Genomic DNA, 576,716 nt, shown 5'->3' on the forward strand with positions numbered 1-576,716 from the left:
AGATACAGGTAAACAGGGGGGATGGGAGAAAAAAATAGAATATTAAAATAAAATGAAAAAATCGGTCTTAGTCTGGGCCCTGGAGAGGGGGTGCAGACTGAGGCCATGGGGAAAAAAAAACAAAAAAAAAACTCGTAGCCATAGTACACTTCCTCTTACATGTGTGTAAGAGGGAAACATCAAACATCAAAGAACACAGAGGACATTAAAGACATTAAAGCAGCAGATACAACCAGACACTTCTACATAAAGCTATGAATAAAAAGTAAAATAAACATCTACACTGTGGTGGCCTCTGCGGTGTTCCACGCCATCGTCCGCTGGGGTGGAGGGAGCATGGCCAGAGACAGAAGCAGACCCAACAAAGCAACCAAGACAGCCGACTCCACTCTCGGCCAATGTCCAGTCCGCATGGATGAGCGAGGATACGTCCAAGGTGACTGAGGTGTCCGACACCTGCTCACCCAGTCGAGACACCGCGAAGCCTCTCCGTCCCAGCGCTCAGTGCTAGTTCCGCAGCCCTGTCCCCTCATCTCCTCCAGTCCCTCCAAACAGACTCCGCTGTGGCATACACCCAGCAGCTGGTCTCCATGGCCAAAAGGCTCCCGGGAGGCAGATCCAGAAGTCCACAAAAAAAGCACCACAGAGGTCACGAAAGTGCCACCCCTTGTCACACAGTCCCAAAGGGTCCCGGACCAAAATGCAAAAAAATATAATAACACATGAAAACAAGAGGAATGAGAATGAATTGAATGAGAAGGTGTGTCCAAACTTTTGGCCTGTACTGTATACAAAACTGTTTTGGGCCTTCTCAATATGGTTTAACATCATGAACTCCCACTGGACCTGTAATAACATCCACACATCTTTAAACTTGTATAATCCAATATGGTAAATCGCCTGAGCCTGAACCAATCAGTGTCCACGATACTGAACAGACAATTTTTTTGCAAGTGTCGCGGCTTGAAATGTTTGATTTTGCACCAGCATTTTCAAAAAGTGATTTTTGGAGTTTGTATCAGTGATTTTTGTAACCCTGAGAGAATTTCAACAAATATGCTTTATTTACGTCCTAAATTAAACATTTTTGTCTCAATCTGTCTGTGTCTAGGTGCTTGTCTCTGTGTGTGTCTTTGTGAGAGTGGGCCTGTTTTGGACTTAGGCTTGGGTCCAGCTCAGAGCCTGGCACGGCTGATCCCAGCTTCCTAATCAACTCACCTGCCTGCCATCAACTCATTACCTGCAGTATATATATGTTTGGACTTCGGTCGGCGCGATCACCGGATCGTTCACAGTTCTACACACGGTAACGCTTCTAGCCTTCTAGCTTCCTTGAATTCTAAGCATTTTTGATGATTTTGCTGACCTGTTGTTTTTGTGTTTTTTTGCTCTACCACTTGCCTCAGCCTACTCCTCCTGGACCACAAAAGCCAATAACTACAAACTCCCTCTTTTACGTCTTGGTTTTTCCATTTTAACGCTTGGACTTAAAATGTCCCTGTCATTTCTGCATTTGGGTCCACCAGTTACAGTCGTGGTCAAAAATTTACATACACTTGTAAAGAAGATAATGTCATGGCTGTCTTGAGTTTCTAATAAAAGTTAAAACGTTAAAGTGCCAATGATTGTCGCACACACCAGGTGCGGTGAAATTATCCCCTGCATTTGACCCATCCCCATAGGGGAGCAGTGAGCAGCAGCGGTGGCTGCGCCCGGGAATCCTTTGGGGGATTTAACACCCAATTCTAACCCTTGATGCTAAAGTGTCAAGTAGGGAGGTAATGGGTCCCATTTTTATAGTCTTTGGTATGACTCGGCCGGTGTTTGAACTCACGACCTACCGATCTCAGGGCGGACACTCTATCCACAAGGCCCCTGAGCAGCAATAATTTTTACAACTATTATTTTTTTGTGATGGAGTGAACAGCTCAATTTGTATTTCATCTGACCACAGAACTTTCCTCCAGAAGGTCTTATCTTTGTCCATGTGATGTCAGATGAAACAAAAATTGAGATGTTGGGCCACATTACCCAGCAATATGTTTGGAGGAGAAAAGGTGAGGCCTTTGATCCCAGGAACACCTCCCTACCGTCAAGCATGGTGGTGGTGGTATTATGCTCTGGGCCTTTATTGCTGCCAATGGAACTGGAGCTTTAAATGGGACAATGAAAAAGGAGGATTACCTCTAAATTCTTCAGGACAACCTAAAATCATCAGCCCGGAGGTTAGGTCTTGGGCGCAGTTGGGTGTTCCAACAGGACAATGACCCCAAACACATTTCAAAAGTGGTAAAGGAATGGCTAAATCAGGTTAGAATTAAGGTTTTAGAATGGCCTTCCCGAAGTCCTGACTTAAATGTGTGGACAATGCTGAGGAAACAAGTCCATGTCCGAAAACCAACAAATTTAGCTGAACTGCACCAGTTTTGTCAGGAGTGGTCAAAAATTCAACCAGAAGCTTGCCAGAAGCTTGTGGATGGCTACCAAAAGCGCCTTATTGCAGTGAAACTAACCAAGGGACATGTAACCAAATATTAACATTGCTGTATGTATACTTTTGACCCAGCAGACTTGGTCACATGTTCAGTCGACCCATAATGAATTCATAAAAGAACCTAACATCATGAATGGTTTTTGTGACCAACAAGTATGTGCTCCAATCAATATATCACAAAAAAATAGGAGTTGTAGAAATGATCGGAAACTCAAGACAGCCATGACATGATGTTCTTTAAAAGTGTATACACGACTGTATACCAATCATGACTGATTTTAAACATTAACATCAATTTACCAGTCCCCACATAATCTCTTGTGCTTTTTTAGAGATGCCTGAATTTGCAATGGAAAGTGTAATTTTTGTTTAGGTGTGATAGAAAGTGAGAGTTGCAATAAATTGAGATTGTCTCGTCATAACTATAATGGGAAAATTTTGCTGGAGAAAAAGAAGATGATGAAAGATTATCACAAAAAGCATCCTATCGATATGATACACAAAAATGTACAAAATAGGGGTTCATTCATCTAACAACAAAGTGCGCATGTTTGAAGGCTTTGAAGAATATCTTTTAAAAAATACTACCCCAGACATCGCTTGCATGTGTCAAAACTCAAGGCCAGCAGATCATTTTATGTGTCCTGCAAAAGCCTAGAATGAATGTGCATCAATAAAGCACTTCATATTTTTTTCTTGAACGTAGTTTATTGTGACAGAAAAAAATGCTTTGCTTAATATAATACAACGAAATAGTCCAACCATTTGTTGTGATAATATATATATATATATATATATATATATATATATATATATATATATATATATATATATATATCCATCCATCCATCCATCCATCCATTTTCTACCACTTATTCCCTTTTTATATATATAAGAAACTGGGTATTATCTTCGACCCAACTCTCTCCTTTGAGTCACACATTAAGAGCGTTACTAAAACAGCTCCTGCGATGAGGTGGCGACTTGTCCAGGGTGTAACTCCCTCCAAAAAGCACTGACATAATGGCTTTCTTGAAGCGATTTATTGAAGGCTTTCTTTCCCTTCAATTCATCGTGAAAACTGAAATAAAATAAAGCACGTTACAAACGTAAAAAAAATAACCTGCACAGCATGTGAATCAAACATTCCACCGAAGTAAAACACAAACAGAAATGACAAACAAATACCTCGTTGGCCTGCATGCTTCTTTTAGGAGGAAATTGTGATCTTCTGGCTCTTAGAGCCCAAATGTTGAAAGTCCTTGTGACACTTTTCCGTCCTTGTTACGATCAGTCGCTCTCTTTATCCCTTCTCATTGCATCAAAAAAATGTTCTCTCATACCCGAAAGCAGCTTCCTTATATCCGTTCACAGACCAATCGAGACACTTCAAAACAAAAGCATGCCCACAAACCCAACAAAAAGGCATGAAATTACATTTTTAACCATAGTAACATAAATAAAGCCTTCTTATGAACCTTTATACATTTTCATTTAAATGGCATTTTATGAACTTAACTTATTCTGTTTTTAGAGAAATCTAACTATAATTATTAGTCGCAACAGTTACACAGGGTGTACCCCGCCTTTTGCCCGATTGTAGCTGAGATAGGCACCAGCGCCCCCCGCGACCCCAAAGGGAATAAGCGCTAGAAAATATGGATGGATGGATGGACTAAAACGGCCTTTTTTCATCTCCGTAATATCGCTAAGATTCGCACCATTTTGACCACTAGCGAAGCTGAGATCATTATCCATGCGTTTGTTACGTCTCGCCTCGATTACTGTAACGTATTATTTTCGGGTCCCCCCATGTCTAGCATTAAAAGATTACAGTTGGTACAAAATGCGGCTGCTAGACTTTTGACAAGAACAAGAAAGTTTGATCACATTACGCCTGTACTGGCTCACCTGCACTGGCTTCCTGTGCACTTAAGATGTGACTTTAAGGTTTTACTACTTACGTATAAAATACTACACGGTCTAGCTCCATCCTATCTTGCCGATTGTATTGTACCATATTTCCCGGCAAGAAATTTGCGTTCAAAGGATTCCGGCTTATTAGTGATTCCCAGAGCCCAAAAAAAGTCTGCGCGCTATAGAGTGTTTTCCATTCGGGCTCCAGTACTCTGGAATGCCCTCCCGGTAACAGTTCGAGATGCCACCTCAGTAGAAGCATTTAAGTCTCATCTTAAATCTCATTTGTATACTCTAGCCTTTAAATAGTCTTCCTTTTTAGACCAGTTGATCTGCCGTTTCTTTTCTTTTCTTTTTCTCCTCTGCCCCCCTCTTCCCTGTGGAGGGGTTGGGCGGGGTGGGCACTAGTCCGGTGGCCATTGATGAAGTACTGGCTGTCCAGAGTCGGGACCCAGGATTGACCGCTCGTTCAGAGTCGGATTCCGGGATGGACCGCTCGCCTGTGTATCGGTTGGGGACATCTCTGCACTCCTGATCCGTATCCGCTTGGGATGGTTTCCTGCTGGCTCCACTATGGACGGGACTCTCGCTACAACAAACCCTGTTGTCATATGAGTTGGGAAATTGTGTTAGATGTAAATATGAACGGAATACAATCATTTGCAAATCATTTTCAACCCATATTCAGTTAAATATACTACAAAGACAACATATTTGATGTTAAAACTGATAAACATTTTTTTTTTTTTTTGCAAATACTTATTGACTTTAGTGAAGTGAAGTGAATTATATTTATATAGCGCTTTTCTCTAGTGACTCAAAGCGCTTTACATAGTGAAACCCAATATCTAAGTTACATTTAAACCAGTGTGGGTGGCGCTGGGAGCAGGTGGGTAAAGTGCCTTGCCCAAGGACACAACGGTAGTGACTAGGATGGCGGAAGAGGGAATTGAACCTGCAACCCTCAAGTTGCTGGCACGGCCACTCTACCAACCGAGCTATGCCGCTCCATAATTTAGAATTTGATGCCAGCAACACGTGACAAAGAAGTTGGGAAAGGTGGTAATAAATACTGATAAAGTTTAGAAATGTTCATCAAACATTTGTATGGGACATCCCACAGGTGTGCAGGCTAATTGGGAACAGTTGGGTGCCATGATTGGGTATAAATGCAGCTTCCATGAAATTCTAAGTAATTCACAAACAAGGATGGGGCGAGGGTCACCAATTTGTAAGCAAATTGTCGAACAGTTTTAGAACAACATTTCTCAACGAGTTATTGCAAGGAATTTAGGGATTTTACCATCTACGGTCCGTAAAATCATCAAAAAGTTCAGAAAATCTGGAGAAAATCACTGCACTTAAGCGATGTTATTACGGACTTTTGATTCCTCAGACGGTACTGCAACAAAAACCGAAATCAGTGTGTAAAGGATATCACCACATGGGCTCAGGAACACTTCGTACAACCACTGTCAGTAACTACAGTTGGTTGCTACAACCGAAAGTGCAAGTAAAAACTCTACTATGAAAAGCAAAACCCATTCATCAACAACACCAGGGAACGCCGTTGGCTTCACTGGGCCTGAGCTCATCTAAGATGGACTGATGCAAAGTGGAAAAGTGTTCTGTGGTCTGACGAGTCCACATTTCAAATTATATTTGGAAACTGTGGACGTGGTGTCCTCCAGAACAAAGAGGAAAATAACTATCCGGATTGTTATAGGCGCACATTTCAAAAGCCAGCATCTGAGATGTATGGGGGTGTGTATTAGTGCCCAAGGCATGGGTAACTTACACATCTGTAAAGGCACCATTAAAACTGAATGGTCCATACAGGTTTTGGAGCAACATATGTTGTCATCCAAACAACGTTATCATGGACGCCCCTGCTTATTTCAGGCTCGCAAACAGGTTTTATCCGGCCCGCTGAATGAGATTGCCAGGTATAGTAACTAACCTGAAATTTTTGAATGAAAGAAACTGCTGTTCTAAATGTGTCCAGTGGATGTCACAACAGCAATTATTTGTATCTTTGTAGATCAGTGGTTCTCAAATGGGGGTACGCGTACCCCTGGGGGTACTTGAAGGTATGCCATGGGCGACGTGAGATTTTTCAAAAATATTCAAAAAATAACAACAATTCAAAAATATTTTATGAATATATTTATTGAACAATACTTCAACAAAATATGAATGTAAGTTCATAAACTGTGAAAAGAAATGCAACAATGCAATATTCAGTGTTGAAAGCTAGATTGTTTGTGGACATGTTCCATAAATATTGATGTTAAAGATTTCTTTTTTTGTGAATAAATGTTTACAATTAAGTTCATGAATCCAGATGGATTAAGTTGATGATTACTTCTATGTGTAGAAATCTTTATTTATAATTGAATCATTTGTTTATATTTCAACAAGTTTTCATTTATTTTTATATCTTTTTTTCCAAATAGTTCAAGAAAGACCTCTACAAATGAGCAATATTTTTGCACTGTTATACGATTTAATGAATCACAAACTGATGAAATAGTGCTGTATTTTACTTCTTCAAATCTTTTTTTAACCAAAAATGCTTTGCTCTGATTGGGGGGTACTTGAATTAAAAATATGTTCACAGGGGGTACATCACTGAAAAAACGTTGAGAACTACTGTTGTAGATGATGCTACATTTGTACAAAATAAACCACATGGTGTTAGTACATCAGTCGAGGAAAATGATCAAACTACATATACAACATCATGTAATTTGATTTTGATATAATGTATTTATCTTGATAGATTGAAAATTAACACCAATGAGTTGACTGATGAACATTATCACATAATTTATTCAGGAAATATAAATAACGACAAAGTATATACTGTATACTATTAACTGCAACATGTAAGTGTAAAAAAAAAAACATAATTATAATTTGTGCATTTTCAGAATGTGCTTGTTCTATCTTTAAACAAAGAAAACAATCTGAAGTTGTCTTTATTTTAAAGTTATTGTGCTGTGATTTTATCAGTTCAGCCCACTTAGGAGTAGATTTTTCTTCAAATGTCCCCCGATCTAAAATGAGTTTCACACCCCTGATCTAGAAGGATATTGAATCGCCATTTAAGGTAGAGATGTGTATTTAAATATATTCACTTTTAAGTGGCCCCTCTGAGGGCAAAAATAACAGCAATGTGGCCCTCAATGAAAACAAGTTTGACACTCCTGCTACATCAACTGTTTCTAAATCATGATTCATCCCAGTATCCAGTGCTATAGGCTTTGTTCTTCAGTCAAATCAAACTTCAGTTTGATCTTAAAACTCACTGAAATCAAACTTTAAAGTTTCCCCCAAATGCCAAGAAGTGGCAGCCGTTCCGTTTGAATTACATGTCAGCATCTTTGCCAATGTGGCGTGTATTGCCACAGGGAGTTTCGTGAGTTAAGCCTCTAAAGCAGCTTCGTTTCAGGCTGTCAAGTGCTCCCAACATGCTCACAGCATGAAGCCAAGTGCTCTCTGAGACTTTTAAGGCCGAAACGACTCCCCCAAGCATAAGGCCTGGCATTAACAAAAAAAAAAAAAAAAAGATGACTGAAATAAATTTTGCGGTGCATTACAATTTAAAAAACTGAATTTAATAAGCATAATGGGTGAGCATTTTCTATTTATTTGCACTGATGTTTAACTTTCAAAGGACAGTATATTGCCATTACTGCCACACGTGGTGGAAAAGTCTATTACAACTGCGGACCCCAGCTGAGAAACGGCCCAATGGTTAAAAAACACTTTATATGTTTTAAAACATATGAAAACACCCTATAGTGGGGCGGCATAGCTCAGATAGTAAAACTGCCGACCAGAAACCTGAGGGTTCCTGGTTCGATTGCAGCTTCCGCCATCCTAGTGACTGCCCTTATGTCCTTGGGAAAGACACTTAAATGTACCTTAAATGTATACACTGTTTTTTTTCTTAATGCAAATCGCTTTGAGTCACTAGAAAATGCGCTATATAAATATGGTTGACATACAGAGTAGTGACACATATAAGGTGTCTTGACTATTGTACAAACCCGTTTCCATTTGAGTTGGGAAATTGTGTTAGATGTAAATATAAACGGAATACAATGATTTGCACATCATTTTAAACCCAAAATTCAGTTGAATATGCTACAAAGACAACATATTTGATGTTCAAACTCATAAACATGTTTTTGTTTGCAAATAATCATTAACATTAGAATTTGATGCCAGCAACACGTGACAAAAGTTGGGAAAGGTGGCAATTAATACTGATAAAGTTGAGGAATGCTCATTAAACACTTATTTTGGAATATCCCACAGGTGCCCAGGCTAATTGGGAACAGGTGGGTGCCATGATTGGGTATAAAAGCAGCTTCCATGAAATGCTAAGTAATTCACAAACAAGGATGGGGCGAGGGTCACCACTTTGTAAGCAAATTGTCGAACGGCTTTAGAACAACATTTCTCAATGAGCTTGTGGAGAGGCGGAGCCGACGGGCCGACGGCGGGGCAGGGCTGCAGCGTGCCCTGCCCAAGATGGAGGCAAGGAGGCGGAGAATGCGGCGGAGCAGGGAGGCGGGGCGTGCTGGGAGCGACGCCACAGCAATCTAATTCAGGTGCGTGGATCGCGCACCGGCACACAATTAACATTTCTCCTCTGGCTGTATAAAAGGAGAGGAGGAGGAAAGATCAAGGCAGAAGGAGTAAGATAACCAGCAGCAGAACCTGACGAGTGAGAACGACCGAGGGCGAGCCGAAGACAGCGACGAAGACGCGGCCGGCTGAAAGCAAGTGAGGAGCGAGCAGGAACGGAGCAGCTGAAAAGCGATCCTACCAAAAGACAACACTTGTGTTATTAAAAAATAAAGAAGTGTCAAACCTGCAAAGCAATGTCCTTCCTTAATGGTCCATGGTACCCGCACCACGACGGCAGGAGTCCGTCACAGAGCTATTGCAAGGAATTTAGGGATTTTATCATCTATGGTCCATAAAATCATCAAAAGGTCCAGAGAATCTGGAGAAATCACTACACATAAGCGATGATTTTACAGACCTTTGATCCATAGGTGGTACTGCATCAAAAACCAACATCAGTGTGTTAAGGATATCAACACATGGGCTCAGGATTTGCAAATCATTGTATTCCGTTTATATTTACATCTAGCACAATTTCCAAACTCATATGGAAACGGGGTTTGTAAATATGTGTTGTATTTACAGTCGTGGTCAATTTTTTTTACATACACTTGTAAAGAACATCATGTCATGGCTGTCTTGACTTTTCAAACATTTTTACAACTGTTATTTTTTTTTGTGATAGAGTGATTGGAGCACATAGTTGTTGCCAAACAGCTAAATTTTTATTTCATCTGACCACAGAACTTTTCTCCGGAAGGAAAGTCCATGTGATGTCAGATTAAACAAAATTTGAGGTGTTTGGCCACAATACCCAGCAATATGTTGGAGGAGAAAAGGTGAGGCATTAAATCCCAGGAACACCACACCTACCATCAAGCATGGTGGTGGTAGTTTTATGCTCTGGGCCTGTTTTGCTGCCAATGGAACTGGTGCTTTACAGAGAGTAATCGGGACAGTTAAAAAGGAGGATTACCTCCAAATTCTTCAGAACGACCTAAAATCATCGGTCCGGAGGTTGGGTCTTGGGTGCATTTGGGTGCTCCAACAGGACAATGACCCCAAACACACATCAGAAGTGGTAAAGGAATGGCTAAATCAGGCTACAATTAAGCTTGTAGAATGGCCTTCCCAAAGTCCTGACTTAAACGTGTGGATAATGCTGAAGAAACAAGTCCATGTCAGAAAATCAACAAATTTAGATGAACTGCACCAATTTCGTCAGAAAGAGTGGTCAAGAATTCAACCAGAAGCTTGCCAGAAGCTCGTGGATGGCTCTCAAAAGCGCCTTATTGCAGTGAAACTTGCTAAGGGACATGTAACCAAATATTAACATTGCTGCATGTATACTTTTGACCCAGCAGATTTGGTCAAATTTTTAGTACACCCATAATAAATTCATAAAAGACCCAAACTTCATGAATGTTTTTTGTGACCAGCAAGTATGTGCTCCAATCACTCTATCACAAACAAATAAGAGTTGTAGAAAATATTGTAAACTCAAGACAAGGGAGGAACACGGCACCAATCAACACGAAGGAGGAAAAACACAGAGAGAAAATTTGTATATAGCAGGGTTAGTCAGCTTACTATACACGAACAGAAGACTACGTTCTGGCCCGGAATAAAATACCTATTCCTTTCAAATATTGTTTACAAATCTGTCTAAATCTGTGTTAGTAAACATTTCTTCTTGTTCAAGATAATCCATCCCACCTCACAGGTGTGGCGTATCAAGACGCTGATTCAACAGCATGATTAATGCACAGGTGTGCTTTAGGCTGCCCAATATAGAAGGTCACTCTGAAATTTGAAATTTTGCTGTATTGGGTGTCAGAATAGCAGTCAGTTGCTGGTGTGACCACCATTTGCCTCACACAGTGCAACACCTCTCCTTGACATAGAGTTGATCAGGTTGTTGATTGTGGCCTGTGGAATGTAGGTCCACACCTCTTCAATGACTGTACCATATTGCTGGATATTGGCAGGAACTGGAACACACTGTCATGTACGCCGATACACAGCATCTCAAGCATGCTCAATGGGTGACACGTCCTGTGAGCACGCTGGCCATGCAAGAACTGGAATGTTTTCAGCTTCGGGGAATTGTGTACATATCCTTGCAACACGGGGCCGTGCATTCTAATGCTGCATCATGAGGTGATGGTTTTGGGTAAATAGCACAAAAATGGGCCTCAGTCTATTGTCACGGTATCAATGTGCATTCAAAATGTTATCAATAGAATGCACTTGTGTTCGTTGTCCATAACATACGCTGGCCCATACCATAAACCCATCCCCACCAGGGGCCACTCCATTCACAATGCTGACATCAGCAAATCGCTCTCCCACACGACGCCACACACGCTGTCTGTCATCTGCCCTGGACATTAAAAAACAGGATTCATCTGTGAAGAGAACACCTATCTAACTTGCCAGACACCATCAAATGTGAGCATTTGCCCACTCAAGTCGGTAACAACGACAAACGGCATTCAGTTCGAGACCCTGATGAGTTAGACGAGTATGCAGATGAGCTCCTCTGAGACCGTTTCTCACAGTTTGTGCAGAGATTGTTTTTTTCCAAAAGCTAATTCTTGCAGTAACTGTCCGGGTGGCTGGTCTTAGAGAATTATGGAGGTGCACCTGCTGGATGTGGACGTCCTAGGCTGGTTAAGCGTGGTAAGCGGTTGTGATGCCGATTGGTTGTACTGCCAAATTTTCTGAAACGCCTTTGGAACAACAACTCTGATGGACATTCCTGCAGGCAGCATGCCAACTTCGCGCTCACTCAAAATTTACGACATCTGTGGCTTTCTGTTGTGTGATAAAACTGCAGATTTTAGAGTAGTCTTTTATATTTTGAGCAGCCTAAGGCACACCTGTGCAATAATCATGCTGCTTAATCAGCATCTTGATATGCCACATCTGTGAGGTGGGATGGATTATCTTGGCAGAGAAGAAATGCTCACTAACAGATTTAGACAGATCTGTGAACAATATTTGAGAGGACAAGGTGTATATAGTAAAAGTTCTAGCTCTGTGAGTTCCACTAATGGAAAATTTGAGCAAAAACAAAAGTATTGCGTTAATATTTTTGTTCCGTGGATATAGGAAATCAGATGCGGAAAATCAGTGCCTATGGCAACTGAGATGGCGCTGAAACGGACAATGAACCCTCAACTAAGGAGAAATAACAAATAGAAAACATAAATGTTTAGACCAGTGGTCCCCAACCACCGGGCCGTGGCCCGATTAGTACCGGGCCGCAGAAGAATTTTTTATTCTTTTTTATTTTAAAAAAAAAAAATATATATATATATATATATATATATTAAATCAATATAAAAAACACAATATACTCTTACAATTAGTGCACCAACCACAAAAACGTCCCTTTTTCATGACAAAGAAAACAAGAAAAATAATAATATAAGATTCCCGCGGGACAAATTATTAAGCATTGACCGGTCCGTGGATACAAAAAGGTTGGGGACCCCTGGTTTAGACTACCAACACAATGTGTTTTAAACCTCTTTGTGACTCTTTCAGAATTCTGTATTTTCAGCCTATAAAACCCTGGAATAGAACTGCCTTTACTATAAAACGGTGTCCAACTGACATACAATCAATTTTCGACAACCATGTTCACATCCCCAGTGTGTTAATGATGCTGCAGCAGCCTCCATTCCTGCCTCCACTCCAGGACTCTACAAAACAAAAGAATGATACATTTTAGAAGGCTGCTGGTAGATGAATTTGACTTTGTTTGTTAAAAGGGACCTATGATGATTTTAATCTACTTTTAACAAACTTTATTGCGGTCTATATAATATGTGCTAGATATGGTGTAAATTGGTGTAAATTGTGCTCCACAATAACATTCGTGACCCACCTTTTCCGTCTGCACAGCTGTGCACATTACAAAAATAATACACAAAAGACATGCGTATCGATACTGAAAGTTAGATATCGCCGATTAAGCCTGCGCCGAAAATTTTGCTGGAGGATATACAGACCTACAAATTATTACCGATAATTGACATTATTGCTATTATGTTTCTGAGGGAAAATTATCCACTGATGAAATGATAACACATAAAACAAATGCAAGTATTCATATAATTATATATATATATATATATATATATATATATATATATATATATATATATATATTTTTTTTTTTTTTTTTAATTAAATTATCCAGAGAAATGTGAGGGGTTCCCTCAATCATCAGGAGATTTTAATGGAAGCATTCACATACCATGGTTTATATAGGGCACAGAACAGGTAGGTGCAGGCAGGCATAGGGGCGTGGTGATTGGCTCATGTGTTACCTAGGAGGTGTCTCCGTCTGTGACGGCATGCTGATACAATTTCACTGCGCTTGTTGAGAGATGACAGGTCTGGGTGGTATACAACAAACAGTTTCTCTTTTAAGCATAGGTTGCATCTTTTTTTACCACTGTTGTAAGGTGTGCTGGATGCAAGAATTTGCCATGTTATTGAATATTCAACATTATTGTCTTTGAGGTTCCAAATGTGCTTGCTGTGTTCTGTAGAATTCCGAAACCTTGTGATTGTTCCATCTGGCCTTGAACTCCCTCTCGGTTAATCCTAAATACATGCCGGCTGTGTTAATGTCTTTGCGTGTTATCTTCGATTGGTAAACGACTGCTGTTTGTAAGCACCCCTCGCTGAGAGGGCAATCAGGTTTCGTGCGGCAGTTGCAGTCTCTTTGTCTAGGGGGAGACGGCCCTTTTGCAATTGCTTTATTGTGATTTGAAATAATTTGTTGTATATTATTCATACAGCTGTATCTCAATTTAATGGTTTTCTTGTTGAATACTTTTCTTAGGGTGTTGCCTTTGTCTCAACTAATATTGGCCACAAGTTCCTCACTCTGATCGAAAAACACTTCCCCAAAGGCAACACCCGAGGAAAAGTATTCAATATATATATATATATATATATATGTATACATTTACAGTATATATATATATATATATATATGTATATATGTATATATATATATATGTGTATATATGTATATATACATATATATGTGTTTATATATATATATATATATATATATACATATGTATGTATATGTCTATATTTACAGTATATATGTATATATATGTATATGTATATATGTATATATACATATATATATATACACACACACATATATGTATATATATGTATGTATATATATATATATATATATATATATATGAATGATCAAGAGCAGGTGAGCATCCCAACCACTAATCAGAGGCAGGAAATCCGCGCCCATTGGAACTAAGGGGTGCTAAAAAAAAAAGAATATTAACACTCAAAACAGGAGAAATAATAATAAATACAAAACAGAACATGACTTGGACTGACAGGTCATAACAGTACTCCTCCCTCAAGGTACAAATTCTAGATGTTCACCCCAAAATCAAGTTCCAAGTCACGGGATGTTGGAGGGAGAGGTGGCAGTGGTGAGTCGAACACCTTTGCAGCTTGAACTGGCCACACTGGTGGACAACAAGGAGGCAAACGATGTTCTCCATGCCCAGGATCCGGGCGTTGCTGCTGATGGCGCGGAGAGCGTCGATGAACTGGTCACGAATCCTCAGCAGTCATTTTGGTCCCTCCACAAGTCTTGGGCATGGCTGTTGATAGTGCGGAGGGCGTCCATGAAACGGACATCATTGAAGCTGACAAAGAAGTGGAATGAAGTGCGACAGGAGGGCTTACTGGTCAGGAAGTTGAGCTGGCTGCTGGGCTGGAGGTCGAGGTGGCGTCGTCTAAGGACCCACTGGAGGTTGAGGTGGCATCATCGGAGGACCCACCGAAGGCAGAGGTGGTGGTATCGGACCCACTAGAGTAGCTGCTGATGTTGTCGGAAAACCCACTGGAGGAGCTGGTAGCGTTATCAGAAGACCCACTGGAAGTGGCAGCCTTGCTCCATGTAACGTTGGCGACCTCCCTGGACGTGGCATCAATAGCGGTGGCCTGGCTGTGCGTACAGTTGGCGACGGCCTGGATGGACATAGCCTTGGCGGCGGAAGCCTGAATTGACATAGCTGTGCTTCTGCTGGTCCATGTCACGATCGAAGGAGGCTAGTGGGAGCAATTTTATCTGATTGATAACTTGTTACGATCAAAAGTGGGACTTCAATTTTTTTACTTTACATTATTTACTTTTTACTTTTCAAATTCAATCTCAATTCCGTACACTGCTGCTGGAATGTTTATTTTCCTGAAGGAACTCTCCTGAAGGAATCAATAAAGTACGATCTATCTATCTATCTATCTATCTATCTATCTATCTATCTATCCATCTATCTATCTATCTATCTATCAAAGTTATCCGCTATGGCGTATAAAGCGAAGAAAGGAGGAGAAAGAAATATGAATTAAAATTAGAGACATGTACAGTATGTACATTTAGCTAATTAATTTTTAGCGTTTGCATGATGACTTTTCTTATATAAATATTTTTTTCCCCCAAATTTCTTTTTGCAACATGGTCCATGTAAAAGGAGTAATGCAGTGGGTCACCAAGCTTTTAGAAACCAAGAGCTACTTCTTGGGTACTGATTAATGCGAAGGGCTACCAGTTTGATACACACTTAAATAAATTGCCAGAAATAGCCAATTTGCTCAATTTACCTTTAACTATATGTTATTATTAATAATTAATGATATTTATCTTTGTGGAAACACTGATCATCTTAATGATTTCTCACAATAAATATATTTAGAAAAAGATAAATATACCAAAAAAAAGGGTATTCTGCCTGTCATTCCGTCGGACATTTTTTTTCCTTCTACGCAAGGTTTTTTGTAGAGAATAAATGATGAAAAAAACACTTATTTGAATAGTTTAAAAGAGGAGAAAACACACAAAAAAAATGAAAATTAAATTTTGAAACATAGTTTATCTTCACTTTCGACTCTTTAAAATTAAAAATTCAACCAAAAAAAAGAAGAAAAAAACTAGCTAATTCAAATCTTTTTGAAAAAATAAGAAAAATAATTTATGGAACATCATTAGCAATTTTTCCTGATTAAGATTAATTTTAGAATTTTGATGACATGTTTTAAATAGGTTATAAGCTATATTTCTAACAAAGACTAACTATAAGCTATATTTCTAACAAAGACTAATGATTATTTCTTCTAGATGTTCTGGAACAAAAATATCAAAAGAAATTCAAAAGACTTTGAAATGAGATTTAAATTTGATTCAACAGATTTTCTAGATTGGCCAGAATATTTTATTTGTTTATTTTAATCATAATAAGTTTGAAGAAATATTTCACAAATATTCTTCGTCGAAAAAACAGAAGCTAAAATGAAGAATTTAATTACAATTACAATTTACAATACAAAAAAATAAATTTACTTGAACATTGATTTAAATTGTCCTGAAAGAAGAGGAAGGAATTTAAAAGGTATATGTGTTTAAAAATCCTTAAAGCATTTTTAAGGTTGTATTTATTCTCTAAAATTGTCTTTCTGAATGTTATAAGAAGCAAAGTAAAAAAATAAATGATTTCATTTAAACAAGTGAAGACCAAGTCTTTAAAATATTTTCTTGGATTTTCAAATTCTATTTGAGTTTTGTCTCTTCTAGAATTAAAAATGTCGAGCAAAGCGAGACCAGCTTGCTAGTAAATAAATAAAAGTTAAAAAATAGAGGCAGCTCACTGGTAAGTGCTGCTATTTGAGCTATTTTTAGAACAGGCCAGCCAGCGACTTATCTGGTCCTTACGGGCTACTTAGTGCCCGCGGGCACCGCGTTGGTGACCCCTGGAGTAAAGTACTGAAAAGCTCTTTTTTCCCAGTTCTGTGCGAGCAAATGGAACAGTGAGCAACCAATGACAATTTGATCGCGAACAATAAGAGTCAACACTCCTCCGTTTGATTAAGTTCCAAATGAAGGAGGGCAGTAGGCTAAGCATTACCTTACAAATAAAAGTATAGCGATGACCCAGCCTCCTGGAGGACAAAGAAGGCCATCCCACTCAAGAACACAACTCACAATGATGGCTCAAAGCCCTACAGGTACAATGAAGCTCAGAAGCATGATATACTGTACAGTGTCAGTCCTATGTAGACATTGAGTGGAGGCATTGATGTACAACAGGTCTCAATGGTCTAAAATAGATAGAAATGTTGCAGTGACAAGACAATTGTTTTGCCTCAAAAGAAAAAACTATATATTTAGAAAGAAAAAAGCCCAATCAGGGTTGAAGTTTTTTCACAAGATTGACTATATGGGGCTTGCAACTCAGAGTCATCGAGCAAAATACTCAAGCATTTGATCTTGAGAAGCCTATCTCAGCTGCATTCGGGCAGTAGGCAGGGCACACCCTGGACAAGTCGCCACCTCATCGCAGCGCCAACACAGATAGACAGACAACATTCACACTGACATTCACACACTAGGGCCAATTTAGTGTTGCCAATCAACCTATCCCCAGGTGCATTTCTTTGGAGGTGGGAGGAAGCCGGAGTACCCGGAGGGAACCCCCGCAGTCATGGGGAGAACATGCAAACCCCACACAGAAAGATCCCAAGCTCAGGATCGGACTCATATTGTGAGGCAAATGCACTAACCCCTGTTCCACTGTACAGAGGGGTTAAAGAACTAAAACCATCATTATTAACGTATATATTTCAAAGTTGTGTGTCCCTGGTTCAATCCCCACCTAGTACCAACCTTGTCACGTCCGTTGTGTCCTTGAGCAAGACACATCACCCTTGCTCCTGATGGGTGCTGGCTAGCGCCTTGCATGGCAGCTCCCTCCATCAGTGTGTGAATGTGTGTGTGAATGGGTAAATGTGGAAGTAGTGTCAAAGCGCTTTGAGTACCTTGAAGGTAGAAAAGCACTATACAAGTACAACCCATTTATTTATTAAATTTTCAGACAGGATATTGAGGCAGTAGCATCAGACTCAATGTTATATTCCAACAACCTGCAGACACATCCTCAGCTTCAACAGATGCCTTTATCAAAGTTGTTCCTGATGACTGGACACACCAAGAACTCGATTACTTAGCCGAGGATCTTATGAGGTGTACTAAGACTTCGCATTCCATCACCACTACTTCCGCTGACATTCAGTGAACAGAGAGAAACATTTCTTTGCACTACGTTTGTAGGTGTTAAGTTATTATTTTATTCTCGGGGAAATTATTTAAATGGTTAGTTTTTCTTCAAATTAAATGTTTTGTGTTTGCATGTGAAATAAATGCAAACTGTGTAATGCAGCATATAGACCTTTTTCTGGGGTGAGGGGGGTGGTGGTGTCCCCAATATGCAGTACGGAAAACAGGAAGCAGAGTGCAGGTAAGATGCTGATTTATTCTCCAAAACAAAGCAAACAAAGAGTCACGTTTAGCAAACAAGACTGCCAGGCTGAGGGGAACACAAGACAGGGTGAAAGAGCTCTCTAATTAGTGATCAGAAGCAGGTGAGCACCCCGACCATTAATCAGGGGCAGGTACAGGAAATCAGCACTCATGGCAACTAACAGAAATTGAACACTCAACTAAGGAGAAATAATAAGAAATAAAAAATAGGATATGACCTGTTCTGACAGGTCATAGCATGCACAATATTCAAATTTGCTTTAGCTTCACCTGTACAGTTTGCAGCCCATTTCTAACATTACTTCAAAAGACAGAGCGTGCATTACATATTCTGTTTGTCACAAATAAGTTAAAGTACCAATGATTGCCACACACACACTAGGTGTTGCGAAATTATTCTCTGCAAATTTGACCCATCACCCTTGATCAAATACATTGTTTAGAATTATCCAAATGAATACAAATTAAATTATTCTTTCTGACATTAAAACATCCACGAGTGTGTACTTTATTACTGTATGTGGAAAAGTATCAATGTTATATGTTGTATTTATTATTCAGCTTCATCTTTGGTAATGGCAAATACTGTCTACTGACCCATATATTACAAAGTGCTTTAGCACAGGGGTCCTCAACCTTTTTTCCACCAAAGACCATTTTAATGTATGCATTTTTTTCACGGACAGGCTTTCCACGTGTGGCAGAAAAAACACAGAAAAAAAATGAGCATGAAAAACCAACTCACCATAACGCTTAAATCGTGGGAGATCTGGGCATGTTTCTTTGCAAAGAGATGGTCCCCCGGCACGTGGATGGCAAATACTATTTTCACGGCCTTTCTCAACCATAGGGCCGGGGCCCAGTGTTGGGCTGTGAGCGCCTCTTAGGATGTCATATATCGGTTTTTCAGCTGTGGTCCGTATAGGCCATAATACATTTTTCCACCACTTGCGGCAGTAATGACAATATCAAACAAATAGAAAAAGACTGGCGCTAATGTCATTGAGAAATTTCTTAAGCGCAAACATTATGACAAAAGTGGTGAAGCTGTATTTTCAGTTGCACTTTAATTTTTTTGACAGTTTGGTTAAAACATATTTATCAAAAATGTTGTTTATTTATTTTAGCACAACTGCTGGTCATCTTATTGTATTAGTTGTTAAGCCTATTCGGCATTGTGATGCCAAAATTGTTCCTTGGAGGATGTGTCGAACGATAACACAGCAAAGGTAAGGTCTAACTATTTATTTGAATAACAAAAGGTGCTAGAGAACAAAAATACTGGAGCTAAGAAAAGGCAAACAAAAGACGCTAGCATGAAAGCTAGGATAAACAAATAGTAAACTAAACTGGCACATAGACACACAAAGGGGAAAACAAAACCTTTAGTGTGAGAGCTAAGAATGAATAAAATTGCGCAGCGTGAGAGTTTGCGAGAATAATACACAAATTGCAGGTAAGCAAAACCGCAAAGCAGACGTACCGTTGTGTATGAACAAATTAGAGTCCCAGACAGAAGAATGAAAAGAGGCAGGCTTATAAAGGGAAGGTGATTATTTGTAGGAGGTGTGCGGGACCGTGAGTAGCAGGTGAACTAATGAGTGACCATGGTGACGGAACAAACAGGAAATAAGAGGTAGAATGACGGAGTGATACAACAATGGAAACAATAAACAATAATATGAGAAGATCCGAGTACAGATCTTAACATTAGTACTTCTTCTAATCAGCCTGACCTGAGACTAAGGTTTTTTTGTTAAATTAATAATAATCTTTGTGACTGACACATGCTTGAATATCAATTGATAAGGTTGTAAACTGTAAGTAGGTTAGACACAATTTTTGAATATGATCAAAATCAGGAGTAAGACTAATAATTCAATATTAATACAGGAGTGGTCCCCAGAGCCCTCTGTAGTGGAAAATTTGGGTACTGAGGTCAAAAATGTTAAAAACCCCTGCTATATACAAAATAACCCTGCTAGGAACTGCAGATGGAAATTAGCAGACATGTGTTTTACAACCCGGGGGATGAGTTTGCTAAGTATAAAAATTAACCTGAAATTTTTGAATGAAAGAAACAGTTGTTCTAAATGTGTCCACTGAATGTCGTAATAGCAATTCTTTGTATCTTTGTAGCTCATGCTACATATGTACAAAATAAACCACATGATGTTAGTACATCAGTCGAGAAAAATTATTAAACTACATAAATAATATCCTGTAATTTGATTTTGATGTAATTTTTTTTTTTTATCTTGATAGGTTGAAAATGAACACCAATGAGTTGACTGATGAACATTATCACATCATTTATTCAGAAAATATAAATACTGAAAAATAAAGATAGAATAATATTAACCGCATGTAAGTGTGAAAAAAAAACAGCATTATGGATTTGTACAATTTTAGAATGTCCTTTTTCCATTTTTAAACAAAGAAAACAATCTGAAGTTGTCTTTATTTTTAAGTTATCGTGCCGTGATTTTACCAGTCCAGCCCACTTGGAAGTACATTTTTCTCCATGTGGCCCCCAATCTAAAATGAGTTTGACACCCCTGTTATATGTTCATTAAAGGCCTACTGAAATGAGATTTTTTTATTTAAACGGGGATAGCAGGTCCATTCTATGTGTCATACTTGATCATTTCGCGATATTGCCATATTTTTGCTGAAAGGATTTAGTAGAGAACATCCACGATAAAGTTCGCAACTTTTGGTCGCTAATAAAAAAGCCTTGCCTGTACCGGAAGTAGCAGACGATGTGCGCGTGACGTCATGGGTTGTGGAGCTCCTCACATCCTCACATTGTTTACAACCATGGCCACCAGCAGCGAGAGCGATTCGGACCGAGAAAGCGACGATTTCCCCATTAATTTGAGCGAGGATGAAAGATTTGTGGATGAGGAAAGTGACAGTGAAGGACTAGAAAAAAAAAAGATGAGGGCAGTGGGAGTGATTCAGATGTTATTAGACACATTTACTGGGATAATTCTGGAAAATACCTTATCTGCTTATTGTGTTACTAGTGTTTTAGTGAGATTATATGGTCGTACCTGAAAGTTGGAGGTGTGTGGCCACGGGTGTGGTGACCGCCAGTGTCTCCGTGGGAAGCCACCTTTCTCGACGAGGCAAGGGAGTCCGCAGCTGCATGAAGAACGACGCAAAATCTTCGCTCATGTCTATGGTAAGAGCCGACTTATTGCCCCCATTTTCTCACCAAAACCTGCCGGTTGACATGTGGTAGGGAACCGTGTTTGCTTGACCACTCTGTTCCATGGTAAAGCTTCACCGTCAGCTTTCGGGAATGTAAACAAAGAAACACCGGCTGTGTTTGTGTTGCTAAAGGCGGCTGCAATACACCGCTTCCCACCTACATCTTTCTTCTTTGACGTCTCCATTATTAATTAGACAAATTGCAAAAGATTCATCAACACAGATGTCCAGAATACTGTGTAATTATGCGATTAAAGCAGACGACTTATAGCTGAGATCAGTGCTGGATCAAAATGTCCGCAACAATCTGTGACGTCACGCGCACGCGTCATCATACTGTGACGTTTTCAACAGGATACTTTGCGCGAAATTTAAAATTGCAATTTAGTAAACTAACACGGCCGTGTTGGCATGAGTTGCAATGTTAATATTTCATCATTGATTTATAAACTATCAGACGGCATGGTCGGTAGTAGTGGGTTTCAGTAGGCCTTTAATGTGCATTGTTCCACATACTAAACTAAATGGTGACTTCCTATCAGGAGTTGTACTGTGCATCTATAAACAAGCTATTGGTGTGTTTAGGGGGAAAGGCCAAAGTTAATTCGTAGAAAATGCGGTAGTTTATAAATGTATGTTTCTGTGCGGCCCGGTAAATGCATCACGGTCCCCGGACCGGTTGTTGGGGACCACTGCTTCAGCATACACAAGGACAACATTTAAATGATTGCCTCAAAGTGTTTAAAACATGTGTATAACAACTCTATTGTATATACAAGGAACATAGAGTGGTGTCAAGGTAAAGAGTAATAAATAGTCTACAGGAACATTGCAATGTGCAAGTCAACTGAACTTTGTTAAAAAGGCAGAGCAAAACTATGGCTCCGGCTTTTGTTTCTCTGATTAGCACGCCCCCGGAGATCCATGGTTTCCATGGTTACAGTTGTGGGTGATGCTACTAGGGACTCAAGGGAGAACTTGTTCTTCCTTAGGCTCTGCTGTGTTGTGGGATCACGTTCAAAGTTCTTGGAAATTATGACAATTTACTGCCTCAAGATAGTATTTCAAAACCCAGCCAGTTGCGTGAAAATTCAACAATTCAATAATCCAATAACACCCAACACACTATAGCTGTATCAAAATGATGTCTTTAAAATGGATTCGGATAAGATAGTCGCATCTCTTGCGGTATCATCAGAATCAAAATCCACTTTATTTATAATATATGCTTTTACCAAACAGTGCTGCACATTATAGAACAATTTAAAGGGAATCAATTACAAATATTTTAAATATAAAATAATGAAACCCTGTATTGATTAAATACAATTAAAACAATGAACGTTATGATCCTTCATGACTGTTCCAACGTTGTGCTGTATTTTTCCTGTTTGGTGTTTGTTTCTGTTTTCAGCGCTATTAACTCCCTTGTTTGCTATCTCCTGTGGAAATGCTGATTCCCCACACCTGTCTCCTGTCATAATAATTTGCCAGCTCCACCTGCCAGGCGTTGTGTTCCCCAATGCTGATTGCGTGCTTTAGCACTCTTTGAATACCAACCCCGTTTCCATATGAGTTGGGAAATTGTGTTGGATGTAAATATAAACTGAATACATACATCCATCCATCCATCCATCCATCCATCCATCTTCTACCGCATATTCCCATGATTTGCAAATCCTTTTCAACCCATATTCAGTTGAATGCAGTACAAAGACAAGATATTTGATGTTCAAATTAAACTTTGTTTTGGTTTGCAAATAATAATTAACTTAGAATTTCATGGCTGCAACACGTGCCAAAGTAGATGGGAAAGCGCATGTTCACCACTGTGTTACATCACCTTCGCTTTTAACAACACTCAATAAACGTTTGGGAACTGAGGAAACTAATTGTTGAAGCTTTGAAAGTGGAATTCTTTCCCATTCTTGTTTTATGTAGAGCTTCAGTTGTTCAACAGTCCGGGGTCTCCGCTGTCGTATTTTACAATTCATAATGCGCCTCACATTTTCGATGGGAGACAGGTCTGGACTGCAGGCGGGCCAGGAAAGTACCTGCACGTTTTTTTTTACGAAGCCACACTGTTGTAACACTTGTCTTGCTGAAATAAGCAGAGGCGTCCATGATAACGTTGCTTGAATGACAACATATGTTGCTCACAAGCCTGTATGGACCTTTCAGCATTAATGGTGTGTAAGTTACAAATGCCTTGGGCACTAATACACCCCCATACCATCACAGATGCTGGCTTTTGAACTTTGCGCCTAAAACAATCCAAATGGTTATTTTCCTTTTTGTTCCGGAGGACACCACGTCCTCTGTTTCCAAATATAATTTGAAATGTGGACTCGTCAGACCACAGAACACCTTTCCACTTTGTATCAGTCAATCTATTGTTGATAAATGGGTTTGGCTTTGAATAGTAGAGTTTTAACTTGCACTTACAGATGCAGCGACCAAATGTAGTTACTGACAGTGGTTTTATGAAGTGTTCCTGAGTCCATGCGGTGATATCCTTTACACACGGATGTCAGTTTCTGATGCGGTACCGCCTGAGGGATCAAAAGTCTGTAATATCATCGCTTACGTGCAGTGATTTCTCCAGATTCTCTGAACTTTTTGATGATTTTACGGACCGTAGATGGTAAAATCCCTAAATTCCTTGCAATAGCTCGTTGAGAAATGTTGTTCTAAAACTGTTAGACAATTTGCTTACAAAGTGGTGACCCTCACCCCATCCTTGTTTGTGAATTACTTACAATTTCATGGAAGCTGCATTTATACCCAATCATGGCACCCAACTGTTCCCAATTAGCCTGCACACCTGTGGGATGTTCAATATAAGTGTTTGATAGATAGATAGATAGATAGATTGATAGTACTTTATTTATTCTGTCAGGAGAGTTCCTTCAGGAAAATTAAAATTTTCAGCACAATCCCATTCAAGATCAGACAAACATTACAGGGAGACAGAACAGGATCGCTGACGGGTCTGCCGGCTTCCAGCGCCCCTTACAGAAAAGGTGAGATACAGGTAAACAGGGGGGATGGGAGAAAAAAATTGAATATTAAAATAAAATGAAAAAGTCGGTCTTAGCCTGGGCCCTGGAGAGGGGGTGCAGACTGAGGCCAAGGGGAAAAAAAAAACAAAAAAAAACTTATAGCCATAGTACACTTCCTCATCATCAAACATCAAACATCAAAGAACACAGGGGACAATAAAGATATTAAAGCAGCAGATACAACCAGACACTTCTACATACAGCTATGAATAAAAAGTAAAAGAAACATATCCACTGTGGTGGCCTCTGCGGTGTTCCACGCCATCGTCCGCTGGGGTGGAGGGAGCATGGCCAGAGACAGGAGCAGACCCAACAAAGCAACCAAGACAGCTGACTCCACTCTCGGCCAGTGTCCAGTCCTTATGGATGAGCTAGGATACTTCCAAGGTGACTGAGGTGTCCGACACCTGCTCACCCAGCCAAGACACCGCGAAGCCTCTCCGTCCCAGCGCTCAGTGCTAGCTCTGCAGCCCTGTCCCCTCATCCGCATCTCCTCCAGTACATCCAAACTGACTCTGGTGTAGCAGAGACCCAGCAGCTGGTCTCCATGGCCAAAAGGCTCCCGGGAGGCAGATCCAGAAGTCCACAAAAAAAACACCACAGAGGTCACAAAAGTGCCACCCCTTGTCACACAGTCCCAAAGGATTCCGGACCAAAATGCAAAAAACATAATAACACATGAAAACAAGAGGGAAACACAAAAGGATGACACAAGAGCACAGAGCTCCTTCCAACAGCAGCCACTACAGCAGCGCCATCTTGGAGAAAAAAAAAATGATGAGCATTCCTCAACATTATCAGTATGTATTGCCACCTTTCCCAACTTTTTTGTCACGTGTTGCTGACATCAAATTCTAAAGTTAATGATTATTTGCAAAAAAAACAAAATGTTTATCAGTTTGAACATCAAATATTCAACTGAATATGGGTTGACAATGATTTACAAATCATTGTATTCCGTTTATATTTACATCTAACACAATTTCCCAACTCATATGGAAACGGTGTTTGTAGAATAGACAAGCCTTTTTTATTGTCACTGCACATTAAGAACAACAATATAGTGGAATATTAATGGCGGAAGTTGCCATGCGAGGTGCTAACGGCGACCCGCCAGGAGCAGTTAGAAGTTCAGTGTCTTGCTCAAGGACACCCCAATGTGAACTCACCAGATGAGGATCTAATCAGTAACCTACCTTTTAGCAAGACGGCCACTCTACCCACTCAGCCATGCCGCCCCATTCCTAAACCACGACGTTGTCTACATGCTCTGTTGAATGCCGTTACTAATAGAGGTACCATATCACCCGCACGTTGCCTGATGTCTCTGCCTCCTGGAGTCATGTCAATAATAGCAATGTGCCAACTTGGCAAAAATGCAGGTTAATTTGGATTATTTTTGCTCATTTATGATTTTTTACGACCAAGGCCTCTTTCTTGTGATTATATACTGTGTGTGTATGTATATATATATATATATATATATATATATGTATATATGTATATATATATATATATATATATATATATATATATATATATATATATATATATATATATATATATATATATACATACACTTGCCAGTACACAGCCTCTCCTTCACCAAGACTCCTGTCAGGCTTCCACGTGGCCACACACGGTAACTTGGGCCATGCGGCCCAAGGCAAGCGTGGCAGGTGATCTCGTAGAGTACCTCCACAACGGTCACAAAGGCGGGAGAAGGCTGCAGCAAAGATGGCCCCCCAATTGTCTTGGTCTCCATGGCATTTGACGCTGGCCTTCTCTTTGCCAAGGTCAGTGTGGTGACTGTTTGTACACCAGTTTCCCCACTATAAAAGATTCCCCGCACAGGCGTTCTCCTGAAGGACCCATCATTACCCAACCCCCTATAAGTCCAATGGCGACTAAGAAATGGTGACGGGAGCAGGACAGTGAAATCTGGGAGCTTCTAACCACGCACTGGCACATAGGCGGTTGGTGCCTGATTCAGTCGCCTTGCTCTCGGACCGAGGCAGAGACAGCATTTCGGCAGCAGCACCCAGGTCTGAGCAGCCCTATTTAGGATCCACTCTGCTCACCCTACAAGGGAAGGGGCTAGAAAAAGTGTCCTAAAAATAGCCTGCCTCCTACAACCTGACTGGAATACCGCGTCCAGAGGGTTCACCTCATAGCGGTCCAAAAACAAAACAAAAATACACACCCCGTTTCCATATGACTTGGGAAATTGTGTTAGATGTAAAAATAAACGGAATACAATGATTTGCGAATCAATTTCAACCCATATTCAATTGAATATGCTACAAAGACAACATATTTGATGTTCAAACTGATAAACATGTTTTTTTTTGTGCAAATAATCATTAACTTTAGAATTTGATGCCAGCAACACGTGACAAAGAAGTTGGGAAAGGTGGCAATAAATACTGATAAAGTTGAGGAATAATCATCAAAAACTTATTTGGAACATCCCACAGGTGTGCAGGCTAATTGGGAACAGGTGGGTGCCATGATTGGGTATAAAAGCAGCTTCCATGAAATGTTCAGTAATTCACAAACAAGGATGGGGTGAGGGTCACCAATTTGTAAGCAAATTGTCGAACAGTTTTAGAACAACAGTTCTCAACGAGCTATTGCAAGGAATTTGGGGATTTTACCATCTACGGTTCGTAAAATCATCAAAATGTACAGAGAATCTGGAGAAATCACTGCACGTAAGCGTTGATATTATGGACCGTTGATCCCTCAGGCGGTACTGCATCAAAAACAGACATCAGTGTGTAAAGGATATCACCACATGGGCTCAAGAACACTTCATAAAACCACTGTCAGTAACTACGGTTGGTTGCTACATATGTAAGTGCAAGTTAAAACTCTCCTATGCAAGGCGAAAACCGTTAATCAACAACACCAAGGAACACCGCTGGCTTTGCTGGGCCCGAACTCATCAAAGATGGACTGATGCAAAGTGTAAAGGTGTTCTGTGGTCTGACAAGTCCACATTTCAAATTATATTTGGAAACTGTGAACGTGGTGTCCTCCGGAACAAAGAGGAAAATAACCATCCGGATTGTTATAGGTGCAAAGTTCAAAAGCCAGCATCTGTGATGGTATGGGGATGCATTAGTGCCCAAGCCATGGGTAACTTACACATCTGTGAAGGCACTATTAAGGCTGAATGGACCATACAGGTTTTGGAGCAACACATGTTGTCATCCAAACAACGTTATCATGGACGCCCCTGTGTATTTCAGCAAGACAATGCCAAGCCACGTGTTACAACAGCGTGGCTTCGGAGTAAAAGAGTGCGGGTACTTTCCTGGCGCGCCTGCAGTCCAGACCTGTCTCCCATCGAAAATGTGTGGCGTATTATGAAGCGTAAAATACGACAGCGGAGACCCCGGACTGTTGAACGACTAAAGCTCTAAATGAAACAAGAATGGGAAAGAATTCCACTTTCAAAGCTTCAACAATTAGTTTCCTCAGTTCCCAAACGTTTATTGAGTGCTGTTAAAATAAAAGGTGATGTAACACAGTGGTGAACATGCCCTTTCCCAACTACTTTGGCACGTGTTGCAGCCATTAAATTCTAAGTTAATTATTATTTGCAAAAAAAAATTAAAGTTTATGAGTTTGAACATCAAATATCTTGTCTTTGTTGCGCATTCAACTGAATATGGGTTGAAAGGGATTTGCAAATCAGTTTATTCCGTTTATATTTACATCTAACACAATTTCCACACTCATATGGAAACGGGGTTTGTAATTTGTTTACTTAAGAAAATACTGGAAATTTAAATGTGTCACTCAGTATTATTAAACAGCAGGTGTATAGTATAATTTTATTGTGCCTATTTGGAGCCCATTTTGGAGACTAACAGAATAACGCCATCATTTGTTCTGCTTAAAGATTTTATATTGTTTCAAGACAATTTTTCCAAGAGCAGCAAAAAATCAAATATGCAACTTTTTAAATTCTACCAGACACATTACGTATATTTACATAAAGTATCGGGGCCATGTCGCCGATACCAGCCTGTATTTTACTTCGTAGGAAAATCAGTGGTATGGTTCATCACTAATACGCAATGCTGGCTATCGGGAACACACAAATGTACTTTTTGTTAAAACCACAAGTTATTAAATCCATGGATCTGGTGAAATTTAAAATTCAAAGCTCAGAATAATCTGTTACCACCAAATATTCCCAAAAAATGTTAAGAGATAGAAATGGAAAATATATTTTGAGAGGTACACTGAATTTGAAGGCCTACTGAAATGAAATTTCCTTTTTAAACGGGGATAGCAGGTACATTGTATGTGTCATACTTGATCATTTCACGATATTACCATATTTTTGCTGAGAGGATTTAGTAGAGAACATCGACGATAAAGTTCGCAACTATTGGTTGCTAGCAGAAAAGCTCTGCCTTTCCCGGAAGTCGCAGACAATGACGTCACCCGTTGAGGGCTCCTCACATCCTCAAATTGTTTTTAATGGGAGCTTCCAACAAATTTACTAGGATAATTCTGGGAAATCCCTTATCTTTCTATTGTGTTGCTAGTGTTTTAGTGAGTTTAATAGTACCTGATAGTCGGAAGGGTGTATCCACGGGTGTGTTGACGCCAGTGTTGTGATGGTAGTCAACGGCAGCTGTATGGACGGCACAAGCTCAGCTGATCTCCGGTAAGTGGCGACTTTTTACCACAAATTCTCATCGAAAACTGCTGGTTGACAAATGGTCGGGATCCATGTTCGCTTGACCACTCTGATCCATAGTAAAATTTCACCTCTGGGAATTTTAAACAAGGAATCACCGTGTGTTTGTGTGGCTAAAGGCTAAAGCTTCCCAACTCCATTTTTCTACTTTGACTTCTCCATTATTAATTGAACAAATTGCAAAAGATTCAGCAACACAGATGTCCAAAATACTGTGTAATTATGCGGTTAAAGCAGACGACTTTTAGCTGTGTGTGTGTGCAGCGCTCATATTTCCTAACAGTCCGTGACGTCACGCGTACACGTCATTATTCCGCGACGTTTTCAACAGGACACTTGGCGGGAAATTTGAAATTGCAATTTAGTAAACTAAAAAGGCCGTATTGGCATGTGTTGCAATGTTAATATTTCATCATTGATATATAAACTATCACACTGCGTGGTCGGTAGTAGTGGGTTTCAGTAGGCCTTTAAAGGAGCGTTGTGTTAACGTGCCTCGTAAAAGTATGTGCAAATCAGTTGGTCTGGTGGATTGGATGAAGTAAATCAAACAAAGCAAAAACTTTGTTCTATTGAAAAATAAAAAGAAGTGTAGTTGAGTTGAGTTTTTGAGTTTAGCTGCGAATTCAACTTTGTACTGGTCCATGTTGACAAAAACAGTCCTTTTTAAAATGTACCGGACAAATAATCTCAGATGTACAAACGTATTTGTCTTATACACTTGAGAACAGGCAGCAAGGCATGAGACAATCTAATATGTCAGAGTCACTAATGGCTCAGTGTGGTCCTTGGGTTATGAACGCTGAGCTTATTGTGTTAATGCCCAAGCAACAATTTTCAGACCATGAAGAATTCCTGGGTTTCGGGGTAATTTTTCCCATTGAAAATGAATGGGCCATTTTTTGAACTTGCACAATTCCCTACATTTCCACCCTCCACACACTCATCTCAGCTTGGAGAAATAAACTATTGTTTTTCAAGTAAATAAAACCTCCAGGAATTCCCAGAATTCTCTGTTTGGAAAGGCCTATTCTCACCTCTTGCTAAAAGGTTTTCTGAGACTGCATTTTTCAAACGTTTTTGACCATTCCACATTCAAAACATTCCTCTTAGTTGGGACAGCGCAATTTTTCTTTTCTTACAAATACTTGCTTTCCCTGAAATTCCAGGAATTTAGAAAAACTCATTCTCAAATCAAACCGTTGCTACGTCAACATTTTTCAATTGATTTAAAAAAAATCCAACACCAACCTATTCATTTCATTTAGGACAATTGTGCTACTATAGATATTTTCAAAAATTCCCAGTTTTCCCAAAATTCCCCCATTTGTTTGTCATTCCCATTAAAATGAATGGACATTTTCATAGTTCGACAATGCCCTAAATTCTCGAAATGTTTCGCATTTTTTAATTAAGTCCAATTCTGACATTTCAACCATCCACCCACTCTACTCTTCCAATATAGTTTTGTATATATATAGCGCATGTTTTCACTTTCCCAAAATTCACGGTTTACCCAAAATTTCAAGTAATGTTTTTACCATTGATAATGAATAGGAAAACGACTGCATATCCCACATTTCTCATCCGATTTTAACCGTTTCAACATCCACACAGTCCGCTCGCCCTGGACATTCCAGCCAGCCTGTTTCACGGTTCTGAAAATGTTGGGGTTACCCAGAATTACCAGGAATTTTCACCCATTGAAAATGAATGGGCAGTAAACAAACCTCTCCATATTACACATTTCTCATTTGATTCGAACCTTTCCAATATCCGCACACTCTACTCATCCTGAATATTCAAGCATTTAGGTTCCGCTCATGCGTATCGGTGGTTCGGCGGTTTACACCCATTGGGCATTCACACGCAGTCCTGACCTGAATTGCAAATTGTAGTTATGCATATGCTTGTTACATCTTGTCTTGATTGGTGTAATGTATGTGTGAATGCAACACTTTATCTTTTCTTACTGAATGTATTTTTTCTTTCCATTGTAAAATTAAAGAAATATAATACTGCATGCATATGCATATATCTTAAACTTTGATGTTAATCTGTTAATAATCCAACAAAATATTATAATATCATACATTTCAACACATTTTTTGTAAAATAAAAATAAATGTCTGCTTGACTTATGATTTCAACGCATTGCACTGTAAAAATGGCAATCATTTTTAAACGGTTGAATTCTGATGACCACGCTCCCATTTTCTTTTACCAAAAAAACAACTTTGGTACCATTTTTGCATTACATTAATACTGAAAACAGCAACCATGGCTTTAAGGACGTCTCTGCATTACCGACTTGTCCAGATGGAAGAAAATCGGATGGACTGGACTCTCACATTATCTATCAATAATTGCACCAACTTGGCATCCATAGCAGCCGGTCATTCAGGAAGGGGATCCTCACATTTTGGGCCTTTTCCCAAGGTTTCGTTGAAATATTCCTTGCCAGATGTGTGTTTATATCATGGGACATCGTTTAGGACTGTGAAGCCCTTCGCGGCACTTGTTATTAAAGACTATTCAAATAAATTGTGATTGATTGATGATTGAGTTGAGTTCCCACGCGTACCTAGAAGTCGAGAAGCCGCAAATTACTCTGTTTCTGGAGTAAATCTCTTGTTAACGGTGTCAGGGATAGCTGTCGGTCTTGAACCCCAAGATGCAGTAATGGCAGGCATAGCGCAGGAAAACATGACTTTAATATCAAAAAACATATAATGCAACTGGTAAGTGCACATGCAGGGAAAACAGGAACCAGGATAACAGGTTACAGGCAACAGGATACAGGATAAAATCATAGAGCCCTGACTGGAGGGCGAGGAAGGCATAAATAGTAGCCTTATTGGCAATTACAACCAGGTGTGCCAGGCTGCCAATCAGGCACAGGTGAGGGAAACGAGCCCTCAGGGAGAAATGCAGGAAATGGAACCAAATTAAGAGCGCTGACAGGAAATAAACACAAACGGAGCAAAACCTAAACTGTCAGTAACAAGCCTGACAATGGCCCATTTATCTGTTCACTCCAGTGTGTGGGATTAATGATAGTGTATTTAAACAGTTCAAATTTGTAAAAAATTAAATACATAAATTGCGGTAAAATTTGAAAAAAAAAAAGGAAAAGAAAAAAAAAGAGTAATCAACCATAAATTTCATCACCCCTGGTCCTTAAGTATCACTGTTAAATGTCAGATGAGGTAAAATTAGACTAGATTAGATTAGATGGATTAGATTATATTATATTAGATGGATTAGTTTTAGATAGTTATTTATTCCTTCAGGAGAGTTCCTTCAGGAAAATTAAAATTTTCAGCAAAGGATGGACTGAAAATATACCCTGCTGTTTTCATTACACGCTCAGTGCATGGCAGTTAAAAATCCAATGTTACCACCAGTGTCAAAATATTGATCCCAACTGAAGAACCAATGGGACGTCAGTGGCAGTTTTAGCTCTGCTTAACCTATTGATTGGTTAATAGTTTTCCCCAGACTTTAACAATGAAACACGGGTTCTCCTTCATCAGCTATGTTCCATCCTACTCTCTGCTGCCATATGTTATTTCTAATGCTTTAACCTAGGAAATAAATGTAAAAAGTGGCCCTGTTTGACTAGTTCTACTTCGTCCATGAAAAGGCACGATTGCAACAAGCACTATTACTACTACCCGGAACAAAATTATAAACTTTTGTTTTTGCTCCCATTTTTCACGAGTTGAACTCAACGATCTAAAACTTTTTACAATATACACAAAAGACCTATTTCTCTCAAATATTGTTCACAAATCTGTCTAAATCTGTGTTAGTGAGCGTTCCTTCTTTGCCAAAAAATTCCATCCCACCTCACAGGTGTGGCAAATCAAGATGCTGATTAAACAGCAGGATTATTGCACGAGTTCTTTAGGCTGCCCACAATAAAGGGGCACTCTGTAATGTGAATGTGGAGGACTGTTGCTTCCGGGTTCACCGGACCAACAGGGACAGACATGACAGGCTTCGTTAGATTTTTGACAAGGCTTTATTTTACAATAAATATCCTTTTTGCTTTCCAGCAATTGTCTTTTTGCACAGGTCCTTCTGCTTTTCAGCAAGTCTCTGTCAGTCTCTCTCCCTCGCTGCCTCCTGACTGCGGCCTTTTACAGAGCGACAGGTGATTAGACAAACACTTTCAGCTGTGTCATCCAATCACCTGTCGCCAACCTCGAGGCCGGCCCTGCCACACCCCGTTTCCCCGCAGGCGCACAGGCCACACCCATCACATACCTCCACCGCCCGACTCAGGCTGGGACGCCGTCCGGCCACACCAACTCCCCACCCCCTCCTGGAAGAGAGCGGGACAGGAAGTCGGCCACAGCCATCTGTGCACCCAGTCTGTGGATCACTCTGAAGTTGTAGGGTTGCAAAGCCAGATACCAACGGGTGATCCGCGTGTTGGCATCCTTCATGCGGTGGAGCCACTGGAGGGGTTTGTGGTCCGAGCAGAGGCTGAATGAGCGCCCCAGGAGATAGTATCGGAGGGCCCAGACCGCCCACCTGATGGCGAGGCACTCCCTCTCTACTGTGCTGTACCTGGCCTCCCTTTCAGACAGCTTACGGCTGATGTAGAGGATGGGACGGTCGACGCCCTCCACATGCTGGGACAAAACAGCTCCCAGTCCTCTGCCCGATGCGTCAGCCTGCAGACAAAACGGGAGGGAAAAATCCGGCATGTGTAGAACCGGCCTTCTTAACCCTCTCAAACGCCTGCTGGCACCGCTCCGTCCACTGGACCAGATCTGGGGCACCCTTTCGGGTGAGGTCAGTTATTGGGCTGGTCAGGTCTGCAAACCGGGGGATAAACCTCCGGTAGTACCCCGCCAGACCCAAAAACTGCCTCACCTCTTTTTTCGTCTTGGGGTTTGGGCAGGCCGCAATTGCCGCTGTTTTATCTACCTGCGGCCACACCTGCCCTCCTCCCAAGTGGTACCCCAAATACTGTACTTCCCTCCGGCCAACTGCACACTTCGCCGGGTTGGCGGTGAGCCCCGCCTGCCTCAGGGACTCGAGCACAGCCCCCACCCGCTGCATGTGTTGTTCCCAGCCACTACTCTGGATGACATCATCCAGGTAGGCGGTCGCGTATGCAGCGTGGGGTCGCAGCACCCGGTCCATGAGGCGCTGGAACGTGGCAGGCACACCGAACAAGCCAAACGGAAGTGTGACAAATTGGTACAAACCTTCCGGAGTGGAAAAGGCCGTTTTTTCCTTGGACTCTGGTGACAAGGGAATCTGCCAGTACCCCTTGGTCAAATCCAGTGTCGTGAAAAAACGAGCAGTGCCCAGTCAACCCAGGAGCTCGTCGACCCGAGGCATGGGGTACGCGTCAAATCGTGATAATTCATTCACCTTGCGGTAATCCACACAGAACCGCACAGACCCATCTTTCTTCCCAACAAGAACTATGGGGCTGCACCACGCACTGTGGGATTCTTCTATTTCCCCCAATTCCAGCATGGATTTTAACTCCTCCCGAACTATTTTTCGTTTGTGTTCGGGGAGCCTGTATGGCCGAGAGCGCACCGTAACCCCCGGGCTGGTCTCGATATGATGCTGGATGAGATTCGTGCGGCCGGGCCGAGGGAAGAACACGTCAGAGATGCGCCGCTGCAGTTTAGCAACATCCGCTTTCTGCGCTAACGTGAGCCGGTTATCACAGAGGAGAGGAGAGGGAGGGACAGAGCGCAGGATCTCTGGTCCCAACTCGTCCTCCTCTCTCACTACCGTTACCATGGAGACAGGCTCAGCCTCCCTCCATGCCTTCAACGGGTTAAGATGGTAGATTTGCATGTCTCCGCCCCGGTCCGAGCGTCGAACCTCGTAATCCACATCCCCCACTTGCCGTGTGACCTCAAAGGGTCCTTGCCACTTTGCAAGTCATTTTGAGCTGGATGTTGGGAGTAATACAAGGACTTTTTCTCCCGGTGAAAATTTTCTTCGATTGGTCCCCTTGTTATACGTGCGCTGTTGTCGTTCCTAGGCACGGAGCAAATTCTCACGTGACAAGTGCGCCACCGTGTGGAGTTTTGCTCTCATATCCATAACGTACTGCACTTCAGTACGTTATGGAAAATGACCGTGAAGAGTGCTTGCGCCACACTCTTGGCAGAGATGGAGCGCAGCGGCACTGTTTCGGGATACCGCGTTGCGTAATCCACCAGAACTAGCACAAAGCGATACCCCCGTGAGCTCGGGTGAAATGGTCCGATGAGGTCCATCCCAATTCTGTCGAATGGGACCTCCATGAGCGGCAATGGGCGCAAAGGGGCCTTCGGGGTCGCCGCTGGGTTCACCAGCTGGCAGTCTGGACAGGCAGCACACCAGCGGCGCACGTCTGCCCGGATGCCCGGCCAATAGAACTGGACCATGACCCGATTTAGTGTTTTATCATACCCCAAATGTCCAGCCATAAGATTAATATGCGCCGCCTGGAAAATAATTTCCCGCCTGGAAAATAATTTCCCGGCGGCGTTTCGGCACCAACAACTGGGTGATTTATTCTCCTGTTTGAGTGTCACGGGTCACTCGGTATAATCTATCTCTCATAATGGAGAAGTGATGGAATACCCGCGCTGTTCCCGGGCGCATCGGCTGACCGTTTATATAATCTATTTGGTCCCAGGCCGCATGCAAAGTTTAGTTTCGAGACTGCTCGAGGGGAAAATCCTCCGTAGGACGCCAATAGGGGGCCGGGGAGGCTTCCCGCAAAGCATCCGCCGGTTCCCGCTCGGCAGTGTCGGATGGCCCCGCCTCGCCACTGAGAACTGCGCGGATACTCCCTTTTCCTACGGTCCGTGAACGCACCCCTACGCATTGTGTCAGTAAACGCCTAAACCCCGGCCAATTTGTGGCCAAAATTACGGGGTGCGAGAGGTGCATACTTACAGCTACCCCTACCCTATGCTTTTGGCCCTCGTACCAAATTTCTACTGGCACCATCGGGTATTCGTGCACATCCCCATGAACACACCTGATTTTTAGCCGTGTTGCATGCCTCAAAGCCTCGGGTCGAACCAGGTTCTGGTGGATCATGGTCTGCCCGCAGCCCGAATCCACCATCGCCTGATATGTACTCCCTTGTGTCATTACCTTGATACCGTACGTCTCACCCGGGTCGGGGGAGGGCACTGAAGGGCCAGCCACCGCGGCCACGCGCCCCACCTCCACCTGCTGAGGCCCCTGACGCGTGCGACCGGGCCGCCCACGCCTCCAGCACGCCTGCCCAAGCGTTTGAGGGACCGTCGGCACGGGAGATGTTCTGGGGACAGCAGTCTGGACCTGCGGGGAAAGAACAGACGGGGAGTCATGCGGGTTAAGGCGGGGAATGTGCAGCGCTCTCTCCTCATCTCGTGCGCTCCGTCCGTGCGCCATTGGTGCGGGTTGCGTCTCGCGGTGGACAGCCAGGTGATCCTCAGCGAGGGTCACCGCAGCTGCCAGGTCACGTGGCCAGTGGTACCGGACCCAGTCGGCCGTCTTCGTGGGGATCGCTTCCAATAGCTGCTCCCGGATGATCTGATCTAGTAGTCGGCCCTCTCCCTCTCCTGGCTGCAGCCAGCGCGTCGCTGCCTCTTGGAGCCGCTGGGAAAAGGCGAATGGCCGGTCCTCCTTCCCCAGACGCATGGACCGGAACCGGCGTCGATGTTCTTCAGCAGTGCCTCCCGTCTGGTCCAGCACCGCCCTCCTCAGGTCAGTGAAGCGCACCCTGGATGCCGCCGGCAGGCTGAGCGCCGCACGCTGCGCTTCCCCTGTCACACCCCACTCTTCCTCTGGCCACGCGCATGCTATCGCCGTGGCCGAAAAAATGTCCAGAAAGGCATGGGGGTCCTCTTCATCCCCCATGCGGTGCATGGCGACGGCCGTTGGCCCTGGCCGTGCCCTGTCCATCTGGTCCGCCAATGCCCGCAGAACTCGGCACTGTGGCCAGCTGCTCGCTGCCACTTCGGCGAGCACACTCGCTAAATTTGTCAGGTGGTCATCTTCCCCTGCCTCTGGTGATCCTGCCAGATTGGGCGCCAAATTGTGGAGTACTTTTGCTTCCGGGTTCACCGGACCACCAGGGACAGACATGACAGGCTTCGTTAGATTTTTGACAAGGCTTTATTTTACAATAAATATCCTTTTTGCTTTCCAGCAATTGTCTTTTTGCACAGGTCCTTCTGCTTTTCAGCAAGTCTCTGTCAGTCTCTCTCCCTCGCCGCCTCCCGACTGCGGCCTTTTACAGAGCGACAGGTGATTAGACAAACACTTTCAGCTGTGTCATCCAATCACCTGTCACCAACCTCGAGGCCGGCCCTGCCACACCCCGCTTCCCCGCAGGCGCACAGGCCACGCCCATCACAGTGAAGTTTTGCTTTATTGAGGGCCTGGGGGAGCCAGAAAAGCATTCAGTATCTGGTGTGATCACCATTTTCCTCACGCAGTGCAACACAATGAATAAAATGGATAACCTTGTTGATTGTGGCCGGTTGGGCCACTCTTCTTCAAAGACTGTGCCAAGTTGCTATATTGGCAGGAACAGGAACCGGCTGTCGTATATGCCGATCCACAGCATCCCAAACATGCTCAATGGGTGACATGTCCGGTGTGTATGCTGGCCATGTAAAAACTGGGATGTTTTCGGCTTCAAGGAATTGTGTAGAGATCCTTGCAACATAGGGCATTGTCATGCTGCAACATGAGGTGATGGTCTCAGGTGAATGGCACAACTATGACCCTCTGGATCTCGTCACGGTATCTCTTTGCATTCAAAATGCCATCAGTAAAATGCACTTGCGTTCGTTATCCATAACATACACTTGCCCATAACATAACACCACCCCCACCATGGGCTACTCAATTCACAACGTTAACATCACTAAACCTACATCCCACACGACGCCACGCATGCTGTCCGTCAACTACCCTGAAAAGTGAAGACCGGGATTCGGTTTCTTACAGTTTGTGCAGAAATTATCTGGTTATACAAAACGATTGTTGCAGCAGCTGTCCGGGTGGCTGGTCTCAGACGATCATGGAGGTGCACCTGCTGGATGTGAAGGTCCTGGGCTGGTGTGATTACACGTGGTCTGCGGTTGTGAGGCTGGTTGGATGTACTGCCAAATCCTCTATAACGCTTTTGGAGACGGCTTATGCTAGAGGAATGAACATTCGATTCATGGGCAACAGCTCTGGTGGACATGCCTGCAGTCAGTATGTTAACTGCACACTACTTCAAAACTTGCACCATCTGTGGCATTGTGATGTGTGATAAAACTGCACATTTCAGATTGGCCTTTCATTGTGTGCAACCTCAGGCACACCTGTGCAATAATCATGCTGTTTAATCAGTATCTGGATATGCCACATCTGTGAGGTGGGATGAATTATCTTGGCAAATAAGAAATGCTCACTAGCATAGATTTAAATAGATTTGTGAACAATATTTGAGAGAAAAAGGTATTTTGTGCATGTAGTAAAAGTTTTAGATGTTTGAATTCAACTCATGAAAAATGCGAACAAAAACAATCGTGTTGCATTTATATTTTGATTCAGTATCGTTAACTGGATGTCTTTGCATTTTACTATTACAAGGGAACTGGCTTGTCAAACAAACAATTGCTTGTTGCCATAATAAATGAGATGCTTAGGTTTTCATGCACATCCAAAAAAGGTAATTATCACTAAACTCAAGACACTTGTTGCTTCCATCGTATAGACCAGTGTTTCTCAAATAGAGGTACGCGTACCCCTGGGGGTTCTTGAAGGTATGCTATGGGGTACGTGAGATTTTTCAAAAATATTCTAAAAGTAGTAACAATTTAAAAATCCTTTATAAATATATTCATTGAATAGTACTTCAACAAAATATGAATGTAATAAACTGAAAATAATTGCAACAATGAAATATTCAGTGTTGACAGCTAGATTTTCTGTGGACATGTTCCATAAATATTGATGTTAAAGATTTATTTTTTTGTGAAGAAATGTTTAGAATGAAGTTGATGAATCCAGATGGATCTCTATTACAATCCCCAAAGAGGGCACTTTAAGTTGATGATTACTACTATGTGTAGAAATCTTTATTTATAATCGAATCACTTGTTTATTTTTCAACAAGTTTTTAGTTATTTTTATATCTTTTTTTCCAAATAGTTCAAGAAAGAGCACTACAAATGAGCATTATTTTTCACTGTTACACAATTTAATAAATCAGAAACTGATGACATAGTGCTGTATTTTACTTCTTTATCTCATTTTTATAACCAAAAATGCTTTGCTATGATTAGGGGGTACTTGAATTAAAAAAATGTTCACGTGGGGTACATCACTGAAAAAAGGTTGAGAACCACTGGTATAGACTATTGACAAGTTAATTAAAATGTAAGTATTACAACACAAATAGTTATTCTGATTCCTTGTATTATTCCACCAAGGACTATGACAAAAGGCAGTGGCATTTATTAAGGGCAATCAATACTGAAAAAAAAAAAAGAAAAATAGTTTCCTACAAGCAAGTAAAACCATCTGTCATGTTTTTGGCTTTCTATGAATGGAAACTTGATGTTAAGTGTTTTTTTATTCTTACGCCTTTTCCAGTCTCACAGCACTTATGGAAGCCTTGGCTTATGATGCATGATTATTGTGCTGAGGCTGTGGAAACACTGCTTGATGAACACTCAAAGGCAGCGGAACATTTCCTCTCACGTCGAGTGAGTGGTTGAATTTTCCTGGAAATGTAAGACATGCATTATAAATAGTTATGTGATTTGTGGCATCAAAAGAGCTGAAAGGCACCAATTAACGTGTGTTTACTGTTGTTGGCATTGCAGAGAAAAGAAGGTGTTAACACTGCATCAGTTGGACTTAGTCAAACATGTGGGTATTTCTACAGGTGTGGTCAAAATAGCAGTGTATTTATTTTATTTATTTACAGAACAGAAGGAACATAATTTTCAGGCTGTTTTAAAAAATGAAGGGGTCTGTGAATTTCTTTATAAAACTTTTATAAAACAGATTATTTTCTTTGTGTTGGCCTCTCGTCCACACTATTGTGTGGACTTTTTGAAAAAAATCCAGCTCAGCATTTTTGTGTGGACGGATAAAACTGAGTTTTAGTTCATGTCAAAATAAATTTGCAACATTATCTAATGTTTTTACACCTGTGTTCGTGTGTACAAAGCTTGTAATATTACTGTATAAACTGAAAATTATTGGAATGAGATTTCCTGCGAATCATTAAACCGATATTTACATGTACAATTAATGTTTGAGTAAACTGCTGTGCATCCGTGTTGCATGTAGTTGATCAATAGCAAAAATGACCCTACAGTATCGAGATGCGCAAAATGTCATAAACGTGCAGTTTATAATAATATCCATCCATCCATCCATCTTCTTCCGCTTATCCGAGGTCGGGTCGCAGGGGTAGCAGCCTAAGTAGGGAAGCCCAGACTTCCCTCTCCCCAGCCACTTCGTCCAGCTCTTCCCGGGGGATCTCAAAGCGTTCCCAGGCCAGCCGGGAGACATAGTCTTCCCATCGTGTCCTGGGTCTTCCCCGTGGCTTTGTACCGGTTGGACGTGCCCTAAACACCTCCCCTAGGGAGGCGTTCAGGTGGCATCCTGACCAGATGCCCGAACCACCTCATCTGGCTCCTCTCGATGTGGAGGAGCAGCGGCTTTACTTTTAGTTCCTCCCGGATGGCAGAGCTTCTCACCCTATCTCTAAGGGAGAGCCACGCCACCCGGCGGAGGAAACTCATTTCGGCCGCTTGTACCCGTAATCTTGCCCTTTCGGTCATGACCCAAAGCTCATGACCATAGGTGATGATGGGAACGTAGGTCGACTGGCAAATTGAGAGCTTTGCCTTCCGGCTCAGCTCCTTCTTCACCACAACGGATCGGTACATCGTCCGCATTACTGAAGACGCCGCACCGATCCTCCTGTCGATCTCACAATCCACTCTTCCCCACTCGTGAACAAGACTCCTAGGTACTTCTACTCCTCCACTTGGGGCAGGGTCTCCTCCCCAACCCGGAGATGGCATTCCACCCTTTTCCGGGCGAGAACCATGGACTCGGACTTGGAGGTGCTGATTCTAATAATATGCTGATTATAATAATATCAATTAGTTTTTAAGTGAAGAAAAAAAAAGCCCATTTTTCCACATAAAACGTGTGGATAGAGGCATGTGAAACTATTTTTATCACTTAATTGCCCCCTTCGTCTTGCTCTTCCAGATGTTCCTCTGGCATCTAGAGCAGGGGTCGGGAACCATTTTGCCTGATGGAGCAAAAATGCCAAATATTTTTAAATGTATTTCACTAAGAGCCATATAAGTTATTTTTTTACACTGAACAAAACTAAACGCGTGCATTTTTTAGTAAGACCAACCTTTTTAGAGTATAAGGCTCTTATTCTTTGTAATAACATTGTTATTCTAGAGCTAACTGTGAAGGGGGCGTGGCCTGCAGCGAACAAGGGTGTGCCAGGACCGACCTTGAAATCAGCGACAGGTGCGTAGATAGCCCACCTGGGCCTTGTTATCTAATCACCTGTCGCTCTGTTATAAGCAGCAGCCAGGAGGAGAGACGGGGTTGGGGCTGGAGTCAGAGCGCGAGCGAAAACGAAAGAGAAAAATAAAATTGCTGTAAAGCAACTGAGAGACTTATTGAAAAATAAAACTATTTTGTATCCCTGAAACAGGCTCTCATGTCAGTCTTTGGTGGTCTGAAGAACCCCAGGAGGGCAAGCCCCACACTAACCAATAATAAATAGATAACTTCTTACCATTAACATAAATTCTTGAACAGTTGCGGAAAAAAACGGAAGGATGGATTAAAAATGCATGAGAATGTTATATATTTTGAACATTATTTTTAACACTGTAATTACAAGTGGAATTATTCATTATTTATCATATTAAGCAATGTCAGCTAAGATTTATCTGAGAGCCAGATGCAGTCGTCAAAAGAGCCACATCTGGCTCGCGAGCCATAGGTTCTCTACCCCTGCTCTAGAGTAAAACATCAGTAGAAAAGGACACAAAATAGAATACTAGCAGCTTACCTTCTTTTCCTCCCATTTTTTAAGACCAGGTTTGCTCTTCTTTCTCACTTTTTTTCACCTTTTTCTGACCCAGTCTTTCATTTCTCAAGGGTGCTTCAGATTTGGCTTGAGCCTTTCATTTTTTTCCATTCAAACTTTGACCAAAACTCTTCTTTGCAGTGAGAATTATTAAAATGATCGTAGAAAATTACACCCCTCCATATAATATTCAGCCTGTTAAACATTCTGTAATTGCGAACTATCAATCAGAACAGGTTATGGAAAGAATATACCATAGCAATGGTAATATTGTGTAGCGAACTGTAAGTACCCAATATAGGCTGCAGAGGGCAGTGGTAGACATGCCTGCAGTTTTAAACCTAGTCTCAGTGGTAGCGAAGAAGAAGACGAGATTGTTTAAAGACAATCTTCCTCTGTCATATTGCCGCTGCCATTACAATACACTCAAATTCAATCTGGCAGTACACATTTATTTAGGTAAGAATATCACAGAGGGCTTCACGGTGGAAGAGGGGTTAGTGCGTCTGCCTCACGATACAAAGGTCCTGAGTAGTCAGGGTTCAATCCCAGGCTCGGGATCTTTCTGTGTGGAGTTTGCATGTTCTCCCCGTGAATGCGTGGGTTCCCTCCGGGTACTCCGGCTTCCTCCCACTTCCAAAGACCTGGGGATAGGTTGATTGGCAACACTAAATTGGCCCTAGTGTGTGAATGTTGTCTGTCTATCTGTGTTGGCCCTGCTATGAGGTGGTGACTTGTCCAGGGTGTACACGCCTTCCGCCCGATTGTAGCTGAGATAGGCACCAGCGCCCGCCCCCCCGACCTCAAAAGGAATAAGCGGTAGGAAATGGATGGATGGATGAATATCACATAATAATTGTCAGAAGATTTTTCGTTGTTTTGTTGGTTAGACCGGATGTGAAGCGTAGCACTATTATTGTCGAGCTGCCAACCGGAGGTGTTTGATTGGTATGAGAAAAAGACTTGACATGTTTTGACAATAATCTCTGATAAGTGACTTTAGACTTCCTCTCTACCGTCGGTTTCTGCTGAGCTTGTATTTCATCGTACAAAAGCAATTCCAGTAACATTCTACATTTTATGTTATAACTGCACCTATGGTCATGAGCTTTGGGTCATGACCGAAAGGATAAGATCACGGGTACAAGCGGCCGAAATGAGTTTCCTCCGCCGGGTGGCGGGGCTCTCCCTTAGAGATAGGGTGAGAAGCTCTGCCATCCGGGAGGAGCTCAAAGTAAAGCCGCTGCTCCTCCACATCGAGAGGAGCCAGATGAGGTGGTTCGGGCATCTGTGCAGGATGCCACCCGAACGCCTCCCTAGGGAGGTGTTTAGGGCACGTCCAGCTGGTAGGAGGCCACGGGGAAGACCCAGGACACGTTGGGAAGACTATGTCTCCCGACTGGCCTGGGAACGCCTCGGGATCCCCCGGGAAGAGCTAGACGAAATGGCTGGAGAGAGGGAAGTCTGGGCTTCCCTGCTTAGGCTGCTGCCCCCGCGACCCGACCTCGGATAAGCGGAAGATGATGGATGGATGGATGGGAACTGCACTTAACTGTAATCCAAACATGGACGTGAAGCTCCTCCTTTCTACAAGCAGCAATGTGCAGCAGAAGCGTTAGCTCCAAAGTTGTCATCTCACTGTGATTAAAGGTGAAATTGTCTTGTCTCGCCACACCTAGTGTGTGTGTGACAATCATTGGGCAATCATTGGTACTTGGTCTTGTCCGGAAAACGACTTTCCGTGGCTTTAGATCTGTGATTTCCATACGGTCCCCCTTTCTTTGTGCAGTTCTGCTACCTATTTTTGAGCTTGTGGCTCAAAGGTTGTCAGGACTATGACTTGGATTAGTTTTGCTTCTTCGACGCAGAGGGAATTTGAAACGAGCCAGGCGTGAATTCAGGTACATGATTAATTTATTTACACACTAAATACAAAAAGGAAAAACAATGGGCGCACTCAGTGGCGGATAATAACCTAGACTAAACTCCAAACAAAACTGCACAATGGCGTGACTATATACAAAAAAACAAAAGGTAGTATCAAAGGTACAAAACAAACCAAAAACGTGCACAGAGGCATAAATATAAACAAGATCTTACGTGGCGTGATGAAATCAATAATCAGCGTGGCAAGGCAAGCTAGGTGCGTGGTCATCAGGGTTTGGTACAAAGTCCGGAAGGTAAAGCAAGTACACAAGCAGGTAGGCTAGTAGCAAGTAGTACAGCAAGTAGTAAGTAAAGTACCCAGCCTCAGGAACAGAAAACAAATAACTTAAATAGTGACTATGATGATAAGGCTGAAGGGCAAGGTCGTGACTTGGAGAACAAGTGGAAATTAATGAGTGACTATGGAAACCAACAAAACCAGGAAGTGCAAAAACGGGAAACCATCCATCCATCCATTTTCTACCGCTTATTCCCTTTTAGGGTCGCGGGGGGCTCTGGCGCCTGTCTCAGCTACAATCGGGCGGAATGTGGTGTACACTCTGGACAAGTCGCCACCTCATCACAGGGCCAACACAGATAGACTGACAACATTCACACTCACATTCACACACTAGGGCCAATTTAGTGTTGCCAATCAACCTATCCCCAGGTGCATGTCTTTGGAAGTGGGAGACAAGAGTCCAAAAACAAAACATAACATGATCAAACATAAACCTAGATTAACAGACATGACAAAAGTAACTGGACACCATTACACATTTCCCCAAGCTACGGAACGGGCCGAGGGTCAATAATGTTCAGAAAATTATTGTAATTTTCAAGTTAACGTTGACAGCCGAAGTGAAAAATCTATTATTATTATTATTATTATTATTATTATCGCTTCATTGTGACAGCAAAACAAATTCCTGAGCTTGTATTGTCACTCCGGTTTACATCGGATGTTTTTTTTTTGCTTTGGCGTGACACCTCTGCACAACCTTTCATGGAAATTGCTTGTATAAACCTGCAACAAACAAAAGGCAGCATCAAAATTGCGACATAAAAACAACTGGTAATGAGAGGATTTGTCTCAAAGTAGTGATGTACACTTTTGTTTTATTAGAATTCCGTCTAAAAAAGCAAATATCGTACTGATCAAAGATGTAAGAGATAACTTCATGCTTCAGATGTATGAAAGGTCACTATGTAATGATAAATGGGACATTACCCCGATATCTTTTCTCACTTAGTTGGAATAATTGAAACATTATTTCGATGGAAACAAGCTTCAATTGAGTTTCCTCCCATAAATCTCTTCTAATAATTGTATGTTGTTGGAAAATGGAGTTTGGAAGGCAAACCCATACAGACAGTTGAGCGATGTGAGAGGTAGCCCGGTCCCACAAGAATGTGTACAACAGAAGAGTTATTGTTGTTTTTGTTGTTGGGACAAGTCTTCAATCAGTTCAGTTTTCTCTTGATATATGGGTCAACAATGACCATGTTCGTGTTCCATTAGACCAGAGGTGTTCTGTTTTAGAAAAACAACAATGAAAAGTGGAATGAAAGATTAAGATGGTGTAATGTAAAGAAAAAAAAGACTATAATAACACAGAGTTGTCATGCAGGGAGTTTTTTTCCTTAAAGGCCTACTGAAACCCACTAATACCCACCACGCAGTCTGATAGTTTATACATCAATGATGAAATATTAACATTGCAACACATGCCAATACGGCCTTTTTAGTTTACTAAATTACAATTTTAAATTTCCCGGGAGTTTCGTGTTCGAAACGTCGTGTAATGATGACGTGTACGCAAGACGTCACGGGTTTTTAGGAAGTAAGGGCGCTGCACACACACACAGCTAAATGTCGTCTGCTTCAACGGCATTATTATACAGTTTTTTGGACATCTGTGTTGCTGAATCTTTTGCAATTTGTTCAGTTAATATTGGAGAAGTCACAGTAGAAAGATGTAGTTGGGAAGCTTTAGACTTTAGCCACACAAACACACGGTGATTCATTGTTTAAAATTCCTGGAGGTGAAACTTTCCTATGGATCAGAGTCAAGAGAACATGGATCCCTACCACATGTCAACCAGCAGGTTTCGGTGAGAAAATTGTGGTTAAAAAGTCAGTTCTTACCGGAGAAAAGCTGAGCTTGTGCCGTCCATAGGTGCCGTCGACTCCCTTGAGACACTGCACGTCAAGACACCCGTGGAGACACCCTTCCGACTATCAGGTAATATTAAACTCACTAAAACACTAGCAACACAATAGAAAGATAAGGAATTTCCAAGAATTAACCTAGTAAATGTGTCTAAAAACATCGGAATACGTCCCAATGAAATCGCTTTTTTTTCTTTTTCTTTTCTAGTCCGTCGCTATCAATATCCTCAAACACAAATCTTTCATCCTCGCTCAAATTAATGAGGAAATTGTCGTTTTCTCGGTCCGAATAGTAATTTTTGTTGGAGGCTCCCATTAAAAAGAATGAGATTATGTGAGGAGCCATCAAACATGTGACGTCATCGTCTGCGACTTCCGGTAGAGGCAGGGCTTTTCTCTTAGCACCGAAAGTTGCGAACTTTATCGTGGATGTTCTCTACTAAATCCTTTCAGCAATAATATGGCAATATCGCGAAATGATCAAGTTTGACACATAAAATGGACCTGCTATCCCCGTTTAAATAAGAAAATATCATTTCAGTAGGCCTTTAAAAGCTGTCATTGCTAAAAACAATTTAAAAATAGTACAAACTCAACTTAAAAATGACTTAACCTACAATCAACGGCTAGATTTGGAGTATATCTAACAACCCGCAGCTCTAGAGCCACATGCGGCTCCCTGGTGGGTCCATGGACCTTTTTCAAAAATGTCTGGAAATGGGAAAAAAATGGGTTGAAAAAACATATTTTTATTTGTAATGTACTCTGGCTTCCTCCCACCTCCAAAGACATGCACCTGGGGATAGGTTGATTGGCAACACTAAATTGGCTGTAGTGTGTGAATGTGAGTGTGAATGTTGTCTGTCTATCTGTGTTGGCCTTGTGTAAAGGTTAGCGACTTGTCCAGTGTGTACCCCGCCTTATGCCCAATTGTAGCTGAGATAGGTTCCAGCACCCCCCACGACCCCAAAAGGGATAAGCATTAGAAAATGGATGGATGGGTGGATATGGTTTCTGTAGGAGGACTAATACAACACAAATCATTATTTTGGCCTACTAATTTGTCCAGGCCTTTGGCCCAAATGCAGCTGAGATAGGCTCCAGCAACCCCCCGCGACCGCGAACGGGACAAGCGGTAGAAAATAGATGGATGGATGAATTTCAGCGGCCCTCAAACTCACCGTTGTGTGAACTGTGACTTAACAGTTTGTTTACATGTACAACTTTCTCCCACGCTGCCAGAGAAACACGTGTTTTATGCCACTCCTTCTTTGTCTCATATTTTTCACCAAACATTTTATGCTGTGCGTGAATGCACAAAGGTGCGCTTTGTTGATGTTATTGACTTGTTGGAGTGCTAATCAGGCGCATTTGGTCACTGCATGACTGCAAACTAATCGATGCTAACATGTTATTTAGGCTAGCTGTATGTACATTTTGCATCATTATGCCTCATTTTTAGGCACGTTTGAGCTCATTTAGTTTATTTGACTAATGTCCTCTGTGTATTTAATCTTTATTTGCATGTCTCATGTCACATTATCTCTATGTAATATTAGCTGCATTTCTCATAATTGTTTGTATGCCATGTTGTTCCAGACCACAGCAAAAAATACCCAGCTTGCAAAGATTGTAATAAATCCATTAGAAGAAGACAGCCTCTGTTTCCTTAAACTTGGACACACACATCTATACCATTGGCCTTTCAGAGGCAGTAATTTCTCATACCGTGAGAAGCCTCAATTTTACTAATGATTTCCAATGTTTCAAAAATATGTCAAATAAAAATTTAAATACATTTCTGTAAACGAAGATTTGCATCAGCCTTTGATACTAGGCTAATATAACTAATATTGACATTTATGTCATGTGTTACCCTCATTATAACACTTAAACAAGGCTTTTAATTTTTTTGCTGCGCCAGACAAATTTTGTTCTTGTATTTTTGTTCCAATATGGCTCTTTCAACATTTTGGGTTGCCGGCCCCTGGTTTAAGCGTTTACAGTAAAAAATCATTTATTTTGATAATTTACTCATTTTTAACACTTTTATGAGGAGGCCTTGTGGGTCCCCAAGACCTTGAGTCTGATTACATTCTTAAACGCTGTTTTTCCAAAAACAATAATGAATCAAAAACAATGTTGTTATTACCGTATTTCCTTGAATTGCCGCCGGAGCGATAATTAATTTAAAACCTCTTCTCACTCCTGCGCTTAACAAGGGCATGCGGTAAAAGTAAGCATGCGCTAATTATTTTAAAACCGCTTCACACTCCGGCACTTACCAAAAGCATGCAGTAAAAATTTGAGTGTGATGTAAGGATACCATCATGAAAAGCACATTTACTAAAACAAAACATTATTATGGTCTTACCTTTACTTATAAATATAGTCCATGCCAGCTCCTTCTGATCAAAAGCATCGATAACTTGTTTATAGAAGTCTTCCTTATCTTTCTTCAGTTTTAAAAATCTCTCTGTCTCAATGATCTTCTTTTACTACCTCCTCCAGCACATATCACGTCACTCATTTCACTTCTTCTGCAGCCGAGTAGTCACAAGAAGGATCACTAGCGCCCTCTACCACCAGGAGGCGAGAGTCATTTAATGACTCATGTTTGACAGACACAGCTACGGTATTGTGACGGTCTCAAGCCGTCGTCTTGCGGGTTCCCAGGACCACCAAGGAAGGACATGGCTTGAGCAGTTTGACTTTGTTTATTTTTCAATAAAACCTCAGTCCACATCGCTCTTCCGCTCCTCCTCTCCGCTCGCTCGCCGTCTCCTCGCCGCCAGCTTGGGCCGGGCTCCAGCATGCCTGCCTGTTTGTCGGACCGTCGGCTCCACAGGTATAGTAATAAAACATAGCTGCTTACTGTTCTTTTTAGCATACCGGTATTCAATAGCTTGGACCTTGAATCCTACTGAATAGCTCTTAATCTTCCTCCCTTTATGCGATTTCAAATTACCGGTAATGAAATCAGCCTCCTCCATTTTGAAAATGATGACAGGGGAAGTGTCACTCGTGACCTCACAAGTCTGACCAGGCGGTAATACTGAGCATGCGCTAATTATTTTGCGAAGCGAGTTTGACCCGGCAGTAATTCAAGGCAGGCGCGTACAATATGCCCTGCGGCAATTCAAGGAAATACGGTAATGATTTACTTACTTTAGGCTCCAATTATTTCAAATCAAATATAAAAAAATATATATTTTGGGCAAACTTTTTCGTTTTGTTTTTGTTATTTTATACCATTTCTGAAGAAAAAAAATACATTATGGCAATGAATAGATCTGAAATTGATACAGAGCTATTTAAGTGTTCAAAGTATAAAAAATATATATAATCCATCTATCCCTTCCATTTTCTACCATTCGTCCCTTTCGGGGTTGCGGGGGGTGCTGAAGCCTATCTCAGCTGAATGCGGCCGGAAGGTGGTGTACACCCTGGACAAGTTGCCACCTCATCACAGGGCCAACACAGATAGACAGACAACATTCACAAACTAGGGTCAATTTAGTGTTGAAAAAAACAAACAAAAAAAAACCATATATATATATATATATATATAACACTTTAACACTTTAGTCATCCCACTGGTTGAGTTTTTCCTTGCTCTGATGTGGGATCTGAACCGAGGATGATGTTGTGACTTGTGCAGCCCTTTGAGACATAAATAAACATTGATTGATTGATTGATTGATTGATTAACGTCTTTTTGGATCCCCAAGACCTTTAACATTCACCAACATTGAGGAGAGCCCTAAGGGTCACAATTTGTATTGTACTTGTTTTGACAATGAAAAATATCAAAATAGTCTTAGCACGCTTTTTATTTTCAAGTGTGTGGCCCTCAGTGGAATAAAGCTTGGACACCCCTGCATTAGACGCAGCTTGAAACAAATGAACAATGTGAGATAGGTGGAAGCAGGTGAAGGTCTCATGCAACGTTAGCTCTAAGGTGCGCGCCTGTGCAATTGCACACTGCTCACGAGTCCTCTGCCTACGGCAAATCTATGCCGCGCACAAAATCCAATAAAAAAAAAAAATTAAGCAATTTTCAAAGTAACTGACGACAAAAGGGCACAACAGAGACAACATATTTCGTTATCACTGTTCAATTATTGTAACGTCTGTCGTGACGCTTTGAGGAGGACATAAATTCATTCGATCACTTTATTGAGCAAAACTCTTTATGAACACATGACCAAAAACATTGCTAAAAAATTTCCATCCAAAAAAGCTAGTCATTTTCTGCCGTACAAAGCAAACCAAAACCAACTTTTCCATCTGTCATATCAACAGCAGCCGCGATGCGTTTACAGCCACACAAAAAGTCTGACATTTCCAACACCGCATGTTATGTGTCATTCCAGGTCGTTACACTATGCGTTACCAATCAAATATGTGCTCATTCTACTTTCATTTATTAAGAATCTTAATTTATAAATATTAATCATGAAATGCTGTTATTATATTAAAGAAATACTAATAAAAATACATATATTTTAAAAACGGAAAGTTACAGCAATGTTCACATGATCCAGTGCTTACATCTCATTGTGCAACATGTGATTGTTTTGATGGGAACTAAATCCGATATCTGAAAGGGGAACACATTATTTCCAAAGCAGGAGCCCCCACCCAGACACACAATATAGTACACAGCTCGTTGAAAAACAATATTTGTTGTTCTTGTCATTGTAAATGGGCCAAAAACACTTACATTAGAAAATGATCACATGGAAGTGACTGCTGTCATTTGATTAGAATAATAAGAAATTGAACTCGTTATTTAGTCAGGTTTGGGACAGGTGTGCTACAGGTGTGTGGCCTCAATGTGCACGTCTGATGTTGCTCACATGTGCTCCACTGAATGCTCAAGGAGTTTTTGCGTTTGCTCACACACATTCGAAATTACAGGGAACATTGGTCTCATGTATTTCTTCAAGTAACTTGTCAGCTTTGGTAAGGACGACCGGAGGATGGAAAGATGATTAATACTTAAATGCTATCCTGTGCAAGATAATAGCATATTGATCTTTTCCCCAAAACTCCAACTAAACCATCTGCTATTTGGCACCATGGTGTGATGCAGGCTGAAGGCATCTTCGTGAAAGAAGAAGCCCTCTTGGTGAATGTAGCATTAAATGACAGTAGATGTGTAGAATGTGTTTTAATGCACTCACAGTGTGGTGCTGCAAAATTGGCACATCAGAGACATAGCAGTGGCCTGTGTAGCTTTCACACAGGGACAAAGCTTCTCCCATTAGAAACATGAGTCAGGTCTATTTAACCTATTTGGTGCCAATTCACAACAGCACTTCACACGTTTAGAACTATATGCTCCTACATTAAAGAAAACTGACTGAACCCCACATGAGCAACTCAGGAGACGGTGGCCGAGATATACTTCATGAAAACAGACTTGACTGTGCTACCTTCCCTTTAGTTGGTAACCATTCATGTTTTTTGTTTGTGCATTTGTGGTTCAGTCGCTGCTTTTCTGTTCTGCCCGGGACGTGAAGCTGGGTGGCCTGCATGAGAGGCGAGAGTGCTAACTACTGAGCCAAAAGCAATGCCTATCAACCCGTTAACATGCACTGCTTTTGAAGTTGTCAGGAAGTGAGGTTTGCCAACCGCCACACTGGATGGCCTTCATTACACATTCACAGTGGCGAGGCTACTTTAGATTAGATTAAATTACATAGTACTTTATTTATTCCGTCAGGAGAGTTCCTTCAGGAAAATTAAAATTTTCAGCACAATCCCATTCAAGATCAGACAAACATTACAGGGAGACAGAACAGGATCACTGACGGGTCTGCCGGCTTCCAGCGCCCCTTACAAAAAAGATGAGATACAGGTAAACAAGGGGGGGGGGGACAAAAAAGATGAGATACAGGTAAACAGGGGGGTGGGGGGGGGGGGGGGGGGGCGATGGGGGAAAAAAATAGAAGATTAAAATAAAATTTTAAAAATCAGTCTCAGCCTGTGGGGTGCAGACTGAGGCCAAGCGAAAAAAAAACAACTCATAGCCATAGTACACTTCCTCTTACATGTGTGTAAGAGGGAAACATCAAACATGAAAGAACACAGAGGACATTAAAGACATTAAAGCAGCGAATACAACCAGACACTTCTACATACAGCTATGAATAAAAAGTAAAAGAAACATATCCACTGTGGTGGCCTCTGCGGTGTTCCACGCCATCGTCCGCTGGGGTGGAGGGAGCATGGCCAGAGACAGGAGCAGACCCAACAAAGCAACCAAGACAGCCGACTCCACTCTCGGCCAGTGTCCAGTCCGCATGGATGAGCGAGGATACGTTCAAGGAGACTGAGGTGTCCGACACCTGCTCACCCAGCCAAGACACCGCGAAGCCTCTCTGTCCCAGCGCTCAGCGCCAGCTCCGCAGCCCTGTCCCCTCATCCGCATCTCCTCCAGGCCCTCCAGAACCGACTCCGGCGCAGCAGACACCCAGCAGCTGGTCCCCATGGCCAAAAGTCTCCCGGGAGGCAGATCCAGAAGTCCACAAAAAAGCACCACAGAGGTCACGAAAGTGCCACCCCTTGTCACACAGTCCCAAAGGGTCCTGGACCAAAAGGCAAAAAAATATAATAACACATGAAAACCAGAGGGAAACATAAAAGGATGACACAAGAGCACAGAGCTCCTGCCAACAGCAGCCACTACAGCAGCGCCATCTTGGAGAAAAAAATAAAAAATCAGTTCAAGTTTACACTTAAAGGAAAACTGCACTTTCTGGGCGGGATTTTGCCCATTGCTCACAATCCTTAACTAAGACTAGAACACGCGTCTTTCTAAATAATTAAAAACGGCTAGTCCGATATGATTGACAGTGATTTCTGCGGTGCTTTTTTGTGAACTTCTGGATCTGCCTTCCGGGAGATTTTTGGCCATGGAGACCTGCTGGGTCTCTGCCGCACCAGAGTCGGTTTGGAACGTCAGTAGGAGATGCGGATGAAGAGACATGGCTGCGGCGCTAGTGCTAAGCGCTGGGACAGACAAGTTTCACAGTGTCTTTGACACCTCAGTCTCCTTAGACGCATCCTTGCTCATCCATGCGTATTGGACACTGGCCGAGAGTTGGTGGGCAGCTGAGGGTGGAGTCGGCTCTTTTGGTTGCTTTGTTGGGTCAGCTGCTCCTGTCTCTGGCCATGCTCCCTCCACCCCAGCAGATGATGGCGTTGAACACTGCAGAGGCCGCCATAGTGTATTTGTTTTGTTGTTGTTGTTGTTTTTACTTTTGTAGCTGTATATTGAAATGGCGGGTTGCATCAGCTCTGCTTTTTTAATATATTAATTGTCCTTTGTGTTCTTTGGTGTTTGATGTTTCCCTCTTACACACATGCTTACGTGTGCTATGGCTATGAGTTTTTTTTACCCTTGGCCTCAATCCGGAACTCTTCTCCAGGTGCCCAGGTTTAGACTGATTTTTTATTTTTTTTCTCACCCCTCCCCAGCGTTTACTTGTTTCTCACCTTTTTGAAAGGGGCGCCGGAAATTGGCAGACCCGTCAGCGATCCTGTTCTGTCTCCCTGTAATGTTTGTCTGATCTTGAATGGGATTGTGCTGAAAATCTTAATTTCTCCTCAGGGATTAATAAAGTATTTCTGATTCTGATTCTGATTTACATGCCGTGACCTGAATATTATCAAAGCTATAGCGACATTGTTACTTTAAGTTTCCATGAGAAACTACTTGTTACGTTGTGACACATCACACTGCTCCTCAGACCTCTAGCAAGTTGCCAGCTATGAGCTACCTTGAGCTACAAACGTTGGTTAAAATCCATCATAAAATATAGAAGACTGAGCTTGCTTTTGCTGTGATGCTTTTGAGTTTGTAGAAGTTAGTGCCAAGTTATAAATGATGCATCTGACCTGTCTAGTAGAAGGTTTTGGCATCAAGCCGATAAATTGGTCAACACTGTAAATCCACACGCGACCAACTTGTTACTATATGGCTCTTAACACACACAAAGTTACAAGAAAGCATGCTTTATCTGAGTGAGGATTATCCAAAATTTAGCAGCCCAAGAAAAGCACAAGTGCCGAAAGATACAACGTCCTGTGAGTCTGCATCCCAGTGAGAATGGACATTGTAACATAATTTAAAAATGTTTAGCAATAGTGCTACAAGCTCCAAGTGTCTCTCAAAGTCTTTCATTAGTGGTAGCAAACACAGAAAGTGCTTTTAATTTTTGCTGCGATGACAGAAGTAGCGTTGTGCCCAGGAAATAAGTTATGGTAATGCTTATAATGACCAAAATACTGTTAGTATTATATTTATTTTTATGAATCTGCCGGCTACTACAAAACTCAAAACCAGTGTAGTCGGCACGTTGTGTAAATGGTAAATAAATACAGAATACAATGACTTTCGAATCCTTTTCAACCTATATTCAATTGAATAGACTGCAACGACAATATATTTAACGTTTGAACTGGTAAACGTTATTTTTTGCAAATATTAGCTCATTTGGAATTTGATGCCTGCAACATGTTTCAAAAAAGCTGGCACAGGTGGCAAAAAAGGATTGAGAAAGTTGAGGAATGCTCATCAAACGCTTATTTGGAACAATTGTAGCTCATAATAGCCACCTCATATTATCAGTATTTCACTGTTTCGAAACGCACAAAAAATGGAAAGAGGACTGTTCTCGTCTCACATAACAATTGTGAAAGATGGGCAAAATTACATAAAAAAGCCCAGTTTTCTTTTATTAGCAATAATTTGACCCTTGAACTGAATATTTCCTGCGGATCAACCAAAGACACAGATTTGGTGATATTTAAGCCCTTTAACGTTTCGGTGGAATCTGGTCTGACTGTCGTACATTCAGCGCAATACTTTATCATGGAACTTCAGTGGTGTGCCGCTGACAATTTAGCATTCCCAGACAATTATTAAACGTTTTCACAGTTTGAGGCGACCGACGGATTGATTACTTAATCGCACCGGTAATGGAAATCTTGTATGGGTTACACAGGCGCATATCTTCGTCATTATCCAGTCAACATCACTGACATGTCTTGAAGATCCACTAAGAATACTTTGGCACAATATTTACAAAGCATATTATTTTTAATATGATCCAATCTTGCTACAGACCAAATCATCCATATTGGGCTTTGCACAAGCATTGCCGGTGCATGTGTAATATGGTGGCACTGAGAAGGCAATGTGAGTTGTTAAAAGCGGTTGCCAGGAAGCTCAGCGGTCTGGGATGCTGTGGAAAGGGAGGGAAGAGAGAAATATAGAAGGCAGCTGAGGGAACATAACTCCATCCACAGTGCTGAGGGAGGACGAGAAAATACAATGCAATATTCTCTTTGGAATTAATTCAATGTCTTCTCTCCAAGAGCGTCTAATTTATTGCTGCTTGCCTTTCTTACTGTCCCTCGCTCTCTCTGTCTCGACTACTTTTGTCATCCATCGCTTCTCTTTCCATCCTCCTCCTCACCACCACGAGCAGAAGCGGTACACTTTGCCTACGCCGCCTCTTTCTCTGCCTTAGGCCCTTTGTTCGACTGTCTTTGTGGCTATTGCAAAGAGAGGGAGCGGGGAGTGGAGGTTTGGGGGGAACGCACGGCTCCAGCAGTCTGATTGGGAAGGAGGGAACCTGGAAACAAAATGGGCGAGGGGATGAGTGGTTATTGAAAAAGCTAGCGAGCAATGGAAGTGTGGAGTGAAGAGCTGATGGAACCACGGACGGGATGAGTGCAGAATCGTGCTTATTCCCTTTATGGCTTTTTTAAAGAGGTCGACCTCATAAATGCGTGCTTATGGAAATACTGAGGGCATGGCAGATTATACAGCCTCAGTAAAAGCATTTTAGTCCCATCTTAAAACTAATTTGTAAACTCTCGCCTTTAAATAGACCCTTTTTTAGACCAGTTGATCTGCTGTCTCTTTTTTCTGCTCAGCCCCTCTTTCCTCCATGCAGGAAAGGTCAGCCTCCACCGAGGATAAGCTAGTTGTTCCAAGTCGGGACCCAGGATGGACCACTCCTCTTTGCATCAGTCGGTGACCTTTCCATTCAAGATGATCCTCTGCTGGCCTCCCAATGGACTGGACTTTCACGTGAAGTCGGGCCCCGTTGTGACCACTCCTTATGCATCAGTCGGTCACACGTCTCCATTCGAGATGATCCTATGCTGGCCCCCCAATGGACTGGACTTTCACCTAAAGTCGGGTCCCAGGGTGACCACTCCTTATGCATCAGTCGGTGATGTCTCCATTCGAGATGATCCTGCAATGGCTACCCAATGGATTGAACTTTCACATGAAGTCGGGACCCGGGGTGACCACTCCTTGTACATCAATCGGTGACACGACTCCATTCAAGATGATCCTCTGCTGGCCTTCCAATGGACTGGACTTTCACATGAAGTCAGGACCCGGGGTGACCACTCCTTATGCATCAGTCGGTGACCTTTCCATTCGAGATGCTCCTCTGCTGGCCTCCCGATGGACTGGACTTTCACATGAAGTCGGGACTTGACGTGACCACTCCTTATGCATCAGTCGGTGACGTCTCCTTTCAAAATGATCCTGTGCTGGTCTCCCATTCAATATGATCCTGTGCTGGCCTCCCAATGGACTAGACTTTCTTATTGTGGAGTGTCACTCAAGCACCGCCTAACAGGTAGGCACCTCACAGGGGAGGAGCCAGGACATGGAGGCAGAGTGGAACACAGAAGACAACGCCCCAACCTTGGCCGCATCATCGAGGGGCGGTACATCCCCCTGTACCTCCTCAATCAGCCTGAAGTGCCACCAGCTGTGCGACCTGGTGGGACTCAGCTACAAAAATTTCTTAACTCTGCCTCATTCAGGTCTGGCTCTCGCTTGTGTCAAGGCAGGTGCATCAGGCGGTAAGTGAGACATCCACTATTTCACCACTAAGGACATTAATAGTGAAATGTTTTCTGATATTATGTTTTCTCTTGTTTGATAGGTTATTAACTACGACGAGTAAAGAAATGTGCTGTGTGCAGGATTGAGAGCCCCGGATAGGAGAAATTTATGTTTGTTAATAGACACTTTAAGTTGATTATTCCACACCCTGCCCTTCCTACAAAGACTTGTGCAATAAATGCCCTTTTCCGGCTTTTTGCAATCACCCTCCTGTGTCTTGGTGAGAATTCCGGTACCACATTATGAAGTCGGGACTTTTGCATCAGTCGGAGACCTTTCCATTCGAGATGATCCTCTGCTGGCCTCCCAATGGACTGGACTTTCACATGAAGTCGGGACCCGGGGTGACCACTCCTTATGCATCAGTTGGTGACTTCTCCATTCAAGATGATCCTCTGCTGGCCTCCCAATGGAATGGACTTTAACAAGAATTCGGGACCCGGGGTGACCACTCTTTATGCATCAGACGGTAACGTCTCTGCGCCCCGGCGACTCTACATGCTAGAGGATCCCCTGCTGGCCTTACTATGGACTACACTCTCACATTATTAACTGTATTCACTCGGCATCCATTGCACTGGTCACCCGGACCCTTCCAAGATTTCTCATTGTTCCCATTGGGTTTAGTTTGTTCTTACCCTGATGTAGGATCTGAGCCAAGAATGTTGTTGTGGCTTGTGCAGCCCTTTGAGACATTTGTGATTAAGGGCTATATAAGTAAACGTTGATTGATTGATTGATTGATTGATTGATTGATTGATTGATTGATTGATTGATTGATTGATTGATTGATTGTGCCAATCGAACATGATCAGTCGCAATTCACCTTTGGGTTTTCATTTTTGAGATTGTTTCTGCCTAACCCGTCTCTGCACTCGGGTGAAGGGGACAAGGTCTATACCGTTCAGAGCAACTGGCCAGCTGAAATAAAAAAATAAAAAACCCATCAGCTCATGAATCATCAAAAATGAGAAGGTCACTGTGCTTTCCAGCCCGTTGCTCATCCTAAACGGGTCCCCGTGGATCTTGATGAGGATGGATGTGAGGCTGTGCTGGACTCAGTGGTCTGAGTTCAGCCACTCAACAAAGCAAGCGAAGGGCAAACGAGATGAGAAAAAGTTGAGTTACAAGATGGACTGGTGTTGCAGATAAACCCCTATGAAGGATTAACCCACATTGCTTAGGCTCAAGAGTGAAAGGATATCAGGGAATGGTTTTCCTTTTGGTTCTCATATTTGTTGATGATGTATGAAGCCTAATCTCAGACTTAGACTTAAAAAAACATTATTGATCCCAATGGGAAATTGCTTGACACAAGAAGAAAGGATGATAAAAACACTCTTAAGGTAACTAAAAAAGAGGAAGAAATAATACATAAAATATAATAGACAATAGAAACAATATTGCGAGTCAGCAGGCCCGCATGACGCAGTGCAGTCACATTCTCCCCAATGCCTTGACCCACCACCAAATTTACAAGGAAGATCGGGTACTTATAACTGGTAAGGGGGCGATCTTGGTGTTGGTAAGCCAAACAGTTAGTATGATAACAATTAGAATATGTCAGGAACAAAGTTATATGACTCTGAAGCATACAGCTAAAAAAGTTAGCATATTAACAGTTAACATGTGGAAAGTAACATGTGATATGAATTTCAGGTAATCGACTGCAAAATTGGCTTAAAAAAACATTAACATGCATGTTTAACAACAGACAATGTTTAGAAAAAAAGCAAGACGCAGCACTTCCCTGCCTCATGTTATTCAAATTAAATTTGATGAGTGATATTTCACAATTGTCTACAGACACTTTTCAATGAAGCTAAGCGGGGGTGAAGTATCTTTACACTACACTCGTGTAGGTGGAACCGTGGGTGAAGTGTCTTGCCCAAGGACTCAATGGCTGAAGCTGGATTTGATCTAAGAACCCCCATATTGCAAGACTGCCACTTTGCATGCTTTTTTACACACCACTGACAAGTTTAGAGAGTCACTCTGGTATAAGTTGTACAACTTCTTAAACTGGCAGAAAGTTCTAAGTATTTAAAGGCACCTAAAAACATTGCTAATTTAAGTAAGTAATGTTTTTTCCTCCGAATGCAACAGGACAGTTGTTTTTGTCTAATTTTGGGGGTCAATTCAATGGGTTTTTCTGTCTTTGTAAAAAAAACCTGATTGTTTGAAACATTTACTTGCAAACAATATTAGTTTTTAATAAAAACAATGTTAATAACATGATAGCGATAAATAAGCTATTTAGTGACTTTGCCCTGACTGTGTTCTCGGTGTTGCCAACTCGGCGACTTTGCCACTAAATCTAGCATCTTTCCAATCCTCTTGGCTATACATATACAAAATATATATTTATACATACATATCTATATATTTATACATACTATAAATATATATATATATATATATATATATATATATATATATATATATATATATATATATATATATATATATATATATATATACAAACCCTGTTTCCATATGAGTTGGGAAATTGTGTTAGATGTAAATATCAACGGAATACAATGACTTGCAAATCATTTTCAACCCATATTCAGTTGAATATGCTACAAAGACAACATATTTGATGTTCAAACTGATAAACGTTTTTTTTTGTGTGTGCAAATATTCATTAACTTTAGAATTGGATGCCAGCAACACGTGACAAAGAAGTTGGGAGAGGTGGCAATACATACTGATAAAGTTGAGAAATTCTCATCAAACACTTATTTGGAACATCCCACAGGTGTGCAGGCTAATTGGGAACAGGTGGGTGCCATGATTTGGTATAAAAGCAGCTTCCATGAAATGCTAAGAAATTCACAAACAATGATTGGGCGAGGGTCATTAATTTGTAAGCAAATTGTCGAACAGTTTTAGAGCAACATTTCTCAACGAGCTATTGCAAGGAATTTAGGGTTTTCACCATCTACAGTTCGTAAAATCCTCAAAATGTTCAGAGAATCTGGAGTAATCACTGCACTTAAGCGATGATATTACGGACCATTGATCCCAAAGGCGGTACTGCAACAAAAACAGACATCAGTGTTTAAAGGATATCCCCACATGGGCTCAGGAACACTTCATAAAACCACTGTCAGTAACTATAGTTGGGTGCTACATCTGTAAGTGCAAGTTAAAACTCTACTATGCAATGCCAAACCCATTTATCAACAATACCCTGAAACGCCGCCGGCTTGGCTGGGCCCGAGGTCATCTAAGATGGACTGATGCAAAGTGGAAAGGTGTTCTGTGGTCTGACGAGTCCACATTTCAAATGATATTTGGAAACTGTGGATGTGGTGTCCTCCGGAACAAAGAGGAAAATAACCATTCAGATTGTTATAGGCGCAAAGTTCAAAAGGCAGCATCTGTGATGGTATGGGGGTGTATTAGTGCCAAAGGCATGGGTTACTTACACATCTGTGAAGGCACCATTAATGCTGAATGGTCCATACAGGTTTTGGAGCAACATATGTTGTCATCCAAGCAACGTTATCATGGACGCCCCTATTTATTTAATCAAGACAATGCCAAGCCATGTGTTACAACAGCGTGGTTTTGTAGTAAAAGAGTGCGGGTACTTTCCTGGCCCGCCTGCAGTTCAGACCTTTCTCCCATCGAAAATGTGTGGTGCATTATGAAGCGTAAAATACAACAGCGGAGACCCCGGACTGTTGAACGACTAAAGCTCTAAATGAAACAAGAATGGGAAAGAATTCCACTTTCAAAACTTCAACAATTAGTTTCCTCAGTTCCCAAACGTTTATTGAGTGTTGTTAAAAGAAAAGGTGATGTAACACAGTGGTGAACATGCCCTTTCCCAAATACCGTATTTCCTTGAATAACCGCCGGGGCGCTAATTAATTTAAACCCTCTTCTCATTCCTGCACTTATTCAAGGCATGCGGTAAAAGTAAGCAAAAGCTAATAATTTTAAAAGCTTTTCTCACCCCTGCGCTTATTAATGGCATGCAGTAAAAAAAAGAGTGTGATAAAAAAAATAAAAATTAAAAACATTTAAAAATTAAAAAATTCTCCTGCGGCCACAGTCCAGTGGTTGGCAACCACTGCTCTACAACATGTCATCACACCCACCTTTACACCATGCGTCTCATATGAGATTGCAATGCATACTTGGTCAATAGCAATACCTTTTACACTGATGGTTGTGATATAACCAACTTTAACACTCTTACTAATATGCACCACACTCTGTGAACCCACACCAAACACATTTCTGGAGAACATTGGTTCTGTAACACATTATAAACGCAACATAAGAATTACCCAGAAGGTTGGTTGGTGCTAGCGGGGTGTATAATATAGCCAAGAGTCATGGATGCGTTGAAATTCTGGGTAATTCTTATGTTAGGTTTATAATGTGTTACAGAGCCAATGTTCTCCAGAAATGTGTTTGGTGTGGGTTCACAGAGTGTGGCGCATATTAGTAAGAGTGTTAAAGTTGTTTTATATCACAACCATCAGTGTGATCTGTATGGCTGTGGAACAAGACCCCTGGTTTACACATAGTATAAGCAAAAAAAAAACTCCTCCACCATTTTGGAAATGATGACAGGGAAAGCGTCACTTGTGACGTCACGACTTTGACCCGGCGGTAAAAGTAAACATGCACTCATGAATTTGGGGAGTGAGTTTGCCCCGGTAGTAATTCAAGGCAGGCGCATATTACATGATCGGCGGCTATTCAAGGAAATATGGTACTTAGGAACTTGTTGCAGCCATGAAATTGTAAGTTAATTATTATTTGCAAAAAAAAAAAAAAAAAGTTTATGAGTTTGAACATCAAATATGTTGTCTTTGTAGCATATTCAACTGAATATAGGTTGAAAAATATGTGCAAATCATTGTATTCCGTTTGTATATACATATATATATATATATATATATATATATATATATATATATATATATATATATATAAAACCGTGTGTACATATTATATTAATATAATGGATATATAATTAGGCTTCACGGTGGAACAGGGGTTAGTGCGTCTGCCTCATAATACGAAGGTCCTGAGTAATCAGGGTTCAATCCCGGGCTCGGGATCTTTCTGTGTGGAGTTTGCATGTTCTCCCCGTGAATGCGTGGGTTCCCTCCGGGTACTCCGGCTTCCTCCCACCACCAAAAACATGCACCTGGGGATAGGTTGATTGGCAACACTAAATTGGCCCCAGTGTGTGAATGTGAGTGTGAATGTTGTCTGTCTATCTGTGTTGGCCCTGCGATGAGGTGGCGACTTGTCCATGGTGTACGCCGCCTTCCGCCCGATTGTAACTGAGATAGGCACCAGCGCCCCTCGCGACCATAAAGGGAATAAGCGTTAGGAAATATAGATATATTTAATTCAATATATAAACAAAAATGTCCAATAAAAAAAAATTAGAAACAACAACAAAACTTTAAAGTGCCCATGGTTAACCAAGGGTTTACAAAACGCTTGTAAAAAGAAAAACACTTTATATAGACAATTCATCAAATTAAGTAATGTAAAACCTGGCTCCAAAAATGAATATACAAAGAAACTGATTGAAGACTCTGAACATAGATATAAAACATATAAAAATGAATTTACTGATATAATAAGGACTAGTAAGAAATTATTATATTATATTATATTATATTATACCAATCTATTACATAGGAATAAGAACAACACTAAGGAGGTGTGGGGAATACTTAACACTATAGGCAAATCAAAAAATAACTTGTATCCTAGCTATTTCACTGATAACAACCAAGATAATTATAATATGACTAATGTTGTGGAGAGTTTTAACAGTTTCTTTGTAAATGTCGGATCAGAATTGGCAGCCAAAATCCCTGATTATAGCAGCAATGAAATGGAGTCACTGATTGAAATGAATCCAATGAGTATGTTTCTGTTGGGAGTAACTGAAGAGGAAATAATAGATGTTGTTAATAATTGCAAAAATAAAACATCTACAGATTGTTTTGACATAGATATGACACTTGTGAAAAAAACCATACATTCCATCACCAAACCACTAACTTATATATTTAACCTGTCCTTCCAAACAGGACAATTTCCTAATAAAATGAAAATGGCAAAGGTAATACCAATGTATAAAAATGGGAACAAACACATCTTCACAAACTACCGACCTGTCTCTTTGCTCCCGCAGTTTTCCAAAATCTTAGAGAAATTATTTAACATTAGATTAGAGAAATTTAGATATAAACATAAGATAATTAATGAAAGTCAATACGGTTTTAGGACAGCAAGGTCAACATCTATGGCAATAATTGATGCAGTAGAAGAGATAACCAATAGCTTAGATAGTAAGAAATATGCAGCTGGAATTTACATGGATCAGAGTAAAGCATTTGACACCATTAATCATCAAATATTACTGAAAAAATTATACAGATATGGAATAAGGGGAGTAGCTTTGACTTGGATAAGGAGCTATTTAACACAAAGACAGCAGTTTGTGAGGATGGGCGAGTTTACATCTGGGCATTTGGACATTGCTTGTGGGGTTCCACAGGGATCCGTTCTTGGTCCCAAGTTATTTAACTTATATATCAATGACATATTTACAGTATCAAATGTATTAAAATTAGTCATATTCGCAGACGACACTAATATTTTCTATTCTAACGATAATTATACAAATTTTCTATCCACCCTAAATAATGAACTTGCAAAATTAAAAACATGGTTGGATATAAACAAATTATCCCTTAATTTAAAGAAAACAAAAGTTATTTTATTCGGCTATTCCAATCCAGGACCAGCAATAAATATAGATGGCGTGATTCTAGAAACGGTGTCAGAAATGTAATTTTTAGGAGTCACTGTTGATAATAAATTAAGCTGGAAACCACACATAAGACATATACAAAGCAAAATCTCCAAAACCATCTCTGTTATCAATAAATCCAAATTCTTCTTAAATTACACAGCTCTGCATTTATTATATTGTTCATTGGTCTTGCCATATCTAAATTACTGCATAGAAATCTGGGGCAACAACTACAAAACTTCACTACATCCCCTGGTTACACTCCAAAAACGTGCAATAAGAATTCTGCACAAGGTGGGATATTGTGACCACACAAATATTTTATTTTTACAATCTAAATTATTAAAACTGCCTGATCTAGTTGATTTTAATACAGCTCAATTATTATTTAAAGCAAACAAAAAGGTTCTACCTGCCAATATTAAAATACATTTCAAACACAGAGAAGGAGTTCATAATCTAAGGAGGTGTAGTATATTTAATATTCAAACAGTAAGAACTACGAGGAAAAGTTTGTGTGTGTCTGTGCGTGGAGCGAAACTTTGGAACGGATTGGATGTGGGGCTCAAGCAATGTCCAAATGTCCATCAGTTCAAAACAAGATACAAAAAAATGGTATGGGCAATGTATATGAATGTGAACATGGATGCCTAAGTGTTAAACTCCATCACTGGCTAATAATGATTATTATTATTATTATTGTTGTTGTTATTATCATCATCATCTTCATTATTTTATATGTATTATTGTCATCATTTATTGTCATTGCTATTGCTATTGTTCATATTGTTATTATTATTGTTATCATTATCGATATTATTATTGTTTAGTCATTGTTGATATTATCATTATTATTATTATTACTTCTATGACATCACCCAACTAGTTAAACTATATGAATTAGTATCAATAAGAGGAATACATTGAATTGTGTGTGTGTGTGTGTGTGTGTGTGTGTGTGTGTGTGCGTGTGTGTGTGTGTGTGTGTGTGTGTGTGTGTGTGTGTGTGTGTGCGTGTGTGTGTGAGTGTGTGTGTGTGTGTGTACACAAACAATCCTATATGCAATTTGAGTAATACTAATTTTCTGCAAATGTAAAAACAAATATGAATTCTGACTAAAGAATTGGTGGCGATGGAAACTAAGAAAAGGGATTTGGGTACACTATCTGGAGTACAGGGCAGGCGAGTGGGGGATCTTATGTTCGTGGATAGCTCCTCTGGCAGGGGGCTACCCTCGTCTCTTTTAATGCACAGCATAGGACACATAGCAAGAGTGGCCCTCAGGTCCTGTTGATCAGGGGCAGTAGCTCCACAGCCACAGATCCACTATTAACCACTAATATCACAGTCAAAATGAAAGCTTGTTCCCATAGGCACCATAAACTGTTAATCATGTTTAGACAAAAGTGTATATTATATATACTATTATATGTATAGTATTTATATAGGTGTGTGTGTGTGTGTGTGTGTGTGTGTGTGTGTGTGTGTGTGTGTGTGTGTGTATTTTGGGTATATGCATGTGTGTATGTATGCGATTATGTGTGTATATGTATGTATGTGTGTATATATATATATATATATATATATATATATACATATATATTTAAATTGTATATATGTGTGTGTGTATATATGTGTGTGTTGTGTACATATGTGTGTGTACATATGTATATATGTAAGTGTGTGTGAATTTAAATGTATTTTATATAGACAATATATAGCAGCAACCACTGAATTGAATTATATTATATATATTATTGTATTATATATTGTATATATATATTGTATATGTATAGGGGTGGGACCTAATAAGTTTACTTCTTCCTACTCCCTTTTGAGCCAATCTTGACATCTACAAAAGATTAGTCACATGTAATGTTTTCAATGTAGGTGTAAAAATAATGTATCTATATATTTCTTTTGTATTTTATGTCATTCTCTTGTTTTGTTTGCATGGCTCAAAATAAACCATTCATTCATTCATTCATTCAAATGGATGGATGGATTGATGGATGGATGGATGAATGGATACATAATTAATAATTATCATAATTGGATATTAAGTGTATGTGAAAGTTCAACTTCTAACTTGTTTACTTCCATGACAACCTCCTAAAAATGTTGTAATCAATCAGAAATATCAAGCAGCTAAGATACGCCAAACATGAATAAATGTGGAGAATGTTTAGAATTTTTCCTTCATGCTTTCTAATGGATTTCATTGGGTGTAATTTTTACATTATAATGGTTTGTTGACATTTTTAATAATGTTCACAAACTTTAGTGAGCATGTTGTATTGTGTGTGATCATGTCTGTTGACATTTTGTGTCGGTTGGATATATATATTTTTTTTTTGCACAATGACTAGGGAAGGTTGTTTGCATTGAGTCATATGAGTAAATACTGCACATACTTCCAATCAGAGCATAGTTAAAGGGTGTTGACCTGAATCATGTTGTCTGTTTAATGGAAACTAATTATAAGCATGAACATTGTCAGATTATTAAAAATACGTCTCCCATTGGGTAAGATTCCTTATTATACTCGTGACGTTTTCTCGGCCAACATAAAGACGTTTTGCTGACAGGCACCGCCCATTATGAAAGGGTACGAACACGTACTGACCCATATGACATTTCAGGGTGACATCATCATCATCATTTGTACCAATTAAATCTAAATTTGACGGGCTTGTTTCATTGCTTGTTCAACAAATGTTGATAACAATATATCCTTAATATTATTCCTAAAATGTTGGCTTATGGACTTAACACTGTTTCATATAAGTGTTAATATGCATGATTAGCATTTCCCCGGTGGATTCATGAATTGTAACCAATCCCATCAAAGGCAAAGTTCCATCCATCCATTTTCTACCGCTTATTCCCTTTGGGGTCGCAGGGGGCTCTGGTGCCTATCTCAGCTACAAGCGGGCGGAAGGCGGCGTACACCCTGGACAAGTCGCCACTTCATCGCAGGGCCAACACATATAGACAACATTCACACTCACATTCACACACTGGGGCTAATTTAGTGTTGCCAATCAACCTACAAAGGCAAAGTTACTAATTGTAATTAATAAAACTGTTGTGTTTTTTTGAGCAGTCTGCTGTTTGAAAGCAACGGCTGGAAATGTGAACCCCTGCAAGGTGTGATTGTAAGAATAGAAAGCGGTATTTCACTGAGGTGATAGGGGACATGGCTGTGGCCACCAGGGATGATTTATTAGACTTGACCGAGCGCATAAAGTTAGAGGTCTATATCTATATTAAACAAAAGGACACTTGATATCATTCATGATTCATGAAGAGCAGCTTGGGAACACCTCAAGGTTGGACTGATAGCGATAGCATGTTCGATGATGATGTCCTCTTAAAGTCGGAGCCTCGTGCTCTCTTTTTGTGGAAACAGGAATAGTTTCAGGGCATGTCTGGAAAATACAAGCCAGCTCCTAAACTTGTCTTGCAATAAATGCAATATAGTAGTACCTCACCTTTATGAGCTCAGTTGTTTCCACAACCAAGTTTGTAACTCAAAACACTCGAAGCTCAAATCAGTAGTTCACTGAAATTAATTTATTCCATGCTTGGTCCTCCTAAAACCCCACAATTTTAACATGTAACACGCCTTTGAAAAAGAAAACCTAACTTTTAGATTAGAAATATCATTTGAAAAACAATACAACTTCACGGTGCAAGAGAGGTTAGTGCGTCTGCCTCACAATACGAAGTTCCTGCAGTCCTGGGTTCAAATCCAGGCTCGGGATCTTTCTGTGTGAAGTTTGCATGTTCTCCCCGTGAATGCGTGGGTTCCCTCCAGGTACTCCGGCTTCCTCCCACTTCCAAAGACATGCACCTGGGGATAGGTTGATTGGCAACACTAAATTGGCCCAAGTGTTTGAATGTGAGTGTGAATGTTGTCTGTCTATCTGTGTTGGCCCTGCGATGAGGGAGCGACTTGTCCAGGGTGTACCCCGCCTTCCGCCTGATTGTAGCTGAGATAGGCGCCAGCGCCCCCCGCGACCCCAAAAGGGAATAAGCGGTAGAAAATGGATGAATGGATGGATTTAGTAGAGAACATCCACGATAAAGTTCGCAACTTTTGGTCGCTAACAGAAAAGCTCTGCCTTTCCATAAGTCGCGGACGATGACGTCACCCGTTGAGGGCTCCTCACATACTCACATTGTTTTTAATGGGAGCCTCCAACAAAATAAGCTATTCGGACCCAGGGGCGTCACTAGACCTAATACTGTACTGGGGCACACCTGGGGCACAAATAATTCATGTGAGCGTGCAAAGCGTGCAAGCAAAAACAAAGACTTCCAAACTGCTACTGGTAAAAGCAAAAAGGAAGAGCAATGAATCTTTTTGAAATATATATTGCAGTAATCATCTGCAAATTTAACATCTACAAAAGTAAAACAAAAAATAAAGCACCCCTACATATCTGGGTTCTATTATATTATTTATTTCCATTTATGGCAATGTGGCTAATCCTATTTCAGATACACAAAACTATAAAATATACACAAAACAATAAAGCCACAGTAGTAGAATAAATGAACAACTGTTGTGTGTCTGTTCAGGGAATCATTTTCTGAGAAGTAAATTTTTTGCAAAGTTGTCAATCACTCTGGACAGACATGGAAATATTACAGTAACTGTTATACAGTTGACCAGTGGTTCCCAACTGCTGGGTCGCGACATAAAAGTGGATTGTGTGTCATTTTCAGTGAGTCGCAGTAAGATGTGTGCATGAAAAAAAAAAAGTTTAGGGTGAAAAAAATCAAATTGTGGCAACAAAACCAGACTATTTTAGCCTTTTTTCTAGTGACTACTAGTGAGTATTTTAGCAAAAGGCAAACCGACTAACAAGTTGGAGGAGGACTCAGGACAGACATGGAAATATATTTAAAAAAAATCTAAATGGGGCGACAAAACCCGATATTTTCAGCCATCTTTCTGAAAACAAATACAGAAATGTTACTATTTTTTCTGGAAACAAAACCAGATGCTTTAGCTGTATCCATTTTTCTGGTGACAAAACAAGATTATTTTAGTCAAAGTCGCACCGATTAACAAGACAAGTCTACTGTGCTGTTTTTCTGTGAAATAAACTTGAATGATTTAAAAAATTTGGCTCACGACTTGATGAAATGGAAACATGTTTTTCTTCCTGAAGATAAACCATTTGAGAAGCATTCAACTCACACATGCTTACTCCAAATCATTATTGATGCAGAACCAGCAGACAATAACCAACATGATGTTTCATGTTCATTGGAAATTCCCCCGACAGCTCGTACAGCAAATGAATATGTTTGTCTTGATACAAGGAAGAACGTTAGCTAACTTAGCATCAACTTAAGACAATGATGTTGCCTAGCTAGCTAGGACTTCACTTACATCTCTCATTCCTCACTTCTTCTTCCCTGCTGCGTGCGAATAACTTTTTAAAATCCATCTAGGAGTTACAGTTTGAGTCAAATCAAAATCAAAATATTGTAATTAACAAATTGTTGTTGGCTAACGTCACCTACCTCACGCAGTGATTCGAATCCCCCGCCCCCCTCTCTCTCTCTCTCAACCGAAGTCTCGATCCACACGTGAATAAATTACCATAGTAAGTAGCCATGTACTCACTGTTTCGTGGAGTGAATACAGTAGCAATCAATTACCATACTAAGTAGTATGTGTTTTTTATTGGTGAAATTTTTACCGGGGCACTGCAGATCAACAGTGGGGCACATGCCCCAGTGAAATATGTCTGGCGACGCCCCTGTTCGGACCAAGAAAACAACAGTTTCCCCATTAATTTGAGCGAGGATGAAAGATTTGTGTTTGAGGATATTGATACGACGAACTAGATAAAAAAAATATATATATATAAAAATAAAGTTAAAAAAAAACAACGCAATTGCATTGGGACGGATTCAGATGTTCTTAGACACATTTACTAGGATAATTCTGGGAAATCCCTTATCTTTCTAATGTGTTGCTAGTGTTTTAGTGAGTTTAATAGTACCTGATAGTTGGAAGGGTGTATCCATGGGTTTCTTGAGGCCATTGTCTGATGGAAGTCAACGGCAGCTGTATGGACGGCACAAGCTCAGCTGATCTGCGGTAAGTGGCGACTTTTTACCACAATTTTCTCACCGAAAACTGCTGGTTGACATTTGGTCGGGATCCATGTTCGCTTGACCGCTCTGATCCATAGTAAAGATTCACCTCCGGGAATTTTAAACAAGGAATCACCCTGTGTTTGTGTGGCTAAAGGCTAAAGCTTCCCAACTCCATCTTTCTACTTTGACTTCTCCATTATTAATTGAACAAATTGCAAAAGATTCAGCAACACAGATGTCCAAAATACTGTGTAATTATGCGGTTAAAGCTGACGTCTTTTAGCTGTGTGTGTGTGCAGCACTCATATTCATAACAGCCCGTGACGTCACGCGTACACGTCATCATTACGCAACGTTTTCAAGAAAAAAGTCCCAGGTAATTTTTAATTGCAATTTAGTAAACTAAAAAGGCCGTATTGGCATGTGTTGCAATGTTAATATTTCATCATTGATATATAAAGTATCAGACTGCGTGGTCGGTAGTAGTGGGTTTCAGTAGGCCTTTAAGCTCCTTCCAGTGCTGTTGTTTTTAGGTTAGGGTTTTTATCCAATCAGAATTCAGCTAGCTTATGTTGCCATGCTTTACAAAATCTGCCTGGGGCCTTCAGAATCAACAATGCGGGCGTCCGTTCTCTGTAAGTGATTGGGCACATACAGTTGATAGATATATGTTATAGCCAATCAGATCACGAGTTGTTGTCAGTAAGGCCTTCTAGCTGGTCTCACGTTTAACGTGACATTTACGTGTCCTGTGATTGGATACTCACTTTTTATTCCAAAAGAAGTATCCATTCACAAGTTGAAATTTACTAAAGCAGGAAGTGTTGCGCCGTAACCCACAAAGAAGGAGAACAAAACGTTGATTAAGTGGCAGATATATATTTGTAAGGCCATTTTCAAGAAGGCTATTTAAAGAGAAACTATATCTTGTGAGACGATGTCGGCCAACCCCGGAAACTAGCTCAGCTGCTCCGGCAATGAAATGGGGAAATGCCCGCATTTCCATTACAATCAACCAACTATAAGGGGAACCACTGGCTTATACGGCGTCGAATGGATCCAACAAATTGTGAGTTCAAATATTTTATTTCTTCATTTTCTCGCGTTTAATATGTTTTTTGCAATTTTAATTTTGACAGTACCACATAAGATATGTTTTAATTGCTGATACGGGTTTATGGATTTTTAAATCCGCTAGAAAAATAACCTGTTTTGTCCACTGTTGATCTGATTCAATTATCAGTAGTGTGTGAATGTGTTCTTCTATAGTATTTCTCCAACAATGGTCATGTGGTGACATAAATGATGGTATTTGGAGAGCTAATCATTGAAGTCAGACATCACTGAAAGCCTAGGTGGGAAACGCACGGCCCGCCACTGATAAAGAGTATTTCAAACAACAATTAAGTAATGTGACACAGTAATAATGTACAGCTATTACCTCTTTCAGCAGACTGAAGAAGACTTTCAAATATTTTTGGTCTCTTTAGCCTCATCAGAGCCAACATAAACAATGAGTCGAGTTACCAAAGGGGGAAAGCTGGTCAATAATGCTGGGAGAGCATTAACAATGTCCATAACTTTGATTCCCGGATAGCAGCGAGTATTTCTTAGGTTTGCTAGGCTGCCGAGGGACTGGATGAGCAGGACACTGCCAGTTCAGACCTTGTGGAGCGACAGAACTTCTGGAGAGCGGATCCTGGAGCAGGCAACAGAGGGTGTTGCTGATTTCGACAGGAAGGCCGTAGAAACTGGACCGCTGCTAACTTTTTCAAAAGGTTGGGAAACAAAGTTAACGGCAGTGCGCCTTATAATCCGGTATGCCCTAAGGTCTGGAAAATACGGTATTTAAGAACTCTAACTGCAAAACATGCTTGAGCTACACAGCAATTACTGTTCCTATTGTGGATTAATGGCTGTGTAAATTTGAAACATCCAAAGTGCAGTTGTGAGAATCTTTTCACCCCAGGTTTTATTACAATGACCCATGAAGAAACAACTCTGTGCAAATGAATTTTATCACTAAAAATGCCCACTAAGCATATTCCTCTTTCACTGCAGTACAGTACAAGTTTCAACAGAACTGCCAGCTGAATGGCCGGGTGAGTAACAATGCATCATTAATATGAACCTTTCAAGGATCATCATACCCTATAATTTCTGGAGCTAACTGAAGTAGTTCTCCTCATAATTACACTAAAATTATAATTGCTATCACCATATCACCACTCCCTCAAGTGTTACTTCAATTTGTCATAAAGCTGTTTTTTTTTTCATTGCCACGTTGGTTGTCACACTTTTTTTTTTATTGTTGTGTAAATTGCTCATCGTCACATCTTTCAAATGTCATTCCGCCGTTGAATAGAAGTTTTAGGTGTTACCTCAAAATATGAATCCGTCCCATTTCCCAACTCGTTGTGACAAAGTAGAAGTAAACTATCACAGACAATTCGACACATTGTGACAACAAACCCAATTACAGAGATGGTTGTCACACACTATGGGGCTGTTTATGAGGGTAAATCTTTTGAAAGAGGTAAAACTATCCATCCATCAATTTTCTACCACTTGTCCCTTTTGGGTTTGCGGGGGCTAAATTTGGAAATTAAATTTTATTGACAAGAAGACAAATACATAATTTAGTGGATTTTCTACGCAAAATAAGTACAAACGTAAGAAACTAGTACCAAAACACATCTGTAGACCAGCCTTCGTATGACTACATAAACAAAAAGACAAATGTAAATTCTGGACTCTATGTCGTTACTTTTTCCTACACTTTGAACCATGCTACTAATAAAACGGTGCGGTTAATTTATGGATTTTTCTTTGCTGACGGCCTAAATGCAAAAATAGTTTTCTAAAAAACACGCAAATACACTGAAAAAGTGTGTTGGTGTTTGTGCTATTGCACCATTTTTTGGATGACTTTGCTCAGTGCAGATGCTGCAGTGTCCATTTGTGTCCATTTGAAAGCACCATTTAGTGCTTTCAACCAGAAGTAAAAGTGTCGTTCCGTCTTCTAGTCATCCATAGTGTTTCTACTCTTATGGGTTCTTCATTCACCACTCCGGGTAATGTTTCTAAGTTTTACAATATATCTAAAACAATTCATACTAACTAAACCGTCCCATGTGTGATGTCTGTAGAAGTATTTTCATGCATAGTTGTACGTTCTATCGTTATGTTATTAAACAAGCAACGTTAGCATTACCTAATATGCTAAAAGATTTACCAGTGTCTGTGTTGGTATTGTTAACTCACAATGGTGTTTTGGTATTGTTTCAGTTTCACAAATTCCTCAGTAAACTCACCAAAACATCACTGTTGAGTGATTTAGTCAGTTCAACTGATTAGAGAGCTAGCTTCCACAGCTAGCGGGTCCATAACGATGACTTCTGTTTTGTTTGATCAGCCATTAGTTACTGCCATGTTACAGACAACGCTTAGAAACGATTAAGGTAAGTAAATAAACGTTTATATGATCTTTCTGTGCAAATAACTTATTTTGCAACATATATATCTGCGGATTATAGTCCGGTGTGGCTAATATATGGATATTTTTCTAAAATTTAGTGGCTGCAGTTTATACACTGGTGCGCTCTATAGTCCGGAAATAGGACAGGTCCAACATTAGGGTTAATCTTTGAGCATCGATGCATATCAGGACTAACATTTTGACTCTCCTGGGATTTTAAAAAAAATTGTATTTAAATTTCTAGTGTTAATGCCAGACCGGTAATAATAGCCGGCGTACAACGGCAAAGAAATAGTTGCCACCAACATAGAAACAGTAGGTCTTGTTCAGGATTGGTACCGAATTTGGTACTGTTATAGGTACCGATTGAAGTCCGTATGTACTGCTGGGTACTGATTCACGTACATTCTAACGGTGCCATATTTCGATACCTGTGTTGCATGTGACGTCACATCCGGTTACAGCCTCGGCACTGGCTTAGGCACTTGGTTAGGAAACAAGCAGTCGATGGCTCAACCTAACTTCCTGTTGGTAATGTTGCAATAGTTCAATGCCAACAAAGCAAGAAAAAGGCCCCTCAAAAGTACAGTAAGGCTAGAAATTAGCTTTGGCAATTCTGAATTGCGATTTAACCTCCAAATCTTGTGATAAAGACTAAAACTAAGATGCACCTTAAAAATCAAACAGCTGGTGTGTAATAATTACAATACTTAGCACATTCTTCCTAATGGCAAAGACTACTTCCTGGCTAAAGCAACACACCGTAGTCCATACACTAATGCCATTTAACGTCTTGGTCTTGCAACTGATATAATACAGTACAGTACGCATACTTGCCAAGCCTCCCGGATTTTCCGGGAGACTCCCGTAATTCAGCGCCTCTCCCGAAAATCTCCCAAAATTCAGCCGGAGCTGGAGGCCACACCCCCCTCCAGATCAAACATGCACAGTTCAAAGCTTGAAAAGGAGAATTGCAGGCGGATCTCACGGCATTTAAAGTAATTTTTATAAACGACTGCAAAAGGAGAATTGCAGGCGGATCTCACGGCATTTAAAGTAATTTTTATAAACAACTGCTAATCCTCCTTCTTTTCGACCAGACGACCATGGAGAATTAAAGTAGGAACACTCAGGAGGCAGAAGTTCATTAAGAGGGGCGGACTCACCGGCTCTCAGCCATGTTTCCGTCACACAGAAGAAGTCAAGTCCGCGGGAAGTGAAGAAATCCTTCAGGATAAAAGTTTAGTTTGTCAAAGATCTTGCGTTCACAAGACCAAACCTGGCAGGGGCCAGCACGTCCAAGGGCGCAGCTAATCCAGGTGGGGCCTGACACACAGCCCGCAGGTGGCGGGGGAGAGTAGCCACGAGGCGGGAAAGGAAGGCAGGAATCCGGCCAGGTGAAAAAGCTGACTGGGACGTCGAAAAACCAACTTCGAAGATGATCATATCAGTGGGAGAGTGGCAAAGATCCAACAGTGTTTGGCGGTCATACACAAGCAGTGAGCTGACAGAGACGAAAATAGACGCAAACAACACAAAAACGAACAGAGCTGACAGCGAGAGACGGCAGGTCAAAGCACATACTGGCGCCATCTTCTGGAAACTCGGAAGCGACGTTACTCTAATAGTGAAAGGTAAGTGTTGTTGTTGTTTTTTTAGTAACCAGCAAGCACAGTACAGTTAGTAGAACAACTGTGTTTTTATTACTGTGTATTTGATAGGTGCCGTCTGAAATGTAACTATTTATTTTATTTATATATATAATGAAATAAATATATATAGCTAGAATTCACTGAAAGTCACGAATTTCATATATCTATATATATATATATATATATAAATCTTTCTAGTTATCATTTTGTATACGTAATGTTGCATTTGAACAACTGTATTGTTGATAATAGAGGTAAACTATTGGTATTGTTCATAATCAATAGCGCTTATTCTATTGGTATTTGTATTGCTCCAGTTGTAAAAAAAAAAAAAATCTTTATCAGTTTGAACATCAAATATGTTGTCTTTGTAGCATATTCAACTGAATATTGGTTGAAAATGATTTGCAAATCATTGTATTCCGTTTATATTTACGTCTAACACAATTTCCCAACACATAATTGTCATTTCTGTATTATTATTTATTTCGCTAACTGCTTCTTTGCTATCACTTTTACGTTCATATTTGTACATATCATATGTGCTGGTGTTGTTCTATTGTTGTTGTTGGTTTTGTTGTTATTGTTGTGTTTGCTGTTGTTGTTTTTGTCTCTCTGTCTAATCCCCCTTTTATCCCCACAATTTCCCCCTCTGTTTTCCTTTTTTGTCTTTCTATTCCCTCCTGCTCCAGCAATGCTGCACCAAATGATAATATAAATAAATTTAATAAAGTCAAATTCAAATAAGGCAACAAGAGAAGTATCCTACACTTCTCTTTTGTAAAGTAAATCTGAACAGCCGATATGGGCATCTACATCAACTATATGATGTGCCTGAGAAGCTGGACATGACAAAATAAATAAATAAATGGGTTGTACTTGCATAGCGCTTTTCTACCTTCAAGGTACTCAAAGCGCTTTGACACTACTTCCACATTTACCCATTCACACACTGATGGAGGGAGCTGCCATGCAAGGCGCCAACCAGCAACCATCAGGAGCAAGGGTGAAGTGTCTTGCTCAGGACACAACGGACGTGACGAGGTTGGTTCTAGGTGGGATTTGAACCAGTGACCCTCGGGTTGCGCACGGCCACTCTCCCACTGCGCCACACCGTCCCTAAATAAATAAATACCGTATTTTTCGAACAATAAGTCGCAGTTTTTTGTCATAGTTTGGCCAGGGGTGCGACTTATACTCAGGAGCGACTTAAGTGTGAAATTAACACATTTCCATAAGATATCAAATAATTTTATTTAGCTCATTCACGTAAGAGACTAGACGTATAAGATTTCATGGGATTTAGCGATTAGGAGTGACAAATCGTTTGATGGACGTATAGCATGTTCTATATGTTATAGTTATTTGAATGACTCTTACCATAATATGTTACGTTAACATACCAGGCACCTTCTCAGTTGTTTTTTTATGCGTCATATAACGTACACTTATTCAGCCTGTTGTTTACTATTCTTTATTTATTTTAAATTGCCTTTCAAATGTCTATTCTTGGTGTTGGGTTTTATCAAATAAATTTCCCCCAAAAATGTGACTTATACTCCAGTGTGACTTATACTCCGAAAAATACGGTAGATAAATAAAAAGAACATCTTTTTATTGTCAATATCAGCTACTGAGCTTCGTTTTTTAAATGTTTTCTGCTGGTGGTGTGCCTCAGAATTTTTTAAATGAAAAAAAATGTGCCTTTGCTCCGAAAAGTTTAAAAAACACTACGCAAGGGACAAGCGGTAGAAAATGGATGGGATGAATGAGTTGTGTAAAAAAATTATAACTGATCATGATGCAATGCAGTCTGAAACCATGTCATTTAATTTTAATGCATACTCATATAAAAAGCAAACAAACAAAAAAAAAACAGTCATCTGTAACAGTATGGCATTAAAGTCAACGCCATTTTCCTCACATCAAGTCGATCGTTAGTCTCCTTTAAAGGCCTGCTGAAACCCACTACTACCCACCACCCAGTCTGATAGTTTATATATCAATGATGAAATATTAACATTGCAACACATGCCAATACGGCCTTTTTAGTTTACTAAATTACAATTTTAAATTTCCCGGGAGTTTTGTCTTCGAAATGTCGTGTCATGATGACGTGTACGCAAGATGTCACAGGTTTTTAGGAAGTATGAGTGCTGCGCACACACACAGCTAAAAGTCGTCTGCTTTAACGGCATAATTATACAGTTTTTTTGGACATCTGTCTTGCCGAATCTTTAATTTGTTCAACTAATATGGGATAAGTCACAGTAGAAAGATGGATTTGGGAAGCTTTAGCCTTTAGCCACACACAAAAGGTGCTTCCTTGTTTAAAATTCCTGGAGGTGAACCTTACTATGGATCAGAGCGCGGTCAAGAGAACATGGATCCCGACCACATGTCAACCAACAGGTTTTGGTGAGAAAATTGTGGTTAAAAAGTCCGTTCTTACCGAAGAAAAGCTAAGCTTGTGCCGTCCATAGCTGCTGTCGACTCCCCTGAGACACTGCGCGTCAAGACACCCGTGGAGACACCCTTCCGACTATCAGGTAATATTAAACTCACTAAAACACTAGCAACCCAATAGAAAGATAAGGGATTTCCCAGAATTAACCTAGTAAATGTGTCTAAAAACATCGGAATCCGTCCCAATGCAATCGCTTTTTTTTTTTTTTTTTTCTAGTCCGTCGCTATCAATATCCTCAAACACGAATCTCCTCGCTCAAATTAATGAGGAAATTGTCGTTTTCTCGGTCCGAATAGCACTTTTTGTTGGAGGCTCCTATTAAAAACAATGAGAATATGCGAGGAGCCATCAAACATGTGACGTCATCGTCTGCAACTTCTGGTAGAGGCAGGGCTTTTCTTTTAGCACCGAAAGTTGCGAACTTTATCATGGATGTTCTCTACTAAATCCTTTCAGCAAAAATATGGCAATATCACGAAATGATCAAGTATGACACATAGAATGGACCTGCTATCCCCGTTTAAATAAGAAAATCTCATTTCAGTAGGCCTTTAATTTTAATGCATACTCATATAAAAAGCAAACAAAAAAAACAGTCATCTGTAACGGCATAGCATCAAAGTTAACGCCATTTTACTCACATCAAGTCGATCGTTAGTCTCCTTTAATTTTGGAGGTCCACACCGGAAGTGCTATGTCAACATCCTGTTTGAGTGACGCTGGTTCTGGAGAGTAGAACGCACACACACCGCTGCCTCCACTGCGGTAGTAGCGGGCCAAGTAGGCAAGTAAGCAGGCAGGCGGCAGAGGGCGACCCGCAAACCTCCACTTGTTCCGGTACCCATCTCGCTACACTTCACCACAGAAAATAAGGACTTGACCTAAGAAGGACATATTTATCATCTCGAGCCGTCTCGACAGGAGGACAACTTTTGGCTTTCGTGATTTATATCATTTCTGTCTTCTTCTTTGAAGACGTGCTTCCTGGTGAGGATGGTACCGCTGCTCCTCTCCATCGCCCTGTGTGTGAGCGCCGCTGTCCCGCACCATGCGAAAGGTGAGTGTGGGGGGGACAACACTACACTAAGTCTCCATACTGTAAAAAAAATAAAATAAAAACAATAAATGTATATTTCCTCTTCTTATTTCAAGTATTTTACCTTAATATCAACCTCACCATACTTCACATGTGCATATGTGTAAGGATAAATGCACATTTGAACAGCTAATCAAACAATAATTCCCTCTCAAACTGAATTATTAGCCAAGGGAAAGGTGCGTTTTTGACAATGGACCTTCTGTTTAATTACACTGACTTGAGCCCACCTTACAATTGTTCTGAATTGGAGTTAAATTCACCTGGCTGCTTGACATTAAAACCAGTGGTTCTCAACCTTTTTTTTAGTGATGTACCCCCTGTGAACATTTTTTTAATATAAGTACTCCCTAATCAGAGCAAAGCATTTTGGGTTGAAAAAAGAGCTATAGAAGTAAAATACAGCACTATGTCATCAGTTTCTGATTTATTTAAATTGTATAATATTGCAAAATATTGCTCATTTGTAGTGGTCTTTCTTGAACTGTTTGGAAAAAAAGATATAAAAATAACTAAAAACTTGTTGAAAACAAGTGATTCAATGATTAAAAGAAGATTTCTCCACATAGAAGTAATCATCAACTTAAAGTGCCCTCTTTGGAGATTGTAATAGAGATCCATCGGGATTCATCAACTTCATTTTAAACATTTATTCACCAAAAAATACATTTTTAACATCAATATTTATGAAACATGTCCACAAAAAAATGTAGCTGTCAACACTGAATATTGCGCTGTTGTATTTCTTTTCCCACATATTTTGTTGATTATTCAATAAATATATTTATAAAGGATTTTTGAATGGTTGCTATTTTTAGAATATTTAAAAAAAAATCTCATGTACCCCTTGGCATACCTTAAAGTACCCCCAGGGGTACGTGTACCCCCATTTGAGAACCACTGCATTAAACATCCCCATGCATCTTTTGCCCTCCAGTTGTATGGTGACAGGACAAGCCTACCTGTGGGATTTGGATGGAGAAAAAAACAAAAAAAAAACAGCATAAGCCCCGTGGAAGTGGGTCATGCCATCCTCTCTGTCTCTGCTCATTTAGTAACATGCACGCCTCAGGAGTCACACATGTCGTACAGGACTGCGGTGTCGACACCAAAGCTTCCCCTAAGCCTCTCAGTGTCAACTGTGTGGTCGATAATGATGGCGGCAGGGTGGACTGATACTTAGAACTTAGTAGCTCTGTTCATAAATAAAATCTTACATGAAATATGTGCACCAGCTTGAGGACAAAAGTTGGAGGCAAACGTGCATCTCTATGCGATTTGTATTTTTCCTTCTAAGTACGATAAAGAATAAGACGTGCTAGACATTCTTTTCAAAGTCCTTGCTCAAGGTGGCAAGTGTCCACCGAGGGACAGCTGCTAAAAAAAAAAAAAAAAAACTGCCTTTTAGAGGATATCACAGGGTTGTCTTTGTCCGCTGAAATAAATTAATGGGGTGGAAGCCTGCGCCTTCAGGTAAAACCGACTGCATTGTTTCAAGGGAGCGTCGCGATACATCACTTCACCCCCTGCTCGGTCACCTGCGTACATTGTTTGAGTCGCAGCCGTCCATCTGCACGTATCGTCACATGAATGCAAATGTGCTCATGTTATCTTCATTCCTGGCTCACTTTGTTTGTAATGGCTGTGGAATTACAGGCTTTTAGGCAAATGGACGGCCATCTGGAGAAGTGGTGATGATATTATTTACTATTGGTGAGTCATGGTTAGGGTTGTACTGTTGGTCACTGTTAATGTTGGGATTGTTAACAGGACAGGAAGTTATTTTGGTAACCATTGGGGCTTCCCATGGATGCAGCCCTTGCTTTGCATTTGTTTTAGATCTTGACAAAGCAGACACAAAGGGTCTTCCTTGGCAGGCAGCAACAAAACAAATACTTCCAGATAAGCAACATTACCTACCTGGAATGGTGCTCAATACTTTTGATATCAGTGGCATACAGTAGTTAGACAGTAGCATGAACTGAATAATTATTACGTACTATTAGGCTACTCACCAATCTGATCTGCAGTGATTGGATCAGACCGATCTTAGCAGGTTTAATCAGTTCATGCTCATAGACTTAGATTGGTCAGACTTAGTCTAGACTTACAGACTAGATCTGACCAATGAAGCTTGCTCGGATGAGAGGCAGAATGTCTTCCAAGACGAACTGAACAGTTCATTTGCGATCGATTGAATGCCCTAAAAATACAATAACCTGGAGGAACGACAACATCCCCATACACATGACAATGACTCCACTCCACTGTTTCGAAAAAACAGAGACATGGCGGTGATGTAGAACTTCTTCAGAATAATGCGATTAATTAAAGTCAAGACATCTGCAATCTATAGCTACAGTAACTTTAGTCAGAATGCCGTGCAGAAGGTATACAGAGTGCAAAGGCAAATTCCCTGCTGATCTTAAAACTGTGCATTGCGTTCTCTGTTTATTCTGTGGCAACCAGAAAAAGACACCGAGATACTCAACGGTTACTGCCAGCCTTAACTTATATCAACAACGAAACACGTGTGCACTTAACAAAGTTCACATTCTTTTCTTCCCCACCACCAATCGTCACTGTCAGACCAAGCCATGCCTAAAATTCTTTTACTGACCTCTGTAACTTAGAAACGGCAATATGAAAAACATTACTGACTAGGAATGTTCCAATCAGGGTTTTCTGCTGCCGATTCTGATCATGCGTGAGTGAGATCAGGTGATACTGATCACATGTACTAACTGTATATTTTTGTATGTATTTATGGTGAGTGCTATTGACAGTTTAACAATATCAACACAACATTTAAACTAGTTCCTTGTTTTGCTTTTATTAAACATAATTGTTTGAGCAAAACAAAGTCAACAGTACACAATAAAAATAAAGAAGCAAAAGCTATCATCTACCACTCATTTACATTCTTTGGCCCTCAAAGTCCAACAGTGTCCAGATAATTATTACCTCAGTTTGTAAACATAACAAAGACAACAGATTTTGAGAAAATAAAATTGTGGACCTAATCGATCTAGTATTGCTCATTTACTACCCTATTTCTCGACACCACCAATTTATGCATCGAGCTGCCACCCTACTACGACAATGGTGAAATATTAACAGTTGTTGTTAAATTATCCTCGTTCTAGACTCTTATTAATCTACTTGTTAATTTTCTGTTAATAGCTGCTTACTTTCTGCTGCAAAATGATTCCAGCTACACTTCTTAAACTTTGCCAAGCATTTTTATCTTGGTGTTGTTTAAAAGATGGCTTAGTGGTTAGCTTATCTATTATCATGGCTGCACTTGGCTTGCTCACGGTTTGTAACATGTTTAACCTTGTCCTTCAGTGATAATGACACTTAAATACATAAATACTAAGTTTATTTGCCACAATTGAGATGGATACTGTAGAGAATAGGGTCGCCAACCGCCCCTTGAAAAACGGAATCATCCTGTATTTAGAAACAAAAGTATGCGTTCCGTATTGAGTTGTTAAGAGATGCACTTCGTCCTGTATTTTTATTACCATGAGGATTAAAAAATTCTCGTAAAATATCAAAAGATACCATCAATTGACAACGGCTTTACATCAGTCTTCCACAGGCTTAGCTAATCGTTGCCAAAGTGCCTGATCGCTCACCTGTCAAACTCATTGCAGATCAACTTTTCTGCCACCTGGGAATTAACTTTGCCTTGATTGCAATTGAGTTCAGCGGCGGCTAGTTATCTAGAGTTAGCTTCCAAGTTTCTAACATTTGGGATTCCAATGTGACTTTTGACCGCAATAAGTTTTTCTGTAAAAAAAGTAGAAATTGGGAAAGTTTGGAGATTGTTTTCGTCTACCCTGGAAGCGTCTGAGAGGTATGTGCTAGCTTAGCTACTCTTCTACTTAGCAACTCTGCTCTCTTGTTGTCTTGTCCTCAAAACTCTTGTAGTTTATCTAAGTTGTAAAACATAAACATAGTGTGTCCAGCTTTATGATAATGACACTACACTTTATGATAGTGGCACTATGCAACTCTCCCAACAATACAGTTACTCACCAGAGAGTCATATAATATTTGTTTAAACTCTTAGTATTTTTACTATCGTTCAGTTCCGACATTATGATTCTATTTAATGACAAATTACCCACATAACAGCCTAAAGACAATGATCACACTTCAGAAGTAATCACATGTTTTGTAAAAAACAAAAAAAAACAAATTGAATGTTGCCAGACTTATTAATAAAGGCTATATCCTAAAGCTAAACACAGAATTTACACTTTTTGAAGTTAAGCAGTACAGATGTCTGTAATGAAAGATGGTTATTTTCATTATGTTAAGTTAAACAAAAAACACTTTTTAGAATATTGTTCAGTTTATTCAGTTGATGTAATTTCGCTCCAAAAAAATATTATTTAACAATGTGTTTGCCGTATATTTGTGTTATTTTAAAACATGTGCATCCGTCAAAATTCTGGTTGGCGTCAAATATTATAATCATGTGTGTAAATCGTCAGTCATCAGGTCATAAAATCTTCAAAGTTTTAATTAATGCATTGGGACTCTTCTGAAACATCTTCTACCAACCAGAATAATCCAAGGCAAAGAAAAAAAAAGGCAAACATAATCGGATTGACCAGTCCTGCAAAGTGTCCCTTATTTTATATTTCAGAGAGTTGGCAATTTAAAGTTGTAAAACTTTACAACGCACTAATGTGATTACTGTGATGTTTTTTTTCGTAGTGTGCAATACCGATGTTTTAATGTTTTTTAGTTTTAGTTGGTCTTAGATTACAATTGTTTTGTTTTTCATTATGCTTTACTACTGTTACTGTATGTAATAACCTGCACTGCAACAATGTAATTTCTCCATTGTGGAATACATAAAATCCTATCCTATCCTATCTTACCCTGTACTATCCTAATGGTTTTGGAATACGCAGTTAAAGAAACTTTCTCAAAGTTAAATTTTTCAGATCAAAATATTAACAAAAACATCATTGGCCTGCTTATGTTATCATTAGTGATTGAAAAAAACATCTTTAATTAGATTGTCAAAAAAGGTTTAAAATTATTATTATTATTATTTTTTTTTATAAAACAGTGAATACTTTAATGCAGCAGATAAACACATTATTTAAGTAGTCATATTGCTCCTGCATAGGATCAGATAATCATCATGCATTGGTTTATTCAAACTCATTAATTGGTGATTAGCCCCCAAAATCCTGATCGCGTAAAGCCTACCTACCCTAATATTAAAAGTCATGTCGTATTGATTTTAGGATTGAAGCTTTTCAAATCCGCTTTAAAATATGAAGACAAAATAAGTTGTTATTAGTATATATTTAATGCTTATTTTTTTATAAAATAAAACAAGCCTTTATTCATAGTTGAATGCATACAATTAGGCAGCTGACTGCCTACATGGATGCTGATGATGGCAGTCTATGGAAAAGCTCATTACAGTTAGTAGCTGGTGAAGGTTATGGTTGAAGTACAGGTGACTTTGAATAGCAGTGGCTTGCAGCTGACCTTTACTGCGCCCTTGACTCCACTTTGAAATACCACGGCTTTCAATCAGTCGTGAGAGGTCATGCCACTGTCTGACCATTGACCATGACAACCAAAAGGTGTCAACGCCATTCACTGGAAGACAAGCCATGCTTAACGGTAGGAAATAATTTGAGTCGATCTTAATTTTCTCTTTCTTGCAGAACTTGATTCCCATTAGTATTGGAAGGAAATTGTATTTTTTTAACAATGCTGACAAGTTAATGGATACAGTGTTATTTGTCTTTGTGCCACTCTGTTGCCCTGCCCACATTTCAAGCATGACTGATTGGAAGGACAGTAGAGGGACACTTATGGAGGTTGCAAGGACACATGCATGAGGAAGTGCTTACCAAATAACTTTAATATTGCCCATAGAGAGATGTGGGTAAATGAGTTTGAGCCAGTACACATGGGAGCATCCAGTACAAAACAAAACAATATGTCATGCCTATGTATCTGATATGCCCCCTGGTAGTCGATTCATCACCTGTCCAGAAAAAATATTAGAACCCACATAGGCCCAGCTTTTTTTTATTTCAAAGTGACCTCAAGCTTATCAAACACTATGCGTTCTGTTCTGTTCTGGATATCGGTCTTTTCAAGGTGTACAAACCTGCAAAGATTCACAGTTGCAATTCTTGTGTGAAAAGAGCTCCAATAAGTAATCAAAAGTAGCTTGGTTTTGTAGTCAAGTCTAATATCATCACGTCATCGCTTGTGTTTTTTTCGGAAGTTTCTGTGTCAATGCGACCGGTGATCAGCATCAACAAGGAAGAGAAAAATGGCTGAAAACACTGAAAAAGGGAATACATGTGTATTGTAAGTTGTTTTCCATTGATTTTGGCTGTAATTTTAGGAATACACCCATAACTGGATAATGTCTGTTTTCTTTTGTTGAATGATCGTCTCAATAATGTTGCATTGCAGACAGCATACTATTATAATCAAGCCATTATCTTGAAAACAATCAGCGTAAAGGGAAAGCTGAAACTTTTACAGGATATGGCAATTGCAGATTCAGTAAGTCAGAGATTTCATTGTTGTGGCAACATCTGTTTATACTGTTTTCCAAATTACTGAGCGAGGAATTATTCTGCCTTTAACATGTCAAGACATTAACAGCGTATGTACAGTACATGTGCATATTTAATGCAATACTGTGATGGTCTGCGTTTACCGAGGAAGGGAATTTGAACACCGAGTTGAGCAGCAGTTTTCAAGGTTGAATGATTATTGCATTTAGTTACGTGGGCCATTTTACAGTTTTTCTAGCTGTTTTAAAGGGCTCAGGGGCTGCTTATTATTTCGGTGAGCTAGGTGTCAGACATTCACGATAACTGTCAGCCACGGGAGACATGACAGAAGATCAATAAGGAGACAAAATGACTTTGGATAACGTGTTAAACTGCATCAGCCTGTTTATCTGAACAAGTGAGAGTGTTTTGATCAATTTCAAGAGTTAATACCAATACATGGTTGTATACAAACCCCGTTTCCATATGAGTTGGGAAATTGTGTTGGATGTAAATATAAACGGAATACAATGATTTGCAATTCCTTTTCAACCCATATTCAATTGAATGCACTACAAAGACAATATATTTGATGTTCAAACTCATCATCATCTTCAGCCGTGGTCAGTCCACTGCTGGACGAAAGCCTGAGCATGTTTCTGCCATAGTCTTCTTGGTGTGCTTCTCATGCTGGTTATTAGCCTTCACCTTCCACGCTGGCTTGGTGCGGGTTGGAAGGGGTATTTTATATCAGAGATCCTTCTCCTAGACTAATTGCTTTACTGGGCTGTTGAACTTAGTCTGTCCTGTTGGTTGTCCGCACCCCATTTACCCAGGGACCCGCTCAGCTTTATGGCGCTGACCGCCCGCCAGTCACAAGAGAAGGTGCAAACGGTTCTTCGTGTGCATTTTATAGACGTTAGTTGGGACTCACTAACCCCACACACAACCTCTCATCTCATGCCTGGATGTAGTTTAACGTCATACCCAGTCAAACTCATAAACTTTATTTTTTTTTTGGAAAATAATAATTAACTCAGAATTTCATGGCTGCAACACGTGCCAAAGTATTTGGGAAAGGGCATGTTCACCACTGTGTTACATCACATTTTCTTTTAACAACACTCAATCAACGTTTGGGAACTGAGGAAACTACTTTGGCACGTGTTGCAGCCATGAAATTCTAAGTTGATTATTATTTGCCAAAAAAAAAAAAGTTTTTGAGTTTGAACATCAAATATATTGTCTTTGTGGTGCATTCAATTGAATATGGGTTGAAAAGGATTTGCAAATCCTTGTATTCCGTTTATATTTACATCTAACACAATTTCCCAACTCATATGGAAACGGGGTTGCACATCCATCAAGGCTTATTTGCAGATCAGTACTTTGAGCATTTTATTTTATTTTCAGCTTCGGTTGTTCTGCATTAACATGAGCTCTCTCAGATTATGAGTGTACCTGTAAAGAGAATATGATGTGAAGTCAGTTTGAGCTTTTGAGATACACTTGTGTGGGATTGTGTACTTGCAGTTAGGGAAAGGTAACCCAGAACTGTCATCACACAAATTCCGGGAAGGCAATTCAGTCTTTTTGCACTTTCTTGATGTGCATCCCTAGTTTGCTCATTTACTGTAGATCAAAATCCTTTATTCATCATGCCATCATCTTTTAACTTTAAATTGCAGTCAGTGCCAACAAAGGTATATTTTAGATTTGGTATGTGATTTTGAAACTTAGAAAAGTTTAAACTTAAAGCTTGTTCGATCTCCAGCTTTGTGGGGGCCGGGGGTGGAGGTGATCCGCTGGTTCTCGGTGGTCAGTGGGTGCTGGGGCTTGATCGCTGCCCTGCCAGCCTGTGCATGGATTTGTTTGTTTATTTAGGTGTGATTGTGTGTGTGGGTGTGTGTGTGAATGTATGGATAAATGTAAGTATGTAAATGTGTATGTATGGATGGATGTAGATATGTATATGTGTATGTGTATGTATGCTTGTGTGTACATATGCATATGTGTGTGTATATACTGTATGCATATATGTGTGTGTGTGTGTGTATGTACTGTATGTATATAAATATACATTTATATATTTGGGGGAACTCTCAGGGCCTGCTTGTCCGGTGGGGATCGTCACCTCAGCCTACTGCAGCCGGGCTGCGTCTCTGGGGCCCCTGGGTGCCACCGTCCACCCCTTCCGGATGCCTGTCTTGGTTGGGACCTGCTGGGTCTAGTCCCTGCGCCTATCGTTGTAGCTCGGTGCCGGTGGTCCCTTGTTCCCTGAGCGCCGCACCTGCTATTTAAGGTTGAGTTCTCTGGGTGGCTGGGGCCGTACTTTGGCTCCTGCACACACTGGCAGACAAATATATCGTATATACCTACTCACATACACACAATTATACATGTATATACACACACATATGTATATTCATTCATTAACACATACATACGCGCACACACAGGTACTGAAGAACATTCATAGCTACCTAGACTCCCACATACATACACTGATACAGTACATATAGTACATACACACTTCCAGTACATACATCCACATGCACATTTTACTGTACAAACATACATATACACATACTGTACATATAAAAGCACATATGCATACATAAATTCATGCATATTATCACATTTCATAAAACATATATTAACGTTGTTCCCCTAGGGGAAACTGAATAACACAGACAAAGCTTAACCCATAATAACTATAACGATCTACAAGGTTAATACAGTTTGCTTCTCTTTGTTCCCCTCCATTTGTCTGCTTTCGTTTATAATTCAAGTTATCATTACATATATGTATTTTTGTGTTTGAAACAATTGTATTGTTGATAATAGAGGTAATTTTTGTTATTATTTATTTTAAATAGTGCTATTTCTACTGGTATTTGTATTGCTCCATTTGCAGTGTAAAAATGTTTATTGTCATTTCTGTGTTACTTTAATCTACTTCAATAACTGCTTCTTTGCTTTCACTTTTCGTATCATATTTGTACTTATCGTATTTGCTGATGCTGTTCTGTTGTTGTTGTTGTGGTTGTTATTGTTGTTGTTTTTGTACATCTGTCTTTTTTTTTTCTCTCTTTCTATCACCTCCTACTCCGGTCCGGCTGCACCAAGTAATAATATAAATCCATTTAATATCCATCCATTTTCTACTGCTTGTCCCTTTTGGGGTGGCAGGGGGTGCTGGAGCCTATCTCAGCTGCATTTGGGCGGTAGGCGGAGTACACCCTGGACTTGTCGTCACCTCATCGCAGGGTCCATTTAATATAGTCAAATACAAGAGAAGTATCCCACACTTCGCGTTTGTAAATTAAATCTGTACAGCAAATATGGGCATCTACATCAACAACATGCCTTGCTTGAGTAGTTGGACAGGACAAAAATAAAACAAAAAACCAAACAATGTGGATGTCACAGTCCAACTTACTGTCTGACATCCTCTCATGTACACTACATGTTTTTGTCCACTTAGTAAATGTGCTTGGTAAGGTCTTGCATTTCTTGGCTTCTGATGTTAACTCATGTGTCAAAATGTTTTTTTTTACAGAAGGATAATGGCTTTTAGCATATGTCAATCATTGTAATTTGACGTGTATTTTATTAAGACAGACTGTCTCTAGCTCTGATGTTGTAGATTGCCCTTGAGTGTACAGCATGGTAAGGAGATACAGGGAGGTCGCTTAAAACATTGAAATGATAAATAAATTTAACGACAACTACTAATTCTCAAGCTCAAAGTGAAAACTGAGGGAAATAACTATTATGACCGCTAAGTTATCACAGTTCATTATAAGGTAAAGGCCAAGGGTTCTAACAAGCGTTGGGAATCGTTAAATACAGGTATAAAACGGGGCTAAAAGGGCTAAAGGGACGATAATATGGAAACTGTCGATTCATTAAATTAAACACACACTATGGAGGAGTGAAATAAGAGCGGGGCTTCTTCAGCTCCACTGCAGTGTCTACCCAATATGAATCACTTTTTGTATATTTTCAGAGAAAATATATTTAGATGTAAGATACATACATTGTTCATATGGAACATTGGGTTTTCAAAGTGTGGTGCAGTGAACATCCTGTCAAAATTGAGCTCATAGGACTAGATAATACAATCCCTCAGATTAATCAGCATTTAGTGTTGAGTGGGGGCTGTGGGGGGTTAGGGGCAAAAGCTTCACTGGGGTCTTCAGGTGGGCACCCTCCTTCATTGGTGTTTCGTTGATAGGCCCACGACACCTCCGGAGGGCTCAACGGCGACATCTGGTGTCCCAGGTGTGCCCCCTCTACCTTTACCCCTCGATGTCATTTAGCAGCCCAGTTTGGTTCCTTTCTCTTGAACCATATCCACCTGCTACTTCGTTCAGCAGCATCCGACAGCGATTTGACAGCCCGCCGGAAGGCCTGACCTCTCAATCCCATTCCTTTTAGGAGCTTGGTTGTGGATGTAGCAACGAAACCTCTGCACCCGGCTTCAACTGGTAGCACTCGGGCAAGCCAGCCGCGCTGCTCGGCCTCGGCTGCTATGTCCGCATACCTCAGATGTTTGCGCTCATATGCTTCACCAACTGCTGCCTCCATTGGTACAGTTAGTTCAACAATGAACACAATCTTCTGGGAGGTTGACCACAAGACCAGGTCCGGCCTGAAGCTAGTTGTAATGATTTCAGGTGGGAAGATGAGTTTCTGGTCCAAGTCAACCTGCATTTTCCAGTCCCGGGCAGGATCCAGAAGGGTTGCCTCCACTCTTGCAGATGGTTTTGGTGGTAGTTGTCATGCTCTTACAAACTGAATGGTGATTGAGTGACTAGGGATTGGGGGAGAGAGGGCTTTGTTGTTATTTCTCGTTTCCTCCAGGGTGATCGCCAGTTTTCTTAAGACCTGGTTGTGCCTACAGGTGTAGCGGCCTTGAGACAAACTGAATTTGCAGCCAGTGAGGATGTGACTGAGTGTTGCAGGGGTTTGACAGAGTGCACAAGAAGGATCTTCTCCAAACCATTGGTTCAAGTTTTTGGGTGGGGGAAGAACATCGTAGGTGGCACTGATGATGAAGCTGATTTGGCTCCCTTCCATTTCCCAAAGATTCTTCCATGTGACCTTACGATGCTCCAGGTTTTACCAGCTAGTCCACTGTCCCTAGTTGGACTGTGCCACTGCTGTTGCACATCTGTCTGCCTCCTCTTGTTGTCGAACCTGATCAACCACCAGCTTTCTCCTCTGTGATGATGTTGCCTTGTGCCATGTGGGTCGATTAGCCCCAAGTCCAAACCCACCTCTTCCGTGCTGCACTTGTCCTACTATGTCTCCATGCCTGAGAGCAGATTTGGCTTGTTTCACAGCCTCAGATGGGATCCATTTCCTCCCGGTTGCCAGTCTGGGAGCAACCTCTCGGATCACCTCATCTTGAGACTCAGTCAGTGTCATGCTCAGCCTCACCTTGGTGCATTTAAACTCCTCCGTGAGGCTAGAGATGGGCAGTCCCAGGGCACCATGACCATATAGGCCGATGTTACTGAGGCACCGTGGAAGGCCAAGCCACTCCTTGATGTATGCACTGACTGTTCTCTCCAGCTTCTCGACTTTGGACATGGGGATCTCGTAGACTGTTAGCGGCCACATTAAACGGGGGAGCAATCCAAACTGTAGGCATCACAGTTTCAACTTGCTAGGAAGTAAGGTCTTGTCAATGCGGACAAGGCCTTTGATGGTTTCTTCCCTCAGCTGATTGCTCTGGTCCGAGTCTTTGAGACTTGCGTTGTACAATCGCCCTAGACTCTTGACTGGCAGCCTGGCCTCAAAAATGTCCACGTACGCCTGGGGATCCTCGGCCTCCATTATGCACTGCATGGAGGTGGCTGCTCCAGTACTATTTGTCCCTCCCGCCCTCCTCACCAGCGTCTGCAGGATCTGTTTTTTTTGTTGGACGCCTCCATCTGTTGCTGGCTCGTGGCTGACACTTCCGCGAGGACTCTTCCGAGTGCCTTTAATGGGGTAGGGCCCGACATTATTTGGTCCACTTGTTGGGCGCCAAATTGTAACAGTTCTTCTCTTGCGGGTTCTTCTCAGACCAATCGTACAAATGTCAAGCCGCTGTCAGTGTACAAGTTTTTATTTTTGTGCTCTTTCCTGCAAGGCTTGTCCATGTCACTCTCTTCTTCCTCCCCACTCTCCCTCATGGTTTCCGACGCTGCTATATAAAGAAACACGTGATTCGATAACTCGTTCCAGCTGAGATATCTCCTCACCTGTCAGTTGCTTCACAGCCGGCTTCTGCACACGCCCTGCCTGCAGGGGACGCGTGGACCACGCCCCTTCCACACATGTCTTCCTTCACTCATCATTTTAGCAGTTTTAGGCATTCATATGTATAAAATATAAACATCTCTAATTAAATCGCAATCACAATTTTGGACAGAAAATGTTCAATTAGGTTCTTCCTCAAAATCATGCAGTCCTACTTGCAGTCTTCTTAAAGGGGAACATTATCACAATTTCAAAAGGGTTAAAAACAATAAAAATCAGCTCCCAGTGGCTTGTTGTATTTTTTGAATTTTTTTTCAAAATTTTACCGGTCTTGGAATATCCCTAAATAAAGCTTTAAAGTGCCTCATTTTCGGCTCTCTGCGAAGACACTGGCCATTTCCCTGTGACGTCACACAGTGCTGCCAATGTAAACAAACAATGGGAATACCACAGCAAGATATAGTGACATTAGCTCGGATTCAAACTCGGATTTCAGCGACTTAAGTGATTCAACAGATTACGCATGTATTGAAACAATTGGTTGGAGTATGAAAATATTGAAGAAGAAACTGAAGCTATTGAGCGAATAGCAATTAAGGCTATTCATAGCCATAGCATGGCCGAATAGCTGCGTTAGCATCGCCGGTAAAATGTGCGGACCAAACGATCAGGACTTTCGCATCTTTTGACACTGGAGCAACTTAAATCCGTCGATTGGTAAGTGTTTTTTTCGAATTAAATGTGGGTGGAAGGAAACGTAATATAGTTGCAAATGCATCTACAGGTTATCCATACATCTCTGTACCATGTCTGCTTTAGCACCGCCGGTAAATAGCATGTAAGCATCGATTAGCGTAGCATGTTAGCATCGATTAGCTGGCAGTCAACATCAACAAAACTCACCTTTGTGATTTCGTTGACTATCGTTGCAAATGCATTTGCAGGTTATCCATACATCTCTGTACCATGTCTGCCTTAGCATCGCTGGTCAAATGTGGAGACACTCTGGCACATTCAATGGGGGTCTGGCAGCAGACACTTTCGCATCTTCGGGCCAGTGGTGCAACTTGAATCCCTCCCTGTTAGTGTTGTTACACCCTCCGACAACACACCGTCGAGGCATGATGTCTCCAAGGTCCCCAAAATAGTCAAAAAAACGGAAAATAACAGAGCTGAGACCCGGTGCTTGTAATGTGTTGAAAATGAAAATGGTGGGTGTGTTACCTCGGCGACGTCACATTTTGACGTCATCGCCTCCAGCGCGATAAACAGAAAGGCGTTTAATTCGCCAAAATTCACCCATTTAGAGTTCGGAAATCGGTTAAAAAAATACATGGTCTTTTTTCTGCACCATCAAGGTATATATTGACGCTTACATACGTCTGGTGATAATGTTCCCCTTTAAGTCTCTCTAGGACAGACCCTTGCCATAGAGCAGGTGTAGGGAATCTATGGCTCGCGAGCCAGATGTGGCTCCTTTGATGACTGCATCTGGCTCTCGGATAAATCTGAGCAGACATTGCTTAACACGATAAGTAATGAATAATTCCACTTGTAATGAAAAATAACGTTCAAAATATAAAACATTCTCATGCATTTTTATGTTCCAGAAGTTGCGTTAATGATAAGAAGTTATTTATTATTGGTTAGTGTGGGGCTTGCGGTTACAATATTGGTTTATTTTTCAATAAGTCGCTCAGTTGCTTTCCAGCAATTGTCTTTTTCTCTTTCGTTCTCGCTCTCTCCTGGCTGCTGCTTATAAACAGAGCGACAGGTGATTAAAAAACAAGTACCAGCTGGGCCATCTACACACCTGTTGCTGATTTCGAGGTCGGCCCTGGCAACACCCCGCTTTACTGCAGGCCCGCAGGCCACGCCCCCTCCACAGTTAGCTTCAAAATAACAATGTTATTCCAAATAATAAGAGACCTATTATACTCTAGAAATGTTGGTCCTACTTAAAAATGCAAGCGTTGAGTTAGGTTCAGTGTTAAAAAAAATATTATATGGCTCTTACGGAAATACATTTTAAAATATTGGGTTTCTTGGCTCTCTCTGCCAAAAAGGTTTCCGACCCCTGCTCTAGAGAATAGTGCTTTTGACTAGGAAATGAACAGGTCACAGTTTTTATCTACATTTTTATTCAATGACCATAATACATCTGTCCATTTTCTACCATTTTTCCCTCTTGGACTCGCAGGGGTGCTGGAGCCTATCCCAACTGCATTCTGGCAGGAGGCGGGGTACAGTATTGGTGCCACAGTCTATGCACCAATAATTCTGTGGTTTTTCCAATTATTATGAAACTAAACACGCAAGTCCATACTTTGTCCTGTATTTAGTGCATTTATTTTGAATAGAAACATAGCAATTCTGAATCATTATTATTATGATATTAATTATACAGAGGCCACTCACCCAGGTATATTAAAACCTCTTCACATTTTTTTGGTTCACAAAACATAGTTTTTTGGTGGAGTTATGTACGCCTGTATTGCCAACCCATAATATGAAGTATTTCATAGTCTATTTAGGATTTAGTCCAGTTTCAATGAGACACATAGAAAACCGAAAAGTGTGATACAGTTAACTTAAGAAACACCTAATCAAATATCATTCTGTATCATCTCGACCAGTTCGTTTGACAGTTTGGCCTCTATTATTTACCACTATTTGAAGTGTATGAAATATTTACTAACATGAACTCGCTGCAGCTAGAATACTGCGCACACTGGCATAATCATTCCAAAGGATGTGGTGAACGCTGTGCTTGTTAATCTCGTCTCTAACTTTGAAGTTTCAAGTGCTTTGAGTTCCTTAAAAAAAAAGGTAGAAAAGCGCATTCCAATTACAACCCATTTACCATTTACATTAAATTAGCATCCCAAGTTTAAAAGTTAGGAATGTACAACTTAAAATTGGTTGGAGTCAATGAAACTATTGTTGAAACTTATTGCTACCCCAGCAAAGCATCAAATAAAAGCTGTTATCCACTTAAGTGATGCTGAATTAAATCGTTTGCTTCAATGGGACCTTTGAAGGATGATATTTGATGGGTAATACATTGTGAAAATGAATGGACACGTTTTGTAGAAACATAGATAGCTGGATATTAACTTTCATTGGATGCCTGCTGATCCCTGCTTGAAAATATGTATCAAGCTCATGGAGGTAAAAAAAAGTCAAATGATGAAAGTAACACTACCCATTTTGTGTATTGTACTATTAATTCCTAATTCCGTCTGCTGCTGCAATATTTTCTTGCAATTTTTCTCAATTTTTTTTGGGCACACAGTGTGTTACTTTATTGTCTTTGTAGATTATGTGCACAGATATACATTTTTAGTCCATCCTACCATTAGTGCAAGATCAACGTACTGTAAGTCAATAGACAAGAGTATATTGTAAGATACAGTAAATCAAGTATATAGATAATATTAATAGCACAATCTATTTTGTATTCAGATTCGTGTTGCTGTTTCAATTAGGGTTGAGTACAGTTCACATTTGAATAGATACTGTACCAATTCCCGGCACCTGTGAATCCATACCGGTTCTAAATGGCACCCTTTTTTTGAAGTTTTGTGTGCATTCAAATGATGTAAGAAATGTTGTGTTTCGACAAAAAAAAATATATTTTTTATTTACCATTTACTCTGAGCTGAGCTGTCCAGTTAACTTGTTTCCTTACACTTCTGTATTTCATTCGCAAGTACTGAACTATAATGCATCGTAAACTTTGTATGCAGTTGCAATTCCTAGACCGGAGATGGCAGTAGTTTAAAGACTACGGTGTGTTGCCCTAATCAGGAAGTGTTCTTGTCTATCTAGTCCATTGAATGGAATGTGCCAGTTTTATCTTTTGTTGAGCCTTAAATAGTGTTTAACGTATAAGTGTAATAATAAAAAAAAGCTAATTCTATTCGGCAGTATGTCTTTGGCAAATTTATTATAAATTAGCATTGAGCTAGTGCATTTTGAAAAGTGGAGCTCAACTGTACTTTTGAGCACCTTCTTCTAGCTTTGTTGGCATGAACATAACATTACAGTTTAACTGACTCCACTTTGACTGCTGAGTCTTTAACTGGACATAATGTCACATTCATCCATCCCATCCATTTTCTACCGCTTATTCCCTTTGGGGTCGCGGGGGGCGCTGGTGCCTGTCTCATCGACAACCGGTCGGAAGGCGTGGTCTACACTGGACAAGTCGCCACCTCATCACAGGACCAACACAGATAGACAGACAACATTCACACTCACATTCACACACTAGGGACAATTTAGTGTTGCCAATCAACCTATCCCCAGGTGCATGTCTTTGGAGGTGGGAGGAAGCTGGAGTACCTTGAGGGAACCCACGCATTCACGGGGAGGACATGCAAACTCCACACAGAGAGATCCCGAGCCCGGGATTGAACCCTGACTACTCAGGACCTTCGTATTGTGAGGCAGACGCAATAACCCCTCTTCAACCGTGAAGCCCATGTCACATTCAACAAAAGGTATTTCCTAAATGTATGAATATAAAATGAATTTAAAAAACAAAAAAGATTTTGCGACAATAAAAAACATTGATGTAATCATAGAAGTAAAGTTTAGATATGCTCTTATACTTCGTATCATTACAGTGGGTGTCAGGTGTAGATCCACCCATTGTTTACATTGTGAGGCCGGTGAGCTATTGTGTCCTCCTACGGTGTGTAGTGAAGCATGTTTAGCTAGTCTTCGTCCTGCAGGGATGATACTTGTAAAAAACTCACTTTATTTGTCGCTGTGGAGGCAAGGATTAGTGATTTAGAAGTAGCTAAAACACTGCCGATTGCAAAAGCCGCTAATTAGCTAGACATGTTTTAAAGCATCTCTTCTTGAGGTCATTTCAGTGTTATAGCTTCACCTTTATCATTAGTTTTCAAGCCAAAATGCGTCCAATGTCCCTTTTCTGTCTACACACTGTGTCTGATTGTAAGTACTTTGTGAATGTGAAGATCCACGTCAGATTCTTAATTTGTGTTGGATAAATAGCTGTAAGCCACTTCTGAAAAACAAGCATGCATGTGAGAGACCTTGTCTAGGGAAAAAAGGAACAAACGATGGGCCGCATCCTAGTTTTTAATGAGGCTAAAAAGGCTCTCCTGGCTCGCGAGCAAACTAGGGCACCTGTAATGAGCTTGGAGTTGGGGGCTTAGAGATGTGTTGTAAACCTGAATGTCGCCACAAGCTGTGACGTTAACTGTGCACTTCAGGAGAAAGAGAGGGACCCGTGAAAATCAATGGTTTTAGACACCTTTCATGTCTGCCAATGAGGTTTACCATCATATACCCAATGAGATAATTATAGTTATTAATTAGAATGATCAAGCTAATGGTCAGCCAGTCATCGCACTGACCTTACTGTGTTTTAAAATCATCCATCCATACATCCATTTTCTAACGCTTATTCCCTTTGGGGTCCCGGGGGACGCTGGTGCCTATCTCAGCTGCAATCGGGCGGAAGGTGGCGTACACCCTGGACAAGTCGCTAACTCATCACAGGGCGTTTTAAAATCAGTGAAGAGTGAAAACGTAATACTCCAGCGTGCAGCTGGGTCATCTCCGGTCAGAAGCACTAGATTGCGAGGGTTGCAGAGTAACTGGGATCCCATAGCTGCACTCAGAAACCTCCCACTCGCCTGTGGTAGTCCACAACCATTGCAGACAAACATTATCCGTGCTTTAAACCCATAATACAGACAGTCCATGTTAGTGTTTATATAGTGCTCACAAAACAAACATTACCATCAAATAGTTGTAACGCTAACTTCTGTCAGCGTGTGACTTTCAACTTTCAGGCACACTCTTGAATGTATTTTTAGTGTTTCTTATGAAAATTAAACAGATCATTGATATTTGCATCAAACAATAGCACCAGGGGGGATTTCATCACTTAATTTAAAGATGAGTGTGTATGTCTAAATTTGATGTCTTTATTAGGCTGTGAAAGTGACATGTTTGCCCATTAAATTCCCTACCTGTCACACTGAATACGACTGCACTTCACACTACATATTGCCTTAAAATGTAGTAGAAGATGCTTGCATTTTATTTTTAAACAATAGCACATACCATATTTTCCGTAATATAGAGTGTCAGGTTCAAACACTGATGACATCTATTAAACAAGACAAAAGGCAAATAATCAAACAGAGACAGAATTAAATTTGGACTCAGATCTGAGGAGAGACATGGCCACTGTACACTCTTCGTACAGTTCTTCATCACGCTCTGCCCCAAGATCGTACTCCTCCTTCTTTATTTGACTCCCCCCCCCCCCCCCCCTTCCCCCTTCCCACAGCTGCTTCCTCAGGGACGTGGGTCGTAAATAGCGTTGCCTACGGTTCCCGAACAGCTCAAAAGAATTCCATAAAATAGTTCAAAGAGAGTCTCATAAAATAGTTGAAAGAGAGTTCGTAAAAATACTTCAAAAAAAGTTCTTCTGGAAGTTGGGCAGATCCTGCCATCTGTCCGCTTGGAAGTCCAAGCGGAGTTTCACGAGCCTTCTTCTTGGAAGGTTTTAGCCTTTTGTCTTCTTGTCCGGAACACAATATAATACAACGTTTTTTGTGATACATTAAAAACAATTATTCTAACATAGAGCGCACCAGTATATAAGTCGCGTGGCGTGGTTCAGGGCGTGGCCGTGCCAGCAACCCTTAGGGTTCCTGGTTCAATCCCCAGCTTCTACCAACCTCATCACATCCGTTGTCCTTGAGCAAGACATTTCACCCTTGCTCCTGATGGGTCCTGGTTAGGATCTTGCATTGACGCTCCCACCCTCAGTGTGTTAATGGGTGAATGTGGAAATAGTGTCAAAGCGCTTTGAGTACCTTGAAGGTAGAAAAGCGCTATACAAGTATAACCCATTTACCATTATCCACTAAATTTTAAGGGAATTTTTTATGTCCACATATTAGCCGCACCAGACTATAAGCCGCAGATATACAAATTGTGAAATGTGTTATTTACACAGAAAGAGTCAGTAAATGTCATTTCATAGCTTAATCGTTTCAAAACGGTGCCTGTAACACGGCAGTCAAACGGCTGATCAAACAAAACAGAAGTTCAGTTCAGTTTCAGTTTATTTCGAACATGCATAAAATACAATGTAATACATCACATCGTCATGGTCCCGCAAGCTGTGAGCTGTGGAAGCTAGCGTTCCGGTGACGTTTTGGTGAGTTTGTTGAAGAAATTGTAAAACTGAAACAATACAAAAATAATGCCTTTGTAAGTCAATAACACTAACACAGACACTTATAAACGTGTTAACATATTAGCTAATGCTAACTATGCTCGCTTGATTATATTACGACAGCATGTACAAATATGCATGAAAACACTACTATAGACATGCCACATTGAGCGGTTTAATAAGTATAACCAGTTTTACTTATATTGTAAAACGTGCAAACGTTGCTTGGACGGATGAATTCAGAATCCATACGACTAGAAACACTTTAGACGGCTAGAAGACAGAACGGAACTTACTGTATACTAACACTTGAATTACCTAAAGGACACTGCAGCATCTGCAGTGAACGAACTCTTCCAAAAAATGGCGCTGTAGCACGAACAGTAGCACACTATTTCCCTGTATTTGCTTGTTTTTCTTTATCCATCCATCCATCCATTTCCTACCGCTTATTCCCTTTCGGGGTCGCGGGGGGCGCTGGCGCCTATCTCAGCTACAATCGGGCGGAAGGCGGGGTACACCCTGGACAAGTCGCCACCTCATCGCAGGGCCAACACAGATAGACAGACAACATTCACACTCACATTCACACACTAAGGCCAATTTAGTGTTGCCAATCAACCTATCCCCAGGTGCATGTCTTTGGAAGTGGGAGGAAGCCGAAGTACCCGGAGGGAACCCACGCATTCACGGGGAGAACATGCAAACTCCACACAGAAAGTTTTGTTTTTCTTTAAAGTCTGTTAATTAGTTTCACAATTTTATAAACCACAGGGTTCAAAGTGTAGGAAAAAAGTAGAAGCTTATAGTCCGGGATGTACTGTAGTCTTTGCATGGCTTATTGTAGCAGAAGTGGGATACGTACATTTATACTGTAGGCGTTAAGGCACATTCATATCAATGACAAACTGTTACATTACCAATAAAATATGGTTTGCCCTTTTGTTTGTTTTTGTTCAATCTATCCATTTTCACAATTAATTATGGAAAAATGTTTGATAATAGTTGGGTTTAGGTTTCGGCAATACCTCTGGCTGTGGAGGATGATCTCTGTTCTTTGAAGGCTGTGGTTTGGGGCTTTTGTGACTGGATAACTTGTTTCCATGACAGGGACTCCAGACAGAGGAGTTTGTTTGTGAATGTCTTTGAGGTGAGGATGATGCCTCAGGCAACCTGTGAATACAAAAGTTGAGCCACACCACGGTGATTATGGGAATTGATTCTCTTCAATGAATAATTTAGGTTTTGTTTGGGCGTACCCAGAATATATGTCATGTTGACATACCTACTTCTCTCTAATATTGACATATCGTGTAGAACTATAGGGACATAACAACTAAAAAAAAAGATTGATTAACTAACTGTGTTCCAAAAAAGGTCATTAGGAAAATAATGCTGTTTTTAAAGAACATTTAAAACTGTCCAAACATTGAAATCTGATGATTTGGTGTAATTAAAAACTGATACAATTATGCATAAAGCAAACTATATAGTTAGTTACCTGCTACCCAAAACAATATAATAATTATTCTAAACAAAAAAGAAGACAACTATAATTTTAAGAAAAACATTTTAATTAACACATTTGTAGGCAAATAGAAACACTTAAAGCATTTAGTACTGTACAGCGGACTCCATCTAGTAGTACATTAAAAACTTAATAAATATTCAAACACAGTATTGCGGTTGAAATGGTGTATATTGTTACAGTGGCCAAAAATATTAAATATACATTTTAGATAAAACCTCTGCCTTGTTTTTAATGAATACTAATGCCTACTACGTTACTGGATTTTAATATTGATCATTATGGTGGTACTTGGAGAGCCAAGTGTTTTCTGAGGTGGGACTTGGTGAAAAAAGTAGTTTGAGTTAAATTAGGGAAGAAGTCAAACAATGTTCTAATATAATGCAGTTTAGGAATCTGTTCAAACTCAAGCATTACAGGGGAACATTATCACAATTTCAAAAGGGTTAAAAACAATAAAAATCAGTTCCCAGTGGCTTGTTGTATTTTTTGAATTTTTTTTCAAAATTTTACCGGTCTCGGAATATCCCTAAAAAAAGCTTTAAAGTGCCTTTTTTCCGCTCTCTGCGAAGACAAGATATAGCAACATTAGCTCGGTGTCAGACTCGGATTTCAGCGGCTTAAGCGATTCAATAGATTACGGGGCGGCATAGCTCGGTTGGTAGAGCGGCCGTGCCAGCAACTTGATGGTTGCAGGTTCGATTCCCGCTTCCGCCATCCTAGTCACTGCCGTTGTGTCCTTGGGCAAGACACTTAACCCACCCGCTCCCAGTGCCACCCACACTGGTTTAAATGTAACTTAAGTATTGGGTTTCACTATGTAAAGCGCTTTGAGTCGCTAGAGAAAAACGCTATATAAATATACTTCACCTTACGCATGTATTGAAACGGATGGTTGGAGTATAAAAGTATTGAAGAAGAAACTGAAGCTATTGAACGAATAGCTATTGACGCTATTCATAGCCATAGCATGGCCAAATAGCTGCGTTAGCATCGCCGGTAAAATGTGCGGACCAAACGATCAGGACTTTTGCATCTTGTGACACTGGAGCAACTTAAATCCTTCGATTGGTAAGTGTTTTTTTCGCATTAAATGTGGGTGGAAGGAAACGTAATATAGTTGCAAATGCATCTGCAGGTTATCCATACATCTCTGTGCCATGTCTGCCTTAGCACCGCCGGTAAATAGCATGTTAGCATTGATTAGCGTAGTATGTTAGCATCGAATCGCTGGCAGTCAGGCCGCAACCAAATATGTCTGATTAGCACATAAGTCAACAACATCAACAAAACTCACCTTTGTGATTTCGTTGACTTTATCGTTGCAAATGCATCTGCAGGTTATCCATACATCTCTGTGCCATGTCTGCTTTAGCCCCGCCGGTAAATAGCATGTTAGCATCGATTAGCGTAGCATGTTAGCATCGATTAGCTGGCAGTCGGGCCGCGACAAAATATGTCTGATTAGCACATAATTCAACAACATCAACAAAACTCACCTTTGTGATTTCGTTGACTTTATCGTTGCAAATGCATCTGCAGGTTATCCATACATCTCTGTGTCATGTCTGTCATTGCCGGTAAAATGTGGAGACACTCCAGCACATTCAATGGGGGTCTGGCGGCAGACACTTTCTCATCGTCGGGCCAGTGGTGCAACTTGAATCCCTCCCTGTTAGTGTTGTTACACCCTCCGACAACACACCGACGAGGCATGATTTCTCCAAGGTTCAAAAAAATAGTCGAAAAAACGGAAAATAACACAGCTGAGACCCGGTGTTTGCAATGAGATAAAAATGAAAATGGCGGCTGTATTACCTCGGTGACGTCACGTTCTGACGTCATCGCCACAGAGCGATAAACAGAAAGGCGTTTAATTCGCCAAAATTCACCCATTTAGAGTTCGGAAATCGGTTAAAACAATATATGGTCTTTTTTCTGCACCATCAAGGTATATATTGACGCTTACATAGGTCTGGTGATAATCGATTTTCCATTTTCTACCGCTTATTCCCTTTTGGGGTCGCGGGGGGCGCTGGCGCCTATCTCAGCTACAATCGGGCGGAAGGCGGGGTACACCCTGGACAAGTCGCCACCTCATCGCAGGGCCAACACAGATAGACAACATTCACACTCACATTCACACACTAGGGCCAATTTAGTGTTGCCAATCAACCTATCCCCAGGTGCATGTCTTTGGAAGTGGGAGGAAGCCGGAGTACCCGGAGGGAACCCACGCATTCACGGGGAGAACATGCAAACTCCACACAGAAAGATCCCGAGCCTGGATTTGAACACAGGACTGCAGGAACTTCGTATTGTGAGGCAGACGCACTAACCCCTCTTCCACCGTGAAATCACGTTTCCAAGATACTCAATCGTGCACATTGAACATACAAGCTGTGCTGTCATAGCACCGAATGATCGATCGGTAAAAAAAAACCACAAGGTGGTTTTACGCTGCATTCAAAGACCGCTGAAAAGAGTAGGACTACCAAAGAGTACAACACCTGCCATAAATGAATGATAATAGATTTTATTTGCAACACTCTTTTCATTTTAATGAATCTTAAAATGCTACAGTACAAACCAATATTTAGTTGTATGGGTTGTACTTGTATAGCGCTTTTATACCCCTTATTAAGGAGCCCAAAGCGCTTTGACAGCATTTCCACATTCGCCCATTCACACACACATTCACACACTGACGGTGGGAGATGCCATGCAAGGCGCTCACCAGGACCCATCAGGAGCAAGTGTGAAGTGTCTTGCCCAAGGACTCAACGGACGTGACTAGGATGGTAGAAGGTGGGAATTGAACCAGTAACCCTCAGATTGCTGGCACAGCCACTCGACCATCTTCGCCACGCCATCCTATCCTAACAGCGTGTCTCTATGTAGTTATTTTAGTCTGTGTATACAGTGGGGCAAAAAATTATTTAGTCAGCCACCGATTGTGCAAGTTCTCCCACTTAAAATGATGACAGAAGTCTGTAATTTTCATCATAGGTACACTTCAACTGTGAGAGACAGAATGTGAAAAACCAGGAATTCACATTGTATGAATTTTAAAGAATTCATTTTTAAATTGTGGTGGAAACAAGTATTTGTTTAACCATTCAAAGCTCTCACTGGTTTTGGCTCAAAATCTCACGATACATGGCCCCATTCATTCTTTCCTTAACACGGATCAATCGTCCTGTCCCCTTAGCAGAAAAATATCCCCAAAGCATGATGTTTCCAACCCCATGCTTCACAGTAGGGATGGTGTTCTTGGGATGCAACACAGTATTCTTCTTCCTCCAAACACGACAAGTTGAGTTTATACCAAAATGGATACATGGATGATACATCAGAGGATTGGGTGAATGTCATGTGGTCAAATGAAACCAAAATAGAACTTTTTGGTATAAACTCAACTCGTCGTGTTTGGTGGAATAGAATACTGAGTTGCATCCCAAGAACACCACACCTACTGTGAAGCATGGGGGTGGAAACATCATGCTTTGGGGCTGTTTTTCTGCTAAGGGGACAGGACGACTGATCCGTGTTAAGGAAAGAATGAATGGGGCCATGTATCGTGAGATTTTGAGCAGAAACCTCCTTCCATCAGTGAAAGCTTTGAATGGTTGACCAAATACTTATTTTCCACCATAATTTACAAATAAATGTTCTAAAATTCCTACAATGTGAATTCCTGGATTTTTTTTCACATTCTGTCTCTCACAGTTGAAGTGTACCTATGATGAACATTACAGACCTCTGTCATCATTTTAAGTAGGAGAACTTGCACAATCGGTGGCTGACTAAATACGTTTTTGCCCCACTGTAAGTACATTCAACAAAATTGTGATGATTTTGGCCGGAATAACCGCAATATAAAATGTTCACATTGTTACACCTCTCACTCTTAACATTTGGCCATCACTCCAGCAGAAGTGAGAGCATTTCTGCCACTATGTAATTTTTCAATTTTCAATGCAAAAAAAGAGATTGACTGAGACATATAATAACAACATTTAACAACTTGACATCCATCCATCCATTTTCTACCGCTTATTCCCTTGTGGGGTGGCGGGGGGCGCTGGCGCCTATCTCAGCTACAATCGGGCGGAAGGCGGGGTACACCCTGGACAAGTCGCCACCTCATCGCAGGGCCAACACAGATAGACAGACAACATTCACACTCACATTCACACACTAGGGACAATTTAGTGTTTCCAATCAACCTATCCCCAGGTGCATGACATCAGTTGTTTTAATCAGCTCATCTAAAATGTTGCAATAAAATAGGATTTTTTTTTTTTAATCAATGAATATTTATTACCACACAGAAAAGTACCAAACGTTGGTAATGACGATTCTGATATGATTATCAGAAGAAACTCAGAATAACAGCTGTTTACTTAGTAAATAGCATTTGACTGGTTATTATGGCTCACTTCTGCATGCTGATTTAAGACTAGTTTTATTGACACTGATTATATGCGGGTGTATTCATGTATTCATAATAATATTTATGTTGTATGAATTAGGGTTGCTAAGATTAATTCAACTAAAAAAACTTTTATTTATTGCTTCAATTAATGTTTTAATGAGTATAACTAATATGAATGTATTAAATCTGGACCTCATTGAGTGCCCGGAACTTTAAATACGCAGACATAGTTTCCACACAGCCACTCAAAGAGAGCGCACATGAGAGCAGTGGTCTGCATTCTGATCTGATTTTAATTTTTTTTTAAATTTTAATTAATGCACACATGTTAAACGTGCAATTTAATGGTGATGATGTGCATATACTATACAAAAAGAATGAAGGTTATGACAAGTAGAAAAAAAGATTGTTTATTTGAACTATTTTCCTGTAAAATATGCAGAGGTGATAAGTGGGGTACATCCGATTACTCGATTAACCAAACACACTAATTGATAGACTACACGATTAGTAAAATAGTTGATAGCTGCAGCCCTAGTATGAATATAAAATTCCGACTTTAAGTTAAGATTTAAAAATAAGAAAATATTTTACTTGGATATTTCTGATAATAAAGTATTTTGCATCTGCTTTCTTGTCCAATGGCCAATTATGCAAATTAGAAAACGATGTCTAAGTTTCCCCACACCCCACTCTAAACTCAGTGTCACAGATCAAGTGCAGTCCTGTAAATGTGCAAATCATCTGCAGACACTAATTGCTATGGAAGTTAATGAGGGCAGAAGTTTAAAGGCATGTATGTCTCTCATCTTCAAATGGACTTCCAATGAAGACCTGAATGTTTTCTCTTCTTAAAGCCCTTTAATGGGCAGCATGCATTGATTGGTGCATCCTTTTGATGCACTTCTATTAATTTATCTCATCCAATCTTTTCTGACTTTATAATTCCAGTGAAGATTCTGCATGTTCATTTCACATGTAGTTTCTGTTTTTTGTGTCAACAAATAGAGACACAACTGGCTGTGGGCTATTTTAGCCTTTACCCAACATTGTCCTCCTCCTAAGCCAAAGCAAGAACACCCAAAAGCTATTACATCCAATTATGAAGACTGACACTTTCACCTTCTCTACTACCATGAGGAGTGAGTCGGAGATTTGTCCATTCTTTGATGTGAGCAAACTATACCCCATATACTAATTTTGGCAAGGAAACAATGGGCCTGATTGCTGTTTCAAGTTTGGCTTATTTGTTCTTTGCTGATTAACTGACATTCACAGTCACAGAATGGATCACTTATACAGTGTAATGTAGTTGTTTGGTTTTCACCAAAATACATACTATACCAGAGTTCTTCATGAGTCCTAAATTGAATGTATAGAACAAACATGGTTATCATTAAGTCAAAGTATTCTTATGTATTTTCAAGTATGAGTCCATGGTTCTCGCCCGGAAAAGGATGGTGTGCCATCTCCGAGTTGGGGAAGAGATCCTGCCCCATGTGGAGGAGTTAAAGTTCCTCAGAGTCTTGTTCATGAGTGAGGGAAGAGTGGACCGTGACATCAGCAGGCTGATTGGTGCTGCATCTTCAGTAATGCGGATGCTGTATCGATCCCTTGTGGTGAAGAATGAGCTGAGCCAGAAGGAAAAGCTCTCAATTTACCGGTCGATCTACAAACGTACGCTCCCACCCTCACCTATGGTCATGAGCTTTGGGTTATGATCGAAAGGATAAGATCACGGGTACAAGCGGCCGAAATGAATTTCCTCCGCCGGGTGGCGGGGCTCTCCTCTCAGAGATATGGTGAGAATCTCTGTTATCCGATGGGGAGCTCAAAGTAAAGCCGCTGCTTCACCACATCGAGAGGAGCCAGATGAAGTGGTTCGGGCATCTGGTCAGGATGCCACCCGAACGGGAGGTGTCTAGGGCACGTCTAATCGGTAGGAGGCCACGGGAAAGACCCAGGACACGTTGGGAAGACTATGTCTCCCGGCTGGCCTGGGAACGCCTCGGGATCCCCCGGGAGGAGCTGGACGAAGTGGCTGTGGAGAGGGAAGTCTGGGCTTCCCTGCTTAGGCTGCTGCCCCTGCGACCCGACTTTGGATAAGCAGATGAAAATGGACGGATGGATGGATTTTCACCAAGGTTTAGTAATGTGTGAATGTGGAGTGAATGAATGATGGTTCTCACTATGCGTGTCCAGAAAAGTGCTATGTAGATTTAATCAATCATTATTTTTAATTAAATATTTTTTTACCAAATAAAAAAAATACAGTAGAATATTTGTTATATTTTGCAATTTATTTATTTATAAAGTCCTTCGCTTTAGTTCAATGAGGGTTGAAAAGAAAAGGAGGACTGTGGTCCGTTTTAAAATATCCAAAATTCTGCAATACTGTCGAGGTGACTTGTCGAGAGTTTCTTCGCAGTTTCTACAGCACTCATATTTAGTTTTACTTCTTGCGAGACAGCAAGTTGGCACAACCCGACTTGATACTGTGATTGGTTGTCAGCGTGTCCCTCCCATTGTTCAGTGATCACTTCCAAGTTTTGCTAGGTTACCAGAGCACAAACGCCATTGATCATGTAACCAACCTTGCTTCTTAACTTCCGGTTTCTTTTGACCAAAAACTGCAATGTATCAAACTATTTTTTCAAATGCTTATTTTATTGATATTGTTTTATCGGCCCAGGCCTAGGGTTTTAATTTTTTTGATATAGGCAAAACATTTGTTGCATGTCTGGTGTATGTGACTCGGGTTACATTTATGTTCTCATGTGTGTATTTATACATATATATATGTGTATATATATGTATATACTGTATATATATATATATATATATATATATATATATATATATATATATATATATATATATATATATATATATATATATATATATATATATATACATTTAGATTTGGGTATGTCATTTTGTAATGAAGAAAAAGCCCCATGTCTCTTGTATTCAGGTTAGCATTTAAGTTAGCTAGCCAACCAGTAGCACGCAAGCGTGCTTCTCCAGAAAATGCGAAGTATCACCGGTTTTACATTAATTGTAATTTAAAATAATACGACTAATTTGTGTGAGTTTTACTGCGGTTTATCACAAAAACAGTTTGATTTATAATTACATTGCATAAATAAAACACATTTTCATAAATTAAAAATTACACATTTAGATAGCTAAGGGAAGAAGACATTTACTTTATGCAATCATTTTTATGTATTCTACCTTCACTCCCACAACCATGTCAGCCTTCTGGCTTTGGCATCCTGCTGCTGCTCAGTCATTTCAAGTACACCACCAGTTTACAGGTTACATTCTGCTTCTTCATTAAGCAAATATTTAGAAATTTGACTGTATTGGGTACAACATGCTTGAGTTGTCTGAGGATCAATCAGTCTGATCGTGCAACTCCAAGTACCCATATTACATTTTATTAATATTTGTCTGTATGTTGCCAATTATTTTACTCCTTCATGTTGCTAGCTGCAGGATACAGTATATGCAATCAATACTGACCCGAAACACCATTGGATGACCAGCAGTGCAGTTTACAGACATGGTCTGGTGCATTGACACTCGAGGGAAGGCTTAAAATGTGTTTGATTGTGATTGTTTTTCTAAAGTAGCATGACATGGTTTCAGTACAAAGAAACTATATGCCTCTAAATATTATAGTTTTATCCTGATTCTTTATTATTGAAGCAGCATTGTGATCTTGTTAGCCCAACAAGCTCAAACAATTGCTCATTAATGTATTCATCTTTGTACATTTTCTTATTTTAACTCAACAATTTGTTGAAACTGCATTATACGTCCTGACTATTCTTAACTGCTCACAGAGAGCCAGCCATAATTTAAAGTCAGAGAGGATGATATAACATCTGTTTTCGTGTCAACATTGGCACAGTCAGTACACAACATGTAAGAGGAGGGCAGATCGGTCCATAAATTGGTGGCGTCGATACCAAGGGTAGTATCAATATGTGATTGTTAATAGAGTGATTATTTTCATTGAGTATATATATATATATTTTTTTTGGGCTCCTCTCTGAGCTGCTACCTTACCGTGGTAGAGGAGTTTGCGTGTCCCAATGATCCTAGGAGCTATGTTGTCTGGGGGCTTTCATGCCCCCTGGTAGGGTCTCCGAAGACAAACAGGTCCTAGGTGAGTGATCAGACAAAGAGCAGCTCAAAGACTTCTATGGAATTACAACAAAATGAACCCAGATTTCCCTCGCCCGGACGTGGGTCACCGGGGCCCCGCTCTGGGGCCAGGCCCGGAGTTGGGGCACGATGGCGAGCGCCTGGTGGTCGGGCCTGTCCCCATGGGGCCCGGCCGGGCACAGCCCGAAGAGGCAACGTGGGTCATCCCTCCAATGGGCTCACCACTCATAGGAGGGGCCATAGAGGTCGGGTGCATTGTGAGCTGGGCGGCAGCCGAAGGCAGGGCACTTGGCGGTCCGATCCTCGGCTACAGAAGCTAGCTCTTGGGACGTGGAACGTCACATCACTGGGGGGCAAGGAGCCTGAGCTAGTGCGCGAGGTACAGAAGTTCCGGCTGGATATAGTCGGACTCACCTCGACGCACAGCAAGGGCTCTGGAACCAGTTCTCTCGAGAGGGACTGGACCCTCTTCCACTCAGGCGTTGCCGGCAGTGAGAGGAGACGGGCTGGGGTGGCAATTCTCGTTGCCCCCCGGCTCAAAGCCTGCAGGTTTGAGTTCAACCCAGTGGACGAGAGGGTAGCTTCCCTTCGCCTTCGGGTGGGGGGACGGGTCCTGACTGTTGTTTGTGCTTACGCACCAAACAGCAGTTCAGAATACCCACCCTTTTTGGGTACACTCGAGGGAGTACTGGAAAGTGCTCCTCCGGGTGATTCCCTTGTCCTACTGGGAGACTTCAACGCTCATGTTGGCAACGACAGTGAAACCTGGAGAGGCGTGATTGGGAAGAATGGTCGCCCGGATCTAAACCCGAGTGGTGTTTTGTTATTGGACTTTTGTGCTCGTCACGGATTGTCCATAACAAACACCATGTTCAAACATAAGGGTGTCCATATGTGCACTTGGCACCAGGACACCCTAGGCCGCAGTTCCATGATCGACTTTGTTGTTGTGTCATCGGATTTGCGGCCTTATGTTTTGGACACTTGGGTGAAGAGAGGGGCGGAGCTTTCTACCGATCACCACCTGGTGGTGAGTTGGCTGCGATGGTGGGGGAGGATGCCGGACAGACCTGGCAGGCCCAAGCGCATTGTGAGGGTCTGCTGGGAACGTCTGGCAGAGTCTCCTGTCAGAGAGAGTTTCAATTCACACCTCCGGGAGAACTTTGAACATGTCACGAGGGAGGTGCGGGACATTGAGTCCGAGTGGACCATGTTCCGAACCTCTATTGTCGAGGCGGCTGATTGGAGCTGTGGCCGCAAGGTTGTTGGTGCCTGTCGTGGCGGTAATCCCAGAACCCGTTGGTGGACACCAGCAGTGAAGGATGCCGTCAAGCTGAAGAAGGAGTCCTATCGGGTTCTTTTGGCTCATAGGACTCCGGAGGCAGTGGACGGGTACCGACGGGCCAAGCGGTGTGCAGCTTTAGCGGTCGCGGAGGCAAAAACTCGGACATGGGAAGAGTTCGGGGAAGCCATGGAAAACGACTTCCGGACGGCTTCGAAGCGATTCTGGACCACCATACGGCGCCTCAGGAAGGGGAAGCAGTGCACTATCAACACCGTGTATGGTGCGGATGGTGTTCTGCTGACCTCAACTGCGGATGTTGTGGGTAGGTGGAAGGAATACTTCGAAGACCTCCTCAATCCCACCAACACGTCTTTCTTTGAGGAAGCGGTGCCTGGGGAATCTGTAGTGGACTCTCCTATTTCTGGGGCTGAGGTCGCTGAGGTAGTTAAAAAGCTCCTCGGCGGCAAGGCCCCGGGGGTGGATGAGGTCCGCCCGGAGTTCCTTAAGGCTCTGGATGCTGTGGGGCTGTCTTGGTTGACAAGACTCTGCAGCATCGCGTGGACATCGGGGGCGGTACCTCTGGATTGGCAGACCGAGGTGGTGGTCCCTCTCTTTAAGAAGGGGGACCGGAGGGTGTGTTCCAACTATCGTGGGATCACACTCCTCAGCCTTCCCGGTAAGGTTTATTCAGGTGTACTTGAGAAGAGGCTTCGCCGGATAGTCGAACCTCGGATTCAGGAGGAACAGTGTGGTTTTCGTCCTGGTCGTGGAACTGTGGACCAGCTCTATACTCTCGGCAGGGTTCTTGAGGGTGCATGGGAGTTTGCCCAACCAGTCTACATGTGCTTTGTGGACTTGGAGAAGGCATTCGACCGTGTCCCTCGGGAAGTCCTGTGGGGAGTGCTCAGAGAGTATGGGGTATCGGACTGTCTTATTGTGGCGATCCGCTCCCTGTATGATCAGTGTCAGAGCTTGGTCCGCATTGCTGGCAGTAAGTCGGACACGTTTCCAGTGAGGGTTGGACTCCGCCAAGGCTGTCCTTTGTCACCGATTCTGTTCATAACTTTTATGGACAGAATTTCTAGGCGCAGCCAAGGCGTTGAGGGGTTCCGGTTTGGTGGCCACGGGATTAGGTCTCTGCTTTTTGCAGATAATGTGGTCCTGATGGCTTCATCTGGCCGGGATCTTCAGCTCTCACTGGATCGGTTCGCAGCCGAGTGTGAAGCGACCGGAATGAGAATCAGCACCTCCAAGTCCGAGTCCATGGTTCTCGCCCAGAAAAGGTTGGAGTGCCATCTCCGGGTTGGGGAGGAGACCCTGCCCTAAGTGGAGGAGTTCAAGTACCTAGGAGTCTTGTTCACGAGTGGGGGAAGAGTGGATCGTGAGATCGACAGGCGGATCGGTGCGGCGTCTTCAGTAATGCGGACGTTGTATCGATCCGTTGTGGTGAAGAAGGAGCTGAGCCGGAAGGCAAAGCTCTCAATTTACCGGTCGATCTACGTTCCCATCGTCACCTATGGTCATGAGCTTTGGGTCATGACCGAAAGGATAAGATCACGGGTACAAGCGGCCGAAATGAGTTTCCTCCGCCGGGTGGTGGGGCTCTCCCTTAGAGATAGGGTGAGAAGCTCTGCCATCCGGGAGGAGCTCAACGTAAAGCCGCTGCTCCTCCACATCGAGAGGAGCCAGATGAAGTGGTTCGGGCATCTGGTTAGGATGCCACCCGAACGGCTCCCTAGGGATGTGTTTAGGGCACGTCCAGCCGGTAGGAGGCCACGGGGAAGACCCAGGACACGTTGGAAGACTATGTCTCCTGGCTGGCCTGGGAACGCCTCGGGATCCCCCGGGAAGAGCTAGACGAAGTGGCTGGAGATAGGGAAGTCTGGGCTTCCCTGCTTAGGCTGCTGCCCCCGCGACCCGACCTCGGATAAGCGGAAGATGATGGATGGATGGATGGATATTTTTTGGGGGTTATGTTTACAAACTTAGGGAATAATTTCCTGGACACAGGAGGACTATTAGGGCAAACACCTAAACATTAAAAACAAGAGTAGAATACTTTTTGATTTTGTTTGGTTATTGTACTATTGACTTTGTTTTGCTCAAACAGTTGTATGTAACAAAAGAGAATGGGAACTAGTGTAGCTATTCTGTTCATATTGTTAATCTGTCAATAGCACTCACATAAAATACATTGAAAAATACACAGGCCTCAAATTTTAACTTTTTAAGGTCAAGGCAAGTGCTGCCTTAAAGGATGATTACAATTTTAGGCCACCAAGGCAAACATTTTTTTCTTTTGAGGCAGGCGCTCCAAAGCATGCACTCACACACACACACACACATACATACACACACAATTCGTACACATATATCTGAAAAAAAAAAAATGGGCATGGTGTCCCCATCCATCCATCCATTTTCTTCCACTTATCCGAGGTCGGGTCGTGGGGGCAGCAGCCTTAGCAGGGAAGCCCAGACTTCCCTCTCCCCAGCCACTTCGTCCAGCTCCTCCCGGGGGATCCCGAGGCATTCCCAGCCCAGCCGGGAGACATAGTCTTCCCAACGTGTCCTGGGTCTTCCCCGTGGCCTCCTGCCGGTCGGACGTGCCCTAAACACCTCCTTAGGGAGGCGTTCGGGTGGCATCCTGTGCAGATGCCCGAACCACCTCATCTGGCTCCTCTCGATGTGAAGGAGCAGCGGCTTTACTTTGATGGCAGAGCTTCTCACCCTATCTCTAAGGGAAAGATCCGCCACCTGGCGGAGAAAACTCCTTTTCGGCCGCTGGTACCCGTGATCTTGTCCTTTTGGTCATAACCCAAAGTTAATGACCATAGGTGAGGATGGGAATGTAGATTGACCGGTAAATTGAGAGCTTTGCCTTCCAGCTCAGCTCCTTCTTCACCACAGCGTCCGCATTACTGAAGATGCCGCACCGATCCACCTGTCGATTTCACAATCCACTCTTCCCTCACTCGTGAACAAGACTCCGAGTTACTTGAACTCCTCCACTTGGGGCAAGATCTCCTCCCCAACCTGGAGATGGCACTCCACCCTTTCTCGGGTGAGAACCATGGACTCGGACTTGGAGGTGCTGAGGCAAAGGGTCCCATTGCGCCCAAAATGGCTGCGTCCATGTTGTTATGCGATGTCTTAAACAGTTGAAAATGTGAGAAAAAAAGGCATGTCGGGGGTGGGGGTTTATGAATTTATTTGACGAAACAATTACGTTGCAACTGTCCGTTAACAAGTAAAAAGTCAAGGGAGGTCATGGCAGGTTCCTGCCGTCGATACTGGTCTATTTTTTAGAGCATTACAGCAAGTAACATGGGCGGTAGCGGCACTTGCCACGGTTGCCGTGGTTAAATTCGAACCCTGAATACATGTGATTGGTATTGGTAAGGGTATCCACTAGGGAAGCTAATCTTTGGGTGTCCCATGATTCGATTCAATATCGATTCTTGGGGTTACGATTCGATAATATGTCGATTTTTTTCGATTCAATTCAATTCTTGATTCAAAAACTATATTTTTCCGATTCAAAACGATTCTGTGTTCATTCAATACATAGGATTTCAGCAGGATCTACCCCAGTCTGCTGACATGCAAGCAGAGTAGTAGATTTAAAAAAAAAAAGCTTTTATAATTTTAAAGGACAATGTTTTATCAACTGATTGCAATAATGTAAATTTGTTATAACTATTAAACGAACCAAAAATATGACTTATTTTATCTTTGTGAAAACATTGGACACGGTGTGTTGTCAAGCTTATGAGATGCGATGGAAGTGTAAGCCACTGTGAAACGATTGTTCTTTTTTAAATTTTTTATAAATTTCCAATGATAATGTCAATGAGGGATTTTTAATCACTGCTATGCTGAAATTATAACTAATATTGATGCTGTTGTTGATATTGTTCATTTTTGTTTCAATACTTTTGGTTTGTTTTGTGTTGTGTTTGTGTCATCCCAATTGCTCTGTTTATTGCAGTTCTGAGTGTTGCTGGGTCAGGTTTGGTTTTGGAATTGGATTGCATTGTTATGGTATTGCTGTGTAGTGGTTTGTTGGATTCATTAAAAAAATAAAAAATAAAAAAAAATTGATTTTTTAAAAATGAGAATCGATTCTGAATCGCACAACGTATTCGATTCGATTCGTATTCAAATACATTTTTTCCCACACCCCTAGTATCCACCGATCTCACTCATGAATTAGCGGTATCAAAATCGGCAACATAAAACCCTCATTACTTATGAAACACGTAAAGTAAAAGTGCCACCATAAGTGTATTTGTCAACAAAAGGAGCTATAAAATAACACAGGCAATAACGTAGGGTTCATGTTTTGACAGTTTTTTGTTCAATATTTGATGAATTTAACAGTTAGATCATTCTAAACAATATGATTAGACAAAGGCCCCAACTAATTGGATTACTAATTTGCTTCAGGAATCTTATCAGCTATCAATAAGGATGGGAATCTAAAACCAGTTCTTGTTCAAAAGTGTATCAACTCCTTGAAATTCCTGCAGGCGGGAATGGCGTCACTATGCAATGTGCAGAGTGACGTCAGACAGCCAGAAACATGGTGCCTTGGCTTCAGGAAAGCCTCGAAGTTTGGCTACAATTTACAATAAAAGAATGCCACTGCGCTTCCTGCAATAATTTAAAATTTGCTATTTCTTTAGAAGGATGAAATACAAGCAATAGGTTGAACCATTTGAACACATAGCATGCAAAAACTGTTAATGAATTTCGAACCAATCTCATCCCAGCAACAGAAACGCTAGCATGTCATATGCCGTAAACACAACAGGTATTGACACCGCCTATCATATTAGGGTCATTTGCCCAATTGTCAAAGATGCTAATACCTGTTAAATTGAATGAATGCCTTCTCATTTAAATGAGCATGGCAAGAGACTGATTCTGAGTTGCTCCGAGGCTGGCAGCACTAGCTCCATTTCCCGTCTACCTCGAGCTTCTCCTTTCACTGCGGCAAGGAAGGGTACAATGACTCAGGCCAGGTGTCAGAGAGAAATGCCTCAGTTTGTGGTCAAAAGCTAACAACAATTTGCCACATAGATGCTCCTTTGGTAGGTGAATGTATTGAGAGAAAGGTTGCATGTTTTCCTCTCACCAGTCTTTCCCATTTTATGTTTTCTAGGAAGATGACAAATATTCCAAAGTTACGGGGCTTCACGGTGGCAGAGGGGTTAGTGCGTCTGCCTCACAATACGAAGGTCCTGAGTAGTCAGGGTTCAATTTACAAATGTTGCTTGGAGTGATGAATGAATAATCCATACAAGTAGAAACTCTATTGACAGCTACAAGACTGAAAGGCACTCCAGTTAAAAAAAAAAAAAAAAAAGAAAAGTAAATCCATCCATCTTCTTCCGCTTATCCGAGGTCGGGTCACGGGGGTAGCAGCCTAAGCAGGGAAGCCCAGACTTCCCTCTCCCCAGCCACTTCGTCTAGGTCTTCCTGGGGGATCCCGAGGCGTTTCCAGGCCAACCGGGAGACATAGTCTTCCCAACGTGTCCTGGGTCTTCCCCGTGGCCTCCTACCGGTTGGGCGTGCCCTAAACACCTCCCTCGGGAGGCGTTCGGGTAAATGTAAATGGAACTCGTCAAAAAGATGGCTCTGTATTAAAAACACTATAACAGCCTCTTAGTGTTTTTGCTTGGTGCGTTTTAAAAAATATATTTGTATCATCACCATCAGCAAAGAAAAATCCATGAATTAGCCGCTTCACTTTATAAGCCGCAGTTTTCTAAGTACAAGGAAAAAAGTAGCGGCTTAAAGTCTGGAATTTACGGTATACTTGGTGCAACAACGATGTAAAACAAATGTAAGCCAAGAAATGTGATGCAAAAGCAAAGTAAAACAGACTAAAGAAGGAACAAACGAAACAAGCATGACACTGGAATGGGACATGACATAATATGAGTTTTATTTTACATTTTAGAGCAGCAATGTCGGTGTGAAGTGGTTTGGGCGACCTGACTTAGTGAGCTGCTGCTCATAATCACCTTGTGATTAAATGGTGATCAGTCCAGGAAGTAGTCTGTCCAAAGCCAGCAGGGAAGTGACACTGACAAGAGAGTTAAGCAACAGAACACACACAATAAATGGATGGAAGGACTTTGTGTAGGTCTAAGCCACAAGTCTCAAACTCAAGGCCCGGGGCCAGCCACATTATTTCGTATGGCCCTCAAATGCCTGGAAATATGCGTCAACGTACTAATATATTTTCTTACTAAATTTATTGGTTTGATTGATTGAATCTTTTATTAATAGATTGCACAGTTCAGTACATGTTCCGTACAATTGACCACTAAATGGTAACCCGAATACGTTTTTATACCTGTTTAAGTCGGGGTCCACGTTAATTAATTCATGTTTTTTTTTCTATTTTGACGGAAAAAAAAGTACTCAATGAAATTGCATAAGTTTTAAACTTTAATAGTATCCAATATCACAACAAATATTATTGTCATACTTTCCATACTGTAAATAAATATCTGCTTGACTTATAATTTCAAAGCAAGTTATTGGACAAATTGTACACTGTAAAAATTATAGTTGATTTTATGGTGAAATTTAGGCTGGTTTTTACAGCACATTACTGTAAATTGAAAAAATTAGACCACTGTTTTTTTACACCATAAAATTATGTTTTTAATAAAAAATCTACGATTTTTTTTTTTTTTTTACGATGTAAATGGAAAAAGGTTATCTTAATTGTTTTTTAACAGCAAAAAACTGGCGGCTGAGTTGTTACAATTAAAAAATAATGACTGGTCCTATTTTTCCATTTACGGTAATATGTCGTAAAAAAACACCGTAAATCTTACAGTAAAATTCTGAAGACTAAGCTGTCGTTGTTTTCCGTAAAGAAAACACTGGTACTATTTTTCCATTTACCGTAACATGTTGCAATAACATTATTTTTACAGTAATAGTCTGTTTGCTCAAGTACAGGGGTGGGCATTACGTCGATCGCGATCGACTGGTCGATCTCGGCGGGTGTGTCAGTCGATCTCAAGCCAGGCATTAAAAAATATACATAAAAATGAGCAATCATCAATCATACCAAGACTTCACTTTCGTCAGTTGTTTGACATTCTCGGCACCCGAGGATCTTGTGAGATGACGCTAGCTGCTGCGAGCTCATATTTAAGAAAAAAATCACTAACAGGGCGGACGCAGAGAAACACATTTTATTTCCAGAGACTCCGTACCTACGGTCAAAACTCTAAAGACCGACTGCACAGTTCCTGTCTTCACCATAAAAGACCTGTTTCATCCTGCCTGTGCTAACAAAATAAGAGTCTCAGAAAGCTAGCGTGCACAAGCTAGCAAGCTACGGAGTTTGATGCCAATGTATTTCTCCCCCGCCCTCAGCGACCGCTTTCTCACTTGCTTGCCCACCCGCACACTCACTGACGTCACTCACCTGCTGCCAGACATTAAAGGGCTACACACATATGCTACTCTCATAACAAAGTGTTTAAAAACGAGTATGCAAGTTGGACAAATGAGATGCCAAATCCAACCACTTTCATGTAGTATTGGACAGAAAGGAGGACTTTTTTTTTTCCTCCATTTGAAAATGCGGACGTTATCTGCACCACTGTCTAATTCCAATCAATGCAAGTCATCAGAATCAAATACACCAACTTATATTCTTGTCTTCATGAAAGAAAGGAATCTATGTGTGTTAAACATGCTTGTATTATCATTAAACACCATTAACTTGTTAACAAAAATGTCTCTTTCATAAATAAATAAATATAAATTATAAATAGGAATGAGGTAGATCTCCTCGACTTGGTCTATTGAAAAGTAGCTCACCTGCAGAAAAAGTGTGAGCGCCCCTGCTCAAGTACCAGTTTTTTTATTTTTTTACTGTAATTCCTTTTACAGTGTATGTGAAAAAAAAATCTAATGTTTAGGCAAATTCATATATTATTAACTGCAATGCTGCCCTCAATGAAAATGAGTTTGACACCCTTGGTCTAAGCCAGTGTTTTTCAACCTTTCGAGCCAAGACACATTTTATTCATTGAAAAAAATCCAGAGACACACCAACAGCACAAAAATGAAACTCAGAAGCCGATATTGACAGTAAAAAGTAATTCTCGCAATTGTTGGATATTAATTTAACCTATAACCAACCATGCATCACTATAGTTCTTGTCTCAAAGTACTGTCACGACCTGTCAAATCAGGCCGTGAATTATTTTGAGTTTTTTGGTGTTTTCCTGTGTCGTGTTTTAATTCTTGTCTTACGCTCCTATTTTGGTGGCTTTTCCTGTTTCGTTGGTACTTTCCTGTCGCGGTTTCATATCTTCCTTGAGTGCTATTCCCCGAATCTGCTTTGTTTTCGCAATCAAGATTATTTAAGTTGTGCGGGCGCTATCCTTCTTTGTGTCGACATTGTTGATTGTCATGTCATGTACGGATGTACTTTATGGATGCCGTCTGCTCCACACGCTGTAAGTCTTTGCTGTCTATCCAGCATTCTTTTTCTGTTCACTTTCCAGCCAGTTTAGTTATTTTTGCATAGCCATCCCTAAGCTTCAATACCTTTTCTTAGCGGCACTCGCCTTTTGTTTATTTTAGGTGTATGTGTTGGATACATTTTTACCTACACGCTGCCTCCCGCATATTGTGATCACGACAAATCCTGTTCCTGACATCTACAAAGCAATTATCTACACACTGCCACCTACTGATATGGAAGAGTATTACATGGCTAGTCTGCCGAGGTCTCGGCAGCACAGACACTCAATAACGGAACATTTGCGGATTATAATTACTGTTTTGCAAACAATATTTTTGACCCAATTAGGTGAAATTACATAATCTTCCACAGCACACCAGACTGTATCTCACGGCACACTAGTGTGCCGCTGCACAGTGGTTGAAAAACACTGGTCCAAGCAATAGCTTTAACATGGACTGCTTATATCATGCATTAATCTGCATTGTAGAAAAGGTTTTTACAGTTCTTTTAGGTCATGGGTAAACTAGAGCCTTTATAAAAAAACTACTTGTATATTCTTCTCTGCTCACAAAGAATTGAAATCGGGATGGAGAAGCTATTCACATGCAACATGGTGTCTATAAAGCTGTACTCCCTTCTCTCGGATTGAACACCAACAATGCCTTTCTAATTATTGCTGTTTTTGTGTGCGTGTGAGTCATTCCACTGTCAGCCACCCACTCCAAACTGAGATTTAATGTTAATAAGCACGGCTATGATGGAGCAAACACCTCTAAGGGTGACATTATGTGGGAGATAGATGTGCGCTGAGCATCTGCTGGGGGTTGAGTAGTGTTTGTTTGTGTGTGCGATGGTCATAGACACTAAAAGTGATATTTGGAGCTGCGATATGGCACATTCACACATAGTGCCATATGTGTGTGACAACTTAACTAAATCCCCATTAGAGGCAGACTCGTTTAAACAGAATGTGATTGTCCATCCATCCATCCATCCATCCATCTTTTTCCGCTTATCCGAGGTCGGGTTGTGGGGGCAGCTGCCTAAGCAGGGAAGCCCAGACTTCCCTCTCCCCAGCCACTTCGTCCAGCTCTTCCCGGGGGATCCCGAGGTGTTCCCGGGCCAGCCGGGAGAGATAGTCTTCCCAACATGTCCTGGGTCTTCCCCTTGACCTCCTACCGGTGCCCGAAACACCTCCCTAGGGAGGCGTTGGGGTGGCATCCTGACCAGATGCCCGAACCACCTCATCTGGCTCCTCTCAATGTGGAGGAACAGCGGCTTTACTTTGAGTTCCTCCCGGTTGGCAGAGCTTCTCACCCTATCTCTAAGGGAGAGCCCCGCCACCCGGCGGAGGAAACTCATTTCGGCCGCTTGTACCCGTGATCTTGTCCTTTCGGTCATGACCCAAAGCTCATGACTATAGGTGAGGATGGGAACGTAGATCGACCGGTAAATTGAGAGCTTTGCCTTCCGGCTCAGCTCCTTCTTCACCACAACGGATCAATACAGTGTCCGCATTACTGAAGACGCCGCACCGATCCCCCTGTCGATCTCACGATCCACTCTTCCCCCACTCGTGAACAAGACTCCAAGGTACTTGAACCCCTCCACTTTTGGCAAGATCTCCTCCCCAACCCGGAGATGGCACTCCACCCTTTTCCGGGTGAGAACCATGGACTCAGACTTAGAGGTGCTGATTCTCATCCCAGTCCCTTCACACTCTGCTGCGAACCGATCCATTGAGAGCTGAAGATCTTGGCCAGATGAAGCCATCAGGACCACATCATCTGCAAATTACAGCGATGTAATCCTGCAGCCACCAAACCAGATACCCTCAACGCCCTGATCGCACCTAGAAATTCTGTCCATAAAAGTTATGAACAAAATCGGTGACAAAGGGCAGCCTTGGCGAAGTCCAACCCTCACTGGAAACGGGTCCGACTTACTGCCGGCAATGCGGACCAAGCTCTGACACTGATCATACAGGGAGCGGACCGCCACAATAAAACAGTCCGTTACCCCATACTCTCTGAGCACTCCCCGCAGGACTTCTCGGGGTACACAGTTGAATGCCTTCTCCAAGTCCACAAAGCAATTGTAGACTGGTTGGGCAAACTCCCATGTACCCTCAAGGACCCTGCTGAGAGTATAGAGCTGGTCCACAGTTCCTTGACCAGGACGAAAACCTCACTGTTCCTCTTCAATCCGAGGTTCGACTATCCGGCGTAGCCTCCTCTCCAGTACACCTGAATAGATCTTACCGGGAAAGCTGAGTAGTGTGATCCCACGATAGTTGGAACACACCCTCCGGTTCCCCTTCCTAAAGAGAGGAACCAACACCCCGGTCTGCCAATCCAAAGGCACCGCCCCCGATGTCCACACGATGTTGCAGGGTCTTGTCAACCAAGACAGCCCCACAGCATCCAGAGACTTAAGGAACTCCGGGCGGGTCTCATTCAACACCGGGGCCTTGCCACCGAGGAGCTTTTTATCTACCTCGGCAACCTCAGCCCCAGAGGAGAGCCCACCACAGATTCCCCAGGCACTGTTTCCTCATAAGAAGACGTGTTGGTAGGATTGAGGAGGTATTTGAAGTATTCCTTCCACCGATCCACAACATCCGCTGTCGAAGTCAGCAGAACACCATCCGCACCATACACGGTGTTGACAGTGCACTGCTTCACTTTCTTGAGGCGGCGGATGGTGGTCCAGAATCACTTCGAAGCTGTCCGGAAGTCGTTTTCCATGGCTTCCCCGAACTCCTCCCATGTGATCTTACAATCACAATACAATAGTAAATAAATAAAAAATGGGTTGTACTCGTATAGCGATTTTCTACCTTCAAGGTACTCAGAGCGCTTTGACACTACTTCCACATTTACCCATTCACACACACATTCACACACTGATGGAGGGAGCTGCCATGCAAGGCGCTAGCCAGCACCCATCAGGAGCAAGGGTGAAGTGTTTTGCTCAGGACACAACGGGAGTGAACCTCTTTTTCTTGTCGAAAAGACTGTGTCAATTGTGTCGAGAGTCCAGCTGATCTTATTCATGTTTAATATTTAGATTAGAGGACAGCGCAAAGAAAGAGGCTTTAGAAAAGTTCAGTCAAAGACAAGACGCAGAGAGCAAGCAGGGAAGTAGGGTGCGGAGAGAATTGCGACCGCCCTCACCAGAGGCAAGACAGAAAAACGATGGGTGTCAAACTTTCTCCATCCTTTTTTCTACCGCTTGTCTCTCTGTCTCATACTCTTAATATTTTATGTTTCATCCCTTATAGTTAATAACGGTTAAAATGTGCTGTTGTTCAGACTTAATTGTTGGCTATAGCTTGCTTCAATACTTCATTCTTTTTGTTGACAGTTTTCCTTTTTATGCTGTCCATCATATCTGCACTCTTTAATTCATCTTTGCACGGCTAGGGCTGTATATTCAGTACTGGTACTTTTTGGTACCGACCCCTAACTCGGTCCAGGAGGCTTATTAAGATTCTGGACAAATGATACAGCTATCTGTATTTTTTTGTTTCTGGCTGACCTTCAAAATTAGGACACACAGTCACATTCACTTCAGGTGCTGCTGTTATGCATAAAGAAGGCACGGTTAATATCTGATAATCAGCTTGGAGTAATCACAAATAAGGAAGCAACACCATACAAAAGTAGTTGAAGTTAGCATGCTTTATGCACAACCTCTGCTGTTGTGTTTCATCATCTGTACTCTAAAGGCCAGTATTAATCCACTTAAAAAAGAAAAAAGTGAAGTAATATAATACCGGTAATCAATAAAGTTGAGCAGAACATCATGCACACCCACATTCCAATTGATTGTATTCATTGACATTATATATTTGACATACAGTATCATGCAAATGTTCTGTGTTCTGCACCTGAATGCCATATACATATTTTTTCCCAGCTGAATGTAATTGTAATGAAAAGAAACAGGGATGGATCTGTGTGGTCTTTACAAGATTCTGACATAACTGCATTGCACCTTTGCCATGCAAACATAGTTGACTTGTTTAAGACTTAAAGGCCTACTGAAATGATATTTTCTTATTTAAACGGGGATAGCAGGTCCATTCTATGTGTCATACTTGATCATTTCGCGATATTGTCATATTTTTGCTGAAAGGATTTAGTAGAGAACATCCATGATAAAGTTTGCAACTTTCGGTCTTAAGAGAAATGCCCTGCCTCTCCCGAAAATCGCAGACGATGACGTCACCCATGTGATGGCTCCTCACATATTCACATTGTTTTTAATGGGAGCCTCCAACAAAAAGTGCTATTCGGACCAAGAAAAAGACAATTTCCCCATTAATTTGAGCGAGGATGAAAGATTCGTGTTTGAGGATATTGATAGCGACGGACTAGAAAAAACAAAGTAAAAAAAAAAAAAACTTGATTGCATTGGGACGGATTCCGATGTTTTTAGACACATTTACTAGGTTAATTCTGGGAAATCCCTTATCTTTCTATTGTGTTGCTAGTGTTTTAGTGAGTTAAATATTACCTAATAGTCGAAAGGGTGTCTCCACGGGTGTCTTGACGCGCAGTGTCTCAGGGGAGTCGACGGCAGCTATGGACGGCACAAGCTAAGCTTTTCTCCGGCAAGGACTGACTTTTTAACCACAATTTCCTCACCGAAACCTGCTGGTTGACATTTGGTAGGGATCCATGTTGGCTTGACCGCGCTCTGATCCATAGGAAAGTTTCACCTCCAGGAATTTTAAACAATGAATCACCGTGTGTTTGTGTGGCCAAAGGCTAAAGCTTCCCAACTCCATCTTTCTACTGTGACTTTTCCAATATTAATTAAACAAATTGCAAAAGATTCAGCAACACAGATGTCCAAAATACTGTATAATTATGCCGTTTTCCGCTCATACTTCCTAAAAACCCGTGACGTCTTGCGTACACGTCATCATTACAAGATGTTTCAAAGACGAAACTCCCGGGAAATTTAAAATTGCAATTTAGTAAACTAAAAAGGCCGTATTGGCATGTGTTGCAATGTTAATATTTCATCATTGATATATAAACTATCAGACTGCGTGGTGGGTAGTAGTGGGTTTCAGTAGGCCTTTAACAAAGCAGGTGTTGTTAAGAAGACTTCCCGGCTGTGAGAGGTTACATGATGTTGATAGTGTGCAACTTCTTGTGCTAATAAAAATGGTCATAAAAATGCATATTTTTACATCTGTATTTACATAAATTACATACTGTATAGTACTGATACTACTGGTATAGATAAACTCCTAACGATATATTGTTCATCAGGCGTGCCCACTTTTTCTGCAGGCGAGCTACTTTTCAATTGACCAAGTCGAGGGGATCTACCTCATTCATATATATAATTTATATTTATTTATTCATGAACTATACATTTTTGTTAACAAGTCAAACATGTTTAATTATAATACAAGCATATTTAAAAGATAGATTATTTTCTTTCATGAAGACAAAAATGTAAGTTGGTGTATTACCTGATTCGGATGACTTACATTGATTGGAATCAGACAATGGTGATGATAACGTCCACATTTTCAAATAGAAAAGAAACAAAGTCCTTTTTTCAGTCCAATACCACATGAACATGGTTGTTTTTTGGCATCCTATTTGTCCAGCTTCCATACTCCTTTCTATACATATTACAAGAAATACATTGGCGGCAAACGCCGTAGCTTGCTAGCTCGTGCGAGCCAGTTTTCTGAGACTCTTATTTTGTCAGCGTAGGCGGGATGAAGCAGGGCTTGTATTGTGAGGACAGGAACTGTGCAGTCGGTCTTTAGAGTTTTGACGAGTCTGTTGAAATAAAAGTGTTGCTCGCCTTCCTGTCGGTCATTTTTTCTTAATAATGATCTGGCAGCAACCAGCGTCATCTCACAAGACCCTCGGGTGCCATTAATGTCAATCAAGTGATGAAAGTGACGTCTTGGTGAAGATTGATGATCACTAATTTTAAGCTCTTATTTTTTAATGCCTGGCTGGCGATCGACTGATACACCCTTCGCGATCGACGGGTAGCTCGCGATCGACGTAATGGGCACCCCTGCTGTACATAGACAGTAATTGAACATTTCCTGAGCGTGGTGAATGGAGCTATAAAGACTTGACCTACTCAGTGGCCTAGTGGTTAGAGCAGGGGTGGGCAAACTTTTTGCCAGGAGGGCCATATTGGGTGCCAAGATTTGACAGGGGGGCCGGGCCAGGAACAGATGGATGGAGTTTTGTGTGAAATAATATAAATGACATGTAAAATCCATTACGTGAGAGGATTTGGCCTACAAACATGTCATATTATGAATAGTCAGCAAGGCTCATTGTACAGATTTATTTTTTCAAATGCATTAATTTCATTTTAAGACTAAACACAGTAGAGAAATTCACATTATACATTTGATTTACTTGAATTATTTACTTTTGATTATCACAGAATAGCAGCAGAGAAACTCACAGTTTCAGTGGGAACAGTGTTGTTGATCTCCCTTTTTGGCCAATGCATCAAAGTCTGGAGTGAGTTTGGTTGTGGCAATTCTCAGGATAGCTTTGAGATGTGGGTCAGTTAACCTGGATCTGTGAAGGGATTTGTTGATGTCTATGATGCTGAATGTCTGCTCACAGATGTAGGTCGAGCCAAACAAAGTTAGAGTCTTCTGGAGTTTCTTGGCATATCAGACACACAGCCTTTGATCAGACTTCAGTAAAAAAATATTTCGTTGTCCACTCTGCATTAAATACTCGGCACTTACTGTCCACTTTTCTTTGCTTTGATAAGCTATTTATTTTACATAGGGGCTCTCACAGGACAAAGCTAAAGAGAAGAAGGGAGTAATATCCAACAGGCCAAAAATGTCAATGAGCGCTATGTATTGGGGAAACGCGGTATTACAGGGATATGGTGAAACGAACAAGGTTTACCGACGATAATAATATTAAATCTAATTTAATAATAGAATTTAATGGGTGGCTCCTCCGTAATGATAGTCAAGCGCTGAAAACGCATACGGGAGGCAGAAACCTTAAAATTGATAAGAGTTTCTTGTAAAAAAAAAATTAAAAAAAATAATGTTTTATTTTTTTATTTTCTTTAATAATTTGGACAAGTTCCGCGGACCGGATTAAAACGTACAACGGGCCGCATACTGCCCGCAGGCCGTAGTTTGCCCATGTCGGGTTACAATGTCCGCCCTGAGATCGGTAGGTTGTGAATTCAAACCCCGGCCGAGTCATACCAAAGACTATAAAAAATGGGACCCATTACCTCCCTGCTTGGCACTCAGCATTAAGGGTTGGAATTGGGGATTAAATCACCATAAATGATTCCCGGGCGCGGCACCGCTCCTGCCCACTGCTCCCCTCACCTCCCAGGGGGTGATCAAGGGGATGGGTCGAATGCAGAGGACAAATTTCACTACACCTAGTGTGCGTGTGACAATCATTTGTACTTTAACTTTAACTTGATTGTTTGCATTTAAGCATGATGCCTCAGCAGCGATCCTTGCGTCTCAGCCTCTGGCGACGTTTGGAGTGATATTTGTTTTATACGCCGCCATATCTGACAATACCCAAATACGACCAAGCTGTTTGTTTAGCACTATTTTGTTGTTTAAAACAAATATACCAGACATGCAAATAACAATGCATGTGAATTCCTTCCACGTTTGACTAGCTAAAACAAAATGAGTGCAAAAAGTTTCACTTTTTAAGATTCAGAACAAGGGAGACGTCTTGACGGACACAAACAGGATTTGTCAGCCCCAGTGAGTGCTGTCAGGGCTGCCGGCATTAGTAGTGAGAGCCGACTGTCACTCTTCATGCCGCACCGCTAAGTGAGGCTACAATCCATTAGCCACATTGTTTTTGACTTTGCCGTGCGGGGACTGGCCAAGACAGTGGAAGTGATGAGCAGTAGGGAGTCCGTGTGTGGAGTGGCGATCGATAAGCCTACATTCCAGCAATCAGTGAATGTCAAAATGAAAATCACTCCAGTGGAACCTTCAACCACTGCTACTGCTCACTGCTCCCCTCACCTCCCAGGGGGTGAAGGTGATGGGTCATGTGTGACAATCATTGGTACTTTAACTTAACTTTAACTTTGAATGCCCCAACCAATCATTTCCGAGAAAAATGCCTCTACAGTTTACAGTAGCCCCTTCAAAACTTCACGAATGAAGATGTTTTTTTTAAGCAAATTTTCCATATTGTTGGCCTAAATCAGGCGTATCAAACATACAGCCCGCGGGCCGAATCAGGCCCACAAACAGGTTTTATCTGGCCCACGACATGATTTTGCTAAGTTTAAAAATGAGCTGAAATTGTTGAATGAAATAAACTGCTGTTCTAAATATGTCCACTGGATGTTGAAATAGAAATTCTTTGTAACCCCCGCCACGGAGGTTTTCAGAGGGGGCGGAGCTATGTGGCGTGTTACGATAGAGGCAAAACTTACGTGTCTCAAGTATTGGTGGTGACAAATCCCAAAATGCTGAGATGGCAGGCTTGATACAGGAAGACATGAATTTTAATGTCCCAAAAAATGCAGAAAAAACACAAACCAGGACCATGAAACAGGATAGCAGGAAAACAGGAAACAGCGAACAGGAACCAGCAAACAGGAAACATGAAAACTGGAGACAGCAACCAGCAAACAATCCACAGCATCCATCCATCCTTTTTCTACCGCTTGTCCTTTTCGGGGTCGCGGGGGTCGCTGGAGCCTATCTCAGCTGCATTTGGGCGGAAGGCAGCGTACACCCTGGACAAGTTGCCACCTCAGAATACAGGTAGTGATGCTCCAGCACTGACTGTAGGGAGAGGCAGGTATAAATAGTGGCCTGATTGGCAATTGCCACCAGGTCTGCCAGACTGCCAATCAGGGACAGGTGAGGGAAAACCGCGCTTAGGGAGACAAGCAGGAAACTGAACCAAAATAAGAGCGCCGACAGGAAATAAAACACAAACAGAGGGAAAACTTAACCATAACCAAACTGTCAGTGACAAGCCTGACAACGTGTCTGGACATTACGTACTTACCCTGCTTATTATTAATAGTATACAACATGTGGATTTGTATGTTCATGTCAAAGATGTTGGTAATGTAACCTTTGACAATTCTACACAAATAAATGCTTTTGATATTATTTACATGGGCGCACATAAATATGTTGAAATAATATGTATCAATTTCTATCTTCATGTGTGAAATTAGTCCAAATTCACAAGTTTTGTTGTAGGTCAGTGGTCACCAACCTTTTTGAAACCAAGAGCTTCTTCTTGGGTACTGATTAATGCGAAGGGCTACCAGTTTGATACACACTTAAATAAATTGCCAGAAATAGCCAATTTGCTCAATTTACCTTTAATAAATATCTCTATATATATGTATAAAAAAATGGGTATTTCTGTCTGTCATTCATCGTACTTTTTTTTTTCCTTTTACAGTAGGTTTTTGTAGAGAATAAATGATAACAAAAACACTTAATTGAACGGTTTAAAAGAGGACAAAACAGGAAAAAAAAGAAAATTAAATTTTGAAACATAGTTTGTCTTCAATTTCGACTCTTTAAAATTCAAAATTCAACCGAAAAAAAGAAGAGAAAAACTAGCTAATTCAAATCTTTTTGAAAAAATTAAAAAAAGAATTTATGGAACATCATTAGTATTTTTTCGAGATTAAGATTAATTTTAGAATTTTGATGACATGTTTTAAATAAGTTAAAATCCAATCTGCAGTTTGTTATAATATATATATAAAAATGGACCAAGCTATATTTCTAACAAAGACAAATCATTATTTTCCAGAACAAAAATTTTAAAAGAAATTCTACAGATTTTCTAGATTTGCCAGAATATTTATTTTGAATTTTAATCATAATAAGTTTCAAGAAATATTTCACAAATATTCTTCGTTGAAAAACATAAGCTAACATGAAGAATTAGATTAAAATGTATTTATTATTCTTTACTATAAAAAAAAAATAATAAAAAAAATTTGAACATCGATTTAAATTATCAGGAAAGAGGAAGGAATTTAAAAGGTAAAAAAGTATATGTGTTTAAAAATCCTAAAATTATTTTTAAGGCTTTATTTTTTCCTCTAAAATTGTCTTTCTGAAAGTTATAAGAAGCAAAGTAAAAAAAATTAATCAATTTATTTAAACAAGTGAAGACCAAGTGTTTAAAATATTTTCTTGGATTTTCAAATTCTATTTGAGTTTTTTCTCTTTTAGAATTAAAAATGTCGAGCAAAGCTAGACCAGCTTGCTAGTAAATAAATATATTTTTTTAAAATAAAGCAGCTCACTGGTAAGTGCTGCTATTTGAGCTATTTTTAGAACCAGCCAGCGGGCTACTCATCTGGTCCTTACGGGCGACCTGGTGCCCGCGGAGACCGCGTTGGTGACCCCTGTTGTAGATGATGTTACACATGTACAGAAGAAACTAAATGATGTTATTACATCAGTTAAGGAAAAATAATAAAATGACATCAGTAACATCCTGTAATATGTTATTCATATTATTATTCATTTAATTTTCTGATAGATTAAAATGTAACACCAATGGGAGCATTTTAAAAATCTGGCAGACTCAATTCCACCTATTTGACTGATGAACATAACATTGTTTATTCAGAAAGTTTTAATAACTCCAATTTAAGATTGAATATGATAAAGCTCAACATGTAAGTGCAAGAAAACCCCCCAAAAAATTGTTATGATTTATACATTTTCAGATTGTGCTTGGTCAATTTTTAAACATAGAGAACAATTTGAAGTTGTCTTTATTTTTAAGTTATCATGCCATTAATTTACCAGTCGAGGCCACTTGGGAAGCTATTTTCCTCCATGTGCCCCCTGAGCTAAAATTAGTTTGACCCTCCTGGCCTTAAGTACTAAATTAGGTCTTACCCATATTTCATGTGATTTACAGTTCAGTAGTTATTTTCTATTATGCGGTGGCAATGGATAATGCAATTTACAAAGTGGGACTTCCGTTTCCGTGTTAAGGGTGACAATGCTAACAACACAGCAGTTGATATCGGCACGTCTTCACCGTGACATTCAAGTTGACCAACCTTCGGAATGACAACTCTTATCATCTTCGACATCATCAGCTCCACATGACATTGGTGAGACTTTGGCGCGCAACGTTGACTAAGCGTGTGTTATTTCATGTTTAGAAGGCTCTGATTATGTTAAGAAAAATATTTAGAAGTTTGTTAACGGTTTCTTTCATGCTCTAACTATGAACATATTTGATAAATAATGCTATTATGTCGTGGACATTTTTTAACCAGGGTCAGGTCGGAAACCAAATTGGAACGACTCTACACAGCATCGGGTTGGCTACACGGCTTTGTAGGAGACTGTGTGTGTGTTTTTTAGCACACACACAAATGTTTCCCATCCGCATCATCGAGTACATTAATGACGTTCGAATGTGTCGTGGGTTTCATTTTGCACGTGGGCCCTGCGCACGGGACCCTCTATCTCCACTGAACACCTTGAAGACAGATCAGCACCGTGGTGGACAGACGAGTTGGTCCCATTTAGATTATGGATGTCATTACTGCCTCCTGGCTGTCAGTCAGATTAAACCAATACATCCCAAGATGGAGTCTTATCGTGCCTCATAGTGGACCTCCTTCAGGAAAGCAAATATTTAAAAAGTAATCTTCTTCGTTTGCTTCAATTATTTTTTGGCTCAAGGTATGTCCATGTAGTTTCGTGTTTGTTTTAAGCATCTAAACAAATGTGTTTTAATTGATCATGTGTCAGTGTATACCGTGAGGATTGAATACTGCAAATCACAACATGGAGGGATAGTAAAGAACCAAAATAGAACAAGTTGTAAAAAGTGAACAGCGAGTTATATACTCTCTATGGTTGCCAGAAGTATCGACACTTTCACACCAAATCGATACTAACATGGAACAATTACTTTGATTTTTCAATATCGTTTGTAATGGAGAGAGCGACGTAAGCGACAGAGTGGAACGAGTCCGGCAGCCATACAATTATTCGCTAATCAAAGGCAAGCGGTCGTGAATGCCGAAGTATTTGCCTGAGATAAGAGATCCGCCACCACAAGCCCGGGGAGTGTGCTTTATGTGTGCAACATAGACAACGGGAGCAAAAAGCTATCGTGTCATGAAACAAAACCTGAAATGTTGATACTAATAACTAGGGGTGCAACGGTACACAGAAATTTCGGTTCGGTACGTACCTCGGTTTAGAGGTCACGGTTCGGTTCATTTTCGGTACAGTAAGAAAACAATAAAATATACATTTTTTGGTTATTTATTTACCAAATTTGTAAACAATGGCTTTATCCTTTTAACATTGGGAACACTATAATAATTATACCCACGTTAATCCACATTAACAAAACCTTTCTTCTACATATAAAAAGTGCAACATTAAACAGATTCAAGTCAACTCATCATGCTTAATTTATTACAGCATTTGAGAAGCCTATAGTTGACTTTTATTATACACACGCACACACACACACACGCACGCACACACACGCAGCAAAATGAGCTAACCTATCGCTAAAAGCTAATTAGCCTTCACCTCAACCCAGAACTATGAGAGAGCTGAGCTGCAGTTTAAGTTTCTAGAAGGTCAATGGGCTCATAGTAATGTTTGTAATAGTTGTGACTGGGAAGTGTTTTTTATAATTTGGGGAGTGTACGATGTCAGCACCTGCTAAACACATATCTGCTCATTTCGGCCAGAGCACTGACTCCATGCTTTCTGAATACGCACTGCTGATTGGCTGTTACATCGCTCTGAATACGCCCTGCTGATTGGCTGTTACATCGCTCTGAATACGCACTGCTGATTGGCTGTTACATCGCTCTGAATACGCCCTGCTGATTGGCTGTTACATCGCTCTGAATACGCACTGCTGATTGGCTTTGAATGTAACCAATTAGCTGGTTGTGTGGGCGGGACAATGCTGTGTGCTCAATGCTCAGACAGAGGCAACTGCAGAGCAGCTTGTTAAGACTTTAGATTACAAACTCGTTCGATACACCCTCGTACCAAACCGAAACCCCCGTACCGAAACGGTTCAATACAAGTACACGTACCGTTACACCCCTACTAATAACAAATAAAAGCACACACATTTGTCCTTAAATATATTTTATTAGCCTTTTTATTAGCTTATTTAATTACAAAATTAAATGAAGGTGGTATAAAATATTAACAATATTGTTGGTTTTATTTACTTGACAGCTCCAGGCCAGTGCTGTTCTTTTTTTCATGCAAAATCATTCATGAGCATATTTATAACCACAGTATTGTTTGTTTTAACATACTGGGAGGCTATAGGCCAATTTTCTTGTTTAGATGTATAGTTATTGCTATTTAATTTCTGCGCAAAAAGATGTTGAAACAAACTGATCTTAAATGCTTGACAGTTTGAAACAGTTTGATAAAAGTAGTGAGTTTCCAAGTACGTGGATCCAGTTGTTTATTTTTAATGTAGTAAAAAATATTAATAAGAAAACATTGTAATGTACAGTTCTCCCTATCGACTACTGAAATTGTGGCAACCCTAATAGGCTCTGCAGTTAAAGTGAACATATGCAAAAACAACTTTTCTTTCCTATTGGTACTTGCTTTTTTTGTAATTGGGATCTGCATAAGTCCTGAAAAATTGAAATCTAACCATAGAGGCTTGGTGGATTTATGAAACAATCCTGCTTATCTACATACTTCCTCCTAACACTCTGTTAGGAATGTGCCCCAATAGTGACATCAGTGGCTATCTCCATATATGGTAGAGTTTCAACCAAAGAGTTTTGCGCGAGTTTGCCTGTGTCGTCAATAAGTTCCGAGCAGACTGGCTTGTACACGCACATGCACCCAATGCTGTTGTCATTTGTAATACAACGTTGCGTATAGTTGTAACCTATAACTCGACTTGGACGCGCTAAAAACTACACCGTGGCTGGTGGGGAGAAGATGCAGTCGAAGTGGAGCCACGTAAATAAGACCAAACACAAAACTTTGCATCCTGAAGAGATCACCAGAATGTGTCTTGAAGATGGTCTGTAAAACATTATCCATGGACAATTTACATCAGAGAACCACCATTACATGTTATGTAGACCAGTGTTTTTCAACCTTTTTTGAGTCAAGGCACATTTTATTCGTTGAAAAAAATCCGGAGGCCCACCATCACCAGAAATCATTAAAAAACTAAACTCAGTTGACAGTAAAACATCATTGTTGGGTATAATGAATCAGTTACAGTAAAAGTAAAAGACAGTTGAGAGTAAAAAATCAATTGTTGGATATAACTTCCGAAAGGGACAAGCGGTATAAAATGGATTTATGGATGGACTTTAAACCATAACCAACCATGCATCACTATAGCTCTTGTCTCAAAGTAGGTGTACTGTCATGACCTGTCACATAACGCCCTGACTTATTTTGAGTTTTCTTGTGTGTGGTGTTTTAGTTTTTGTCTTGCACTCCTATTTTGGTGGCTTTTTCTCTTTTTTTTGGTATTGTCCTGTAGCAGTTTCATGTCTTACTTTGAGCGATATTTCCACATCTACTTTGTTTTCGCGATCAAGAATATTTCAGTTGTTTTTATCGTTCTTTATGGGGACATTGTTGATTGTTATGTCATGTTCGGATGTACATTGTGGACGCTGTCTTTGCTCCACAGTAAGTCTTTGCTGTCATCCAGCATTCTGTTTTTGTTTACTTTGTAGCCAGTTCAGTTTTAATTTAGTTCTGCATAGCCTTCCCCGGGCTTCAATGCATTTTCTTGGGGGCACTCACCTTTCGTAAATTTTTGGTTTAAGCATTACATACATTTTTACCTGCACGCTGACTCTCAGTGTTTCCAACATCTACAAAGCAATTAGTTACCGGCTGCAAGCCTGCCACCTACTGATATGGAAGAGTATTACACGGTTACGTTGCCGAGCTGTATACAGCACCGACACTCAACAACAACACATCATTTTAAGACTATAATTACTGGTTTGCAAAAAATGTTTTTAACCCAAATACAGTAGGTGAAATTAGATTATCTCCCATGGCACACCAGACTGTACTTCACGGGCACATAGTGAGCACAGTGGTTGAAAAACACTAATGTAGCCCACAAGAGAGTGTTTTAAATGCGAACAAAACAAAAATAAATGATAATATGACCTCTTTAAAGTGTCTTTTTGGAGCCACACCATTTTTTAAGGATAAAGAGGACAGGGATTCTTTGACCATTTACAAATTGGTTAACATTGTATATCATAAATCCATTTGAAACTGTAAGATATTATGTACAACCTCTAACTGTTACTTTCTGACACATAATACACCTATTTATCTATGATGCCAAAACCCACAGGAATTATTCAAACCAATGTGCTCATCTCAGAAGAATCTCCATTTCAAGCCAAATATTATGGTGGGCCACTGTATGAAGCTCTGTATTTTATGCATGCTTATTATTCACACTTGGATAAAAAAAAAAGGATAAAGCCAACATTCGTTTAAATGTTATCACGGTTTCTATTCATGTGTGGGTGTGAATAAATCATCTGCACCCTGAGGCGTGTTTGTATTTGTTTCGTCTTTGCGAGCAAGTCGATGCTGTGTGCGTCCCATTGACCCCTATGGAACCAGAAGCGAGAGAATGGCAGAGAGAAAACAGCACTAAGTGAAGCGTGGAATGTTCTCGGGAAAAATACAAAGAGGAACAACTGCTGCCAAAAAGATGAAAATTTGAGAAAGTGCTCCGCTTTTGGCTCCTTCTGACTTTCAATTCAAACGTTCTTTTACATTCTAAAAGCGTCGGTAAAGACTGCAGCTCACACCGTAATTGTGTCTCAGACCTAGTGGCGTCTGCATGACTCATTTCCCCCACAAGCTTTTTTACTGCCATGACAAAGGTTGTGGAATACAACATTGTCGCTAGTATTTTCACATTAACAGTTGTACTTGTACACATATCTTAATAAAGTATTGATAAACTAACCGTCTAGACTGTATTGCCAATACACAGATTTATAAAGCGCCATTCTTTTTGGAACCAGTAGGCTGATATTTGGTCTTTCAAGAGTGGTACAGAAATGGGTAATTTTTTACGTTTAAATCGTCATAGTACCAATTCTTGGTACCTGGCAATAGATACCAGTACTCAACGATACCAACAATTTTGTGTGTGTTCATGCGTTAATAAATATGTATATATTTTTTTAACAAAACTATTTTTTTGTAACATGTAACAGTGCTCTGATAACAACTGCGCTGTCCAGTTGTTATATTATTTTCTTAGACTTCTAAGTTTAATTTGCAAGTATTATATAGTCATACTTGCCAACCCTCCCGGATTTTCCGGGAGACTCCCGAAATTCAGCGCCTCTCCCGAAAACCTCCCGGAACAAATTTTCTCCCGAAATTCAGGCGGAGCTGGAGGCCACGCCACCTCCAGGTCAATGCGGACCCAAGTGACGGCAGCCTGTTTTCACGTCCACTTTCCCACAATACAAACAGAGTGCCTGCCCAATTACGTACAACTGTAAAATGATTGAGGGCGAGTTCTTGGTTTCTTATGTGGGTTTATTGTTAGGCAGTCTCATTAACGTCCTCCCAGCGCGGCAACAACACACAAAAACAGCAGTCACCTTTTCGTCTACCGTAAAGCAGTTTGTCTGCCATAAACAGCAATGTTGTGACACTCTTAAACAGGACAATACTGCCATCTACTGTGCATGCATATGTGACATCAACATCTACGGCTTTTAGAGCACAGGTTCTCAACCTTTTTTCAGTGATGTACCCCCTATGAACATTTTTTTTAATCAAGTACCCCCTAATCAGAGCAAAACCTTTTTGGCTGAAAGATAAAGAAGTAAAATACAGCACTATGTCATCAGTTTCTGATTTATTAAATTGTATAACAGTGCAAAATATTGCTCATTTGTAGTGGTCTTTCTTGAACTATTTGGAAAAAAAGATATACAAATAAATAAAAACTTGTTGAAAAATAATCAAGTGATTCAATTATACATAAAGATTTCTACACATACTGCGATGATGATGATGATGGCCAATTGTAGCTGAGATAGGCACCAGCGCCCCCCACAACCCCAAAGGGAATAAGTGCTGGATGGGTGGATAGCTGTAATTATACTCCTCCCCTCTTAACCACGGCCCCAACAACGCCCCGCCCCCAATCACGCCCCTCGCCCAACCCCCGACCACGCCCCCCACCTCCAGAAATCGGAGGTCTCAAGGTTGGCAAGTATGTATATAGTAGACTTGGCATGCAGTTGCAATTCCAAGACACACAGTATGTTCCTCAGCCAGGACGTAGTCTTTGAATTTATTGAGTTTGATGTTCTGTGTTTTTGTTGTTTGTTTTACATAGTATTTAAGCTTAAGCATAGTACTTTTTGCACACCACATGTTTGATTGTAATGTGCATCTTTGTTGTAGTTATGATGACCACATTTTGAAATCGCAATGTAAAATGGCTAATGCTAATCTGGCAATCTGATGGACGAGTCTGGTTTTGGAGGTTGCCAGGAGAACGGTACATTTTGGACTGCATTGTGCCGAGTGTGAAATTTGGTGGAGGAGTAATTATGGTGTGGGGTTGCTTTTCAGGAGTTGGGCTAGGCCCCTTAGTTCCAGTGAAATGAACTTTGAATGCTCCAGGATACCAAAACATTTTGGACAATTCCATGCTCCCAACCGTTTGTGAACAGTTTGGAACGGGCCCCTTCCTCTTCCAACATGACTGTGCACCAGTGCACAAAGCAAGGTCAATAAAGACATGGATGACAGAGTCTGGTGTGGATGAATTTGACTGGCCTGCACAGAGTCCTGACCTGAACCCGATAGAACACCTTTGGGATGATTTAGAACATAGACTAAAAGCCAGGCCTTCTCGACCAACATCAGTGTGTGAACTTACCAATGCGCTTTTGGAAGAATGGTCGAAAATTCATGTACAAATTCGCTACTATATTGGATCCACTTTGGACTTGATTCTCACGGTTACGTTAGATCCACTATAGATTGGACTTTCATAATATCATGTTAGACCCGCTCGACATCCATTGCTTTCGGTCCAAGCCCACATATGCGGTCCTCTCCAAGGTTTCTCATAGTCATCATAGTCTACGTCACACTGGGGTGAGTTTTTCCTTGCACTTATGTGGGCCCAACCGAGGATGTCGTTGTAGTTTGTGCAGACCTTTGAGGCACTTGTGATTTAGGGCTATATAAATAAACATTGATTGATTGATTGATTGATTGATTGATGTAAACAAGCCTTCCCAGAAGAGTTGAAGCTGTAATAGCTGCAAAAGGTGGACCGACATCATATTGAACCCTATGGGTTAGGAATGGGATGGCACTTCAAGTTCATATGTGAGTCAAGGCAGGTGGCCAAATACTTTTGGCAATATAGTGTATGTCGACAGCATATCCAATGTAAATTAGCATCAATCCAGCACATTTTCAAAAGTAGAGCTATACTGTACTTTCAAGGGTCTGAACCGGCGCATAGTCTGCAACCGGACAGGATGTCAAGTGCAACAAAAAAAGTATTAGTATTTGGTACCATTTAATTTTATATGAATCAGTACCAGCTAGTACCAATAGAAATTAGTTGATACATATAAAATAAACAAATGTTGTACTTGTCCCTAATTACAATACTATAAAATACTTTGCACTTAGTTATTGTGGTATGTTTGGAAACACAATTTGAATCTTTCCAAAATGGAATGGGCTATATTTGCAGCTTCTGGGGATGCCAGCATCCATAATAGTCTTCCGACCGTTTGTGTGATTGGTGTGATATTAAGGCTCTCTGTATGTTAATTCCTTATTAGTATTCAATGTTACTCATAGAAACGTGTCTCTGACATTGAATCATGCATTATTTACGCTCACACGGTTATTGGGATTCTGTCCCATTAGCACTATCGTTAATTAATCGACAGGCGTATTTAATTATTTTCCCCGTTTGTATTTGCTGTTATATTGGAAAAAAACACATTGTGAGCATTTATTATGATCTTGCAGATCGCTTGTGTGTATTTTCCCACCACCCCATTAGTGATGGCGATCCTATTTGTCCTCCCGTTCGCCAGACGCCCTTGTTATTTCACATCTGTGTCCAGTTTTTCTGGCCCATTTTCAGGGCAATTTTACAAGCGATGATGGAGATGGAGGACCGTGTTTATGATGGTTGATGAGCCAAAACTTAGCCATTGAGCTGGAGTGGAGCCTGGCAGTCTGTGCTTGAAGCGAGCAAGCTCATGTGCCACAGGGGTTAATCCGACATTGGTCCAGAATGATGAATACATATTTGTCCAAGGCCTGCAGCCAGGACCTCGGGTACTTGCTGAGTGTAAATGGGGGATGGGCAGGTTTGGCTAGATCTTTATCCTGAGAGGAAGCTGGTGTGTCAGTCAGGCTACTTTCTCAAAATCCATGAAAACTGTTACAGTCCGGATGTGAGTACATAATGCAATTACTTTTAGGCACATGCAAGCAGTGTGCACGCTAACATATTGGAGATTATGCTAATTTCCCCTTTTTCCCCCATCCACTTCATGTCTCTACAGCAGCAGATGGTGAGGAACCAACTTCAGCTGGTGAGCGATTTTTAGACTTCATAATGTCGATTTGTGGCCTGTATGCATGCATGGTTGTGTCCCATGCCATACATTGTCTTTCATTCAAATGTTTTTACTCGTGCCCAATGCTTTGCAAGTAAAGAAACAATTTTTTTCAATTAAAATATCAGTTCGCAAGTTCAAAAAACAAGTTTATATATAAAGCTAAAAAAATACTTTTGGCAGTCATTTTCCACCCTTTTGGCATCAAAATACCACCCTCAAAGCACCTGTAATTCACACTCTACAATGACAGGTGGTGCTGCTGAGTCGAATTCAGGCCGTCAGAACTTCTTGCCCCTTCTCTCTCTTCCCATTTGACCACAACGGCATAAAAACGAAACACAAGAATGATTTAAAACGCGGTGTTAATAAAATAAATATGTTGACTTACAAGTTAAGCTTGATTCCCCTCTCTTCTACCCGCCCTTTTATTCCCCACCCTGCTTCGTCTTCTGTTATTTTTGGGTGAACTGCACCATTTAAGGCTCTGACGGCCTTAAATGGACTAAGCAGCACCACCTGTCGTTTTAGAGTGGGAATTACAGCTACTCTGTGTGCAAGTGTGTGGATCGCGTTGGGTGGAATATTACTGCCATCATTTTTAACTGGAAAAAATAATTGAAAAAAAAATCCACTTATTACATTATATATAGACCTGCAGTGTTAAAACGTTGCTGGAGGGTTTTTAAGTTGTTTTAGGAGGCTACAACAGTGACTCCCATTCGCCACATTTTTCAAGTGATTTTTATCATCTTTACAAAAATCTTTAAAAAAAGACATGTATGTTTTTGCGTCTCATAATAATTGTGAATGACAGGCAAAATTCCCCAAAAAGTGCAATTTCCCCTTAAGTCATCCAGCTATAAGAGCTTTAAAATTATAAAATGATATTGCTGAATTGACTATATATTTATTTTTTTAAATTTATGACACACAGTGGGGAACTAGCAACTGGTTTTATTTGAGAAACATGGACTACGGGGTGTCGTTTAACAGACGGTGGCAAAGATAATCTGACTGCAACAGGATTGATGATGGTCTAAATGGTGAAGGGTCGTACAAAAAAGGGTGCAAGTTCATGGGAAGGTACCTGAAGGTGAAGGTCCTTGGTATTACTTGGTAGTATTACTTTCTGGCCAGGAGAGTAAACGGGGGCCGAAATGCGTCTCTAGTTGGCACTGTTGCACATTCTTTCCGACGATTTAAGTAGAGAAGCACGGGCTGTCTTCCATACCTGATGGCACTTTTTAATGTGTTTGCGAGAGGACGACACCGATGCTTCAATCTCCTGTTGGGGAAAAATAGGGGGTTGGTAACCAATGGAGCACTCAAATTGTGATAATCCCGTAGCAGAACTCTTCATGGAGTTATAGGCAAATTCCACCCATGGCAGAAACTTGCTCCATGATGATGGTTGTCGGGCGGAAATGCAGCGTAACATGGTTTCTACACTCTGGTTAGCTCTCTCAGCCTGACCATTGCTGAGACTGATCGTGGCCCCAATACCCTTGCAGAAGACCTACCACACCCTGGATGTGAACTGGGGGCCACAGTCCGAGACAATGTCCACCGGGATGCCATGTTGTTTCACAATATTGGTGGTCAGGAGGTCAGCAGTTTCAGAGGAAGATGGAAGTTCGGGAAGTGGAACAAAATGTGCAGCTTTAGAGAATCGGTCAATAAAGTTGAGTATGACGGTATTACCTTGGGATGAGGGAAAACCAGTAACAAAATCCATAGAATTGTGAGACCATGGACAACTGGGGACGGGGAGAGGACACCGCAGTCCTGCAGGTGGTCTGTGGGACGGTTTATTACGTGCACAAGTATTGCATGCGCGATAAACTCACGGGTATCTTTGGCCAGAATCGCCGGCGAATGAAAAAAAGTGTGCGTTGAAATCCTGGATGACAAGAGAACACACTGGAATGTACCCACTCCAAAACTTGAGGACGTAGATCCCGATGGACGAAAGGTCTGTTGGGAGGTCTGCCACCTGGCCCCGGTTTCTTTCTCAAAGCCTCTTGTACAAGACCCTTCACTTTCCAAGTGACCATGCCGATAATCCTGGAAGGAGGAAGGATGCTTTCTTCTTTTGGTGTCTTGTCGGTGGTTTCTTCCGAGAACTGGCGAGAGAGTGCATCAGCCTTGGTGTTACAAGATCCATGTCTAAAAGAGAGAAGATAATTGAAGCGACCAAAAAACTGGGACCAACGGGCCTGTCGATCATTAAGCCTCTTGGCGGCTCGGACATGGAGAAAATTACGGTGATCAGTAAGAACCTGAAATTTATATTTAGCCCCCTCAAACCAATGTCTCCACTCCTTTAAAGCCTCGTAAACAGCAAGTAACTCCCAATTACCAGCATCATAATTGCGCTCCGCAGGAGATAAGCGTCTCGAGAAAATGCACAGGGGTGGATCTTGCTGTCCTGCTTGGAGCAAGATCTTTTGGCCGAAAGGTGCAGTTGCGTATGTGATGATCCGCCCGGCCACAATAAAGGCAGAGGTGAAGTTGGAACCTTAGTTCCCGCTCCTCGAAGGCAAGTTGTCCATCCATCCATCCATCATCTTCCGCTTATCCGAGGTCGGGTCGCGGGGGCAGCAGCCTAAGCAGGGAAGCCCAGACTTCCCTATCTCCAGCCACTTCGTCTAGCTCTTCCCGGGGGATCCCGAGGCGTTCCCAGGCCAGCCGGGAGACATAGTCTTCCCAACGTGTCCTGGGTCTTCCCCGTGGCCTCCTACCAGCTGGACGTGCCCTAAACACATCCCTAGGGAGGCGTTCGGGTGGCATCCTGACCAGATGCCCGAACCACCTCATCTGGCTCCTCTCGATTGTCGAGGCGGCTGATTGGAGCTGTGGCCGCAAGGTTGTTGGTGCCTGTCGTGGCGGTAATCCCAGAACCCGTTGGTGGACACCAGCAGTGAGGGATGCCGTCAAGCTGAAGAAGGAGTCCTATCGGGTTCTTTTGGCTCATAGGACTCCGGAGGCAGTGGACGGGTACCGACGGGCCAAGCGGTGTGCAGCTTTAGCGGTCGCGGAGGCAAAAACTCGGACATGGGAAGAGTTCGGGGAAGCCATGGAAAACGACTTCCGGACGGCTTCGAAGCGATTCTGGACCACCATACGGCGCCTCAGGAAGGGGAAGCAGTGCACTATCAACACCGTGTATGGTGCGGATGGTGTTCTGCTGACTTCGACTGCGGATGTTGTGGATCGGTGGAGGGAATACTTCGAAGACCTCCTCAATCCCACCAACACGTCTTTCTTTGAGGAAGCGGTGCCTGGGGAATCTGTAGTGGACTCTCCTATTTCTGGGGCTGAGGTCGCTGAGGTAGTTAAAAAGCTCCTCGGCGGCAAGGCCCCGGGGGTGGATGAGGTCCGCCCGGAGTTCCTTAAGGCTCTGGATGCTGTGGGGCTGTCTTGGTTGACAAGACTCTGCAGCATCGCGTGGACATCGGGGGCGGTACCTCTGGATTGGCAGACCGGGGTGGTGGTCCCTCTCTTTAAGAAGGGGGACCGGAGGGTGTGTTCCAACTATCGTGGGATCACACTCCTCAGCCTTCCCGGTAAGGTTTATTCAGGTGTACTGGAGAGGAGGCTTCGCCGGATAGTCGAACCTCGGATTCAGGAGGAACAGTGTGGTTTTCGTCCTGGTCGTGGAACTGTGGACCAGCTCTATACTCTCGGCAGGGTTCTTGAGGGTGCATGGGAGTTTGCCCAACCAGTCTACATGTGCTTTGTGGACTTGGAGAAGGCATTCGACCGTGTCCCTCGGGAAGTCCTGTGGGGAGTGCTCAGAGAGTATGGGGTATCGGACTGTCTTATTGTGGCAGTCCGCTCCCTGTATGATCAGTGTCAGAGCTTGGTCCGCATTGCTGGCAGTAAGTCGGACACGTTTCCAGTGAAGGTTGGACTCCGCCAAGGCTGTCCTTTGTCACCGATTCTGTTCATAACTTTTATGGACAGAATTTCTAGGCGCAGTCAAGGCGTTGAGGGGTTCCGGTTTGGTGGCCACGGGATTAGGTCTCTGCTTTTTGCAGATGATGTAGTCCTGATGGCTTCATCTGGCCGGGATCTTCAGCTCTCACTGGATCGGTTCGCAGCCGAGTGTGAAGCGACCGGAATGAGAATCAGCACCTCCAAGTCCGAGTCCATGGTTCTCGCCCGGAAAAGGGTGGAGTGCCATCTCCGGGTTGGGGAGGAGACGCTGCCCCAAGTGGAGGAGTTCAAGTACCTAGGAGTCTTGTTCACGAGTGGGGGAAGAGTGGATCGTGAGATCGACAGGCGGATCGGTGCGGCGTCTTCAATAATGCGGACGTTGTATCGATCCGTTGTGGTGAAGAAGGAGCTGAGCCGGAAGGCAAAGCTCTCAATTTACCGGTCGATCTACGTTCCCATCCTCACCTATGGTCACGAGCTTTGGGTCATGACCGAAAGGATAAGATCACGGGTACAAGCGGCCGAAATGAGTTTCCTCCGCCGGGTGGCGGGTCTCTCCCTTAGAGATAGGGTGAGAAGCTCTGCCATCCGGGAGGAGCTCAACGTAAAGCCGCTGCTCCTCCACATCGAGAGGAGCCAGAGAGAGAGAGGGAGGAATAAAAGAAAGAAGGCAAGTTGTGACCTGCCAATTTGCATAGGTTCAGAAGGTGTGGTTTGAACTGGTCCAACTGAGCCAGACTGCTTGTTGAGGGTTTGGTTGGAATAGCGAGAGTGTTTGGCTGAAGCTGTGCTGCCATTGTTGCTCCTCCTCTCTGCCTCCCGTTCAAGAAGATGTTGGTCAAATAATCGTGTTAACTCAATGAGGTCCTGACAAGTAGAAGGTCTAGCCCGTAACAAGCCATCCTTAATGGTTTCATTAAGTCCTCTTTTATACGCGCTCAGAAGAGCCTTGTCATCCCATCCACTCTCTGCTGCCAGGGTTCGAAACTCCAATGTATAAGTTGCCACAGAACGGAAGCCCTGTCAAATAGAATGGAGTTTGGAGGCGGCGTCTCTGCCATCAGCGGGATGATCAAAGACCGCCAAAAACTCTTTGCGAAAAGCGGCATAATTAGTGTTTAGTCCCAAAGTTTTGCCGAGCGTGGACGCAGCCCATTTCAGCGCAAGTCCCGAGAATAGGGAAAATAAAAAGGCAATTTTAGAAATATCGTTAGCATACCTAGAAGGTTGGTGTAAAAAAAATGAACTCACATTGAACCAGGAAGCCACGACAAAGTTCGAAATCTCCCTCAAAGTTTTTAGGGTTTGCTATCTTAAGTTCACGGAGTGGTGTAGCTTCCCCGGTGGCCAGTGTACTAGGTGCACTAACAACTGGTGTGGGTGGTGTCACTTGACCAATGCTGAGATTGTCAAATCTGGCCAAGAGACTGGCAAATGCAACGTCCAACTTGTCTTCCAGGGTGGAAAAACGGGCCTGATGTTGATGATGCAGGACTGATTGGATGGTGGACAGGTCGGTAACTGGAGAAGTCCGGGCCCGAAGTCCGGCCAAAGAATTAGGGGTGCCGTGTGGTTCCATCTTGGTCGGAACTTCCTGTTATGTTTTACTGGGGAAGGAGACGGCACAGCAACGGGATGTCAAGTTCAACTGGTTTATTGAATACTTGATGATTACGTCGAGTGTGTATGCTACTATGTGTCTGCATGAACGACTATGTGTGGAATTACCATATGTGAATACCGTGAGGTTTGTTGAGGTGTGCGTTGGATGTTCAGCGTCCAAATCCGAGGGCGGAGAAGCCAGGGGAAGTCCAAGGTCCAAGCGGGGTCAAAGGCAGGAGAGCGAGTCCGAAAGTCCAAAAGCAGGGTCAAGGATCGGGGAAGGCAAACCAGGTCCAGGAAGGAAACAGCAGTAGTGACACGAGCGCTGTGGGAAGAGCGAGGGACACAGGGATCAGGGGAACAAAAGACACAAGGAAACAGGCAACGAGCGAGATCAGAAGATAGTCAGAGACGTGCAGCTTACACGTAGTAGATTTACGTTCCAACGTCGATCAGTCAGCGTCGACCGTCTTTATACTGCCATCCTTCATCAATGCCAGGTGTGTCAGACGTTGATTGCCGCCGGCTGCGGCGGAGAGTGGGCGCGGTCTGCCTGATGAGCGCGGGGGCGTGTCTGGTGTTCCCAGCGGAGCTTCTGCGTGCTCCCGCAGCAGAGGGAAGCACGGAGTGTGTGTGTGTCACAACAAAAGCTATACTTTAATGGTTCTTGGACTACAATTGTAGTTGATGTGAGTGTGCATGTGTAAAACATAAAAAATATATATAATTCACTGCAGCATTTTTTCTCTAGTTTGTAAGTGGAATTTTTCTAGGCTGAAATGTGAACATTTCTACTGACACAGATGACAGCACATTATATGTTTTTATTTTTACTAGTTTGAAAGTAATTATTGAATATTTTTTTGCTGCCTTGTCTGACGTCATGTCAGTTTTTGCAGTCAGTACGCACTAATTTAGCCGGATTTGTCATATATTTAAGTGTCTTCTATTTTCACAGCTACATGTGAAGTTCTAGTTTCCCTGCGCTTATTTCTAATGTCATTGTTGCCATATGCAGTGTGCCTCTCATACACTAGGGGGCGATTGTGGTCATTTCAGCTTGTTTAGCGATGTGGAAATTTAAATACAGCAGATGAAGAGAATATTACATGCTCGTAAGCTAGTGTTTGTGACTTTTAAGCTCTGGATCTAACAGATAACTACAATTTCCACCACCATTTAATGGTTTTGGAAATGTTGTTATAGCCATAGAAAAAGATCGCAATTTTAGTAAATTGTTTTGAGAGGTTTCTGCTTACCGGTTGTCTCAAACACCCGGGATGTGTTGGTGTCCATCCAGTCATCTATTTTTTACCGCTTGTCCCTCTCGGGGTCTCGGAGCAGGACCCTATTCCAGCTTCACTTGGGCTGAAGGTTGGGTACACCCTGAACAAGCCGACACGTCATCACAGGGCCAACACAAATAGACAACATTCACACTCACATTCACACACTTGGGCCAATTTAGTGTTGCCAATCCCCAGGTGAATCCCTTTTTGAGGTGGGAAAAAGCCGAAGTACCCGAAGGGAACCCACGCATTCACGGGGAGAACATGCAAACTCCACACAGAAAGACCCCAACCCCTGGGATCAAACCCTTGATTGTACTGTGAGGCCCACAAACTAACCCTTACACCACCTTTCTAAATCTAATTAAACAAGTTGGTTTCTATTTTATCATAACGCTGGCTTGTTAGATTGCAAGGCTCCGTTTGATGGGTGGGATGGAGTCAAGTGTTACTTGTGCTTAAGTTAAATTGGTCAAAAAGAGTCATGTGACTGCTAAGCTCTGTTTGATTGGTGAAATGGAATCAATCTTACATTGGATTGGTGAAACAGAGTCATGTGACAGTGCCTGCCGAAAGAAGGCTCTCTGACAAATTAATACATTTTTTGCAAGCCTTAATTAATAAATTATAAATAATTATGATATACTGTATTTTCCGAACCATTGGGTGCACCGGATTATAAGGCACACTGGAGATGAATGGTCTATTCATGATCTTTTTTCACATATAAGGCTTTGATAGGGTGCATTAATCATATTATTATTACTTTTTTCTAAATTGAAAACACTTCCTTGTGGTCTACATAACATGTAATTGTGGTTCTTTGGTCAAAATGTTGCATCGATTGTTTTACAGATAATCTTCAAGCTTCTTTCTGGTTTGTGGCCTGTCTTATTTACGTGGCTCACCTTCGGCAGCGTCTTCTCCCCGTCGTCTTTGTTGTAGCGGTGTAACGTGCAAAGACGGGAGTGGAAGAAGTGTTTTAATGACTTTCAGACTTTACTTAAATCAATAATGGAGCAGCATCTTCTCATCCGTGGCACGCTAGTGCAACAAGGCCGGAAATGTGTCCTGTAAAAAATCGTCCGACCGGAAACTTTCACCCACGGAACTTTCCGTTGTGTAAACCCACTACAGTTTTTAGCACTTTGATAGCTAGTCTACTGACAGATATTAGTAAGAATTTTACGCTACTTTATATTAGAAATGGCAACAATGGAGGATGAATGCCACACAAGATAATAGAGAAAAAGAAGAATCTTATGACTAGCTATGCAGACCCCAAATACACATCGGCAGGTACCAAAAGGTAAGAAAAGTTAGTTTTGCATAATATTGTGAAACACAATGCCAGATAACGTCTTCTAATAGGTGCCATTTTGCGGTCCTTATACACACACCATAATAATACTCGTATGTTTAATGCGATGACAATCCATCAAGCGGTGCGGCTTCATAGCTTACCGAAGTTGTACTAAAAACATTTTAACAGATTTTTGAGCGCCGTGTGTAATGTTCTATATTCTCAATGGGACATTTAAAGTTTTGGTGTTGTTTACTGGCGTCATATTGCAGTTTCCATGTATCTCTTATGTTTGACTGCCATCTACTGGTCACACTTATCATTACACCATGTTTCAAATATAATTGCTTTGAGGTCGGTTAGCACAACCAGAATCATGCTGTACATTTTTCAGAAAATGAAAGGATTTTATGTGTGCCAAAAGGTCTGAAAAATACGGCACTACGAGCAAACCACTGAAAATAAATGTAAACATTTCTCACCTTGACACACTGCATGTAACACATGTTTGTTCATTGTCCTTGATCAAAAAAAGAGTTTGAATGTTCTTGATCAATTGGCAGATTTTGGGAGGAGGAATATTGTAACTAATATTGATTATGTTTTTCCTTTATATTACTTCTAATAAGAACATGGGTCCAACATAAAAAGTGTTTGGTAAAAAATAAAAAATAAACTTAATGTGTTTTTTTAACACATCAAATATTCAATCTTGCTTGTAGTTCAGTTTTTGTGATGAAATTAATGTGCAAATCCAAAAATGGCTTCTGCGTTAAGTGCTTCAGCCAAGCCCATAGGTTTTATTGTGCGCGCATTTCATATGAGAGTCAATACAGGGAGAACAGCAGGGGAAAGAATTATCAAATCTGTTATCGACCCAAATTAGGTATGACTTGCGACCACTGACCTGGAACTGGACTTAGAGAGAAAATAGGACAGTATAATGAGGAAAGTCACACATGAGACCACACAGCTTGTCAGTGCTCGTGACACAATTTTGCATATCAGCGGTTATCTTTTAATGTATCTCATCTGCATATTCCGTCCCTCTTAGGTGAAGGGAATATTCGATGCTTTACGTGCTGTGCGCCTGAGACCAGATTGTACAAGCACATCGTCCTCCTAAATTAAATTCACATTTTAATGGAAACTCGTGGGTAGCGGGAAGAACATGTGCTTAGTCTGTATATTGTTGTCAATCTGGAGAGATACAACTGATAAATTGGATCTATTTCATCTCCCTGAGCGACGGCTGGAACCTTCCTTTGTGTTACTATGTCTACTTGCCATGTTGCAAATGGGAAATTTCTTATTACTGTGACCCATTTTGAATCTGAGAAAAAACGTCTGCCAGATAAATACAGCAAGCACAGATCAATGTGCCTGACTTTTTCTTTTCAATGCACTTTTCTTTTAGTTTGTTTAATGGATTCAGTCTCATTTATAAACAAAGTCAGATTTGGCCTGAGACAAAATGTGCATTGTTCTTCTTGGTTTAATAGCGTTTCATTATGATTTTCCATTATGCATCAAGGGCCTCTAAGATTCGATCATCCAAATGTTCTACTTCAAAATCAATGTGGAGTCATTAATCACACATGCTCGAAGCCTCTCATTGGTGCTTATTTTGTGCATAGGAGTGTTTGATATACAATAGGAGGAACACAAGGTCATGTACTCTTCTGGAAGAGAACTCTGTTACAACTCTGTTTTATCTTGGACAGTACAAAACATGGTGTGGACCGTATTTTTCGGACCACAGGGTGCACCGGATTAAAAGGTGCACTGCGGATGAGCGAGTCTATTCAGATCTATTTTCATACAAAAGGCGCATCAGATTATAAGGTTGCATTAAAGGGGTCATATTATGATTTTTTTCTAAATTTAAAAAGCTTCCTTGTGGTTTACATCAGTTGTCCCCAACCATTTTTGTATCCGTGGACCGGTCAACGCTTAATAATTTATTTATTTTTATTTATTTATTTATTTTTTTCTTCTTTGTCATGAAAAAGGGATGTTTTTGTTATGAAAAAGGGAGGTTTTTGTGTTTGGTGCACTAATTGTAAGTGTATATTGTGTTTTTTGTTTTGATTTAATAATTTTTTTATTTATCTTATCTTTTTATTTATTTTATTTTTTTATTATTATTTTTTTTTTAAGAAAAAATTCTTCTGCGGCCCGGTACCAATCGGGCCACAGCCCGGTACCGGGCCGCGGCCTGGTGGTTGGGGGACCACTGGTTTACATAACATGTGATGGTGGTTCTTTGGTCAAAATGTTGTATACATTATATTTTACAGACCATTTTAAAGTAGCTTTCTGAGCGTCTCTTCAGGATGCGCCGTTTTGTAGGTGGTCTTATTTACGTGGCTCACCTTCGACAGCGTCTTCTCCGCGTCATCTTTGTTGTAGCAGTTTAGCGTGCAATGATGGGAGTGAAAGAAGTGTCAAAAGTTGGAGCTAACTGTTTTAATGACATTCAGACTTTACGTAATCAATAACGCAGCAGCATAACCTCACACGTGCCTCAATAATGCAACATCAACGCCGGAAATGTGTCCCGTGAAAAGGCGTCCGACCGGAACCCTCTAATAACTAAAGTTCCGTGGTCGAATTATGTAAACCCAGTACAGTTTTTAGCACTTTGATAGCTAGTCTACTGACAGATATAAGTAAGAATGTTACACTACTTTACATTAAAATTGGCAACAGTAGAAAATGGATGCCACATAAGAAGATAGAGAAAACGAAGAAGCTTATGACTACCCTGTCTCCACGGACTACAAAGGCGGACCTGCGCACATTTTCAGGACTTATGCAGATCCGAAATACACATCAACAGGTACCAGAAGGTAAAAAAAGTTGGTTTTGCATAATATTGCGAAACGAAACGCTAGATAATATGTCTTACCTTATACACACGCCATAATAATACTCGTAATGTTTAATGCGCTGACAATCCATCAAGCGGTGCGGTTTCATAGCTTACCGAAGTCGTACTAAAACATTTTGACAGATTTTTGAGCGGCGTGTAATGTTCTATATTCTCTTTTTAAGTTTTAGTGTTGTTTACTGCCATTATATTGCAGTCTACATGTATCTCTTATGTATGACTGACATCTACTGGTCACACATCATGTATCAAATAAAATTGCTTTGAAGTCAGTAAGCACAACCAGAATTATGCCACACATTTGGTGCACCGGATTATAGGGCGCCCTGTCGATTTTTGAGAAAAAGAAAGGAGAATTAATCATGTTTAATTTGGTTTGGATAAAGTCGCTCGTAAAATAAAGAGATTGCTGTCAACACATTTAACAAGTTGTGCAATAAATGATTTCCGTGGAAGAGTACGTGATCAATTGGTGCTAATCAATTCTCGTTACAAAAAAACGATCACCGACAGCTTGATCCCCTTGCTAACTGTGTATGTCCGTCTGTAAGTTCCTATCACCTCCATTGTGATAAACAGATTACATTTCTTGCTGTCAAACAATTATGTTTTTAAATCAGATTATCACACTTTTGAATTTGGATTTTAAACTCCTTCTAATTGTTTTTAAATGTCTAAACAACCTCGCGCCAACATATCTCTCCGACCTTTTTCAGCCTTACTGCCGCACCCGATCCCCTAAGTTTAGCCGATCATCTGCTACTGACGGTCCCTGACACAAGGCTGAAGCTTAGAGGTGACAGAGCTTTCGCCGCTGCTGCTCCCAAGCCCTGGAACGACCTACCTCTAAGTGTTAGACAAGCCTCCTCTCTTCCAGTTTTTAAATCTCTCTTAAAAAAATACTTTTATTCCTTAGCTTTTAACACTGAGTGATACCCATCCTGCAACGGTGCCCCATTATACACCTGCTGTGAACCTGTTTTTATGTTTTATTTATTTATTTTTTATCATGTTCTGTTTGTGTTGTGTTGTTTGCTCGGTTTTCGTATTATCTTTTAACCTGCCCATTGTGCAGCACTTTGGCTACCCCTGTGGTAAATTTCAAATGTGCTTTATAAATAAAGTTGATTTGATTTGATTTGATTTGATTTGAAGGCATAGGTACCAAACTCAAGGCTCGGAGGCCACATCCTTATCAATTGGCCCGCGAAAGCCTGGAAATAATATGCATCAATAAAGTACTTTGTCTTTTCTGACTAAAACATATTTGTTCCGTCCATTTTTTCCCAAAAAATACATCTACTGTATGCAGTTGTATGTGTTCTGGATTTCAATATTAAATAATAATACAAAAAATGTTATGTTATCATACATTCCAAACAATATTTTATTCAAATAAATACTTAATAGCTGTTTGACTTATGATTTTAAAGCAAGTTATCCCTGACATTGTATGCTGTAACTACGATGCAATTTACCGTAAGAAACAGGCAGCTCTGTTTCCAGAATCTTACGGTTAAATATAAATTGTTGTGCCATTTTTCCATTTAAAGTAATACACCGCTAAAACAACAACCATAGATATTTATAGTTGAAAAACTCAGTCGCCAGTATTTTACTGGAACAAAACTGTGGTACCGTGGTTACAATAGACTTTAGAAACAACAAAATGAAAACAATGAAAACATTTAGTAAGAAAGATGGAAGTATGCACATTATTTCCAATATTCGCGGGCCACGTTAAATGACGTGTCGAGCCAGATCTGGCACCGGGCCCTGAGTTTTACACATGTGATTAAGAGAAAGTAAATGCTGTGACAAGATATCCATAGTTGAACCTGCAGAAAGATCATTACCGTTTCCAGAGGGAAGGAGTGAGGTAGGCCTCTTGCATGAGTGAACTGGTTGAAGCTCCACGTCCAGTCTTTGGGCAATGCAGGTTCTGCGTCCCCCATCTTAGAAGGTCCTCCCAACACCCATTGTACATATGGCGCCTCGGATTTGTCTGCAAGGTTGATAGTCGAACGAGTATTCTCCCAATCCGAACGCAAAATAGTTTATTCTAAGGCTCCTTCTAAACTAAGGTCATCCAGGGTAAATTCCACCCAACTTTATCCTTGTCCACACAAACACAATTGTTGGTTAAGACCCCCTTTCTCCGCCTCCGTCCGTCGGTGCAACGGGACCCAGTACACATGCGTGGAAACTGCGCAAGTCATAGTCTTCTTGTGTTGCTTTGTGTGCAAGTTGTTAAATTTAACTTAGCTGGACAATATCCACTGTTGTGGTATTTCAATTAACTGGAATCCAATGTGCTGTGAGGCCATAAATACATTCATCAAATATTTAATGGACATGTGAAATTAAACAATGTGATAAAGAACATTTTACATCAACAAATCTAGGGATGTAGATATCTGGTCAGGACACTCCTAATTCGTTTGCCTTCACCTTCACTGTCTCTTCGTTTTTGGTGACTTCATATACTCTGGACCTAGACGTTGAGTCTGTTACATACATGGCAGACAATAACTGATACAGTCTGCTTTGCCAGTCCAAAAGCATTTGCCGTTTTTTGTAGTCTTCCCCACGATGGCCAGGTAATACATAATACGAAGCACACGCTACCTTTTTTTAATCACATCCACAGGAGCCCGCATTCTCGTTGTATCACCTTCGACAAATGGACCAAGTTTTTCGATAAGTATAATCCCAGCTGATTGCAAGTTCTCTTGCAATCTGAGAAGTGTTGTATCTGAAACAGCTGCAATCACTTTCTCTTATGGTATTATTGTGTGGTTTCCAGAAGCATCTGTACAGACGGAAGGAGAAACACGGGCATGTCTGGATGACTTGCCTTCATATTTCCAGTGGTTAGCTCTGAGTTACGAAACGGCTTTATTATGAAGCTGGTTGTGGCGTGTTCTTTCCTGTCATCACTTCCTGTGTGGGGCGCAGTCTTTCTGGCATCACTTCCTCTCCGAACTCAGTTTGTAAACGATCAATGACTCCATACAAAGCTAAGAGAGATTCAAGAACTAGACGGCGCGCTTACCCGTGTAAACAATTGTCCGAGGGCAAGGGGACCTTAAACGATGATTTAGTGTGGCCGAAATGGGGCTTAAGCTAAATAATTATTTGTTTGATGAGTTATCCGGCTTAATGTAGACAGGGTCTAAGACAGTATTTTTCAACCACTGTGCCGTGGCACACAAGTGTGCCGTGAGATACTGTCTGGTGTGCCGTGGAAGATTATCTAATTTCACCTATTTGGGTTCAAAATATTTTTTGCAAACCAGTAATTATAGTCTGCAAATTATGTGTTGTTGGTGCTGTCTACAGCTCGGCAGAGTAATCCTGTAATACTCTTCCATATCAGTAGGTGGCAGCCGGTAGCTAATTACTTTGTAGATGTCAGAAACAGCTAGAGGCAGGGTGAAGGTTAAAATATAATTAATGCTTAAACCAAAAATAAACAAAAGGTGAGTGCTCCTAAGAAAAGGCATTGAAACTTAGAGTAGGCTATGCAGAACGAAACTAAAACTGAACTGCCTACAAAGTAAACAAAAACTGAATGCTGGACGACAGCAAAGACTTACTGTGGAGCAAAGACGGCGTCCACAATGTACATCCGAACATGACATGACAATCAACAATGTCTCCACAAAGACGGATAAAAACAGCTGAAATATTCTTGATTGCTAAAAAAAAAGTAGATAAGGAAAATATCGCTCAAAGGAAGATATGAAACTGCTCCAGGAAAATACCAAAACAAGGGAAAAAGCCACCAAAATAGGAGCGCAAGACAAGAACTAAAATACTACACAGGAAAACAGCAAAACACTCAAAATAAGTCAGGGTGTGATATGTCAGGTGCTGACAGTACACCTACTTTGAGACAAGAACTGTTTTGATGCATGCTTGGTTGTGCTTTAAAGTCGTATCCAACAATTGTGACAAGGACTTTTTATTGTAAACTGAGTTTCGTTTTATCATCATTCCTGCTGGTGTGCCTCGGCATTTTTTCAACGCAAAAAATGTGCCTGGGTTCAAAAAAGGTTCAAAAACACTGGTCTAAGACACCCCTACACTACCTACTAGAGCCCACTGCTTCTAAAGAGGCTGGGTAAAGGTGTTTAATCTTCAAAAAGTCACACATGGTAATTGGTGCTATTATAGACAAAATGCTGTTGCTCTTGATCTAAATCAAGAGAAACACCTTGTTTAGAAGAGACCTTTAAGGACAGTGCTGTGACATTTCCACGACATTTAGTTTCTGACAAGACTTTCAGAAAGATGCTCATCTTCAGTGTGACTTTTCAACCTGCATTACTGTTTGACATATTCCGAGCCATTCTGCCGCTGCGTGATTCCTCATCCGTTGGACTTAAGTGCATTTGTCGGACTTTGTCAAATGCTGATGGGCTGAAATGGCAAAATGGCAAGAGCAGAGCAAGTGTCCCCTGCTGGGAGTACAGATGTATTATTGGCACCAGAGTGCCAACGTTGATCAGTCGGGGTAAAGGATGGGTTCACTGACTATGAGCTTGGGAACCTCATAGGCCCATCTGTAAAGAAAGGCAGGGTAGAAATAGATGTGACACAATTAGGCCAAGTCAGATTTGACTGTAGCCTGGCCGGCTGCTCATTCAGAGTGGAGGAGCTTCTATGTAAATTTCACACACTCCCGAGTGGTTATAAAATATGTTTCTTTTAACATTTGACAGTGTGGACTACCGGCTGCCTTGTAGCTTTTTACTGTGTGGCGTGAAACACACCTGCCAATACAACGATGCCTGTTACTGAGGATGTGTTGTCATCAGTCGCTATGTTTCCATGCACTAAATTAGTCTGATTCCTCAAATAAATGTTTTTTTTTGTATTTTCACACCTATATGTGAAGTCCAACTGTCCATGCTCACTCTCAGGCCCCCTTTACACTAAGCCGGATAAGGTTATCCAGGGTAAAGCACACCTAACTTTATCCGTGTCCACACACAACAATGCCACCGTTTAACACCCCCGCACCCTTCCGTCCGCCGGCGCAACGCGCCCAAGTACGCATTCGCGGAAACTGCGCACGACATAGTCATCTCCAGTGTTGTTTTGTGAGCATGTTCTTAAATTTAATTTATCTGAACAATATCCAGTGTTGTGGTATTTCAATTAACTGAAATCCAGTGTGCTGTGGGGCCCTATTGTAGTGAATCACACCTGAGACATCATAAATTAATAAAATCTTTATTAGATATGTAACAATGTGACAAATAACATTTTACATCAATCAATCTAGGGATCTAGATATCTGGTCATAACACTCCTCACTCTTTTGCCTTCACCTTCATTGTCCATTTGTTTTTGGTGACTTTATATACTTTGGACCGAGAGGTTGAGTCGCTGATACAGAGGGTGGACAATAACTGATTCAGTCTGCTTTGCCAGTCCAAATGTATTTCCTGGTAACACAAAGCACACGCTATCTTTTTTTTATTACATCCACGGGAACTCGTATTCTCCTTGTCTCTCCTTTGACAAATGGACAAAGTTTTCCACTAAGTAGAATCACAGCTGACCAGGCCGGAGATTGGAAAGTTCTCTTGCCGTCTGAGAAGTGTTGTATCCCAAAGAGCGGCAATCGCTTTCTGTTAAGGTATTCATGTGTGATTTCCACAAGCATCTTTACATGTAGAGCAGTGGTTCTCAAATGGGGGTACGCGTACCCCTGGGGGTACTTGAAGGTATGCAAAGGGGTACGTGAGATTTTTTTGAAATATTCTAAAACTAACAACAATTCAAAAATCATTTTTAAATATATTTATTGAATAATACTTCAACAAAATATGAGTGTAAGTTCATAAACTGTGAAAAGAAATGCAACAATGCAATATTCAGTGTTGACAGCTAGATTTTTTTGTGGACATGTTCCATAAATATTGATGTTAAAGATGTATTTTTTTGTGAAGAAATGTTGAGAATTAAGTTAATGAATCCAGAAGGATCTCTATTACAATCCCCAAAGAGGGCACTTTAAGTTGATGATTACTTCTATGTGTATCCATTTTCCATCCATTTTCTACCGCTTATTCCCTTTCGGGGTCGCGGGGGGCGCTGGCGCCTATCTCAGCTACAATCGGGCGGAATACCTTGTTTATTTTTCAACAAGTTTTTAGTTGTTTATATATATATTTTTTCCAAATAGTTCAAGGAAGACCACTACAAATGAGCAATATTTTGCACTGTTATACAATTTAATAAATCAGAAACTGATGACATAGTGCTGTATTTTACTTATTTATCTCTTTTTTTTCAACCAAAAATGGGTTTGCTCTGATTAGGGGGTACTTGAATTAAAAAAATGTTTAGAGGGGGTACATGACTGAAAAAAGATTGAGAACCACTGATGTAGAGGAATGAGAAACACGGGCATGTCTAGATGACTTGCCTTCATATCCAAGTTACGAAACCACTTTATTATGGAGCTGGCTGTGGCACGTTCTTTCTGACGTCACTTCCTGTGTGGGTGATTAATTTCTGCCATCATTTCCTCTCCAAACTCACTTTGTAAAAGATCATTGAGTCAATACAAAGCTAAGTGCTGGAGATTCAAAAATGACATGGCTGACTTACCTGTGTAAAAATTTGTCTGAGGCGGGGGACCTTATACGCTGGTAAAGTGTGGCTGAAACGGGGCTTAGGCGAAATAATTATTCGTTTAAGGGGTTAAACGACTTAGTTTAGATATGGCTTCAAACACGACTCTTGGTCATACGCGATGTGCCTCCTGTACATAGGGGAGCGCTTATTTAATTTTAGCGCGGATGACTGAATTACTTTTCTAGTTGACCTATGAGGTCAAACTTGGGTTTGCGGATCCTTACAACTTGTTTTAACTGATTTCCGCTGTAATGTTGGCACAGGTTACAAATATTACGTCTCCAATGGCAATGCTGATGTTAAAAAATAGCAGACAGCATCAAAAAAATGATCTTGGATTGTGCTACGAACACGAAGCTACTAGCAAGAATATATTGGGTCAGAGGCAGTTCGGATGCAAAGTGAAGTAAAGTGAATTCTATTTATATAGCGCTTTTTCTCTTTCAATCAATCAATCAATGTTTATTTATATAGCCCTAAATCACAAATGTCTCAAAGGACTGTACAAACCATTACGACTACAACATCCTCGGAAGAACCCACAAAGTGACTCAAAGCGCTTTACATAGTGAAACCCAATATCTAAGTTACATTTGAACCACTGTGGGTGTCACTGGGAGCAGGTGGGTAAAGTGTCTTGCCCAAGGACACAACGGCAGTGACTAGCATGGCAGAAGCGGGGATACAACCCGTAACCCTCAAGTTGCTGGCACGGCCACTCTACCAACCGAGCTGTATTGCCCAGAAAACCGATGGAAGAGTTTATTCGAAACAATTCGAAAATAATTTATACAAAACTTTTGAATATCTCAAAAAGGCTTTGTGGATTGATGGAAGGAGTTTTAAATCCAAAGGGAAAGACCGTTCATGCCCCGACTGATATTCAGAGGAAGGTTGCTATTGTTCTGGACTATCTAGCCAGTTGTGCGAAACGTGCTTGCACAAATGCAGCGTGAAGAGGTAAATGTACGCTTTATTGTTCGCCTTTAATGTACCTGCTTCATTATCTTTCATCTCATTCGTATTAGGTTTGGGAGTCCAAATTAGGCGGGCTTTTTACATTTCCTTTGCTACCCTCCATAAATAAATCTCTGTTTCTTGTTTTTAATCATGGAATCACTTCCAAATGTTCTGTTCTTTTAAATTATGAAGCAAATAAATTGTCCCCTCTTCATGACAATTGTTGCTATGTATTTATCAAACGGTATCTTCTTCCGGGTTATATCCCACGCGTTGGGACTGAAGCGTCCGCAATACGAAGGGTCCTCTCCGGCCACACACACACCATTGGGAGATCTGGTTTCCTGTTGCATAATCCAGGCGTGTTAGTCCAACTTTTAAAAAAATCTAACATGATCTAATTAAGGAGTTTTAATGGGTTGTAATCATGTTGATTAACAGTCTAAAAGCCCTTTGAGTTCCTTAAAAGGTTAGAAAAGCGCTATACAAGTATAACCCATTTACCATTTTGTAAGAGGCTTATTTTGAGACAAACTATTTGAGAAATCGAACTAATTTAGTTCATGGACACGTACTGAGTGGAACGTGAACCTCGTATTGCTGATAGTGTGTTTGATCCTCTGTTTCTACAACTTGGGGGATCAGGAAAAATCAGCCATTTGTTCTGTAATCCTGAGTCTGTCCCCGGTGTGATCCAACCTAATGTAAATACACGGTAGTTTAGAAAAGCCCTTGGGCAGCACAGGCCCCATCTACAAATAGTATAGAATAATTTCAAGAATCGTACAAACGTTTGTAAATCTAGATTGTTATCCCAAAATGTAATCAGTTCTTTCTTATTCCATTTGTGATATTTCCTGAAAGTCTAATCAAAATCTACCCAGAACTTTTTGAATTATGTTGCGAACTGACCACTGATACATAACCACCCAACGGAAATATTACATTAGGTTTTTGGTTGTCGGACATCCTCCCTGACCCGTCTTTTCTTCATCTAAGCCAGGGCTGTCCACTGGAGGCCACAGACTGAAAAATCAAAGGATGCAGGGGAGGCATTTTGATATGTTTAACTTTAAATCATATATTTTTTTCAATTCAAAAACAACAACAGTCTGTGTGCCAGTTAGGTGTTATTAGCATCAACATGTCAACTTTTTCTCGTTAGATTACTATTGTTAGCTGTTTTGTATTTGTATTTTTAGAATGTGTTTGGACACATCTGATTGAAGCTCTAAAGTTCTGTCCGTATTTTCAAGGTTTTGTAGGATGTTAATTAGTGCTGCACGATAAAACAAATCGACATATAGGTTTTAATTAGTGCAGTAAATCAGTGGTTCTCAACCTTTTTTTAGTGATGTACCCCCTGTGAACTTTGTTTTAAATCAAGTACCCCCTAATCAGAGCAATGCATTTTTGGTTGAAAAAAAGAGATAAAAAAGTAAAATATAGCACTATGTCATCAGTTTCTGATTTATTAAATTGTATAACAGTGCAAAATATTGCTCATTTGTAGTGGTCTTTCTTGAACTATTTGGAAAAAAAGATATAAAAATAACTAAAAACTTGTTGAAAAATAAACAAGTGATTCAATTATAAATAAAGATTTCTACACATAGAAGTAATCATCAACTTAAAGTCCCCTCTTTGGGGATTGTAATAGAGATCCATCTGGATTCATGAACTTAATTCTAAACATTTCTTCACAAAAAAAGAAATCTTTAACATCAATATTTATGGAACATATCCACAAAAAATCTAGCTGTCAACACTGAATATCACATTGTTGCATTTCTTTTCACAGTTTTTGAACTTACATTCATATTTTGTTGAATTATTATTCAATAAATATATTTATAAAGGATTTTTGAATGTGGGCTTCACGGTGGCAGAGGGGTTAGTGCGTCTGCCTCACAATACGAAGTTCCTGCAGTCCTGGGTTCAAATCCAGGCTCGGGATCTTTCTGTGTGGAGTTTGCATGTTCTCCCCGTGAATGCGTGGGTTCCCTCCGGGTACTCCGGCTTCCTCCCACTTCCAAAGACATGCACCTGGGGATAGGTTGATTGGCAACACTAAAAAATGGTCCCTAGTGTGTGAATGTGAGTGTGAATGTTGTCTGTCTATCTGTGTTGGCCCTGCGATGAGGTGGCGACTTGTCCAGGGTGTACCCTGCCTTCCGCCCGATTGTAGCTGAGATAGGCGCCAGCGCCCCCCGCGACCCCGAAAGGGAATAAGCGGTAGAAAATGGATGGATGGATGGATTTTTGAATGTTTGCTATTTTTAAAATATTTCATAAAAAATCTCTCGTACCCCTTGGCATCCTTTCAAGTACCCCCAGAGGTACGCGTACCCCCATTTGAGAACCACTGCAGTAAATAATGGCAAGAGACTGAAGTTGTTGTTTTTTTCAACTGCATTTGTATGACAAACATGTTAGCCAATCAGAATTGTTGAGCCTCACGTTTGTTCACCCTCTCGCTACAAACAGGGAAAAGGGCGTCTTATTTTGTGCATCTCAGCACTCGAGCATGTTTAATTAACAGGGGAATTAACTGAACAGAGTGGCCCCTCTTATCAGTCATTCACAATCTTTGTTTCAGCGGAGACTAGAGCGGGGCGCCACTGCCAACACATTTCAGAGAACCTCACGACTCGCCAGGAAAAAGATAACCAAGCTAAATGTCCCCTTGTGAGAACATTTCAGCTTTAAATCGGATGGGCAATACAAGCCCATCAACAGAACTAACAAACAAAAATGCATTGATCAGGTGATGATAACAAAGAGACAACGCCCGACCTCATTTTTCCAACTTGGAAAAAAATGCACTTTAAGATTTTCTATATAGGTAACATTTTGCCTACAGAAATTTGTCAATTTAATTTTTTGCTTGTTTCTTTTGTTTATTTAGAATAACAAAGTTATTTACCTTCCAATTACAGTACAATTATAAACATTTCAACTGTAATAAGAAATACAAATGAGTATCCATTTTAAATGGTTACTTGCATCATTATTATATTTTATGATTACATTATATTTATGAAAACATTATAGATGTTATGGCGTATTTCTTCAGTTTAAGAGCATGCTGTGAGTCTGTATGCATATAGCCAAATATTTCTTAAAGTGAATTACTGCGTATGGTTCCTATGTGTGGCACCTTGAGACAAGAATATGATGATTAACAGTCTAAAAGTCCTCCTTCACTTTTAATTTTCGCAGTTTTGTGCATTTTTATTTATAAAATATAAATAACGCAATCACAATTTTGAAAAGAAAAAATGCAATTAAGTTTTTTTCCTCAATATCGTACAGCCCTGATGTTGATGGCATAATTGGTAAACATTTTTTAGTAGCTTCATCCATACTTATTATGTTTAACAGCATATACGCTATAATTGCTTTGAGACACGCTTCACAAGCAAACAGATTAGTCTCTTTCTTTCAATGAATTTAGAACAATTTGGTCATTGAATAAAATAGTGAACATACAAGACAGCTTTTCTTTTAGTAGTAAGTAAACAAACAAAGGTTCCTAATTTGTCTGCTGACGTATGCAGTAACATAATTTGTCATTTACCATTCTATCTTGTCAAAATTATAAAGGATAGCTGTAAAAATGGACTATTATTCCTCTTATTCATTTACTGTTAATATCTTTATTTTTTTTTTCCATTTTAACATGTTCTATCTACACTTTTGTTAAAATGTAATAATCACTTATTCTTCTGCTGTTTGATACTTTACATTAGTTTTGGATGATACCAGATATTTAGGTATTGGTCATTTTCAAAGTCCTCACGTGTCCAGGGACGTATTTCCTGAGATTATAAACATAACATGAATTTTTAAAAATGGAAAAAAAAAATTGTGACGATAAAAAATATCAATGTAATCATAATAGTATCGACGAGACACGAGGGCTGGGCGATATTGGCTTTTATTAATATCGCAATATTTTTATGCCATATTGCGATATACGATATATATTACAATATTTTGCCTTGGCCTTGAATGAACACTTGATGCATATAATCACAGCAGTATGATGATTCTATGTGTCTACATTAAAACATTATTCTTCATACTGCATTAATATATGCTACTTTTAAACTTTCATGCAGAGAGGGAAATCACAACTAAGTCAATTGACCAAAACTGTATTTATTAAATACTCTTCATTCTCTTGCGGGTGACTTTTTAAATGAAAGAACAAATTAATAGTGTTGCTACCTTTTTGTAGTAACACTTCTGCTGCATACTTTGCATATTGCTGTTGTCTGCTGAATATCTTCCCACTTGAAGCCAAACCACCGCCAGATGATGGACCGCTGCTCTTTATTTTGGGCATTTATTGTTCTTCTTCCATTTTTGATCAGTTTCGCACTATCTCTCTCTTGTATTGTCACAAGCTCCGCTCCGCTCGACCTGCCTCAGCTAACGTTAGCCATGCTAACGTTAGCTCTCGGCGAGAGCGTATGACGCTACATGCGTGACGGTATGTGACGTATGTAACAAGGCGGGCTTGTTTTATGTCTGTGTGAGAAGGTGACACAAGAAAGAGTGAGAAACGCCAGTAATGTAATGCACGCAGCTGAAAGCAACGGTGTGAGAACATATGTAATCGTAGATTACGATATAGTCATTTTCTATAACGCACAGAGACAAACCTGTGATATGTCCTTTTTATCGATATATCGCCCAGACCTACGAGACACACTCTTGTACTTGGTATCATTACAGTGGATGTCAGGTGTAGATACACCCATTGCGTTTGTTTACATTCAGGGGTGCTAGCTCTCTGTTAGCGGTGAGCCGTCGTATCCTCCTGTGTAGTAAATCATGTTTAGCTATTCCTTGCCCTGCAAGGATGACACTTTATTCGTCGCTATGGAGGTGAGGATTAGTGATTTAGAAGTAGCTAAAACACTGTGGATGGATCTTAGCCGCTAGCTAGCTAGCTAGCCATGTCTTAAAGCAGTGGTCCCCAACCACCGGGCCGCAGAAGAATTTTTTTTCATTTTTATTTAAAAAAAATAAATAAAAATGTTTTTTTTTTTTTTATTAAATCAACATAAAAAACACAATACACACTCACAATTAGTACACCAACAACCAAAAACTCCCTTTTTCATGACAAAAACGTCCCTTTTTCAGGCCGCGGGACAAATTATTAAGCGTTGACCGGTCCGCGGATACAAAAAGGTTGGGGACCACTGTCTTAAATCACCTCTTCCTGAGGGCGTTTCAGTGTTGTAGCTTCACCTTTATCTTTAGTGTCTAGGCCAAAATGTTTCTGTTCTCCCTTTTCTGTCAACACACTGTGTCTGCTTGTAAGTACTCTGTGATTGTGCGCTGCCGGACATGCTCCTCTGCTCGTAAAGCAGCAATGTTCACGACGTGACGACGAGAGTATAGTACCGTTTCTGATTCATTAGTACCTCGATATACCAGTACCGGTATACCGTAAAACCCTACTGAGGAAATGAATCACGGTCATCTCGTATACAAACTGTGTGGCGGAAAATACATCGGACAAAATGCTAAGTAAGACATACCACAGATGGACGTATTGAACAATTACCGTATTTGACACAATCATAAGATGCAACTGAATTTACAATAACCCTTCTATTTCAAAATCATTGCTAATTTCTTAGCTCTTTACCATCGGAGCCACGCCTTCCTCAGATTGGGAACAGGTTACTGTTCTTGACATCTGGTGGTAGCTTAGAACCTGGAAGTGACACGCCTCGGTGATAGAGCTCGAAAGAAAACAAATAATATTTCCTGTGTTTAACCACTGGACAGGTTTCCATAGCTGATAGATTGGACTTTCTTCACAGGCATGAGAATAAATCACGTTGCTCCGCGCTGGACGCAGTGCCGGCTCGCATCAATCACAGGGCGAGCGATGGTTCATGCAGCCAAGGAGCCGCTGACATTCAGACAGGAGAGCTGCGGATGTTTGCCTCCAGACATGCATCATGCATGGCAGACATTACGCGACGAACAAAGAGCAGTGAACGCAGCGCTACCTGAGTGACACCCTGCAGAGGTCTTGTCTCACAGCACAAGGCCCAAAATGTAGTCCTTCCTGAAGTGCGGCGTCCTTTCATCCTTGCCATGATCCCATCTGACTCAAAAAAAAAAAATGTCCTTGCATTGATTTGATTTGTGAGTGCATGACAAGACCAACACCGCAAAATATGAATGAAACAAAAACACATTGTGGAGAGAATATGTAATGTCTGCAGGGGAGAATTACTTGACAAGGCTGTAAATCAGTGACCACTTTTCCAATCGTGGACAAATATTCAAGAATTTCTTGTCGCCACAGTCGGAGAAAATTTTCTTATCAGACATTTTAGGCCAGGGCGATTGAACAAAAACGTTCTGGCGGACGCTTTTTCAGAAAGCTTAGGAGCTATGGACCCTGGAGCCGCACTTCTCCCTTTAGTATTGTTACGCGTATATTCCTGAGAACAGGCGTCCTCTGTAGTGTATTTCTGGGTTGGAGATTGTGGGGGGAAAAACAGTCTCACAAGCATCCACTGCAAAAAGGACTAAAATATCAAGTATCCCCCATTTCTTTAAAGTTTTACTTGCTGTTTTTAAGGACTTTATAAAAAAAAAGCGGTAACACTTTAGTATGAGGAACATATTCCCCATTATCTAGTTAAAGTAACAAAGACTTAATTTAGAGTTATTTGGACACTGGGGGAACATGTAAGGGTTAGGGTTACTAATAAGCAATAATTCTGAGGTTATTCAGAGAAGACTCTTAGTTAATGACTTACTGGTTGTAAAATAAGGCCATGCAGGATAAGGCATTAATAAGTACTTAATAATGACTAATTAAGAGCCAATATGTTACTAATTTGCACGTTTATAAGCAACTAATTGACTCTTAGTTAATGGCTTGCTCGTTGTATAATAAGGCCATGCAGAAAAAGGCATTAACAAGTACCTAATAATGACTAATTATGACCTAATATTTTACTAATTTTCATGTTAATAAGCAACTAATTAATGGTGAATATGTGTTCCCCATAATAAAGTGTTCCAGAAACGCTTGTCTAATCTTTATGCCAACAGTGGTTCTCAAAACTTTTTTTTTCACCAAGTAACACTTTGCTCCCCATGTACCACCATAATGATTAAAATACAGTAGCATAGTAGGCCTAAATATTCATTAAAAACAAGGCAGATGTTTTATTTAACAAGCCTATCAGCATAACATTACACACAGTTTGAACAGTAACACTGTGTTTGAATATTTAATTAGGTGATTCGTCGGCGTACCACTCGATGAGAATCACTGCTCGAGTGTTTTAAGTAGTCTGTGACATAAATGTTAGTCCCTCCAACATTTTCAATTGAACTCAGGGGGCCGGTCAGATCCCATTCCCAGGTGAGATTTGGCCCACAAGCCGCAAATTGAAAAGGATTATTTTAGGGCAGACCTGGGCAAATTAAGGCCCTGGGGGCCACATGCGGCCCGTTAAGTTTTTCAATCTGGCCCGCCGGACATTCCCAGATAGTTTTTTTAGATCCTTAAGATGGAAACTGTTGCTGCCATTATGATATGCAGTGTTGTTTTCAAATGACTGTAAGTTTTGAATTATACAAAGTATTTCAATGGTTGGAATCTGCGCTTTTGCATGATATGTTAGTTACTATGGTAAATTAGTTACGATGGTAATATAATTAGTTACTATGGTAATCTTAGTCACAGCAGCTCAGACGAGGCACCAAGCAGTGTGGGTGAGGAGCGTTTCCACAGAGTGTTTCCAGAGCGGTGCCGGATGCAGAAGGAGATTTTTACAACAAAGTTCTAAAGCTTAGTGATGTATCAGATATATCAGATTGTAGGTGGGGCTATTTTTACACTTCGCGTTCATGTTTCGCTGTTTGTTGCATTTTTGTCGCATTTTGCTTGATTGTCGATCGAGAGGGGGTGTGACATTCTTATGTTGTCAATATTCAGTGCTTTATCGTTCATAGAAATGTGTAAAATTCCATTAAATTTTTTTCAAGGCGGGCCGTCATAACATTTTTAGCATTCAATCAGACATTATTGCGGGGTTTTATTAGTATACCGGCCCCCAGACACATTTTTTTCTCTAATTTGGCCCCAGTTGTCACGCCCACGGTTCATGTTTTGTTTTGGTCATGTTATGTTTAGTTTTTTGGATATTCAGTTCTTGCTTGTGCATTTCCTTGTTTTTCTTTGTTACCATGACAACTCATTAAGTTTCACCTGGCCCTCAAGTCATGCCCCGGTCCTCAGTTCTCACACCTTCTAATCATTATCATAGTTATTATTTAAGCCATTCTGTTTCTGTCTTTGTGCTGGCAACTTTACCTTACCTACCTACCTTATCCCCATTTTCATGTACCTACCTTCATGCCTTGCTGTTCGTTTTTGACCACGCCACGTACGTTTTGTATTTATGCCTCAATGAAAGTTTTTGGTTTATTATTCATGCCACAGCGCACGTGTTTTTGTTTCACGTTTTTAGTTTACAGCCTATGTTCTAGTAATTTGTTTTTGTAGCCAAGTATTTGTTCTCTGCCACTGTGCGCGCCCTTTGTTTGCCTTTTTGTGTAGTTTTTAGAATATCAATAAATATGTACTCACGTTCACGCCTGGCTCGTCCTAAATATTCTCTGCATCGAAGAAACAATCCCAGTCCAAGTTCTTGTGTGACACCAGTGTCGAAATAATTGCCCAGGCCTGTTTTAGGGTGTAATATAATTTCTGAATACATTTTGGAATAACTTGCTACATATTGCAGAAGTTATCAGAAAATGCAGATATAGCACTTTTTTTTAATAACAAGTAACAATTTAGTGCATGATGTGTTAAACCATCACATTTGATGCCTTAATTAGAAAAAAACTATTAGAGCTCCACAAATTAATATAGCGCTTAAAGAGATGTTGGAACATGTTTTTTCGCAACGTTTTGCATGTATGCGTGCTGACTTTTATACTTTTATTCCAAAAAATTAAAAAAAAAAAACATTGTTTTTATGAATGTACCACCTTATTTTGTATGCATCATGCGTATGTATCAAAGCTGTAAATTTTTGGAACAAAACAAATTTAAAAATATTAATTGAAAAAATATAGCAGGATGTTTTATTCAACAAAACCTAAATGAAATGTATAGTACATTTATTGATTACAATGGAGAATGTGATTGCAAGCACGACACAAATGAAGTATCACTGACATTACAAAAATCTGCCGTAGGTTTTCTATTTGTACTGCTGTTCTTTATTCTCTGCGATGAGGTGGCGACTTGTCCAGGGTATACACCGCCTTCCACCCGATTGTAGCTGAGATAGGCACCAGCGCCCCCCGCCACCCCAAAAGGGAATAAGCGGTAGAAATGTGGATGGATGGATGTTCTTTATTCTTGGTATCATGTATATAATAGGATTAGCATAACACAATCCATATTTAATGAGTTTTTGTCTTCCATATTTTCAGTGTACTAGTTAATGTCAGTAATACTTTGTGAATGTAGTTTTTGCCTCGAACTTGCAATCAATAATCATAGCAGTTATTTTTTTATTTAGATTTGACCAATTAAACATTCTACTGGATTCTTAAAGTGTTTATGTTGCTTTAAAAGTTTTCCAATTAAGGCATCGAGTTCAATAGTATTTCATAACGCGTCAAACTTTCAAAATACAGTCCATAAAAATTTTTAAAAAGTACAGCACTGGTATTTTGTAATATTTTTTTAAATAAACAACCAGTGATTACGACATGTGTTAATTATTGTATTACAAAATGTGATAATGATGTAAAAAAATGCATTATATTATTAGCATAATGTCCGGGCTTTTTTGGACAAATGTGATGCTGTACATACTGAATATTGGTTGTACAAGTCCATAAGCCGCAGGCGTACATGGTGAAACATGAAATATTACACAGGCGCTCATGATCATTCATAAATGTAACACATTTACACGGCATGGTGCTTGTTAGTGGTGGTGGATTTCTGTTCCATGCGGCAGCTTTTTCCTTTAATGGCCAAGTCAGCAGTCTTTGGCTTTGGGGCTGCGTTGTGTAAATTTTTATTGTTTCTTGTTAATGTTGAGGGTGAGTCCATAACTTGCTAGATGGCTGAATCGTTCCGTGAATAGTGATGGGTACGGTTCGCATTTGAACTGATACATTACCAATTCTCAGAACCTGGGTATCGATTCCAGTACTCAACTACCATTGTTTGGTACTTTTGAGTATGTTAATAAATATTAATTGGTTTTGAAAATTACATAAACATTTTTTTTACGACATTTAAAAATTAACTGATTTTGATTCAATCAATCAATCAATCAATCAATCAATGTTTATTTATATAGCCCCAAATCACAAATGTCTCAAAGGACTGCACAAATCATTACGACTACAACATCCTCGGAAGAACCCACAAAAGGGCAAGGAAAACTCACACCCAGTGGGCAGGGAGAATTCACATTCAGTGGGACGCCAGTGACAATGCTGACTATGAGAAACCTTGGAGAGGACCTCAGATGTGGGCAACCCCCCCCCTCTAGGGGACCGAAAGCAATGGATGTCGAGCGGGTCTAACATGATACTGTGAAAGTTCAATCCATAGTGGCTCCAAGACAGCAGTGAGAGTCCCGTCCACAGGAAACCATCTCAAGCGGATCAGCAGCGTAGAGATGTCCCCAACCGATACAGGCGAGCGGTCCATCCTGGGTCCCGACGAGCGGTCCATCCTGGGTCTCGACTCTGGACAGTCAGTACTTCATCCATGGTCATCGGACCGGACCCCCTCCACAAGGGAGGGGGGGACATAGGAGAAAGAAAAGAAGCGGCAGATCAACTGGTCTAAAAAGGAGGTCTATTTAAAGGCTAGAGTATACAGATGAGTTTTAAGATGAGACTTAAATGCTTCTACTGAGGTAGCATCTCGAACTGTTACCGGGAGGGCATTCCAGAGTACTGGAGCCCGAACGGAAAACGCTCTATAGCCCGCAGACTTTTTTTGAGCTCTAGGAATCACTAATAAGCCGGAGTCTTTTGAACGCAGATTTCTTGCCGGTACATACGGTACAATACAATCGGCAGGATAGGCTGGAGCTAGACCGTGTAGTATTTTATACGTAAGTAGTAAAACCTTAAAGTCACATCTTAAGTGCACAGGAAGCCAGTGCAGGTGAGCCAGTACAGGCGTAATATGATCAAACTTTCTTGTTCTTGTCAAAAGTCTAGCAGCCGCATTTTGTACCAGCTGTAATCTTTTAATGCTAGACATGGGGAGACCCGAAAATAATACGTTACAGTAATCGAGACGAGACGTAACAAACGCATGGATAATGATCTCGGCGTCTTTAGTGGACAAAATGGAGCGAATTTTAGCGATATTACGGAGATGAAAGAAGGCCGTTTTAGTAACGCTTTTAATGTGTGCCTCAAAGGAGAGAGTTGGGTCGAGGATAATACCCAGATTTTTTACAGAGTCACCTTGTTTTATTATTTGGTTGTCAAATGTTAAAGTTGTATTATTAAATAGAGGTCGGTGTCTAGCAGGACCGATAATCAGCATTTCCGTTTTTTTGGCATTAAGTTGCAAAAAGTTAGCGGACATCCATTGTTTAATTTCATTAAGACACGCTTCCAACTGACTACAGTCCGGCGTGTTGGTCAGCTTTAGGGGCATGTAAAGTTGGGTGTCATCAGCATAACAGTGAAAGCTAATACCGTATTTGCGTATGACGTCACCTAGCGGCAGCATGTAGATGCTGAAGAGTACAGGGCCAAGGACCGAACCCTGGGGAACTCCACACGTTACCTTAACATAGTCCGAGGTCACACTGTTATAGGAGACGCACTGCATCCTATCAGTAAGATAAGAGTTAAACCATGACAGGGCTGAGTCTGACATACCAATTCGTATTTTGATACGCACTAATAAAATATTATGATCGACGGTATCGAAAGCAGCGCTAAGATCGAGGAGCAGCAACATAGATGACGCATCAGAGTCCATCGTTAGCAATAGATCATTAGTCAATTTTGCGAGGGCTGTCTCAGTCGAGTGATTTGCCCTGAAACCGGATTGAAAGGTTTCACATAGATTGTTAAACGCTAAGTGCTCATTTAGCTGCTCTGCAACAATTTTTTCGAGGATTTTCGAAATAAAGGGAAGGTGAAACACCGGTCGGTAGTTTACCATGAGGTCAGGATCGAGGTTAGGTCTTTTAAGGAGAGGATGAATAACCGCTTTTTTGAATGCAACGGGAACAGTGCCCGAGGAAAGTGATAAGTTTATAATATTTAGCACTGATGGACCTAATAATACAAAAAGCTCCTTGATAAGTTTCCCAGGAAGTGGGTCAAGTAAACATGTTGTTTGTTTTATTCCATTTACACATTGTAACAATCCTTCTAGTATTATTTCATCAAAACGAGAGAAACTATTTTGGATATTTGCAGTATCCGCCGTATATACAATCGTATCTGTGTTACTATAACCCCGTTGTAGCTGGGACGCATTGTCTTTAATCTCCTTTCTAATAAGTTCAATTTTCTTATTAAAGAACTTCATAAAGTCATCTGCCGAATGGGTGGAGCTACTGGAAGGAGTCCCTTGTTGGGTTAGCGATGCTACTGTACTAAACAAAAATTTTGGATCGTTTTTATTAATGCGGATGAGATTTGAGTAATAATTAGTTTTAGCTAAGGTAAGCATGCGTTTATAAGTTATTAAACTATCACTCCATGCTTGATGGTGCACCTCAAGTTTAGTCGTGCGCCATTTGCGTTCCAGCTTTCTACATAATAATTTCTGAGCTCTAGTTTCTTCAGTAAACCATGGTGTACGCCTTTTTGGAGCCTTTTTTAACTTCAGCGGTGCTATACTATCAATGGTTTCGCGCAGGGCGTTGTTAAAGTTGTTAGTGAGGTTATCAATAGAGCCCACATACTTTGGGAACGGTGCCATTACCGAGGGCAGTAGGTCCGCAAGAGTCGTCGTTGTGGCAGCATTAATGTTGCGGCTGCTGTAGCAGTTATTATTATTATTAGCTTGCCGAACATGAGTCTGAACTTCGAATTTTATAAGGTAATGATCGGACATTACTTTAGTATACGGGAGTATCATAACTTTGGAGACGGTGATACCTCTGACAAGCACTAGGTCTATCGTATTACCGCTGCGATGCGTCGGTTCATTTATTATTTGTGTAAGACCACAGCTATCAATTATAGTCTGGAGCGCCACGCACGGTGGGTCCAATGGGGTATTCATATGGATATTAAAGTCCCCCATTATAATTATATTATCGGCGTGCGTCACTAGATCAGCAACAAACTCTGAGAATTCACTAATAAAGTCCGAATAGGGCCCTGGGGGGCGGTAGATAACGGCCAGGCACAGAGGCAGAGATGTGGCAGACTTCATAGAAAGCACCTCAAACGATTTATATTTATTATTTAAGTTAGGACTAAAGTTAAAGTTTTCGTTGTATATTAGTGCGACACCCCCTCCCCTTTTGAGGTGACGGGCAATATGCGCATTCGTATAGTTAGGAGGGGATGCCTCATTTATCGCAAAAAAGTCGTCTGGTTTAAGCCAGGTTTCGCTAAGACCGATGACGTTAAGGTTGTTGTCTCTAATGACCTCATTGACTAATAACGTTTTGGGAGACAAAGATCTGATGTTTAGAAAGCCCATATTATAGGTAGTGGGCTGTTTTAAGGAGTTCTTGATAAAATTATCCGTAGTAGCAATATTAATAATGTTGCGTTTATTATGCGAAGTGTACTTAAAATAATTACGACCATATCTAGGAATTGATATGACGGGAATTTTCAGATTGTCTACTTGGCGCTGCGATAAACTGAACGCATCATAATTTGCCACCTCAGTAGAACGCATGTCTAACTCTGACGTAGTCATAGACACAGTAGAAAAAACATTTTGTGAGTTGTGTATTATTCTACGAAAATTGCTATGTGTACAGGGATCATCCAGCCTGGCGCTGGCTAGTTCTAACTTAACTGACTCCATACCCAGGCTAGCAGGCTCTGTAATTGCCTGTGACCGGGCTTGCTCTAGTGCAGTTAGTCAAATGTGGCTCAATGCGAAGTCTATGTTCCGAGACAAGAGGATAGCGCCTTCCTGGTTAGGGTGAAGGCCGTCTCTCCTCAGCAAGCCAGGTTTGCCCCAGAAAGAGGGCCAATTATCAATAAACGTAAATCCCTGTTGTCTGCAGAAGCTATCCAGCCACCTGTTAAGAGAGACTAATCTGCTATATCTCTCATCATTGCCTCTCCCAGGCAGGGGGCCAGAGACAATTACTCGATGCCTGGACATCTTTCTGGCGAGATTACAAGCCCTGGCTATGTTTCTCTTTGTAATCTCTGATTGTCTCATCCTAACGTCATTGGAGCCAACGTGTATTACTATATTCGCATAACTAGTGGTGCGGTTAGCCTGCCGTACGTGTTTACTAGACCTGTTGCGAGTTAGCTCCCTAAGATTAGCTTCAATGTCAGGTGCTCTGCCCCCGGGAATACACTTAATTGTGGCTGGTTTGCTAAGCTTTATGTTTCGGGTGATGGAGTCCCCTATGACTAAAGTGTGGTGCCCGGTAGACTGGGGTGTAGGACTAGCTAAAGGGCTAAATCTATTATGCGTCTCAACCGGTACACCGTAGCTTGTAGGCCGATTAGGGCTGCTACAAGCTGGGCTAGTTAGCTCGCTACAGCTAACGCTAGCAGATGTGTCCGCAACATCTAAGGTTACGAAATTACACTGCTCTAACTGGCGGGCACGGCTCTCTAGCAAAGCCAACCTATCCATGAGTAAAGTGCACGAAGCGCAGGAAGCCATACTCACAGAAACTTTCCGTCGCCGAGTGGGGTGCCAGCTGTCTTCGGAAAGTGGTGGTCACTGCTGTCCAGTTGGTTTTTCATTATCCCATTTCTGAGTCTCATTTGCAGCCATGCCACTAAGTTGCAATTGCAGATGCAAGTCCAAAACGTTAGATGGCAGTAGTGTATAGTTTATGCTGTGGTGATCAGTTCAGTCTTTGCTGTCTGTTGTGCCCTTCAAAGTGTTAACACTGTAAGTGTTGTACGTATTACGCACCAGCTGTGTAACGTAACGTTCATCTTAGTTATATATTTTATTAACGAATTGGAAGGTGTTGACATTTTCATGTAGACTTGCTAATGCCAATCAGTAGCATGCCAATAGCGAAGTGAATGTATAGTAGCATCAAGCAAGGTAGTGCATTACTTGACCTATGTTGGAGCGTTTTTTGAGTCAATTTCTTTGTTGGCATTGATAATTGCTACATTATCTAGAGATAGTTTGGCAGAGTCCGCTTTTAATGCTGCTGGAGTCATCGTCAAGTCCTGAAGAGCGGACACATGGCCGTGACATTACGCACAACCAAAATATATTGTGAATCGCCGACCAGTAGGCCACCAACATAGTATTGGATTTGGTTACCCATCCCTATGTGTGAAACATTTGATTTATTGTGAACAATTTCATTGGTATACCCTAAACCAGGGGTGCCCACACTTTTTCTGCAGGCGAGCTACTTTTCAATTGACCAAGTCGACATATATATATATATATATATATATATATATATATATATATATATATGTATTTATGTATGAAAGATACATTTTTGTTAACAAGTTAAAGGTGTTTAATGATTATACAAGCATATAGGTTAATTTCTTTCATGAAGACAAGAATACATGTTGTTGTATCACCTGATTCTGATGACTTGCATTGATTGGAATCAGAAAGTAGTGATGATAACATCCACATTTTTAAATGGAGGAGAAAAAAGTCCTCCTTTCTGTCCAATACCACATGAAAGTGGTTGGTTTTTGGCATCTTATTTGTCCAGCTTCCATACTTTTTTTAAATAAATTTTTCAAGTAATACATTGCCGGAAAACTCCGTATCTTGCTATCCTGTGCACACCAGCTTTCTGAGACTCTTAATTTGTTAGCGCAGGCAGGATGAGGTAGCACTTTTATTGTGAAGACAGGAACTGCCGTAAACCGTTCAGCAATTTTGTTCATCTGATGTGACAAGGCTAAATGTATTGGTGGCATTTGAAGTATGCAAAAATGAACAGAGTCCATCAATTAGCCACAGCATGGTATAAAGTGCGGGGTCCAAAGCGTGGGGAAAAAGTAGTGGCTTATTGCCCGGGAATGACGATACACAGTGCACCATGCACCAACCTGCTCAGTGGCCTTGTGGTTAGATTGTCCACTCTGAAATCCGTAGGTCGTGAGTTCAAACCCCGGCTGAGTCATACCAAAGACTATAACAACGGGACCCTTTATCTCCCTGCGTGGCACTCAGAATCGAGGGTTGGAATTGGGGTTTAAATCACCAAAATGAGTACCGAGCGCGGCCACCACTGCTGCTCACTGCTCCCCTTTCTTCCCAGGGGGTGGAACAAGGGGATGGGTCAAATGCAGAGGGTAATTTTTACCACACCTAGTGTTTGTGTGAATATCAGTGGTACTTTAACTTTAATTATTACATCCAGTAATGCGTTGTTAGGAGGGTGAGACACTTCTCATTGTCAGTACACATGTTGGGAATGAGATGGGAGGGATGGAGGGAGAAATACCCCAAAGTTAGAAGCTGTTTCCTGACAATCTCAATGCAAGTTAGGGCTGGGCGATATCGCCTTTTATTAATATCTCAATATTTTTAGGCCATGTCACGATACACAATATCTATCTCAATATTCTACCTTAGCCTTGAATTAACACTTGATTTATATAATAACACCAGTACGATGATTCTATGTGTCTACATTGAAACATTCTTGTTCATACTGCATTAATATATGTTCATTTTAAACATTAATGCAGAGAGGGAAATCACAACTAAGTCAATTTACCAAAACTGCATTTATTAAACAGTTATTAAGCAGTGGCACAAACATTCATGTAATTTAAAAACAGAAAATGCTAGATTGTCAGATACATTTTAATAAATTTTAAAACAAACTATTAGTGCACTTTTGTGTATGATGTCACTAAGATGACGTATAAAAACAACACCAAATTAAAGTGCACTTTTTGTACAGAATGCCACTACAATAGTTTAAAACAAATAAAGTGCTTTTTGTGCATGATATCACACAATATATTTCAAAAACTGCATAATAGAAATGAGCTGCATAATAGGAAATCAAATAGTGTATGTCCGTCGCTATGTGGTAGGTTCCTTTGGACGTTGTGGACATTATGTCCATCTTTTGTTGACTATTTTTCTCATACGGTGTTGATCTGGAAATGGAAAACACCAGGCTCAATCGGGCCAGCGCTGTTTGCTTCAGCATTTTGTGGGTGTGGCACCGGCCACAAATGTTGACATGCAGAGTTTCAAGCACTCTTCATTTTCTAGCGGGTGACTTTTCAAATGATGCTACAAATTAGTAGTGCTGCTACTTTTTGTAGCAATACTTTTGCCGCATATTTGACATATAACGGTTGTCTGTTCAACATCTTCCCGCTTGAAGCCAAAAGCACCAGCAGGGCTGTTTTTCTTGGGAATTAATTTTTCTTCCTCCATTTGTTACCAGATTTGCACCTTTTCTCTCTCGTATTACCAGTCGCAACGCTCCGCTTGCACCACCTGCCACAGCTAACTTTACCAATGCCGATACCTCTCTGATCGGCGAGGGTGTATGACGTTGCACACGCGACAGTATGAGACCTTTGTAACAAGGTGCGCTTGTTTTATCTCTCTGTGCGAAGGAGAGACAAGAAAGAGTGAGAAAAGCCTGTAGTGTAGAGCTAAAAACAACTGCGTGAAAACGTATACTTGAATACTCACAAAATAATAATTTTTTACATCGCACAGAGACAAACCCGCAATATATCGAGTATATTCGATATATCGCCCAGACCTAATTTAAGTTTAACAAATGTGGTTCAAAAAGGCCCAAAAATAATCCTAATGTGAGCTAATTCCCATGCTTCTCTTTGGAAAGAACACTTTTTACTGCAATGGAGAGTAGAGTTTGGAGTCTTCGATACTGCGCTGCTACCCACTCAAGTTTATTTTAATGAAAGTAGCTCTCTTTACATGTTTTTAATCTAGTAGTTTACGTTTAAACATGTCATCCATCTCCATAAATGAAAGTCCCTGGTAGATAAGTTCTAAAAAAACATTTTCATAAATTAAATGTTACTGCCATTCAGAAGCCATTGTCTCAGTATCCCTGTCAGCTCCTTCTTCACTTCTCCCAGCTTGCCTTTATGCGTTCTTCATTAGTGAGGCTGTCAGCACGCTTTGGTGCCACGATAAATCGTCACGTCAAAACAGCCCAGAAACCTGTCACCCTGTCTCCCTCAGTAGGCCAGGCCTCTTTGAGAGCGATTATACAGTGCTCTGTTCAGCTGATGAGCCCCCACGCCCTTTATTATTACTGATGCAGGTTCCCACTTGGTAATGGCACGACTTTGATAGGATTACCTCGTTTGTAATTCTCATTCAGAGGCTAATACCAACACGGGAAACAAAATATATATTTTTTTTAAATCGATGCCATTGAAAAACAATGTTACCTTGTGAGGTACTGATGTTTCTTCGTTTCTGTACGTAAAAAGGCATTTGTCATTGTTACAAGCTGAATCATGATGCATGTCTGCGAGGTCTTGGGTAACAATATTCTTAATTTTCACCATTTCAGATAAGAGTAGGTTAATATTCAATGGTAATGTTATCTTTCCTTTTTCTAACGAAAATATGTTATTTTGCTTTAAAACAATCAAAATGCAAAACTTTCCTCCAGAAGGTCTTAACTTTGTCCATGTGATGTCAGATGAAATAAAAATTGAGCTGTTTGGCTACAATACCCAGCAATATGTTTGGAGGAGAAAATGTGAGGCCTTTTATCCCAGGAACACCATCCTACCGTCAAACATGGTGGTGGTAGTATTATACTCTTGGCCGGTTTTGCTGACAATGGAATTGGTGCTTTACAGAGAGTAAATGGGACAATGAAAAATGAGGATTACCTCCAAACTCTTCAGGACAACCTAAAATCATCAGCCCGGAGGTTGGGTCTTGGGCACAGTTGCGTGTTCCAACAGGACAATGACCCCAAACACACGTCAAAAGTGGTAAAGGAATGGCTAAATCAGGCAAAAATTAGGGTTTTAGAATAGCCGTCCCAAAGTAATGACTTAAAAAAAAAAAAGCTGAATTTCCCCCAGGGATCAATAAAGTACTTTCTATTCTATTCTATTCTATTCTATTCTATTATATTCTATTATATTATATTCTATTAAGCATGTCGATAATGCTGAAAAAACAAGTCCATTTAAAAAAAACTAAACAATTTAGCTGAACTGTACCAAATTTGTCAAGAGGAGTGATCAAACATTCAACCAGAAGCTTGTGGATGGCTACCAAAAGCGCCATATTGCAGTGAAACTTGCCAAGGGACATGTAAGCAAATATTAACATTGCTGTATATAAACTTTTGACCCAGCAGATTTGGTCACATTTTCAGTAGACTCATAATAACTTTATAAAAGAACCAAACTTCATGAAGTTTTTTGTGACCAACAAGTATGTGCTCCAATCACTCTATCACAAAAAAATAAGAGTTGTAGAAACTATTGGAAACTCAAGACAGCCATGACATTATGTTATTTACAAGTGTATGTACTAGGGTTGTCCCGATCCAATATTTGGATCGGATCGGCCGCCGATATTTGCCAAAAAATGCGTATCGGCAAGGCATGGGAGAATGCCGATCCAGATCCAGTTTTTAAAAAAACACACCGATTTAAATAATACATTCCACTCTTCTGCTCCTCCCTAAACGCCGTTCCGCATTTTCCAGAATACCTTCAACACATCCACAGGTCTGCGTTCTAACCGTTCAGACGGCCGTGTGAATTAAAAGTTACGGTACAATTGTCAGCTGTGTGGAATTATTTTGTCCTACAAAACGAAAAAGATGAAGAGATGGAGTGCAAAACATCCATCCATCCATCCATCCATTTTCTACCGCTTATTCCCTTTTGGGGTCGCGGGGGGCGCTGGCGCCTATCTCAGCTACAATCGGGCGGAAGGCGGGGTACACCCTGGACAAGTCGCCACCAATAAAGTCAAGCGTGGTGGTAAAGTTGTAAGACATTTTAATGACTCTTGCAAGTGAGAGGCTTTTTAGCAGTCATCATTGATGAACACAGGAGCAGGCTGACACCTGATTATCTTGAAGTGCTCGTCTTTGTTAGAAAGAATCTCCCCATTATGCTTGGACTTCAATTGTTCGCCCCCCCTGATTGGGGCAAACAATTGAAGGGAGTGTGTAGAGATATATATATATATATATATATATATATATATATATATATATATATATATATATATATATATATATATATATATATATATATATGTATATATATATATATATATGTATATATATATATATATATATATGTGTATATATATATATATATATATATATATACATATATATATATTTAAGTTTACACTAGTTCAAGAGCAAGTATTGATGTTGAGTTATAGACATTTTATCCCACTCAGGTTGTGTGTTTTGCTTTTTTAAATAATATTTACAGCATTATTTGCACTTTATACTGTTCACTTTTTTACTGTTTAATGATGCCATTTCTGTATGTCATGTATACTTTTTGATATTTTGTGTTTATCCTTGAATACCAACTACTGTGTATTATTCAAACTCACCTAATTCAGCTGGCTAGTTGTTATCAAGAGTACTAAAATCCTTTTCAGCATGAATCTGACAACTAAGTAGGCTAAATAACTTTAAACTTTAATACATGCTCGGATAGGCCAGTAGTATTGGAAGTGCAAAAACAATATCGGTATCGGATCGGAAATGCAAAAACCTGGATCGGGACATCCCTAGTATGTACATTTTTGACTCCGACAGGATACCATTTTAGATGCCATTGGAAAAGAAAAGTTATCTTGCGAGGTTCTGTTGTTTCTTCATTTCTGTTAGTAAAAAGGCATTTGTCATTGTTACAAGCTGAATCATGCTGCATGTGTTTGACGTCTCGGGTAACAATATTCTTAAATTTCAACATTTCAGATAAGGGTAGGTTTATCAACAGGAGTGTTATCTTTCCTTTTTCAAACTAAAATATTTTATTTTGCTCTAAAATTATCAAAATGCACAGACGATTATAAAGTGAGAACAGCAAGTAGTGATGAATTAGGACGTGCACACACACTCTCATTAATATGATTTTTACAAATGAAAGTGGGGCATCCAAAAGTGCTTTTTGGTGCGGAACTGATGCATGGAGAGATTTTACGTACTAAGTGGATGTTAACAAGTATATTTAACTTGAGTAAAAATATGCAAAATAGGTTACATTAAACATAAAACTGCCTTTTTTGAAAGGCAAACTTTGTTTTAAAAGTCCATTAAACTTGAAAGCATTATCTTGAACTTGACTCTGAACTGCATTTATTTCCACAGAGTCCCCTCAGTGTTAACAAAATATGTGTTATTCTTCCACATGTATAAACTACATCTATATTATATGATTTTTTTAACATTCATTTGTGTAGAAAAAAGATGAAGCCCTATTATACAAGTTATTGGTTTGTAGTTGTTACTATCAATTTTTTGTATCCATCCATCCATCCATCTTTTTCGCTTATCCAAGGTCGGGTCGCGGGGGCAGCAGCCTAAGCAGGGAAGCCCAGACTTTCCTCTCCCCAGCCACTTCGTCCAGCTCTTCCCGGGGGATCCCGAGGCGTTCTCAGGCCAGCCGGGAGACATAGTCTTCGCACATGTCCTGGGTCATCCCCGTGCCCGAAACACATCCCTAGAGAGGCGTTCAAGTGGCATCCTGACCAGATGCCCGAACCACCTCATCTGGCTCCTCTCGATGTGGAAGAGCAGCGGCTTTACTTTGAGCTCCTCCCGGATGACAGAGCTTCTCACCCTATCTCTAAGGGAGAGCCCCGCCACCCGGCGGAGGAAACACATTTCTGCCACTTGTACCCGTGATCTTGTTCTTTCGGTCAATTTCGGTCAATTTTTTTGTAGCAATCCAGTAATCTATCGAATAATTTGTTATATCAATCAAGTAATCAAATAAGACACTTTCTGGCCTCAATGCGTCTATTAGATAAAAATGTGTGCCCTGAGATCAGTAGGTTGTGAGTGCAAACCCCTACCGAGTAGTACCAAAGACTATAAAAGTGGAAACCCATTGTCTCCCTGCTTGGCACTCATCATCAAGGGTTGGAATTGGGGGTTGTATCACCAGAAGGAATCCTGGGCATGGCCCCCGCTTTTGCTCACTGCTCCCCTCACCTCCCCAGGGGGTGAACAAGGAGATGGGTCAAATGCAGAAGTTAATTTCACCACACCCAGCATGTGAGTGACTATCATTAGTACATTTATTTTTTCATTCTTTCTTTTTTATAAATGCACATAACATTGAAATTGCACTTTTACCAGCACAGCATCACTATACAATATGTAATCTAAAACCAGCTAATAAAAAACCCATATTCAAAGACAACATATTTGATGTTCAAACTGATAAACTTTTTTTTTTTTTTAATAATGATTAACATTAGAATTTGATGCCAGCAACAAGTGACAAAGAAGTTGGGAAAAGTGGCAATAAATACTGATTAAGTTGAGGAAGGCTCATCAAACACTTATTTGGAACATCCCACAGGTGTGCCGGGTAATTGGGAACAGGTGGGTGCCATGATTGGGTATAAAAACAGCGTCCCGAAAAATGCTCAGTCTTTCACAAGAAAGGATGGGGCGAGGTACACCCCTTTGTCCACAACTGTGTGAGCAAATAGTCAAACAGTTTAAGAATAACGTTTCTCAAAGTGCAATTGCAAGAAATTTATGGATTTTCAACATCTACGGTCCATAATATCATCAAAAGGTTCAGAAAATCTGGAGGAATCACTCCACATAAGCGGCATGGCCGGAAACCAACATTGAATGACCGTGACTTTCAATCCCTCAGACGGCACTGTATCAAAAACCGACATCAATCTCTAAAGGATATCACCACATGGGCTCAGGAACACTTCAGAAAACCACTGTCACTACATACAGTCCGTCGCTACATCTGTAAGTGCAAAATAAAGCTCTACTATGCAAAGCGAAAGCCATTTATCAACAACATCCAGAAACACCGCCGGCTTTTTTGGGTCTGAGATGGACTGATGCAAAGTAGAAAAGTGTTCTGTGGTCTGATGAGTCCACATTTAAAATTGTTTTTGGAAATATTCGACATTGTGTCATCCGGACAAAAGGGGAAGCGAACTATCCAGACTGTTATCGACACAAAGTTCAAAAGCCAGCATCTGTGATGGTATGGGGGTGCATTAGTGCCCAAGGCATGGGTAACTTACACATCTGTGAAGGCACCATTAATGCTGAAAGGTACATACAGGTTTTGGAACAACATTTGCTGCCATCTAAGCGCCATCTTTTTCATGGACGCCCCTGCTTATTTCCGCAAGAGAATGCCAAACCACATTCAGCATGTGTTACAAGAGCGTGGTTTCGTAAAAAAAGAGTGCTGGTACTTTCCTGGCCCGCCTGCAATCCAGACCTGTCTCCCATCAAAAATGTGTGGCGCATTATGAAGTGTAAAATACGACAGCAGAGACCCCGGACTGTTGAACGACTGAAGCTCTACATAAAACAAGAATGGGAAATAATTCCACTTTCAAAGCCTCAACAATTAGTTTCCTCAGTTCCCAAACGTTTATTGAGTGTTGTTAAAAGACATGGTGATGTAACACAGTGGTGAACATGCCCTTTCCCAACTACTTTGGCACGTGTTGCAGCCATGAAATTCTAAGTTAATTATTATTTGCAACAAAAAAATAAAGTTTATGAGTTTAAACCTCAAATATATATTGTCTTCGTAGTGCATACAACTGAATATGGGCTGAAAAGGATCTGCAAATCATTGTATTCCGTTCATATTTACATCTAACACAATTTCCCAACTCACATGGAAACGAGGTTTGTACATTAATTGTGCAAGTCAAACATATTAAATGGTGTTAGCATCCAAAATAGACGACCTGTTTATGCTTGTTTGCTGATCTTAACTATGAAGTATGCTTTCCTTGTAATATGTTGTATCATTGATGTCGTGTTATGGTGAAATGCCAGCTACATTTGACAGTGCAAACATTTCACCACAACGTCTATCTTTTTCGGGTAATAAATGATAACGAAACCTTTTACAGCTTTTCTTGTCTTCTTTGGGCTCTTTGCTCTCTTTCTCCCTCGTCTTTGAGCCAACTGGCACACTTCTGTTTCCACGACCTACATCACCGTAGCTACACCGCCCTCATGGGCAGTCTCGTGGAAGCAATACCCGCATATTTTACTTGTACTCCATGCAGTCTGGATTTGATAAATTATTATATTTGATTAAACGAACCATCAAAGCAACAAAGTAGAAATCAAAGCTTTTTTTTTTTTGTAATTTTAATCAGGCTTTTGCAGTTTTTTCTTGCCCGGATGTGAATTCAGTTCAGGGGATGTCGTTGAGGTTTGTGAAGCCCTTTGAGGCATAGGTGCGTCAGGGCCCGAGCACCCACAAACAATGCCGAGCACCCACGTGGGATTGATGGCAACTTACAATCTTTAAAATAATATGGGAGAAATCTATTTTGTTGTGGTTAATAGAGTGGCACGTTTGGTCCATTATACACAATTAAAAAGTCAGAGATCGTATAGTCTATGATCAACCAAGCCTCACAAAGATGTGGTTGTAGATAGATAGATGGATGGATGGATGGATGAACGGATGGATAGATATACATAAATAGATAGATAGATAGATTGATGGATAGATAGATAGATAGATGGATAGATAAATGGATAGATAGACAGATAGTACTTTTTTGATTCCTTCAGGAGAGTTCCTTCAGGAGATTTAAAAATGAATATAATGAACTAGTAATATACTAGTAACTTGTAATGAACTAGTGACACAATCATCTTGACTTAGAACACACTGCACACGAGAGAATGAAGTGCATACTTACTCAACAGCCATACGTGTCACACTAAGGGTGGCAGTATAAACAATGCCAACACTGTCTTAAACATGGGTCATATAGTAAAACCACAGTAAAAAACAACCACAAACACATGTTGGAAGAATACTTTCACCACAACACAACATAAACACTACAGAACAAATTCCCAGAATTCCCTCCATCACCAACTCTTCTGGGACATACAATATAAACAAACACTATTGTTGGATCTACACCTACCATCCACTGTAATGATACCATGTACAATAGCGTATCGAGTCGATACTACTATGATATCATCGATATTTTTTAACAACACAATATTTTCTTTCCGTTTTAAAAAAAATATATATATTATGTTTACAAACAGGAAATATGTCCAAGGACACATGACTTCATGTACGACGAATGTATGATCCTGTAACTACTTGATGTCGGCTCGATACCTAAATTTGTGGTATCATCCAAAACTAATGTATAGTATCAAACAACAGAAGAAATAAGTGATTATTACATTTTAACAGAAGTGTGGATAGAATATGGTGAAACAGAAAATAAGCAGATATTAACAGTAAATTAATAAGTAGATTAATAATTCATTTTCTACCACTTGTCCTTGAGAATTTTGCCAAAAAATAGAATGATAAATGACCCAATATGTTATTGCATATGTCAGCAGACTAAATTAGGAGCGTGTGTTTGTTTACTTAATACTAAAAGATAAGTTCTCTTTTATGTTCACTATTTTATTTAAAGGGGAACATTATCACAATTTCAAAAGGGTTAAAAACAATAAAAATCAGTTCCCAGTGGCTTTTTGTATTTTTTGAAGTTTTTTTCAAAATTTTACCGGTCCCCGAATATCCCTAAAAAAAGCTTTAAAGTGCTTGATTTTCGCTATTTGCGATGCGACTATCCATTTACCTGTGACGTCATACAGTGCTGCCAATGTAACCAAACAACGGCGAATAGCACAGCAAGATATAGCGACATTAGCTCGGATTCATACTCGAATTTCAGCGACTTAAAGCGATTTAACAGATTACGCATGTACTGAAACGGATGGTTGGTGTATGAAAGTATTGAAGAAGAAACTGAAGCTATTGAGCGAATAGCTATTGACGCTATTCATAGCCATAGCATGGCCGAATAGCTGCGTTAGCATCGCCGGTAAAATGTGCGGACCAAACGATCAGGACTTTCGCATCTTGTGACACTGGAGCAACTTAAATCCTTTGATTGGTAAGTGTTTTTTTCGCATTAAATGTGGGTGGAAGGAAACATAATATAGTTGCAAATGCATCAGCAGGTTATCCATACATCTCTGTGCCATGTCTGCTTTAGCACCGCCGGCAAATAGTATGTTAGCATCGATTAGCATAGCATGTTAGCATCGATTAGCTGGCAGTCAACATCAACAAAACCCACCTTTGTGATTTAGTTGACTTTCTAGTTGCAAATGCATCTGCAGGTTATCCATACATCTCTGTGCCATGTCTGCTTTAGCACCGCCGCTAAATAGCATGTTAGTGTCAATTAGCGTAGCATGTTAGCATCAATTAGCTGGCAGTCACACCGCAACCAAATATATCTGATTAGCACATAAGTCAACATCAACAAAACTCACCTTTGTGATTTTGTTGAATTTATCGTTGCAAATGCATCTGCAGGTTATCCATACATCTCTGTGTCATGTCTGCCATCGCCGGTAAAATGTGGAGACCCTTTGGTACATTCAATGGGGGTCTGGCGGCAGACACTTTCGCATCTTCGGGCCAGTGGTGGAACTTGAATCCCTCCCTGTTAGTGTTGTTACACCCTCCGACAACACACCGACGAGGCATGATGTCTCCAAGGTTCCAAAAAATAGTCGAAAAAACAGAAAATAACTGAGCTGAGACCCGGTGTTTGTAATGTGTTGAAAATTAAAATGGCGGCTGTATTACCTCGGAGACGTCACGTTCTGACGTCATCGCAAAAAGAGCGATAAACAGAAAGGCGTTTAATTCGCCAAAATTCACCCATAGAGTTCGGGAATCGGTTGAAAAAACATATGGCCTTTTTTCTGCATCATCAAGGTATATATTGACGCTTACATAGGTCTGGTGATAATGTTCCCCTTTAAGGACACAATTACAATAAGAAACATATGTTTAATGTACCGTAAGATTTTTTTGTTAAAATAAATCCAGTAATGACATTTTTTTTGTGGTCCCCTTTATTTAGAAAAGTACCGAAAAACTATTATTAATATTGGTTTCGTGACAACAGTAATACACACACCGAGCACCCAAAAGCAATAAAGTAGATCGGGACATATGCTTGTGATTAAGGCTTTGCAAATAAATTATGGTTGATTGATTGTGAATAATTGTTTTAGGCCTAACCTCCAGGTATCATTCTGATCAAAGACATTGTTTTGTGCTTGCAGGTCCTTGCCACCCAAACCCGTGCCACAACAGAGGGACATGTGAGATCAGTGAGACCTACAGGGGCGACACCTTCATTGGCTACGTTTGCAAATGTCCTCCAGGCTTCAGTGGAGTTCACTGCCAACACAGTAAGTTGCACCCCCACTTGTTGTGACTTTAAAGGGCCTTAACATTTCTATATCTTGCCAAAAAAATAAATCTATCGTGTGATAGTGGGTGTGTTTGTAGGACATGGGCTTCAAATTAAATCTCTAGTGACATGGATCTGTATTGGGCTGCAAAAGAAAATGGTCAGTCACCACAATCAAAATGGCATACAGGGTTTGTTGAAGCGCAAGGACGGTGTTTTTCAGCCTTTTTTGAGCCAAGGCACATTTTATGCGTTGAAAAATTCTGGCGGCACACCACTAGCAGAAATCATTAAAAAAACGAAACTCAGTTGACAGTAAAAAGTCATTGTCGCAATTGTTGGATATTAATTCAGACCATATACAACCATGCATCAATATAGATCTTGCCTCAAAGTAAGTGTACCGTCACGACCTGTCACATCACGCCGTGACTTATTTGGAGTTGTTTGGTGTTTTCCTGTGTGTAGTGTTTTAGTTTTTGTCTTGTTTTTGGTGGCTTTTTCTCTTTTTTTGGTGTTTTCTTGTTGCAGTTTCATGTCTTCCTTTGAGCGCTATTTCCCGCATCGACTTTGTTTTAGCAATCAAGAATTTTTACATCCTTCTTTGTGGGGACATTGTTGATTGTCATGTCATGTTCGGATGTACATTGTGGACGGCGTCTTTGCTCCACAGAAAGTTTTTGCTGTCGTCCAGCATTCTGTTTTTGTTTACTTTGTAGCCACTTCAGTTTTAGTTTTGCTCTCCATTGCCTTCCCTAACTTTTAATGCATTTTCTTAGGGGCCTATATCAGCAATCAAGAATATTTCAGTTGTTTATATCCTTCTTTGTGGAGACATTGTTGATTGTCATGTCATGTTCGGATGTACATTGTGGACGCCGTCTTTGCTCCACAGTAAGTCTTTGCTGTCGTCCAGCATTCTGTTTTTGTTTACTTTGTAGCCACTTCAGTTTTAGTTTTGTTCTCCATTGCCTTCCCTAACTTTTAATGCATTTTCTTAGGGGCACTCACCTTTTGTTTATTTTGTTAACCTGCACACTGCCTCCTGCTGTTTCCGACATCTACAAAGCAATTAGCTACCGGCTGCCACCTACTGATATGGAAAAATATTACACGGTTACTCTGCCGAGCTCTAGACAGCACCGACCACTCAACAACAACACATAAGTCGCAGACTATAATTATTGGTTTGCAAACAATATTTTTAACCCAAATACAGTGGGGCAAAAAAGTATTTAGTCAGCCAGTGATTGTGCAAGTTCTCCCACTTAAAATGATGACAGAGGTCTGTAATTTTCATCAAAGTTACACTTTAACTGTGAGAGACAGAATGTGAAAAAAAATCCAGGAATTCACATTGTAGGAATTTTAAAGAATTTATTTGTTAATTATGGTGGAAAATAAGTATTTGGTCAACCATTCAAAGCTCTCACTGATGGAAGGAGGTTTTGGCTCAAAATCTCACGATACATGGCCCCATTCATTCTTTCCTTAACACGGATCAATCGTCCTGTCCCCTTAACAGAAAAACAGCCCCAACGCATGATGTTTCCACCCCCATGCTTCACAGTAGGTGTGGTGTTCTTAGGACGCAACTCAGTATTCTTCTTCCTCCAAACACGACAAGTTGAGTTTATACCAAAATTGATACATGGATGATACAGCAGAGGATTGGGAGAATGTCATGTGGTCAGATGAAACCAAAATATAACTTTTTGGTATAAACTCAACTCGTCGCGTTTGGAGGAAGAAAAATACTGAGTTGCATCCCAAGAACACCACACCTACTGTGAAACATGGGGGTGGAAACATCATGTTTTGGGGCTGTTTTTCTGCTAAGGGGACAGGACGATTGATCCGTGTTAAGGAAAGAATGAATGGGGCCATGTATCGTGAGATTTTGAGCCAAAACCTCCTTCCATCAGTGAGAGCTTTGAATGGTTGACCAAATACTTATTTTCCACCATAATTTACAAATAAATTATTTAAAATTCCTGGGTTTTTTTTCACATTCCGTCTCTCACAGTTGAAGTGTACCTATGATGAAAATTACAGACCTTTGTTAAGATTTTAAGAGGGAGAACTTGCACAATCGGTGGCTGACTAAATACGTTTTTGCCCCACTGTAGATAATCTCCCAGGGCACACTCGACTGTATTTCATGCGGCACAGAGGTTGAAAAACACGGCTCTAGGGTATCAGTCAGAAGTTTTAATATTTCCCAACGTCACTGTTGTCTAAAAATACGTTGCAGGTGTTTTTTCCTGAAACGTGTCAATTAGCAGCATCCCGCTTACTGCAACCCGCCGACCCTGCACACTAATGATGTCGTTCCTACAACAGCACTGACATATGTTATCAGATGAGCTGATTGCTAACATGTAATCACGTTTTTATTAAAAGACATAACACAAAGGGAAATGGAACAAGTCAGCCTATCGCTGTCACGTTATTATATTTGTCTCCAGCCAGAGCTGCGTGCCACTGGCAAGCGTTCCAGTCGTATTTCAGTTATTGTTTCCTTTTAAGCCCTCGGGGTTGTGGGAAGCTGATTTGAAATGGTCTGAATGCACTAACGCCTGCCAATTTTCCTCACAGTCATTACGGTTCAATGCGGGGAAATGGTTGAGCGAAAGAAAAGGAGATTGAGAATTGTTCATCTTGAGAGACGAATTATCAAATCTACTGCCGGGATATTTCTTGTAATTAACTGATAAACATACATCAATAACTTGCTTGTTTAGAAATGCAATGTAATATGAAATATTGTGTTGACTTTTTTAATGAGTGAAAACTGAATGGCACGAATAAACACAGTTTTTATGTTGGACTTTTTGCACCTGGAGAACTTTCTTTCAATCTTAACTATAGAACATTATCTAGAAGAAGATTGGAACTAAGGTTCCAATCTTCTTCTCATGTTGTCATTGGAAGACAACGTTTAGTGTACTTTAGCGCCACTCACAATACATATTTTGGAATTTTCTACTGCTTTGAGGTACATGGAGTGAACTGTGAGTTAGTTAGTTATTGAAAGTCAAAGTTTATTTTATGTAGCACTTTTCAAACCCAGGCACAAGGCAAAAAAGTTTTTGGGGTTTTTATTTTGTGTCATGTTATTCTTCGATCATTTTGGTCGGATTCCGAATTGTGCAACCTTTGAAAAATTGCCATTATGCACCCTTTGACAGCTTTTCTCATTTTCTTTGGGCTCTTTGCTCTCTTTCTCCCTCGTCTTTGAGCCATCTGAAATGGCACACCTCTGTTTCCAGGACCTACATCACCATAGGTACATCACCCTAATGAGCAGCCTTGCGGAAACAATGCCCGCATATTTACATGTACTCCATGCAGTCTGGATTTCATAAACTATTATGAATATTTTAAATAAATCATTAAAGCAACAAAATACAAATTAAAGTTATTTTTATCAATTTAATCAGACTTTTGGACTTTTTCCTTGACCGGAATTTTCTACTGCTTTGAGGTACATGAAAGGAACTGTGAGCTTGTAAGTTTTTGTGTCATGTCTGTGTGTTCATGTTTCGTTATAGTTACGTTTGGTTTTGTTTTTTGGACATTGTTTCCTGCTTTTGCACTTCCTTGTTTGCTTTGTTTCCGTGCCAACCCAATAGTTTTCACCTGTCCCCATGTCATGCACCTGTTTTCAATCACCATAGTATTATTTAAGCCACAGTTACCAGGTAGTCAGCCTGGCAGCATCACCTCCTGCACCCATGATATCCATGAGGCTTTTTCTCATATCCTTGTCACAGTAAGTTTTCTCGTTATTAATGCCACAGTGCAAGTTTTTGTTTCATGTTCATAATTAATTGCCTCCGTGCTAGTCTTCTGTTTCATAGCCCGGTTTTTGTACGCTTTTTGTTGGTTCCTGTTTTTAGTTATAGTGTCAAAATAAAAAGATGTCTACCTTCACGTCATCTCCGGTCCAAGTTCACTTGCTTCTCGGGAAAACAACCACCTCATAGTCCAAGTCCTGAAATATTGAAAGTGAAAGTTTATTTATGTAGCACTTTTCATACACAGGAAAGTGGCAAAAAGGTGTATAAAGTGAAGGGTTAGTTAGTGAGGCATTTTTAAAGAAACTGGTCATTCAATCAACCAATCAATCAAAGTTTATTTATGTAGCACTTTTCACATACAGTGAATTGTCAAAAAAGTAGTTTGCTACTCTTTTTAATGCAATGCATAGTTTTCCTCTGTCATTTTGGTTGAATTCCAAATTGTGCAACCTTTGAAAATTTGCCCTTCTGCAGCCTCTCCAGTCACTGTCGAAATGTTATAGACTTGGATTTAATTAGCATATATTTTCAGTATCAGGCGCGATGTCTGCTACTTAGTAGAGGTAGTTTAACATGAAAGCGAACACAAATCCAGTGTTTTAAACCCAATGTGTTGTAGTCTGATTTGTGATTCCACATACTTTGTCTCCTGGTTGTTAACTGCATTTACTTTATAGCTTTCTCAGAGTCAAATCCAATTTCACACCTTTGAACATTATCCTTAATACGTGCAATACACATTATGCTTGTTGGAGCCACTTTCATGAAGTCGCACATACACTGCAAAAAAGAGCTGACAAAATATAAGATAAATAAGAAAATAAACTACTAAAATCTAGTGAATTTATTTGTCTATGCAGCTCGTTAATTTTACTTGATAAGACATCTTAAGTCAATAAGACTTACCGACAATCGGCCCAATCCTAAATGTTGTGTACCAGCATTAATCATCCTTTAGCATTAAGCATCTCTTGGCCCGCGGCTCTGAAGCGCCGGCCTAGTGGCTCCCTAGAGCTTTTTAATAAATGTATGAAAATGGAAAAAGGTGGATGGAATAATACATTTTTTGTCGGAGGAAAAACAAACCTTCCTATTGTTTATATTAAACATGCTTCACTGATAAGAGTATTTGCTGAGCACCGTTTTGTCCGACTAATTTAGGCGGCCCTTGAATACACCGTAGTGTGTTTACGTGTACAACTTTCTTTGATGCTGCCTCAGAAAGACATGTTTTATGCCACTCCTTCTTTGTCTCATTTTGTCCACCAAACTTTGTATGCTGTGCGTGAATGCACAATGGTGAGCTTTGTTGATGGTATTGACTTGTGTGGAGGCATATTTGGTGATTGCAAGACTGCAAGCTAATCGATGCTAACATGCTATGTAGGCTAGCTATATGTACATATTGCATCATTATGCCGCGTTTGTTGGTATATTTGAGCTCTTTTAAATTCTTCTACTTAATGTTATTTGTGCATTTAATTTATATTATCTTGTCTCATGACACATTATCTGTAGGTAATATTGGCTGCATTTCAGATAGTTATTTGTGTGCCATGTTGTTAGAGACCACAAGCGTTACCAGTTTGCAAAGATTGTAATAAAACCATTAGAAGTAGACAGCCTGCCATTTCCTTTAATTTAGACACACACACACATCTGTGGCCATTCTAAGTGAGTCATTGCCACGAGTAATATCACTCTCTATTTTACTTATCTTATCCAATGTAGCAAAAATGTGTAGAATGAACGAATGAATTTATTTACTCCGGCAGACAGACATATATAGCAACACTTCATCACTCTTTGTAATTTGACAGACATGCAACGGCACCCACCGAAAAGGAATATGGGAAAAAGCAAGAATGCTTACAGTATCCATGTCCTTCCCCTAATTTACAATCAATTTATATGCTGGTTATATATATGTTGGTTATATAGTCCAAGTTTCAACAGCAGATTTGATAAATACATGACAATTCCAGAACAAGTATAATATATGATAATGGATGATAATGAATGACAAGTTTATTTTATATTTATTTTTTCGTCAATAGCATTGAGCAACCATGAGATGAGCTACATATTGCTTGGGTATCTTTTGTCTTCTGCAGCCTTGTCTGGTGTGTTATGTCTCTTATTCCACAGTGAGTTATTTTGCGCCTGTGTCCTACGGTTGAGATAGTCCAAACAACTAGTCATGTTTTTGATTGTTTCCCAACAACACATGTTTTACCACAAGGTTGAACACTCTTAGGCTAGAAGGCAGTTTAATTTCTCCGCTCACATTGTCCCACATTTTCACCTAGATAATGTTTGAGCCTTGAATGTGGAACATATCATATTATGTTTGATTCCATGTGGACCATCTCTGAGTGAAAACTGACTTTGTATAATAAATATTAAATTTCAACATCATGTGTTGCCTTAATTTTATAACTTATATTGGATTTTTATTTTTTGCATATTTGTTGTTGTTGTATTTTTGGTCAAATTGGGCTTTTTCAACATTTTGGGTTGCCGACCCCCGGCGTAATGCAACAACCCAATTAAAGGTTTACTTTTGTGTCATTGCTTTTATTATTTGAGCTTTAATTTTTCATTTTTACCTTTTGTAACAGTGTTGCGTTATGAGCCGGCCATGACAACAGAGAAAGTGCACTGATATTTGGTGAGAAGTCAACCATCGTAGTGAACTGTCACAGCTCAAAGATAGCGACTGATTGAGAAAGTAGTACTGGGGGTGCCAAACAGTTTTTTGTTTGGGATGCATGCTTTCAGTTTATCAAGGAAAAATGAAGCATATCACTATAAATATTTTCAGTGGAAAGAATGTTATTGTTCCACCTGTCACCACAAACTGCAAGTCACGCTCAAAAGGGCAGTCTCCTCCTGCACAAAAAACAAAACAAAAAAACAGCACAGCCTTTATGGCTGACAGGTGTATTTTTGATGAGTCTTGCTGACTACGGATGTTTCCCATTCTATCTGGAACATATAACTGATAAGGATGTAGGACAGGTAAGGAAGACTGATGGGGAATTTGTTTATCGACAGCCGCTATCGCTTCTCTTGCCACAGGACAATCGGTCCGATGTAAAGCTGCTCGGAGCCATTGTTTTTAATCAATTCACTTGACACAAATCACAGGCTACTTTTAAACAATATGGGCTGATGCATCTTTAGGTATAAGGCTAAGTCAACTTGTTTTTCGAAACACATTCACGTTAAAGGGTTACTGAAACCCACTACTACCCACCACGCAGTCTGATAGATTATATATCAATGATGAAATATTAACATTGCAACACATGCCAATACGGCTTTTTTAGTTTACTAAATTACAATTTTAAATTTCCCGGGAGTTTCGTCTTGAAAACGTAGTGTAATGATGACGTGTACGCAAGACGTCACAGGTTTCAAAGGCCTACTGAAACCCACTAATACCCACCACGCAGTCTGATAGTTTATATATCAATGATGAAATATTAACATTGCAACACATGCCAATACGGCCCTTTTAGTTTACTAAATTGCAATTTTAAATTTCCCGGGACTTTTTCCTTGAAATCGTCGCGTAATGATGACGTGTACGCGTGACGTCACGGGCTGTTATGAATATGAGCGCTGCGTACACACACAGCTAAAAGTCGTTTGCTTTAACGGCATAATTACACATTATTTTGGACATCTGTGTTGCTGAATCTTTTGCAATTGGTTCAATTAATATTGGAGAAGTCAAAGTAGAAAGACGGAGTTGGGAAGCTTTAGCCTCTAGCCACACAAACACACGGTAATTCCTTGTTTAAAATTCACGGACGTGAAACTTTACTATGGTCAAGCGAACATGGATCCCAACCGAATGTCAACCAGCAGGTTTCGGTGAGAAAATAGTGGTTAAAAAGTCCCCTCTTACCGGATATCAGCTGAGCTTGTGCCTCCCGTACAGCTGCCGTCGACTTCCCCGAGACACTGCCGTGGACATACACTTACGACTATCAGGTACTGTTTAACTCACTAAAACACTAGCAACACAATAGAAAGATAAGGGATTTCCCAGAATTATCCTAGTAAATGTCTCTAAAAACATATGAATCCGTCTCAATGCAACGCGATTGCAATCGCTTTTTTTTTTTTTTACTTTTTTAAATTTATTTTTTTCTAGTCCATCACTATCAATATCCTCAAACACAAATCTTTCATCCTCGCTCAAATTAATGGGGAAATTGTCGTTTTCTTGGTCAGAATAGCACTTTTTGTTGGAGGCTCCCATTAAAAACAATGTGAATATGTGAGGAGCCCCCACACGTGTGACGTCATCGTCTGCGACTTCCGGTAGAGGCAGGGCTTTTTTCTTAACACCAACAATTGCGAACTTTATCGTGGATGTTCTCTACTAAATCCTTTCAGCAAAAATATGGCAATATCGCGAAATGATCAAGTATGACACATAGAATGGACCTTCTATCCCCGTTTCAATCAATCAATGTTTACTTATATAGCCCTAAATCACTAGTGTCTCAAAGGGCTGCACAAACCACTACGACATCCTCGGTAGGCCCATATAAGGGCAAGGAAAACTCACACCCAGTGGGACATCGGTGACAATAATGACCCAGTGGGACGTCGGTGACAATGATGACTATGAGAAATTTGGAGAGGAGGAAAGCAATGGATGTCGAGCAGGTCTAACATGATACTGTGAAAGTTCAATCCATAATGGATCCAACACAGTCGCGAGAGTCCAGTCCAAAGCGGATCCAACACAGCAGCAAGAGTCCCGTTCACAGCGGAGCCAGCAGGAAACCATCCCAAGCGGAGGCGGATCAGCATCGCAGAGATGTCCCCAGCCGATACACAGGCAAGCAGTACATGGCCACCGGATCGGACCGGACCCCCTCCACAAGGGAGAGTGGGACATAGAAGAAAAAGAAAAGAAACAGCAGATCAACTGGTCTAAAAAGGGAGTCTATTTAAAGGCTAGAGTATACAAATGAGTTTTAAGGTGAGACTTAAATGCTTCTACTGAGGTGGCATCTCGAACTGTTACTGTTTAAATAAGAAATAAGAAAATCTAATTTCAGTAGGCCTTTAATGCTAGTACATACTTGTGATACATTGTGATATCGAGTACAACCAATAGACACAGATAAATTACTTCGTATATGATATTTTATTATATATTACATTACATTTTAGGTTGGAACATCATTGATTTTTTTCTTGTTGAAGTTGGGTTCAAATAAACTGTTCCATGACTGAACTTTATTAAACCCTCAGGCTGGTTTGTCAAAGGAAATACATTTCTAAATGCCAAATGTTGACCATATTTATCGATATATCATCAAAGAGAACACATTTGTGTAAAAATATATTTTTCCTAGCCGAATAGTCAGGAAGTTTTGAGATACCTCTCAAGTGAGCTGTCGTCCCTCGTTGATCGCGCTTAATGGGTAATGGAAATAATAATAAAAAATTAATCAGGTAACACTTAAGTATGAGGAAAATGTTCACCATTAATTTGTTGCTTATTGACATGCAAATTAGTAATATATTGACTCTTAATTAGTCATTATGAAGTATTTAATAATGCCTTATTCTGCATGGCCTTATTATACAACCAATTATCAACCCTTAACCCTAACCCTCTAACCAAATAACTATAAATTAAGTCTTTGTTTCTTAGAATATGTCACCCTCATGTCCAAATAACTCTCAATTAGGTCTTTGTTACTTAGAGTATGTTCCCCATACTAAAGTGTTACCATAAATCAAATATAGGTAGGTAGGTAGGTAGGTAGGTCTTTATTGCCATTGCACAAGTACAACAAAACGTTGTTTTCAGCACAAACCCATTCAAGATTAAACCAACAAACAGTGTACATGGTTACAGAACAGAAACGCTGATGGGTCGCCACAAGGCGCCCCGTTAAATATGGGAAAACGGTCAACGCTGGGGGAGGATGAGTACAAAAATACAATCTAGACTGGGCTCCTAAGGGGGTCCAGTCTGGAATGGGAAAAAAACCTCCATAGCAAAGCACATACACATATTAAAACATACATCTCTACACTTGCAACAGAGGGGAGGGAGTGGGAGCTACGGTGGCAGGCTGCAGCTTTTCATGGGCTGCTCAGCCGTCCATCACCCCTAAGGGATTTGCGTCAAGAGCGTTGGATGGGGGTGGGTTATGTGTATGTGGTGTATATTTTTTGTGGATGAATGTGTGTGTGTAAGCCTGCCGCGTGTCTCTGTTCCGCGGCCTTGGTGTTGTGCAGTCGCTAGTCAGTCCAAAGTCAGTCCAAAGTCAACAACAACAAGTGTGTGTCCATAAGAGACAAGTAGGGAGTTGGTTGTGTCTTCGCCTCACTGTCCTACAGGAGAGTCCCGAAGCCAGGCAAACAATCAAAGTTAAAAATGTTTTGTATGCGAGTGGAAATGAAAAATAAAATACAAATAAAATTGAATTGTCTATGACTGGTCCTCAAATCAATACAGTATTTATTGATCGCCTTAGCATAACAGAAAATAAGACAAATACGCCACTCTAATACATACAATTCGCAATCAAACAATATGTTTACTTAATTTAGGCGGAAAGCATCTATAATATGCTTAAAATAAGTTTAAAAAAAGTTATCTTTTAAAATCTGTGATGTAATGAAGCTGTGATATCTGAAGCGCTGTGTCAGACGTTTTGTTAGTTGCATCCAAGATTGTTTTCTGCCAGAAATATAATTTAAAATAATGATTCAAAACAATATTCTCCATTGTGACCAGAAAATGTGTTTGCTATTCAACTCATGCGCTCAAATCCATTTTTATAAGCAGCATGGATTGACTCATTTTTATGGAAGATTTTCACCTCATCCGTCAAACAAATTATGCTTTAGGGGAAGATTTAATTAAATTGATTACGATTGAAGTGCAACTGAAAGTTTGTGGAAATGTTCTCAGGGGAAAAATAATCCTTGGCAAATAGGCTTGGGAAACACTTTGTCCAGAGAAAGTTAGTCGTGGTGCCTAAGGTCTGTTCTCGTTTGTTTAAATCTAACTCTGGGTCACAAAAGTTGTGAAATATAATGGATATTATGCTAATCTCCACCCCAGTCTAGTCATGCCACTGCAGCGGTGACAGCTGTGGCTGGAAGCATTAGGGCCTGCGTCTCTTTCAAAGCACATCAAATAGTGTTCACATCACTCACAAGTCCGTGGTGTAAAATGCCCACAAAATAGAACTGAAGTTTCTGCTGCAGATCTTGTGCTCTCAGTCTAAAGCATCCTTGGACTCAACGGTGACTACATGCTGAGTGAGAACTTGCTTTTAAAGCATTGTGAATGTCATCTAGTACTGTAGCTCTATGTATATTATATATATATATATATATATATATATATATATATATATGTATATATATATATATATATATATATATATATATATATATATGTATATGTATATATATATATATATATATATATATATATATATATATATATATATATATATATATATATATATATATATATATATATATATATATTATTATAGCTTTAGGGACGGCGTGGCGCAATGGGAGAGTGGCCGTGCGCAACCCGAGGGTCCCTGGTTCAAATCCCACCTAGAACCAACCTCGTCACGTCCGTTGTGTCCTGAGCAAGACACGTCACCCTTGCTCCTGATGGGTGCTGGTTGGCGCCTTGCATGGCAGCTCCCTCCATCAGTGTGTGAATGGGTAAATGTGGAAGTAGTGTCAAAGCGCTTTGAGTACCTTGAAGGTAGAAAAGCGCTATACAAGTACAACCCATTTCTCATTTATTTGTATCATTCATCTCAGTGGTTGTCAAATAGGGGTACGCTTACCCCTGGGGGTACTTGAAGGTATGCCAAGAGGTACGTGAGATTTTTTTTTTAATATTCTAAAAATAGCAACAATTCAAAAATCCTTTATAAAAATATTTATTGAATAATATTTCAATAAAATATGAATGTAAGTTCATATACTGTGAAAAAAAATGCAACAATGCAATATTCAGAGTTGACAGCTAGATTTTTTGTGGACATGTTCCATAAATATTGATGTTAAAGATTTCTTTTTTTGTGAAAGAATGTTTAGAGTTAAGTTCATGCATCCAGATGGATCTCTATTACAATCCCCAAAGAGGGCACTTTAAGTTGATGAATACTCTTATGTGTAGAAATCTTTATTTATAATTGAATCACTTGTTTAGTTATTTTTCTATCTTTTTTTTCAAATAGTTCAAGAAAGACCACTACAAATGAGCAATATTTTGCACTGTTATACAATTTAATACATCAGAAACTGATGGCATAGTGCTGTATTTTACCTCTCTATCTCTTTTTTCAATCAAAAATGATTTGCTCTGATTAGGGGGTACTTGAATTAAAAAAACGTTCATGGGGGTACATCACTGAAAAAAGTTGAGAACCATTGATTTATCTCATAGAGAATTCTGTTTATTAGTTTGTTTGATTAATCGAGTAATCGGATATAACACACTTTATAGCTGCAATGCATATTGAAGTATCATAGTTCAAATAAACAACGGTGTTTCTGCTTGCCATAATGTTAATTTTCTTTTTCTAATAAATGCACATCATCAAAATTGAGATTTCACTTTTAATATGTGTTCATTAAAAAAAAAAAAATGAATAACACAGTTATGCTCACGGTGATACAAAAAAAAAAGATCAATTAGAATAATACATATTGTTGTATGTAGAGAACAGGCAAAGTCTTTATAAAGCAAATTATAACCTGCTACCCAAGAATGTACAACACTTTTTCTCAACAAAAGAGGAGAAATATAACCTTAGAGGACAATCTAATTTAAAACATTTGGAAGCTCGTACAAAACTTAAAAACGTTAGCAAATCCATCCATCCATCCATTTTTTACCGCTTATTCCCTTTGGGGGTGGCGGGGGGCGCTGGTTTCTATCTCAGCTACAATCGGGCGGAAGGCGCCGTACACCCTAAATTAAATTATGGAATGGATTAACCAAAGAAATTAAACAAAGCAACAATATGATTCAGTTCAAGAGACTGTTCAAACTACAAGTGTTCACAAAGTACACAGAACAATGTGCTTTGAGTACCTTGAAGGTAGAAAAGCGCTATACAAGTACAACCCATTTATCATTTAACAGTAAATATGATGAACATTTGGCGTGGCGTGGCTCGGTTGGTACAACAGCTGTGCCAGCAACTTAACGGTTGCAGGTTCGATCCCCGCTTCCACCATCCGAGTCACTGCCATTGTCTCTTTGGGCAAGACATTTTACCCACCTGCTCCCAATGCCACCCACACTAGTATAAATGTAACTTTAATAATGGGTTTCACTATGTAAAGCGCTTTGAGTCACTAGAGAAAAATTACTATATAAACATAATTAATTAAGTAACACATTTGGAACCCTTTTTTTTTGGAGATAAAGATTATGTATGTATTTAATATTGGTTTTCTTACTTACTTTCGGGGCGGCATGGTGCGGTTGGGAGAGTGGCCATGCCAGCAAACAAAGGGTTCCTGATTTGATCCCCAGCACCTACCAACCCAGTCACGTCCATTGTGTCCTTGAGCAAGACTCTTCACCCTTGCTCCTGATGGGTTGTGGTTAGCGGTTTGCATGGCAGCTCCCTCCATCAGTGTGTGCATGTGTGTGTGAATTGGTGAATGTGGAAATAGTGTCAAAGCGCTTTGAATAACTTGTGGGTAGAAAAGCGCTATATTAAGTATAACCGATTTACCATTTACTATGGTATATCACTTATTTATTCACTGTTCTGTTACAGAGAACTAGGAAATGGGATAAAATTGCTATGAAAAGGGTTAGGCATACTTGCAACCTTGAGACCTCCGATTTCTGGAGGTGGGGCGTGGGTGGGTCGGGGGCGTGGTTGGGAGTGGGGTGGGGGGTGGTTGTGGGCATGGTTAAGAGGGAAGGAGTATATGTACAGCTGTTGTGTGCGCTGTTGTGCACTGCACTGTGTAAAAGTCATATTCTCACATATGCATGATTGATTGAAACTTTTTTTAGTAAATTGCACAGTTCAGTTCATATTCCGTACAATTGACCACTAAATGGTAACACCCGAATAAGTTTTTCAACTTGTTTAAGTCAGGGTCCACGTTAATCAATTCATGGTACAAATATATACTATCAGCATAATACAGTCATCACACAAGTTAATCATCATAGTATGTACATTGAATTATTTACATTATTTACAATCCGGGGGGTGGGATGAGGAGCTTTGGTTGATATCAGTACTTCAGTCATCAACAATTGCATCAACAGAGAAATGGACAATGAAACAGTGTAGGTCTTACTTAGTAGGATATGTACAGCGAGCAGAGAACATAGTGAGTTCAGATAGCATAAGAACGAGTACGTATATATATTACAAATACATTTGATTATTTACATTAGGTTATTTACAATCCAGGGAGATGGGACGTGAATGGAGGAGGGTATTAGTAAAGGGTTGACATTGCCTGGAGGTGTTGTGGTGCATGTACAGTAGATGGCTGTATTGTGCTATTTAAGAGTGTCACAACATTGCTGTTTACGGCAGACGAACTGCTTTACGGTAGACAAAACCGTGACTGCTGTTGTTGTGTGTTGTTACCGCGCTAGGAGGACGTTAAAGAAACTGCCTAACAAGAAACCCACATAATTAACCAAGAACTCGCCCTCGATCATTCTACAGTTATAACTTCATTGGGCGGACACAGTTTTTATATTGTGAAAACCGGCTATCCAGGAGGGGGCGTGGCCTCCAGCTCCGCCTGAATTTCGGGAGATTTTCGGGAGAAAATTTGTCCCGGGAGGTTTTCGGGAGAGGCGCTGAATTTTGGGAGTCTCCCGGAAAATCCGGGAGGGTTTTTGCAAGTATGGGGTTAGGATTAAATAAGATCAACTGCTTCCTTTTCCTTTTTTGGACGTGCTGTAATGAAACAACTGGAAATATGCAATGCATTACATTGTATCGTATCAAATCATGGCACTAACACACCATCACTCTCATGTCTGCAACATTGCGAAGGCCGTATGGAAACTATGTCCGCATATTAAAAGTTCTGGGCATTCCATGATGTCATGGTTTTATCAATTTTTAGTGGAGATTTTAGTCGAGAAATGATTAATCAAAGCAACATAATATTAATTGAAGCTTTTTTCTAATCGATGAATCAAATTGATCGATTAATCGTTGCAGCCCTAATGTCATCATGAATGGGGTTCACAATGATAATTATGTTGCCAAATGCCATTAAAAGAGAAGAAACTAGAACACAACTCACAAGAGCTATGCAGACATACAGCCTGTTCTCTACAAATATATTCTATAATTACATTTTTAAATGCATAACAAACATGGTGCTGTCAGCTCGTCGAGGCTGCTCCCTCTAAGCAACAACTTAGACACATCACTGAACTGAAAAGGAAATTATCTTTGTTGCAGCATAGTTATTTTCGTACAAGTTACTTTTCAACGTGTGTAAGTAGACTGCAGCAAAAAATACCCTATTGCTTTCACCAACCATTAAATAAAATGTAGTTTCTTCACTCCAATGGAGCTTCCTATTTTACAGGCTAACCGCTGCTCTATTATTGAGCTATAGAGCTGTTAAGGAGAAACAACCTTTTTCACTGACTGCAATAGCCCACCCACTGTTTGCACTCTGTGGCCAGATACATTTACAGGAAGTGAAGGGAATAAATGCTTGGTTGAAAAATTGTATAGTCTACTAAAGAGCTGAAGAAGTGACCACAATCACAGAGCCAGACATTATTGGACACTGTCTCTTTGTGTTTGTGGTCTGACAAGGTCTTAGCTTTGGCAATATGTGCATGTTCCCTTATGACTTTGAAAGCACCGCAGAGTTGGCTTACTGCGAACCATACTTACCGACTTGTCAGGCTGGGGCGGAATTAATATGAACCAAAAATGCATAAAGCCCATTAGTTAAACAGGCAAATATCCACAACCAATTTGATCCCGTGATCGGGACATCTCTATTATTAGGTCTTGTTTCTTGTATCTCTCCGTCTGATAGACAGAGTACTATGTGCTCTTGTGTCAGCCTATTGTGTTTCCCTCTTGTTTTCATGTGTTATTATATTTTTTTGCCTTTTGGTCCGGGACCCTTTGGGACTGTGTGACAAGGGGTGGCACTTTCGTGACTTCTGCTGTGCTTTTTTGTGGACTTCTGGATCTGCCTCCCGGGAGTGTTTTGGCCATGGAGACCAGCTGCTGGGTGTCTGCCACACCAGAGTCGGTTTGGAGGGACCGGAGGAGATGAGGATGAGGGGACAGGGCTGCTGAGCTGGCACTGAGCACCCTGTCTTGGCTGGGTGAGCAGGTGTCGGACACCTCAGTCTCCTTGAACGTATCCTCGCTCATCCATGCGGACTGGACACTGGCTGAGTGTTGGTTGGCGGCTGAGAGTGGAGTGGGCTCTCTTGGTTGCTTTGTTGGGTCTACTCCTGTCTCTGGCCATTCTCCTGCCACCCCAGCGGACGATGGCGTGGAACACCGCAGACGCCACCACAGTGTATATGTTTCTTTTACTTTTTATTCATAGCTGTATGTAGAAGTGACTGGTTGTATCTGCTGCTTTAATGTCTTTAATGTCCTTTGTGTTCTTTGATGTTTGATGTTTACCTCTTACACACATGAGAGGGATGTGTACTATGGCTATGAGTCATTGTTGTTTTTTTCCCTTGGCCTCAGTCTGGACCCCTCTCCAGGGCCCAGGGTTAGACCGATATTTTTATTATATTTTATTTTATTTTAATCTTCTATTTTTTCTCCCATTGTTTACCTGTATCTCACCTTTTTTGTAACGGGCGCTGGAAGCCGGCAGACCCGCCAGCGATCCTGTTCTGTCTCCCTGTAATGTTTGTCTGCTCTTGAATGGGATTGTGCTGAAAATTGCAATTTTCCTGAAGGAACTCTCCTGAAGGAATAAATAAAGTACTATCTAATCTAATCTAATCTAATCTAATCTAATCTAATCTAATCTAATCAATGGTCAGAGGTGGGTCGTAACGCGCTACATTTACTCCGTTACATCTACTTGAGTAACTTTTGTGATAAATTGTACTTCTAAGAGTAGTTTTAATGCAACATAATTTTACTTTTACTTGAGTATATTTATAGAGAAGAAGCTACTTTTACTCTGCTCCATTTATCTACATTCAGCTCGCTACCCGCTACTGTTTTTAATTGATCTGATGATGCACACTTTGTTTTGTTTTGTCAGACAGACCTTCAAAGTAGGATCCATCACATGCCTGCGTTTCACCAATCAAATGCAGTCACTGGTGACGTTTGACTCCGTTTCACCAATCAAATGCCGTCACTGGTGACGTTTGACTCCGTTTCACCAATCAAATGCAGTCACTGGTGACGTTTGACTCCGTTTCACCAATCAAACAGAGCCAGGCGGTGACATGATTAACTGCACATGAGATGGCGTGGCGCAGTGGCAGAGTGGCCATGCGCAACCCGAGGGTCCCTGGTTCAATCCCCACCTAGTACCAACCTCGTCATGTCCGTTGTGCCCTTGCTCCTGATGGGTGCTGGTTAGCGCCGTGCATGGCAGCTCCCTCCATCAGTGTGTGAATGTGTGTGTGAATGGGTAAATGTGGAAGTAGTGTCAAAGCGCTTTGAGTACCTTGAAGGTAGAAAAGCGCTATACAAGTACAACCCATTTATCATTTATTTATTTATAAACTTTATTTATAAATTTCAACATTTACAAACAGTTGAAAATAATAATCAAAGTAAGTACAAAAACAGTACAAAACAGCACCAGGGGGTTGTAAATTCAAATTAACTAAAATAGAATGCAAAAAAATATATATATATGAAATAAACAAAGTGCAAAACCATAGGCTCACTCAATCTCAGTAAATAACTTTAATTTGGAACACAGCATCATCGTTTTCACAGCTTTTTGGTTGTTAGAGGTAGAGTGTTTTCATGTAGAGTTCTAAATATTTTTTAAGGGCACAAAAAACAGGTCGGGTATTGAGAAACTTACATTTATGAATATATAACTTAGCCAATAGTATAATGAGGTTGCAAAGGTAAAATTCATTTTCACTTTTTTTTTCAGTACAGTGTAAAACTAAATACATATTATTTAATGTATATTATTGTTTTAGTTGCTTAAGAGATATTCCCGGCTCTGAATTTGTTCATTGCTATTTTTATGTTTTTGTGCATTACTTGTTGCCGTCATCATTAAACGAACAGGTTACTCATCAGTTACTCAGTAATTGAGTATTTTTTACACAACATACTTTTTACTTTTACTCAAGTAAATATTTGGGTGACTACTCCTTACTTTTACTTGAGTAATACATCTCTAAAGTAACAGTACTCTTACTTGAGTACAATATCTGGCTACTCTACCCACCTCTGTCAATGGTTTGCAGGTCAAAGCAAGTATAAAGTGTTTCAGAGAACTGCTACGGTATCTTTGAGGGTGGATGAATGTCTGAGTGAGTTGGTGACAGCTAAGGTGGGGCTACTGTTTGCAGAACGTAGCAAGTGCAGGGTTACTTGCCACATTCTTCACGAGCATCCACAGTCTTGGCTTTCTACCACAGTCGCTATTTTGTGTGGATGCCTTTTGGCTGTCAGACACTAAAAAAATATGTGCTGATATGTTGCAATGTCTATTCCAGCGGTGCTGCCCATTGCTTCATTCCAGGTAAAGAAAACAGTATTTTGTCTCTGTCAAAGGGGCTATTTGGATAATCAAGAGGAGAAACAAGCTGGAATCAAGGTTTTAAGGACCACTTCTGTTCGAGGGCCTGACATTGATATGTTACTTAGCCTTTTAGAACAGCTTCAGAGGTGAAAACTGCCTCTTGTTTCAACACAAAACCACACTAAATTATATTCACTATTTTCACTGATCTAGGAGTTGCTGGTCCGATTCGAGTTTGCACATTTTCATCTGTCAGACCCGTCAATTTAATAAGTTGATGTTATCAGTTCAACATGTGTCTGCCAGTGCTTGGTTTTGCAAAATCCTACACACACTATAAATTGCTGTGAAAAACATCCTTCTTTCATCTGCCATCTCTGCAAACTGGCATTCAGGACATTTGTTACACAATGTTGCTTTGCTGTAAGAAGAGTTTGTTTCACAACATTTTGAAAAACGTGAAATCCATGGTCTAGTTTGCCGATCTCCTTTCTCAGTCATGGTGTATTTGCTCATTGTACTGGTTCACCTTTTTCAGTGACACTACATAGCAGAGAGTCCTGTCAATGGTTAACATCTTTAAAGCTCCCTTGGAGTCACTTTCCCTTCACTGTGACCTCCTGGTCTCTGCAGGAAGGAAGACCTGCTGGCACAAGGTGACAGCAACATCCGAGAGGCATTTCCAAAGCCAACCTTACAGTTAGTCAAGATTTCAGACTTTCTGGCTGGCATAGCTGATCACTGGGAAAAGTCAATTGCAACTAAACAAAGTTGCATTAAATCAGGACTATCAAATAAGTATTACATTGTTGCGTTTTGCTCCCTAATCCTCCATTTTATTGAAGGTTATTATCGACCTTTAAACAGTGTGATAATGTGGCCAGTATGTGAATAATTAGTTTTTCCCTAAATCATTAATGATACTACCTCTTCTGGTCATTAGACATACAATACATTGAAGGAAAGTTCAAAGACAAGGACAGTAAAGTAATACATTAATAAAGTTTGTCTGAATTTTGTCAGTTCATACTGTTGAACTACCTTAATTCAACAACATCAATATTAAACTTTGCCATACGACTTTCAAACTCTGACCCTGATTAAGATTGTTTTATTCAAAAAGCAGTTGTTGAGTCAGAAAGTCCTGATTTGTCGTGACCCAATGGCATCAAAACAGCGCTGAAATCCTTGCATGTAAAAAAACCACAATCTGCGTGGCATTTCTGTGTTTGCAAGCAGCATCTTCTTGTTTGCACAATAAAGTCCACGTGAGCGTAAAATAACTGGGAGCAAAATTAGTCTGCACAGTTTTATTTAAATGTTAAAACGCATGAGGATCTTGTCAGTGGTCTAATGCCATATTCTCAATTCCATTTCAGATATGAGGTTTTTAATGAGAATACTTCTTAATACTAATTGCATTTTGTAATTTGTTTTCAACACTTGAGGAGTAAATCAATTACTAATTGTTTTTATGGCATGTCTTCACCATAAATAGGTTCAAGTTTGTTGTGTGCAGACAAATTATGTTTTTTGAGTAGTTTACACACCAGAAAGCTGTGGCATCTTTGATGAAGGCTGAAGAGTTATCTGAAACCGTCAGCAGGCAAGAAACATCTCTTATTAAAAAAACTAAAAAAACAAAGCTGTATTCCTCTGCACACAATAATCTTAAACCCATTTGCTTGAGGAGTGCCTCAGCTGTTTTCAGAAATAAACCCCAGACATACTGTACATACTTCTGTTATGTGAAAACTCCTGATAAAATCTTAGGACTGGTTGAACTATTCTGCATTTTACACTGTTGGATCTTAAGAAGGTTTCTTAAGAGATCAACATGCCAAAAAATAAATAAACACATTTAAAAGTGTAAGGGAGACACAATTTGTAGCCGGGAATCATTTATTGAAAACTAAATTTAAATTCAAACAGACTTTTGTCAGCTGATCAAAAATAGGATTACGGCAGAACAACCATTCTGTCTTTGAACATTATGTGTACTATGTATGTGTATATACGTATAATATATAATATTAGCGCTTAGCTGTGTAAACTGTCTGGACTGGAGCCTGGAGTGCCTCAGACTGATAGTCTCTGCAGAGAGTGGTGAGGACGGTAGAAAAGATCACCAGGACTCTTTTTCCTCCTATCTGGGAAATCACAAAAAGCCGCTGCCTGACCAGGGCTCAGAAAATCTGTAGAGACTCCTTCCACCCCCACCAAGTACTGTTTTCACTGCATAATATCATCAAAAGGTTCAGAGAATCTGGAGAAATCAATCTACTTAAGTGCCATGGCTGGAAACCAACATTGAATGACCGTGACCTTTGATCACTGTATCAAAAACCGACATCAATCTCGAAAGGATATCACCACATGGGCTCAGGAACACTTCATAAAACCACTGTCACTAAATACTGTTTGTCGCTACATCTGTTAGTGCAAGTTAAAGCTCTACTATGCAAAGCGAAAGCCATTTATCAACAACCGCCGGCTTCTCTGGTCCCGAGATAATCTAAGATGGACTGATGCAAAGTGGAAAATTGTTCTCTGGTCTGACGAGTTCACATTTAAAATTGTTTTTGGAAACTGTGGACGTGGTGTCCTCTGGAACAAAGAGGAAAATAACCCTCTGGATTGTTCTAGGCACAAAGTTCAAAAGCCAGTATCTGTGAAGGTATGGGGGTGTATTTTCGCCCAAGGCATGACCTACACATCTGTGAAGGCACCATTAATGCTAATGGGTACATACAGGTCTTGGAGCCGCATATGATGCCATCCAAGCAACGTTATCATGGATGCTCCTGCCTATTTCAGAAAGACAATGCCAGGCCACGTGTTACAACAGCGTGGCTTCATAAAAAAGAGTGCGGGTACTTTCCTGGGCTGCCTGCAGTTCAGACCTGTCTCCCATCGAAAATGTGTGGCGCATTATGAAGCCTAAAATACGACTGCGGAGACCCCGGACTGTTGAACGACTAAAGCTCTACATAAAACAAGAATGGTAAAGAATTCCACTTTCAAAAGCTTCAACAATTAGTTTCCTCAGTTCCCAAATGTTGATTGAATGTTGTTAAAAGAAAAGGTGATGTAACACAGTGGTGAACATGCCCTTTCCCAACTACTTTGGCACGTGTTTTAGCCATGAAATTCTAAGTTAATTATTATTTGCAAAAAAAAAAATTAAGTTTATGAGTTTGAACATCTAAAATCTTGTCTTTGCAGTCTATTCAATTGAATATACGTTGAAAAGGATTTGCAAATCATTGTATTCCGTTTTTATTTACATATAACACAATTTCCCAACTCATATGGAAACGGGGTTTGTAAAAGTGCAATATATTTATCTCTACAATAATCTATTTATTCACATCTGCACCTTATTGCTCTTTTATCCTGCACTACAACGAGCTAATGCAACAAAATGTTGTTCTTATCCGTACTCCATCCATCCATTTACTACCGCTTATTCCCTTTGGGGTCGCGGGGGGCGCTGGTGCATATTTCAGCTACAATTGGGAGGAAGGCGTTGTACACCCTGGACAAGTCGCCACCTCATTGCAGAGCCAACACAGATAGACAGACAACATTCACACTCACATTCACACACTAGGGCCAATTTAGTGTTGCCAATCAACCTATCCCCAGGTGCATGTCTTTGGAAGTGGGAGGAAGCCGGAGTACCCGGAGGGAACCCTTGCAGTCACGGGGAGAACATGCAAACTCCACACAGAAAGACCCCGAGCCCGGGATTGAACCCAGGACTACTTAGGACCTTCGTATTGTGAGGCAGACGCACTAACTCCTCTACCACTGTGCTGCTTTCTTATCTGTACTGTAAAGTTCAAATTTGAATGACAATAAAAGGAAGGCTAAGTCTAATGTCTATGTCTAAGTCTAATAAGCAAGGCCTTCCATAACAACCATTTAGCCATGCTGAGGTTGGTGCTCAGTAAGATCGTTTAGAAATTTTAATAGATCATGGCACTGAGCCCGAGGATTCCATTGGCTGTCTGTCAAGACAGGTATGGGCGCAGCTAGCGCTGGGGATGGGCTTGGAGATGGGTCGGTATACAGAACTGTTCGCCCCCACATTTCAACAATGTCGGTAAAACAGAGGATTAATGTTCCATTATTTTGAGTAATTAACAGTGTCTGCCGTCTCGATTTTTTCCAAATAGGGAAACATTGACAATAAGAATATCTGAAGAGTTTTGAGGTCTTATACGTGTGCCTGCTACGTGAATGGTGCGTTAAAGGTGTACACATATGTTAACATTTTAATCGTGGTCCTAAACAGGAAATGGTAGCGGCACCTGCAGCAGTGATCAAACCTTTGTCTACTGTGACAGAGCGGCGGTTGAAGAAACAAACTAACATCAAAGCATGTCTTTTTTCGAAAAGCAAAACAGTGTAAGATAACCTTCAGTATGTCTGTTGCCTGTTGACAATGTTAGACCCCAGCTAGGAGATGTCGAGTTGTAGCATTTGTTGCATAAGTTCCCATATTCTTCCAGTCTCTGGACAGTCATTGCAGAACACATATTTGTGTGCTACTCGTTCGCAGTTGATGAACTACTTTTTAATTATTTGGGCTTTTAGTATTGAAATACTTGGATTTTTTTTGCATCCATGTGCATTCAAGTACATGGATGTGAACATTATAATTGGGGTCCTTTAGATGTACTACTAGATGCAATTAAATTGGTCTTGACCGGGTGACAAGGCTAAATTCATTGGCGGAATGTAAAGCTTGTGAACCTAGAACGATCCATAAATTAGCCTAAGCATTGTACGAAGAGCAGGGTCCAAAGCATGGGGGAAAAAAATAATTGACTTATAGTCCAGAAATTACAATATTATAAAATGTTTAACCAAAACATTTTTGATTAAGAAATAATTTACTGACAGCTCCCTCATGGGACAATCCTTGAACTTAATACAAGCCGTTGCTGGTGCTCACTGCAACCTCGCCCTCATCAGACGGCATCAGTTCAAAAACAGCTTCAGGCCATGTCTCTTTTAACAGCAGAACATTGCCCAGTTGGTCTTTGCAAGGAAGCACTATCAATGGAAAATAAGTTTTACTGTCTGACTAAGAAAATATAACTTGACGGCGTCCGACGTTACTGGCATGACCATTCGGTCTCATTTGAGACATTCTCTATGCCACACAGTGAAGGGAGCGCCGTCACAATCAGAGGTGCTTTTTCTGTCAATGGAACAATGGAGCTTGTGGTTAAACGGCGGCTGGCTATGGGGTGATGTTGCAGAGTGCGTCCCTGGTGACTGAATACCCCCGTTTGTGCAGTAATGACTTGGTTTTTTCAACAGGCAGCAGTTCACAATGGTTGCCTGACAAAGGACTCCTTTCAGGAGAATAAAACCACTCTTTTGCACCATTGGCATCAAATCCTAAAGTTAATAATGTATATCAGTTTGAACATCAAATATGTTGTCTTTGTAGCATATTCAACTGAATGTGGGTTGAAAATGATTTGCAAATCATTGTTTCCATTTATATTTACATCTAACACAATTTCCCAACTCATATGGAAACGGGGTTTGTACTTTTTGTCAATATATTTCTTAATATCCCCCTGCAATTTTTCCTCAAATTTAAATACAATTAAATACACTTAGATTGATCCGACACACGGTACCTTGTATTGTAAGTTTAAAATAATAAAGTAAGATAAAAATATTATAATATTATATTCCAAGTTCGCATTTAAGTCATCTAGCGATTAGCACTTTCTATACCAACTACTGCTTTGCGTACGAGTTTTCAGCTACCTAATAGTGCACCAGTTGCAAGCTATCAATTGGTACTTTATTTGCAAACTATGTACTGTGTTATTTGATATCTTACATTCTTTATATCTTAATATTGCACGATAAAAAACGCTCTTAAGGACCAGTTTAGTTTAAAACACAATTAAAATGTTGTACATGGTACATAAGTAGCCAGCTTTTTCTTTGTTTGAGGGTCCCTGGACTGTAAAACATTAAAGGCCTACTGAAACCCACTACTACTGACCACGCAGTCTGATAGTTTATATATCAATGATGAAATATTAACATTGCAACACATGCCAATACGGCCTTTTTAGTTTATTAAATTGCAATTTTAAATTTCCCGCGAAGTGTCGTGTTGAAAACGTCACGGTATGATGACTCGTGTGTTTGACGTCACTGGTTAGAGCGGACATTATTTTCCAGCCCGATCCAAGCTATAGGTAGTCTGCTTTAATCGCATAATTACACAGTATTCTGGAATCTGTGTTGCTGAATCTTTTGCAATTTGTCTAATTAATAATGGAGAAGTCAAAGTAGAAAGATGGAGGTGGGAAACTTTTAGCCTTTAGCCACAAAAACACAACCGGCGTTTCCTTGTTTGAAATTCCCGAAGATGAAGCTTTACTATGGATCAGAGCGGTCAAGCGAACATGGATCCCGACTACATGTCAACCGGCAGTTTTCGGTGAGAAAATTGTGTTAAGAAGTCGCCTCTTACCGCACACATTAGCGGAGCTTGCGTCCTCCTGCAGCTGCCGTGACTGCCATTAGAGACTCTGGCGTCAACACACCCGTGGCCACACCCCTCCAACTTCAGGTACTATTTAATCTCACTAAAACACTAGCAACACAATAGCAGATAAAGGATTTTCCAGACTTATCCTAGTAAATGTGTCTAAAAACATCTGAATCGTTCACACTGCCCTCGCCTTTTTAAAAAAAAAATTCTAGTCCTTCACTCTAAATTTCCTCATCCACAAATCTTTCATCCTCGCTCAAATTAATGGGGAAATTGTCGCTTTCTCGTTCCGAATAGCTCTAGCTGCTGCTGGCTATGATTGAAAACAATGTGAGGTTGTGAGGAGCTTTACAACCTGTGACATCACGCGCACATCGTCTGCAAGGCTTTTTTATTAGTAACCAAAAGTTGCGAACTTTATCGTGGATGTTCTCTACTAAATCCTTTCAGCAAAAATATGGCAATATCGCGAAATAATCAAGTAGGACACATAGAACGGACCTGCTATCCCCGTTTAAATAAGAAAATCTCATTTCAGTAGGCCTTTAAAAACCCCTAGTCTAGATAACATGCATGGGATATGCATATTATGTATGGCTGCAAACGGTTCAATTTGGGGTTGGTCTATTTAAATGCAGACATCCCTGTACATTGTCGAAATATTCAGAAAAAGAACATTTGATTTAGACACAGTCTAGGGTTGTATGGCATACCGGTATTAGTATAGTACCGCAATACTAATGAATAATTTTCGGTACTGTACCGCCCAGGGCCTGAAGTTAACTTTTTTGGCCACCAGCCACTGTGGCAGGTGGATTTTGAAATCCACCTGCCACAGTGGTTTTTTATCAGCCAAAATTTTCTGTGCCTAAAATAAAGGTGAACGACTCAGAAAATGCATAAGAATGGTTCTTGAACTTGTACAGAATACACATCAAAGTGCTGTCGAGTTATTAACCAACTTAATCTCATTAATGACTAGACCTAAATGGAATTTACTCGCACATCGACACGTAGTCAGAGAAGGGTCTCATCTTCTTTCCAATTGCGTTTACGTTCCGAAACAGGAGCTTCATCCTCTCCAACTGCACTGTTTTCATTGAGGTCAGTGCCTTGACCGCAGCTGTCAGCTCTCGGGGAGCTGTCATCCCCACTTTACAGTTGATCGTTTGCAAGTGGCTTTTTGAGCACTCGTGGTCCTTAATTGCCTCTAACTTTAAGTTTTTTGTCCCGATTACAAATGGATTTGATTTCGCTTTCTCCGAGTCATACATACGGCAATCCTGACAGTACATTTCTTCTGTTGTGACGTCGTAGACCAGCCAGTCGTGAACCCTGCCATCCCCGCTTATTTTCCACTTCGTATTAAAACGTCTTTTTTTTTTTTTTTTTTTTTAAATCGTCCTCCTTTTGTTGGCCTGTTAAAGCCAGCGCCGGCCTCTTCACGCCAGCGATGTTTTAAAATCCAAGAAAATGGCGCGGGGGCTTGCTTAGAACACACAACACACATAGGCTACCTGATTGGTCAACAACATACAACAAATGCTGAGTGTTGTGTTGTCTAATTGGCTACCCGCCGTTGTGGCAGGTAGATTGACAGTTTCATCCGCCAATCACAAAAGTTACCCGCATTTGGTGTGTGGGCGGGTGCCAATTTAATGCCCTGATACCGCCTCTGAAAAGTACCGGTCCGCCAATGCCCTGCGCGCCGTCATCGTCACGTTGTGTTATTGCTGGTTTACAAGCATGCTGCGCAGCTTACAATCATGGAGTACTTACACAAACACTGTGTAGACAGGAAAGGGAGAACAGAAACATTTTAATAGAAATGTAGATGAATATGTTAAAGGAGAAAGTAAGCAGATATTAACAGTAAATGAACACATAGATTATTAATTAATTTTCTACCACTTGTCCTTAATAATTTTAACAAAATAGTATAATGATAAATGTCACAATATGTTACTGCATACGTCAGCAGACTACATTAGGAGCCTTTATTTGCTTATTTACTAATAAAAGACAAGCTGTCTTGTATGCTCACTATTTTATTTTAGGAACAAACTTGCAATACAAAACATATGTTTAATGTACTCTAAGATTTTTTGTTAAAATAAAGCCAATAATGCAATTTTTTGTGGTCCCTTTATTTTGAAGAGTATCAAAAAGTACAGAAAAGTATCAACATAATTTTGGTACCGGTACCAAAATATTGGTATCGGGACAACACTAACACAATCAAATATTTACTTCATAGCACATCTCACTGCATATTGCACATCAGTTTTGTGCGCATTCCCCAGTTAGATAAAAATAATACTTTATATATATATGGGGTAAGCCTAAGACATCTTAATCGAAAACGACATTGAATCCCTCACTTAATCATAGTTCTTTATTCTTGCCATATTTCAACTGGTCTTTAGAGTTTCATCTAATTTTAAACACAAATACAAGAAGTGAACCCATTTTTCTATATATTAAAGGAGAATCTTACTAACAAGGACAACCACAAAAAATTACATCGTTTCCAGATCATTGATCCTGTCTTTGCTCTTAAAGGACAAAAATGCAAAAATTCAAGCTTATGTCATACAATTATTGCTAAAATTGCACCTCAGAGAGCAATGGATCCCAGTGATGGTTTTAATCAGTATTCCTCTCATGTGCCAACGTATTCTGTAGGTTTAAAATGGAACTGAAGGCTTTCCCCTGGGTGTCCTTCTTCGTCTGTGCTGCTATTTACATTCTGCCCATTTTTTTGTTCATTGAGAACCTTTGTCTTTATGCCCCTGACATTAGTAATGTTATTCCTTCCGGATACACAGACCTCTCTGCACAGCACTCCCTAAGATACCTTTCAAGGGCTCCTGGAGTGTTGCTGCAAAAGACTCCTCTGTTGGCTAATCCCACTTCAAAAAGTCCTTGGAATAATCCTGCAGCCATATTTTAATGCATCATCACATCCTTAGAAACACACTAAAGTAAAACACACCTCAAAGGCCTACTGAAATGAGATTTTCTTATTTAAATGGGGATAGCAGGTCCATTCTATGTGTTATACTTGATCATTTCGCGATATTGCCATTGCCTCTACCGGAAGTGGCAGACGATGACGTCACACGTTTGATGGCTCCTCACATATTCACATTGTTTTTAATGGGAGCATCCAACAAAAAGTGCTATTCGGACCGAGAAAACGACAATTTCCCCATTAATTTGAGCGAGGATGGAAGATTCGTGTTTAAGGATATTGATAGCGACGGACTAGGAAATAAAAAAAAACAAGTTAAAAAATAAAAATAAAACGCGATTGCATTGGGACAGATTCCGATGTTTTTAGACACATTTAGTAGGATTATTCTGGGAAATCCCTTATCTTTCTATTGTGTTGCTAGTGTTTTAGTGAGTTTAACAGTACCTGATAGTCGAGGTGTGTACGTCCACGGCCAGGTGTTGACGCGCAGTGTCTCAGGGAGTCGACGGCAGCTATGGGCGGCACAAGCTCAGCTTTTCTCCGGTAAGAACTGACTTTTTAACCACAATTTTCTCACCGAAACCTGCTGGTTGACATGTGGTAGGGATCCATGTTGGCTTGACTTCGCTCTGATCCATAGGAAAGTTTCACCTCCAGGAATTTTAAACAAGGAATCACCGTGTGTTTGTGTGGCTAAAGGCTAAAGGTCCCCAACTCCATCTTTCTACTGTGACTTCTCCAATATTAATTAAACAAATTGCAAAAGATTCAGCAACACAGATCTCCAAAATACTGTGTAATTATGCCGTTAAAGCAGACGACTTTTAGCTGTGTGTGTGCGCAGTGCTCATACTTCCTAAATACCTGTGACGTCTTGCGTACACGTCATCATTACACAACGTTTTCAAGACGAAACTCCCGGGAAATTTAAAACTGCAATTTAGTAAACTAAAAAGGCCGTATTGGCATGTGTTGCAATGTTAATATTTTATCATTGATATATAAACTATCAGACTGAGTGGTGGGTAGTAGTGGGTTTCAGTAGGCCTTTAATAACATTTTGTGTAGTCTGCCACAAAGACCGGACTATATGTGGAGTGAATTTGATTACACAACAAACACAAACAGCTCTTACGCTATTTGGCTTGAAAACATCTATTTAAAACACACCTTAATTAATTTTTTCACATACCTATATTAACATACTTAGATTGTGGGATTGGAAACCAGGTCCCTGAAGTATCATCCGAGCAAGATTTTCACACATTCTCTTTCCTATGGGGATCATAGCGCTGCTCTTAATGTTCAATTCACATGCGAACAAGAGAACGCAAAATAGAAGGGATCTGTTTACGCCCAGAAGCAGACATTTTAACAATACAGAAACTGAAATAAATCCATTAAAAAAACCTACCTGTTTTAATAAGTCGAAGAATGTTCTGTAGGATGAGTTTCGATATGTGACGCGGTTGGAAGAAACCCATCAAACAGCCGTATTTTTACACCAGAATTTGTTTTTGTACCTAAAATGGAATTGAAACAGAGTGAATATAACACGTGTGTTTTGTCAGGTGTATTTAATATTAAGTAAATATATTTCAATGAGAAAATATACTACCATCATAAATCGTGGTCTGGCTGTTAAAACCTTGACTTAGACTTAAACTTAGACTTCCTTTATTGTCATTCAAATTTGAACTTTACAGTACAGATAAGACTGAAATGTCGTTGCATTAGCTTGTTGTAGCGCAGGATAAATGAGCAATAAGGTGCAGATATAAATAAATAGATTCCTGTACAGATAAATATATTGCACTTTTGCATATCCATCCACGTTTATGGATGTATATTATATTGTCTTTATATACCAGCGAGTAAATCCGTTTTGGGGGGGGAATTGAGGGAATTATTTTGATGCGTTCAAGAGTCTTATGGCCTCAGGGCCTCCAGAGTCCAGCAGTGAAAACAGTCCTTGGTGGGGGTGGGAGGAGTCTCTGCAGATTTTCTGAGCCCTGGTCAGGCAGCAGCTTTTTGGCATTTCCAGGATGGGAAAATATGTGTAAGCTCCAGCGACACCCCGCGACCCCAGAAGGTACAAGCGATGAAAAATGTACATATGTATATATATATATATATATATATATATATACAGTGGGGCAAAAAAGTATTTAGTCAGCCACCGATTGTGCAAGTTCTCCCACTTAAAATGTTGACAGAGGTCTGTAATTTTCAACATAGGTACACTTCAACTGCGAGGGACAGAATGTGGAAAAAAAATCCAGGAATTTACATTGTAGGAATTTTAAAGAATGTATTTGTCGTCCAAACACGACAAGTTGAGTTTATACCTAAATGGATACGTGGATGATATAGCAGAGGATTGGGAGAATGTCATGTGGTCAGATGAAACCAAAATAAAACTTTTTGGTATAAACTCAACTCGCGTTTGAAGGAAAAAAAATACTGAGTTGCATCCCAAGAACACCACACCTACTGTGAAGCGTGGGGGTGGAAACATCATGCTTTGGGGCTATTTTTTTTGGACGCTTGATCCGTGTTAAGGAAAGAATGAATGGGGCCATGTATCGTGAGATTTTAAGCCAAAACCTCCTTCCATCAGTGAGAGCTTTGAATGGTTGACTAAATACTTATTTTCCACCATAATTTACAAATAAATTCTTTAAAACTACTACAATGTGAATTCCTGGATTTTTTTTTCCGCATTATGTCTCTCACAGTTTGAAGTTTACCTATGATGAAAATTACAGACCTCTGTCATCATTTTAAGTGGGAGAACTTGCACAATCGGTGACTGACTAAATACGTTTTTGCCTCACTGTGTATATATATACATATATATATATATATATATATATATCTATATATCTATATATATATATATATATATATATATATATATATAGATATATATATATAGATATATATATATATATGTATATATATATGTATGTATACATATAAATATATGTATACATATATACATATATATATATGTATACATACATATATATACATATATATATATGTATATATGTATACATATATTTATATGTATACATACATATATATACATATATATATATATATATATATATATATATATATATATATATATATATATATATATATATATATATATATATATATATATATACATACATACATACATACAGCCCAGCTGCTCAGTAGTTTCACCTCTAATCAACATCTTTATCCAAACAAAGAAGAAGAAGAATGATACAAACATCTACAAGCAACATCGTTAATTAAACTTTATTCAGTAAGAATTAACCAAATTGGCCCTTTTTTGTAAATGTGTGTCATGATCCGTGGTCTGGATCATGTTTAGTTTAGTTATGTTCTGTTAGTTTTGGACTTCTTTAGTTCCTGGTTGCACTTCCTTGTTTGTTTTGTCACTACAGTTACTTATGATTTTCACCTGCCTCTGTTTTTTGGGACACACCTTTGTCCAATCAAGAGACATTATTTAAGCCTGCCTTTTTGATCACTCGTCCTGGCTTCCTTGTTTTCGGTATGCAACTATCACGTTGGTTTATTCCTGTTCTTGATTCCTTTTCTGATTCCTGTGCTAAATTGTCGCTTTAGCTTCCCATGCGTCCGGCACGCTTTTTCTTTTGTTTTTCTGTCTGTTTGGTACGGTATATTATTTATTAAATCATATCCTACCTTTACGTTTTCGTCCGGAGTGTCCCTGTTGCTTTGGAGGAACGATCCCGGATGAAGATGCGACCTCCACGTGATAATGTGAGTGTGAATGTTGTCTGTCTACCTGTGTTGGCCCTGTGATGAGGTGGCGACTTGTCCAGGGAGTACAACGCCTACCGCCCAAATGCAGCTGAGATAGGCTCCAGCACCCCCCGCAACCACATGAGGGACAAGCGGTAAAAAATGGGTGGATAGATGGAAATGCCTGCACACAACCATTTAGACATCCTATGCCTTAGCCTCAAGCCTTATTTTCACATTGCACAGTTCAGGCTAGGTTATACAGATGAGGCTGATGACGTATGAAGGAGTTCTTTAGTATATTTCTACACTGATACCATGTAAATAAACAGACACTATTGTCATTATCCTTCATGATTATTTTGGTTGTGTTTCTACTTCCTGTGCTCTCTGCTTTCTCCTGTTCACCACTCTTATTTAGTTTTTCTTATCATATGACTGCACTTTCTGCCTCCCTCACCTGTCTCGGATTAGCAGTCTCGACGCACCTGTTAGGTGTTGCCAATCAGGCTTCTTTGTAAGCCAGTCCACCCTGCACATGGGGTAGATCTTTTTACTTAATAGTCTGCCAATTTGTGTTCCCTGTTTCCTGTTACAATTGAACTTGGTTTAACCTGCATTCCGCCTACCATGCTGTCCATCCTTGGGGTCACGCCTCAATAAACGCTTACCAGACTGTGACGTTAGATCACAATTCTTTTACTGAAGCTTAAATAATGAAATAACATATAAAACAATATGATTTGAAAACTAGATATTCCGGATTTTACATCAAACTCCAGGCTTTGTTCCACAGTGTGTAAATGTCAGCATTTATCCAAGGGCGACAACATAAACGCATCAGATTTAGCGTTAGCCGGTTAGTATTAGCATTTGGTGTCCTCGTGTTGAGACGGATAGCTACACAAATGAAGGAAAGTGAATTATATTTCTATAGCTCTATTTCTCTAGAGACTCTAAGTCCTTTACACATTGAAACCCATTATCTACACCTAAACCAGTGTGGGTGGCACTGGGAGAAAGGAGGGTAAAGTGTCTTGCCCAAGGACACAACAGCATTGACTAGAATGGCAGAAGCTGGAATCGAACCTGGAACCCTCAAGTTGTTGGCACGGCCACTCTACCAGGCAGTGGTCCAATAAGCAGCTGGCCTCGTTGCTTTGAAATACGTTATATTCCTGTGTAAATATGTTTCGTTTCTTGAAATAAAGTTTCAATACATAGCATTAAACTGCCTACTACTGTAAATTCTGGACTATGAACTGCTACCTTTTTCCTGTGCTTTGAAACCCGTGGCTTATAAAACCTGTGGCTTATAAAACCGTGCCGTTAATTTTGGGGGTTTTGTCTTCGCTGATGGCCATAAGGCAAATAGTTGTCATAAAATAAATGCAATACTGTTGTTTGTGCTATGGCGTCATCTTTTTGATGAGTTTACACACTGCCTATGGTGTTTCCTGCTGTCTAAAGCTTTGAACCGCAAGTAGAAGTGCCGTCCAGTCTTCCATAGTGCTACTGATATAGATTCTTGATTCATTTACTCCAATCAATGGTTTGTACGTTTTGCAATATATCTAAAACCATTCTTACTTACCAAACCGTTGCATGTGTGATGTCTGTATGTGTGTTTTCATGCTTATCTGAGGGATATGTAATGGCGCTAGCATCATTAACATTCGCTACTATGCCAAAACAAGTGTTTACAGTGTCAGTTTTAGTATTCTTACATTCCAATGGCATTCTGTTTGTCCAGTTTCACAAATTCCTCAGTATTTTTGCCAAAACGTCGCTGAGGAGTTATTGAGCCTATTTATCTGATTACTGCAGCTATTGGGTCCATGACGATGACGTCTGTTTTGTCGGATCAGCCGTTTTCCTGCCGTATTCGAGTACCATTTGGAAAATAGGGATGTAAAAAAACGTTCATAAAATCTCTCTGTCTAAAACACTCATATCACCATGTATATATCTGCGGGTTGTAGTGTAGTGCGGTTAATATGTAGATTTTTTTTTCTAAAATTTATTGAGTGCTGCTTCTATATCGGTTGCTCTATAGTCCTGAAAATACGATTGTATAAAGAGGACTGCTGAGGAAAAAGATAGTTCTACTAATCAGCGTTTTTCAGCACGCATATGCCCCACAAAACTGAAAGCTTCTTACGTTATTCTTTCTATCCGTTTTCATCCACTGTAATGATACTAAGTACCAGAGCGTATCGAGTCAATTTTACAATGATGACATCAATATTTGTTATCGTCACAAAATCTTTTTAATTTTAAATTTGTATTTATTTATATCATAATAGAAAAAAAACTAGCAATACGTCCCTGGGCACATGAAAACTTAAATGATGACCAATGTATGATCCTGTAACTACTTGGTATCAGATCAATACCAACATTTGTGGTATCATCTAAAACTACTGTAAAGTATCCAAACAACAGAAGAATACGTGATTGGTAACACTTTAGTATGGGGAACATATTCTAAGTAACAAAGACTTCATTTAGAGCAGTGGTTCTTAACCTGGGTTCAATGGAACTCTAAGGGTTTGGTGAGTTGGTCTCAGGGGTTCGGCGGACCCTCCGCCGCGGAGGTCAGGACACACCCGACTCATCGTGTGTATAGAATGTTCTCCCTATCTGCGTATTATGTATACGGCAACCGCAGAAGTCCCACTAATTTTGCCAGAACGGGGGCTATGGTGTGGTTTTTTTTCCCGGAATTTAAAGAAAGCTGACGGGACATGGCGTGAAGGTTAAGACATATTTGAATTTATCTATAAAAAAAAGTGCGCGCAAAAGGCGGAGAACAAACTTTTCTAAAAAAAATAAAAACTACCACAAAGGCAAAACTGTGGCTATGAAACAAAAGACTCTCTAAACGTGACATGAATAAACCAAACTTACTTGGAGGGAAAATGAGCAGAGCGATACATAACCAGAGTGAACAGAGCATGGAGCAACAACAATGACGCCAGCCCGGCTGCCTGGCAACTACAAGCTTAAATAATAGTGACATGTTTAACACTGGTGCGTGAGTCCTAAACAAATCAAGTGCGTGAGTCCAAATGAGTACAGGTGAACTAATCGGTTGTCATGGTGACAAAACAATGGAGCGTAAACAGGAACTAAAATAGTCTTAAACCAACAGAACATGACACATTTGCAGGTGTGTAATTTGTTGTGAGTTCATGTTCTGTGTTGGTTTTGTTCTTTGATGTTCATGCACAGTTCATTTTGTGCACCAGTAAAAAAAAAAAACAACGTACAACTTTGTCTTGAATCTGAAAAAATAAAACATTTTAATTTTCACTAAAGAAGGGTTCGTTGAATGCGCATTTGAAATTGGTGGGGTTTGGTACCTCCAACAAGGTTAAGAACCACTGGTTTGGAGTTATATGGACACTAGGGGAACATGTAAGGGTTAGGGTTATTAAAAAGCAATAATTCTGAGGTTAATGAGGGGAGACTCTTAGTTAATGGCTTACTGTTTGTATAATAAGACCATGCAGAATAAGGCATTAATAAGTATTTAATAATGACTAATTAAGAGCCTTTATGTTACTAATTTGCATGTTAATAAGCAACCAATTATTGGTGAATATATGTTCCCCATTTTTTGTTAAAATAAAGTCAATAATGCCATTTTTTGTGGTCCCCTTTATTTAAAAAAAGTATTAAAGTATCGAAATGTATCAAAATACATTTTGGTACCGGTACTGATACCGTCATATTGGTATTGAGACAACACTATTAAGTGGACATTCAAAACATAAAATACACTAGAACTGATGTTTTTATGATGCTATGTGAATATTAGCTGCTAAAACAGATAACAAACGAAGCAAATATGCTCTATCTGCAAACAGCTCAATAAACATCAAATGGGCTTTGATAAGATAAGATCGACTTTAAATATCCCTCAGGGGTGAAACGCTAGATTATCAGTATAATTGAAGCACTGTCACCAAATACTGCTCCTTTCTTATTTCAATTTGCTTGTATTCTGTGAACAAGGCCCAGTAGATTTACTAGAGTCATGATTCATTCATGTGCAAAGACGTAAAATTCTTCCAAAGTTGGCCAGGCATTGAAGCTAATTAGCAATTAATAGCACACATATCAACAATTATTTAGTTGCTAAAATCATGACATAAGACAGAAGGAAATTATATTGTAAAATATTCATTTCAGACACGTTACAAAAAAAAGATAAATAAACCCAATACCAAACAACAATACTAAACACCGATTAATTGAAGAATATAACTATAAAAGAAAATGACAACATAGTGTTTTTTTGAATATCATTATCTCAGTAGCGCATGATTGTAACAACTTAACTTAACAAGAATATATTAACTCTAGCGACAGTTAGCATGTAGTTACTACATGCTTAATAACAAGTCCACAATCGATGTAAGATATGAGCAGCATTAGAAGACCACCGTTACTCACCTCACTGTAGTGCCACACCAGAGAAAATATCACCCAGAGTTTTGACTTGCCTTGAATGGTAGACATTTTTAGGGGAACTGCACTTAAAAAAAAAAAAAAGCCATCATTAGAGTTCACAATCATTTTGAGAGACAAGACTCCATGTCTTTTTTTGTTTTTCTATTTTAAAGATGATTAGAAAAAACTTGGATAATGCTGCTAATGGGAGTCACCGTTGTAGCCTTAAAAAAACATCCATCAATGTTTTGTAAACACACTGCAAGTATATATATAATGTAGTAACAGACACCTTCATAACACTATGTAATTTGTTTTATATACACTGCAAGTATAAAAATAATGTAGTAACAGCCACCTACATAACAATATGTAATATGCACTATATATATATATATATATATATATACAAATATACTGTACATATGCAAGTACAGTATATTTAAAATGTACAAAACCCAAAACCAGTGATGTTGGCACATTGCTTGAATCGTAAATACAAACACAATACAATGACATTTGGAATTTGATGCCGGCAACATGTTTCAAAGAAGCTGGCACACGTGGCTAAAAAGACTGAGCAAGTTATGGAATGCTCATCAAACACTTATTTGGAACATCCCACGGGTGAACAGGCTAATTGGGAACAGTTGGGTGCCATGATTGGGTATAAAAAGCAGCTTCTACAAAATGCTCAGTCATTCACAAACAAGAATGCGGCGAGGGTCGCCATTTTGTCAACATATGCGTGAGCAAATTGTAGAACAGTTTAAGAAAAACATTTCTCAACCAGCTATTGCAGGAATTTAGGGATTTCACCATCTACGGTCCGTAATATCATCAAAAGGTTCAGAGAATCTGGAGAAATCACTACACGTAAGCCATAATATTATGGACTTTTGATCCCTCAGGCGGTATTGCATGAAAAAAAAACGACATCAGTGTATAAAGGATATCACCACATGGGCTCAGGAACAGGCCAACTTCACTGGTTTTGAAGTGGCATACATATTTATAACAATATGTAATAGGTTCAATATTTACCGTATTTTGGTCATTTTGTCATTGCTGGAACAGTTCTTCGGGCTATTTATTTTCGTTTCGATAGCAGCGCACGTCCGACTTCTGGCAATAATGTGTGTCCGACTTCCGTAAACAAGGCGTGTGAGGTGTTAAAATCATGGCAGACAGAGTAACAAACAACAAGAGGACTATTTTTGGGCAATGAGGATTCACAATTGTGTCTTTTTAAAGCTAAATATACATAGGATGAACAACTGCTTCTACAAGCCAGCACAAAGGAAGAGTAAGACTTTGAAGCGGACGGAAAATGAGAGAGTGAGGTGAAAGTGACTCGAAACTGCAACATGTGGAATTTAAAACCATGCTATTTTGACATAAATGGCGTGCTTACCCAAAAATGAGTGAGTCAACTACAGTACATACACTGTCTGGCTAGCTGTTTACAAACAAAATATAAAAACATCCATCCATCCATCCATTTACTACCGCTTATTCCCTTTCGGGGTCGCGGGGGGCGCTGGCGCCTATCTCAGCTACAATCGGGCGGAAGGCGGGGTACACCCTGGACAAGTCGCCACCTCATCGCAGGGCCAACACAGATAGACAGACAACATTCACACTCACATTCACACACTACGGCCAATTTAGTGTTGCCAATCAACCTATCCCCAGGTGCATGTCTTTAGAAGTGGGAGGAAGCCGGAGTACCCGGAGAGAACCCACGCATTCACGGGGAGAACATGCAAACTCCACACAGAAAGATCCCGAGCCTGGATTTGAACCCAGGACTGCAGGAACTTCGTATTGTGAGGCAGACGCACTAACCCCTCTGCCACCGTGAAGCCATATAAAAACATATTTTACAGATACCGTAATATGATTGTCCATGTTTTTCATTCAGTACAGATTCGTATCTTAAGGCATTGTGTTGTGCATTACAAACTTAAATATTTCATGCTGAGGTAGAAGCTAGCTTATCTCTTTCGGTAGCCAGCTTTTACGGCTAAAACCGTATCACGCCGACGTGTTACTACGCTAGAAAAATAGCTATTCAGTGTTCGCTCTTACAATAACAATGTTGCTACTGTCTGGTTATTATACAGGTTACGCTACCTGAATGAATCAATCAATGTTTATTTATATAGCCCTAAATCACAAGTGTCTCAAAGGGCTGCACAAACCACAACGACATACTCGGTAGAGCCCAATGAATGAAGTATTGTTGACGGTTTTTGAATACATTTTTAAAGTGATATAGAGGTCATATTGATTGCTCCCATTAACTGCGTTAATAGCCACCAATAATGAGCCAATTTTTACATGTTAGAAAGCAAAATAAACAAAAAAACATTTGTCTTGTTGTCTTTCATAAGGATTGTGAACGACAGGCAACATTTAAAAAAAAGTGTAGTTCCCCTTTAACACATTGTAGAGTTGACGGATGTTGACTAATTTACGAGACTGACTTGGACACTGCATGAGTGAGTATGGATGACAAGAAGGTTCACTGAATGTATTTTATTCCTTCTACGGAACAAACATTGCCAGACTGAACTATCTTGCTTCCCGTTTTGATGCAAGAGGTGAGAGCAACAAAACCAAACCCCCCTAATTGATGCCGACCAAATTATCGAGTTCATCTTCATCGATCGTTCGAATGATTGTCAACGCAGGCTTGCAGGCTACGAACACCCAGTCACTTAAAAAAAATCTCTGATTTACCCGACACTCAAGAATGACCATTTTTGCCCCCAAAATTTTGAATTCCGGGAAAAAACTAACAAGTAGCATCCATGAGAAAGTTTAATTTAATAGTCAAAACAGTTCAAATGTGTCTATGCCTTTGTGGATTACTATAACCACAACAACCACAGCTTTCAAAAAGCTGTGGGAAGTTATTTAATTTCCGTTTTACCTGAAATTTTGGGCCACTGAAAGCTATTAGCATGTAAACCAGCTGAAATGACCACAGTCGCTCCCTAGCATGTTGGAGGCATACAGCATTTGGCCAACAGTCGGATTACAAATTGTACATGTAAACAGGGACTTCACATAACATGTCTGAAAATAGAAGAAACCAATTTATTTGGAAAATTAAATTTATTGCATGGAAACAAAGCATGCAATTATTGTGGTGATTGTTGCATTAGGTATGAACACACTCACTGACGAAGGTGACATACGTTGAATTTCAATGAAATTGGCCTTGGACCTGTGCACTATAGGGCTGGGAAGAGCATGTGATTTTGTAATGCGTCGTGGGTGCCGGGTAGCCATTTCTGCTGGACGTGGATTTTGTTTACATGGTTGTACAGTACCTGCGGTAATTTGAGAGAAAGCAACAAACTGGATTAAAATTGATCGTAAAAATAAAAATAAAATCATGGGACGGCACAGAGACAAATGGTACCATATTCCAAAGACTTGCAACCTCGAAAAAATTGGTTAAATGGTTGGAATTGATCCATAATAGCACGCGCAATGGACAGAAGTTTAGGGTAAGCTGTGTGACAGTGCTATGGAGAAGAAGACGGCACTGAGGCAGGGGCATGTTGAAAATATGAGGCGTGTTTGTTAAACACAGGGAAGTGGAGTGTGTAATTATTCCAAATAAGTATAGCGCGACTATGTCTTGGGTTTAACTGAGTGTTACCGGGAGTTGTTGAAGGTGCGTGTTGATCGAGATGCGGACGTCCAGGGAGGGCAAGGCAAGCTCGGAGGTCCGTGGGCAAGCGAGAGGTCAAAGGCACAAACGAGGTGTCAAGGTCCGTGTCAGGGCGAGAGGTCGAGATCCGGGAAGGCAGTCAGTGAGCCAGAAGGCATTCGGGGAGACGAGACACACAACCCGAAACCAGGAAATGGGGAACGCTGCGGGATGACGACACAAGACACAAGATGATGAGCACAGAGGAGGGGAAACACAGAGAGAGCTAATACAGATAGGGAGAGAGCTAGAGATGTGTAGGCTCACAGTACTGAGACAGGTAGCTATGTTCTGGCACTGGAACACAGACTGCGCTGGGTTATGAAGGGAGCGGAGTCCTCATCAGCGTCAGGTGTGTTGATTTCAGACTGCCTACAGCCGCTTGATGGAAACGCCTGTGGGCGTGTCCAGAGGCGGCAGGAGTCTGAGCCGTAACAAGCTGCCCCCAATGGTAAAGCCAAACTTGTATATATTTCGTCAACGGAGGACGGTAAGTTTTTTCTGGTGAAGAATTTTAGAAAGCAAAGTCTGTTGAGGCTCATTGTCCTGCCTTCAAATTGCGCATAATTTACGCCGTTCTTCTCTTTTGTGTTCGAGATGGTGTGACAGAGCCCGGCCTCATTTCATAAGCAGATTTCCCTGGAAAAAAAAAGCTCATTATTACTTTTAAATACTGTGATCATTGTGCTACTGCTCTAAAAATGATAGTCATTTGTTATTGTGCTTATTCATGACTAAAAGTTGTTTGTTGCCCGCAGCTAAAAATGGCAAAAGCTAACATCTTACTAAATGTTATGTCTGAAACTAGATAAAACATGCTTTGATTCAAACGTACCTGCTGAAAATGAACACACCAATATATTCCAGGTGATGATGTTAAAAGTCATGTTTGATCATCTCACAGCTGCTATCCAGGCTATTTTCTGTCTCTTTATTAGCTTCATAACCCGACTTCCTTTGTCCTTGGTTTCACGCTGGAAATTAGAAAAATCTCACCATTTTTTTCCCTCCATGCGATCATGACCTCAAATGTGGCAGTTAATGATGCTGCAGGTTGAACACAAAACTTAACCACAGAGTCCTGTATTCAGACATGTAAATAAGTGATTTACATCCAAAAAGACCCACACTGGTCACTTTTAAGCTCCATTGAATGACACGATTCCAACACGTATTTAATATAAACTGCTTCTGTATGAAAACACCATTTTTGTGAAGAATGCGGTCGACGTATCGAAGTGCAACATTTTGTCCTTGTGGTTTTTCTTTATTTTCGTGGAAAAGCTGAAAGCTATAAGAAGGATGAAAATGCATTAGCTTTCTGGGAGGAAAAACATTGCCTGTGTCTTTTCTCAAGCTCCATTCTAAATGCGGGGTGGTCTTTAGTTTATGCTGAAAGGCGAGCAGATGGCTCTTTTGATAGCACCTGGTTTTACAACCTGTTTAAAAAAAGTGAGGATGTGAAATATTCACAGTGGAAAAAAAAAAAAAGTGTTGTGCATATTAATCAATGATGGTCGGAGAACATGCTGCTTTATGAGCAGCTCAGGGCATATTCATGCTGTTACATTGTTGTCTTTACCTCAGGAAACATGACATGTTGATTGTAAGGGTTGTCTTAGACTAAGCAAATTAAAAATAAACAAATAATTTGACCAATGGATGGAAGGCAGTGCTTCAAATGATTTTACGTATTTTCAATTCTTGTTCTTTTCTTTTTGTATTTTGCCATTTTGGTAGGTATTCTTGTACCTCCTTCTATGACGAGCCACACTTGTTGCCACGTTGCATTAGTTTCTTAGATCCATCATTGCATATTTATTCTCTTCTGTTGCTACACATCTCCCACATTTTTCTATTGTATCGACCACTTGTTTATGTTGCTGCGTCAAGGCGTGCCGTGTCTTACCACCTCCAAATCATTCCAAAAATGTGTTATGGTGATGTAAATGGTAATGCCGTACAAAACCCAAAACCAGTGCGGTTGGCAAGATTTAACTGAATAGACTACAAAGACAAGATATTTGTTATTTTTTGCAAAAATTAGCTCATTTGGAATTTGATGCCTGCAACATGTTTCAAAAAAGCTGGCACAAGTGGCAAACAAGACTGAGAAAGTTGAGGAATGCTTATCAAACACTTATTTGGAACATCCCACAGGTACAAAAGCTAATTGGGTAAAGGCGGGTGCCATGATTGGGTACAAAAGCAGCTTCCATGGAATGCTCAGTCATCCACAAACAAGAATGGGGCCAGGGGGGGTCACCACTTTATGAACAAATGTGTGAGCAAAATGCCGAACAGTTTAAGAACATTTCTCAACAAGCTATTGCGAAGAAATTAGGGATTTCACCATCTACAGTCCATTACATCATCAAAAGGTCCAAAGAAACTGGAGAAATCACTGCACGTAAGCGGCAAGGTCGTTACCTTAGATTCCTCAGGCGGTACTGCATCAAAAACCGACATCGGTGTGTATATGATATCACCGCATGGGCTCATGAACAATTCAGAAAACTACTGTCAGTAACTACAGTTCGTTACTACATCTGTAAGAGCAAATTAAAACTCTACAATGCAAAGCGAAAGCCATTTATCAACAACACCCAGAAATGCCGCTGGCTCTAAGATGGACCGATGCAAAGTGTAAAATGTTCTGTGATCTGACGAGTCCACATTTAAAATTGATTTGGAAATGCTGTGTCTTCCGGACCAAAGAGGAAAAGAACCATCCGGATTGTTTTAGGCGCAAAGTTCAAAACCCAGCATCTGTGATGGTACGGGGGTGTATTTTTGCCCAAGGCATGGGCAGCTTACACATCTCTGAAGGCCCCATTAATGCTGAAAGGTACATACAGGTTTTGAAGCAACATATGTTGCCATCCAAGCATGGTATTTTTCTTGGAAGCACATTCTGCACGTGTTACAATAGTGTGGCTTCGGAGTAAAAGCGTAAAATACGACAACGGAGACTCCAGACCATGGGTGTCAAACTCTGGCCCGCGGGCCAAAATTGGCCCGCCGTGTAATTTAATTTGGCCCTCTGTAACACTGCATTCACCGCTTATACTCTGACTTGCCAACCCTCACGATTTTCCCGGGCGACTCCCAAAGTTCAGTGCCCCTCCCGAAAATCTCCCGGGGCAACCATTCTTCCGAATTTCTCCCGATTTCCACCCGGACAACAATATTGGGGGCGTGCCTTGAAAGCACTGCCTTTAGAGTCCTCTACAGCCTGTCGTCACGTCCACTTTTCCGCCATACAAACAACGTGCCGGCCCAGTCACATAATATATGCGGCTTTTACTTACTCAAGTGAATGCAAGGCATACTTGATCAACAGCCATAAGGGTCACACTGAGGGTGGTTGTATAAACAACTTTAACACTTTTAAAAATATGCGCCACACTTTGAAGCCACACCAAACAAGAATGACAAACACATTTCGGGAGAACATCCGCACCGTAGCACAACATAAACTCAACCGAAGAAATACCCAGAACCCCTTGCAGCACTAACTCTTCCGGGACGCTACAATATACACCCTTGCTACCACCAAACCCCGCTCCCCCCAATTTTTATTTAAATTTTATTTGATATGCCATTGATATTTTTTAATCATTATTATTATAACTTGAAACTCGATTTTGCATGTGACTATAAAGTTATATAAGCCTTGCTTGTTTAATATTCAATGCAAAACTTGTTTGGGTCCCTATTAAAAGGTTAATTTGTTCAACCTTGGCCCACGGCTTTGTTAAGTTTTAAATTTTGGCCCACTCTGTATTTGAGTTTGACATCCCTGCCCCAGACTGTTGAACAGTACATCAAGCAAGAATGGGAAATAATTCCACCTGAAAAGCTTCAAAAATCGTTCTCCTCAGTTCCCAAACGTTTACTGAGTGTTCTTAAAAGGAAAGGCCATGTAACACTGTGTTTTTTTGCAATGTGTTGCTGCCATTAAATTTTAAGTTAATGATCATTTGCAAAAAAAACAAAAAACGTTTACCAATTTGAGTGTTAAATATCAATCAATCAATGTTTACTTATATAGCCCTAAATCACTAGTGTCTCAAAGGGCTGCACAAACCACTACGACATCCTCGGTAGGCCCACATAAGGGCAAGGAAAACTCACACCCAGTGGGACGTCGGTGACAATGAAGACTATGAGAACCTTGGAGAGGAGGAAAATATCTTGTCTTAGCATTCTATTCAATTGAATATAAGTTGAAAAGGATTTGCAAATCATTGTATTCTGTTTTTATTTACAGTTTGCACAATGTGCCAACTTCACTGGTTTTGGGTTTTGTAATTAGTTGGCTTTGAGTACACTACGATTTGTTCAGAGTGCATACAGCCCAAATTCCACACACAAGTTTCGGATAAGCAATTGCAATTAAAGTGTTGTAACTAGAGATGTCCTGATATCGATAAAGGGATCGGATCGGGGGGCGGTATTCTCCTTTACCTGATCAGCGATCGGCTGATGAGTTGCAGAGCCTAGGCGATCAATACCTCAGCTGTGTCCCAGTATTTACATGACTAACGATTGTACTCATATGAAATATTATGTCAAAAGAGATGCACGCTCAAACAATTCCATGTCCCTATTCCACACATGCTGGAGTTGCATGCCTTTCAGCAGGGTGCGTGTCTTGCCAGTACACCATTTGAGAGCAAGCTACTACGAAGCTGCTTCTTACATACTAATCCTTACCAACATGGCAGGAAAAAAAACATAATTTATTTCTAGTATTATTGTCCCCTGCGATGAGGTGGCGACTTGTCCAGGGTGTACCCCACCTTCCGTCCGATTGGAGTTGAGATAGGCTCCAGCGCCCCTCTGCAACCCCGGAGGGAATATGCGGTAGAAAATGGATGGATAGTATTATTATCCCTGGATGACTAAAGGAATAGCACTGGTTAAGCATGCCACACACCCACACACACACACACACACACACACAAAACTACACTGAGCAGGACAACACAAGAAGCTAACCGTTCAAGCTTCAGTATAAAACAGGGGTGATCGATCCAGATGTCGGGACTATCACACCTGTTGTCATATCAGTGTATACATAATACCAAAGTGTTGGGATTGGTATATGTATTTTTCTTGTTAATACAGATTTTTCTGGGGGGTACTTTTGTTATTGTTTACACATTCAATGAGTACGTGTCTGGATACAGGAAGGCTTTAAGGTCAAAATCCAAATTATTTAAATGAGAGCCAATAGGACGTTTTGCTAGTTATTTTGCATTGGACACTTTATTGTGTTAAAAATATTGTAGCAATCCTCACCACAAATCTGATTGACAATAATACTGGCAAATTCTAAATATAATAAAATATGTTTTATAGAAATGTAATTACTTTATTTGCTTGCCATAAATGATAAAGTGTCGGATCAAGAGTCAAAATCGTATCGTATCTGGGGCCAGAAAATTAGATCAGGATCAGAGGCAAAAACATGATCGGGACATCCAGAGCTTTACCCCCAATAACATTTTCCATCTGCCTTACCATTGTTCATTAGATTAGCAACAAAGGAAGCAAACAAGCTAAATCCTGGCAAATCCTGGTTTCTCACCTCGTTGACGTACCGTAAAACACTGCACCTAACGCCTCCATGGATGATTGAATGGGATGCGCTTAACTTGTAAAATGGTAAAATGGAAAATGCTTGTATAGCGCTTTTCTACCCCTTTTTAAAGGAACCCAAAGCGCTTTGACAGTGTTTCCACATTCCCCCATTCACAGACACATTCACACACTGATGGCGGGAGCTGCCATGTAAGGCGTTAACCAAGACCCATCAGGAGCAAGGGTGAAGTGTCTTGCTCAAGGACACAACGGAAGTGACTACGATGGTAGAAAGTGGGGATTGAACCAGGAACCTTCAGGTTACTGGCACGGCCACTCTCCCAACTTCGCCACGCCGTCCCCAGAACAAATGTTTGTAAGGCATGCGGCAGTGTCTGAACCTGGTACGCAGAACTACAAAGCAGCTGCAACCGCAAAAGAAGAATGAAATAACCTCAAGGAAGTATAAGTCATAACAAAGTTTTCATAGGTGAACCTATGCAGGTTGACATAAGGGAACAGTAAGGGAGGCCTCCTGCCTAAGCAAACTGGTCGAAGCTACAATTCCGCAACAGACTCCGTGTCCCATTAAGCCCTGTATCCCTGGTAACATCGTCCCAACACACCTGTGCACAGACGGCCAGGTGTACTCAACTTTCTCCCACGGAGGCAGTAAGCATTCCTTCAACATCTGACGATTGGACCATGAGGTTGATAGTTGAATCAGACCCTACCGAATAAATCGTTGAATACTCCACTATTCTAAGAAACCCCTGTGACTTCTATCTGGTAATTCTGGAATCTTTCTTAAATATAGTTATTGAAGGAGTTCATGGATTGGGTATTCAAAGCCCTGACAACACAATGACTTGGATGAAGGAGAATATTCACAGGCATGTTCCTGAATGAGTGTTTATTTTTGCAGAGTCAAGAACCTATGCCAATGTAAAATGTATATTATTCCTTTTTTGTGGACTCTATAAAAAAAATATTAAATAACCTTCATCCCTCAGACCTACACTTGTAAATCATGCTCTCATAGCTAATTGAATAAAGTGATCTGCCATTGTGCGTACAAACCATGATACAATACGTTCCTTCCACTCTGCCTACCATTCCAACTAAGTAAATCGCAGGGTGTCTGTTTTTCATATTTCAAAATAATTAATTCATTCTTTTATCTGAAGAATCGCAAGCTGTTCTCTTTCCAATCCGATGTCTGACTGGAGGACCGCCATGAATCACATCAGCAGGGAGGCTTACCGAGGCTAAACTCTCGCCACAAAAGAAAACGGGATGATTACTTCAAACAATGTTTGAGCATTCAAGGTCGGAGGTTAATTACGTTGTCTGCTTCATTCATGTCGATCACTGAGCAAAGAGGTCAATCTACAGCTTCTCGCCTTGAGGTCAAAAGGACCCCTTTCTTCTTAGCAACACAGAGTTGGAACCTAGAAGTTGGCCCCAACTTAGCTAACGTATTTATGTAATATAAGTTGGTCATTCACACATGTTTACCATTATTGTACAAGCCCCGTTTCCATATGAGTTGGAAAATTGTGTTAGATGTAAATATAAACGGAATACAATGATTTGAAAATCCTTTTCAACCCATATTCAGTTGAATGCACTACAAAGACAAGATATTTGATGTTCAAACTCAAACTTCATTTTTTTTGCAAATAACAGTTAACTTTGAATTTCATGGCTGCAACACATGCTAAAGTAATTGGGCAAGGGCATGTTTACCACTGTGTTACATCACATTTTCTTTTAATAACACTCAATAAACGTTTGGGAACTGAGGAAACTAATTGTTGAAGCTTTGAAAGTGGAATTATTTCCCATTATTGTTTTATGTAGAGCTTCAGTCGTTCAACAGTCCGGGGTCTCTGCTGTCGTATTTTACACTTCATAATGTGTCACACATTTTCGATGGGAGACAGGTCTGGACTGCAGGCGGGCCAGGAAAGTACCCGCACTCTTTTACTACGAAGCCACGCTGTTGTAACACTTGTCTTACTGAAATAAGCAGGGTCGTCCATGATAACGTTGCTTGGATGACAACATATGTTGCTCCAAAACCTGTATGGACCTTTCAGCATTAAGGGTGCCTTCACAGATGTGTACCGTAAGTTACCCGTGCCTTGGCCACTAATACACCCCCATACCATCACACAAGCTGGCTTTTGAACTTTGCGCCCAAAACAATCCAAATGGTTATTTTCCTCTCTGTCCTGGAGGACACCACGTCCTTTGTTTCCAAATATAATTTGAAATGTGGACTCGTCAGAACACAAAACACCTTTCCACTTTGCATCAGTCCATCTTAGGTGAGCTCGGGCCCAGCCAAGCCGCAGACATTTCAGGATATTGTTGATAAATGGGTTTGGCTTTGCATAGTAGAGTTTTAACTTGCACTTACAGATGTAGCGACCAACTGTAGTTACTGACAGTGGTTTTATGAAGTGTTCCTGAGCCCATGTGGTGATATCGTTTACACACTGATGTCGGTTTTTGATGCAGTACTGCCTGAGGGATCAAAAGTCCGTAATATTATCGCTTACGTGCCGTGATTTCTCCAGATTCTCTGAACTTTTTGATGATTTTACGGACCGTAGATGGTAAAATTGCTAAATTCCTTGCAATAGTTCTTTGAGAAATGTTGTTCTAAAACTGTTCAACAATTTGCTTACAAAGTGGTGACCCTCCCCCCATCCTTGTTTGTGAATTACTTAGCATGGACGCTGTTTTTATACCCAATCATGGCACCCAACTGTATCCGATTAGCCTGCACACCTGTGGGATGTTCCATATAAGTGTTTGATGAGCATTCCTCAACGTTATCAGTATTTATTGCCACCTTCCCCAACTTCTTTGTTACGTGTTGCTAGCATCAAATTCTAAAGTTAATGATTAATTGCAAAAAAAAAAATGTTTATCAATTTGAACATCTAATATGTAGTATTTGTAGCATATTCAACTGAATATGGGTGGAAAATGATTTGAAAATCATTCTATTCCGTTTATATTTACACCTAGCACAATTCCCCAACTCATATGGAAACAGGGTTTGTATTATGTGTTGAGCATATTTTGCCTTATAAACAATAAAAGACCTGAGATACTAAGTCAAGAACATCAATCGTTATAATACTGTAGCTTCTTTTAAAATGCAAACCTGGTGGTCAGCCACTTTTGCACAACACTGAACAAATGTGCACTACTTTTTTTGGAATTTTGTGTCAACGGTACGAGATTTAAAGGGGACCTATGATGAATTGTGTCTTTTCTGACTTAGAAATGTTACACTGTTGGATACTTATTCTCCCTGCCATTCATGTTGTAGTTTTAGAGCTTCCATTGCGAGTTTACTAGCAGATACAAGTACAAAATATTTGCTACTTAAAAAAAAAAAAAAAAAAAACTTGCAAAAGCGAAGGATGCATGTCCATGTACGGGCCAGCCTGCCCCACAACAAGAGGATAAAGAAAAAAACAAGTATTTTGACTCCAGCTTTGGACTAGCACTTTGTGTAAATTTCTACCAGATAATGATAATTCCAAACAGTTTTTTTTTTCCTGAAGTACATAGGAAGGCAATACTTTTCTATAAATATTTCCACCATGCCTCCGTGGTTTGATTTCACATTTTCAGGAATTATGCATATCCCAAATACACAAAAACAAGTAGCAATACTGTAAGTAATAACATTTGATTTTACATTAGAGGTCCCCTTTAAGTCAAGCCTTCAGACAGAGGGAAGGGCTCCTCCCCGTCTGCTTTGGGCCATGAGTAAAATGTAAATGTAAGATATAGTATTGTTTTTATTTTCATGGCATGTGAATAATAATAACAATAATGTGCAACATGCAGTGACATAAATGATGCTAATAGTATAGCTTTTTTTATGCAGGGTCTGAAACAATAACAGTGCACAGGTTTACTTCATTTACCCAGTGGGCACAGAGACGTTTAATTAACGTTGAAACAACGTTACTTTCCCGTGTTGAAACAACGTTCGATTTGGGTTGAAAATGAAAGTTGGATCAACGTGTAAATACAGACGTTGAATCAACGTCAATGTTTCAACGTTGATTCAACTTTCAGTTTCTACCTAACAGAGACGTTTAATCAACGTTGAAACAACGTTACTTTCCCGTGTTGAAATAACGTTGGATTTGGGTTGACAATGAAAGTTGGATCAATGTTTAAATACCGACGTTGAATCAACGTCAATGTTTCAACGTTGATTAAACTTTCAGTTTCTACCTAACAGAGACGTTTAATCAACGTTGAAACAACATTACTCTCCCGTGTTGAAATAACGTTGGATTTGGGTTGAAAATGAAAGTTGGATCAACGTTTAAATACCGACGTTGAATCAACGTCAATGTTTCAACGTTGATTCAACTTTCAGTTTCTACCTAACAGAGACGTTTAATCAACGTTGAAACAATGTTACTTTCCCGTGTTGAAATAACGTTGGATTTGGGTTGAAAATGAAAGTTGGATCAACGTTTAAATACCGATGTAGAATCTACGTCAATGTTTCAACGTTGATTCAACTTTCAGTTTCAACCTAATATCAACCAACCAATTATCAACGTAATATCAATCAATATATAAATATAATTAAAGACAACAAAACATAGTGCATATATAGATCCAGGCTGAATCCTGTTAATGCAAAATTAAAATTAAGTACAAAGAAAATGGAGAATGTCAATCGATATAATTATTTATTTAGCCTGTGATGCCCATCCTATTCCTCCCTTCCGTCCAGGGGCATATTTCAGTTTATTTTTTATGGCATCATGGACCATCGTTTCGGTCCCCTTCTGGGTATCCAAGACACTAGCTGTAAACAGGCAAAAAGAATACAAATTAATTAAGGGTGCATGTGATTTACCCCAATCAAGTTAATGTAATTATTAAACACACACACAAACTCACCTGTGACTAAATCAAGCAGCTTCGTCTCGGCAAAGCTATTTTTTTCCCCCTCTCCCCTTCATGTTCAGATTGGACATTAATTCATTTGTCATGAGCCTGAAATTGAACACGCAAGTCATACATGCAGGCCAAAAAGTACGTAATTTTGCATCATTATAATTACCGATCTAGCACTCGTAGATTAGAATTTGGGTCTTACATCGCCTATTTTTAATATATAGAAAGAGAAAGAGGAAAATATACAAATATACAAGAGAATGTGTTTAGCATCCACTGGGGGAAGAGGCTGGCAAACACATACATACATTCAAGTATAGGGCCTGTTTTATTTACACGTGTTTTATCTACATGATTTCATAACCTGAAATTTCTATCTAAATACAATAATATTTCCGGTGTAAAAACAGCTACACAATTATAATGTTATAATTACTTACCAGCAAATCTTTCTTGCTTGGTTGAGTTTTTATCATCTCGTCAAGGTCGAGTAGTTCCTCCACTGTTTCCAATTTCTGCACATGGAAGGACAGTTTTATCAAAAAATTATCCTTTTTGGTATCATATATATCATAGCAAGTGTACTGTGTCGTTCCATATGCATAAACTGAAATCATTGGTACATTGCCTTGCATTAACGTTCTGCTTTTCAATTACCGGTAGTGGTACATGTACATAGACTTAGGGGCGGACCAGATGAAACGTGGGGGAGGGTATGGTTTTTTTGGGGAAAAAAAGAGATTGTTTAGCAAAAACTGAAAAATAAATAGTTTGTTCTCTTGACGTGTATATATATATATAAAAAAAGTTTGCTCCTGTAAGCTCTGCAAAAAAAAAAAGTTGGTTGCCTTCTTGTGCCAAGAGAAAAAACTTTGTACCCCCCAAAAATTTCTGCGCTCCGTGCAGTCTTTTATTGTCAATCATAAAACATCTTTCAACAAAATCTGTCTGGATATTTTATTGTCATATATTTTAGTATACTTGTTGGCCAACAGGTCAACAGTGAAACCATTGGGAAGTTTCAATACTTGACAAAAGCTCTTGTAATAGCAGTACTGGCCTTATCAGTAAAATAAAAAAATAAGTAAAGATCATAGCATTTAATATTACATGGATCCTTTTATGGGCGACCCGTGGACTTGCCTTTTGAGACAAAGCCTTGCTAACAAGTCAAACTAATTAAAAAGTACCTGTACTTAAAATAAACTGGCAACATTTTAAATAAACATTAAAATGAGCCAGAAAAACCTAACTGCCATCCAGACGGGTGTTTTGAAGATCAAAATCAAGAGGAAGTAAATTAATACAGTGACTGGCGCGGCTGTAAAAGACAATGGGTACGGAACCAAAAAAAAATTGTTTGTTTTGTGTTAGCCTGGAAAAAACAATTGTTTGCTTTTGGGCAGGTGGGGAAAAAAATTGTTGTCTGCTTGGGGAGAAAAAAAAAGTTTGCTCAGGTCCAGTTTATACAGTCAAAATAAACGTTTTCCTGCAACCCTCTTGTGTAAGGGCCAAAATTATATCGATATAAATAACCAGTATTATCTCAAGGTACAAACCTGAATCTTTATGGACGTCGATGGTTTTCTTTGCAGTGAAATAGTTCAATTTCCAATTCAAATCTTCGCTCTTAGTCTTGCTTGCTGGACTGGAAAGGAAGTACTTCAGCACGCATGCGCACAGGCTTGGCTTTTAGTTCATGCTGCCATCAAGCAGTGGTTTCGTTGAAAACTGTCGCAAATGGCCGATGCGCGCAGAATGTTTGGCAAGTTGAATTGTACACGTTGAAACGACGTTGAAAAGACGATGTCCCTCAATGATAAAAACAAACCAGATTTGCAACATATGGTGTGGTGGGGTCAGTTGGTTGTGATTTGGTCGGGATATGGTTGAGTGACATCGCAACGTAATTTCAACCTCACCTCGACGTTGAACTAAGGACGGGTGCCCACTGGGTTAGTTTCTCTCCAATGAATCTACGTATCGTATTGATTATGAAATGTATTTTCGACTGTGTCTGGGGAAAAAAAATAGTGGCCACCACTTTAACGTACTGTATATATTTAAACAGTCTACATTTTCAACAGATAAGTTACGATACTTTTGAAGGGAGCAGGGCATGGTTTCATTTGCATTTTGGGGACGCATCCAGAACCAAACATTTTGCATTTAGCAAAATGTATGCAAATTTTACACCAAAGTATACCCCATATATATTATGTAGGTAGGCCCCAATTAAGTGTTTTAAAGGGGGAACATTATCACAATTTCTGAAGGGTTAAAACTAATAAAAATCAGTTCCCAGTGGCTTATTTTATTTTTCGAAGTGTATCTCAAAATTTTACCCATCACGTAATATCCCGAAAAACGGCTTCAAAGTGCCTGATTTAACCGTTGTTATATCCACCCTTCCATTATCCCGTGACGTCACAGCGTGACCACACAGAAACAAACATGACGGATAGCACAGAAAGGTATAGCGATATTAGCTCGGATTCAGACTCGGATTTCAGCGCCGTAAGCGATTCTACAGATTACACATGTGTTGAAACGGATGGTTGGAGTGTGGAGGCAGGTACCGAAAACACAATTAAAGAGGAAACAGAAGCTTTTGAGCCATATCATGACAGACAGCGGCACGGGAGGAAGCGCGGACGAATTCTGCGATCGCCTTCTAACCTACGATTGGTATGTGTTTGTTTTGCATTAAATGTGGGTGGAGGGAAAGGCTGGATGCAGATATAGCTACAAATGAGGCATAATGTTGCAATATGTACATACATCTAGCCTAAATAGCCTGTTAGCATCGATTAGCTTGCAGTCATGCCGTGAGCAAATATGTCTGATTAGCACACTCCACATAAGTCAATAACATCAACAAAACTCACCTTTGTGATTTCGTTGTTTTTATCATTGGGAATGCATCTGCTTTGAGTGTCGCAGGATATCCACACATTCTTGCCATCTCTGTCGTAGCATAGCTATCGTCGGTAAAGTGTGCAGAACAAACGAGGGCCTTTTGCATCTTTTGACCACTGTTGCAACTTGAATCCGTCTCTGTTCGTGTTGTTACACCCTCCGACAACACACCGACGAGGCATGATGTCTCCAAGGTACCAATAAACAGTCGAAAAAACGGAAAATAACAGAGCTGATTTGACTTGGCGTGTGTAATGTGTTTGAGAAAATGGCGGGTCGCTTCACGTTGTGACGTCACGGGTGAAAGGTCATTGCTTCGATAGGCAAACAATTGAAAGGCCTTTAAATCGCCAAATGCACCCTTTAGAGTTCGGAAATCGGTTAAAATATGGTCTTTTTTCTACAACATCAAGCTATATATTGACGCTTACATAGGTCTGGTGATAATGTTCCCCTTTAAATGTAGATTATAATTTTCAAGTCCCCTTTAAATTCACTGTTACCTGTGTTCCACATACACATTCATGCCTGTATCGGCAAATGACATCGGATTTACCAAACACCCTTGGAAAAACAAAGTTTTAACTTGTTCTCTGACAATAAAATCCATACATTGTCTTGCTTTTGCTGTTCCCACAATGCTATCTATATGCTAATCTGTAATCTTAAATTGCCACTTTTCAACAACTGCCTGGATGAACCAGAAGGTTGATTTTCTCTGGCAAAGCGCCCACAGCAGGTGCAGGCATCGTAGAGGTCATAGCAGCCCAGTGGAAAGGTCACACCTGACCTGTATCAATGCAGACCTAGAGATGCATTCAGGCTCTCCCTGGACACACCACAGCCAATTTAGCGCTCAGGGGCAGCGTTAGTTTCTGACACACAGCACTATTCATTGCTCTCATTATTGTCCAACGGAGACACTTCTCAGAGAATAATAGGAGCTGAGGCAAAGAAAGAGACATTCCAGTGAACTGATGAGAGCTTTTTTAGAGTCAGACCTGAGACTCAGAAAGCAGTGCATTTCTATTTCCATACAACTGGTCCATTTGCCCCTCTCTGGCTTTAACGGAGGTCTTCAATACGGGTAATGCAATTTTAGTAGACTTATTTTTTGTCTCACAAATTTAAAATACAGTTTTACACATTAGATTGATCGAACACACTGACAATGTAGTGAACATATGAATCGGGGACTTACAAAAAAGAGAACAGTCGCCGTGTGTGTGTGTGTGTGTGTGTGTGTGTGTGTGTGTGTGTGTGTGTGTGTGTGTGAATAAGGCAGCAAAGTCAGAGAGTTCTCACAGGAGTTCTTCTCTACAGGTCAGCAACACCAAAGAAGATGATAGTAATGGAACTTTTTAGTTCACTTTATTTTGTTATGTCTCCCATGAAGCAGAGTGCCATGTAAAATGAGCATCATAAAAAGCTTAGAGGCGGATTAACGGCCATTGCGCATTTAGGCGTGCATTTTTTTTTGACTATTAAGATTGTGACCGTTATCAAGATAAAGATTGTTATTGTTCATGAAAGAAGCAGTGGTCATTGATTCTGTGTTGCTACCAGTTCTGGCAGGGGAAGAAAAGGTTATCTTTCCTGACTGGCCTACACACACACACACGCACGCACGCACGCACACACACACAAACACACACACGCACACACACACACATATTTATTAAGGTAGGTTAAGGCAAAGTACCCATGATTGTCACACACACACTAGGTTTGGCGAAATTATTCTCTGCATTTAACCCATCAAACTTGATCACCCCCTGGGAGGTGAGGGGAGCAGTGAGCAGCAGCAGTGGCTGCGCCTGGTAATCATATATATATATACATATACACACACATATATACATACACGTGTATATACATACACATATACATATATATATATATATATATATATATATATATATACATATATATATATATATATATATATATATATATATATATATATTAGGGCTGGGCAACGATTAAACATTTTAATCAAAGTTAATCGCACTATTTCTCTGATTAATCGCGATTAACTGCATTGTATACGCAAAGCCCAATAATGAATTCAAAAGTAGTGTGTAGTGCACCTTTATTGGAATATTCCCCCACATGAACAAAAGCGCCAAAACATTTGTTGTGCAAACACAATTTAAAACAGTCCTTGTTAAACAGTAGCAGTTAAATAGCATATTTTATGAAAATCAACTCAAAAAATGTAAATACAAACATTTAAGCTTATTTCCACTGCCAGGGTATTTAAGTTATCCTGTTTGTTATGGAAAATAAATATAATCTACATACAAATCTCTGAGCCACAATCATAACATCTGAACAGGCAATTTCTGAGGTAACAGCAGAAACATTTTTTTTTATCAGGGATCTTATGTTTAAAAAACCTATATTATAGGTAGTGGGCTGTTTTAGGGAATTTTTTATCAAATTATCCGTAGTAGCAATATTAATAATGTTGTGTTTATTTTGCGTAGTGCACTTAAAATAATTATGACCATATCTAGGAATTGATATGATGGGAATTTTCCGATTGTTTGCTTGGTGCTTTAATAAATTGAACGCATCATATACATGGTACTATATTGTGATATTATGAGCCAGGAAAAAAAAAGAACTACCCTACCCAGCATGCAACAGGAGTGACGAGCATGCGCGGTAGCCCGGTATAGGTTGTGTCGCCATGACGGCATCTTGTATGTTGTGATATGCACGCTCTGAAAGCAAACGTTAAGAACTCAGCCAATACGCCTCGTCTGCATTATTCATAAATAGACAGACAACAAACATACTCCGCTGCCTCACAGGGCGCTGGATGTAGCCGGTATTCCCATGCTATCTAGCCGGTCTAGCAAGCACGCGTCATTCAGTCCAAAACGGCCCGATCTATCCACATCCAGAATTGTCTGGCGGTCGTAAGTGATCCCGGAGTGACCACGCTGTAAGCCAGCCATGAAAAATTTTTATTTTTTCCAAATGTTCCATCTTTACCAAGAGCCCCTCGACGCCGGGCGATGCCATCTTCTTAAGAAAAGGCGTTAACAAAATAAAAGCATGTAAACAACATACGCAAATTTGCGATAAAATAATTGTCGGCGTTAATAGATTGATGAGTTAACTCATAATTAACGCACTAATTTGCCCACCCCTAATATATATATATATATAAATATATATACACACACATACACACATATACATACACATATATGTATGTATATATATATATATATATATATATATATATATATATATATATATGTATATATATATATATATATATATATATATATATATATATATATATATATATATATATATATATATATATATATATATATATATATATATATATATATGAGGTTGCGACTTGTCCGGGGTGTACGCCGCCTTCCGCTCGACTGCAGCTGAGATAGGTTCCAGCGACGCCAAAAGGGACAAGCGGTACAAAGTGTATAGCCGCGCTATATATATATATATATATATATATATATATATATATATATATATATATATATATATATATATATATATATATATACAGTGGGGCAAAAAAGTATTTAGTCAGCCACCGATTGTGCAAGTTCTCCTACTTAAAATGATGACAGAGGTCTGTAATTGTCATCGTAGGTACACTTCAACTGTGAGAGACAGAATGTGAAAAAAAATCCAGGAATTCACATTGTAAGGATTTTAAAGAATTTATTTGTAAATTTTGGTGGAAAATAAGTATTTGGTCAACCATTCAAAGCTCTCACTGATGGAAGTAGGTTTTGGCTTAAAATCTCACGATACATGGCCCCATTCATTCTTTCCTTAACACGGATCAATCGTCCTGTCCCCTTAGCAGAAAAACAGCCCCAAAGCATGATGTTTCCAACCCCATGCTTCACAGTAGGTGTGGTGTTCTTGGGATGCAACTCAGTATTCTTCTTCCTCCAAACACGACGAGTTGAGTTTATACCAAAAAGTTCTATTTTGGTTTCATCTGACCACATGACATTCTGCCAATCCTCTGCTTATCATCCATGTATCCATTTTGTTGCACCGGGGGCAAAGGGTGAAGTGTCCTGCCCAAGGACACAACGGCAGCAATTTTTTTGATGTCAATAGGTCGGAAGCGAACCTGCAACCCTCAGGTTTCTTAGCCGGCCGCTCTACCCACTACACCATGCCGCCCCTGTATGTATACTTTTGACCCAGCAGATTTGGTCACATTTTCAGTAGACCGATACTACATTCATAAAATAACCAAACTTCATTATTTTTTTTTTTTGTGACCAACCAATATGCGCTCCAATCACTATCACAAAAAAATAAGAGTTGTAGAAAGTATTGGAAACTCAAGACAGCCATGAGATTATGTTCTTTACAAGTGCATGTAAACTTTTGATCGTGACTGTAAGTAGGTGTTCTCTTCTCCATCAGTTTGGGGGACATTGGCCTGAGAAAACCTTGAAGACCCCTGGGTTATGTACAAGCTTGTTTGCAGAGAGGCAATGCATACAGTGTGAGGCAAAATACTTTGAGTCAATTGTGCAGTAATAAAGATTAGGAAAGATTATGATTAATTAAAGACCTACTGAAATGAGATTTTCTTATTTAAACGGGGATGGCAGGTCCATTCTGTGTCATACTTGATCATTTCGCGATATTGCCATATTTTTGCTGAAAGGATTTAGTAGCGAACATCCACGATAAAGTTCGCAACTTTCGGTGCTAAGAGAAAATTCCTGCCTCTACCGGAAGTCGCAGACGATGACATCACATGTTTGATGGCTCCTCACATATTCACATTGATTTTAATGGGAGCCTCCAACAAAAAGTGCTATGCGGACCGAGAAAACGACAATTTCACCATTAATTTGAGCGAGGATGAAAGATTTGTGTTTGGGGATATTGATAGCGACGGACTCGAAAAAAAAAAAACAAGTTAAAAAAACAAAACGTGATTGCATTGGGACATATTCCGATGTTTTTAGACACATTTAGTAGGATTATTCTGGGAAATCCCTTATCTTTATATTGTGTTGCTAGTGTTTTAGTGAGTATAATACTACCTGATAGTCGGAGGGGTGTATCCACGGGTGTGTTGACGCGTAGTGTCTCAGGGGAGTCGACGGCAGCTATGGACGGCACAAGCTCAGCTTTTCGACGGTAAGAAGCGACTTTTTAACCACAATTTTCTCACCGAAACCTGCTGGTTGACATTCCATTGTGATTAATGTTCGCTTGACCGCGCTCTGATCCATAGTAAAGTTTCACCTCCAGGAATTTTAAACAAGGAATCACTGTGTGTTTGTGTGGCTAAAGGCTTAAGCTTCCCAAGTCCATCTTTATACTTTGACTTCTCCAATATCAATTGAACAAATTGCAAAAGATTCAGCAACACAGATGTCCAAAATACTGTGTAAGTGTGCCATTAAAGCAGACGACTTTTAGCTGTGTGTGTGTGCAGCGTTCATATTTCCTAAAAACCTGTGCCGTCTTGCGTACACGTCATCATTGCACAACGTTTTCAGGATGAAACTCCCGGGAAATTTAAAATTGCAATTTAGTAAACTAAAAAGGCCGTATTGGCATGTGTTGCAATGTTAATATTTCATCACTGATATATAAACTATCAGACTGCGTAGTGGGTAGTAGTGGGTTTCAGTAGGCCTTTAAGAAAGTGAATTACAGCATTGTATATTTTCTTATTAAGTTTATTGTTGAAATCTTACAGCTTTTTAATTTTTTACAACCAAAATGTGCCTTTTGTATCTTTGTATTTGAATTCACTGTAGCACTCTTTCCGTCTGAGGACATATTGGTATGCAAGCAGTTTCCCAAGCGGGTTTATTTACCTGATCACTGACTGAACGCTTTGCCTTGCCTCTAATCTGTGTAGATTCTATCTCTGTCATTCTGTCAATCTTTCACCGTCTCTTCTTTTTCATTTACTGTTTTTACAACATTCCTCCTGGCAATTTATTTCACCCTCCTCTGATTTACCGGTAGTAAAGTCCTGGTCTTGATCTCTAAGGGATGCTTTTGACTGCTCATAAAACGGACGTAAACGGTACAATGGGGTGCCTCTGCTTCACTCTTTTGAGTGTCGGGCTTCAAGCTATTTCGGTGACTTGGCCATCACCTATGTTTTTGAACCTATTGATGGCAAATAAGCATGATATGAACTCAAAGAAATAACGCCAGCATTTTTGAGGGGTGTTATTGCCATTGTAAAATTATGCAGTTGTTTGGGGGTGTGCGATTCTGCGGAGGACTGAGGGTGGAGGGAAATCAATACAGCACCTTGTGGCAATAACACACGAAGCATCAGCACTTTATACAAGTTACACAGCTGCATGCTTGTGATATTTGGATGAACTATGTTTTCATTGCAGTTTTTTGCAAAATAAAAGCAATATTTCTAAAATGTTGACAAATTACATTTGTGATTTGTAGGTGTTTTGTTGCATGAACCGTAATTCTCGTAAAACCAAGTCTGTATGGTATGGTATGGTCTTTATTGTCATTGCACAAGTGCAAAGGAACTTTTTTTTCAGCACAAACCCGTTTAAGATTAGACAAACAAACAGTGTACAGGGTTACAGAACAGGAACGCTGATGGGTCGCCTCAAGGCGCCCCGTAAAAGATGGGAAAAAGGTAAACGGTGGAGGAGAATTAGTAAAAAAAATCAAACTTTACTGGGCTCCTAAGGGGGCCCAGTCTGGAGTGGGAAAAAAAACTTCATAGTGTAGCACATATACATATGACAACATACAACTGGAGACTTGCAACAGAGTGGATGGAGTGGGGGCTACGGTGGCAGGCTGCAGCTGTTCAAATGCTGCCCGGACGTCCATCACCCTAAGGGATTCAAGCCATCCAGGGTGTTGGATGGGGATTAGGGTATGTGAGTGTGGCGTATATTTTTTGTGGATGCATGAGTGTGTAAGCGTGCAGCGTGTTTCTGTACCACGGCCTTAGTGTTCTTGCAGCCGGCAGTCAGTCCAAAGTCCCGCGAGACTCAACTTAGAGCAGTGGTTCTTAACCTTGTTGGAGGTACCGAAGCCCACCAGTTTCATATGAGCATTCACCGAACCTTTCTTTAGTGAAAAATATATATATATTTTTTTTCAAATTCTGTCACGGCCAGGGCGCATTCCAATGCATCCTCATCTGTGCTTCATGACGAGCGCACCGCGGCCACGCCCACATGCACTCTCTCAGCTGACAGCGCGCTCGGAAACGACCCTGCTCGCGATGAGAGCAGCACGCCCACGCAGCTACAAGCCTGCAGACGATTGCCTTACACACCTGGAATTGATGAGAGGGAGCTGCTTAAAAGACCAGTGGACCCAGGGATCTTCACGGGAACTTAGTTGTCAATTCGGATATCTGTTTCCGTTCCATTGCCCTAAATATGGACTGCCTCCCTCGTTCCTCGACTCCTCACTCGCCCCTGGACTCTGACGCCTTTCTCTTGCCCCTGATCCTGCCTGCCCCATGGACTTCCTCGTTCTTTCGCTCTCGTCTTGCTAACACACACTTCAGTTAAATTCTACACATAATCTTGCACCATACACTCTTGAGTTTTTGTCAGACTTCATTTCCTTGGTTTATTCGTTATAATTGTTTATAATATTATATACAGTGGGGCAAAAAAGTATTTAGTCAGCCACCGATTGTGCAAGTTCTCCCACTTAAAATGATGACAGAGGTCTGTAATTTTCATCCTAGGTACACTTCAACTGTGAGAGACAGAATGTGAAAAAAAAATCCAGGAATTTACATTATAGGAATTTTTAAGAATTACCTGTAGATTAGGGTGGAAAATAAGTTTTTTGTCAACCATTCAAAGCTCTCACTGATGGAAGGAGGTTTTGGCTCAAAATCTCACGATACATGGCCCCATCCATTCTTTCCTTAACATGGATCAGTCGTCCTGTCCCCTTAGCAGAAAAACAGCCCCAAAGGATGATGTTTCCACCCCCATGCTTCATAGTAGGTATGGTGTTCTTGGGATGCAACTCAGTATCCTTCTTCCTCCTTACACGGCGAGTTGAGTTTATACCAAAAAGTTCTATTTTTCATCTGACCACATCACATTCTCCCAATCCTCTGCTGTATCATCCATGTATCCATTTTGGTATAAACTCAACACGTCGTGTTTGGAGGAAGAGGAATACTGAATTGCATCCCAAGAACACCATACCTACTGTGAAGCATGGGGGTGGAAACATCATGCTTTGGGGCTGTTTTTCTGCTAAAGGGACAGAACGACTGATCCGTGTTAAGGAAAGAATGAATGGGGCCATGTATCGAGAGATTTTGAGCCAAAACCTCCTTCCATCAGTGATAGCTTTGAATGGTTGACAAAAAACTTATTTTCCACCATAATCTACAGGTAATTCTTAAAAATGCCTATAATGTGAATTCCTGGATTTTTTTTTCACATTCTGTCTCTCACAGTTGAATTGTACCTAAGTGGAAAATTACAGACCTCTGTCATCATTTTAAGTGGGATAACTTGCACAAGCGGTGGCTGACTAAATACTTTTTTGCCCCACTGTATATATTTACAATATATAATAAATTATAGAACACTACTGCCACCTGGTGTCAGTCTGCCGCCACTCTCTTCTGCAATACCATAACAAATTCAAGACAAAGTTTTATGTGTTTTTTTACTGGTGCATACAATGAACCGTGCATGAACATCACCTTGTTCAAAGAACAAAACCAACACAGTGCATGAACTCACAACTAATTATACACCTGCAAATCCAATGGAACATTAGAGGGAACATTGTTTGGGGTTATCCATAATACGCTGATAGAGAGAAGTTTTTATTTACACAATGAGTCGAGTGTGTCTTCTTGACCTTCACGGCGGAGGCTCCGCCGAACCCCTGAGGCTGACTCACCGAACCCCTAGGATTCGATCGAACCCAGGTTAAGAACCACTGCTCTATGATGATGGCAAGTGTGGTGCTGTTATTTCTTAGATATTGTTGCATCTAGGCCCACATCCTTTGATTGCTTTTAGGGCAACATTTGTTTAATCGGCACCCTGGCTTAAGACTTCCATGTAATGTGAAGCCCAGTCATAATCACATTGTTCCTGAGTGTGCTTTTCCCCAACTTCTCCGCTCTACACATCCATTTCAATATGATCTGATCCTTCTCATCATTCTGCTTCTTTGAAGCATCCACTTGTTCTCCCAGCTCAGCAATTATTTGCTCTTCCCTCATTTATTTTGGCACGACTGCAGGAAAATTTCGATTGCGTTTTGATTTCCTTATTCACATTTTCAATCACGTACCCCTTTGTGATATTTGTGAAACTCCTTGCAAAAATCTGACTCCTCTCTTTGGCCTCAGCGACCTTTGACATCTCTTTTTGTACTTCTGACATCTCATTCCTTATTTCATGCAACAACATTATTATGTGTCAGAGAGTATTTGGTTCTTGCTTCGAAGTTCCTCTCCTCCTGAAAGAAACCCAAGACAGCAAAACTCTGTTTTCTAGAAAAAATAGTAACATGCAAGTTCAGTCTTGTCATGCTGTTGTACCATAAATTCTGGACTATGCTTTGAACGCTGCGGCTTATGAAACGGTGCCTTTAATTTATGGATATTTCTTAGCTGACAGCCGTAATGCCGAAAGTAGAAAACAAAACAATCAAATACACTAAAACAATTTTTTTTTATTTTTTGTGCTGTGGTGCCACCCTTACGCAAGTTTGATCAAAGCATGTGCTGCAGTGCCCTTTTGTTTCTAGCTTTCAACCGGAACTACAATTCCATTTTCTAAGTGGTCCGTAGCGTTTCTACTCGTGTGGACTTATCATTTATCATTCTAAGCAACGTTTGTAAATTTTCCAATAAAACTAAAACAATTAACAGCACCTATTAAACTGTCCCATGTGTGATGTCTGTAATGTTTTCCTGCATATTTGTACGTGGTATGCAATGACGCTAGCATATTTAGCATTATTTGCTAACATGTTTATGAGTTTTTGTGTTAGTATTATTAACTTACAACAGCGTTCTTTTCGGGGTTTTTTCAGTTCCACCAAATTCCTCCCTAAATTCAACAAAACCCACTGTAGATTTATTGAGTCTGTTTAGCATGATAATTGTTCTTTATTTCAAAAAGTATCTATACCAACAGAAAAAGACCGATGTTTGATGTGATTAACTTCAAACATTAGCAACAGTGTTTGACCTACTCAGTGGCCTAGTGACCAACTCAGTGGCCTAGTGGTTAGAGTGTCCCCCTGAGATCGGTAGGTTGTGAGTTCAAACCCCGGCCGAGTCATACCAAAGACTGTAAAAAAATGGGACCCATTGCCTCCCTGCTTGGCACTCAGCATCAGGGGTTGGACTTTGGTGTTAAATTACCATAAATGATTCCCGGGGGCGGCACCGCTGCTGCCCACTGCTCCCCTCACCTCCCAGGGGGTGATCAAGTGTGATGGGTCGATTGCAGAGAATAATTTCGCCACGCCTAGTGTGTGTGTGACAATCATTGGTACTTTAACTTTAAATGGATTTTGATTATTTGGTAAAATAAATTACAGTAGACATGGGACGGCGTGGCGCAGTGGGGAGAGTGGCCGTGCGCAACCCGAGCGTCCCTGGTTCAATTCCCACCTAGGACCAACCTCGTCACGTCCGTTGTGTCCTGAGCAAGACACTTCAACCTTGCTCCTGATGGGTGCTGGTTGGCGCCTTGCATGGCAGCTCCCTCCATCAGTGTGTGAATGTGTGTGTGAATGGGTAAATGTGGAAGTAGTGTCAAAGCGCTTTGAGTACCTTGAAGGTAGAAAAGCGCTATACAAGTAAAACCCATTTATTTATATGTACTTACTGCATTTTAATTGATCACAGATTAAGAATACCAACAAAATGCTACCCTTGTGCTTGTTTTCTTGAACTGTTCCAAGATTTCTTCTATCTTGTAGTTTTCTTCCTGTATCCCATAATATTACTGCCATAGTTTTTTGTTGTTGTACAGCCATTTTAATGGTAGAGCTGCTGATGAAAAAGGTCATATTTTTAGGACTTTTGGGTTCAGTGATCACCTTTAATGGATTGGATTTCAATCCTCTCTAGGCACTACTAAATCTGATTCCATGTGAGAGGTCTAATTATGTAATTGACTTTGACGAAAATGCCCAGTACAATTTACTCTGCAGTGGAAAAAACAGAGAAGGGAAGTCTAGTCATGCTGTTATTTTTTATTGCAACGGCATCAGATTGGTCTTCATTGATGCACAGTTACAAGCAGAAGTCAATCATTAAAAAATAACAATTCAGATAAAACTCTGTTTAATAACCTCAATTTATTTATATGTTACTAAATAAATAAAAAAACTTGTAGAGTAAAATAAATACATTAAAACAGGTCAATAACTGATAAAATACCAGGCCAATTAAATGGCTTTCTTTCTATTTTGTTTTTAAAAATTCCCAATTACCTGCTGCAATGAATGTATTTTATTGTATGTGTTTTTCTGTGTCCTCAGATATAAATGAATGTGAACGAGACCCGTGCAAGAACGGGGGCGTTTGCACTGATCTGGTTGCAAACTACTCCTGCGAATGCCCTGGGGAGTACATGGGCAGGAACTGTCAGCACAGTAAGTGTTTGTTTTATCTTTTCATGCTTTTTACCCAGCGACTTCCCTAATGTCTGTAGGTCGGGGGTGTCCAAACTGTTTACATCGAGGGCTGCAAACAGAAAAATTGTAAGATGTGGGAGGCCACTTTAGTACTTATTGATGACGCCAATTCACACAAATTTTAACCATCCATCCATCCTTTTTCCACCGCTTGTCCCTTTTGGGGTGGCGGGGGTCTCTTGAGCCTATCTCAGCTGCATTTGGGCGGAAGGCGGTGTACACTCTGGACAAGTCGCCACTTCATCACAGGGCCAACACAGATAGACAGACAACATTCACACTCACATTCACACACTAGGGACCATTTAGTGTTGCCAATCAACCTATCCCCGTGGTCGGTAGTAGTGGGTTTCAGTAGGCCTTTAAATACAGTATCGCAGCAGGCCTAAGTATTCATTAAAAAACAAGGCAGAGGTTTAATGTAACAAATATATTGATTTAATTATTTGTGGCCACTGTAACATTACACACTGTTTGAACAGTAACAGTGTGTTAGAATATTGGGAAAACAAAAATTGTACTTTAATTTAGTGATTATTTGGCTTATCACGAGATAGACCCCGCGGTTTGAGAATCACTTTGATAAGGTGTCCTGACAAATATTGACATCTTCTATTTGTGTTTTTGGTGACACAGCAATATCTAAGTATACAGTACAGACCAAATGTTTCGACACACCTTCTCATTCAATGTGTTTTCTTTATTTTCATGACTATTTACATTGTAGATTAGGGGTCAGGAACGTTTTTGGCTGAGCGAACCATACAAGCCAAATATTTTAAAAAGTATTTCCCTGAGATCCATATAATATTTTTTTAAGACTGAATACAACTAAATGTGTGCATTTTTAAGTAAGACCAACATTTTTAGAGAATAATAAGTCTCTTATTATTTTTAATACCATTGTTATTCTGAAGCTAACCAACAATAAATACAATACTTCTTACCATTAATGCGACTTCTTGAACAGGTGCGTTAGAAACCGCATAGATGGATTAGAATGTTTTATATTTTGAACGTTATTTTTAAGCACAGCGGAATTATTCATTACTTATCGTGTTAAGCAATGTCAGTTAAGATTTATCTGTGAGCCTGATGCAGTCATCAAAAGAGCCACATGTGGCTCTAGATCAGTGGTTCTTAACCTTGTTGTAGGTACTGAACCCCACCAGTTCCATTTGCGCATCCACCGAACCCTCCTTTAGTGAAAAATAAAATGTTTTTCAAATTCAAGACAAAGTTATATGATCTTTTACTGGTGCACAGCCGTGCATGAACATCACCTTGTTCAAAGAACAAAACCAACACAGTGCATAAATAGATAGATAGATAGATAGATAGATAGTACTTTATTGATTCCTTCAGGTGAGTTCCTTCAGGAAAATTAAAATTCCAGCAGCAGTGTACAGAGTTGAGATCAATTTAAAAAAGAGTATGAAGTAAATAATGGGGGTTTAGAAGGAAACAAAATAGAGAAATATTACAAAAAGAATAAAAACAATGGGAATAACAATATAACAGTAAAATAAGAATATAACAAGACAAAGTAGGCAGTAGTGGCCATGTTATGAAAACGTATTGCACTGTTAATGTTTTGAATCCCCTGTTATCCTTGTACCCCCCGCCCCCGTCCCAGAGAGGAGTTGTAAAGTCTAATGGCGTGTGGGACAAAGGAGTTCTTGAGTCTATTAGTCCTGCACTTGGGATGAAGCAGTGCATGAACTCCTAACAAATTACAAACCTGCAAATCAGTTTGGGTTTTGCTGTTGCCGTATCCCTAATATGCCGATAGGGAGAAGTTGTTATGTACCCCATGAGTTGGATGTGGCTGAGTGGAGGCTCCACCGAACCCCTGAGGCCGACTCACCGAACCCCTAGGGTTCGATCGAACCCTGGTTAAGAACCACTGCTCTAGAGCCATAGGTTCCCTACCCCTGTTGTAGAATGTCACTGAAGACATCAACACTATGAATGAACACATGTGGAGTTATGTACGTAACATAAAAAGGTGAAATAACTGAAATCATGTGTTATATTCTATTTTTTTCAAAATAACCACCCTTTGCTCTGATTACTGCTTTGCACACTCTTGGAATTCTCTTGATGAGCTTCAAGCACACTTGTGAAGTGAAAACCGTTTCAGGTGATTACTTCTTGAATCTACAATGTAATGTAGTCATGAAAATTAGGAAAACACATTGAATGAGAAGGTGTGTCCAAACTTTCGGCCTGTACTGTATATATCAATGTTATAAAATCATTTTATTTTATGATATGCCAAGGGCCAATAAAAAAGAGCTAGACTCCAAAAAAGGGGGTTTAATGTTAGCATTTACTGTGCACTGTGCTCTGTGAACCTAAAAAATACGTTTCTTGGTACAGTGCATTAAAAACATGTTTGGACGTAATACTCAAATTCTGCACATTAAACCCCCCCCACCCCCCAAAGAATAAAATAAATGCTTTTATATTAAAAAAATTCAGTGTAGACTTTGTTGTACTAAAAGTGTTACCCATGGCTTTCTCGAAAAAATGCTCAAGAGCTCAAAAAGGACTTTGTGTGTTTATTATGCCTTTCTGAGGATTTTCGCCCGCTCAGTGGAGAAGCAGATTAGGATTAATGTTCCGGTGGACTCGGAGCTGTGAGCCGGCGCTGCGCCGCAACTCCAAATGTATTCATCTGCTTTTCTATCTTGCAGCGTGTCTACGGTACACAGAGAGGATCCCTGATGTATTTTTCAGGTGTCTCCTGCCCGTCTGGCGGAGAAGATATGCTTCTATTAGAATAAATGCAGCTTTCTTCAAGGGGTTCCATTTCACTTCTCTATCAGTCTCCCACCATTGATGTGGTCCAAATCTTACCTTTTGGTAGGATCCCGCTGCAGCTTGAACATACTTTTTGTTCCGAAGAATGATTGTGTTTTATTTCACAGTATGTCGTGAGGCTGATGACATCATCATCAATGCCGGAAACTTTACTATTCAATATTTTTAAAAGTAGGGCAGCACCATCGATTATTTCAACAACACAAATTAGTACTAACAAGGCACATTCGAGATCAGGCCTGGGCAATTATTTTGACCCGGGGGCCACTTTGAGAGAAAAAAATGTGTCTGGGGCCAATGTGTATGTGTGTATAAATTATAATTTGGTCCCTTTTTGTCAGGAACACTTAATACCAAAAGTCACAATGTCTGATAGAGTTCTAAAAACAGACCACCTCAAAAAAACGGAATGGAATTTTACAGTTTTTTCCTGAATGGGACAGCCAAAATGTACAAGAAAATAAATAAAGTGTGATTTACAACATTAACTATGAACAATAAAACACTGAATATTAACAACATATAAACATCGCTCCTCTTTTACATCTTAGAACAGCTCCTCGATATACCGTATTTTTCGGACTATAAATCACAGTTTTTTTCATGGTTTGGCCAGGGGTGCGACTTATACTCAAGGGCGACTTATGTGTGAAATTATTAACACATTACCGTAAAATATCAAATTGTATTATTTAGCTCATTCACGTAAGAGACTAGATATTAGGGCTGTGACTCTTTGGGTGTCCCACGATTCGATTCAATATTGATTCTTGGGGTCACAATTCGATAATATATCGATTTTTTTCGATTCGATTCGATTCTCGATTCAAAAACGATATTTTTCCGATTCAAAACGATTCTGTATTCATTCAATACATAGGATTTCAGCAGGATCTACCCCAGTCTGCTGACAAGCTAGCAAAGTAGTAGATTTTTTTTTTAAACTTTATAATTGGAAAGGCCAATGTTTTATCAACTGATTGCAATAATGTAAATTTGTTTTAACGATTAAACGTGAAATGTGAAAACATTGGACACAGTGTGTTGTCAAGCTTATGAGATGCGATGTAAGTGTAAGCCACTGAGACACTATTGTTCTTTTTTTTAAATTTTTGGAAATGTCTAATGATAATGTCAATGAGGGATTTTTAATCACTGCTATGCTGAAATTATAACTAATATTGATACTGTTGTTGATAATATTCATTTTTGTTTCACTACTTTTGGTTTGTTCTCTGTCGTGTTTGTGTCTTTATTGCAGTTCTGAGTGTTGCTAGGTCAGGTTTGGTTTTGGAATTGGATTGCATTGTTATGGTATTGCTGTGTATTGTTTTGTTGGATTGATTAAAAAAAGAAAAAAAAAATCGATTTAAAAAAAAAAAGAGAATTCTGAATCGCACAACATATTCGATTCGATTCGTATTCGAATCGATTTTTTCCAACACCCCTACTAGACGTCTAAGATTTCATGGGATTTAGCAATTAGGAGTGACAGATTGTTTGGTAAACGTATAGCATGTTCTATATGTTATAGTTATTTGAATGACTCTTACCATAATATGTTACGTTAACATACCAGGCACCTTCTCAGTTGGTTATTTATGCGTCATATAACGTACACTTATTCAGCCTGTTGTTCACTATTCTTTATTTATTTTAAATTGCCTTTAGAATGTCTATTCTTGGTGTTAGGTTTTATCAAATACATTTCCGCAAAAAATGCGACGTATAATCCAGCGCGACTTATATATGTTTCTTTCCTTCTCTGTTATGCATTTTCAGCAGGTGCGACTTATACTCCGGAGCGACTTATACTCCGGAAAATACAGTACATATTTTACAATCAAGCAAAACTCAACACAAATGTGAAAAATATGAATGCAAAAGATAATAAACACTGAGAATATTCACATATAAATTTGTTTCTGGCACATGCGTTTGAGGCTGGCTACTCTGCAAACAAACCCTGCCCAATCTTGTTTGTTCCTGCCTCAGGTGCTGTGATGTAGATTCCATCCATCCATCCATCCATCTTCTTCCGCTCATAACAGCCTAAGCAGGGAAACCCAGACTTCCCTTTCCCCAGCCACTTCGTCTAGCTCTTCCCGGGGGATCCCGAGGCGTTCCCAGGCCACCCGGGAGACATAGTCTTCCCAATGTGTCCTGGGTCTTCCCCGTGGCCTCCTACCGGTTGGACGTGCCCTAAACACTTCCCTAGGGAGGCGTTCGGGTGGCATCCTGACCAGATGCCCGAACCACCTCATCTGGCTCCTCTCGATGTGGAGGAGCAGCGGCTTTACTTTGAGCTCCTCCCGGATGGCAGAGCTTCTCACCCTATCTCTAAGGGAGAGCCCCGCCACACGGCGGAGGAAACTAGTTTCGGCCGCTTGTACCCGTGATCTTAACCTTTCGGTCATGACCCAAAGCTCATGACCATAGGTGAGGATGGGAACGTAGATCAACCGGTAAATTGAGAGCTTTGCCTTCCGGCTCAGCTCCTTCTTCACCACAACGGATCGGTACGACGTCCGCATTACTGAAGACGCTGCACCGATCCGCCTGTCGATCTCACGATCCACTCTTCCCCCACTCGTGAACAAGACTCCTAAGTACTTGAACTCCTCCACTTGGGAAAGGGTCTCCTCACCAACCCGGAGACGGCATTCCACCCTTTTCCGGGCGAGAACCATGGACTCGGACTTGGAGGTGCTGATTCTCATTCCAGTCGCTTCACACTCGGCTGCAAACCGATCCAGCGAGAACTGAAGATCCCGGTCAGATGAAGCCATCAGGACCACATCATCTGCAAAAAGCAGAGACCTAATCCTGCGGTTACCAAACCGGAACCCCTCAACGCCTTGACTGCACCTAGAAATTCTGTCTATAAAAGTTATGAACAGAATCGGTGACAAAGGACAGCCTTGGCGGAGTCCAACCCTCACTGAAAATGTGTTCGACTTACTGCCGGCAATGCGGACCTAGCTCTGGCACTAATCGTACAGGGAGCGGACCGCCACAATACCCCATACTCTCTGAGCACTCCCCACAGGACTTCCCGAGGGACACGGTCGAATGCCTCCTCCAATTCCACAAAGCACATGTAGACTGGTTGGGCAAACTCCCATGCACCCTCAAGAACCCTGCCGAGAGTATAGAGCTGGTCCACAGTTCCACGACCAGGACGAAAACCACACTGTTCCTCCTGAATCCGAGGTTCGACTATCCGGCGTAGCCTCCTCTCCAGTACACCTGAATAAACCTTACCGGGAAGGCTGAGGAGTGTGATCCCACGATAGTTGGAACATACCCTCCGGTCCCCCTTCTTAAAGAGAGGAACCACCACCCCGGTCTGCCAATCCAGAGGTACCACCGCCGATGTCCACGCGATGCTGCAGAGTCTTGTCAAACAAGACAGCCCCACAGCATCCAGAGCCTTAAGGAACTCCGGGCGGATTTCGTCCACCCCCGGGGCCTTGCCACCGAGGAGCCTTTTAACTAATTCAGCGACCTCAGCCCCAGAAATAGGAGAGTCCACCACAGATTCCCCAGGCACTGCTTCCTCATAGGAAGACGTGTTGGTGGGATTGAGGAGGTCTTCAGAGTATTCCTTCCACCTATCCACAACATCCGCAGTTGAGGTCAGCAGAACACCATCCGCACCATACACGGTGTTGATAGTGCACTGCTTCCCTTTCCTGAGGCGGCGGACGGTGGTCGAACTCCTCCCATGTCCGAGTTTTTGCCTCAGCGACCGCTGAAGCCGCACACCGCTTGGCCTGTCGGTACCTGTCCACTGCCTCCGGAGTCCTTCTGAGCCATAAGGACCCGATAGGACTCCTTCTTCAGCTTGACGGCATCCCTCACCGCTGGTGTCCACCAAGGGGTTTTAGGATTGCCGCCCCGACAGGCACCAACTACCTTGCGGCCACAGCTCCTATCAGCCGCCTCGACAATAGAGGTGCAGAACATGGTCCACTCGGACTCAATGTCCAGCGCCTCCCTCGTGACATGTTCGAAGTTCTTTCGGAGGTGGGAATTGAAACTTTCTCTGACAGGAGACTCTGCCAGACGTTCCCAGCAGACCCTCACAATGCGTTTGGGCATGCCAGGTCGGTCCGGCATCCTCCCCCACCATCGCAGCCAACTCACCACCAGGTGGTGATCGGTAGAAAAATCTGCCCCTCTCTTCACCCGAGTGTCCAAAACATAAGGCCACAAATCCGATGACACAACTACAAAGTCGATCATGGAACTGCGGCCTAGGGTGTCCTGGTGCCAAGTACACATATGGACACCCTTATGTTTGAACATGGTGTTTGTAATGGACAAATTGTGACTAGCACAAAAGTCCAATAACAAAACACCACTCGGGTTCAGATCCGGGCGGCCATTCCTCCCAATCACGCCTCTCCAGGTTTCACTGTCATTGCCAACATGAGCGTTGAAGTCCCCCAGTAGGACAAGGGAATCACCTGGGGGAGCACTTTCCAGTACTCCCTCGAGTGTACCCAAAAAGGGTGGGTACTCTGAACTGCTGTTTGGTGCGTAAGCACAAACAACTGTCAGGACCCGTCCCCCCACCCGAAGGCGGAGGGAGGCTACCCTTTCGTCCACAGGGTTGAACTCCAACGTGCAGGCTTTAAGCCGGGGGGCAACCAGAATTGCCACCCCAGCCCGTCGCCTCTCACTGTCTGCAACGCCAGAGTGGAAGAGGGTCCAGTCCCTCTCGAGAGAAGTGGTTCCAGAGCCCTTGCTGTGCGTCGAAGTGAGTCCGACTATATCCAGCCGGAACTTCTTCACTTCGTGCACTAGCTCAGGCTCTTTCCCCCCCAGTGAGGTGACGTTCCACGTCCCAAGAGCTAGCTTCTGTAGATTACCGAAATACCTCAAATATCACTCAAAAGCACAGATTCCAACATTAAAATAGTTTAGTTCATGACTTACGGTAATTAAAAAGAAAAACCCCCTTCACATCATAATGGCGGCTACAGTTTTGATGTTAAAGGTCTAAAAACAATTCTGTCGAACATCTGGTGGGTCGGGTTGAACATCTTATCGGCCCGCATGTGGCTCACGGGCCATATTTTTGCCCAGGTCTGCTCTAGATAAAACATCTTCCATAGGGAAAGGATTCATACGTCCCGATTCCTGGGTGGATCTCGCATGAGAAGAAGGGGTGGGGGTTAATATTTTTGCAATGTAGTCTTCTGAAAATGATGGAAAACGCCACTCTACATCGCAACTGACGCCTTGGTCAAAGTTGGAATTGCCAAGAAACACATTTTAAGATATTCAACTCTCTACTGCTGTCTGGCGGCGAAAGTGTTTCATGTGTCAGGTAAACCATGAGGAATTGGGCCTTATGAATCCCTTTCGACTGAATAATTTCACCACACAGTATGTGTGTGACAATCATTGGCACTTTAACTTTTTCTTTAAACGACTTTAGCTTTTACGGTATTAGCTGTAAAAGCTATTGACGGCATGATATACGCTGGCTTCTACCGCAACACGAAATGCATTTGAGTTTATAATACACAACATAATGCGATAAGACACCAATATGTACTGAGTGAAAAACATGAAAAATCATTTTACGGTATCTGTAAAGTATTAGCGTACCATACTCTGGTGTGTTGTGTGTATAATGATCAGTATTAAGTGAGACTCACTCGATGTACACTTGTCTGTTTGGTCCAACTGGCAAGGGACTTATTTTCCGGTTAATTATGATTAAGCACTCCATTTATGTACAAATATCTTCAAATTCCACATTTTGCAGCTTAGATTCACTTACATTCTCACTTTCTCGGCTTCTGTCTTCTACCACGTCTCACTCTTCCTTCGTGCTTGTTTCTAGAAGCACTGGTTCATCCTCCATGAATTCAGATTGAAAAAGATGAGGTTGTAAATCCTCATTTATCCAAAAATAGATGTTTTTGTTGTTTGTTACCAAGCCCGCTGTGATTAAAACACACACTTGTGTTTGATTCCGGAAGTATTAACACATTGTTGCCAGAAGTCGGAAGTGCGCTGCTATGGAAACGGAAATAAATGCGAGGAATAATTAGTTCTGGCAATGATTAAAATGACCAAAGTACAGTAAATATTGTACATGTTACATATTGTTATGAATGTGTCTGTTATATTACTACATTATATACCACCTGCTCAGTGGCCTAGTGCAGTGGTTCTCAAATAGGGGTACACGTACCCCTGGGGGTACTTGAAGGTATGCCAAGGGGTACGTGAGACTTTTTTAAAATATTCTAAAAATAGCAACAATTCAAAAATCCTTTACAAATATAATTATTGAATAATACTTAAATAATATGAATGTAAGTTCATATACTGTGAAAAAAAATACAACAATGCAATATTCAGTGTTGACAGCTAGATTTTTTTGTGGACATGTTCCATAAATATTGATGTTAAAGATTTATTTTTTGTGAAGTAATGTTTAGAATTAAGTTCATGAATCCAGATGGATCTCTATTTCAATCCCCAAAGAGGGCACTTTAAGTTGATCATTACTTCTATGTGTAGAAATCTTTATTTATAATTGAATCACTTGTTTATTTTTCAACAAGTTTTCAGTTATTTTTATATATTTTTTTCCAAATAGTTTAAGAAAGACCACTTTAAATGAGCAATATTTTGCACTGTTATACAATTTAATAAATCAGAAACTGATGACATAGTGCTGTATTTTACTTCTTTATCCCTTTTTTCAACCAAAAATGCTCTGCTCTGATTAGGGGGTACTTGAATTAAAAAAACCTTTTCTTTTAACAACACTCATTAAACGTTTGGGAACTGAGGAAACTAATTGTTGAAGCTTTGAAAGTGTAATTCTTCCCCATTCTATTTTTATGTAGAGCTTCAGTCGTTCAACAGTCCGGGGTCTCCGCTGTCGCGTTTTACACTTCATAATGTGCCACACATTTTCGATGGGAGACAGGTCTGGACTGCAGGCGGGCCGGAAAAGCACCCGCACTCTTTTTTTTACAAAGCCGCGCTGTTGTAAAACGTGCTGAATGTGGCTTGGCATTGTCTTGCTGAAATAAGCAGGGGTGTCCATGAAAAAGACGGCGCTTAGATGGCAGCATATGATGTTCCAAAACCTGTATGTACCTTTCAGCATTAATGTTGCCTTCACAAATGTGTAAGTTACCCATGCCTTGGGCACTAATGCACCCCCATACCATCACAGATGCTGGCTTTTGAACTTTGCGTCGATAACAATCTGGATCGTTCGATTCCCTTTTGGTCCGGATGTCAAATATTTCCAAAAACAATTTGAAATGTGGACTCGTCAGACCACAGAAGACTTTTTCTACTTTGCATCAGTCCATATTAGATGATCTCGGGCCCAGAGAAGCCGGCGGTGTTTCTGGATGTTTTTGATAAATGGCTTTTGCTTTGCATAGTAGAGCTTTAACTTGCACTTACAGATGTAGCGACAAACTGTATTTAGTGACCGTGGTTTTTCTGAAATGTTCCTAAATCCATGTGGTGATTTCCTTTAGAGATTGATGTCGTTTTTTGATACAGTGCCGTCTGAGGGATAGAAGGTCACGGTCATTCAATGTTGGTTTCCTGCCATGCTGCCTATGTGGAGTGATATTTCCAGATTCTCTGAACCTTTTGATGATATTATGGACCGTAGATGTTGAAAATCCCTAAATTTCTTGCAATTGCACTTTGAGAAACGTTGTTCTTAAACTGTTTGACTACTTGCTCATGCAGTAGTGGACAAAGGGGTGTACCTCGCCCCATCTTGTCTTGTGAAAGACTGAGCATTTTTGGAAAGCTGTTTTTATACCCAATCATGGCACCCACCTGTTCCCAATTAGCCTGCACACCTGTGGGATGTTCCAAATAACTGTTTGATGAGCTTTTCGCAACTTTATCAGTATTTATTGCCACCTTTCCCAACTTTTTTGTTACGTGTTACTGGCATCCAATTCTAAAGTTAATGACTATGTGCAAAAAAAAAAGTTTATCAGTTTGAACATCAAGTATGTTGTTTTTGTAGCATATTCAACTGAATATGGGTTGAAAATGATTTGCAAATCATTGTATTCCGTTTATATTTACATCTAACACAATTTCCCAACTCATACGGAAACGGGGTTTGTACAATAATGTGTGTGTAATCGTGTGTGTGTGTGTGTGTGTGATTGTGTGTGTGTGTGTGTGTGTGTGTGTGTGTGTGTGTGTGTGTGTGTGTGTGTGTCTGTGTGAGTGTGTGTGTACGGATGTGATCTCAAACTTTATTTTAAAACCTATTGTACTCAATGTTTTGTGGAACATGTTTCACATACATCCTCTAGAAGTTGAAGTGCCTGTATGGAAACATATTTAAAAAAAAGATAAACATTTTAAAAATGTTTTGCTTATGGCTATTTTTTGGAGTTATAGGAAACACTGGCCGCACAAATTCAAAAATGGCTGCTTCACTGCCTGTAGTGGCCACCTGTCTATAGTGGCCGTTTTTGCTGTTTCCCTTGAGTGGTTGCTATCGACAGAATTTGTTTGTATTTTACTCCAGTTTTGTATGGGGTATTGGGCCAACTTCACGCAGGTTCTGAATGATTAAATACTGAAATCCCTGAACACCTGCACGCTACAAGCCCAGGGCTTCAGGGCAAGCTGTGCCCCACCCCTGCTTGCCACGGACCAAAATAGGCCTTATGAGGAGATAGAAGGCATGCTATTTAACATTCTTCATGTATTTATTATATTCACTTAGACTGTTGCATTTGCATCTTATGTCCATGCACCACTGCAACTTTCAAAACATTTCAAAATGGCTGCCAATGGATGCATGATCACATTCAGGTGCGTGTCATCCAGGCTAATGTCTCACATGTCGAATCCTTTGTTGTCACCTGCTGCCTGGGTGATCGTTATTTTTCCTTATATCATCAACTGCATGCTCATTAGTATTGTTGGGCTCATTTGATTAGGGCTGCAGGTAGGGGCTGGTGGGAGATGGATTCAGCTGTCACATCCCGGTGGTGCTGCTGTTAGTGATGGTTCCTGTCGCCCGGCTGATGTATGCTCAGGGGCCCGCAGGCCAAGGCTCAGGGTCTGGCTGCCTTTGCCGCTCTGATAGACGACTGGCCGGCAGCTCATTAAGCGTGGCCGCTCAGGTTTGTAAGGTGAGGCGGACCAGTCAGCAATGGCTGTATGCAAAATCATGCTTCAATGCAGGATGGGTTGCGCTTGAAACTTGCATCCCAACTCCCTGAGCAAGGTACTGATTCCCCAAGTCTGGATGTATAATGCGTGAAAGGGCTACATAAGTTAATTATTCACCATATGGAACAATAATAATTAGTGTAGCTGACATGCAATGGAACATTAAAGGCCTACTGAAACCCACTACTACTCTGATAGATTATATATCAATGATGAAATATTAACATTGTAACACATGCCTATACAGCCTTTTTAGTTTACTATATTGCAATTTTACATTTCCCGGGAGTTTTGTCTTGAAAACATCATGTAATGATGATGTGTATGCAAGACGTCACGGTTTTTAGGAAGTATGAGCGCTGCGCACACACACAGCTAAAAGTCGTCAGCTTTAACCGCATAATTACACAGTATTTTGGACATCTGTGTTGCTAAATACTTTGCAATTTGTTCAATTAATATTGGAGAAGTCAAAGTAGAAAGATGGAGTTGGGAAACTTTAGTGTTTAGCCACACAAACACACGGTGATTCCTTCTTTAAAATTCACAGAGGTGAAACTTTACTATGGATCACAGCGAACATGGATCCCAACCGAATGTCAACCAGCAGATTTCGGTGAGAAAGTTGTGGTAAAAAGTCGCCACTTACCGGAGATCAGCTGAGCTTGTGCCGTCCATACAGCTGCCGTCGACTTCCCTGAGACACTGCGCGTCAACACACCCGTGGACACACACCTCCGACTATCAGGTACTGTTAAACTCACTAAAACACTAGCAACACAATGGAAAGATAAGGGATTTCCCAGAATTATCCTAGTAAATGTGTCTAAAAACATCTGAATCCGTCCCAATGCAATCGCGTTTCTTTTTCTTTTAACTTGTTTATTTTTTTTATTTTTTATTTTTTTGTAGTCCATCGCTATCAATATCCTCAAACACAAATCTTTCATCCTCGCTTAAATTAATAGGGAAATTGTCGTTTTTTTCTGTCCGAATAGCTGTTTTTGTTGGAGGCTCCCAGAGGCAGGGCTTTTCTGTTAGCAAGCAAAAGTTGCGAACTTTATCGTGAATGTTCTCTACTAAATCCTTTCAGCAAAAATATGGCAATATCGCAAAATGATCAAGTATGACACATAGAATGGACCTGCTATCCCCGTTTAAATAAGAAAATCTAATTTCTGTAGGCCTTTAATTTTACGATTTTAATCAGTTCTTGAACGGGGTTCGTAAATACAAAAGTTTGATGCAAATTTCTCCATAAAACAACAATATCAACATAAATAATAAATCCAGCCTGGACCTAATTTCATATTTAGTAAACGTGGGTACACTTTGAACGCAATATTAAAATGCAACACAGTAATGTACATAAAATAAACATAACAATAGGGTGATAGTGGTCACCGACCTTTTTGAGCCCAAGATCCCCCGGTCTCAGCCAAATACTAAAATAAGATCTACCAATGCGTCAGCTACCACCGGGTCTTTTTAAAGCGCTGAAAAGTTGGCTGCGATGCTGATAAAGAGAGAACTCTTAGGGATACATGGAAAATGGACTTCTGCAGCAAAGTGGAGACTGCGGATTGTGATACTGAATCAGCTACAATAGAACCAAGCAGGGCATTGGTCACTAGCCAGGTGTGCATGGACAACATGTATGTACCGTATTTTCGGACTATAAGTCGCAGTTTTTTTCATAGTCTGGCCAAGGGTGCGACTTATACTCAGGAGCGACTTATGTGTGAACTTATTAACACATTACCATAAAGTATCAAATAATATACATTTAGCTCATTCACGTAAGAGACCAGACGTATAAGATTCCATCGGATTTATGAATTAGGAGTGACAGATTGTTTGGTAAACTTATAGCATGTTCTATATGTTATAGTTATTTGAATGACTCTTACCATAATATGTTACGTTAACATACCAGGCACCTTCTCAGTTGGTTATTTATGCGTCATATAACGTACACTTATTCAGCCTGTTGTTCACTATTTTTTATTTATTTTAAATTGCCGTTCAAATGTCTATTCTCGGTGTTGGGTTTTATCAAATACATTTCCCCCAAAAATGCGACTTATACTCCAGTGCGACTTTTATATGTTTTTTTCCTTCATTATTATGCATTTTCGGCAGGTGCGATTTATACTCTGGAGCGATTTATACTCCGAAAAATATGGAATTCTGATCATCATTCGAATTCGAGTGTTCCTGTGTATATGGGCCCTGAAAAAAAAAATCAGATTATAGTGTGCATTTTTACGCATCACACCTTAAATCGGAATACTTTGACATGTGCAAAACCTAACATAAACAGAAAGGTGGTATAATTTGTGCTATGGCGCCATCTTTTGAATGAGTTTGTTCACTGCAGTGACTTCCACTGAAAACAAATACAATTAAATAAAGAAAATAGAAATAAAACATTATTAATAGTAATAATCAGAAATAAAATAAAATAATATAAACAGATATATACATATATATAGACATATAAGGAATGATCTATTTTTTTTAACAGTACAATCACTAATTTGAGAAATTAAAATCAGGCTTATGGGGTGTGACATAATTGACCCCGTTTTTCCAGTATAAAGTACATTTCTACAATTTCACCCACAGTTTGAAATCACAAAAGTCCTTGATTTTTAACAGCCACGTTACTACAATTAATAAGAATAAACTATTAAATCCTCTTTACCTGGTTGGTGACTGTATAGTCTGTGCTATAGAGTGCACCGTTAATTAAGCCGCACCCAACACCTTTTAGAATAAATATTAGTTTTGACATATATTAGCCGCACCGGACTATAAGCTGCAGATATATACCGGTACAAACAATAAAACGGATGATCAAACAAAACATGAGTCATCGTCATAGGCCCACTAGACAGATTAAATAACGCCATGGTGACGTTTTGGTGATTTTACAAAAATGTAAACCATATAAAAGAATGCAGTTGTAAGTTATTAATAGACACTGTGTCCGCATATTCGCTAATGCTAACAATCCAGGCTTGATTACATTACAATAGCATGTGCACATATGTATTTAAACACTCCTACGGACAATTGTTAATTGTTTTAGTTATATTATAAAATACATTGCTTGGAGTAATGAATGAAGAATCCTTCCGAAAAGAAGGACAAATACTTCCGCTTCAAAGAACAACCGGGATGTACATTTTCAATTTGCAGCACCTGCTAGTGACTGAATGCGTTCAAAAGATGGCGCCATAGCCCAAACATTAACACACCATTTCAGTGTCACTGCTAAAGGTTAATTAAAATAATGTGTTGAAGACAAAACATTATGGCCGTTAGCGAAGACTAATCCATAAATTAGGCCGCAGGGTCCAAATGTAGCAGCTTATAGTCCGGAGAATAGGGTAATCATCTTTGTGCGCAGTGGAAGTGAGGGGGCAGTGTTGACAACGCTGTGGATACTTCCTGAATGTTTCAGACCACGCATCGCTTGTCCATTGCTTTCTCAGGACTCATATTGAGCTAGCAAAACCAGAAAAATTATGTAAAAAGGTTAAAAAAAATCCGTAAAAATTTATAAAGCACATATTAGAATTTAGCTCAGTCGCTAACCACAATTCTGTGCTTACTGATCGATCAGCCTGCCCACAAAGGATGTGCAGCGAACCACACATCAGATGGACTCAAAGTTCCGTACATTTAGACAAAGTTTTTACTCCAAAGCATATTTTTGTGTGGTGTGTGGTTCCTAAATAAAAAACTTTTTACAATAACACATTCAAGCTTCCTTTTTATTTTTAAATGACCTCATGTTGTGTACTGTAATCTAGTATTTCGGAGCTGGCTGGGGAGAATTTAACAGCACTAATCATTTTCCTTCAGATTGCTGTCTCATCTAAAGCCCATTCTAGAGTGGAATTGATTGTTTAACCAGCAAATGTACCCTGAAGGAATCAACAAAACAGTCTCATAGGTTTACTGTTACTCCTTTATGAATGTATTAAATCTGATTAGTTGGCTTTAGAGATGTGCTCCTTTTTTTATTTCCTTGGCAAAAAGACCCTAAATTTAAAGAGGCTCCCACAATCAAATGACTGGACTCGGAAAATGAAATGGGCAGTAGAATCCCTCATCCATCTGGAACACATGTGTCAAACTCAAGACCTGCGGGCTGAATCTTGCCCTCCGCGTCTTTATCCGTTGGGGCAAAAAAGTATTTAGTCAGCCACCGATTGTGCAAGTTCTCCCACTTGATATAATGACAGAGGTCTGTAATTTTCATCATAGGTACATTTCAACTGTGAGGGACAGAATGTGAAAAAAAAATCCAGGAATTCACATTGTAGGAATATTAAAACATTTTTTTGTAAATTATGGTGGAAAACAAGTATTTGGTCAACCATTCAAAGCTCTCACTGATGGAAGGAAGTTTTGGCTCAAAATCTCACGATACATGGCCCCATTCATTCTTTCCTTAACACGGATCAATCGTCCTGTCCCCTTAGCAGAAACACAGCCCCAAAGCACGATGTTTCCACCCCCATGCTTCACAGTAGGTATGGTGTTCTTGGGATGCGACACAGTATTCTTCTTCCTCCAAACAGGACGAGTTGAGTTTATCCCAAAATGGACACATGGATGATACAGCAGAGGATTGGGAGAATGTCATGTCGTCAGATGAAACCAAAATAGATTACTGAGTTGCATCCCAAGAACACCATACCTACTGTGAAGCATGGGGATGGAAACATCATGTTTTTGGACTGTTTTTCTGCTAAGGGGACAGGACGATTGATCCGTGTTAAGGAAAGAAAGAATGGGTCCATTTATCGTGAGATTTTGAGCCAAAACCTCCTTCCATCAGTGAGAGCTTTGAATGGTTGACCAAATACTTATTTTCCACCCTAATTTACAGATAAATTCTTTAAAATTCCTACAATGTGAATTCCTGGATTTTTATTTCACATTCTGTCTCTCACAGTTGAAGTGTACCTATGATGAAAATTACAGACCTCTGTCATCATTTTAAGTGGGAGAACTTGCACAATCGGCGGCTGACTAAATACTTTTTTGCCCCACTCTATATGGCCTGCAAACGCCTGAAAATAAAGTTAAAGTCCTAACAATAGTCACACACGCACTAGGTGTGTTGAAATTATCCTCTGCATTTGACCCATCTCCATGTTTACGCACTGGGAGCGGAGCAGTGAGCAGCAGCCGATGGCCACGCTCGGGAATCATTTTGGTGATTTAACCACCAATTAAATGGGTTAATGCTAAGTGCCAAACAGAGAGGCAACGGGTCCCATTTTTATAGTTTTTGGTATGACTCGGCCGGGGTTTGAACTCACGACGTTTCAGTCTCAGGACGGACACTAACCACAATGCCACTGAGCAAGTTAAATAATAATATTCGTCAATAAAATACCTCATATTTTCTTTCTATCTTTTTTTTTTTTTTTTTTTTTGTCCCGTCCGGCTTTTCAGTCAAATCATATAGTTGATGTAGATGCCCATATCGGCTGTTAAGATTTACTTTACAAAAGAGAAGTGCAGGATTACTTCTCTTGTTGCCTTATTTGAATTTGACTTTATTAAATGTATTTATATTATCATTTGGTGCAGCCGGGCCAGAGCAGGAGGGGATAGAGAGAGAAAAAAAGGAAGACAGGGGGAAATTATGGGGATAAGAGGGTGATTAGACAGAGAGACAAAAACAACTACAGCAAACACAACAATAACAACACAAACAACAAGAACAACAATAAAACAAGAACATATTTTATTTCTTCCTAAAGGTATTCAGGATTTCTTTTCTAGTTTGACAGGGAATAGTGTCCAATATTGCAACAAAAATTATGTTATTTTTGTTTGTATTCAGCTTTTTTGGTCAAAATGTTGTGGTTTACAGAGGGAGATGACGGCAACAGACACCAGAGTACGGGTACAATAATTTATAATTATGTATAGAGTCAATATATAAATGTATAATAATACAAAACAATACTAATAAACTATAGAATGGTGTGTGACAAAATCCAAGAGCGCATGTGTGTAGATTAGCTGAATTGTGTTACCAAGTGTTGATGAGAGCGAAGGAACGAGGCAGTCCATGGGGCAGGCAGATGATCCGGGACGAGAGAGAAGCGTTAGAGTCTGTGCTGGTCAATGCGAGGGCGTCGAGATCCGGGAAGGCAGTCGAGATCCAGAGGGAGCGAGACGCACAGCTCGAAACCAAGGCAATGGAAGGAAAACACTGCGGGCACAAGGGAGAAGACAAGGGACAAATCAAACACGGGAAAGAAAGACTGCGAGAGCAAAAGAGAGCATACAGTACAGAAGACTATATTCCGGCGCGGAATGTCAGGCTTAAGAAGACTGCTCGCTCATCACAGGCAGGTGCGCTGATTGCATTTGATTGATTGCAGCTGGCAGCTGCTGCAGGGTGGAGACGTGCCCGGCCCATCGCTGGATGTTCCCAGCCGTGGGCGTGTCCTGAGGTGCGACAAGCACAGCGCAAGGATGAGGGCTCTGGTAGTGACACAAAATCCAAATAAATGCTTAAATATCTGCTTAACTTATGATTTCGAAGCAAGTTGGCTTCCTCCCACCTCCAAAGACATGCACCTGGGGATAGGTTGATTGGCAACACTAAATTGGCCCTAGTGTGTGAATGTGAGTGTGAATGTTGTCTGTCTATCTGTGTCGGCCCTGTGATGAGGTGGCGACTTGTCCAGGGTGTACCCCGCCTTCCGCCCGATTGTAGCTGAGATAGGCGACAGCGCCCCCCGCTACCCCAAAAGGGAATAAGCGGTAGAAAATGGATGGATGGTTATCCATCAAATTGGACACTATAAAAATGACCAATAGATTTTGCTGTAAAGTTTAGGGAGTTTTTTACAGCATATTACTAGAAGTTGAAAACAAATAAAGTACCAATGTTTGTTTTTTACAGTAAAATTGTGTCGACTGAGCTGTCAGTTTTTTTTTTTTGTTTGTTTTTTTAATTTACTGTAAAATCCGTTGTTGATGATTTTATGGTACCACATTTTATTATGGTAAAACAATTTTGCAGCTGAGTTGCCAAAATAAAGTTAAACAGCAGTACTGTATTTCTATAAAAATAATAATATAAAAAAAACCCAACATTTTTTTAAAGTAAAAATCTGGCAACTAAGCTGCCAGTTTTTTTCTGTAAAAAAACAGTTGTAAAATCCACACATTTGTTTTACTCTTCATATATATATATTTTCATATTCAAATTCAAAGGCAAATTCATTAATTATTCACTGTTACGAGCGGCCCTCTAATGCCAGCCATGACTGCAGTTTGGCCCTCAATGAAAACAAGTTTGACACCCCTGGTCTGGAACTATTGAGTCACTCAAACACACACACACACGAAAGAAAGGTCTTCTGAGGTGAGAGGGAGTGACGATGTCATCGTTTTTTCTTTTAACATGCACACATGCTATCCCTTGCTCCCCACATCCCCACTCAGTCCCCTATGACAATTCTGAGACATCGCTGACTTCCTGTTTCTGCAGAAAGTCATTGTTTTAGCAGCTGGACAAGATATGCTCGAGTTGTTTTCATTGGGTCGTTCTTCCTTAACCACCTCCTCCTCCGGTGAATTTTTCTCCAAGCTGTAAGCACTAGCAGTTCTGTCTTGGGATGCAAGTGTGATTTGTCTGGGTGTGTCAGTGCTGTAAATTAAACCTGTCAACAGAATCACACCCCGGCAAGGACCACAACCCCTTGCGTGAAGGCGGCAGTAGCTCACTCTTAACGACCTGCACTTTAGAACTCTGCTGTAAACAAACATTTGCGAGTACCGTATTTCTCAGACTTTAAGGCGCACTTAAAATCCTTTAATTTTCTCAAAAATCGACAGTTCGCTTTACAATCGGGTGCGCCTAATGTACAGCATAATTCAGGTTGTGCTTACTGACCTCAAAGCAATTTTATTTGGTACATGGTGTAATGATAAGTGTGGCCAGTAGATGGCAGTCATACATACGAGATACCTGTAGGCTGCAATATGACTCAAGTAAACAACATCGAAACATTAAATGTTCCATTGAAGATATAGAACATCATGGCGCTCAAAAATATGTCAAAATGTTTTTTTTAGTATGACGTCGGTAAACTCTGAAGCCGCACCGCTCGATGGATTGTCGGCGCATTAAACATACAAGTGTTATTATGGTGTATGTATAAGGATCGCAAAATGGCACCTATAAACAGACATACAGTATTACCTGGCGTTTGTTTTCGCAATATTATGCAAAACCAACTTTTTTTACCTTCTGCTACCTGCTGATGTGTATTTGGGATCTGCATAAGTCCTGGAAATGTGCGCATGTCCGCCATTGTAGTCCATTACGACTCCATAGTCATAAGCTTCTTCTTTTTCTTAATGTATCTTCTGCTGTTGCCATTTCTAATATAAAGTAGTGTAAAGTTCTTAGTCATTTCTGTCAGTAGACTAGCTATCAAAGCACTAAAAACTGTAGTGGGTTTACATAATTCACCCACGGATTCAGTTATTAGAGGGTTCCTGTCGGACGTTTTTTCACGGGACACATTTCCGCCGTTGATGTTGCACAAGTGAGCCACGAATGAGAAAACGCTGCTCCGTTATTGATTTTATTAAAGTCTAAATGTCATTAAAACAGTTAGCTCCATCTTTTGACACTTCTACTCCCGTCCTTGCACGCCACCGCGACAAGATGACAGGGAGAAGACGCTGTCGAAGGTGAACCACGTAGGTAAAAGCGGCCACAAAACGGTGCATCCTGGAGAAACGCTCAGAAAGCTACTTGAAGATGGTCTGTAAAACATAATTTATGCAACGCGGAACGCGGTGTGTCAGGACCGGCCTCGAAGACAACGACAGGTGGGTAGATGGCCCAGGTGGGCTTTGTTATGTAATCACCTGTCTCCTTTTTTAGCAGCAGCCATGATTAAACGAGTAGTTGGAGTTGGAGGTGCTGCCGAGACACAGACGCAGAAAAGACACTTTGCTGAAAAGCAAAAGACTTTGCACTATTTGAGGAAAATAAAACAGCGTTATACCCAGAATTCCAGGCTCTCCAATGTGTGGTGGCCTAAAGAACCCACTAGAGGGCAACCTTTACAATGACCCTTCAATGCGCTTTTTGTATGAAAATAGACCCGCTCATCGGCAGTGCGCCTTTTAATCAGGTGCAAAAAATACAGTAGTTGTTTAAAGAGTTGCTTGTAGTCGGAATCCCAACTACTGTCGAGGCAACAGACCCCAGCGCATCATCACTCTGACTCCTTGCCTGCCTGCATGTCTGCGGTCAGCTTCCGTGTGATGCGCAACACAACATGCATAGTGTATGTTTAATTGTCTTTTCAGGGATTCTATTTCCATCCATCCATTTTCTACTGCTTGTCCCTTTTGAGGTTGTGGGGGGTGCTGAAGCCTATCTCAGCTGCATTCGGGCTTGAGTATGATAAATGCATAAACATATCACATAATCCTCCCACTGTTAGTTTGCATGCTTCAAGAGAGCTTTGTCTGCCTACTAATGTAGTGTATGCATATGTACATCGACGAATATATCGACCCCGCTGTTTCTTTAGCTCACAAATGAGACAATTTCAGCATGTTGCCTATAACCTTTTGAACTTAGATGTCTATATTGTTTTATGTGAAACAAGGAGGAAAACGAGCTTCTCAGAAAGGAAACATCAATACTTTTTCACTCCATTCACTTTAATAGTGTGTAGGCCACCGGGTCTTTAAAAGCTCTGAAAAGTTGGCTGTGATGTTAATAAAGAGAGAACTCTCGGGTGTACATGGAAAATGGACCGCTGCAGCGAAGTCGAGACTGCGGACTATAATGCTGCAGCGTGTACAATAGAGCCAAGCAAGGCCTTGGTCACTAGCCAGGTGTGCATGGACAACATTTATGTAATCTGATCATCATTCAGATTAGAGTGTTCCCTGTCTACATGGACCCTGAAAAAAAAAGATCTGATTATAGTGTGCATTTTCATGAATCACACCTAAATCGGAATACTTTGACATGTGCAGAACCTAATATGAACAAGAAGGCGTGCTATTATTTGTGCAATGGCGCCAGCTTTTATTTATTTACTTACTTTATTTATTTATTTTTATTAAGGATCCCCATTAGCTGGTTGCCACAACAATCCACTAGTCTTCCTGGGGTCCACAACTCAATACAATTACAAGTAAAACCATATAATTATAATGACACAATACGGACAAAAATACATTAATCAATAAGACAACAGGTAAACAATTTACAGTCACAGAACAATAATTACCATATAATTATAACTACACAATATAAAACCAGTCGGACTCACCTCGACGCACAGCAAGGGCTCTGGAACCAGTTCTCTCGAGAGGGTCTGGACTTTTTTTCACTCTGGCGTTGCCGGCAGTGAGAGGTGATGGGCTGGGGTGGCAATTTTTGTTGCCCCCCGGCTCAAAGCCTGCACGTTGGAGTTCAACCCAGTGGACGAGAGGGTAACTTCCCGCCGCCTTCGGGTTGGGGGACGGTTCCTGACTGTAATTTGTGCTTACGCACCAAACAGCAGTTTAGAGTACCCACCCTTTTTGGATACACTTGAGGGAGTACTGGAAAGTGCTCCCCCGGGTGATTTCCTTGTCCTACTGGGGGACTTCAACGCTCATGTTGGCAACGACAGTGAAACCTGGAGAGTCGTAATTGGGAAGAATGGCCGCCAGGATCTAAACCCGAGTGGTGTTTTGTTATTGGACTTTGGTGCTCACCGCAGATTGTCCATAACAAACACCATGTTCAAACATAAGGGTGTCAAAATGTGCACTTGGCACCAGGACACCCTAGGCCGCAGTTCCATGATCGACTTTGTAGTTGTGTCATCGGATTTGCGGCATCATGTTTTGGACACTCAGGTGAAGAGAGGGGCGGAGCTTTCTACCGATCACCACCTGGTGGTGAGTTGGCTGTGATGGTGGGGGAGGATGCCAGACAGACCATGCAGGCCCAAGCGCATTGTGAGGGTCTGCTGGGAACGTCTGGCAGAGTCTCCTGTCAGAGAGACTTTCAATTCCCACCTGCGGAAGAACTTTGAACATGTCACGAGAGAGGTGCTGGACATTGAGTCCGAGTGGACAATGTTCCGCACCTCTATTGTCGAGGTGGCTGATTGGAGCTGTGGCTGCGAGGTAGTTGGTGCCTGTCGTGGTGGGAATCTCAGAACCCGTTGGTGGACACCAGCAGTGAGGAATGCCGTCAAGCTGAAGAAAGAGTCCTATCTGGTTCTTTTGGCTCATAGGACTCCGGAGGCAGTGGACGGGTACCGACAGGCCAAGCGGTGTGCAGCTTCAGCAGTCGCGGAGGCAAAAACTCGGACATGGGAGGAGTTCGGAGAAGCCATGGAAAACGACTTCCGGAAGGCATAGAAGCGATTCTGGACTACTACCCGCAGCCTCAGGAAGGGGAAGCAGTGCACTGTCAACACCGTGTATGGTGCGGATGGTGTGCTGCTGACCTCGACTGCGGATGTGGTGGATCGGTGGAAGGAATACTTGGATGACGTCCTCAATCCCATTAACACTTCTTCCTCTTAGGAAGCAGTGCCTGGGGAATCTGTGGTGGACTCTCCTATTTCTGGGGCTGAGGTTGCTGAGGGAGTTAAAAAGCTCCTCGGTGGCAAGGCCCCGGGGGTAAATGGGATCTGCCCGGAGTTCCTTAAGGCTCTAGATGCTGTGGGGCTGTCTTGGTTGACAAGACTCTGCAGCATCGCGTGGACATCGGGGGCGGTACCTCTGGATTGGCAGACCAGGGTGGTGGCCCCCTCTCTTTATGAAGGGGGACCAGAGGGTGTGTTCCAACTATCGTGGCATCACACTCCTCAGCCTTCCCGGTAAGGTTTATTCAGGTGTACTGGAGAGGAGGCTACGCTGGATAGTCGAACCTCAGATTCAGAAGGAACAGTGTGGCTTTCGTCCTGGTTGTGAAACTGTGGACCAGCTCTATACTCTCGGCAAGGTCCTTGAGGGTGCATGGGAGTTTGCCCAACCAGTGTACATGTGCTTTGTGGACTTGGAGAAGGCATTCGACCGTGTCCCTCTGGAAGTCCTGTGGGGGAACTGCTCAGAGAGTATGGGGTATCGGACTGTCTGATTGGGGCGATTCGCTCCCTGTACGATTAGTGTAAGAGCTTGGTCCGCATTGCCGGCAGTAAGTCGGACATGTTTACAGCACTTTGTCACAGATTCTGTTCATAACTTTTATGGACAGAATTTCTAGGCACAGTCAAGGCGTTGAGGGGTTCCGGTTTGGTGGCCGCGGGATCAGGTCTCTGCTTTTTGCAAATGATGTGGTCCTGATGGTTTCATCTGGCCGTTATCTTCAGCTCTCACTGGATTGGTTTGAAGCCAAGTGTGAAGCAACTGGAATGAGAATCAGCACCTCCAAGTCTGAGTCCATGGTTCTCGCCCGGTCAAAGGGTGGAGTGCCACCTCCGGGTTGGGGAGGAGACCCTGCCCCAAGTGGAGGAGTTCAAGTACCTCGCCGTCTTGTTCACGAGTAGGGAAGAGTGGATCGTGAGATCGACAGGCGGATTGGTGCAGCGTCTTCAGTAATGCAAACGTTGTATCGATCCGTTGTGGGGAAGAAGGGGCTGAGCCGGAAGGCAAAGCTCTCAATTTACCAGTCAATCTAAGTTCCCATCCTCACCTATGGTCATAAGCTTTGGGTCATGACCGAAATGACAAGATCACGAGTATAAGCGGCCGAAATGAGTTTCCTCCGCCGGGTGGCAGAGCTCTTCCTCAGAGATAGGGTGAGAAGCTCTGTCATCCGGGAGGAGCTCAAAGTAAAACCGCTGTTCCTCTACATCGAGAGGAGCCAGATGAGGTGGTTCGGGCATCTGGTCAGGATGCCACCCGAACGTCTCTCTAGGAAGGTGTTAAGGGCACATCCAACCGGTAGGAGGCCACGGGTAAGACCCAGGACACATTGGGAAAACTATGTCTCCCGGCTGGCTTGGGAACGTCTTGGGATCCCCCGGGAAGAGCTGGACGAAGTAACTGGGGAGAGGAAAGTCTTTGCTTCTCTGCTTAGGCTGCTGGCCCCATGACCCGACCTCGGATGAGTGGAAGTAGATTGATGGATGGACTATAAAACCAAACAAAAGCTTCAACGAGCAAACTAATTTAAAGACTCGGATAAAACATTACTTTCTTTTTAAAAACCTATTTACTTTCAATGCCGGTGAGAATTTGAGGCAGGTTATTCCAGAGCGATACAGATCTATAAATAAAAGATTTCCGCAAAGCACTCTTCCTGGGATGAGTGAGTACTAAATGCCCCTCACTGGACGCCCTGGTATTATGATTATGTATAGTGCTACTGTGAACTATTTGGGCCATGAGAAAAGCAGGAGTTTTACTACCGGTTACTGGTTTGAAGAATGTAAGAGTATTAGCTGACAACCTGTTCTGCACTGTTAGCCAGGAAAGAGAAGCATTCATTTGGTTTACATTGGTTCTTAGTGAACAACCCAGAACCAGCCTTGCTGCCTTATTCTGGACAATCTGGAACTTACTGATCTTACCACTTGCAGCAGATGCCCAGACTGTAGAACAATAGTCCAAATGACACAAGACTTAACTCTTAACAATTTGACAAACAAGAGGTGGATCAACAAAAGCAGCACATTTCCTGGAAATACTAACAGCCCTTCCCATATTTGTAACTATATCACTGATATGATTTGACCAGGATAGTGTACAGTCCAGCATCACTCCAAGGAGCTTGGCACTTCTGACCTGTTGAACTGTTGAAATACCTAGCCTCAGATCCAACTTTGGGTCACTAGATTACCCTTGCCTAGTCCCCAATACAATACTTTTGGTTTTTGAGATGTTAAGGACAAGTCTTTTGCATACTGTCCAGTCATGCACAGCTTTCAGTTCCTCACTCAATACTACGGTTTGTACATTAAGTACACTGCATGATGGTGCAGCATGATATAAGGTTGTATCATCAGCATAAGGAACCAAATTGGCACGCCCGGTAGCCCAAAGTAAATCATTGGTGAATATAGAAAAAAGTATAGGTCCCAGGCAACTTCCGTGTGGAACACCACAATCCAAACTTCTGCTATTAGACAAGCTTCCATTGAAATACACCTGTTGTGATCTTGAGGACCAATAACTCTGTATCCACATTAAACCCAAAGTATTAAAACCATAACATTTAAGTTTCTCAATTAAAAGTGCGTGGTCAATCACGTCAAATGCATCACTAAAATCTAACAGCACAGCTCCAACCCACTTAGAATTATCAATAGCATTAAGCCAATCGTCGGTCATTTGTTTAAGAGCAGTGGAATTAGAGTGGCCCGTTCTATAAGCATTTTGAATAAGTTTGCTCACTGTAGTGACTTGCACTGTAAAAAAAAACATCGATTTGTGCATTTCTGCTTGTCCGTCACGGTATTTGTTTATAATTTGTTATATCCATTCACTACTTTTGTTTTACCTCTTTTTTTTTTAATTGAGCTGTTTTGTGCCATTTATGTACGGGCTGCGGCATGTCTTCATGTTACACATTCTGCGTATGTGTTTGAGGCTAGCAGTTATAGCACTTGGAGTAGTTGTAATGTCCTGAATAAAAAAGCTCATTAAGACGACAACTGGATCCCTTTTGTTCTTGTTAGATTGACACATGACACTCCAGACGATCCTTTTGTTTTTGCTAGTCTCGTTTTAAAGCAACAAACTCAACAGCATATAACGCTACGTCTGTACATGTTGAATTTGCGGGAGACAGCAGCAAGACAATCACTTCATTCTGAGACTGTTAAATGTAGTCCCGCTCCACCACCAAAGTATCGCTGACATCAAAGACATGCGCAGTAAGGATAATTCTAACTAAGACTTCAGAAGATGTGTTTTCGTGTGCTACGATCCGAATGACTTTCGGCATAAACAACCTGTCTCGATAAGAATTTAAATTTTTATCCAAACGTGTGTAAATGGGTCAGAATATTGCGAATGGTGTCCTTATATGAAGCACTTTTTGTTAGTCTTTTAATCTGATTAAATGTGTCCATGTGCACATAGCTATTGAGTGACAACCAGTGGATATTGGATATTGGCCAGTAGGGCTGCACAATTTTAAGGAAACAACTAATTGCGATTTTTCCCTCCAACATTTTTATTGCAATAGGATTTGCAGGGCAACACGGTAAAAGAGGGGTTTGTGCGTCTGCTTCACAATACGAAGGTCCTGAGTAGTCTTGGGTTTAAAGCCGGGCTCGGGATCTTTCTGTGTGGAGTTTGCATGTTCTGCCCGTGACTGCGTGGGTTCCCTCCGTGTACTCCGGCTTCCTCCCACCTCCAAAGACATGCACCTGAGGATAGGTTGATTGGCAACACTAAATTGGCCCTAGTGTGTGAATGTGAGTGTGAATGTTGCCTGTCTATCTGTGTTGGCCCTGCGATGAGGTGGCGAGTTGTCCAGGGTGTACCCCGCCTTCCGCCCGATTGTAGCTGAAATAGGCACCAGCGACCCCGCGATCCCAAAAGGGAATAAGCGGTAGAAAAATGGATGGATGGATTTGCAATATTTATATCGCATAAGTATACTGTGAATGCATAAAACTGCATAAATAACGAGTGAAGAGAGACATGTGACTTTAAGACTGTCAATCAACATATTCTTGTCTCAAGGTGCCATACATTCAAACAATATGCAGTAATCTATTATATTATGCTACATTTTAAATACTTGGATTTGTACATACCAACAGACTCCTAAAATGAAGGAATAACCGATAAAATCTATACAGTGTTTCTAATGTTTCATAATATATAATCATAATGCTAGTAACCATTTAAAAGGATATGACATTTTATTTCTCATTTCTGTAACTTTATTTTTAACCATTTTTTTTAACATTGTTATCCTTAATAAATAATCAAACAAACAAAAATAAAATGAACTCTTTTTTCTGTTGGCAAAAATTGTACGTCAATAAATATTGAACATCCTAAAGGGCATTTTTTCCCCCACTATGTCGGGTTGTCTTTTTTTGTTGTTGCCTTCACTTGATTCACAACATTCCCACTCGTTTGTCCGTGCTGATTGGTTCATATTGCCTGTCCGGGTCGAGGCTTAAAGAGACATTTGATTTTGTAATCATATTCTTTCTTCCTCATTTATGCTACTTTGCAGAACCTCTCACTAGTGAGTGGCGTAGTGAAAGGCTGTTTATCCTTGCTTCCTGTGTGTGAAAGCGAGCGGTCTTGCTCTCCGCCCACCGAGACAAAAATTGGGGATTACTGACAAGTTACTTCTACTGTTCAGGTGCTGAGAGCAATACAGCGAGTGATACCTCTTTTTCCCTGTTTGAAGCAGGAGACTAAGAAAACAAAGACACATCGAAATAGCAATTTATTGATGTATTTTGTCTTCATTTTCTTTTTTTTTGATTGATTGATTCATCAGCCCAGGCCAAGTCACCGTTAAAACACCTTTCAAGGATCTAGTGGTGTTTGTTAACAGCAAACTAGCTGCCTCCACTGCGGCACACACACAATTGCCCATCCCATCCATCCATTTTCTACCGCTTATTCCCTTTCGGGGTCGCGGGGGGAGCTGGCGCCTATCTCAGCTACAATCGGGCGGAAGGCGGGGTACACCCTGGACAAGTCGCCCCCTCATCGCAGGGCCAACACAGATAGACAGACAACATTCACACTCACATTCACACACTAGGGCCAATTTAGTGTTGCCAATCAACCTATCCCCAGGTGCATGTCTTTGGAAGTGGGAGGAAGCCGGAGTACCCGGAGGGAACCCACGCATTCACGGGGAGAACATGCAAACTCCACACATAAAGATCCCGAGCCTGGATTTGAACCCAGGACTGCAGGAACTTCGTATTGTGAGGCAGACGCACTAACCCCTCTGCCACCGTGAAGCCCACACACAATTGATGTTTCATTAATGTTAAGCTTAAGTTCAAGGGTGGACCCCTGGATGCAGAGAATGGAGGCATGGTTTGCGATAAAAAGATGAAAATATTTAATAAGTTCAAAATGGTAACTAAAGGTGATGGGGCAAAAGTGCACACCATGAGAAATATAACAAAAGTTGTCTCTTTCAGAGGTTGGCAGAGCAAAGGCCAGGACGCACGCAGCGTGACAAAACTAATCCTCTGAAATCAAAACAACGAGGTCAAAATTACAGGAATATGCGAAGGCCGAATCGTGGAAGCACATGTCAGAGCGGAGTTCAGGAACAATAACTGGCAGGGACCAGCTGGCGGAGATGCGCTTCAATGCTACCGGTAAAGTGATTAGCAGCAGGTGTGCCTCATTGGGGACAAAAAGACTGGGGAAAGAAACTGACAAACCAATAGAAAAGGCAGAGAGAAGACAACAAACACAACACTTAAACCATCATTTATTCATGCATTTTAAGCAACACAAAGTCTGGCACTTTCACAATAGTGTCGTTCGGCTTGATGATCACCGCGGGTTAACTACACAGACTTTGCACTGAAGATTTCCCCTCGGAGTAAACTGAGCCAATCGCTTGGTTTAACGTCATTTTCCCTCGCTTCCCGGTGTGCATTTAAGACCGCACTGCTGTGTTTAGATGGAGACAGGTGTGGACAATATTGGAGACGGACGCACTTTTCCCCACACTAAAGCTATACAGCGAAGGAGAAAACTATTTGATGTTGATTATATTTTCTCAGTACAGCGTCAATCAGCTGCTGTGACTGAGAGTTAATAACGTGATGAAACATGCAGCAGGCGTGCTGTTTATAAAGTCTGGGACTGGGATGTTCATGCGTCCTTCATTTAACTGCAAACTTTATCAGTGTTCAAATAACATCAATACTAGCTCAAATGTTTTGTTATCCCATCGAATTGAACGCTGGCTGCGAAAAGGGTGTATTCGATTGTGAGAGATGCCACTCCTCTTTATTTTTGTTGACCAAACTGTTGCACTGAACTACAAGAAGGCAGTGTCGGAGAAGAACTAAGCTTGTTTATTAGACTTCATCTTCATTAGCCAAACTGCTTTGAGTTTTATATCAATATCAAAAAGTAAATTCCATGTTTTTTTACATTTCTTGTTTTTGTTTTCATGTCACGAAGGTGTTACTTCAAAAACCGTTCACTTGACACATCATTTTGTTAATGTTTTATTTTGTATCATTAATTCCTATACGACATATTTCTGCACTAACTCTTAATGGATCCGAACAAATACAGCATCTGCATGTACATAACTTAAAAACGTATATAAGCAATTAGAAAAATACCTCCCTCTATCAAAATATTAAAATAAAGATAAAGGCATCATGTAATGACAACAAGCTGACAAGTTGTTACCAATAATGAATAAAAAATGTATATATATATATATATATATATATATATATATATATATATATATATATATATAAGCTTTTATAATTGTAAAGGACAATGTTTTATCAACTGATTGCAATAATGTAAATGTGTTTTAACTATTAAACGAACCCAAATTATGACTTATTTTATCTTTGTGAAAACATTGGACACAGTGTGTTGTCAAGCTTATGAGATGCGATGCAAGTGTAAGCCACTGTGACACTATTGTTCTTTTTTATTAATTTATAGATGTCTAATGATAATGTCAGTGAAGGATTTTTAATCACTTCTATGCTGAAATTGTAACTAATATTGATACTGTTGTTGATAATATTCATTTTTGTTTCATTACTTTTGGTTTGTTCTGTGTCGTGTTTGTCTCCTCTCAATTGCTCTGTTTATTGCAGTTCTGAGTGTTGCTGGGTCAGGTTTGGTTTTGGAATTGGATTGCATTGTTATGGTATTGCTGTGTAGTGGTTTGTTGGATTGATAAAAAATAAATAAATAAATAAATACTATTAAAAAAAAAAGTTTAAAAATGAGAATAGATTCTGAATCGCACAACGTAAACGATCCGATTCGTATTCGAATCGATTTTTTCCCACACCCCTAACATATATATATATATATATATATATATATATATATATATATATATATATGTATATATATATATATATGTATGCATACCTTGGAGCCCCTGTCTCGAAAGAAAATAATGTTTGCCTTGGTTCCCTTCCAACTTGCCTTAGTGCCCTAAAATATGAGCCCTCTTTTGTTGAAGGCAACACTTACCTTGGCCTTTAAAAAGTTAAAATTTGAGGCCTGTGTCTGTCACTGAAATGCCGCCTCGTGCAGTTATTTATCGCAGAATCGATGCTAATTCAATGTCTATTAATCATGCAGCCATATTAACTGGGCACATGTAGAACCCTGACAGCACAGTTAGTAGAACTAGTACCTGAAAGTACATACTTTTGCCAACTTAAGTGGAAAATGAACCGGGTTTCCATCGCCTAAGATGGTAATGGACTTGCTATTTTTAGCTGTAACCCTATGTGAAATTTAATTGGTGGGTTGTGACCTAAAAGTTTGCTGCATACCGGTTCTCGGTGGTTCTGGACATTTGCTTGTGAAAAAAAGATGTACAGTACTGCAAATCCAACTGCAGGTTTACTTTGATATTCAGAGGCTGTTGACAAAATATTGAATTCTGCATACCTTGTACCTTATTTTCGGCTACTTTAATATTTACCTTCATTAATATAAATATGCTCTGAAATTAACTTTGTAAAGATGTAAGGCTTGGAGTCTGACAATCTCTCAAACACCAGCCATGAATTGAAGGTGCAAATTGAGCATACAGGAAAAAAAAATGTTTACAAACCCATTTTCTATATGAGTTGGGAAATTTTGTTAGATGTAAATATAAACGGAATACAATTATTTGCAAATCATTTTCAACCCATATTCAGTTGAATATGCTACAAAGACAACATATTTGATGTTCAAACTGATACATTTTTTTTGTTGTTGTTGCAAATAATCATTAACTTTATAATTTTATGCCAGCAACACGTGACAAAGAAGTTGGGAAAGGTGGCAATAAATACTGGTAAAGTTGAGAAATACTCATCAAACACTTATTTGGAACATCCCACAGGTGTGCAGGCTAATTGGGAACAGGTGGGTGTTATGATTGGGTATAGAAGCAGCTTTCCTGAAATGCTAAGTAATTCAAAAACATGGATGGGGCAAGGGTCACCACTCTGTAAGCAAATTGTCGAACTGTTTTAGAACAACATTTCTCAATGAGTTATTGCAAGGAATTTAGGGATTGTACCATCTAGGGTCCGTAAAATCTTCAAAAGGTTCATAGAATCTGGAGAAATCACTGCACGTAAGCGATGATATTACGGACTTGTGATCCCTCAGGCGGTACTGCATCAAAAACCGACATCAGTGTGTAAAGGATATCACTACATGGGCTCAGGAACACTTCATAAAACCACTGTCAGTAACTACAGTTGGTTGTTACATCTGTAAGTGCAAGTTAAAACTCTGCTATGCAAAGCAAAACCAATTTATCAACAACACCAAGGAACGCTGCTGGCTTTGCTGGGCCCGAGCTCATCTAAGATGGACTGATGCAAACTGGAAAAGTGTTATGTGGTCTGACGTCAACATTTCAAATTATATTATGAAACTGTGGACGTGGTGTCCTCCGGAACAAAGAAGAAACTAACTATCCGGATTGTTATAGGCGCAAAGTTCAAAAGCCAGCATCTGTGATGGTATGGGGGTGCATTAGTGTCCAAGGCATGGGTAACTTACACACCTGTGAAGGCACCATTAATGCTGAATGGTCCATACAGGTTTTGGAGCAACAAATGTTGTCATCCAAGCAACATTATCATGGATGCCCCTGCTTATTTCAGCAAGACAATGGCAAGCCACGTGTTACAACAACGTGCTTTCGTAGTGAAAGAGTGCGGGTACTTTCCTGGACCGCCTGCAGTCCAGACCTGTCTCCCATCGAAAATGTGTGGCGCATTATGAAGCGTAAAATACGACAGCGGAGACCCCAGACTGTTGAATTACTAACGCTCTACGTAAAACAAGAATGAGAAAAAAATCCACTTTCAAAGCTTGTATAATTAGTTTCCTTAGTTCCCAAAACGTTTGTCGAGTGTTTTTAAAAGAAAAGGTGATGTAACACAGTGGTGAACATGCCCTTACCCAACTACTTTGGCACGTGTTGCAGCCAAGAAATTCTAAGTTAATTATTATTTGTACAAAAATAATAACGTTTATGAGTTTGAACATCAAATATATTGTCTTTGTCGTGCATTCAACTGAATATGGGTTGAAAATGATTTGCAAATAATTGTGTTCCATTTATATTTACATCTAACACAATTTCCCAACTCATATGAAAATGGGGTTTGTAAATGCTTCACCACGCATGTGTGTTCACAAATTGGGTGCATTGGCTGGTGTATTTCCAAGATCAACATTTGTTTTTCATGCAGTTGCACATATTGTATTTTTAAGAGCTGGAACATGACAGCATGCTCCTCTGCGTCTTTTGCCTCAGAATGCTCTGGACCACTGGGCATGGAAGGCGGCATAATCTCCAACCAGCAGATAACAGCCTCCTCCACCCACCGGGCTCTGTTTGGCTTGCAGAAGTGGTATCCATACTTCGCACGCCTCAACAGAAAAGGTCTGGTCAATGCGTGGACTGCAGCTGAGAATGACAGATGGCCATGGATTCAGGTAATTACACTGGGCACCTGACACACAGAAAGCCAAGTCGAGACCATTTATTTAAGGGAAACTGCACTTTTTGGGGGGGATTATGGCTTATCATTCACAATCCTTATGTAGGAGAAGCACACATAAATAATAAATACATGCGATTAATAGTCTGTTTACAATGAAGCCTATGGTAACTGCTGTCTTTAGGATGCCGACTGCTGGAATGTTCATATATTTTCCATATAAATGAGTCGTAATCCTCCAGAAAAAAAGGGGGGTTGAAACCAAACACAGACTAAGCGTATTTTCGTGTCTTTTATGCCATTTATGGGTCTAAATTGGATGCCAGAGTGTACCAACTTGTCAGTTTATGTCTTTGTCCTTCTACTATCCAGGTAATGAGCGTTATTTATAATCGAGAATAAACTTTGGAGCTCCGATGCGTGAAAGCAGTCATGATGTCAATACAGCCAGCACAAGCTTATTGAGAAAAGAGACAGCAGATCAACTGGTCTAAAAGGGGGGTCTATTTAAAGGCTAGAGTATACAAATGAGCAGAGGTGTGGACTCGAGTCACATGACTTGGACTCGAGTCAGACTCGAGTCATGAATTTGATGACTTTAAACTCGACTTGACAAAATGTAAAAAGACTTGCAACTCGACTTAGACTTTAACATCAATGACTTGTGACTTGACTTGGACTTGAGCCTTTTGACTTGACATGACTTGCTACTTTCCCCAAAACCCAAAGATTAAAAAGTTATTCAGGAGCGCTCCGTATCTTCCATTGTGTACGCGTGTGTGTCAGCATGTGTGCGATGACAGCGTGTGCGCTACCTGTCAGAACAACAGCCAATCAAATTACATCCACGTTATGTTCATCACATAGCATTCATCCAATCAAATTGCAGAAAAACCAACAAAGAAGACCTCTCAAACAAAGCGCTAGTGAGGAAAAATGATGCCAAAAATAGTTTTGTTCAGGTATTAAAACAACGACTTGGTCAACAAAAAACTAATTGCCGTATGCAAAGCATGCAGTTCGTTCGAAGATTACAGACGGAGACGCAACAACTTCCAACTTCGTTCGACATTTGAAGATGCACAAAGAAGGGTAAGTTTCGAATTTAAGCTAACGTTTATTGGCTGAGTAACGTAACTTTTATTTGCTGTGTAGTTGAATCAGTGAGGCTGTAAACTCACTGCTAACGTTATAACCATAGACATCTTATAAGGGTACGCAGCATCAACCACTACTGGCGCTGACGAGATGAGACGCGCGGCCGCCATCTTGAAGTGGTGATCTACTCCACTCAGTGCAATACATTTGGCAGGAGCAATGAACTGTCAGCGCATTTTATCTCACTGAATACCACTGATTTTCACACGCTTTTTGTCATACTTGTAACTACGATAAAGGACACGTGTTTTGGCGTGTTCATAGTTTGCTTAACAGTAATATAATATTCTTATATGCTATAAGTGACCAGACGTCCAAGCTCAAAACTGGGAATAATAATGCCAGAGAAAGGGGTAAAAAACGGTCAGCTATTTTTAAGTTGAAGAAACAATATGATTAGGTTATATATACATGTGTATATCCTAAATAAACAATGTAGGAATATATTAGATATCTATATATCTTACAGACCAATAGACTTTATCTCTGTTGCTGCAACAGCAGAGAGTTTTTTTTGTCTTGACACTTTGTATTGATATTTTGTATTACATTCTCCCCCTAAACAATCATGTTTACAGTGATTGTTTTATATGTATTTTTCATGTATGTTACTTTGGATAAAAGTGTCGGCCAAATACTTAAACATATACAGTATAAACACTTGAAAGTCTTTATATCAGCTAAAGCCACCAATCTGTTTCACTGGATTCAGAATAAAATCAAAGTCTGTTTTACCCAACAATGTTCGTATTTGAATATTGTTACTTGAATACTTATTCCTGGTTACAATTATACTGTTAAGAGAGTATTGTCTTATGTTTTGCCTAAAATGATGAATGCATCATAATCAGTGGTGGCTGGTGAATTTTGTTTTAGGTGGGGCTGGAAGTTTGTAAACCAAATACCAGTAGGGGGGGTCATCCTCCTCCAGAAGATTTCTTTGTGATTTTTATATACAAATATTGAAGATCTTTGCTCCTTCACAATTCTGTGATAATATTCTTTTCACAAAATACTACCAATAGTATGTTAATGTTAAATCTTACTTGTGAAAAGAAATCCCCCGGTTCCTATTTTCAACAGTCCGCTCATTTAAGCAGGAAAACGCTGAACACCAGCCCGGCATCTTTGTTTTCTACCTCTCAACCTTCAGTTTAGGCTGCTCTCCAGCTCCTCATTACCACTTCAAGATGGTGGCCAAATTGCTCGCGTCACAGCAGCCAATGCTGGGTTTACTTATAATATGTCTATGGTTATAACGTCATTGCAAACACTACAATCTGTTGCGTCCACTGCAGTTCACTACCTTGTTCATACTTTTTGTCAAGTGATTTTTTTTAAGCAGGGTTGCATGAGGTACCTACACATAATGTTTGGTTAGTGAATGTATCACACACAGTAACGTAACGTTTGACGGCGGTCAGGAGCACCACGTATTTTAGACCCCTACAAAAATACAAACATAGTCAAATAAAGGTCAGTTAAAATGTATACTATATTAAGAATATGTGTACAAATTCCATAGGGCCCTGACATCTAAAACGTACAACTCTGTTCATTGTTATGTTCATGTATTTATGGTTTTCATGTGTACGCACACTTTAAAACACATACAGTATGAGATTAGATCAATGAGATAAGGTAAAAACAGGATGGAAACTGCTGTGGAACTAGTTCCAATGCAATATGCCATGGAAATACAATGATAACACTTTTGTGCAAATAATTACAGTTGTACTTGTTTTTTCAAATGTGTTTGTTGTGTAAAGGAATGAGTTACATGTTTAAAATAACTGGTTAATAGTGCTATTATGAAGTGCAATGTCAGCACTATTTTCTTTTATAATAAATACATACAGCATTTTAAAAGCATACACAGTCTGTGTAAATATATTAGTCTGTGGTTAAAAGGACTTGAAATGACTCGAAACTCAAAATGCAGGACTTGGGACTTGACTTGAGACTTTTCAGTTTTGACTTGGACTTGACTCCAGACTTGCCTGTCTTGACTCGGGACTTGACTCGAGACTTGAGGGCAAAGACTTGAGACTTACTTGTGACTTGCAAAACAATGACTTGGTCCCACCTCTGCAAATGAGTTTTAAGATGGTACTTAAATGCTTCTTCTGAGGTAACATCTCTATCTGTTACCGGTAGGGCATTCCAGATTACTGAAGCCCGAATAGAAAAGGCTCTGTAGCCCACTGACTTTTTTGGAGCTCTGGGAATCGCTAGTACTTGGTTAATATTCAAGTCGCAAAATGTAAATAGAGTATTGCTGGCACTTTTTAAATCTTTTAATAAAGGGATTTATGGGCGGAATAGACAACCTCACATTGACAACTTTATAAGCAGAATTTTATTTACATTTATTTATGAGTTAGAACAGTGGTTCTCAAATGGGAATATGTGTACCCCTGGGGGTACTTGAAGGTATGCCATGGGGTACGTGAGGTTTTCTAAAAATATTCTAAAAATAGCAACAATTCAAAAATCCTTTATAAATATATTTATTGAATAATACTTCAAAAACATATGAATGTAAGTTCATAAACTGTGAAAAGAAATGCAATAATGCAATATTCAGTGTTGACAGCTAGATTTTTGGTGGACATGTTCCATAAATATTGATGTTAAAGATTTCTTTTTTTATGAATAAATGTTTAGAATTAAGTTTATGAATCCAGATGGATCTCTATTTCAATTCCCAAACAGGGCACTTAAAGTTGATGATTACTTCTAAGTGTAGAAATCTTTATTTATAATTGGATCACTTGTTTATTTTTCAACAAGTTTTTAGTTATTTTTATATATTTGTAGGTTTAATTGTCATTTATGGTCACATCGTTATAAATATGAACACATTTCGTTAATGCTAGTCGCATTTAGAGGTGTAAATCTTTGGCCACCTCACGATTTGATTATGATTATGATTCAGGAGCTACGATTCGATTAAAAATTGATTATTGGTGCATCTGTAGTAATGTATATTGATGCAGTTTTACACTTCTTTTCGTGTCACTAAATAGGCGTTTATCCCATGCAACTTTTTAAAACAGTGCATTTGTAATAAGAAATGTCCACCATGTTTATTGAATTCATGGAAATGTGTGCAAAACTTGAACATTGGTGCCCTACAATGAAGGAGCTGGTCGGCTCTCTTAGTGTGGTGGTTCGCTGCAGTCATATACAACAAATTAATCGATTATTGACATTTACTATTTCATTTTATAATTGTCCATGTCCGAATTGGGATGCATCTAAAAATCGATTATTTGACCCACTTTTACTGGCAGTCCTGGGAATTATGTATCAGTTGGTGGAAATAAACAACAGTTCATGCCTAATAGCAGATGCAGTCAAAAGTAGGAGAAAAACAAAACATATAAGGGCTACTATTAATGTTTCTGTTGAAGAATAGCCACATTACATACAGTATGTCAACCTTTTGTTGTATTTGTATTTAATATATATTTTATGGGGTGGGCGGGTTATGTGGATGCAGATAATAATACTACTACAGGCACACACAAACTCACGACAGTAATTGTAAGTATGACACAGACATTTCACTCAAATCCATCCATCCATCCATTTTCTACCGCTTATTCCCTTTTGGGGTCGCGGGGGGCGCTGGCACCTATCTCAGCTACAATCGGGAAGAAGGCGGCGTACACCCTGGACAAGTCGCCACCTCATCGCAGGGCCAACCCAGATAGACAGACAACATTCACACTCACATTCACACACTAGGCCAGGGGTAGGGAACCTATGGCTCTAGAGCCAGATGTGGCTCTTTTGATGTCTGCATCTGGCTCTCAGATAAATCTTAGCTGACATTGCTTAACACGATAAGTAATGAATAATACTGGTGATATTCAGTGTTAAAAATAACGTTCAGAATATAAAACATTCTCATGCACCTTAATCCATCCATCCGTTTTCTTCCGCACCTGTTCATTAATGGTAAGAAGTATTTTATTTATTATTGGTTGACTTCAGAATAACAATGTTATTAAAAAGAATAAGAGACTTATACTGTAAAAATGTTGGTCTTACTTAAAAATGCACACATTTAGTTGTATTTAGTGTGATAAAATATTGTACGGCTCTCACGGAAATACATTTTAAAATATTTGGCTTTCATGGCTCTCTCAGCCAAAAAGGTTCCCGACCCCTGCACTAGGGCCAATTTAGCGTTGCCAATCAACCTATCCCCAGGTGCATGTCTTTGGAAGTGGGAGGAAGCCGGAGTACCCGGAGGGAACCCACGCATTCACGGGGAGAACATGCAAACTCCACACAGAATCCATCACAATTAAACATCAGTTGGTTCCACATTATAATTGTTCTTCCAAGCCAGACTTGGGCAAAAAAAGGCCCGGGGGCCGCATGCAGCCCGTTAAGCTTTTCAATCTGGCCCGCTGGACATTCCCTAATATTTCTTTTTAGATCTTTAAGATCAAAACTGTTGCTGCCATTAGGCTGTGCAGTGATGTTTTTAAATGACCTTAGGTATTGAACTATACAAAGTTCCGCCCTTTTGCATGATATACTAGTAACTATGGTAATGGATTTCGTTACTATGGTAATCTAAATCACAGCAGCTCAGACGAGGCACCAAGCAGTGTGGGTGGGGAACGTTTCCACAGACTGTTTCCAGAGCGGCCACCCTTAAATCCGGGTGTCAGAGACTTGTTTACATGAAATTTCTAAAGCCTAGTTATATGTCAGCTATATATGATTGTAGTTGGGTTTATTTTTTACTCTTCACGTTCATATTTTGCTGTGTTAAATGGGTTGTACTTGTATAGCGCTTTTCTACCTTTCAAGGTACTCAAAGCGCTTTGACACTACTTCCACATTTACCCATTGACACACACATTCACACACTGATGGAGGGAGCTGCCATGCAAGGCGCCAACCAGGACCCATCAGGAGCAAGGGTTAAGTGTCTTGCTCAGGACACAACGGACGTGACGAGGATGGTACTAGATGGGATTTGAACCAGGGACCCTCGGGTTGCACACGGCCACTCTCCCACTGCGCCAAGCCGTCCCTGTGTTGTATTTTTGTTGCGTTTCGCTTGAGTGCAAAATATGTCAATCAAAAGGGAGTGTCACATTCATATGTTGTCAATATTCAGTGTTTTATCGTTCTTAGTTAATACTGTAAATCCCACATTCTTTATTTTCATCTACAAACCCCGTTTCCATATGAGTTGGGTAAATTGTGTTAGATGTAAATATGAACGCAATACAAGGATTTGCAAATCCTTTTCAACCCATATTCAGTTGAATGCACTACAAAGAGAAGATATTTGATGTTCAAACACATAAACTTTATTTTTTTTGCAAAAAATAATAACTTAGAATTTCATGGCTGCAACACGTACCAAATTAGTTGGGAAAGGGCATGTTCACCACTGTGTTACATCACCTTTTCTTTTAAAAACACTCAACAAATGTTTTGGGAACTGAGGAAACTAATTGTTGAAGCTTTGAAAGCGGAATTCTTTCCCATTCTTGTTTTATGTGGAGCTTCAGTCGTTCAACAGTCCGGGGTCTCCGCTGTCGTATTTTACGCTTTATAATGCGCCACACATTTTCGATGGGAGACAGGTCTGGACTGCAGGCGGGCCAGGAAAGTACCCGCACTCTTTTTTTACGAAGCCACGCTGTTGTAACACTTGTCTTGCTGAAATAAGCAGGGGCGTCCATGATAACTTTGCTTGGATGACAATATATGTTGCTCCATAACCTGTATGGACCTTTCAGCAATATGGTGCCTTCACAGATGTGTAAGTTACCCATGCCTGTGGCACTAATACACACCCATACCATTACAGATGCTAGCTTTTGAACTTTGCGCCTAAAACAATCCAAATGGTTATTTTCCGCTTTGTTTTGGAGGACACCACGGCCTCTGTTTCCAAATATAATTTGAAATGTGGTCTCGTCAGACCACAGAACACCTTTCCACTTTGCATCAGTCCATCTTAGGTGAGCTCGGGCCCAGCCAAGCCGGCAGCGTTTCAGGATATTGTTGATAAATGGGTTTGGCTTTGCATAGTAGAGTTTTAAAGGCCTACTGAAACCCACTACTACCCACAACGCAGTCTGATAAAATCCCGTAATATCATTGCTTACGTGTAGTGATTTCTCCAGATTCTCTGAACTTTTTGATGATTTTACGGACCGTAGATGGTAAAATCCCTAAATTCCTTGCAATAATTCGTTAAGAAATGTTGTTCTAAAACTGTTCGACAATTTGCTTACAAAGTAATGACCCTCGCCTCGCCCCATCCTTGTTTGTGAATTACTTAACATTTCATGGAAGCTGCTTTTATACCCAATCACTGCACCCAACTGTTCCCAATTAGCCTGCACACCTGTTGGATGTTCCATATAAGTGTTTGATGAGCATTCCTCAAATTTATCAGTATTTATTGCCACCTTTCCCAACTTCTTTGTCACGTGTTGATGGCATCAAATTCTAAAGTTAATAATTATTTGCAAAAAAAAAATGTCTATCAGTTTGAACATGAAATATGTTGTCTGTGTAGCATATTCAATTGAATATGAGTTGGAAATGATTTGCAAATCATTGTATTCCGTTTATATTTACATCTAACACAATTTCCTAAATCATATGGAAACGGGGTTTGTATATTCTGGGTGTCTCATTCAGTAAGAAAAATGTAAAATTCCATTCCGTTTTAAAGGCGGTCTGTCGTAATGTCTTTCACATTCAATCAGACATCATTTTTCTGCTCCTAAAAACAGACATACCGGCCCCCAGACACATAGTTTCTCTAAGCCCATCATGTGCTGTAAATCAGATTACTTGATGAATAAGAATAAATGTTATCTTTTCAAATTTGGGCACCCCTGGTGCAACCCATCATATCACACTTATCCTATTCAGTTTAACAGGAAGCTGGGGTCTATCACAGCTGCTATTGAATTTGAAAGGCAGTTTACACCTTGGACTGCTCACCAGATTGCAAATAGAGCTTTTTTTTTTTTACAAATAATTAAACATGTGCCAGCAGCCGTAAACTGCCAAAAACCCATCTTAATTGAATAGGATTTGTTCAACTGTGAATGTGTTTCACCTTAATTAACAACAAACAAACAATCAACCCAAATAACGGATTCACTATCAGATACAACTCATTGCAACAGTTCCTATAATTGACCATATGACGACTAAGATAAACATTAACTGTGGAATTTAGCTTGATTAGGTATCAACCGAATATGGCAGTCTTTCACAAACTGAGTGGGTTTTGGTTAGTCAGAAGAAGACTAGGTATGGGTATTTAAGTTTTAACCGAGACTAGTACCAAATTGGTAGTTTTGAAACAGTGCCGGTGCTTAAACGGTGGCCTCACGGGTACATGAAAAAGGGTAAGAAGTTTTTTCAACAAAACAATGCCTTTGTAATTTTTCTCATGCTGTCGAATTATACATTTGTTGAATAAGATTAATGATCAAATTATGAATTTGGATTTATCATGATTAATCACAGGTTAAAAGAGACCAATATTTGAACGCAAGTGCAATTCTATTGTCTGAATGTCATACAGGAACATTTTTTAAATGTCATAATTGAATTTATTTGCAAAAAAAAAAACTTTTACAACTTTATTTAAAGTTTAATCTGTAGTGAAGTTTGCCAGCAAGCATTTAACAGATCACTGGCCGTAGAACAACTTGTGCCGCCTTTAATAGAACCATCCACGGTTAAGGCACAGTCCAAAAAAAAAACCTATGTATACACATGATTAATGCAATGCATTTGATTTTTGTTTTTATGACATTCAATTTGAGCTGATTATTAAATTAAACACTGAAACAATGTAAACAAAATGATGAAGAACTGACCTACAAATGGAAAATAGGAGTTTGAACATCCATCCATCCATTTCCTACCGCTTATTCCCTTTTGGGGTCGCGGGGGGCGCTGGCACCTATCTCAGCTACAATCGGGCGGAAGACGGAGTACACCCAGGACAAATCGTCACCTCATCACAGGACAGGAGTTTGAACAAATTTTCATAATCATTGCGTCAAAATCAGCAACAAAACAGAACATAAAGTACCAAAAACTGACTAACTCGCTTTGGTACCCAGTTTTTGGTGGTTTTTGGATGTGCCTGCTCTGATTGGGGCATAATAAGGAAGTGCTGTGATTAGAGATGTAACAATATTAATACTTTAAATCACGGTCAGGGTTTCCCTTAGATTGCCAAGATACCTGTGGTAGTAGAGGTGGGGTTAGGGGTGTGGTTGATACGACATCACACTGTTTGCTATAATGCATGTTTTATTTGAAAAGGCAAAAAAATGCAAGTACCTCTTCATTCACCTTTATCGTCAGTTTTTAGGCCAAAATGTGTCTAGTCTCCCTTTTCTGTCTACACGCTTTGTCCGCTTGTAAGTACTCTGTGATTGTGCGCTGCCAAACATGTTCCTCTACTTCTAACACCAGCAATGTCACGATGTGACGACACGCTGTCATGCCTGAGAACTGGTAGTTTTTAAACAGACTATAGTACCGTTTTTGATTCATTAGTACCAAGATACTATACTATTACCGGTATACCGTACAACTCAAGCCGCACTTTTAGTATAACTTCAAAAAACAAAAGTAAGAAAGACAATGAAAGGCGGTGGATGCAAAAGATGCAACATTTGTTAAATACTAACAATTTATTGTGTCTCCATTATACTATTGCACGGTAGAAACACAGCGGTAGAACCGAGAGACAAATGTATTTTTGAAAGGAAAGCACAAGTCAAAGAAACGGCGAAAATAAGCGGGAGACAAGGTGCTTGACACATGCAGATGTTGAGGGGAACAGGATATTAAAGTTTGTCAGACTTCAATGAAGGGTTTTTATGGTATACCGGTATGGGTATAGTACCGTGGTACTAATGAATCATATTTGGTGCTATAATGCCTCTGAAAAGTACCGAACCTCCACCTCCGCCCCCCGCCCCCCTGTCGTGACATTGCTGGTTTACGAGCAGAGGAGCATGTTCGGCAGTGCACAATCATGGAGTACTTACAAACAGACACAGTATGTGGACAGAAAAAAAGTGTGAATGGACGCATTTTGGCTTAAAAATTAAAGATAAAGGTGAAGGTATAACACTGAAACGCCCACCGGAAGAGGTGCTTTAAGACATGTCTAACTAGCTAGCGGCTAAAGACCAGTTGGCAGTGTTTTGGCTACTTCTGAATCACTAATCCTTGCTTCCATGGCAACTAATAAAGTATGTTTCTTACAAGTATCATCCCTGCAGGACGAGGAATAGCTAAACATGATTCACTATATACCGTAGCTTACCAACGTCAAAATGTAAACAAACGCCACTGGTGGATCTACATCTGACACCCGCTGTAATGATACCAAGTACAGGAGCGTATCTAGTCGATGCTACTATAATTACGTCGATATTGAACATCTGCTTTTGTTTTTTAAAGATGTATATTATGTTAATAAACTCAGGAAATATGTCCCTGGACACATTAGGACTTTGAATATGGTAGCGGCATGGCGTAGTGGGTAGAGCGGCCGTGCCAGAAACCTCAGGGTTGCAGGTTCGCTCCCCGCCTCTTGACATCCAAATTGCTGCCCCTGCCCCCAGTGCCGCTCACACTGCTGAATGAATGATGAATGATAGGCAGCGGTGGGAGTGGCCGTAGGCGCAAACTGGCAGCCACGCTTCAACCTGTTTATCCCAGGGCAGCTGTGAATGAATGAAGGGTGTCGCTTCTAAACAACTCTGCCCACTCCAAAGGTATGCGCCGCTTCCTCTTGTCGTTTTCTGCTGCATATTTCGCTACGTCCATCTTGTAATCTGCAGTACATGATTTCCCTTTCAGTGCCATTTTTTGTTAAGCCCTTCTCAGTTTTTATAAGTTACCGCCAACGATGAAATGATCCATCTTAATAGCTACGGCAGTAGCATATAGCATATAGCAGTTAGCATTCCATGACCCACAATGCACTTCTGCCATGACCCTCCCCCGCCAAATTCTTATTGGTTGACGTGTGTGTGACGATTGCTGACGTTTTCTTCGTCTCTTCCGCAAATGAGATAAATAATATTATTTTATATTTTACGGTGATGTGTTAATAATTTCACACATAAGTTGCTCCGGAGTATTTGTCACACCCCCCGGCCAAACTTAAAAAGAAACTGCGACTTATAGTCCGAAAAATACGGTACATGAACAAGTAGATTAACGATTCATTTTCTATCACTTGTTCTTGATCATTTTAACAAAATAATAGAATAATAAATGACCCAATATGTTACTGCATATGTCAGCAGTTAAATTAGGAGCCTTTGTTTGTTTACTTACTACTAAAAGACAAATTGTCCTGTATGTTCTACGACCTGCTCAGTGGCCTAGTGCGTAGAGTTTCCGCCCTGTGATCGGTAGTTTGTGAGTTCAAACCCCAGCCAAGTCATACCAAAGACTATAAAAATGAGACTCATTACCTCTCTGCTTGGAATTCAGCATTAAGGGTTGGAAGTGGGGGTTAAATCACCAAAAATATTCCTGGGCGTGGCCACCGCTGCTGCCCACTGCTTCCCTCACCTCCAATGAGGTGACGGGTCAAATGCACAGAATAATTTCGCCACACCTATGGTTTGTGTGTGACAATCATCGGCACTTTAACTTATTTTCACTATTTTATTTAAGGACAAACTCACAGTAAAAAAACATATTGTGACAGGTCTCCAGCCGTCATCGTGTGGATTGCCGTGACCATCGATACAAGACGCATTGTAGCAGGATTGACTCTTGTTTATTATTTCAATATTCAAGTTTTCTTGCCAGTCGGTCGCGCCAATTTCTAGCGCGCCTTCTCCTCCTGCTCGTCGCGGCGCGCCTTTCGGTGGCCGGTGGCTGCGTCTTCCGCGGGGACTCATCTTTCTCTGGGTCGCTCTCGTCGTCTTCGTGGTCTGTTGTTTCCTCTCCTACTTCTGCCCCGATTGTTCCTCCTCCTCCCCTTTTATGCTGCAGGAGAAGATGCAGGGATTGAGAGCAAGTGTGTAATCTACGCACCTGACTCTGATGTCTGCAGTGTCGCTCCAGGCGTGCTCCGCTGCATGCTCCGCCTCCTGGCCGCCATCTTGGGCAGGACCACTGCTGTCGGCTCGTCAGCTCCGTCATATGTTTAATGTACCTTAAGATTTGTTGTTAAATGTTTTATGGTCCCCTTTATTTAGAAAAGTATCAAAAAGTACCAAAAATTATCAAAATAATTTTGGTACCGATACCAAAATTTTGGTATCGCGACAACACTACTTCAATGCTGTTGAGCATGCATATGTTTCTACATGAGGGTTTACATGTGTGTCACATGAGCACCACATAAAGGGATATCAGTGCTGCCTTTGAAGTATATAGAATGACAGGGCAGAGCTTTGTGTGTCTTGTCAGGTGAAGCAGGTAATATCGACAGAATGACAACGCTATATGTAAAGAGATCGCATTCTTCAGGCTATTGGAACGTCTTTTCCGGTGCACGACGCTTCATTTGGTGTCAGCCAGTTGAGTTTTTCCCTCTGAACTTCCAACAAATGACTCACAAAAGCAACAGACGTTGAATAATACATCACAGAGTTGCCGACAAGCGCCCGTGCACTGTTTGTTTGTGTTGCTTCGTGCACTTGTTTCTCTTCACACATCTAAGCCGTGTAAGAGTGTTGCTGTGTTTTTTTCCTTTCTCTCAACAGCCATCTCTACAACTAACTCACACATAAAATTGCATTTGAACCCACCGGGGAAATATACCACAGGTCTGACCAATATCAGTAAAATATGGCTCCAACCGGCACTGTGGCGGGAATGAAAAAGCCCAAATCACCTGTGAAAGTCCATGCATAATTGAATAGATGTTAAGCAGTTAATAGAATAGTAGTCAGACATAAATGTGATATTAAACGTTTGTGATTTGGTGTTTGTTAGTACAGAGGGTTGTGTTTTTGCAGTGAAATTCAAACATTCCATCTTAGACTGTTTTATATACAGTCTAAAAATAATAGAAACATTTGTAAAATAGAGGCAGGACGGCGGAAGAGGGGTTAGTGCATGTGCCTCACATTACGAAAGTCGTGAGTACTCCTGTGTTCAATACCGGGATCTTTCTGTGTGGAGTTTGCATGTTCTACCCGTGACTGCGTGGGTTCCCTCCGGGTACTCCGGCTTCCTCCCACTTCCAAAGACATGCACCTGCGGATAGGTTGATTGGCAACACTAAATCGGCTCTAGTGTGTGAATGTGAGTGTGAATGTTGTCTGTCTATCTGTGTTGGCCTTGCGATGAGGTGGCGACTTGTCCAGGGTGTACGCCGCCTTTCCTCTGAATGTAGCTGAGAAAGGCTCTAACACCCCCCGTTTACCGTAAAAAGGACAAGCGGTAGGAAATGGATGGATGTATTTGTAAAATAGAAAAAAAATATATACAATGCATCCAGAAAGTATTCAAAGGGATTCACTTTTTTTCACTTTGTGTTGCGTTACAGCCCTATTCGGCTGTATAGCTCGGTTGGTAGAGTGGCCGTGCCAGCAAATTGGGAGTTGCAGGTTCAATTCCCACTTCCGCCATCCTAGTCACTGCCGTTGTGTCCTTGGGCAAGACACTTTACCCACCTGCTCCCAGTGCCACAAACACACTGGTTTAAATGTAACTTAAATATTGGGTTTCACTATGTAAAGCGCTTTGATTCACTTGAGAAAAGCGCTATATAAATATAATTCACAAATTCACTTAACTTATTCCAAAATGGAATACCATTATTGTTGTCCTCAAAATTCTACAAACAATACCTCATTTTATATGTGAAAATATAAAATCACATGTACATGAATATTCACAGCCTATTCACTTTGTTGATGTACCCTTGGCAGCAATTACAGCCTCAATTATTTTTTTTAAATGATGCTACTAGCATGGTGTAATTTCGCCCATTCCTCTTTGCAGCACCTCTCATGCTCCCTCAGTTTGGATAGGAAGCATTTTCATCCAGGATGTCTCTGTACTTGCTGCATTGCTAATTTTTAATGTGTTTTTTTTTTGTTTTTTTTTAATACAATTGCTAAATTAAGAAACAATAAAAATCATATTGTCATTACGGGGTATTGTCTGTAGAATTTTGAGCACAAAAATGAATTGATCCCACTTGTTGAAGAATGCTGGGAACACGACACCGTGCACGTTGCTAACAGCCTGTAATGTTACTGTAAATACTGCAAAACACTTTTTTTACAACCTAGCGATTTTACATAATTTTACATAATCCACATAACAAAATGTGGAAAACATGAAGCGCTGTGAATACATTCCTGATGCCCTGTATTGTAGCAAATATCTCTATAAGAAACAATGTAAATGTAAAATTATATATTTTAGTATAACACTAGGTTTGGTGAAATTTACCCCCCAAACCCCCCTAACCCACCCCCACCCATTAGACCCATCCCCTTGTTCCACCCCCTGGAAGGTGAGGGGAGCAGTGAGAAGCAGCGGTGGCCGCGCTCGGGAATAATTTTGGTGATTTAACCCCCAATTTGAAGGCAAAATAAAGCACCGTACAGTACTGTCTATCAAAAAACCACAAGAAGTGTGGGATGGATCAACAATTTTTTTTCCGATTCAGAATTAGCTTTATTAGACAAGTGTGCTTAACACAAGCAATTTGACTTGGTAGACTGTGCAGTACTGTGGCGGCCATCCACAGCGCCATCTTTATCTGAAAACAAGAGGGAAAATTTTAAAGAAGAAAAAGGACATAAAAGACAATGAAAGAGCACATAGTTGATGCAACCTGCTGTCAATTCAGGCGCGCCAATTCTACAAAAGTAAAACACAAAGAAAACAACTGAAATGTTTCATTTTTGTGCACACCAAACTGCAACATGCTTAGACAAAAAACAAAAACAAAAAACAATTTCAACACCTGTATTCACTCCCACTCCAGTGTGGCAGGAAGCATGCGCAAACATGATCAAAAAGATCACAAAAAAGCACCGCAGAAATCACACAGCTATGCAGTTCTGAGAGCAAAATACACATGAAAAGAAGAGGGGGAAACATCAAGAGCATATAGATCCTTACAAAGTCAAAGCAACTAGCGTGATTGTCCTCATTTGACCACACACACAAACACACTAGCCCGGTGGTGCACTCAGTTTTAAGTCACAAAACTCCTTGACTTTAACAACCTGGTTGCTACAATGGTTAGGAACGAAATCCAATTGACTTTATTATTCTTTGTTTGCAGCGTAAGGCCAGTGTCAACAACGCTGTGGATACCTTGTGTGTTTCAAGCCACACTTAGCTTGTCTGGTTCTTTGTTCGAACTAATATTGAGCGAGCAAAATGAGAAAAAAGGCTAAGAAATACTTCAAAAGCACTCAAAGTAGTAATACAAATAAGCACAGCGATGGAAAACTTTGTAAAATGAGAGGTTCGTTAATCGAGTTTTCACTCTAAAATGCTGCAAAATTGGGATATTTGAAAAAAATGGCGTAGCTATCGTTAAAGGCCTACTGAAATGAGATTTTCTTATTCAAACGGGGATAGCAGGTCCATTCTATATGCATACTTGATCATTTCGCGATATTGCCATATTTTTGCTGAAAGGATTTAGTAGAGAACATCGATGATAAAGTTTGAAACTTTTGGTCGCTAATAAAAAAGCCGTTTCTGTACCGAAAATAGCAGACGATGTGCGCGTGACGTCACGGGTTGTGGAGCTCCTCACATCCTCACATTGTTTATAATCATAGCCACCAGCAGCGAGAGCGATTCGGACCGAGAAAGCGACGATTTCCCCAGTAATTTGAGCGAGGATGAAAGATTCGTGGATGAGGATAGTGAGAGTTAAGAACTAGAAAAAAAAAAGGCGAGGGCAGTGAGAGCGATTCAGATGTTATTAGACACATTTACTAAAATAATTCTGGAAAATCCCATATCTGCTTATTGTGTTACTAGTGTTTTAGTGAGATTATATGGTACCTGAAAGTCAGAGGGCTGTGGCCACGGTTGTGGTGACCGCCAGTGTCTCCGGTGGTACGATGTGGGAGAGTCCGCAGCTGCAGGAGGACGCAAGCTACCGCTTAAGTCTACGGTAAGAGCCGACTTATTACCAACATTTTCTCACCGAAACCTGCCGGTTGACATGTGGTCGGGAACCATGTTCGCTTGACCGCTTTGTTCCATAGCAAAGCTTAACCTTTGGGAATGTAAACAAGGAAACACCGGCTGTGTTTGTATTGCTAAAGGCAGCTGCAATACACCGCTTCCCACCTACATCTTTCTTCTTTGACTTCTCCAATATTAATTGAACAAATTGCAAGAGATTCAGCAACACAGATGTCCAGAATAATGTGTAATTATGCGTTTAAAGCAGACGACTTTTAGCCTTGATCGGTGCTGGAAGAACGTGTCCGCTACAACCCGAGACGTCATGCGCACGCGTCATCATTCCGCAACGTTTTCAACAGGATACTTCGTGGGAAATTTAAAATTGCAATTTAGTAAACTAAAAAGACCGTATCTGCATGTGTTGCAATGTTAATATTTCATCATTGATATATAAATTATCAGACTGCGTGGTGGGTAGTAGTTGGTTTCAGTAGGCCTTTACGTCTTAGTAGCTTGCAAACAGAAAAGTCTTTTTTTTTTTAAATGTTTTGCTTGATTGTGTGGCCGAATAGTAAAGAAAAATGTTAAATAAACACATATTTTAGCCTTTTTTTAAGCTTGAACTCGATGCATGTCAAGTCTGTGATTGCTTTTATGCTGAACTATTGGATAAAGAATCGGTGGTTACAACAAAGAAAATATTTTGTGAATCATGCTGCATACAAAAATGTTGTGATAAATAGTGGACAATTTGGACTGCATTTAAAGGGGAACATTATCACCAGACCTATGTAAGCGTCAATATATACCTTGATGTTGCAGAAAAAAGACCATATGTTTTTTTAACCGATTTCCGAACTCTAAAAGAGTGAATTTGGCGATTGAAACGCCTTTCAATTGTTCGCTGTCGGAGCGATGACCTTTCATCCGTGACGTTACAACGGGAAGCAATCCGTCATTTTCTCAAACACATTACACACACCAAGTAGAATCAGCTCTGTTATTTTCCGTTTTTTCGACTGTTTTCCGTACCTTGGAGACATCATGCCTCGTTGGTGTGTTGTCGGAGGGTGTAACAACACGATCAGGGACGGATTGAAGTTGACTTACGTTGAGTGTGCATCGATTAGTACGGCATGCTAATCGATGCTAACATGCTATTTAGGCTAGCTGTATGTACATATTGCATCGTTATGCCTCATTTGTAGCTATATTTGCATCCAGCCTTTCCCTCCACCTACATTTAATGCCAAACAAACACATACCAATGGACGGATTCAAGTTGCACCAGTGTCAAAAGATGCGAAAGTCCCTCGTTTGTTCTGCACATTTTACCGACGATAGCGATGCTACGACAGAGATGTGTGGATATTCTGCGACACTCAAAGCAGATGCATTTCCAACGATAAAGTCAACAAAATCACAAAGGTGAGTTTTGGTGATGTTATTGACTTATGTGCAATTCAGACATATTTGGTCACGGCATGACTGCCAGCTAATCGATGCTAACATGCTATTTAGGCTAGCTGTATGTACATTTGTAGCTATATTTGCATCCAGCCTTTCCCTCCACCCACATTTAATGCCAACAAACACATACCAATCGACGGATTTAAGTTGCTCCAGTGGTCAAAAGAGGCAATTGTTAGTTAAAAGGCGATCGCTGAATAGCTTCAATAGCTATAGCTATAGCTTCAGTTTCTTTTTCAATTTCATTTTCGCTATCTGCCTCCACACTCCAACCATCCGTTTCAATACATGCGTAATCTGTTGAATCGCTTAAGCCACTGAAATTCGAGTCTGAATCCGGGCTAATGTCGCTATATCTTTCTGGTCTATCCGCCATGTTTGTCTGTATTGGCGTCACGCAGTGACATCACAGGAAAATGGATGGGTGGATTTACAAATCTGGCACTTTAGAGACTTTTTTCGGGATATTCCATGATGGGTAAAATAAATAAAAAAACTTCGAAACTGATTTTTACTGGTTTTATCCCTTCTGAAATTGTGATAATGTTTCCCTTTAAAGTGGCTTCATGTTGCAGAAATAATGCTATATCCTCCTCAGCCAACCGTTTCTTTACTGTTATTGTGTTCTCTCTAATAGAACCCATAGTTCTTTAGTTTCCAGTGCTGCTGTCATTGTCATTGAAAGTTGTTATTGCAAAAGTCACAGAAATTTCACAGTGTGCTCCTTTCTCATGAGACTTTCAGTTTGGGAATTTAAAATGCTTTAGTTTCCTGTCTGCACTCCCTGTCTTCCCCGCGCCCCGCTACATTCGTTCCACCTGCCTCTCTTCTTCTCACCGATAAATTGACACTAAAGAGGAATGATGCTTACGTGGCAAGTAAAGTTTCAAGGGCAACATAGATCTTTTAATTATCCTGTGAGGTTCTTATTAACTCTGTAAACTTATGTAATTGCTGCCTAAAGCAAATCACGTTCCATTCCAGGTAACTTTTTTTAATAAATAGTACAAATAATTTTGTCCACTAGGTGGCGTCGACTGTTTTTATTTATTGTGTCCTAACTGCACTACTCGGCTGCAACCGGCAGAGGCACTAAATTGTTTTTTGTATGCTGGAAAAAACAACAAGTTCCCATCAGCTTTGAGAAGTATGAGAAGAAAATTGTTGAGTCTGACATTCATCTTTATCAAACAACATTACCATCAGAAGTTCAGAATATTCTTACAAAATCTGCTATTTTATTAAAAAGTTTAAAAAAATTACAATGAGTTAGATATTTAATTTCCTTTGAGTCAATCAACAAAACCTAAGCCCTGTTAAACAGTAAAGACTCTTGAACGCATCAAAATAATCCCCTCAATTCCCCCAAAAAACAGATTAACTCGCCGGACTATACAGACAATATAACATATGTAAAAGTGCAATATATTTATCCGTACAGTATTCTATTTATTTATATATGCACCTTCTTTTGTAAAAGTAAACACTCTGTACTTTATTGCTCTTTAATCCTGCACTTTTTGCTCTTTATTTCATCCATCCATTTTCTACCGCTTAGTTTTTTGTGGGGGATTAGGGTGCGGGGGGGTGCTGGAGCCTATCTCAGCTGTATTGGGGCAGAAGGCGGGGTACACCCTGGACAAGTCGCCACCTCATCGCAGGGCCAACACAGATAGACAGACAACATTCACACTCACATTCACACACTAGGGCCAATTTAGTGTTGCCAATCAACCTAGCCTACAACGAGCTGATGCGAAAAAAATTGTGTTGTTATCTGTACTGTAAAGTTCAAATTTGAATGACAATAAAGGAAGTCTAAGTCTAAAGTCCACATTGCCACGGGGTGGTCTTAAACAATCCTTTTTAAAAACAGGCTCCAGACTAGGAACGTTGGATAACACTACCTTGTTGTTATCTAAGGATGACGACAAGGCTGTAGATATATTATTATTTTTTTTTACTTTTTGACTGCCAATGCCGATTAATGCCTTCCAATACATTTTAATTAATGCTTCTGGCTGACACTGTTTATTTTTAGTCCCCAAGCTGACAAGCAATTAGCAGCTGATTGTGTGTCTCGTTACTGTGTGGAGCTGTCCCCCTAAGCTAATAATAATGCCCTCAATTACTGCAAATATATTTCATTTTTTAGTATCTTAAGTATCATTACCACATAGAGCTGGGCGGATGAAACCATATCAGTATATCGGGATAGACACATAATCGATATCCATATAAAATATATTCCATAAAATATTCAATATAGAATGCTATTTTTCGGACCAAAGAAGCAAGATGGATTTCAAGAAGTCACTCGCGCTTTGGTAAACAGGAAACAGGAAGTGTCACTGAGCAATGGGAGGGACAGGCTAACAGCCAATCACGTAACATGATCAACTCCCATTTTCCTCTTCCTGTCTTGCTGTGGATTTTCTGCATGCAGTGAAAAGATAAATATCTTGATATATTAACTCTGTCTTTAGTTTTGTTGGTTTTAATGCAGACGGTACAGCAACATACTGACACTTCCAATGTTTACCTTTTATGAGTAGCTTCCCAAACTACTCTGTGTAGGGTTTAATAGCGTATACTAGGGGTCACCAACCTTGTTGAAACCAAGAGCTATTTCTTGGGTACTGATTAATGCGAAGGGCTACCAGTTTGATACACACTTAAATAAATAACCGGTAATAGCCAATTTGCTCAATTTACCTTAAATAAATCTATATAAATAAAATAAATGGGTATTTCTGTCTGTCATTCCGTCATACATTTTTTTTCCTTTTACGGAAGGTTTTTTGTAGAAAATAAATGATGAAAAAAACACTTAATGGAACGGTGCAAAAGAGGAAAAAAACTGGAAAAATAAATTTTGTTTATCTTCAATTTTTACTCTTTAGAATTCCAAATTCAACCGAAAAAAAAGAAGAGAAAAAGTAGCTAGTTCGAATCTTTTTGAAAAAATTTAAAAAAGAATTTATGGAACATCATTAGTAATTTTTCCTGATTAAGATTAATTTTAGAATTTTGATGACATGTTTTAAATAGGTTAAAATCCAATCTGCATTTTGTTAGAATAACAAATTGGGCCAAGCTATAATTCTAACAAAGACAAATCATTATTTCTTCTAGATTTTCCAGAACAAAAATGTTAAAAGAAATTCAAAATACTTTGAAATAAGATTTCAATTTGATTCTAAAGATTTTCTAAATCTGCCAGAATATTTTTTTTTTTATATCAATCATAATAAGTTTGAAGAAATATTTCACAAATATTCTTCGTCGTAAAAACAGAAGCTAAAATGAAGAATTAAATTAAAATGTATTTATTATTCTTTACAATTAAAAAAAATACTTGAACATTGATTTAAATTGTCAGGAAAGAAGAGGAAGGAATTTAAAAGGTAAAAAGGTATATGTGTTTAAAAATCCTAAAATATTTTTTAAGGTTGTATTTTTTTCTCTAAAATTGTCTTTCTGAAAGTTTTAAGAAGCAAAGTAAAAAAATAAATTAATTTATTTAAAAAAGTGAAGACCAAGTCTTTCAAATATTTTCTTGGATTTTCAAATTCTATTTGAATTTTGTCTCTCTTAGAATTAAAAATGTCGAGCAAAGCGAGACCAGCTTGCTAGTAAATAAATACGATTTAAAAAATAGAAGCAGCTCACTGATAAGTGCTGCTATTTGAGCTATTTTTAGAACAGGCCAGCAGGCGACTCATCTGGTCCTTACGGGCTACCTGGTGCCCGCGGTCACCGCGTTGGTGACCCCTGGCATATACACTACTGCCATCTATTGTCACAAATCTGCAACGACCTTTAAATTTACTTGCATTATTTAATTACTTCAGCCACGCTCAGCCAACTTGGCTACCAGACACTTTCTCCACTGATATATAGAACTCTTGGTAAGTTGGAAATTAATTTACTGTATTTATTGGCATGCTTAATCAAGTCATAAAAAGTAACAATCATTATTGATATCAATCAATATAAAAAAAACATATATCGTGATACAGTCTTCAGGCACATTCCCCAGCCCTTATATCACTTAATATTATCACTGGAGGACAAAGCTGAACATGTTACCCACTGAGAGTGAGCCATGCTAATAGCTAAGCTAAATGCTAAGCTATCTTTCAACAACAGAAGAATAAGGAGCTTGGTAAAGTTAAAGAAGTGTAGATCGAACCGTGTTGCAGCAGAAGGAAAGCAGTTAATAGAAAATTAATAAGCAGAGATTAATAAGAGTTTGGAGTTAGGATAATATGAAAACAACTGTTGGTGTGTCAATATTGTAATGATACGTAATCGATCCATGAATTTGTGATGTCGATACCAAGGCTAGTGATTAAGACTTAAGTAGATATTTTTTTTGTTCTTTCCTGTTAATGTTTTCAAACTTAGGGAATACTTCCCTGGACACACGGGGACTTTAAGAGCAATAAGAAAGTATTTAAACAAGTAGTAGTTAAGAATTTACAGTTGATACATGTGAGCAGTACCATTTGATCTCACTCATGGATGATCGGTATTCAGGGTTTCCCACACATTCATTTATTTGTGGCGGCCCGCCATGAAAGAATTACGGCCGCCACAAATAAAAAAATAAATAAATAAAATAAAATAAAAATGTGGCTTTTGACTCGATCGACCGCTCATAAAACCAATGGGACTCTGTCTGTGAATGGAGCTTGTAGTTACATATTATATAAAAATGTAAATATTATATAAATATATAAAAATGTATATGTATATATAAATATGTATATATTTATATATACATATATGAATACATATGTATATACACCACCACAAATAGATGCCTGATCTGTGGGAAACACTGGTATTACATTCCACGAAACATAAAACCTTGATCGTACCGTCGCTGTTACCATATTTACCTTATTTTCCACCATAATTTACAAATAAATTCCTTAAAATTCCTACAATGTGAATTCCTGGATTTTTTTTCCACATTCTGTCTCTCACAGTTGAAGTGTACCTCTGATGAAAATTATAGACCTCAGTCATCATTTTAAGTCGGAGAACTTAGCTGACTAAATACTTTTTTGCCCCACTGTGTATATATATATATATATATATATAGATAGATAGATAGATAGATAGATAGATAGATAGATAGATAGATAGATAGATAGATAGATAGATAGATAGATAGATGGATATAGATATGTATTTATGTACAGTGCAAGCAAAAAGTTTGGACACCCCTTCTCCTCATTCAATGCATTTTCTTTATTTTCATGACTATTTAAATTTTAGATTGTCACTGAAGGCATCAAAACTATGAATGAACACATGTGGAATTATGTACTTAACAAAAAAAGGTGAAATAACTAAAAACATGTTTAGTGTTCTAGTTTTTTCAACATGGCCACCCTTTGCTCTGATTAGTGCTTTGCACACTCTTGGCATTCTCTCGATGAGCTTCAAGCACACCTGTGAAGTGAGGACTATTTCACGTGACTACTAAGCTCATAAAATATAATCAAATGTTAATTAGTTGGTTATATAAAAAGTAAAATAATACTAACTCATGAATTAATTTGAAAAGTGATCATGACCATATTAAACACTGTTAAAAGAGTAACTGAGCATGATTATTTTCGCATAGGCATTTCTGACACACTCGGTTATGCAATTATCACATTATTAATATTATTGTTTTTATTATTATTATGATTATGTTTATTATTTTCTTACATGAGGGAAAAACAACAGTAAAAACTGACCCAATATCTTTTTTTTAACATTTAAAAAAAACAAAAACATCAATTTGGGCTCTACATACACTGATTTTTCAGTATGCGGCCCTTGATGGAAAAAGTTTTGGCTCTCCTGAACTGAAGTATCAATTGTATCAATATTTTGATTTGAGTATCGATATTCAAGCATAAAGATGTGTTAGTGGCAGTATCGATAACTCCGCATTTATCTGCACATCACTAGTAAAAAGCTTATTTCAAGCAGGATTATTTTAGAAACGTATTGACTAAGGCAATGATTTTTATGATTGATAGAAAATTTGTATTGGTAGATTGCACAGTACAGTACATATTCTGTACAATTAACCACTAAATGGTAACACCAAAATAAATGTTTCAACTTGTTTAAGTCGGGGTCCACGTTAATCAATTCATGATAATGTAAAAACTTTTTTTGTAATTTCCATCCATCTATTTCCTACCACGTGTCACAATTTTTTTTTACCCATTATATAAAACTCACAAATAGCAATTGCGCTGCAGGTACTCCAGGACATTGGGGCTTTTCCCCCTCCTGTAACAAGCAGGCGTATTTTAGGGAAATTGTCATAGTGACCGTTTCCCCTCCAATTGGGTCACGCATGTCTTTTAAGCAAAGTCTTTGAAGGATGTTTCTAAAGATGTCTCGATCAAACCAATATACGCATCACCATTACTACTGAAGTGTCAGAGGTGTGTTTCTGAGTGCTCATTAAAAATGTGAATGATCACCCCAATTACCTCGGCAGTGGCCTTTTAGTAACAAGGCGTCTAATTAGTGAAAGAAGTATCCCTCTCTGTGGAGGGAAGAAATCCCCTGAATGGGGAAGAGTGGGTCACTGCAGCACTGAAGCAATAAGTAGTGTCCTCATGTATAATTAATTCAAAAACCTTAGTTGAAGCTGCAAGAAAAGGTGTGCTCTTGAATTATCTTCTTTTGACCAGGCATCACACCAACATGAAGAAGGACAATATTCTTAGGCTGTATTAACTGGAACGTCTAATCATGCATGTCATACTGTAGAAACTGTTTCCACCTTTTATCTCAGTTAAGGCTTGTTCTTTAATAAAAGGGACATTTAAGTACTAGAGTAGGAAGGAGTTTTAAATGGCCCCATTTGTTGTAGTTTACTTGAGACATGAAACGTGACAAATTGGGAGGGGTCCATTGTTTACTTCAGCTGTCAGATACCAGGGATGGCAAACTTTTTCATGTTCACGTCCGTTGTGTCTTGAGCCGGACACTTCAACCTTGCTCCTGATGGGCGCTGGTTAGCGCCTTGCATGGCAGCTCCCTCCCTCAGTGTGTAAATGTGTGTGTTAATGGGTGAATGTGGAAGTAGTGTCAAAGCACTTTGAGTGCCTTGAAGGTAGAAAAGTGCTATACAAGTACAACCCACTTATCATTTATTTAATAAAAATAAATAATAATGGATTGGACTTATATAGCTTTTTCTAGACACTCAAAGTGTTTTACAGAGAAGTGAGAACCCATCATTCATTCACACCTGGTGGCTATATCGCACACATTTAGGGCCACATGGCAGTTATGGCTGCCATCAGAGGGCCGCTAAATAATGTATGAATTTGTCCTTTGGATTTCGTTATTAATTATATAAATTGTTTTAAGTAGACTGTCCATTCTACAGTAAAAAAACTTTGCCTTTAGTAAATCTCACTGTAACATACATATATATATATATGTATATGTATATATATATATATATATATATATATATATATATATATATATATATATATATATATATATATATATATATATATATATATATATATATATATATATATATATATATATATATATATATATATATATAGGGATGTCCCGATCCAGGTTTTTGCACTTCCGATCCGATACCGATATTGTTTTTGCTCTTCCGATCCGATACCGATACTGGCCTATCCGAGCATGTATTAAAGTTTAAAGTTATTTAGCCTACTTAGTTGTCAGATTCATGCTGAAAAGGATTGTAGTACTCTTGATAACAACTAGCCAGCTGAATTAGGTGAGTCTGAATAATTCACAATAGTTGGTATTCAAGGATAAACACAAAATATCAAAAAATATACATGACATACAGAAATGCCATCATTAAAAAGTAAAAAAGTGAACAGTATAAAGTGCAAATAATGCTGTAAACATTATTAAAAAAAGCAAAACACACAAACAACCTGAGTGGGATAAAATGTCTATAACTCTGCATCAATACTTGCTCTTGAACAGGTTTAAACTTTAAAAAAATAAATAAAATAAAAAATACAAAAAAAAATTAAAATACAAAAATATATATATATATATATATATATATATATATATATATAAAAACACACTCCCTTCAATTGTTTGCCCCAGTCAGGGGGAGGGGGCAAACAATTGAAGAGCACTTCAAGATGCCCAGGTGTCAGCCTGCTCCTGTGTTCATCAATGATGAGTGCTAAAAAGCTTCTCACTCGCAAGAGTCATTAAAATGTCTTACAACTTTACCACCACAGTTGATTTTATCGTGGCATGTTTTGCACTCCACCTCTTCATCTTTTTCGTTTTGTAGGATAAAATAATCCCACACAGCTGATATTTTTACCGTAACTTTTAATTCACACGGCCGTCTGAACGGTTAGAACGCAGACCTGTGAATGTTTTGAAGATGTTCTGGAATATGCGGAACAGAGTTTAGGGAGCAGCATAAGAGTAGAATAATATATATATATATATATATATATATATATATATATATATATATATATATATATATATATATATATATATATATATATATATATATATATATATATATATATATATATATATATATTAAATTGAAAAACAGTACCACGGTTTTTGGGGGGGTTTTTTTACGCAAAAATACTGGCAGAATTTGTTGTTAACTCTACATTGGTTTTTAAAACATTATGTTATTAGTGGAAAAATAGTACAAGTTATTTTGTTATTCTGGCAACTTAGCTGCCAGTTTTTCCACGGTAAAAACAAATGTACTGTCTGTCCATATACAGTAATACACAAATAAATGATACCTTGGTTTTTAAAGCTGATTTGTTCTGAAAGTCATAGTTGGGTTTGAGTACAACTGCAGTTTAGCTGGTTTGCCCCTTTCATGGAAGTAAAAATGGACCTGATCTTAGGGCTCTAAAGATAAACGGAATTAATGATAACCGAGGTAAAACTCCCAGCGTTTGGATTCACCGTTTAAAATGATCGAAAAACCGTGATTAATAATCGCACGTTGATAACAGACTGACTGGTGCCAGCTCGCAGGCTTAAATGCCAATAAGAAAACAAGAGACATTAACATCATACCCCAATTTAAACTTAGGTAAACATATTACTATCACAGCAACTAAGATATTTCATTGTACACATTGAACCTACAGGCTGTGCTCTTTCGGCACAGAGTGATCATTCTAAACTGAAAAGAACATGACACTGCCAGAATTTGTTGTTAAATTTACATTGGTTTTTACAACATTATATTATTAATACAAAAACGGTACAAGTTATTTTGTTATTTTGACAACGTGGCCAGTGTTTCTACCGTAAAAAAATATATATACTGTCTGTCCATTTACAGTAATACACAGTTAAAAACAACAACCGTAGATTTTACAGTCAAAAACTGGCAGCTCAGTCAACAGAATTTCAACGCAAAAAAGTACTCTTTTTTTCAATTTACATTCATTTGTTGTAAAGAACAACGTAAAATGTATTGTATTTTTATTAAATTGATGGGTACCGTATTTCCTCGAATTGCCGCCGGGCATATAGTAAGCGACTGCCTTGAATTACTCCCAGGTCAAACTCGCTTCACAAAATAATTAGCGCATGCTTTAGTATTACCGCCGGGTCAAACTTGTGACGTTACGAGTGACACTTCCCCTGTCATCATTTTCAAAATGGAGGAGGCTGATTTCAATACCGGTAATTTGAAATTGCATTAAGGGAAGAAGATTAAGAGCTATTCAGTAGTATTTAAAGTCCAAGCTATTGAATACCGGTATGCTAAAAAGAACAGTAAGCAGCTATGTTTGACTAATATAGCTGTGGAGAGTTGGAGCCGACGGTCCGACAGACAGGCAGGGCACGCTGGAGCCCGGCCCAAGATGGCAGCGAGGAGGCGGCGTCGGCGAGCAAGCGGAGAGGAGGAGCGGAAGAGCGACCTGGACTGAGGTTTTATTGAAAAATAAACAAAGTCAAACTGCTCAAGCCATGTCCTTTCTTGGTGGTCCTGGGAACCCGCAAGACGAGTGATTCAGACCGTCACATTACGGTAGCTGTGTGTGTCCAATATGAGTCATTAAATGACTCCCGCCTCCTGGTGGTAGAGGGCGCTAATGATCCTTCCTGCGACTACTCGGCTGCAAAAGAAGTGACAATGAGTGACGTAAATTGTGCTGGGACGGATATGACGCGGTGGTTCCACGACGGACCTTTTAGGATGTAACACCTATGTTGGCTATGTAAACAACCGGGCTGAAATAAAGCATGTTCCAGTCCTAAATACCCAGTGTATTATTTATACAATAACACTTCCTGGTGGCAGCGGTGGAATAAAGAGATCACCCACGGAGCAGAACGGGAGGGGGAGGTGCCCGGCGATAATTCTGTCGTCGCCCCGCACTTGAGGATCCGAGCTAACTTTCAATCGAATCAGGAGGTAATAAAGGAAGATCTCCATTGAGACATAGAGACTTTTAAAACTGAAGAAAAATAAGGAAGACTTCTATAAACAAGTTATCGATGCTTTTGATCAGAAGGAGCTGGCAATGATTTCATTTAAAAGTAAAGGTAAGACCAAAGTAACTTTTTTTTTATTAAATGTGCTTTTCATGATGGTATCCTTACATCACACTCACATTTTTACTGCATGCCTTTGGTAAGTGCCGGAGTGAGAAGAGGTTTTAAAATAATTAGCGCATGCTTACTTTTATCGCATGCTTTTGGTAAGCGCAGGAGTGAGAAGAGGTTTTATAATAATTAGCGCCCCGGCGGCAATTCAAGGAAATACGGTAGTTTGCTGTAAAGTTAAGTTAAGTTTTATTCAGACAAAAACATTTTTGGAAAGTGTGATAATATACTGTAATATTTGTTGCAGTAATGGATACTACTAAAATTTTAATTGCATGCGATTTCAAGCAGTATATATAATTTTTTCTGTCAAAATTAAAAATAAATATTTTTTAGTGAGAAAATATGAAGTACTTTATTGACACATATCATTTCCAGATAAAATGATGTTGAGGGCCAGATCTGGTCCCCCGGCCTTGAGTTTGACACCTGTGTTGTCGCATGTAGACCATCTTGAAATATTTTTTGTGGCAATTACAACTTTGACCACCGTGTCAGTTGCTTTAGAGAGTGGCAATTCCGTCTAAATTGCAAAATATTCTCACACAAGATCCACCCAGGAATGGGGTCATATGAATACCTTCCTACTGTAGGATACCATTGGTTGTATTGTGAAAGGACAATCCACAATACACAAGATCTAAATCTGCTGGATGTGGGTCCTCCAATGTAGGTCATCACTTCCTTCCTGTCAGTGCCTTATCCTCCAAATAAATGATACCTTAGTTTTTAAAGCTGATTTGCTCTGAAAGTCATAGTTGGGTTAGAGTGCAACTGCAGTTTAACTGGTTTGCCCCTTTCATGTAAGTAAAAATGAACCTGATCTTTGGGCTCTAAAGATAAACGATAATAATGATAACCGAGGTAAAACGTCCAACGGTTAGTATCACCGTTTAAAATGATCGAAAAATCGTGATTGATAACCGCACGTTGATAACCTACAGACTGACTGGCGCCAGCTTGCAGGCTTAAATGCTAACAAAAAAATAAGATATATTGTGGTTGAAAGTCCGAAACTTAACTGTAAATAAATAAAATAAATGGGTTGTACTTGTATAGCGCTTTTCTACCTTCAAGGTACTCAAAGCGCTTTGACACTACTTCCACATTTACCCATTCACACACACATTCACACACTGATGGAGGGAGCTGCCATGCAAGGCGCCAACCAGCACCCATCAGGAGCAAGGGTGAAGTGTCTTGCTCAGGACACAACGGACGTGACGAGGTTGGTACTAGGTGGGATTTGAACCAGGGCCCCTCGGGTTGCGCACGGCCACTATCCCACTGCGCCACGCCGTCCCTTAAACAAAGTGTTTTTTGTACAAAAGTTGTATTTACCCAATATCAAAAAGTACACAGGTTGGATTAAATTGCCCATGCAAACAGACATTGTCCTCCAGAGGATCCAGAATCAAACAAAAACATGCAAATCCCATCAAATGTTGGTCCACTGGCTTTTTATATGATTCCCTTATGTCTCAAGGTCTTTTTGTTTTGCAACTGCTTGTGTCAAAACAACTTTGAACTCCTTAGTCATAACAAGCAGTCATCACATTTTGTAGACTGGTTGGCACAACCCCAAATTCAACTTTAACCCACATGTGTTCAGCAGTTGTTCAGAAGCTTTTAGATAGACTTTCTTTTTGGACTAAAGCAGACACAGAATATGGTATAAAAGTCAGAAATTCCACTACAACATTAACATAATACCCCAATTTAAACTTAGGTAAACATATTACTATCACAGCAACTAAGATATTTCATTGTACACATTGAACTTACAAGCTGTGCTCTTTCGGAACAGAGTGATCATTCTAAACTCAAAAGAATATGAGACAATCAATCAATTACAAACCCCGTTTCCATATGAGTTGGTAAATTGTGTTAGATGTAAATATAAACAGAATACAATGATTTGCGAACCATTTTCAACCCATATTCAGTTGAATGCACTACAAAGACAAGATATTTGATGTTCAAACTCATAAACTTTATTTTTTTTTGCAAATGATAATTAACTTAGAATTTCATGGCTGCAACACGTGCCAAAGTAGTTAGGAAAGGGCATGTTCACCACTGTGTTACATCACCTTTTCTTTTAACAACACTCAATAAACGTTTGGGAACTGAGGAAACTTATTGTTGAAGCTTTGAAAGTGGAATTCTTTCCCATTCTTGTTTTATGTAGAGCTTTAGTCGTTCAACAGTCCGGGGTCTCTGGTGTCGTATTTTACGCATCATAATGCGCCACACATTTTCGATGGGGGACAGGTCTGGACTGCAGGCGGGTCAGGAAAGTACCCTCACTCTTTTACTACAAAAGCACGCTGTTGTAACACGTATTTCAGCATTGTCTTGCTGAAATATGCAGGGGCGTTCATGATAGCGTTGCTTGGATGACAACATATGTTGCTTTAAAATCTGTATGGACCATTCAGCATTAATGGTACCTTCACAGATGTGTAAGTTACCCATGCCTTAGGCAGTAATACACCCCCATACCATCACAGATGCTGGATTTTGAACTTTGAGCCTATAACAAGCCAGATGGTTATTTTCCTGTTTCTTCCGTAGGACACCACGTCCACAGTTTCCAAATATAATTTGAAATGTGGACTCGTCAGACCACAGAACACCTTTCCACTTTGCATCAGTCCATCTTAGATGAGCTCGGGCCCAGCGAAGCCAGCGGCGTTCCTTGGTGTTGTTGATAAATGGGTTTTGCTTTGCATAGCAGAGTTTTAACTTTCACTTGCAGATGTAGCAACAAACTGTAGTTACTGACAGTGGTTTTATGAGGTGTTCCTGAGCCATGTGGTGATATCTTTTACACACTGATGTCTGTTTTTGATGCAGTACCGCCTGAGGGGTCAACGGTCCGTAATATTGTCGCTTACGTGCAGTGATTTCTCCAGATTCTCTGAACCTTTTGATGATTTTACGGACCGTAAATGGTAAAATCCCTAAATTCCTTGGAATAGCTCGTTGAGAAATGTTGTTCTAAAACTGTTCGACAATTTGCTTACAAATTGATGACCCTGCTCCATACTCATGGAAGCTGCTTTTATACCCAGTCATGGCACCCACCTGTTCCCAATTTGCCTGCAGACCTGTGGGATGTTCCAAATAAGTGTTTGAGGAGAAATTCTCAACATTATCAGTATTTTTTGCCACCTTTCCCAACTTCTTTGTCACGTGTTGCTGGCATCAAATTCTAAAGTTAATGATTATTTGCAACAAAAAAAGGGTCTATCAGTTTTAACATCAAATATGTTGTCTTTATAGCATATTCAACTGAATTTGGGTTGAAAATGATTTGCAAATCATTGTATTCCGTTTATATTTACATCTAACACAATTTCCCAACTCATATGGAAACGGGGTTTGTAGATAATCAAAGAATATTTATATAGCCCTAAATCACTAGTGTCTCAAAAGGCTGCTCAAACCACAACGACATCCTTGGCTCTAATCCAAAATCAGGGCAAGAAAAAACTCAATTTAATGGGATTACAATGAGAATACTTTGGAGGAGATGTGGACACTGCGACACAAGGGGAACATATAAGGGTTAGGGTTAGGGTTACTAATAAGCAATAATTCTGAGGTTTTAGGGGGAGGACGGTTAGTTAATGGCTTACTGGTTCTTAAAATAAGACCATGCAGAATAAGGTATTTATAAGCACTTAGTAATTACTAATTAAGAGTCAATATGTTACTAATTTGCATGTCAATAAGCAACTAATTAATGGTGAATATGTGTTCCCTATACTAAAGTGTTGGCTATATTTTTATACTGTCTGTAGTTCGTCGATCTAAAATTCTGTATAACAAGGTGTTCGTAAATTGAGGTTTCACACAATCATTGGTACTTTAACTTTAACCTTATGTATGTTGCCATTTGACTCCTGAGGCCTCACATACTGTAACACAATCCTTGTCAAAAAGCTTAGTTTGCTGTGGAAACCCAAATACATTTCATGAAATTCAATTTTTTTTCCTCTTTCAGCCTGGCTCAATTGCACTTTATATTACAAATATGGCTACATGTGATGTATTTTGTAGGAAGCAACACTTGTGAACAAAGTTGTAAGTTGTGATATAATGATGAATACAAGCGAAATGAAATGAAATAACATGAACCTACAATATAAGTCTAATGATGAGTGTGATTGTGTATGATTCTCTGCCCTGTTTGTACAAAGCCGGTTGCATTGAGGCATTCATCACTTTTTTGTCTTTAACCGTCTTCTTCCTCCAATGTGATTTACATGGGCCCCACATTGACAGCCCACACAGGCATGGCAGATTGGATCTGCAATGCGAGGATCGATTAAACGCTCCATCTGATCACAGACATTCTGAAAAAGACGGATGGGTCTGCCAGGAGAGATTTGCGGGGCTGAATTGATTCCCATGTTTTCGCATCAGCGCTTAGTCCCTATGAATCCTGTCATTTCTGGCATTTGCATGATTTTTGTTTTCCTTCTTGCTAACTCCACAGATTAACCTGCAGAGGCGAATGAGGGTCACGGGGCTTATTACCCAGGGTGCCAAGAGAATCGGCAGCTCGGAGTATGTTAAGTCATACAAGGTCGCTTACAGTGACGACGGGAAGACATGGAGAACGTACAAAGTCAAGGGCAAAGACGGGGACATGGTAAGGACCACACAAAACACAGTTGGTACAACTATGACTAAGGTTGTATGGTATACCGGTATGAGTATAGTACCGGTCCTGCACCCCGTTGTCACGTCATGACATTGCTGGTTTTACGAGCAGAAGAGCATTTTCGGCAGCGCACAATCATGGAGTACTTACAATCAGACATAGTGTGTACGCATGAAAGGGAGAACAGACGCGTTTTGGTTTAAAAACTAAAGATAAAGGTGAAGTTATAACACTGAAACACCCTCAAGAAGAGGTGCTCTAAGACATAGCTAGCTAGCTGGCAGCGAACATCCATCCCCAGTCGGCAGTGTTTTAGCCACCGTATTTTTCGGACTACAAGTCGCAGTTTTTTTCATAGTTTGGCCGGGGTTGCGACATATACTCCGGAGCGACTTATGTGTGAAATTTTTAACACATTACCGTAAAATATCAAATAATAATATTTATCTCATTCGCAGAAGAGACGAAGAAAAGGTCAGCAATCGTCACACACACGTCAGCAATCGTCACACACACGTCAACCAATCATAATTCGATGGGGTAGTGTCATGGCAGAAGTGCATTGTGAGTCATGGAATGCCAACTGCTATATGCGACTGCCGTAGCTATTAAAATGGATCATCGCATCGTTGGCGGTAACTTATAAAAACTGAGAAGGGCTGAACAAAAATGGCACCGAAAAGGAAATCATGTACTGCATATTACACAATATCAAATAATATTATTTATCTCATTCGCGGAAGAGACGAAGAAAATGTCAGCAATCGTCACACACACATTATCAATCGTCACACACACGTCAGCAATCGTCACACACACGTCAGCCAATCAGAATTCAGTGGGGGAGGGTCATGGCGGAAGTGCATTGTGGGTCATGGACTACTAACTAATATATGCTATATGCTACTGCCGGTACCCTTGTGTAACGGTATCGATTCCCATGGACCAAAAATTGGTACAGTATCATTTTAAATGTGAACGATAGCCCTAATCAACAATAAACAATCTATAGCAGGGGTGTCAAACGTACGGCCCGCGAACAGGTTTTAGTCCAGTCCGCAGGATGAGTACGCTACGTATAAATATTAACCAGAAATTTTTGAATGAAAGAAACTGCTATTCTAAATGTGTCCACTGGATGTCGCAATATCACTTATTTGTATCTTTGTAGATGATGCTACATATCAATCAATCAATCATCATCAATCAATCAATGTTTACTTATATAGCCCTAAATCACTAGTGTCTCAAAGGGCTGCACAAACCACCACGACATCCTCGGTAGGCCCACATAAGGGCAGGGAAAACTCACACCCAGTGGGACATCGGTGACAATAATGATCCAGTGGGACGTCTGTGACAATAATGATTATGAGAACCTTAGAGAGGAGGAAAGCAATGGATGTCGAGCGGGTCTAACATGATACTGTGAAAGTTCAATCCACAATGGATCCAACACAGTCGCGAGAGTCCAGTCCAAAGCGGGTCCAACTCAGCAGCGAGAGTCCCGTTCACAGCGGAGCCAGCAGGAAACCATCCCAAGCGGAGGCGGATCAGCAGCGCAGAGATGTCGAGGCGGATCAGCAGCGCAGAGATGTCCCCAGCCGATACACAGGCAAGCAGTACATGGCCACCGGATCGGACCGGACCCCCTCCACAGGGGAGAGTGGGACATAGAAGAAAAAGAAAAGAAACAGCAGATCAACTGGTCTAAAAAGGGAGTCTATTTAAAGGCTACAGTATACAAATGAGTTTTAAGGTGAGACTTAAATGCTTCTACTGAGGTGGCATCTCGAACTGTTACCGGGAGGGCATTCCAGAGTACTGGAGCCCGAACGGAAAACGCTCTATAGCCCGCAGACTTTTTTTGGGCTTTGGGAATCACTAACAAGCCGGAGTCCTTTGAACGCAGATTTCTTGCCGGGACATATGGTACAATACAATCGGCAAGATAGGATGGAGCTAGACCGTGTAGTATTTTATACGTAAGTAGTAAAACCTTAAAGTCACATCTTAAGTGCACAGGAAGCCAGTGCAGGTGAGCCAGTACAGGCGTAATGTGATCAAACTTTCTTGTTCTTGTCAAAAGTCTAGCAGCCGCATTTTGTACCAACTGTAATCTTTTAATGCTAGACATGGGGAGACCCGAAAATAATACGTTACAGTAGTCGAGGCGAGACGTAACAAACGCATGGATAATGATCTCAGCGTCTTTAGTGGACAGAATGGAGCGAATTTTAGCGATATTACGGAGATGAAAGAAGGCCGTTTTAGTAACGCTTTTAATGTGTGCCTCAAAGGAGAGAGTTGGGTCGAAGATAATACCCAGATTCTTTACCGTGTCGCCTTGTTTAATTGTTTGGTTGTCAAATGTTAGAGTTGTATTATTAAATAGAGTTCGGTGTCTAGCAGGACCGATAATCAGCATTTCCGTTTTTTTGGCGTTGAGTTGCAAAAAGTTAGCGGACATCCATTGTTTAATTTCATTAAGACACGCCTCCAGCTGACTACAATCCGGCGTGTTGGTCAGCTTTAGGGGCATGTAGAGTTGGGTGTCATCAGCATAACAGTGAAAGCTAACACCGTATTTGCGTATGATGTCACCTAGCGGCAGCATGTAGATGCTGAAGAGTGCAGGGCCAAGGACCGAACCCTGGGGAACTCCACACGTTACCTTAACGTAGTCCGAGGTCACATTGTTATGGGAGACACACTGCATCCTATCAGTAAGATAAGAGTTAAACCAAGACAGGGCTAAGTCTGACATACCAATTCGTGTTTTGATACGTTCTAATAAAATATTATGATCGACGGTATCGAAAGCAGCGCTAAGATCGAGGAGCAGCAACATAGATGACGCATCAGAATCCATCGTTAGCAATAGATCATTAGTCATTTTTGCGAGGGCTGTCTCCGTCGAGTGATTTGCCCTGAAACCGGATTGAAAGGTTTCACATAGATTGTTAGACGCTAAGTGTTCATTTAACTGCTCCGCAACAATTTTTTCGAGGATTTTTGAAATAAAGGGAAGGTGAGACACCGGTCGGTAGTTTACCATGAGGTCAGGATCGAGGTTAGGTCTTTTAAGAAGAGGATGAATAACCGCTTTTTTGAATGCTAGGGGAACAGTGCCCGAGGAAAGTGATAAATTTATAATATTTAGCACTGATGGACCTAATAATATAAAGAGCTCCTTGATCAGTTTCCCAGGAAGAGGGTCAAGTAAACATGTTGTCTGTTTTATTCCATTTACACGTTGTAACAATTCCTCTAATGTTATTTCCTCAAAACGAGAGAAACTATTTTGGAGGGCAGTATCCGCCGTATATACAATCGTGTCAGTGTTAATAGAACCCCGTTGTAGCTGGGACGCATTGTCTTTAATCTCCTTTCTAATGACTTCAATTTTCTTACTAAAGAATTGCATAAAGTCATCAGCTGAGTGGGTGGAGCTACTGGAAGGAGTCCCTTGTTGGGTTAGCGATGCTACCGTACTAAACAAAAATTTAGGATTGTTTTTATTACGGTGGATGAGATTTGAGTAATAATTAGCTTTAGCTAAGGTAAGCATGCGTTTATAAGTTATTAAACCATCACTAAATGCTTGATGGTGCACCTCAAGTTTAGTCGTGCGCCATTTGCGTTCCAGCTTTCTGCATAATAATTTCTGAGCTCTAGTTTCTTCTGTAAACCACGGGGTGCGCTTTTTTGGAGCCTTTTTTAACTTTAGCGGTGCTATGTTATCAATGGTTTCGCGCAGGGCGTCGTTAAAGTTGTTAGTGAGGTTATCAATAGAGCCCACATACTTTGGGAATGGTGCCATTACCGAGGGCAGTAGGTCAGCAAGAGTTGTCGTTGTGGCCGTATTAATGTTGCGGCTGCTATAGCAGTTATTATTATTATTAGTTTGACGAACATGCGTCTGAACCTCGAATTTTATAAGGTAATGATCGGACAATACTTTAGTATACGGGAGTATCGTAACTTTGGAAGCGGTGATACCCCTGACAAGCACTAGGTCTATCGTATTACCGTTGCGATGCGTGGGTTCATTTATTATTTGTGTGAGACCACAGCTATCAATTATAGTCTGGAGCGCTACGCACGGTGGGTCCGATGGGGTATTCGTATGGATATTACAGTCTCCCATTATGATTATATTATCGGCGTGTGTCACTAGATCAGCAACGAACTCTGAGAATTCATTGATAAAGTCCGAACAGGGCCCTGGGGGGCGGTAGATAACAGCCAGGTGTAGAGGCAGCGGTGTGACAGACCTCATAGTAAGCACCTCAAACGATTTATATTTATTATTTATGTTAGGACTAAGGTTAAAGTTTTCGTTGTATATTAGTGCGACCCCCCCACCCCTTTTAAGCGGACGGGCAATATGCGCATGTGTAAAGTTAGGAGGACATGCCTCCTTTAGCGCAAAAAAGTCGTTTGGTTTAAGCCAGGTTTCACTGAGACCGATGACGTTAAGATTGTTGTCTCTGATAATATCATTAACTAATAACGTTTTGGGAGACAATGATCTTATGTTTAAAAAACCTATATTATAGGTAGTGGGCTGTTTTAGGGAATTTTTGATCAAATTATCCGTAGTAGCAATATTAATAATGTTGTGTTTATTATGCCCAGTGCATTCAGTATAATTACGACCATATCTAGGAATTGATACGACGGGAATGTTCCGATTGTTTGATTGTTGCTTTGATAAACTGCACGCATCATAGTTAACCACCTCAGTAAAACACATGTCCAACTCTGAAACACTCAAAGCAGAAAAAACTTGTTCTAATTTAACTGACTCCTTACCCAGACCAGTAGTCTCGCATCCTTTATTTAAATTCGTCTTCAGGGTGGAGGGAAGTGGTGTTCTGTGGGGATTAGCCTTCTGCTTTGTTTTTAGCCCCGCTCGACATCCGCGTTTCCGATCACACCGCTGGCGTCTGCTCCGTAGACGGCCCCCGCTGCTACTAGACTCCGCTGCTTCACAGGCCGCTGGATGTAGCCGCCGACGTATCCCCATGCTAGTTAGCATGTTTAGCACGCCCGCGTCTATCAGTCCAAAACGGCCCAATATGTCCATATCCAGAAGTGTCTGGCGGTCGTACGTGATCACGGAGTGACCACGATGCGAGCCAGCCATGAAGTCTGCAGAACTGTCCGGCATTTCCGCCAAATGTTCCATCTTTAGCAAGAGCACCGCAGTGTCGCAGCCCGTCCGGGCGCCGCCATCTTGCCATTCTTCTATGTACAAAATAGACCACATGATATTAGTACATCAGTCGAGGTAAATTATGTAACTACACAGATAACATTCTGTAATTTGATTTTGATATATATATATATATATATATATATATATATATATATATATATATATATTTTTTTTTTTTTTTTTTTTATCTTGATGGATTGAAAATGAACACCAATGATTAATATTATCACATAATTTATTCAGAAAATATAAATAACGATAAATAAAGATAGAATACTGTTAACCGCAACATGTAAGTGTAAAAAAAAAAAACATTATTATGAGTTGTACAATTTCAGAATGTGCTTCTTCTATTATTAAACAAAGAAAATAATCCAAATTTTTCTTCATTTCTAAGTTATAGTGCTGTGATTTTACCAGTCCAGCCCACTTCGGAGTAGATTTTTCTCCATGTGACCCCTGATCTGAAATGAGTTTTACACCCCTGATATATAGTGATGCTACTAGCAGTAAGTTTACAGACAACTCAAAGAGAAAAAAATATATACACCTAAATCCTAGCAGAGCTTTGTTTACAAACAAACCACTTACAGCACAAGTAGATGTTTTATAAATGAAAGGGTGTAATAAATGTAGGATTTCAGACTACATCAGTCTCTCAGTAAGTGAGTGTTTAGATCAGGGGTCACCAACGCGGTGCCCGCGGGCAACAGGTAGCCCGTAAGGACCAGATGAGTAGCCCGCTGGCCTGTTCTAAAAATCGCTCAAATAGCAGCACTTACCAGTGAGCTGCCTCTATTTTTTTTTTTTTTTTCATTTCTAGCAAGCTGGTCTCGCTTTGCCTGACATTTTTAATTCTAAGAGAGACAAAACTCTCCAAGAAATTATTTCAAAGACTTGGTCTTCACTTGTTTAAATAAATTAATTTATTGTTTTACTTTGCTTCTTATAACTTTCACAAAGAAAATTTTAGAGAAAAAATACAACCTTAAAAATGATTTTAGGATTTTTAAACACACATACCTTTTTACCTTTTAAATTCCTTCCTCTTCTTTCCTGACAATTTAAAATCAATGTTCAATTATTTATTTTTTTTATTGTAAAGAATAATAAATACAATTTAATTTGATTCTTCATTTTAGCTTCTGTTTTTTCGACGAAGAATATTTGTGAAATATTTCTTCAAACTTTATGATTAAAATTCAAAAAAATTATTCTGGCAAATCTAGAAAATCTGTGGAATCAAATTTAAATCTTATTTCAAAATTGGATTTCAACCTATTTAAAACATGTCATCAAATTCTAAAATTAATCTTAATCAAGAAAAATTACTAATGATGTTCCATAAATTATTTTTTTAATTCTTTAAAAAAAGATTCAAATTAGCTAGTTTTTTTCTTAATTTTCTTTTTGGTTGAATATTGAATTTTAAAGAGTCGAAATTGAAGATAGTCTATGTTTCAAAATTTAATTTTAATTTTTTTCGTGTTTTCTCCTCTTAAATCTTTCAATTAAGTGTTTTTTTCATCATTTATTCTCTACAAAAAACCTTCCGTAAAAGGAAAAAAAATGTACGACGGAATGACAGACAGAAACACCCATTTTTTATATATATATATATATATATATATATATATATATATATATATATAGATTTGTTAATTAAAGGTAAACCGAGCAAATTGGCTATTTCTGGCAATTTATTTAAGTGTGTATCAATCTGTTAGCACTTCGCATTAACCAGGTTGGTGACCCCTGGTTTAGAGCATGGGTGTCAAACTCTGCCCCGCGGGCCAAATGTGGCCCGCCATGTAATTTCATTTGGCCCTTGAGGTAATATCAAATTAAGATTAGAGCTGGCCCGCCGGTATTATACAGGGTCGATGCCTCTGTAACACTGCATTCACTGCTGATACTCATACTTGCCAACTTCACGATTTTCCCGGGAGACTCCAAATTCCTCCCGATTTCCACCCGGACAACAATATTGGGGGCGTGCATTGAAGGCACTGCCTTTAGCGTCCTCTACAGCCTGTCGTCACGTCCGCTTTTACGCCATACAAACAACGTGCCGGCCCAGTCACAGAATATATGCGGCTTTAATACACACACAAGTGAATGCAACGCATACTTGATCAACAGCCATAAGGGTCACACTGAGGGTGGCCGTATAAACAACTTTAACACTTTTACAATAATGCACCACACTGTGAAGCCACACCAAACAAGAATGACAAACACATTTCGGGAGAATATCTGCACCGTAGCACAACATAAACTCAACAGAAGAAGAACCCAGAACTCCTTGCAGTACTAACACTTCCGGGACGCTACAATATACACCCCTGCTACCACCAAAACCCGCTACCCCAATTTTTATTTAAATTTTATTTGATATTCCATTGATTTTTTAAATAATTATTATAATTTGAAACTCGATTTTGTATGTGACTATAAAGTTATATCAGCCTTGCTTGTTTAATATTCAATGCAAAACTTGTTTGGGTCCCTATTAAAAGGTTAATTTGTTCAACCTTGGCCCGCGGCTTTGTTCAGATTTAAATTCTGGCCCACTCTGTATTTGAGTTTGACACCCCTGGTTTAGAGTATCCATAGCCATTTGAATGAAACATTTCAAAAGGTGTAGTCATATAATCGGAGCGCTAATTTAAAACACACCACTGTCTTTATGAATTACGGTCTCAAATTGCGCGAGAAATTGTCTATTTTCGCTGTACTTGGCGCTCATTGACCTTGAACGACAGCAATTTGCTGATTGTTGAGTAGACACCAGAGACATGGAGCCAGATAGACTGCCACGTTATGCTCAAAAACAAATCTGTTCCAGTGCCTTCCTCACCTCCCATTTGCTGTTATTTCATCCCCTGCAACAGATTTTCAGAGGAAACGTCGATAACAACGCTCCGTCAGCCAACTCCTTCACCCCTCCCGTCGAAGCCCAGTATGTGCGCATTTATCCCCAAGTGTGCAGAAGGCACTGTACCTTACGCATGGAACTGCTTGGATGCGAGCTCACAGGTGAGTGAGCGGTTAGCAGCGCACCAGCTCACCTTCCGTGCGACCAAGAAAAATGTCACCGTGCGAAAATATATAAATGTTTTTTGTCTTCAGGCTGCTCTGAGCCATTAGGCATGAAGTCGGGCCATGTCCAGGACTACCAGGTCACAGCCTCTTCCATCTTTAGGACGCTCAACATGGACATGTTCACCTGGGAGCCTGGGAAAGCCCGCTTGGACAAGCAAGGGAAGGTGAACGCTTGGACAGCAGGACGCAGTGACCAATCACAGTGGCTACAGGTAAGACATGCCCTTAAGTGTGTGATACCAAGTACCGTATTTTTCGGAGTATAAGTCGCTCGGGAGTAAAAGTCGCACATGCCGAAAATGCATAACAAAGAAGGAAAAAAAACATATAAATCGCAATGAGTCGCATTTTTGGGGGGAAATTTATTAGATAAAATCCAACACCAAGAATAGACATTTGAAAGGCAATTTAAAATAAATAAAGAATAGTGAAAACAGGCTGAATAATTGTACGTTATATGACGCATAAATAACCAACTGAGAAGGTGTCTGGCATGTTACGTAACATATTATGGTAAGAGTCATTCAAATAACTATAACATATAGAACATGCTATACGTTTACCAAACAATCTTATACGTCTAGTCTCTTACATGAACGAGTTAAATAATATTATTTGATATTTTACGGTAATGTCTTAATAATTTCACACATAAGTCGCTCCTGAGTATAAGTCGCACCCCTGGCCAAACTATGAAAAAAACTGAGATTTGTATCCCGAAAAATATGGTAGTAGTTTACAGATCCATACATTTTACCGTCATTAAACTAACTAAATGCCCTTAGTTTTATCATTTCTCTTTCCTCATTGTCATGTGTTGTCAGTTTTCTGTTTAGCTATATTTACTAATTGACATATGCCATGGGTTTTGACTGTGGATTATTTTGGAATCGTTCTATTCTTTAATAAAAGGTGACGGTTATAGGAATCTGTACCTTTCACATTTAAACCAATAATTTGGCTAATTTGCCGGTACTGAACGTTACTTATTTCCGGTACTTTTGTGTGTGTTTATATTAGGGTTGTCCAATATTTTGGTACCGGTACCAATTGTCAGGACTTGATCAAAAATAGAACTCATATGCAGAGTGAAGAACAAACCGGCAGGCTTTTATTTTGAATGTTACTTTTTCACCTCCAGAGTCAGGGCAAAACAACAATAGCTGTATCTGACAACTAGCCGAAAAGGTTCCACAACAAGGGAACAACCAAAAATCTGTCCGAAGGAGGAAACAAAAAATACCAATCGCAAACTATACTTAGCGTGGAATACAACTATAAAATTTATCAATAACAAAAATGCTCCAAATGGAGGGGGAAACATGGCTATAAAACGTCTGCACTGTTTCTGATCTCAAAAATTAGTTAACAGAAATTCACTCCAAAAATTGAGGAAAAGCAGGAACTGTAAGAATAAACTGAAACTCACCAATTCGACTGTAAAACGTTACAACAAAAAGTTCACTCTGCTGAGGAGGAGAAAAAGAAACTCAAAATACCAACAAGGGAATTCAGGATCAGGATACACAAAGCAAGACAAGACAAGGCTTGGACATGAAGCTGGAGATGTACGAGACAACGAGAAATTCTTGAAAAGAACAATGGGAGGCGTGGGCTTATAAGACACATGGGGATAATGGGAAACAGGTGGAAACAAACAGGGATCAGGGATGACGTCAGACTGACAACACAAAAGGAAGGGGAAGTGACCTGAAACGAGAGGAGAGTTACTTTTCAAACTAAAACATGAAATTCAAAAGACAGAAAAAAACAAGACAAGACATCCCTTACCGCGGTGATACCAATATGTATTTTGATACTTTTTGGTACTTTTCTAAATGAAGGGGGACTGCAAAAAATGGCATTATTGGCTTTACTTTAACAAAAAATCGTACGGTACATTAAACATATGTTTCTTATTGCAATTTTGTCCTTAAATAAGATAGTGAACATATGAGACAACTTATCTTTTAGTAGTTAGTAAGCAAACAAAGGCTTCTAATTTAGCTTTTGATGTATGCTGTAACATATTGTGTCATGGCCGGCTCTACGCAGGGGCAAGAGGGGGCAAAGCCCCCTTAAAGAAATGTCTTGCCCCCTCAAATCAAAATTTGAGAAAGCAAATTTTAATAAACTCAAAAAATTACTACATTACAAGTTGACAAAATGATCTGCACTGAAGATCGCCGAAGAAGGGACACACACGATATAGTGTCGGCTTCCCTCCCATCCCTCCCTCCGCTGTGCGTGTATTCAACATTCCACAGGCTGCGCAGCAGACACACACCCGCACACACCCCTCAGCCCTCAGAAAACATCCAATCACTGTTGCAGTATGAAAGTAAAAGAAAAGGAAAAGTTGTCTACATTTATCATATACTTGTTAGGATGGGTGTATTTGTGTAGTCTTATCTGTCATAAACACGTTTATCGTCGCGGACTTTCTGTGCTACGGAGTTCCTTTTCTTTTTTCTTTTTTTACAACTTGACTAGAGCAGTGACAGCGGAGGCTCTGAGCCAGAGGCGTCACTAGACCTAATACTGGACGGGGGTACACCTGAGGCACAAATAATTCATGTAAGTGTGCAAAGCGCGCAAGCAAAAACATTTTTAGCTCTTATTTATCATAAAAAATACATAAATAGTGCTTTAAACTATGAAATCGTATCAGATGATGTTGTATGGATCTTTGATGAACCACCTGAAATTAACTAATGCATTTGACCTACTTGTGCACTTTTTTACTCCAGACTTCTAAACTGCTACTGGTAAAAGCAAAAAGGAAGAGCAATGAATCTTTTTGAAATATATATTGCAGTAATCATCTGCAAATTTAACATCTACAAAAGTAAAACAAAAAATAAAGCACCCCTACATCTCTGGGTTCTTTTATATTATTTAATTTCCATTTATGGCAATGTGGCTAATCCTATTTCAGATACACAAAACTATAAAATGTACACAAAACAATAAAGCCACAGTAGTAGAATAAATGAACAACTGTTGTGTGTCTTCTTCAGGAATCATTTTCTGAGAAGTAAACTGTAACGTCTCCTTTTCATTTTTGCAAAGTGGTCAATCACTCTGGACAGACATGGAAATATTACAGTAACTGTTATACAGTTGACCAGTGGTTCCCAACTGCTGGGTCGCGACATAAATGTGGATTGTGTGTCATTTTCAGTGAGTCGCAGTCAGATGTGTGCATGGAAAAAAAAGAAGTTTAGGGAGAAAAAAATCAAATTGTGGCAACAAAAAGCCAGATATTTTTAGCTATTTTTCTAGTGACTATTAGTGAGTATTTTAGCAAAAGGCAAACCGACTAACAAGTTGGAGGAGGACTCAGGACAGACATGGAATATATATTTTTTTTAAATCCAAACGGGGCAACAAAACCCGATATTTTCAGCCATCTTTATGAAAACAAATACAAAAATGTTACTATTTTTTCTGGAAACAAAACCAGATGCTTTACCTGTAGCCATTTTTCTGTTGACAAAACAAGATTATTTTAGTCAAAGTCACACCGATTAACAAGACAAGTCTACTGTGCTATTTTTCTGTGAAATAAACTTGAATGATTTAAAAATTTGGCTCACGACTTGATGATATGGAAAAATGTTTTTCTTCCTGAAGATAAACCATTTGAGAAGCACTCAACTCACACATGCTTACTCCAAATCATCATTGATGCAGAACCAACAGACAATAACCAACATTATGTTTCATGTTGATTGGAAATTCCCCGACAGCTCGTACAGCAAATGAATATGTTTGTCTTGATACAAGGAATAGCGTTAGCTAACTTAGCATCAACTTAAGACAATTATGTTGCCTAGCTAGCTAGGACTTCACTTACATCTCTCATTTCTCGCTGCTTCTTTTCTGCTGCGGGCGAATAACTTTCTTAAATCCATCTAGGAGTTACAGTTTGAGTCGAATCAAAATCAAAATAATGTAATTGACAAATTGTTGTTGGCTAACGTTACCTACCTCAGCAGTGATTCTCACCCCCCCCCCCCTCTCTCTCTCTCAACCGAAGTCTTGATCCACACGTGAATAAATTACCATATTAATTAGCCATGTGCTCATTGTTTCGTGGAGTGAATACAGTAGCAATCAATTACCATACTAAGTAGTATGTGCGCTGTTGTCTATGTGATGTAGACTTAAAACTCTGAAGCGTTGTTTTTTATTGGTGAATTTTTTACCGGGGCACTTCAGATTAACAGTGGGGCACGTGCCCCAGTGAAATCCACTGCATGTGAAAAACTGAAGACAAGTGACCTGTGTCTGACAGACCCCTACGTAAAGCCCCGCCCCAGGCTGTAGTCCTGTACTGTTGTTGTTTTTCTTCATGTAATCACAGCAGGTTTTTTCTGTTGTTGTTCAAACTTACTTATTTTCTGCTCCAGCTTCCAGCAGCTCACAAAGAGAAAGTTAATGCTCTGTAATGCATCCATTTTTCAGAGCATTTAAAAAGTCTAGTTCTTCTCCTGCATGTAGTAGTAGAAATGATGCTACTGCTAGTACATCAGGGACAGCAGCTACCAATACTGCATCTTTAGCACCAGCAAGCACTGTTTCTCCTGCACCAGCTCCCTCCATCCCCCCAACAAGCGCTCCCCCAAAGCAGCCTGCTCACCTACCCAGTGACTTAAATGGCAACGCACCATCTCAGCCAATACTGGGTGGCTACCCAAAGCGTGCATTTGGTACAACAATAAGATCATTCAATCCTGCCTGGTACCGTGCACGACCATGGCTAGAGTATTCTGTGGTGCCAGACGCCTGCTTCTGTTTCCCCTGTCAGAAATATGGCAGCGCTGTTAATGTTTCCCCCCCTGAGGGATTGCCACCTTATTGTGGTCAGGGAGGTTTGCGTGCCTCAGTGACCGTAAGAGCTATACCAGCAGGTGCTTAGTTTTCAGGTGTGACACCCAAGTTGGACAGGTCTGAAGGTAGAGGCCTGACAAAGTGCAATCCACTACTCCAGGTTGGGGTTGGACACATAGCTAAAGACCCATTTCGATGAAGAAAGCATCGTTACTATAAGCACAGGAAAAAAAGTGCTGGAGTATGATGTGTACACATGATGCCCCCTTCACATTTCTGACTGCCCCCTCATAAAAGCATGCCTAGAACCGCCCCTGTATTGTGTAATTTTACATTCAATTATTTCGTCAAAATTATGAGGTACAAGTGGTAAAAAATGTATTATTAATCGACTTGTTAATTTACTGTTAATATTTGCTTACGTTCTCTTTTAACATTTTCTATATACACTTCAAATGTAATAATCACTTATTCTTCAGTTGTTTGATACTCTACATTAGTTTTAGATGATACCACAAATGTTGGTATCGATCCAATACCAAGTAGTTACAGGATCATACATTGTTCATATTCAAAGTCCTCATGTGTCCAGGGACGTATTTCCTGAGTTTAAGAATAAAATATAATTTGTTTAAAAAGGAAAAAAGAATTGGTGATGCTAAAAATATATAAATTTAATCATAGTACTATCGACTAGATATGCTCTTGTACTTGGTATCATTACAGTGGATGTCAGGCGTAGATCTACCAATGGCCGTTCGTTTACATTGTGACGCCGGTGAGCTACGGTGTGTAGTGAAGCATGTTTAGCTATTCCTTGTTCTGCAGGGATGATACTTGTTAGAAACGTACTTTATTTGTCGCCATGTAGGCGAGGATTAGTGATTTAGAAGTAGCTAAAACACTGCAGATTGCAGCTGTACGTTGGCCGCTAGCTAGCTAGCCATGTCAAGCACCTTTTCCTGAGGGTGGTTCAGTGTTATGGTTTCACCTTTATCGTTAGTTTTTAAGCCAAAATGCGTCCGTTCTCCGTTTTCTGTCTGTACACATTGTCTGCTTGTAAGTACTCCGTGCCGAACACCGAACATGCTCCCCTGTCCGGAAAACCAGTCATATCAAGACATGACGTCACGCCTTCATACCCCTTAAACAAAAAGGGGGTGGGTTACCGGCACTTTTTAGAAGCGGTATAGTACCGAATATGATTCACTAGTATCGCGGTACTCTACTTGTACTGGTATACCGTACAACCCTAGTATGGACTGAGGCTCACACAGAAAAATAGTGCAGTTTAATTGGCCATGTTTTAAGGCTTTTGAAAGTGGTTGCATTAAGACCACAGTCAGGTCCCTAAAATGATTGCTAGTTTATGATACAAAGCTGTCTTACTGAATCTTGTCGACGCAATTATGAATGTTGTACAAAATACAGCATATGCAAAAATCTGTAATTTTGATTTGCATCATCTGCAAGGTGCTGGGAAATGTAAAACAGCTGTTCATGTGTTTGACACTGGAAATGCTTTCTGGGATACTGCATTGCTCCATGTTAAGACAAATTGGTCGCCCCATTTAGCTTCATGAGAGTGGGAAGATATTAGACACACATATTACTGCAAAGTGCATATTGAAATAGTGCCTTACTTAATAATTCAGCCCAAATTGAGCATTACCATCATTGTAAGGGCCCTATTTTAACATAGGTCATACATTGCATCTCCTTAGATCAGACTGTTTGACTGGGGGGCCGAATTGGGCTAAAAAATGTTTTTGCCGAAAGCATGCAAAGTAACCATATATATATATATATATATATATATATATATATATATATATATATATATATATATATATATATATATATATATATATATACATGTGAGATTCTCCTGATGATTGAGGGAACCCCTCATGAAACAGTTCTGCAGAGATGAAGTAGTCTTGTGATTTTTCCCACACATACATATTGCTCTCTACCACTGTACCGAGAACTATTATCTAGATAATCCAATCAAGACATATATATATATATATATATATATATATATATATATATATATATATATATATATATATATATATATATATATATATATATATATATATATATATGTATATACATATATATATATATATATATATATATATATGTATATACATGCATTCATCTTCTACCACCCGTCCTTCACTGGGTCACGGGGGTGCTGGAGCCTATCCCAACTGCTCTCGGCCAAATTAGTGTTGCCAATCAACCTATCCCAAAGTCATGGGGAGAAAATGTGTGGGACGGCGTAGCGCAGTGGGAGAGTGGCCGTACGCAACCCGAGGGTCCCTGGTTTAATCCGCACCTAGTACCAACCTCGTCACGTCCCTTGTGTCCTCAGCAAGACACTTCACCCTTGCTCCTGATGGGTGCTGGTTAGCGCCTTGCATGGCAGCTCCCTCCATCAGTGTGTGAATGTGTGTGTGAATGGGTAAATGTGGAAGTAGTGTCAAAGCGCTTTGAGTACCTTGAAGGTAGAAAAGCGCTATACAAGTACAACCCATTTATCATTTATAACATGGAGAATACATTTATAACATACAGAAAGACCTTGAGCCCGGGGATCGAACCCAGTGTGAGGCACAAGCTATATATATATATATATATACATATATATATATATATATATATATATATATATATATATATATATGAAGTGGCAACTTGTCCAGGGTGTACACCACCTTCCGCCCAATTGTAGCTGAGATAGGCACCAGCGACCCCCGCGACCCCAAAGGGAATAAGTTGTGGTGACTTTTTCAGTGTGTAGCCCGTCTTCCGCCCAATTGCAGCTGGGGTAGGCTCTAGCCACCCCCGCGACCCAGAGAGGGACAAGCAGTAGAATATGGATGGATGGATAAAAGTCAAAGATGTATAAGTGTGGAGAAAGTGTTTCTCAATGTTCCCATCATGCCTTACAATGGATTAAAATAGGTGTAATTTAGAATTGGTTAATGTAATGGGATGTTTTTTTTTTTTTACAATATCCACAAACTTCAGTGAGCAGATTGTGTTTTGCCACCAAAATTGTTTGGTGGCAGAGGTTTGGTGGCAGAGGGGTTAGTGCGTCTGCCTCACAATACGAAGGTCCTGCAGTCCTGGGTTCAAATCCAGGCTCGGGATCTTTCTGTGTGGAGTTTGCATGTCCTCCCCGTGAATGCGTGGGTTCCCTCCGGGTACTCCGGCTTCCTCCCACTTCCAAAGACATGCACCTGGGGATAGGTTGATTGGCAACACTAAATTGGCCCTAGAGTGTGAATGTGAGTGTGAATGTTGTCTGTCTATCTGTGTTGGCCCTGCGATGAGGTGGCGACTTGTCCAGGGTGTACCCTGCCTTCCGCCCGATTGTAGCTGAGATAGGCGCCAGCGCCCCCTGCGGCCCCAAAAAAGGGAATAAGCGGTAGAAAATGGATGGATGGATGTTAATGCTGTGCTTGTTTAATCTAGAAAGTACTCATGGGTACAGACTTGAGTTTCTCATATTGTCCACAAAATGTAGACATTCTGCCACCTAACAGGATTAAATAGAATTTTGGCCCATGTTTGAACACCCCTGCCTTAAATGATGCAGTTATTTCCAATATAGTGGCCACGCTCTTTTCTCTGTTCCATCATTAGATCTTTGCAAGTATTTCGAGCGCAAATACTTGGTCGACGTCAAATGCCCGATTGTGAATTACATGCATTTTCTTGTACTTGAGTATGTTATTTTCAAAAACTGCCTTTTTATTTCACTTCGCTTGATGGACCTTGCCACCATTGTATGATTGCTCCGAGTTTAGGATTCAGCTCAGGCTTTTGTCTCCTTCATGTGATGATCCGTAGCCCGGATCATGTTTTGTTTAAGTTTAGGATTCCCTTAGTTCTGTTTCAGCATCCCTGTTTTTGTGTTCCTTGTTGCCATGATTATGTTCACCTGCCTCTGATTAGTGATTGCGACGCTCACCTGCTAATGGTCCCTAATCAGAGAGCTATTTAGTCCTGCCTCTTACTACTCTCTGGCTGGCTGTTTTGTTTGCCATTGGTTTGTTGTTCCTTATTCCAGTGCTAAGTTTTTCTATAGCTGCCCGTGCCAGCGTCACCTTCTTACAGTATATCTTGTATTTTTTCCTCCTTATGATGATAGACTCTTTTTCTACCTGCACGCTGCTTCCAAACGTTCATATGCACCTTGGGGAAACAACAAGCGAATAATCATGCGACCCCACCGTAAAACTTCAAAATCAACCAATCAGTGTATTTTCATTTCAGTTACAGATGGCTGGAAATATATCCTAAATAGGAAGGCTGCACCGCACAGTGAACAATACCATATTTTTGGGATCATAGGGTGCACCGGATTAAAAGGCGCACTGCCGATGAGCGGGTTTATTTTTAAACAAAAGGCGCACCGGATTATGAGGCACATTAAAGTGGTCATATTAGGATTTTTTTTCAAAATGTAAAACACTTCCTTGTGGTTTACGTAACATGTAATGCTGGTTCTTTGGTGAAAGTGTTGCATAGATTATGTTTTACAGATCATCTTCAAGTAGCTTTCTGAGCGTCTATACAGGATGCGCTGTTTTGTGGGCGGTCTTATTTACGTGGCTCACCTTCTTTTCTCCGTCATCTTTGTTGTAGCGTGCAAGGATGGGAATGAAAGAAGTGTCGAAAGATGGAGATAACTGTTTTAATGACATTCAGACTTTACTTAAATCAATAACGGAGCAGCATCTCCTCATCTGTGGCTCAATAAAGCAACATCAACGCCGAAAATGTTTCCTGTGAAAAATACGTCCAACCGGAACCCTCTAATAACTAAAGTTCCGTGGGTGAATTATATAAACCCACTACAGTTTTTAGCGCTTTAATAGGTAGTCTACTGACCAATGTAAGTATGAACTTTACGCTACTTTATATTAGATGTGGAAGCAGCGGAAGATGAATGCCACATAACAAGATAAAGAAAAAGAAGGAGCTTATGACTACGTTGTCTCCACAGACTACAATGGCGGACCCGCTTAAATTTTCAGGACTTAGTCAGATCCCAAATACACATCACCCTTTATCAGAAGGTAAGAAAAGTTGGTTTTGCCTAATATTGCGAAACAAAACGGCAGATAGTGTCTGCTAATAGGTGCCATTTTGCGGTCCTAATACGTACCGTAATAATACTCGTATGTGTAATGCGCCGATAATCCATCAAGCGGTGCGGCTTCATAGTTTATCAAAGTCGTACTAAAAATATTTTGACAGATTTTTGAGCATCGTGTGAAATTATCTATATTCTCAAAGGAATATTTAATGTTTTGGTGTTTACTGGCGTCAGCTTGCCGTTTACATGTATCTCTTATGTATGACTCCCGTCTACTGGTCACACTTATTATTTCACCATGTACCAAATAATAAGCACAACCAGAATTATGCCCTGCGTTAGGCACACTGGGTTATAAAGGGCACTGTCGATTTTTGAAAAAATGAAAGGATTTTAAGTACGCCTTATAGTCGGAAAAATATGGTATGTTCTTCTTCTCTTAACAATATGGAACCTGTAAACTGTAAAATTCATGTCCATTTAGCAGAAAATCCTCATGTTAAGCCTTGTATATAAGATATGTTGTTGTCTTATCCCTTTAAGAAGAAGAAAATGCTGACAGCTTGTTCAAGTTAGACCCCTGCTCTTAGTTCAATCTGTAAAACAGATAGCATAGAGGGAATGGGGATGCGGATCATCCTCTCAGGGAATTGAAGATAAGAGCGATTACTTTGATTTATTGGCCTTTCTGCTGCGCCCGTTGCTCCATGCATACCGCCTGTACAAGAATGACACAGTTCTACAGTCACACTGACTTATCTGGACGTTATTAGATATGTTTTTGATTACACTGAAAGGTTTTTGTTGAGGGTGAGGTTTATGGAAGGCTGTGTGCCAAAAGAGACAGGTACTTAGGTAGGCCCCATCTTGACTAGAGAGCTGCAAAATTGATTATTGTGGGTAAAGGAAAACGTGTCTCATGTTACATGCTGTGCCTGCAGGTATCTTTAGACGCTATATAGTTGCACTGAGAAAATCAATGCTTACTGACAGGGAACCTTTTTGCAAAATGAGGCATTACAGTACCATGGGGTGTCAAACGTACGGCCCGCGAACAGGTTTTCTCCGGCCTGCGGGATGAGTTTGCTAAATATAAAAATGAGCCGAAATTTGGGGTGGATAATGTAGCCCAGAAGAGTTAGGGATGCATGGGAGGCTGGGTATCTGTTCTGTTGTGTTTATGTTGTGTTACAGTGCGGACGTTCTCCCGAAATGTGTTTGTCATTGTTGTTTGGTGTGGGTTCACAGTGTGGCGCATATTAGTAACAGTGTTAAAGTTGTTTATACGGCCACCCTCAGTGTGACCTGTATGGCTGTTGACCAAGTATGCCTTGAATTCACTTGTGTGTGTGTGAAATGCCGTAGATATTATGTGATTGGGCCGGCACGCAAAGGCAGTGCCTTTAAGGTTTATTGGCGCGCTGTACTTCTCCCTACGTCCGTGTACACAGCAGCCTTTTTAAAAGTCATAAATTTTACATTTTGAAACAGATACCGATAATTTCCGATATTACATTTAAAAGCTTTTATCTGCCGATAATATTGGCAGCCCGATATTATCGGACATCCCTAATAACGACAAGTAAAGATATAATACTATTAACCGCAACTTGTAAGTCTAGGCACCAGCGCCCCCCACAACCCCAAAATGGAATAAGCGGTAGGTAATGGATGGATGGATGGATGTAAGTGTAAAAAAACCCAACCACATTATAATTTGTACATTTTCAGAATTGTGCTTGTTCTATTTTTAAACAAAGCAAACAATCTGAAGTTGTGTTTATTGTTAAGTTATCGTGCCGTGATTTAACCAGTCCGGCCCACTTGGGAGTAGATTTTTCTGCATGTGGCCCCCCATCTAAAAGGAGTTTGACACCACTGCTTTAAACATACATACCTGGGTATTTTGAGTGGTGGTATCAGGTTCTACGTTTGTCCTTCCAAAAAGCGGACTGATTAAGTAGTTGTCACATGTATATGTATGCCGCTGTAACCCATTGGTTATCTTTACAAATAATTGGTTCCAAGCCACAATACTAAATTAGTTTCAGCCCTTTAAATTAATGGAAGAAAACATCCTTAATGACAAGTTAAGGATTCCAATTAATCAAGACACTCAGGGCTTCTTCTGCTGTGCACCATAGGAAACCATGCAGCTATTAAATATCAAATGAGCATTCAATTTCAACTAAAAATTTTGCATGAATTTGGGACACTTATTTTAGAATATTCGAGACTTACCTCTCGATGAATGGAACGTCCCAAAGATCTAGATCAGGCATGGCCGAACATTTTTACAACATGATCATTTATTTTAATCTAAACAAACTGAATAGGTTTGTTTTGCCATAACGTTAACATGTTGGTATCCAAAAGTCACATTTTGCATTCAATTGTATAAATAAACATGTATTACTATATGCCTCTATTACAGGCATATAGTAGTGATTTTGGGTTGACGAAGAGGTTCCTTCATGGACCAGCAACATGCAATCAGTCACTTGTATTGCACCCACAGACGAGCGTTAAAATGATTTGGAAATGACTAGGCATCATTACTCAATAGATTCATTTAATTTGCAGTATCACAAAATGGAAAAAAAAAAAAGAAGACAATACCGTCAACTGAAAACGACACAAAAAATACTACTTTCAGGAAATATAATCGACAACTAATGCTGACAATTATACACACATTCAAAACAATTTCCCTTGTGGATCATTAAAATTTGTCTAAGTCTAAGTCCAACTATTTTGTATAAGGATTAGTAAGTCAGAAGCACGTTTTGTCTCCTGACTACCTAAGCATGCATTATATTTTGTAAATACAGTTCTAGTTACATGTTTGAGGGCACCGTTTTTTTTTTAGTACTATATGATACTAGTGGTACCCCAAATTATAAGTAATTTCAGATGAAAGCTGTTAAGTTGCAAGAAAAATTAGTTACGAGCCCACGCCAGGTTTGTGCCTTTTGAGTTATAAAGACTTTATTTATTGCTACACATTGCTGTCCCTGCTTTTTCTACACAAGAAACAAACATAAGTTTTGATAGGACAGTTTATGTGCATGCTTGAAAGCTGCGCAGAAATCGACACAATCCTGCCCTCCAACTATCCGCCCTGAGAAAGTTAGTGCAAAGGTGGAGAATCGGACGATTCGCAGCCTGCCCAGCAAGTCAGCCCAACCGCAGCACTGTCAGTCCGCGTCACGGAAGCTGGAGCTAGTGTCTGCGGCATGCAGCCATACACATCTAAACGAAAAAACATTTATCCATAAAAATATTTAGAAGCTGCAGATGCTGTGTTCTTCCTAGTCCTGCCTGACAGTCGAGCTTTACGTTTGGTACACAGAGACGTCCGTATGAAAAATACAAACATGGCTTCTTAGTTCTTAGTGTTAGAAAATGGATGGATGGAATTCATTCAACTATTATATCATATTTTTTGTGCTTTAGAGCAGTGGTCCCCAACCTTTTTGTATCCGCGGACCGGTCAACGCTTAATAATTTGTCCCGCGGCCCGGTCAGGGGGGTTGGGTGTCCTTTTTTTTTTTTTTTTTTTCTTTGTCATGAAAAAGGGACGTTTTTGTCATGAAAAGGGGAGTTTTTTGTGGTTGGTGCACTAATTGTAAGTGTATATTGTGTTTTTTATATTGATTTAATAAAAAAAAAAAAAAAAAAAAATAATTTTTTATATTTATTTTTTTAAAAGAAAAATTAATAAAAAATTATTCTGCGGCCCGGTACCAATCGGCCCGCGGCCCGGTGGTTGGGGACCACTGCTTTAGAGTGCACTGGTATATAAGCCTTACCCACTAAATTTTGGGAAAAAAATGTTTTTCCCATATATTAGACACACAGTACTACGCGATGGGGTGGCGAATTGTCCAGGGTGTACGCCGCCTTCCGCCCAATTGTAGCTGAGATAGGCGCCAGCGCCCGCCACGACCCCAAAAGGGAATAAGCGGTAGAAATGGATGGATGAAGTACATTGAGTCGTATTTTTTAATTTTGTAAATGTTTTTTTTACATACCTTAATTTTTCCAAGCAGTGCCTGTCACACAGCAGTAAAACGGCTGACTAAACAAAACAGAAGTCATTGTCATAGACCCACTAGCTGCGGAAGCTAGCTTTCCAAATAGCTAAACCGACTCAGTAACTCCACAGTGACGTTTTGTTGAGTTTATAGAGGAATTCGTGAATCTGAAACAATACAAAAAGAATGCCATTGTAAGTTAAAAATACTAACACATTCACAGACCCTTGTGAACGTGTTAACATGTTAGCTAATGCTAAAAACGCTAGTTTGATTACATTATGATAGCACCTGCAGATATGCATGAAAACAATTACAGAGATCACACACGGGACGGTCTAGTAAGTACGAATAGTTTTAGTTATATTGTAAAACTTATAAACTTTGCTTGGAGTGATGAATGAAGAATCCATACCAGTAGAAATGTTACAGACCACTATTAAACAGAATGGCACGTGTACTTTCGGTTCAGAAGGAAATACTTTAGACATTGGTCTTGCTGTCTGCTTGTGTTCATTAAAAACTGGTTGAATACAAAACATTATGGCCGTTAGTAAAGAAAAGGTCAACAAATATATTTTGTAAGCTGCTTGGTGCAAAGCGTTGGAAAAAAGTAGCGGCAAACACTCTGGAATTTACGGGAGTTGTTTGTAGTACATGCTTATTGTAATGTTTTCAAACCAGTATTTCTCCTCTGAAAAGTAATGTTTCTCTTTAAAGGCATGTTACATTTTTACAAATTGTGGTGATTTGGGAGCATGAATTGAATTCATTTAAATTCATTTCAATGGCTGGGGCTGATTTGATTTGTGCCAGGCAATGTGCTTGTAAGTTGAGGTACCGCTTTAGTTTGTTCATGTTATGTGTTAACTTGGAGTATAAACATTTTACTTTGATATTTTGACATGTGACAATGTGTGTTTATTCTTCCGTACGATGGCTTTGTCATGAGGCAGCAAGCCAAGCGCTATTTGAATGTGTACAGTAGCTCAACAGCACACTTGAGCTGTCACAAACGGTGCTGTTTTTTAACTATGTGTAAACATGCTCCACTGAGACACAGAGGTGGACGGAGGTGAAGAGCAGCCACTCAGGTGTAATTAGTTGAGTGCAGGGTGGCAGTCACTCTGGATTTGCAGACATCCACTTAGGCTGAAGGATCAACTGATTTAGACGTCAGTGATCATAGGTCAGAATCTCCCTGGCCTCACATCTGTCCCCCACAAAGAAAGGTGCAGAGGATTATTAGAGATTATTGCATGAGAAATAGCTACATAGTTGTGTTTATAACATAAGTACCGTATTTTTCAGACTATAGGGCGCGGTTAAAATCTTTTCATCTTCTCAAAAATCGACAGTGCGCCTTATAACCCGGTGCGCCTAATGCACAGCATAATTCTGGTTGTAATTACCGACCTCAAAGCTATTTTATTTGGTACAAGGTGAATTGATAAGTGTGACCAGTAGATGGCAGTCACACATAAGAGATACATGTAAACTGCAAGATGACGCCAGTAAACTACACCAAAACTTTAAATGTTCCATTGAAAATAAATAACATTACACACGGCACTCCAAAATATGTCAAATATTTTAGTATGACTTCGATAAGCTATGAAGCTGCACCGCTTAATGGATTTTTGCCGCTTTAAACATACGAGTATTATTATAGTGTGTGTATAAGGACTACAAAATGGCACCTATTAGCAGACATTATCTGATGTTTTGTTTCACGATATTATGCAAAACCTACTTTTCCTACCCTCTGGTACCTCCTTATCTGTATCTGGGATCTGCATTAGTACTGAACATTTGCATGTGGTAGTCCGTGGGACACCGTAGTTGATGAGCTTCTTCTTTTTCTTTACCTTCTTGTTATGGGACTTTCATCTTCCACTGTTGCCATTTGTAATATAAAGTACCGTAAAGCGTAAAAACTGTAGTGGGTTTACATAATTCACCCACGTAACTTTAGTTATGAAAGGGTTCCGGTTGGACGGTTTTTCACGGGACACGGCGTCGATGTTGCAATATTGCGCCACGGATGAGGAAATGCTTCCCCGTTATTGATTTAAGTTAAGTCTGAATGTCATTAAAACCGTTAGCTCCATCTTTTGACATTTCTTCCACTCCCGTCCTTGCACGCTACACCGCTACAACAAAGATGACGGGGAGAAGATGCTGTCGAAAGTGAGCCACATAGGTAAAACCACCACAAAACGGTGCATCCTAAAGAGAGGTTCAGAAAGCGGCTTGAAGATGGTCTGTAAAAATAATCTATGCAACATTTTGACCAAAGAACCAACACTACATGTTAATTAGACCCCAAATAATTGTTTTAAATTTAGAAAAAAAATCATATGATCCCTTTAATGCACCGTATAATCGGGTGCGCCTTTTGTATGAAAACAGACCTGAATAGACCCGCTAATCGGCAGTGCGCCTTTTAATCCGGTGCGCCCTGTGGTGCGGAAAATGCGGTAATGTCTTACCTAAATAGTGTGATAATGAAAGTAAGCACAGTAGTTATTTCCATTAGGGGTGAAGGACAGCCCAAGCATGTGATTACCCGCCAGGATGTAATCATGCATTGAAAAGCTGATACTACAACTGATCCTGATACTATGAGATTCGGTGGTGCCAAAAAGCTCTAAAACATGAAGCAAATGGGGAAAAGTCTGCCTGTCTGGGCTTTTTCCAAGACAGAAATATTTCAGGCTGCCAGCAAAGGAAATCATCGTTCAAGATGTTTTAAAGAGGAACGCTGAAGCTTGTCAGACTGCGTTGCCAAGTAGTGCAGCTGGTTGGAGCAGATTAGTTTATTATACTCTTCAACACCTCCTTGCTGTGTTTCACTTTATTTGCATCTCTGTTAATACAGTGTGCCCTGCAAAACACCGGTTCCACAGGCCAGTGCGTTGATTCAAGTTCATCACACCCAGGGTTATTATTTACAACTTACTTCTACAATCACTGTCGATTAAAATTGTTTTTTCAGTAGACACTGTTAAAGATCCAAGTTCTTAAAGGCGTACTGAAACCCACTACTACCCACCACGCAGTCTGATAGTTTATATATCAATGATGAAATATTAACATTGCAACACATGCCAATACGGCCTTTTTAGTTTACTAAATTACAGTTTTAAATTTCCCGGGAGTTTCGTCTTGGAAAAGTCGTGTAATGATGACGTGTACGCAAGACGTCACGCATTTTTAGGAAGTATGAGCGCTACGCACACACAGAGCTAAAAGTCGTCTGCTTTAACTGCATAATTACACAGTATTTTGGACATTTGTGTTGCTGAATCTTTTGCAATTTGTTAAATGAATATTGGAAAAGTCACAGTAGAAAGATGGAGTTGGGAAGCTTTAGCCTTTAGCCACACAAACACACGGTGAGTCCTTGTTTAAAATTCCCGGAGGTGAAAATGTACTATGGATCAGAGCACGGTCAAGCGAAGATGAATCCAGACCAAATGTCAACCAGCAGGTTTCGGTGAGAAAATTGTGGTTAAAAAGTCGCTTCTTACGGGAGAAAAGCTGAGCTTGGGCTGTCCATGAAGCTGCCGTCAACTTCCCTGAGACATTGGCGTCAACACACCCGTGGACACACCCTTCCGACTATCAGGTAATATTAAACTCACTAAAACACTAGCAACACAATAGAAAGATAACGGATTTCCCAAAATTATCCTAGTAAATGTGTTTAAAAACATCGGAATCCGTCCCAATGCAATCAGGTTTTTTTTTTTTTTTTCTAGTCCGTCGCTATCAATATCCTCAAAAACGAATCTTTCATCCTCGCTCAAATTAATGGGAACGTTGTTTTTTCGGTCCGAACAGCTGTTTTTGTTGGAGGCTCCCATTAAAAACAATGTGAATAAGTGTGGAGCCCTGCAACCCGTGACGTCACGCGCACATACTTCCGGTAGAGGAAGGGCTTTTCTCTTAACACCGACAGTTGTGAACTTTATCGTGGATGTCCACTACTAAATCCTTTCAGCAGAAATATGGCAATATCGCGAAATGATCAAGTATGACACATAGAATGGACCTGCTATCCCCGTTTGAATAAGAAAATCTCATTTCAGGAGGCCTTTAAAGGGGAACATTATCACAATTTCAAAAGGGTTAAAAACAATAAAAATCAGTTCCCAGTGGCTTATTGTATTTTTTTAATTTTTTTTCAAAATTTTACTGGTCCCGGAATATCCCTAAAAAAAGCTTTAAAGTGTGTTTTTTTTTGCTCTCTGCGAAGACACTCTTCATTTTCCTGTGACATCATACAGTGCTGCCAATACAAACAAACAATGGAGAATATCACAGCAACAATAGCTCAGATTCAGACTCGGATTTCAGCGGTTTAAGCGATTCAACAGATTACGCATGTATTGAAACGGATGGTTGGTGTATGAAAGTATTGAAGAAGAAACTGAAGCCATTGAGCGAATAGCTATTGACGCTATTCATAGCCATAGCATGGTCGAATAGCTGCGTTAGCATCGCCGGTCAAATGTGCGGACCAAACGATCAGGACTTTCGCATCTTGTGACACTGGAGCAACTTAAATCCTTCGATTAGTAAGTGTTTTTTTCGCATTAAATATGGGTTGAAGCAAACGTTATATAGTTGCAAATATATCTGCAGGTTATCCATACATCTATGTGCCATGTCTGCATTAGCACTGCCGGTAAATAGCATGTTAGCATCGATTAGCCTAGCATGTTAGCATTGATTAGCTGGCAGTCAACATCAATAAAACTCACCTTTGTGATTTCATTGACTTTACCGTTGCAATGCATCTGCAGGTTATCCATACATCTCTGTGCCATGTCTGCTTTAGCACCGCCGGTAAATAGCATGTTAGCATCGATTAGCGTAGCATGTTAGCATCAATTAGCTTTTAGTCACGCCGCAACCAAATATGTCTGATTAGCACATAAGTCGACAACATCAACAAAACTCACCTATGTGATTTTGTTGACTTTATCGTTGCAAATGCATCTGCAGGTTATCCATACATCTCTGTGCCATGTCCGTTATCGCTGGTAAAATGTGGAGACACTCTGGCACATTAAATGGAGGTCTGGCGGCAGACACTTTCGCATCTTCGGGCCAGTGGTGCAACTTGAATCCCTCCGACAACACACCGACGAGGCATGTCTCCAAGGTTCGTAAAAATAGTCGAAAAAACGGAAAATAACAGAGCTGAGACCCGGTGTGTGTAATGTGTAGAAAATGAAAATGGCGGCTGTATTACCTCGGTGACGTCACGTTCTGACGTCATCGCCACAGAGCGATAAACAGAAAGGCGTTTAATTCGCCAAAATTCACCCATTTAGAGTTTGGAAATCGGTTAAAAAAATATATGGTCTTTTTTCTGCAACATCAAGGTATATATTGACGCTTACATAGGTCTGGTGATAATGTTCCCCTTTAAATTATAAATAGCTGTATAAAGTTTGGGTGCATGTTCTTTTATTTCTACTAGTAATGGAATGGTTTATGAAAAAAAATCTAAACCATTCTGTTGACCTGACACAGTGTTTGGTTCATGTTTTATCCTTTTTCGTTGTGTTAATAATCAGTTTAGAGTAGTGCTGTACGGTATACCGGTATTAGTATAGTACCACAATACTAATGAATCATGTTCGGTAGTATACCCCCTATGAAAACTACCGGTCCGAGGTTGACATTGTGATTATAAAATCAGTAAATGCACACATGAGGACTTTGTGTATGACCAATGTATGATCGTGGAACTAATTGATTTTGGATTGATACCCAAATTTGTGTCATCATCCAAAACTAATGTAAAGTATCCAAACAGAAGGATAAGTGATTATTACATTTTAACAGAAGCGTTTAGAACATGTTAAGAAAATAACCGGATGTTAACAGTAAATTAACCAGTAGATTAATAATTCATTTTCTACCACTTGTCCTGAATAATTTTGACAAAATAAAACAATGAGCGATGACACAATATGTTACTGCATATGTCAGCAGCTAAATTAGGAGCCTTTGTTTGCTTGCCTTCTACTAAAAGACTAGTTGTCTTATATGTTCACTATTTTATTTAAGGACAACATTTATTTAACAAACATATGTTTAATGTACTCTAAGATTTTTGGTTAAAATAAAGCCAACAATGCAATTTTTTGTGGTCACCTTTTTTTAGAAAAGTATCGAAATAATTTTGGTGCCGTTACCAAAATATTGGAATCGCGGCAACATTAGTTTAGAGTTTAGGCCCCTCTGATATTCATTTACAGAATTGGTCAATGAAAACAAAATCTACTATTAAATGCAAAAAGTCACTACAAGTAATGTAATGTGACGACAACATGTCCATGGATGTTCTCATTAACCTGGGTCATTGTATTCTCAGAGTTCTAGTCCATAGGACTAGATCTGACCAGTTAAAGTATATAAGCATGAACTGATTAAGCAAATGAGAGGCCACATGTCTTCGAAGACAAACTGAACAGTCAAGTTGCAGCTGATTGAATGCCGTGAGAATGTGACTGAAATGCTGTTATTGTGAAGAGAAAGAAAGTTTGTCTTGGGGAAGTCGTGTTTACGAGGACACGTGCACCTTCTCACAAACACTCAACCCCAAAACTAAATATTTCACTCATCCCCATGGAGACGCGTCAGCACTTTCGCCGGACTCGAAGTGGCCCCCTCGTACACAAATGAGCAAACAAAATCTACAAAACCTATAATTTATACCAACGAACCAAACAGTTCCCAAATGATTTCTGTGTCAGCTGATCTGCTGTTTTTTTCATAAATTGTATGACTACTCGTAGTTCAAAAGCCGAGTGAAATGCACAGAAAAACAATGCTTATGTTAGCCAGCTGTGGTTGTTGACGCAAACACTGATGCCACATATTGTAACATCTTGAACATCTTCCATCCATCCATCTTCTTCCGCTTATCCGAGGTCGGGTCGCGGGGGCAGCAGCCTAAGCAGGGAAGCCCAGACTTCCCTCTCCCCAGCCACTTCGTCTAGCTCTTCCCGGGGGATCCCGAGGCGTTCCCAGGCCAGCCGGGAGACATAGTCTTCCCAACGTGTCCTGGGTCTTCCCCGTGGCCTCCTACCGGTTGAACATCTGTGTTACGTTAATTGTAATTTGACAGTGTCTATTATAGTTTGGCCACCAGTTTTGATATAACTGATGCATCCTTGTCTGCTTACTATTACTTTAATGCAGGGGTCACCAACGCGGTGCCCGCGGGCACCAGGTAGCACGTAAGGACCAGATGAGTCGCCCGCTGGCCTGTTCTACAAATAGCTCAAATAGCGGCACTTACCAGTGAGCTGCCTCTATTTTATAAATTGTATTTATTTACTAGCTAGCTGGTCTCGCTTTGCTCGACATTTTTAATTTTAAGAGAGACAAAATTCAAATAGAATTTGAAAATCCCCAAAAATATTTGAAAGACTTTGTCTTCACTTGTTTAAATAAATTCATTTATTGTTTTAATTTGTTTCTTATAACTTTCATAAAGACAATTTTACAGAAAAATTACAACCTAAAAAAAGATTTTAGGATTTTTAAACTAATACCTTTTTACCTTTTAAATTCCTTCCTCTTCTTTCCTGACAATTTAAATCAATGTTCAAGCAAATACATGTTTTTATTGTAAAGAATAATCAATACAATTTAATTTAATTCTTCATTTTAGCTTCTGTTTTTCCAACAAAGAATATTGATAAAATATATCTTCAATTTATGATTAAAATTGAAAAAAATATTCTGGCAAATCTAGTAAATCTGTAGAATCAAATTTAAATCTTATTTTAAAGTATTTTGAATTTATTTTAAAATGTTTGTTCTAGAAAATCTAGAAGAAATAATGATTTGTCTTTGTTAGAAATATAGCTTGGTCCAATTTGTTATATATTCTAACAAAGTGCAGATTTGATTTTAACCTATTTAAAACATGTCATCAAAATTCTAAAATGAATCTTAAACAAGAAAAATTATTAATTATGTTCCATAAATTATTTTTTAAATTTTTTCAAAAATATTCAAATTAGCTAGTTATTCTTTTCCTTTTTTCGGTTGAATTTTGAATTTTAAAGACTTGAAATTGAAGATTTTCGTGTTTTCTCCTCTTTAAAACCGTTAAATAAGTGTTTTTTTCATCATTTATTCTCTACAAAAAACCTTCCGTAGAAGGAAAAAAAATGTACGACGGAATGACAGGCAGAAATACCTTTTTTTGGGGGGGATATTTATCTGTTTCTATATATATTTATTGTGAGAAATAATTAAGATGATCAGTGTTTCCTTCAAAGATAAATATCATTAATTATTAAAATAACATAGAGTTAAAGGTAAACTGAGCAAATTGGCTATTTCTGGCAATTTATTTAAGTGTGTATCAAACTGGTAGCCCTTCGCATTAATCAGTACCCAAGAAGTAGCTCTTGGTTTCTAAAAGGTTGGTGACCCCTGATTTAAAGCATGTAAACTTAAAGCAGAATATTATTATTTTTACATTGTTATGCTTTGACTTGAATTACTGGGCAGAATTTATTGTCCAATGATGAATTAAACTATGTAGGGATTATACATATCTTCAGGAGACATTGGTAAGTTTTATTTAATAATATCATTTTGTAAGAACCACACCTGATAGATGGTAAAGGTAGATATGGAAAGTCTGGGTGTTAAAAAAAATCCGCAGATTCTGTTAACCAATCCACCCCTACTAGATCTATCAAATGATTTCAAGGGTCCCCTATAATGGAAAACCAAATGTCCTTACCTTTTTTTACCTGCTGTTGGATCTGCTTCAGTCCCGGATATGTTAATTTAAAGCATGAGGGCATTGCGGAGATATTTATAAAACCATCTTGCCTTCCTGCCTACTTCCTTTAAACCAGGGGTCTCAAACTCAATTTACCTGGGGGGCTACTAGATGCACAAACTTGGTGAGGCTGGGCCGCAAGAAAAAATTTCTTAAAAAATCTAACACGCACTTTTTAATGAATTCATGTTTGAGACCCCTGCTTTAAACAGTCAATGACGACACAGATTGGGAACATTCTCAGTGGATTATCCATATATGGTATCAATCTACCCGAACTGCCTTTCGCGCGTCCACCATTTTTTTGTTAATGCATGCGCGTCTGTGGCCAAGATATGACTTGAAGGACAAAATTGCTGTTATTGGTTGTATTACCCAACTCCGCACACTATTCAAACCAGTCTTATCTGAAGATAACTTATTTGTTCCGTAACAACTGTGAAAAAGTCGCTCCAAATGTGTACAAAGAAAAAGTCCTGCTCCACCCACAAACCTTCACAAAAAGATGGATGTTCTAAAAAATATTTTTAATGGTGGGCTCAGTGCCTACTATTTGTTGCATTAGGGGAGACAATGAAAAGGTAAGTAATAACAGTAGGTTAGAAATGTGTGCATGGTACGTTACCAATGTTAGTTTGATTTGTTGTGTAGCTAGCTTAGCCTTCTTCTGTATGACAACAGCATCACCGTCATCTGGTAAAATAAAAAAGTAATATTTCTAAAAACAACTATTATTTATATCAGTGCCTACTGTGTTTGGCAAGGAAAAAGTTATACAAACCATTAGTACGTTTACAATGTCGCTCGTAGCCTTGAGCCCCTGTTTGTTTACAAATTGAAGCAGCCGTGCAGCAAAGTTTTTTACATGATGTAGAACGGGTCGGCAACCCGCGGCTCTGGAGCAGCATGCGGCTCTTTAGCGCCGCCCTAGTGGCTCTCGGGAGCTTTTTCAAAAATATATGAAAAATGGAAATGATGAGGGGAAAAAAACATATTTTTTGTTTTAATTTGGTTTCTGTAGGAGGACAAACATGATACAAACCTCCCTAATTGCTATAAAGCACACTGTTTACATTAAACATGCTTCACTGATTCGAGTATTTGGCGAGCGCCGTTTTGTCCTGCTAATTTTGGCGGTCCTTGAACTCACCCTAGTTTGTTTACATGTATAACTTTCTCCGTTTTTCTAAGACGTCGTTTATGCCACTTCTTTTTCTGTCTCATTTTGTCCACCAAACTTATAACGTTGTGCATGAATGCACAAAGGTGAGTTTTGTTAAACTTATTGACTCATGTGGAGTGTGCTAATCAGACATACTTGGTCACTGCATGACTGTAAGCTAATCGATGCTAACATGCTATTTAGGCTAGCTATATGTACATATTTCATTACTACCCCTCATTTGTAGCTATATTTGAGCTCATTTAGTTTCCTTTAAGTCTTCATAATTCAATGTATATATCATGATTTATATCCTTATGTAATATGGTTTTTAATTTTTTGCGGCTCCAGACAGATTTGTTTTTGTATTTTTGGTCCAATTTGGTTCTTTCAACATTTTGGGTTGCCGATACCTGATGTAGAATAAAAAAGCCGCACAGGCCAGCACTGTGGAAGAGGGGTTAGTGCGTTTGCCTCACAATACGAAGGTCCTGGGTTCGATCCTGCGCTCGGGATCTTTCTTTGTGGAGTTTGCATGTTCTCCCCGTGACTGCGTGGGTTCCCTTCGAGTACTCCGGCTTCCTCCCACTTCCAAAGACATGCACCTGGGGATAGGTTGATTGGCAACACTAAATTGGCCCTAGTGTGTGAATGTTGTCTATCTGTGTTGTCCCTGTGATGAGATAGCGACTTGTCCAGGGTGTACGCCACCTTCTGCTCGATTGCAGCTGAGATAGGCTCCAACACCCCCCGCGACCACAAAAGGGACAAGTGGTAGAAAATGGATGGATGGAATAAAAAAGCCTTTTATTGTCAATATGCAAATGTGAACCTCCAGGATCTAGTATTACAAAGTTAGAGTCGGTAGAAGTTTAACCTTAGTCAGCGTATAGTTTCACACCTGTACGTCGATTCAAATTTTTCACCAAATAATTATATTTAATTATTTAATTAATTGCCATTTGCAACTGTCTGAAATATGGCCATTGTCACTGTGTTATACAGACAGAAAGATAAATGTCAAGCCAAAACTCTATATATCTAACACACTGTGTTTTTAACAGCTCCAAATGAAATAAAAATTCACATCATGCACAAGATACTACACAACATTGTACAATTATGTTTTGTTTGTATTTGTTTATTTGTTGGACAATGTGCAGTTTCATTAAAAAGGTGGCTGCACCAGATATAGCACCATACTGTAGTCCTTTTATGGTGCATTTAACATCCAGAATTAAATTACACAGGATTGACAATACACAACCATATTGAAATTACATAATGATAAACATTTTAAAATTGGATGTATAAACTTTGGGTGTTTATTATTTCTTGCTAAATTTGATTTACTGTTTACTGACTTGGACGGTTAACAGCAGCTTTGCTGGTGGTGGTGATGTCTGGAGTTACTTTAGTAATCAACACCATTTAGGTTGATTTGCAGCATTTGCTTATTGCTGAATCAACGCATGCATGTTTTGCTATTTTATGTTTGTTTTTAACTATGTACTTTTTGTGGTTTGTGTGGACTCTAACTTCTGCTCAATGCTCCCTGTTGCATCTTAAAGGCCTACTGAAATGAGATTTTCTATTTAAACGGGGATAGCAGGTCCATTCCATGTGTCAAACTTGATCATTTTGCGATATTGCCATATTTTTGCTGAAAGGATTTAGTAGAGAACATCCACGATAAAGTTCGCAACTTTTAGTCGCTAATAAAAAAGCTTTGCCTCTACCGGAAGTCGCAGACGATGACGTCACAAGGGTGAGGGCGCCTCACTTTCTCACATTCAGGGTATCTGCGGAACCTTAAAAAGTCTTAAATTCATGTATCTAAAATTAAGGCCTTAAAAAGTATTACATTTATTAGAAATTCCTAAGATGGTCTTAAATTCAGTATTCAATGGTCTTAAATTGTCGGGCCAGTTTTATTTTTTTTTTTCGGGGTACGTCTTTGAGTAAAAGTTACGGCACGTCTTTGAGTAAAAGTGAGTGATTTCAGTGTCAGTCGCGCGCATAGTCGGGTCGCGCGCAGACTCCTTCCTTTCTTCCTCGCGTCCCGCCTTTCAGTCAGCATGGGGAAATGCAAGTTTTGCGAGCGTTGGCTGGAGGACGGCCGGTTTAAAAGCTGGCTTAAGCCTGTTGCCAATCCCGAGGAGGCCAGGTGCATACTTTGTAAGAGGGATTTCAAACTTGGCACCATGGGAATTAGAGCGGTGAAATCGTACGTGCAGTGCGGTAAGCATAAAATCGCGGCAATGAGCCAAAAACAAACACCGGGCACCTCTCAGTTCTGCGTGGGTCCAACGCCCCCCCCGCTTGCAACAACTGCCACTAGCAGCACTGACCTGACACTAATTTTCGGCGGGACAACAACATTAAAATCCGAGGTGTTATGTATCTTGCACACTGTGGTGAAACATCAATCATACACCTCAAATGACGGGATTGGCGATCTTTTTCGTGGGATGTTTCCTGATTCTCAGGTTGCTAATACATTTTCCTGCGGAAAGGATAAAACAGCATATATTACGAGACACGGATTAGCACCTCACATCCAAAACCTGCTCTTCGACCAAGTCAACGGGACTCGGTATGTGTTAATGTTCAATGAAACACTGAATCACAGCACGAAGAAGAAAAAACTGGATGTCCATGTTTTGTTGTTGATGTTATAATACTGTTTTGCACTATTATTGCACTATTATTGACCAAATGTAATTTATTTTTACCCTCACCTCGGTTATTATGTTTTTACTGGCGTTGGTGTTGGTTTGTTTGTTTTGGATGTCAAAGTTTTTGGATCTCTCAAGATTTTTGATAAGCTGTTTGGCAGAGTGGTGCTTATCAGTTTGTTTATTAATAAACATACAAAAAGTAAACTTGACTGATTGTCATTGAGGTTGTAATACAGTGGGAAACCCAACCATCGCTTATATTTATAGATTTTTTATTATTTTTTTCGGTCTTAAATTTCACTCAAGGTGGCATTAAAAGGGTCTTAAAAAGTCTTAAATTTGACTTGCTGAAACCTGCAGATACCCTGACATTGTTTTTAATGGGAGCATCCAGCAGCAAGAGCTATTCGGACCGGGAAAACGCCAATTTCCCCATTAATCTGAGCGAGGATGAAAGATTTGTGGATGATGATATTGATAGCGAAGGACTAGAAAAAAAAATAAAATAAAGTAAAAAAAAAAAAGGCGATTGCATTGGGACGGATTCAGTTGTTTTCAGACACATTCACCAGGATAATTCTGGGAAATCCCTTATCTTTCTATTGTGTTGCTAATGTTTTAGTGATATTAAATAGTACCTGATAGTCGGAGGGGTGTGTCCACGGGTGTCTTGACGCCAGTCTCTGAGGGAAGTCGACGGCAGCTGCATGGACGGCGCAAGCTCAGCTGATCTCCGGTAGGAGGTGACTTTTTACCACAATTTTCTCGACAAAGCCTGCCGGTTGACAAGTGGTTGGGATCCATGTTCGCTTGACCGCTCTGATCCATAAAAGCTTCACCTCCGGGAATTTTAAACAAGGAAACACCGTGTTTGTGTGGCTAAAGGCTAAAGTTTTCCAACTCCATCTTTCTACGTTGACTTCTCCATTATTAAATGAACAAATTGCAAAAGATTCAGCAACACAGATGACCAGAATACTGTGTAATTGCGCCATGAAAAGAGACAACGTTTAGCCGCAAATGGTGCTGCGCTAATATGTCCCCCGCAACCTGGGACGTCACGCGCACGCGTCATCATTCCACGACGTTTTCAACAAGAAACTCCGCGGGAAATTTAAAATTGTAATTTAGTAAACTAAACCGGCCGTAATGGCATGTGTTGCAATGTTAATATTTCATCATTGATATATAAACTATCAGACTGCGTGGTCGGTAGTAGTGGGTTTCAGTAGGCCTTTAATATCATCCTAATATATTTCTTCCTTTACACCCCGGGTTCATTCTTTTGCATGAGACATGCGTCCTCGCAAGCCTGCCTTCTTGTTCGAATCCGTACTTTCATCATTGTGAGCTTCCCTTTTGTTGCAATTAACACTCTTGTGACTGCACCTACAAAGATGTCATCGCATTCTATAGAGCGCACTGTGACACTCGGCTTTGGCACGGTTTTTGCAGCTTCAGTGACACTGGAACTCATTCTTGCCAAACACATTTTATTTGACTGTTCCAACATTGTTCTTTTTGTAATAAAATCCAGCTATATCTCATCCGACTCTATATTGTCTGTCTGTTTGGCTTCTGTGAGCGTCATGACGGACAGTTGCGGCTTGCTTTATATAATAACAAAATGTTTTACATCAATAAGTAAATTAGCTACCACCATTGGGATTTGTAGAAATTTGGGCTTTTAAAAAATATGCTTTGTGCAAATGATCAAATCGAGTAGTTTGTTTTCTTTGGTTAAGAGCCATTCAAACACAACACCAATTCAGTGAAAATCTGCTATGGGTTTTCAGTTTTGAGCAGCTTCCATTTCTTTGTTGAGTATCTATAACTTGAATGCTACCATATGTATCATATCAAAACGTTTGTGTACAACGGCATTAGGGATTGCGGATATGGCTTAAAATGTTTCGCTCGATATTTAGCGCAGATGCTTGTGTAGGGATGTAACGATATGAAAAACCTCAACAAGGTTATTGTGAGAAAATGTATCATGTTTTTTAAGGGTGTCAAAAAAATAACACATGTTAAATGAATCGCAATTCTTATTTGTAACAACTCTTAATCAATTAAAACAAATCTAAAATTGATTAAGAAAAAATAAAAATAAAAAATATATATATACATATATATAAACACCACTGCATCCGACGCTTTGCATTGGACTTGGTGATGTATGACTTAGATGCAGCTGCTCAGCCATGGAAACTCTCTGCGTACTGTACGTTGACTAACTAGAAAGTCACATGAAGTGAAGTGAAGTGAAGTGAATTATATTTATATAGCGCTTTTTCTCTAGTGACTCAAAGCTCTTTTACATAGTGAAACCCAATATCTAAGTTACATTCAAACCAGTGTGGGTGGCACTGGGAGCAGGTGGGTAAAGTGTCTTGCCCAAGGACACAACGGCAGTGACTAGGATGGCGGATGCGGGAATCGAACCTGCAACCCTCAAATTGCTGGCACGGCCACTCTACCAACCGAGCTAAACCGCCCCTCATGAAGTTTGGAGCTCTGTAGCAACTGATTGTGTAGAAAGTCGGCGACCTCTTTGCACTACCCCTCTAGTTTAGTTTAGTTTAGACTTTATTTAAAGGGACAATGCACAGAAACATTAAGCTCAAAGACTGATATGCTCTGCACCAGATTATAACTAAAGAGCTAAACTCCATCTGCAGTTTCTGGCTACTTAAATTAAAGAGATACAAAAACCATGCAATGAAATTATACTACAGCATGTGATCAAATTGAGAAAAGTCATAAAATGCCCTTTCATTGACACATACTTATTATACAACATAACCACATCTCATTTACTACATAACACAGACAATCAATCAATCAATCAATGTTTACTTATATAGCCCTAAATCACTAGTGTCTCAAAGGGCTGCACAAACCACTACGACATCCTCGGTAGGCCCACATAAGGGCAAGGAAAACTCACACCCAGTGGGACATCGGTGACAATAATGACCCAGTGGGACGTCGGTGACAATGATGACTATGAGAACTTTGGAGAGGAGGAAAGCAATGGATGTCGAGCGGGTCTAACATGATACTGTGAAAGTTCAATCCATAATGGATCCAACACAGTCGCGAGAGTCCAGTCCAAAGCGGATCCAACGCAGCAGCGAGAGTCCCGTTCATAGCGGAGCCAGCAGGAAACCATCCCAAGCGGAGGCGGATCAGCAGCGCAGAGATGTCCCCAGCCGATACACAGGCAAGCAGTACACGGCCACCGGATCGGACCGGACCTCCTCCACAAGGGAGAGTGGGACATAGAAGAAAAAGAAAAGAAACGGCAGATCAACTGGTCTAAAAAGGGAGTCTATTTAAAGGCTAGAGTATACAAATGAGTTTTAAGGTGAGACTTAAATGCTTCTACTGAGGTGGCATCTCGAACTGTTACCGGGAGGGCATTCCAGAGCACTGGAGCCCGAACGGAAAACGCTCTATAGCCCGCAGACTTTTTTTGGGCTTTGGGAATCACTAATAAGCCGGAGTCCTTTGAACGCAGATTTCTTGCCGGGACATATGGTACAATACAATCGGCAAGATAGGATGGAGCTAGACCGTGTAGTATTTTATACGCAAGTAGTAAAACCTTAAAGTCACATCTTAAGTGCACAGGAAGCCAGTGCAGGTGAGCCAGTACAGGCGTAATGTGATCAAACTTTCTTGTTCTTGTCAAAAGTCTAGCAGCCGCATTTTGTACCAACTGTAATCTTTTAATGCTAGACATGGGGAGACCCGAAAATAATACGTTACAGTAGTCGAGGCGAGACGTAACAAACGCATGGATAATGATCTCAGCGTCTTTAGTGTACAGAATGGAGCGAATTTTAGCGATATTACGGAGATGAAAGAAGGCCGTTTTAGTAACGCTTTTAATGTGTGCCTCAAAGGAGAGAGTTGGGTCGAAGATAATACCCAGATTCTTTACCGTGTCGCCTTGTTTAATTGTTTGGTTGTCAAATGTTAGAGTTGTATTATTAAATAGAGTTCGGTGTCTAGCAGGACCGATAATCAGAATTTCCGTTTTTTTGGCGTTGAGTTGCAAAAAGTTAGCGGACATCCATTGTTTAATTTCATTAAGACACGCCTCCAGCTGACTACAATCCGGCGTGTTGGTCAGCTTTAGGGGCATGTAGAGTTGGGTGTCATCAGCATAACAGTGAAAGCTAACACCATATTTGCGTATGATGTCACCTAGCGGCAGCATGTAGATGCTGAAGAGTGCAGGGCCAAGGACCGAACCCTGGGGAACTCCACACATTACATTAACGTAGTCCGAGGTCACATTGTTATGGGAGACACACTGCATCCTATCAGTAAGATAAGAGTTAAACCAAGACAGGGCTAAGTCTGACATACCAATTCGTGTTTTGATACGTTCTAATAAAATATTATGATCGACGGTATCGAAAGCAGCGCTAAGATCGAGGAGCAGCAACATAGATGACGCATCAGAATCCATCGTTAGCAATAGATCATTAGTCATTTTTGCGAGGGCTGTCTCCGTGGAGTGATTTGCCCTGAAACCGGATTGAAAGGTTTCACATAGATTGTTAGACGCTAAGTGTTCATTTAACTGCTCCGCAACAATTTTTTCGAGGATTTTTGAAATGAAGGGAAGGTGAGACACCGGCCGGTAGTTTACCATGAGGTCAGGACCGACGTTAGGTCTTTTAAGAAGAGGATGAATAACCGCTTTTTTGAATGCTAGGGGAACAGTGCCCGAGGAGAGTGATAAGTTTATAATATTTAGCACTGATGGACCTAATAATACAAAGAGCTCCTTGATCAGTTTCCCAGGAAGAGGGTCAAGTAAACATGTTGTTTGTTTTATTCCATTTACACGTTGTAACAATTCCTCTAATGTTATTTCCTCAAAACGAGAGAAACTATTTTGGAGGGCAGTATCCGCCGTATATACCATCGTGTCAGTGTTAATAGAACCCCGTTGTAGCTGGGACGCATTGTCTTTAATCTCCTTTCTAATGACTTAAATTTTCTTACTAAAGAATTGCATAAAGTCATCAGCTGAGTGGGTTGAGCTACTGGAAGGGGTCCCTTGTTGGGTTAGCGATGCTACCGTACTAAACAAAAATTTAGGATCGTTTTTATTACGGTGGATGAGATTTGAGTAATATTTAGCTTTAGCTAAGGTAAGCATGCGTTTATAAGTTATTAAACCATCACTCCATGCTTGATGGTGCACCTCAAGTTTAGTCGTGCGCCATTTGCGTTCCAGCTTTCTACATAATAATTTCTGAGCTCTAGTTTCTTCTGTAAACCACGGGGTGCGCTTTTTTGGAGCCTTTTTTAACTTTAGCGGTGCTATGTTATCAATGGTTTCGCGCAGGGCGTCGTTAAAGTTGTTAGTGAGGTTATCAATAGAGCCCACATATTTTGGGAATGGTGCCTTTACCGAGGGCAGTAGGTCAGCAAGAGTTGTCGTTGTGGCCGTATTAATGTTGCGGCTGCTATAGCAGTTATTATTATTATTAGTTTGACGAACATGCGTCTGAACCTCGAATTTTATAAGGTAATGATCGGACAATACTTTAGTATACGGGAGTATCGTAACTTTGGAAACGGTGATACCCCTGACAAGCACTAGGTCTATCGTATTACCGTTGCGATGCATGGGTTCATTTATTATTTGTGTGAGACCACAGCTATCAATTTTAGTCTGGAGCGCTACGCACGGTGGGTCCGATGGGGTATTCATATGGATATTAAAGTCCCCCATTATGATTATATTATCGGCGTGTGTCACTAGATCAGCAACGAACTCTGAGAATTCATTGATAAAGTCCGAACAGGGCCCTGGGGGGCGGTAGATAACAGCCAGGTGTAGAGGCAGCGGTGTGACAGACCTCATAGTAAGCACCTCAAACGATTTATATTTATTATTTATGTTAGGACTAAGGTTAAAGTTTTCGTTGTATATTAGTGCGACCCCCCACCCCTTTTAAGCAGACGGGCAATATGCGCATGTGTAAAGTTAGGAGGACATGCCTCATTTAGCGCAAAAAAGTCGTTTGGTTTAAGCCAGGTTTCGCTGAGACCGATGACGTTAAGATTGTTGTCTCTGATAATATCATTAACTAACAACGTTTTGGGAGACAATGATCTCATGTTTAAAAAACCTATATTATAGGTAGTGGGCTGTTTTAGGGAGTTTTTGATCAAATTATCCGTAGTAGCAATATTAATAATGGTGTGTTTATTATGCCCAGTGCATTTAGTATAATTACGACCATATCTAGGAATTGATACGACAGGAATTTTCCGATTGTTTGATTGTTGCTTTGATAAACTGCACGCATCATGGTTAGCCACCTCAGTAACGGGGATTTTCCGATTGTTTGTTTGTTGCTTTGATAAACTGCACGCATCATAGTTAGCCACCTCGGTAGAACACATGTCCAACTCTGAAACCCTCAAAGCAGAAAAAACTTGTTCTAATTTAACTGACTCCTTACACAGACTAGTAGTCTCGCATCTTCCATTTAAATCCGTCTTCAGGATGGAGGAAAGTGGTGTCCTGTGGGGATTAGCCTTCTGCTTTGTTTTTAGCCCCGCTCGGCATCCGCGTTTCCGATCACACCGCTGGCGTCTGCTCCGTAGACGGCCCCCGCTGCTACTATACTCCCCTGCTTCACAGGCCGCTGGAAGTAGCCGTCGACGTATTCCCATGCTAGTTAGCACGTTTAGCACGCACGCGTCTATCGGTCCAAAACGGCTCGATATGTCCACATCCAGAAGTGTCTGGCGGTCGTACGTGATCACGGAGTGACCACGATGTGAGCCAGCCATGAAGTTTGTAGAATTGTCCGGTATTTCTGCCAAATGTTTCATCTTTAGCAGGAGCTCCGCGAGGACGCAGCCCGTCCGGGCGCCGCCATCTTGGAAAAAATCAACACATGCTCTTGTTCACATCTGGAATTTGTAAAAACAACCATGCTTTTAACACACACCTCAGTTTACAACAAAATGTTTTCATGCATAAATATAACACACATTAAGTTGACATGTCAAACATGGTGCCCACCTCAGTGACTATGTGAGATGCTTTGATTGCTCCAAAGCCAGGTTTTAACTTCAATTGTGACTGAAGAGTAATCTGTTAGACTTGTCAAGTTTGTTGTGAGGTCATTCCATTCCTTTTTCGCTTTATATGAAAAGGCTGATTGTGCAAAAGAGGCTTTACATCTGGGTACACTACACTGCCCCCTGGTGGAGGCTTGTGTGTTTCTAGTTGTCACAGCAGATGTAAACTGGACAAAGTGCTTAAGTGGCGCTGGTGCAATGTTATTTAGGATTCAATGGGCCATCCGGATTGATGCTTTTTTAAATATTATTTCTATTTTAATTTATGGTTTTTAATCAGTCCTTAAGAACCATATCCAAATCATTTTGTTGATGTAGATGCCCATATTTACTGTACAGATAAGTAAGTAAAGCAGAAATGTAGGAATATAGTTAATCATAGAACTGGCACCCAATGTTATTAGAAAACGATTGATTATAAATTAAGAATTGTTCTGAATCTATTATCAAATGAATCATTACCCCTAAGAATCCCATCGTATCAAATCATGTGATGCCCAAAGATTACTATTAATTTTCTTGCAGTGTGTGCTCAACGAGTGCTTATACATACACCTACATTTTTTAATGTGTTTGAATTAAAATTTAGTGGGTGCGCTCCAAAGTCCGAAATATACGTTACTATAATCGGACCATGGGATGCCATTCATCTGTTGATATCACATTTCAAAAGGTATTGTTTCGTGTAGATATCATGAATTGTATCCATATGGCCAATTTAATAGAAAAACAGCTGTCCCGTGTACTGTTTATTCACCTCTTTTTGTACAGGCATCTTGTTTACGCTCAAAGATAACATTCAGCAGCAGAAAGCTCTGTTAAAAATAACATCCGCACAATTTGAGTGACTGAAGACAGCTTAGGTGAAGCAGAGCACTCACTAAAATTAATAAGCAAATAACATCTGCGAGGGGAGAGGTTGGCAGTGGAGTAAATAGCACTGCCTCTCCCCTGGCATCCGTTGACAGAGCTGAATATGATACAAGATGAGCGGTGAACATAATTCAAGATGAGGGAAACAAAAGCATACAAAGTTAGGCGTGGGTGAGACCACTCTACAGGAACCTGACACTTTAAGTACTTTAGCGTAATGTCAGCCTGCGAGAGTGGCATAGATTACCTGATTATTGAGGAATGATGTCACACATTAGATGGTCTGGATCAGGTCTGGGCAATTATTTGGATTTGGGGGGGCCAAATTTAGAGAAATAAATGTGTCTATCTATCTATCTATCTATAGGTATACTTATATATATACACACACACACATATATATATATATATATATATATATATATATATGTATCGATCCATCCATTTTCTAACACTTATTCAGCTACAATCGGGCGGAAGGCGGCGTACACCCTGGACAAGTCGCCACCTCATCGCAGGGCCAACACAGATAGACAGACAACATTCACACTCACATTCACACACTAGGGCCAATTTAGTGTTGCCAATTAACCTATCCTCAGGTGCATGTCTTTAGAGGTGGGAGGAAGCCGGAGTACCCGGAGGGAACCCACGCATTCACAAACTCCACACATAAAGATCCCGAGCCTGGGATTGAACCCAGGACTACAGGACCTTCGTATTGTGAGGCAGACGCACTAACCCCTCTTCCACCGCGAAGCCCTATATATATATATATATATATATATATATATATATATATATATGTAAGCTGTGAAAATCTGATGTACAGTATGTGTGCTCGGGTCCTATTTTTAGGAACACTAATATAAAAACTCACAATAATGTCTGAACGCTGACAGACCGCCTTAAAAAAACGGAATGGAATTTTACACGTTCTTGCTGAATGAGACAGCCAGAATGTACATAAAAAGTAAAAAAAAATGTGGGATTTACAATATTAAACTATGAACGATAAAACACTGAATATTGACAACATATGAACGTCACACCCCTTCTCGATCTACATATTTTACAATCAAGCGAAACGGAACAAAAGTGCAACAAACACAGTGAAATATGAACGTGAAGGGTAAAAAACCTACCTTCGATCTGATATATCACTAAGCCTTTGAACTTTGTTATAAAAATCTATTTCCGCGTCTGTCCCTGACACCCGCATTTCTGGCTAGCCGTTCTGGAAACACTCTGTGGAAACACTCTGTGGAAACGCTCCCCACCCACACTGCTTGGTGCCTCGTCTGAACTATTATAACGTAGCTCATCATATTAACGAATTAGATTACCACAGTAGCTAGTATATCATGCAAAAGCGCAGATTACAACCATTTAAATACTTTGTATAGTTCAAGACTTATGGTCATTTGAAAACATTGCACATTATAATAACAACTACAATTTCTATCTTAAATAACTGAATAAATTATTTTGGAATGTCGGGCGGGCCAGATTGAAAAACTTAACGGGCCGCATGTGGCCCCCGGACCTTAATTTACCCAGGTCTGGTCTGGATGAATTAATGCGGAGTGTGTACCCCTCGGACGGAAATGCCCCTGCTACAATAATGCTATTTAGAAAGAAGCTAATACTGCCTGTGTATACTAGTGAAAGAAGCCCAAATAAAGGTACAAAACAAATGTCTAAAAGGGACAAATGAAGCAAATATTCTATTGACTAGCCATTGATAGTGTAGTGGTTCACAGAGCTGACTCCACTGCAGCGTTTTATCAAATCTCATTAAATGTGATTTTTACAATGATGCCTAATTGCCCTGGGATTGACTGCTGATCAATTTGGTGTTTCCCAAAGTGAGAGCATCAATTATAAGTATTAGGGATGTTCCGATCTGGAATTTCAGCGGCCGATACTGACAATCCATGGATGAGATTGCCGACACTGATCACTCGTATTAACTGTAAATTGTCCGATTTAATTACGGTGAGACATGTGCTATTCACAGTTTAACAATACCAACACAATATTTAAACTACTTCCTTATTATTGTGTTTATTACATACACTTGTTCGAGCAAATCCAAGTAATGAGTACACGACAACTAAACAAAATCAAAAAACACTATTCGTTACTCTTTTAAAATATGTTCACCTTCAAAGTATTTGTGTCCAAGAGATTATTCCTTGAATTTGTAAACAAAAACAATATTTCAAGAATATAAACATATCTAACAAATCACTCAAGTACAGTGGTTCTCAACATTTTCACCAAGTACCACGTAAGAAAAAACTTGACTCCATAATGACCCAGCATTAAAATACAGTAGCGTAATAGGCCCAAGTATTCATTAAAAACTATTCGTTTCACAAGTATATGTAATATAGAAGGCCACTGTAACATTACACACTGTCACAAAATGGTGGTGACGAACTCCAAGATGCAGAGATGACAGGCTTGGTACATGAAAACATTGTTTTAATGTTCAAAAAAATGCAAGGAAAACACAAACCAGAAACCAGGAAACAGAAAACAGGGACAGAAGTCGGGATCCAGGGAATAGCTCGAGGCATTCAAAGAAACAGGCAGTCCACATCATACAGCTAAGAATACTTCAGCACTGACTGGAGGGCAATGCAGGTTTAAATAATACCTCTGATTAGTGCTCGGGCAGCAGGTGAGCGTACGAACACTAATCAGAGGCAGGTGGAAATAATAAGTAACCATGGTAATTAAAACAAACAAGGGTCCACAAAAAAACAGGAACCCAAGAAGTCTTGAACAGAAAATAACAAAAAACATGATCCAGACCACAGTTCACGACACACACTGTTTGAACGGTAAAATTGTATTTGAATGTTGGAAAATAAAACATTGTACTTTAATCAAGTGATTATTGGGCGTACAACGAGATGGAACCCGCGTACCACTAGTGGTCCACGTACCACAGTTTGAGACCCACTGCTTTAGTATCAATCGTATATTGATATTACCCTTGGTGTTGACACCACTAATTTATGGATGAATCCACACTCCTTATGTTTCATTATTTGTGGTTGCAACAATGTTGACATATTCAGTTAGATTTGTTTTATTTTCCTCTCTCTGGACATTTATTAGTGTGACAAAAGGCAATATTTTATTAAAAGTTTGTACACACAATATAAAACAATGTACAGTGCTGCATATCAAAACATAGCAAGGAGGTTTTTATTTAGTAACAAGGTCAAAAAGACAACACTAAGCGAAACTATCCTCATTCATAGCCGCCATGCCGACACGCACACAAACTGTCACTTGCCCTGTAGTGCGCTTCAATAATTTAATATAACATAATTAAATCAACGTTATCTTGTTGGTTACTCTTCTGTGGATTGTTTCTGAATTTTTCACAGCACAGATTGCCTGTCTATTGCTTTCTTTGGGTCACAAAAATAGAAAAATGGTATAAAAAAAAAACTACTCATAAAGCACACATTGTAGCACTTTTGGTCTTTGGTTTGTAAATTGAAAACTGTGTACAATGAGGGGTTTGTAAATCGAGTTTGAACCATATCCCTTTTCAGAATGTAACTATTGTAAAACCAAGCTTGATTACTGCTCGTTTTCTGTGAAAGCTGGTAGCATGTTAATGATGTCCTCCTAACTTTACACATGCGCATATTGCCCGTCCGCTTAAAAGGGGTGGGGGGGTCGCACTAATATACAACGAAAACTTTAACCTTAGTCCTAACATAAATAATAAATATAAATCGTTTGAGGTGCTTACTATGAGGTCTGTCACACCGCTGCCTCTACACCTGGCTGTTATCTACCGCCCCCCAGGGCCCTGTTCGGACTTTATCAATGAATTCTCAGAGTTCGTTGCTGATCTAGTGACACACGCCGATAATATAATCATAATGGGGGACTTTAATATCCATATGAATACCCCATCGGACCCACCGTGCGTAGCGCTCCAGACTATAATTGATAGCTGTGGTCTCACACAAATAATAAATGAACCCACGCATCGCAACGGTAATACGATAGACCTAGTGCTTGTCAGGGGTATCACCGCTTCCAAAGTTACGATACTCCCGTATACTAAAGTATTGTCCGATCATTACTTTATAAAATTCGAGGTTCAGACGCATGTTCGTCAAACTAATAATAATAACAACTGCTATAGCAGCCGCAACATTAATACGGCCACAACGACAACTCTTGCTGACCTACTGCCCTCGGTAATGGCACCATTCCCAAAGTATGTGGGCTCTATTGATAACCTCACTAACAACTTTAACGACGCCCTGCGCGAAACCATTGATAACATAGCACCACTAAAGTTAAAAAAGGCTCCAAAAAAGCGCACCCCGTGGTTTACAGAAGAAACTAGAGCTCAGAAATTATTATGCAGAAAGCTGGAACGCAAATGGCGCACGACTAAACTTGAGGTGCACCATCAAGCATTTAGTGATGGTTAATAACTTATAAACGCATGCTTACCTTAGCTAAAGCTAATTATTACTCAAATCTCATCCACCGTAATAAAAACGATCCTAAATTTTTGTTTAGTACGGTAGCATCGCTAACCCAACAAGGGACTCCTTCCAGTAGCTCCACCCACTCAGCTGATGACTTTATGCAATTCTTTAGTAAGAAAATTGAAGTCATTAGAAAGGAGATTAAAGACAATGCGTCCCAGCTACAACGGGGTTCTATTAACACTGACACGATTGTATATACGGCGGATACTGCCCTCCAAAATAGTTTCTCTCGTTTTGAGGAAATAACATTAGAGGAATTGTTACAACGTGTAAATGGAATAAAACAAACAACATGTTTACTTGACCCTCTTCCTGGGAAACTGATCAAGGAGCTCTTTGTATTATTAGGTCCATCAGTGCTAAATATTATAAACTTATCACTTTCCTCGGGCACTGTTCCCCTAGCATTCAAAAAAGCGGTTATTCATCCTCTTCTTAAAATACCTAACCTCGATCCTGACCTCATGGTAAACTACCGACCGGTGTCTCACCTTCCCTTTATTTCAAAAATCCTCGAAAAAATTGTTGCGGAGCAGTTAAATGAACACTTAGCGTCCAACAATCTATGTGAAACCTTTCAATCCGGTTTCAGGGCAAATCACTCGACGGAGACAGCCCTCGCAAAAATGACTAATGATCTATTGCTAACGATGGATTCTGATGCGTCATCTATGTTGCTGCTCCTCGATCTTAGCGCTGCTTTCGATACCGTCGATCATAATATTTTATTAGAACGTATCAAAACACGAATTGGTATGTCAGACTTAGCCCTGTCTTGGTTTAACTCTTATCTTACTGATAGGATGCAGTGTGTCTCCCATAACAATGTGACCTCGGACTACGTTAAGGTAACGTGTGGAGTTCCCCAGGGTTCGGTCCTTGGCCCTGCACTCTTCAGCATCTACATGCTGCCGCTAGGTGACATCATACGCAAATACGGTGTTAGCTTTCACTGTTATGCTGATGACACCCAACTCTACATGCCCCTAAAGCTGACCAACACGCCGGATTGTAGTCAGCTGGAGGCGTGTCTTAATGAAATTAAACAATGGATGTCCGCTAACTTTTTGCAACTCAACGCCAAAAAAACGGAAATGCTGATTATCGGTCCTGCTAGACACCGAACTCTATTTAATAATACAACTCTAACATTTGACAACCAAACAATTAAACAAGGCGACACGGTAAAGAATCTGGGTATTATCTTCGACCCAACTCTCTCCTTTGAGGCACACATTAAAAGCGTTACTAAAACGGCCTTCTTTCATCTCCGTAATATCGCTAAAATTCGCTCCATTCTGTCCACTAAAGACGCTGAGATCATTATCCATGCGTTTGTTACGTCTCGCCTCGACTACTGTAACGTATTATTTTCGGGTCTCCCCATGTCTAGCATTAAAAGATTACAGTTGGTACAAAATGCGGCTGCTAGACTTTTGACAAGAACAAGAAAGTTTGATCACATTACGCCTGTACTGGCTCACCTGCACTGGCTTCCTGTGCACTTAAGATGTGACTTTAAGGTTTTACTACTTACGTATAAAATACTACACGGTCTAGCTCCATCCTATCTTGCCGATTGTATTGTACCATATGTCCCGGCAAGAAATCTGCGTTCAAAGGACTCCGGCTTGTTGGTGATTCCCAAGGCCCAAAAAAAGTCTGCGGGCTATAGAGCGTTTTCCGTTCGGGCTCCAGTACTCTGGAATGCCCTCCCGGTAACAGTTCGAGATACCACCTCAGTAGAAGCATTTAAGTCTCACCTTAAAACTCATTTGTATACTGTAGCCTTTAAATAGACTCCCTTTTTGGACCAGTTGATCTGCTGTTTCTTTTCTTTTTCTTCTATGTCCCACTCTCCCCTGTGGAGGGGGTCCGGTCCGATCCGGTGGCCATGTACTGCTTGCCTGTGTATCGGCTGGGGACATCTCTGCGCTGCTGATCCGCCTCCGCTTGGGATGGTTTCCTGGTGGCTCCGCTGTGAACGGGACTCTCGCTGCTGAGTTGGACCCGCTTTGGACTGGACTCTTGCGACTGTGTTGGATCCATTGTGGATTGAACTTTCACAGTATCATGTTAGACCCGCTCGACATCCATTGCTTTCCTCCTCTCTAAGGTTCTCATAGTCATTATTGTCACAGACGTCCCACTGGGTGTGAGTTTTCCTTGCCCTTATGTGAGCCTACCGAGGATGTCGTGGTGGTTTGTGCAGCCCTTTGAGACACTAGTGATTTAGGGCTATATAAGTAAACATTGATTGATTGATTGATATTCAGTTAAAATGCTAACATGAACACAACACACGTTAAAGTGGCCCTACATTGATTTCCCAATTACAAACGTCATACTTGTGTAAACACATTGACGTCTGAGTGGCTAAGCTATTCAACGGTGTGCATTGAACCTACAGGCTATGTATTCTCGGAACAGAATGGTAGATGTATCGATCCATCTATTTATTTTTGTTTGTTTTTTTTATAAGGGGAACATTATCACCAGACCTATGTAAGCGTCAATATATACCTTGATGTTGCAGAAAAAAGACCATATGTTTTTTTAACCGATTTCCCTACTCTAAACGCCTTTCAATTGTTCGCTGACGGAGCGATGACCTTTCACCCGTGACATTACAAACATACCAATCGACAGATTCAAGTTGCACCAGTGTCAAAAGATGCGAAAGTCCCTCGTTTGTTCTGCACATTTTACCGACGATAGTAATTCTACGACAGAGATGTGTGGATATCCTGCAACACTCAAAGCAGATACATTTCCAACGATAAAGTCAACAAAATCATGAAGGTGAGTTTTGTTGATGTTGTTGATTTATGTGCTAATCAGACATATTTGGTCACGGCACGACTGCCAGCTAATCAATGCTAACATGCTATTTAGGCTAGCTGTATGTACATTTGTAGCTATATTTGCATCCAGCATTTCCCTCCAGCCACATTTAATGCCAAACAAACACTTACCAATCGACGGATTTAAGTTGCTCCTGTGGTCAAAATATGCAATTGTTGGTTAGAAGGCGATCGCCGAATAGCTTCAATAGCTATAGCTATAGGTATAGCTATTGAGCGAATAGATTCAATAGCTATTCGCTCAATAGCTTCAGTTTCTTCTTCAATTTCGTTTTCGCTATCTGCCTCCACCCTCCAACCATCCATTTCAATACATGCGTAATCTGTTGAATCGCTTAAACCACTGAAATCCGAGTCTGAATCCGAACTAATGTCGCTATATCTTTCTGTTCTATCTGCCATGTTTGTTTGTATTGACATCACGCAGTGACGTCACAGGAAAATGGAGGGGTGGATTTACAGATAGCGAAAATCAGGCACTTTGAAGCCTTTTTTTGGGATATTCCATGATGGGTAATAAAAAATAAAAAAATAGCCACCGGGAACTGATTTTTATTGGTTTTAACCCTTCTGAAATTGTGATAATGTTCCCTTTTAAATCAAAACGTTGTTAGAATATGTCTGTGTGTAAGTACTTTTTGGCACATTCAAAAATACTTTAGTAATGATGATAACTGTGACAACTTTGATCACAATGAGCATTTTATGATCAATACATCAATGTTAATCTATGTAGCCCTAAATCACAAGTGTCTCAAAGGGCTGCACAAGCCACAACGACATCTGAGGTTCCGCGCTCACATAAGGGCAAGGAAAAACTCACAACCCAGTGGGACGTCGATGAGAATGACAATGAGAAACCTTGGGGAGGATAGGATAGGATAGGATAGGTCTTTATTGTCATTGCACAAGTACAACAAAACTCTGTTTTCAGCACAAACCTGTTCAAGATTAGACAAACAAAGAGAGTACAGGGTTACGGAACAAGAAGGCTGATGGGTCGCCATAAGGTGCCCCGTAAAAGATTGGAAAAAGGTCAACACTGGGGAAGGATGACTAAAAAATACAATCTTGACTGGGCTCCTAAGGGGGCCCAGTCTGGAGTGGGAAAAAAAACCCATAGCAAAGCACATATACATTTTACAACATGCATCTCAAGATATCTAGCAACAGAGGGAAGGTAGTTCAAGGTCATGGCGGTAGGGGGCAGCTCCTCAGGCGCTGACCATCCATTTATCACCCCTACAAGAGAACCGCAAATGTGGGTAACCTCCCCCCCTCTAGGGGAGACCGGATGCAATGGACATCGAGTGGGTCTGACATAATATTGTAAAAGTCCAATGCATTGTGAATCTAACATAATAGTGACAGTTCAGTCCATAGTGGGGCCAGCAGGAGACCATCCCGAGCGGAGATGGGTCAGCAGCGCAGAGACGTCCCCAACCGATGCGAAGGCGAGAACGTTTATATCGTTACATGCCTAAGTTGGCAATGCATTTAACTCTGTCCTGTTGGCTGCAGAGACCATGGGGACCAGTGCAATTTAATGTGTGACTGATTACAGCTGTGAACATGCAGTTGTAATCAAACTGGGTTTTATCAATTTATTGATACTTCACTTCCTCCTGATCTAATCATCCCTTCACATGGAACAGCGCTGACAACAAACTGTATTTATTTTAATCAGTGGCGTTTACGTTGTGTTGCTTTCATCCTTCGATGCGGGATGAAGGTTTGAATTTGAAACTGTCATCTCTTTTTAAAGTGTTAATGCAGTACGGACTTTATAGTAGCAAATTAGCTAAAATGCTAACAGTTAGCATGGTAGCACCAAACAAGATAGTTTGTGCTGCGTGCCTACAGCGAACCTAAATAATATACACAATGCTTAAAAGAAGGACACTGGGAATAATCATTTAGGCAATTCTATTGTTGTCTATGGCTATGTCTATACTAAGCTCGATAACCCCCTAAACGATTATTTATTAATCAATATTTAAACCAGTGGTTCTCCACCTTTTTTCAGTGATGTACCCCCTGTGAACATTTTTTTAATTCAAGTACCCCCTAATCAGAGTAAAGCATTTTTGGTTGAAAAAAAGAGATAAAGAAGTACAATACAGCACTATGTCATCAGTTAATGATTTATTAAATTGTATACCGGTAACAGTGCAAAATATTGCTCATTTGCAGAGGTATTTCTTGAACTAGTAGGAAAAAAAGATATAAATATAACTTGTTGAAAACTAAACAAGTGATTCAATTATTAATAAAGATTTCTACACATAGAAGTAATCATCAACTTAAAGTGCCCTCTTTGGGGATTGTAATAGAGATCCATCTGGATTCATCAACTTCATTCTAAACATTTCTTCACAAAAAAAGAAATCTTTAACATCAATATTTATGGAACATGTCCACAAATAATCTAGCTGTCAACACTGAATATTGCATTGTTGCATTTCTTTTCACAGTTTATGATCTTGCATTCATATTTATTTGAAGTATTATTCAATAAATTAATAAATGATAAATGGGTTGTACTTGTATAGCGCTTTTCTACCTTCAAGGTACTCAAAGCGCTTTGACACTACTTCCACATTTACCCATTCACACACACATTCACACACTGATGGAGGGAGCTGCCATGCAAGGCGCCAACCAGCACCCATCAGGAGCAAGGGTGAAGTGTCTTGCTCAGGACACAACGGACGTGACGAGGTTGGTTCTAGGTGGGATTTGAACCAGTGACCCTCGGGTTGCGCACGGCCACTCTCCCACTGCGCCACGCCGTCCCTATAATATATATATTTATATATAATATATTTATATATTTATATATATTGATATATTTATATATAATATATTTATAAAGGAATTTTGAATTGGTGATATTTTTAGAATATTTAAAAAAAAATCTCACGTACCCCTTGGCATACCTTCAAGTACCCCCAGAGGTACCTGTACCCCAATTTGAGAACCAATGATTTAAACGACCATTGTGTTTGTGTGTGGACAAGGATAAGGTTTGGTGGGATTTACCCTGGATAATTTTAGCCGGCTTAGTCTAGAAGGGACCTATGTCATGCCGTGTATTTATTTGCATTTTTACATGAAATGAAAATTGTTAACAAGCTAAGAGTTAGCATAATAACACTTCACAACATAGTACTAAGTACTAAAAGTGCCATGGCTGTTATGTAACATTCCAATGTTGTGCCATGTATATATTTGCATTCACTGTGGATATGGCTGAAAAAATAAATACAGCTAAAAACATTAACATGCACATATTTATTAAAACTGAAAATGTGACCATGAAAAGCAAAATCATTGTAACATAAAGAGGCTTTTAAGTAGATTCCGGTCACGCTGAATAGCCTGGATCGTGTTTTTTTGTATTACCAGGACAAGGGACAATCCATTTGCTGTGATTATGAGCTTGAGAATTAGACAAGAACAATTATACGTGCCTTTCATCGCAGAGCCATTGTCTTCAAGCTTGATCCTGCCAATACAATAAGAAATAACAAAATAATAATTTGCAGCCGAATCCAGCATTTCAATTGCGGTCACACTATATTGATCTAGTTGGAGCATGATAAAAGTGATTTTTCTCTGCTTGTCTGCCTATTTGAAATTCTCATTCTACAAAATACTGCTTTTATTCCACCGGATGTTGCACTATTCATTATTTCCTTATAAATACTTAAACATATCAATCAACTCATTCTATAGGACAGTTATTGTCAAACAGCAGTATGTGCACAACTAGTTGTACCCGGGCTCCATTTGGTACTGGTTAGCTAAAGAACCACTTGAGTAAAGTACAGTGTTTTATTTTCTTATATTCAAACAAATATTTACTGTTCAAACTGTGTGTAATGCTACAATGGCCAAAAAAAAAAAAATACTTGTTAAGGAAAACATCTGCCTTGTTTTTAATGAATACTTATGGTGGTACTGGGAAAGCCAAGTTTTTTTTCTGAGGTGGTACTTGGTGAAAACAATTTCAGAACCACTGCTATGTGACAATAGGACAGGGCAGCTGCAAATAAGCACAGTTCAGCTCATTGTTGTTGGCTGTGTTATTAAATAGAGAGTTTGTTTTGATCCGCTGCCCGGATCATACCATATTCTAGTTTTGTTCCGTTTTTGTGTCATATTCTGTTTATGTTTGACTTCATTAATTCCTGTTTGTTCTGTCACCATAGTTTTATATTAGTTCCACCTGCTACTCGCTGTTTACGCACACCTGTTTCTCTTGATTACTGCCTTATTTAAGCTTGCCCTTTTTGTTCAGTCTTTCTCGCATCCTAATTTGCTTACATGCAACAAGTGACGACTGCTATTCCATGTTTCTACTCGCTAGCTTTCACGCTACGCCTTGTCTATCTCTAGCTCTCATGCTAGTAATTTTTGTTTTCCCTTTTTTTGCCCTTGTGCCAGTTTTTCTGTTCATAGTCTGTTTAATTAGTTAAATAAATCTTCATTTCTTACCGTACGCTGTGTTCGAGCCTGACTGCATTCTTGGAAGAACGAATCCGGCATCACCATGCCCAGTAAGCGTTACAGTAGGATGTGAGCAGAGAAAAAATATTTTGCGGTGGACATCAATGAGGGCTACGACGAAGGTACGTGGACGGTGCTTCAAGCGATGGAGGCTGAGACACTCCGCTGCGCGCCAGGTGATGACATGATGTGGGGCCCTGGTGTCCCGATCGATTCCACCTGGTCCGGTAATGGCCTCTCCCAACCCGCTCACACTCTTCAGCGAAGGTGGAAGTCGCAGAAAAGGGCTTCGCCTCGCGACAGTGACGCTCCCACTCCATGACTTCCCCCTCCAGAACACAGCCAGCAACAACCCGTCTAATATTCCCCTCAGTTATTTGGTAATCCCATCACTCACTTCGCCAAACATTTCACCAAATGGACTAACAGTCAGCTGGAGACCGGCGCGGATGACGTAATCCCGTTCCACCGCTGATGACATCATCAACAAATAATTTTTTTTAAAGATTCTGTCTCTCAGCCATTTTCAAATGACTTTGACTTTAATAATAAGATCAACCACTTTCAGGACATTTTCATTAAGTGTAGGTCTGGTCAATTACAGTCACCTGCATCTTCGACCACGCCCCTAAGGTCTCAAGCCCCGCCCATGTCAGTTTTTTTTTTCCTCTTTTTCAAAAGGAAATTTTGGACAATCGAGAGGGGAGGAGTCTACCCACCTCCTGACTTCCAGAAAACCCTCCCTTAAGGACTGTCATGCCTGTGAACCAAGTTTTATGTTTGATCATGTTTTGTTTTGTTTTTTGGTCTCTTGTTTCACATTTTGCACTTCCTTGGTTTGGTTTGTTTCCATAGTAACTCATTAGTTCCCACCTTGTCACGCCCCGTCCCTCAGCTCTCACACCTGTTACTAATTACCACAGCCAGTTTTTCAAGATTTTACTTTCCGTCCATCGGTCTGGTAACTTTGCCTTCACGCACACAGGCTACCCTTGCTGCACCTCCTTCATGCCCTTGTCCATAGTTCCATGTCATGTAAGTTGTTGTGTATAGTTCATAGTTAAATGCTTTTGTGTTAAGTCCTTTTGTTTATGTCCATAGTTCATTCATTCCATCGTGCAAGTGTTTTTGTTCTCCTGTTTGTATTTTGTAGCCAAGTTCTGTACCTCCTTGTGAGCGCCCTTAATGTGTTTATTTTTTTATTAAGTGTATAAATAATTTACCATGTACCTTAATTCACGCCTGGCTCGTCTTGTAATCCCTCTGGGTCGAAGGAGCAAAATTAATCCACACCATAGTCCTGACAAGGACAATCTCATCTCAGACCACAGAGAACGCGTCTGGGATCCGCTTCTTGAGGGGGGGGCTATAGATGGAAACTGTGCTACGGAGGTAGCACGGCTGCGCCCAGCCAAGCCGCAACCTCCAAGTAGGCCACCACTACCGGTGTTTTGACCTGCCAAGCCGCAACCTCCTCCTAGACCTCTACCACCAGTTTTTCGACCCGCTAAACCGCAACTTCCTCCTAGACCTCCACCACCGAGTTTTCGACCCGCTAAGCCATATATATGTATATGTATATATATATATATATATATATATATATATATATATATATATATATATATATATATATATATATATATATGTACATGTGTATATGTGTATATATATATATATATATATATATATATATATATATATATATATATATATATATGTACATGTGTATATGTATATATATATATATATATATATATATATATATATATATATATGTATATGTGTATATGTATATATATATATGTGTATATGTATGTATATGATTGTATATTTATATGTATAAGTATATATATGTGTATATACAAACCCCGTTTCCATATGAATTGGGAAATTGTGTTAGATGTAAATATAAGCGGAAAACAATGATTTGCAAATCATTGTCAACCCATATTCAGTTTAATATGCTACAAAGACAACATAATGGATGTTCAAACTGATACACTTTTTTTTTTTTTTTTTTTTTTTTTTTAGCGAATAATCATTAACTTTAGAATTTGATGCCAGCAACACGTGACAAAGAAGTTGGGAAATGTGGCAACAAACGGACAAAGGGGTGTACCTCGCCACATCCTTTCTTGTGAAAGACTGAGCATTTTTTGGGAAGCTGTTTTTACTCTATAATGGCACCTGTTCCCAATTAGCCTGCACATATGTGGGATGTTCCAAATAAGTGGTTGATGAGCATTCCTCAACTTTATCAGGTTTTATTGCCACCTTTCCCAACTTCTTTATCACGTGTTGCTAGCATCAAATTCTAAAGTTAATAATTATTTGCAAATAAAAAAAATGTTTATCAGTTTTAACATGAAATATGTTGTCTTTGTAGCATATTCAACTGAATATCAATCAATCAATCAATGTTTACTTATATAGCCCTGAATCACTAGTGTCTCAAAGGGCTGCACAAACCACAACACAAACCACTACGACATCCTCGATAGGCCCACATAAGGGCAAGGAAAACTCACACCCAGTGGGACGTGGATGACAATGATGACTATGAGAACCTTGGAGAGGACAAAAGCAATGGATGTCGAGCGGGTCTAACATGATACTGTGAAAGTTCAATCCATAATGGATCCAACACAGTCGCAAGAGTCCAGTCCAAAGCGGATCCAACACAGCAGCGGGAGTCCCGTTCACAGCGGAGCCAGCAAGAAACCATCCCAAGCGGAGGCGGATCAGCAGCGCAGAGATGTCCCCGGCCGACACACAGGCAAGCAGTATATGGCCACCAGATCGGACAGGACCCCTTCCAGAAGAGAGAGTGGGACATAGGAGAAAAAGAAAAGAAACGGCAGATCAACTGGTCTAAAAAGGGAGTCTATTTAAAGGCTAGAGCAGTGGTCCCCAACCACTGGGCCGCAGAAGAATTTTTTTATAAAAAAAAAAAAAAAATTGTTATTTTTTTATCCATCCATCCATCCATTTCCTACCGCTTATTCCCTTTTGGGGTCGCGGGGGCGCTGGCGCCTATCTCAGCTACAGTCGGGCGGAAGGCGGGGTACACCCTGGACAAGTCGCCACCTCATCGCAGGGCCGTTATTTTTTTATTTTTTTATTAAATCAACATAAAAAACACAATATACACTTACAAATAGTGCACCAACCACAAAAAAATCCCTTTTTCATGACAAAAACGTCCCTTTTTCATGAAAAAGAAGAAAAAAAAATAAAGAAAAAAAAGGACACCCCCCCGGGCCGCAGGACAAATTATTAAGCGTTGACCGGTCCGCGGATACAAAAAGGTTGGGGACAACTGGGCTAGAGTATACAAATGAGTTTTAAGGTGAGAATTAAATGCTTCTACTGAGGTGGCATCTCGAACTGTTACCGGGAGGGCATTCCAGAGTACTGGAGCCCGAACGGAAAACGCTCTATTGCCCGCAGACTTTTTTTGGGCTTTGGCGATCTTTTGAACGCAGATTTCTTGCCAGGACATATGGTACAATACAATCGGCAAGATTGTTTAATTTCATTAAGACACGCCTCCAGCTGACTACAATCCGGCATGTTGGTCAGCTTTAGGGGCATGTAGAGTTGGGTGTCATTAGCATAACAGTGAAAGCTAACACCGTATTTGCGTATGATGTCCCCTAGCGGCAGCATGTAGATGCTGAAGAGTGCAGGGCCAAGGACCGAACCCTGGGGAACTCCACACGTTACCTTAACGTAGTCCGAGGTCACATTGTTATGGGGGACGCACTGCATCCTATCAGTAAGATAAGAGTTAAACCAAGACAGGGCTAAGTCTGATGTACCAATTCGTGTTTTGATACGTTCTAATAAAATATTATGATCGACGGTATCGAAAGCAGTGATAAGTTTATAAAATTTGGCACTGATGGACCTAATAATACAAAGAGCTCCTTGATCAGTTTCCCAGGAAGAGGGTCAAGTAAACACTTTGTTTGTTTTATTCCATTTACACGTTGTAACAATTCCTCTAATGTTATTTCCTCAAAACGAGAGAAACTATTTTGGAGGGCAGTATCCGCCGTATATACAATCGTATCTGTGTTAATAGAACCCCGTTGTAGCTGGGACGCATTGTCTTTAATCTCCTTTCTAATGACTTCAATTTTCTTATTAAAGAATTGCATAAAGTCATCAGCTGAGTGGGTGGAGCTACTGGAAGGGGTCCCTTGTTGGGTTAGCATCCAGAAGGGTTTGGCGGTCGTACGTGATCACGGAGTGACCACGATGTGAGCCAGCCATAAAGTTTGCAGAATTGTCCGGTATTTCTGCCAAATGTTCCATCTTTAGCAGGAGCTCCGCGATGTCGCAGCCCGTCCGGGCGCCGCCATCTTGGAATCTTGGAATATGGGTTGAAAATGATTTGCAAATCATTGTATTCCGTTTATATTTACATCTAACACAATATTTCCAACTCATATGGAAATGGGGTTTGTATATATATCGCCGTGCGATGAGATGGCGATTTGTGCAGGGTGTACCCGCCTTCCGCCCTAATACAGCTAAGATAGGCTCCAGCACCCCCTGCGACCCCAAAAGGGACAAGTGGTAGAAAATGGATGGATGGGGTTTATTGAGTTTTAAGGCATATACAAGTTCCAGGAATACAAACACATATCAAATGTTCCCTTTTGTTCCCACCAAAACAATAGACCCACAAAATTTAAATATAAAATGAGAAAAAAATCATGAATTTTAAAAATAATTAAATAAATACATCAGTCAAAAAAGCACAGGTAAATATTGACACAAAGCCACAGACAACTGTTTTTAGGGCAATTGTATAACAATAGAAAGGAAAGAAAAAGTATTGCTATCTATCTACATGGTATTATAAATGGGGTTCAATTGAAAATCAGTTTATTTTAAATTTGTATTTAACACCCCATACTTTTTGGAATTTTGTACAATGATTATTCAATACTAGTCTAATCTTCCTTAAACTTAATATCTCTAATCCAGCGAGTGTGGTGCAAAACAAAACATTTTAAACATGTTCTTTCTTTTTTTATATACATACTAGGGGTGTAACGGTACACAACAATTTCGGTTCGGTACATACCTCGGTTTAGAGGTCACGGTTCGGTTCATTTTCGGTACAGTAAGAAATCAACAAAATATAAATTTTTTGGTTATTTATTTACCAAATTTGTAAACAATGGCTTTATCCTTTTAACATTGGGAACACTATAATAATTCTGCCCACGTTAATCCACATTAAACTGCCTCAAGTTGTTGCTTTGATTAAATAAAATGAAAAAACCTTTCTTCTACATATAAAAAGTTTAACATTAAACAGTTTCCATTGAAACTGTTTAATGTCAACTCATCATGCTTAATTTATTACAGCATTTGGGAAGCCTGTAGTTGACTTTTATTATGTAAATGTTGTATTTTTATCAACATGTGATAGCAGGGACCCTGCTATTCAAAACTAGGCTGCTACATTACTAATGATTCATGTAACTATAGCTGAAAAATAGTACAATTGCAATAGGAGAGACTATTCATCCCTAAACACAATGGAGTTCAATGAAATAGTCAGACAGGGCTTTGCTGCCCCTAAAACACGCATACGCACGCACGCACACCCATACACCCATACACACAAACACACACGCACACACACACACTCACACACACACACAGAAAAATGAGCCAACGTTATGCTGAAAGCTAATTAGCATTCATCTCAAGCCTATACTGTGAGCTAGCTGAGCTGCAGTTTAAGTTTCTAGAAGGTCAACGGGCTCATAGTGATGTTTGTAATAGTTGTGATTGGGAAGTGTTTAGTATAATTTGGGTAGAGTCTGCTCCTCCCCTGCTAGACGAATATCTGCTCGACGCCAAAGCATTGACTACACCGTTCTGAAGTCTGAATACGCACTGCTGATTGGCTTTCTATGTAACCAATCAGATGGTTGTGTGGGCAGGACAATGAGGCAGAGACAGAGGCAGAAAGCAGAGCAGCTTGTGAAGACTTCTGCTTCCGAACTTGTTCGGTACGCCCGCGTGCCGAACCGAAACCCCCGTACCGAAACGGTTCGATACAAATACACGTACCGTTACACCCTTAATACATACTATATTTTCCTGAGACCTGTCCTGATTTAAACCCACGACTTCTGCTTACAACCTCAGCACTAACACATTTTGTGAATACCAGAAGAAATGTGTCATCCTATTCTTATCAGTGACGGAGCAGGAAGAGGCGAGGAATCAGTTTAAAGTAAAATTTCATACGAAGCGCCTTGTCAGTAATCAATTAAGCAGGTGCTTATTCAGCAAAACAGGGCCTCACGCACGGCGCGTGATCTGCGTATAAGGAGGGGCGGCCAAATCAATACGTATCTTTTTGTTTTGTTAAGAGCAGACATCTGCTTAAGAGATGGCGAGCCCCGATGCACACCATGCGACCTGCAATTTGTGTGCATTATCATCGCACTGTGCGGATGGAGGACCGTGGTCATTATCATTAACAGACAGATGGGATAACAGCCCTCTGAAGGCTGCTTACCCACTTTGAGATTCCTTTGCTACAGAAGTCAGGTGCTGTTTTATTTGGAAACTGTTCTGTAAACAGAATTATGCAAATGGCCCATGTTGACTTTTATGAAACCTGGCGGAAGAATATTGCAGGGGATGGAAGAGAAAAGCCCATCAACTTTTTTGTTAGGATCCATTTAACATAGTGGAAAATAAATTGCTTGTTTAAATTGCCCTTGGCCGTTGTTTGTGTTTTCCTACTAGGGCTGTCTCTACCTAATATTTACATGCATGTTGTAAATGTTATTAACTCTTTATTGCAACAGCCTTATTGTATTCATCTTTAATATAGCGCTGTTTTATTCCATTTCCCTACAGCTAGTATGAGGATTGAATCAGCGAGCAAATGAAATTATCGGATAGGCGGTGACTCCATCTGCTTCCTCGATTCACTAAGGTGGTTTCAAGCGTCACACCTTAGCATTCCATACATGGCCCGAGGAGCCTGTTTAATGTTACTTCCTCTCCATTATCCAAGGACGCCATCTTATCTTTCCACACCTGCATTCTGAAGCCTGCTTATAGACCTCTACCTTCTCTTCGCTGCCTCTCTGCCAATTTAGGATGCACGTATCTGCTTCATCTTCCGATGATGGATTCATGAGTCTGCAGCAGCGCAAGCTGTAATCGGGGAATATGCCAGTATAGTCAGAAGTGCAGAGCCTAAATCAGTTGTGTATGTGAACGGAATCCCCATAATCGTGTTCATGGAACGTACAAAAAGCAGTACGTTCTACAGACTAATCTGATAATTAATTCAATCCAATCCAATCCAATCCACTTTATTTATATAGCACATTTAAACAACAATAACGTTTCCAAAGTGCTGCACAGCCATGTTAAAAACAATATTAAAAAAACAGTATTATGCTCCACCAATGACTGAATAAAAACAAAAAATAAATAAATATAAAACCAATATAAAAAAAAAAACAATATGAAAATAAATATGATTAAAAACAATTTTAAATCCAACAGCAGGAATATGTGCCTACCAGTGTTGTCCCGATACCAATATTTTAGTACCAGTACCAAAATTGCTGGTACTTTTGTGTGTTTATATTAGGGTAGTCCCGATACCAAAAGGAATTTAGATACTTTTCGATACTTTTCAGTACTTTTCTAAATAAAGAGGACCACAAAAAATTGCATTATTGGCTTTATTTTAACAATAAATCTTACGGTACATTAAAGATGTGTTTCTTATTGCAAGTTTGTCCTTGGGGGACCACAGAAAAATTGCATTATTGGCTTTGTTTTAAATATAAATCTTACGGTACATTAAACACATGTTTCTTATTGCAAGTTTGTCCTTAAATAAAATAGTGGACATACAAGACAGCTTGTCATTTAGTAGTAAGTAAACAAACAAAGGTTCCTAATTTAGCTGCTGACATATGCAGTAACATATTGTGTCATTTATCATTCTATTTTTTTGTCAAAATTAGTAAAGACAAGTGGTAGAAAATGAATTATTAATCTACTTGTTCATTTACTGTTAATATTTGCTTACTTTCTCTTTTAACATGTTGTATCTACACTTTTGTTAAAATTATTAATCACTTATTCTTCTGTTGGATGTACCACAAATTTGGGTATCAATCCGATACCAAGTAGTTACAGGATTATACATTGGTCATATTCAAAGTCCTTATGAGTCCAGGGACATATTTCCTGAGTTTATAGATCCATCCATCCATCCATCCATTTCCTACCGCTTATTCCCTTTTGAGGTCAGATGTAATATATAATTTAAAAAAAAAAAAAAAGAAGATGTGATGCCAAAAAATATTGACTTACCGGACCAGTACCTTTCAGAGGCGGTATAGTACCGAATATGAGTAATTATTATCGCGGTACTATACCAATACCGGTATACTGTACAACCCTAGTGCCTACCGTATTTTCCGGAGTATGGGCTCACCGGCATACAAGCCGCACAAACAACATTTTAGAAAAAACTTTTTTTTTTTGCATATATTAGCTGCACTGAACTATAAGCCTCAGCTATATAGGTTGTTGAAATAAGTTATTTACACAGAAACAGTTTATAAATGTTTATTTACATACCTTAACTGTTTATGTTTGTCACACGGCAGTAAAATGGATGATCAAACAAAACAGAAAAATGAGGAAGCTAGCTCTCCAATCAGCGAAACAGACTCAATAACTCCAGCGTGACTTTTAGGTGAATTTACTGAGGAATTTGTTAAACTGGAACTATACAAAAAGAATGCCATTGTAAGTTAATAATACTAACTAAATGTGTTAGCATATTAGCTTATGCTAGCACCATAGATGGCAACATAGCACAAACAATGACGCACAAAACAGTCTCTGCATGTCCATCCATCCATCCATTTTTTACCGCTTATTCCCATTTGGGGTCACTGGGGGCACTGGTGTCTATCTCAGCTACAATCTGGCGGAAGGCGGCGTACACCCTGGACAAGACGCCAACACAGATAGACTCACATTCACACACTAGGGCCAATTTTGTGTTGCCAATCAACCTATCCCCAGGTGCATGTCTTTGGCGGTGGGAGGAAGCCGGAGTACCCGGAGGGAACCCACGCATTCACGGGGAGAAAATGCAAACTCCACACAGAAAGATCCTGAGCCCGGGATTGAACCCTGACTACTCAGGACCTTCGTATTGTGAGGCAGACGCACTAACCCCTCTTCCATTGTGAAGCCCAAGTCTCTGCATGTGTTTAATGAAAACTATTTGCCTTGTGGCCGAAGAAAAATCCATAAAATAGCCGCACCGTGTGTAGGAAAAGAGTAGCGGCTTACAGACCAGAATGTACGGTAATGTCCCTTTAAGTATCGCAGCAGCACACCCTCCGTTATGTGTTATTGTGTTACAGATTTGATTTCAGGCAAGATAACGCAATGCTGGGAAATCGCTCCTCCTTGCTTGTATCGTCACTGTGTCCATCACAAGTGCAGTCACAGTAAACATTAAAAGCAGGTCTTGCACAAAGGCAGCAGCGCCCAAGCCATGTTTTATCTTCAGTCATACTGACACACTATGAAAGTCACAGATGTTGTTCTCCTTGCTGTGAGAGCTTTAAATGACCCACGGCAGCATGGTTGATTTCCTTCCTGTTGGTGTTGCCATGGCCAATTCGCTTCATCTGTCCCTGCAGCCATTTCCACTAAACTTGACAAGCTGAACTGAGGTTCCATCTGTTTTTTTTTTGTTTTGTTTTTTCTTGCATTGTGGTTAGAAGTGTGGAAAATCTCAAAGCATTGTTGCAGAAAATAATGACTTCCAATTATAATTAGTTATTGTTGGGGGTGGTCAAAAATGGGGAAGTTGTGTGACGTCAACAACTGAATTGCAATACAATAGATAGTAGTGTACCGGAACCAAAATTATTTTGATACTTTTCTAAAAAAAATGCATTGTTGCCTTTATTTTAACAAAAAAATGGCAGACCGGTACTTTACAGAAGTGGTATAATACCGATTATGATTCATTAGTATAGCAGTGCTATACTACTATACTAATACCGGTATACAATACAACCCTAAAAGATAGTAATTAAATATTTTTAAAATCAAATTAATTACATTTTGGAATTTGCATCAATCATGATTACTCACAGGTGATTAGTCGCTTGTATAATTAAGAATTACTTAAAATAAAAAAAAAACAGTATTTGTACACAAATGCAATTTTATTGCCAGAATGTCATCCAGGAATTTTTTTAAACGTTCTACTTGAACGCATGTCATTTTTTTGCACAAAACTTGGCAATCGTTTCATCTACAATTCTTTCAGGCTGAATTTTGGAGTGAAATTTGCCAACGAGCACACCAGTCGGAGTCTCCTCACTCATTTTTGTACTGACGTATGCATTGATCTGATCACTGACCGCTGGCGATCAAAATTTCATGATGAATTCTTATGAGTTTTCACATGTGTTAACTTGTTAATTTTGACAGCCACAGTAAATAAATCAAATTTAATTAAGGTGTATATAGTGAAGCCCATCATTAATAAACAAGCTATAAAGAGAGTGAATAAATCAAATGTAATTAAGGTGTCTATAGTGAAGCCCACCATTAATTAACAAGCTATAAAGAGGCATACTGTATTTGAAATGAACATCACTTGGATCTGTGCTTCACCTTTAAAGTCATGGAAATGCATTGCCAAGGCAACACTAAGAGTTTAAATTACACGCAATGATAAACATACTTGTAAAATAATGAAGCAAAGAACCATACAGTAATGGATGCCATGTCATGCCCCAATTGGAAAAGAAACCTGTATGTTTTGATTGATTGATTGATACTTTTATTAGTAGATTGCACAGTTCAGTACATATTCCGTACAATTGACCACTAAAAGGTAGCATGTGAATACGTTTTTCAACTTGTTTAAGTCGGGGTCCACGTTAATCAATTCATGGATGTGATGTCAGTACTTCTTGCATATTCGTAAGTGCTATCGTAATGTAATCAAGCCAGCGTCATTAGCATTAACTAATAAGCTAACATGTTTACGAGTGTCTGTGTTTGTATTATCAACTTAGTATGTCAATATTGTTGTATTGTTTCAGTTCCACAATTTCCTCTGTAAATTCACCAAGATGTCACTGTGAAGTTACCGAGTCTGTGTAGTTGATTGGAGAGCCAGTGGTTCCATGACGATGACTTCTGGTTTTTTTTGATCGGCCATTTTATTGCCATTTTATTAAGTTATAGGCACATTTTAGAAACATTCAACATTTACAAAATCTTATCGTCCGGTGCGTCTAATACAATGTTTTTCAACCTTTTTTGAGCCAAGGCACATTTTATGCGTTGAAAGATTCCGGAGGCACACCACCAGCAGAAATTAAAAAAAAACTAAACTCAGTTGACAGTAAAAAGTCGTCGTCGCAGTTGTTGGATATGACTTTAAACCATAACCAAGCATGCATTAATATAGCTCTTGTCTCAAAGTAGGTGTACTGTCACCACCTGTCACATCACGCCGTGACTTATTTGGAGTTGCAGGCTGTTTTCCTGTGTGTAGTGTTTTAATTATTGTCTTGCGCTCCTATTTTGGTCACTTTTTGTCTTTTTTGGGTATTTTCCTGTAGCAGTTTCATGTCTTCCTTTGAGTGATATTTCCCGCATCTACTTTGTTTTAGCAATCAAGAATATTTCAGTTGTTTTTATCCTTCTTTGTGTGGACATTGTTGACTGTCATGTCATGTTCCGATCTACATTGTGGACGCCGTCTTTGCTTCACAGTAAGTCTTTGCTGTCGTCCAGCATTCTGTTTTTGTTAACTTTGTAGCCAGTTCAGTTTTAATTTATTTCTGCACAGCCTTCCCTAAGCTTTAATGCCTTTTCTTAGGGGGACTCATCTTTTGTTCATTTTTGGTTTAAGCCTTACACACATTTTTACCTCCCGCTGTTTCCGACATCTACAAAGCAATTAGCTAGCAGCTGTCACCTACTGATATGGAAGAGTATTACACTGTTACTCTGCCGAGTAAGAGAATACAATGATTTGCTTATCCTTTTCAACTTACATTTGTTGCGATCCGCTGCTCGGATCTTTACATATTCTTGGTTATTGTTCCTTTTCTGTATCACATTTTGTAGTTCGACCTCCTTAGTTCCTGTTTAGTCCGTCACCATGGTTTCATATTGTTTTCACTTAGTACTCACTGTCCCTACACACCTGTTTTACTAATCACCTTCCTTATTTAAGTTTGCCCCTTTTGTTAGTTCTGTCTGGGTTCCTAATTTGCTTATACGCAACAAGTGACGACTGCTATTTGATCATTATTACTCGCTAGCTTTCATGCTACGCTCATTCATTTTTTTTAGCTGTCATGCTAATTGTGTTGTATTACCTTGTTGTGCCTTCGTGCCAAGTTTAGTTTATCTGTTTGTCTTCCTAGCTTTCCATGCTTGCGCTTTTTGTTTGCCTTTATGCTTAGTTCCAGTGTTTGTGTTCCTTGGGCGGTTTTCTTACTTTAATAAATCATTCATACCTTACCTTACGCTGTGTTCTTGCCGACACATCCTTGGAGGAAAAAATCCGGCATCGCTATGCCACCCAGCCGTTACAATATTCAATTGAATAGACTGCAAAGACACGATATTTAATGTTCAAACTGAGAAACTTAACTTTATTTGCAAATAATCATTAATTTAGAATTTAAAGTCAGCAAAACATTGCAAAAAAGTTGGCACAGGGACATTGTTACCACTGTGTAAAATGGCCTTTCCTTTTAAAAACATTCAGTAAATGTTTGGGAATTGAGGAGACCAATTTTTTAAGCTTTTCAGGTAGAGTTATTTCCCATTCTTGCTTGATGTAAAACTTAAGTTGGTCCCTGTTTTACGTATTTTACGCTTATATATATACATATATATATATATATATATATATATATATTAATATATATATATATATATATATATATATATTATATGCATTTAACATTTTCATAAACTACCACACACTCCATACAGCGTTCATTCACACACTTAAACAATTCATATGCTCTTAAAACACTTTTTACGTGCATCAATTTAAGATGAAACTCAAATGATACGCTGTAAACCCACAATGCACTGAGGCTGCAGTTAGTGGGGTCCACTATAGTTCATTCAGAAAAAAAAACACAAAACTTAGCACTGTGATTATTGTTTGTACTTTACTTACTTTCATAAATGGTGTAGGATTATTAACACCAAATAGCTCATTCAAGATTTCTTGGCGGACTATGATGACTAAATTATACATAAGCAACAGTTCTTGGCTAGATTCTTCCATGGGTTCAGGAGAGAGAGAGTGGATGTTTGCAGAGTGAGGAGGAGGGAGTTGATGTCTAATGCTTAGTGATGGCCATGCCATGTAAATGTGTTTATGTGCTTGCCACCATTCGCCACTCTGCTTTCTCCTCATTTTTTATCCCTTTACTCTTTTGGCTGAGGGATGAGCCTTGACCAGCCAACCAGCTGACTTCACTATAATGTACGGCCAAAGCGAGTCATGCTGCTCTGTTACAAATACTTCTATCCTCAGGTCAGGACAGCTCGCTCTATATTCAGATGCTCCTTGTAGTCACATTCCACATTTGGCTGTCGGGCCTGGCTCGCATTTCACAGAGACAATGTTTCAGAAGTGTTCTGGCTCGTCAGCATCACACTGATCATCGTAAGTCCATGAGATGCTGGCAGGGGAGGATGCTCCACAGGAAGGAGATGGCTGCACAAAATACATTCACTGTTTAAGCATGGAGGTTTATATAAATGTGTCTCTCCCGGGTCACAAAGGGGCTGGTGCCTATCCCAGCTGACTTAGGGTGCACTCTCAAAGTGACATTTGTGTCATGCCATATTGATTTATTTAAATTTGCTAATATTCATTGAAAGAACTTCTAAACATGACTTCGAGACCAACCGTAAATTCCGGAGTATAAGCCGCTATTTCTTTCCCACACTTTGAACCCTGAGGCTTATAAAACTGTGCAGCTAATAAATGGATTTTTCTTCGCTGACTGTCGAAATAAAAATTGTAAAAAAAAAAGAAAACATCATTGACGCTAAGAAGGTGTGTTATTGTTTGTGCTACGGCGCCATCTTATGGACAAATTTGCTCACCGTAGGTGCTGCAGTGTCCTTCCATTTAGTGCTTTCAACTGGAAGTAGAGTACCGTTCAGTGTTCTAGCCACCATGGCGTTTCTACACATATGTTTTCATTAAAGGCCTACTGAAATGAGATTTTCTTATTTAAACGGGGATAGCAGGTCCATTCTATGTGACATACTTGATAATTTTGCGATATTGCCATATTTTTGCAGAAAGGATTTAGTAGGGGCGGCATAGCTCGGTTGGTAGAGTGGTTGTGCCAGCAACTTCAAGGGTTGCAGGTTCGATTCCCACTTCCGCCATCCTAGTCACTGCCGTTGTGTCCTTGGGCAAGACACTTTACCCACCTGCTCCCAGTGCTACCCACACTGGTTTAAATGTAACTTAGATATTGGGTTTCACTACGTAAAAGCGCTTTGAGTCACTAGAGAAAAGCGCTATATAAATATAATTAAATTCAATAGAGAACATCCACGATAAAGTTCACAATTTTTGCTTGCTAACAGAAAAGCCCTGCCTCTACGATGACGTCACATGTTGATGGCTCCTCACATCTTCACATTTTTTTTAATGGGAGCCTCCAAAAAAAACAGCTATTCGGACCGAGAAAACAACAATTCCCCCATTAATTTGAGCAAGGATGAAAGATTTGTGTTTGAGAATATTGAAAGTGACGGACTAGAAAAAAAATTAAAATAAAAAAAGTTTAAAAAAAAATAAAAACACAATTGCATTGGGACGGATTCAGATGTTTTTAGACACATTTACTAGGATAATTCTGGGAAATCCCTTATCTTTCTATTGTGTTGCTAGTGTTTTAGTGAGTTTAATATTACCTGATAGTCAGAGGTGTGTGTCCACGGGTGTGTTGACGCGCAGTGTCTCAGTGAAGTCGAAGGAAGCTTTATGGACGGTACAAGCTCAGCTGATCCCTGGTAAGAAGCGACTTTTTACCACAATTTTCTCACCGAAACCTGCTGGTTGACATTTGGTCGGGATCCATGTTTGCTGTGATCCATAGTAAAGTTTCACCTCTGTGAATTTTAAACAAGGAATCACCATGTGTTTGTGTGGCTAAAGGCTAAAGCTTCCCAACTCTATCTTTCTACTTTGACTTCTCCATTATTGATTGGACAAATTGCAAAAGGTTTAGCAACACAGAGCTCCAAAATACTGTGTGATTATGCCATTAAATCAGACAACTTTTAGCTGTGTGTGTTTTTGCAGCGCTCATATTTCCTAACAGCCCGTGACGTCAAGCGTACACGTCATCATTACACGACGTTTTCAAGACGAAACTCCCACGAAATTTTAAATTGTAATTTAGTAAACTAACACGCCCGTATTGGAATGTGTTGCAATGTTAATATTTCATCATTGATATATAAACTATCAGACTGCGTGGTCGGTAGTAGTGGGTTTCAGTAGGCCTTTAATCACTCCAAGCAACGTTTGTAAGTTTTACATCATAACTAAAACTGTTTATACTGACTAAATTGTACCACCTGTGACTGTGTTGTTTTCATGCATCCATGTAAGTGCTATTGCGATGTAATGGCGCTAGCGTCATTAGCATTAGCTAATGTGATTTACACATTTACGAGTGTCTGTGTTAGTGTTATTTTTTTTATATTGTTCCAGTTTCACAAATTCATCAGTAAACTCACGTATTAAAGTTAAAGTACCACTGAGAGTCACATGCACACCAGGTGTGGTGAAATTCCCCTCTGCATTTGACCCATCCCCTTTTTCTACCCCATTCGAGGTGAGGGGAGCCGTGAGCAGCAGTGATGGCCGCACTCGGGAATAATTTTGTTGATTTAACCCCCAATTCCAACCCTTGATGCTGAGTGCCAAGCAGAGAGGTGATGGGTCACATTTTTACAGTATAGTCTGTGGTACGACTCGGCCGGGGTTTGAACCCACAACCTACCAATCTCAAGGCGAACATTATAACCACAAGGCCACTGAGAAGGCTTTTAAGTCTGTTTTTTTTAGATTCTAGTCCGTTATGATGAATTCTGTTTTATTTAATTATCCATTTTACTGCTGTGGTGAAGACATTGTTTGAAAACAATTAGGTATGTAAACATATATATGATCTTTTTTGATCTGGCAGCACGGTGGGGAGGGATTAGTGCGTCTGCCTCACAATACGAAGGTCCTGGGTTCGATCCTGCGCTTGGGATCTTTCTATGTGGAGTTTGCATGTTCTCCCCGTGACTGCAAAAACATGCACCTGGGGATAGGTTGATTGGCAAAACTAAATGGTCCCTAGTGTGTGAATGTGAGTGTGAATGTTGTCTGTCTATCTGTGTTGGCCCTGCGATGAGGTGGCGACTTGTCCAGGGTGTACTCGCCTACCGCCCGAATGCAGCGGAGATAGGCTCCAGCACCCCCCGAAACCCCGAACGGGACAAGCGGTAGAAAATGAATGGATGATCCTTTTTGTGTAAATAACTAATTTTGCAACATTAATATCAAAGGGTTATATGCCGATACGCTCGAAATACCAGAAAATACAGTATGTCAATGCATTCTGTTGACTTGTATTGTGGAATGGGCCATTATTAACTGGTTAGTGTAGTGTTTCTCATAACTTAGGTACCTCAGCTTTAACCTTCAAAAATGCTACAGTACAATGGGGGATTTATTTGGCCCCATTGGTCTCGGTTTACCTGACACATGAAACGTCACAAGTTTGGAGGGAGCACTATCCAATTTAGAGTTGAATATCTTAAAATGTATTCTGTAGCAATTCCAACTTTGACCACCGTGTCAGTTGTTATGTAGAGTGGTGTTGTGCATCATTTTCAGAAGACTGCATTGCAAAATAATGAACACCCCCACCTTCCTCTTATGCAAGACCCACCCAGGAATGGGGCTATGTCGGGGGTCGGCCACCCACCGCTCTTGAGCCGACGCAGCTCTTTAGTGCCGCCCTAGTGGCTCTCTGAACCTTTTTCAAAAATGTATGAAAAATGGAAAAAGACGAGGGGAAAAAATATAGAAAATATATTTTTTGTTTTAATATAGTTTCTGTAGGAGGACAAGCATAACACAAACCTCCCAAATTGTTGTAAAACACACTGTTTTTATTAAGCATGCTTCACTGATTCGAGTATTTGGCGAGCGCCGTTTTGTCCTACTAATTTCGGCGGTCCTTGAACTCACCCTAATTTGTTTACATGTATAACTTTCTAAGACTTGTTTTATGCAACTTCTTTTCCTGTTTCATTTTGTCCACTTAACTTTTAACGTTGTGCATTCATGCACAAAGGTGAGTTTTGTTGACGTTATTGATTCATGTGGAGTGGAAAGAGACATATTTGGTCACTGCATGACTGCAAGCTAATCGATGCTTACATGCTATTTAGGCTAGCTGTATGTAAATATTGCATCATTATGCCTTATTTGGTTTACTTTAAGTCCTCTTAATTCAATTTATATCTCATGACACACTACCTGTATGTAATATGGCTTTTATTTTTTTTTGCGGCTCCAGACATGTTTGTTTTTGTATTTTTGGTCCAATATGGCTCTTTCAACATTTTAGGTTGCTGACCCCTGGGCTATGTGAATCCCTTCCCTATTGTAAAACATCGTTAAAAGCAAAGCAGTCCTGTACAGATGTGCAATATGCCCACTTAGTTGTTCACCTTACCTTGACTTGTTTTTTTTTATTAATATTTATTGGAAGTTATCTTGACATTCTCTGTAAATATATCTGTTTTAATGGATCCTGTTACAATGCCGCTATTGTACCTAATTCTGGCATATATACTGTGACCTTTTGCTCCTATGTTTATAAGTATGCATTGTCCCTAACAAATAAATGTATTCAATTCAACCCACACCACCGCTGAAGGCACGTACAAACTCTCACCGACTCAAAGTCCACACTGGCAGGGGTTCCTTAGCAGATAACTTATAGACTCAAAGTTTTCTTACATTCACACATTATTAAAAAAAGGACAGCTATCTTCTTAGTCATCCCCACTGAGTCAGTGCAAAGTTGTCATACAGCATGTGGATATGTGGAAGCTTCCCAAGGAGCAGAAGGATATTCTGTAGAGTTGGAAAGGTTTTTTCAGTAATATACAAATTAATCGTGTTGGAACAACTCCTGTTCTTTGTGCCGCTTTTACAAAGGTGCTCCTGTGTATTACTCTTGAATTTGGATGTGATTAACACTTCCTCTCAAACTTAGTCTATTGTTATTAAGTTTTGTGTGGTATTAAATAAAATCCATGCTATGTTTATTTTACCTTGACTGCAGTTGTTGCCGTTTATATGCACTTTAAGATTAAGATGTATCCCAACCAAGGCCACACTCTAAAAATGTTTTGATTTGGTCATAATCAGGTTTTTAGCTGTTTTATGATCCGTGTGTGTTTTGCTTGCCTACTCTGAAAACCACATTTACTTTGTTTATCACAAGTACCAGGCCTGGGGCGATCATACGTTTTGTCCCACAAATTATTGTTGACAAACAATGTTATTGTTATTATTTTGATGCCAATTTACTGGTAAGCACAGATGTAATTAATATATGTAGTACTAATAATTCTTTCAAACAACAAACGTTTTATAATGCTCCTCGGTATTTGAAAGGAAAGTCAAGATTTTTTAAATTATCTTAAATAAGTACCCTGCCTTCCTCCCGAATGCAGCTGAGATAGACTCCAGCGAAGAATTAAGGTTATACTATGTCTCACCCTTGCGATTAACTGCCAATTAGCGTGCCTAGGATGGGTTCTAGAACTGGGTTAGGTTATTGCTATCAATCATCCCCACTCTTCACTTTTGGCCAATCCCTGCTTGTCAAGCCCTTGTCAGTTCTAAGCAATAATGATGTCCTGTGTGTGGGGTTGATGGCCCTTGGCACCACCTGTTTTCATGCTACAGCGGCTCTAGTGCGCAGACAATTCTGATCTTTGCACTGTGACTTAGTAGACTGCCCACTAGAGAGTATGCATCACACATAGGCGCACACGCTTTTGCTGCAGGCGAGGGAGACCAAATGAGGCCTCACAGCATACAGTTAATGCAGCACAGCAGGGCGGAGCCTGTCAGCAATATGCCATGCATGCAAGCGCTGTATTTATAAGATAGGGAAAGTGGGCCCTGTCTGACTGCCCTCTCTGCATGCATCTGTTTATTCTGCACCAGCAAAGCTACTTCTAATTGGGACGCAAAGTTTGCCCACCAAATCTCATGCTAATGAGGTGAAGGGATGAGCGTTTGTTCGACTCAAGTGTACAAATGTTGCTTCTTTACTTTCCCCCCAAAACAAGTAAGACCCCTTCTGCTTACGCAACTATGGAGGAAAGTTTGAACTTGGCAAAGAATGTTTATTTAATGAATGCCCAAGCAGTCACACCAAAAAAATCATATATAAAGTTAAAGTACCACTGATAGTCACCCACACACTAGGTTATTATTAAAATTAACCTCTGCGTTTGACCCATCCCCTTGTTGCACCACCTGGGAAGTGAGGGGAGCAGTGAGCAGCAGCAGGGCCACACTCAGGAATCGTTTTGGTGATTTAGCCCCCAATTCCAACCCTTGATGCCGAGTGCCTAGCAGGGAGGTAATGGATCCCGATTTTATACGCCCATCTCTGGGCGGACATTCTAAGCACAAGGCCACTGAGCAGGTTTTTTTATACATGTTATTAATGTTTTAATTATATTAATCAACAAGTAATTAATAAAATAAACATATTTTATTAAATTTTCCAAAAGAAATTTAAAATATTACTTTTGTATTTATAGTTTTTATTATTCACCCCAAAAACTCTGGCGCACTCCACAGGCCACAGTTTTTCATCTGATGGGAACTGTACCAAAACGTAATTGTAAGCTGCACCCCCCCTAAAGATGAACGGGCCACTTTTTCGAATATGCACAATTCCCACAATTCTCAACCAATTTGAACCGTTCCACCATCAACACACTCATTAAACTGCCAGTTTCCAAATTAAAAAAAATTCCAGTAATTCCCCAAAATTGTCGGTTTTCCAAACCCATATTTTATCTCTTTTGGGAAAGTTTTCACAGTCCACATTTTTCAACCGTTTTTCACCATCCCATCTTCAAAACATTTGGGTCATCCATCCATCCATTTTCTACCGCTTATCCCTTTTGGGGTCGCAGGGGGTGCTGGAGCCTTTCTCAGCTGCATGCGGGCAGAAGGCGGGGTACACTCTGGACAAGTTGCTACCTCATCGCAGGGCCAACAGGAAAGTTATATTTTTTTTCTCGTACAAATTCCTGGTTTTCCCGAAATTCCAGGATTTCCCTAATACCCATTCTCAATTCAAACCGTCACTAAAATCAACATTGTTTCTACCTTTATTGGACCAAAAATACAAAAACAAATCTGTCTGGAGCCGCAAAAACATTTTAAAAGCCATATTACACACAGATAGTGTGTCATGAGATATAAATTGAATTATGAGGACTTAAAGGAAACTAAATGAGCTGAAATATACCTACAAACGAGGCATAATGATGCAATATGTACATATAGCTCACCTAAATAACATGTTAGCATCGATTAGCTTGTAGTCATACAGTGACCAAATATGTCTGATTAGCACTCCACACAAGTCAATAACATCAACAAAACTCACCTTTGTGCATTCACGCACAACATTAAGTTTGTTTGACAAAATGAAACAGAAGTCCTTAAAAATCTGAGAAAGTTGTACATGTAAACAAACTATGGTGAATTCAAGGACCACCAAAATTAGTAGGACAAAACGGCCAAATACTTGAATCAGTGAAGCATGTTTAATACAAACAGTGTGTTTTATAACAATTAGGGAGTTTTGTGTCATGTTTGTCCTCCTACAGAAACCATATTAAAACAAAAAAATATTTTTTTTTCCCCTTCATCTTTTTCCATTTTTCATACATTTTTGAAAAAGCTCCAGAGAGCCACTAGAGCGGCGCTAAAGAGCTCTAGAGCCGCGAGTTGCTGACCTCCGATCTAGAAGAATAGTGCTAGTATCAATAGTTTTTTAAATTCCTAATCTTTAAGAAATTCCCCAATTTCAGGGAAATTCCAATTTTTAAGAAATTCCCCAATTTCAGGGAAATTCCTATTCAAATGAATGGACATCTTCATAATTGTACAATGCCCTAAATTGTCAAAATGTTGCGCCATTTTTAAACCCCATTGCGACCTTCATTCAACCCACACTAGTCTTCCGATATATCAAACGCAAAATATGTTTTCCCTTTCCCAAATTTCCGGTTTTGCTGGAATTTCAGGTAATTTTCTCCCCATTGAAAATGAATTGGCCATACACAAACCTCTCCATATCCCACATTTCTCAACCGATTTGAACCGTTCCAACAGTCACACACTCCACTCTTCCTAGACATTTCAGTTCCGCTCACGCGTATCGGCGGTTCGGCGGCTTGTGCACATAGGGCATTCAAACGCAATTCCTTCCGGAATTGCAAATTGTAGTTGTACATGCATTGATTGGCCCATGCATGAGTGGCCCTCAGAGAGTCTAAGGGGAGAAAAGAACGGAAGCTGGGGGTGCAAAAAGCAACCTTGGTTTAACGCGCTTATCTTGCACCTGGAATGTGTTGAGTCCATCAATGTGCTGAGCACTTGTGTTACCAAAGCTGCTTTGGATTATCTGACCATAGCCTGTGACAACAATTACAGCTTCTCCTTCAAGTGTGCATTTGTTTGGAAGGCAGACTTGAACAGAACCAACAAAATGATCCACAATATGTATTTTTTCCATGTCCTTACAGTCCATGGGCTTGTGGTGAAAGGACAGTTCATTAGGTACACATGCACAATGTTTTATTTTCACAAATAATTATTGCAATCTTCTTGCATCTAGATCAGGGGTCGGGAATCTTTTTGTCTGAGAGAGCCAAGAAGCCAAATATTTTAAAATGTATTTCCCTAAGAGCCATATAATATTTTTTTAACACTGAATACAACTAAACGCATGCATTTTTAAGTAAGACCAACATTTCCAGAATATAATAGGTCTCTTATTCTTTGTATTAACATTGTTATTCTGAAGTCAACTGTGGAGGGGGCGTTCCCTGCGGGCCTGCAGCAAAGCGGGATGTTGCCAGGACAGGCCTCGAAATCCGCGACAGGTGCGTAGATGGTCCACCTGGGCCTTTTTATTTAATCACCTGTCGCTCTGTTATAAACAGCAGCCAGGAGGAGGGACAGGGTTGAGGCTGGAACCAGAGCGCGAATGAGGACGAAAGAGAAAAAGATAATTGCTGGAAAGCAACTGAGAGACTAATTGAAAAAACAAAAACAATATTTTAACCCTAAAACAGGCTCTCATGTCGATGATTGGTGGTCTGAAGAACCCCCAGGAGGGCAAGCTCAACACTAACCAATAATAAATAAATTACTTCTTACCATTAACGCAACTTCTTGAACATAATGCATAAGAATGTTTTATATTTTGAATGTTATTTTTAACACTATGATTACAAGTGTAATTATTCATTACTTATCCTGTTAAGCAATGTCAGCTCAGATTTATCCGAGAGCCAGATGCAGTCATCAAAAGAGCCCCATCTGGCTCGAGAGCCATAGGTTCTGTACCCCTGATCTAGATCATTCCCGACGCCACACCACAACAGTGTGCTAAAAGTATGTTCTGCTGTCTGGATCGTGCTCCAATGTAGCCTATAATATATGGTAGATATTATGTTTGTGTGCTGCTTACAAACAACAGTACAAAATACCAGAGGTTGGAGCGGGGAAGGAAATGAGTGTCTCCATGGTGACATCCGGTATACTCACAAAACCTAGTCTAAATAGGGCCGACTGCACCGTTACTGCACTAGTTATCAAATTGTACGAGGTCTTTGTAGATCACCTGCAACATACAATTGTACAATTTGCACACACCATCTAGGACTTACTTGCATATTTTCATCATCTTATTCGTTTTTTCACCCATATCCCGGCTTCGCCATATGGAGATCCATCAATCCATTTTCTACCACTTATTCCCCTTTGGGGTTGCGGGGGGCGCTGGTGCTTATCTCAGCTACAATCGGGCGGAAGGCGGCTTGCACCCTGGACAAGTCGCCATCTCATCGCAGGGCCAAAACAGATAGACAACATTCACACTCACATTCACACACTAGGGCCAATTTAGTGTTGCCAATCAACCTATGTCTTTGGAAGTGGGAGGAAGCCGGAGTACCCGGAGGGAACCCACGCATTCACGGGGAGGACATGCAAACTCCACACAGAAAGATCCCGAGCCCGGGATTGAACCCTGACTACTTAGGACCTTCGTATTGTGAGGCAGACGCACTAACCCCTCTTCCACCGTGAAGCCCGCCATATGGAGATATTTTCGTAAATTAGGTCCTTGTATCCTATATTGTATCCTATTGTGAGGTAACCCAGAGTCCCATCCCTCTTCTTAACCCTACTTTCAGCGCATACCATTATTAGGTAGAGCATAAAAAGATGTAAACAGATTTTTTTTTTTTTTTTTTTTATTAGTCGACTGTTCAAACAATTTATCAAAAGATTAGTCGTTTTTAGCGTCAGTCACAAGTGAATATTATTTTTTTTTTAAAACAATGATTTCTAAAAAAAAAATAAAATAAATAAAACTATGGATCATTTAGAATTGCTGAAAAAAGCGATATATTTCCATTGGTAGGAATTAAGTTCATAAAGTATAATTACCACATACAGATATACACACATGTATATATGTATATAATGTATATCATTATTTCAACAACTCACACGGGAAAAGTTGTTCCAGGTATGAACATTTCTCTTTGAGCTTGTTAAGTGTGTTAATGTGCACAAATGCAACATGCTTCTTGGAGGGCCAGATGCCAAGTTGACTGCTGTGTGTTAAAATTAGTGGCCTCTGTTTATCTTGGCCGACAATTTGGGATGGGATCCCACTACCCTGCTCTGCATGTAGATAAATGCATTTTTGCATCAATTGTCTTTTTTAATTGAATAATGCTGCAAAGTAGTTCCAATGGCTGTCAGATCCAGCTCGATAATAATCTGCCTGCTGAATTCATATGCAAATATTTGTTTCATAAAGATCAGAAGGAACTTGAAAGGCGGAAATGAAGCTATTGAAAGCAAAGTTGTTTTTCTTGGAATGTTCTATGCTCAATGATTTGATCAAGTGTTTACTGTAAATTGACAAATTTTACAGTTACAAACACATGCTTTCAGTTTGGTTTGTTTGTAATCAAGCATACTTGTAATTTGCTCTTCTACCTCATGAATTTTTTTTTACCGCAAAAGGGGAACTGCCCTTTTTTTGGAATTCTGCCTATCGTTCTCAATCATTACGAAAGACATGACGACGGATGGATTTTTTTTAATCAAAAGTCCACTTTTAATGGACCCAATGGAGCCTTTCAATTCTGCCCATAGAACCTCTAAAAAACATCTGAACACATCGATTAAGGTTTTAAAAGTCAAAGTTTGTTGTTGACGAACCCCAATATGCAGAGAAGGAGGCAGGCATGGAGTGAGAAAACATGGTTTTAATATAAACAACTAGAACAAAACCAAACAAAGGGTTCAAACCAAAAGCGCGCACGTGGGCGGATAACAAACAAAGGGCCTAGCGTGGAAGCTAACAGGTATTTAGCAGGAAACAGAAAAACTGGAAACAGCTAATGGATAACAAGAAAACACGAAACCAGAAAGCTAGGAGAAAACAAACTACAGATAGCTAACAGGAACAGCTTACCGCTACGACGACAAGGACAAATAGTAACTAGTTAACTATGGTCAACCTGCACATCAATGCAATTTCTATGCCACTGGACAAAGCTCAAACAAAATCTCGTTGACATGTTTGACTTAAGTGTTATTTATGACAATGACAATAAAAGGAATTGAATTGAATTGAATTGAATTGTAGTAGCACGACAGGTAGTAGCTATAATGATGACATCGACAAATCACGACAAATAGCAACGACACAAGAGCAACAATAATCCAGCCCTGACTGGAGGAACAAAGGAGGTAAAATAGAAGCTGACTGATTGACATCAGGTGTGGCCAGGTGCCAATCAGCCACAGCTGAGGGGAAACAAAGCACTCAGGGAGACAAACAGGAAGCTGAACCAAAATAAGAGTGCTGACTGGAACTAAGGACAGGAAATACTAAACACACAGAGGAGAAACTAAAACACAAACAAACTGTCCGTGGCAAGCCTGACATTATATACATGACGTAATTCTATATGTAATGTATTTACAGGCAAATTTGTAATAACATCTAATAATTACGTGTATTGATCATTTTAAGCATATGCGGCACATTGATTTTAAGGCATACCGTTTGCTTTTTTTCCCTCGTATCTGGTTTCTGTTCACTGCATATATACATATATATTTAATATACATATATACACTATATTCCCAAAAGTATTTGGCCACCTGCCTTGACTCAAATATGAACTTGAAGTGCCATCCCATTCCTAACCCATAGGGTTCAATATGATGTTGTTTCTCCTTTTGCAGCTATCGCAGCTTCAACTCTTTTGGGAAGGCTGTCCACAAGGTTGCAGAGTGTGTTTATAGGAATTTTTGTGTTATGATCCGCCTCCCGGATCATATATGGTTTTGGGTTTTGAGTCTTTTGTGTTTCTTGTTTATTGTTTGACTCTTCCGATTCTTAGTTTGTGCACTTCCCTGTTTGTTTATTGTCACCATGGTTTCTGATTTGTTCCACCTGCCTTTGTTAGCACACCTGCTTTTCATTAGAGACTCTATTTAACCAGCCTGTTTCATTTACTCGTCCTCGTCTCGTCGAGTTTGCTACGCGCAATCGGATACTTTGTGGACTCCCTACTCTGGTACTCGCTAGCTTCCACGCTCAGCCTCTCGTGTTTTCTAGCTCATATGCTAGTTCTTTGTTTTCCTGTCGTGCCTCGAGCAAATGTTCTGTTTTGTTTCCCTAGCTCACACGCTAGTAGCTCTTTGTTTTCCTTTTTGCCTTAGCACCAGTGTTTTTGTTCTGAGCCTGTTTTAAATTTTAATAAATCTTTAATTCCTACCTGTACGCTGTGTCCAAGCCCGAACTGCATCCAGGAAGAGCACCACTTGCATCACGATGCCACGAAGACGTTACATTTTGACCATTCTTCCAAAAGCGCATTGGTGAGGTCACACACTTATGTTGGTCGAAAAGGTCTGGCTCTCAGTCACCGTTGTAATTCATCCCAAAGGTGTTCTGTCGGGTTCAGGTCAGGACTCTGTGCAGGCCAGTCAAGTTCATCCACACCAGACTGTCATCCATGTCTTTATAGACCTTGCTTTGTGCACTGGTGCACAGTCATGTTGGAAGAGGAAGGGGCCCGCTCCAAACTGTTCTCACAAGGTTGGGAGCATGAAATTGTCCAAAATGTTTTGGTGTTCTGGAGCATTGAAAATTCCTTTCACTGGAACTAAGGGGGGCAAGCCCAACTCCTGAAAAACAACCCCGCACCATAATTCCTCCTCCACCAAAGTTCACACTCGGCACAATGCAGTCCGAAATGTACCTTTCTCCTGGCAACTTCCAAACCCAGAGTCATCCATTAGATTGCCAGATGGAAAGCGTGATTCATCCCTCCACTGCTCTAAAGTCCAGCGGCGCTTGCTTTACACCACTGCATCCAACGCTTTGCATTGGACTTGGTGATGCAGCTGCTCCGCCATGGAAAGCCATTCCATGAAGCTCTCTGCATACTGTATGTGGGCTAATTGGAAGGTCACATGAAGTTTGGAGCTCTGTAGCAACTGACTGTGCAAACGTCCACAACCTCTTTGCACTATGCGCTTCAGCATCCGCGACCCCTTTCTGTCAGTTTATGTGGCCCACCACTTTATGGCTGAGTTGCTATAGTTCCCAAACTCTTCCATTTTCTTATAATAAAGCCAACAGTTGACTTTGGAACATTTAGGAGCGAGGACATTTCACGACTGGACTTGTTACACAGGTGGCATCTTTTGACAGTTTCACGCTGGAAACTACTGAGAGCGGTCCATTCTTTTACAAAGCTTTGAAGAAACAGTCTCCATTCCTCAGTGCTTGATTTTATAAACCAAGTGATTAGGACACCTGATTCTGGTCATTTGAATTGGTGGTCAAATACTTTTGGCAATACAGTGTATATGAATACATACGTATATGCATATACATATGTTATATATACACATACATATATACACACATGTATATCTATATATGCACATATATAGATAGTTACATGTATTTATACATATTGTATATACATACATGCATATATCAATCAATCAATCAATCAATGTTTACTTATATAGCCCTAAATCACTAGTGTCTCAAAGGGCTGCACAAACCACCACGACATCCTCGGTAGGCCCACATAAGGGCAAGGAAAACTCACACCCAGTGGGACATCGGTGACAATAATGATCCAGTGGGACGTCTGTGACAATAATGATTATGAGAACCTTAGAGAGGAGGAAAGCAATGGATGTCGAGCGGGTCTAACATGATACTGTGAAAGTTCAATCCACAATGGATCCAACATTGTCGCGAGAGTCCAGTCCAAAGCGGGTCCAACTCAGCAGCGAGAGTCCCGTTCACAGCGGAGCCAGCAGGAAACCATCCCAAGCGGAGGCGGATCAGCAGCGCAGAGATGTCGAGGCGGATCAGCAGCGCAGAGATGTCCCCAGCCGATACACAGGCAAGCAGTACATGGCCACCGGATCGGACCGGACCCCCTCCACAGGGGAGAGTGGGACATAGAAGAAAAAGAAAAGAAACAGCAGATCAACTGGTCTAAAAAGGGAGTCTATTTAAAGGCTACAGTATACAAATGAGTTTTAAGGTGAGACTTAAATGCTTCTACTGAGGTGGCATCTCGAACTGTTACCGGGAGGGCATTCCAGAGTACTGGAGCCCGAACGGAAAACGCTCTATAGCCCGCAGACTTTTTTTGGGCTTTGGGAATCACTAACAAGCCGGAGTCCTTTGAACGCAGATTTCTTGCCGGGACATATGGTACAATACAATCGGCAAGATAGGATGGAGCTAGACCGTGTAGTATTTTATACGTAAGTAGTAAAACCTTAAAGTCACATCTTAAGTGCACAGGAAGCCAGTGCAGGTGAGCCAGTACAGGCGTAATGTGATCAAACTTTCTTGTCATATATATATATATATATATATATATATATATATATATATATATGTATATATATTTATGTATAATTAGAAAAGGCAAGTTTATGTACATTAATGTATGCAAGCCAATTCCAAGTGATTTACAGATGCATACATTTACAAGAAGAAAAATAAATTCAATAAAAACAAAACAATAAAAAAAAATAATCATGAATTAATTTTATTTTATAGAAACAACATTTTAAGTTGTCATGTTCATATTTTACAGTTTCATGTTTTACATATTCCTGTGTGATATTTTGGGCAATAACATTTTATTTGTGTCAAAATGTTGGGGGATTTTTTTAGAGATAATTGTGCACGCATGTTATTTATTACAATGAATCATAATGGAAAAATGTGATTAAACTGTTATAATGTATAGAGAGAGATACAAGGATATCGATATGTTGTTGTCCTCATCAAAGGCACATCCACCTGTGTGTGCAATGGTCCAGCAGGTAGCCAATCTGGTAGTAAATCTGTGGGTGGCTTTGATGACAGGCAAAATATTTTTTTAAAACCTAATGCTGACAGGTCAACACAGGGGCCAGATTTTGTTTTGTCATGGCAGACTATGTACTAAAGAATATGTATTGTATGTAGGCTTGTCCAATTAGTTTGATATATGTTTTTTTCACTGTTGTGCATGTTCAGCAGATGGAAGGCATCTGTATGCTCACCTTTGTGTCACTTGGTTCTGCTCTTTCTCTAAAATTGCTCAGCTTGTTCCTTTGTGACATCAAATGCTGTGCTGCACTATCTCCATGTCCTGCATTTTGTAGGTGGGAAACGGTAATATATATATATATATATATATATATATATATATATATATGTATATATATATATATATATATATATATACATATATATATATATATATATATATATAGATAGATATATATATACACACAAACCCCGTTTCCATATGAGTTGGGAAATTGTGTTAGATGTAAATATAAACGGAATACAAAGATTTGCAAGTCAATTTCAACCCATATTCAGTTGAGTATGCTACGAAGACAACATATTTGATGTTCGAACTAATAAACATGTTTTTTTGTGCAAATAATCATTAACTTTAGAATTTGATACCAGCAACATGTGACAAAGAAGTTGGGAAAGGTGGCAATAAATACTGATAAAGTTGAGAAATTCTAATCAAACACTTATTTGGAACATCCCACTGGTGTGCAGGCTAATTGGGAACAGGTGTGTGCCATGATTGGGTAAAAAAGCGGCTTCCATGAAATGTTATGTAATTCACAAACAAGGATGGGGTGAGGGTCACCAATTTGTAAGCAAATTGTCGAACAGTTTTAGAACAACCTTTCTCAATGAGCTATTGCAAGGAATTCAGGGATTTTACCATCTACGGTCCATAAAATCATCAAAATGTTCAGAGAATCTGGAGAAATCACTGCACGTAAACGATGTCATTAAGGACTGTTGATCCCTCAGGCGGTACTGCATCAAAAACAGACATCAGTGTGTAAAGGATAACACCACATGGGCTGAAGAATGACTTCATAAAACCACTGTCAGTAACTACGGTTGGTTGCTACATATGTAAGTGCGAGTTAAAACTCTCCTATGCAAGGCGAAAACCGTTAATCAACAACACCAAGAAACGCTGCTGGCTTTGCTGGGCCCGAACTCATCAAAGATGGACGATGCAAAGTGGAATGGTGTTCTGTCGTCTGACGAGTCCACATTTCAAATTATATTCGGAAACTGTGGACGTGGTTTCCTCCGGAACCAAGAGGAAAAGAACCATTCGGATTGTTATAGGTGCGAAGTTCAAAAGCCAGCATCTTTGATGGTATGGGGGTGTATTAGTGCCCAAAGCATGGGTAACTTACACATCTGTGAAGGCACCATTAATGCTGAAAGGTCCATACAGGTTTTGGAGCAACATATGTTGTCATCCAAGCAACGTTATCATGGACGCCCCTGCTTATTTCAGCAAGACAATGCCAAACCACATGTTACAACAGCGTGGTTTCGTAGTAAAAGAGTGCGAGTACTTTCCTGGCCCGCCTGCAGTCGAGACCTGTCTCCCATCGAAAATGTTTGGCGCATTATGAAGTGTAAAATACGACAGCGGAGACCCCGGACTGTTGAATAACTAAAGCTTTACATAAAACAAGAATGGGAAGGAATTCCACTTTCAAAGCTTCAACAAATAGTTTCCTCAGTTCCCAAACGTTTACTGAGTGTTGTTAAAAGAAAAGGTGATGTAAAACAGTGGTGATCATGCCCTTTCCCAATTACTTTGGCACGTGTTGCATTCATGAAATTCTAAGTTAATTATTATGTGCAAAAAAAAAATAAAGTTTATGAGTTTGAACATCGAATAGCTTGTCTTTGTAGTGCATTCAGCTGAATATGGGTTGAAAAGGATTTGCAAATCATTGTATTCCGTTTATATTTACATCTAACACAATTTCCCAACTCATATGGAAACGGGGTTTGTAATTTAAAACGGTAATAATAACCATCGGGAGTTTTACACTGGTTATCAATACTACCGTTTATTTGTAGTACAACTGCCCGCAGCCGCAGAAACCGAAGCACCGATGGCCTGCCTTGACTCACAAAGAGTTGTAGACACTTGAACGACAAGATGATTCACCTCCTTCTTTTCATTCTGCCACAGTAGTAACGCCAGCAGCTGCTGAAACCGATTAAAAGTGTAAATGCTCTTGAAGCCTGCATATGGTGATTTATAAAGCTAATGCAACAACATTTCATTCTAATCTGTACTGTAAAGTTCACATTTAAATGACAATAAAAGGAAGTCTAGGTCATATATGTGTATATAGCTTCTGGTATGCTTCTGGTTGAATTTTGTACCACTCTCCTTGACAAAATTGGTGCAGTTCAGCTAAATGTGTTGGTTTTCTAACATGGACTTGTTTCTTCACCATTGTCCACACGTTTTAAGTCAGGACTTTGGGACGGCCATTGTAAAATCCTTAATTCTAGCCTGATTTAGCCATTCCTTTAACCACTTTTGAAATGTGTTAGGGGTCATTGTCCTGTTGGAACACCCAACTGCGCCCAAGACCCAACCTCCGGGCTGATGATTTTACGTTGTCCTGAAGAATTTGGAGGAATCCTCCATTTTCCTTGTCCCATTTAAAGCACCAGTTCCATTAGCAGCAAAACAGTCCCAGAGCATAATGCTACCACCACCATGCTTGACGGTTGGAATTGTGTTTCTGGGATTAAAGGCCTCACCTTTTCTCCTCGAAAAAACATATTGCTGGGTATTTCGGCCAAACAGCTCAATTTGTGTTTCATCTGACGACAGTATTTCTTCCAGAAGGTCTTATCTTTGTCCATATGATGTCAGAATAAACACAAATTGAGCTGTTTGGCCACAACTATGTGCTCCAATCACTCTACCACAAAAAAATAAGAGTTGTACAAATTATTGGACACTCAAGACAGCCATGACATCATTTTCTTTTAAGTGTTTTAACTTTTGATTGCGACATATGTATATTTATTTATATATATATATATATATATATATATATATATATATATATATATATATATATATATATATATATATATATATATATACATATATATATATATATATATATATACACATATATATATATATATATATATATATATATATATATATATATATATATATATATATATAATCTTTAAAGCTGTATTAAATCTTCTCATAAGATATAATGATATGAATCCCTAATATAGTAACCACTGTGTGGAAAGAGCTTTAGGACACCCATTGAAAAGATCAATTGGAAAGTCTATTTCCTAAAAGCACTTGCAGTATCTCATCCCAGTTGCCACCACTATACTAAATTACAGTTTGTTTGTGTTTTTAATGAAACCCGCTCTTGTATATTAGTATTTTTTTCTACATTCATTATCCCTAATGAAAAATACAAACTTTGAGGTTGTTCTTTGAGAATGCATTATTGTTATCGATTTCAGGTTATGATGTTGTTGTGTTTATTTTCATCTTTCAATAAAGTTGTGTACAAAAAAACTAAATGTTAATACAAGTAATAAATACTGCAAAGCCCTTAGCGTTCTAATATACAGTATAAATCACTAAAACAACTAACTAATTAAAAATCAAGGCAAATGAAAATATCAGCATCTCTGCAGCATCCAAGTGATTTTTGTATTTGTTGGAGAAGCCTATAAACTCGCCCCTGCTTTTCAAGCTTAGAAAAATGAAACTCAAGTGTTTGGCTGGTGTCTATTAAAATTAATACTCTGGATACATGAAAAGGAAAAAGAATGCTGACAATCATAGAAGCAGAGCCGCCCCTAAATTGAGGGCTTAAGCAATATGTTTTTTTGGAGCTCCCTAGGGTGATACAATTACATTTTCCAATTCCTTGTTAGACACATGCAGGAGTTACATGAATTCCACGTGAGTGCATGTCTTGCCAGAACACCGGCAAGACATGAAGCTGAGAAGAAGCTGCAACGAATGTGCCGTCTTTCCACCTTAATGAAAAATAAAATGTTCCTTCCAAGTAGCATTATCACTGTAGGACTAGAGTAAAAGAAGTGGCAAAGCATGCTACAAACACGCACCAAGCAGGGCAACCTAAACAATATTATTACAAGTGATTTTTTTTTTCATCATTATTATTATTACCATATTTTCGGGGGTAATTTTTGTTATTGTTTACAAACTCAGCGAGTACGTCCGTGGATACAGGAAGGCTAACTGATTTAAATGGGAGCCAATCATTTTTGCTTTTGTTTAGTTATTGGGTCCACTTCATTTTGTGAAAAAAAAAAAAAAAATATATATATATATATATATATATATATATATATATATATATATATATACCAGGACACCCTAGGCCGCAGTTCCATGATCGACTTTATAGTTCTGTCATCGGATTTGCGGCCTCATGTTTTGGACACTCGGGTGAAGAGAGGGGCGGAGCTTTCTACCGATCACCACCTGGTGGTCAGTTGGCTGCGATGGTGGGGGAGGATGCCGGACAGACCTGGCAGGCCCAAACGCATTGTGAGGGTTTGCTGGGAACGTCTGGCAGAGTCTCCTGTCAGAGAAAGTTTCAATTCCCACCTCTGGAGGAACTTTGAACATGTCACGAGGGAGGTGCTGGACATTGAGTCCGAGTGGACCATGTTCCGCACCTCTATTGTCGAGGCGGCTGATCGGAGCTGTGGCCGCAAGGTAGTTGGTGCTTGTCGTGGCGGTAATCCTAGAACCCGGTGGTGGACAACAGCGATCAGGGATGCCGTCAAGCTGAAGAAGGAGTCTTATTGGGTTCTTTTGGCTGATAGGACTCCAGAGGCAGTGGACAGGTACCGACAGGCCAAACGGTGTGCAGCTTCAGCGGTCGCAGAGGCAAAAACTCGGACATGGGAAGAGTTTGGGGAAGCCATGGAAAATGACTTCCGGACGGCTTCGAAGCGATTCTGGACCACCATCCGCCGTCTCAGGAAGGGGAAGCAGTGCATTATCAACACCGTGTATGGTGCGGATGGTGTTCTGCTGACCTCAACTGCGGATGTTGTGGATAGGTGGAAGGAATACTTCGAAGACCTTCTCAATCCCACCAACACGTCTTCCTATGAGGAAGAAGTGCCTGGGGAATCTGAGGTGGACTCTCCTATTTCTGGGGCTGAGGTTGCTGAGGTAGTTAAAAAGCTCCTCGGTGGCAAAGCCCCAGGGGTGGATGAGATCCGCCCGGAGTTCCTTAAGGCTCTGGATGCTGTGGGGCTGTCTTGGTTGACAAGACTCTGCAGCATCGCGTGGACATCGGAGGCGGTACCTCTGGATTGGCAGACCGGGGTGGTAGTCCCTCTCTTTAAGAAGGGGGACCGAAGGGTGTGTTCCAACTATCGTTGGATCACACTCCTCAGCCTTTCCGGTAAGGTTTATTCAGGTGTACTGGAGAGGAGGCTACGCCGGATAGTGGAACCTCGGATTCAGGAGGAACAGTGTGGTTTTCGTCCTGGTCGTGGAACTGTGGACCAGCTCTATACTCTCGGCAGGGTTCTTGAGGGTGCATGTGAGTTTGCCCAACCAGTCTACATGTGCTTTGTGGACTTGGAGAAGGCATTCGACCGTGTCCCTCGGGAAGTCCTGTGGGGAGTGCTCAGAGAGTATGGGGTATCGGACTGTCTTATTGTGGCAGTCTGATTGCTGTACGATCAGTGTCAGAGCTTGGTCCGCATTGCTGGCAGTAAGTCGGACACGTTTCCAGTGAGGGTTGGACTCCGCCAAGGCTGCCCTTTGTCACCGATTCTGTTCATAACTTTTATGGACAGAATTTCTAGGCACAGTCAAGGCATTGAGGGGTTCCGGTTTGGTGGCCGCGGGATTAGGTCTCTGCTTTTTGCAGACGACGTGGTCCTGTTGGCTTCATCTGGCCGGGATCGGTTCGCAGCCGAGTGTGAAGCGGCCGGAATGAGAATCAGCACCTCCAAATCCGAGTCCATGGTTCTCTCCCGGAAAAGGGTGGAATGCCATCTCCGGGTTGGGGAGGAGACCCTGCCCCAAGTGGAGGAGTTCAAGTACCTAGGAGTCTTGTTCACGAGTGTGGGAAGAGTGGATCGTGAGATCGACAGGCGGATCGGTGCGGCGTCTTCAGTAATGCGGACGTTGTACCGATCCGTTGTGGAGAAGAAGGAGCTGAGCCGGAAGGCAAAGCTCTCAATTTACCGGTCGATCTACGTTCCCATCCTCACCTATGGTCATGAGCTTTGGGTCATGACCGAAAGGATAAGATCACGGGTACAAGCGGCCGAAATGAGTTTCCTCCGCCGTGTGGCGGGGCTCTCCCTTAGAGATAGGGTGAGAAGCTCTGCCATCCGGGAAGAACTCAAAGTAAAGCCGCTGCTCCTCCACAACGAGAGGAGCCAGATGAGGTGGTTCGGGCATCTGGTCAGGATGCCACCCGAACACCTCCCGAGGGAGGTGTTTAGGGCACGTCCAACCGGTAGGAGGCCACGGGGAAGACCCAGGACACGTTGGGAAGACTATGTCTCCCGGCTGGCCTGGGAACGCCTCGGGATCCCCCGGGAAGAGCTAGACGAAGTGGCTGGGGAGAGGGAAGTCTGGGCTTGCCTGCTTAGGCTGCTGCCCCCGCGACCCGGCCTCGGATAAGCGGAAGAAGATGGATGGATGGATATATATATACACATATATATATATATATATATATATATATATATATATATATATATATGTGTGTATATATATATATACATATATATGTGTATATATATATATATATATATATATATATATATCTCCTCTCTGAGCTGCTACCTTACCGTGGTAGAGGAGTTTGCGTGTCCCAATGATCCTAGGAGCTATGTTGTCTGGGGGCTTTCATGCCCCCTGGTAGGGTCTCCCAAGACAAACAGGTCCTAGGTGAGTGATCAGACAAAGAGCAGCTCAAAGACTTCTATGGAATTACAACAAAATGAACTCAGATTTCCCTCGCCCGGACGCGGGTCACCGGGGCCCCGCTCTGGAGCCAGGCCCGGAGTTGGGGCACGATGGCGAGCGCCTGGTGGCCGGGCCTGTCCCCATGGGGCCCGGCCGGGCACAGCCCGAAGAGGCAACGTGGGTCATCCCTCCAATGGGCTCACCACTCATAGGAGGGGCCATAGAGGTCGGGTGCATTGTGAGCTGGGCGGCAGCCGAAGGCAGGGCACTTGGCGGTCCGATCCTCGGCTACAGAAGCTAGCTCTTGGGAAGTGGAACGTCACCTCACTGGGGGGAAGGAGCCTGAGCTTGTCCGCGAGGTAGAGAAGTTCCGGCTGGATATAGTCGGACTCACCTCGACGCACAGCAAGGGCTCTGGAACCAGTTCTCTCGAGAGGGACTGGACCCTCTTCCACTCTGGCGTTGCCGGCAGTGAGAGGCGACGGGCTGGGGTGGCAATTCTCATTGCCCCCTGGCTCAAAGCCTGCACGTTTGAGTTCAACCCAGTGGACGAGAGGGTAGCTTCCCTTCGCCTTCGGGAGGGGGGACGGGTCCTGACTGTTGTTTGTGCTTACGCACCAAACAGCAGTTCAGAATACCCACCCTTTTTGGGCACACTCGAGGGAGTACTGGAAAGTGCTCCCCCAGGTGATTCCCTTGTCCTACTGGGAGACTTCAACGCTCATGTTGGCAACGACAGTGAAACCTGGAGAGGCGTGATTGGGAAGAATGGTCGCCCGGATCTAAACCCGAGTGGTGTTTTGTTATTGGACTTTTGTGCTCGTCACGGATTGTCCATAACAAACACCATGTTCAAACATAAGGGTGTCCATATGTGCACTTGGCACCAGGACACCCTAGGCCGCAGTTCCATGATCGACTTTGTAGTTGTGTCATCGGATTTGCGGCCTTATGTTTTGGACACTCGGGTGAAGAGAGGGGCGGAGCTTTCTACCGATCACCACCTGGTGGTGAGTTGGCTGCGATGGTGGGGGAGGATGCCGGACAGACCTGGCAGGCCCAAACGCATTGTGAGGGACTGCTGGGAACGTCTGGCAGAGGCTCCTGTCAGAGAGAGTTTCAATTCACACCTCCGGGAGAACTTTGAACATGTCACGAGGGAGGTGCGGGACATTGAGTCCGAGTGGACCATGTTCCGCACCTCTATTGTCGAGGCGGCTGATTGGAGCTGTGGCCGCAAGGTTGTTGGTGCCTGTCGTGGCGGTAATCCCGGAACCCGTTGGTGGACACCAGCAGTAAGGGATGCCGTCAAGCTGAAGAAGGAGTCCTATCGGGTTCTTTTGGCTCATAGGACTCCGGAGGCAGTGGACGGGTACCGACGGGCCAAGCGGTGTGCAGCTTTAGCGGTCGCGGAGGCAAAAACTCGGACATGGGAAGAGTTCGGGGAAGCCATGGAAAACGACTTCCGGACGGCTTCGAAGCGATTCTGGACCACCATACGCCGCCTCAGGAAGGGGAAGCAGTGCACTATCAACACCGTGTATGGTGCGGATGGTGTTCTGCTGACTTCGACTGTGGATGTTGTGGATCGGTGGAGGGAATACTTCGAAGACCTCCTCAATCCCACCAACACGTCTTCCTTTGAGGAAGCGGTGCCTGGGGAAGCTGCAGTGGACTCTCCTATTTCTGGGGCTGAGGTCGCTGAGGTAGTTAAAAAGCTCCTCGGCGGCAAGGCCCCGGGGGTGGATGAGATCCGCCCGGAGTTCCTTAAGGCTCTGGATGCTGTGGGGCTGTCTTGGTTGACAAGACTCTGCAGCATCGCGTGGACATCGGGGGCGGTACCTCTGGATTGGCAGACCGGGGTGGTGGTCCCTCTCTTTAAGAAGGGGGACCGGAGGGTGTGTTCCAACTATCGTGGGATAACACTCCTCAGCCTTCCCGGTAAGGTTTATTCTGGTGTACTGGAGAGGAGGCTACGCCGGATAGTCGAACCTCGCATTCAGGAGGAACAGTGTGGTTTTCGTCCTGGTCGTGGAACTGTGGACCAGCTCTATACTCTCGGCAGGGTTCTTGAGGGTGCATGGGAGTTTGCCCAACCAGTCTACATGTGCTTTGTGGACTTGGAGAAGGCATTCGACCGTGTCCCTCAGGGAGTCCTGTGGGGAGTGCTCAGAGAGTATGGGGTACCGGACTGTCTTATTGTGGCAGTCCGCTCCCTGTACGATCAGTGTCAGAGCTTGTTCTGCATTGCTGGCAGTAAGTCGGACACGTTTCCAGTGAGGGTTGGACTCCGCCAAGGCTGTCCTTTGTCACCGATTCTGTTCATAACTTTTATGGACAGATTTTCTAGGCGCAGCCAAGGCGTTGAGGGGATCCGGTTTGGTGGGCACGGGATTAGGTCTCTGCTTTTTGCAGATGATGTAGTCCTGATGGCTTCATCTGACCGGGATCTTCAGTTCTCACTGGATCGGTTCGCAGCCGAGTGTGAAGCGACCGGAATGAGAATCAGCACCTCCAAGTCCGAGTCCATGGTTCTCGCCCGGAAAAGGGTGGAGTGCCATCTCTGGGTTGGGGAGGAGACTCTGCCCCAAGTGGAGGAGTTCAAGTACCTAGGAGTCTTGTTCACGAGTGGGGGAAGAGTGGATCGTGAGATCGACAGGCGGATCGGTGCGGCGTCTTCAGTAATGCGGACGTTGTATCGATCCGTTGTGGTGAAGAAGGAGCTGAGCCGGAAGGCAAAGCTCTCAATTTACCGGTCGATCTACGTTCTCATCCTCACCTATGGTCATGAGCTTTGGGTCATGACCGAAAGGATAAGATCACGGGTACAAGCGGCCGAAATGAGTTTCCTCCGCCGGGTGGCGGGGCTCTCCCTTAGAGATAGGGTGAGAAGCTCTGCCATTCGGGAGGGACTCAAAGTAAAGCCGCTGCTCCTTCACATCGAGAGGAGCCAGATGAGGTGGTTCGGGCATCTGGTCAGGATGCCACCCGAACGCCTCCCTAGGGAGGTGTTTAGGGCACGTCCAGCTGGTAGGAGGCCACGGGGAAGACCCAGGACACGTTGGGAAGACTATGTCTCCCGGCTGGCCTGGGAACGCCTCGGGATCCCCCGGGAAGAGCTAGACGAAGTGGCTGGAGATAGGGAAGTCTGGGCTTCCCTGCTTAGGCAGCTGCCCCCGCGACCCGACCTCGGATAAGCGGAAGATGATGGATGGATATATATATATATATATATATATATATATATATATATATATATATATATATATATATATATATATATATATATATATATATATGTATATGTGTATATAGATATATATATGTGTATATAGATATATATATGTATATGTATATATATATTTATATATATATATATATATATATATATATATACATATATATATATATACGTATATATATATATATATATATATATATATATATATATATATATATATATATATTGTATGTAGCATTTAGCCCATCATCTCATCTAAAAATGTTTTTTTTATGTTTTTAAAGATAACATTTTCAAAAATCTGTTATTGTGTTTACTTTGGATACTTGCTATAAAATATTTCCAGTTGAATAATCTCTTTTTTTTTTTTTTTCAAATCGGATCAGGCCGAAGTCAAAAATAATCGGATTGGGATCGGAGGCCAAAAATGTTGAGTGGACATCCCTTTTTTTCATACATTCGATTTAATGCATGTTTTGTACTAAATCTAATTGACAGTAAATAAATGGTATTTATTTTGTGTGGAGGGAAAAAAACATAATTATCATAATAAAAACATGGCTTTGCAAACCCTCTGAACAAATGTCCGCCCGGAGCTTGAACCTAGGACCTTGTAAGGTCAGCTGTAGGCCAAAGACAGACAGAGAAAGCGCTGAAACATTTGCCATGATATTCTTATCAGTGACAGAGCAGGAAGGTGCTGGGATTATGTTTGCGGTAAACTTTCATTTGACATTTTACATACGCTTCAACCCGCAAAGTCTAATGACTTACTTATTTTGTGTTTCTTTTTCTTGGGTGTCTCCTCTCAGGTGGACTTGCTAGTACCTACCAAGGTCACAGGTATCATCACCCAAGGAGCGAAAGACTTTGGGCACGTGCAGTTCGTCGGCTCGTACAAACTGGCGTTCAGTAACGACGGAGAGCGGTGGAAAGTCTACCAGGACGAGAAGCAGGGCAAGGACAAGGTTTGTAGCTTTCACATGTGCACACATGGGCTATGTTAAAAAAATAAAACAAAAAAAACAACAACTAAAAAAAAATATATATATATATATGTATATATATATGTATATATATATATATATACATATATATATATATATATATATATATATATATATATATATATATACATATATATATATATATATATATATATATATATATATATATATATATATATATATATATATATATATATATATAATTTTTTTTTTTTTTTGGACGGGGTTATATCCTCAAGAACACTGTGCGTACTCAAAAAGGTTCATTGTCTTTTTATTGATGTACTTTATAAATGTAGTCAAACATTATTTTTGCTATATTAGATGACACAAGGGAATGGAATCCTATGGCCCCATTTCTGGGTGGATTTTGCATGAGAGGAAGAGAAAAGGCTAATCATTTTGCAATGCAGTCTGCTGAAAATGATGGAAAGTACCACACTAGATAGCAAATGACGCTGTGGTCAAAGTTGAAATTGCCACAAAAACATTTTCTGATATTAAAAACTCTACTGCCAACTGGCGGCTAAAGTGGATGGTGCACCCTCCAATTCGTCATGTTTCATGTGTCAGGTAAAGATGAATGGGGCCGTATGAATCCCACTCCTATACCGTAGTTATCTAGTCACATCGGAATGGACCTTCTGGATCACGTCCAGCAACACTTGTGGTTAACTGGACCTGCTCAAGTCTGAACTCTAAGGTCAAAATTCCATTTAATATACCGAAAATATTGTCTGACTACAAGAACATTTGAGAAGAATACTGTGCATAGTTGTGATGTGTACATTAAGGTGGAGACCAGTTAAGAAAGAAAGTATCACATGGGACGTGTGAATCGGACAAGAAATGTCCACTCTGGGCTCTGCAGTCTTCTCTCCTGTTTAGCATCTCCTTATCTGGGGCTCCACCCGAGCTTGCCCAGTCTGTCATATTGCCTCTCTGCTCCAGCATCAGATAAGACCGTTGTGTCAACCAGGCTTGGCCAGTCCTGTTGAGAAAATCGTGTTTACGGCCCTTCAGCTGAGTACACATGTCCCCTCCAATCGGCCTCGACATCTCAGACAGCGCGGGGCTGCAGCCGCCTCTCTGCCGATAGCAGCTGGAACGAAAAACCTTTGTCTTTCAGATACTGTCTGCAAGTGTTGAACTGTGTGCTTGTGCTGCTGACGGGTAAACACTGCCTCCGCATTATTTGTGGTCGAGTGGCGGCATGCCAGCGAAAAATCCGGCGAATTATTGAGACCTTTTCAAATTGAACAAACAGTAATGACCATTTTTAAACCAGTCCTGTTTGCTGGGGCTATTGATATTAGGGTTATCCTGAAAGCAATATTTTGGTACTGGTACCAGCACCAAAATGTATTTCGATACTTTTTGATACTTTCCTAAATAAAGGGAACCACAAAAAATGGCATTATTGGCTTTATTTTGACCAACAATCTTAGGGTACATTAAACATATGTTTCTTATTGCAATTTTGTACTAAAATAAAATAATGAACATACTATACAGCTTTTCTTTTATTAGTAAGTACACAAACAAAGGCTCTTAATTAGTTTGCAGACATATGCAATAACATATTGTTGTCATTTATCATTCCATTATTGTGTCTAAATTATAAAGGACAAACTGTAAAAATTGATCATTAATCCACTTCTTGATTTACTATTAACATTTGCTTATTTTCTGATTCAACATATTCTTTATAATTCTGTTAAAAAGTAATAATCACTTATTCTTCTCTTGTTTGATACTTTACATCAGTTTTGGATGACACCAAACATGTGGGTATCGAATGGACAAAGTTTTTCGGTAAGTAAAATCCCAGCTGACTCGGACATTCGAAAGTTCTCTTGCCGTCTGGGATGTGTAGTATCCGAAATAGCTGCAATCGTGTCTTTTACTTCACTTAAGGTATTCATGTGTGATTTCCACAAGCTTCTGTAGATTTAGAAGAAGGAGAAACACGGGCATGTCTGGATGACTCGCCTCCATCTTTCTAGTGGTTAGCTCCGGTTGTTATGAAGCTGGCTGTGGCGAGTTCTTTCTGACGTCACTTACTCTCCGAACTTAGTTTGTAAACAATCGATGAGTCCATACAAAGCTTAGAGCCGGAGATTCAAGAAATGCAAAAGTTAAAGTACCAATGATTGTCACACACACACCAGGTGTGGCGAAATTATTCTCTGTATTTGACCCATCACCCTTGATCACCGCCTGGGAGGTGAGGGGAGCAGTGAGCAGCAACGGCGGCCACACCCTGGAATCATTTTTGGTGATTTAACCCTCAATTCCTACCCTTGATGCTGAGTGCCAAATAGGGAGAACATGTGTCCCATTTTTATAGTCTTTGGTGTTACTCGGCCGGGGTTTGAACTCACATCCTACCAATTTCAGAGCGGACACTTTAACCACTAGGCCACTGAGTAGGTGGCGCACTTACCCGTGTAAAAATTAAGACCTTAAACGATGGATTAATCTTGCTGAAACGAAGCTTAGGCTAAATAAGTATTTGTTTAAGGCAGGGGTCCCCAAACTTTTTGACACGGGGGGCGTATTGGGTTAAAAAAATTGACCAGGGGCCGCGCTATATATATATATATATATATATATATATATATATATATATTTATATGTGTTCTTTGATGTTTGATGTTTCCCTCTTACACACATGAAAGAGAGATGTGTACCATGGTTATGAGTTGTTTTTTTAATTTTTATTTATTTATTTGTTTTTTTCCCTTGGCCTCAGTCTGCACCTCTTCTCCAGGGCCCAGGCAAAGACCGATTTTTTAAATTTTATTTTAATCTTCTATTTTTTTCTCCCCCCCCCTTTGTTTACCTTTATCTCATCTTTTTTGTAAGGGGCGCTGGAAGCCGGCAGACCCGTCAGCGATCCTGTTCTGTCTCCCTGCAAAGTTTGTCTAAACCTGAATGGGATTGTGCTGAAAATTTTAATTTTCCTGAAGGAACTCTCCTGACGGAATAAATAAAGTACTATCTAATCTAATCTAATCTAATATATATATATATATATATATATATATATATATATATATATTCAAACTGTCTTTTCCTTAAACTGAACAAAAGTCATATGTCCACTGATGTTTAAAAACTACACTCAAAGTCTAATTTATGTTTCCCCAACGATTTCACCATTTTTTCCCCTCGTGCACTGATTGACTGAAAGTTTGCGCACTTGCCGCCTTTTGCGCAAGTGTGATGACGTCCCGTTACCGTTGGGAAAATGCATTTTTAGACAATATGATTTGCTTGAGCGGCTAGGAGACCCAATAACAAGTGGTAGAAAATGGATTGATGGATGGGCGAAAAAGGACAGATTCCAAAAATTTATAAATACCAATTTTTTATTTAGTTTTTAATTGGGACTACCCGCGGGCCGGATTTTGGACGCTGGCGTGCTTCATTTGCCTAGGAGAACCAGTAACAAGCGGTAGAAAATTGATTGATGAATGGGCGAAAAAGGACAGATTCAAACAAATAATAATAATAAAAAAATAAAAAATAAACTTTTTTTTTTTTTACTTGGTACTACACGCGGGCCGGATTTTAGACGCTGGCGTGCCGTATCTGCCTAGAAGACCGAGTAACAAGAGGTAGAAAATGAATGAGTGAAAAAGGACAAATTAAAAAAATAAAAAATAAAAAAAACAAAAAAAACGTTTTGTCCAGGGTGTACGATGCCTTCGGCCTGATTGTAGCTGAGATAGGCACCAGCGCCCCCCCGCGACCCCAAAGGGAATAAGCGGAAGAAAATGGATGGATGGATGTTTTTTTTACTTGGTACTACCCGCGGGCCGTATTTTGGACGCTGGCGTGCCGTATCTGCCTAGGAGACTCAGTAACAAGTGGTAGAAAATTGATTGATGGATGGGTGAAAAAGAACAGATTAAAAAAATATTAATAAAAAAAAAAAAAACATTTTTTATTTTTTTTTTAACTTGGTACTACCCATGGGCCGGATTGTGGACGCTGGCGGGCCGTATTTGGCCCGTGGGCCGTAGTTTGGGGACCCCTGGTTTAAGGGGTTATGGGGCTTAGTGTAGACGTGTGCCGTTGACAGTGGCTAACAACGGCACACGTGTGCTGACTGAATGAACACAGAAGATCGATCACCCCGCCCACAATGGATGTGCTGCCGGGCACAGAATGGGTGGATGAAACGTTCTTACACTAAGACAAGGTTCCCACACCAAAGCACATTTTTATCCGATCCGTGGTTCGTACAATGAAGGGTTCGTGAATCGAAGTGACACTTTAGTTGATACATTATCCTTCCATATTTATTAATAAACGTTACGTTTTATTGTCAAATGTACTTTTAGTTAAATAGAAGTGGATTGTCATATAATTGGGCCTTGGGATGTTCGGATAACTTTCGACATCCATTGATATCGGTGAAATCGTGCTCTGCTACCGCCACTCGTAGATTTTAAAAGACAACGGCCATTTTTTGAGCATACAATCCGCCCCCCCCCCCCCTTTGTTGTTTTCGCAGTATATCTCAGATCACAACAAGGACAACCAGTCTGCCGGAGAGTGTGCACTCTGTATTAGAGGAGAGGTTTGTTTAGTGGGGCTGTGGAGAATGTCAATCAGTTTGTCCTGACAGCGAGCCAGGGGGACTTTTCACAAGTATGATTCTTCAAGGTGTTCCCCCCCTTCAGACAGCTCAAGTTGCCATTAATGCCAGAGGACACATTTGACCGTTGGGCTCTCGAGGCTCCTCCCGCCTCGCCACAATAGCGGACTTGACAGAGATACATGGCTTGTGTGCGTGTGTGAGGATGCCTGGGTGTTTGGTCTGGGCGCAGTGTTAGATGCTTGTAAGTATTCTTCTCAGCTCCCACCTTCAGCTCTTGTGTGGCAGCGGCTGCAGGCGGTTAGATGGGAGATTTAGAGAGGGGCCTCTGTCAGAATACAGATGTTGGCAGTTGGCAGTTCCCTAGCACCAGAACTCATATCAGTATCCCCTTACAGAGGCCATACATTATTTGCCCTGTACAATAAACAATTGTTAAACTATGTTGTGACACGTCATAGTTAATAATTGAGATAATATTTGGCAACTGAAGTGAGTACCATATTTTCCGGGCTATAGAGCGCACCGGTAATTAAGGCGCACCCACCAAATTTTTGAAACAATAAGTATTTTCACATATATTAGCCGCACTGGACTATAAGACGCAGTTATATCCATCCATCCATTTTCTGCCGCTTATTCCCTTTGGGGTTGCGGGGGGCGCTGGTGCCTATCTCAGCTACAATCGGGCGGAAGGCGGTGTACACCCTGGACAAGTCGCTACCTCATCGCAGGGCCAACACAGATAGACAGACAACATTCACACTCACATTCAAAAACTAGGGCCGATTTAGTGTTGCCAATCAACCTATCCCCAGGTGCATGTCTTTGGAGGTGGGAGGAAGCCGGAGTACCCGGAGGGAACCCACGCATTCACGGGCAGGACATGCAAACTCCACACAGAAAGATCCCGAGCCGGGGATTGAACCCCAGACTACTGAGAACCTTCGTATTGTGAGGCAGATGCACTAACCCCTCTACCACCGTGAAGCCCCAGATATATACAGTTACTAAATATTTTGTAAATGTTCATCTACATAGCTTATTTTTTTCCCAAACGGGACCTGTATTAAGGCAGTAAAATGGCTGATCAAACAAAACAGAAGTCATTGTCATGGACCCTCTAGCAGCGGAAGGTAGCTCTCCAATCAGCTAAACAGAAACAATAACTCCATGGTGACGTTTTGCTGAATTTTTGGAGGAATTAGTGAAACTGAAACTCTTAAGGTATCGGTCAAGGTGTTGACCCCGGAATTTTAATCAGTCAAAAAAAGGGTAACAAAAAGCGATGGGGCAGAGGCACATAGCATGTATCACAGACCAAAACAGGTTCCTCAGAGGTCAGCAGGGGGATAGGCCAGGGCTCACTGAGCACAGCAAAAAAAAGTCCCAAAAAATATATCCTCTCTACCTCAGGGAGGCTAGTAAGCAAACACAAAGAGGTTAGGGGTTTTTGGACTAAGAAGCGACTGACGTACCAGGACTAGCGAGGTCATGCTTGCCAACCTTGAGACCTCCTATTTCGGGAGATGTGGGGTGGTGGGCGTGGTTGGGGGCAGGGCGGGATGTGATTGGGGGCGTGGTTAAGAGGGGGAGGAGTTTATTTACAGCTACACCAAGTCAAGTATTTCATATATATATATATATATATATATATATATATATATATATATATATATATATATATATATATATATATACACAATCTAAACTGTCTTCACTGTTCATTTATTTACACTTTTACACACACATAACACTCATCTACTAATTGTTGAGTAAGGGTTAAATTGTTCTTCCTTGTTTTTCTAACCATATGCATGTACAGTGGATGGCAGCATTGTCCTGTTTAAGAGTGTCAAACATTACCATGAGTTGATTAACGTGGACCCCGACTTAAACAAGTTGAAAAACGTATTCGGGTGTTACCATTTAGTGGTCCATTGTACGGAATATGTACTGAACTGTGCAATCTACTAATAAAAGTTTAAATCAATCAATCAATCAATGCTGTTTTTGGCAGACGAACTGCTTTACGGTTGACGAAAACGGACTACTGTTGTTGTGTGTTGTTGCCGCGCTAGGAGTACGTTAATGAAACTGCCTAACAATAAACCCACATAAGAAACCAAGAACTCGCCCCTCGATCATTCTACTTGTTATAACATCATTGGGCAGACATGCTGTGGGAAAGCGAACGTGGAGCTGGAGGGGGGCGTGGGCCACTTCATTAGGTACACCCTAACCCGCCTGAATTTTGGGAGATTTTCGGGAAATCGGGGAGGGTTGGCAGGTATGGGCGAGGTGAAGTAGGCGAATGAAACGTGAAGAGTTCCAAATAAGGTTGATAATAGTTATGCCGGTCAAAATAGAAAAGCCCCGTCAGAACTTAAAATACCTAATAATTTCTTTACTATGGGCCCTTTTCTCCCTTGTGCTTGAATAAATGATTTATCTCAGCGGCATTTTCGTACTCGACTTCCCGTCTCTCACTGCGCGCCTTCATCCAAGAAACGCACTTATTGTGGAGCAAGCCTTAAGTGTGGCCGTTACCTGTTGAATCTGGCCTTTTGCGTACTCTCCCATCAGCTTAAGGACTTTTGAGGCTGCAGTAAGTCCAGCGCCCCTGGAAAGTGAAACATTAAATAGCATTTGGCTGAAACACGTAATAAAATGATAAAAGAAAGTTCCGGGAAACTATCAAATGCATTTCTTATTGCTTCAATTGAGACACCTGGCTGGAAACATTGTTTGAGATGTGGATAAAGGGACCGTAACACCACTCTGTATGCACATCATTGTCTACTGAATGGAACCATGTATGTTTGCAGAGTTTGAACATCCTGGTTAAGGTTAAAGTACCAATTATTGTCACACACACACTAGGTGGGGTTAAATTTGTCCTCTGCATTTGACCCATTCCCTTGATCACCCCCTGATAAGTGAGGGGAGCAGTGGGCAGCAGCGGTGGCACGCCCGGGAATCATTTTTGGTGATTTAACCCCCAATTCCAACCCTTGATGCTGAGTGCCAAGCAGGGGGGCAATGGGTCCCATTCATTTTTATAGTCTTTGGTATGACTCGGCCGGGATTTGAACTCCCAACCTATCGATCTCAGGGCGAGACACTCTAACCACTAGGCCACTAACGATGTTTAACATCATTTAATCTGGCTCATGATCTATAAACTGTGTGACTTTTTACATTGATAAAAAATACTTACAGTATATATTTTAGTTTAAAAAAACTCTCAAAAACAGCTTTTGGCCCCCCTCTCACAAACATAATATCGCAAACGACATTATGATAATAAGTCAGGGTTGGGCGATATTGCCTTTTTTTAATACCGCAATATTTTTAGGCCATATTGCGATATATGATATATTTCTCGGTATTTTGCCTTAGCCTTGAACGAACACTGGATACATATAATCACAGCAGTATGATGATTCTATGTCTACATTAAAACATTCTTGTTCATGCTGCATTAATATATGCTACTTTTAAACTTTCATGCAGAGAGGGAAATCACAACTAAGTTAATTTACCAAAACTGTATTTATTAGAGTTATTAGCAGGTGACTTTTCAAATAATGCTACATATTAGCAGTAATGCTACTTTTGGTAGCAACACATTTGACAAATTAGAGTTGTCTATTTGACATATTCCCACTTAAAGCCGAACCACCGCCAGACAATGGATCCCGTGCTGTTTTTCTTGGGAATTAATTCTTCCTTCATTTGTTACGAGATTCGCACCTTGTTTCTCTCGCAACACCCCGCTAACATTACAGCTAACGTTAGCCACGCTGCTACCTCTCTGCTGGGCGAGGGCGTATATGTAAGTATGTGACTTATGTAAGAATGTGCGTCTGCTTGTCTGTGAGAAGGAGACACAGGAAAGAGCGAAGAAAGCCTGTAGTGTAATGCCTGCAGCTAAAAGCAACTGCGTGAGAACGTCTACTCGAATATTACGATATTGTCATTTTCGATATCGCACCGAGACAAACCTGCGATATATTGCGTATATCGATATATCGCCTAGCCCTATAATACAAACCCCGTTTCCATATGAGTTGGGAAATTGTGTTAGATGTAAAAATAAACGGAAAATAGTGATTTGCAAATCATTTTCAACCCATATTCGGTTGAATATGCTACAAAGACAACATATTTGATGTTCAAACAGATAAAACATTTTTTTTTTATTAACTTTAGAATTTGATGCCAGCAACAGCTGACAAAGAAGTTGGGAAAGGTGGCAATAAATACTGATAAAGTTGAGGATTGCCCATCAAACACTTATATGGAACATCCCACAGGTGTGCAGGCTAATTGGGAACAGTTGGGTGCCATGATTGGGTATAAAAGCAGCTTCCATGAAATGCTAAGTAATTCACAAACAAGGATGGGGTGAGGGTCACCACTTTGTAAGCAAATTGTCGAACAATTTCAGAACAACATTTTTCAACGAGCTATCGCAAGGAATTTAGGGATTTTACCATGAACGGTCTGTAAAATCATCAAAAAGTTCAGAGAATCTGGAGAAATCACTGCACGTACCCATGATATTACAGACTTTTGATCCCTCAGGCGGTACTGCATCAAAAACCGACATCAGTGTGTAAAAGCTATCACCACATGGGCTCAGGAACACTTCATAAAACCACTGTCAGTAACTACAGTTGGTCGCTACATCTGTAAGTGCAAGTTAAAACTCTACTATGCAAAGCCAAACCCATTTATCAACAATATCCTGAAACGCAGCTGGCTTCGATGGGTCCGGGCTCACCTAAGATGGTCTGATACAAAGTGGAAAGGTGTTCTGTGGTCTGACGAGTCAACATTTCAAATTATATTTGGAAACAGAGAACGTGTTGTCCTCCAGAACAAAGAGGAAAATAACCATTCGGATTGTTATAAGCGCAAAGTTCAAAAGCCAGCATCTGTGATGGTATGGGGGTGTATTAGTGGCCAAGGTATGGGTAACTTACACATCTGTGAAGGCACCATTAATACTGAATGGTCCATACAGTTTTCGGAGCAACATATGTTGTCATCCAAGCAACGGTATCATGGACGGCCCTGCTTATTTCAGCAAGACAAGTGTAACAACAGCGTGGTTTTGTTAAAAAAGGGTGCGGGTACTTTCCTGGCCCGCCTGCAGTCCAGACCTGTCTCCCATTGAAAATGTGTGGCGCATTATGAAGTGTAAAATACGACAGCGGAGACCCCGGACTGTTGAACGACTGAAGCTCTACATAAAACAAGAATGGGAAAGAATTCCACTTTCAATGCTTCAACAATTAGTTTCCTCAGTTGCCAAACGTTTATTGAGTGTTGTTAAAAGAAAAGGTGATGTAACACAGTGGTGAACATGCCCTTTCCCAACTACTTTGGCACGTGTTGCAGCCATGAAATTCTAAAGTTAATGATTATTTGCAAAAAAAGAAAAATGTTATTAGTTTGAACATCAAATATGTTGTCTTTGTTGTGCATTCAACTGAATATGGGTTGAAAAGGATTTGCAAATCATTGTATTCCGTTTATATTTACATCTAACACAATTTCCCAACTCATATGGAAACAGGGTTAGTAAGTAAAACAAAGTGTCATCTACAGATTATTGTTTGCCTGCAGCCAGGAAGAAGAAGCTGTTGTGCGTGCATACACACACTACATGTCACACGCAAGATCACGTGGCAAACACTGCTTGGATCGACACCCTTTTTCAAATGTGAAGTGTTATCTCTGTCGTGGGCGTCAATGACTTTGACAAGTGTTTATGAAACTCCACGATCCATAGAAAAAAAAAAGGTTTGACAGTAGTTTTGCCTATCATTCACAATCTTTATGTAAGACAAGAACACACATTTTTCTTTTTATATGCATTCTATATTATATATAAACATTAGGAAAAATCATAGTGTCGCTCTATTCCTATTCTCTTCTGTAATAAACATCTAAAAGCCTCCATTATTTTTGTATATATATTCTGTACGTATAACTGTAATGTAGTTAACAGGCACCTTTATATAGACATGATTCATTTACGTATTTTGCTCATTTAAAGCATGTGGCGTGTTAATTTCACAGACGCATCAAAACATTTGCTTTTTCCTTTCATCAAAAACACTACTACTTAATGAGAGACAACAAAGACTAGTTTGAGACAAATATTGATCAAAATCTCAAATTTTTGAGCCTGACTATAAGAAGGAAGCCTGTGACGGACTTCCTGCCGTCCATGTGTGGGTTGTCGTGACGATGGACACAGGACGCATCGTAGCAGGTCTGACTTGTGTTTATTATTTCAACAATCACTTTGTCTTCTTGCCTTTTTGTCGCAGCACTTTGCAGTGCGCGGGCATTTCCTACTTCTGGCCGCGGGGCACCTTGCGGTGTCCGAGGTTTGCGTCTGTGGCGGGGGCTCATGGTCTCTCGGGTCTTGTTTGTTGTGCTCGTGGTCGATGTCGTCAGCTGGTTCTGTCTCCTACTTCTGCCTCCTCATCGTGCCCCCTTCGCCTCTCTTATAATCTAGCCGCAGATGGAGAGATTGTGAGCCGGTGTGTGTTGTACGCACCTGATTGAAAGTGCCGCTCTCGTGCCGCTCCGCGTGCGTCATGCCTCTCCTCGCCGCCGCATGCCCCGCCTCCTGGCCTCCCTTTTGGCCAAGGCTGTCTCTCTCAGCCCGCTGTCGGCCCGTCTCTCCACAAAGACCTACTGTCATGGTCCACGTCTTGGACAATGTCATATTCTGGGTTTTTTTCTGTTTTGTCATCATCCTGTGTTGTATTTGATGTCTTTGGTTCCCTGTAGCACTTCCTGTTTGGTTTCTGTTGTCATGGTAACTCGTTAGTGTCACCTGTCTCTTGTTTGTCATCGCGCACCTGATTTGTGATTATCTCCTTATTTAAGACCACATTTGTTTGACACTCGTCCTTGGACTCTTGTTCGCTCCCACGCAACAGTCCTGCGTTATGGTAAAAAACATATTTTGTTACTTGTTAGCTTCCACGCTATTCCTGTTTTGTTTATGTCCCTAGCTTCAACGCTAGCGCTTTTTGTTCCTTCTAGCTCCCACGCTAGTTCTGTTGGTTTTTGGTAGTGCCTCTGTGCAAGTGTTTTTGTTTTTAGTTAGTTTTATAGTATAAATAAATTATTGTTCCTACCTTTACGCTGTGTCCATCTTCGCTGCAACCACGGGACAACGCAAACACCGCCACGATGCCACCGAAGCGTCACACCTACACATTTTAGAAGCTGTGTGCTAAACAGATCCAGCTTTCGTGAAAGACTAAGCCTCATGTAGCAGTATTGTTAGGTGCTGAACAAGATTTAATAACTCGGAACATTATGAAACACTCACTCTACAATGTTTGCTTTCACTGGTATGCCAACTGTTGGGATGTTTGTATATTCCCGTTTAGTTGAATAACTATTCATAATCATTATCATCACGCACGTTTAAAATAAAGGTGCCACAAACAAGCTTCTTTTTGTGTTTTTCTTGCCATTTGACCAACTCTTTGGTTTATGGCCACATACTTCTACTTTCCAGGTGAGAGGCATGAGTTATAACCTAAGAATAACGTTTACAAGCTCATAGGCGATGCAGCAGCTGCACATTACTATGTAATGCTGTAGCAGCACAAGCTACCGTATTTCCCAAAATGTAGAGCGCACAGTATAAAATCCACACCCACTATGTTTTAGTAAAAAAACCTTTTTTTCCGTATACAGTATTAACGGCACAACTCTTTAAGCCGCAGAAATATTTTGTAGATGTTTATTTACCTTAATTTTTCCCTAACTGGTGCCTGTAACAAGGTGGTAAAATGGCTGATCAAACGAAACAGAAATCATCGTCGCGCACCCAACAGCTGCGGAATTTCCCCATCCAAAAACATGCTGGTTGACGGAGAGAAAACATGTTTCGCTTGACCGCTCTGCTTTCATAACAAACAAAGAAACGCCGGCTGGGTCTCGGTGCTAAAGACAGCTGGAATCCACCGCTTTCCACCAACAGCATTGTTCTTTATAGTCTGCATTATTAAATGAACAAATTGCAAAAGATTCAGCAACACAGATGTCCAAAATACTGTGTAATTATGCGGTTAAAGCAGACGACTTTTAGCTGTGTGTGTGCGCAGCGCTAATATTTCCTCACAGTCTGTGACGTCACGCGTACACGTCATCATTCCGCGACGTTTTCAAGAAGAAACTCTCGGGAAATTTCAAATTGCAATTTAGTAAACTAAAAAGGCCGTATTGGCATGTGTTGCAATGTTAATATTTCATCATTGATATATAAACTATCAGACTGCGTGGTCGGTAGTAGTGGGTTTCAGTAGGCCTTTAAGGTTTTTAAATGATAGACAAAATTCCCGCCAAATGTGCAGTCCCCCTTTCAACACTTTAGACACTCACGTGTCCACAGGATGGATGGGAAAATATGAATAAGACTAACGTGCATAACTTAAAGCGTGTATGTAGCCGGGACGGGTCTGCAGGGTCCCGACTACGCTGTTCCTGTGTAGTACTCTGTGTTCATTCAATGACATGAGACACGGGGCTGGTTCAACTTCTCACATTCAACTTTATTCCTGCATGACAGTGACATGAGACACAATGTGAGTGCAATGGTCATCTCCTCTCCACATAACTCCTCTCCCAGTGAGGAACAGCGCAGACTGGGAAGAAAGGCAGTTACACACCGTCATATTCTCAAACTTTCAAAATAAAAGCTCAGATTTGTAGACATAAAAGAAATACAAAAATAATTCCACAAAAACTTTAATTATATTATTGATATTTAAAGTAAAAACAAACTAAAGCACATCATGTGATGGATTTTGGTGAAATTAATAACAATAATATGAAATTTTAAAAAATACCAAAATCTGCTGTTTCCTTTTTCTATCGGTTACACGTACAAAAACAATTAAGCGCAAACGAGTGAATAGAGCCTTATACAGTATGGCCAGGTCTGTGTAGGTCGGCGTTGAGGTCCAAATTCAGACCGCAGTCCGCCAGTTAGTGACCCCTGCTTTAAATGATCACATGCCTAAAATCCCACACTGCTAAAAGTCAGTGTTCAAAAACAAGAAAAAAAATACATAAATAGGGGGTATTTTAGTTGAACTAAGCAAAAGTATCTGCCAATAGAACAAAAAAACTTGGCTTGTCAAGATTCACCTCAATGAACCCAAAAATACCTTAAAATAAGTATATTCTCGCTGACAACAAGTGCACTTTTCTTTTTAGAAAACAAATATGAGACCATTTTTCTCAATATGTTGAAAAATATTCTTAAATTAAGTAAATGATAATGATAATGATATGCGCTCAGCATCATGATTTTTTTTTCATAGTTGAAGTAAGAAATTGTTACTTTAAAAAAGCAATTTTATACTTGTGAGTGTTGATGGCACAGCTTTGCATCAATTGATATTCTAGTTTCAAGCATGTTTTACTCAATATAGGCCATAAAATCTCAGCTACAAGCTGTAATATCTTATTGAGATAATTTCGGACCAAAACCTTTAAAACAAGTAAAACACTCTAATATAAAATCTGCTTAGTGAGAAGAATAAGCTTATCAGACAGAAAATAAGCAAATATCACCCTTATATGAGAAATGTAATCTTACTTAGATTTCAATTTTTTGCAGTGCATGGTTTGTTTGACGTCCTGCATGATCACGGTTTCAACTTCAAGTTATGTTGGACTCGAAAGTGTAAGTCAAAATTACACACCTTATTAGTGTCTGTTGATAACTATTTGTTGGATTACGGCTGTTCGGGATGAAAAATCCCCAAATTAGCTGCACAGTTTTATAAGCCGCAGGGTGCAAAGCGTAGAAGAAAATGTAGCTGCTTATAGTTTTGAATTTAGGGGAGTTTGCTCTCTGCGATCACGGTGCGACTAAAAATGGTGTGTCTGCATCAGCGCATATAATAACAATAATGCCAATACATGGTTGATAATGATGTAATTGGAGTATTGTTGATGGTTTTTGGATGTTTTTTAGAGGGCTGAATTGTCACATTCATGTACTCCCATTAGTCTACCCATGTTTGCTGTAATGAACTACCTAGTATGCATTAAAAAAGAAAAAACATGTGTTTTTACTTAAGGTTTGTAAATGACCGACAACATTGCGTGTCCACAGGGTACGTGGGAGAATATGAATAAGTCTGACGTTAATTACTTAAAGGGTGTACAAAAACACTTAACCGCAAACGAGGGAATAGGGCCTTTTGCAGTATGTCTAGATCCGTGTAGGTCAGCATTTCGGTCCAGACTCAGACTGCAGTCTTCCAGTTAGACAGCCCTGCTTTAAATGAACACATTCCTAAAATCCCACGGCTTGTTTGACGTCCTGCATGATCACGGGTTGAACTTCAAGTCAAAATAGTATGGCCTTTAAGGTTTTCCGTGTTGGAATTTGCATTACTGGCTGGGCTAATAGATTGCATCCTTAACTGGTCGTCAAACCCTCCACGCTTGAACTTCACTGAGTGTCAATATTTACACCATCACTTGTAGCAGTGCATCAGGACAATGTTATTGATTTATGTGAAATACTGTTCCACTCAGGTGATGCAAGGTTAATTAGCCATTGGGGCCTTTATTCCCCTAGAAGTCTGGAGATAAAAGAATGTGAGAGTGCACTTAACACAACTGCACATCCTAATTATCTCTTTACTACGTTCTACAATTTTAGATGAAAAAACACGTGAGTTTAATAAAGATAATGTCAAAAAGCAATACCACTTATTGGGAGTGTTCTTTTTTAACCTGTGTCCAAGTGATGGAGTCTAAGTGCCACTTCTTGATTGCCCCAGTGTTACAGTGTCTCTCGAGGAGGATGATGAGGGCAACAAGCAAAGAAATGTGGCTGATCTGGACTCTTGACCTAAGCAGCAGCTTTAAATAATTGACCATGTATAATTTCCAGAAACACACATGAGGCTTCCCCTGACAATGTGAAGGCACTGTCAAAGTCAATTGGTGACGAACCCCAAGATGCAGAGATAGAGGCAGGCATGGAGTGAGAAAACATGATTTAATTTAAAACACTAAAACAAAAACCAACAGAGGGTACAAATAAAAAGCGCGCACGTTGGCGGATAAACAAAAAAGCCTAGCGTGGAGGCTAGCAGGTATGTAGCAGGAAAACAGAAGTCATACTTGTAATAAGAAAACAAACTTGGAAGCAGGGAACAAAAGACAATAAGTTACAAACCACTATCGAATATAGCTTACCACAACGCTGCATAAACAAGAAATGATACGACACGAAACGACTGGTAGCAGCGACAATAACCCAGCACTGACGGGATGAACACAGCAGGTAAAATAGGAACGGGCTGATTGACACCAGGAGTGGCCAGGTGCCAATCAGCCGCAGCTGAGTGAAAACAGCACACAGAGAGACAAACAGGAAGCTGAACCAAAATAACAGTGCTGACAGGAACTAAAGACAGGAAATACTAAACACACAGAGGAAAAACTAAAACACAAACAAACTGTCAGTGGAAAGCCTGACAGTAGCCCCTCCTCCCATAACGGATACCAGGCGTTTTAGGAACCCCCCCCCAGAAAAAAAAACAGTCCAAAGTCAAGGGAGGGTGGAGGGAGGACAAGGCGGTGGGCCGCCAGGCCAAGTGTCCCCGCACCTAGCGGGGAAGAGTCAAGTGGCGACGGCAAATAGAACGCCGCTGCAATTTGCGAGGCGGTCACCCATGAAACAACCACCTCTGTGGCCAACAAGAGTATGGTGGCGCCCTATGCCTGCCCACCCGACAGGGTGGTGGTGGCGCCCCCTGCTGCTGGCCCACCGGACAGGATGGTGGTGGCGCCTCCTGCTGCTGGCTCACTGGACAGGATGGTGGTGGCGCCCCCTGCTGCTGGCCCACCGGACATGATGATGGTGGCGCCCCCTGCTGCTGGCCCACCAGACAGGATGGTGGTGGCGCCTCCTGCTGCTGGCCCACCGGACAGGATGGTGGTGGCGCCCCCTGCTGCTGGCCTACCGGACATGATGATGGTGGCGCCCCCTGCTGCTGGCCCACCAGACAGGATGGTGGTGGCGCCTCCTGCTGCTGGCCCACCGGACAGGATGGTGGTGGCGCCCCCTGCTGCTGGCCCACCTGTAGAGGATGGTGGTGGCGCCCCCTGCTGCTGGCCCACCGGAGAGGATGGTGGCGCCCCTTGCTGCTGGCCCACCGGAGAGGATGGTGGTGGCGTCTGCCGGCCCACCGGAGTGTGTGTTGGCGTCTGCTGGCCCACCGGAGTGCGTAGGTTGCAGACCCACCGGAGGTGATGGCACCGTAGGTTGCAGACCCACCGGAGGTGATGGTGGCGTCTGCCAGCCCACCGGAGATGATGGCGCCGTCTCTTGCAGACCAACTGGGACGCGGAGTAGCTGTGCCTCCCCATCAGCACAGCTACTGATAGCCCCCTTCAAGAGACGGATCCAAGACGTCCCCTGAGAAGCCGACACAGGACAGGGATGGGTGGGAGGCACTACAAAACGAGGCAAAGTGTTTCCTCGATTTGGCCATCGATTCTAAAACTTTGTTATGTCTCTCTGCCATAGACATCTCTGCGGGGTTCGAATTTGGCTGGATTATTATGTCAGAGTTAGTTGGTGACGAACCCCAAGATGCAGAGGTAGAGGCAGGCATGGAGTGAGAAAACATGATTTAATTTACAGGCCTACTGACCACACAGTCTGATAGTTTATTTATCAATGTTGAAATATTAACATTGCAACACATGCCAATACGGCCTTTTTAGTTTACTAAATTGCAATTTTAAAATTTCCCGCGAGTTTCTTGTCGAAAAGGTTTGCAAATGACCGTCACGCGTGCACGTGACGTCACGGACTGTCAGGAAATATTAGCGCTGCACCACTTGCGGCTAAAAGTCGTCTGCTTTAATCGTATGATTACACATTATTCTGGACATCTGTGTTGATGAATCTTTTGCAATTTGTCCATTTAATAATGCAGACTATAAAAAACAATGCTGTTGGTGGAAAGCGGTGGATTGCAGCTGTCTTTAGCACCGAGACACAGCCGGTGTTTCTTTGTTTGTTGTGAAGCAGAGCGGTCAGACGAACATGTTTTTTTTACGTCAACCAGCATGTTTTTGGATGGGATATATATATAATTGTGATATATATCTTACCGGAGACATCATTGGAATATTCGTCGTCCTGCAACAGCTGTCAAAAAAGGCAGCTGTGAGCTTGGCTCCTCGGCTTCTCTCCGAGACACTGCGTGTTCACCGCAGCCATCCGACCTCGAGGTATGGCTTTACAATCTTTAAAATCTCAATAAAACACTATTAAAACAATAAGCAGATAAGGGATCTTCCAGAATTATCCTAGTAAATGTGTCTAATTACATCTGAAACGCTCACACTGCCGCCGCCCAGAGCCTTCGCTTTTTTGTTTTTGTAGTCCTTCACTATCAATATCCTAATTCACAAATCTTTCATCCTCGCTCAAATTAATGGGGGAATTGTCGCTTTCTCAGTCCGAATTGCTCTTACTGCTGGTGGCTGCCATTAAAAACAATGTGAATATGTGTGGAGCCCTGCAACTCGTGACGTCACGCGCACATACTTCCGGTAAAGGCAGGGCTTTTTTATTAGCGACCAAAAGTTGCTAACTTTATCGTCGATGTTCTCTACTAAATCCTTTCAGCAAAAATATGGCAATATCGCAAAATGATCAAGTATGACACATAGAATGGACCTGCTATCCCCGTTTGAATAAGAAAATCTCATTTCAGTAGGCCTTTAAAACACTAAGACAAAAACCAATAAAGGGTACAAACAAAAAGCGCGCACGTGGGCGGACAAACAAAAAGGCCTAGCGTGGAAGCTAACATAGACAAGATATGATACGACACGACACGACCGGTAGCAACGGCAATAATCCAGCAGTGACTGGAGGAACAAAGCAGGTAAAATAGGAGCGGACTGATTGACACCAGGTGTGGCCAGGTGCCAATCAGTCGCAGCTGAGGGAAAACAGCACACAGGGAGACAAACAGGAAGCTGAACCAAAATAAGAGTGCTGATAGGAAGTAAAGACAGGAAATACTAAACACACACAGAGGAAAAACAGAAACACAAACAAACTGTCAGTGGCAAGCCTGACAGGCACGACTCTACCCGCCACCAAAATCAATAGCAGCTCCAGGGTCGGTCTGGAGTAAGTTGAATTATTGTGTCTATTTTTAAATCATCCGTCCGGTCCTGATTACTCCAGATTGCAAATCCCCGGAGAGAAGATTGCAAATTGGTTTGCAATTAAGGTTTAAAGTTCCGTCTTCACTCAGGCTGATTAAAGACGCGTAGTAGGCTCCATAAGGAACATGTCATAATGCATATTAAGATGCAAATACAGCCTTATAATAAGTACAAACCGCAGTCATCATTCACAAGTAGTGACAATCCAATCAGCTTAGGTATACGGTGAAAAGAAAACTACTGCATTAACAATAAAACAAATGTAGTTTCTTAGAAGTAGGGTTTAGTGTTTTATGCTGCTGATTCCCATACAGATCATCCATGAGTGAGATTGGCCAGTATCGATGCGGTACCTATGTATTAACGCTACATTTTTCAATAAATGGGCTATTGATCGTTTAACAATATTGGCACAATATTTAAACTATCCATCCATCCATCCATCATCTTCCGCTTATCCGAGGTCGGGTCGCGGGGGCAGCAGCCTAAGCAGGGAAGCCCAGACTTCCCTCTCCCCAGCCACTTCGTCTAGCTCTTCCCGGGGGATCCCGAGGCGTTCCCAGGCCAGCCGGGAGACATAGTCTTTCCAACGTGTCCTGGGTCTTCCCCGTGGCCTCCTACCAGCTGGACGTGCCCTAAACACCTCCCTAGGGAGGCGTTCGGGTGGCGTTCGCTGCTCCTCCACATCGAGAGGAGCCAGATGAGGTGGTTCGGGCATCTGGTCAGGATGCCACCCGAACGCCTCCCTAGGGAATATTTAAACTAGTTACTTATTATCTTCTACTTCCTCCATTGTCCTAATGTTTTCCAATGGTGTAAAAATGTGTGGAATAAATATTACATTTCTGTCAAAAAAGATTGGTGTCAGCCTGCTATGAATAGTAATTTTGATAGTAGGCTAAAATAGGTAATATATTGCCTTCATTATAACACTGTATATTGGGCTTTAATTTTTTTGGGACTCCAGACAGATTTGTTGTTTGTATTTGTGGTCCAATACGGCTCTTTCAACATTTCGGGTTGCCGACCCCAGCCTTAGGCAAACGCCTCCACACTGTGTGTGGAGACACTTACACTATATTTCCAAAAGTATTTGGCCACCTGCCTTTACTCAAATAATAACTTGAAGTGCCATACCATGGAATTGTCCAAAATGTTTTGGTATTCTGGAGCATTCAAAGTTCCTTTCACTGGAACTAAGGGGCCAAGCCCAACTCCTGAAAACCAACCCCATACCATAATTCCTCCTCCACCAAATTTCACATTTGGCACAATGCAGCCCAAAATGTAGCATTCTCTTGGCAACCTCCAAACCCAGACTTGTCCATCAGATTGCCAGATGGAAAAGCGTGACTCATCAGTCCAGGGAACACGTCTCCACTGCTCTAGAGCAGTGTTTTTCAACTACTGTGCCGCGGCACACTAGTGTGCCGTGAGATACAGTCTGGTGTGCCGTGGGAGATTATCTAGTTTCACCTATTTGGGTTACAAATACTTTTTGCAAACCAGTAATTATAGTTTGCAAATGACGTGTTGTTGTTGAGTGTCTGTACTGTCCAGAACTCGGCAGAGTAACCGTGTAATACTATTCCATACCAGTAGGTGGCAGCCGGTAGCTAACAGCTTTGTAGATGTCGGAAACAGGTAAAAAGGTGTCAAATGCTTAAACCGAAAATAAAGAAAAGGTGAGTGCCCAGAAGAAAAGGCATTGAAGCTTAGGGAAGGCTATGCAGAACAACACTAAAACTGAACTGGCTACAAAGTAAACAAAAACAGAATGCTGGACGACAGCAAAGACTTACTGTGAAGCAAAGACGACGTCCACAATGTACATCCGAACATGACAATCAACAATGTCCCCACAAAGAAGGATAAAAACAATAGAAAAATGTTTGACTGCTAAAACAAAGTAGATGCGGGAGATATCGCTCAAAGGAAGACATGAAACTACTACAGGAAATACCAAAAAACAGGAAAAGCCACCAAAATAGGAGCGCAAGACAAGAACTAAAACACTACACACTACACACAGGAAAACAGCAAGAAAGTCCAAATAAGACAGGGTGTGATGTGACAGGTGGTGACAGTACACCTACTTTGAGACAAGAGCTATATTGATGCATGCTTGGTTATGGTTTAAAGTCATATCCAACAATTGCGACAACGACTTTTTACTGTCAACTGAGTTTTGTTTTTTTAAGGATTTCTGCTGGTGGTGTGCCTCCGCATTTTTTCAAAGCAAAAAATGTGCTTTGGCTCAAAAAAGGTTGAAAAACACTGCTTTAGAGTACAGCGGCGATGTGCTTTACACCACTGCATCCGACACTTTGCATTGGACTTGGTGATGCATGGCTTGGATGCAGCTGCTCAGCCATGGAAACCCATTCCATGAACCTCTCTGCTTACTGTACATGGGCTAATTGGAAGGTCAAATGAAGTTTGGAGCTATGTTGCAACTGACTGTGCAGAATGTCTTTGCACTATGCGCTTCAGCATCCGCTGACCCCTCGCTGTCAGTTTACGTGGCCCACCACTTGGTGTCTGAGTTGCTGTTGTTCTCAAACTCTTCACTTTTCTTATGATAAAGTTAACTTTGGAATATTTAGGGGCGAGGAAATTTCATGACTGTATTTGTTGTACAGGTGGCATCCTATGACAGTTCCACGCTGGAAATCACTGAGAGCGGCCCATTCTTTCACAAATGATTGTAGAAATAGTCTCCATGCCTAAGTGCTTGATTTTATACGCCGGGCCAAGTGATTAGGGCACCTGATTCTCATCATTTGCCTGAGTGGCCAAATACTTTTGGCAATATAGTGTATATTGCTGCTAGCCGCTTGTCAGCCGGGGGACTTAAAATAAAGATCAAGATTAAACACTGTTGTTTTAATGATACAGACACATTATATGCCAAAATATGATTAAGTTTTTAAAACTGTAAGATTCAAAACTGACCTTGTTTAGGACAAGGAAGTGTTCAAAAATGACCTTGATGACTAAACTCCACTACACATGCAAGTGTTTTCTCATGCACAGTCTTGTTTAAAGAACTCCTTACGATAATGTTAGCAAAAAAATGTGAAAACGGAGCACTTCAATCAATACCTCATCCTTCTAGTTGTCAGCATTTACCTGGATTTGTCCCGCTGATTTTTTCATTTTGCACAACAGTGAGTCCCATTACATACCAATTACACAGACTTAATCATGTATTTTTGATTGGAATGATCATATCCTTCAATCCAGCTGCCCCTGTAGATTCATTTATAGCTTAGCATACTTAATTAGGCACATGCAAACTTACAATCTGCAGCCTGCGTGCTTGTAGCCGGGATTTGGAACCTGCGTTATTATTAAAAGGTTTATTGCAACAGGAGTGGATCATAAATGAGTTGTCTGACTTAATTTAGCCTCACATTTGTATCGCGGGTACTTCAGTGGCTGTAAAAAGTGGGGACAACTGCTATCAGTTAGCAGCACAAAGTGATTTGTTAATTGAATGTTGATGTTGCCAAGCCAATTACAGGGTTGGAGCTTCTGAAACATTTGTTGGCAGGGGACAAACCTTTTGTTTCATGATGAAAAAGGGTAAAAAAAAAAAAGATGTTAGGAAGCATAAACCACCTAATAATTTAGGTGCGATCTCCAACTGTGCCACCCGGACAACAGGCTGATTTATAGTGCAGACCTTCATCATGGCTGAACTGTTTACCAAATGAAAACATTCCATGGAGTGATCGCGTTTGTTTTGTCCAAATAATAGCCAGTTAGTGAGTTGCAATGAAAACAGGATGCAAAGTTTTTAGGAAAATTAAACGTTTAAACGCTAACTAGCTGAAAAGTGTTGCCATCTCATTATAGCACAATACCACCACCCCGTTTCCATATGAGTTGGGAAATTGTGTTAGATGTAAATATAAACTGAATACAATGATTTGCAAATCCTTTTCAACCCATATTCAGTTGAATGCTCTACAAAGACAAGATATTTGATGTTCAAACTCATAAACTTTTTTTTATTTTTTGCAAATAATGATTAACTTAGAATTTCATGGCTGCTGCACGTGCCAAAGTAGTTGTGAAAGGGCATTTCTTTTAACAACACTCAACAAACGTTCGGGAACTGAGAAAACTAATTGGAAACCTACTCATTGGCCTAGTGGTTAGAGTGTCCGCCCTGAGATCGGTAGGTTGTGAGTCATACCAAAGACTATAAAAATGGGACCCACTGCCTCACTGCCTGGCACTCAGCATCAAGGGTTTTAATTGGGGGTTAAATCACCATAAATGATTCCCAGGCACGGCACCACTGCTGCCCACCGCTCCCCTCACTTCCAAGGGGGTGATCAAGGGGATGGGTCAAATGCAGAAGACACATTTCACCACACCTAGTGTGTGTGTGACAATCATTGGTACTCTAACTTTTACTTGAATTGTTGAAGCTTTGAAAGTGGAATTCTTTCCCATTCTTTTTTTATGTAGAGCTTCAGTCGTTCAACAGTCCGGGGTCTCCGCTGTCGTATTTTACGCTTCATAATGCGCCACACATTTACGAAGCCACGCTGTTGTAACACGTGCTGAGCATGGCTTGGTATTGTCTTGCTGAAATAAGCCGGGGCATCCATGAAAAAGACGGCACTTAGATGGCAGTATATGTTGTTCTAAAACCTGTATGTACCTTTCAGCATTAATGGTGCCTTCACAGACGTGTAAGTTACCCATGTCTTGGGCACTAATGCACCCACATACCATCACAGATGCTGGCTTTTGAACTTTGCGTCGATAACAGTCTGGATGGATTGCTTCCCCTTTGTCGAATATTTCCAAAAAACAATTTGAAATGTGGACTCGTCAGACCAAAGAACACTTGTCCACTTTGCATCAGTCCATCTTAGATGATCTCGGGCCCAGAGAAGCGTGCGGCGTTTCTGGATGTTATTGATAATGGCTTTCGCTTTGCATAGTAGAGCTTTAACTTGCACTTACAGATGTGGCGACAAACTGTATTTAGTGGCAGTGGTTTTCTGAAGTGTTCCTGAGCCCATGTGGTGATATCCTTTAGAGATTGATGTCGTTTTTTGATACAGTGCTGTCTGAGGGATCGAAGGTCACGGTCATTAAATGTTGGTTTCCGGCCATGCCGCTTACGTGGAGTGAATTTTCCAGATTCTCTGAACCTTTTGATGATATTATGGACCGTAGATGTTGAAATCCCTAAATTTCTTGCAATTGCACTTTGAGAAACGTTGTTCTTAAACTGTTTTTACTATTTGCTCACGCAGTTGTGGACAAAAGGGTGTACCTCGCCCCATCCTTTCTTGTGAAAGACTGAGCATTTTTTGGGAAGCTGTTTTTACTCAATCATGGCACCTGTTTCCAATTAGCCTGCACGACTGTGGGATGTTCCAAATAACTGTTTGATGAGCATTCCTCAACAGTTTTTATTTCCACCTTTCCCAACTTTTTTGTCACGTGTTGCTGGCAGCAAATTCTAAAGTTAATGATTATTTGCACAAAAAAAAAGGTTTATCAGTTTGAACATCAAATATTTTGTCTTTGTAGGATATTGAACTGATTATGGGTTGAAAATGATTTGCAAATCATTGTATTCCGTTTGTATTTACATCTAACAAAATTTCCCAACTCATATGGAAACGGGGTTTGTAAAATATACATTCCGTAAGAAAAAAAAAACACCAGCATAGACTAAAATTTATGTATATCATAGGTTTTAATGAGCCCCTTAAGTCATCCAGTTTCTATGAAATTCTCAAATATTATTGCTAAATATAGATGCAAAACTGCGGCTCCAGAACCGTTTTAGTCTTGATAAATCACATTGCGAGCGCTAAATGATTATATTTTTGTCTCCTCACAGTTTTGTGGGCGTTCGGCATACATTCTGTTTATACTGTACATGAAGACAGAAAGGCTAAATGAATTGCTCGCTCCCTTCATGTTCATATTAGACAGATAGATATAACTAAGCCTGCTGGGATGCAATAGTTAGTATTTTAGTGCATGTAAACATAGCATGTGTGTGTGTATGGGGCTTCAGTCATAATAATACATATTTTTTACAATGATTATAGCAATATTAGGGCATATTTTGAGGTTTATGGCTCACTCTGTCTCATGCGGCCGCTGTTTCTAACTTTCGTAGAGGGTTCTTGAATGCACTACAGTAATGCTAGTGACACCTCTGTTTCTAACTTTCTTCGGGGGTTTTTGAATGCACTACAGTTATGCTAGTGACGCCTCTGCTTCTAACTTTCTTCGAGGGTTCTTGAATGCACTACAGTTATGCCGAGTGACGCCTCTGTTTCTAACTTTCTTCGGGGGTTCTTGAATGAACTACATTCATGCCTTGTGACTCCTCTGTTTCTTACTTTCTTCGGGGGTTGTTGAATGCAATACAGTTATGCCTAGTGACGTCTCCGTTTCTAACGTTTATCGAGAGTTCTTGAATACACTACAGTTATGCCTAGCAAAGCCTCTGTCTCTAACATTTATCAAGAGTTCGTGAATACACTACAGTAATGCCTAGTCATGCCTATGTTTCTAACTTTCATCAAGGGTTCTTGAATGCACTACAGTTATGCCTAGTGACGTCTCTGTTTCTAACTTTTATTGAGAGTCCTTGAATGCACTACAGTTATGCCCAGTAAAGCCTCTGTCTCTAACGTTTATCGAGAGTTTTTGAATACACAACATTTATGCCTAGTAACGCCTCTGTCTCTAACATTTATCAAGATTTCTTAAATGCACTACAGTTATGCCTAGTAACACCTTTGTTTCTAACTTTCATTAAGGGTTCTTGAATGCACTACAGTTATACCTAGTGATGCCTCTGTTTCTAACTTTCATCAAAGGTTCTTGAATGCACTACAGTCATGCCTAGTGATGCCTCCGTTTCTAACCTTTTTGGAGGGGTTCTTGAAAGAACTACAGGTATGCCTAGTAAAGCCACTGTTTCTAACTTTCATCAAGGATTCTTGAATGTACTACAGTTATGCCCAGTGACGTCACTGTTTCTGATTTTTATCGAGAGTTCTTGAATGCACTAAATTCATGCCTAGTAACGCCTCTGTCGCTAACATTTATCAAGTGTTCTTCAATGTACTACAGTTATATCTAGCAATGCCTCCGTTTCTAACTTTTCTGGGGGGATCTTGAATGCACTACAGTAATGCCTAAAAACACCTCTGTTTCTAACGTTCATCAAGGGTTGTTGAATGGACTACAGTTATGCCTAGTAACGTCTCCGTTTCTAACCTTTATTGAGAGTTCTTGAATGCACTACAGTTATGCCCAGTAAAGCCTCTGTCTCTAACGTTTATCGAGAGTTCTTGAATACACTACAGTTATGCCTGGTGATGTCTCTGTTTCTAACTTCCATAGAGGGTTATTGTATGCACTACAGCTATGCCTAGTGATGTCTCTGTTTCTAACTTCCATAGAGGGTTCTTGAATGCACTACAGTTATGAGCAATGATATGCAAAAATGTGTGAATAATTTAAGGTGAACTTTGACGACGTTTTGACGTCTGTGTTGAGGGAAGTGTTTGCCTAACCAGGTGCAACAAACGACTTCACAATTGTGAAAGGAGGCATAGTGTTGTGATCCGCTGCCCGGATCACATTTTGATTTTGGTTTTTGAGTCCTTTTCTGTTTTCTGTTTGTCTTGGACTCTTTCGGTTCCTGGTTGCACTTCCTTGTTTGTTTTGTTACCATAGTTTCTGATTTGTTCCACCTGCTCTTGTTTCGACACACACCTGTGGTTACTGATTGCTGCCCTGATTTAAGCCTGCCTCCTTGTTTCTCTCGTTCTCGCTTGGTAGTTTGTGTTACACGCTGTTTGTGTTTCGCAACAGTAACAACTCTGATACTGATCCTGTATTCCGTTTCGCACCCAGCTAGCTTCCACGCTAAGTATTTGTTTTCTCTCTAGCTCCCATGCTAGCTCTCTTGGTTTTTTCTATTTCCCATGCTAGTTCTGTTTGTTTTGCCTTTTGTGCCTTGTGCACGTTTTTCTGTTCTTAGTCTGTTTTAAGTTATTTCTTACCTTTCCGCTGTGTCTAAGCCTGAACTGCATGCAGAGAGAATGCACCCGCATCATGATGCCCCGCAGTCGTTACATACAGTTAGGCTTAGACATTCTTCATTTGATTCAAGCAACGTTATTGTTTAACATTCCATAGCTATATTTATTAAAAATAAACATTTATGACATTTAAATGACAGAAAAAAACTTCAAACTTTACAAAAGCCCGTAGTACTTTATCTCCACTTGAAAAAAGCAAGGACGACGGTCGAGTTCAGAGATGTTAACCTCTCTCGTGTTTGCAGGTCTTTCAGGGAAACTTTGACAACGACACGCACAGAAAGAACGTGATAGATCCACCCATCTACGCTCGCCTGATCCGGATCCTTCCATGGTCGTGGTACGGCAGGATCACCCTGCGTACAGAAATACTGGGCTGCACAGAGGAAGAGTGAAGTCCCTATCTCCCCTTCTCCCCCCCCCCCCTGTCTTACCGTCTAACGGTCACCCAGTAGTGGAAAAATAAACTGTGCAAAACCTGTAAAAAGAAAAAAAATATTCATTTCCTGTAGATTTTTTCAAGACTTGTAAAGGGTCACCATTTTTTTTTGTACAAAACCTTAAATTGAATGTTTTTATTTTCTTATGTCAATTAGGTTCCAATGTGATTTATGTATTTTTATTGGTCTTGAGAACTGTAACATATGTGAGGGCTCTCAGCAGGGGGTGGTATGGGTCTCACTGTGGTTTTGCCATGGAAACTATTGTACAGTGTCACTTTTTAAACAAAGATGTTGCATTAGACACACACGGTCATATTGTGAAATATTATTCAAATCATATTTTTACTTTTAATAACTACACTTTGTCAGTCCGTGCTTTGGCACTAATGCACACCTGCGTTACTGCATTGATCAAAACACTATTAATGCTCTTATATTATATGTGAATCATTGCATGGTGTGAGAATTTAAGAAGGGGTCGCGGGGGGGGACTACTTAAAATGACAAATCGGTCAAAACCTCCATTTCTAAAAGTAATGGCTTCAATCTAGGGAACGATGTTATGTACATTTTTGAATAGTTCTGACCAGTCATGCCTAAAAGCTAAGTGAAAGTGATAAATATGTATGACCATTTATTCATGTGCTCTAGCAGCACTGAAACCGAAGCGTCGGATTGAGCAACTGTGTCATTTTTAGATTGTTTACAATTTGTATTTATTATTCTGTTCGGTGTTTTTTACTTTATGAATCGACGCGTAAGCTGACTCCATTCAAAAGCTCAGGATATACAGTACATGTATGCCAATCATAAAACCCACAAATGTATACTTTTGGGCTGCTTATTTTAATATGCCGTATTTGTGTGTTATTATTTAAAGACTGTGTGCAAAAATGTTCTGTAATTGAACTGTAATTAGTGTTATTTTAAAAGTAGTGCTACTATCATAGATCAATTACACATACGGTGTCCCATATTTGCAATAACCATGGTAACCATTCAACAAACACTCTCATTCAAAGTTATTGTGAATCAGAGTCAAAAGGGTGTATATGGGTAAATTTGTCGCAGTTTACCTGACACGTGAAACGTGACAAATTGAGGGCTTGCAGTATCCACTTTACTCGCAGTTGGCAGTAGAGTGTTAATTATCTTAAAATATGTGTTGTGGCAATTCCAACTTTGACTACATCATTTGCCATGTAGAGTGACACTTTCTGTCATTTTCAGCAGACTGCATTGCACAATGGGTATTCCCCCTTTTCCTCTCACCTGAGATCCACCCATGATTGGGGCCATAGTAATCCCTTCCCTACTGTATGTCCCCTGCCTGTGGAAATGTGTCAACAGCAAGTATAGCCTTGTGGAGCAAAGTAGGTACCAGGCAATGGAAAGGGATTTGTTGCGGTTTACCAGACATATGAAACGTGACAAATTGAGAGGGTGCAGTATATACACAAGCTTTCAGACGGCAGTAGAGTGTTGAATATTGTAAAAAGTTTTTTAGGGCAATTCCAATTTTGACCAAAGCGTCAGTTGCTATGTAGAGTGGCGCTTTCCATTATTTCCAGCCGACTGAATTGCAAAATGATTATCCTCCCTGCTTTCCTCTGGGGAAAAGGGCCATGTGAATTCCTTCCCTAGCGTACGTCTAGTCAACTAAATCTACATAGTTTATTTGGTTACATCATGGTGTTATTGCGGGCGTGTCCAAATTACGGCACGCTGGTGACCGGGGGCCTCATATCATAAACAAACAGCCAGCGGTCTGATAGCTGCCATCTTGACACCATCTGGTGGTTGACATTATTAACTCAAGTCAGTGACTGATGATGGTGTATTATTCACAGCATTTACTTGTATGACCCAATACAAACAACTTTCCCTAGTCATTTTGCGGACAAAAAAAATTTAAGCAGTGCAAAAAATTAACAAACATGGCCACACATACCAAGACATGGTCATTGAAATTTGTGGATATAATAAAAATGTCCAATTAGCATAACACAATCTAATTTATACCTATTTAAATCCATTACAAGGGGTGATGGGGGAAAATGCAACACGCTTGCTCCACACTTACCCATGTTTGCCATATTTTAGCTGCTTGATATTTCTGATTATTTAAAACAATTTTAAGGAGGTCATCACGTAAGTAAACAAGGTAGCGTTAAATTTCCACATACTCTTAAAAACCAACTATAATAATTATTAATTATATATCCATTATATTATTATAATAATATGTACACACATATAGATATACTGTATATATACTTATTTAGTTACTTTTCATGCAGTCAGCTTTTGGACAGCCCTGTGTTCATGGCATTTTTGATAATTGTCACCGTAATAAAATGTGGTTTCCTGCTCGGACTATTCATTAAAACCGTACCTGCCTCTCCCTTGACTCGCATGACTGATGAACCTCAAGAGACGTAACTCCCAATTATTTTAAATTGTACAAAGGCAACATATCCAATCCGAGCTTGAAGTAGACCCTGAAATGGAAAATGACAAGTGAACAAGGCAGAATTAACTTTTCAATTTTATGCTTCAAGCTCAACAAATGATGACATTGGTTGTTTCATTTGGTTCGTATTTGAATTTTGGGAAGCGAAACATAAACTCGGGACGGTCGATCCAAGCACAGCACAAAAACAAGTTCCCAACGACTTTAGACATGACATTGTCTTTAGGCACTTTAGCAACCTAGTTCTTATTTGTCTGATTTGTTATACTCCTCCTGTTGCAGTTGTACCCCTCCGTCCCTCCAAGGTTTCACATTTTACTCTTGTAAGAGTTGTGCGTCCTAACATGTCTGAATTTTCCGCAAAAGTCGCGATGTGAGGCTTTTTAGAATCGACATTCATTTTATGGACTTGTTATCCTTGGAACCTCAGATTCACAAAGCACAGGATCTCAACAAAAATTGGAAAACTAATACTGTACTGATGTTTTACTCGTTATAGACTTGAAAGTGGGTGGCACTAAAGAGCTCAGTGTCAAATGACTGTAGCCTTTTATTTAATTATGACTAGCAATAGTAATAATTACACAGTAAATGACGGAAAGAAACGGAAGAAAATTAAGAAAGAAAAACCACTCTGCTGTTCACAAGTTGCAGACATTCTTTTTGTATGTTTTATGCTTGTATACATCAGTGTATGTTATGAGACCTTTACAAATGCATTTACAAAAACATTTGTAAACTGTTAAGAGCGATCTATATCGATATTTTTTGTTGGTTATTATCACACTTCAACATCTCCAACATGTAGATAAGGCTGCCTCCTTGATAGGTCAGCATTGCCGATGAAATATGACTTTTATTGCCTTAAATCAGTAGAAAATAAAGATTGAATTAAGATACGAATACATGTGAAGTAGGATGTTCATACAGTAGGGAAGGAATTCATATGGCCCCCTAACCCAGGGAAGTGGACGGTTAATTATTTTGCAATACAGTCTGCTGAAAATGATGGAAAGTGTCTATCTACATAGGAACTGACGCTGTGTTTGAAGTCGGAATTGCCGCAAAAAATGTTTTAAGATATTCAAGACTGTACAGCCGCCTGGCAATAAAATGTGTCGTGTTTTATGTGTCAGGTAAACTGTGACAAATGGGGCTATTTGAATCACCTTCTACTACTTATGCTACATTAGCCGAGAGGCTTAGCGCTGTAGACGGCAATCGGAACCCGGTCTGAGCTACGCAATCGTGCCGTTTGAGCAATTAAGGAACAAACATACGTTTTGGTTAGACAGTCGACGTATCAAAATTTTCCGAAATAAATTCGATTGTCGAAATTGATGATGATGATTGGTCAAAATGTGCGGTTGAAGTCAGGACATGATAAATCGCAGGGATTGGTAATAGCGACATCGTAAAATCTTTGGGGGACTGGTTGTACTTCATTTGTAACGCCATCGGACGGTACAGAGTTTAGGAGGGGACGGACAAAGAAGAAAGAGAACACAGTAAAAGAAGGAACATTTGCAAATATTGAAAACGAGAGATTGGCGGATCCTGGGGATGGATAAATAATATAATACAATGTCTATATGGTACAGGTTAAAAGTTTCTTTTTTTAATGTGTTTTCTTTATTTTCATGGCTATTTACATTGTAGATTGTCACTGAAGGCATCAAAACTCCGAATGAACATTTAAAAATGGTGAAATAACTGAAAACATATTTTATACTCTAGTTCCTTTAAAATAGCCACCCTATTACTGCTATGCACACTCTTGGCATTCTCTCGATGAGCTTCAAGCGCACCTGTGAAGTGAAAACCATTTCAGGGGACTACCTCTTGAAGCTCATCTAAAGAATGCCAAGAGTGTGCAAAGCAGTAATCGGAGCAAAGGGTGGCTGTTTTGAAGAAACTAGTATATAAAAAGTTATTTCCCCTTTTTTTTGTGTTAAGTACATATCTCCTCATGTGTTCGTTCACAGTTTTGATGCCTTCAGTGCCAATCTACAATGTAAATAGTCATGAAAATAAAGAAAACACATTGAAAGAGAAGGTGTGTGCAAACGTTTGGCCTGTACTGTGTGTGAATGTACTGTATGTATATATATATATATATATATATATATATATAATAAATAATCACCTTTTTGTGTCGGACATATTTGAAAATATCAAGAAAAACAAGGGAACGTGAAAGCAGTAAAATAATATATTGGCAGCCGAATCCCTTCGACTGCCATCTTTGTCGCTTGCGAGCAGGCGGGCCGTCGTGGCGACCTCGTAGTGTACAGCACCACAAGGTCGACAGTCGCGTCCTCTCGTATGGCAAACCTTTTGTACGCGCCGTGGATTGTCTTGTGCGTCGTTCACGTGCATCTGGTGTGGAAGTTCGGTCCACTCATCGTTGTCTCTTGTCTGCGTCACCCGGAGTGTTCTTGTAGAAAATTTACTTTTGATCAACGCTGGAGATGTTCATGCCAGCTAGGGGACGTCAGACCTTGTGTACAGTTATAAAAAAAGAAGAAGAAGAAAAGATGCTTCAACTTAAAACTTTCAGTTTGACAAATAAAAACTTCTGTGAAAATGTTGTGCTTGAGTTTTATTCAAATGTCTGCGACAATGTGGTTATTTTTGGGACACTTTAGTGTGGGGAACATAGTCACCATTAATTAGTTGCTTCTTAAAGTAAGAAAGACTTAATTTAGAGTTATTTGGACACTAGGAAAACATATAAGGGTTAGGGTTACTAATAAGCAATAATTCTGAGGTTATTGAGGGAAAACTCTTCGTTAATGGCTTACTGCTTGTATAATATGGCCATGCAGAATAAGGCATTAATAAGTACATTTTAATGACTAATTAAGAGCCAATATGTTACTAATTTGCATGTTAATAAGCAACACAAAAATATGAATATATTACCCATAATAAAGTTTTAAGGTTATTTTATTTATTTACCCTTTTGTTTAAAAAAAAGGTAATCTAAATCGTCACATTTCTCAATTATTCTAATACAGACAAAATTGGTTTATTCCACATGCATCAAACTCAAGGCCCGGGGGCCAGTTCTGGCCTGCCTAATCATTCTATGTGGCCCTGGAAAAAAATGGGTTTAAGTAAAATCCTTTTTTTTTCTTCTTTATTATTACTAAATGTATTCAGTCTTTTAATTTTGACAGAAAAAAAATCATATTTTAAACTTCAATATTATCTAATCATGCCAATTATATTATTATATACTGTATTGCAAAACTATTTTTGTGAGACAAAAACACCTTTTTTTCTGATTTAAAGCAAGTTATATACATAAAACAGTTTAATAATCAAATGCATATGCATTTCGATTAATCACAGGTTATTACTCGCATGCATAAAATGTAAATCATCATCATACGCAAATACGGTGTTAGATTTCACTGCTATGCTGATGACACCCAACTCTACATGCCCCTAAAGCTGACCAACACGTCGGATTGTAGTCAGCTGGAGGCGTGTCTTAATGAAATAAACAATGGAAGTCCGCTAACTTTTTGCAACTCGCCAAAAAAACGGAAATGCTGATTATCGGTCCTGCTAGACATCGACCTCTATTTAATAATACAACTTTAACATTTGACAACCAAAGAATTAAACAAGGCGACTCGGTATAGAATCTGGGTATTATCTTCGACCCAACTCTCTCCTTTGAGCCACACATTAAAAGCGTTACTAAAACGGCCTTCTTTCATCTCCGTAATATCGCTAAAATTGGCTCCATTTTGTCCACTAACGACGCTGAGATCATTATCCATGCGTTTGTTACGTCTCGTCTCGATTACTGTAACATATTATTTTCGGGTCCCCCCATGTCTTGCATTAAAAGATTACAGTTGGTACAAAATGCGGCTGCTAGACTTTTGACAAGAACAAGAAAGTTTGATCACATTACGCCTGTACTGGCTCACCTGCACTGGCTTCCTGTGCACTTAAGATGTGACTTTAAGGTTTTACTACTTACGTATAAAATACTACACGGTCTAGCTCCAGCCTACCTTACCGATTGTATTGTACCATATGTCCCGGCAAGAAATCTGCGTTCAAAGGACTCCGGCTTATTAGTGATTCCCAAAGCCCAAAAAAAGTCTGCGGGCTATAGAGAGCTATCCGTTCTGGCTCTAGTACTCTGGAATGCCCTCCAGGAAACAGTTCGAGATGCCACCTCAGTAGAAGCATTTAGGTCTCACCTTAAAACTCATTTGTATACTCTAGCCTTTAAATAGACCCCCTTTTTAGTCCAGTTTATCTGCCGTTTCTTTTCTTTTTCTCCTCTGTCCCACTCTCCTTTGTGGAGGGGGTCCGGTCCGGTGGCCATGGATGAAGTACTGGCTGTCCAGAGTCGGGATCCAGGATGGACCGCTCGCCTGTGTATCGACTGGGGACATCTCTGCGCTGCTGATCCGCCTCCGCTTGGGATGGTTTCCTGCTGGCTCAGCTGTGAACGGGACTCTCACTGCTGTGTTGGATCCACTATGGATTGAACTTTCACAGTATCATGTTAGACCCGCTCGACATCCATTGCTTTCATCCTCTCCAAGGTTCTCATAGTCATCATTGTCACCGACGTCCCACTGGGTGTGAGTTTTCCTTGCCCTTATGTGGGCCTACCGAGGATGTCGTAGTGGTTTGTGTTGTGGTTTGTGCAGCCCTTTTAGACACGAGTGATTTAGGGCTATATAAGTAAACATTGATTGCTTTCAGAGGGCAGCTTTTAAAAAAATATATTTATCAGTCATTACTGCGATGTGGCCCTCAAAGAAAATGAGTTTCACAACCCTGGTTTATTCAATTCGAATAACTTGATGGCAATACTTTCATTATGTTAAAGGTCTGTCCAAATGCTATTGAGCATGAAGGTGATGAAATAAATGGCTGAAGTGGTAAATGTACCCCTTAAAATAAAACAGCATGCTTTAAGCACATTCATAGTTTTCATTCAAATCCATTACGTAGGTCTATAAAGTAGGTAAGTAAGTAAATTGTACTTATACAGCGGTTTTCACAGATAAATTCACAAAATATAGATTAATTTTAACAACAGGGGCAACATTATAAAAAGTGGATTAAAAAGTATAGTTAAAAAGTTCATGAACTAAAAGACCCTGCGATGAGGTGGCGACTTGTCCAGGGTGTACGTCGCTTTCCGCCCGATTGTAGCTGAGATAGGCACCAGCAAACCCAAAGGGAATAAGCGGTAGAAAAAATGGATGGATGGATGAACTAAAAGCTTTACTAAAAAAAGAAGTCTTCAAATTTTTTTTTAAAAGTTTCAACACAGTCAAGCTCACGAAGGGACTGGTGAAAGTTTTTTCCAGAGTCTGGAAGCTACAGCCTGGAATGCCAGGTCTCCACAGGTATTAAAATGAGCTTTTGGCATCTTTAGGAGACCCTGGCCTGAAGACCGAAGGCTGCGCCCCAAAGTGTAGGTGCATAACAAGTCAGTGATGTACTGAGGAGCACCACCGTGCAATGCATAAAAAGTTAGGACTTTTAAATCTTAAACTCAATGCAGAATTTGACTCGACGCCAATGAAATCTGGATAGAATGGGGGCTGTTCTGGGTGCACCTGTCAAATTTTGTACAATCTGAATTCTCTTTTGCATTGACTGTCAGGTTCAAACACTGATGACATCTATTAAACAGACAAGAAGCAAGGAATCATGCAGAGACAGCGTTCAATTCAGCTCATGAGGAGAACGCATGGAGCTGCTCACTTAGTCACAGTCTCGCCCTACGCTCTAAGGTTCAGCTCCCGCATCCCTCTATTTATTCAAGAGTTCCACAGTCAACATCACTGAGTCCGCCTCTAAAAGGAGTGGTCATATATATCATGCAAAGCAGGTCCAGGACGCACAATACGTGACGGAATGTGCTGGAGCCTTGTGATTTTGCCTTGTCTCTTCTTCGTCTGCGTGCTGTCTTCTTATCTGTGTTGAGGTCCTTGAAGTCCTTGGCTGTTTAGTGGGCTAAAACATAGATGATATCTGGGGCTGAGGACACCCCTCGGACAAGAAATGTCATCCTTGCACAAATACAAAAGTCTAACTTGAGCACAATTGCTAATAACTATAGCAACGGACTTTAAGCATACTAAAGTTGTGATAATATATATACGTGATTATTTTAACATTGACTTGTTAAAAAGAGACTTGCAATAGTCAATACCAGACAAAATGAACGTGTGAATGACCATTTCGAGATCCAATTTTGACAGCAAATTTCTAACTTCAGAGATATCTGTGGTGATGGAACCATTTTTTGGTCATTTGATGACAGTTACCCTCCAAAGACATTGACTGATTGAACACAAACCCAAGGTTTCTGGGACTACTTTTACTAGATGCACCCGGAGCACCAAGGGAGTTCTTAATTATTGGGATCTCTTTATCGGGAGAAATCATCAGAGTTTCTGTTAGGTTAATAAAAGCAAAATGATAACCCTAGCTAAATTTCCATTAACCCGAGAATTGTGCAACCCCTAAAAATTGCAATTAAAAACTGGTAATTGAAACACTCATCGTAAAACCTCTCAAGTACATTTGTATGCTCTCATGAGGTGTTTTTTTTCTCCGACGTTTCGATATAGAAATGTGTCACAAAAGCATGATGAAAACCCAGGTGCCTTCCCGGCAAAACAGGCCAACCCGCAGGCTGCGTGAGACCCATATGTCCGAACAATGTCCATGGTGTCCTTGACTCCACAATTCCCTTTGCCTTTGAGCGAACACCTGAGCCTTCGTCTTCTATTCACAATCATGACTACAGCTCTGCTTGCAATTGCAATCACAGCTCCAAAACCGGGGATTCACAGTCAAAGTAATTTTACGAGGATTACGGCTCATGACACAAAACACCCTTCAGTGGAAACACCTACAAGTCCCAAATGTGCTTTGTCTAAATATTTTTAAATATGGCTTTTATTTTGCAAAAAACTGCAATGAAAACACAGCGAATTTCACTGTCCAATTACTTAGGGATCTGACAATTTATACAGTTAAACCGGGAATAACTGAATCTATACAAATTGTATTGAAGTAATGGGCAAAATTAATATTAAAAAAGTACAGTTTTCCTTGAAATCCAACACATATTTAATTAAACTTCAGTCTGTATAAGGGCGCAAACAGGCACGTGATTTTACTAGGCAATATAGGGAGGAAGGTTGTCTGGATACCAATATTTTGGTACCGGTATCAGTACCAAAATGTATTTCGATACTTTTCTAAATAAAGGGGACCAAAAAAAAAATTACATCATTGGCTTTATTTTAACAAAAAAATCTTAGGGTACATTAAAAATATGTTTCTTATTGCAATCCAAGAACAATTCTGTACTTAAATAAAATAGTGACCATATGAGACATGTTTTAGTAGTAAGTAAACAAACAAAGGCTCCTAATTAGTCTTCTAACATATGCAGTAGCATAATATGTCATTTATCATTCTATTATTTTGTCAAAATTACAAGGGACAAGCTTTAAAAATTGATTAATAATCTACTTGTTCATTTACTGTTAACATCTGCTTATTTTCCATTTTAATATCTTCTATCTAAACTTCTTATTCTTCTCTGCGATTAGGTGGCTACTTGTCCAGGGTGTACATTTCCTTCCGGTGGATTGTAGCTGAGTTAGACTCCAACACCCTCCCGCATCCCCAAAAGGGACAAGCGGTAGAAAAATGGATGGCCTTATTCTTCTGTTGTTTGATACTATACATTAGTTTTGGATGATACCACGAATTTGGTATTCATCCGATACCAAGTAGTTACAGGATCACACATCAGTCATAATTTAGGTCCTTGTGTGTCCAGGGACATATTTCCCGAGTTTGAAAACATAATATTATTTGTTTTTAATTGAAAAAAGATTTTCTGACGATAATAAATATCGATGTAATCATAGTAGTATCGACAAGATACGCCACTGTACTTGGTGTCATTACAGTGGATGTTAGGTGTAGATCCACCCATGGAATTTGTTTACATTCAGGAGCGCTATCTTTATTTAGCGGTGACGCCAGTGAGCTACTGTATCCTCCTAGGACAGGGGTCTCAAACTCAATTTACCTGGGGGCCACTGGATGCAGAAACTGGGTGAGAGGCTGGGCCGCTAGAAAAGATTTCTTGAAAAATCTAACATGCACTTTTTAATTAATTCACCTTTTATGAATGGCTTTCCCACCCTAGCAACATACTTGACAACCCTCACGATTTTTCCAGGAGACTCCTGAATTTGAGTGCACCTCCCGACAATCTACCGGTGCAACCATTCTTCCGAATTTTTCGCAATTTTCACCCAGCCGACATTATTAAGTGCTGCCGTGACTGCACTGCCTTTAACGTCCTCTACAACAGTGGTTCTCAACCTTTTTTCAGTGATGTACCCCCTGTGAACATTTTTTTCATTCAAGTGCCCCCTAATCAGATCAAAGCATTTTTGGTTGAAAAAAAAAAAGAGATAAAGAAGTAAAATACAGCACTATGTCATCAGTTTCTGATTTATTAAATTGTATAACAGTGCAAAATATTGTTCATTTGTAGTGGTCTTTCTTGAACTATTTGGAAAAAAATATCTAAAAATAACTAAAAAACTTGTTGAAAAATAAACAAGTGATTCAATTATAAATCCAGATTTCTAAACAATTGAAGTAATCATCAACTTAAAGTGCCCTCTTTGGGGATTGTAATAGAGATCCATCTGGATTCATCAACTTAATTCTAAACATTTCTTCACAAAAAAAATACATCTTTAACATCAATATTTATGGAACATGTCCATAAAAAGTCTAGCTGTCAACACTGAATGTTGGATTGTTGTGTTATTTTTTCACAGGTTATGAACTTACTTTCATATTTCATTGAAGTATTATTCAATAAACATATTTTTAAAGGATTTATGAATTGCTGCTATTTTTTAGAATGTTTTTAATAAATCTCACTTGTCCCTTGGTATACCTCAAGTACCTCCAGGGGTTAGCGCACCCCCTAAAAGAGGACCACTGCTCGACTACATGTCATCGTGCACGCATTTACATCACCCAACCAACGTGACTGCTCTGTAACATACTGTATTAGACTTGTGCAGAACAACGTATGTGGCTGCAAGACGTACTTAGTCAACAGCCATACAGGTCACACTGAGGGTGGCCGTATAAACAACTTTAACACTGTTACAAATATGCGCCACACTGTGAACCCACACCAAACAAGAATGACAAACCCTTTTTGGGACAATTTCCGCACCCTAACACAACTTAAACACAAGAGAACAAATACCCAGAACACCTTGCAGCCCAAACTCTCCCGGGGTACAATATACAACACTTCAAGCAACGCAAATAGGCAGGGTGGGGGGTGGGGGGTTGGTGGTAGCAAGGGTGTGTATATTGTAGCCCAGAAGAGTTTGGGCTGCATGGGATTCTGAGTAATTACTCTGTTGTGTTTATGTTGTGTTACGATGCGGATGTTCTCCCGAAATGTGTTTGTCATTCTTGTTTGGTGTGGGTTCACAGTCTGGCACAATATTTGTAACAGTGTTAGTTTTTTTTACGGCCACCCTTAGTGTGATGTGTAGCTGTTGATCATATATATCTTGCAATAACACACGTGCGTCTTAAATGTCCAGATGCAGCATACAACTGGGCTTGCACGCTGTCAGTTCAGGATGTAGGGGGCGCTAAGGGCAGTGCCATTATGGCACTCCCTGAATATTGTTGATCTAATGAAAATCTACAGGTGTTTCGAGAGAATTGATGCCCCGAAATTCAGGGGTCTCCCAGGACGTTGGCAAGTATGATGCTGGCAAGTATGATGCTGTCAAGCGGCGTTAATATTAAACTTGCGGGCCGCACTAACATTAAATTGTCATGTCAAAGTGCGGGCTGGAATTGATCCGCGGGCCACATGTTTGAGACCCCTGTCCTAGGGTGTGTCGTGAAGCATGTTTAGCATTTCCTCGTCCTGCAGGGATGATACTTTTAAGAAACGTACTTTATTTGTCGCCATGGAGGCGAGGATTGGTAATTTAGAAGTAGTTAAAAAGACTGCCGACTACGGATGGATGTTAGCCGCGAGCTAGCTCTCCATGTTTTAACGCCCATTTTGCTGAGCTGCATTTCACTGTTATAACTTCACCTTTATCCATACTTGCCAACCCTCCCGAATTTCTCCTGATTTCCACTCTCACAACAATATTGGGGGAGTGCCTTAAAGGCACTGCCTTTGGCGTCCTTTACAACCTGTCGTGATATCTGCTCTTCCTCCATACAAAGAGCGTGCCGGCCCAGTCACATAATATATGCGGCTTTTACACACATATTTGTGAATGCAAGGCATACTTAATCAACAGCCATACAGGTCACACTGAGGGTGGCCGCATAAACAACTTGAACACTGTTACAATTATGCGCCACACTGTGAACCCTTCCATCCATCCATTTCCTACCGCTTATTCCCTTTGGGGTCGAGGGGGGCGCTGGTGCTTATCTCAGCTACAGTCGGGCGGAAGGCGGACTACACTCTGGAAAAGTCTCCACCTCATCGCAGGACTGTGTACCCACATCAAACAAAAATGACAAACACATTTCAGGAAAACATCCGCACCGTAACACAACATAAACACAACTGAACAAATACCCATAATCCTTTGCAGCACTAACTCTTCCGGGACGCTACTATATATACCCCCTGCTACCACCAACACCTCAATCCCCCCCCCCCCATCTCCCGAATTGCCAAAAGGTTGACAAGAATGCCTTTATTGTCAGTTTTTAAGCCAAAATGCGCCCATTCTCCCTTTTCTGTCTACACACTGTCTGCTTGTAAGTACTCTGTGATTGTGCGCTGCTGAACATGCTCCTCTGCTTGTAAAAAAAAACCCCAGCAATGTCACGACGTGACGACGGCATGCTGTCATGCCCGTTTAAAAAAAAATGGGGGAACGGGTACTTTTCAAACAGAGTATAGTACAGTTTTTGATTCATTAGTATGCAATACTATACTAGTACCGCTGTACCGTACAACCCTAAGAGGAACTAGGTAGTCATTGTTGCTGGACAAAGTTGTTACTTACTGGGCAGTATTTAACCAGCGGTATTGTGAGAGAGAGTAATAACCCGACACAAACTGGACTCTGTTCCAAAGGCTCGCCACCTTAATAACTAAGTGAACTTGTCGGAGCTGATCCCTACAACCACGTCCAATAAACGAGATATGAGCAAGCTGGCTCACGGACAAACCATCCCCGGGTGTGTGCAAGACCTCGGAATTCTACATCAGAAAGAGAAGACGGTCGTCCTTTCAGAGGTAAGTCATAAGGACTTGTCTCTGTGTGGAGTCTCCTGGAGAAAGTTATTTCCAACTAAGTATATTTCAAGTCTGAAATACACTACAATAATTAAAGTATTCTCAATTATTGATCTATGAATAGGGGTATTGCTTTTTACCCAAAATACTGTACGTTGTTCGTAACCCGCAGTTAACTTAGCCTATTAAATGCTACGTGTTCAACGGAATGAAACGTGGGATCATTCAAACTTACCAGTCTGAAAATGCTGCGAACACACCAACATGTACCAGGTTATGACGTTAAAAGTTATGTTTGATCATCTCAGGGCTGTTTTCCAGGCTATTTGTCATCTCTTTATTAGCCCCATGACCCGATTTCCTTTAACTTTTCTTTCATGCTTTCACTAAATCCCTGTTATCCCCTGAAGCGATCATGGCCACGATTGTGGCAGTTAATGATGCCGCAAAACAAACGTATTTAGTCATTTAAATAAGCGAATCAGAGTCCAGCAGAACACACAATGCAATGTGGGTCTTGCTGGACTCTGAATCATGATTACGTCACACTTTCGAGCCCTGTAATCATAATTTCCTGAAGTTTCAGTTACCAGGGTCGCTTTGTATAAAATGTGCTTTTTTTTTTTTTTACTTTTTATTGGACCCCCTTTTACTGTATTGCTTTAGCACTATCTTCTTTTGTTCATTTATTGTTTACGTTTGTACCACTTTCTGTTTGTGGGATCTCGGTGACAGGTAATAATCAGGCTGGGTTAGCAGACTTTTACAGACATTTTCTTTTCTTTTTCTGTCTACTCTGTCGAGTCTCTCTCTTTCACTCTCCGTCCCCCTCAGTCTCTCTGGGCTCCCTACTCCTTCCCGGCTCCTCACGCCTCTTTAAGTAAAGAGAAAGGTGGTTAGACAACTTGTTCCAGCTGGGTATTCCACTCACCTGCAGCTGCTTCTTAGGCGGCTTTCGCACATGGTCCGCCCACAGGCGACGCATGGACCACGCCCCCTTCACAACGTTCTTTGTTTGTTTTTCGCTGTGTTTTTTGCTCTATGCCTTTTAACCTGTAAAGCACTTTGGTTCAATTTAAAATTTGTTGTAAATGTGCTATATAAATAAAGTTGTCTTGCCTTGCCTTTCCTCAAAACTTGGATACTTCGCACAAAAGTGCCAATTACTGGCACACATTCCTATTTGGGATTGTACTATTAAGATTTTGTCTCAAACTTTCTGAACTTGCGAACCCAGTTGAAAATTCTCCAAAACTTGTTCAGGAAAATTTGCTTGCACTACTGCATATGACTTGTGAGAGAAACAGGCTTCCACGCAAAATGTTGTCTCCTTGGCTCCGTGTTGGGGGAGACTCCGGTTTTTCATGCACAAAGTCAACGTGTATAGCCTTAAAAAACTGAAAAAAAATGAAACTAAAATATTTGTTCAAAGACTTGTGGATCTGTTTGGTTGGGGGTGGGGGTTGTCACCTGTACTTGATGAGTTTGACACCCAGTTGGTCAAGTGGCCCAAATGTCTGCTTTATTTCATAGCAGCATTCAGGTCATGTTTGCGAATTGGACTTTTCAAAAAAAAAAAAAAAAAATTGTTTGGTTTATTTTAACCTAAATGAACAAACAAATGGTCTTCCTAGAAATCTGAGCTTTTCCACCCAGATGGTTCAAGAACTTTGGGCCAAAATGTGTATTTCTGGACAGTCCGAGCCCTTAACACCAGTAAGTTCAGCTCAGTGTGCTGAAACATTTTGCAAGGACGGTGAAAAAAGATGGACAGAACAGTGTGTGAACGTTGATCTTAGCTCGGCGAGGCTGTAGGCAAGCAACTGCAACTGTGAGAGGTCACAGCAGGTTCTGAGCATCTAAGCCTGCTGGCTCCTGGCCGTGGCTTCATGTCTACCCTCAAGACTCAGTCAGAATGTCAAACTAATTCTTGAAATCACACATCCTAGCCGCTGAATAAGTAATATACGCAGTACGTGTTTGCACATGTGGATGTGTGGTGAATTGGTTCTGAGCCGTGCATGCATTGGATGTCAGTGCTTCATGTTCAACATGATAAACTTGCCCTACCTATAACAGAGTGTGACAATCAATGAAAAATTATTAGCATGATTGTTAAGTTAATGATTGTCACACACACACAAGGTGTGGCGAAATTATTCTCTGCATTCGCGGGGTGAGGGCAGCGTTGTGAGTTCCCAATCAACAAAAGGCTGTCTCAATCTATGTTAGTGAGCATTTCTTCTTCGCCAAAATAGTCCATTCCAGCTCACAGGAGTGGCATATCACGGTGCTGATCAAACAGCATGACTATTCCATAGGACTGCTTTAGGCTGCCCCACAATAAAAGGCCACTCTGAAATCTGCAGTTTTATCACACAGCACAATTCCACAGATGTCTCAACTTTAGAGGGAACTTGCAGTTGGCTTGCTGACCGCAGGAATGTCCACCAGAGCTGTTGCCCGTGAATCGGATGTTGATTTCTCTACCATAAGCCATGTCGTGAGGCTTGTGCAGCCCTTTGAGACACTTGTGATTAAGGGATATATAAATACATTTTTATTGATTGATCTCCAAAGGCGTTTCAGAGAATTTGGCAGTACATCCAACTGGCCTCACAACTGCAGACCACGTGTAACCACATCATCCCAGGAACTCCACACTCAGCAGGTACACCTCTGTGATCGTCTGAGACCAGCCACCCTGACAGCTGCTACCACAATTGGTTTGCATAACCAAATAATTTCTGCACCAACTTGAAAATGAATGGGCCCTTTTTCAAACTTGCACAACTAACATATTTTACAGCTGATTTGAACAGTTCCAACATGCACGCACTCCACTCACCTTCATTACTGAATTATTAGGAATTTTCCCCCGTTCAAAATCAAATGGACAATACACAACCCTCTTCATATCCCACATTTCTCATCCGATTCAAACCGTTCCAACAGCCACGCACTCCACTCACCGTGAAAATTCAAGCATTTCATTTCACCCAAGAGTATCAGCGGTTCGACAGCTTGCACACATATGGCATTCAAACGCAATTCCTATTGGAATTGCATTTTCAGGTTGTTTTGTTATGTTAGAACTGTAATGTTCAACCTGATAAACTTGCCCTGCCTATATCATACTGTGACAATTAATGGAAAATGATTAACATGATTGTGAGTTCCCAATCAACAAAAGGCTGTCTCAATCGGTGTTAGTGAATATTTATTATTCGCCAAAATAATCCATTCCACCTCACAGGTGTGGCATAACAAGATTCTAATCAAACAGCATGATTATTGCACAGGTGTGCTTTAGGCTGCCTACAATAAAAGGCAACTCTGAAATCTGCAGTTTTATCACACAGCACAATGCCACAGATGTCTCAAGTTTTGAGGGAGTATGCAGTTGGCTTGCTGACCGCAGGAATGTCCACCAGAGCTGTTGCCTGTGAATTGAATGTTCATTTCTCTACCATAAGCCATCTCCAAAGGCGTTCCAGATAATTTGGCAGTACATCCAACCATCCTCACAACTGCAGATCACGTGTAACTACACCAGCCCAGGACCTCTACATCCAGCAGGTGCACCTCCATGATCGATTGAAACCAGCCACCAAGACAGTTGCTACAAAAATTGGTTTGCATAACCAAATAATTTCTGCACAAACTTGAAAATGAATGGGCTACTTTTCAAACTTGCACAACTCCATCATTTTACAGCTGATTTGAACCGTTGCACCATCCACATACTCCACTCACCCTGGACATTGAAGCCAACTTTTTTCCTGGTTCAAAAAATGACTGAAATACCGGGAATTTTCTCCCGTTCAAAACAAATGGGCATTACACAACCCTCTTCATATCCCACATTTCTCAACCGATTTGAACCGTTCCAACAGCCACACACTCCACTCACCGTGGCAATTCAAGCATTTCAATCACTCAAGGGTATCAGCGGTTCGGCGGCTTGCACACATACGGCATTCAAATGCAATTCCTATCAGAACTGCATATTGTAGTAGTTTTGTCATGTTACAACTGTAATGTTCAACGTGCTAAACTTGCCCTGCCTATTGCATGGTGTGACAATCAATGGAAAATGATTAGCATGATTGTTAGTTCCCAGTCGACAAAAGACAAATCAGCCAAGTGTGCTCCCGGGCAGATAACATAATGATCTTGATGTCATCCACATTGAGGAGCTTTACAGCTTTGATGAACAGCCCCACTATCTAGGTCGCTGCTTTACAGAATGCAGAGTAACAGTTGGCACATTCTCACCACACACGCTCAGACAACAGATGTTAGACGTAAAAAACGGTTGTGACCGCAGGCTTGGAGGAAGGAAATAAACACTATTTAAAAATGCAAGACTAAGTGACAGGCGGCATTGCTCTGGAAACAATACAGTGCAACGTAAACAACTGAAGGCTTGTGATGTGATTTAACATGCCTAAATGCAACATGGTGATAATAATACATGTACTCAAGCGGGTGGTGAAATACCAACACAAAAAAATGAAATCGGTAAACATAACTACAATAAACAATTTGAAAAGAGTACACGATGGCAGAATTAGAGAGGAGAATGCAAATACGGTAAGTCTAACTTATAGGTAACGATCATAAGAAAAAGTATTTCCCGTATATGAGTTTCATGTACTTTCAGTAGTTTTCTTTACGTTGTCATGTTGGCCGGGAAAGCAGCTAAAAGGAATAGTAACACTAGCTTCAAGTCTTTAGAGTTTACTGCACACTTTAATCACAAGGATAGTTAATTATACAACACGAAACCTAAAAAGTTAAACATAACCCATTCCTATAATGCACTCCCCATACATTCTACGTCAGTCAAACCGGGGGATTAGGCTCTAGAACTAAAGCATCCGGAGAGTCATTGATAATTTAGAGTGAAAAGCACATTTTATTTTCACTCGCATACAAAACATTCTAACTTGGACTGATTCCCTAGCTTCGAGACTCTCCCGAAGGAAAGCATGGCGAAGACACAACAAACTCCCTTCTTGTCTCTCATGGACACACTCCTGTTGCTGTTGACTTTGGACTGACTGCCGGCTGCACAACACCAAGGCCGCAGAACAGAGACATGCGGCAGGCTTACACACACACATATACGTCCATCCACAAAAAATATACGCCACACACACATACTCAACCCCCCATCCAGAGGTGGGTAGAGTAGCCAGAAATTGTACTCAAGTAAGATTACCGTTACTTTAGAGATGTATTACTCAAGTAAAAGTAAGGAGTAGTCACCCAAATATTTTTTTGAGTAAAATTAAAAATAATGTTGTGAAAAAACTACTCAAATACTGAGTAACTGATGAGTAACCTGTTCGTTTAATGATGACGGCAACAAGTAATGCACAAAAACATAAAAATAGCAATGAAGAAATTCAGAGCCAGGAATATCTGTTAATCAACTAAAACAATAATATATATGAAATAATATATATTTGTTTTTACACTGTACTGAAAAATAATTTGAAAAATGAATTTTACCTTTGCAACCTCATTATACTATTGGCTAAGTTTTATATTCATAAATGTAAGTTTCTCAATACCCGACCTGTTCCTTGTGCCTTTAAAAAAGATTTAGAACTCTACATTAAAACACTCTACCTTTAACAACCAAAAAGCTGTGAAAACGATGATGCTGTGTTCCAAATTTAAGTTATTTACTGAGATTGAGTGAGCCTATGGCTTTGCACTTTGTTTATTTTTTATATATATTTTTTTTGCATTCTATTTTAGTTACTTTGAATTTACAACCCACTGGCGCTGTTTTGTACGGTTTTTATACTGTTTTGTACTGTTTTTGTACTTAGTTTGATTATTATTTTCAACTGTTTGTAAATGTTGAAATTTATAAATAAAGGTTTATAAAAACATTTTTTTTTAAAGTGTGCAGTTAATCATGTGACCGCTTGGCTCTGTTTGATTGGTGAAACGGAGTCAAACGTCTCCAGTGACTGCATTTGATTGGTGAAACACAGGCATGTGATAGATCCTACTTTGAAGGTCTGTCTGACAAACCAAAACAAAAAAGGGTGCATTAACAGATCAATAAAAATCAGTAGCGAGTAGCGAGCTGAATGTAAATAAATGGAGCGGGGTAAAAGTAGCGTTTCTTCATAATTAATATACTCAAGTAAAAGTAAAAGTATATTGTATTAAAACTACTCTTAGAAGTACAATTTATTCCAAAAAATTACTCAAGTAGATGTAACGGAGTAAATGTTGCGCGTTACTACCCATCTCTGCCCCATCCAACACCATTGACATGAATCCCTTAGGGGTGATGGACGGCTGGGCAGTGTCTGAAGAGCTGCAGCCTATACTGTAGCCTCCAATCCCTCCCCTCTGTTGCAAGTCTTGAGATGTATGTTGAAATATATACAGTGGGGCAAAAAAGTATTTAGTAAGCCACCGATTGTGCAAGTTCTCCCACTTAAAATGATGACAGAGGTCTGCAATTCTCATCTTGGGTACACTTCAACTGTGAGAGACAGAATGTGGAAAAAAAAATCCAGGAATTCACATTGTAGGAATTTTAAATAATTTTTTTTTTGTAACTTATGGTGTAAAATAAGTATTTGGTCAACCATTTAAAGCTCTCACTGATGGAAGGAGGTTTTGGCTCAAAATCTCACGATACCTGGCCCCATTCATTCTTACCTTAACACGGATCAATCGTTCTGTCCCCTTAGCAGAAAAACAGCCCCAAAGCATGATGTTTCCACCCCCATGCTTCACAGTAGGTATGGTGTTCTTGGGATGCAACTCAGTATTCTTCTCCCTCTAAACACGACGAGTTGAGTTTATACCAAAATAGATACATGGATGATACAGCAGAGGATTGAATGTCATGTGGTCAGATGAAACCAAAATATAACTTTTTGGTATAAACTCAACTCATCGTGTTTGGAGGAAGAAAAATACTGAGTTGCATCCCAAGAACACCATAACTACTGTGAAGCATGGGGGTGGAAACATCATGCTTTGGGGCTGTTTTTCTGCTAAGGGAACAGGACGATTGATCAGTGTAAAGGAAAGAATGAATGGGGCCATGTATCGTGAGATTTTGAGCCAAAACCTCCTTCCATCAGTGAGAGCTTTGAATGGTTGACCAAATACTTATTTTCCACCATAATTTACAAATAAATTCTTTAAAATTCCTACAATGTGAATTCCTGGATTTTTTTCACATTCTGTCTCTCACAGTTGAAGTGTACCTATGATGAAAATTACAGACCTCTGTCATCATTTTAAGTGGGAGAACTTGCACAATTGGTGGCTGACTAAATACTTTTTTGCCCCACTGTATATGTGGTTTGATATGGAGGTTTTTTTCCCACTCCAGATGTTTTTTTTTTACTCATCTGTCCCAGCGTTGACCTTTTTCCCATCTTTTACAGGGCACCTTGTGGCGACCCATTAGCGTTCCTGTTCTGTAACCCTCTACAATGTTTGTTTGTCCAATCTTGAACGGGTTTGTGCTGAAAACAAAGCTGTGCCTATGCAATGACAATAAAGACCTACCTACCTACATATGTTTATCACCACCTCCTTAAGTTTATTGCAATCTTTATCAATCAATCAATCAAACTTCACTTATACAACACTTGTCATACACAGGAAAGTGGCAACACAAAGTCCTAAACGAACTAAAGAAAGAAAGAAGAGACAAAACACATGTACACACAGTCAAGTGCTTAACAGACTAAAGAAAGAACGAAGAGACAAAACACATGTACACACAGTATTATTGACTGTAACAAAACAGCATGAGACTGAGGATTGAGAAAAAAAACCTCCACCTTTAAGGCATCCAACCTGAAGAATAACTAAAATTACGCCATCTAAAAAAAATGGTATAGTATTTAAAATATATATAAAAAATAAAAGATACATGATACATGAATAAATTAAAAAAAACATAACATTAAAATATAATAGTAGTATTAATAGCAAAACATCAAATGTAAATTAACACAATAAAAATGAAAATAAAAAACATTACAAAAATAAAAAAACATATGATAAGTTCAATATAATCAGTAAGAAACCTGATAAAAATGTGTAATTTTTTTCTTCAGACAATCTTTAGCCTACATTCTTTGGTCGACAAGTTAAATGAAGTCCTGTTTCCATTTCCTGTTCTGTTCTGTTCTGGCATCCGGGCGCACAACGACTGAGAAAGCCATATTAAAGCTAACGCTGTGTTTTTCCTGCCAATATAATTTTGATGTCTCCTGGAGCTTTATAAGTCTAAAAATATTCCTGTGAGACATTCTGTTACCCAAAATGGTCCTTATGCTATTTAATTTTTTTCCAATATTCAACAAATTGCTCAGTTTAAAGCTAACAGGCTGCAATTCTGCCGAATAGTTTTCAACATGATGTACTTATAAATTGCAGAGTTATTAGAAATAGGAGAAAAACACCCCAGGGACCCTTTTAGACACCATTGACTCCCATTATTATGAGTATGATTCAATATACATTACTGTAATCCTGATGTGTTATCAGGCTACCACTAGGTCAACTAATACACAGCTTCAAAGTGTCTTACCAGTTACTACAACTATGCAGATGACAATTAGTTCTACCTGTCACTGATGGCAGGTGACCATCGGCCTGTCACTTTGTCGCTGCATAAAAAACGATCAGACAAAACTGAAATCATTGTCTTTGGCCCACAGAAGGAAAGGGAAACTATTATTAGTCAACTTGAGACCCTCTCCCTTGAAACTTAATAATCGGGTTAGAAGTCCTCTCCAAGGTTTCTCATAGTCAGCATTGTCCCTGGCGTCCCACTGGATGTGAATTCTCCCTGCCCACTGGGTCTGAGTTTTCCTTGCCCTTTTGTGGGTTCTTCCGAGGATGTTGTAGTCGTAATGATTTGTGCAGTCCTTTGAGACATTTGTGATTTGGGGCTATATAAATAAACATTGATTGATGATTGATTGATTGAAGTCTAGGTGTAATAATGGACTCAGACTTGAACTTTAACAGACACAATAAGTCAATAACATCAGCAGCTTTCTGCCACCTGTAAAAGATTGCCAAAATCATAGGAATAATGTCTTAATCAGACTTAGAAAACTGATCCTTGCCTTAGTCTCCAGCAGGTTAGACTACTGTCATGGGCTTCTCACTGGGCTCCGTAAAGCAGCTGCAGTACATCCAAAATGCTGCTTCTCGAGTCCTGACTAGAACCAAAAAATATGACCATATTAGTCCAGTTCTTAGGTCATTTACTGTTTCTCAGAGAATAGACAGTTTGTGTACAAGTATTTTAATGGTCTTGTGCCAAAGTACATGTCTGACATGTTAGAGCCGTGTGAACCGTCTCGTGCTCTGAGAACCTCAGGGAGTGGTCTCCTGCTGGAGCCTGGAGTCAGGACCAAACATGGTGAAACTGTGATTCAGGTTAAGGAATAGTCTTCCTACAGACGTGAGACGGGCCTCAACCTTGGCGATGTTCAAATTCACCCTGAAAACATTTCTATTTAATTGTGCATATGACCAATGAAAGTATTTTATCTACAGATTGATTTTGATTTACATTTGTATGCTTGTTTGTATGATAATTTCATTTGTGATTAAATTGAAGATTCATGTCAGAATTTACACTTTAAAAAATACTAAGAATTTGAACAAATATTATTTTATCCTTTAGTGAGTTACTGTGGCACTGTTTGACAGCCCAAAAGTTTCACCATGATAATGTGCGGTGTCACTGGGGGTGTGAACCTTTGGACACTTAATAATTTGATTCAATATGATTACGAATTCTGGGGTGACGATTCAAAACAGAATTGATGCTTGATTCAAACCGATTCTTGCGATGTATTATTTGGTATAATAATTATATTGAACATTTGTAAAAAAAAAAAAAAACCTGTGTTACAGGTTAAAACAAGCTAATTTTGTTTTCATGATGAAACATGTTCTTAAAAGACTGTTTCCTATATATGCATATATATATATATATATATATATATATATATATATATATATATATATATATATATATATATATATATATACATACCGTATATTACCAAGCAAACGCCCTTGGGCAAATAACCGCCCATGTCCTAATAGCCGCCCGGGGTCTGAGCCCATTTTGTGAACGCCTCTTCCTAATAATAGCCCATGTATAGTGGTACACCATAACTGATGGACGTGAATACTTTAAGGGGGAAGAAGAACAGAAAGTTTGACTTAAAGTTCAATCTACCGGTGGTGAATTACGCAGAGCAGAATTCTGGTTTGGCAGCAGCCAGGCAGTTTAACGTTGACCCAAAACGTGTACGCGAATGGAAACAAAACAAGGGAGAGCTACTATCTCAGTCGGCAATCGATGGAAAACGGGCTCGCTTATCTGGGGGAGGTAGGAAGAAAGTGAGCGAAGAGCTTGATGCTAATTTGTCTCAGTGAATACATCACGTTCGTGAACTGAACCACCGTGTGTCCCGCAAAATGAACCGCATTAAGGCCAAGGAGTTGTATGCCACCGCGAGTGACACGAGAGACACCGGGGTGGTGTTTGGTGCAATGAGTGGCTGGCTTAATCGATTCCTGCGTCGGAACAACTTTACCCTCAGGAGGAGAACAACTGTTGCACAGAAGGACGCCCCCGTCGACAAGATTGTCAACTTCCTCGTTTTCTCTACTAAACAGATAGAGGCCAAGAAAATCCAGCCCAAGAATATCATTGCCATGAATGAAACAGCCGTCTGGTTTGACATGGTTGGTTTTAGTACGGTCAATGAGAGGGGCGCCCGCTCCCTCTGCCTCAAAACCACCGGCCACGAGAAGGCAGGCATCACGGTGGCTCTTGCAGCCAAAGCAGACGGGACAAAGCTGAAGCCTTACATTATGTTTAAATGTGCTGTCCGTGATGTAAAGGCTATGCAGAGCATCCCCGGGGTGATCATAGCTTCTTCCAAGAATGGCTGGTTTAATGATAACCTGACAAAGGATTGGCTCCAGAGGGCTGTGGGGAAATTTCACTTCGAACCGAGGCTACTTGCATGGGACTCGTACCGATGCCATATCAGCGAGGCCACGAAGGCAGAGCTCAAAAGGGGCTACAACCTTACAATGGATGTTGTATATGGAGGTTGCACAAAGTACCTGCAGGCCCCCGTTGTTGTGTGGAATGGCCCTTTCAAAGCGCAACTCCGTGACTACTATGATAACTGGATGGCTGGTGATGAAGACAAGACCTACACCAAGTCAGGGAACCTGAGAGCCCCTTCCCGCCGCCTCCTGGTCGACTGGGTCCTGGGAGCCTGGGATGCTCTGGATCGGGACACTCTGAGCAACTCATTCAAGGTAGGCTGGCTGGCTGTGTGTATGTGTGTGTGTGTGTGAGCGTGTGTTGCAAACAGTAGCCATAGCTGATTGTTGCTTTCTGGTATCCTACAAGATGTGTGGGCTGACGGTGGCAGCTCATGGGAGTGAGGACCAGCTCATTTACTGTCTCAAGGAGGGACAGCCATGTCAGGCAGGCAAAGAGATGCTGTTGAGGGCTAGACAGCAGGGGGCTACTGTGGTTCAGAAAGAGGAGAGTGATGAAGAACAGCAGTTCCTCAATGAACTTGTGGTTGAAGAGGAGGAGGGTGATGAGGGGGGTGAGGGAGAGGAGGGGGAGGAAGAGGAGTAGGAAGATGAGGAGGAGGATGAGGATGCTGAGTGGGTTTGAGTTGCATTTAGGGTTGAGTTTGATGCAGTATTATTGTTTTGATGGTTTTATAGAGTACTTGGTACCATAATTTTTATTTTTCCTGTATGCTGCTTTATTTAAAACTTGGAATACTGTAGCCTTTATTTTATTTAAGTGACACTATTATTGTTCTGTTTTGAAGGTGGGTTTTATACTTGAGTACTTGGTACCATCATTTTATTATTTTCCCGGTAGGCTGCTTTATTTAAAAACTGTATTTATTTTCAGTATTGGTATTCTATTTGACAATTGTTGCACTACTGCCATATTGAGGCCTTGTTGATCTCCTGTCTTTTGATAGTCTTGTTTTTTTGTTTGTATGTTTACAATAGCTTTTACATTTAAAGTTTTTTATACGAAAGAAAAATACTGGACAGTAACCATTGTAACCAAATAATGGCCTGGTGCAGGCTGGTGCAAAAATAAATAAAAGCCTTGTGCAAATAACCACCTGCTTCTTGTAAACGCCCATCTCCAAAAATGATTTTGTGAAATAAACGCCCGGCTACTATTTGGAAAAAAAAAGTATTTAGTCAGCCACCGATTGTGCAAGTTCTCCCACTTAAAATGATGACAGAGGTCTGTAATTTTCATCATAGGTACACTTCAACTGTGAGAGACAGAATGTGGGGGAAAAAATCCAGGAATTTACATTTTAGGAATTTTAAAGAATTTATTTTAAAATTTGGGTGGAAAATAAGTATTCGGTCAACCATTCAAAGCTCTCACTGATGGAAGGAGGTTTTGGCTCAAAATCTCACGATACATGGCCCCATTCATTCTTTCCTTAACACGGGTCAATCGTCCTGTCCCCTTAGCAGAAAAACAGCCCCAAAGCATGATGTTTCCACCCCCATGCTTCACAGTAGGTGTGGTGTTCTTGGGATGCAACTCAGTATTCTTCTTCCTCCAAACACGACGAGTTGAGTTTGTACCAAAAAGTTATATTTTGGTTTCATCTGACCACATGACATTCTTCCAATCCTCAGCTGTATTATCCATGTATCCATTTTGGTATAAACTTAACTTGTCGTGTTTGGAGGAAGACGAATACTGAGTTGCATCCCAAGAACACCATAGCTACATTGAAATTTTGCAGACTTTATTTTATTCTCACGGTAGTAAAAATACGGGAAAAAATACGTCTAATGACAGAGCAATATGGAGCACCTACTTTTTGTACTTTTGATCGATTCCGTTTTCCAAAGGGCGGTTGGCAACCCAACTTCTGCAGGACAAAAGCAGGCCATAATATTTTTCAACTCGAAATCATGAACTTAAGCCCAGTGGTGGTCTCAATTGTTTGACATTTGTTTCACCTCATTTCAAAAATGGTGATGACAATTTTCATCTTCGCGGCGCAGCTGAAATCTAGCACATCAGAACACCACCCAGCTTTGCAGCTATATTTAGTGTCACTTACCATATGGACTAAATTTGTCTCCGAGACGCTTTGTTCGTCACAATGAGTATCGAGGGCAAAGCAAGTTTTGTGTGATATTTCTGCTTATCTTGTTTGTGTAGTCTTTGGGGAGTTGTTGTTTTTTTTTTTTTGGCAGAACTGGGCCAATCTTATGTCTACTGCTCACCTAATGAAGTGTTATTTTAGGTTTGCATGTAGCTGCATTTCAATAGGACAGAAATGACCATAAAAAGCCACCAGAGACTGTCAAAAGTTCCTTTTACATGCATTACAGAGGGCTTACCAACATGTTCCAGTGCAGTAATAAAGGAGAACACAATTGAAGAGCAGACTTTTAAAGTCTTGTAAGGTGACGGGAATATTAAAAGGGCAACTTTGGCACAAGGTTTATAGATTATTTATCATAACCTTCAGTATGGACCACATCCATTCTCAATTTCGACTAAAGCTATTCCCTAAAATCTCTGAGATGCTATTTCTCACAGAATCCATGTGTGTCTGCTCCTAATGAGCACATTCAAGGGGAGGCTTTGACTGAGCAAGCAGTTTGGCCTTGGTTATCTTCACTTCGATAAAAATCATCTAACTTGCTTAATTATGAATGAATGGTTTGCTTCACACCTTAAAATAAATATGTCCACTGTTTGGGCATTGCACTTTTTTAAGTAGGGTTGAAATTAAAGAAAAACACTACTAAGGACACACTGAAAAGAACCACCAAAGAAACATGAAAAAGACAAAGTTATACTCCCTGGCCGTGAATTTAAACTGTTAGGGTGAAGGCAAGTGTTGCCTTAAAGGAGGAGTCACATTTTGGGGCTTCACGGCAAACATTATTTTCTTTCGAGGCAGAACCTCCAAAGCATGCATTTATATACTGTATATATATATATATATATATATATATATATATATATATATATATATATATATATATATATATACATACATATATATATATATATATATATATTTACATACATACACACACACATACATATATATATATATATATACAACATATATATATATATTTACATACATACACACACACATACATATATATATATATATATACAACATATATATATATATATACATACATACAGACACACACACACACACATATATATATATATATATATATATATATATATATATGTATGTGTGTGTGTATGTATGTAAATATATATATATATGTTGTATATATATATATATATATGTATGTGTGTGTGTATGTATGTAAATATATATATATATATATATATATGTATGTATATATATATATATATATATATAAATACACTATATTGCCAAAGGTATTTGGCCACCCATCCAAATTATCAAGAATCAGGTGTTCTATCGAATCAAGCGCTTAAGCATGGAGAGTGTTTCGTCAAACATTTGTGACAAAACGGGCCGCTCTCAGGAGTTCAGTGATTAAGTGACATATCTTGCCTTAGCTATTTCAGCTGATATTTCCATATACACTAAAAGTTTACCCCAAGAGCTGTGCATGAGTATGCCATTTTTATTCAGTTGTAGTCCAAAGTTGTAGTACAGTGATTCTCAAACTGTGTTGTGGTACGAGAGCTCTATCTAGTGCAGGGGTCCGCAACCCAAAATGTTGAAAGAGCCATATTGGACCAAAAATACAAAAACAAATCCTTCTGGAGCAGCAAAAAAATAAAAGCCATATTACATACAGATAGTGTGTCATGACATAAATTGAATTATGAGGACTTGAAGGAAACCAAATGAGCTGAAATATAGCTACAAATGAGGCATAATGATGCAATATGTACATACAGCTAGCCTAAATAGCATGTTAGCATCGATTAGCTTGCAGTCATGCAGTGACCAAATATGTCTTTTTCCACTCCACACAAGTCAATAACATCAACAAAACTCACCTTTGTGCTTTTATGCACAACGTTAAAAGTTTGGTGGAAAAAATGAGACAGAAAAAGAAGTGGCATAAAACATGTCTTAGAAAGTCGGAGAAAGTTATACATGTAAACAAACTAGGGTGAGTTCAAGGATCGCCAAAATTAGTAGGACAAAACAGTGCTCGCCAAATACTCGAATCAGTGAAGCATCTTTAATACAAACAGTGTTTTTTTTATAACAATTAGGGAGGTTTGTGTCATGTTTGTCCTCTACAGAAACCATATTAAAACAAAAAATATGTTTTATTCGTCTCATCTTTTTCCATTTTTTTCATTTATTTTTGAAAAAGCTCCAAAGAGCCACAAGGGCGGCGCTACAGTGCCGCATGCGGCTCTAGAGCCGCGGGTTGCCGACCCCTGATCTAGTGGTACGTGGAAGAACACCTTAATTAAGTATTCAAAGTGCCACTGTTTAAACGGTGTGTAATGTTATAGTGGCCAAACATATTAAATATTCTTGTTAAAAAAGAAAAAGGGGGGGGTTGTTTTTAAGGATTATTCAGGCTTACTACGCAACTGTATTCAATATTGATCGTTATGGTGGTACAGTACTTGCATAGCCAAGAGTTTTCTGAGGTGGTACTTGGTGAAAAATGTTTGAGAACCACCGCTGCAGTCAATAAATTCCTTATTTTTCTCTATCCTCTTGTTGTGGGGCAGACTGGCTCGTACATGCACATGCATGCTAAAAATCCTCTTTTTCGTTATTTAAAAAAAAAAATAGCATTTGGGTCTAATTTAGATTTGTCGGGAGACTACAACTAAAAACTACAACATAGCTGACTGGGTGGAGACACAGTCGAATGTCGCTTGGCCTGGAGGAAGACTTTGGCACGTAAATAAGAACGCCCCAAAGGACGGCGCATCCTAAAGAAATGAAAATCAAAAAGCAGCTTGAAGATGGTCCGTAAAACATAATCTTTGCAATATTTGGACCTAAGAATCACCATTACATGTTAGGTAAACCACGACGGTGTGATGATCTGTCACTTTATTTCTGTTTGTTTCCTTGTCTGATGTTTATTTCCTGTCAGCGCTCTCATTTTCGTTACATTTCATGCATGTCTCCCTGAGCGCTGTTTCGTCTCACCTGCTGCTGATTGGCTGCCTGGCCACACCTTGTGCTAATCAGCAGGCTGCTATTTATGCCTGCCTCGCCTGCTCCTCAGGCCTTGAGTATTGTTTGAGAAACTTACATGCACGACTGCTTCCTTCTCTGTTTGAGAGTATTAAATTCCTCTTACCTGCTCTTAATTCTCCTGGTTCCTGCATCTTGGGGTCACAAATACCGCAGCCATACGAGTTCCCAACAGACCTTCAGTGTTTTAAATGTACAACATTTTTAATATGACCCCTTTAAAAGAATGTTACAAATTAAAAGTGTCCTGGTTTGGGGCTCTAAGCATCAATTCAATATATTTCATTTCACTTCATTTCAATGGGCAATGTTGATTTGACCCAAGTGCTGCATCATAAAACCAATTAAACACGTGAGTTGAGGTACTACTTTTCATCCAACTGACCTCACAGCCGTACAAAACCACACCAGGCACACAAGAAATATGTATATACCTTTTTTTAAGTCACAATGTACTGAAAAAAAAATAATTGGAAAGAAAATGTTGAGAATGTATTTCTCGACTCAAAAAAAACGTCATTAAAACCTGGTACATCTTCGGTACTGTATGTTATTATTGTGTTTCGGTAGACGCAGCACTGACCACACCAGTTAAGAAGCTCCACATCCAGCATCTCCACCTTCAAGACGGTTTGAGACCAGCTTTCCTCACAGCTGCTGCAACAATCAGTTTGCATAGGCAATCAATTTCTGCACCAACTGTCAGTGAAGCTCATCTTTATGCTCGTCGTCGTCCCTATCGGGGTGTCGCTCTGACTGCGGTTCTGTAGTCGTAACCGCCTTAAGTTGGCAAACGTTCACATTTTTTGTCATCCGGCACCTTGGAGAGGTGATCTCTTCAACGATGAATCCCATTTTTTTCACAGTTCAGTGCAGATTTGAGACAGTGGGTTTGCTAGTGTAAATGTTGTGGATGGAGTGGCTCACGGCGGCGATGCATTTGTAGGCCTATGTAACGAACGATTACCACGGGTGCATTTTATTGATGGCATTCTGCATGTGCATAGATACCCAGATAAGATGTGACAAATGGTGGTGCGCCGTTCACCATTACCCACTATTGCAGCATGATAAGACACAGCTGCTTCAGTTCCTCCAATATACAATATATATTTGCAACCCCTCTGTAAGGAGGCAGTCCTGAAGTCGCGAGATGACGTTGTCGCCTCATTTGCATAATTGGCTGCAATGGACACTGTCGGAGAAAGGAGGGAGGGATAATAAGGGAGTTGGAAAAGAATGCTAACTATGATTACATCTTCTGTTGTAAATCAATTTTGTTCTGCTTTGTTAAAGAGGGACATTATCAGAAGGGTTAAAACCAATAAAAATCAGTTCCCAGTGGCTTATTTTATTTTTCGAAGTTCTTTTCAAAATTTTACCCATCATGGAATATCCCTAAAAAAGGCTTCAAAGTGCCTGATTTTCGCAATCTGTAAATCTAGCCGTCCATTTTCCTGTGACGTCACTGTGTGACGCCAATACAAACAAACATGGCAGATAGTACAGAAAGGTATAGCATATTATCTCGGATTTCAGTGCCTTAAGCGATTCAACAGATTACGCATGTATTGAAACGGATGGTTGGAGTGTGGAGGCAGATAGCGAAAACGAAATTAAAGAAGAAACTGAAGTTATTGAGCCATATCACGACGGACAAAGGCAACGCGGACAAATTCGGCGATCGCCTTCTAACCAACGATTGCATCTTTTGACCACTGGAGCAACTTAAATCTGTCGATTGGTAAGTGTTTGTTTGGCATTAATTGTGGGTGGAGGGAAAGGCTGGATGCAAATATAGCTACAAATGTACATACAGCTAGCCTAAATATCATGTTAGCATCAATTAGCTCGCAGTCATGCTGTGACCAAATATGTCTGATTAGCACATAATTTCGGTGACTTTATCGTTGGAAATGCATCTGCTTTGAGTGTCGCAGTATATCCACACATCTCTGTGCCATCTCTGTCGTAGCATCGCTATTGTCGGTAAAATGTGCAGAACAAACGAGGGACTTTCGCATCTTTTGACACTGGTGCAACTTATATCCGTCAATTAGTATGTGTTTGTTTGGAATTAAATGTGGGTGGAGGGAAAGGCTGGATGCAAATATAGCTACGAATGAGGCATATTGATGCAATATGTACTTACAGCTAGACTAAATAACATGTTAGCATCGATTAGCATGCCGTGCTAATCGATGCACACTCCACGTAAGTCAACTTGAATACGTCCCTGATCGTGTTGTTACACCCTCCGACACCACACAAACGAGGCATGATGTCTCCAAGGTACGGAAACAGTCGAAAAAACTGAAAATAACAGAGCTGATTTGACTTGGCGTGCGTAATGTGTTTGAGAAAATGGCGGATTGCTTCCCGTTGTAACGTCACCAACGATTGCATCTTGAGAGAGGTCATCGCTCCGACAGCGAACAATTGAAAGGCGTTTAAATCGCCAAATTCACCCTTTTAGAGTTCGGAAATCGGTTAAAAAAACATATGGTCTTTTTTCTGCAACATCAAGGTATATATTGACGCTTACATAGGTTTGGTGATAATGTTCCCCTTTAAATGTTGGAGTTGATCAAAAGACTGAATGGTGTGACATTCACAAACGAACCAAATCTATCGACTGGCTCAATAATATCAATATCACAGTATTTGTCGAACCATAGGGTGCACCAAATTATAAGGTGCACTGCTGAAGTGCAGGTGTATTGTCATACACAAGGCGCAACTGATTATCAGGCGCATTAAAAGTGTCATATTATGATGTTTTTACCACATTTAAAACACTTCCTTGTAGTCTAAATAACATGTAAAGGTGGTTCTTTGGGTGCAGAGATTATGTTTTACAAACCATCTTCAAGCCGCTCTCTGACCGTCTCTTCAGGGTGCCCCTTTTTTTTGCGGGCAGTTTTATTTGCATGGCTTTTCTCCCCGTCATCTTTGTAGTATTGGTAGTTTGTAGTGCTTCCTTAGTGAGTCTACTGATGGATACAAGTTAGAAGTGTATGCTACTTTATATTAGAAATTACAAAAGCTGAGGATGAATGCCCCACAATAAGACGATAGTAAAAAAGAAGGAGTTTGTTGACTAAGGCTTCGGACTACAATGGCGGACGAGCGCAAATTTCCGGGACTCATGCAGATCGCAAATACAGAACAGCAGGTACAAGAAGGTAATAAAAGTTGGTTTGACATAATTGGTTAAAACAAAATGCCAGGTAATGTCTGCTGATAGGTGCCATTTTGGGGTCACACCACAATAATAATGATGCAGCACAGTATGTCTGACTATGATAGCCGTAATGCTCTGCATTCCAACAAGTGTTGCGGCTTCATAACATACCAAAGTCATACTAAAACATTATGACAATTTTGAGCACCGTATGTAATGTTCTATATTCTTTTTTTTTTTTTGTTTGTCCTTTGCAGCTGTTCAGGAAAATCATATTGTTGATGTAGATGCCCTCATTTGCTGTACAGTTTTATTTTACAAAAGATAAGTTTGGAATACTTCTCTTGTTGCCTTATTTGTATTTGAATTTATTAAACAAATTAATATTAATGTTTGGTGCAGCCGGACCGGCGCAGGTACCTATGTACAGCATGTGGGTAAGAACCAATGTGTGCACATATGAATGTATTAATGAATGAATGAATACGTATGTGTGTGCAGGAGCCAAAGTACGGCCTCTGCCACCCAGAGAGTCAACCCAAAAGTGCTAGTGTGGTGGTCAGGGAGAAACAGGACACCGGCCCCTCGTAGTCAGGCCTGCCAGCGACAGGAACCATAAACAGACGCGCCCTGCAGAAGACAAGGCACGGGATAAGCAGGAGACAGCCAACCCTCAAGCCAGCAAGAGTCCACATCCCCAGGTAGGATAAGATAGGATAGATCTTTATTGTCATTGCACAAGTACAACAACTGGGCAGAAAGACGGGACACCTCACCTCGAGGGGCCCAGACACTCACCGCTACTATTTTCTCAATGAAACATGAAAGTTTTGGTGTTTGTTGCTTAAGTCATTTATTGAAAAGGCATCAGCCTGCAGTCCACTTGTATCTCTTAAGAGTGACTGTCATCTCCTGGTCACACTTATCATTACACCATGTACCAAATGAGTTTTCTTTGAGGTCTGTAAGCACAACCAGAATTAATCCGTACCTGGTTATAAGGCGCTTTGTCCATTTTTGTGACATTTGTGATTAAGAACTACATAAGTGAACGTTGAAACAAACTGAAAGGATTTTAGATGCGCCTTATAGTCCGAAAAATATGTTTATATATATATATATATATATATATATATATATATATACAGTATATAGATATATATATATATATATACTATTTATCTATATATACATATATATATAGATATACAGTATATACTATATATATATATATATACATATATATATATATATATATGTATATATAAGAGAATTTAAGTCCGTACCTTCTGTCAAAAATGATTTATGGGGGGTCATAAATCAATGATTTATGAGGGGTCAAAGTCAAAGGTCAATGATTTATGAGGGGTCAAGGTCAAAGGCCAATGATTTGTGAGGGGTCAAGGTCAAGGGTCAAAGTCAAAGGTCAAGTTCAAAGGTCAGGGTCAAATGTCAAGGTCAAGTGGGTGTGGCTTACCCCGGAAGAGGGTGGAGTTAAGACCTGCGGTGGGAGTGGTTAAACCAGGAAGAGGGTGGAGTTTTAACCAGAAAGAGGGCAGAGTTAAGACCTGTGGTGGGAGTGGTTAAACCAGGAAGAGGGTGGAGTTAAGACCTGACGAGGGAACAAAGGAGGGTTCAGTTTTTTAAGGAAGCTTGAGAATGTCATCTGAGCAGCATGTGACCATCCATTTGACAGTTTAAATGTTTACGATCGTTTGAAACAACTTCCAGATTTCGATGTATTGATGGCTGGGAATGTTACGTGTGGAGATGTGGACACGCACGCACTTCACACACGCACACACACACACACACACACACACACAGAGGAGGGGTACAAAAGGGCGGTGTAAGGCTTAGTCATTATTTGGAGCTTTATACGTTAGCGTAAAGACTTTGTTCGATTTGGTCATGATTAGTGAAACGCCTGTGTCGATTTATAAAAATAATAAAACTTACATTGACGCTCCGCAAAAAAGTCGAGTGTTTCTAAATCGTATTCAGATGCCACTGACCGAGTCTTTGCGTGAGAAATGGGACTTGGAAGCGTACGGAATGGAGGGGATCTTTTGGATTTGTATTCAGATACGAAATGGGTGATATCTGCTTATTTCAGCTAAAAGAAAGAAGAGACGGAAGCCCTTTCTCGATATTTTCATCGTTATCTAACGTGGATTGGGAAGTTTTTGTTACGTGGGGAGATGTGGACACGCACACACACGCACACACGCACACACACACACACACGCACGCACGCACACACACACACACACACACACACACACACACACACACACACACACACACACACACACACACACACACACACACACACACACACACACACACACACAATACACATTCGTACGCACACATCGTTAAGACCAGAAGAGGGGACAAAGGAGGGTTCAGTTTTTATGAAGCTTGAGAATGTCATATGAATAGCAACTGACCAGCCATTTGACAGTTTAAATGTTTACGATCGTTTGAAACAACTTCCATACCTCACGAAAACATATTTAAACAGATGGAGAAACTATCGCAGAACACAGTGTAACCTAGCAACTGACCAGCCATTTGACAGTTTAAATGTTTACGATCGTTTGAAACAACTTCCATACCTCACGAAAATATATTTAAACAGATGGAGAAACTATCGCAGAACACAGTGTAACCTAGCAACTGACCATCCATTTGACAGTTTAAATGTTTACGATCGTTTGAAACAACAGGTCAGTTTGGGGACAAAGGAGGGTTCAGTTTTTTAAGGAAGCTTGAGAATGTCATATGATTAGCATGTGACCATCCATTTGACAGTTTAAAACGATTGGGAAGAACTAATTAGTTTAAGGTTAACCATATGTTTGACCCTGCTTCGATGTATTGATGGCTGGGAATGTTACGTGGGGAGATGTGGACACGCACACGCACACACACACACACGCACGCACGCACGCACGCACGCACGCACACACACACACACACACACACACACACACACACACACACACACACACACACACACCCCATTACCTCTGCTATACCATGTTATTAGACATTGGTTTAACTCCATTTAAGCATTTAAACGTTAAAAGCATTGCACTTGTACGACGTTGTAATACTTTTTTTTTTTTACCAGCCGATGACGACGAAGTGAAAGACGATGAACTTTGCTTAAACGATCTTACAAAGTTGGAAGATGATTATCGAGGTGTGTTTAAACCTTCGAATTATTTAATATTATGTGTATTCATTATTTTGTTTCATAGAGGAATTGCCGTAAGATCCTAACGCGATCGTTTTAACACAATCGCAGTCTGGTGAGTCAAATGATTCTCATTTTACAAGAAAAAAAACATGCGGTATACGATACATATATACATATATTTACTTACAGATTTTCCGTTTACATCTCCGGCTCGCTGGTCTCCCTTAACGCTGGCGGGTCCGTCAACGGCCGTCGAAGAGAGTCGGCCATTCCAGGCAGAGGAGAAGGCTTGATTGCGCCAAAGAACCCAGACATCGAATCCTTGCTCCGAGGGGAAATCATCGAAAACGACGGTGAATGTCCGACATGCCTCCGCTGTAAGTTTTTCTCGTTTTCTATAAGCTTTTTAAGATTCTCAGGAGCTTTAAAGAGCTCCTCTCATTCCAATGTCTTTCGCTCAAATGAATTTCGCGCCTAAGGGGAATGGGCGGGGACTGATTCCGGAGGTGGGCGGTTGTTTCCGCCAAGCAACCTTCTGGTGTGCATTAGCGTCACTTACTGAAATGGAGTGTGGACCAAGATGGATCCCTACTCTATATTCTTTTATTTAACCCAATGTTTTTTAAATACGTGTATAATGCTTTATATCCTATGTGTTGTGAATTCCGTCCTACAATATCTTCCAAGGAACCCAAAGAAATGTTACCACACCTCCCGCTTTATTTATTCTATAGATTGCCTGAACTATTTCATAAACTAAATCTTGTCTTGTTTCTGATGCTATGTTTTTTTTATGCTCATCAATGCACTGCTGGAGTCCGAGCACACAACTACTTTCCTTGCTTTGTTTTCCTCTATCCAGTTAACTGCCATATAAATTGCTACCAATTCCCCCGTAAAAAACAGATAGTTTATCACTGATTATTTTATTTAATACTATGTTTCCTTGTGGGATAACTGCTACAGCTCTTACCTTTATTTTTTTTATAGTTTTTGATGCATCCTTATATATCATATCTCAATCCATTTTTCTATGTGGTAACTATTTAAATTTCTATTCTTTAGTAATTGCATGTTTTCTTTTGGGTTATCAAACATCCACGGTGGTATTGCAGGCATTGGTACTGTAGGACTAACTTTAATATTGTCAATTTTAACTTTATAACATATGTCTCCTATAATCCACCCAAAACTATTCTTTTTTTTTTCTTTTCTCTTTTTCTTGGCAGTTTGGTACACTGGACAAGTGGGATATCCTTGCTTGGATCCTTTTAAAGTTGCCCGATAAACTGCTGAGAGTTGATCTCTCCTCTTGTCCAAAGGTTTTTCGTTCATTTCTACTTGTAATACTGCCACTAGGGTTGATGTAGTAGCTCCACGACATAACCTTAAAGCCTGTGACTGGATCCAGTCTATTTTCCCAAGTCATGTTTTTGAAGCAGATTGGTAAATAATGCATCCGTAATCAATAACAGATGGAATTAAAGTTATATTGTTTTCAACGTCAACCTATCAGCCCCCCAATAATTACCCCTCGAAGCCCTTTCTTATATTTAACACCTTTTTACGTTTTCCCCTATTTTTTAATTTTCCTGTAGGAACACTCCTGAAGGAATAAATAAAGTACTATCTAATCTAATCTAATCAAATCTATTTTGCTGATGTGGGTTGACTAGTTCATATTTTTATCAAACCATATTCCTAAATATTTAAATACTTGTACCTCTTCTATATTTTCACCGTAGAGTTTTTATTTGGAGCTTTTTTTGTACTTTTCTCTTTGTAAAATGTATGACTTTTGTCTTTCCAACAGAGAATCTTAAACCCCAAGCCGTTCCCCAGTCTTGAACATTATTTGACACTTTGTTAGTTTTTTGATTATTTATTTTGACTCTAAATAATATACTAGTCTTTCATCAATCATTTTTCCATTACTTTCCCCAAATTTGAGGTCAATGCTATCGGCCTATAATTTCCTGCCTCTTCCGGGTCTTACCCTGACTTGCATATTGGAATTATTACCGCTAATTTTCCCCTCTGCCGGTCATTCTCCTTCTTCATATATCCTGTCATATCATTTCAAGACCACTTCTTTGACGATGCTACCTAAGTTAACCTTAAACTAATTAGTTCTTCCCAATCGTTTTAAACTGTCAAATGGATGGTCACATGCTAATCATATGACATTCTCAAGCTTCCTTAAAAAACTGAACCCTCCTTTGTCCCCAAACTGACCTGTTGTTTCAAACGATCGTAAACATTTAAACTGTCAAATGGATGGTCAGTTACTAGGTTACACTGTGTTCTGCGATAGTTTCTCCATCTGTTTAAATATGTTTTCGTGAGGTATGGAAGTTGTTTCAAACGATCGTAAACATTTAAACTGTCAAATGGCTGGTCAGTTGCTAGGTTACACTGTGTTCTGCGATAGTTTCTCCATCTGTTTAAATATGTTTTCGTGAGGTATGGAAGTTGTTTCAAACGATCGTAAACATTTAAACTGTCAAATGGCTGGTCAGTTGCTATTCATATGACATTCTCAAGCTTCCATAAAAACTGAACCCTCCTTTGTCCCCTCTTCTGGTCTTAACGATGTGTGCGTACGAATGTGTATTTGTGTGTGTGTGTGTGTGTATGTATGTGTGTGTGTGTGTGTGTGTGTGTGCGTGTGTGCGTGTGTGCGTGTCCACATCTCCCCACGTAACAAAAACTTCCCAATCCACGGTAGATAACGATGAAAATATCGAGAAAGGGCTTCCGTCTCTTCTTTCTTTTAGCTGAAATAAGCAGATATCACCCATTTCGTATCTGAATACAAATCCAAAAGATCCCTCCATCCCGTATGCTTCCAAGTCCCATTTCTCACGCAAAGACTCGGTCGGTGGCATCTGAATACGATTTAGAAACACTCGACTTTTTTGCGGAGCGTCAATGTAAGTTTTATTATTTTTATAAATCGACACAGGCGTTTCACTAATCATGACCGAATCGAACAAAGTCTTTACGCTAACGTATAAAGCTCCAAATAATGACTAAGCCTTACACCGCCCTTTTGTACCCCTTCTCTGCGTGTGTGTGTGTGTGTGTGTGTGTGTGCGTGTGTGAAGTGCGTGCGTGTCCACATCTCCACACGTAACATTCCCAGCCATCAATACATCGAAATCTGGAAGTTGTTTCAAACGATCGTAAATATTTAAACTGTCAAATGGATGGTCACATGCTGCTCAGATGACATTCTCAAGCTTCCTTAAAAAACTGAACCCTCCTTTGTTCCCTCGTCAGGTCTTAACTCCACCCTCTTCCTGGTTTAACCACTCCCACCGCAGGTCTTAACTCTGCCCTCTTTCTGGTTAAAACTCCACCCTCTTCCTGGTTTAACCACTCCCACCGCAGGTCTTAACTCCACCCTCTTCCGGGGTAAGCCACACCCACTTGACATTGACATTTGACCCTGACCTTTGACTTTGACCCTTGACCCCTCATAAATCATTGACCTTTGACCTTGACCCCTCATAAATCATTGACCTTTGACCCCTCATAAATCATTGATTTATGACCCCCCATAAATCATTTTTGACAGAAGGTACGGACTTAAATTCTCTTATATATATATAGTATATACTGTATATCTATATATATATGTATATATAGATATATAGTATATACTGTATATATATATATATATATATATATATATATATATATATATATTTAGCATGACAGTAAAGAAATGTGTTAAATTCTGTGAACATTTCATTTGCAATCTGGAAGTGTAAGTGTGTGGCACTCCTCTCTGCTCTGACTGCAGCCGGGACTGCTGCGTGAGACGGTCCTTGCGGCAGCACCCGCTGTTCGTTGAGGATATGATACAAGCTTTTGTGTCACCAGATCAGATGAGAAAGTGATCAAGTTGACAGCACTGCATTGAAAAAGGACTGAATAGGTTGATGGGCAACACTAAATTGGCTCTAGTGTGTGAATGTGAGTGTGAATGTTGTCTATCTGTGTTAGCCCTGTGATGAGGTGGCCACTTGTCCAGGGTGTACGCCGCCTTCCACCCAAATGCAGCTGAGATAGGCTCCAGGACCCCCTGCGCCCCCGAACGAGACAAGCAGTCGAAGATGGCTGGATGGGATGCCACAGGCCCGGATCAACAACCGAATCAACTCTGTGCAAAGGAGACGTGTTACACTGCTGAGAGCAAATGGTGGTCACACCACAGTCAATTTGGGGACGGCATGGCGCTGTTGAGAGAGTGGCCATGCCAGCAACCTGAGGGTTCCTGGTTCGATCTCCAGCTTCTACCAAGCTAGTCACAAGCAAGAAACTTCACCCTTGGTCCTGATGGGTCGTGGTTAGCACCTTGCATGGCAGCTCCCACCATCAGTGTGTGTGAATGGGTGAATGTGGAAATAGTGTCAAAGCGCTTTCAGTACCTTGAAGGTAGAAAAGCGCTAGACAAGTATAACCCATTTACCATTTAAAGTCATGCTTCTATTTCTTCAAGCAATTCCTTTTTGTACGTAAAATAGCAAAGTTCATTTTGTAGGAGAACAGCGACAAAGAAAGTCTCCGGGAGTGAGACGTCCGGAGGGACAGCCAAAGACAGGCCAATCAAAAAGTGCTCGCCGCTGTAAGACAGGCGGAGACGGATGAGAGTTCACCGATTATGTTTCTGTTCCTCAGTGATGCGATTGCACGGTGGAGGTGAGAAGAACCTTGCAGCAGAGTCCATTAAAGATGCATGAGTTCTCGTCCATGTGGAGTGGAACGTGAAGGTCCACGGTCGGCGTCCTAACAACCCTAACAGAGTCTTTGAAGGCAAATTCTCCACAATAATTTCATCCACACATCTTTCTACCATTGGGTTCAAGCGATTAAAGACAAATGGATTTATTGTGAAAATAATAATATGTCTGTACTTATTTTATCATTCTGTTGCTCCAAGGAAAATAAATCAAGGCCATAGATGATTGTCGTGAGTGGGAGCCTTTTTTATTAAAGGCTTGTGAATCTCAGTCAGTATTTGGGAAATACATCTTTGAGTAGTCATGCGAAAAAAATGAATGATTCTGACCGTCCCCTTTGGACCCAATTAAAAGCAACGAGCTCCCAGCAAAAATCCCTCCTGGCAGAAATTCTGTGGCGCTTGTGTGGCTTGTGTTTTTACCTCCAGCACTTTTGGCACAGCGCAACAACACTCGGATCGTTGCATCATTTTGTTCAAGGCCTTAAAGCGAGTGAAATAGCGCTACATGTCAACTTTTGTGTAGAAATAAAGCCAACGGAGCCTATCAGATGACTCGATACACATTCAGAGGAATAAGCATATCCACAGCATTTGCATAATCACATATATGCTCATACACAAATGCATTAAATGAACAATGGAAAATTAAGAAATACAAATTAATGAACGTTATTCTTTTTTTAGGATACTATTCAACATTGTACAATTTTTTTGGGACTAATTCAGCGAAGCTTTAAATTTTAAACAAGTGGTGAGCACTTTGTCCTGGCTGCTTATTAAAATGTTACTGAAAAGTTATTAACCTTTTTTTACTGACATCTTCTTCCCTGTTTTTTTTTTTTTAACTATAACACTAACAGACACAATAAATAATTTATAAATAATAATAAAAATATTTAAAAAAGGACATAAACAATAAACAACTCAACTTTGGTAAACTTAAGTTGACAAAAACCCAACAAAAAGTCAACTTAGTGGTACGATAGGATTTTTAATGAATAAATTATTTATTTGGTCAACGATAGAGATTTTAATTATTTCGCTATATTGTGATAATATACGTTAATGACACATGTTAGTTGTGTCACGCAAAGTTGAGAGCGACAAGCAAACGAAGGCGTCTTCAATGCAATGTAGCGTGTTTGCGAGCGGCTAATGTCCCTACACAGTGCAGCTTTTAAAACACTACCGTATTAGCCGGTGTTTAAGCCCCACCTACCAAATTTTTCAACAAATAAAAAATGTTATATATATATATTAGCTGTACTAGAACCACAAGCCAGAGATATATACTGGTACAAAATATTTTTTGAATATTTATTTACATACCTTAATTAATTCCAAACGGAGCATGTTACACGGCAGTAAAAATGGCTGATCAACAAAACAGAAGTTATTGTCATGGACCCTCTTGTTGCGGAAGCTACCTCGCCAATCAAATCCACGGTGACAATTTGGTCGTTTCACAAAACTGAAATAATACAAAAAGAATGCCATTGTAAGTTAATAATAACAAAGACACTCGTGAATGTGTCAACATATTCGCTATTGCTAACAACGCTAGCTTGATTAGATTACGATAACATGTATAAATATGCATGAAAACACTCCTACAGACACCATACATAGGATGGTTTAGTAAGTATGAATTGTTTTAGTTATATTGTAAAACTTACAAACATTGCTTGGAGTGATGAATGAAGAATTATTTTGAGTAGAAACACCTAAAGGTTATTCTTCAGGTTAGGGACAATAGACTATTGTCAACCCGCAGAACATGCAGTGAGTAAACCTGTCCAAAAGATGGCACCATAGCACAAACAATAAGACCTTTTCAGTGTCTCTGTTGGTGTAAGATGTAAACTGTTATATTATGGCCGTTAGCGAAGAAAAACCCATAAATATAGTCCCTATAAACCGCAGGGTGCAGAGCATTGGAAAAAAAGTAGCGGCTTATAGTTTGGGAAACACTGTAATCTTCGCCTCCATGGCGGAAAATAAATTGTGTTTCTTACATGTAATATTTTCACTAGAGGACTAGACAACAATAAATAGCTAAACAGGCTACACAACACTATGTAAGAAGATACAAACTCTTGAATGTAAACAGGGGTGGGTGGACTGATACAAATATAGCAAGTGATGATACACCAACCAAGTATAGTATCAGTATGTGGTCGATTACACAATGAATACATCATTATGTTTTATATATTTTTTTTGTATTTTTTGTTGTTGTTTGCAAACTTAAGTTAATTTGCAATAGTGACTTTATTATGCTTTTTTGTACTTACTAAAAAGGAATAAGGAAATATTAATTGATAATATCTCCAACCTGTGTTTCTTATATTTTCAGGTAGTCACCTGAAATGGCTCTCACTTCACAGGTGTGCCTTATCATTGTTGATTAGTGGAATTTCTTGCTTTATCAATGGGGTAGGGACCGTCACTCTTCAATGCTTTTCTAAATAAAGGGGACAACAAACATTTTTATAATTGGCTTTATTGTAACATCAAATCTTATGGTACTTTAAACATATGTTTCTGATTGAAATTTTGTCCTTAAATAAAATAGTGAACCTACTAGACAACTTGTCTTTTAGTAGTAAGTAAACAAACAATGCCTCCTAATTTGTCTGATGACGTATGCAGTAACATATTGTGTCATTTAGCATTTTATTATTTTGTCAACATTATGAAGGACAAGTGGTATTCAATTAGTTATTAATCTTTTTGTTCATTTATTGTGAATATCTGCTTACTTTCTCTTTCAACATGTTCCATCTATACTTCAGTTAAAATGTAATAATCACTTATTCTTCTGTTGTTAGTTTTGGATGATACCACAGATTTAGGTAGTAATCCTATCATACATTGGTCATATTCAAAGTCCTCATGTGTCCAGGGACATATTTCCTGAGTTTATAAACATGATATATATTTAAAAAAAAATAAAAAAGATTTTGTGACGATAAAAAATATCGATGTAATCCTAGTAGTATCCACTTGATGAGCTCTTGTACTTGGTATCATTACAGTGGATGTTGGGTGTAGATCCACCAATGGGGTTTGTTTACATTTTGATGCTGGTGCGCTACGGTGTGTAGTGAAGCATGTTTAGCTATCCCTTGTCCTGCAGGGACGATACTTGTAAGAAACGTACTTTATTTGTCACCATGGAGGAGAAGATTAGTGATTTAGAAGTCGCTAAAACACTGCAAAATGCGGATGGACTAGCCATGTCTTAAAGCACCTCTTCCTAAGGGCGTTTCAGTGTCATAACTTCCCCTTTATTGTTAGTTTTTAAGGCAAAATGCATACATTTTCCCTTTTTTGTCTACACACTGTGTCTGATTCTAAGTACTCTGTGATTATGCGCTGCCGAACATGCTCCTCTGCTCGGAAAACCAGCAATGTCAAAACGTGACGACGGGTGAGCGGGTGAGTGTTAGACCGGTACTTTTTAGAGGCAGTATCGTACCGAATATGATTCATTTGTGTCTAATTTTATCATTATAGCAAGAAGCTATAACATATATTGTAACTTACATTTTAGGCCATATCGCCCGTCCCTCCTTAAACACTTAACTTTCATTCTAAAAACGGGAAAATGCCTTATGTGAATAAATCATGATTAAGCGGTAGAAAATGGATGGATGAGTTGAAACATCCATTTTGTTTACTGAGTGAAATGTGACTGGCGCTGTAATAGTATATTACTGTAGTGTGTTCTGATGACTGTGCACATCAAACCATAAAAGTATACTAACTAGTGCTCTGTTTAAGCTGTCCTCCAACATCCGAGGCACCGTGTGCTTCAGGTTATCAAGAGGGTAAACACACTATCTGATCCATGATCAAAACCTCAAGGACATTTTGCGTTTGCAACATAGATTGAATTCCTGGATCTCCGCGATGGATTCTGGGACACCATCGCTGATAACACACAACTGTATCACGACACAGCTGTTATCTACATCTCTTATTAAGCTATTTCTTTTGTGATGGAAGCACATTTGGTAAAGCCATTTATTATCGCAAAATCCTTAATACCCGTGCTGTATCAATATTTGATTGTCACGCACGAATCATTCAAAACTATAAATAGGGGACAATTACAAAAACTGTGTTTTAAAACATATTTGCATATGCATATTGTCTACGCTTTGAACCCTGCGGCTTATAAAACGATGCGGCTAATTTATGCATTTTTCTTTGCTAACAGCCATAATGTTTTTATTCAACAACATTAGCTTTTTGTTGAATGTAAACGAACCTGTCATTTGTTTGTGCCATCCATCCATCCATCCATCCATCCATCCATCCATCCATCCATCTTCTTCCGCTTAGCCGTGGTCGGGTCGCAGGGGCAGCAGCCTAAGCAGGGAAGCCCAGACTTCACTCTCCCCAGCCACTTCGTCCAGCTCTTCCCGGGGGATCCCAAGGCGTTCCCGGGCCAGCCGAGAGACATAGTCTTCCCAACGTGTCCTTGGTCTTCCCAGTGGCCTCCTACCGGTTGGACGTGCCCTAAACACCTCCCTAGGGAGGCGTTCGGGTGGCATCCTGACCAGATGCCTGAACCACCTCATCTGGGTCCTCTTGATGTGGAGGAGCAGAGGCTTTACTTTGAGCTCCTCCTGGATGGCAGAGCTCCTCACCCTATCTCTAAGGAAGAGCCACCCGGCGGAGGGAATTCATTTCGCCCGCCTGTACCCATGATCTTGTCCTTTCGGTCATAACCCAAAGCTCATGACCACGACCGGTAAATTGAGAGCTTTGCCTTCCGGCTCAACTCTTTCTTCACCAAAACGGATCGATACAGCGTCCGCATTACTGAAGACGCTGCATCGATCCGCCTGTCGATCTCGTGATCCATTCTTCCCTCACCCCTGAACAAGACTCCTAGGTACTTGAACTCCTCCACTTGGGGCAGGGTCTCCTCCCCAACCCGGAGATGGCACTCCACACTTTTCCGGGCGAGAACCATGGACTCGGACTTGGAGGTGCTGATTCTCATTCCGGTCGCTTCACACTCGGCTGAAAACCGATCCAGCGAGAGCTGAAGATCCCGGTCAGATGAAGCCATCAGGACCACATCATCTGCAAAAAGCAGAGACCTAATCCTGCGGCCACCAAAACGGAACCCCTCAACGCCTTGACTGTGCCCGGAAATTCTGTCCATAAAAGTTATAAACACAATCGGTGACAAAGGGCAGCCTTGGCAGAGACTGGAAAGGTGTCCGGCATATTGCCGGCAATGCGGACCAAGCTCTGGCACTGATCGTACAGGGAGTGAACCGCCACAATCAGACAGTCCGATACCCCATACTCTATGAGCACTCCCCACAGGACTTCCCGAGGGACACGGTCAAATCCCTTTTCCAAGTCCACAAAGCACATGTAGACTGGTTGGGCAAACTCCCATGCACCCTCAAGGACCCTGCCGAGAGTATAGAGCTGGTTCACAGTTCCACGACCAGGACGAAAACCACACTGTTCCTCCTGAATCCGAGGTTCCACTATCCGGCGTAACCTCCTCTCCAGTACACCTGAATAAACCTTACCGGGAAGGCTTAGGAGTGTGATCCCACGATAGCTGGAACACACCCTCCAGTCCCCCTTCTTAAAGAGAGGAACCACCACCCCGGTCTGCCAATCCAGAGGTACGCCCCCGATGTCCACACGATGCTGCTGAGTCCTGTAGTCCTGTCAACCAAGACAGCCCCACAGCATCCAGAGCCTTTAGGAACTCCGGGCGGATCTCATCCACTCCCGGGGCCTTGCCACCGAGGAGCTTTTTAACTACCTTAGCAACCGCAGCCCCAGAAATAGGAGAGTCCACCACCGATTTCCCAGGCACTGCTTCCACATTTGTTTGTGCCGTTTGAATTTTTGATTGTGCTGCTTTTGTTTTTTGGGAAACCGAATCACGGCAAAATAGTCTCATTTTTTGTGCTGGTTTGTGCAGTAAAAAAAAATTTTTGGATCAGGGCTTGGCGTTATGGCCTTTTTTCAATATCTCAATATTTTCAGGCTATATAGTGATTCACAATATATATTTCAATATTTTGCCTTGGCCTTGAATGAACACTTGATACACATCATCACATCAGTATGATGATTCTATGTGTCTACATTAAAACATTCTTGTTCATACTGCATTAATATATGCTACTTTTAAACTTACATGCAGAGAGGAAAATCACAACTAAGTGAATCGACCAAAACTGTATTTATTAAACAGTTATTAGCAGGTGACTTTTCAAATGATGCTACATATTAGCATTAATGCTACTTTTGGTAGCAGCGCTTGTGCCCCACACTTGACAAATTAAAGTTGTCTATTCAACATATTCCCGCTTGAAGCCGAACCAGTGCCAGACGATGGACCCCGTGCTGTTTTTCTTGGGAATTAATTCTTCCTTCATTTCTTACCAGATTCCCACCTTCTTTCTCTCGTATGACCACTCGCACGGCTCCGCTAGCAACACAGCTAACGTTACCCAATCTGCTACCTCTATGCTCTACGAAGGCGTGTACGTATGTGACGTTTGACGTGACAGTATGTGACGTATGTAAGAAGGTGCGCTTACTGTCTGTGAGAATGAGACACAAGAAGGAGTGGGAAGAGCCTTTAGTGTAATGCCCGCAGCTAAAAGCAACTGCGTGAGAACGTATATTCGAATATCACGATATAGTCAGTTTCTATATCGCACAGACACAAACCCGCGATATGTCGCGTATATCGATGTATCGCCCAGCCCTAATTTGGATGCTTTTGTTTTCGAGTCATTACATTTCAAGTTTTCGGATGTGGACCTCTGACTCTAATGATTGGTAAGTCATAGCACAAACAAATGAGACTTTTCTCACAGAGTTTTGCAAGGGGTGGGAGGCCAACTTCACAAAGCTATGGTATTTCCCTCTGTTTAGCGCCTTGAACAGGAGTACAACTGTCGATCTGTCCATCACGTTTCAACTCATATGGTTTTGTCATTCGTCACTGCAAGCTAAAACAATTCTTATTTATTAATTTTTACTCATGTTACTTACTCATTAGTGTTTCCATGCATATTTGTACACGCTATCGTAATGTCATACGTTTACGAGTGTCTGTGTTAGTATTACTGTGGTGTTATTGAGTCTGTTTAGCTGATTGGAGAGCTGGCTTCCGCAGCTAATCGGTCCATGACGATGACTTCTGTTTTGTTTGATCAGCCGTTTTACTGCCGTGTTACAGGCACCGTTTGGATTCAATTAAGTCTATGTGTAAATAACTAACTTCACAACATATACATATACATATATATACAGTACATATATATATAAATATACAGTGAAGAAAATAAGTATTTTAACACCCTGCTATTTTGCAAGTTCTCCCAATTAGAAATCATGGAGGGGTCTGAAATTTTCACGGCAGATGCATGTCCACTGTATGAAAGATAATTTAAAAATTAAAATCCAGAAATCATAATCTATGATTTTTTAACAATTTATTTGTGTGATAAAGCTGAAAATTATATTTGAACACCAATATTAATATTTGGTAGAGTAGCCTTTGTTTGCAATTAAAGAGGTCAAACGTTTCCTGTAGTTCTTCAACAGGTTTGCACAGACTGCAGGAGGGATTTTGGCCCACTCCTCCACACAGATCTTCCTAAAATCAGTCAGGTTTCTGGGCTGTCGCTGAGTAACACAGACTTTCAGCTCCCTCCAAAGATTTTCAACTGAATTTAGGTCTGGAGACTGGCTAGGCCACTCCAGGACCTTGATATGGTTCTTGCGAAGCCACTTCTTGGTTTTCCTCGCTGTGTGCTTTGGGTCATTGTCATGTTGGAAGATCCAGCCACGACTCATCTTCAATGATCTGACTGAGGGAAGGAGTTTTTTGGCCAAAATCTCACAATACATGGTTGCAGTCATCCTCTCCTTAATGCAGTATAGTCGTCCTTTTCCATGAGCAGAAAAACAGCCCCAAAGCATGATGCTACCACCCCCATGCTTCACAGTAGGGATGATGTTCTTGGGATTGTACGCATCATTCTTCTTCCTCCTAACACACATAGTGGAATTATGACCAAAAAGGTCAATTTTGGTCTCATCTGTCCACAAAACTTTCTCCCATGACTCCTTTTGATCATCCAAATGGTCATTGGCAAACTTAAGCAGGGTAACCTTCCGTGCCATGCATGATTTCAAACCATGACGTCTTAGTGTATTACCAGCAGTGACCATGGAAACAGTGGTCCCAGCTCTTTTTAGGTCACTGACCAAGTCCTGCCGTGTAGTCCTGGGCTGATTCCTCACCTTTCTTAGCATCATTGAGACCCCACGAGGGATATCTTGCATGGGGCTCCACTCCGATTGAGATTGATCGTCATGTTTAGCTTCTTCCATTTTCTAATGATTGCTCCAACAGTGGACCTTTTTTCACCAAGCTGCTTGGCAATTTCTCCAGAGCCCTTTCCATCCTTGTGGAGTTGTACAATTTTGTCTCTGGTGTCTTTGAACAGCTCTTTGCTCTTAGCCATGCTGAATGTTTGGGTCTTAATGATTGTATGGGGTGGACAGGTGTCTTTATGCAGCTAACGACCTCACACAGGTGCATCTGATTCAGGATAATACAGTGGAGTGGAGGAGGACTTTTAAAGGCGGACTAACTGGTCTTTGAGTGTCAGAATTCTAGCTGATAGAGAGGTGTTCAAATACTTATTTTCAGCTGTTAAAAAATCATAGAATAGGATTTCTGGATTTTTCTTTTTAGGTTATTTCTCATACAGTGGACATGCACCTACCGTGAAAATTTCAGACCCCTCCATGATTTCTAAGTGGGAGAACTTGCAAAATAGCAAGGTGTTCATATACTTATTTTCTTGACTGTATGTATATATATATATATATATATATATATATATATATATATATATATATATATATATATATATATATATATATATATATATATATATATATATATATATATATATATATATATATATATATATATTTGTGTCAATATGTGTCCGGTGTCAAAATATGCCAAAATATTTGTTTCTTCGAAAATTTAGTGGGTGAGGCTTATATGCCGGTGTGTAGTCTGGAAACTACCGTGATTTAGCTCCGAATTAAAAAACGTATTTTGTAAACAGGTGCATGCCATTGAACAGCAAAGGCAGTCTGTATTGAAAACCCAAATATGTATTCCCAAAGGCACGCAATCCTAGCAGGGAGCTTTAAAAGTAAGCAAATATTCATATTCTCTCAGAAATACAAGATAATTTTGTTTTTGCATGAGCTGTTTTGTTGACATTCCAGGCTGCCTTAGATCACCCTGGATTGCCATGAAAGCCAAATGGAGTCGTTTGGGTTCAGCGCTTCACTTCAGAGAGACTTTCAAAACAACCTCCCTCCATCTCTGCACACGAATGCTGTGCAGTATTGATGCAAAACCCGGCGACTCAGTAGTTTTATCAGACGGGAAAATATTTTTTCCATGTTTCTATCGCATCAAATGCAGTTCAAATATTATGCTGATTGCTTGGTCAGCTTCATAAACCGCAGCTACGTTGCCGTGGTTACAGATGGGATGAATTCAGAACTATAAAGTAAGATTGATCGTATTTTAATCCGACATGTTCAATCTGTAAAATATGGTTTCTTTAATAACAGAAGTGCTAGGACAAAAGCTATTTTTTTCATTGCCGTTTTTGCCCTACCCCTGAATGCATATACTTCCTGCTTGTCACCTTGTTTTTGTCTAAACTCGTTATCTATGAAGCATAACGTAGGCTGCCAGAAAATGATATTACAAGCAATTCATCCCTCTGTTTGCCATTGGAAAATCAAGTAGCATTGCTTAAGAATCAAAAAATGGCTAAGTCTCGTCATCTTATTTGTGTTTTATATACGTTGACTTGTGCTTGATTGGAATTTTGTATTCTATAAGACCCCCTCTTTTTTATTTTAAAGTTCAATGTTGTATCTTTATTCTTTCTCCTCGCTGCACATCTACCTACACAGCAAAGCAGTAAGATATTTGCACTTCTTTTTACGCATGGTAACCATTTAACATTTACATCTATATTCAACATTCACATTTTGATTTAACATGTATGATTGAGATTTGATTTGATTAGATTTGTGTTAAACATTTAGATTTAGATTCAACATTTAAATATAAAATTGAAGTTTATATGTAATATTTAGATATAACGTTTGGATTTACATTCAACATTTTGATAAAACATTAAATGTTTAAATGTAACAATTGTATTAGATGATTTAGATTAAAGATTTATTGGCTACTATGGGCTTTTACATCAACAATGTGATTTGCCTTAGTGGCTGGACAGGAAAGGTTAAAAACAAATAAGATACAAAATTTAAGTTAAAGTTAAAGTACCAATGATTGTCACTCACACACTAGGTGTGGTGAAATGTGTCCTCTGCATTTGACCCATCTTCTTAATCACCCCCTGGGAAGTGAGGGGAGCAGTGGGCAGCAGTGGTGACGCGCCCGGGAATCATTTATGGTGATTTAACCCCCAATTCCAACCCTTGATGCTGAGTTCCAAGCAGGGAGGCAATGGGTCCCATTTTTATAGTCTTTGGTATGACCCGGCCGGGATTTGAACTCACAACCTACCTATTTCAGGGCGGACACTCTAACCACTAGGCTACTGAATAAGTATAAAATGAAAGATTTATATTCAATATTTGTATTTAGATGCAACATTTGTATTCAAATTTATATTTAACATTTTTATGAGTGGTTGTCAAACTTTCACCAAGTATCACCTCAGAAAAAACTTGGCTATCAAGTACCACCATAGTGACCAACATTAAAATACAGTAGCATAGTTGGCCTGAATATACACTAAAAGAAAAGCAGGGTGTGCAGGTTTTCCTCCCTCTAGGTTCCATGGACCACCAAGAATTGACATGACGGCGAACAGTTTCGTGACTTTGTTTTATTCTTTCAATAAACCTTCGTCTTTCGTCGGGTCGCTTTTCAGCACCACCTCCCACTACTCACTCGGCGGGTTGCTTTTCAGCTCCACATCGTCTGCCTCTCATTCTTGGTCGCTTTCGCTCTGCATGCCCTGGTTTTCTCACTCCTTCTGCCTCGCTCTCTTCTGCTGTCGCCCTTTTACACACTGATAGGTGATTAAAGAATTGCGCTCATGTGGGCGATCCACGCACCTGACATCCATCTCCGAGCCGGTCCAGGTGCGCCCTGCCTCGCTGCAGGTCCGCCTGCCACTCCTCCTCGCCGCCATCTTGGAGTCGGACACGGCGTGACCCGCCTGGCTGCAGGTCTGCCGGCCACGCCACCTCACAAAGAGAATTTTATTTCACAAGTATATTTCATACTTTTTGGCCACTGTAACAATACACACAGTTCGAACAGTAAGACTGTTTTTGAATATTTATTTTAACCGATTCTTAGTTGAGTCACAATAAAGAGCCCGCCGACCACAGTTTGGGAATCCCGGATATATATTTATTTTATCATTTATTTGTATTTTCTCACATGTGCTGTTCAGCCACTGAGCAAACCATATTTTTAATGTAGATGCCCATATCTGCTGTACAGAATAGTTTTACAAAAGAGAAGTGTGGCATACTTTTCTTGTTGCCTTATTTGTATTTGACTTTATGAAAAATACAATTGAAAGACCCAGATTTTCCTCACCCGGACACGGGTCACCAGGGCCCACCTCTGGAGCCAGGCCCAAAGGTGGGGTACGATGGCGAGCGCCCTCGTTCTACTGGGGTACTTCAATGCTCAAATTGGCAATGACAGTGAAACCTGAAGAGGTATGATAGTTAAGAATGACTGCCCGGATCTGAACCCAAAGTGGTGTTTTGTAATCGGAATTTTGTGCTTGTCGCAGATTGTCCATAACAAACATCATTTTCAAACATAAGGGTGTCCATATGTGCACTTGGCACCAGGAAACTGTAGGCCACAGTTCCATGATCGACTTTGTCGTTGTGTCATCGGATTTGCGGTCTCATGTTTTGGACACTCGGTGAAGAGAGGGGCGGAGCTTTCTACCGATCACCTGGTGAGTTAGCTGCGATGGTGGGGAGGATGCCAAACAGACCTGGCAGGCCCAAACACATTGTGAGTGTCTGCTGGGACTGCCTAGCAGAGTCTCCTGTCAGCGAGTTTCAATTTCCGCCTCCGGAAGAACTTTGAACATTTCACGAGGGAGGCGCTGGACATTGAATTCGAGTCGAACCTCTGATTCAGTGTCATTTTTGTCCTAGTCGTTGAACTGTGGATCAGCTCTATACTCTCAGCAGGGTCTTTGAGGGTGCATGGGAGTTTGCCCACCAGTCTACATGTGCTTTGTGGACTTGGAGAAGGCATTCAACCGTGTACCCAGGAAAGTCCTGTGTAGAGTGCACAGGGAGTATGTGGTAACAAACTGTATGATTGTGGCGGTCCGCTGTCTGTATGATCAGTGTCAGAGCTTGGTCCACAGTGCCGGCAATAAGTTGGACCCGTTTCCAGTGAGGATTGGACTCTGCTAAGGCTTCCCTGCTTAGGCTGCTTCTCCCGTGACCCGACCTCGGATAAGCGGAAGAAGATTGATGGATGGATGGATGGATGGACTTCATTAAATTCAGTGTTTGGTACAGCCGGACCGGAGCAGGAGGGGATAGAAACAACATAAAGATGGTGGACAGAGGGGACATTCCGGGGACAAGAGGGGGATGAGACAGAGAGACAACAACAACAGCGACAGATCATCAGCAAATACAATATATACAAACATCACACCAAAAATTACAACAAAGAAAACAGTTAATGAAGTAGATAGTAATAACACAAAATGACAATAAACATTATAACACTGTAATGGCGCACTACAATTACCAATAGAAATAGCCAGAGGTGTGGACTTGAGTCACATGACTTGGACTCGAGTCAGACTCGAGTCATGAATTTGATGACTTTAGACTCGACTTGACAAAATGTAAAAATACTTGTAACTCGACTTAGACTTTAACACCAATGACTTGTGACTTGACTTGGACTTGAGCCTTTTGACTTGACCAGACTTGCTACTTTCCCCAAAACCCAACGATTAAAAAGTTATTCAGGAGCGCTCCGTATCTTCCATTGTGTACGCGTGTTTGTCAACATGTGTGCGATGACAGCCTGTGCGCTACCTGTCAGTACAACAGCCAATCAAATTACATCCACGTTGTTTTCGTCACACAGCATTCACCCAATCAAATTGCAGGAAAACCAACGAAGAAGAGCTTTCAAACAACAGAAGAATAAGTGATGAAAATTATGCCATAAAGTGTTTCGTTCGTGTATTAAAACTACGACTTGGTCAACAAAACAGGAATTGCCGTATGCAAAACATGCGGTTGGAAGATTACAGACGGAGACGCATCAATTTACAACTTCGTTCGACATTTGAAATTGCACAAAGAAGGGTACGTTTTGAATGTAAGCTAACGTTTATTGGCTGAGTAACGTGACTTTTATTTGCTGTGTAGATAAATCAGTGAGGCTGTAAACTCACTGCTAAGGTTATAACCATAAACATCTTATAAATAGACGCAGCATCGAACGCTACTGCCTACTGCCGCAGACGAGACGCGGGGCCGCCATCTTGGAGTGGTGATCCGCTCCACTCAGTGCAATTCATTTGTCAGGACTAATGAACTGTCAGCGCATTTAATTCATATTATCTCACTGAATACCACTTATATTCACGCGCTTTTTTGTCATACGTGTAACTATGATAAAGGACACATGTCTTGGCGTGTTCATAATTTGCTTAACAGTAATAGAATATTCTTATATGCTATAAGTGACCAGACGTCTGAGATTAAAACTGGGAATATAATCCCAGAGAAGGGGAAAAAACAGTCAGCTATTTTGAAGTTTAAGAAACAATATGATTAGGTTGTATATACATGCGCATATCCTACATGAACAATGTATGAATACATTAGATATCTATATATCTTATGGATCTATAGACCAGATTTCTGAAATGGGGGTACTTGAAGGTATCCCAAGGGGTACATGATATTTTTTTAAATATTCTAAAAATAGCAACAATTCAAAATCCTTTATAAATATATTTATTGAAAAATACTGCAACAAAATATGAATCTAAATTCATAAACTGTGAAAAGAAATGCAACAATGCAATATTCAGTGTTGATAGCTAGATTTTTTGTGGACATGTTCCATAAATATTGATGTTAAAGATTTCTTTTTTGTGAAGAAATGTTTAGAATGAAGTTGATGAATCCAGATGGATCTCTATTACAATCCCCAAAGAGGGCACTTTAAGTTGATGATTACTTCTATATTCAAACCACGTTAAACCCAGATTTCGATCTAACAAAGGTCTTAACTCATTCTCTTTCTATGCCACATCAATGTGGAATGCACTCCCAACAGGTATAAAAGTAAGTGCATCTCTATATTCCTTCAAAACCGCTCTAAAACAACACCTCCAGGCAACTTCAACACTTTACTAATACCCTCCTCCATTCACATCCCATCTCCCCGGATTATAAACAACTCAAATGTACTTCTAATGTATATACTTGTTCTTATGCTATCTGAACTCACTATGTTCTCTGCTGGCTGTACATATCCTATTGTAAGACCTACACTGTTTCAATGTCCACATTTCTCTGTGATGCAATTGTTGATGACTGAAGTTCTGATATCAACCAAAGCTCCCCACCCACCCCCCGGATTGTAAGTAATGTAAATAATTCAATGTACATACTATGATGATTAACTTGTGTGATAACTGTATTATGTTGATAGTATATATTTGTACCATGAATTGATTAACGTGGACCCCGACTTAAACAAGTTGAAAAACTTATTCGGGTGTTACCATTTAGTGGTCAATTGTACGGAATATTTACTGTACTGTGCAATCTACTAATAAAAGTATCAATCAATCAATCAATCAATGTGTATAAATCTTTATTTATAATTGAATCACTTGTTTATTTTTCAACAAGTTTTTAGTTATATTTACATCTTTTTTTTCCCAAATAGTTCAAGAAAGACCACTACAATTGTGCAATATTTTGCTCCGTTATACAGTTTAATAAATCAGAAACTGATGACTTAGTGCTGTATTTTACTTCCTTATCCTTTTTTTTCAACCAAAAATGCTTTGCTCTGATTAGGGGGTACTTGAATTAAAAAAAAATTCACAGGGGGTACATCACTGAAAAAAGTTTGAGAACCACTGATATAGACTTTATCTCTGTTGCTGCAACAGCAGAGAGTTTATTCTGTCTTGACACTTTGTATTGATATTTTCTATTACATTCTTCCTTTAAATGATCATGTTTACAGTGATTGTTTTATATGTATTTTTCATGTATGTTGCTTTGGATAAAAGTGTCTGCCAAATACTTGAACATATATAAACACCTGAAAGTCTTTATTTCAGCTAAAACCACCAATCTGTTTAATTGGATTCAGAATAAAAAAAAATTCTGTCTTACTCGACAAAGTTAGTATTTGAATATTGTTACTTGAAGACTTATCTGTGGTTACAATAAAATTACAATGCATCATAATCAATGGCGGCTGGTGAATTTTGTTTTAGGTGGGCATGAAAGTTTGTAAACCAAATACCTGGAGGGGGGTCATCCTCCCTCAGAAGATTTCTTTGTGATTTTCACATACAAATATTGTAGTTCTTTGCTCCTGCTTAACTCTGCGGCAATATTTTTCACAAAATACAACCAATAGTATGTTAATGTAAATTCTTACTTGTGAAAAGCAATCCTCCAATTCCTATTTTCAACAGTCCGCTCAATTGAGCAGGAAAACGCTGAATACCAGCCCAGCATCTTTGTTTTCTACCTGTCAACTGTCGGTTTAGGCTGCTTGCCGGCTCCTCATCACCACTTCAAGATGGCGGCCAAATTGCTTGCGTCACAGCAGCCAATTCTGCGTATACTTATAAGATGTCTATGGTTATAACGTCATTGCAAACACGGCCATCTGTTGCGTCCACTGCACTTCGCTACCTTATTCATACTTTTTGTCAAGTGATTTTTTTTTAAGCAGGGTTGCATGAGGTACCTACACATAACGTTACGTTAGTGAATGTATCACACACAGTAACGTAACGTTAGACGGCGGTCTTTTAGCCACCTACAAAAAGACAAACATAGTCAAATAAAGGTCAGTTAAAATGTATACTATATTAAGAATATGTGTCCATATTCCATAGAGCCCTGACATCTAACTAGTACAGCACTGTTCATTGTTATGTTCATGTATTTGTTGTTTTTCACACATACAGTATGAGATGAGATCAATGAGATAAGGTAACAACATGATATAAACTGCTGATGAACTAGTTACAATGCAATAATCCATGGAAATACAATGTTAACACTTTTGTGCAAAAAAGTACAGTTGCACTTGTTTTTTCAAATGTGTTTATACTGTAAAGGAATGAGTTAAATGTTTAGAATAACTGGTTAATAGTGCTATTATGAAGTGCAATGTCAGCACTGTCAGCACTGTTTTTTTTTATAATAAATACATACAGCGTTTTAAAAGCATACACAATCTGTGTACATATATTAGTCTGCAGTTAAAAAGACTTGAAATGACTCGAAACCCAAAATGCAGGACTTGGGACTTGACTTGAGACTTTCCAGTATTGACTTTGGACTTGACTCGGACTTGCCTGTCTTGACTCGGGACTTGACTCGACGAGACTTGAGGGCAAAGACTTGAGACTTACTTGTGACTTGCAAAACAATGACTCGTCCCACCTCTGGAAATAGCTCTATTGATTATGAATATTAATAATTACCTCTATTATCGACATTAAAATTGCTTCAAATGCAAAAATACATACTGTATATGTCATGATAACTTAAATTACAAAAGAAAGCAGATAGAGGGTTGTGAGGGAGTGAACTGTGTTGACCTTATAAATTGTTATGGTAAAAAAAAATAGAATAAGCTTTAGTAGTGTAACACGTTTTAACCCAGTTTCCTCTGGGCCAGTGACGTGCTGTGAGGTATATAGCTGGTGAAGCACTGACTTAATCAGAATCAGATTTACAAATATACAGTATGCGCTCTGCTTAGATTATTTGCCATTTGATTGGTAGCAGTTTACGGGTTATGTTCCATTTCTACAGTCTTTACACATACAAACTGTCGCCTACAAAATGTGCATTTCATTAAACACGAAACAAAAATAATGTTATCGCCATCTTACCTTTACTTATAAATGAAGTCCATGTGCCGGTCTTTCTGGATAAAAATAGCCGTCACTTTCTGGTAAAAGTCCTCTTTCACTTCCTTCAGTTTTAAAAGTCTTATAAGAGTTCAACATACTTGCCGCGATTAGCAGAGCTCCTACTCTCATCATTTCCATGAAATGCGAGCTGCTGTTGGGCAAGGAAGCAGGTCGCATTGATGACTCTCGGTTCTCTTTTACCTTAGCGTTGTGGACACCGATGTTGAGTCGCCACTGTTCATCCAAAGCCAAGTCTATCCTCGTCATCCCACACGTTTTTAGCGCAATCTAGCTTGGAATATGAGTGGAGGACCACTCAAATTTGGTGAGGCTTCTTTGCACATTCTTTAGGTCACAAAATCACATTTGAGTCCACACAGTTCCACAGGTTGAAAAAAGAAGGCAAGGAAAGCAGAAAAGGTGGTTTCTTGCAGAACATCCACAAAGCCAGTCTTTTCACGCATACCACTCCGTTTGGAAAGAGCGAGTAACTTTCCGTCCTTCTGATTGAAACAAACCATTCAGTTCCAGCGTTGGTCTTCCTTTAGTAATTATCTCCTGCTTCGCTTGAAAGTCCAGTTTAGCAAACTTTTTAAGTGTAGAAATGTAGTCATCCATGTTGAAAGTCGGGGTGCAGGAGACAGAAAAAATATGTCGCTGCGGCACTCACCCGCTGAGGCCACCATATGTCTGGGATCATGAGCGCCCCGCCCCTATCGTGAGGCACAAGAACTGCTTGCCTCACATCAGACTTTTTTCTCTGCCGTTTTGATGGCTCAACCAACACCCAAAACATGTTACTCGCTGCGGCACTTGACTCGCTTACACCACCGTATGTCTCTGATCATGAGTGCCACTATCGTGAGACACGAGAACTGTTTGCCTCACCTCAGACTTTTTTTTCTGCTGTTTTCAACGCTTAGCAACACACCAGACAAGAACGCGCTTTGGCCACATGGCAAATAGAGAAGTTTACGAGGGATCACGAAAATTCAGCGATTTTTAAGAAAAAATTATCCAAATTGGTGAAGCTAAATGAAAATTACAAACTAACAATTACAATTATTTTATTATTATATATTTGGTTTCTGGCTGAGGTCTGTGCTGTTCTGGCTTTCTCTAAAGTGCCTCACAGATTTAAAAACAAATATGGGAAAGACATGTATGGCAGGTTATGACTCAGCGAAGGAAATAGATTTCATGCCGCCAACTTGAGTGTGGTCAATCAGTTCTCAGAGCACACATTAACACTAACAAAGGCTTTTAGGATTCAGCCCTACTCCCCCCTGATGAAAATGCGACGTGACTGATGAATGCGCTCAAGATGAAAGTGGATCAAATCGATTGTATCACGTCATCCGAAGGGCCTTAACAACAGTGCCGCTTTATAATATTCCAGACAGACAGTGGAAATCCACTCAAATTCTCCAGATGGTGACACTTGTCCCCTGCAGCTGTCCTTGCTCGCAGAGATCAGGCCAACTACCAAAACCACTTTTAGTTGGCTTGGGGCTCAAACATCTCCAGGAATGTTGATGTCAGTAGTTCGGCCGGACACCTGAGATGTCTTGGCTGCTCCCATGCAATCATTACTCCCACTGACGGATGTCCTTCTTCCTATTGGAAACAGACTTTTCTGCACTCCTATGTTATGGTTTAAACAGGGGGGTGACGGCAAACGGACACCAGGTGGCAGTCATGTCCAAAGATGTATTTTATATATATATTAACCATATATGGATTGAGGGATGCAGTCAGAGTCCAGAAGGAGATTCAGGGAAAAAGGTGAGACGCACAGCTCACCTTAAAGACGACGGAGGGTACTGCTTGAACAGAAGACTATACTCTGGCGAGTGATGGCAGGTTTTCCAGGCTTATGAAGGCATCTCCGTCATTACCATCAGGTGTGAAGATTGCCGGTGATTGATTGCAGCTGACGGCTGCTGCAGGGCGGAGTAGCACACGGCTCGTCCCTGGATGTGCGTGCCCGTGGGCGTGTCCCGAGGTGCGCGCAGACGGATGAGCGGCGCTGGCAGGAGTCTGAGCCGTAACATCTTAGCCCTCATTTAAGCACCCAGTGAACAAAAAGGTAACCCAAATTGGCTAACCATGTTTATAGGCATACACCTATTAAATGTTTTGTGGTGATTTTAAGGTGTGGTCTATGTTAAAAAAAAAAAGATCACTAAATATGAACAAAATAGTTTGCATGTTTTTCCAGCCTTGCACCAATTTCAATGTAATTAGATTTTTTGATTTGTATTAAGGATCCCCATTAGCTGGTTGCCACAATAACCCACTAGTCTTCCAGGGGTCCACAAACTCAATACAATTACATGTGCAAGCATATTATTATAACTATATAATACAGAAACAGTTACAAATCATCAACAAGCAAACAATTTACAGTCTCAGAATATGAATTACCATATAAATATAACTACACCATAAGAAACCAAACAAAAATCATCAACAAGCAAAAAGTATTTGTTAATAAAAATAAAGAAATAGTGCAGCAGTGGAGTGCAAAGGAAGCTTAGGGAAAAGCTGTGTGGCATGGAAGCAAACTGATCAAAACATGATCAAGCCCAGTTCAGAGGACAGCAGCGGCATGAAAAGCCTCCTGATTGCCAATCAGGAACAAGAGAGTCAGCGCTCAGACAAGAGACATGATGAAGGCAAATAGGAAGTTACAATACAACTAATATTAACTAATCATAAAGTCCAAACTGCCATGTGAGATTAGACAACTTGCAACTAAACTGTAATCTATTACTTGTAGAAATTGGCAATTACAGCATATTTCATTGAAAATATTTCTATTTAAGGCAGTTACACATACAGTATTTCTCTCACTGTACCATTGAAGTCTAGTTATACTAAATATACTGTCCAATCATTCCAATGAATTAATGTGTGTAAAATAAAATTACCCAAAAATGATAACCCTGAATATAAGTTAACCGCTCAATTTTGGACACAATCTGTTAAGGTCTTGGTCAAGTGGGGGTGACCCCAGGATGCAGAGACGGGAGACAAGCTGGGATTACAAAAATTAAAACATTTAATTAGACAAAAAGGGATAACTAAGGGCGATGGGGCAGAAACGCACACCATGTAATCAGGACAAAATAGGTTCCTCAGAGATCGGCGGGTGAAAGGGCCAGGGCACACTGTGCAAGGCAAGAGTACAGAACAATAAATCCTTTTACCTCAGGGAGACTAGAAAATAAACACACAAGAGATTAGGGAATTCAGGACAAAGTAGTGAAAAATGTACCGGGACTGGTGAAGCAGGTGCATGCAGGAGGTGAGTTCGGGATACAATAACCGGCGAGGCCAAGCTGTCAGTGACGAGCTTAAATACTGCCAGTTTAATTGAGAGCAGGTGTGCCACAAGGTCCGCCCCTTGCCGAGGATGAAACACTGATAACAACGGTACAGAAAAGGAGAAGGCAGGATAAAACTAAAATAGAACACAATCAAAGATTAAAAAAGAGAGGAAGGAGCTGGTTTTATTTACAATCCTGGGAACGACAACAGAAGTGACCATCTTGCAGAAAGACTTAAAAAACACATTTTTAAAGTGATTGTGGAGCAAAATATACATACAATTTATAGCAAAGGATATATATATATGTATTATCTAGACCAATAGAAAGTGTTTTAAATGTATATGTTGCGGCGCACGCGCAGTCTGCATCTCCCACCTCTGCGGATCCACCCGGAGGATCCGTTGACAGCGCGCTCGGACACGCCCCCGATCACGCTAAGCGCTGCACGCCCACGCAACTTCAAGCCTTCAGACGATCAGTCAATCGGCACACCTGTGACTGATGAGGATAAGCTGAATAAAGGGACCAGTGGACCCAAGGATCGGCGTGGGAAATTAGTTCTCAAATGGTGTACCAGTCTTCCCCCTTCAAAATCGTCTGTTGTTTCCCCCTGTGTTTTTGGACTGCCTTCCTCGATTCCCGACCCTCGCCTGAACACGGATCTTGCCTTTTCTTTCCTGCCCTCAATGATTATCTGCCTGCCTCTCAGACTGCCTTGTTCCTTCACTCTCTACAACACTTGGTAAAGCACACTTCAGTTAATCTACACACATAGTAACACACAAATGCACTTGGGTTTGACACACTCGATTTCCTTGGGTTATCTTATTAATTTAGTTTTGTTTATTATTCTTATTATATATATTTACTATATATAATAAAATATTGAACATAATACACCCCCTGGTGTCAGTCTGCCGTCATCTCCTCTGTTTAAACCATAACAGTATAATAATATCATCATGGGTCCCCTTCATGTCATACCTTCTTGCGTCATACCCTCCCTGCTCTGATGTCTTATATAGACACATATTTGTGTTTATTTGTCCACGATATTTTCCACAAGGCTTTTTTGTCAACATTTCTCACTGTCAACTGTTTTGTCAACATTTTCCAGTACAAAACACACAAAAAACAACAACACTCGAGGCGAATGGCCATTTTTTTCCCGCCGGTCCTACTGGACACCGATTCACGTAAAACCCTATGGTGCCATCTTACGGTGCCTGGGTTGCGTGTCACGTCATGCCCGATTGCCGACTCAATCAACTCTTTGCACTCTGGCACTTAGAAATCACTTCAGCAGCATTGAGAGCAGACTCAGCCAGGATACCTTGAGGTAAATGGGTTATACTTGTATAGCGCTTTTCTTGACCCTAGATGGTAAAATCCCTAAATTCCTTGCAATAGCTCGTTGAGAAATGCAGTTCTAAAGTATAAATTAGTATTTATTGCCACCTTTCCCAACTTTTTTGTCACGTGTTGCTTGTATCAAATTCTAAAGTTAATGATTATTAGCAAAAAAAAAAAAGTTTATTAGTTTTAGCATCAAATATGTTGTCTTTGTAGCATATTCAACTGAATATGGGTTGAAATTGACATGCAAATAATTGTAGTCCGTTTATATTTACATCTAACACAATTTCCCAACTCATATGGAAACAGGGTTTGTAGATGGAAAGGCAAGATCGTTTCATGAATATCTCTGCAAAGCCTACACGGTTTAATTTCACATTTTTTTGGGGACTTATGCAGATCCCAAATACACATTAGCAGGTACCAATAGGTAAAAACAAGTTTGTTTCGCATGATAGTGCTCCATTAAATATAGGTTCACATTGTCAAAGGTCCCCTTTAAGAAATATTTTAATAAACTTGTTTGGTGTTTCCCAATTCGGAACAAATAGTTGTCGGCAACTCAGCATCTGTCGATTTTGAGTAAACACCAAGTGTGAAGTCACATAGCAGGTTATTGCTCACTGTGTTATGTTTGACACTACAAGGATCAAAAACAGAACCTTTTTGCTGCCCCGCTGTTAAGTGCAATACATCTTAGTCAGTCACATCATTTATTGTGTTCTAAATAGCTTTTTCTCATCCACTTGTTTCATGCTCTGTAGTCAGAACTTGATTAATATTTGCTGCGGAACATCAAAATAAATGACTGTAATTATTTTGACGGAATAGTCTGATCACATCAACCCCCATCGGGTCACATTGCTGACCAGCTGATTGGACAGGTATGTAAATGGCGCTCCATACATGAAGTTACACGTGTTTGTGATGTGAGAGGAGCATATTATGAACCATGAGAGCGAGTCATCATGAAACCTAATTTACTTTTTAATGAGATATTTGCATGAGTGACGCAGCTCTGCAAGGCGAGCCCAGCATTACCAAGATGAATTGTTGTTAGCTAATTGTCAAAACGCCATGTGCTCGCATATATCTCATTACTCAGATAAATGTTGGTAAAGGGGCAGCATGTGGCGCTGTCCTCAGAGTTGTGGGCTGAAGCTTCCATGGCAGGCGTGCAATAAGAGCTTTCTGTGAGGTCTGATAGGGCTCGACTGATTAATGACATTTTAATTAATGAGACATTTAGACTGGCTGTCTCGTTAGTGAAAACAGCTTTGAGTCCACATCTTTGGGGCTCACATTTCCGTTGAGAGGCTATCACTTCTATTGACACAAATACATAAAACTTTTTTTTTTTAGGGAAAACAGGAGTGTAACAACAATTCTTTGTATTTCCACATTGACTTTTAAGACAGCCAACATTTTGACATCTGCCAAGCAATGACTGTGAAAAATTGTGTTGAGGTAATACTGTTTTTCATTTGTGTTATAATACGGTGGCTATACACCGCTGGATAAATACAGATTTCGAAAATTCTTCCTTATTTCTAAAGCTGTTATGCTCGGTGAAAAATGGCTGATGAAGGAAAAAGAAAAAGTGGCTCATGATGTCAAAACCATAGTGGTGTAATCTGATTTTTGAAAGTGTGTATGGAAAAATCTAATCAATCAATCAAAATTTATGTATATAGCCCTTAATCACAAGTGTCTTTAAGGCAGGGAACCCAGACACGCGGCCCGCAAGATGTTATTTTGCGGCCCCCACCTTAATATGAAAGTTAAATGTTATTGCAGCCCGTGAGTTTTATATGAATGGAGCTTGACAATCTATTATTATTTGGGTCCAAAATGGCTCTTTCAACGTTCTGGGTTGCCTACTTCTGTGTTAGTGGAAAAGCGGCAAATGAGTGAAAGCGACACAGACATTGCCTTGGAGACGTGGGTTTTCTTACGTTCCTGGCTGGAGTCACACCGCAACACCTGTCCGCCAGTAATAATAGTGCCCGATAACTTGGACCCAATTCAAACCGTTATTTGTTTTTTTTATTGTTTAATTTACATTGCCTCACATGATGAACATTACATATATTTCTATATTGATTGATTGAAACTTTTATTAGTAGATTGCACAGTTCAGTACATATTCCGTACAATTGACCACTAAATAGTAACACCCGAATAAGTTTTCAACTTGTTTAAGTCGGGGTCCACAATAACACTCCGGTGTTAAACCCGTCACTTTTTTGCGCTCGCTATCCCGGTACTTTCCTGGCTAATATCCGTGGACCGCCGTGTTGCTGTGTGGAGGAAAAGCGTAATGACACACATTGCAGAAATAACAATATTCTCCGTGTGTCGGCTAAAATACAAATATATTCCACAACCCCAAACATGTCTTTTTCAAAGCCTGCAGTGTAGAGAAAGGTTAGTTATGAGCAAAGACAATTCCAGGAAAATCGGGAGATGAAATATTTCTTTGTTGAGCACCCCGACGCGTCTTATTTGCACAGAGAAAGTTGCGGTGCACAAGGTATACAATTTGAAACGTCATTATACAACTAGAAATACTGAGGAGTGTGCACAATTTTTTTTAAGAAATCTTTTCTCGCGGCCCAAACTCACCCAGACTGTGGATGCAGTGGCCCCCAGATAAATTGAGTTTGAGACCCCTGCTCTAAGGGCTGCACAAACCACAATGACATCCTCAGCTCAGATCCCACATCAGGGCAAGAAAAAACTCAGTGGGCGCAGTGAGAAACCTTGGAGGGGACCGCAGATGCGCAGATGTGGGGACCCCCCCAGCATCAAGTTAGTGCGTTTTTTTTTAAAAGTGAAGCCTTACTTAACTTACGATCAAGCGTTTTTTGAGTCAATTACTTAGTTGACATTTTGCTGGAATGATCACCATGTGCCGAAGTGCAAAGAGACGGAAACCAGGCGTGACGTTACGCGCAACCGAGGTACCAGAACATGGCAGTGTTGGATTTTACGTGAATCAGCAGGTGCTCATAAAGTACACATCCAATCAATCAATCAATCCATAATTACGACTGTAGTCGTACAGGTTACATCGGGTGATCAGTTGCCTCTTTCCAGTCCATAATCATAGTCTTTCCTTGTAGCGTCGCTGAGAAGAAAGTGGTGCTCGGAAGTATTTAGACATGTACTGCGACTGCTGACACCGCTGCAAACGCGACCAAGGAGTTCAAAAGCTGTCAGCAAAGCAGCAGTTGAATTTACACATGAAACAATAGGATGAGACACAAAGCACATTTGCATGAAAACAACATTTGTCAAATCCCAATCAGATGAAGTATAGCGACACCAGAAGTGTCATTTGTCTCAGACCAGAGAGAGGCTTTATCTTTAATTGAAAAGAGACACGAATAAAATCCATATCCAAATCACAATTTTGTTTGGTCAATCCACTCAATTTTTCATAACGTGTTGATATCTTGTTTTTGGCGTGCACTGTTCTGGGATTGGAAATATTTAGGAGCTTGTGTGGAAGTATGATAAAAGTAATTATACGTTTAAGTAAGGGCTTGCGTGCACCAAAAGACGTGCTAACTTGATAGCACATGCACTGTGAATCTACTAAACGTGTGCAAGGTGTACTGCGTCCGTTGAGTGAGAAGAAAAAGGAGTGCAATCCATTTTGCGTTGCTGCCTTCGTTATATACTGATCATCACAACACTGGGGGGAGAATATGCACATATATTATGCAGCATGCGCAATATAATTCACAAAGTTTGAAAACATTGTGCAAACTAACACACACTGGGTGCTCCTGTAGCAAAGGCAGAGGATGCACAGAGAAGTCCTTCGACCTGTGTGTGGATGTGTGTGTGTGTGTCAACATATTATATATATATATATATATATATATATATATATATATATATATATATATATATATATATATATATATATATATATATATATATATATATATTTAGACATATTGTGTTACGGTTGGGTGGCACGGTAATGCGCTGGTCATTTCCCCAAGATGCAGACGGGACTCCGGAGGCTGCGTGCAGGTAGGAAAGTGATTTATTTGTCATAAATCAGTCAGGAAAAACAATTTAACAGAAAAGCGTGCCGATAGCGCGGAATCTATGACACAGTTTAGAAAAGGAATTACAGGAAATACAAACATAACTTGTTGCAGGAGCAGACAAAACAGGCAGACCGAGAAAGCAAAAGGCAGGAATAAATAGCTCTCCGATTAGTGCTAGAGAGCAGATGAGCATCCCGAACACCAATCGGACGCAGGTGAAAATAATCAGCACCTATGACAACTATGGAACACAAACCCAGGGGTGCTGAAAACAGAACTAAGGGAATCAAACTAAAACAAAACATGAATCGGGCAACGGATCATCACATATTGTCTATTCAGCAACATCCTTTTATAATTTCATAGCTGCATGCTAGGGGACTTAAGGGGCTGTTTTTTTTTTTGTTTATAATATTTATTATTATCATATGTCTTAAATGGGCAGCACGGTGGAACAGGATTTAGTGCATGTTTTCCCTGTGACTACGTGGGTTACCTCCAGGTACTCCAGCTTCCTCAAGTTAACATGATTCTCCATATACTGGGTTAACGCATGCGCAGTGTCGATGGGCGGGAAGGTTGAAATGTTTCCGGTTTTTCCTCTACGTAGCAGTTGATTAAAAGTTGTGAACCGGATTAGACGTTGTGTTTATTCACCTGTATTTAACATTGGTAGCAGAAGATGGTTGAGGATGGCTGCAAACTATAAAACACAGCCGAGGTTTGACGAGTCCAGGCCATACCAGTGCTGGAAAAATGAAGTTAACATTTGGATGCGGGTTACAGAACTCAATAAGAAAAACCAAGCACTGGCTGTGGCTTTGGGACTTGAAGGGAGAGCCAGAGAAATCGCAATGGAGATATCTGCAGAGGAGTTGTACAACGACAACGATATGACGGCATTATTTGCAAAACTGGATGACGTTTTCCTGAAAGACAAAAAGGATCGCCCATACGAAGCGTACACGTACTTCGACCGCATCAGCAAAAATAGTTCTGTTTCAATGGTGGCCTATATTATTGACTTTGAACAGCGTTACAACCGGATAAAAATTTACAATATGACACTCCCTGATGTGGTGTTAGCCTTCAAACTTCTTGACACAGCTTGCCTCGATGAGAAAGACAGGCAGCTAGCACTGACTGCCAACACAGAGCTAAGCTTCTCGTCAATGAAGTCAGCTCTCAAACGGATATTCGGAGGTAAAACAAGGGGAACGTCAAACGAGATACAACTGAACCAGGACGCAGCTTTCCTCACAGAACAGCCACAATGGAGAGGAAGACGGAAAACACCGTTTCAACGTGGACAACAAAGATCGGTGACGCCGTTACCGGGTACAAACCCACTGGATAAGTACGGTAAACGATCACAGAGCAGTGTGTCAAAGCACATGCCACTGGGCAAAGGACTGCCCACACAAAAAAAGCACGAACAAGTAAGATTGACTGAAAATGACGATTTGGATGAAGTTAATATCACGCTGTTAACGAATGATCCCCAGTCTAAAGCTGAGGTTTTTATGACTGAAGCTGCAGGCTCAGCAATCATAGACACCGCTTGCACTCACACAGTGTGTGGAGAAAAGTGGCTTGAATGTTTCGTAGATAATCTCAATGAAAAGCAGGTAAATAAGCTCAAAAGTACAGAAAGGTCTAGCAACAGACCATTTCGTTTTGGAGATAGAAATTTGATTCATTCCACCAGAAAAGTGCATCTACCTGCTAAATCAGGATCGACAAAGTTTAACATTGAGACAGAAGTTGTCAAAGTCGATATTCCACTCCTGCTGAGTAAAACATCATTAAAAAAGGCAGGGACTACTTTAGACATAGAAAACGACAGGGCAGTGATGTTTAAGCAGCAGATACCTCTTCAGTTTACCAGCTCAGGACACTACTGTGTTGACATAAGAGACAAAGATGACATGGAATGTCAGATTCAAGATTTATTTGCTGAAGATGAAGTCCTGATTGTAACAGAAAATATGTCCACAATCGAGAAGAACAAGATCCTCCTCAAGCTTCACAATCAATTTGGCCATGCATCAGCAGATCGCCTGCATAGGCTAATTCAAAGTTCAGGGAACAAAGACAGGGACTGTCTCAATATTTTGCAACAAATAGTGGATGCATGTTACACATGCCAAAGATATAGCAAGACCAAGCCAAAGCCAGCTGTTGACTTGCCTCTTGCTTCGGAATACAATGAAACTGTGACGGTGGACCTGCACGAGCTTGAGTCAGGCATTTGGTATTTACATATAATGGACCATTTCACACATTTCAGCGCTGAAAATATTGTGAGGACCAAGAAATCTTCTGCAATTGTAAACTCTTTCATCCACACATGGATAAGTGTCCATGGCCCTCCCAAAAAGCTCTTCAGTGACAACGGAGGAGAATTTAACAATGACAAGTTCAGGGATATGGCAGAAAACTTCAATATTGAGATCAAGACAACCGCAGGATACAAGCCATGGAGCAACAGACTGTTGGAACGTCATAATCAGACACTCACAAACATCATCCAGAAATTTAAACAGGAAAACTGGTGACTGCTGCACTGCCTTGGACTGGGCCTTAATGGCTAAGAACTGCATGCAGTGTACATGGTTATAGTCCACATCAACTGGTATTTGGTCAAAATCCTAACCTTCCCAATGTATTGGTAAATGAGCTACCTTCACTAGAGGGCACTACCGTGAGCACAAGAGTAGGAGAACACATGTCAGCTTTCCATTGCCTCAAGGAAGGCTTTCACTGAAGTTGAATGTTAAGAAGGGCATTAACAAAACAGCTTAGATACACAGATGTAAAATATGAGACAGTAGAAAAGGTTTACTATAAACGAGGAGATAGTGCAGATTGGAAGGGACCAGGAGTGGTGATTGGTCAAGATGGAACTATTGTGTTTGTAAGACATGGAGGTATTCTAGTTAGAGTTCATCACTCACGACTTAATAAGGTGCACACACAGATTAAACACAGGAAAAGTACACAAAGTAATGTTCACACTGAAACAGGATGTACAAAATATGAAGAGAACATAACCGTTGATAGTGACACAGACCAGCTTTACACAGACCATGTAGCTCAGATAATGAAAAAAAAACACAGACGGTGAAAATGAACATGACAGTGATGGAGAGGGAAACACAAGTGAAGGTGTAATTCAAAGTGATGAACCTCAAATGAATCACAGGGCCTGTGATAATCTTGTCCCAGCTTCGAATGTGAACTTAAAAACAGGACAGATTGTAACTTTCATGAAAAGAGATACAAGTGTAACATGTAAGGCTAAAGTACTCAGTAGATCAGGTAAATCAACGGGAACCTCTAAAAACTGGTATAATGTGCAGCATATTGGGCCTGATGGAAATACTGGACTAAAAGAGGCTGTTGACATGTCATGTGTACAGCATCTTAACACAGAGTCAGCTGTCAGAGAGGCTGAAGTACTCATAACAAAAGACATATCATTTGATGCAGCCAAACAGGCAGAGATAGAAAGCTGGAAAAGCAATAATGTTTTTGAAGAGACTGAGTTGGCCCTACGATGAGGTGGCGACTTGTCCAGGGTGTACCCCGCCTTCCGCCCGATTGTAGCTGAGATAGGCGCCAGCGCCCCCCGCGACCCCGAAAGGGAATAAGCGGTAGAAAATGGATGGATGGATGGATGAAAATACAGGACAAAAGTGTATCTCCATTAGGTGGGTCTGTAGTCTCAAAGAAAGTGACACTGGTATTGTACCCAAAGCCAGACTTGTAGCAAGGGGATTTGAAGAACATAAGAGATACAAGTGTAACATGTAAGGCTAAAGTACTCAGTAGAGAAGTTAAATCAACGGGAACTTCTAAAAACTGGTATAATGTGCAGCATATTGAGCCTGATGGCAGTACTGGACTAAAAGAGGCTTTTGACATGTTGTGTGTACAGCATCTTAACACAGAGTCAGCTGTCAGGGAGGCTGAAGTACTCATAACAAAAGACATATCATTTGATGCGGCCAAACAGGCAAAGATAGAAAGCTGGAAAAGCAATAATGTTTTTGAAGAGACTGAAAATACAGGACAAAAGTGTATCTCCACTCAGTGGGTCTGTAGTCTCAAAGAAAGTGACACTGGTATTGTACCCAAAGCCAGACTTGTAGCAAGGGGGTTTGAAGAACTTAATTTAAAAAATCTACAAAAAGATTCACCAACCTGTGCTTCTGAGTCTCTCAGGCTATTGCTAAGTGTAATTTGTCAAAGTCATTGGAAAGTCCATTCTATGGACATCAAGTCTGCCTTTTCACAGGGTATGGAGTTGTCGAGAGACATTTATGTTATCCCTCCTACAGAAGCAGATTGTAAAGGGGGTGCTTTGGAAACTGAATAAGTGTGTGTATGGGCTTGCTGATGCATCTCTCCATTGGTACAACAAGGTGAAGGAAAGCATGCTGAGCACAGGTGGTTAAGTGTCACAGGTAGACCCAGCAGTATTTTATTGGCTGGATGATGAAAACACAGTGACGGATGTACTTGCATGTCATGTAGATGATTTTCTGTGGGCAGGCTCATCAAACTTTTCAGAAAATGTGATCCCTAAAATGAAGTCTGGGTTCCAAGTGGGACGTGTGGAACATGACAGTTTCTGCTATTTGGGAATGGATATTGAAAGTGTTAATGATTCTGTACAGTTGCATCAGCACAGCTACATTGAAAGTCTGCACCCCATTTACTTATAGCCAGTCCGTGCTCTAGAAAGAGATGCTCCTCTTAATGAAACAGAAAAAGAACAACTCAGATCAAAAATAGGACAGATACTCTGGGTTGCAAAACAGACAAGACCTGATGTAATGTTTGATTATTGTGGTCTGCCATTTAGTCTAAAGAATGTAACTGTGCAATCAATTCACAATGCTAATAAGTTAGTTCGTCAACTGAAAGCTGAAAAAGTGACTTAAAAATTTCAACATTTGGGAAATGATAATGCTTTTAACCTAACTGTATTCAGCAATGTTTCATTAGGAAATCTTCCTGATGGAGGTACACAAGGGGGCATGTTGATCACCCTAATGGGAAAAGGAGGTAAATTGTCCCCACTTTTCTGGCAGTCCAAGAGGATCCGGCATGTGGTGCGAAGCACCCTTGCCGGAGAAACTCTTGCCATGTCGGATGGAATAGACAATGCTGTGTTTCTAGCCACCCTTTATTCTGAGCTCACTACTGGCACCGCTGGTCTAAATGCTCCAGCGTTAGTTTGTGTGACTGATAATCATTCCCTCTACGATGCTCTTCGATTAACAAAATAGGTCAGAGAAAAAGTAAGTGGCATCAAAGAACTAATTCACAAAAGAAAATTACAGTAAGTGCTTTCTTTGGTCAGCTACAAAAGCTCAACTGGCTGACTGTTTTACGAAAAAGGGGGCATCACCTTTGATGCTTTTGAAAGCATTGAGTGAAGGAAAGAGGGTTCTTACCTAAGTTGATTGTATTGTTTCTGTTTTTTAAAAAGACATCTATTTGTTCTGAAGAAACATGTGCTATTTAATTTTTATTTATTTATAAAAGGTAGGGAGATTGTTAACATGTTTCTCCATATACTGGGTTAACACATGCGCAGTGTTTATGGGCGGAAAGGTTGAAGTGTTTCCGTTTTTTCCTCTGTGCAGCAGTTGATTAAAAGTTGTGAACCGGAATAGATGTTGTGTTTATTCACCTGTATTCAACACCTTCTACCTCCAAAAACATGCACCTGGGGATAGGTTGATTGGCAACACTAAATTGGCCCTAGTGTGTGAATGTGAGTGTGAATGTTGTCTGTCTATCTGTGTTGGCCCTGTGATGAGGTGGCGACTTGTCCAGGGTGTAACCTGCCTTCCGCCGGAATGCGGCTGAGATAGGCTCCAGCACCCCCCGCGACCCCGAAAGGGACAAGCGGTAGAAAATGGATGGATGGATCATCCATCCATCCATTTTCACGAAGACAAGTGCAGCCTTTGTCACATGAGTGCACTTTGGGCACTGAAAAAAAAAGGGAAAAAGTGTGTTCCTCTTCTTGAAAGACCTAACCTCGATCCTGACCTCATGGTAAACTAGCGACCGGTGTCTCACCTTTCCTTTATTTCAAAAATCCTCGAAAAAATTGTTGCGGAGCAGTTAAATGAACACTTAGCGTCTAACAATCTATGTGAAACCTTTCAATCCGGTTTCAGGGCAAATCACTCCACGGAGACAGCCCTCGCAAAAGGGACTAATGATCTATTGCTAACGATGGATTCTGATGCGTCATCTATGTTGCTGCTCCTCGATCTTAGCGCTGCTTTTGATACCGTCGATCATAATATTTTATTAGAACGTATCAAAACACGAATTGGTATGTCAGACTTAGCCCTGTCTTGGTTTAGCTCTTATCTTACTGATAGGTTTCAGTGTGTCTCCCATAACAATGTGACCTCGGACTACGTTAAGGTAACGTGTGGAGTTCCCCAGGGTTCGGTCCTTGGCCCTGCACTCTTCAGCATCTACATGCTGCCGCTAGGTGACATCATACGCAAATACGGTGTTAGCTTTCACTGCTATGCTGATGACACCCAACTCTACATGCCCTTAAAGCTGACCAACACGCCGGATTGTAGTCAGCTGGAGGCGTGTCTTAATGAAATTAAACAATGGATGTCCGCTAACTTTTTGCAACTCAACGCCAAAAAAACGGAAATGCTGATTATCGGTCCTGCTAGACACCGAACTCTATTTAATAATACAACTCTAACATTTGACAACCAAACAATTAAACAAGGCGACACGGTAAAGAATCTGGGTATTATCTTTGACCCAACTCTCTCCTTTGAGGCACACATTAAAAGCGTTACTAAAACGGCCTTCTTTCATCTCCGTAATATCGCTAAAATTCGCTCCATTCTGTCCACTAAAGACGCTGAGATCATTATCCATGCGTTTGTTACGTCTCGCCTCGACTACTGTAACGTATTATTTTTGGGTCTCCCCATGTCTAGCATTAAAAGATTACAGTTGGTACAAAATATGGCTGCTAGACTTTTGACAAGAACTAGAAAGTTTGATCACATTACGCCTATACTGGCTCACCTGCACTGGCTTCCTGTGCACTTAAGATGTGACTTTAAGGTTTTACTACTTACGTATAAAATACTACACGGTCTAGCTCCATCCTATCTTGCCGATTGTATTGTACCATATGTCCCGGCAAGAAATCTGCGTTCAAAGGACTCCGGCTTATTAGTGATTCCCAAAGCCCACAAAAAGTCTGCGGGCTATAGAGCGTTTTCCGTTCGGGCTCCAGTACGCTGGAATGCCCTCCCGGTAACAGTTCGAGATGCCACCTCAGTAGAAGCATTCAAGTCTCACCTTAAAACTCATTTGTATACTCTAGCCTTTAAATAGACTCCCTTTTTGGACCAGTCGATCTGCCGTTTCTTTTCTTTTTCTTCTATGTCCCACTCTCCCTTGTGGAGGGGGTCCGGTCCGATCCGGTGGCCATGTGCCGCTTGCCTGTGTATCAGCTGGGGACATCTCTGCGCTGCTGATCCGCCTCCGCTTGGGATGGTTTCCTGCTGGCTGCGCTGTGCACGGGACTCTCGCTGCTGTGTTGGATCCGCTTTGGACTGGACTCTCGCGACTGTGTTGGATCCATTGTGGATTGAACTTTCACAGTATCATGTTGGACCCGCTCGACATCCATTGCTTTCCTCCTTTCCAAGGTTCTCATGGTCATCGTTGTCGCCGACGTCCCACTGGGTGTGAGTTTTCCTTGCCCTTGTGTGGGCCTACCGAGGATGTCGTGGTGGTTTGTGCAGCCCTTTGAGACACTAGTGATTTAGGGCTATATAAGTAAACATTGATTGATTGATTGTAGATGCACTTTGGACTGTGTCTCAAATGCTCATAAATAGTGGTACATGTCACTTGCATGTTTGAAAACATAGCGAACGCCACAGGTGATAAAATGTGCAGTAAGTGATTGAGTGTCTCCGTGGTGATGCCCCATATAAATAATGTGCACACAACCCTCATTTAAATAAAGTTAAGTTAAAGTAAGTTAAAGTTACCAATGATTGTCTCACACACACACACTAGGTGTGCTGTTCTCTGCATTTGACCCATCCCCTTGATCACTCCTTGGGAGGTGAAGGGAGCTGTGGGCAGCAGCGGTGGCCACGCCCGGGAATCATTTTTGGGGATTCAACCTCCAATTCCAACCCTTGATGCTGAGTCCCAAGCAGGGAGGTAATGGGTCTGATTTTTATAGTCTTTGGTATGACTCGGCCGGGCTTTGAACTCACCACCTACCGATCTCAGGGTGGTCTTCACCACTATGGAATTGTACACACTATATATGCGCGGTTTGTGGTCTCATCCGCGGCGGATAAACCGCGGGTCGGGCGGTTGTCATGACGAAAAAATTGATTTTAAATAGATTCGGGCAGGTGGCGGTTGAACCATCCAGAAATATTTGATATACCTAGTTCTGTGATCGGTATCCTTTGCCATTCAAAGTGCCATTCAAGACCCGTGTCATAAAGCGAAAAAGACAATAAGTGACGCTATTTTTCTCCTGAATGACTGCCAGCAGTCACCCAGATAATAAGTATTAGGGTGTGCTATGAAGCCATTGGTTTTGTCGCCTACTACAACATGTACGATCTGTTTGTCAGTCCAGCAACATGTTGTGTGTGGCTTCCGCGGCAACATGCACACGACTGCAAGGCATACTGGGTCACACAGAGTACACTAATGGTTGTGATATAAACAATTTTAAGACTCTTAGTAATATGCGCCATGCGGTGAAGCCACACCAATTAAGAACGACAAACACATTTCGGGAGAACATCCTCACAGTAACACAACATAAACGCAACACAGCAAATACCCATAATCCTTTGTATTCATGACACAACCTGACTATATAATACACCCCGCTAGCAGCAAACCTTGCCCCCCCCCCGTCCGTCGGTAAAGTGGGCGGGGTTGGGGGCGCGGGGGTGTAAAATATATTCAGGAATAGTCACGGATACAAAGGATTATGGGTATTTGTTGTGTTGTGTTTATGTTGTGTTATTGTGAGGATGTTCTCCCGAAATGTGTTTGTCAATCTTGTTGGGTGTGGCTTCACAGCGTGGCGCATATTAGTAAGTGTTAATGTGGTTTATATCACAACCATCAGTGTACTCTGTATCACCCAGTATGCCTTTCAATCTTGAACGTGTAATTGCGGAAATTGCACACAACATGTTGCCGAACCAACAATGGGTTTGTACATGTTGTTGAAGATGTATAAGGCAATGGCTTCACAGCGTGCTCACATACTTGTAATCAGGAAAAACGCTATTGGATAGTCGCGGGAACGTTAGCGGCTCCAATTGTCATCATTACTCTGTGAAACAGGTTTAAATAGCTCTGTGAGTGGTAAAGGCGGACAACCTCTGATGTATTTCAGCGGGCCGTTGGCAGGCGGGTACGGTCCTGATAAAATGTTGGTTCGGGTGGACGGCGGGTGGATGACGACTTTGGTGATGCGGATGCGGATGATATAATTGCCTATCCGCACATCTCTAGTACGCACAGTCTTAGTACATCACAGACAACATGCCCACTAAAAGTACACCCAATTGTATTGTTTGTACCCGCTATTTAGCGCACGGTATTAGGATCATAGTAAGTCAGGCTATATTATAGTTTGTATAATGCTGCAAATATAAATGATAAATGATACATGGGTTATACTTGTATAGTGTTTTTTTTACCTTCAAGGTACTCAAAGCGCTTTGACACTACTTCCACATTTATCCATTCACACACTGATGGAGGGAGCTGCCATGCAAGGCGCTAACCAGCACCCATCAGGAGCAAGGGTGAAGTGTCTTACTCAGGACACAACGGACGTGACGAGGTTGGTACTAGGTGGGGATTGAACCAGGGACCCTCGGGTTGCTGGCACGGCCACTCTTCCATTGCACCGTGCCGTCCCATATAATACCAGTGGTACAAAATTTAATGACACGTTATTGTTGAACTAGGTTAAAATCGAGATGGGAGTTCAATTCAATAGTGGAGCATGATATACCATAAGACAACAATATGTGTCAAAGTTCTCTTTTGAAGTTTGCAATGTGACATTCATAGTGCAGTAGAACAGCACAATAGTGTCCTGCTGCATTATCATGCTGGGCCACATGGTCCTTTGAAGCTGTAACGAGGAGAAATTGCCGAGGTATGAGGAGACGCCAAGTGGTGAGGTGAAGGCCACCAATTCCCCTCATCTGGCACCAGAGATAAGAGCCAGATTAAGATTAAGAATTTCCAGCCTGTTGAAAGGCTAATCATGAGGCACTGTGCACGCGTTCTAATGTCGTCACCTCAAACCTCTTAAGGCCTGTGGAGCAGATCCCCTTGTGTGTCGTATAATTGTGTGTATGCACAAGCTAATTTTCTCCTTACTTTTTAATATCTCTTTGGCCCTCTCTTTCCAGTCTTACCTACGCTCCTGGGTTCAATTGTTGCCCTTGCAATTTGGATTGGTGGTTGGAGTCCAATTAAATGGCTTTTTGTATAGTAAAGCTTTTACGTTATAGGTATTTTTAGCTGTTCAATTCCTAACTATTAGGACAAAATGTTTCCCTAGCTTGGTCCTTTAAATGTACGCAGTTCAAATAAAACAATCTAAAATAAAATATTTAGACAGAGACTTTAATATCAGCAAAAATATGATCATATAGGCATGCATCTATAATATTTCATATAATGCTCCAGACCCGGCTGCAGAATATCATTTAAAGGGGGCCCCCTGCCAAGAATTGATTCCCACCGCGGGAGCGCACACACCTGTTAAAGCTGCACTGCTGGGGCTTTGTCTGTCCACAACTGATTACTACATGTATAACAAACACTTGTATTTATAGTTACAGAAACGATATGTGTTTGAAATTAATTAAGCCTTTATCATGGCCATTTAATGATATTAAATAGGGACGGCGTGGCACATTTGGGAGAGTGGCCGTGCCAGCAATCTGAGGGTTCCTGGTTCAATTCCCACCTTCTACCAACTTCGTCACGTCCGTTGTGTCCTTGAGCAAGACTCTTCACCCTTGCTCCTGATGGGCCGTGGTTAGCGCCTTGCATGGCAGCTCCCGCCATCAGTGTGTGTGAAAGGGTGGATGTGGAAATAGTGTCAAAGCGCTTTGAGTACCTTGAACGTAGAAAAGTGCTATACAACTGTTTCGTCCCAACTTCACTCCCACCTACAGTTAAATAACCTATATGAACAATTCCAGTCTGGTTTCCACCCCCTGCACAACACTGGAACAACTCTAGTAAAAATCCCAAATGATCTCCTCCTGGGAGATGATTCTGGTCACCTCACTATCCTAATCCTCTTAGATCTCACTGCAACCTTTGACACCATTTCACACACTGCCCTCCTCCATAGATTGCACAGTATTGGCATCACTAGCACACCCTTTCACTGGTTCAGATCATATCTCTCCGACCGCACTCAGTTTGTTCAACTACGTTCATTCAAATCCCCTCCGTCTCCTGTTTGTCTGGTGTTCCCCAGGGCTCTTTTCTTGGTCCCCTGCTTTTTATCATTTACATTCTTCCCCATGGCAATATTTTCCATACATTGAAAACACATGTTTACTGTTATGCGGATGACACCCAGCTCTACATTTCAACCAAACCAACTGCTTCTCTTACTCCTTCCTCCCTTACAGACTGCCTCAGTGAACTCAAGCAGTGGTTCTCATCCAATTTCCTTCAACTTAATAGTAATAAAACCGAAATCTTACTTGTCGGTAAAAAAAAAATATTCTTGCCAAAACCAACAGCTGGTCCGTTACTCTCTGCAATTCTTCTGTCTCACCCTCCTCCATACTTGCCAACCCTCACGGATTTTCCAGGAGACTCCCGAAATTCAGCGCCTCTCCCGAAAACTTCCCGGGACAGATTTTCTCCCGAAAATCTCCCGAAATTCAAGCGGAGCTGCAGGCCACGCCCCCCAACATTGAGTCAGACCTGACTCAATGTTGTGACCCTCTTAAACAGGATAATACTGCCATCTACTGTACATAGAATAGAATGTAAATATATTCTACATTTAAGTGCAGTCAAAGAACATGCATTAGGGAGTCTGTTGTTCTGAAGCCCACAGTTAAGAGACGTAACTTCATCACGTCGCCTGGTTATTGACTCCAACCCAATATATTACACCGTCGACGGGCAAAATGAAGAAATACACTTGCAAGTTCCAGAACGATTGGAAACAAGAATTTCAGTTTATCCAGGAGAGTTCGAAGGGGAAGGGGTATGTTGCCTGTAAATTTTGTAGAACGGACTTCTCCATTGAACACGGTGGCCGAACAGATATTCAGCCATGAACGGTCCGCGAAGCACAAAGCGTCCACAGCGCGGCATCGTTCACAACCCTGTATTATGGCCAACCTCGCAAAATGGAGACCCGATGGTGTATCTTATGCTGAGACAAAGATGGCTATGCTGATAGCTGGAAGCAACATCCCGTTCTTATTTGCGGATGTCTACAACAAATCCGTGAAGGATGTTCCGGGATTCGGAGATCGCTCACCAATACGCAAATGGCAGAACAAAAGTTACTCAAATAGTGAAAGGTTCTGTAAGTGTATCTATATATATATAGATATATATATGAAAATATATATGAAATACTCGAGTTGGTGTTATACACCACCCCTCTTAACCACGGCAAGTATGCCCTCCTCCCAAGTCAAGAGTCCGGCTGTCATCCTCGACAGCAAACTCTCCTTTCAAGGCCACATAAACAACATTACCCGGTCTGCTTACTTTTATCTACGAAATATTAATCGTCTTCGGCCATCCCTTACCCCACACACTGCTGCCATATTAGTCCATAGCCTTGTCACCTCTCGCCTGGAGTACTGCAACTCGCTCTTCTTTGGTCTCCCTCACAAGTCACTTCACAAACTTCAGCTTCACCAGAACTGTGCAGCCTGGATAATCACCAGAACACCTTCAATCCAGCACATCACCACTGTTATGCACCAACTCCACTGGCTACCAATCATACATCGTATCCACTTTAAAATAATTCTCCTCACTTTCAAAGCCATCCATAACCTCTCTCCATCATATATCTCTGACCTGCTCCATGTCGCCACGCCCTCACGTTCCCTAAGATCCTCTTCATCCATCCATTTCACTGTCCCATTTTTTAAACTGTCCACCATGGGTGCCCGAGCTTTCAGCCGCTCTGCCCTACATCTTTGGAACTCTCTACCACCAGACATTAGTAACTTGGACTCAATATCCCTCTTAAAATCAGGACTCAAAACAAACCTATTCCCGACTGCTTATTCATTGTAATCATCATATCTTATCTGTCTTTGTTGTTGTCGTTTTTATCCAATTTTATTTTATTGTTTTGATTTTGTACGGTATCCTTGAGTGCCCAGAAATGTGCCTTATAAGTAAAATGTATTATTATTATTATTATTATTATTACAAGTACAACCTATTTACCATTTACATTAGTGTGACTGTAAAGGACTGGTATTGATCTGACGTTGATGTGCTAAAACCTCTTTCTGGTTTCGAATCTACCAGTACAAACTAAGTTATTGTATTTTCCGGACTATGAAGCGCACCGGGGCATAAGCCGTACCCACTAAATTACAGAAGTAAAATATATGTTTCCATATATTAGCCGCACTGGCACAGATCTATACCGTACGTTGTGACATTAGTTATTTACACAGGAGCATTTTGTAAATGTTTATTTGCATACCTTAATTGTTTCCAAGCATTGTCTGTCACATGGCAGTAAAGAGGCTAATTAAACAAAACAGAAGTCATTGTCAAGGAACCACAAGCTGCAGAAGCTGGCTCTCCAATCCCAGCAAGCACAAGACATTGATAGAATGTTGATTATACATACAAGACCTTTAAAACTGACTTTGAAACAACGTTGCAGAATTGTTGTATTTGTAAATTATGACAACGTTGATGTTTTACCTTTCGATCCGCATTGTTGGTCTGGAAAATTTCAAATTTCAATGATCAAATCAACGTCACAACCTGACATTGGATAAACGTCAAAAAGTATGTTGTTTCAATGTTGTATTTGTGTTGTAGAATATTGTAATGACCAAATTTCCCAACCAAAATTGATTGTTGAGACAATGATTATTCAAGTATTTAACATTTGTTTGCTTACTTATGGTATAATATTATTTATAATATGAAAAAAGTAGGATTAAATAAGCTCTGCTTCTTACGACTCCTTTTCGGGCATGCTGTAATGAAACAACGGGAAATATTTGATGCATTACATTGTATCGTTTGCATGTTCGAAATGAACTGAAACTGAACTGATTTGAACGTCAAAACAGAACATTGACGAAACGTTGTTTGTTGTTGTTAACGTTACGTGTGAGTTGCTCAACGTCAAGACCTGATTCAACACGTTCTCAACGTTCTTTAAATGTCTTGTGCCTGCTGGGATCTGCTTAACAGGCTGAAAAACTCCACTGTGACGTTTTGATTATTTACAAAACTGAAACAAAACAAAAAGAATAATACTGAGTTGATATTACTAACAAAGACACTTGTAGGAAGCGACATAGGGCTAATGCTAACGGTGCTAGCTTCATTACACTACCAAAGCACATACAAAAATTCATAAAAACACTCCTACAGACATCACACATGGGACGGTTTAGTAAGTAAACATTGATTTAGTTATATTGTAAAACTTACAAATGTTGCTTGAAATCATGAATGAAGAACCCATATGAGTAGAACGCTATGGACGGCTAGAAGACAGAACGTCAAACGTACTTCTGGTAGGTTTAAACAAAAGCGAACTCCTCCAAAAGATGGCTCCTTAACACAAACAATAAGATGCCTATTCAGTGTGGGTTTTTTAAAGTTTTTTTTTAACTACTTATTTTATGGCTCGCGTCATCGAATACAAATTTTAGGCCATCTCCATGCTTACACTGCGATTATACTGTATGTCATACGTCAGTAACCAAAAGAAGGTTTTGTAACATGTACCATTTTGTGAAAAGGTTTTATTATAATTACTTAGCCAAATAATATTGCGAAAATCGGTTTGAATGGAGAATCGATTATGAATCAAATCATCACTGTTACGATCCGTTGCCCGAATCATAGTTTATTTCTGGTTTTGATTCACTTGTGGTTTAAATTCTGTTTCAGTGCCCCTGTTTTGTGTTTCTTGGTTGTCATAGGGCAGCACAGTGTCAGAGGGGTTAGTGCGTCTGCCTCACAATACGAAGGTCCCGAGTAGTCCTGGGTTCAATCCCAGGCTTGGGATCTTTCTGTGTGGAGTTTGCATGTTCTCCCCATGACTGCGTGGGTTCCCTCCGGGTACTCTGGCTTCTTCCCACTTCCAAAGACATGCACCTGGGGATAGGTTGATTGGCAACACTAAATTGGCCCTACTGTGTGAATGTATCAATCAATGTTTACTTATATAGCCCTAAATCACTAGTGTCTCAAAGGGCTGCACAAACCACTACGACATCCTCGGTAGGCCCACTTAAGGGCAAGGAAAACTCACACCCAGTGGGACATCGGTGACAATAATGACCCAGTGGGACGTCGGTGACAATGATGACTATGAGAACCTTGGAGAGGAGGAAAGCAATGGATGTCGAGCGGGTCTAACATGATACTGTGAAAGTTCAATCCATAATGGATCCAACACAGTCGCGAGAGTCCAGTCCAAAGCGGATCCAACACAGCAGCGAGAGTCCTGTTCACAGCGCAGCCAGCAGGAAACCATCCCAAACAGAGGCGGATCAGCAGCGCAGAGATGTCCCCAGCCGATACACAGGCGAGCAGTACATGGCCACCGGATCGGACCGGACTCCCTCCACAAAGGAGAGTGGGACATAGAAGAAAAAGAAAAGAAACGGCAGATCAACTGGTCTAAAAAGGGAGTCTATTTAAAGGCTAGAGTATACAAATGAGTTTTAAGGTGAGACTTAAATGCTTCTACTGAGGTGGCATCTCGAACTGTTACCAGGAGGGCATTCCAGAGTACTGGAGCCCGAAATGAAAAAGCTCTACAGCCCGCAGACTTTTTTTGGGCTTTGGGAATCACTAATAAGCCGGAGTCCTTTGAACGCAGATTTCTTGCCGGGACATATGGTACAATACAATCGGCAAGATAGGATGGAGCTAGACCGTGTAGTATTTTATACGTAAGTAGTAAAACCTTAAAGTCACATCTTAAGTCCACAGGAAGCCAGTGCAGGTGAGCCAGTACAGGCGTAATGTGATCAAACTTTCTTGTTCTTGTCAAAAGTCTAGCAGCCGCATTTTGTACCAACTGTAATCTTTTAATGCTAGACATGGGGAGACCCGAAAATAATACGTTACAGTAGTCGAGACGAGACGTAACAAACGCATGGATAATGATCTCAGCGTCTTTAGTGGACAGAATGGAGCGAATTTTAGCGATATTACGGAGATGAAAGAAGGCCGTTTTAGTAACGCTTTTATTGTGTGCCTCAAAGGAGAGAGTTGGGTCGAAGATAATACCCAGATTCTTTACCGTGTCGCCTTGTTTAATTGTTTGGTTGTCAAATGTTAGAGTTGTATTATTAAATAGAGTTCGGTGTCTAGCAGGACCAATAATCAGCATTTCCGTTTTTTTGGCGTTGAGTTGCAAAAAGTTAGCGGACATCCATTGTTTAATTTCATTAAGACACGCCTCCAGCTGACTACAATCCGGCATGTTGGTCAGCTTTAGGGGCATGTAGAGTTGGGTGTCATCAGCATAACAGTGAAAGCTAACACCGTATTTGCGTATGATGTCACCTAGCGGCAGCATGTAGATGCTGAAGAGTGCAGGGCCAAGGACCGAACCCTGGGGAACTCCACACGTTACCTTAACGTAGTCCGAGGTCACATTGTTATGGGAGACACACTGAAACCTATCAGTAAGATAAGAGTTAAACCAAGACAGGGCTAAGTCGGACATACCAATTCGTGTTTTGATACGTTCTAATAAAATATTATGATCGACAGTATCGAAAGCAGCGCTAAGATCGAGGAGCAGCAACATAGATGACGCATCAGAATCCATCATTAGCAATAGATCATTAGTCATTTTTGCGAGGGCTGTCTCCGTGGAGTGATTTGCCCTGAAACCGGATTGAAAGGTTTCACATAGATTGTTAGACGCTAAGTGTTCATTTAACTGCTCCGCAACAATTTTTTCGAGGATTTTTGAAATAAAGGGAAGGTGAGACACCAGTCGGTAGTTTACCATGAGGTCAGGATCGAGGTTAGGTCTTTTAAGAAGGGGATGAATAACCGCTTTTTTGAATGCTAGGGGAACAGTGCCCGAGGAAAGTGATACGTTTATAATATTTAGCACTGATGGACCTAATAATACAAAGAGCTCCTTGATCAGTTTCCCACGAAGAGGGTCAAGTAAACATGTTGTTTGTTTTATTCCATTTACACGTTGTAACAATTCCTCTAATGTTATTTCCTCAAAACGAGAGAAACTATTTTGGAGGGCAGTATCCGCCGTATGTACAGTCGTGTCAGTGTTACTATAACCCCGTTGTAGCTGGGACGCATTGTCTTTGATCTCCTTTCTAATGACTTCAATTTTCTTACTAAAGAATTGCATAAAGTCATCAGCTGAGTGGGTGGAGCTACTGGAAGGAGTCCCTTGTTGGGTTAGCGATGCTACCGTACTAAACAAAAATGTAGGATCGTTTTTATTACGGTGGATGAGATTTGAGTAATATTTAGCTTTAGCTAAGGTAAGCATGCGTTTATAAGTTATTAAACCATCACTCCATGCTTGATGGTGCACCTCAAGTTTAGTCGCGCGCCATTTGCGTTCCGGCTTTCTGCATAATAATTTCTGAGCTCTAGTTTCTTCTGTAAACCACGGGGTGCGCTTTTTTGGAGCCTTTTTTAACTTTAGCGGTGCTATGTTATCAATGGTTTCGCGCAGGGTGTCGTTAAAGTTGTTAGTGAGGTTATCAATAGAGCCCACATACTTTGGGAATGGTGCCATTACCGAGGGCAGTAGGTCAGCAAGAGTTGTCGTTGTGGCCGTATTAATGTTGCGGCTGCTATAGCAGTTATTATTATTATTAGTTTGAGGAACATGCGTCTGAACCTCGAATTTTATAAGGTAATGATCGGACAATACTTTAGTGTACGGGAGTATCGTAACTTTGGAAACGGTGATACCCCTGACAAGCACTAGGTCTATCGTATTACCGTTGCGATGCGTGGGTTCATTTATTATTTGTGTGAGACCACAGCTATCAATTATAGTCTGGAGCGCTACGCACGGTGGGTTTGATGGGGTATTCATATGGATATTAAAGTCCCCCATTATGATTATATTATCGGCGTGTGTCACTAGATCAGCAACGAACTCTGAGAATTCATTGATAAAGTCCGAATAGGGCCCTGGGGGGCGGCAGATAACAGCCAGGTGTAGAGGCAGCGGTGTGACAGACTTCATAGTAAGCACCTCAAACGATTTATATTTATTATTTATGTTAGGACTAAGGTTAAAGTTTTCATTGTATATTAGTGCGACCCCCCCACCCCTTTTAAGCGGACGGGCAATATGCGCATGTGTAAAGTTAGGAGGACATGCCTCATTTAGCGCAAAAAAGTTGTTTGGTTTAAGCCAGGTTTCGCTGAGACCGATGACGTTAAGATTGTTGTCTCTGATAATATCATTAACTAAAAACGTTTTGGGAGACAATGATCTTATGTTTAAAAAACCTATATTATAGGTAGTCGGCTGTTTTAGGGAATTTTTGATCAAATTATCCGTAGTAGCAATATTAATAATGTTGTGTTTATTGTGCCCAGTGCATTCAGTATAGTTACGACCATATCTAGGAATAGATACGACGGGAATTTTCCGATTGTTTGATTGTTGCTTTGATAAACTGCACGCATCATGGTTAGCCACCTCAGTAACGGGGATTTTCCGATTGTTTGTTTGTTGCTTTGATAAACTGCACGCATCATAGTTAGCCACCTCAGTAAAACACATGTCCAACTGTGAAACACTCAAAGCAGAAAAAACTTGTTCTAATTTAACTGACTCCTTACCCAGACCAGTAGTCTCGCATCCTTTATTTAAATGCGGCTGTATGATGGAGGGAAGTGGTGTTCTGTGGGGATTAGCCTTCTGCTTTGTTTTAAGCCCCGCTCGGCATCCGCGTTTCCGATCACACCGCTGGCGTCTGCTCCGTAGACGGCCCCCGCTGCTACTAGACTCCCCTGCTTCACAGGCCGCTGGATGTAGCCGCCGAAGTATTCCCATGCTAGTTAGCACGTCGAACAAGCACGCGTCTATCAGTCCAAAACGGCCCGATATGTGAATATTGTCAGATCTTTCTGTGTTGGGCCTGTGATGAGTTGGCGACTTGTCCAGGATGTACACTGCCTTCCGCCTGATTGTAACTGAGATAGGCACCAGCGCCCCGCTCGACCCCGACGGGAATAAGTGGTGGTAAATGGATGGATGGTTGTCATGGGTTCTGATTGTTTTCACCTGCCTCTGATTAGTGTACAGGAACGCTCACCTGCTACTGGACACTAGAGAGCTATTTAGTCCTGGTTTTCCCCAGTCCGGTGCTTTTGTTTTGTTTTACGCAACTGCTACCTTGGATGGTTTCTTAGTTCCCTGTGTATGTCTTACACTAAGTCCCGTCTTAGTGTTTTCCTTGTGAGCTATTACGCTAGCTTTCCTTGTGTTAGGCACAATTCTTTTGGTTTTGTTCCTGTCTTTGTTTCATGATTTATGGGGACAAATAATTTCTTACCTTCATTCTGTTTCCGGAGTTCCTGCTGCATCTCGGAAGAGCAATCCGCTTATCATCATGCCTCCTCGTCCAGGTTACAGTCACACCAAGAATCAGAATCGGATCGAATCGTGAGTTGCCCAAAGAGTCGCACCTCTAATAAGGACTTTAAGACGTTTTATGTGTTCTGTGCCTGTTATGTTTTCTACTGGGGAAGGAGACGGCACAGCAACGGGATGTCAAGTTCAATAGGTTTATTGAAGACTTGATTACGTGGAGTGTGTATGCTACTGTGTCTGCATAAATGGCTATGTGTTGAATTAGCATATGTTAATAGCGAGAGGGGTTGTTGAAGTGCGGGTTGGATGAATACTGTCCAAATCCGGAGGGGAACAAGCCAGAGGAAGTCCAAAGTCCAAGAGGGGTTCAAAGACAGGAGAACGGGTCCCAAGTCCAAAAACGAGGTTGAGGATCCGGGAAGACAAAATGGGGCCTGGAGGGTGACACGAACACTGTGGGAAGAGCAGGAGAAACAGGGATCAGGGAAACAAAAGGGCACAAGGAAACAGGCAACGAGCAAGATCAGGAGGTAGTCAGAGACACGCAGCTTATGAGTAGTTTACGTTCCGACATCGAAGAGTCAGCGTCGGCCATCTTTATACTGCTGTCTTTCATCAACATCAGGTGTGTCAGGCGTTGACTGCCGCCGGCTTGATGAGCGCGGGGGCGTGTCTTGTGCTTCCAGCGGAGCCTCTGTGTGCTTCCGCAGTAGTGGGAAGCACTGAGTGTTTGTGTGACACAACAGTTCCATTTGAAAAAATAACTGCACTTGGTATCAAATAGAAAAAGAAACGTCTTGCAAATGAAGAACAATGTCAGCTGGGTACTGAAAGTTGAAACAACATTTAGCTAATCTATACCAGGTATCTCAGTGGAAAATGATAATATATCCTCATTATTCCTGTGAAATCAACCGAACAGCTGAGTATATACACAGTCTTATGTGAGGCATTAATCTGTCATGGTTAATGAAAAACACCATTAACAACTTTGAAGATGATAAACGCTCTGTACCTTGAGCATTTCTCCCCCAAAACCGAGGAGGACAGGGACTGTGCGTGTGAGATCTTAGTCAACAAATCAGGCGGTTGCTTACATCACATCCCCAATGGAGGGATTCAATTGTGGTCTTTGTGAACCACAGGTAGTAAAGTCTATAAGCATTTGGACAATGACGGATTTAATTGAAGAGGTCAAGGAACTATCTCGTTTATCATTGGCGATTTCCGCCCTTTAGTGTCGAAAACCTTGTTTTTTTTTATTCTTGGGAGATGCATTCAGTGCAACCTCTGTCCTTTGTGAGTCTTGTTGCTGACGTCACGTTTGTCTTCAGTAAGTGAAAAAAAATAGGTGGCTTGAGATCGGGACTGTATTGGCCTTGGAAGAGGCTTGATAAATGTTTTTTGCTTGTAAACAGTCTTTGCTTTCAGAGAAGTTCAAGGTAAAAGTTTATTTATTCATACAACAAAAAAACAACCACTACTGCCACAAAGTACTGTACACATAAAAACAGCAAGGTAAAAATGAATAGTATATACGGACTGGACTATAACTACTCTGCTAAAATTGAGCCACAATAAAAATAGTATAAAAAAAAAGTACAAATAGAATGCCCATAAAAAAAATTACAAATAAGACAACATCCAGCTCAGCTTGTATTAAATGCCAGCATAAAGAATTAAGTGCGTTTGGACGTAAAAAGTCTCGAGAGATGTAGCAACTCTGAGAATACATGTTACATGTACAATTTTGGGCTTCACGGTGGCAGAGGGGTTAGTGCGTCTGCCTCACAATACGAAGGTCCTGCAGTCCTGGGTTCAAATCCAGGCTCGGGATCTTTCTGTGTGGAGTTTGCATGTTCTCCCCGTGAATGCGTGGGTTCCCTCCGGGTACTCCGGCTTCCTCCCACTTCCAAAGACATGCACCTGGGGATAGGTTGATTGGCAACACTAAAAAAATTGGCCCTAGTGTGTGAATGTGAGTGTGAATGTTGTCTGTCTATCTGTGTTGGCCCTGCGATGAGGTGGCGACTTGTCCAGGGTGTACCCCGCCTTCCGCCCGATTGTAGCTGAGATAGGCGCCAGCGCCCCCCGCGACCCCGAAAGGGAATAAGCGGTAGAAAATGGATGGATGGATGGATGTACAATTTTGTGCTTGCTTACATTTTGACATGCAAAGTTGTTTCAATTAAAAAGTGTCACAATTTTCTAATTAAGGATTAAAGGATTGTGAATGTGTGACGAATGATGAAGGAAATAAAAGAAGGGTAGTTTTACAATAATAATAATAATAATAATAAACACTGCCGGTACACTGCTTGTGTATTGTTAAAAAACAAACCAATATAGATCGTAAAGTAAAGAGTAAAATATCATTTAAAAATTAATATACATAATGTAGTACTATTCTGACATGATTAGAATTTATTGGTAACACTTTATAAAAAGTACACACTATTAAGCATTATCAAATACTGATTTAATCATTTACAAAGGGTATTTCCCACATTTTTACATGTTTTACTGACGCTCATTGGTTGCGTTTTTGTAGTTAAATAAAAGTTGTATTCACCAATTCTACGTTAAGTATTACAACATCTACAAACCAGTAATTTAGGTATTGGCAATGGTTTGTAAGATCATTTAGAACATGTACATAGGCAATTATTGACCTTTTCAGATGCAGGTTGATACATTAAGTCAAACTTTATTTATAAAGTGTTTTTAATACATAAAGTAAATGGAACACAAAATGCTTTACTGACTTAACAACAATGCCCCACCTACTGCATCATCAGTTGCACGCACACACAAATGAATGCATGACTGAGTACAGAGGAGCCATGAGAAGAAACACAATCACAGGAGCCGTCTGCACCAGGTGGTCACCACGTCATGGCCACCAGGATGCTGACACAGCCTTGGAAAGTAAAAATATTAAAACAACTACAAATAGTGAGAACCATGATTAGGAATAAAATAATTTCAATAAAAAATGTTTAGACACATATTAATGGTTAGTGTGTTAGCTTAATTATACAGTGTGTATATATATATATATATATATATATATATATATATATATATATATATATACATATATACATATATATTCACACATATATAGACATACATACACAAATACATGTGATATAAGCTACATAGTAGTTAACACATAACTTAGTATGTATTCATTGTCTGCAATATGCTTTAAAAAGATGAATTTCCTATGTGTTATGGGTAAGACTTCAGCTGCTTCTCCCTCTTTTGCGTGCCGCTGTCCCGTCAAAATATGTACTAAGGCTTTATTAATGCTTCATATTGTGTACTCGTGATTGCAGAAAATAAAAAAATTTTTTAAATGTATTGTATTAGTTGTTTTGTTGTTGATGTTTTAAAAGTAAAATGTTGCGGTGAATTAAGGCAGAATTTGTTAAAAACAGTCATTGTTCATATACATTAGTACCGCAACTTACTTGTGCCTTCACTTACAAGTATTTAAAGGGGAACTGCACTTTTATTTATTTTTGGGGGGTTTTGGTTATTGTTCACAAGCATAATGAGAGGCAAGAAAACATTACTTTTTTATTAGGATTTTAAAGATGACAAAACCGTTTGGAAGATGTTTTATATACACACTGCAAGTCTATATACGAACGTATAATGTAGTAACAGACAAGTTCATAACAATATTTACTGTTTTTTGATCATTTTAATAATTTTTGGGACTGCCTTGTGTGTTCTTACTACCGGCTACAAAATGCGTGTGTGTGTTCTAATCATGACAGACTTGGCAACAGACAAAGAAATCGACTATTTTGGACATATGAGGATTCACAACCATATCTTTTTGAACCTGGATTAACAGAGGATGAACTGTTGCTTTTAGAAGCCTGCACAAAGTGGGAAACATTGGAGGAGACAGAAGCTGATACAGTGAGGTGAAAGTGACTCAAAGCTGCAAATGTGGAATTTGGAGACAAGCTAGTTTGACGTAAATGGTGTGCTTAACCAAATAAACCAGAAAAAAACACGTCCTCGGCCAGCTGGACCAAACAGATAACTGTCCATCGAGTGAGTTACACTTTATATCGATCATGATACACGCAGCATGCCATGCGTGTTATGACAAATACATTACATACGCTGTGTGGCTAGCTGTGTACAAACAAAACATTAAATGTATGCTAATACTTTACGGATACTGTAATATGATTGTTCATGTTTTTAGTTTGTACAATTTGGTGTCATATCACAGTGTTGTGCTGTACAAACTCCAACGCGTTTCGTGTTATCATAGAAGCGCGCTTATTTCTTGCCGTAGTTAGCTTTTATGGCTAATACCGAAGCGCGCTGATCTGTTACTTTGCTACAAAAAAAGTTCTTCAATGTTCGCTCTTACAATAACAATGTCGCTACAACTTGGTAACTTTACAGGTTATGGGACGTAAAATATTTATAATGCAGTTTTAATGTGATTTGCGAGAGAAAACCTTTCTCCCGTTAGTTGCATTGCTAGCTACCTAGAACAATAATTTTTTTCTGTTAGAATGCAAAAAAAATAGTTTTCATGTCTTTCATAATGACTGTGAACGACAGGCAAAATTCCCCAAAAAGTGCAGATTCCCTTTAAGATACTAGCTGTCTCTTGACTTTTTGTTATGCTTTAAGTTGAAAACAAATTTTGAATTATAAGCAACCTATGCCACTAGATGTGACCGTCTAAATCCCACAGCCAAAGATCGACACAACCCTGCCCTCCAACCATCAGAACTAAGGACGCGAGTACAAAGAATGGCACTCACCTGATCAGAAAAACATATAGAAAAGCTGCCAGATGGTCTGATCGACATCTTTAATTATTATTATTTTCTCCTGACTATATATCATTACTAGCCTTGCTCACTTGGTCTTATTTAGACATAAACTGTATCAGTTTATGTCTACGGGTGATGAATGAATGACAGATAACAAGATATAAGTATCGTTTTGTACAGTTTATATCCCCATTTTTTTCTTATATAAAGTACAACTTTATAACACATTTCCGACGTCCTGTCCAATACTTTGATTGTAGTTAATCTACATTTTTTTGGTTCCGAAAAACCTGGAAAAAATGAGCGAAGGAGAAGCTAAAGCCGCTGCTCAACGAATGAGAAGAAAACGGGGTGCAATCAGAGGTACTACACGTCTTTTGAACCAGATAAACGGAGAAATGACCAAGCCAAATCCGGACATTGAAAACTTGAGCACTTTATTGGACATGTTGTCCACGAAAGAGTACACTCTATTTGAGTTGGATAATGGATTTGAACAGCTCACGGCGTTGGATGACATGGAGCACGAGATCGAAAATACGGGGGACTACAAACAACGTGCCATCTTGTAGAAGAGCCGCGCGCAGCGCATGTTGAGGAAAAAAGAGGATGAAAACCAGCAGCAACAAGCATCAAAGCAGCAGAGGGTGAGCGACGCTAACTCGGCTAACTCATTAGCATTCAGACAGTCTGTGAAGCTACCGAAATTGATGATCGATAAATACAAGAGTTTTGGAGCCAATATGAGACTGCTATTCACACAAATGATGCATTGTGCAAACATGAGAAGTTTACCTACCTGAAAACATACCACACAGCAACAGCTGCAAAGGCAGCAGCTGGACTAATGCTTACGGATTCTATTTATAACAGTGCTATCACGTTATTGAAAAGCAGATTTGGAAGGAAAGATCTGGTGATCAGAACTCAAATGTCAAGGCTGGTGAATCTAATTCCTGTGAAGAAATCCTCTAATGTGTATGAATCAAGGCAGCTATATGATGAATGTGAAATTCAAAATATGAGCTTGGAGTCACTGGGTGTATTGTCAGACACTTATGGAAACCTACTATGCCCAATTTTAATGAAGATGATTCCAGATGATACAGCTCTTGAATTTAGCCGTCAGAGGGGAAATGATGATGAATGGAAGGTTGATGAAATAGTCAAATTCCTACAAAAGGAGGTACAGAGAAGGGAAAGAGCACTGCAAATGACAACGTCATACACCCAGAAAGAACACAAACCAGAAACTAAGCCATGGAAGCAGTTATGCTCATCCAATGGCACAAAAATTAACAGACCCAGCATGCAATCTGCTGCTGCACTGCACAAAGCTAGCCAGAAGATACACAACTGTATATTCTGTGACAGTGCAGAACACAGATCTGAGCATTGCCCTACTAACAGCATTCCTCAACGCAAAGAAAAGATAAAAAAAATGGGAACATGGTTTGTGTGTCGGGGACAGAAACACATTGCAAAAACATGCAAAGTGAAGGATGCAGCATGTGAAAAATGTGGAAGGAGGCATCAAATTGCTGTGTGACCGGTGAGAAAAGTGAGGTGCAGTCCCCCAATGTTGAAGAAGAGGCTAATGTTTCCTCAGTCATTCCTCACTCAGTGAAGATTAAACAAGATGGACAGAACACTGTGCTGCTATAAACCGCTAAGGCATGGGTAGGAGACCCATTAGGCAGAAAAATGGTTTGCTGTTTACTCGATGGAGGGAGTCAGAGAAGCTTCATCCATGAAAAACTTGTGAAGAGCCTGAACTTACCAGTAATAAGACAAGAGACACTCACTCCTCACACGTTTGGCTCCTCTGTCCCCACAATGTCACAATGCAACACAGTGAAAGTCATATTGGAGAATGTCTGGGACAACCAGCAAAGAATTGAAATTGTTGAGGCTTTAGAAACACCTTCAGTGTGCACAGCTGTGAGGAAAGTTCCCAGTGACCAAATTCAACATGCGCTCAAGAAAAGACGACTACAACTAGCAGACTTCCCAGGTAATGATGATGATCCTGAACTATCTGTCCTGATAGGAGTAGACCACTATTGGCAAATTGTCTCAGGAAGAGTGGAGCGACTGACAGAGACATTAGTTGCACTGGAGAGCACAAGTTTTGTTCAGGCAACCTGCATGTTAATTCCACTTGAAGAGGACACACTTGTCTCCAAGCAACTAAGTGTATTTTTGGGAAATTGAGTCTCTGGGCATCACTAGGGTTGGGTATCGTTTGAATTTGAACGATTCCGATTCCGATTCTTTGTTTCGTTCCCGATTCCTGACGATTCTTGATTCCGATTCTTTCTTCTTCAAAAAAAAAAAAGCAGGGTAAAAAAAAAGTTTAGGATATTTTAAATTAAGTTTTCCTTGCCCTTATGTGGGTTCTTCCGAGGATGTCGTAGTCGTAATGGTTTGTACAGTCCTTTGAGACATTTGTGATTTAGGGCTATATAAATAAACATTGATTGATTGATTGATTGATTAAATGAGCTAGCTAACCTACAGTTTTTCTGAATTAAATAGTCTGACATTCTCCATCAATTTTAATTCCATTAACTTTTTATGAACTTAATTATAAATTCCTCACAGGGCTGTTTTCAACTAGAATATAAATATCAAATCTATGAACTTGAATATAAATATTATAAATTATGAATACATTTTCCAGGGGTACACTTTCATCAAGAGAGCTTTATTTTTGAAAACCTCATGAAAACACATTTACACATAAGTGTATGATGCTGCAGGTACTTAAACATGTTACCGTGCTCCCACTGATGGGCTAACCTGGTGCAGAAAAGCAAATAAACAATAAGAAACAACTTGCAAAACCCAGTCCAGATTAGCAGCAGGTACAGTATAAAATCAGAGACAGTTCTTGTTTAGGAAACTGACCATATCCGCCTTCTCAGGCAGGCTGCGTGAGCGTTCTGGACAGATAGTGTCTCCTGTCAAAGACGAGACACGCATTTATTTGTACTCCATGAACTCGGAAGTGCTTCATCATGTTCGACGTGCACCCTTCTAAGCACGAAACAGTCCTGGCGCACGTGTTGCATTTTGCCCATATTTCATTTTTTTTTGTAAAATAAAGCCACTCTTTCGACCGTCGATGTCCGCTATCAATGCTTGACTGACTCGCTCGGGTACATAGGCTCAGCTATGCTAACACTTCCGGCGGTGGGCGCTTCTTCCTTGGTGGTCAGCGGCTTCTTCTTCCGGGTCGGCGAACTTATTATTTTTTTCCGGTCGGCGGACTGGGTATCGAAACTAGGTATCGAAATTTAAACTTTTGAACGATTCCAGGAGAATCGGAAAGTTAGTCCCGGTTCCAATCAATACACGATACTCGATACCCAATCCTAGGCATCACAAGTGAAAACACACCAAACCCAGCAGAAGAAGAGGCTCTGCAGATTTTTGAGAGAACAACGTTCAAAGATGGACAATATCATGTGGAGTTGCCATGGAAATCAGACAAAACAGCGCTCCAAGACAACTACAGAGTTGCTAAAAAACGATTTGAAGGTCTGAAGTCAAGTCAAGTCAAGTCAGCTTTATTTGTGAATTTTTTACATGCAAAGACATAAAAAGAAATCCACATTTTGTTTCCCACTCTCCCATGCATAGACAAAAAGAAGACACAAACAGTAAAGTGCATCATAAATATGTCTAAAGAGACAAAAATATATAGTTCCTGTTATTTTCAAATAGGATATGGCTGTAAGCCAGGGGTCGGGAACCTTTTTGACTCAGAGAGCCATGAAAGCAAAATATTTGGAAATTTATTTCAGTGGGAGCCATATAATATATTTTAAGACTGAATTCAACTAAATGTAAGTATAATAAGCCTCTGAATTTATTGTTTTAAATAATGTTGTTGTAATACTCACAATTAATGCGACTTCTGGTGCTGCATGGATTTGCTGATGGCTTTGTAGTCTGGTTGGTACTTGGTGAGGTTAAGCTTCATGCAGGCGTTGAGGCTTTCATCCGTTAAACGTAATCGTAGGTTGGACTTGATGTTTTTAGTTTAAGTTTATTGTTCTTCGGTCAATGGTCAACAAAGCAAAAAAAAAAAACAGTTGTACATTCATAGATTGAAAATAAAAAGTTGTACATTCATAGATTGAAAATAAAAAAATGTTACAGACCGAAAGGGTTTAGGCTGAAGTTAAACACTTATTGCGCCTAACCCTATAAACAATTTCAAGTACAAAATAAACTTCCGAAAGTTATAAAAAGTCCTTTGCACAACTTATTATAAATGCACATTATAAACAACATGAACGTAGTTCAATTTTATACACAGTACAGGCATGTGAAATATCCCTGTGTACATATAGACCTTTGCACTAATACATACAATATATACAAACAATTGTACTTCTATTATTATTTATATCTCATGTTTAATTTTTAATTAACATTAATCATAGTATTAACTACAATGTTAATTCAAGAGTGATATATTTTTTCAAGACATTGGTCTTAAAGTGTTTTTTAAATGTGTGAATGGAACTGGAACATTTTAAGGAATCATCCAAGCTGTTCCACAGTTGAACCCCTCTAACAGAAACACATCTACTTTTTAAGCTTGTTCTTATTTTTGCTTTCTGAAAGAAAGCTGAACCTCTGAGGTCGTAGGGATTCTCTCTGGGTTTAGATCTCACTTGTAAACACCCAGGCAGCATGTGGTTATGAGCTTTGAAAGCCACAATAGTAGTATTGAGGTCAACAAGATCGTACAATTTTAATGTTTTTAATTTAATGAACAGAGCATTGGTATGGTCATGATAAATCGCATAAGTTACAATTCTAATCACTTTCTTTTGAAGTAAAAATATAGAGTTGATGTTTGATTTGTAATTGTTTCCCCAGATTTCAACACAATAGTTAAGATATGGGAGTATGAAAGAATTATATAACATGATAAGAGCCTTTTGATTCACAGAGTTTTTAATTTTATGTAACATAGCAATATTTTTTGCCATCTTTGTCTTAAGCATATTTATGTACAGTTTCCAATTTAATGTATCATCTATATAGATGCCCAAAAATTTTATTGAATACACCCTTTCTATCTCCATATCATCAATTCTTACATGACGCTGTATGTTATTTTTCCTATTTCCAAAAATTATATATTTAGTTTTATTTAGGTTGATTGATAGTTTATTGGCATCAAACCATTGCTTTAGTATGTGGAGTTCGATCTCTACAGTCTCTAGGAGTCGGTCAAGGTCTTGCCCAGAACAGTACAGACTTGTATCATCAGCAAAAAGAATACAGTTGAGTTTTTTAAGGATTTTGGAAATATCATTAATATACAGTAAAAACAATTTTGGTCCCAGTACAGAACCTTGGGGTACTCCATGTGTTATGATCTTTTTGTCTGAATCTACATTGTTCATATGTACATACTGCTCTCTGGCACCAAGATAACTTTTCAACCAATCATGAGCAAGACCTCTGACACCATGCCTATGCATTTTGTTTAGAGGTAATGTGTGATCAATGGTGTCAAAGGCCTTGCTCAGGTCAATAAAAACACCAACAGCAAACTCCCTCTTATCAATTGCAGTGGTTACCTCCTCAACTAGTTCCATCACTGCCATGGAAGTGGACCTGTTGGATCGAAAACCGTATTGGTGTTCACTTAGCAAGTGATGCTTATCAATAAAACTGTCAAGTCTTGACACAAATAATTTTTCAAGGACTTTTGAAAATTGTGAGAGTAAAGAAATAGGCCTATAGTTTGTGAACTGATGCTTATCTCCACTTTTGAAGATGGGAATGACTTTTGCCGTTTTCATTTTCTTTAGGAAGACACCTTTTATAAAAGAAATATTGCAAATATAAGTGAAGGGAACAGCTATAAAATCAACAACTTCCTTGATCAGAGAAAAGTCCAAGTCACAGCAGTCTGTTGACTTCTTGTTTTCCTGAGAATTAACAATTGTTTTGATTTCACTTTCATTAACGGGGGAAATAAAAAACGATTCTAAATTGTTTTGAAGGGTTTGTTCATTAAATTTTGCACTGTTTTCAGGTTGTAAGATTTCATTTGCTAGATTAGGTCCAACATTTATTACAAACAAATTGTTAAAAGCATCAGTTATCCCTTTAGGGTCATTTATAGTTAGATTGTTTTCTATAAAATAGTTAGGATGTTCATTATGTGTCATGTTTTTTTTTTTTAATGATACCATTTAAAACTTTCCACATACCCTGGATCCTATTTTTATGTTGTTCTAATAGGTTACAGTAATATGTTCGCTTGCAGTGCTTTATTATTTGTGTTAACTTATTTTTGTACGTTTTATATTTGTGTTCAGTTTCTTTGGTTCTGTACTTTAAATGTCTTTTGTAAAGATAATTTTTCTTTTTGCAAGACTTCAGTATTCCTCTTGTGATCCACGGTTTGTCTTTAACGGTGCTGTCTTTAATGACATGTTTTTTAATTGGACAGTGCTTATCGTACAGTTTTATGAAAATATTAAGAAAAGTTTCATATCCCTCATCCGGGTCTGTGGAGGTATAAACCTCCCTCCAGTCTTGGGCACATAACTCAGACTTGAATGCTGCCATAGTTTCGTGTGTTTTATGTCTAATAAATCTATATTGGACAGCTTTTTTATCTTTTCTCCTATCAAAGAAATCGTGGAAAATGCTGAATACAGGTAGATGATCGCTTATATCATTAAATAGTAATCCTGCTGTTATTTGATTCTCCGGTTGATTGGTGAAAATGTTATCGATCAATGTGGCAAAGTCTACAGTTATTCGGGTTGGTTTTGTTATAAGGGGAAAGAAATTATTACTGTACAATCCTGTTATAAAATCTGTTGTTTTGGTACTGTCCATGGGATTCATAAGATTAATATTAAAATCACCGTACACAATATGGATTTTATTTGACTTACTAAATAAATAATCAAGTTTTTCATTGAATGTATCCAAACATGATCCAGGTGTTCTATAGACACAACTGACGTTTATTTTTTTTTATTTTTCTACTTCGATTTCTACAGATATACATTCAAATACTCCAGCAATAGCAGTAGATTTGCTGTCAATCTTCCAACATTTTAAATCTTTATTTACAAAAAGTGCAACTCCTCCTCCCCTTTTTTCAACTCTGTTTGTGGTGAATAATTCATAACCATCCAATCTCATTTCACAGCACTTGTTATCGTCGAGCCAAGTCTCTGAGAATGCAACAACACTAAATTTTTTGAACTGGCTCAAATATTCAGTAATATTGTCAAGATTTTTAAACAAGCTTCGGCTATTGAAGTGTATTACAGTAAATGATTTGTCCGTATTCACACATTTAAATTGTTCATCTGTGTAGTACTCACAGTTTCTGGTAATATTATTGTAAAGATTGCAATCGGGATCTATATCACTGCCAAACTCATTTAAATTACAGTTATAAATGATATTGTCATAAAAGTCTAGTTGGGTATAATTATAATTATTACACAATTCACTACTATAAATATTATCAGTACTTCTACGTTCAATTTCCTTATTACCAATATTGGTAAAGATATTTTTCAATTCATATTCCATTTTATTGTAGTTTATTTTTCTTTGTACAAATGACACATTTGTATCCACCTCCAGTGAAACATGTGCATAGAAACACACACACATAATATGATCATACAGTTCAGGTCTTAAACTCACTGTGACTCACAAACACGGTTTGTTGATGTTATGGAGAGTCTTTATACGCCTGGATGTAGCTGTCAGCTTCGGCTACTGCTCCGAGCCAAACGCGGATGCCGTCCATCTTTGTGATGCGGAGCTTGGCCGGGTAGAGTAGCGAGGGTTTGAGTCCCATCTGGTACAAAGACGTCATCACAGTCCGGTAGGCCCTCCGCTGATTGACTACCTCAGGAGAGTAGTCCTCGTACACCCGGAAAGCATGTCCGTGGAAGTGCAGCGTTCCTCTCTTTCTAGCCTCCCGAATCAGCAGGTCTTTGTTCTGGAAGCGGTGAAAGGAAAGCAGGATAGGTCGCGGCTTGTCCCCGTGTCCCGGCTTGGGAGCCAGGCTACGATGAGCGCGGTCAAGCTCAGGTGGAGAGGCGAATACTTCCTCGCCAAGTACTTCCTTCAGCAAATGGGAAAAAAACTTTGTTGGTTGCGGGCCTTCTATCCCTTCAGGTAAGCCAACGTGCCGGGCATTACTCCGCCTGTTCCTTCCCTCCAGGTCGGTTAGCTTAGCTTTTAGCTTCATGCTGTCAGCCTGCAGCATGTCACAAACAGCCTCTACTTGCTCCAACCGCTGATGTACGGATTCGGCATTTTCCTCCAAAGAGGTCAGTCTATGGTTATGATTGCTGACCGTCTCTTGAAGTCCGTCCAGCTTCTCATTCACCTCGCGAAAGGATATTTTGAGCTCATTTAGCAGGGTTGATCTGTGGTCCGATAAGATAGCAATCAGTTCGGATTTGCTAACAGGTGTAGCATCGGCATCTGCCTTTTCTTGTGATTTTACGGATTTGGGAGTCATTGTCAGTCAGGAAGCGTATTGTTTGTGAGTTGTAGTGGTAGAAAGACGTTACCAGCAGTAGATGCTCATGAAATTCAGGTAGGGTGCATGTCGAAGGAAGAGTGTAGCAGGAGCTGGAGGCTAACACGTCGTGACGCCATATTTTAAGATGTGAAAATGACTGCTCACATGAATATGTTGATCCAAACATGGTCAATACAGCAACACTCACACGCTTCAGTGTGTTGTATGTGACAGGAAGCGCGTTCCAAGTTTTGATGATCATCTGGTCTTCGGTTTGAAGTTTTTTCATTTCTGTCCACATGTGCTTGCTCGCCAACTCCGCTTTCTGTCATACGATTCTTTCCAAATCTTCATTCAGTGACTTGAACGTATTCACCCACATGTCTGAGGCCTTCAGGTCAGCCAATTCTGCTTCAAAATCTCTGAGGGAGACATCAGGAATGTAACTCAGGTCGGCTGTGTTTAGTGAACACTCGTTTGGATGGGTGATGAACTTAAAAAGATGTGTGCTCTCGAAAATCTCCAAAGCGTGCTTTGAACGACTGTAGGAGACTAGATGGGAAGCCAGCTAGCTGGTGGATATCAAAGTTTTGCGTGGGCTCACTTGCTGTGCATGCATCTTTAAATGGTCTCAGTTTTTCAAAATGTAGTAAACGACCTGTTTCAAGAACCATGATAAAAAGCTGCAGCTTGTTTTCAAAAGCAAACACGGCGTGTTGAAGGGATAACACTGTATTTTCAATGCCTTGCATTTTCACATTGAGCTGGTTCAGATGTTCAGTCATATCCACGAGATAGTAAAACTTGAAGAGCCACTCAGTTTCGGCTAGCTCAGGATGCTCGATTCCTTTCATTTCAGGGAAAGCCCAGATTTCGTTCAGGCAAGCCGCAAAACGGCTGAGCACCTTCCCTCTTGACAACCAACGCACATTGCTGTGCAAAAACAGACCGTGATAGTTATTTCCAACTTCATCCAGCAGGGATTTAAACTGGCGATCATTTAAGGCTCGGGCAACAATAAAGTTGATCACACAAATGACCAGCGACATCACTTCGCCAAGCTGCCCGTCACCCATCTGAGCACAAAGTGCCTCCTGGTGTAAAATGCAATGGAAACTTAGGATGGGTCTATTTTCATGTTTGCGGAGAAGGGCCACAAATCCTTTGTTTTTCCCCACCATACACGGAGCACCATCAGTACACAATGAGATAAGTTTATCCAGAGGTAGATTTTTTTCATGAGCGAACTACATGAAAGACTTGAATAAATCTTCACCTCTTGTGGACCCTTTTATTGGCAGAACAGCAAGACTTTCTTCGCGCAGTGTGTCACCAGCAGCATATCTTGCAATCACACTGAACTGCGACAAAAGACTTACGTCTGTTGACTCATCCAAAGCGAGGGAAAAGAACAGCGCTGCATTTATGTCCTTAACTTGCGTTTCCTCCACTTGGTTTGCCATCATGATGCTACGATCATGAACAGTTCTTGCCAACAGAGGCATGTCTTGTATCCGTTTGATTATCTTGTCTTTGTTCGGAAGATCATCAAAAAGTTCATTGGCTACATCCAGCATGAACGTTTTAGCATACTCGCCATCTGTGAATGGTTTTCCGTTCCTCACTATTGCTAAAGTTCCAGCAAAACTAGCGGAATTATAGTCACCTTGCTGGGTCCATACGTGGAGTTGCTGCTGGCTAGCTTGCACTCTGCTCATTAGCTCTTGGCACGCTTTCTTCCTGCTGTCTCCCGCAGGGTATTTTGATGCAAAGCTAGCATGGCGTGTGTCGAAGTGCCGCTTTACATTTGACCGTTTCATCGATGCAATTTTGTCATTGCAAATTAAGCACACCACAGAACCTGCTCTCTCTACAAAGGCCAATTCTTCAGTCCATTCGTCCTGAAATGTACGATACTCATCTGTTTTTCTTTTCGCCATCTTCTTCGTCGAAGGGTTAGCTTTGAGCTAACGATCGACAACACTGAGTCAAAAGGGGGCGTTTACCTGTTTACCCACCAACGGCCAACGTCAGCTATTATCATCCAATAAAAATAATGGACAATTGCTCCTGCAGCCAACCGCAGCCCTGAACAGGACATGAGTAGTGGAAAATTGATGGATAGATTAAAACAAGTGATAATATTTTATGTTTTATCTGAAAAGCTGAAATCTGCGAGCCGAGCCAGATGCAATCATCAAAAGAGCCACACCTGGCTCGCGAGCCATAGGTTCCCGACCCCTGCTGTAAGCAATGAGTGTTTCATCAGTAGTGCAAATACTTATGATATAGCAGCAGATGTGTGCAATTTTTCATAGTCATTTTTCTGTGGGTCATGGGGTTAAAAGTTCAGGTCGTTCCAGGGAGGGGGATTTCAAAGTCCTGACATCCCAATGGATCGGGCTGAGGATTGAGGGGGGGTTTCAGCAGCCTAACAGCCTGGTGGTAAAAGCTGTTGGTGAGTCTGGTGGTGCGGGAGCGGAGGCTCCTCTATCTTCTTCCAGAGGGCAGGAGGCTGAACAGGTTGTGTGCAGGGTGGCTTGCGTCACTCACAATTGTGAGTGCTTTGCGGGTGAGGCGGGTGGTGTATAAGTCCTGAAGAGATGGGAGTGGTGTACCAATGATTTTCCCAGCTGTTTTCACGATGTGCTGCAGGTCTCTTCTGTTGTATTGAGTGTAAGAAAAGCAGTACTCAGAGTATACAAAGTGACCACAAAGCTGAGAGTTGTGTTTGATGCGTCATCTCATGAAAATGGCAGTCCATCCCTTAATGACTGTCTGCTCACAGGACCAAACATGAATCCAGATCTCCTCAGTGTCCTCATTAAATTCAGAAAAAAAGAAATTGCCTTTATGTCAGACATAAAAAAGGCTTTCTTGCAGATCTCCATAGTGGAGAAAGACAAAGATGCAGTGACATTTTTGTGACTCACAGGCCCACCAAGCGAACAAGAGGATGGAGAGCTGCGTGTGCTGCGAATGACCAGAGTGCTGTTTGGGGCCTCCCCTCACAGTTACAATCAGAAAACACCTAAAACAATATCAAACAAAACAACCACATGTTGTAGAGACACTAAGAGAGTCACTTTACGTTGATGATTTCATTGCAAGCGCACAGTGTTGAAGAGGCCTACCATTTGACAGCAACTGCAACCCAAATGCTGTCAACCCCAGGCATGGACCTCTGCAAGTGGATGACCAACTCTCATGAGCTGTTGAAGAAATGGGAGGAGGGCACAACAGACCACACACTGGCATCGGAGACACACGGAGCTGTGCTCAAGGTGTTGGGCCTAGTGTGGAGACCAAAAACAGATGACTTCACCTTTGACCTCAGACAGCTGTTAAGCATCTTAAAAGAAAAGAAGAACACAAAGAGAAGTGTTCTGCAGTCAGCTGCACGCATCTATGACCCACTCGGGTTCTTGACACCTTTCACAATCAGAATCAAGTGCATGTTTCAAGAAATGTTGGAGAGAGGACTCTCCTGGGACAAAGAGCTACCACCTGACCTGACTCAAGAATGGCAACAGTGGTGTTCAGAACTGCCACAGCTACACCAGCTCGCCATACTAAGGTGGTATCGAACAGACATGCAGCCAGCAAATAAACATGCCCTAACACTACATGTGTTCTGCGACGCAAGTGAAAGAGCTTACAGTGCTGTAGCCTACCTGCAAGGTGAATCGCCAGATGGAGAACCTACAATGAGCCTAGTCGCTTCCAAATTAGTAAAGAATGTTGACGGACTCAATGATTACACTGCATTGGATTTGCAGCTCAGCTCAGAAGTGGAAACAGTTTGTTGCAAACAGAGTGACCGAGATCCAGTCACTGACCAACCCGGATAGATGGTCACACATCCCAGGAAAGATAAATCCAGCTGACCTCCCCACAAGAGGACAATGTGTTGAAGGGCTGATACAGACCCACCTATGGTGGAACGGGCCCAGCGTTCTGACATCAACTGATCAGTCAGAGGAAACTGAAAATGACAATGTTCCAGACAAGGTGAATGCAGAACTAAGGTCCAGCCAACATATCACTGTGCAGCTTGCTGCAAATGACACAGACCCCACGGAACCAGTGTTAAAACTGGAAAGATACAGCAAGCTGAAAAGAATCCTCAGAGTCACAGCCTGGATAAAGAGATTCATAGCCAATGCTCAAACAAAAACAATGAAAAAAGGAGAACTACCTGCTGACGAGTTATTCGAGGCAGAAAAGTACTGGATGAAGACAACACAACAACAGAATTTCAGCCAGGAGATCAAACAACTGAAAGTGGAAAAGGGCCTAAACAATGACTGCAAGATTAAAGAACTCAAACATTTCCTGGATGAACACGAGCTGCTCAGTGTGGGAGGAAAGCTGCAGCAGTCTGCTTTCACATACAGAGAGCAGCACCCATGGATAATGCCCAATAAAGACAGATATTTACAGCTGCTGATACAGAGCTGTCATGAAAAGGTGATGCACTCAGGAGTGAGAGACACTCTCGTTCAAGTGAAGGAGAGATACTGGATCCTGCGTGCCAGGCAGCGAGTGAAGAGTACTGTGCCCAGCTGCACAGTTTTCAAAAGATTCACGGCAAAAACCGGATGGCAGATCACTGCGCCCTTGCCTAAAGACAGAATAACTGAATCTTCACCATTCAAAGTCACATGTATGGATTTTGCAAGGCCACTTTATGTGAAAGCAGATGATTCTGGGAAGAAGTCACACATCGCACTATTCACCTCTGCTGTTACCAGAACAGTACACCTGGAACTGGTCTCAGATCAGTCAACAGAGACATTCCTGTTAGCGCTGAAAAGATTCATCTCCAGAAGAGGATTATGCAAAATAATCTACTCAGACAATGCCAGAACATTCAAAAGTGCTGATCAAGACCTGAAGGAGCTGTGGAAAGCTATCAAAGAACCCCAGCTGTTAGAGTTCTTCTCAGAAAAGGGCTTCACCTGGAAGTTCATTGCAGAGCGAGCAGCCTGGTGGGGTGGAATCTGGGAGAGGCTCGTCCGATCAGTAAAAACATGCCCAAAGAAAGTTCTAGGGAGAGCTTCACTCAGCTCTGAAGAGATGTGCACAGTACTGACAGAAGTGGAGGCAATCATAAACTCAAGGCCTCTGACATTTGTGCACAATGAAGTGGATGAACCACCGCCGCTGACCCCAGCCCACTTTCTGGTGGGAAAACGGCTGACCTCTCTGCGACCAAAGCCCTTCCCTGCTAACATTCAGCACCCAACTGCAAACAAGGCAGAGATCACTCGAAGATGGAAGTACGGACAGTGACTCACAACCAGCTTCTGGAACACTTGGCGTAAGGATTGCCTACTGGACTTGAAGTCAGCACACCGCTGTGACACACCGACACCCACCCCACTGAAAGTGGGTGATGTTGTACTCATTGGAGAGGACGACACTCCCAGACAAACCTGGAAACTGGAAAGAATCGCAGAACTGTTTACCGGCCGAGATGGACTTGTCAGGTCGTGCATCGTCCGCTTTCCCTCAGGGGCTTTGTTAAGAAGACCTATTCAGTTACTGTACTGTCTTGAGATTTAAATGAACATAGTTCATAGGGGGAAGATGTTGTAACTTATGGGTTGTATAGTTCATGTGTGATGATCATTCATAATTTGCATGCTGGTTTTAATTGCTGATAAATTGATTTATTATTATTTACAGCAAAAGAGTTAAAAGTGAACTGATTGGATTCATACATGTATTTGATATTGATTATTTGAGAAACACTGGCACTGGATTTTATTTGTTTTCTATTATATAGCCTAACAATGGGTTAACTAAAATACTGCATGTTCCACAAGGCATTGCGGCAAACCAGATGTAAAAAAAGGTGCGGGAGCAGGTGCATTGTGGTTGATGAGATTGAGCGTTACGAACCTACGGGTGATGAATGAATGACGGATAACAAGATATAAGGATAGTTTTGTACCGTTTGTATCCCCATTTTTTTTCTTATATAAAGTACAACTTTATAACACATTTCCGACGTCCTGTCCAATACTTTGATCGTAGTTAATCTACATATGCGGCGCATTATGAAGCGTAAAATACAAAAGCGGAGACTGTTGAACAACTGAAGCTCTACATAAAAGAAGAATGGGAAATAATTCAACTTTCAAAGCTTCAACAACTAGTTGCCTGAGTTCCCAAACGTTTATTGAGTGTTGTTAAACGAAAAGGTAATGTAACACAGTGTTGAACATGCCCTTTCCCAACTACTTTGTCACGTGTTGCTGGCATCAAATTCTGAAGTTAATGATTATTTGCAACAAAAAAAAATGTTTATCAGTTTGAACATCAAATATGTTGTCTTTGTAGCATATTCAACTGAATATGGGTTGAAAATTATTTGCAAATCATTGTATTCCGTTTATATTTACATCTAACACAATTTCCCAACTCATATGAAAACGGGGTTTGTAGTAACACCTGAGCTTAAACCAGGCCTGGGTAATTGTTTTGACTCGAGGGGCCAAATTAAGAGAAAAAAAAATGTTTCTGGGGGTCAGAATATCTATATTTAAGAACACTAATACAAAACCTCACAATAATGTCTGATTGAATGCTATAAACCGTTATGACAAACCGCCTTAAGAACGGAATGGATTATTTTTTTTTTACTGAATGAGACACCCAGAATGTACATGAAAATAAAGATTTTGTGATTTACAATATTACCTATGAACGACAAAACACTGCTTATTGACAACATATGAACGTTAAACCCCCTTCTCCATCGACATATTTAACAATCAAGCGAAGCGCCATAAAAATGCAACAAATACAGCAAAATACAAACAGGAATGGTAAAAAAAAATACCTACAATCTGATGATATATCACCAACCTTTAGAACTTTGTTGTAAAAATCTCCTTCCACGGTTGTCCCTGATACCCGCATTGTCAGGCTCACTCTGGAAACACTCCGTGGAAACGCTCCCCACCCACACCGCTTGGTGCCTCGTCTGAGCTGCTGTTACTTAAATTACCATAGTAACTAAATAGATCACCATAGTAACTAGTTAGATCACCATAGTAACTAGTATGTCATGCAAAAGCGCAGATTCCAACCAATGAAATACTTTGTATAATTCAAGGCTGACGGATATTTGAAAACATCACTGCACATAATAATGGCGGCTACAGTTTCCATCTTAAAGATCTAAAAAAATTATTTGGGAGTATGCGGCGGCCCGGGCAGCACGGTGTAACAGGGGTTAGTGCATGTGCCTCACAATACCAAGGTCCTGAGTAGTCCTGAGTTCAATCCCGGGCTCTGGATCTTTCTGTGTGGAGTTTGCATGTTCTCCCCGTGACGGCGAGGGTTCCCTCCAGGTACTCCGGCCTCCAAAGACATGCACCTGGGGATAGGTTGATTGGCAACCCTAAATTGGGCTTAGTGTGTGAATGTGAGTGTGAATGTTGTCTGACTATCTGTGTTGGCCTTGTGATGAGGTGGCGACTGGTCCAGGGTGTAACCCGCCTTCCATCCCAAAATGGACAAGTGGTAGAAAATGGATGGATGGATGGATGCGTCGGGCCAGATTGAAAAGCCTAACGGGCCTTAATTGGCCCAGGTCTGATATAAACTGAGATACTTGTGTCGCCGCCTACTCTCTACTGCATATGTTCACCGCACTCTCCCCGCTTTCATGTGACTCATCGTCCCAAAGTCAACCATGCCTCTCCTCCCTCGCGTGTGAACGTCTTAACGCCACATCCAGCCGTCCCTTCCAGTGCCATAAATAATGCATCGCTGTCACCTGCGCTCTTGTCTGAGCAGCCGACACTGTCAAAGTGTCTTTCGACCTTCAGAGGGCATCTCCTCCAAACTGGCCATATAGCGTGGTCACACAACATGAGACCTCACACAATGCACTATACTGTAGTGTGACGCCTGCTATTATAAATTATTCACGCCTTTCTTTGTTTGTTGTTTCAGCTTAGTCTATTTTTGTTCCTCTCACAGCTGACGCTTACAGTACACCCGCTTCCTGCACTTGACTTTCTTAAAATATGCTTCATCGCACTCGCTGTGTTTGATCGGTATGAAGTTTTGCCTGTGACTGCTACTAAGAATGTAGAGTGTATTAACTATTTTTAATTTTAATCTGTTGAGACTGGCCAACCTGACTTGTGACGCTGTCAAGGGACTTGCTTGACAACTTGACCCGACCTCCTTCATGGTCGTCCAGAACCGCATAGCCCTTGACCGCATCCTAGCCAAGGAAAAAGGTGTGTGTGCAATGTTTGCAACCAATGCTGCATCTTTATTCCTAACACCGCCCCCGTCGGCTCGGTCCAGAGGGGCTTAGAAGGCCTCCGAGCCCTGTCTAAAGAACTTACTGAAGTTTCTGTTGTCTCTGAACCTTTTGTAAAGATTGGCTCCACAACACCTTCGGCAGATCTGCCCTGGTCTCCATTGGTGTTTTCTTGGCTATCATAGCCTCATGCGGATGCTTTATCGCCCTTTGTGCTAGGTCCTTATGCACCCGCATCATTGTTTGAGCTGTCGAAGGTCAACCCCACCCTGTTTCTGGGCTTGCTATGTCAGAGAAGGAGGTTCAAGCCCATTAGTGGCTTTAAAGGACTGTTAATTTTCTTCCAATACAATGACGACATTGATGTTGACACCATCTATCCTTCTATGCCTTCCATGTAACTACGGTTTGATTGTTTATTGCTTGCTTGCTCGAAAACCAAAACAGCACCTACATTAATGTAAGGCGGGCTTTAAAAGTGTTGCTCTGGTAGGATAGATCTTCTGGGGAAGATCTGAAAGGGAATTGTGAGAATGAGATATTTTTAAGAGTTCTTTTGTCATAAATAGTCATGTTTAAAGCAGCTAATATTTTCCCATGTGTACACTTTGTGTTTGTATCTTTTGCGGCGAAGGCGATGGAATGCTTTTGGGAGTATAATGTACTCCCTTTTTACCTTATCAGTTTATAACAATAAGACTGTATATCTTTCTGGGTGGGATGGGACTTTTTTCATTCTAAATAAGCTGACTCTTTCCGTTAGATTTTCAGACCGCTTCTTGATGATGCTGCTACCGCATTGTAAGGCTGGTCTCCTAAAGCTTTAATAAAACTTGGTAATATTGCTATTCTGTCTTGGTGGTCCTTCTTACTCAACATACATGTCATCCGAAAGAATTTGGGATTGACCAATGTCTTTTATTTCCTGAGGGGAAGACTGGTCAGACGCAACACTATACTACTACACTACCTGGAGATCTGCATGTATTGGTGATAAAAAGTGGTTGTTAAAGGGGAAATGCACTTTTTTGCAATTTTTCGCAAGTCTTATGTGACGCAAGAACACACGTCTTCCTTTTTTATGCTTTCTAAATCATAAATAAATACTATCGAGATGCAGCTAACAATAGGTGTAATAGAATTTGCTTTATAAAGTGCTCCGAAAACATCCAAAAACTTCCATCAATGTTTCATATCGATGCCGTGAGTATTTATATAATGTATTGACAATCACATTCATAATACCATGTAATATTTACGTATTTTATTCATTTTAAGCATTGCGGCAGTGCATTGATGTCACAGAACACATCAAAGCATTCACGATTTCCTTCAAAAACAACTGCTACTAATCATCGCAAACTTCATTACAGACAAAGACTACCTGTGAAAAAAATGATGATCCAGAATCTTAGAATTTTTGAGCCTGAATATAAGGAGGATGAGCTACAAGATAAGCAGGTCCAGCTTTAGGGAAACAATAAGCATCATGCAGCAATATTTCAAATTTCTAAACAAGAAATACAAATGACAAACATAATAAAACAATCACTTACTGTACAATGTCCGCTTTCACTAATGGGATGTTTATATATTTCGGCACAAGACTGGTGTTCCCCGTTTAGTTAATGTCTTTTTCATAATCGTCACTCCTCAGGTAGATTTAAACAAAAAAATAAACAACAGTTGGGGGGTAAACGAGCATACTGTTGTGTCTTTCTCACAATGTGTCCGGGTCTAAGTTGAAGGTCAAAGTTGATTAACTTCTCAGCGTATGGCCACAACCTTCTGCTATCCAGGTTACAGGCATGAACTTTAACCACCTCAGACGCGATGCAGCAGCTCACCAGCTCAGCATGTCAATAACTGTGTCAGATAGTGCCACTATAAGTTAGCGCTTTTAATAAAAATATGGTTGTTATGCAGGTCACGGCATGTAAATAAAGTATTGTTGGCAGATTTTGGATGTTTTTTAGTGGCTTTTTTTTTTTTTTATAGATTTTTTGCATATACAGTCCAGAAATTAATTTAAACACATGTCAATGGTTGTTTTTTCTCCTCCGAACAAATAACCCACAAAACAAAATGGGGAAAAAACAAAAAAACATGCATCAGTCAAAAAATGACATGAAGCCACAGACAACTGCACACCTGAATGTCCCCAACAAGGGGGCAGGATTACACTAAAGCAGACAAAAGGCTCATCAATTATCTACCTTTCAATTACTTTTCAATCAGGATTAAATTTGAGATCAGTGTCTCTTATATACTTTACGAAACCACCCCATACTTGCTGAAAATTCAAAAAAACAACCGTTCAATGTCAGCCCAATTTTTTTTAGGGCGTTTTAAAAACTTCAATAACAGAGCCGCATTTCCTCATCCGGAAACAACAACACAGGAAATGTGTCCCGTGAAAAAAAGTCAGATCGGAACTCTAATAACTAAAGTTCCTTGGGTGAATAATGGTTACTCAATACACCGGTATGTTTCAGTGCTTTCATGGCAAGTTTACTGACAGATATAAGTAAGAACTATTATTTTGCGGTACCAAATCTTAGTAACAGTGTTTTGGCTCCATAGTTAAGAACTTGGAACCCTCAAGTTACTTTACCATCTGAGCCACGCCACCCGCACTTAATCCATAAATGTGATCGGTAAAGCAAGATAAAAAATTACAAAACTCTAGAGTCTATTCCTTCGTAACCCAAAACAACGGTATGGCGTCCACACCACTGGGCCTTGTGGAGACTGACAACATGAAGGTGGGTGTTATGCAAATCAAAGTGAAGTGAAATAAACCAAAGAAAGTCAACAATATATGGACTCTGAAAATGTGTGCTTATAAGGAAGCAATTTGAAAATAGCTACTAACAAGCTGTTTTCGACTGAACCAAGAAATAGCATAATATACTTTAATGTCTTCTCAATTGCTGCTTTATCAGGCCCGTGCGGATTTAAATTATATGTTCCCCGCCAGCTTCACTGCTGGCTGAACATTCGAAATGGCCCATCCAGTGGGTGCTGTGCAGCCACACACATGCATTATATGCAGCTCAAACAGTGATGCTCAACGGCACACATGGATAATTGGTAAATTCTCACAGCCTCCAGTCATCAGTTGTGTTTGTCAACAAATGAGCCTCTGAAGAAACGGTCTCATTACAACACTCAGCATCTGGGCCTGGATCAACTTCAGCCCACTTGTTTCTCATTTATACGGTGTTTTACGCTTTGGAGGGATGCTGTGCATATTTGGTTTGTTTTCTGTATTATTATGCTTCAAGGTCATTTGTGAAGGCTACGCGCAATAACATACAATCCATATAAGAATGAGAATACGTCGAATAAAAAGACAATGCCAAGTTAGAGAGGGCCTGATCTACTAAACCAGTGGTTCTCAAATGGGTGGTACGCGTACCCCTGGGGGTACTTGAAGGTATGCCAAGGGGTACGTGAGATTTTTTTGAAATATTTTCAAAATAGCAACAATTCAAAAATCCTCTATAAATATATGTATTGAGTAATACTTCAACAAAATATGAAAATAAGTTCATAAACTGTGAAAAGAAATACAACAATCCAATATTGGCAGCTAGATTTTTTGTGAACATGTTCCATAAATATTGATGATAAAGATTTCTTTTTTTGTGAAGAAATGTTTAGACTTAAGTTGATGAATCCAGATGGATCTCTATTACAATCCTCAAAGAGGACACTTTAAGTTGATGATTACTTCTAGAAATCTGCATTTAGAATTGAATCACTTGTTTATTTTTCAACAAGTTTTTAGTTGTTTTTATATCTTTTTTTCCAGATAGTTCAAGAAAGACCACTACAAATTAGCAATATTTTGCACTGTTATACAATTTAATAAATCAGAAACTGATGACATAGTGCTGTATTTTACTTCTTTATCTCTTTTTTCAGCCAAAAATGTTTTGTTCTGATTAGGGGGTACTTGAATAAAAAACATGTTCACAGGGGGTTCATCACTGAAAAAAGGTTGAGAACCACTGTACTAAACTGTGTGCAAACTTGTTAGTGCACTGTACATAGGTGATCTACCAACCTTGTCTCTTAAAGGGGAAGAGCACTTTTTTTGGAGTTTTGTTCACCATCATTATGAAAGACATGATGGCGGATGTATTATTTCATGCATTCTAAATATTAAATAAATGCTATCAAAAGTTTGCTTACTATAGAGCCAAGGGGAACCACTCTATTCTGCCTTTAAAACTTAAAAAAAAAATCCAAACGCGTCCATTAATGTTTTATATGCATGATGCAGTAACAGGCGCATTTATTACAACATTTAATATTAACGTAGTTTGATCATTAATTTCAAAAACACATGACGTTTGGTTATTTTTCCAACAACATCACTGATTATTACTTTCTGCAGACTTAATGAGAGTCCATAATAAAAACATCACTTAGTGTACAATGTCTGCTGCCATTAGGATTCCGACTGCTAAAACGTTCATATATTCCCATTTAGTAGGATAATGTGTCACAGCCCGGGCGCATGCAATTGCGTATTCATCAAAATTCCACATTCAAGGCTCAAACGTTATCATAGCAGGGGTGAACATTTCGGACAATGTTAGCGGAGAAAGTAAACTGTCTTCTCGCTTGAGAGTCTTCAACCCTGCAGTAAAAAATGTGTCGTTCGGAAACAATCCAGAACATGACAAGTTGTTTGGACTGTTTCAACTGTGGAACACAGGTGCTAAAGAACTCACTGTGGAATAAGGGACATAACACACCAGACAAAGCTTCAGAAGACGAAAGATACCCAGGCAAGATGGAGCTAATCTCATGGTTGCTCAATTCGATTGACAAAGTGTTTTCCAGCAGGCGTGTGGGCCCGGGTGAGCCGACCTGTCCTGGCTACACGATGGATGGCTGGAATAAGAAGAAACATGAATTGGACTAAGAAACCAAAAAATAAAAATACAATTTTATACTTGTTCTGAAATTGTCATGTATTCATCAAATCTGCTGTTGAAACTTGGTCTATATAACCAACATATATAACCAGCATATAAATTGCTTGTAAATTAGGGGGGGGGACATGGATAAGCATTTTTGCTTTTTTTCCCGTATCCCTTTTCGGTGGGTGCCGTTGCATGTCTGTCAAATTACAAAGAGGTATGAAGTGTTGCTATATATGTCTGCCGGAATAAATCCATCCATTCATTTTCTATCGCTTATTCCCTTTGGGGTCGTGGGGGTGCCTATCTCAGGTACAATCGGGCGGAAGGCGGTGTACACCCTGGACAAGTCGCCACCTCATCGCAGGGCCAACACAAATAGACAGACAACATTCACACTCACATTAGCACACTAGGGCCAATTTTAGTTTTGCCAATCAACCTATCCCCAGGTGCATGTCTTTGGAAGTGGGAGGAACCCACGCATTCACGGGGAGGACATGCAAACTCCACACAGAAAGATCCCGAGCCTGGGAGTGAACCCTGCCCACTCAGGACCTTCGTATTTTCAGGCAGAAGCACTTACCCCTCTGCCACCGGAATAAGTAAATACATTAATTAAATCATTCAATAAGCCCGCGGAGCACACCTCGGGACACGCCCACAGCCGCTCATCTCCTGCACGTGTCACTCCGGCGTCAGACGCCGGCTGCAATCTATCAGCAATCAGCACACCTGAAGCTGATGATCAGATCTGCCATCATGAGCCTGCTCAACCTGCTATCCAGGTCCGAAACGTAACCATCTGTCCGTGTACCGTAAGCAATCATCCAGCTCTATGCAACCTTGCTCTTTTTCTGTGTTTTCTTCCCTATGTTTTTGATAGTCTCCTGTCCTCCTTGTCACTCCAACTGCAGACCTCCATTCCCGCGTTGACGAGCTGTGTGTCTCATCATTCCTTGTTCCTCCGCTTTCGGGACTGCTTCTTGGATCTCGACTTCCCGCTTGTTTCACGGGTCTATGAGCCTGCCCTGCCCCTTTTGTACTTGCCTCTCGCTCAACACTCATGGTAACACTTAGAAAGTAATTCCCACACATAGTCCCACACCACACACTCTAGGATTTTTGTCACACACCTTTTCTTTAGTTTATTAATATTATTTTTTCTTTATTATATATATATATATATATATATATATATATATATATATATATATATATATATATATATATATATATATATATATAAAAAACTCTATTATGTATAAATAATAAATTGTAGAACCATACCACGACCCCTTGTTTTCTGTAAGTCTCTTTCCCCCTGTATAACACAAAAGAATGACTCATAAACCTTGCGTTTTTTTCATGTCGTTCCTTCACGGGTCTAAAATTGGCTGTCAAAGTGTACCAACTTGTCGGAATACATCCTCGTCCTTCTACTATCCAGGTGAGAGGTATTATTTATGGCCTACGATAAAGTTTGAGAAGCAAGGAAGCAGCTGTCAACATTGGCACGCAAGCTCGTGATCACGGCACCGCTACAAATAGTTTGTCTGCGTTAGCGCTTATAATAACAATATCACTAATACCTGCTTATTATTCAAACAACAAAATGTAAATGGAGTATTGTAGGCGCTTTTTGGTTGTTTTTCTTGGTAGTTTGTATGGGGGAAATAGAGGACCTCTCAGAGGTTCCGCTGTAAGTGGACTTTTATTAACACGACTTTTAACGAGAACCAAAAAAAAGAGAGCACATCACCCCGACTCTCGCTTCTCTGCATTGGCTTCCTGTTTGTTTTAGAATTGATTTTAAAATGTCACTGTTAGTTTTTAAAGCTTTAAATGGACCATCACAGACATCAATTCCATATTTATGCTCCAACTCGCGTGTTGAGTTCCGAGGGGCCAGTTCCAACTTGTAGGGCCTAAAATGAGGCTTAAAACTAGGGAAGACGGTCTGTTGTTGGCCCTCAACTTTGGAATGCTCTGCCCCCTCATGTCGGAATAGTCCCAGCTGTTGAATGTTTTAAGTCTTGTCTTGAAACCCACTTTTATTCTCTGGCTTTTAAATCAGCGTGAGTCTTGTGGTCCTTTGTGTCTTTTATTGTTTTATTCTATTTTATTGATGTATTTTATAATATTATTATTGATTTTTTTTGTTCTTGTAATTTGGTTCCTTTTTATTGTTTCTTTATTATGTGCAGCACTCTGGAAAAAGTTTTGTTGTTAATAGTGCTTTATATAAATAGGAGATTGGATTGGAACAATACATCCGTCGCCATATCTTTCATAATAATTGTGAACGATAGGCAACATTGTGTGTCTGTTTTCATCAACATGCAGAAAATAGGCTGATTATCAGAAGGCCTGTCAGGGTTGCTCATGACACCTCGGGCTTGTTTTTGTTTTTTTCCCATGTGTAGTGTTTATTTCTGTTTTCAGTGTTCCTTTCCTCCTGTAATTGACGCTTGTTGCTTGGAGCGCTGATTGTGCACACCTGTCTCTGATTGGTGAACAGGACACTCACCTTTCCCTGCATCCTCTGCACTTCCATATTGAATTTGTTTTTTGAGTTTTGTATCCACTCTTTGCTGCACTATAGTTTTTTTGTATATTTGAACATCATGTCATTTAATGTGGTCCTTCAGGTCATTTGATGTAGCCTGTCACATCACTCGATGTGCATCTCTGATGGCAGCCATAATTGTAGTGTGGCCCTCGGTAAAACAAGTTGGACATCCCTGTACAATACTGTTGTAACACAAAACTGAGTCTAATTGAACTACAACTAGGTAACTGGTGTCTCATTGTCTTGACGTGGAGTCGAACTCGCGTTTCCTTGGCGGCTGAGCTGCGTGTGCCTCTGTTGACAGTGCGCTCAGACACGGCCTCGCTCGTGCTGAGTGCAGCACGCCCACACAGCAACGAGCCTGCACTCAATCAAGAATCAACACACCTGGACTTGATGAAAGGGACCAGCATAAAGACCAGCAGACCCGAGGAACCTTTGCCAGAACGTCGCTAACCATCCCGTAAGCATCACGTCTGGCATTCCCTTCCCCGTGGTTTCCTCGCTTTTGCTTTGCTCTCTCTCCGTGTATCCCTGGTTCATGTTCCTTTGTGTTTTCACAGTGACTCCCCTGTCTTCTGTTATCGTGACAAGTCACTCGATATTCATCCTGATTCCTGACTGACCTTCTTGCTCCACGACCATCCCTGTTCGGACTCAGACCACGCTGCCTCGCTCATGCCCACGGCCTCTTGCCTCTCCACAAAGCGCCTCCTCGCCTTGTCCCTCGTGATTCGACGAAAGATTCAATCAACACTCACAGACAACAACCCTTGGTAACATTTACATGACTAATATTACACATAGTCCACATTCATACACATAGTGTAGCATACACACGCCACGTATTCATCAATGGTTTAAAATAAATATTGAAAACCGAATCACGAGGGACAAGGCCCCCGAGTCAAAAAAGTTTGGGGACCCCTGGTTTAGACTGTACAAAGGAATCAAGCGTGACATCAGAAAACATGAAAGGATTAACTTTTAATGCATTAGTTAGTGAGGGTTGGACTCAGCCAAGGCTGTCCTTTGTCACCAGTTCTGTTCATAACTTATATGGACAGACTTTCTAGGCGCAGTCATGGCATTGAGGAGTACCGGTTTGGTGGCCGTGGGATTAGGTCTTTGCTTTTTGCAGATGATGTGGTCCTGATGGCTTCATCTGGCCGGGATCTTTAGCTCTCACTGGATCGGTTCACAGGCGAGTGTGAAGCGACCGGAATGAGAATCAGCACCTCCAAGTCCAAGTCCATGGTTCTCGCCCGGAAAACGGTGGAGTGCCATCTCCGGGTTGGGAAGGAGACCCTGCACCAAGTAGAGGAGTTCAAGTACTTAGGAGTCTTGTTCACGAGTGGGGAAAGAGTGGATCATGAGATCGACAGGCGGATCGGTGCGGCATCTTCAGTAATGCGGACGTTGTACCGCTCCATTGTGGTGAAGAAGGAGCTGAGCCGGAAGGCAAAGCTCTCAATTTACCGGTCGATCTACGTTCCCATCCTCACCTATGGTCATGAGCTTTGGGTCATGACCGAAAGGATAAGATCACGGGTATAAGCGGCCGAAATGTGTTTCCTCCGCCGGGTGGAAACACCCTATCTCTAAGGGAGAGATAGGGTGCTCTGTCTTCCGGGAGGAACTCAAAGTAAAGCCGCTGCTCCTCCACATCGAGAGAAGCCAGATGAGGTGGTTCGGGCATCTGGTCAGGATGCCACCCGAACGCCTCCCGAGGGAGGTGTTTAGGGCACGTCCAACCGGTAGGAGGCCACGGGGAAGACCCAGGACACGTTGGGAAGACTATGTCTCCCGGCTGGCCTGGGAATGCCTCAGGATCCCCCACGAAGAGCTAGACGAAGTGGCTGGGGAGAGGGAAGTCTGGGCTTCCCTGCTTAGGCTGCTGCCCTCGCTACCAGACCTCGTATAAGCGGAAGAAGATGGACGGATGGATGGCATGAGTTGCCTTTTATTTGACTTTATGTTAGCTTTGTTGTTATATTCAGCTGTGGTTACACTTAGAGTACGATTCCCATTTAGAGCCTTATGTAGAATGATCAAGTGCAAGAAAATGCACATTGCAAGAAGTTTCCAAAGAGATCTACAACATAAGAAAAAAACAAACACAAGGATCAAATCAATTGAATTATTTTTTTTTTAAATAGTATATGGTAGACCACTTTAATGTTTTTAAACGAGAGCATAACAAAATCAGCCCTTGAAATAATTTTGTGGTTATAAAGACACACAAACAAAGATGGAGAATTGTCTCTCTGCTGTCTATATATTGCAGTGATTGCGTCCTTACAAAGGCCGCAGCACAGCCATGTGTGTAACTGTTTGCATGTACCTTCCAAAAGTGCTAAATATAGACACAAAACAACGGCCGCAAAATTTGTTTCAGGCTTGATGAATCATATTGTTAGAGTTAAATGATTATAATTGCATCTCCACCGCCAACTATTGTGGGCATTCTGATAATCAGCATATAGCCTATTCTGCATATACAGTACATTAAGACAGACACGCTGAATGATTACACTTGTTATTTTACTCATTTTTGAGACTCAAACCTCGGTGCACAAGCTTAGTATATCAGCTCTGTGTGTGCTATCAAGTTTGTATGCGTTTTTGTACATGCAAAACTTTATTAAATCAGGACCTTAATGACTATGTGTGATAGTACTATGGAGAAGGAGACGGTTCAGAGACAGGGGCGTCGATAGTATGAGAAGTGTTTATTAAACACAAGGAAGTGGAGTGTGTAATTATTCCAAATAAATATAGCGTGACTATGTTTGAGTTTAACTGAGTGTTACCAGGAGTTGTTCAAGGTGCGTGTTGAGCTATGTGCGGGAGTCCAGGGAGGGCAAGGCAAGCTCGGAGGTCAGGGGCAGGCGAGTAGTCAAAGGCAGGAGCGAGACGTCAAGGTCCGTGTCCAGGCGAGAGGTCGAGATCCGGGAAGGCAGCCAGGGAGCCAGAGAGAATTTGGGGAGACGAGACACACAACTCGACCCCAGGAAATGGGGGAACGCTGCGGGATGACGACACAGGACAAAAGATGATGAGCACAGAGGAGGGGAAACACAAAGAGAGTGAATGCATATTGGGAGAGAGCTAGAGACATGTAGGCTTAAAGTACTGAGACAGGTTGCTATGTTCTGGCACTGGAACGAAGGACGCGCTGGCTTAGGAAGGGAGTGGAGTCCTCATCAGCATCAGGTGCGTTGATTTTAGATTGCCAGCGGTAGGAGGGGAACAACTGTGGGCCTGTCCAGAGGCTCGCTCATAGGAGCACACAGATGAATGAGAGGTGGCAGGAGCCTGAGCCGTAACAGAAGGCTAGGTGTTTTGTTATTATAAATAACAACACTTTAGTTTTATGTACAGTCGTATGACCGTCGATGATACAATGCTACCGAAGAACATTGCCTGTGCAAGTTTTACTGTATGATGGTGTTAGTTTCTATGTGGGACATATTATTAAAGAAAATACATAATCAGCTGTATAAAAAAACAAACATTGAGAGAAATAAAAGAGAAAAGAAACTCCTACTCCTACTGGTCCATCTGTCATGAAGATGCCGCTGTTGCTATTTGGGTCCCTGTAGCCATCTTTCTCATCACACCCACTTTCCGGCTCGATGTCCCCAAATACATTCCATTAAATCTCTCATCTTGCAATGCAGTCAACTGTGACAATAATTGGATAATGACTTGTATGTAAATAAATTCATATTTAGACAGATTTCTTCCTTTTTTTAAAAAAATAATTTTTCCACCACAAGAGACGTGACTGCTTATTGCCTTTTCTCAGCCCACGTTGTCAGGGCAACATATTGTGCAATATGAATATCACACAATGTGTTGATGGGTCTATTGTTTTTGGTATATTTTTAGTAGTTTAGAGATGAACAGCCAATGCAAATCATTACTTAAAAAGTAGCACTTTAGATCACCTTGGTAAATTTGGGTAAGAAGGTTGACAGTAGGAATAGGTCACAGTTTTTAATGCATTAGCTAGATAAACGGCTACTGACACATTCCTATTGTGTCATTTATTGTTTCGTTGTATGATAAACCTTTGTGACTCCTAGTGGATTTCACATACAATTTTAAGCACAATACAGCTGGAGCATACAGTACAGGCCAAATGTTTGGACACACCTTCTCATTCAATGCGTTTTCTTTATTTTCATGACTAAATTACATTATAGATTGTCACTGAAGGCATCAAAACTATGACACCTGTGAAGTGAAAACCCTTTCAGGTTACTACCTCTGGAATCTCATCTAGAGAATGCCAAGTGTGTTCAAAACAGTAATATGAGCAAAGGGTGGCTATTTTGAATAAACTAGAAAATAAAACTTATTTCAGTTATTTCAACATTTTTTGTTAAGTACATAACTTCACATGTGTTTAATCATAGTTTTGATGCCTTCAGTGACGATCTACAATGTCCATCCATCTTCTTCCGCTTATCTGAGGTCAGGTCGCGGGGGCAGCAGCCTAAGCAGGGAAGCCCAGACTTCTCTCTCCCCAGCCACTTCGTCTATCTCTTCCCGGGAGATCCCGAGGCGTTCCCAGGCCAGCCGGGAGACAAAGTCTTCCCAACGTGTCCTGGGTCTTCCCTGTGGCCTCCTACCGGTTGGACGTGCCCTAAACACCTCCCTAGGAAGGCGTTCGGGTGGCATCCTGACCAGATGCCCGAACCACCTCATCTGGCTCCTCTCGATGTGGAGGAGCAGCGGCTTTACTTCGAGTTCCTCTCGGATGGCAGAGCTTCTCACCCTATCTCTAAGGGAGAGCCCCACCACCCGGCGGAGGAAACTCATTTTGGCCGCTTGTACCCGTGATCTTATCCTTTCGGTCATGACCCAAAGCTCATGACCATAGGTGAGGATGGGAACGTAAATCGACCGGTAAATTGAGAGCTTTGCCTTCTGGCTTAGCTCCTTCTTCACCACAACGGATCGGTACAACGTCCGCATTACTGAAAACGCCGCACCGATCCGCCTGTCGATCTCACGATCCACTCTTCTCCCACTCGTGAACAAGACTCCTAGGTACTTGAACTCCTCCACCTGGGGCAGGGTCTCCTCCCTAACCCGGAAATGGCACTCCACCCTTTTCCAGGCTAAAACCATGGACTCAGACTTGGAGGTGCTGATTCTCATTCCGGTCGCTTCACACTCGGCTGCGAACCGATCCAGTGAGAGCTGAAGATCCCGACCAGATGAAGCCATTAGGACCACATCATCTGCAAAAAGCAGAGACTTAATCACAATCTACAATGGAAATAGTCATGAAAATGAAGTAAACACATTGAATGAGAATGTGTGTCCAAACGTTTGGCCTTTACTGTATATTGGGAGTAAACAGTGTCCTCAAGTCCTTACCAATGTTTTTTTTGGACCAATAGATACAATTCTCACTGACACACTCTCATTTTCTGTCAAAACTATCTTCATGACATTGTTTTTTTGATTCACTTTCCCAAGATTTTCCCAAATTCACATGTTTGTCAATTTTGCTAGTTTTTGGTTTTATTTCAAAAACGGTCTGAGTCCATCAACACGCCACCTTGATGAGTTACCCACTGGATTTCTAAAGTCTGTGCTGAGCAGTTTGTTCCCACAATTTGCTCGTCTAGTTAACATCTCACTTCAGACTGGAACACTTCCAAAACCTTAAAAACTGCTGCCATTAAGCCCCTCCTAAAATAAAGAACAGTCTTGACGCCACGGTACTGAAATAATATCTGCCCATATAAAAACCTGCCATTGATGGGCAAAGTCCTAACAAAAAGTCGTAAACCAACAGGTTAGTGACTTTCTCTTATTTTAACAATGTGTTTGATATTTTCCATTCAGGCTTCAGCTCCCACCGCAGCACTGAAACGGCTCCGAGCAAAGTGACAAACGATATACGCCTGAACGCAGGAAAAGTACCAGTCTGGGTTCTGCTGGAAATGAGTGCTGCCTTTGACACAGTTGACCATACTTATTACATTGGTTAGAAAACTGAGGGGGATACCTGGTTCTGTTCCTAACTGGTTCAAGTCCTATCTTGATCATAGTACATACTTTGTTGGTCTCTGACCAAATGGCTATGACGTGTGGTTCCTCAGGGCTCGATTTTGGGACCCCTATTGTTCAGCTTGTACTTGCTGCCACTAGGTCAGCTCATATGCATCTTCAATGTGTCCTGCCACGACTATGCAGATGACACTCAGATTGATGTGTCACGTGTGAATGTCTGCCTGTTGATTCACTTTGTCGCTCCATCTAACAGACCGGTGTGTGGATGCAAAACAACGTTCTTCAGCTAAGCTCAGACAAAACTAAGATCATTGTCTTTGGCCCACAGAAGCAAAGAGAAACTATTGTTAATCACCTTGAGACCCTCTCACTGAAAACATATAATCATGTTAGAAATTTCGGGGTTATAGAAATTATACTTAAACTTTAACAGACACACTAAGTGAATATTATCAGCAGCTTTTAACCACATGAAAAAATGTTGCCAAAAATTATAGGAATAATGTCTATATCAGACTTTGACTAATCCATGCCTTTGTCTGCTCCAGTCCTGACTAGAACTCGGAAATGCGACCATATTAGTCCAGTGCTTGGATCACTGCACTGGCTTCCTGTTGCTCAGAGAAAAGACTTTAAAACAGCTCTCCTTGTGTACAATCATTTCCGTGGTCTTGTGCCAAAGTACATGTCTGACATTGTAGAGCCATATGGACGATCTCGAGCACCGAGGACCTCAGGGAGTGGCTTCCTGTTGGTACCGGGAGTCAGGACCAAACATGGTGAAACTGTTTGAGTTTTAAGCTCCTAAAAAAAGGGATTAGTCTTCCTGAAGATGTCAGACAATTTGGCAATGTCCGCATCCAACATGGAAACACTTTTATTCAACTGTGCATATGACAACAGAGTATTTTATGAGCAGTATTTGATTTATTTTATTTAGCTATGATTGTTTTAAGAATGATTGTATTTTCTGGTTTTAATTTGAATTATTTTTTTGTTTTATTTTCTGTAAATAACGTTTGATTTGGCTTGTGTACAAATTGTGCTGTATAAATAAAATCGCCTTGCCTAATTTCTCTGACCAAATCACATCGACTTCAGAAAGAAAACATTCTTTAATGCTGAAAGTGATGCACTCAGCATCAATAATTGTTGATTCAGCATTCAGCCAAAGACCATCTCCAAATGTGTGGCAGGCTTGTTTTAGGAAAGGTTTGACCTTTATCTAAATACTGCAAGTGATTGGATTGTCTGACTCTGACCTGGTGTCTTTGCTTCTGGCCGTAATGCAGCATGTTCAATAATGCAGGTCGGTGGTTGTTTACGAGCGTTCCTTTTTCTTTTTTTTCTTTTTTTTTAGCAAACACATCAAGACGTTAAAAGATTAGGCGGGGAAAAGTGCACATCTTAACGAGGGATAGGTATCGTTTACAGTTTAACCAATACTGGTACCAAATCAGTGTGTTATGTATATAATGTATATATGTAAGTACAGTACAGGCCACAAGTTTGGACACACCTTCTCATTCAATGTGTTTTCTTTATTTTCCTGACTATTTACGTTGTAGATTGTCACTGAATGCATTACAACCATGAATTAACAAATGTGGAGTTATGTACTTAACAAAAAAGGTGAACTCACTGAAAACATGTTTTATATTCTAGTTTCTTCAATTTTGGTGTTTCTTCGTTTCCCAGAAAAGTGGGTGCGGACTAAAGCTCTGTGCTGCTGCATGTTCCAAAACATAGCAAAACACAACAGTTTGAAGCATGATACCTTGGGTGTGCAGCAAATGAGTGTTTCCATTAGGACAGCGGGTAGTAAAAACAAAAACCTAATTTTGCACTTTTATCAAGCTTGATTTGGCTTTGCATTTCATTTGGAACAAACAGGTTTATGTATGTTTATATAATACAAACCCCGTTTCCATATGTGTTGGGGAATTGTGTTAGATGTAAATATAAACGGAATACAATGATTTGCAAATCCTTCTCAACCCATATTCAGTTGAATTTGCTACAAAGGCAACATATTTGATGTTCAAGCTGATAAACATTTTTTTTTTTGCAAACATGCATTTACTTTAGAATTTGATGCCAGCAACATGTGACAAATAAGTTGGGAAAGGTAGCAATAAATACTGATAAAGTTGAGCAATGCTCATCAAACACTTATTTGGAACATCCCACAGGTGTGCAGGCTAATTGGGAACAGGTGGGTGCCATGATTGGGTATAAAAACAGCTTCCCAAAATATGCTCAGTCTTTCACAAGAAAGGATGGGGCGAGGTACACCCCTTTGTCCACAACTGCGTGACCAAATAGTCAAACATTTTAAGAACGTTTCTCAAAGTGCAATTGCAAAAAATTTAGGGATTTCAACATCTACGGTACATAATATCATCAAAAGGTTCAGAGAATCTGAGAAAATCACTCCACGTAAGCGGCATGGCCGGAAACCAACATTGAATGACCGTAACCTTCGATCCTCAGACAGCACTGTATCAAAAACCGACATCAATCTCTAAAGGATATCACAACATGGGCTCAGGAACACTTCAGAAAACCACTGTCACATAATACAGTTCGTCGCTACATCTGTAAGTGCAAGTTAAAGCTCTACTGTGCAAAGTGAAAGCCATTTATCAACAACATCCAGAAATGCCGCCGGCTTCTCTGGGCCCGAGATCATCTAAGATGGACAAATGCAAAGTGGAAAAGTGTTCTGTGGTTTGACGAGTCCACATTTTCAATTGTTTTGGAAATATTCGACATCGTGTCATCCGGACCAAAGGGGAAACGAACCATCCAGACTGTTATCGACGCAAAGTTCAAAAGCCCGCATCTGCGATGGAATGGGGGTGCATTAGTGCCCAAGGCATTGGTAACTTACACATCTGTGAAGGCACCATTAATGCTGAAAGGTACATACAGGTTTTGGAACAACATATGCTGCCATCTAAGCGCCGTCTTTTTCATGGACGTCCCTGCTTATTTCAGCAAGACGATGCCAAGCCACGTTCAGCACGTGTAACAACAGCGTGGCTTCGTAAAAAAAGAGTGAGGGTACTTTCCTGGCCCACCTGAAATCCAGACTTGTCTCCCATTGAAAATTTGTGGCGTATTATGAAGCGTAAAATACGACAGTGTAGTTGAACGACTAAAGCTTTACATAAAACAAGAATGGGAAAGAATTCCACTTTCAAACCTTCAACAATTAGTTTCCTCAGTTCCCAAACGTTTATTGAGTGTTGCTAAAAGAAAAGGTGATGTAACACAGTGGTGAACATGCCCTTTCCCAACTACTTTGGCAGGTGTTGCAACCATGAAATTCTAAGTTAATTATCATTTGCAAAAAAAAAATAAAGTTTATGAGTTTGAACATCAAAAATATTGTCTTTGTAGTGCATTCAATTGAAAATGGGTTGAAAAGGATTTGCGAATCATTGTATTCCGTTTATATTTACATCAAACAAAATGTCCCATCTCATATGGAAACGGGGTTTGTACACTGAAATGCATATTTCAGACATTGTTGGACATAATTTGTTTAAACATTCGAATCATTTGCCAGCCCTAATGTCTTAATACAGTTGTAGTGTAAGATATCAGGAAACTGAGAACAAATACAGAACACAGTGGCACTATGCCCCCCTGACACAGTCCACCCTCCACTTCAGCCTCCCTCATTAAAAAGTGGAGCTAGATGAGTCCAATTGTGCCATCTAGTGGCCAGTACCTCCCACTGCACTTCACTTTTCAGCATCACTCTAGTCCCACAGCTTCATCTTGCAATCTGACTTGCTTCATTCATAGCCCTTAAAGTAGCAATTCACACGTTTTTTCATGGGCAGATGGAAATGGAGGCAGTAGGTTGAAATGGTGTGTTTTCTTTGCCTAAATAGATAGAGTTGCATCTCAGATAATGTGTATCTGACGTTATCTATGTCATAGTTAAGACAAAAAGCCTGGCTGTGGCTCCATTAACTATACATGCCCGCCTCTTTAGATTTTTATTTACCATCACAGCATTTCACATGTCCAATCGCTAATCGGGCTGAATAGATGTTCTGTCCAGGATTAATCTATTAGTATCTATTTTTCCCCAGTCGTTTCAAACACATCAATCCATGGATGGATAGCAGCGATGCAGAGGCATCTTTTTCCAGTAAATAGAGTCTGTTCCCTTCATATAAAACCGCACACGGGCTCATAAACGCTATGTTGTTTAACCTCAGTGTTCTCTTCATCTACTGTACAGAGTGTGGGGGTGGTACCCACCAGCCCCCACCATTCCTAGAGATAAACGATATCCCTGGGGCAATATCCATCATGGCATTGGCCCTTCAGAGACTAATACAAGGGGGGGCCTCCTAGGGGCGGCAGTGATTGATGATGTGTTCAGGTCAATGTGAGCACCCAATCACAGCTCAATAAGACCAACATTGAGTGGGAAACTCTCACGCTGCCACATAGAGAATGGGAGGTTGTGGCTGTGTTGTGTGAATGTGGAACCTTTTCATTGTCTAATTGTCAGAAATTGGGAAAAAAATACTGTATCTTTATAGTCCTGTTTGGTTTTGGGAGGGGAACCTTTACATTGACGCAATGTGCACTGTGGAGAACATGGTTAGGGTCGGGAATCGATGGAAACCGGGTCTAATGTTTAGATTCACCCGGGACCGTCCAAATCTTTAAACGCTGTATCCTAATTTTGTAGCCATCGACCAGATGGAAGAATACAAATGAGCAGCTGACCGTTTATCTTCATACATTCGGAACCACACTTGAAACAAGCTCAAATGTTCTTAAAAAAAATAAAAGAGACATGTTTTCTCATTTTAATGTGGTAGGAAAAATGTGCTTGGCTAGGATTCTTAAAACTAATCACATTGTTTTTTGTGACTTTAAAGCGGAATTGCACTTTTTTGCAACTGTGCTTATTCCCACTCCTTATATGAGACACACACATATGTTTTTTTTTTGTTTATGCCTTGTAAACGTTAGCAAAAGTTTGCTAACAGAGCTAATGAGAGTCACTAAATTACGCAAATAAAGCGACCTAAAAAACTCCAAAAACCTCCATGAAGGTTTTATATAGATCACGGGTCTCAGATCTATGGCCCGCGGGCCTGATCAGGCCCAAAAACTGTTTTTTTCCCGGCCCACATGATGAGTTTGCCAGGTATAAAAATGAGTTGCTTTTTTTTTTTTTTTTTAACAAAAGAAACTGTTGTTCTAAATATGTCCACTGGATGTCACAATGCTTAGTGGGCTTGTGCTTAGAGCAGGGGTGTCAAACTCAAATACAGAGTGGGCCAAAATTTAAAACCGAACAAAGCCGCGGGCCGAGGTTGAACAAATTAACCTTTTAATAGGGACCCAAACAAGTGTTGCATTGAATATTGAACAAGCAAGGCTTATATAACTTTAGAGTGACATGCAAAATCGAGTTTCAAATAATAATAATAATAATTAAAACATATCAATGGCATATAAAATAAAATGTAAATAAAAATTGAATGCCTCTTTTCGGCGGTGGGGTTGAGGTGGTCGGGGTTTGGTGATAGCGGGGGTGTATATTGTAGCGTCCCGGAAGAGTTAGTGCTGCAAGGCGTTCTGGGTATTTGTTCTGTTGTCTTTATGTTGTGTTATGGTGCGGTTGTTCTCCCGAAATGTGTCATTCTTGTTTGGTGTGGGTTCACAGTGTGGCGCATATTTGTAACAGTGTTAAAGTTTTTTATACGGCCACCCTCAGTGTGACCTGTATGGCTGTTGACCAAGTATGCCTTGCATTCACTTGTTTGTGTGTATAAGCCGCATATATTATGTGAGTGGGCCGGCAAGCCGTTTGTATGGAGGAAAAGCGGACGTGGAGACAGGTTGTGGAGAACGCCAAAGGCAGTGCCTTTAAAGCCCACCCCAAATATTGTTGTCCCGGATGAAATTCGGGAGGGGCACTGAACTTCGGGAGTCTCCAGGGAAAATCGGGAGGGTTGGCAAGTAAGAGTATTAGCGGTGAATGCGGTGTTACACCGGCGGGCCAGCTCTAATGTTAATGTGATATTGCCTCAAGGGCCAGGTGAAATTACACGGCGGGCCAAATTTGGCCCTCGGGCCAGAGTTTGAAACCCATGGCTTAGAGTGTCCCCCCTGAGATCGGTAAAAATGGGACTCATTACCTCCCTGCTTGGCACTCAGCATCAAGGGAATTGGGGGGTTAAATCACCAACAAATATTTCCTGCTTCGATAGCTAGTCTACAGACACATATCTCTTATTTGTGACTGCCATCTACTGGTCACACTTATCATTACACTATGGACCAAATAAAATAGCTTTGAGGTCGGTAAGCAAAACCAGAATGATGCCCGCAACGGGTTATAAAGCGCCCTGTCGATTTTTGAGAAAATGAAAGGATTTTAAGTGCGCTTTATTGTCTGAAAAATACGGTACTCATATTTCTGGAATACCATCTTGTTATCCAGCTGATAGGTTCAATGTTGCTTGTTTTCTTTTTTATAGTTTCCCATCACTGATAGTTTTAATTAAAACCGAGCCTAGCAAACTCGTAAGGCCCTAATTTGCTTCTCATCAGGATTCTGTGCAGGCAGCTGAAGAGTTAATGGTGAAATGTGCTGCCCTTGTATCGTCAGTCTCCCAGCAGTAAGAATGTACACAGAGACAGTCAATATTAAACCAAGTCCCTCCGCTTTGTCGCCTTCACAGAATAATGCCGAGGACAGTCCGTGACCTTTGACCTTTCCTCACAGGTTGTTTCGTGCGTTCATGAAGTGCCATATCCATGAAAATGTCCATAAATGCATGGGCTGATCTGCATGATATTAGATGGTAGATATTGCAACTACGATGCTACTTTGCAGTCATTAGTGATACTTCGCAGCTTCCGTGCACTATGCAAATCCCTTTTATTTTTTTTTTTTGACTTTTGACCTCGAGCGAGCATAATGGGCTCATTCATCAAAAGTCGTCTCACAACGTGCAGCTGCCGTTTGTCCTCTCTCACACGGACATAAGTGCATTATTGCGGGCGAGGGAGTGGGACAAAAAATAAAAAAACTTTAAAAAAGGGATTTCACGTGCGGCACATTCACAGTGGCGTTTCTCCTCAGACCTCATATTGAAGCTTTGAGGCGTATTTTACTATCTCGTTTTACTTTTGGTCAGCAGAAATCCCTCTCCCCGCGTTATATATTTGAATAGCTTTGATGATAGAAACCCCGCGGTACTGCATGTATATCTGACAACCACAAAGACACGGTGTAGGCTAAGCATATAAAATGTGCTGCTTTATGTTTCTTTTGACATTCATCATGTGTCCGCGGGGTTTTCTTTAACAATACTTCTGGATTGTTGTGGCCTCTGAAGAAAACGGCACATCTGAGGAAGTACATTTCAATCAATCTGTCAGGAAACAGAACCATAAAATAGAATCAGTGATTCTCAAACTGGTGGGCTCACTCTAGAGGCAGAATCACTTACCGTATTTTCCGGACCATAAGCGCACTAGATTATAAGGCGCAGTGCCGATGAATGGCCTATATTATGTTTTCCAGATTATCTCCAGGTAGATTTCTGACAGTCGCTTCCGGATCTGCCGTTTTGTGGGCGGTCTTATTCACGTGGCTCACCTTCGGCAGCGTCTTCTCCCCATCATCTTTGTTGTAGCGGTGTAGCGTGCAAGGACGGGAGTGGAAGAAGTGTCAAAAGATGGAGCTAACTGTTTTAATGACATTCAGACTTTACTTCAATCAATAACGGAGCAGCATCTCCTCATCCGGAAACAACAAAGCAGGAAATGTGTCCCGTTAAAAAACGCCAGACCGGAACTCTGATAACTAAAGTTCCTTGGGTGAATAATGTAAACTCACTACACCGGTATGTTTTACCGCTTTCATGGCAATTTTACTGACAGATATAAGTAAGAACTTTACACTACTTTATATTAGAAATGGCAACAGCGGAAGATGAATGCCACATAACAAGAAGATAGAGAAAAAGGAGAAGATAATATTACGAAACAAAACGCCAGATAATATGTCTTACCTTATACACACACCATAATAGTACTTGTATGTTTAATGCTTCCACAATCCTTCAAGCAGTGCGGCTTCATAGCTTACATAAGTCGTACTAAAACATGTGTAATGTTCTATATATTCAGTGGAACATTAAAAATGTTGGTGTTGTTTACTTGAGACATATTGCCATCATCGGGACGGTGTGGCGAAGTTGGGAGAGTGGCCGTGCCAGCAACCTGAGGGTTCCTGGTTAGATCCCCACATTCTACTAACCTAGTCACGTTCGTTGTGTCCTTGAGCAAGACACTTCATCCGTGCTCCTGATGGGTTGTGGTTAGCGCCTTGCATGGCAGCTCCCGCCATCAGTGTGTGAATGTGTGTGTGAATGGGTGACTGTGGAAATAGTGTCAAAGTGCTTTGAGTACCTTGGAGGTAGAAAAAGCGCTGTACAAATATAACCCATTTACCATCATAGTGCAGTGGATGAAGTACTGGCTGTCCAGAGTCGGGACCCAGGATGGATCGCTCGTCCAGAGTCGGGACCCAGGATGGACCGCTTGCCTGTGTATCGGCTGGGGACATCTCTGCGCTGCTGATCCGCCTACGCTTGGGATGGTTTCCTGTTGGCTCCACTGTGAACGGGACTCTCGCTGCTGTGTTGGATTCGCTTTGGACTGTACTCTCGCGGCTGTGTTTGATCCACTATGGATTGAACTTTCACAGTATCATGTTAGACCCGCTCGTCATCCATTGCTTCCGGTCCCCTAGAGGGGGTGGGGGGTTGCCCACATATGTGGTCCTCTCCAAGGTTTCTCATAGTCATCATTGTCACCGACGTCCCACTGGGTGTGAGTTTTCCTTGCCCTTATGTGGGCCTACCGAGGATGTTGTAGTGGTTTGTGTTGTGGTTTGTGCAGCCCCTTTGAGACACTAGCGATTTAGGGCTATATAAATAATCATTGATTGATTGATTGATTGATCGCTTATGTTTGACTGCCATCTACTGGTCACACTTATCAATGCACCGTGTAACAAATAAAAAAGCTTCGAAGTGGGTAAGCGCAACTCAACTTATTCTTTACATTAGGCGCACCGTGTTATAAGGCGCGTTGTCGAGTTTTGAGAAAAAAAAGGATTTTAAGTGCGCCTTATAGTCCGGAAAATACGGTAATTACAGTATATATTATAATGATGTCAGTCGAGCCGTTATCAAAGGTAAAAACAGCCTTCAATCCAACTTCTGTTGGCCAAAAAAAACAATTAAGACACACACAAGACCATTTTACTATGTAATATCTATGATACTTTAGTATGAGCAACATATTCCAAGTAACAAAGACTTAAGGGTTAGGGTTATTAATTATATATTTATCAAGTGGTATTAAAGGGAGAATCATTTACAACAACTTCCTTACTAAGTACTAATAAGCAATCATTCTGAGGTTATTGAGGGAAGACTCTTAGTTAATGACTTACTGGTTGTATAATAAGGCCATGAAGAGTAAGGCAATAATAAGTACTTAATAATGACTAATTAAGAGCCAATACATTACTAATTTGCATGTTGATTAGCAACTAATTAATGGTGAATATGTTCCCCATACTAAAGTGTTACTGTAATTTCTATCACTCAACACAGATTCAGATTCAGAAGTACTTTTTTAGCACAATCCATTTAAGATCAGGCAAACATTACAGGGAGTCAGAAAAAGGTTCGCTGACAGGTCTGCCAACTTGCGGCGCCCTTTTTTTGATTATTTTTGGTTTGTTTCTTTTAATTATTTAAAAAAAATTATAATTTATTTATAAATGTATTACTTTTATTATTTTTTTGGTGAACCAAACACTCTCCACATACTCCGCTGACATCCGCCCTGCAGCCTCCAGCCAATCAACATTCAGAACACATGTGAACAAAGACAAACACTGGCAGAGAAAGCTGCAGCTAACAATGATGCCTTCAAGACCATGGGAAACCACAACATCTGTTAAACACTAAATAAACTACCCTGTTTCCGGCCATAAGGCACATGGAATTATATTATTGTTTAAAAATGACTTTAACCGAAAAGTCATTTCACTTTGTTTTAATAGACATTTCAAAACAACTAATTTCAGAGCTGAAATTAGATTTTTTTGGGACCTTAAGGCGCACCAGATTATAAGGTCCATTAAAGGTGTTAAAGGTGATTTTTTTTTTTTTTTTACTTTTAAAATACTTTCTTGTGGTCTACATAACATATAATCATACTTGCCAACCCTCCCGGATTTTCCGGGAGACTCCCGAAATTCAGCGCCTCTCCCGAAAACCTCCCGGGACAAATGTTCACCCGAAACTCTCCCGAAATTCAGGCCCCCTCCAGCTCCATGCGGACCTGACTCAGCAATGTTGTGACCCTCTTAAACAGGACAACACTGCCATCTACTTTACATAGAATAGAATAGAATATACTTCATTGACTGGTGACTCAAATAGTGAAAGGTAAGTGTTGTTGGCCTGGGAACGCCTCGGGATCCCCCGGGAAGAGCTAGACGAAGTGGCTGGGGAGAGGGAAGTCTGGGTTTCCCTGCTTAGGCTGTTGCCCACGCGACCCGACCTCGGATAAGCGGAAGATGATGGATGGATGGATGGATGGAAGTGTTGTTGTTTTTTATTTTTTAGTTACCATCAAGCACAGTACAGTTAGTAAAACAACTCTGTTTTTATTACTGTGTATTTGATAGGTGCTGAAATTCAACTATTTTTTTTTTATATATATAATAAAGTAAATATAGTCAAGTATTTCATATATATATATATATATATATATATATATATATATATATATATGAAATATATATGAAATACTAAAGTTGGTGAATTATACTCCTCCTCTCTTAACCACGCCCCCCGCCCTAACCGCGCCTCTGCCCCACCCCCGACCACGCACCCCCACCCTCCATCCATCCATCCATCATCTTCCACTTATCCGAGGTTAGGTCGCGGGGGCAGCAGCCTAAGCAGGGAAGCCCAGACTTCCCTCTCACCAGCCACTTCGTCTAGCTCTACCCGGGGGATCCCTCGGCGTTCACAGGCCAGCCGGGAGACATAATCTTCCCAACGTGTCCTGGGTCTTCCCCGTGGCCTCCTACCGGCTGGATGTGCCCTAAACACCTCCCTAGGGAGGCGTTCGGGTGGCATCCTGACCAGATGCCCGAACCACCTCATCTGGCTCCTCTCGATGTGGAGGAGCAGCGGCTTTACTTTGAGTTCCTCCCGGATGGCAGAGCTTCTCACCCTATCTCTAAGGGAGAGCCCCGCCACCCGGCGGAGGAAACTCATTTCGGCCGCTTGTACCCGTGATCTTATCCTTTCGGTCATGACCCAAAGCTCATGACCATAGGTGAGGATGGGAACGTAAATCGATCGGTAAATTGAGAGCTTTGCCTTCCGGCTCAGCTCCTTCTTCCCCACAACGGATCGGTACAACGTCCGCATTACTGAAGACGCCGCAACGATCCGCCTGTCGATCTCACGATCCACTCTTCCCCCACTCGTGAACAAGACTCCTAGGTACTTGAACTCCTCCACTTGGGGCAGGGTCTCCTCCCCAACCCGGAGATGGCACTCCACCCTTTTCCGGGCGAGAACCATGGACTCGGACTTGGATGTGCTGATTCTCATTCCGGTCGCTTCACACTCGGCTGCAAACCGATCCAGCGAGAGCTGAAGATCCCGGCCAGATGAAGCCATCAGGACCACATCATCTGCAAAAAGCAGAGACCTAATCCCGCGGCCACCAAACTGGAACCCCTCAACGCCTTGGCTGCGCCTAGAAATTCTGTCCATAAAAGTTATGAACAGAATCGGTGACAAAGGACAGCCTTGGCGGAGTCCAACCCTCACTGGAAACGTGTCCGACTTACTGCCAGCAATGCGGACCAAACTCTGACACTGATCATACAGGGAGCGGACCGCCACAATAAGACAGTCCGGTACCCCATACTCTCTGAGCACTCCCCACAGGACTTCCCGAGGGACACGGTCGAATGCCTTCTCCAAGTTCACAAAGCACATGTAGACTGGTTGGGCAAACTCCCATGCACCCTCAAGAACCCTGTCGAGAGTATAGAGCTGGTCCACAGTTCCAAGACCAGGACGAAAACCACACTGTTCCTCCTGGATCCGAGGTTTGACTATCCTCACTGCTGGTGTCTCCAGTACACCTGAATAAACCTTACCGGGAAGGCTGAGGAGTGTGATCCCACGATAGTTGGAACACACCCTCCGGTCCCCCTTCTTAAAGAGAGGGACCACCACCACGGTCTGCCAATCCAGAGGTACCGCCCCCGATGTCCACGCGATGCTGCAGAGTTTTGTCAACCAAGATAGCCCCACAGCATCCAGAGCCTTAAGGAACTCCGGGCGGGTTTCATCCACCCCCGGGGCCTTGCCGCCGAGGAGCTTTTTGACTACCTCAGCAACCTCATCCCCAGAAATAGGAGAGCCCACCACAGATTCCCCAGGCACCGCTTCCTCAAAGGAAGACGTGTTGGTGGGATTGAGGAGGTCTTCGAAGTATTCCTTCCACCGATCCACAACATCCGCAGTCGAAGTTAGCAGAACACCATCCGCACCATACACGGTGTTGATAGTGCACTGCTTCCCCTTCCTGAGGCGGCGTATGGTGGTCCAGAATCACTTCGAAGCCGTCTGGAAGTCGTTTTCCATGGCTTCCCCGAATTCTTCCCATGTCCGAGTTTTTGCCTCCGTGACCGCTAAAGCTGCACACCGCTTGGCCCGTCGGTACCCGTCCACTGTCTCCGGAGTCCTATGAGCCAAAAGAACCCGATAGGACTCCTTCTTCAGCTTGACGGCATCCCTCACTGCTGGTGTCCACCAACAGGTTCTGGGATTACCGCCACGACAGGCGCCAACAACCTTGCAGCCACAGCTCCAATCAGCTGCCTCGACAATAGAGGTTCGAAACATAGTCCACTCGGACTCAATGTCCTGCACCTCCCTCGTGACATGTTCAAAGTTTTCCCGGAGGTGTTTTCCCACCCCCCACTTCCTGAAATCGGAGGTCTCAAGGTTGGCAAGTATGCATATAACTGTTGTTGTTTCTTCAAAAATTTGCAAAGATAATGTTTTACAGACCACTTTCCAGCCGCTCCCTGACCTTTCCTTTAGCATGCGCCGTTTTGTGCGCGGGTCCTATTTACAGGCTCGACTTCGACAGCGTCTTCTCCCCGCCATCTTTTCTTGTCCCGGTTGTTTGTAGTACTCCCACAGCCATTTACTGACAGATGTAAGTAAGAACTTTACGCTACTTTGCATCAGAAATAGCAACAGCGGAGGATGAATGCCCCATAACAAGAGGATGGAGGAAAATAAGTAGTTTATTGACTATGGCGTGCGCAAATTTTCGGAACTTATGCAGATCCCAAATACACAACAGCAGAAACAAAACGCCAGTTATTGCATTATCATAGTTGCCATTTTGGGGTCCTTATATACACACACACACACACCATAACAATACCCGGATGTATTACAGTACGTCTGACTACGGTACCCGTAATGCTCTAACAATCCATCAAGCGGTGCATCTTCGTAGCTTACCAAAGACGTACAAAAAACATTTTGACAGATTTTTGAGGGCTCTGTATAATGTTTTATACACTCCTAATGACACATCAATGTTTTGTTCTTGCTTGCTCACGTCCATTATTTAACAGGCGTCAACTTCTCTTGTGTGTGACTGCCATCTATTGGTCAGACTTATCATTACACTCTGTACCAAATAAAACTGGTTTAAGGTCAGCAAGTACAACCAGAATTATTAAGTACATTATATGCACTGTCGATTTATGAGAAAATGAAAGGATTTTAAGTGTGCTTTATAGTCCGAAAAATACAGTACAGGTGAGCTGAATCTCAGAACATGGATCATTGTACTACATTTCCCAGAGTGCACCAGTAACAGCAAACAGGTGCTTGTCACCTAATCAGTCACTGACTTATACGACCTGAAAAGCTCCAAAGTTTTGGTCCAAAGACGCCGATGGCTAACAACCTATTAAAACCATTAAGAACGAAGTGACCAGCCAACTAAAAGAAAAACAAAAGTTTGAGTTGGAACTTAAATTGAGGAAGAAAGAGGTGGACTTAATACAAACCCCGTTTCCATATGAGTTGGGAAATTGTGTTAGATGTAAATACAAACGGAATACAATGATTTGCAAATCATTTTCAACCCATATTCAATTGAATGCACTACAAAGACAAGATATTTGATGATCAAACTGAAACTTTTTTTTTTTTTGCAAATAATAATTAACTTAGAATTTCATGGCTGCAACACGTGCCAAAGTAGTTTGGAAAGGGCATTTTCACCACTGTGTTACATCACCTTTTCTTTTAACAACACTCAATAAACGTTTGGGAACTGAGGAAACTAATTGTTGAAGCTTTTAAAATGGAATTCTTTCACATTCTTGCTTTATGTAGAGCTTCAGGCGTTCAACAGTCCGGGATCTCCGTTGTCGTATAATACGCCACACATTCTTGATGGGACACAGGTCTGGACTGCAGGTGGGCCAACAAAGTACCCGCACCCTTTTACTACAAAGCCACGCTGTTGTAACACGTGGCTTGGCATTGTCTTG

The 576,716-nt window shown here is 40.5% G+C and overlaps 1 protein-coding gene and 1 long non-coding RNA gene across 4 annotated transcripts; one reads left to right on the forward strand and one right to left on the reverse strand.

The window, feature by feature from the left end:
- Positions 1-78,834: 78,834 nt before the first annotated feature.
- edil3a (EGF-like repeats and discoidin I-like domains 3a) lies at positions 78,835-444,717 on the forward strand. Of its 3 annotated transcripts, none has more exons than XM_061906308.1 (10): positions 78,835-79,170; positions 138,818-138,844; positions 185,054-185,182; positions 250,200-250,313; positions 283,906-284,087; positions 317,058-317,213; positions 325,344-325,488; positions 325,582-325,766; positions 412,035-412,190; positions 439,457-444,717. In XM_061906308.1, the coding sequence occupies exons 1-10, from the start codon at positions 79,107-79,109 to the stop codon at positions 439,604-439,606; spliced, it is 1,308 nt and encodes a 435-aa protein (XP_061762292.1). In that variant the 5' UTR covers positions 78,835-79,106; the 3' UTR covers positions 439,607-444,717. The 3 variants fall into 3 exon arrangements, with proteins under 3 accessions (XP_061762292.1, XP_061762291.1, XP_061762293.1); XM_061906307.1 differs by having other exon boundaries at positions 78,836-79,170; positions 138,815-138,844; XM_061906309.1 differs by lacking the exon at positions 138,818-138,844 and having other exon boundaries at positions 78,836-79,170.
- LOC133556403 (uncharacterized) lies at positions 235,521-237,403 on the reverse strand. Its single transcript, XR_009807513.1, has 4 exons — positions 237,308-237,403; positions 236,189-236,263; positions 235,752-235,847; positions 235,521-235,656 (listed from the first exon to the last, which is right to left on the reverse strand). It is a non-coding gene; the product is annotated as an uncharacterized LOC133556403 (long non-coding RNA).
- Positions 444,718-576,716: the final 131,999 nt, after the last annotated feature.

The sequence above is a fragment of the Nerophis ophidion genome, linkage group LG07, assembly GCF_033978795.1.
Source record: "Nerophis ophidion isolate RoL-2023_Sa linkage group LG07, RoL_Noph_v1.0, whole genome shotgun sequence".
NCBI lineage: Eukaryota > Metazoa > Chordata > Actinopteri > Syngnathiformes > Syngnathidae > Nerophis > Nerophis ophidion.

What these genes read in the sequence shown, in the direction of transcription:
- edil3a (XM_061906307.1), top strand. Translation starts at nt 79,107, where the DNA reads ATGGTACCGCTGCTCCTCTCCATCGCCCTGTGTGTGAGCGCCGCTGTC. An exon ending in TGAGGAACCAACTTCAGCTG is followed by an intron (nt 138,845 to 185,053) that starts GTGAGCGATTTT and finishes TTGTGCTTGCAG; the next exon opens with GTCCTTGCCACCCAAACCCG. An exon ending in AGAAGCAGGGCAAGGACAAG is followed by an intron (nt 412,191 to 439,456) that starts GTTTGTAGCTTT and finishes TCGTGTTTGCAG; the next exon opens with GTCTTTCAGGGAAACTTTGA.